This window comes from Columba livia, chromosome 7, assembly GCF_036013475.1.
Source record: "Columba livia isolate bColLiv1 breed racing homer chromosome 7, bColLiv1.pat.W.v2, whole genome shotgun sequence".
Lineage (NCBI taxonomy): Eukaryota > Metazoa > Chordata > Aves > Columbiformes > Columbidae > Columba > Columba livia.
In genome coordinates, this window is record NC_088608.1 from 38,150,653 (window position 1) to 38,632,404 (window position 481,752).

A 481,752-nucleotide genomic window follows, 5' to 3' on the forward strand; every position below is an offset into this window, starting at 1 on the left:
GGGTCCCAGCCCTTTTTCCTTTGTTCAGTCAGCGCGGGTACCTCTGGGCTTTGAACTCAACCGAGCAATGTTTTGAGTGCAATTTCTTCAGAGGCATTTGAGCTTTGTTCTCGTTTTCCTGTGCCCATTTACCCAGTATCTCTCCCTAGACAATGGTTCTGTGCTTACATACTGCAGGCTGCTGCACAGCTTGCAGGGAGACAGAAATTCAGCTCTTGAGTTTGCAGCAAAAAGAATGCGCGTCAGCACAGGTGGCACCCTGTATTCCTCCTTGTTAAAACTTAATTGCTAAACCAGTAGTGATACAGAAATACAGTGAGTGACTGCAGCTTGCTCTCAGCTGAGCGCTGGAATCTGGCTACAGTGTGGTTCGGACAACCTGGTTGCCTTTTCAGCTTGTTAACTTGATTTTTCAAGTGTATTTACTGTTTTAGTGACAGTAAATGTTTATGCCTTATTTGCAAGTAAGTTATTTTTCCCTGTGTGCACTGGTCTCATAATTGCTCCATAGTATTTATTTAAATCAGAAAACAAAGGGGACGGATCTCAGACACACAGCAAGAAGTTTCCTGCTACAAACATGGGCGTTAATCCTTTTGGCACCATTAAAATTGAGCACGTGAGAGCTGAACTTTCATACTCAGGACACAAAGATCGCAGATGCTTTGATCCTAAAACACAAAGAGAGTACAGCTGTGCTTGTGTTCCATAGTAAGTGTACGGCCTGTGACACTTAAGGTGGGTGTCGGGAAAGCGCTGCCGCTGCAGGGGCAGCAGAGCAGACAGCTGCCTTGGGTAATCTATTCCACAGTTGCAACAGGGAATCAGAGTACCTGGATCACTTTGGTTTCAGGTCTGATGAGAGAGGGAGCAGGTTTTTTCAACAAGTGCATTTTAAGATCAACTGTTCTGGACTTTCACATTTAAAGGTTTCCTAATTACTTCTTTCTGTGCCCTTAGCCAACCAGATAACACAAATGAGCTCAGAGATTAAGTGTGGCCAGTTTTCCCAAGTAAAAATTATTTTTTTCCACAGTTAAAGGAACCAAAAGTGCCGTTTCAACAGCAGGAGGGCAAAAGAGCAATTTGCTGCTTATTACAGAACACTAAATTGTTGTACTTCAGAGGTACCTTTGCAGGTAAATTTTTCTTATTAACAATAAGAGTTTAAGTGGGTCTTACTATGAGTATTACTTCAAATACAGTCATGTTAAAACCAGTTGCACTCCAGGAGAGCGCTATGAATTCCTGACAGAAGGTAGTGAGGATGCAGCAAGAACGTGCGAGTTTGGGTTTTTTCTTCTTTTTTTTTTCCTCCTGTTGTCAAAGTGCAGATTCCATAGTTGTTCTGACAGTGCTTCTCATTGGAGCTGAGGGGAGTCTCACTTCTCAGGGCAGGGGTAGATGTTTTTCCCATTCGTGGCCCCTGCTGTTTAGCTTTGTATCCCCTTGCAGTCAGGGCATACTCCAAACCAGAGAGGATTTAACACTACAGGAAATAGTTCTCTTAGATTATTTTATATTGTGGTGGTGGGTTTTAAGCTTTTATTTTGGAATTATGTTTGTCTAAAGTTGAGTAATTTTCCTTTCTGAATCTCCTTCAATAAGCCCATGAAGACTGGCACCACCAGGGTTGTGTTGCAGGGGTCAGAACTCACTGCTACGGTGATCCAACGAGTCACAGGCTTTGTCTAGTTTTGAAAAGTTGAAGACACTAAACTGCAAGTGAGGTGATAACATGCTTATCTCTCATAATATCCAAGTAATTGCCACTGACATAGGAAAAATAGCAATTTGGGTTGATAGCTATTTGGTGCTCTCAGGCACTCAGCGGGTAAGGATTCGGCGCTCTCTTCATCAGAAGTGCGTGTCTTTGGTGAGGAGAGCTAGAGAAGCTGGAAAAGCAGGAAGGAGAGGAACAAGTGCTACTTGCACAGTCCCCCATGCAGGGATTTAGTGAGGGAAAGGAGGGAGAAGGATATTGAGTAAGAGATTTTTGGATGGACACACACAACCCCTTATTTAGTGCTTAAAGGCAACTTGTCTTTTAGGAGACTTAGGAATTAAACTAACTGTGGAAAACAGTTTCCTCCCACCTTTCCCAAGATGCCAAAGATACATTCAGAGCTTAATTCCAGGTACACAGATGTGCCTGCACCAGCCGCTCCTGAGGCTCAGTTGCCAGAGCTGAAGTGCTGCCCATCTGCAGATGTTGTGCATCTCTTGCCTTTAACCACCACTTGGTGACTGGGTACGGAGCTGCCAGGGGTGGGGGCAAAAGACAGTTTAGCCCAAGGCCCCCTGCTGCTGATTCGGTGCAGCACTATAAAGCTTGTACTTCTAAAAGGAAAACTAAATACTTTGTCACAAGTTGTAATTGCAAGTCTTAGGTCTCCTTCTAGTGGACTGCAGTGGACCAGAAATTAACCGGAGCAGCCGTTTGTTTTATGGCTTACACTAACTGTTAGCAGCCACTGGTGATATTCTGTATAATACTGGGGATGCAAATGTAAGAAAAAAAGTGTCATTGCAATGATGATTTGTCTGTGCAGCAAACTTGTGCTGAGTGCTGTAAATACATTCATGTTTACTGCTTTAAAAAGAAAATTGCACATTTTATCTTTCAATGGGATTGCCTCCCCTCTTCTTCCCTTTCCAAAAAGAAAATCAAAGCTCTTTTAGACTGATAACTTCAGGTTGGGGGGAGCTTTGCCATATTATAAATATATATAAATATATGTATAAATATACTTTTTTAAGCATGGGAGAGAACAAAAGAAATACTACATTATAGAGTACCCAATATAGATCATTATACAATGGAATATGCACAATTCAATAAAGATGTAGTTAAATTTAATAACCTGTTTTAATCCTCTGTCTTGCCATTTCCCTTCTTCATGAGTTCAGAACCCACATTCTGTTCTGAGGGAAGCAGTGGTTCCTGATGGCCTACAGGTTATCATATATATGCTCACTCTCAATCAAACTGCTTTTTATTGTTCCTTTGCACAGTTCTTTCCAGCGGGTCAGAGCTCGCTGTGCCAGTTAACACGGTGCACAGCAGTTACGGGTGTGAAGGCTCACCTTTCCATCATCTGCCTCCTCCTGCAGGCACACAGGGCTCTGCTCACGCAACAACAGCTGATGGCTGGTAAGTGTTCTGCAACACCTCTGGGCTCCACTGTAGGGAATCCAGCTCTGTTCACCCCCTGCTGGAGTATGCTCGCAGGCCAGCCCTACATCACTCACCAGCTTGTACAGCAGTGCCTGCAGCTGCTACAGTCATGGCGATTACAGCAAGGGCGTAGTGGCGCACAAGCGGTCAGAGGCGCTGCTGAAGGCAGCAGGCTGGATGACAAAGACCGCAGCTTTGCTGTGTGACGCGCTGCGCTCAGAGCTCCTGCCACAGCTGACCATCGCGAGCGACTGTCCCTGTCCTCGCCGTCTGGAAAAGCCTGTAGCCAAAGACAAGGAACATGACGCAGCAGTGGCGCGCTCACAGAACACATGGTGTGTGCTTTGTTCTTTTTATTTAGGGCTTGTAACAAGAGGGTTTAGTACACAGCAACAGTTAATTCCAAGTACAATTAAAAAAATTTAAAAATTGGGTTTTGCACTCACTGGAAGGTGGTTCAAATGGCACACACAATAAAACGTTACTGGCGGCATACAGCTCCCCAGAGTCCTGCAAGCTTGGTCATTTACAGTGGGCTCTGCACTCATCCACTGCAGCAGCAGTGCCAATAGCAAAAGCACAGAGTGCTTCTCCACTGACTGCAAACCAAAGTGGGGGTATCTGCTTTCAGAAAGAAGTGCATGGACAAAATCCATGTTAGACACTGACATCTCCAGCAAATTCATAGAAACTACTTGTCCATGCAAGTTGCAGAAGACACTTTTTCAAATGTGAAAAGAAGCACTTGGTCTTTACAAAAAAAAAATATCTCGGACATGTCAGCACTTAGCAAGGTGCTGTAATGGAAATGAATTTGTACACAGCTCTTCCTCATTAGTCAATAGTGGTAGGATTCTTAGGAGGTGTTAAGAGAAACAGGAACAAATGTACTGCAGACGTTTCAGCAGAGTCACCACGCTGATGTTCAGCAGGATGCTGGATGTAGGCTTACCTCTGCACAACAGGCTGCTGCTGACTGTACTGGTTTGTAATACAGCTTGTAAAGGTGCTAATAAAATAATTAGTATGTTTAGAGTACCAAAGAAAAACACTTCCTGCATGGGCAGGAGATTGCACAAAACACAGGGGTGGGTTTTGTTTGAATGAAAGCAGCAGAAACACCATGGTCTGTGAAGTATTCTTTGTAACAGCAGCTGGCAAACCTTGGCCACATCAAGCTTTCAGTAACCATCCCATGGACATGAGCTGGGAGGCCCACTGTTCTTGCAGCTTCAAAATCAAAAGTACAGCAATGGGACTGTTATTACACACTGGCTGCAGCTACTGGGAGGAGGAGAAAAAAACAAAACACACAGCAAGAAACAACCATCACAAACTGTTCCCTTCTTGCACTATTCTGGCCTCTGTGTAAATACCATTTTATCCACAAAATGTGGCAGTGCGTAATACTGAGATTCCTGAAGGTGATGCCCCATAAGCTGTAGTCCATCATCTAACTGCTAGGGCTCAATTTATGCCACCGTCTTCTCTAGAGAGGAGAGTTGTAAATACTTGCCTTAGTGAATGCAAAAGCTCTGTACATTTCTCACTGCTACTGTTGTCAACAGAGGAGCAGGAGTCTTGGTGCAGGTTTGTAATGCTTCCTGATAGGCTGCAGTGCTCAGCCAGTGACTCCATGCTCAATGCAAGTAGGAGCCACAGTGCCATGGTCTTTCCAACAGAATTCTCTAGCAGCTTCCAGCAAGTTGTCCTGCAGAGAATACAGACACCACCTGTTGCACAAGATGTCCCATCCCACCACTGGGAGGAGAAGCCCTCTGAATGGTCTCCAGTTTACCAATCCATGTAAAGTCCCTACCTTTCCAGAAAGGAAAAGATGATGCAAGTTTTGCTTTTGATTTATCCCTGAAGCCCAGACACATAACTAATCAAAAGAGAGCTCACTTCTAGCAGAGGCACATCTGCAGCACTTGCTTGAAGGCAGGAGAAGTTGCTGAGAAGAGCACAGCATTAAATCACCATCAGGCACAGGTGGGAGACACCACAGAAGCACAACGGGTTGCATCACTGCACAACCATCTTCCACGTGCAGTCAACTATGTGCACATACACACCAAGCCAGCAGCCTACCTTCTGCCAAAAAAGGAGTTCATGACCATCTGAAATGGCCCAGATAAAAGTGCCACTTTTCAGAAGCTGCATCATGGCCAATGTCAACTTTGCCTGTTACCAAGAACTCTCATCAGCAAAGAACATGCCCAAGAGCTGTGAAAGGAGAACAAACTGCTCTAGCAAGAAGTAGCTGGGTCTAAGCCTGTCTGGTAAGCCACAGAGCACTGGGACTGGGAAGCTGTGGTTCAAATGAACTGCACTCTCCAGCCCGTCAGGAAACAACTAACCACAGGGGCAAGCTGAGTCCCAGGAACACAGTCAGCATCCTCAGAACACACAGCAAGTTCTGCCATCTAGCCCTGGAGCCATGCTGACCTCTTGTCCTTGCGAGAGCAGAATTTGCAGCTTGCCTCTCCTGCCCCTCTCAACCCTCTGCTGCAAAAGCCAGTGAGAGAAACAAAGCAGCTGAAGGCATGGTAGAAGAAGAAAAGAAAAAAAAAAAAGAAGGGGTTGGAAGGAAAACAAGAACGATGCAACTGCAGCCATCCCTGTCAAGCTGGAATGAAGGCACCAAAATAACCTGCTCTGTACCTATAATAGATGGGGACAGAGTCAGCCAGCCCTCCTTTCATGCAGGCACATAGCAGAGACGCAGCTGTAGTTAACAGCTTTGTCCCTCGTGCCAAGAGCAAGGAAAAGTTTCTGCTACAGCAAACCAAAGCAAAGAACAGTGTTAGAGGATGCTCACCGCTTTCTGTGCACAATGAAAACAGCTGGCTGGGCTAAGGCAGCTCTCACAAAGTGAGAAACTTACTCGTTTTGGCCATACAGCACTCTTTGGCCTGTTCTGGAGTGTTTCCTTCCCCTATCTCTCACGCATCCACACCGCTGATTCGACAGCCTGTGATGCTGAACACCTTCAGCTGTAGCAGCAGAACTCAGTGATGTTGTGCGCCTATTAGAAATACTGAGGTGTTGCTTCCCAACTCTCCTTCTCCGCCCCCTTTTAAAGTAAACATGTAAATTAAAAAGAGAAGAGGAGAAGGTGGTTTTGGAGAGAACAAGGGACAAAACTGGAAACACAACCCTCACTAGCATGCAATCTATGTAACATTAATATACAGTGCCTGTTTACCTTGGCCTGGTCTATGACCATTACATCACATCATCCCCAAACAAGCCACAGAATTTAAATCTGTACAAAATAAAAAATATGCATAAAGCTCAACAAATTACTTTACATTAGTAGTACATAATAAAGCATAAAACCAGCAGAAGGTGACCCAGAAATTCCATCCTCAGCATCTCTTGCAGGATAAACAATTCCACATGCTATCAGCAGGAACCAAACTAACCCCATCAGACCAACACCAGTTCTTTAAGGAGCTTCACACATGCCACTTTCAAGGTTTTGCAGGAAGAAAACAGCGTCTTGGCTACACGGCTGTGAACCAAGCGGGGAGAAATGAACCTCTATCTTTGCACCAGTTGTACCTCCTGTAGGCTTCAACCAAACTCATTCTCTCTGCACCGTCACAGGAGTCAGCGCACTCTTCCACAAGCTCACAGCAGGAGATCATGTTCATCCACATCTCACAAACACACCTCACCTGTTTGTTTCCTTGTTCTTCCCCCTCGGGCAGCTACGGTCCCTTCCTGCCCAGATGTGCACCCAACTCACACCTCCATCCTGATACGGCACTAATTATCAAGCAAGGGGATTGGCGCCAATTACCTGTATCATTGCCAATACCATCGCAGACCCAGCTCCAGTAGCGGTCTCTTGTGCACTGCTCTGTTTTACGCACAGGCCAGAGCAGACAGCTGCAGCGTTCTCTCACCTTTGACAAGCTACTGTTGGTACAGGCTGGAACTTGGCCAGGAGACACTCCAGAGCTGTCCCAGAAGGTGCCCTGGCCCAGGAGGCGCTCACACCACACAGGTCAGCTCCATTTGTGGGCTAACAGGGCCGCAACAGGAAATTTAATCAGTTCACTCTGTTAATGCATCACATTTACCCAAATATAAGGTTTAGTCCTTACTAGGGGCAGACTAGAACAGCCATCACCAAGCAGCATTTTTAACTGAGTCTAGATTATTAATAAAAAGCAAATTATCAACACAAGGAGCTACAGAGCCTTCTTCACTTGGTATTACTCCACCCCAGATCCACCGGTACAGCTCAAAATATCTATTTCTTTATAATAATCAATGGAGAGGGCTGGGAGAAGAGCTAGGACAACTACTACTAGTTACTGCTTGGATTTCCATGGGAAACCAGTACACACAACAGCCCTTTTTACTTCCACTGAAGAGATTTTGGCATCAGACATGAAGACGACAATTGCCGTTTGTCCTGCCTCTGCACAGGGCTCTCACAGTACATATGCAAATCTAGTCATCAAGTACAAAATAGCCAATTTACAATACCTGATTGGATTTTTTTAAGATTATATTGTGCATAAGACTAAAGTTGGGGGTAAGTTCCTCTAGTGCAAGCAGGTGTGAATAGATTTGAACCTTAGATCACAGCCCCTAGAGTTTATGCTCAGACCCCAGGAGGACCTGTAAACTTTGTTTCGCGTTCACTGTCAACGGCATCTGTGAGTTCTGTTTAAACCAGCAGCACCCATGGCCAGTAGCTCACTGTGGAGAAGAGCACATTTACATCAGTGCAGAACACAAAACAAATCAGTGGCATCAACAGATGAGGAAACGGGGCTGGGGGTCCCCTGGGCTGCAGCCATCTCTATTGTCTAAACCGAAACGTGAGTGAATGAAAGCCAGCTCTGTGTGCCCGTGTCAGCCTACATATGCTGAGCAGCTGCAGAAGTGTTTATGCTAAAGATGTATCCAGCTCTCTGGAAGTCAGTTACAGGAACGGCTCTGTGTAGCAATCCCAGCATTTGCTAGCACACGACTGTTCTTCCAGCTGCACAGGAGCGTAGTGTAGAAACAGGAGGGATGTGCACTGGCCAGTAACCCTTCACCGCAAGCATCCAGGACATCCCAAGCACCAGGCACTGCTGCCAAGGGTGGTACCAGGATGGCACAGAGGATTCCTGAGACAGATCTCAAAGCCTGTCAGAAGAAGTCAGAATTTGAGTGAAGTATCAGCTACTCAATGAGTTTGTTACATCTGAATGGGTCAGCTTAATTCAACATCAGATGGCTCAGGATAGCCTCTGCTGGCAGCTGGAAGAGCCGCTTGTTCAAACAACTCAAATCACTATTGTTCTATAATGAGGAAAAAAAAAAAAAAAAAAGAGTGGTTGTTACAATTATCCTTCATTCAGTTATACTGGATGGGGCCCCAGAGGCTGGTGGAGATCTGGGAAGCCCTGACAGTTCCTGCAGCAGGAGATGTGGTGTTCTGTCCTCTGGTCTTCACTCCGAGTAATGCATGATCGACTCCACATAGTTCCCTGGGAAGAGCCCTGTCACTCCATTCATGACACCCTCATACCAGCCGTCATCGTTTTTCTTGATGACATAAATGATGGCACCTTCTTGAAACGAGAGCTCGTCTTCTTTGTCCTTTGTGTAGTCATAGATCGCCACCACTAGGAAAGAACAGAGCGTGACTGTTAGGAGAGGCACAGGGAGGAGGAGGAAAATCAGCCTGGTACAAAGTTGTGGACATTGGAGGCAGTCAGAGAACTTGCTGCCTCATCTGTACATGAGCAGAACGACCTGCTGAGAGGGGCAGCTTCCTCCCTTTTACAAGAGCTTGTGCCTTGAAGCACATGCACCAGGACTACTTTAACCCTTTTATAAATTGTATTATTTCCAGACCCACCAGAGGAAAAGTTTAATATTCCACACTTTTGGTGTGGAATGATAGAAGGAGGTGGATGTAAATCTCCATTTTAATGAACAATCAGACCTAGTCCAAGATTCATATATTAAATATATGTGCAAAACTAGATCTCTGCACAACTAACAGCAGGAAAACACAGAAGAGGGAGAGTAATAAGAGCTCTCTTCAGATCACAGTGAGAATGAGCCAAGGTGGATGTCTCAGACTTCTGTCAACCTTGGCTACCTCCACACTTCAATCTGCAAAATGCATATGTGCACTTCCAGAAGTCAGTCCCAGGTTATACAGTGCCAAGGTGGGTAAATCCCAGTTAGGAGCCTGGAAGGAGTAAGGTGGTTCTCTGAAACAACATGTATGCCGACTGTATCAGGGCATTTTTCTAACAGCTGTGGAATATTTTACTGAAGGCACAAAAGCTCTTAGGAAAGTCAAAGAAGTTGGACAAAGCACTGGCAAATATTAAAAGAGTATTGTCCTCAAGTGGCAGAAAATAGACATCAACTTGATATGTTTTTCCATTCTCAGTCCTATCATTATGTGTTCCATAGAGAAAATAAGCTATGCCAGACTCTGAGTACCTTAACAAATACACCAGTCACCGCTTTGAGCACTTGGCAATGAAACAGGCAGTGCTGCCATTGAAACAAAATGAATGTTGGACAGGGATCCTAAAATCTTGTACTGTGGATAGAAGGGAAGATACTCTAAGCCAAAGCAAGGAGAAAAAAATGAACAGGATGTGTTCATGAGCAGTGTCCAAGCATCCTATTAAACTCGTCATTCATTTCAAAAGAAAAGAGGTCATTTCCTTTTGAAGGAGCAAAAGAATCAATACAAATATTTACTAAGGAAACCAGAATCCTGAGGAGATTATAAAGTTAAATATATAAATCAGTCCTGGTGGAGAATCAGAATATGTACAGAGATTTTTTTTTTTAAATTAATAAATCTACCAAACAGGAGATTTCTATAATTTGACCAGAGCATATTTAAAAAACACATGTTGCTGGTTCTACACTTATGCCAGCACAGCTGTTGAATAAGGAAACAAAACACAAATGGAGAAATTAGTAAATTTTTAGCTTAAAAAACAGAAGTTACTATATGAACACTTCATACTTTCTATTGAAGTCCTTCAAAATTCCTTTTTCACTGCCTTCTATTCCTGCTTATTTTAAAACATTTCTTTCTAGGGACACTGCACTGTTATTCTTCATTCTCCTAATAATTATAAACATCCAATTCCTTTCTTTCTCATTTTTGAGTATACTCTAGTCCTTTCTTACACTGAATGGATTCAGTATTTCATGTTCACAAGTAGGCAACTCTTCCCTAAGTTTGTGATGAAAGTTCCCTTCTTGTTAAGCCTCTTCGAAAATTACCTGAAGCCTAGTTTTGTCTTTACATCACCATTGCTTCCTCTTGCACGTTACTTTTGTACTAGCAACGTTCTTCTCTCTAAAAGACTGTTGAGTCCTTCTGTCTGTAGCCCCACCAGTTCAAGCTGTGAGCTTGTCACAAACCATGAGCCCAGGCCAGTATTGCAAAAATGCTCCAGATGGGCCAGGAAGCAGCAAGACTGACTCAGGAGGTGGCATCCTGCCCACTGAGACTCAGCCAGGACCTCTTTTGCTTTCTATCTGAACACGTTTCAATAGAGATATGAAAAACAGAATTACTCATTTAGGTTGATATTCTTCCAATCAGTGATCTTTGGTTTTTCAACAGTTACACAGAGTTTGGCTGAACTTTGGTGCATCAAGCTGAGCACAAAAGTAGGCCAGACTTGATTATCCAACTGAAATCTGATAGCTGTGAGCACACACTTTCTCTATGTGGTTTGAGGGCAATTTTTCCCCCTGGACACCCATTTCTCTTCATCTGATTTGTGAACTGGGACAATTTCTTGCCTTATTGTGCCACACACCCAGACACACAGCTCAATGGAAAACTCCAGTGTGCTTTCCTGGACATGGCTGGCTGGCTGGTGGATCACAGCCATGTGGCAGCATCCTCAGGTTCAACATCCCGGTAACTGTATCCTACCTAAGAGTTTCTCCATCTGCTCAAAATGGAGCTGCTATTCGCTTCCTTCCTCAGCTGTAGGTTAGAGCAGGTCTTGGTGTTACATGTACCTCCCAAACCGCATGACCCTTCACAGAGCAGGATCATTCTGAATCCCAGCTCAATATACAGCAACCCCCTGTATTTGACACCTCCTTGGTGCCCCAGCTTCTACATTACTTTTGCAAAGGTTATCTAAACTAATCCTATTAAAAACGCTTTCATATGAACTTAAATAAGTGAACAGTCATACCAAAAGAACAAGCACAACTCCTAGGAACTGCTGCTCTACTTATTGGGGGTAATGGTGTCTGAACAGCCATTTCCTTCCATCAGGTTTGTCTGCTTTGAATCACGTGGCATAGAATCCTGTTTATAGGAACTTAAGGAGTTGCCACAGGAATCGTTATTGTGCAGTGGATAAAGCATTATTAGTGCACAGCAGGATAAATGTACGCATTCTTTGAGTATGACAGTTGTCTTGTAGCATGGGACTTTTCATTAACTTTTCATTGATACAAAACTTCTCTCCCAACTCCAGCAAAGCAGTCAAATCTCAACACATGGGCTCAATATAAGTAGAGCTCTTCATACAACTACAACTGAATCCACGCCTGTGTCAATATCCCATTTTTTCTGCCATCCTAAAACTACTGTTTAACAGTTCCTCATACACTGTAAGCACTTTAATTTATTACTTTAATGAGTGTTTTTAAGAACAGACCAACCTTTAGATGTTTTAGTCATCTAGTTTTCAAAATACCATCTCTACTAACTCTAAACCTACCCTTTTCTAAGTAGGTCCTTGGTGCCCAAGGAGGGTCCTCCTCAGCGTATGGATCACTGTACTCCACCACAGCTGCCTCCTCCTCCTCGTAATCCTCGGGAGGTGGGGGTGGAGGTGGAGATTCATCAAACACCGTCTCATCCACAGGCGGTGGGGGCGGAGGAGTATCTGAAACTGAAAATCAGCAACAGTATGACCACGAAAATGTCTCTAGAACCACAGTAACAGGTTGAAGTAATAATCTATATCCCAATTAATTGCACTGGGACTAATAGAACTTAAAGAAATACACTAGAGACAATAAAATTCTGAGAAGGAAGAATCGGCTTTCTCCAATAACATTATTCCCTTTTCCCCTCTCTTCACAATTTCAGACAAACTTTCAGAGGCAGCAGAGAAGGCAGAATTCTGGCCATATACAGACAAATCTTTCATCCACTCAAAACAAAAGCCACATCCAGTAACAAATCATAGCACAAGGAAGCAGCAAACTTACTGTTTTCTTGAACTCTGGCCACAAATCCCATTAGTGGTAACTGTGGAGTTACCTGTAGGATGGAGGGGGGAGGAGGAGCAAGGGAGGCTGCCGTAGAAATTAAAAAGAGAGAGGCATTCTGTTAGAAACACAACAAAGCAGCAAACAGGAAAGCAGACATCGTCACCACTCAGACAGGGCAGCAGGCTGCCAGGAAGCTGAGAGAAAAACGCCGACATTCAAAGAAAAATGGCTCAGGTGGTTTAAGCATATTTGAATCCTTACTTCAAGGAGATTTCTCTATTTTTAAAATTTCCAGCCCAGCTCTTTTTCATAAGATTAAGAATCTATGCTGAAGTACTTTTCTGATCTATGAGATTCCCTTAAGCTGAAGTTCGCATCATATGAACCGACCTCGCAAATACATCAAGAGGATTCTCCCCCTATAATCCTCCACCTCTCAGATCAAATTTATATTTATAGAGGTGACTTCAGTAACAGCATCCACAAATCCTTAGGAATGAAAATGTACATAACCAGTTTTCTCCAAAACATAGGCAAAAAAAACCCCATCAAATGAGGCGGTTATTTTAGGTGAAACAGAAACAGACACCTTTGAGAACTGGGTGCATGTGGAAGACACAGGACTTTGGAGCTTATTGGTAGAACAAAGCGCACTGTGGTGCTGCAGAACAACAGGGCTTGTTCCAGATGTGCTGCCACATCTCCTTCCCACCTGATTTCACAGACTGCTACACTGAACTATGAACAGCCCTTTTACTGGTACCACAACAACCGTCTTCATACAATACATATGAATTCAAATTTTAAAAATACACTATCAGCCAGTTGCAAATATTATAACACTGAACTGTGGTTTAAGCCAGGAATAAAAGTTTCAGTTATCTAGTTAAGTTAAAAAATGTAGTTAACTAGTTTTCTCTAGTTTTAGTATTACTTTGCAAGAGTGATGCAATAGCATTCTTTAAGCAAGTTGCAAGATTATTTTTCAGAAAGCACACCTCACGAAAAGCACAACTAAATAATCTTCTTGTTAGTAGTGGCACACAGAACATTTAGTCATGTCCAAAAGAATGAGGGAAAAAGGTCTATACTTCATGTGCCAGTACATTTATTTAGCTTGCAGAACAGAACTAAATTAACTTCAGACTAATTCCAGAGCCAGTAAGAAAGCTGCCAGGTATGATGTAGTATTTTTCTGACTTGATTCACATCATCATAGCAAATGAGAAGAACTCCAGGGTATTTAAAATTCATGTCTCAAAATTTGTTCTGTTTGCTTATTTCAGTAACGATTATCTGATGTGGTTTGAATGTCTTCTGTCAATCACATTCACATTCCTTTCACAACCACACACCCCAAACACAAAAAACACAACAGAGTAACCATCCTTTCTGTTGTAGAAATATCCTTGTACCTACATATAAAGCAAGCTCCTTTATCTCACCATTTCATTTATATTTCTTGAGAAAAACTGAAACACATCTCTAATTACAGCTTCTTTGACTTGAATAATGTGATCTCTAAGAGTATTTAGTTACTCCTCCAAGTGTAACCACAGTAGCTGGAAAAAGATTTGGTTTTGCATTTTTTCAGAGCAGGGTAAGGGAACTTGAATGCGAAGTCTTACTGAAATGCAGTAATCTTCATGAGTTCAGCATTCTTGTGCAACTATGAAGTCACTGCCTTTTTAATTATGTATGCTATAGAAGTGTTCAGTTTCAAATGTTTCCTCTATTCAACATCATATGGATTCATACAATTCCATATGAGACCAGCTTCAGTTTCCTAGGTCCCTTCAGTGCCCTTTGTTCATGTGTTACGTATACTTCCTTGAAAGAAATAATGAGGCTTTCCATGTAGAAAAATAAACTTAAATACTGGTATCTAAGGCTGCAAAGTCAGAACACTTGTTAGGTGGCATGGCTGACAAGAGTTGCTTTGGGACAGACACATGCTGAGATCATTTAGGGTTTGCATTTCTTAATATTTTCTTTTCAGTCATTAAAAATGTCTCACCATGAAGTGGAGAAATTATGTTATTTTAGAAGTGGCTTTCAAAAGAACAGGACAAGGCAAGTCTTTCATTTTCCTGTGGACTGAATAAACAAAAAACACGATGCCAACATACTAAAAAATGGAAGCGGAAAAAACAGTAGCACTGTTTTATTGCCAAACAGCCTGCAAAGAAGAACAAGCCATAGCTGGCACGCTCCTCTGCTGTTGTACGGTCTCTTTTGCACCTCTTGCATTTGTGTTCTCTCCCTCTCTTCAGGAATGCTGAGAAGCAATTGTGGCCCCTGTCCTGACCCCACTAACCCTGACACAACAGCCCCTCTGTTCTGAGGGTTTTCATCTATTATGCATTATGCTTGAGAATCCTCTTCTTTCAAGGTATGGGCCAAGAGAACTCCAGTATATCTGTAAAGCTAAGAAATTCTGTATTCTGCAGGTATATTAAAAAAGTCTCTTACTACAACTGCTTATTTATGCTGTATCAAGTATGCCAGTATAATTGAAGTATTGTGATTTACAGCTCAAGTGACTAATCACCATAATCACTATCTTCTTTTTGGCTACACAGACTGAATTGTGGTTATGTAACATTTAAAGTCTATTTGGCCTCTTCTGTGATTACCTATTAACGATGCAATGGCAGCTTGGAGCGAATTATCCCTTTGCTAAAGCAGAAATGCACAGCAGTTGTCAGAAACTCCCTGGATATCCTGAAAATCCTCGTTAAGGCACAGGTAATCCTGAAAGGTTTCTTTTATTACTACTACCCTTTCCTGCTGGTCTATTCCTCTTCAGTCTTCAATATACATATCATGTGTTTAACAAATACCACATATTTCAGGCAACTAGGATGCAATTTACTCCTATAGCCCCCTCTGCCCCCTGTCCCCAGCAGCACCATCCGTTTCCTTCTCAAGTTAAACACACAGATCTCTGCAGGGTAACTCGCAAGCAGTAATATTTGAACCTGATCAAATCCCTTCAATGCAGATGGCAGCATGTGACCTCATTGCAACTTTAGTGCTCAACTAAAAAAGGAAAATAAAACACACCAAAAACCACCACCACACCAATAACGAAACACAAATGCACTGTAGTGCTTGCAAGCTGACATGCAATCTTGCCAGTAATAGGGCATTTCCTTGACAGGGAACCTTCAGTATGTCCCCTGTATCTTTCTGTAGCTTTGTCTAAAAAGAAAGCCTCCCCTACTCTGGTATCAAAACCTTCATGTCACATCAGAAGCACAGGGAAAAGGACTCCCTCGATAAAAAGCTACTGCGTTCTGCCTGACATGAGACGCGCCACTCCTTGTTAGCATCTCATCCTACTGCACATGGTGCAGTAAAGGACTAAGGCTTGTCTAATAGGGACCGTGAGGTCAAAAGTAACTTAGATGGCAACAAAGCCAATACTGTTTTAAGCTTGGCATGGGCACCAGCAGTATACTGGAAGTTGCCTGAGACTAACTGCAAGATCTGGAATGGGGACATTTCAGAGATCTGAAGGACACCCCATTCAGCACTGCGTTGAATTGAGAAGAGCAGAGAAACTTTCTTACCTGGGTTCTGGTTATAAAACGGCCCTCCGTTCATCTGGTTCTGAAGGCTTGTCTGTGATGTGATCGAAGGAGGACGCCGATATGGCAAAGATCCCCCTATTGTTGGGGGGGTGTGTCGAGACGCAGGCCTGTTCATGCTGTAGAACTGAACTGGGTGACCTAGGTTAGAAAGAGAATTGTTTTAGCAAAGGGAAGAGTGATGCCTGCCTTTTTTATATCTGCATTTAAGATTCAAAGGCTGTGAAAGGATTTTGGTTTGGTTTTTAAGACAGTCTGCATCCTAGGAACAGTCAGCCCATTCAGCTGCCAGACTGGCAGGATTCTGGGTGTCCCAACAGCAACACAAACACAGCTCTCCCAACTGCCTCTACTCAACACTGCTCACAAAAGCCAGTAGGAAATACAAAAGTGTCTAAGCTACAAAGCTTTACAATAAAAGAAAGTAATTCCCAGTTATCCATTTTATAATGTATTATAATAACTTCTTGCAAATTTAGTTATTTATAAAACTGAAAAAAATAACACTTCATGGTCCAGCAATTCAGCGACATAGACGTAGAAACTAACTACATGCCCTTTCCACAATTCAAAGTTATTGCCTTATACAACTGCAAACCACAATACTAACTTAGTGCTGCTCAGGAAATATGCAGAGAATCATCTGGGGAGAAGAGAATGTTAGAAACTGCTTGAAGGATGCGATAAATGAAATCGTACTCCAAGACCCTTTTTCAGGAAGCTGCCAATTGAAACAACTCCTTAAAACTCGTTCTCCATTTTAATCACTTCCTGTATCACAGTAATTGACACTGAATCCAAGCAAGACCATTAAGTTATCTTCTGTGTTCACATAAAGTTTTCTGGCCTATATTCTGTATATAAGTCGACAGTAAACTGGATTTGTTATACCCATACGGGTTACTACCCTCCCTAACTATTCCTACTCCATCATTTGCACTAGAAGTAAATTTGAGCTTTGAAGAAAAGAAGGGAAGAAGGGAAGGGCACTGTGGTTGAGGAGACATGCACGCAGGGAAGTAAACAGTGAAAGAGAACAAATGAATGTGCAATTGTTTAAAAATCTGCATTGTTCTCCACTATGTTTTGACTGCTTTGCAAAGCTTCACACTAGGTCAGTAAATAAAATTCAAGCTGCTTGCTGTGTTACATGCTTCTAAAAGCAAATGCATGAACTAGAGATTCACATTCGTCCTGCTTCGTACAGATACGTACGTCTCAAAAAATGCACTTTTACAGATGAGGAAGAAGAACAGTTAAGAAGCAATCCACCCTGTATTCTACATTTTCCCTGATGCATCTTTCCAATGTGTCTATCTCCCTATTACTTCAAGCAGTGGTAGAAATTAGTGGTTATCGGAGAGAAGGAAGGAGAGAACTCAGATAAGAGATCCTTAAAGACCAAAAACTACAACCTCAGAAACTATCCAGTCTCTTCAAATGTTTTATTTCAGAGAAGGCATGCTAGCAACCTCACTAATAGCACAGGGAAACAAAAGATGTTAAAAATATTAAGTGACTCAAAATTTCTCTTATGGAATTGTGAATACAAATTATAGCCATTAAAATACTAATCTCTTCTTGATTTCAACTTGGCAAAAATAAAGAAGCAATATGGCTTAAGAACTGGAGTACTGACATCGCATTAAAAATTGAAAACTGATTGAGGCCCCATATAGCACAGCTCATCTTCTAAACAGGAAAGTAGTTTGGACATCAGGATCCTCTTCTAATACCAACATTCATCACAGTTGAAGCTTCTAATCATAGTCATGGATTCTAGTGTAAGTATTTTCTAACTTTATACAAACCGCAGCACCTTAAACTAAACACGATTTCGAGAATGCTTCTGGCACGCAATGGAATTTTTACTGAAACACCAACACAAATAAACACGTTAACCAATCCACACCATTGTGATTGGCCTCCACTATAATTAAAAGTAACGAGATGTAGGTAAGTGTGTATGAATGTGGCTGTCTACAGATCTTTACAATGCAGGTGCAACTCCTCAGCAAAAGCTGACACAGTGTCAGGGTTAATAAGCACTACATGCTGCAACTTCAGCATATGGCAAAAGGAAAAATGTAGGATGATTCTATAAGCATTAAAAAAAGCGAGTTGCAATATACACCATAAGTACCACCTAATAATACAAAACGCTTTAGTACTATTCCACATAATAAAAACTTGTATTTTACCTGACACTGAACACACTAAAATCGCCCCTTTTATCAGTTCATTGAAAGGAGAATTGTCATTTGAAGGCACTGGGTGAGACAAGTCACATAGATTATACTTTGCTGGATGCACTTTTTTTTACTCCGTTACTGAAAGGGAATAATCAGACTCAGAACTATCAGTGCTGGTTCCCCACAAACATAATTATTCTAGGAGATCTCAGTATCCAAATCACAATAAAATGATAATATAATAAATAATTATATCAACGTAAAAAAATATCAAATTAGAAAATTAAATTATTGCTGTTTGCGAAAGTAGCACACCTTGAATTGTCTACTATAACCATGACCATATAGTTGGGCATTACCAGGTATTTCCTAGGTATATTTAAAATAAAGAAGCCCACTGCTCCTGACGTGCCTGTGCAAAGCCTTGGATGGTGACTGCATCTGGGCTCACCTGCCCAGCAGCTGCAGCAGACACTCACCTGCTGAGGGTGTGGAGGAAGCGGCGGGGGGAGTTGGAGAGGTGAAGCCATCAGCAAGGGGCTGCGCTCCCGCAGCAGCAGCCGCAGCGTCTGGGGCAGCGCAGGAAGGGGCAGGAGCAGGAGGAGCGGGGGCAGGAGCAGAGGTAGCAGGAAGGGGAGAAGTGCCAGCCGAGCCAGCTGGGGCTACGTGAAGAGAGGAGGAAGAGGTGGAGTTAATAAGGAGATCTGTTAGCGAGGATCAGAGACAGCCTTTGAGTATTCAGTGTTAGCTATTTATTAGATGCATAGTTTTTGAGAATGCACGAGGAAATGAGAGAAAAATTGAGCTGTTAAAGAAAGACGCATTCCTACGTAGACAGTAAATTAGGGTAAGCAAATCCATTTCTTCTTTCAAGGTCTGAAGGGAACAATCCAGAATTTTTCACTGAAATCCATTACTTGTCTTTAGCTTTTGTACAAATCAGAAAATATACACAAAAGCCAAAAAAATTCCAGTTCTTTGGTTCAGAAACATCATGTATTCCAGATTGCATTGCAAGCCAGCTATATGCTCTTCTTCACTGAAAGGGCTGAGCAAAGGAAAAAGGAGTACTAATATCCCTTCTTAGCTCTGGCAAGACTGGGGCAATTACATCCAACAAGTGTCTTTTTGTGACAAATCAGGTTACGTTTGCATTAATGTACTAAAGATTTACTCTGTGCCTGCCTCTCATTTCATCTCATTTTCTAAAAGCATGCTTCTACATATCTGCATGAACAGCCCATGAAAAAAAAAATGTATTTGCTTAAAAGGATAAGGGGGAAGCTTCCCCAGCCCACTGAAAAAGGTGGCGTGTCCTGCCTAGTCACATGCAGCCAGCCAGGCAAAACATTCTGACAAACAAATTCTATAAAAGAAGCATTAGAGCACATCAGACACTCCCCGAAAAGATACTACTTGATTCAAACTCATACTATCAATAGCAAGCAATTTTCGAGGCTTGCATGTTTCTGGATAACGAACTTTGAGACTTCTCTTGGGGTTTCTTCAGCACGGTGTTTAGGAGACTTGCAAACGCTTAAGGTTAACGCTGAGTCAGAAAGAGGAACAGCAAGTTTGCATTTACCTGGATAGACACTGGGAGGAGATGGTGTGGGAACAGCAATAGGAACACCCACACTTCCACTGCCACTGTTCTCTCGACTGCTGCTTCGACTGCTCGGGTGGCTCCCTCCGCTACTGCCACTGCTGCTGCAAGGAACCACAACAACCCGGCCATGAACACGCTGCTGGGCATGCTGAAACCTACGATCCCTCACACAGCATTTTACTAATTCAGAAAAGTCACAGGGAACAAGAGAAAAGAAACAAGGATGGTGCGAACCTATATAAAGCTTAGTTTTACTAAGACCCTTCACTTTGTCTACAACAAAACAGGTTTTTCAGTTAGTCTTAGTGAACTTGACCAAAAATGAACCATTACTGGAACCTTGTTCCAAAGCATGTCACTCCAATACTGTTAACCCCCTGCTGAGCAAATACTGACCTTTCTCCTATAACTTATAAAATGCATAGACTGTTTAGACTCTGATTTATATGCTTTCACATGAGACTACTGAAATCTAGAAAGTGTAAGACAGTAAAGTCAGATTTTCTTCTATTTTAAATCCATCTGTTTTAGCCTTCCCCAAGTACTTATGATGTCTAAAAAGTAAAGATTTCAGGGGAAGTATTGAAACCTGTCACATCACAAAATTCCTTTTATCCTAGAAAAAAGGCAAGCCTTTTGCAGAACCTTTGGTAATACACTTCAGCTGTACTGTTTGAAGTACCAGTATCCTCAAAATACTATGCTTTTTCAGCTACTCAATCTATAAACATCAAAGGCTGTTCAAACAAAAATGCAAAATATAAGCATACTATGTAGTCCTTCAACATCTAGGAGTCAAGTTGTGTACAAAGTCTTTTCCCAGTTTTCTAAGCATTTCATAAAATAATATCACAATCTACCTACTTGAAAGATGTCGTAATTGTAGTAATTCATTAAGCACCATAACCAAGTGATGGCACCGAAATTAAGATGACTAGAGGATTAAGTGCAGAATCTTAACATGATTCACTATTCGGGTTTGATTTGAGTTCATTCTCATGATGCCAAGTGATGTTCTCAGTCCATATAATGAATTAGCAAGCTTCACTGAGAGGTGCAGGTGCATTTGATATTTCTCATAGCATTATTTGTCCATATGCCCATCCAATACTAACCCCACTTTGTAGAGGACTACACTGAATACCTGTATGTGCGATTCCTCTGGTTCACAGAAGCGGTTCTAACAGGGCTCTGCTGAGACGGAGCCATATTGCGCGTTGGACTAGGCACGTAGTCGTTGGGGACCACCGGAGGACGTACCGGCTCCAACGTACGGTAGGGAGAGTGACGCCTACACGAGGACAAGAACATTTCAGAAGCAAATCAAGGTAATACCACATCTTCCTAAGGTCAAAGTCAAGTTCACAGACTTAATAGGAAAGTCCTTTTATCACACACAGCACAAATAATGAACAGTGCCACATACTAATTTTCCAGTTGTTTAGCACCACCTGTCAAAGCCACACAGTTAATGAGTTTTTACTCTAAAGCATGTCGTTGTAAGTGTTCTGCAATGACAGAAAGGTTCCTGTTGGGAAAGGCTGAGGATGTCCACTGACTTCCAGCAAAAACGTGCTAACTGATATATTAAAGACACGACCAGTATGAGAGGATGTGGATATAACAGTGCCTGACCTTTGCAAATGGTTAAAACAAAAAAAAACAACACCAAAAAACTCCACACTGCAGAAAAATAAAATCTTCCCTTTTTCCCCTTCTGTTCCCCAGCGCTGTTTACACGTTCAGTAACTGCACGTACCCAATGGTTCCTTTTCCTGACATGGGTGGACTTGGTGGCTTCTGGGTGGGTGGTGTTGTACGAGGCAGCCCACCCATCTTCATATTCTGTGTGCTGACCTGCAGGACAGAACGGGGAGAAGAACAGCCTTTGCTCAGCCCAGCTGCTCGGGACAGATGCTGAGGTGCCTTCAGCAATTCACTCTTAAGGAGGGGAAGTTTTCAACAAACAAAAGAATTGAGAGGCCATGCATTTTATAGGCAATTTCCACTCTGCTAGAAGTCAAGAGTTGCGCTCAAAGGACTCTTTATTACACAGGGGTTTTTAAAAATTGTATAAACAAAAAGTGAATTTGCCTTTCGGCTTTCACATAAAGATGAATCACTGACAATACAGACACCATGTCTAACTTGGTTAAACCTCCCAGTCATCTCTGGAGATAAAGGCAGTTATTTCAGATTGCACTACAGTGCTAAATTTGCAAAACTATTTTTGAACACTTCAAAAATACTAAGGTTTATCTAATAGGCCACAATTTAATATAATTCATATAAAAAATGGAGAAGTCAAAGTAATCTTTAAATATGATCAGTTAATGTTTTAATGTTTTCACAGTATGATAATATTTATTGTAAATATTATTTATGTATATTTAAATATAGTGAGAAAGCTACATGGAGAAAAATACAAATATGTACTTTTCCCCCCACCAAATCTGTAGCAATTTAATCTCTAGGAACTGATGAAGAAATGAAATGAAATTTAGCAGTGATGTAATGTAATTGCGGTTGTCCCCTCCTCCTCTTTCAGGTTAAAATATTAACAAGGTAACTGTAATATAATTTAACTTCTTTTAAAAAAGTCATCTGCATTCCTGACTGATCAGTCTAGGAATCATAAGCACTTGTTACCAATGTCGGCACTTTGCTTATCTGTACGGTCAGCCAAGCATAACTCTCTCCATGCAGTCACTTTACAGGAACCGTGACACCGTCTTCTGACAGGTCTCTGTTAAACAGCTTTGATTTATGAATGCTCAGACTGCTGCTGAGACACACAGATATCCAACAACCCTCCATAAGTGTGCTTCTGTCCCCTTTTCTGTTCCCGTCATCCTCTGTTTCAGCGTTTCTGTAAGTCTTGCCTACTTTACCCACCTCTCATGTAAAGAAGGCACACTGATCAAGGCAGTGAGAGTATTTGCAAACATAATTAAAGGCAAATTACTCTTTTAAAAGTTGACTATACGACTCACTTAAAAGCCTGGCAATGTTTAGATTTGTGAATTGAAAAACATAGAGAACAGCATAGAGAGTAATATATTCAGTATTCTAATCCACCGAAACTTGCTTCCCCGGCTCTAAATAATCCCAGTGCTATGACATTTTCGATCTGCTGGGAGGAAAAGAAAACCAAGTGTTGGAAGGGGTATTTTGTCAAATTCAAAACCAGATGTTTGGATTTAGGGATTTAGTTGTTCAAGAGTACCTTGTAAGGTCTATTTAAAACAGTATTATTTTGCACAGCATTACAAAGTCCTTTAAGCCAACTCTAAGCAACAAGAAATCTAAAGTTAATTCAAGTGAGGGACGAGGTAAGCACTGAACTACAACTACTTGAAGGGAAGAGGGAAAGTGTAAAATGAAGTATATTTTATTCTATACACGGAACGTTAAGAAATAGCACAAAATCTGATTTTTTTTTAAAGTTGCAGCACCCCTTCTATTTCCTCTTTCATTAAAGACGTGTTTCACTCACCAACCTACTTGACTTGTCTAAAAAACCACAAACAAAACCCACCACCTTACTTAAACACTTGCTGCAGTGACACTTGCTATATTTCAAACAGCCCATTAAGCCCAGTAGGGCAGAGGTCTGGGTGTCTTTAGATGAGCAAACTCACATCAACCTGTGCACCCCTGAACAGCCCATTTAGACGTTTTAACTGACTACATTATTGTTTCTTACCAGATGATGTAATCACTTCACAGTTAACATAAATTCCATCTATTTAACCATGAAAAAGCTTATGTTTCGTATACACTGCGAATAAACACACCCTTGACTTCGGATGGGAAGAAAGCTTTACAAGATGTGTCTGAAATAAAACTGATCCTTTCTTAGCCAACAAAACTTCTGTCACAAAGAAGCCATTCTTAAAAAAGCCTAAACTGAAAGATGGGGAAATGCACTGACAGTAAGCTGAGGTTCAGGCTCTTTGAAATGACTTTTCAACATTGAAAATGAAATATTGAAAGAGCAAGTAATAAAGTCTACAGGGCTGTCTTCAAATCTGACAGGATTGATGGTTTAAGATTAGCTACTCTAAGTGAAAAAAGGCGATCTGAGTAACTTCCCCTTGGACTTACGGCCAAATAATCACAGAACAGAAATGAAGAATATAAAATTATTCCAATAGTTCCCATCAAAATGGACAGATCTGTGGAAATAATACCATGAAAGACACTAAAAAAGGTTACAGACTGCATTCATGGAAATAAAAATAAATAATGTGAAACTAGACAAGTTGCAACTTCGGTTGAGACGCAAACATCGTAACATTTCCAACTGTCCCCTTCTATGACGACTTCCACCAGGAGGAGAGGGGAAAAGGAAAAAAAAGTAGAAAAAAAGGAAAGCCATTTATATCTCCCCTTGCAAAACTTTATTGCCTTTTCCATTTTGCACGTATGGTTGTAAAGATAGTTTCCATGCACAAATCCAAATCCTCATCCACACACACATCCCTCGTACAAACACCTACAATCCAAAGCAACCACTAGAACTCAAGGTCACATCTGCATTTGTTGTCAAGTTTCAAAAATCCATTTTCTGGAGTAAGTCAGAATTTGCCAGAAGTTGAACTGTTTAGATGACGTTTCCCCTATCTCCACACAGCTGGAACTATCCAGATGCAACTGGTTTTAATTAGAGGGTGAAAGCAGAGCAAGGCATCTGGCTGCTGGTTTGACTGCAGGACCCCACAAGCTGGGCCTGGTTTGCAGTTCCGAGTTTGAAAATGCTTTTAGGAAAACAGAGCCTGCAACCAGAAACACAAAGGAGTATCTCTGCCTTCGCTCACAACTGCCAAAACAGCTAACCAAAAGAAAAAAAAATAAGAGGGGCAGTAATGATTTGGGCACAAAGATCAAAACAACCTCCAACAGCTGCCTGTTCTGAGAGCAAGAAGCCAACCCTGTGAAGAGCCAAGTCGTGCACAGGCTCGATGCAGAATGCATGCAGGGATTTTTCCAATTCTTTTATTTGCCTCTTCCCACGGAAGCAAAATAGCACAAAATATCACCAACTGAAATTACATGGTGGAACACCAAATAATTCTAGGGAGATCTCGGATTTTTTTTTTTTTCCTTTTACTGGATGCCTTGCAGAAGCTTTTCATATGTGAATTAGCAAGCACCTGCACTACAGAAGTAAACATCTTCTACCGAAGCTACAACTTGGTCAGCACTGGAGCTGGAATTTGAAGTTTTGCTGAGAGAAACTACATAAACAAAATAAGCAGATTGAGCTTTTTTAGCACTCCACCACATAAGCAATTTGTAGTGAAATAAACTGGTTGAAACTGAGAAATCCTGCAGTTCACTCAATTCAATCCTTGGGAATGTTTTCATGAGCAAAATAATTCTCTGGATGACAAGTGCAGAAATACACAGTTGGTCAGATAAAGGAGCTGATCATCAGATGTGCAAACACTATTTGCACCAATGCACTGTGTATTTTTGCAGCTGTAAGACACTGTCCTGGTTTTGTTAAAAAACAAGTTTCTCTGTTAGTGGATTTGCCTGTCAGCTAAAGCTTCATATCAGCTGCATTTTCCTGGAGAACCAGATACATGTTTTGGTAAACACAGCAATGGAATGTGAAGTTATTGATAAGCATGGATGGACAGCTCGTGAGAGGGACAACGAGAAACAGGTGACCAAAAACTGACCAACTGTGTATAACATCCCATTCATGTGACACTTCATATAAAAGTGGGAGATCACGAGGATCTCGTCCCTTTTCCTTATGGCCGACATTAGGAGAGGACCTTGCTAGTCGTCCCTGCGAACTGAGGCCTAGTGACAGACTGAGTCCAGCTCCGGTTGGCTGCAGAGTCCAGTCCAGGACTTCGGGTGCCGGCTCTGCAGTTGCTGGGACTTTCAAGATTGGTTTTGTACATTTTGTATTATTTTCTCTATTCTAATTAGTAGCATTAGTAAAACACTTTTAATTTTTCCAACTCTATTCTCTCTGTCCTTCTGTCCCTCCCAATCACCTGTCCTGAGTGGGAAGTGGGGAGAGGGAGGGGTAAAAGGGGGAAGCAGTTGGGGAAAGGAGGTTAACAATACATCTGCCAGGGTTTTATTGTGTCCCCGCAATCTAAACCCTCAACAGACACCCACCTGCAACAAAGACTTCAATCCACATTTTTACTCTTCTGAAGAACATCTCATTGTCAGTTCAATTACCAAAAGAAAAATGGGATTTTTTTTCCCCTATAATTCTGAATCCCAGATGTTCCACACAATCACAGCTCAGGAGGAACTACTTTCTAAAGCCAAAGTTGGACTCAGCCCAGAAATTTTTATGTGGTGCTTTATAGTCAAACTGGATTTTCTAGAACTTTCAGGATGTCAAAAGAATCCTATTTTGCCAAAACTCTAATAAGAAAAAAACATGGCCCATCAGTGACTGCAACAAAGAAAACTGAGTTTGCAAGTTATGCTTTTAAGATCATTAATAAAACCATCATCCAACATGAACGGATGCCCAGAATAAGGTATATGTGTGTGCAGACAGCGTCAGGAAGGAGAAATATTTTGCAATTCTCAAATAAAAAGCATTTAAACACTATGTGACTTGAAATACTGTACATCACACAGTCATATAAAAATAAATTTCAAATGACGTGAGAAATCTCTCGCTTATGAAACATTTTCTATTGTGATCAGATGTGCTACATACACTTAAATACCTTAATGAACGTATCACCCGGCCAATGTCATAGGGACATCATTGGGACATCTAAAGTAGTACCTGGGTTTACAGGCAATCTTTTCAGGAATGAGCACGACTTTCTGTAGGATTTCTCCAGCCATCGAAAATATTTAGTCATTAAAAATATTTCACATCAACTTGGAACTTCATTTAATTAATATACCCATATTACATATTAGTATTCTATGTTCTAAGATACAGTTCCCTCTTTAAAACTGTGGCAGCTGCTACTAAAAAACTTTTGTAGCCTCTTTCCCCAAGCCAGTTGCACTTCAGGAGGATGATGATCTCACAATACTCAACAAAGGCTATAACTAATGTGCTATGAACTCCAACATACTATCATATAACTTCACTTAACTGCTTGTCTAATTTATTTTATGATTTATCTTGCTCCTTCTGCAGCCACTAAGGCTACTAACATTTAAACCTCTTCAAAATCCCTGAGAATTTGACCTGCTTCAGTCTGAGTTCTTTGATGCACTATTTATTTAATATTTGACTAAATAAACCACTTAGCTTGTTGTTTAAAGGTTAATATTTTACACAACTATCAAATTTGTGACAATTTCCATAGGAGTGCCTCTCAGTATTTAAATAGCACTAGCAGTTTCTGAAAAAAATCAAGGATACTGCAACTTTAAAAAATAACATACAGATTTGAATTTGTTACACACCTTTGGAGCCCATTATCTGAGCAATCTCACACTGAAACGTTCATCTCAATTAAATAATAACTTATACCGCATATAGGATAAAAAGACTATTACACAGGGGGAGGCTCATTCAGCCACTAGCTATTCACTGTATCTTTTTGTCTACACAAGGTTAGCACAACATTTTTCCCTTGTAAATGATCTGGTAGATGTGCTGAAGGCAGTCGATATTTTGCCACAGAACTTTTAAAATGAGCTGTTTCAGCTTTGTTACATAAATACATCAATTCATATCACAAAATGTTTCTCTGCAATGAAATCATTCAACGGAAGGTCTGATACACAGGAGGGAGAACAGACGTTTTGTTAAACAATCAGTAACATTCTTACTCATCATCTCCCCGTGTGTAATAGTCTCAGAAGAATAAGAATGGAAATCCAGCCCTGGGGTTTCTTACCTTAAATCTAAGCAACCACTTAATGCATAAATGGAGCAAATAAAAGAGGTAAGGAAAAAAAGCATTGAAAGGTTAGTTGGAACTTCAGGATATGAAGAGAAAGGAAAAAGAAAGAAAAAAGTTAAGCTTTCAGCATTAACAAAATAATGTATCAGTAGATCATAGAAAGAGTGATTAAGGCAGAATGTGTCATGAACAAAAGATTTTCAAGCTGAAATTTTCAACATACATTGATCATTAAGCCTTTACATTAACACCTTTAAATTAATGCTTGTATAGTGTTTACTCAAGTTCTTAGAGTGCTAACAAAAAATCAGCTTCTTTTAGAATGAAACATGAGATGTAGCTGGATTAACTTCAGAGATTAGTTTATTTGAGCTGTCAAAGAGTAGCCTTATCAATACCCTGAGTTCATTAAAACTGCTACACGCATTAGCGCATTTACAACTAGCTGAAACAGAAGCCTCTAGAATATTAAGCTAATACAAGTTCTTTCCTAGACAGTGCTGTTAGTTAACTCTTACCCTGATGCCATGAGATCTCTCTTGAACAAAGATCAAGAGCAAATCATGACGTCGTGGAAGAAGTAGAGCACTCTATATGGATACGGCACCACACATCAGTATTTTCTAAACTACGTCTTAAGACATTAACCAACAGTGAAATCTTATTTTAAAACCTTTTTGACATTAAGTCCTACTTCTTATTGGCACAATACCACATACTTTCTTTCCTCCTAATATTTTTTTTCAAAAATACTAGTCCTTCCCATTTGAATAGTTTCATCTGTTTTCAGTTCAGCTAATCTAAATGTGTCATCACATTTCTTACACCTTTTGTAACACCGAACATTAAATATGCAGAACCTCAACTGTGTGACTCCAGAGTGACTACTCTGTTTCATCCATTTAAATCAAAAATAGACCCAAAAGTATTAAAAAAGAAACATATCCTGATTTACTAGAAAATCACCTATCTTTGAGTTTAAAGTTCCACAGAGCTATTAACCAAAATGGTCTCTGCTTCACACAGCAACGCTGGGAAACCAGGTTCCCCTGTACTGGCCAAAGTGGACAGGGTTTTTGTCATCTTCTTGACTAAAGAACTCTTGGGAGGGATGAACAGATCTGAAGACTTGGTAACTCAGGAAACATTTGAAAAGCTTTTGCGGCATTGTAGCTTCAGGGAAGGAAGATGAGGAGGCACTGCTGGAGTGACAGAGTGGCACTTAAATTCTCACCTATTAAGAAACCGTATTGTAGAGCACCTTTTCCTTAAGATGGTATCACACTTCTGAATGGAACAAACAGGTGCTCAGGTGCCTAAACTACTTCTCTCAACATAGCATTCTGGATTTCTTGGCCAAGGACACTGCGTTTTTCTCCTGTAACATTCTCTGATCGGTTTGCCATCTCCCAGGGGTTACACTGAATGCTCACTGCATACTGCATTAACTCTTTGATTGCCTTGACAATGCATAACTCTGGGTTCAAGTACTAGAGGAGAAGCCCCATAGCAGAAAAAGTAGGAGGACAAAGAATGCAAACTCAGGCACCCTGATGATATCTGGAACTTTAATGCTATTTGAAGGGAAAAGTGCCACAGGTCAAGCAATAAAGAGCTATAAATAGGGAAATTTAAAGCTCCTATGCCTTTTCTTTTTTTCTTTGCTCTCCAGCAGGAGATCTAGTAAACTAATCTGTAGTTACTCAAACAGAACAGGTTCATAAGGACAACTGGTCACTTTCTCATCAGCAAGAATGGTTCATTCTTCTGTGCTGAACACAGGATTAACCTCATTGGAACTGATCTATGGATCTTAGTGTTAAGGATAGTATGATTTCAAGTTCTCTGCTTACTGTTTCACAAGTACACAATACTTATTCATATTCTAGATAAATTGAGTACATTGTAAATATCATTTGTAACATGTTTCAAGCATATCACAAGCATAACAAATGGATGTAAATACGCATTTGAGTCATCATCCATTTTATGAACTATGTTCTTTCAGAAGAACGTAATTCATTGCATCACAGTGAGTATGATTCTGCTACATTGAGGTAAGTGGGACATCAATTTTAATGGTTTAGAGCCAGTACTAAATAAGGTTGTGCTACAGAGCAATTACAAATGATTCTTTAATGAGTTCTAAAATAATCTTATTAAAACAAAAGTGATCATTAAAATATTAGCAACAGTAATCCTACAGGTTAATATGCTCCATCCATATCCAGAAGGAGTTCTGCTGACCTGCATAAATTCAAAATTTATAACAATTGGCAGTAGACTGGTACTAATTTACTGGTCAAATCTATAGCTATTAACGCTGAGTCTTTTTTGCTTGGTTTAGTTTTCCAAATTAAGCTTAAAGAGTCACTTGTCTTTTTAAAATGTGTTTAGGGTTACAAACTGAAACTGACTCTTTTGGTAAGAAATGCAGAAAAACCACTTTCCATTAACAAACAGGATGTTGAGAAAGCCTTGAATAAAATTGCTTGGAAAAGATATTTAAATAGGACTGTTCAGAATTTGAATTTTAAGAATTTGGTTAAACAACCTATTGCCATTTTAACAACATCGATAACCTAATCCAGTTAGATGTCAAGCAAAAGAAATTCTGGTGTACTTTGACTGGAAGAAGCATCTTACCTTACTGCTACTTAACAAGTTCACAGATTTGTTAGTTTGTCATGTAAAAATGACACCACTTTGTGCTATTTACCTTTCTTCTCCTGGAACTTTAACACTGTCAGTGTTCTCATTCCCGTATTTGTTTTCCTGGCAGCACAAGTTAACAATGAGCTCAGACCTGCTGAGACTGTGTTTACATTCAGGACATGCTTTTAAAAAACGCCTAACTAATCTCACACATGACATTACTGCTGTCGTGCACACTGATCTAACACTTGCTTAAAACGGCCACCAGTTGTGTCTCAGTCTGATCTTTGCCCTGAAATTCCTCGTTTTTTCCTAGTCTGAAAGGGATAACCAGCTGGCTTCGAACCTGGCAGCAATATTCCCATTCTGAAACTCCATATGGCGCAGAAGTTGTAGAGAGCTCACTTTAACACAGCACATCACAGGATACGGGTACAACTGACTGACAGAAAGAAGAAAAGGGAGCAGGTAATACTCCTTTATGCAAACCCTTTATTCGGTTGAGCTTCAAAGTAAACCAGCAGCAATTACAGCTGGGTCATACTTTGTGGTGCTAATTCAGGCAGAAAAGTGATGGTCACTGGCCTTTCAGCCCCCAGGTATATCCCTGGCCACTGAGTCAAATAACAATTGCAGCATCACACAAGCAGACATTCAGAAGCATTTTAAAAGGCGAGACCCACAGTCCCGAATATCCTCAGAAATAAGATTCATTGGGTTTGCAAGGTTTAGAAACACCAGGATAAGGAAACAGAAATGGGCAAGGACTCCTCTTATGTTTATAGACACACTGGCCAGGTAAGGAGAAACTGGTATAGTACCATGAAAAGCAGCAGGTTATTTTGAAAATACACAAAGACAATGTATTTGCAGTTTGGCTGTTTTAACAATATCACCTACCTTCACTCCATGTCCAATATCATCTAGAATTGTATAATCAATAGGTTTCCTGATGTAGCGAACTGGTCGCTCCAAGTTAGCTGGTGCAATGATTTTGTGAGTTCTTGAGGTGTTTTTGTTTGTAGTCAAGATACCAATTTCTCTTCTAGCAACTTTCTCTTTGTGAATGTCCACCGTCTACAAAAGACGCAGTGTATTTACTAACAGCGGTATGCATTTGAATACAGAGTCAGTATAAAAAAAATTGTATCAGTTCCAATGTTTCAAAGATCTCTGTGTACTCTGCTAAACATATCACTACATATATTTGATTACACCATCTTTGTTCAATTTACTGTTGAACTTGGCACCTCTAAACCCACACTAATAGCTACGGGTTCTTCAGGTTTTCTGCTATTCTCATTCTTTACAGTTCAGCAAAATTCCTTCTCCTTTGCATTCTTACTAGTTCCCATTAATTTACTGACACTGTTTTATAATATTCCTTCAGTTATCCCTTTCAATTTTACAGTTGCTCTCTAAGCTTGTCTTTGAAGTATTCTCCAACTACATGAAGTGGTAAGGATACCTTCCCAAACCTTAACTTTTATGGCCTGAAAACTGAACAATTAACAGATTTTCTTAAACTGTAAACTGGTTTGCTGAACTAGGACTTATATGATAGAATAAAATTTCACTCGGACAAACCAACAAGGTGTTTCAGTCATTACAAATCACTCATCGCAAGTAATCATTACATTTTAGAAGGTGCTCAGTCCTACTTTATCCACAGTGAAGCCAACGGTTAAACCCAGAGCCTCTACTTTGAATGTCTAAGGCCGACACTGAAAATTCCTCCCTCCACATATTACAAGTATCACAGGAGAACCTCCAGTGTAAGACAAAGCCCTGCTGAAAACTCATTGCCTAAAACCACATACTTGAATCTTATTTGGTAACAAGACTAGAAAAAAAGCTACCAAAAAGTCTACTTCCCCCTTCCAGGGGGAAAAAAAATACATATATATATATATATATATATATATATATCTAATCATAGTGCATGGAGTTTCTTGCATCATTTGAAACAAAAATAATTCCTTGCTCACAGAGCAGTTTTCCTTATAGGAAATTTGCCACAGTGAACAAAGCTTTTAGATGTAAGCTGAAAAAAAAAAGTAAGAAAACAGTCAGAATCACCACCATTAGTATTTCTAAACATCCATAGGATTTCTTGTTAGCACTTCAGTGATTATGAATGGTACCAGAAACACTTTTCACAGTTAGAAGACAGGCTCTATGGCAAATAAGGAATAGGTACAAATGAGAACTCATTTTCATAACACACTTTTTAAAATTGTAGTTTTCTTTGGGTAGGGAATGGGGCAGTGGGGTTGGTTACACTGTTAATTCTTTGTTTATGCTACCGATACCAAAACAGGCAAAACAGACTCTGTATTATCTTGTGCAACCGTCATCATCTTTAAAACAAAAACAAAACAAAAAACTAAAAAAACCCCAAACAAACAAAAACCAACCAACCAAACAACAAAAATCCCTACTTCTAAGAAGTCATTCCTTCACATTCTTTCCAGAGAAGAATTTACAGAAATACCAGGGCCATTATATGGAAGATCAAATTACTATCTATAAAGATTACCTAGTATTTCTCAGCAACATATTTTCAAGATCTTGCAACTTTGCTGAAATTAAGCACTTAATACGGCTTTGTTGTGTACATTTCTGCCACCTCTAGTACCACCTGCCTAGAACTGTAAGGTTTCTACCAAAGCTGCACAACTATTTCTCAAAACAAAGCGACAGAAAAATAGATTAGTCAAGGTCAAAATATGTTGGCAACCCCCACTTTGGAAAGCTTCAGTTTCCTGAGCAATTATTTGAAATTTAATAGGAGTAGTTAAACTATCTAGGACACATCTGCCATCACCCTCACAAAAACCCACTTGGATTTGCTCAATATATAAACTCTACAGAAATTTGTAGTTCATACAAGCTTAACAGATTTTCATTTCTACGACTATTTAACAACGAAATGACTTTCCAACCAAATTTGCTGAAGTCCTTCCTGAAGCTCCCTGTGATGACCAGGTCTATATACTATGCCCCAATGCAACAGTGCAGATCAGATCTTCACGGCTCTTACAATAGTATTGATTGTACAAATATCATTGCAAACAGAGCACACGAACACGTTCCAGGCTAGAGAACCAAAAGTGTACCATTCTGCATCAGGGTCATGATCAGTATTTTATCTTCCATCACAGGTTTCTATCCCTTCTCTGTGTCAGACCTTTGCTTTTGCAGCATACTGGAAAAAGCAGCTTTGGAACAAGCAGCAGTCATATCAAAGAGATCGTCTACAGAATCCTCACCTCGTGAGGAGGAGTTAGAAAGCACATACTTTCTTGATAAGCTAACAGCATGCGATTGCGACAGCTTGGAGAACAGCCTCATGTTTAATAGGACTGCAGCATTATCTCAGACTTAATCCGTGATCTAGACAAGTCATTAGAGACCTGCAGAAATATTAAACTGTTCTTTGCATGCTCTTTGTCTCACAGACCTCTGATACCATTTCCTAGAATGTGAAACAAAGCTCAGCTGCCCCAGAAGCTGCTCCTCCAAACTCTATGCTACACTGTACGATGTCTCACAGGTACTGAATCACAGAATCACAGAATGTCAGGGATTGGAAGGGACCTCAAAAGCTCATCCAGTGCAATCTCCCCGCTGGAGCAGGAACACCCAGATGAGGTTACACACGAAGGCATCCAGGCGGGTTTTGAATGTTTGCAGAGAAGGAGACTCCACAACCTCCCTGGGCAGCCTGGGCCAGTGTTCTCTCAGCCTTACCGAGAAGAAGTTTCTTCTCAAATTTAAGTGGAACCTCTTGTGTTCCAGTTTGCACCCATTACCCCTTGTCCTGTCACTGGTTGTCACTGAGAAGAGCCTGGCTCCATCCTCCTGACACTCACCCTTTATATATCTGTAAACATTAATGAGGTCACCCCCCAGTCTCCTCTTGTCCAGCTCCAGAGCCCCAGCTCCCTCAGCCTTTCCTCACACGGGAGATGCTCCACTCCCTTCAGCATCTTTGTTGCCCTGCGCTGGACTCTCTCCAGCAGTTCCCTGTCCTGCTGGAACTGAGGGGCCACAACTGGACACAATATGCCAGGTGTGGTCTCACCAGGGCAGAGCAGTGCCTAATTTTAACCCCCAAATTAGAAGGAAAGTAATGAGTGCAATGTTGGGAAGATGATTTCTTCTCTCTGCATTTCAAGTGCTTGACCTCTGCAAATTTAAATATGTTATTTTAGTATTTACTTATGCAATTATTAATATCCATAAATTCTATGTGAGAACAGATATTTAATGTGCATGTGACTGTAGTGACAGTATCTTGGCACTGTGGATATTTGTTTCCATGAATGAAAAGCATGGTTTTTTAATTATTCATAGGAGTTGTGAGTCCAACCAGTTTCCTTAAGTATTATGGTGATCAGTGAGGCTCAACTACATGAACAAACAATGAAATGCATAAAAACTTACTAAAACCTAAGTTCATCTAATGGGAATTCTCTTGCATAATGATTCATGTATGAAAGTGGCACCTAATTCTGGTACGTACTCCTAAAATAGTATCGAAAAGCATTTCGCTTTTTCAAAAATTTCATTTTCTTGCTTAGTAGACTACTGGAGTCATTAGATCTTAAGACACCTCATTATATCTTAAGACACCTATAAAGCAGCAAAAAGGAACATTTGAGGTATTTGACTAATTAAGGAAGGAACAAAGATTAACATGCTATTAAAGAAAATGAAAACTTCCTCAAGACACAGGTAATTACTGCAGATGGGATACACTGTGCCCATCTTTAACTTAAACCACTCTTTTCTAACAAGGACTTTCAGACTCCTGACAACATTATTACGCACTTTTTTTTCACCCCATAGCTCCATGAACTTTGGCAAAAGCTTTTAAATAACAGTTTGTTAGAGGTCAGGCTCATTACTATCATCTTTTCAAACATTTTCCAAGACATCTACAATAAAGCAAGGGCTAACTTAAGGCGGGGGGGGAAGTATAAACAGCTGCATTTTTGCCTTTTCTTTTTCTATTAGGAATTTTCTGGCCATTTGGAAACATCAAGTTTCCATACTGAATTCAATAAAAACAGCCTCCAGATGTGTAAAGATTAAAATAGAAAAACCATTAAATAATTTCTGGGATTCCAAAGGTAACACTATTTACCACTTAAAAGTCACTGAACTCAGAGTTTTGAGAAATAGCCTCTTCTACCTGCAACTGAAATTTCTTGAAGTATTAAGTTAACACTTGTTAAGTTAGCACTTGAAGTATTAAGTTAGTTTGAACGTCTAAACTGTAACGACATTTCAGAAATAAAAGTCTCCAGCAGCTTTGATTTCTTCCTCGTCTCAAAACATTCTAATTTAAAGTTATCAGTCTGTTATTGTCAGTCTGTTTGTGTGGATTTCTACAATTCAGTTTTAAAAAAAACATTATTAAAACCTGAAAATCTGCCAGATTGATTTAAAGAATTTGGACGTTAACCACATTTTGCAGTGCTTGCTAACCTGTAAAATTAACACCATCTTTTTAACAAGTATAAATATTTATACAGATGAACTGTATTTAGGATTTAAATTGTCTGCCAAATATGAAACCCTGTATAACATGTAGTTCTGGACAAGGTTCAAGAAGGCAAATAAGAATGGATTCATCAGCTTTTAGAACAAATCAAAGTAATTCCAAATTTAATAACTTGCATAAAAATAGTTTCAATAGTAATGATTTCCTTATTGAGGATCTATATATAATCTGAGAAACCACAAATGATTATCAGCTTCCTTGTCAGCTCTTTGATTAAGTTGGCATTTAGAAGGAAACATAGAAAGTCATATAAGTTGGCATTCTATCAATGAACTGAGAACTAGAATGTTTAATCTTCTAATCATGTCTCTTCTAGTCTGAGCCACACTTGAACAAAACAAGCACTTTTGAAAAAAAATTTCTTACTAAGAGCCAAATGATTTTGCTCCCTTCTTTGGAGAATATGTGGAATTCCAAATCAGAATTAAAAGCAGGATTACACACCCAGGTATCATAATTTGCATTAGTGTTTCCTAACATAAATATCAACAGCTACCGACCAAAGCATCAATACAGTGAGCAGATTGTAATTACCGCCTGTTATCTGTTCTACATTACTGACACCATTTCAGTTCAGACTGACTGAAAGGAGAGTTTGGCAATGAGGTGTTATACTATGAGGCATTTTAAGTGGTACTAGAAACAGTCCACTAAACTTTATGGCCAATGTAAAAAAGACTGAAACATACAAAAAAAAGACCAAGGATGTCTTCTCATGTTAGGCTTGTAACAGAATCAGAATCAAATTTCCTGAAAACGCATTATTTATTACACAGAAAATGTGACAAAAGAAATTTATTTTTTAGAGAAAAATAACTACCAAAATCAAGACAAATGAAACAGCTACAACACTGGTATTGTAGGATGAAGCCATTTCTGAATATATTGAATTCAACTTAATAAAGTTCCTTAGATCAACATACTCCGTGTACATAAAAGCCAAAATTCAAACACAGCCTTCTCCTCTGATACAGTTTCTTCCCTGAAGATTTGGAAGGGATCCTACAAAAAATCCCAACCACGAAGGAGAAAAACAACAACAAAAAAACCCTCAATTTTCAATTTTACAGCAATATTAAAAGAAAAACCCCACAACTTTTTCTTGGTTGGTCAAGGGCAGCCTATGAATTTTGGTAGATACATCTTCATTAGGTATTGGGCACTGGTGATTGAGTGTTCTATTTTAACTAACTAGCCATTTTGTATAAACACCAAAGACACTAACCTAGCACCTCAGCTTCTCAGAAGCAAAATACTTAAAATGCTATGGCTCTTTCCCCAAAAGTTCCTTTACAGAAACTGTGTGACAAAATTAACTTTCCACACCTATGAAATGTAAACTTCAGTAAACCCTGAATATTTTTTATTCATATGCTATCTTTTGTGTCAGGCTTTTAAATAACTGAAATAGTTGTCAGCTGGCACTAGCCTGTCTAGAAGCACATGAATACACACACAAGGGCACACACACGCCCATATACACACACACAGCACATACACATGCACACACAGAGTAATTTGTGACGTTTTCTGGGAAAAAAAATGAATTTACTTTTCCATAGGGTATCAAGAAGCATATAATGGAAGAAATCAAACTTTTCAGTTTATTTTTGAGGATGCAGTTGCATGAGCTAACTGAGGCAACCTAACAGCATACTGCTAGCAAAAGGGAAGTCGTCCCCAGCCCTTCCTTGTCACCTGCTCTGGAATTCATCTGACCCCTCCATGAACCAATTCTGGTCACTAAACTGGCACAAAATCATTCACTTATTTTGCTGGTTCAGGCCTCTACTAGTTTAGCAATCCTTTCAGCACCAGCAAGTTAAAATATCAGCTCAATCTGCTTATTTCCTACCTTATATGGCTCCTACTTCCAAATGTCTTTCTAAACACCACAGTATTATTTATTTTAATTCATGATGTTACCTCATGGAGATTAAGAAACTCTAGCAGCCAAAATGCACTGGTCAAATAAGACACAAAATGCTCAGTAGGGATGCCAAAAAACTCTCCAGTAACAAAAAACAAAACAAAAAACCAGCACCAAACAGAAAGCACGACCTCATTGTTCTCAATTTCACTTTTAATCCATCATTAGCATGTAAGCCTCCAATAAATCTCTCATCTATCCTCAGCCCACTCTGGCAGTCAAAATTCTCCCATCAGTGGGTTCCTGACAACAGTAGCTTAGTTTACTGCTGCCCAGAAAAACTGCAAACAACAGCAGGTGTTCTGTAGTCATACACAAACTTGAATCATTAATTTTGCCTTCTGTTCATGTCATTGCAAACTACTTTTTATTAAGAAAACCCAGGAGCAAACTATTCCTGTCATCTATGCTTTTGTCATCAGGTACCAGTATTACAGTGACAGGACAAGTAAAAATATGACAACTATTGTTTTCTGCCATCCATTTGATACTTCTTTCTTTTAATTTTAAGCACCTGTAGCAGATACATACCAAGTACAGCAAGTCACCTAATGGGAGCTAGAAAGCTTAGTATGTCCCTTAACATAATATTCTGATTTTTCCATTAGCAATTTTTCTGTGCTTTTCATTTATGCAGAATGGACCCCTCTCCAAACAACGAACTGGCCAAGAATACATTTAATCTCTTATCCTGTGCAAAACGTTCACACTAACACACATACACAGTCACATAATGAGACCAATTCTCAGAATTAGTATGAGAAGAAATGTATCCTTCTGTTTTAAATGTGACTATTATTCACAAAATGTTCAGGTGAGAGTTTTACTTGCTGTGTACATTCAAGAACAAAGAGAAAAAAAAATAAAATCAGGAAAAAAGTCTCACTTGTGAAATATGGTTGATTGAAGATTCCATGCGTCGAAGCTGGGATGCCTGGATATCCAGCATCTGGAGAACATTGTTGGCCAAAGTGTTGATCAGATAGGCTACGCTTGCTAACGACTGCGTTGTGTAGGCTTTGGTTTCTTCCAGGGCTCGCTGCTTATCTGCTGACTAAAAGCAGAAATAAATGTTAGAATGTTCCTCCTTTCTGTTCATTCCCCAAAAGATACTAACTCTGTATTTTAAGAGTTTCTACTTTTCTAAAGGAATTAAGCTACCACACAACATGTTCATCTTTTCTGGAAATACTTACTATGAAGTGCAACTTTTTATATTGTATTTTAGCACTAAACTTGAGATACTTACTGTTTAGGTCTTCTAAACTTTGTACTTCAATTTGATCTCATAACAGCCTGCAAGGATCTGCTAAATACCAGATTCCTCATGTCTCCCAGTTTTTTAGACCTCATTATTGCCACAAATGGTCATTCACAGTGAATGAACTACAATTACTCCCTTAAAATGGCAGCTGATTTAAAATGTGAGAGGAATAATTTTTTAAAAGTCCATATTTTTAAAACGTTTTGTGCTTTTTCACATTGTCAGTATTTTACTCTATGAAGAATTAGTACGATCCATTTTTGTAGTAGTAGAGCACCTAAAATATTTAGGCTATCAAGCCATAATATATCCATTAGAAGTTTAAAAAACACATAACATTACAAACAACATTAAAAATAATAAGCTGTGATTCTAGTTGACAGGATCTCATGTTTCTTCTTTAATAATATTCAACACCACTAAGATACAATTCAGTACAAAGAATACAGATTAAAACACTTGTAAAACATACAACTAAGATGCTAAGAAATTTGCCAGTTTCCAAGGCTTTGGAATACACTGAATTTTACTTTTAGGTGATCATTCGCCACCTCACAGGTTGAGGGTCGTGTTTCTAAAGCAACAGTTGACAAACGTTCTCTACTCTCATGTGCTATTACAATACTACAGTTCATAACGTTATTTCATGTATATATTATTCACAAAACAGGCAGCTTAAGGACTCCCAAATGAAGGAATACAGAGCTCTTTGCCTCCGCTCTCACACTGCTGGCTTCTAAATGCACTACTTCTTTCCCTCTTCCTACTCATAACCTCAGCTCAGTCTGCAAATATCACTGCAGCAGGCATACATACCACAGGACACTTCCACAGCTATTCAAACCATTTCTGAATGGCAATAACAAAAATGACCAGAAGCTTGTCTGTTTTGCTCTGCAGCTGCTGACAAAGTCTATTTATAGGAGCAGAAACTGCTGATTTACATGAGCACACTGTACATCCAGAATAGCTGAGTAGAAGCCAGCAAACACAATTTTTGTCATTAACAGCCAAAGTGAGAACAAAAGGAAAACAATCTATCATTTTAGAAATTATAAGCCTCTGCTATGGTTTTACTGCTTAAAGAAGCACAAATATGAGTAAGTGTTCAGAGTTAGTCTTTAAACTGATGTAGCCTAACAGCTAAATTCAAGTCACCCCCATTCACACCAGTTCAAACCAACAGGAACTGGTTTCTCAATGTTCAAACACGTTAAACTCATATAACAATCCTATAAATAAATTTGAAACTCTCATTAGCAAAAAATCACTTTTGATTGAGAGGTCGAGTTTGTGTATCTAGATGACAACCCGAACAACTATGATTTGCTCTGTGTCCCTTTATACAGAGCCCCAAATTCTCTGAAGCAAACTCCACTCATACTTGGCACAGCAAAATTACTTTGAACTTTCTCCCTGTATACTAAGAGTTGCAGAACATGTTCAATTTTCAAATTAAAATGACTATTTGAATCTACTGTTGTCAAGCCACTTGGCAACAACAACAACAAAAATTAATGACAGCATTTTAGAACAATTGAGTTTACCCTAAAAATTTTCAAGAGATGAAAACTTGGGTCTCACAGAGCAACTAGGAAAAACAGTCTAGAATAGTTATAGCGATTCTAAAGTTCCCCTGTGGAGATATAATAATAAACGTTAAAATTTAACTTGAAATGGGCTTGGCACGAAATGTAACTTTTCACTATGGAAAGCAGATTTCCCAAGATATTATCTTATCATGTGGTCCTACGTAATAAGTTCCCCATGCACACTCCTGATAGACATCAAATGATACTGCTTACAACTGCTGCCATGCTCAAACCTAGCAACGGATTTAGACAACTAAATGGTACACTGATAACGATGTAACTATGGAACTGAAGGGATTTCTGCAAATAAGATCATGATTTCAAGTTATAAGTAAACCAAATTCAGACATAAACCTCATCAGACTAAGATGTGATACTCTGATCTTTAGAACACCGAAATATTGGCCAATATGCTTCATATCTGACCGTAAGGCAGGCAAAAAGTTATTTCAATATCCACGCCTATCAAAATTCTCAAGTGAAAGATAAAAATACTAATATGGCCCTAATCAAACTGAGAGTACAGTAGGTTCAGTTACAGATGGAATACTGTTTCTATGGAGAATACTGAAAACAAGAGAAACGTGTTCTGCTATGTTCATTCTCAAAAAAGAACAACTTGCTAACATGAATACCCAGGGATATTAATTGGATCCCTAGAAGCCCTTCAGTTCTCAGAAACGTTACAGTCAGCATGATCAAGAACTGGTAGCAAGTGTGTTTTCAGTGCAATGACCTCAATTAAATGGCATGAAACAGACCATTGAATATCTCTTAGTTTTAAAGTTTTGAAATATCTAGCACCCACATACATAAAATTCTGCATGCCTATGAAAAAAATGGGCAGCATAATATCTACACACACACCACTCGCAGGGAAGCAATGCTTCCACCTGTTAGATCAGCTTTATCTGTACTTTTCTAAAAATTAGATTTAAGACATCAAAGCCACTGTTTGACAAATAAGTCTTTTACAACACTGCCAACATCGGCAGCCTCTCATTCCTCATCCTAACACATCCACTCAGTTGTGACAGTACTGGATTTTCAGGGCCACATGGTGGACTGAGTACCTAATCTAGTTTACAAAAAACCTAAGAAACAAATGGTCATGTTAAACTTCAGCCAATTCCACTATCTTCCCTGCCATGCAAACTTGCAAACACCTGCACTAGCAAAACAAAGTAGATGGCACAAAAGAAGAGCAGATCATGCTTGCTGAATTATGGTAGGAGCAACTAATCACATTATGGAGATTCAGGTTCCAGTTTCAGCAGCAGTACCTGCAGGAGCAGAGGTCCCCGAACTGATCACTCCCTTTGCTGTAGTGAACTAGACCAGGAGGCAAGTCCCAGATGAAAATGATCTATTCCATAAACCAAATTATGAGTTTTCCCTCATCCAAACCACCGTATGGCCACTAAAACACAGGGAAGCACACTATCAAGAATAAGGAGGGAAGAACTATAAGAGTTGTTCTGTTCGCTAAAGAAAAGGAACAAGTAGTGGAAAGTAGACATCACTGCAGTTCTGTCAGCCTCCCCCTACCTACAACTTCTTTATCTTTTACAACACCTCTGCACAGTGTCTCATGTATTTCCCTCAATTTTTTCCTCTAACTTTGTTAAGACTGCTGTTGCATCTCCACCTCTTAAACTTCCAGCTTCAACTTTTCAAACAATATTAAGAAGATACTTGAGCATCACAGCTGGATCATCTTCACAGCCTTAAAAAGATAAAATGTTTGGACCATTGATGTCTTCTGTGCCCACGTTATCCAATTTCCATGCAGCAGCTTAGCATCTATTCTGTTTATCATTTTTCTCCACACAATGTACACATCGGGTGGTCCACGCTGAGTCACAAAGCAGCATCTTTTCTCCTGCTCTCAGCAGCGGGTGAGAGCACCATTTTAACTCACAGCAGAGAGTTCATCTGATGCTCCTGCCAGGCACATATGAGGCGAGGATGGTGTTGGCTGCTCCTCTGCTGCAGCGGGAAATGGTCCCCACGCTCCCAGACATGGCAGCAGCCACTGCTCTGCCCGGCTCCCCCCGGAGAACATTTGCTATTTGCAGGAAGCACCCACTACTGAAACAGTTGGTTTGCCTCCTCCAGGAAACAAAACGAAGCTATAGACTAGATAGAAATACTGCACAGGGAGGATCCAGTCTGAGAGCTAGTCATACTACACAGACTAGTGACTGGTATATACAAAACTGGGCTTTCAGATATAAGGAGAAGATCAAACTCATTCAAGTCAGCTACTAATGCACAGACTTCAAGTTCAGTCAGAAAAGGCATGTATTGGACACACGGTGCACTAGTGTGCGCTTGCTATCAGACACCGCAGAAATATTAAGTTTCCACCTTCCCATGACAAAAAAGCCTTACATAGATCAGGAGTGATGATACACATGTTCACCTGAAAATATTTCTCATTTTTATATTAGATTCACAGAATCACAGAATGTCAGGGATTGGAAGGGACCTCAAAAGCTCATCCAGTGCAATCCCCCTGCCGGAGCAGGAACACCCAGATGAGGTTACACAGGAAGGTGTCCAGGTGGGTTTTGAATGTCTCCAGAGTAGGAGACTCCACAACCCCCCTGGGCAGCCTGGTCCAGTGTTCTCTCAGCCTTACCGAGAAGTTTCTTAAATTTAAGCAGAACCTTTTGTGTTCCAGTTTGAATCCATTACCCCTTGTCCTATCATTGGTTGTCACTGAGAAGAGCCTGGCTCCATCCTCCTGACTCTCACCCTTTATATATCTGTAATCATTAATGAGGTCACCCCTCAGTCCCCTCCAGGCTAAAGAGCCCCAGCTCCCTCAGCCTTTCCTCACACGGGAGATGCTCCACTCCCTTCAGCATCTTGGTGGCTGCGCTGGACTCTCTCCAGCAGTTCCCTGTCCTGCTGGAACTGAGGGGCCACAACTGGACACAATATGCCAGGTGCAGTCTCACCAGGGCAGAGTAGAGGGGCAGGAGAACCTATCACTGTTTGGACTGGTGTCTTGTAAAACCAGCCGTTATCAAAGAACCCAAAGCCCTGCCTGTAGCACCAGTCTTGTAGCCAATTGTTTACAGACTGAATTTTTCTATTCCCTCCTATATTATCACCCAAAACTGGAAGGAGGGAAGAGAATATCACTTGAGCCCCAGACTCTTTTACCATCCATCCCAAGGCCTTGAAATCTTTTTTCATTCCTGTCAGACTGCGGGATGCAGCTTCCTCCCCATCTGTCTGGAAGATCAGCAGCGGGTAGTAGTCTGTTGGTTGCACCAGGCTGGGGAGTGTCCTGGTGATGTCCCTGATCCGGGCTCCAGGTAGACTGCACGCTTCTCTACGATGAGGGTCAACCCTGCAGATTGGGCCCTCCGTCCCTCTCAGAAGGGAACTGCCTACTGCTATTACTCTTCTTTCTTTTTTATTTGAGGCAGTCTTGATGCATGGGGTCAACTGCCTCTTTCCATGTGACCTCGTAGGTGGGCCTTGCACCACATTCTCACCTACCTCCTCTTCAAGATCCAAGATTGTATAACCCAAATTGCTAGCATTAGAAATGATGTGGAGTTCAAGCTGCACTAAGTGCAAACATGACCACTTTTCATGCCAGGATGCAGAGCCCACCATCATTTTTTCTATCCACTCTGACAGTTTCATTTACATAGCACAATTACATTACGAGATTTGAGTAAGAAATGGTTTGGACTGCTGACTATATTAGATATCCCTCTACTTTAGGAATTAAACCTCTCAATGTTTTTTCTCCTGCCTAGGAAAATACAAACTTTTTAATTGATACAAGCCATAGAAAAAGAAATTTCAAAGAAGAAAAAAATATATTGAATTGAAAGCGTGGGGCAGATGAGAGAATAAAATATGCAGAAAGGTATGGAAAATTTCATAATAATTTGGCTATATGAATTATAAAAGGAAATATTATGTGCATATGGAGCACAAACAACAGGGCTAGAAAGGAACTGAAGATTTAATGTATTTTCCTGCTCTCAGGTGTCTTTCCTGCTCTAGTTCTATAAAAAAAAAAAGTAATTAAAAAAAATATTTAACCATCAGTCATCATCAACTTAGAAGTTCAAAGTCTTCAGCTGAGCTAACAAAATTTATACAAGAATTTCTACTAAATGAGCCACAATGTCTGGACCTGGGTGGGGAAAAGAGAGCTTTTAATTTCTGAGACTACTATCCCTCACAACCAACCTACACCTAAAAACCCCTTAGAAAAAAAAAATAAGTGTTCTGAATGGAAAAAATCTCAATTCATATGCAAATCAACTCTTCAGTGTACAATGTGTTTATGTCGTAATATTTAGGTGTCAAAGTGGAAACTACGGTTAAAAAGTCTGACATCAGACTAACTACATGGAAAGGTGTGTGCAGAATCTAACAGTCACTTTCCCAGCATATACATATCTTGCTATTGTTCAAAACAGTGCTGTTTAGAGTGAAGCAAAACTAATATTTAATATAAGTGACAAAAAAGTAACAGTGAAATTTTAATAATGAAACAGATTAGCTTCATTTAATCACCATAACAGGGTTTTTTTTGATTACTGGTAATACAAACTCAAGCAGGCAAGCAAAACCCCTCAGGTTTCTGTTAAGGTTGCATCAGCGTCAAGAAGCCTCAATAACAAAATCTGCATGTCACAAAGTTCAACAAGCTTGTGCTATTCAGTACCAAATGTGCACAACTGCAATACTGACAAAGCACACTTCAGGTTTCCTGTGAAAAATAGAAGATTATGCTTTTATATCACCCTTTCCGTTTTTTTTTGTTGCTGAATTCCTTGAAGTTACTGAAAGCCTCATACATAATTAAATATTTTACACACATTTATTCAGCTGCACAGATGGTATTTGCTTAGCCCACCCAAGTGCTTTCTGAGGTCCTTTCGTAAGCCAGAAATAATGACTGCGAAGAAAACTGAGCATCATTATCCAATAATTTTGCCAAAATCATGCCAAAAAGTTACATAACTGCGAGTGAAAACTACAATAGCTTTCTGTTTTAACTAACTACCTCATTAAATACTTACTTGCTAAAGAACATCCCTTACTCCTCCTTCAGTACCAGAACCACTCATCTTCAGCATGCAATACATGTACCATACAACTCGTTAGGTAGCTGGTCTATAAATGCATTAGATGCATTAGATGCATTAGATGCATTAGATCTCTCGCACCTCCCAAAAAAACCAAATGCCATAGAATTACCAGAAAACTGCAAAGTTTCCCCTTTGGATGTGCAGAAGGATGAATGTATTCTATTAGAACATTGAGTGCAAGGACAACTCCAGTCTACCTGTTCTTTAGTAGAGCCAGAGCTGCAAAGTACTTGGAGTTCAGGGTAGATCTTTTTGTTCTCTGTCAACTGTAATACTATAGTCTCTAAACTATTCATCTCTACATGTAAACATTTTTTTCTAAACAAGTGTTTATTTGCATAATTATTGCTGTTATCATTATTTTAGGAAGTGGGAGGACTAGCCTGACCACCCCATGTGTAAATACACTCACTCAGGTGTAAATACATTTATTTTAACATTAAGGAGATCTGGTAGTCATCTTGGCCATTTGCATGTACTCTACACCACAAACATTATGAATTAATCAAATCTTAAGAAACATAAGCAAACAACATTTCAGACACAAATGGGAAACACTTATTTGGACATACCCTCCCACAAACCCACTGATAAGATCTCTGACAACTTTCTGTTACTCTGTATTCAAAAGAATACACAAGTAGCAAAGATACACTGAGACCACACAATGGGGAAAGCAACAAGATTAATGCAATTTGGTAATTGGCCATACAACTTAATAGAAATGGTAGCAGTAGACTTCTGAGAAAGAATATTTTTACTTCACAATAGTTTTAACACAACCTTATCTGCACAGCTAACTATAATTAGAATAACCTGCTTGACAATTCTTTGTCCCATCTGTGAAGAATGGAGCATGTTAAGCCTCCTAGCGACATGACTCCTTTTTTATTAGTGAGCTACTCTCAGAAGCAACAATACACAATGCAGTAATCAGCACTGCGAGGAAACCTGAGTTGTGGGTGGACTGTGTAGGCACAGACAGAGGTTACGGTCAGGCACCTAAATCATCCCACCTTATAAACATCTGTCAAACTGAAAAGTACATTTCTTCACAATTGCATCTAAAGTCTCTACTCAACACCTAAATGAAAGCATTGAACTCGCTGTTCACTAAAGTGCTTTTAAAATTTAAACACCTTTAAATGTTAAATTGCTGAAGCAAACTCTTCTGAATACATCTCAGAAGAAATGAGATTAGGACTACCCTCACAGTGCTGTGAATTCTGTAGTCAAACACATCACCTTTTGAGCTGAGATACACAGTAAGCTAAGCACAGCAATCCACAAAGGTGTATACAGAACTTTGATGTTTAGGTCAAATATAATAATTACAGAATATATCAGTTATAGAATGAAGAATGCATCAAAACTATCATTAGATTTTACACTTTGAACAACATTCAAAGAGCAAACAATAAATGCAATATTTAAAATAGGAAAGCCATTTCCAAATGAAAGGTTAGTTGTATTAATCATACCCCAATGACATAAATATAAATAAGCTTCTTTCCATTTTTATAATTAAATTATGATAATTTAGCTTAATTTATCTGCATACTAATAACAAACATACTAGTTGAGGAATGTGCTCTTGTTATTCATACTTTTGTAAAGTCTGACATCAGGCTGGTTTTCAGATTACTAAAAAACTGTAATGATGTGCTAAATGTCACTACAATTTCTTGATCGTAAGTGTGACTTGCTGTTTTTTAAGCCATCTGAAATTTGGTATCAATAATCCACTGCGGTCACCATCAGCTCATTCACATTAAATTGAAGTCTTTTGCTTTGGTTGCAGTTGATTCATTTGCTACTTTTATTTTTGTGCTGAGCCTCAAAATGTAGGTTTGATTAACAGCTAGTAAAGCTATCATTCAAAGAAAAATATAAAAAGCCTAACCTCCTAAATGGAAAAGCAACTTTGTAAAATACATACTGCATTCAAGGCTGCCAGTGAGGACAAAACTAACTCACTGGTTTGAAATTGATGACAAGAATATCAGCCTACCGCACCCAAAAGAAAAAGGTAACAATGATAGCTGTGGACAAGCACAGCTTCCCTGACATCTAATCACTTGTGCCACTGTTTTCATGCTGCCAGCATCACTGCATCATCTGCTTCCCTTAACCATCACCAGGACCATACATAGTATTTATTTCCATATATTCACAAGCACAGATGACCAGTTTTCAAATGCAGATGTCCTGCTCTCACCAAAACTGTCAAGTCCCTCTTATTTGAAAGCAGAGCCAAAGTCCTGTTTATGCAAAAAAACTCACCACCATAAACAGGGCATGCTGCATTTATATAAACCTACCAGAAAAGGTTATAATAAGGTTTGTTTAACACATAAATTATATAGTCTAAAATGACAGATCATGAGAAACCTAACAACATGATAGTATCCAAATGTGTTTGCATCTGAAATGTAGTTAACATGTAGTTATATTAATAGCTATTCATCACTGCTTTACAGCATCAGATGTAGCTCTTGTGCAAGAATCAAGCCACAGAGACAGAAACCTATTCCCCATGTGCATTTAAGACTACTCATTGCGTTAATCAATGCAGGCTTCACCCTACTGTTATCGCTTTCCTACAATAACACAGCTCAGAGAAGTGGATCATTTTCTAGTTCACACAACAACATAGTTATTATCAGAGTGCCAAATACAAGGACAATATTGGCTTTAATACCAGTACAAAATCGACACATTCATGGCCATAAGAGACTATGCCAATACAAATGTGCTGAATGAAGAACATTAGAAATATCAGCAAAGATCCACAGGCTTAACTCGAGCATCTCATGTAGCTGTTGTTCTACAATTCTTCATTCACTAAGGGCACTTTAGTGTGTGGAGCTTTCACTGAGTGTACAAGTAAAAATCATCGATGTATTCAATTAAACTCAAGTTTTATTTTACAGCTACTTGAAAAAAGAAGTCATTGCAAAATTTGCAAAAGTTACTTTTTGGATGCAAAGTGGCCTTCAGAATGTAGAAAAACTGCAATCATAGAGGAATTATATTCTGCTGTACAAAAAAATGTTATTCGCACCAATTGTTTTCTCTTTAGCAATATCAGATGAACAGATTTTATCTTTCTTTCAAGAAATCTGACAAGATCTGCTGTTCCTAAGACAGGATGGCTACTTCAGCTCTCAAAACATGATCCAGTCACAGGGGTTTATATAACATCCAAGTTATTTCCCAACTTTGCCAGTTTCTTCATTCTACCACAAATTATCAATTCAATTCATTACACAGCAATGGCTGAGGCCAACTAACAGCTTTAATTCAGAATCACAGGCAGTTATCTGTGGCAGTAGAAGCAGGCTCTGCTTCCAACTGTCCACTGCCAGCCACTACAATCCCAGAGCAAGAACACCTAAGTAGGACATGCAGCCATGTCATCCACCATCACAGTTTATAGCCTAATGTAATTAACCAATTGGCAGGACAGCTTGTAATTACCAGAGTGCAACTGCAGCATATAGGGGGAAGATACACACCCTATTCGGCCAATAACTCCCAAAAGAGAGGGAGGCAAACGTGGAGTGACACCTGCAGTGACCACAACTACACAGGGTGCCATTGCACCAGGCACTGCACAAAGCAGGAAGGTACCCAAGAACACAACCTGTCTGACCACAACAAATACAGTCCTGTTATCCTCAGAACTCTTCCCACGTTCACAAGTCAGCTAACACAAGTCTTTTAATTGCCATTCACAGCCCCTACTTCCTCACATGAGCACACAACAAAATTTTATCATTCTAAAGGTTACTGTATTTTAAATCAGCTACCTTTGATTACTATGGGAAAAAAAAAAAAGCAGCTTTAAGAGAAATAAAGTGGCACAGCTGCCAGGTAGCAGGGGTATGACATTTCAAAGGTAGCAGATAGAAGAGAGGGCTTAAACTAACAGGGGGCAGGAATCTGCATAATCATTCTTCCCTTTCTATGAAATAACCACACTCAGATTACACAAATCCCTTCACAGTGATCAGTTAACTCTAAGTTTGAATTTATTCTTACTTGGCACTTTAAGCTGCTGCCAATTCAGACATACTTAAAGGAACAAACTGTCTTCAGATACATGCCCACAATCTGCCAGAACAACAAAAAAATCTTTTATTCTGTATCAAAAAGTAGAGATCAAATTAAAAGACCTGCACACAGAGTCACTACATACAGCACTCCTCTAGGAGGCAACAGAACCATTGGCAGCATACTAGAACTCCAAAACCTAGAGATTTACGCTCAAATTAGCAGAGCCTGGGAGAGCTGCAGTGCCAGTTCAACAGCCTTAAAGCAGAGGACAAAAAAAAAAAATAAATTCAGAAGAGGCTTCCCTGCCTTTCTCCATTAAAGGTTCCCTAAACTCTCCTGTTGTGTTTTGTTTTTTGGTTTTGGGTTTTTTTTCTGCTTTTAAACAAACAAACAGGACAGCCTTTCTTGCCTACTGTAGAGCCATCTAAAGGCCAAAGTCTCCAGCTCCTCCAATGCTACATCATCACACATGCAGAAGTCCTATCACCCAGAATGCATATTTGCACCCCATTACATCACCAGACACAAATACACTCTTGTCAGACTCTGAAAAATCACAACAGGCCTTTTTCCTTGCCCGAATTTGAAGGGTTTGCTGGAAAGAGAGCAGGAGCAAGGAGATGTTCTTGCTGTCCATGCTCAGCTGCCAAAAGCTGGCTCTGTTGTACCATGCATCTGCTGAAAGCAATGGGAACACTCAACAATTCCCAGCCATAACTGATTCAAACATAAAGTCTAACTAAACAAACTAACATGATCAATAAAAAGAAGTGGATGAAAGTCAGTAAAAGTTCACGCTCAAAACTGCTAGGCAAAAGCAGCATCTTATTCAACAGATTTGTTCCCTATGTGTCCTGAGAGCTCTATCTCCTCACTTTTCTGGCACAGAATTTCCTTATAACCTTTTGCTCCTATTACCATAGCAGTGGACAAAACACAATATTGGCAGAGTGAGAATGGGATTCAGAGACTGTCAGCCAAACTCTAGATCTCTGTTCTGCACTCCCTAACTAGATTTATAAACTAGTATATATTTTTATAAATATAAAAGTCATGTCCTCAAAAGAGCAGACCCAGCCTAATTCCCATGGGTAGACTGCTAGAAATAAGAGTTTTTCAGAAGTTTAGCAATTTTGTTTATGTTTGTAATGGAGTTGCCAACACATAAAAAAATAACAGAAGGTTGCAGGAGGCTTTTCATTTTAACTAGACTAAAACTTTGCTATGCTGCTACAATTTTAGAATCTCGCAAAATAAGTAGGAAAAAAAACTTTTCTGCAGGCACTGTAATTAGTAGTTATTCTCTTTTTCCTAGTTTAACCAGCAGTTTTGATCCATTTACTTCAAAATTAGAAGTGAACCTCCAGTGAATTGCTATGTGGCTCAAGAACAGCAAGCAAAGTTGCTATATTCAAGCTGCAGCATGTAACTTAACATCACAGCATCAAGTTTTCTGTAATTATTGCCAGTGAGATCTGTATTTTACACACACATTTTCCTAAGCATGACCTACTTTCACACTAATTGCAGTGCTTCTTGCCCAGAAAGAGACTGTTTTATGCCAGTGGTAACTCCATTTTTTAAAGCAATATAAGGACATTTTACATGCATAAAAGGATGTGCATTTAATCTCCCATATTAACTACACTGCAAGCGCAATGCAATCATCTCCACACAATTTAAATCCTATTTCTTTCTGTGAATTAGCCAATTACTTATTTTAAGAATTAAAAATTATCACATTGAGATATAAGAAACAATATACTCGATAAACAAATCCAACTCAGGCAAAGTTTTTCTCCACATACAATAATTCTTACATTCCCCAGACTGGAAAACACTATGATTGTATCGTAGGTCACAGAGCCATTTCAGAATTCCCCTCAAGCAATCCAGAAAGTTTTCCATCTACTAAAGAACACCCAGAACTTGAAACACATAACCTACAAGCACTAAGGGTCTTCTTGCTTAGCTACAAAAGACCATGGTTTGGAATATCAAGTCAGGATGAGCCTGCAGAGACTATACTTTTCTGAAAATTCCTTCAGATCAAGGATTTCATACAGTGCATGTTTAAGACTGCTGTCTTAAAGCAAAGCATTGACATTACCTGACAGCCAAAATAATGGAAATGGACACCTCGGCAGAAGTTCTATGAAGTCTACATGGTTGTTTCTACTTATTCACCTAAAGAAAATAAATTATGTACCAAATACCTTCTTTGAATCAAGAGCATATAAGGTTAATAAACTTAAATGAACATGACTAATGCCATGAGAATGACAGCAATACCATACAAGAGTTTCTATCTCTAAAAAGTTTAAGTTCCATTGAAATGTCAGTTGAAGACAGCACTTAGCTGTAACTTGTGTGAACACCAAACAAAATTACGTGCTAAGGCTCTCTGAAAAAGATGATTTCAGCAATATACCAGTGTCATGGCTTAACCTGAGCCAGCAACTAAGACCACGCAGCCACTCACTCACACCCCAGCCCCCACCCAAGTGGGATGGGGGAGAGAATCAGAAAGGGAAAAAAACCTTGTGGGTTGAAATAAGAATAGTTTAATAGGACAGCAAAGGAAGATACAACAATAATAAGGATAATTATAACAATAATAATAATAATAATAATCTAACATTCAGAACAAGACATGCACAAGGCAACTGCTCACCATTCATGACATTGACAGCCCATTCATTCCCGAGCAGCCGTATTTGCCCCCCCAGCCAGCTCCAGTTTATATACTGAGCAGGACGTCATATGGCAAGGAATAACCCTTTGGCCAGCCTGGGTGAGCTGTCCTGGCTGCATCCCCTCCCAACTTATTGTGCATCTAGCAAGTCCTTGATGACCCAGGAACAACCAAAACATCAGTGTATTATGAACATTCTTCTCATCTGAAATCCAAAACACAGAGTTAATTTCCTTTCTAGTAGCTATCTCAGCTGAAACCAGGACACCCAGTCACCATCCTGAAGCAAATCTCTGCAGGATCTTGCGGAGGCAGTAGCACACGACATAGTTCTACCCACATTGCTTGCAAAGAATCAGATAAGCCAGTCATTTGGGATCCAACACACAATAGAGCTCTGTAACTTGACAGCAATTAGAAAAGATAAGCAGCACATACAATGGCACAAGAAGTTCTACCAAGCCTGTCCCAAAAAAGTTGGTTATCACAAAAGTTGAAAGGGTGTTTCAGAAAAGGAAAGATGAATTGGACAAGGCCTCTGAAAGTAGTACAGACCATCCACAACGCCCAAAAATTAACAGCTGCCCATCTTTGATTTGTTCAGATATTGATTTCTGCACATCCTGGTGCTGTTCTGCCCAAGACCTGTATAAATATCCCTTAGTCACTCCTGTATCAACCAGGACACTTTTTTTTTTTTAAAGCTGTGGAACACCACTTTTTTTTTTTTTCTCTAATCAATATTTATAGAGCAGAAAGAATCCATATTTGACAGACAAGACACCATCTGTCACAGACATGTTGGCAAAGGCTAAAAATGTACTGCTATTTTTCCCCAACAATAGCCACATCCAGAATAGCCCAATAAAACTTAAACTCTAGAACTTCCATGAAGTAAATCAATCCATTGTTATCCTCACATAACAAAATTCCTACTAAGGCACTTTCAGATACAACAGTCATAAAAGTCTATTTTTACACACAATTTTCAAAGAAAAGTCATATACAGATGATGGTGGTCTCAAATAGAGAAAACAATCTAAATTAGGTCATAAATATTTCAGTAAAAGAGTAACTTTAATCCCACAGTTGAGAATTATTATGCTGTTCCCCATATAGGCCAAATTTTGTGATATCTGACTACAGCAGCAATACAAGATCATTTTACGCACTCTGGTAACTCTCACAATGGCAAGAGCACTCAGCCATAAAATGCATCACCAAGGATGCAAATATTACATGCAGTTTTGAAGCCAGCCTACTCAAACTGCATCAACTGTATTGTATGTAATGTAGTGGCTACTCACCTCATTACGCTTAGATGGCATAACAATGTTAGACCGAAGTTACATACATGAAAGATTATAGGGTAAAAATAGAACATGACACTGCAAACTTGTGAAAGAACACAAGATTCCTCTCACAGCAGTTTTGTGCACTACAGGATATGAAGAATCCCCACCTTTGTGTTTACATTCACCTTAATTATGATGCAGAATGAGAGTTTCAGACTTCACTTATTCATCCAATTTCAACAATATGCTTGTTCCGACAATTCTGAGCTCTTTGATGTCACAAGAATAGAAACATTAGAGAGATGTAACAATGAAATAAGAACACTTCAAAGGCGGTATGCCATTTCTATGTCACAGAAGGTTCTCTTACCTCACATTCTTTTTTTTTATGCAAGTTCATTTGTTTTCAAGTTAACCTAACAGATTGTTACAACTGTATATTAAGTTCTACTACCATCAAAAAAGGGCTTTTCTCTATACATTCATGAATAAAAGTGTTACAAGAATGACCTTTCATTTGACAAGAAATGCTTAAATAATATCACCTCTCTACCTATCTAGCTATGGCAATAAATAGAACTATCCCAGAAAGAAAAAGAACTTCACAACAAGAATGACAGAGGCTTTAAGACAGAGGGGCACAGAGAGACTCAAAGAAAGAAGGAATTTTCAAGCTGCTATTGAGGCAAGCAATTCTCTCCTTCATTTTGCAGATTTCCCGCCAACTGCATAATCTCTAATCCTCCACCTTCTTAGACACAGGCAATTGACTTTTTTGTAATACTCACCATCTTCCAGTCATCTGACTCAACAGCTTGCCTCTAAAACAGAGGAAATACCATCCTCCTTCCCCCCTGCATTCAGCAGAAGAAACATATGCGACCAATTCTTGAAGGGCTACATTCAAACACAGCCTTAAGTGCGTAAGAAATCCAGACCAAAATATCCTTGAGAAAAGGCTCCTTGCGCTCTGTTTGTAAACAAAAGCAGTACTTACCCCAATATGTGAAGTATGAGAGCTAGAGATGAAAAGCATCACATAAGAGCTGTGTTACTTCAAACCAAAACAATGAGGTAGAAGAAGCTGACTGCTCAAGTTGGGATTTGGGTTGTGCAGAGGCATGTAATGAAAAGAACGGCATCTATTTGTTTAGGGAAAAAAAGGCAGTTTGACCAACTAACACAATACACACAATATGAAAAAAAAAATAAATAATCCTCACATGTCAGTTTCCACAGCTTAAGACCTCCATCTCCAATAGAACCTAATCAACAAATACCACTTTCAGGATTTTGGCCTTTCAGAGATGCCCTGGGAGTTTCATTAAATAAAGTATTTATCATGGAGTAATGCCAAGAGCCTTGAGAAAAAGGTCAGATCAGTTCAAAAAATACCATAGGCAGACTATCATTTCTCTCCCTCAAAAAAAAAAAAAGGGCATTTTTGGTCCACTTTATCAGAAGGGGAATTGAAGTCACACCCATAAAGTAACTCTACAGTAGATGCCCAAACCCAACCTTCAGATCTAAAATTGGTGCTTTATCTCCAGAACACCTTTCATCCTCAAATGATAAAACACATCACACTGCTTATGAAAAAAGACAGGTCCACAGAAACTCCCACTGTCACCAGTATCATTATGCAGCCTCAAGGGTGGCACAGAAAATGCAAGAAAATGCTGCTCGGTTTGGGGGGCTTTTTGTATAACTCATTTAGAGCTAAAAAGAAATAATTTGCTTAAATATGTTTTAATGTTTAAGACGTCACATAGAAAATCTGGTTGAGGTTATACACAGAATATTAAAAAGTTGAGCATGGTGCTTATAAAAGAAGGTCAAATTAGTAAAATATAATACTTCGAACCTTCAGCGGGTGCAAAGAAATCTCTTTTTTCTCTGGATCCTTAACACAAGATACAACTTTAAAAAAAGGTAAGTAAATTTCATGGAAAGTGAAATACAAGGAAAATATTAAGCTTTGTTCATTATAAGAAAATATGCAAAGGCAAAATCTCCTTCTCTTTACAGTGCCTTTAAGCACAGCCTTTCCAGAGGACAAGTTGATTACCTGCACCATATTCCCCATTTGTTCACTTCAGGAAAAATTTCATTTTTTGTATATGTAGAAATGGCTAAATAATTTATACCTCAGCATTAATTATCTATCTGTTGATCAAGTGAGACAATTCATAAGAGCCTGTCTTGCATAATACATACAATTTCTAAACTTTACTTAAGTGAAGGATCTTAATGTTTACAACAGGCTCATTACAGTGAAAATTTTTGTTTTCAAGGATCTCTGCATTTGGTATAAATTATTATTGACTTATGTATACAACTGAGAAAACAAATATTAGACTTTTATCCCTTCCTCTTGCTCCAGTCATCAAAACTGCATTCAGCCTACTGTATTTGTGTTATATATCAAATTATTGACTAAAATAAAAGTAAATACTATGCATGTATTTTAAAATTCTAAAACCTAAGTTTTAAGCAGATCACAAAATGGTAACAATTTACAATAGTTCTATTAATTCATCCCATCAAGTAGTTCTAGACATGTCCTCAATGTGGAGACAGTTTAAATTAACTGTTATTGCCACCAGACAGCTGTAACAGAGATTCAGAGTCTACAGGTAACTTATTACCTTCTATTATCCAAACAGACTGATTTATACAGATGTACATATAGTCAGAAAGAATGTCTTCTTTATTTTAGCAAAGGACTGCTCTAATGACAGCGCATTGAGAACTTGACAAAAAAGGCTGCAAAAACAACACCCTCACTATTTTAGGCTGACTACAGACTACTCTTGCATTCAGTTTGCTCCTCAGAGCCTCTGCATTCTCAGTCATTCTGCCCCTCCCAGAGTCACTCCACAATCATCGTTTCCTTAAGGACATGAAGTCAAACAGGCCTAAACCTTTGAAGATCATTTCTGAGATCATCAACAGCTAGATAAAGTGAGAAAACTGAGAAATATATCAGAAAACACTGCACACTGATTCATCATGGCTTTTGTTTTTACTATTTGTCCTTTTAGATATATTTATGAACAGTTAAAATTACTATAAATTTTCCATAATTGCTTGGTATCTGTAGTATTCTATTATATAAATTGGTTTTTTCTCCTTTTAGTTAAATACTTTGTGTCGCCCCTATACACACTCTCCAGACAGGTAAATGTACATAAACGGATTCAAGATAGCTGTTTAATTTGGGACATTCAACGTATTTACATTCCCCACAAGCTGCAGCAGACCTGTGTTTTTCAATGTCCTGGTTTTGGCTGGGATAGAGTTAATTTCCTTTCTAGTAGCGCTGTGTTGGATTTCGTGGGAATGAGTGAGCGGCTGCATGGTCCTGGATGCCGGCTTGGGTTAAACCATTACATTTACCCAATTAAAAAAGTAGGCAGACAAGAAACTTTTGCACTGTGCAGCAAACATTCTGTCTCACTTATAAAGCTATAGATGAGTGCCACTTCTCACACCAACTTACAAACCTAGTTAAAAAATTACAGTGAATTACAAGTTTAAATAGCAGTTTGCAAATTGAAAAAATTAAAATTGTTTTGATAACGATGGCATGCAGGTTGAAATAAGCACGTTCAAACAGGCAGCCCAGGCTTCACTACAATCTAGTTAATAATATCAGCTGAAATAGCAATTTAATAGCCATGATCTGATCTTCTAAGAGTAGTTTTAAAAATTGATACGATCTATAGTATAAAACAACTTTGACAAAACAGCAGCCTGCTCAAAATAGACAAAAGACCCCAAAGTTATTCCCAGGAATTTTGACAGAGTTCATGCATATTAAAGCAGTAAATTCACAACAAAGTTACAAAATACTCTAAGAAAAACATGGACATATACCTAGGAAAAAAAACAGTAAACGTACGAGTTCGGCACAAAACTAACCTGGGTTATGTGTGTAACCAACACATACAGGCTACCAAAACCCCAAAACAAATAATAATTGTTCCTCACCCTGCAATTCACCCAGCATAAAAAAAGTCACTACAGTAACACTAAGCCAATAATAATAAAACAAGCACATACATTTCAAACTGAAAGATCATTAAGAATAGCTATTACAATGACACCTACTGGGAAATAAACTACAGAAAAAGGGAACAGCATATAGAGAGTCTGTAGTTCAGAGCATATCATTATAAATTTGACAGAGCAACTTTGTTCGCTGCACCTGGGAACCAGAAAATCAAGATTTCTCACTGAAATAGGCACAACTCATTTGCAAGAACATGTTAGTTCATTCACTTCAAGGAAAAATTGACAACCTAACCTGTGAGAACCCTGAAAAGAGGAAATGCACCTAAATTCAGTGTGCTATGATTATATGCTTCATCTACCAACACGCAGCTTTGCTTCATGAAGATGAGCAGCCCAATGACGGAAGTTCCAGGTAGGGGAATCTAACAAAATTTACAGAGTTTAGATTACTAAGCAAGAGGTTAATTGCAGGTGCACAATTAAGTGTGAAAACATAGCATTTGAAAACAAAATCCAAGAAAAATGGGCTAGCAGACTCTAGACATAGCCTATACTGAAAATCTGCTACACAACATGGTATTTAAATCAATGCTTTCTTCAATCAAATATTCTGCTGAACGTAACAGAGTAAGATTTCACTTGCTCCAAGCACTGCCTGGAGAAGCTTGATCTCAGATGGTGCACCACGGTGGTGCACCGCTTCCTGCCTTAAAACTCACAGCACTCAGCCACAAAGATTAATGACTGCACACACAATGAGAACAAGAGCGACAGACAATACATTTTAGAGAACTTATTAACTGTAGGATGCAGAAGCTTGCTACCCTGAATTACAATTCTTGATCAATATTATTCAATAACCACAATCTGAAAATAAACCATAGAAGGGAACAACTAGAATGCTGCTAACACTCAGGGTTACAACGTTTATTTTGTATTTGAAACATGCATATTTACAAATTTTCTTTTCACACCTACACATATAATACTACCACCAGTAACTCCCATTACCACTAATAAAACGGCTCATGGTATTTCCACATCCACTCGATAGAGAATCAATCCTTCTCTTCCTGAACTCCAGGTTGAACTTTTGACACTATTAAATGCATTAAATTAGTTTCCTGGCAAAATGCAGCACGGCTAACGCAAAGAAAAAGTAGACTGCTTGAGTGATAAATACTTCAGCAACTTTGCCAGCTATATTGACTCACTTAAAAAGAAACAGACAAGATGGTTATGAATCTAGATTATCACTGGTTTACTAGTTTCCTAGTATTTTTAAAGATTTTTAACTTGTCAGCATCTTCCTGACGTTCTGGACTAATATTCACTGGAGCTAATCAATACCCACTTTCATGCCTGCAGAACAAGTGTTCCATCAATACTAAGCTTAATCACCTCTTCACCAAAGCTGGATTATAACAGCAGCCAGTTTAAGGAACAGAAATGTTGAAAACAGCTTTCCTCGGATACTCACATTTTTGATGGTTAAATAAACATTACAGACCTAACTCAGTTGCCTTTGTTAAGGTGATACACATCTCATCTTCAGTAAGAGGATAGAGATCTTTCCTGAACTTGTTTATAAACCATAATACCTGCATTTCCTTATACACTTACACAAGTTGTATACTGGTACCAGTCATTACAAGCAGCTCCACGGAAATTTCACATTACATTACTAAAGCTGTAACCACTAAGCTAGTATTTGCAAAGGACCACCACTGTTGTAATTTAAAATAAGTATGCTAACAGATGCTTTATTCTCTTGTTCAGCCCACTGGAAGATGCTTCCAAGTCTACAGGTTTTACTTGGATGGTCTAAGTAAAATTATCAGATATGTAGAAAACAACAATGAAACTCATCGATCTATGCACTGCAGTAAGGTTACTGAGAAACAAGTAGGTTTTACCGCTATGTCTATTTAAATAAAGCTATCTGCAGGAGTTGAAAGCAGGTACTTCTAATAACCAGAAGGATGGCATATTAAGTACAGGAATAAAAATCCCCTTTCCATCCTCCACAAACACCAGAAGGCTGTTTCTGTACATAAAATGCAACACAGTCATGGCTGTTTCTGTATATAAAACACAATACAGTCATGGCACTCTGAAGACTGAAGGGAGGAAAATCAGAAGCTCACTTTTCAGTCTCTAGAGCTGACAATCATAATAATCTTGAAAAACTAAGAAATACAGAAGCTTTTTAGAAGAATCTGGACAACACAGCACACACAAAGCCTGCGCTCCTGCAAGCTGAGCAGAGCACAGAGGCTTTGCTTTTCACTCAGTTCTGCATGCTCATTTTGGTGGTGGGACGTGCCCCCAACCCAAATCTGTTCCGGACAGATACTACTGCCTGAAATGCCTCCATCTGGTAACTTTTTCCGACTCTTTCAACAAAAAGTTAACAGAGACAAGCATTCAGTTACTCTAGAAACCTCCATGCACTGCACAAAATGAAAAGCTTATGTTTTAAAAGAGCGATGATCACGAGAAACAGAAGATTGTTCCAGAATCGACGTACATTACAAGATAAAAGACACTGGACAGGCCAAGATGGTATTGGAATTTATGCTAATATACCAGTAACAAGATGTGAAAATGGTGCAATTGCTTGGTTTTGTTACTTACACCATCATAACTAGATATTTTCTTTAGGATACTCCTGAACAAAAATAATGCAGGAATACTAAAATTTTACTAACATGGCACACTATCCAGCATAACTATTTTCTGCTTTTTATGAAAGACTCAGATAAATCAATGTAGACTGAAAATAATATATTATAATATCAAGTACATTAGATAATCAAATTTTATATAATTATTACAAAGTTTAGATGGAGACTGAACTTGGTAATAGAGGGCACATCACTAGTACATAAAGCATTGGACAGCAGAAAATTTAACCTGTGAATGACACTGCATCAGATACCACAAAAACATCCACCTGAATAAAAATGCATATCTACCCCTTCTCTTTAAGAAATATGACATAGAAATAATTGTATGATTTCTCCAAGTTATTAGAAGAATAAGACCTTTTTAGCAAGAAAAGTTAATTGATTTCAGCAGTAATACAAACAGATTAAAGTGAGCAATTGAGGCATTTGTGCTTAAAACTGGATTATTATTATTATTAAACTAGAATCATAATCACAAAAAACAAATCATTTTCCACAAAATTTTAAGCTGATGTCCTCTGCTATAATACTGTATCACAGGCTCAAGGGAAGGGTGACAATTTATGTAACACTCCCTGTTGCTAAAGTAATTGAGCTCACCAAGTATCAACCATAATTTGGATAAACAACTGCCAAAACTTTTAAAAATGGCTTTTTCATTTCATAAGGAGAAGTAAAATGAGTTGCAATCACCACAACCCTCCTACTATGAACTAGCAATTTCCCCATGTCAGAGATTACATGTTAAATTATTTTGAAGCTGCTATGATGTTGCTAATGGGGAGAAAGAGAAAAAACACATTAGCACCAACTTCAAATTCTCTGTTAAACTGACGTGTGCCTCCACTTACTTTTGCAACAATTTTTGTACTTGACAATAAAAGCTCAACACACCAACCAGCACGTAAAGGGAGCAGCTTGTCTACCGACAAATACAGGCCAGCATAATGCTTTTGATGTCCCCATGACCGCACTGCCTATTGCCCTGCAGGTCAAGTTCAGATCTCAGTCACATTCTGAGCCTCCTCTAGGAGATCTCAGGGAGATTCACAACAAAACTTTCTGTCAGCCTCCTCTAGGAGATCTCAGGAATATCTGCGACAAAACCTTCTGTCAACAACGAAACACTCAAGGATTACAGTAGAATTAGTCTATCTTCACTATATGACTTTCCGGATGATTACTCTTCCACACACTTGGGAGCAATCACAAGCCCATCTTTGCCACAAAATACAAGGCTACAGTTTTTTAATATAATTTGGACTTAATTGGACGTAACAACTTTTGAATAATAATTATAATTAGAAGCAAAATCACTAATATCCAACTAACCAATAGTTACATCCATTTACCTATTCCCACTCTTGCAGAGAAGAAAAAAAAAATCATGTTTGCAAACAGAACGTGTGCAGGAGTTTATGTAGCTCTCGCACCATGAAGGCAGGTGGGTTTGCTGACAGATTTGTTACTAGGACAATCGCATCACTAAATCCAGAATCCCCTCACACTGGACCTCTTCTCAACAACAATCCTACTCCGTGGTCTCTCAGCCAACTCCAAAGGCCGGAGCCTGTCGCCTGGCTGATGAGCTCCATTCCCCACTTGTTTAAAATTTAAGCATATTCATGCTGTGACCCATACTGCACCTCGCAGCCAACACTCTCAACACAATTTCATTCTTTCCTTCTCACCTCCCCCTTAAAGCTCTCTCTTGTCACGATGCTTGGATAAATTGCCAGCAGTCGGTCTATTGCTGTGTGGTGGCCAGAATCCATCAGGCTGACCAGAGTGCCTCATTCTTTTCCTTCCCTCACCATCTGTCTGTATCCATCTCCTATTATTTCAGACTGTCCGTAAGGACTGTATGCAGTCTGGGGCAATAACCATCTTTTTTCATTCCCTATTTGTACAGAACAGCATGGGGTCCTCCTTTGTAGTTTTTATCAAAACAATAAAAGTGGAGCTGCTCAATACAGATTTTATGAAGTTTGGTTTATACTAAGAAGACAAAAAAGGTCAGAGAAAGAACAAAAAAAGCAAACTACATCTACTTCTTTCTGTTCTAGCCTTACAAGACTCCTCTCCCCTGTTCCAGAAAAATCAGTTTCCCAGTTTTCAAGAAAGCAAAAATTTAAATACATAGAATCATAGCATCATTTTGGTTGGAAGAGACTCTCAAGATCATAGAGTCCAACCAGTAACCTAACACTGGCACTAAACCACGTCCCTAAAAACCTCACCTATGTATCTTTTAAACCCCTCCAGGGACAGTGACTCCCCCACTTCCCTGGGCTGCCTGTTCCAATGTCCAACAACCTTTTCTGGTAAGAAATTTTTCCTAATATCCAATTTAAACCTCTCCTGGCACAATCTGAGTTCATTTCCTCTCATCCTGTTGCGTGTTACTTGGAAGAAGAGACCAACCCCCCCCCCGCCTCGCTACAACCTACTTCCAGGTAGCTGTAGAGAGCAAGAAGGTCTCCCTTCAGCCTCCTGTTCTGCATGTCAACTTACGGCTGTAAGAAAATATTTCAATATATTTCTCTTAAAGAACACAGGTCACATTAATTCTACATAGGAAAAGTTATTACATAATAAAATACATCTATATGATTTCACTGTAATTGACGTATTTTGTAAATGACCCAAAATATGCAGAGTCTTCTCTCTAAACGACAGTTGGCCATCCAACAATTCAATAAGAATAGTCAGAGATTTTTTACAGGGACATTTTATGTATTCTCTGTCGCTGGTTAAGTATTCTCTCCCGTTTTCACTATCAGAATGATCTCGCCACAGATCTCATCCCTGTTTGTCCTCTGGAAACACACAAGCGCTCTCCACTTCAGTGACTGAAAGCAAAAATAAAACTGGGACCCTTTGTATTTCTCTCAATATTGACACCACAAACCCACGTCCCCCTGCTTTCTTGCCTACGCCCTCAGACCATTCTTAGGAACGACCCACAACTAATGTGGTTTGGGGTTTTTTTCATTTTTTTTTTGGATTTTTTTTGAGGGAAACTCTTTCATTTGGCCCTACAATCACTACCAAGGTGAACTGACTATATTTTGCTTTTCTTCTTAGTAAATAAAGAAAGGAAAAACACCACAGTCCTAACACCAACCTGGCTTCAGAAGGGTCATGGCAAAAATCACACGCTGTGGTAGCAACTTGTGCTTGATCTCTTTCTCCCTTATTCTGTATCATCTCTACATCGTGCTCTCATCCTGCACCTACCACTCAGGAACTGACCATCCTACTGAATACTGCAGACCTGCTGGGAAAGGGAAATATAAGCCAACAGGCATATCGCAATTAAAACATAGGTGATTGTGCTCTAAATTAACAAGCACAAATACCACATTTACAGAAGCCAGATTCCTCCTCAGTTTTTCACATCATCTCAGTGCTGTCAGCAAAAGGAGAGTGGAAGGTGGGAAGGGAACAAAAAGGAGCGACAGAGCCGCAATCCACAATAAATATTCAACGCGCTCACAAAGTATAATTTAATTTAGAAATCAATCAAATATTTAAATGCCTCGTCACGCCGGGGTAGTTCATTCTGGAAGTTGAACCACCTTTCCTCCTCGCCGGGCTGCAGCAGCCGCTGCCACCCGTCTCCCACCGCCAAGGGGACGGGGGCGGCAGGACGCGCTCCCCTCACCTGCCCGCAAATGGCGAGGGAGGGAGGGAGGGAGGACGCGACCCTGGCCCGCCGGGGCTGCCCCGCGCCCGTCCCCCGCCGCCGCCTCAGGACGCGGGGACCGCGACCGTGAGGGGAGGACGGCGACCGTTAGGTGGGGACGGCGACCGTGAGGTGAAGACGGCGACCGTTATTCAGCGCGCGGCCCGCCCCGCCCGCCGCACCTGGATGTAGTTGGTCTCGCAGTACTCGGCCACCCGCTCGAGGTTCGTGTAGCTGTCGAACAGGGCCCGGCGCCCCCCCGGGATCTCCTCCTCCAGCAGCATCTGCAGCTCCGCCATCTTCACATCCTCTCACTCCGTCCGTCTGTCTGTCTGTCCGTCCGGGCTCCTCACACCCAGGGGGTTCGGTCCGCAACCCACCCGCCCCCCCCGCCCAGCCCCAGGGCGCTTCCCGCCGCACGGGCCGGGCCTCGCGCCGCGGGCAGGCAGCGCGCGGGACCCCCACCGCGGCGGGGGCGGGGCGAGCCGCGCCGCGCCTCCTGCGCATGCGCACCCCCCCGCGTCCCACCTCTCTGCCCCCCGCGCGCCCACTTCCGGCCCGGCGATATCCGGGCGGAGCGGGAGCGTCGCGTAGGAAAGGCGGCTGAAGCGAGCGGTTCCTGCGTTGTTTTGGGGTTTTCGCGTCCGCGTTAAATACGCCAAATATTGTATTTTCATTTTAGAAAGTCTCGGCGCCTTTTTTTTTTTTTTTTTTGGTCATTTTGCGTTAATTTACTCAATGGCAGCTTGCTAGCGGCACTCGTTGAGAGCGCGGGTCTAAGGCCGCCTCGCTGGCCGCTTTGTCCTTGAAGACAATGGGCTGGGGTCAGACCCCCGGGCTCCCAGTGGAGCGGCTGCTCTGCTCCTCTGACCAGCAGAGGAGGGAGAAAATGTTTCTGTTGTGCAGGTTCTGTCTGAGAAGCTGTTGTACAGGGGTGCGAAGAAGGGTAAATTCTCCGCTGCTTTTCAACTTTCACAGAGAAAAGTGTGTAATTGAGAGTCACAGTATCACAGTATGTTTGGGATTGGAAAGGACCTCAAAAGATCATCTAGTCCAACCCCCTGCTGGTGCAGGAACACCCAGATGAGGTTACACAGGAAGGTGTCCAGGCGGGTTGGAATGTCTGCACAGAAGGAGACTCCACAACCCCCCTGGGCAGCCTGGGCCAGGCTCTGCCACCCTCACCAGGAACAAGTTTCTTCTCAAATTTAAGTGGAACCTCTTGTGTTCCAGCTTGATCGCATTACCTCTTGTCCTATCATGGTTTGCTACCAAGAAGAGCCTGGCTCCATCCTCATGGCACTCACACTTTATGTATTCATAAACATTAATAAGGTCACCCCTCAGTCTCCTCTTGTCCAGCTCCAGAGCCCCAGCTCCCTCAGCCTTTCCTCACACGGGAGATGCTCCACTCCCTTCAGCATCTTGGTGGCTGCGCTGGACTCTCTCCAGCAGTTCCCTGTCCTGCTGGAACTGAGGGGCCACAACTGGACACAATATTTCAGATGTGGTCTCCCCAGGGCAGAGTAGAGGGGCAGGAGAACCTCTCTGACCTACTGACCACCCCCTTCTAACCCACCCCAGGTACCATTGGCCTTCCTGGCTACAAGGGCCCAGTGCTGGCTCATGGTCATCCTGCTGTCCACCAGGACCCCCAGAGTCAGCAGAAACAGAGGCAGGACAGCACTGAAGCCATGAGTCTGGAGGTCTGCTGGTGCGCTCCTGGCTTTAATACTGACTTTCTTATGTCCTGGGCACATCACTCAGCATCTCTACAACTGTGATGAAAGTGCCTGCCCTTAGAGAAACATAGAAGGCTTTTCCACTGAGTTCCTTCACCTGAACCTGAAAGTAGCCCTTTGTTCTACCATAAAAAAATCAGTCTTCTCAGCAGAAGTGTCCCAGGTTTCTCCAGGGGAGCTCATTTGTCTCTTTGAAATGAATTGCAGCTGTGATTACTCACCTCATGTTCCCGTGAGGCTCCACAGAGCTCCTGCTGCCTCTGCAGTGCAGCCCTGGGTTATCTGACATCCCTTATGGGCTCTGATATGACAGCCTGGTATTTTCCCAGCCTTCATGTTACGGACTCTTTTGTGGTAGTTGCCAGCTCAGGTAGATCCAGTTCTGCAGTCCTTGTACACCAACCCATAGGAACATTTGTTGTCATGCCTGGAAAGCTGTTGCAAAGGCATCCAGCTGGATACGCCTGGCCTCCAGGTGACTTCTAGAATTACAGATTGCAAACACCTGGTGGGGTCACACAACAAACATGTTGTCTTTGGGCCAGTCCTTTTAAGTTTCTTCCCTTAAAAGAAAAATGAGAGAGAAATCCCTGCCCTGAGGGATGTCTGCCTGGAGACATTTCCTCTTCGCTTGCTTAGCTCTCCCACGTGAAGAATGAGTCACGCAGTGTTCATTATACTGCTTTAAAAACCCTCATGTGCAAAGCATTTTCATCGCATTTTTAAATGTGGGTTAAAATTCACAACTTCAGCTACTCGATGGTGTGCTTAATTTTTGTACAGGCAATTGAAGTGCCAAGGGTAATTCATATTTTACGACTGCAGTAGTCTTAATCTCACAAAAAGGTTAAAGAATCACAAAACACCCTGCTGGAGACACCCCACCACAATGTGTGTGGGAAAAGGTGGGTGACAGCACCTGGACCGTGTGTCACCCAGTGTGGTGCCAGCTGCCCTAAAATGACAAGGATTCCAGAAATGAGTGTCGTGCAGCCTTGCTCTTGGTGCCTTCTACCCCCAAAGTTTGTAAACCACGAGCTATACTTCCAAAAATTTTGCTGTTGTTAGTAAACCCTGGTTGTCAGCCCCCCTGCTGATTGTTAATGTGCCTTTTGAGAGCGCTGATCTGAGCCTTTGCCACAAGGGCTCCGTGAAGAAAAGCCAACCAAACCAGCTCACAAAGGGGTGCTGTACAGTGTGGAGCTCCAAGCCTGCCCCGCACCTCCAAGAATCAGCCGTGGCCAGGTCCCTGTCTCACCCTGGGGCCTGCAGCTGGCAAATAACAGCTTCGCACTTCGGTGATGTGCCCCCTGCACCCTCCTCCGCAGCTGGACTCCGCTCATGTCGCACGTGCTGCTGCTGCAGCTCCAGGGGTTGGTCATGCCTGCGCTCCCAGGACTCTTGGCATTCATGCCAGGCTGAGGCTTTCCTTCTCTCTTCATTCATCTGCTTCTCAGGTGCAAAGTCAAGCTGTCATTTGGCAGCTCCCCAGTAAACCTGCACCATCTTTCTCTTGGCAAAAGGAGAAAGCTGTCAAGATGTAAAGAGGAAGGTTCTCCAAAGATGCTGGTGGGAGTTTCAACTTGGATTAGCAGCACCAGACTGTAGAGAGGGGGAACTGTTAACTGCGTCATCTTCTCTCTGTGCTTTTGGGTGCCATCGGGGCCTGATTTCAGTGGGAACGTGCAAGAGCTCGTCTGCTCTCCAATCCACGCTCAGCATCACCAGCCTCTGGACAGGGAGCTCCTGCCTGTGCATCCAGCACCTCCTGACCTCTCGGTGGCCCACCCGGAGGCTTTTAGGGCATAAGAAGAAGCACTATCTGAAATAAGTGCACACAGCTGTTCACCAGAGTAGCTGAACTAACCTGTCTGCGTTATTAGGTGCTTGTTATCACAGCATGTTTGCATTTTAATAGGGTACTCTTTTGTGGATTTAAATTTAAATATGAAGAGCCCTCCTGTCAGAATAATAGCCATCCTATAATCCTCTGTACACATACCAAAAATAATTAGAAATATTGTTTAAATTAGACCAACTGAATCCAACTACCACTTCCCTAAATTTACATAAATGACTTCCCATCTGTCAAGTGATGTTTTAAACTAATTTTAAGCTTTTATACTCCCTCAGCCCTAATTACAGTATTACATGCTGCAAATTTTCCAATTTTTTTTCTTAATCCTTTTGTGCAAGATTTTTCCCTTAGATCAATATCTTCAAGACTGGGAAGCAAATATACTTTTGACCTAAATATGCTGTTCAAACAGTCATCAGAAAATAGCAAGGCAAGCACCTAGCTGGAGACCCCACAATGGACATTAGATCCAAAAGCACAGGGAGGCGGCTGTTCTTCCAAGTTCTCTTACATGCATTCGGTTTGTACCTCTGCCAGTCACCCAAGGGAGTCACAACAACCCACACAGACAAGCATATCCTTTGGTCATTGCAGCTGGGCACTCTCTGTGAGTGTCCCACATAACACAGGTTGAATTACTCATTCTTAATTAGACAAAAGTAATAATGGGCTAGCTCAAAGGTCACCTATTTTTGGGATCACAGTAAGAAATCACAATCAAAAGCCTCTTGAATTTTCTTTGCTATATGGAAAACTGAACAGCACAATGACCACATTGGGGTGTGTGAGTAAACATCCAGTTTAGACAGAGGACCAGGTCAGATCTCTGACAGATCCTGCTGCAGGTTTTCAGTTCACTTATGTAAATAACTCTGCTCTAGTTTTTTGAGGTTCTCATTTCTGAGCATTTTTGCCTTAATCTTTTTTTTTTTCACATTTTGTAAACAGTAGAAACAAAAGCTGAAAATCTTTGTGCTTGCTTCATCACATGGAGCTGAGCAGATTTGCAGCTGGATGAAGGACAAAGGGACTCCGACACCAAACATGTGTACTCATCATGTACATAGGCCCATGCCCTTTAGCCAGCAGGTAACATTTACTGGAGAGGTGGGGGGAAATGAGGGATTGAAGAAAATAGTCTGTAACTGAAGTACCTCCACTCCTTCAACAAAGACATAGTCATGCCATCCTGCTCGCTTCACAGTGTCTGGTGTGCCTCTGGCTGGGTGACGGGTCTTTGCCAGTCTCATCATCCAAAGCACCTGCAGCCAACAGCAGTTGATTTAACTCCCACCGCTCCTGCGGAATGCCAGGGGTGGCCTCCTGGCACAGAACACAGCTCATACACACCCAGTGCTGCAACAAATGGTGTCGGGATCTTGAGGCATCTTAAACACTCAACCTCTTAAACACTCAACCTCCAGTCCTCGCTGTAGAACAGAATGAAAAACCCACACACCCTCCAGCTGCACATTCTCCTCCTGCTTCCTTGGGCATTCAGCAATTTGCTGGGCAATCAAGATTGTAATCACAGATAACATCTCTGCTTAGGATAGACTGCAGCTGGGTAAAGCCTGGCTGAACAAAGGGTAGGACAAGTGACCCGTGGGGTAGTTTACATCTCATGAAAGTTTTTGCCCTAACATTGCTGTTTCAGAACCATCTCAGAGGCAGTGCCTGACTGACATCTCACAACACCTCCAGAGAGGAACAAGACATGTTGCAGAGATTCAGACTGTCTGTTCTAGGACATCTCATTCGAAATATCAAGCTTTTCTTCTAGGAATCCAAGTTTTCTCTTGAACTTTATTTCAACAGAGCACCGTGTGAGAAGAACAGAGTCACACAAAAGGAGAAACTCTGCAAGGGAGAAGAGGTCAAGCTAAACAGGAAGAATAATGATCTCTTTCTAACATTTCAGACTTTAAAAGAAAACAGGCAACAAATGGTCTCAAAGAAAAGCCAGCACAAAGCATACTTGCTCATCAGTTTCCGTCCATGGGTTCAAAGGACAAAGCACTTGAGGGGAAAGGGGGAGGAAAGAAACACTCTAATTTATTTTTCTTTCCTGCCAGTATTCCTTCTCAAAGATGCCAACCCAGACCAACTGCCAGGCCTTCCCCACCCTGTCCTGACCCTTGTGGCATCCTCCGGGTAAGGTCTGATACGGCTGCTGAGGAGACAGATCCTGAAGTGGAGTCAGTGTTCCATTACAGCATGTCCCTTCTCAGCTATTGATTCCGGCTCATTACACACCGGAACACGTTGCTGCCATCCAGCGGGACCTGGACAGGATGGAGAGTTGGGTGGGGAATAACCTGATGAAATTTAACAAGGGAAAGTGTAGAGTCCTGCATCTGGGCAGGAACAAACCCAGGTTCCAGTATAGGTTGGGAAATTACATATTAGAGAGCAGTGTAGGGGAAAGGGACCATGAGCCAGCACTGTGCCCTTGTGGCCAGGAAGGCCAATGACATCCTGGGGTGTATTACAAAGGGGGTGTTTAGTAGATCGAGAGAGGTCCTCCTTCCCCTCTACTCCTCCCTGGTGAGACCCCATCTGAAATACTGTGTCCAGTTCTGGGCCCCTCAGTTCCAGAAGGACAGGGAACTGCTGGAGAGAGTCCAGCACAGGGCAACAAAGATGATTAAGGGAGTGGAGCATCTCCCTTATGAAGAAAGGCTGAGGGAGCTGGGGCTCTGGAGCTGGAGAAGAGGAGACTGAGGGGTGACCTCATTAATGTTTATAAATATATAAAGGGTGAGTGCCATGAGGATGGAGCCAGGCTCTTCTTGGTGGCAAACAATGATAGGACAAGGGGTAATGGGATCAAGCTGGAACACAAGAGGTTCCACTTAAATTTGAGAAAAAACTTCTTTTCAGTGAGGGTGACAGAACACTGGACCAGGCTGCCCAGTGCGTTGTGGAGTCTCCTACTCTGGAGACATTCAAAACCCACCTGGACACCTTCCTGTGTAACCTCATCTGGGTGTTCCTGCTCCAGCAGGGAGATTAGATTGGATGAACTTTCGAGGTCCCTTCCAATCCCAAACATACTGTGATACCTGTGCTTTTTTCATATTTGCAAGTTTCCTCTGCAGCTACAACAGTTAGAATGATTCTCTGAGGTCTTTGTTTCTTCTGTATGTAAATAAAGTTCAGATTTTTAGGTACTCGCGTAACTCCAGGAACCTGCCCCCTGGAGCTTTTTTAATCCTGTCCTGTTTGTAATCATACTTGTACCACACAAACCACTTCAAAAAGTTTGCATATTCTTAGGAGCCACCAAACAAATGTGTGTTGTTCCTGGAATTAGCGTAACTCCCTTGCATGACATCTGTGAAGTCATCTTTCCTCCTTCCATCACGCATCCGGTCAAGTAATCCCCTTTCATGAGGCTACGAAGGCTGTTCCTCTTTGCACAGCTTTTGTTCACTATCGCAGTTTGCATCTCTCTCCTTCTAACTGCTCTGTCCCCCCACTTGGCTAACACATGGGAGCATTTCAGCCCTTTCTCTCCCCCACAGCTATTTTTGACAGTATGGTACCAGCACAAATCTCAACGATGCAGTACTGCCCAACAGGAGATGGAGGCTGATGGTCACATCAGTCACAGCAGCTTGACCTACCTCAGCCTGAGTCTGGTTTGACTGAACATTTATGTGCAGCCAGGCCTCCTGCACTGTCTCCTCTGAGATGGAGCTGAAAGGTCTCATTTATTTCAAAGGCAAAGACATCTCTGAACCATATGAGTGAGCTTTTAGTGGGAAAGAGAGCTACCCATCCTGCTACAAACCAAAGTCACAACCTCTACACCCTGGAATACAAGACAGGACCTAAAAGACCAACTACCATGTCAGCAAACAAGGTTTGATCCGTCTCATACAGGCATCAGGATTTATTTTTCCATCTTTGTCTCGTTAGGACTGGGCTTTTGAGGGAACATGACAGAGCGAGCTGTTCACACCCTTGAATTCAAATGGGGCAGGATATTTAACCTACAAGGTGTTTCAAAAAGATGGAACCAATTTGAAATCACTGTATCGCTGCAACCACGAACTGCCTGTGAGCAAGGGAACATAGAGCATTTCTAAAAAGATTACTAAAACTTGATAACTCATTAAACCATTTGTAATTTTTTGTGTAATTGTAATATGTTGCCATCATGAAATATACTGCTTTGAAATTGTGTTGATATTTGAAGTTGTGTCGATATTTGAAATTGGGTCCATCTTTGAAATTGGGTCCATCTTTGAAACTGGCTCCATTTTTTTGAAACACCCTGTATTTTGCAGATGCCAACCCGAACTAACAAGCTTCTGGTGGGTTGGGGCTCAGCTGGGTGTACAGCAGCTTGTGACACAGGTTTCAAAAGCCCCTGTCAGACTTTTGCTTCCCCAGCTGGGGAATGGGATTGCTGTGGGAGACAACGGTGCAAGACATTGGTCACCCTTCACTGAATGGGGGCTGAGGTTGAGCCATTACCGATAGATTAATAAAACGGAGCTCTGCTGTTCAAAGTAATCATACAAGTCTGTGCAGATCTCTGGCCTCACATAGCGATTTATTTGACTCAAACACCAAGGCAATTCATCCTCTCTGAAGAGCCTCATTCCCTGCTCTGTGTGCTCACTACCCATGGAGCCCAGCTACGCATTAGTTCCCTTCCTTCCCTCTCTGTGCTTCTCTGCAGCATGTATCCGCTAAATATAACCTGACAGCTTACTTTCTCAGGTCCACAGCCTCAACACCCATGCATTTCTTCTCTGTGCCGAAGCTCTCTTTTACAAGTCAAGCTGTAGTCTCCCTTCCAGCTCATCTTGCATGAGGGATAAGCACATCCTTGTGTCTTCTCCTTTCTCACATCCATCACTGTTGCTGGAAGGGGCTCGCACAGCCAAAATCTAGCTGCCTCAGAGCCAGGCAACCAAGAGTTAACTGTTGTGGTTGTTTTGCAAACGCCAGCTAGCCCTCAGCTCTCATCAGCTTGTCAGCTTCCACTACTTCCAGTTTTGGCTTAATTCTAAGTCTCTTTGAAGCCATCATACATGTATGATTTCATTGCACAAGGAAGTTCTCACATCCAAATTGTATCTTACTGCTCCTCAATATCTTTTGGCATTACCAACTTCAAAAAGTGCCGTATGTGCACTCACTGAAATGTCATTGAAATCCGCCTTCTAATTGTACTGCCTGACCTATTGCACACTAAATCTCAAGGGCCGATTATTTATTCCAGAAAAATCTGGTCCTTGTCAGTATATGGGACACTTCCAACCCAAGGGCTCATTTAGCCACTTGCTAGCTGTACTCCTTGATTCAGGAATCCAGAGTTCACTGGGCTACAAAGCGTTGTTTAAGTATATACATCACTAGGATAAAGAGATTATTTCAGGGCACAGACTGGCTATCATCTCTAATATGTAGGAAGAGGAGCAAATATATACAGATGGTGTGCTTTTGTTCTTCTACCGCCGATCTGATTTTCCAAGCTGTTTTTATACAAATGAAAAAGGAGAATGGATAAATCCTTATTTAAAAAAATGGCTGGGAGCTCAGCAAATACAGCAGCTCTAAGGATAAAATATCCGCAGTAGCCTTCCCCCTCCCCTGCCTCCTCAGGAACCTGCAGTATTTCTCCCAGCTTTCCATTAACTACTTTTATTATCTGAACGTCTGCCCACATGAGTAATTGAGTGAGTCACATCAGCAAAAGACTTGGTGGAGTTTTATGAGGAAGCGGCACTGTAAAATTTTTTTAAATCACAGTTTAATTGACAGAATGAGGATTTTTTCGCTGTGGTGACAATTCAAAGACCAGTGCTGCAGTAGTGGGAGAAAGAACCACAGAGGTGATAAGGATTTCCAGTTCTTGAGGGTAACTGAGAAAATGTGATTGCTCAGCTCAGTTTACCACACTGGAACAGTAAGGCTACAAAATATATAAAGGCTAATGCAGGATGTATGTTGGCAGTATTTTTACCTTTACTGTGTAAAAGTTGCCATCAAGCTTTCTCAGGCACAAAAGAGGTTCACTACGAACTACGGTGTATATATAGCAACAAGCCCTAGCTAGTTATCACTGCTGGGATATGAAACTGGAGGCCTGATCCGGCAAACCCTCTACATCAATTTCTAGCTCTTTGCATTATGGCAACACTAGACTTAGAAAGATATCTAGGCATTTAAATAGTCAAGTAGGTGCCTAATGCAATATTCAAATTCCAAACACCCAAACAGCTTCAAAAATTTGGTTTCTAATGACCGAAAGCCACAATCAAGATTTATGTGCAACTATGCTAGGCCAATCTATGAAAGTCAGTGGTATTCAAAGCAATCACACAGCATAAATAATAGTCAGAGTCATACAAAGGTTTGCAGTCCCAGGCCCACGCCTGAGGTTAATTTAGAGCAGTATGTTAGCAAGCAATCAATTTGCTCCTTCTTTTTACAAGAACAATACCATCAAATCAAGGCGCAGGCTCCAGCAAGTTTAATACACGTTCTGCATAGTGGAAGGACTAAGTGCTTCACACACCCTCTGTTCCTGACTATCTTGCTCGCCAGCGAATGTGGGGCGGCTGCAACCATTCCTCCAGTTGTTTCTCCATCATATGTGATGGTGTATTCTTGCAGGCATGCTTGTCAAGTCCCATTAACTCACACAGCTCACTCTCTTCTCCCAAGGCACCTTTCCCCCATTCAGACTCCTGGAATAGCTTGCAAAAGCAGGACAGCCAGCTCAGAGACAGGGCATGCTCAGAAACTAATCTGCCACACAGTGGGCAACCTCCTTTCTCCCCACAGTGGACAGTGGCAGGTGGTTGCCAAGCTGCCAGAAGCTTTTTGGCCAGGAAACTATTTGTGGAAGCTTAGAGCTGTGTGAGAATGCTCATACATGTTGCAGCAAGGCAGCAGTTCTTCACTCCCCTGCACAGCAGCACTCCAGTTACTGCTAACACCCATGGTGCCCCGAATCCCATCCTTGTACCAGGCTGACTCACAAGAACCTGAGGACGCAGCAGGAATCAGCTTGTGACATACTGGATACTGAAGGCTGCTGAGCAGGGGTTGAAGTTGCTGCACTTCTGTTATTTAGGTGTTGTGGAGTTCCTGCATCTCCAGCTGTAAGGCAAATGCATGGAGTTACAGCATCAGCACGCAGCACAATATCATCAATAACTCACAGCTAACAAGTCCTGCATGAGTAAGTCCGTTGCTTTTCAGTCCAAGAAACTACAAAGCCGGAGTACGCATTTTCATGTTAGTGCTGACATCAGGGCATGAGTATTATTCCCAGAATTAAAAATAAAATATCCAACAACAGTGAATTCCAATGGAGGATCCAACAGTGCCAGGAAAAGTGCAGTTTTTTTCCATGCTGCCAGTAGGCTTTATCAATGAAGATGCAGGGAAGTTGCCAAGGGTAATGAAGTCACCTTAGCTAGAACTGAGCTTTGCTTATTCTGTTTCAGTGTCTCGACCAATTTAAAACAATGCTACCAAGTGCCAGTTTCCACACTCTGACAATATGAACTTTGCTTTTTTAGACACCCTTATTTGATTACCTTCCCTCACCCCAAAAGATAAATTGCCAAATATGACTTAATGTTTTTCTCTTACTGTTCCAGTAGATTTTTGTTTCTTTCCTGGATTCACAGCCTAGGGAGATGTGGTCAGGGCAAGAGCCTTAATGGGTGAATAGCACATGGTTTAGTGCCAGGGTTAGGTTAATGGTTGGACTCAATGATCTTGAGGGTCTTTTCCAACCAAAATGATTCTATGATTCTATATATAACTATTAATTCCCTTCCAGCCTCCCATCCCCAATGCTTCTGAACACAAAGTACTTGTAGGGATCATTTAGCGTATCGCTGAAACACAGCCCATAAGCCAGCAGGTACACAGCACTGCTGGAGCATCTCCATCCATCAGATAAATTAAAGGACTCAATCCAACTGATGGCTGGGGCCAGCAAGCTCTCTTTTAGAGAGGACACCCAGGGCCTTCAGCTGTAAAGCTCTGAAGGGGAAGATGATCACTTCACCCTTGCTGCAGTGTCTGAGTCATTACTGAGCTGGAAGCGACTGTTAAAAAAAAAACAACAAAACCTTTTTTGGTGAGACTAGAAAGTTGGCAGCCAAGCAGGCACAGCACTGGATGTCTCAGTGCCAGGCTGGTGACAGAGCTGACCTGCCTGGGTGCCAGCAGGGATGGGGAGCGGAGCAGAGCAGAGTGTGCCAGCGCCCGGGAGCTGCTCAGCACTGCAGAGGCTGGAGCAGAGCAGCTTCAGAGAGGTTCAGAGGTGGCCCCAGCACTGACAGCCCCTATAAAGAGCAAACATTTCCTGCCTAATAGTATCCCTGGAGCATCACTTCACCACCTGCAGTAATGCTTCACTGTCGTTGAGGTATCTGAGACACTCGCCAGGGACGTATTTTACCTGGTTCCTCTGCCCTTGCAGTTCTGCGTCCTCTCCCCTTTGGCCAAGGGAAAAGGCCTTAGCTACCTTACCACCACTACTATCACTTATCTGTATGTCAATTATAATTAAGATTTTGGTCCAAGTTACATTGGTTTTAATCTGGAATCCTGCAAGATTTGTCCTTGTGACTTCTTACTGGCCTGGTATTGATCCATTTAAACTATTTTTCCCATTAGAGAGATAATCAAGTGCTTGTGCCAGAGATGTTGGTGCAGATACAGAACTATGATTGATGCTTTTTGCCTCCTGGAAGGAAGGCTTTTCTTTACAGGGGCACGAACACCAGAGCAGTTGCACGTACTTCATTTATCTTGGACACAGGCTCCTCTGTAAAAGAAATAAGAATGACCTGAAAAGTAGGGGAAAAATTCTTTCCACTCCAGCCCTCTCTCAAATCTTTTTGTGGAAAACACAACTGTGTTTTGAATGCTAAAATTCACACAGATTTAAAAATACTTATCTTCAAGGAATGTTGCCATGGAAACCCCTATCTTCTCTCCTTCCCCACCCTCCATATGTGAGGAACATTTTCTTCATCTTTTTTTTTTTCCCTGCATGTGGTAGTTCCTCTTCCCCGTCTGCTACCGCCAAAAACCTGGCACTGAATCCTAAGAGATGTCAAACACGCCTTTTGTTTAGTTGAAAAGTAATTGCTAAAAACCAGTCCTGAGCTCAACTAGAGAGGGATGCCAAGATGGGTATATACTCTCAGGCTCCAGAGAAAGATGCCTGGAATATTTTCCAGCGATTCCTGCTTCGGACAGGTGGAAAGAAGCAGCAAGAGTCGCCACAGTGATGACAACAGTTCCGCTTCTTGGTGGCGTAACTCACAAGTGATGAAGATTTTCCTTCTCATTAGAAGCCTTTTTCCTCCCTACCTGTCGCTTTTGATAAAAAGGGCAGGGAAATGGGTGAAGTCCCATATGCTCAAAGAGCTTTCCTGAAGGTACTGCTCCACCCCATCATTTTGCCCCACAGTTACAAGAGGATCTGAGCACAAAAAGGAAGCCAATAAACTGTAGACATCACTCTGCTGATCAGGATATAACTACATCCAAGGGCCAGCGTCAAGGTGCCCCTTCTGTAGCATTAGCAGAAACCTTGGGAAGGTCATATATGGCCCTGCTGAGGGGTGAGACTCCACAGGTATCTCCTGCTGTCAATGAGAAATGTGCACACCATATGGAGACAGAGTGAGAAGGCAATGCTACTTACCTGTGAGCTGAGCAGTACCAAAATGTTCAGAAGCTACGCAGGTGAGACAGATACGGTTTTCCCAGTTGGATTGCCAGCAGCCCCATAGAACTGTACAGCTAATGGGGAGCTGGCACGAGAGCTGCCCAAGGTATTTTAAATCAGCGAGCGTCCACTCTGCTCAACAACCAACATTTGCGTTTGCAGCAAGTAGGACAGAACTTGCCAAGATCATCCTTTCCATTTAATGATGGAAAATAAAACCTATAGCCCTCAACTCTTGTGCTGCATGCCACAGCCATTACCAGCAAGTCCTTGAACTGCTGGGAATAGAAGGATATTACTAATTTGCAATAAAGGCCCTATGTGCAGCTGAGGTTAATTAAAATCTAGAGGCAACACCATTCACAGATATTTTGGAGGTAGTGGGGGGTTGGCTCAATAAGCTGTCTGCTGTGCTCAAAGTTTTGTTAACAACTGTCTCACTAGTTGCGACCAGTTCAAGAGGCAAAAGCAAAAGGCTTTGTCAGCCAGAAACAGCCGTGACAATCAATTAGCGATGGCCTGACCACTGCCAGCACCTGTGCTGGCTGCCTGCTCTGAGAGCAGCAGGTTGCATAGGCACAGAAATAGATTTAGCCTCTCATATTCCAGGAGTTTATAGCCCACTGTAGAAGCTTGTCCTACAGTAAGAGTCCAAGAAATGAAACGACTGCTTTTCTGTGTGCTTTTCAAAACCTTCTTGTGGAATTTGTGAAGCAGCCTTCTGGTGTAGCACAGGAATACGAAGCACAAAAGCAATAATGCCCTATAATACAGAAGCAACCTCCTCCTCTTGGCTTTGTTTCTAGACTAAGGTATTTGTCTCCACAGGTTGCAATGCTTGTCTGCACCCCCATGTTACAGGCAGAAGGGATATTTGGGCTTTAGCTGTGTCCTCAGTGCCTGGGGCTGAGCAGCAGCACTGACAAAACTGTTCTCTATTGAGAATTGAGATTTCAAACCCCAACCCCTGTCAGTGCAGCTGATTTGGCCCAAGGGCTCAGAAGTTTCTTCTTGTGAGAAGGGGAAAGGGAAAATAGCCAAACGTAAGTGGGGAGTGGGGCATGCTCTGCCAACGCAAGCCTGCCTTAGGAAGTCAGGCCAAACAAGAACCAGCTGACAGTGAGGGGAGAAACGGGACAAAGCTGGTATTTCAAGCTTCCAATTCAAATAGATGAAAACTTCACCAGAAAGCTCTGACCCATGAATATTCCCATACAAAATGGGGGTTTGGTGCACAAGAAAAGGATCCACAGCTGGGCTGGTGAGTGCTGCACTGAATCTTGCTGGTTAGGCTGCGTGAAATGTCCGATACACATCGAGTGCGGAATGGAAAATTACAGACTTCAGCAAACAATGTGGCTGTGACCTCAGTGTCACTCCAAGCAGCACATAACAAATGCTTGAGAGCACCTTGCCCCCCTCCTTCCCCTCCATGCTCAACACATTTCCTTAACTGATGAGTCAGGGTGTTTTCTTGACAGCAGTTTTGAGCAAACACAAAGTAATTGTTGACTTTCTCCAGCACTTTGGGCCACATTCTGTTTTCTGTAACTGGGGAAGTGCTGTTGTGAGGCAGTTGGCCTGTACAGCTCCAGCAAGGCAGAGAAAAGCTGTAACAGAAGTTTGGACAATGACACCTGGGAAGATTTTCTGGTGTCTGAAAGCTTCGCTCCTACATGGCTACTAGAAAGCAGATCTTCACCACTCAGTTATATGACAGTGAGCTATTCTTCGTCCAGTTCCTAGCATGGATAGTGATATCCTACCATTTTTCCCCAGGAAGGCAATAACTTAGCCTCCATTTTGCCTCCTCTGCACACCAGGGATCTTTAAACTAAAATCCTTTACCACACTGCTTTGTTCAGTTTGAGGAAACGTCTACAACCTTCAAGAAAAACAAGCCTTTTTGCATAAGCAGTGAAGCAAAGCCTAACATGAATTGCCATCTGGGGACACGACTAACCTTCAGTTAAATGGAGGTGAGATTAGCAAGAGCTTTCTTGCAGTTCATTATAAAAATCAATGCAAGAGAGGCAGCAAGCTGAACTGCACAACCCTCCTTTTTCTGCCCAGCAGACAAGAAACAGTAGAACAGCATTTCTGTCTCACCTCTTCCCCAACACAAACTGCACTGGGGGATGATCTGGATCTCTACAGCTCCACCAAAAGCAGAGCTGACACATTAAACCCAAGAGCAGAATTTTCGTTGTCTCCTGCCCACAGAGGCAGGCATCCGTTGTTAACTCCATAGGAGCTGACAGGACTGCGTTCAGGCTGGAACTCGGCAGCAATACAAGAGCCAAAACATTTCTATGAGAGCAGCAGATTTTCTGACCTGGAAGGTGCCAACGAAAGGAATGATGACTCTAGAAATGGGATTTGCAGCTACCAGGTAAGTGTCCCCTATGTGAAGTGTTCCCTGTATGCAGAGGCAATCAAAACTAGCCCTGTTGGGAGGGCTCGCAAGCCCTTCAGTGGGGCTCTGAGAAATCTTTCAGGAGCTGGCCTATGATGGCCAAAAGAGAAAGAAAGAAGCAGGTGAAAAGCATGTGAACATGTGGCATGCAATGCTGCTTTGGCTGGCACCCATTTTGGAGAAGGAAAAGGACTCTTCGAAAGGCTTTTAAGTTCTTAAGTACAACATTAATCCCTATAAAATCAGCACTCTCTTTCCAGTATTTGAATGACCAGTCTCAGGCTGCCCCAGTGCTGAATGAATCACATCTGTCCATTGCTGATGCTGATTAGATTAGACACTGCCCTCAGAACTGCCAGCATAGAGTATCCCCTTCTCAGGGCTTTGTTCTGTGGTTTTATTTCATTTCATTACATTATTCCTGATGCTTCTGTTTTCTCAGGGGCCACATCAATGTTATTGCTCTTGGTTTACTAGCATTTCTCAGTCATCCTCCTCTTGCAACCCCACAGCATGGCAAGATTACACAGCAAGAGAACCAGTGCTGTAATTCCCACCCCACTTTTATTTCTCTCTTTCTTTCACACACACTCACACATACTTCACACCAGATATATCTGCTCTTCTTGACAGTTATAGCTACAGCTGAAGGGAAGGAAAGACACTTTGAATAAAAATACCTATATATAAAGGCTTTGTCCTTGAGTCTCCAAGGTCTTATCTAGCTAGGATCCATGAAGAGGTATTCCACTGGATAAGAGAGGTGCTTTGATCCAGCTCTGGCTGCTGTTGGAAAGGGGTTGGATTAACCAGAGCTCTGGTCTTTGACTAGCTGGCACCCAACCGTTCATACATACATCACTGAAAGGTTTTTTGCTTCCTTTGCAATTCTTTGGTTAGAGGTCCAAAAGCCAATGTAAAAAAGGCATACAGATTAAATCTACTTTAATACGACTACTGGTTGAGTTAGAAAAAGTACCCAAGAGAGGTATGTGGTTAAGAACGTGGAAGGTAACAAAATCGAGATGTAAAATTCCTTGGCTGAGTCAGTGTGGCACCAGTATGGTTCCCCCTAAGACTCTTGCTCAGAACTTCACTGCTGGCACATTCAGCGCCTTGTTTTGCTTGCTCTTAGCTTCTCTTAGATACCGTTATCCAGGCTTCCTCCTTTGGTGAGGTTACCAGCTCGTATTTGGTCTCCATGACTTGTCCTTTCACTGGGTGGAGATATAGTTTCCTTACCAGGACGCTCAGCAGAATTGTAGCCACCATATAGGCAAACCTGAGGGAAGAGATAGGAGAAAAGAATAAAACCTTGCTGTGATGTAAATCTGCCAAAGGAAGACTGCCAGCTTGGACAGATTGTCCCAACAGTAACAGGAAAGGGCTGAAACCACCTTCTCTTCTGTCTGCCACAGAGACACACAAAGACCTTCCCTACGCTCACCTCAACTCTGGGCACTCCTGGCTCCCCGAAAAACCCAACAGGGAGAGGTTTTTCATGGCAGATTCCTCGTTGAATCTCTCTGGGTCAAACCTGTGAAAGACAAAATACACCGAGCCTTTCTGTGTGAGCACAGGATCCTTTCCCCAGACACATGTGTTCACACACACGAGTAAGAAGCTGGCAACAAAATACAGAATTTCACTAATTCGCTGTCTATAAATCATGCTGAGTAATTCCACACAGATACGTGATGGCAGTTGTGCATCCACTCCATCTATGTTCCCAAGTGGTCAGCTGTGTCTAGGCTTGGTCAAAATGCTGATAAATCAAGTTAGTGTGACACAGGGCTGGAACTAATGTGCATTACCTCTCAGCAGTGGGTATTTAGCTTGAGTACACAGCTGAGCTGATGCTGCTACCTGCCCCCTGTTCCTCTCCAGGGCACACACCATCTGTTGTGTCTCCCCCTCTCTCTTCCCCCGTGCCCCTTCCTCTCTCACATCCAAAGATATTTCCCTTTTCTCCTCGCACCTCACCCTTTTCTTCAAGCAGCTGGTGTGTGTATGTGAGGGGGAGGGAAGCTGGTGACTCATTTGAGTGAGAAAAGTGGTTTCCAGCATTAGGATGGTGGAGGCTGTGAGAAAACTATTATCCAGGACTGGCATGAGTTAAAACAAGATTCCCATAATCAACTAGCCACAGGGACACTAATAAAATACCATCCCATTTAAGTATAAAAAAATAAACAGGAAATTTGATGGATGGAAGGCAGTTCTCTTTCACTTGCTGCTAAATATTTCTGCTTATACTTCAAAACTTTGGCTCCCTGCCTAAACATGCAAGCTCTGCTTCTACCAAGGTGAAAAAGCATGTGGGTGCTGACCCTCAGTAAAAGCAGCATCAAACTCGCATTCCTCCTGAAGCGGCAAATTACAGATGTTGGAATAGGAAAGAAAATGCAGCTGCGCAGCAAAAAAATAGGGAGGGAAAACAGCTGCACACAGTGTTTTTGTACAGTGTGCAGGTGAAAGGATCACAAAGAGCTGATCCTCTATCTCCATCACCAAAATACATATCCACCTTGGGCTAATTCTCAACCTCCCTCCCCTTGGAATAAAGACAATGTGTTCACAGCAGTCCTCCCTGTTCCTCCCACGAGGCCTCAGCAAACCCTTCCCAAACAGTGTGTGTCCTCCCCTGGTTGGCAATCCCTGCCAAGATGCTCGTAGATCAGTGCATCAATGCCTGACACTTCTGTAAGAGCTACACCTGCGAAAGAGGGCAAATGCTGTTCTAAAGGCACTGGTCTTTCTCCTAAATCTCAGCTGCTTGTTCTGTCTGTCTAGAATAACTGACCCAGATTTTTTCCCAGCCCAAGTGAAGTAAGTCAGATACATGTTAATATTTGCCACCTGGAGGCCACAGGAAGCTACAGCAATTTTTTTTTCTTTATCCTCTGAAACACTGGCTTGGATCCAGTTTTGTTTTCACAGATAGAAGTAATGATGTATTAATTTCCTTCCCCCTGAGAAAAACCAAAACTTCAGACTGACACTTCCTCCTTTGCATCATTGTTTCATGATGACAAGCAGTGATTCCAAAGCCATTCAAATCACTGTTTCTCTCTCACAGAAAACCTTAAAAAGAATTTACCATCATTTGCCAGGGAAGCCCTGTGTGTGCACAATAAAAATTACTATTAAGCTCTAACACATATGCACAGACTGGAGCAGGGGAGGATCATGACTTGATTTGCCCCAAAATCCCACCCATGGAGACAAACAACCCAAGACCTTTATAAAATGCCTGTCTTATAGACTCCCTTTCATCTCCAAAATCTGCTTAAAGCAGGCCCTGCAGCCAAACAGGCTGTGCTGTATGTAAGATCTAAAGAATATTAATTTAAAAAAGGAAAGGAATTAATTGCAATAAAAGTCTTGATTCTACATACTTGTATGGTGATGGCCATGACGAACTATCCTGCAGCATCACACCAAGAGCATAAAGCACAAGTGTCTGCAAAGAAAATTAGGAGATATATGTCAGAGCAGAAAGAAATACACAATTAAAGACATCTCTGGACAGCCGTGCTGGATGATGATTATTCTGTAGACTACTCATCTTTATTAGGTGGATTAAAAAGATAATATGCTATATTAATCTACAGATTTCCATAATCCATGCCCAGATGTTATGATTTTAACTTCTAAGGCCAACACCACAACTGCTGGTGGTTAGAGAGGGCCTGATCCTGCTCCTTTCCTCTTGCTGGCATACATGTATGGACTATTTGTTCTCTGCAATGGAAGGTACCATTCTGGGAAATGTGTGTGATACGATCAGGCCTGAAATCATGCTCTGTTATGCACAACTGAACCCGTAAGCCCCTTCAAAAGACGATTCACCCCTGGTGGACCCAGAACTGGAAGCAAATCTGCTCAGGAAGAGACCATGAATTCCCAGAGCCTCTGCCACAGAGGAACTACAGGGCAAACTTCGAGCTAAGCTGTACTTTGAGATGCCAGAGCAGCTGCTCGGGTTCAACAGTGTCAGAAGAAATGGTCTTCCTGTCTCACCACCCTGCAGGAAGAAGAGGAAACGGCAAATACCCCTCCAGGAAAGGAACGTGCTCTGGTGCTCCCAGTACTGCCCTACCTCTTTGGGGATGGTATGTTGGTCGACTCTTCCCTCCAGCTCCTGCAGCTGTGCAGCAATGGGAGTGAGCTTCGCCGTTCGCACTGTCTCACACAGGACTTGCCGACAGTACCTGCAACGGTAAGACTTGGTCAATTTAACCCTCCCAGAGAGAAGTTTGTCCATGTCCTTGTGGTGGCACCTGCTGCATTGGGGCCACAGTCTGCTCCTGGAGCTCTCTCAAGCCACACCGAGGCACTTCATTGCCTTTTTTCTGGCAAAGAATCCCAGCATCTTCGCAAGAAGCACTGAATCTCATTATCAGCTTTTAAGGAAGGTTACTGAAATCTCTCTTCACCACACTTTTTTCTGATTTTAAACCAAACTGATTCTGCTTAAAAGCGTAAACACACTAGTCCTTATCCTGAACCTCTCACCCATACAAGAAGGGGCAAGAAACCCACACACTCAATACTCCCTTACTGAAACTCTGACATTAGTCCAAATACAAAACGTACCCAGTTGCACCAACAGATGCATGAAAAATAAAGGCACATTGTTGACCAGTCATCATCCTAGTTCTGCAGCCCTTTCGAAAGAAGATTACTCCATGCTTTCTCTCTAGATATGTCTAAAATGAATCCAACCATTAAAATGACTGATAACTTTCGTAAAACCAGGAGAGAAACCAAACAAAACAATAAGCAAAAAGATTTTGGCCTGGCAGCCCGGGCACTGATTCTGTGCTCTGCCAATGAACCTAAAGGGTTTCTTATAGACACCCTGAAGACAGCAGCTTGGTCCCCGTGTCTGGAGCCCTACGGCAGATTCTGTCTGTGCTGCAAGTCATCCTGTGGTTTGATCACTTCCAGAAAAAAGAACAGAGCAGCTCTGGGACGCCTTATCCTGTCCCAGTGTAGGCTGGGCATCAGGCCCAGTAAATGAAGCCCCTGTCCCCACACAACCTTCCTCCGCAGTTCCTTCCATAGGACCCACCTGAGCTGCTCGATTTTCTCATGTGTAATTGGTCCCTTCCCCAGAACGCTGTCCATCTCCTTGTAGAGATTCTGCTGAACATCTTCGGAGGTTGTCAGGAAATAGACTGCCCAGGTACACACTGGGGAAGAAATCAATATAAGACTGGACCCAGAAAATTCAATCCTTTACAAACTGAATTCAGTTTTCTTACTTCTTGTATTTGCAACTTTACTTTTTGGCACAGAAGAGGATGACCCTCTGGTCACAGCAGGCTGGGGAAGGGACCACACAGCCCAGCAAACCCTGGGGAGCCAGGGTTTTAGGCCAGCCACGCAAATGAAAGGCTGGTTTGTCCAAAGCATCAGAAAATTCCCTTATTTAGGGGGCTTCCCCAGCACATCTCAGGTGGGTACTCCAGACAGCCAGCGTCTGGGGCTCCTGACTGGGAGCAAGAAGAGCAGCAGAGCTCCCTGCAGCAGGCTGGCCAGCACTTGTCTCCCTCACATCTACAGCTATTTTGTGAGGTATTCAAGAGATATTTTCAATAGCAGAGTGAAACAGAAACCTTGCATAAGAAACAACTGTGTAGGATGCAGTTTTCCTAAAGCTACAAGTAAATGTTCCTACCACTCCAACCTGTCTATTCATTAGAACTATCTGGAATCCCTGAGGAGTCGAGCCCCTTAAAATTGGAGAAGATATTCTCTGGGAGGAGCATTATCATATTTGCCCAATTTACTTTCCACATTCTTTAACACCCAGCTGCACCTAGGAGGTTTTCTTTGGAGTTCCAGCCCATTGGCTGAGATACAGGGCCTGATAACCATCCCCCATCATAGAAGATTTTACACAGCTCCAGCTTATTTATATCCATTTTTTTTCCCCATAATCTTTGCACAAATCACAAAGTAGCTTATTTGAAAGCCTTCCATACATGGAGCACACCTGTCCTCCAGAAATTCAAAGCAGCCAGTCAAATTCCAGCACTCTGCTCTAATTTTCTTCCCACGTGCCAGAGCCTATTTTACAACACGATCTTTGTAGCTGCCATCTTTTGGTGCTTTTTCATGAAATTTAGCATCACTTGGCTGAGTTGAGAGTGCAAGCGAAAAACAATGGGAAGAAAATCTAAGGTTCACCAAAAGACTGGGAAGGTTGTCAAACACAGCTGAGTTTCAAATCACTAGCTGTGAGGCTGTGTCAAGAGTCCGCTGTAAAATTAGCGTGTCCTACACATCTGTAGCTCAGGAGAAACAGAATGATGACTATAATTTTTTGTTAGCCTAGAATAAGCCTGATGTCATCACACAGAGCTTCAGACAGCTGAATCTGAGGATGGAAAGTTACTTACAATCTGTACTTACAGTTAGCAGTGATTATGCATCCTGCCAAGGAGAAAATCATGGTATCTTCCAGAATCTAGGAAATAAAATCTACTTCAGAGAATGAAGCTCATGAGACTGTAAAGATAAAAAAGAAGTGGCACATTCTCCATTCAAGCGCATGAAATCCCTTTAGTGCAGAGAGCAGGAAATTCATCTAGAAGACACGGAGTGAACTCTCCACAGACCTTGCACTGGGATGGCACGAGCCATGCCTAATGCTAACATACTTCTGGCTTATAAAAATAGCAATGAAGCGGTGGCAAGGAAGCTACCAAAGCCTAATGCAATTAAACATTGTGGGGACGGAAAAAGAACAAGAAACTCTGCTTTAGTAAGGAATCTGATCTAAGATGCAAAAGCTTAAATTAATCAAAGGCTACAATATAATGAGCAAGTCCATTAGTGTGTAATGACTTAGCTGCACAGACCTGCTGGTCACTCAGGCTCCCCTGCAGCAAGGTGTCTATAAAGACGTGTCTGTTGAATGATCTCCCTCGGCGCTCCTTTGTAACTTTCCTTAAGGTGGATTCCATCTCCATCAGAGCTTTGGAAGCACAAAAACATGTTTATTTTAAAACCTGGTCATTCTGAGTGCTGCAGAGAAGCAAATCCATCTCCCCAAGCAGATTTTCAGACCAGCTGTCCCTGCTGGGCTCACTTACAGAAGCAGCCTCTGTTACATGTTGCTGTCAATTTGGAAGGCAATCTCTCCAATTTAGTTGAAAAGGTAGGAACGAAGCAAGACAGGTTGCCTATAAAAAGCCAACCTTACAGGTATAACTGAGACATGTACTCAATTATCTGAAATCAGCAACACCTAAACACCAACCTGCACTACCTGGAGTTTGTGAAATTGTGTCCTAATGCATCATACTGCTACAACTCAGCAAGAGGCCTGAACAAGTGCCCATGAGAAAAGCCCATTTTAATGGGACAGTAGTTGTCCTCAGGTCCTGAAACTCAAAGAACTAACAACAAAAAGATGGAAACACTGTGTTTGGAGGACTAACAAGCAAATCCTTAGTTCTGAATACAAACTGCTTTTAACATCTTCTCAATCAATACTGAAAGGCTTTAACTATCAGTGACAAAAAAGACAGGACAACTGAGAAATAAAGTAACTTACTGTGAAATATATGAGAAATAAAAGCACTGCCATAACAGGCTTGAAAATCAGTATCAATCAGAGTGGAAGGAAGACTCCGATTTTGGGAGGTACCTACCATCTTCGTAAAGCTTCTTCCTGGTCATGTTTTTGTCAAGAGACCCATCCAAGAAACCTTTCCCAATCTCTGACCAGATCTGAAAGGACAGAGAGAAGAGCATCATCACTCACCGCAAGCTGAGACCCTTCTATTCTTCCCCTATTCAGTAATACGAAAACACCAAATCAAATGAAGACTTCCCGTGAATACAAGACTGGTCTCCTCTCTAGGACAGCCTGTCCCATTCCAGATATTATGATAGCTGAAACTGAGTTGAAATGAAACAACTGTAATTACAACTGTAGGAAAAAAAGCATGGGAATCTTTAATGGGAGATTAACTATTTCTTTCCTACCCTATCACCAGCAGATTTAACATCCCCAGATGAGGACACAGCTTGGGACCTTCTCTGATTTTCCTGTCTCCACAATGTCCCAGAGCCTTCAGAAGATCTTTGAAAAGCAGAAGTGCCATTAGCATTCCCAGTAGAGTTTAACTCACTTATGTACCAAACACCTTTCAATTGCCATTGGATCTGGGCTCCTGATCCCCATAGATCCTCTAGAAATGTCTTAGACTAATGACAGCAGGATAAGCAGTAGGATCTTTCTGACAGTTTCAGCTTGGGATAACTGAGGCAGAGCCCTCAGGCTCTTAATGTTAACTTAATGTTCAAGTCTCAGCAGTAGCTTGTACTAAACTGTACACAGACACAAGCTGTGCGCTGCTGGCGTGGAAAAAGATAATAGGAGATTTCCTGGCTCTTTGTGACACTTACTGCATCGTGGTGCCTGCGGAATCGGATAACTTCCCGGTCATCTTCAAAGCTGCTGCCCATAGCTGTCTGCGTGACAGACTTCATGGCAAAGCCCAGCATGTGCTGGCAGAGGGGCACGTGTTGCGCCTCAGGCAGAGACAGCCATTTGGCTAGCAACTCTTCTGACAGCTGGAGAGGGAAGGAACCATTAGTTGGCAGTAATATCAGTAGCCTATTTACCAAACATACCCTGGAGACATTCCCACCCAGTTCCTAGGGCAGACCACATTTTCATGGCTATGACATGAAGCTACACTCTTTCCAGGGTTTCCTTCCATTAACTTACAAACAGTAACATTTTAGCCTCAAATCTTGTGCCCCTTCCCAAGCTTTCCCCCCAACAAGGTAGCCCTGTCCTCCTCTCCTGCTCCCTCTATCACAACAGAAGCCTTACAACCTTTAATGCTAGTAGCTCCAGACTGAGAAAACAGATCAAATTCTGGCTGCTGGACTGAGTCAACAGAACAGTTCTTCAACTGCTTGTGATCCCAAGAGCTGGTTCCTTGCTCCCCCGTCCTGTCCTGGGAAATAAATCTAGAATCCAGATGCTCCAGTATGTTTAACTGCATCTGGTACCTTGGCATAAAAAGCCATCAAGCTGAGCCTTCCCCCTAACCCACTGGAGCTAAGAGAAACCAAATATTCACACCGTGCTTGAATGGGCAAAGACTGTTTGCTGTCTCAGATGCTTATAGTTCCAGCACTAATTTGAACACAGCTCCTTTATCCTAGTGATCATTCTCACTAAACGTTCCCCTGTGAGCCACACAGGGCTTCTCTGCTGTACAAAGGGAGTTACGCACTTTCTGGATGAGAGCAAAGTTACTTTGCAAGGCCTTGTTGACGCCATTTTCATACAGCTTTCTCCTCATGTGGCTCTCTCCTGTATCCGCATTCAGGCTGGACTGGTACCTCAAGAGGGACTTCAGCATTGTCTCAAAAGGATCCGCTGAAAGCAAAAAAGGAAACACCATTCAAAAGTCAGTCACACCACACAGAGATGATGAAAACAGCAACCTCTTTAATCAGGCACTGTTACTTGTGCACCTCTTTGGGCTGTCCATCTTCTCTTGCTCAGTGGGCTGGGACCTCATAAGGTCTCTTCTCGGGCAGAGCACCATCCTGTGATCAGCAACCCCTGCAGAGGGGGCCTGTTGGCTCTGCCAAGGAACTCTTTAGCAGTAACACCTCAGAAGCTTGTTTCCAGCTTTCCAGTTCCCAGCTGGTGGTGTCACTGATGTGGTGACACCAGTGAGCATGGTGTGCTCCTCTCCCTCCTCCTCCAGCCTGACCTGCAGCCCCTCTAGCACATTCCCTCTTGACACCTGGTGCGCTCTCCTGCCCTGACCATGGCTGTGTGCTCAACACAGATCAGCTCCCATCAGAGACTGGGCCAAAGGTTGCTCTGTGTGCTCCTCACCTTGCTTCACGGCCCAGCAAACCTCAGCTGATACCCTACTGCTCCTGCATGATTTCTCTCGCATTTACCGAGTTCCCTGCTGATGAGCTCTTCCCAAACTAACACCCACCTTTCTCAGTTGAGGGCTGCCTCCAGCAGAGCTCAGACAGAAAACAGTGCCCCACGAAGCTACAGAATACTTTGTACTTCTAATTGCCTTACTTCCCATCTTCCTTCTGCACAGACGCTTGTAATGGTGTAGAAACTAGACAAAAACACACATCCTCCATCTTTCATATCCACAGCTCACTTCAGTTAGATTTTTAACTCTGAATTTCACCACCAGGGGCCTTTACTTAATAAGTTTGCTAAGGTACATTAGATGTCAAGGCAAAACTATGCAATAAAGAATGGCATATACTTTTCCCTTTCTGTAAACTTTTCTGTGGGTCTTGCAAAACTGGCAGAATCTTTAAGGAACTACTTAGAAGCAGCAATCAGGGGGTTTTCAAGAGGGATATTTTATGAGAGTTTGTTATTTCTCCCAGATGGAAAATGAAACCTCTGAGGCATCAGAAAACATCAAGGCTGAGCTAGACACATATGACTTTACCAATTGTGGCTGTATTTAGGATTCTCAGCAGAGATCATGGCTTCATTGAGACAAACATACGAGACAATTCCCACCTGCAGAGGTCTTACTACCTAATGACACAGAGGTAGCTAATGAGGCCATGAATACGGTAAACTTTCCTAAATACTTTTCTCTCATATCATTTCCCTTCCAATGTTTTTAAGCTCTGCATCTCACCCTCTTTCCCACTTTGAATGACAAGGAGTATGTGTGTGTGTCTTTCGGCAGAGCAGATGGTACCGGTGGCTCTCCACGTGGAGCAGGCTGTTATGTGACTCTAGCTGCTGCTGCCAATTCCTCCTCCGAGCTACTTTGCCACGGATGGGCTGCTGCTATTCGTGCCACAATCGCCCGCTAACTGGTCCTGGCAGAGCGAGGTACAGTGCTGGGGTAGCCAGAAAGACACATGGTTGGTGGTGAAGCCCACACGGCAAATCTGGCAAGCAGATGCATTTGGAGAGGCCAGAGGATGCCTAGCATCACCACCTGCAGAAACTGCAAAATTCTCCTGGTGCAGATGAAAGAAAACTGCTGGATCAAGCATGGGCTGTTTTTGTCTCCCCTGTCTCTGGTGCAAAACGGCAGTGCTGTGCCACTGACCCACCCCGTGCTGTGCGCTCAGGACTGCAGAGCCCAGGCTGCCCTTTGCTGAGGGCTGGCCCTGCCTCGCAGCATTTGGGAAATGGCTGTTTCTCCACAGGGACTCCACAAGGCACAAACGGTCTCTCAGAGATGGAGCTCTGTCCTGCATCAGCTTTCATGGACTTCTTCCTTTGCCCTTGTCTTGAAAACATCTTAAGGCTACATTTTCAGTCCTCTTAGTGAAGCATATAAAAATTTTAAATGTTCCTTCCACTTACACGGAAATCTCCCTCATTCCATGAGCCTCAGAGTGTTGTCCTGGACATCATTATAAGTGAATGTGGGGAAAAGATCTAACTCTAGAGAGTCGAAACAAATGCCAAGCAGAACTGAGTATCACAAATGGAAAGGACATCTGAACCTGCAGAGAACAAACGCACACAGAACAGCAATAAAGCGGTCCTTAAAGCGGTCCTGCTCAAACAGGCCAGGACCCATAGCTCCACCTCCAGCACTCGATGTGCATCACGTTCATTGTCCCAACCCAAAAGGTGACATCAGCTCATGGGAGTTTTCCAAGTGGGTCTCTGAACACACTGGTCCTGGCAATCCTGAGCTAGTCCACCCTTTTTACATGCACACCCTTTGCAGTCCTGCTTCCCCAGAACATCTCACAGGAACTGCCTGTCCCAGCAGCAAAGTTTTACTTCCTTTGAATTCTCCTTGCAAACTGATCTCAACAAAGCTCTAAGAGGCCACGAAAATGTACCAACTTCAAACACTGCCTTAAACATAAGGAAAAATAGTCTCCTGGCACTAGGAACCTATTAATATCTGTGAATGCAATTAGTCCAACTTCAAGGCTAGCAGCCTGCCTTTGCACTTTCTTTATTCAAAATCATGCTGAGTGCAGGGGCCAGAGCCACACACAGGATTCCAGGTCTGGCTCATGTTTCATCATCCTTTCTTCTCTCTACAGAAAATACATGCACTCTTTTCTTTTTTTCCGTGGCCATGTCATCCTGCAGGCTGTTAATCCAGCTCTTGTTCCTCCCCTTCCTGTTGCTGCTGCCTCAGCCCCAGGGGTACGCGTCTCCTTGCTCTGACACTCTGCTTCCCTGCGCTGGCAAGGGGTCCCAGTGTGATGCCATCAGGACAGGCTGCCAACCTAACTGGGAGTATTTAACCTCCCCAACCCAGCGTTTCACTTTCTCAACACAATCCAGCCTTGCTCTCACTTTCACTTTTCATATCCCTTTGCCTCCACCTTCAGTGAAAATCCAAGCCGTGTCCAAGCAAATTCTGAACTGAAATTCTGACAGAAACACAGTTCTATCATTTCCTTGTCTAGAAGTCCAATTATCAAAGGAGTACAGCATGCATTTCCTATTTATCCCCATCCTTAACAAACCTGTTTAGCCCTTGGGCATAACAGGATGCCAGGCTAGTCTGTAGCTGCCTGGGTGACTTCATTACCTGTATTTTAAGTCCAGGTACTGTATTTGTTTTTTTTTCCAGTATTTGGGTACTCCAAAATTCAGTACATTTCTGAGAACTTCCCTGCTCAAGTGCCTGTCACCATTTCTCTGAGTGTGGAGAAAGTGACTGTCTGCTCAATTTCCCAAAGACACACAAGTGCATTCAGCTCCTTCAGAATGGGTTTCCACCTTCTGGAGTGTCATTGCTATCTACTGTGTCTTGCTGATCTTTGCTAACTCCCACACCTTCCCCAGACTGTCACCGGGTTTTTTTGAGTCCATCATGCAATTGCACAAAAAGCTTACCCGTCACAACCCCAGCACAAAGCGATGCTGAGATATGTGCCTGTGCCTATAGACAGCTTACAGTGTCAGGTCAGAGCTGTGCAACCAGTACCTTATTCAACCTTATAGGATGAAAACTGGAAAAACAAGAGGTTAAAGCTAAACGTCAACTGAGTTAACTTATTGTCTGGCATCACCTTAGGAAGAAAAGCACCCACCTAAGAGGCTTACACCATAAATTCAAATACCCTCCCAGGACTAAGATGGTGAACTCAGCTACCAGCACCACTGATCACTTCCAAGTCTGGAAGATCATTTGAAGCTTTCAGCACAAAGTTCTACACACCAAAGAAAAACAGAAGTTAAAGCACTTCAAACACTACTTTAAAAACCTCTACGCGAGCTATCACAATCTAGCACAGCTGTTTTCAGACTTAATTTATCAAAGTTCCTTCTCTTATATTGTATTTCCAGCTGGTTTTAAAATGTTTGCCAAATGGCTCCAGGATCTTCACCTTGCAGTTTCAAGTTACTAATGAGCATTACGTTTTCCATCAACATTTGCTTGTAGGGAGATGGTAAAAGACACAAGCATGCTAATTTCTTGATGGCCATTGGACAGCAGCAACTCTTGGTCACTGATGCTCAATTCCAATAAGAAGGACCAAAGACATACCTGACCCACCATGACAGCTACAAACTAAGTCTCATTTTCTTTCTACTTAGAATGAAGCCCCAGCTTCCTTTGACATAGGATGCCAAGCAAGGCCAGAAGGAACAAATGGACTCAAAGACAAAGCAAAGGACACTTACACAACCGGTTGGGGTTGATATGTTGTTTCAGGAGATCAATGGAGCCAAGGCTGACAACAAGACGCCTTCCAAACCAGAAAGAGACCAGTGGGCCATATTTTTCATGAAGGTTCACCAGGAACTCATGCAAACTGCTGCTGGCAATGATGTCTGGCAAGTTGCCATCCCTGAGGAACACAAAGAGAGTGTCTGGTCATGAGCAGCATCCTCTGCCAATGCTGAACTTCATCGATACAAAGACAGAAAGCACTTACTTTTCATCAGTTGGAGCCAGCCCAGGGATACCTGATGCTTGCCTAGATGCCTAGAGAGTAAAAGGAAATGGATCAGCCTCCTTGAATTTAAGATTTTAAGATTAAGCTCTCCAGCAGGAGGGCTGGATTTTCCACATCAATACTGCTGCATAACTTACAAACATTAAACAAAAGCTGGATAAGCCACATCTTCAGGCCTCAAACCTACTAAGGCTTCTGAAGCAAATCAATTGTGTGTGCCTGGTCTCACTGGCTAAACCATGATTATAGACCTAGTTGAAAGATTCCTGCGTAAAAATTTTAACGTTCAGGTTTATGATGTAGATTTAACACCTGAATTTTGCCCTGGACAGCAGCATACGTGCAAAACTCCACGGTGTGCAGACAACGCCTTTGTAAGCGGGATTCAGCGGGGCACGTAGAACACGCGCTGTGCCGCAGCCTGCGGCCGGGAACGCCCTGCGCAACAAGCGCTCCCGGGGGCGCCGGCCACGTCCCGCCGGCCCCGGGGCAGCGAGCCCGGCACCGCCCGAGCGCCGGGGCCGCACGGGGCGACTCAGCCCCACGGCCGCTCGCTCCCTGCGCTCCGGGCCGGGCCGTGCGCCCCCTTCCCCCGCCGCCGGCAGCATTACCGGGTAGAGGTAGAGCACGGCGCCCACCAGGATGAGCAGGAAAGTGACGGCGAAGATGGCGAAGTCCAGCATGGCCGGGCCGGTGGGAGCGGCGGCGGCGGCTCGGCCCCACCCCGGCGGGGCAGGAAGGGGCGGGCCGGGCCGGCATGGGGGGCCCGCGGCGCCTGCTGCTGGTGTCCAACTCCACCCTGCACGGAGGGGGCTACCTGGGACACTGCCAGCAGCACATCAAGAGCTTCCTGGGCGAGTAAGCGCTGCGGAGGGGCTGCGGGACCCTGCCCGGGCCCTCCCCCGCCGCGCTAAGCGCTCTCTCCCCTCTCTTCTCCCAGGAAGGTGAAGCGGGTGCTGTTCGTTCCCTACGCCCTGCACGACCGAGATGCCTACGCCCGGACCGCCAGGGAGAAGTTTGAAAGCCTGGGTAAGGCTGGAGCGCCCCGGCGCAGCGTCCCGCGGGCAGCTGACGCGGAAACGGCGCCTTTGCCGAGGGAGCGGCCGTGTCGGGCTCCGGCCGTGCCCGGGACCGGCCTCGCCAGCCGCTCCTGTAAGAGGAGCCGAGGTGGTGAGCGCCCCTGGGCATCAACGCTGCCACAGTCCGTTTTCCTGGGGTCCGAACGGGGGTGATGCTGCAGAGAGGGGAAGAGGGGTTTGGCCGGCTCTGCTGTAACTGGAGGGACTGCAGCACGGAGCTGTTTGCTGCCTTGTGCCTAGAAGTCCATGCCTTAGAGGCCTCCGGAAGAAATCTTGTTGCAAACACTTTGTAACTACTTCAGGGAGGAAGTTTTGGTTCTTGAATACTAAGTGGCATCTTTTTATCCTACTTAATCACATAAGGGAATGTTTCTTCCCATGCATCTTAAACCTCTGCTCAAGCTGTGCAGCTACTGGGGTTAAGTGAAGACTATAATGCATTTCAACCAGCCAGATATTTTCATGATGAACAGCACCTGAGCTTTGCTTCGAGCAAAGATCTTTTCAGAGCAGCCTGGAGCAACACCTCTGTCTAATATCTATCACCTTTCAGGATAACTTTGGACCTGTTACTGTAGTAATAAGCAGTACTCACTTCCTTGGGCAGCACACCTTGCTCCTTATCTTGCAGAGGTTGCTGCTATCAGATGTCCCATGTTCTTCTGGCTCTCCCGGTACTTCCTGCACTTAGTGAACCCCAGCAAGGCAAATCTGTCAAAGCCAGACATTTTAACTGTTACCAAAAAACAAATTACAAAGATCAGATGTTTGTAGTAATGCTAGACCAATGACAGCACATCACAGACTCAGAATCAAGCTGAACACTGACAGCTTTTTCCTTCTCATTTTCTAGTGAGCCGGTAATGCTCAGGGGGACTTTGTGCCTCAGGTGGCACCTGCTGAGTGAAGTGCTCTGCTCTTAGACACTGAGCATGTGTATCCATAAAGCAAAGGTTTGCTTCGTAAGCCCTGCACTAACATAGGACATATACAGTTTTGTGGTGTAGAGTTCTCCAAAGTTTCCCTGGTTGTCTGGTGAGACGTTTGTCTTGAGTGGGGTGTGGGGAGAAGGCAGAAGGGGTCTGAACATACCACATTCTTCTTCCAAACTGGAGTGGCAAAAGTGAATACTTTTTCGTTTAAGGTTATGGGCTGGACAGCATTCATGAATCCTGTGATCCAGTGGAAGCTGTAAGAAAATCTGAAGCAATATTTATTGGTAAGTTTTACTTTTTGCTCCCTGATGAGGGTTTATAAAGGGCACTGGATTAGTCCTGCTCAGAGCTGGCACTGTAGAGACAACAATGAAAAAGCTGGGCCTAGTGATTACTAGAAACTACAGAAAACAGTGCTTTAATTGGGAACAGTAAGACCCTGAATTTAGTGGTGAGGAGGGAAGCAGGAGAAATTTATCAATGGAACTTCATCTCCAGTAAGTTTCAAGTTATTAATTTGAACAGTACTTCAGGGTTTAAAACATGATCATAGCAGCTGTATGCACCTTATGAAGTCTGGAAGATGCAGGGCCACTGTGCTTAAACTGAGCAGAGTCCTAATGCCACGCTCCTCGTATTAGAACATTATCTGCTGCCAAACAGCCAGCGTTGGTGTTACAAGGACAACTCAGGGCATGAGCCCATGGCCTGCTCAGTGACCATTTGTCTGAAGCCTCTGGTTTTAGTGCTGCTCAAATCAGGATAATAGCCTGAACAGAGCATAGAAATCACTGGGTCTGCCTAGTTTGTAAAGGCTTCAATTGAAACTGTTGGTGAAAGCATGTTAAATAAGCTGGACTCTCTTTCTGCAGGAGGTGGGAACACATTCCGTCTCCTGAAAGCTCTCTATGACAACAGCCTGATACAGGAGATCAGGAAAAGAGTTCTTGAGGTAAAAACTACAGGGTTTGAGCCAAGTCTGAAAGGCAGGATCTCATGTACAAGCTCTTGTTCAGACAAATCCGAGTTGATTCCACATATTTATTTTTAATATACTTCAAATATTGAGCCATCTCATGCAGCCTGACGAACTGAAATCTGTGGCCAAATAAGACTGTCATTAATCCTTAAAGCCTGAAAAGAAGGTCAGCAATCTGTCTGTCTAGAGCAGTTTCCCACATGTGGAACTGTAAAACCTTAGGATCAACAATGCTGCACAGCACCTTAGAAGGAAGCCCATCAACTTTAAATACTAACGAGGGATTTAATCTATGTCCAGAAACTCTGGTTTTCAGCTTGAGAATTATCCACTTTGTATCTTGTTAATAGATACAGATGTGTTCAAGTTGCGGGTTGTCTGCTAATAAACCAGCAATAAAGCTGGATCCATACCTGCCTTCTAGACAACACCCTGTTGATGTTGCAAGTGGTGTAATTACCTTGAGTACCTCTTTGACCTGGAATTGAGAGGTACGAGTGCCATTGAGCCCTTCTGGTCAGCAGCCCCGTTCTGGCTGGTGAATCTCATAAGGCACAGCAAAAAGATGCCGTCCATGGAGGAGAACAGAAGCAAGGTGTTCCTCTAGCACTGTGGAACAGCAAATGACTTCAGGCAGATTGATGCAAGTGCAGTATCTGAAAAGGCCAGCTGCCAAGAAGAAAGGGTAGCCAGGCTGTCTTAATATACAGAAGCTCAGTGCCTGTTGTGGGCAGAAAAACCATAAAATGTTGGGCCCCCAGTGAAATCTAGATAGATATTTGGTTATATTCACACCAGTTCTCTCCAGGTAGCTTATTCTTACAAATTGTTTAACATTATCCATATGATTGTATGTTTGTGTGGAATCCTTCCAGGTACAGCATAGTACATACTACTATGCACATAGTGCTACGGACATAATAGTAATACCTAAAGCGGTCATAGTACTGGTAAGTTGATGCTGTGGCAACATCGTACTCAGCTTCAGGTGGCCCAGTCTCCTCAGAAGGTAGTTAAAAGCTAGTTGAGACATTTCCTCTAACTGCAATGTAGACAAGTTTCTCCTCTCTTAATAGCAAAGTCTAATATATGCACTGACTACCTTAAGTTCTCTCTTGTGATGGGGTCACAGAGCTGCAAGTGCAGGACATTCAACAGCTAATTCTCCAGCAATCATGACATATACAAACTATTGCACACCTCAAAAATCTGAATTCTTGTTTGTCTGCTTTTCACTTATGAAGTCAGCAGTGAAGTGAGCTAGAAGTACTGAATCTGATCTGATCGCTGAGTCTCTGAGATTGATGGATGCTATAAAACACAATTCCTAGTTGCGACACTGCATACTAATCATTGCTTTTGTCTTCCAGGATGGGATTCCTTACGTGGGATCCAGTGCAGGAACCAACGTTGCTACGATCAGCATCAATACTACCAATGACATGCCAATTGTTTATCCACCTTCCCTGCAGGCCCTAGGCCTAGTGCCTTTTAATATTAACCCCCACTACCTGGACCCAGATGTGAAGAGCACTCACATGGGTGTAAGTAAATCATGCCAGAGCTAATGCAGTAGCCAGGGTGCAGCGGTGTAACAACAGTCCAAATTTGTGAGGCCTTACAAAGTTATATAACTCTAACAGCTGCTCTCTAGAGCAGCTGGAAATGTGAGTGGGGCAATGCCAGTGAGGCAGTAACATTTTACTCCTTCCTAAAGCTTTCCTGTGAGTGGGAGGAAGAGTTGGCAACAGTATTAGTGAGGTGGAACAAAGTGTTTCTCACCGATACTTTTCAATGTCTGGAATACTGTTGCTTCATACCTGCTGTGAAATTTGGGGCAGGGCAGGGAGAGAGAAATTTGAAATGTTACGGTGCAACACATAGTGTTTCTGGAAAGTTCTGCCATAGTCTGTTTTACCTGCTGCTTCAGAAGACATAACTTAAACATACATTAAGGGGCTTAAATATCTGAAGGACCCATCAGAATAGGGAGATCTTGAGATTGCATGCAAACCTGTTGTGTGAGAAAATACCCAGGCACCAGTGTCCCTGCAGAGAGCACCCCCTGTCATGTCCATCACTGAGTACGCAGGTGTACTGGTGTGGCTGAAAGAAAAACACTTTAACCATCAAGTACAAAGACTGACATCTCCACTCTATGGAGGAGCAGATTATTGAGGAGCCTGCCAGGAGCTAATTCCTCAGGGAACAGTTTCTATGGTGTGTCTTTTAACAGGCCAAATGCTTATAATCAAATTTCTTCGTGGGTAGAGGAAGTATTAAGAATTAGGGGACACTAAAGAGATGGAGGATCACGGTGTGCTTCTAGAATTTAGATTAAGTTATAGGTACTCATTTAATTATCTTAGCTTGTCACTAGATAAGCAGGCAGTCTTTTCCCTATAAAAAGCTTTTGCTGTTTCTCCCAGAGGAGGCTAGAACCCCTATGCTGTACCAAGTCCCTGCTGTGTTCCTGTGTTTCCTTACCAACAAATCCTTCTGGTTTGATTTAACTACTGTTGCTCAGTTCAGCAGCAAACCCTCAGAAAACATGGCAGAGCTGTTCACAGCAGGAAATTCTTCAGTGCATTACCTACTTGAGGACAAAACAAGCAGATATGTAATCAGTGGAAATCCATGGGTCACTACCCTCTTTCACGAAGGTGGCATCATAGGCGTTTGCTTCTACCACTGTCCTCAGTGCTCTTGTTCTGAGAGTGATCATGAAGAGATAGCATTAAAAAAATAGAGCTAGATGAACTGAGTGGAAGTAAAATTTAAGGCTTTTCAGGCTAGGGATTGTGTTAGTTCTGTTTCATCAATCTACAGTAATTGCTGCTAGTGAAGAAGGGTAAAATATGTATCTATTAAAGTAAATCCTGCCACTACCTTCAATACATTAGTCTAATGAAAGCATTCTGCTTGAGGGGAAGTGCCTGATTTGTTTAACGTTATGAAATTGCTTCGTGTCATGCTACTTGGATAGCTCCAAGTCCTACCTTACTGCCTGGGCAGCTAATCTACACTCATTGCAGGAGACAAGAGAGGAAAGAATTCGCCAGTATCATGAAGAACCAAACACCCCTCCAGTTCTGGTGAGTAGTAGTTCCCAGTCAGGAAGTTCATAGCTGGAGCACAGTAAATATTTTAAATGCATTCTTGCCAGCTTGCAGTGGAGATTTCCCTGCCTGCCAAGCCTTACAGAACTGGGGCATGGAAAGCTAAGAGCTTCAACCTTGGGTTTTGCTTACTTGCAGAAGATGTGTTAGAACAAATGAAATGCATTCTGCTGATTAAATGTGTGGAGTCCTGTTGCCAAACACATTTTAGGCAGCTCTGATCCTTCCAGTCACTGGCCAGTCATATGGTTTATGTTGGGGGTGATGTGCATACAGATTGTAAGATACCTCCCCTGAATCTTTTTGCAGATATTCTTAACTTTACATGATGTTTTATTCTCTGTAGGTTCTGAATTTGCTCATTCAGTAGTAATTACAGTACATCTGTCTGGGGAAGTGGGGCCTCTGGGTTTCCTGTCCCTGTGCTTCAGCTTGGAGTATAAAGTTTGGGCTCTAACAAACCCAGCTGGCTGGTGCTTGGCCCAAAGTGCATCTAAGAATGGTGGCAGCACAAGTTCAGGGTGTTTCAAAAAGATGGACCCAATCTGAAATCACAACACAAGGTGTTTTGGGGTCTGTCTTTCTGAAACACCCTGTAACTGGTGTAAAAAAAAAAAAAAAATAATAACTGTCCCATCCCAACAGATGGGATGAGGGGTGAGTTAACTCTAGACGCGACACGCGCCCTGACTCAAGAGATGAGAACAGGTGTGAGTTAACTCTGGGTTAATTCTGCACAGTTATGTGAAGTGAATGACAGACAATCACCTCCGGGGTCCAATTCAATTGTGAGTTTTAGTAAAAGTTCTTGTTGGAATATTGGTTACAGTGAATGGTGACTTGGCAAAAGTATAACAGAACTTATCAACACATTAACAGCGAAAATCCTACTGCAAGCGATATGTTGGCAACCATCAGTAGCTATAATATGAAATTTAACCAAAAATCAACAGCAGAGCTTGAAGATGGTGTTATCCTTATATGTTCAAAAGGGAAAGGGAGAAAGTACTGAAGTAGAGACAAAGAAATGGGGGTATAGAAAAAAGGAGAGAAGGAAAGAGCAGAGAGAAAGGAAGAAAGAAAAGAGTGAGTGATCCAGTCTCTTACGGCCCCACAGTGTGGATGACAGGACTTGTACGATGATGTGTAGCCTTGGTGTTCCATGGCGAGGATGCTGGGGTCAGGAGCGCAGCGTCCTCCGACGTCTGGTTCAGAGTGAGGGTCCTCAGCGTGCTGGTATTGGTGAGGCCAAGCTGGTATTCCCTTCGCTGAGACTGGTAGACTGGTATTCCCTTGGCAACGCTGAGCTGGTATTCCCCAAACCGTGCTGGTTTAGGTGAGCTTTTTATAGCTCCCAGAGTAAAGTCTGGGATGGGGGAAACTGGTGATTGTGAAAGAGAGCCATGTTAAAGGGTCTCAACTTTTCCCTTTTGTTTGCCAAGCTGGACATATCAGGAGATGGGGCTATGTGCCCTCCAGCACATCCTCCATCTCTGGTCGGTCAACCGGCCTGATCTGTGGTTCCTTAGCTCGTCATTGATGTGTAGATCACAGTTCCCCCTGCTCTGAATGTGTCTTCTGGCTGAACTAGTTTTGTCACAATGTTTTCAGCCATGATCCTTATCAATGCTCAACAACTGGAAAAACACATTTTCTTTTTCTTCTTAATGGTTTGTCCTTCTTTAAAAGGGAAAAATGAGCAAGAAAAGCAGCTTCTAAAACAAGATAACTTACCTAAATTTGTCTTGGCAACTTTGTTAGAAATAAATGACAAAGTCTTGTTGGTAGTCACGGCGAGCTGCACTAAGACTGCTTGTGACAAGCATTCTAGCCTTTCAAATAGCTTGAAAATAATATTAAATGTTTACACCTACATTAGGGCTTGCGGGAAGGTGCGATGCTGCTAGTGGAAGGAGACAAAGCCACCTTGCAAGGAGTGACAGGAGCACGTCTGTTTTTGAGGTAAATGCTTCATTAGAATTGAAATGGATATATCCTCCTTCAGATAGATAGGAAGAGAGACTTCTGTTAGACTCCTTGTCCACGCTACCTGTTCCTCACATCAGAAATTAATACCTTGTTTCCCTTTCCCATTCTCTTTTTGAAGGCCAGAGGAATGCCAGCTTGGCCCTAATGTGTTCAACTCTAGAACACGGGAACTCATGTCTTTAGTCATATGAAGGTTTACCAAGAAATCTAATATGTCTTCCCCATGACGCAGGCAAGGAAGAGAGTCAAAACTCTGCTTGTTATGAATAAGGATGCTTTGTTCTATCCCTTGTAACAGATGGAAGCACAGTTGTCCTAGCTCCTGTTAAAGCTCACAACATGTTTTGTCTCGTTTACAGGGGTAAGAAACCAACTGAACATGAGCCTGGAACAGATTTCAGTTTCCTCCTGATTGACAGTAATCTCCAGAATCTGTAGCCTTGCATATTCTGCAGTAAAAGTCACTTTATGGGAATGCAATGAGGAGGAAGCAGAGAGATGCTTCTAGTTCCAGGGTGGGTGGAGAACCTTATCTTTATAAATAAAGATAAATATGCATTAGTGGGCTCTTCTCCCCAACCTCACTCATGCCTTGGACACCTCTACCAGCAAAAAGTCAAATTTTATTGCAATACTTGAGTAATCATAGCTATTCTTAGTCTGAAAGTGTCTGTACATCCATGTATCCACTTCGATTACTTCCCCACCAGAAGAAAGTTATTTCAACACAGCCAAGACTGGATAGCAAGTCAGCTCTTCCTGCTGCCCAGCTTTACCTGCCAAATGAAATAATTGTTCCTTTAGTGTACTCCACACCCTTAGTTTAATTTTTGCGCTGTTAATAAAGGGAGAAGTTATGCATTCAATTATTTTTATTTGCTTCAGACTCATGTTAAATATATACAATACTAATTATGTACAAAAGTGTGCATGTTAAAAATTGTCAGGTTACAAACTTGCAAATCCTAGAAAAGTGCAAAATTTTGAAACATCTTCCACCATGCTGTACAGAAAGAAAAATCCATTGTTAGCCAATATACACACTCTTAAAACATACTGATCGAAACAAAATAAGACATATAGTATACTCTTAAAGCACCCAGAAGGGAAAAAGATATTGCACAGAAGACTGTCAGCAAGTTCATTACAGTGCCTGAAGGCTCATTTTGAAAGTAGATATTTACAACACTCCCCACTACCTAACATTTAACTCTTAAAAAAGGCATTTTTTGGCATTTAAAAACCCATTTATAATTGCACAATCTGTAAGAATTATCAGAATATATGGTTAACCGCTGCTGTAAGGCCTTTGTTTCCACTCTCTCATTAGCTTTAGTAAAAATCCATCAAGCAAACTGAGCAGCATCACGGCTTCCACCAAAACACTGACTGAAGGGAGGCAAATCTTAATGAGCAGCGTTTCTCTTAGATTAAGCTGCTTCTGTGAAGAGTTGAATCGGAACACGTATCGCAAGTTTTCCTTGATGATTTTTTTCCCCTCGTGGCTTTCTTCAAGCAATAGCTCACAGCTACATATGACTAAAGCAGCACTGTCAGGTGCAACACTAAGTTTATTTTTTAAAGTTACTACTTCAAGGCAAAAAATATGGCTCGCCCAAGAGGAAAATACTGACTGAGACAGGAAGCTAAATAAACAAGTGGCCTGTAAATTCAGTTAGGTCTCTGATATATATGGCTGGATGTTTTATATTTCAATCTCAAAACACCTTAGCAGCTTTAAACCATAATCTTTACTGACAATCATGCTTCTGGGACAGAAGACATGTTTTAAAACTGTGTCTGTGCTGAGTATAATCACAGACCTAAGCTCTTGCCAAACTTCCCAGTCCAGCAGAAAATAAAAAGAATACACAACTGGAGGAGCGCTCTCCTGAAGAAAAGCAGTGCAACACCTATTTTATATGTGCTATTTGGGTAAATGGTAACTAAAAGAAACACACACCAGTTTTCTTCCACAGATGCACAGTGAAAAGGTGAATTAAAACCAAAGGGTACCTTTGAATTAACGCTACAAGCGGTTCCTCACATCTGGGGTGTTCAAGCCTGCCGTAAGATGAATGGCACTCGGCTCAGGCTCTGCACAACATGCTGTGCTGCCTTCGGAGGTGTTTCTGCATTCAGGCACCTGATGGCTATTTTAAACCGTAGCTTTTCAGAAAACCCTTGCTTCCTATGACAGTATGCGCTAACAATGGCAATCAGTAATAATAAGGAGAATTTGGCTCCTTGGGATGCAAGGAAAGACATCTTCCCAAAGCTTCAGTTGAGTCTAACGTCGGTCTACAGTGAACCCAGATGCATATGACTGCGCAAAAACTATTTCCGCCAAAGGAGACCGCTAACAAGTGTCTTTACAGCTGGAACTGACACAGTCTTCTAAACCAAAAAGCATGAAAAGCTCATTCTAGAAAGCATTGAAGCACATGCTTGAATTTCCACCCAATTAAATATAACCCTATGTTGTGCTTTCATCTAACAGTATTTAATATATCAGGCCTTAGGTTCACATTAGGATATGCACTCATATGTTGTTTTTTAAAATAGATTCCTTGACAGGAAATAAAGTATTCACAGCACGTAGCCTCAGCATCTAAGCTAGCTATCAAGGTGCCGCTAGTGGTGGAACAGAGGAGTCCCTTCAGGTGACAACACAGAGCATGTGTCTACACAGACTCAATGCAGGAGCAGAAGGGCTGACATCTCCTCTACTGCCCTCCCCTGCTCTAAAGCTCCCTACCATACCATAATTCCTATAGAGATACACATTTTCAACTAAATACAGATACACAGTAAAAGCTCGGTGAAGCATCTGGCTGCTGTGCGTGTATTTTGTAATGATTTTGTTAACTGAGATTGGGAAAGACAGAGGAAACAGGGAGGAGGGAGCCATGGTCTAGGGAAGTGAGCCTTACAGCTCCCATTAATTAGGGCATGACTTAAAAGACCTACCTAATTATTGTGCATTACAAATAAATTCATAATTCCTGCAGACTACCTTAAAGCAGACTGATGTAGGACTGTTATCAGTTCCATATAGAATTTTTACAGTGCAGAAACTCAGTTCTTTGCACCTAAAGGACATAGAAATACAACTTTAAAGAGGATCCTTATGAAGCAGACAATTGACTAGACTATTTAAAGCCTGTAAAGACTTTGATAAACCTCTTTTGTGATAACATTAATGATCTAAGGTATAACAGCAGGAAAAATGTTTCTTTATATCAATGTTGCAGATTAGCAAAGCAACTGTAATGTGTGTTAGTGCCTTTTCTTCTTTTCTTTTTAAAACAAAACAGGCTTCCTAAAACCTGATTTCCACAATGTGTATTAACCATGAAGAGATGTGCAGTTAAAGACTGGGAATATTATTTTTTTGTTGGTGTTGGTAAAGTACACGGATAATAGAAAAGCTGGTTTTTAGATATCCTATTAGTGAGTATTAGATAACAATTGATATAGAATAATTCGCTTAAGTCAGATGCTAACTTGAACAGCAAATATTCTGCTTTCTGAATGCTTGTATAGTAGAAAAACTGCACAGACTAGATAAGATTCTTCACTACAGATGAAAAGACAACTAAAATACCACCAAGAATTACAAGTGAATTGATAAAGAGAAATTTAACAAACATTTTACTTGAAATAAAGGAGAGATGTCTTCTAAATATCATCCTTTGGTATGCAAGTTCAGAACTGTGCTAGGGAGAAGTGACTCAATGCTGCAAGCTACTTGTTCTCATCTATATGCAGCTATGAAAAGAGTCAGTTTGCAGTTTCTTTTAGATATCCATATTTACACTCCTACTTGCTCAGCTTTGAATGTAAGCATATCTTAAGCTTTTATAAATATCATTAGGGTTGATCCAAAAAGTAAAAGAAAGAAGATACCACCAAGAAGATCTTGACAAGTGTAGTGTTAGGAAACAACTGTCGCTTCAGACTATTTTATTCTGAATTCCTAATCAGAATGCTCTCATCTCACAGCTTTAATTTTTACACTTAAATAAATCTTGTTTCAAAAGCAAAGGAAAATCTTATTTCACCAATCCTACGTGAAGAACAAAATGTGATCCTAAGCTTTACTGACTTGAGGAAATCAAAGAATTATGAAAGTCAGTTCACTAATTCACAGTGCACTGCATAACAGACTGCAATTCAACCAATGTGAACAGCTGATCAGAAAAATCACTTTCTACTTTTAAAAAGACTTACACAAATACGTTAAAACCGAAAGCAACAACACACCAGCTCATGCTCACATTTACCACCTATATCTTTCAATTAGAGCTGGGTTTAGATAAAAGCAAAGTGCAGACCTTCAAACCTACAGGGGTCTTTCCAGAGAGGCTCTGGCAAGAGCTGGTGTGCACCTCCCATCCTCGAGGACCAGATCACAGATCAAAAGGTGATGGCTGTTGCTGTTGTGCGTAGAGCACGAGGCAGCTCCGAGCTCACCCGTCCCCGATTTGTTCTGCTGCTTCGTGCAGAGCACAAACCAGGCTCAAGTCTGAGCCTGAGAACTCTCCACATTCAAACCCATCCCAGATATTTGTGAAGACCACCTAATGCTTGTGATGCACTGAAATGATGGTATTCAAATGTCAAAGCTCTTCACCATTAACTCTTTCATCCCCAATTATTGCAACTACATGATCTTTTACTTAAACTGACAGAGTGTATTCAGTATTCTTTAATATTAAACTACTAACAACATTAATTCAACTGTTGTATAAACATACCTAAACCACTGTAGGATGTTTTCAAACCCTCTCTGTGCAAGTCACAAACAAACCCAGATGCTCTCACCAAACCTGTCTCCTCAGTTTTTCCACTTGATTCTACCAGCCTGAAACATCACTATTTCTTGCCCCCTTCCCCTGCAAGTAAACACTTAAACTCATCTACGCGTTTAAACAGAACATATATGCATTCTTCTAAAAACCACCAACTCAATGCCCCAAATGAGTTGTTTTCAGCTTCCCATAATACATGAAAATCTCAGAGCTGAACTGAAATTCTTCTCAACTGCTCCCGAAAGAGCTTCCCTGAAATTCTTTCTTCATTAAATCAAATTGGACAGACATACGTCACATTCTCATATACACACTTAATACTTCCATAGTATCCTTAGTATTCTTACTGGATAGGTAATTGATTAAAAATAGTATTTTTCACTTCTCTATAGCTTATTTGAAAATAGGGGATGTAGGTTTTTTTTACGTACATCGAGCCTCAAAATAACCACACCACTCTATTTCTTGAAACTTAATGCTCTCTTGTCAAGTGACTCAGGGAAATAATTCTTATTTTCTCCTAACTTTCCAGACAATCCAGTCTCTCACAGTGATTAATCAGAATATTGCAACTATGCATAGACCCCACTTGCTCACTAGTCTGATTTATTATCTCATTTAGAAAAGTTAAGAAGCAGCAACGCAGCACAGTAATCAGTCATTAAGAGGGATTTCTTTTTTCCAGTAAAGAAATTCAGGAGAAGAAAACAGTTTGAATGAGACTAACAGAACTTGTGAAGGTTTTCCTTTTGCTGGGTAAGGAGGTATTACTATTTCTACAAAGTTAATAAATATTGTGCTAGAAGTTAATGAAATGAGATTATACCCTATGGAGTTCCTCAGGTAGTTCAACAGCTCCCCAGACACAGGGAGTATCTGGTAACATTTATAGGAGATACAACACACATTCATTTCCATAAATAAATAAAAATGACAAGAAAAGTGATGGTAGGGGGAAGAAAGCAATAGCCAAAAGGGAACATACTAGCCAACAATCACTTATAGTTTTGTCTTATATCTATATGTCCCTTACCCCACGATATTTTCTCCTTTTAATAGACATACATACATGTATATACATATATACACACAAACATACACACATCTATACACACGCACACATACTTTCGTATGCCGATCCAAAAATTCCTATTTTTCCCTCAGTACTAGGGTTTTCTAACAGTATGGGGTTTATCATTGTAATCAACACTAAAAATGTCAGAATGACAAGGAAATACACACACTTCTATCACGATGTATCGCTAAACCAAAAAACCCACCAGTAATGGCTTCTCCAAAATACAGCATAAAATCCATAGCTATTTTGTTGGATATAGTGCACATAAAGATCTAATATTTTCTTTTCCCAGGTCTTAAACACATCTTGAAAATGGATACGTTATCTGTTGCCCTGCTTTGTTTTACAGAAAAAAAAAATATGGCTAACAACTAGTTTGCTGAACATCAGGCCAAGAAACAAAAAGGTGCCATTTAACTAAATTGTGCTGCAATGTTGTCAAAATGATTTTGCAGTGGAAATTCATCTTTTGTTGGTACAAGTTGCCTTACTAATGAAGCAGATTGATCTTTGACCAATATAGATACTGATTCTTTCTCTGCATTTTTTCCAAGATATTAAATATATTACGGTATTTCTTGGTGTATTTCTTAGTCTACTTAACAACATAAATAATTTTCAGCAGCAAGTATTTCCTACCTCCTTTAGCTCCTTCACCACCTTCAACTCCTTTGAAGTTATTCATGTCTGTGCTTTAACCAATTTCTGATAATCAAGTAGTGCAACACAGGTGTTCCTTGCAGAACAGCCTAAGACTGGAGCTACAAAAAAGATAGCAATAGCCATTTACAGGAACAAATTGCAATAAATTGTTCATTGGGCTAAAAACATATTGAAAAGGCTGTAACTGTCACCTATCTCAATTCTGAATCTGACCACTGCAACTGCCAGAATTTTAATTTACTGCTGGGGAATTACAATGCTGCCAAAGCAAAGCCAAATACCCTCTTTGTGATCAAGGAACATGTGGCCCTATGAAGCTTTACATCAAATGCTACTTATCATCTTAAATTCAATTAGCAAGCTTGGGTTTGGAGGTTTGGGTGTCTTTGTTTTTGTTTTATTTTCTTCCATTTTTTTTTCTGAAACACAGTTATAGCAGCTATTTAGAGAGGGATTGTGCTGTGAGCAAGTCAACACCATTAAGGAAAAATATGCAAGCAAGCTAACTTGCATGAGTACAAATGCTTATTACTGTACCTCTACCATTGGTTCATCTTCAACAGATTTAAGAATCAAGCCCCTGAAAGTTGAGATACACATTTAAAGTGACCAAAAGATTAGACATGTTTCTGGAATCCACAAGAGAAGGTAGCAGCAATCACTTGGAATCTTGAGTGTTATATTCAGTCTCTCCTGATGAAATCTGGCTGAGCCGTTTGCTTGATCCCCACAGCTTTCGGGAAAGCTGACCTGAGCGCATCTGTTTAAAAGTAATTCAGAGAAACAAAAGGAGGGGGAAGGGATAAGGTGGATAAATTAAAAAGGAATTCAGACACTGATTCTGGTGAAATGCAGACACTACAATGTACTGCATGAACAAAATTAGACCAACAAAAATTATTTGAAAACAAACCAAAAGTTACACTTAGGGATGATTCTTGGGACTGACAAAAAACAACAGACAAAACACCGATCAAAGTCTTCTCTGATTTTGAACGGTTAAAGGGTTATTACCAAGTAATGCAGACTTATTACTTATCCTACTTCAAATGGCTTAGAAACAGTGTTTCGACTGCTATTTTGATAGGAAGGAAAAGAGGTGAATGTGAAGCAAAAAAGAACCAAAGGAGAAGAAAGGACATTTTATTTTAGAGATTTCAAACAGAAATTGCTAGAAGTGAAAAGGAAAAGATAAGCAAAATGCAAGGCAGTGACAGCAGAATGAAGGAAAGAGAGAAAGGTTATCTCCTGGTGTCAGATTTATACAGTCTTCCAAAGATCCTGGGTGAAGCGCCCAGAGTAAAATTTGAACCAGAAGTAATTCATATTGAGTAAGTATACAGAAGTATAGACAGATAACAAGCAACCAGAGGCCACGTTAAATCCAGCATCTGGTAGGTTTGCAATCTGACAACAATTTGTAAGAAACTGGTTTAATTTCTTTCTTAAATATAAGGCTTAAGATTGGCCAGTAGCGATTAGCCTGGCAGCTAATTAGGTTGTGAAATCCCTCACAGTTCAACAAACAAGGTGCGTGTCTGAAGAGCACAGCTTTGAGAACAGCTCCCAGCACTCGGAACCACAAGTTAAGCTTGCTCAAGAATGGTGTCATTGCAGCAGCAGCCTGCTAGAAAAGGCACAGGGATCGGCACGGACGGGCGAGCATCCCCCAGACTGCTGCAGCATCCCAAACAGCCAAGTCATTGTTAAAAATACAATAACATTTGTTATACTTCACTTAGTACTGGATACTGTCAATGCAGAAACACTAAAGGCCAATCTTAATACCAAGCAGCATTTCACTGTATGCACAATAAAGTTGGTCTCTCCCTTTATCCCAAGGATCAGTATCACCACTAAAAGCCAGAACTACAACACTGTCTTCCATATAAGGATAAAATTCTGGTAATTAATATATTCCTTCCAAACTACAAATAATTCAAAGAAATACCCCACATACATATGCTTTTCAAATATACTGATTGATGGCATTATAGAAAACTAGAAAATCTGGGACATAATGTTGTTCCTTAAAAAAAAAAAAAAAATCTATTCACATAGAAATTAAGCTTAAAGATCATCTGAATTATCAACAGATTATCCTGAAAAAAAAATTCATATAAGGAATCCAGTCTTTGGAACAACACTTTCTCCATAGTTAGAAAAATAGATGTGATTAACAGCTGAAAGAAAAAAAGCCTTCAGTCTAATGATATACATACATTTCAGCCTACAAAAGATCTTTGCTAAGGAACAGGATGCTGAGAAATGACAGTGACATTAAAACTGTCATTACAAACGTATGTTTAACCCCATCAGAAGCACCTCTCTGTCAATTGTGCAGTAGGACAAAGTCCAGCTGCAGGTCAGTGGGAACCTCCCTCCCCATCCGCTGCAAACAAAGTCAGGCTAACATTGTGGGAAGTCTGGTTCAAATATTAAACCATATATCTCCTAGCTAAAACACTTTAAACTACCAGCAAACAAGTCGCTCTGTTTTCACAATTAAAATATAAAATTAAATTAAGACACTTTTCTGGCATTTACTAAAGGTCATGCAAAAGTGGTAATCACATGTTCAAATAAATACACTGCAGCACAATGGAGATCGGGTTATAAAGAGAAGCAGGTTTAAACTAACCCAAGTACCCTGAAAATCATGACAAGACGTACTTAAAGCAAAATCGTTCTGCACAAGCAAAATTGGGCACAGCTATTTGACAGATGGATGCTCTGTATTTGATATTGCATACGCAGTACCAACAAGTTTATATTCACCATATGGAGCACAGAGCATATTGGAAACCTACACAAGTGATTCTTTGTGCACTGTAATTAGAGACTCTGAACAGAAAGCAGTAATATTTTTTTCCCCAGTGTCAATCAATGCGTATCAAAAGATCTGACAGAAAGCATGAGAAATAAAGTAGCTTGCTCTCTTTCGCTTCCAATTTTCTTCTGGAAAATTATTTCATCAAGAAGTGGCTGACAACACTATCACGTTCAGAAAAAGTTAGCTACTATGACTTTGCTTATTCAGATGCGAGTGATAAAGTTTGCAAGTTAGTCCAGCTGAGCTTCCCATCTGTGATCCCTATAAACCTTTGATTCTTAATGAGAAATTTCAGTAGAGCAGTCTCAAAAGTTATTTTTTTCCCACTGAAAACTGAAACTTGCTCTTAAATTTACCCTGCCATAGAGGAGACCTCTTGCTCAACTGGAAAGCAGATATAAGTGAGCTTCCCACTGTTCGGTAGAAAAAGTTCTTGATGGTGGGTTTTACCTCTGCGGGTTTGCCAACACCGACGATAATCAACTTGCCGTCCTCCAAGCCAACAAGGATGTGGCTGTACTCTTTGGTGACAGAAATGCAGTGAATTGGCAGTCGCATGGCTAAGGGGGAGATGCTCAGGCTCAGGCTGCAATGATCAAAAACCACACAGACAAAGCTCATCACGTATTTGTTTGCACACATGGCAAAGAATCACACTGCAGTTGAAATTGCTGTCTGTGGGATGCACTATAAAACACAGATTCTCGATATCCAGTTCGCTATTTCAATTATTGCTATGGAACGACCTAGTCATACTCCAGAATGGAGTTCAAATAACAAGAACAGGCATAGACGTGTCAGTAAATTAAGTCATTTTCACTGAAGAACAGTAACATTACCCCCACAACTGCCTAAACGACAAAGATCCCTCCCATTCTGAGGAGCAATGGAGCTCTACAGAGTGCAGCAGTAAGGAGAGTTGGAAACTCAGTGCAGAACTACATGAGACGTGATCCTGCAATTGCTGAGCTCCCAGTGACTAATCAGACATGGGGACAATCACAGCTCGCAGATGTCAGACACAGCTCTTCCCAAATTCTGTCAGTTCTAGGTGCATAATTGGGACAAATGCCTGGTATAACCTCCCATTTTTCTTTACTCCTTATCTTAGTTCCCCCATAGAAGAGTTCTTTCAGGAATACAGAAAAAAAGCAACGGTTACCACCTACAGCACCAAGGAAAGCCCACATTACACAGCCATTTCTCCATAAATCTTTATATTTGCATCTCGATAATAAACTGCTGATGGTGGTACACTACCTGTAGAGATCCCGTATGGAAAGAAATCCCTGTAAGCTGCCCATCACTATGTACTCGCCAGTCACACACATATCTGACACTTCCTCCTTCAGAGTCTCAGAACCCAAATATTTTCCATTGACAGAATAGAGATGTAATGCATTCTTATCCTGAAAAGATCAAAAAGGATCTAGTCAGTTCTCTGTGACATTTAAGATTGTATTATTTGTGTCTTTAGCTCACTAACAGGAGCTAACTTGGGTAATAACCCACAGATAATACTGATGACAACAGTTTCCTTGTCAAATGATACCGGACTACCGAGCCTATATGCAATGTGTATGTACACCAGGTTCTGTATGGAAATTTTTGAAGTTATTTCTCATCACCTGTTGATGTAACATGGTAACGTCTTACCTATCCATCTAATCAATTCTAAATTTTCTGAAAACATTCACGGATTTAATGGACATGTCCCTATTTTATAAGGGTTTTTATTAAGGAAGAAGAAAGGAAAAGAGCACTCTTATTGTCAGTCCCACTGCCACCCTCCCTCCCCCAACCCAAACTGAAAAGCAGGAGGAAATAGGTATATTTCCACAGAGCTAGATCTAGAAGTATTTTCTGGACAAGGCAATGAATTACTGATGGATTAAAGACATAGCTAACGTGACCATCTGAAGTTCTTGCAGCCTGACAATACCTTGGTCTCTTCTGTCCCCATCTTCCCATAGCAGCTAGCATGCCTACATCCAATAAACTTGTCTTCAAGAAATTTTCCATGTTCATAGAAATCATAACACCTCTACCCTTATTAAAGCAACTACGCAGCTACTCAATGGACAGAATAAGCTACACTGTGAACCTTAGAGCTCTGCCTCTAAAACTAAAAAACCTCAGTGTCGTCACTGGGCATCTTACACCCCGAACTTACTGCTCCCTTTGCAAACTTCAGTTTCTGTGCACAGTGGAACTTGTTTCCCCTAGTTTTCAACTTCAAAGCAGCTCTTCCACGAAGATTCATTAGGACATGCTTGGGCATCTTCCTTGCAGGTATTGGGAGATTTTAATTAAACTTACAGGTGCACAGTGTGTCTGTGACTTAACCTTTAATCCGATTTCACTCACACAGACTAGCAAAATAAAAAAAATATGGAAAAAGACACAGGATGCTCAAAAAGTCTTACTTTAGAAAAGAAGGATAAAGTTAACAATATTTATGACTAATGTCTTCAGAGAAAGAGAGAGAGGTATTCCATGAACCTAAGTACCTTAAGAGTAGTCTTTCCTTCTATGCTGGTGTGGACTACTATGTGGCCTTCCCAGGACACAGCCAGATTGGGAACAGTCAGCAGGAGAGAACTCTCACAAGGTGGTCGCAAAGTCCTCACGTACTGACCTTTCCGAATAGTGTGGACAATAACAGTTCCATCCTGCAGTCAAATTTAGGTAAGTTGTTACTCAGCAGGTAAGTGACCGCAACACACAGAAAGAATATTTAAATAGAGAGGGAATATTATGAAAGCACTTAAATCCTTAACTGGAGATCGAGATTCCTGAGCATTAGGAACACTACACAAAGAAACCTTCCCCTCAAGGCAACGTACTACAGGCACATGAAAAAACAAATGCGAATAGGGCAATAGGGGAAGGATAGGCAGCAAATCAGCCATTTCATAGGTCACATATATGAGTAAGAATTAAGTACAGGATAGAGTCAGAGTTCAGCAGCCCGTCAGAGTTATACAGTAAGGTAGAATCCCAGAATCACAGAATGTCAGGGATCAGAAGGGACCTCAAAAGATCATCTAGTTGAATCCCCCCGCTGGAGCAGAAACACTTACGTGAGGTTACACAGGAAGGTGTCCAGGCAGGTTTGAATGTCTGCAGAGAAGGAGACTCCACAACTGCCCTAGGAAGCCTGTTGCAGGCTCTGTCACCCTCACTGAGAAGAAGTTTCTTCTCAAATGTAAGTGGAAACTCTTGTGTTCCAGTTTACCCATTAACCCTTGTCCTACCATTTGTTGTCACCGAGAAGAGCCTGGCTCCATCCTCCTGACACTCACCCTTTAGATATTTATAAACATTAAAGAGATCACCCCTTAGTCTCCTCTTGTCCAGCTCCAGAGCCCCAGCTCCCTCAGCCTTTCCTCACACGGGAGATGCTCCACTCCCTTCAGCATCTTTGTTGCCCTGCGCTGGACTCTCTCCAGCAGTTCCCTGTCCTGCTGGAACTGAGGGGCCACAACTGGACACAATATTCCAGGTGTGGTCTCCCCAGGGCAGAGCAGAGGGGCAGGAGAACCTCTCTGACCTACTGACCACCCCCTTCTAACCCACCCCAGGTACCATTGGCCTTCCTGGCCACAAGGGCCCAGTGCTGGCTCATGCTCATCCTGCTGTCCCCAGGACCCCCAGGTCCCTTTCCCCTACACTGCTCTCTGATAGGTCATTCCCCAACTTATACTGGAACCTGGAGTTGTTCCTGCCCAGATGACAGACTCTACACTTGCCCTTGTTATATTTCATTAAATTTTTCCCTGCCCAACTCTCCAGCCTGTCCAGGTCTTGCTGGAACACAAATAAGCTGCACAGAACCTTCAAGGTTAAGGAAGCAGGCATGAAACTATCACAGAATTGTTCCTATGAGAAGCTTAAGATCTCCAAATAAGTCCACACTCATTAAAGCTCATCTGTGCAGAATAACACAACATGGTAGCTGAGGCCCATGCTGTGCAGAGCAGTTTGAGACAGCCCAGTTTAAGCAGGCAGCAAGGGAGAGGATGCATAGCATCTTGACGTACAAGGCTGAAGAAAACATCATGAAACAGTCACATTTTTATATTATTCTTCATCAACTTCAAACATGCTGTATGGTTTGAGTAGAGAAAAGGCAAAGAAGGGAAAAGTATGACAATGCTTACCCTAGATCCTGACACTGCCATATCCAGCTCAGTGCTGATGCCAACACTCGAAACTTCATCAGTATGCCCGTAAAGGATCTGTAACGGCTTAGGTGCTAGACCTACAGGCACTCCTCCCTGAGAGTAACAAAAAGTGCAATGACACATTCTCTTGCAGCTGAAGGACAAACAAAAAATAAATTTCTGGTATCTTCACTATCAGTTGTGGGAGATGTATATTTGACACAGACCAAAAGCAAAGGCATAACTCATCTGTTCCAATTCCAATTTTTTGCCTTTTATGTCAGCAGTGCTATTTACTGACATCACAAGAATGAACGCAGGACATGTGAAAGACAGAGTTTTTTAGTTGCCTTGTTTATATCCCTTCAGATGTCCAGGTTACACCACAGTTAGCAATCCTAATAGGAGTTAGGATCCACTCATCTACCCACTTTTTCTTCATCTGTGTATCTGGGCTTGTTCAGTTCTTACAGTGTACGTTGCAATTAAGCACTATGTTCACAGCCCTGCTTAAAGAAGCTGAAAGTTATTTTCCTTAAAATTACAGCAACTCTGTTCGATCTTCTAAGAAAGAGCTAATATTCTTTCTCAGTGACTACCAGTAGTACAATATACAAAGGAAATATTGTAATAATGTTCACTAAAAACAGTAATTTTCCCACATGACTGCAGGGTGTAAAAAATCATTTAGTACTTTTGTTCCAGTGAGTATCAGCATATACAGACATCCTCAGACCAGTCCTATGGCAAGACCTGTGCTTAGTGAGAGGGTATTAGTAAATAGTTCCAAGAGGACTCTTTATTGTCACTTTTGTGATAGAAATTCGACAGCCAACCAAGGCCGGGGAGCCTGAAGAATGCAGGAATGCAGAACAAGTGTCAAAATACAGAGCTGGGAAAAAATGCAGAGCAGACAAGTAGAATGGACGTGACAGTATGCAGTCATTGCTGCCACTTTGTAAAGACCAAGGTAAAATTCTCACAAGAAGAATTTACAATACATACAAGATATTTAGATATCCATTAAATAATAATAAAAAAATACATGAGAAGTCTTAAGAAAAAGCAATTCTAAACAAATATCATCTCCAAAGGATGACTTATTTAACTCACACTAATAAGATAAACTAAAAAATGCTCAACATTTATCCTCACTTGAGACAAAAAAATACTGTTGTGAGCACTAAGATCTCATCTTTTTGACCAAACACTGTTGGTACAAAGTCCTTCTTGAAAGAATTCTATATGTTCCAACCACAGACAGCTTCCACAAAAAACCATGCAGTTACGCGCCACTGTACTGGTTTAATGCGCTGACGTTAGTTCAATTATAACAAGGTGATCTGACAAAATGTACTGTCCATAATATGACAGCTCCCCCTGCAGTTAATCCTACTCATGTTGCCTGTAATGCAGCAATCAGAAATGAACATTTAAATGCATAACAATGGAAACGGCCTCACGTTTTGTGTGTGAGTACACACATGCATCACACAACCACTTTCATTGTGTGAAAGCACAAGACCAATATTAAAGAATTCTGAAATGCCCGTGTAAATCCAGGTCACAGACTAGTGTTGTCTTTGCTAACTCCTAGTATAGCCATCAGTACTTCCTACAGAGGAAACAAAATGCTAAAATGCAAGTAGTACACTGAACAGCAGCCTAGAAATGTAAAAATCCCCAACTATAAACACTGTTCTAACAAATTTAGGTAGTCCCAAGTACTGCCTCTTTTTTGGTTCTTCTATCTGTACAATGGGGAATAATATTTGCCTATCCTGAAAATAACCTATGACATCTTTAAGAGTGCCTCTGAAATACTGTACTGCAGCTGTAAAGTAACTAATGCATATAGTGAATATTTCAAATACAGAAGACAATGGGAGTAGTAAAATTAGTAAGCTAATCAATTTTAGTGGACTGTCTTCCCTGCCCACCTGAAAGGAAATCAATAAACAATCACAGCAAGACAGAGGAACACAAAAAAGCATTCAGAAACTGCTTCTCAGAGTATGCCTAAATAACCTACCTGATGAACTATTTGCCATATCATGCAGGTAGTGTCTCTGGAGCCTGAAATTAAATGAATTCCACAGTAGTCTATTGCCAAGCAGGTCACAATATCTAGATAAAGGAAAGAAAACATGAAGTTATCATCACATAAATATTTAAGACTAATTTCCCACAGAGTGCCAATGTGCGTGTAATACATTAACAACGTATCCTGACTTGCAGTCAGTTCACTGTGATAAGGGTTGATGAGACTATAAAACAATGAAGTCTTGTACAGGTGTACCAACCTGATTTAACCACCTTTGCTACCTAAAACCAGCAGTCAAGCCTTCTTTTGAAACGACATTAAACCATCACTCCAGTGACTAAAAAGTCACGCTGAAGTATTTATGTATAATAATGGTTCAAATATTCTTACATTCTTATGCTTCCATTCCTTTATAACGGCTGGGCTTGTCCGCTAGAGTGCACTAGCTACAATTATTTCCAAAAAGACCAAACGCCAAGGCACAATAAGTAAAACCTTTCATTTCACGATATAAACAATTACTAACCCATGTGCCTGATGTGCTGTCCAACCAGCTTGCCTTTCGTAAGAGATGTCACTCTGATGCTGTTGTCCCAGTGTCCTCCACTGAAGAGCAGCTTTGCATCATGGGACACTGCAAACAACTTGGAGGTGATCTCCAGCCCCGGTGCAAAGGGACCACTCACACTGCGTTGGGTTCTGCAGGCAAATGATGAGCAGTTAGAGGGTCGCTTTAGTTCAGACCAATGTATTTTGCAGTTCCTATATCCTTAAAAATTAATAAGAAATTCCATCTATAGAGGAGGCTATATCTGAAAAAATAATAGGTGAAATTCTGGCACCTGATATCCAGGGCAATACTCTCACTACCAGCAGCAAGTGGAAGCAAGATTTCACCTTAGATCTTTTCAGTCTTTCATGCAATTTGATTCTGTATGAATAACTCATGTCCCTACTAAGTATTGTTACAATAAAGAAAAAAATATTCTAAAAACCAAAGAAGCAAACCCACCACATATACCTGCACTACAGTGTAAAGAAGTATGAAGACTGACCATCTCAGATTCAAAGATGAGTATTTATTTTTAAAAGTTAGAAGTACATCTAAGAATGAAGAACCTTGAAGTACTACTTAAATAACTCTTTACTAGAACAGTATTACAGATTAGAGGTAATATTCTTGAACATCAGAAGATGCATTCTTATGTGAAAACTCAGCCAATGAAAACAGTATAACCCACTGACTGCTGAACAATTACTGTGTTTTATTAGTGTAGATGCATTCATCTGCACCTCGCCTCATCACATGCTTACTTGGGATTTGTCACTGTGGTATCTCTGATGAATGTAAAATAGTTGGAGATATTTTTATCATAAGGCAGCCAACCATGAATTCCAATAACACAGTTCAGACTTGCTGTTACCTAAAAAAGTTTGAAAGGAAAATCTGTGAAACCCAGAGGTATATTTTCTGCTTGCCTTTGATGGCAATGGAGTTTGCATAAAATCCAGCACGGCCTTCTACACTTCCATCTACAAATCAAAAAAAAAGTCCAGCTGAGGTGAGTTAATGTACATGTGGTACATATTACCAAATTAGAATAGTGTGTGTTCTAGATACATCAGAGAAGTTGAAAGCAGGGAGAGGGAACATGTAGCAAGGAGGTAAAATACAAAACACCCAGTCAGCTGCTGCTTCTCTTATTTGAAATAGCAGTCATTAAACGTTAACATATTAACACAGGAAGATGATTTTTAAAAAAATTGTACTACAGTTCTATTTCTGAGAAATAAGAAAGGAATGTAAATAGTCAAGGATATTTTCATTAGATATTTAGAAAAAATAAAATGAGAATTTTAGACGTGTCCAAATTCTAAATTATATATGCACATACCACACTAAGCCAGGATAGTACATTTGACCTACAAAGTAGGAATATTGGAAAATAATATTCTTTCCTGCAAAACCAAGGTATTATTGCACAGGGCCCGTATGCAGACCATACATACAGATGTAAATACAAAACCACTCTCCTCTTTTCATCATTTGGCCATCTGCCATAGTGTAAGCACAAAAGTTAATTTCAGCAACAGTGCCAGCCTTTGAAGTATGTATATGTGGCATACAGTATAGTTTAATATATGGGTCGGAAAGTAATGATAAACATAATGGTGCCATGAAAAACTGTCATTTTCAAGCTGGGCTGCACTGCATTAGGAAGTTGATTGCTATTATGGAAGTGGATTGAGTGGGCAACTTACACCACACCTCACGACAACTGACACTCATGTCTCATCAGTTCTTAAATGCCATTCAACAAATCAGCCTGGTTTCTCTACAGAAGACAAACATTTAACTTATAGCTGACATTCACTATGGGTTAAAGGAACACATTTGAATAGGAACAGTTAAGAAGTGTTTCTCTACAAGTTGTATGAAACATACACACCTATTTGACTGTCTGCAGTCTAAGAATAGTATTGACACATGCAACTCACCAAGATCTCTGGGCTTCCCTGAGAAATAAAGGAACGTGCCTGATTCCTGGGGACGACAGCTTTGATGATGGGCACACCATCACTGATTCCCTAAGAGAAAGGACACAGTTTTGGTTTGATTATATGTAAGAGCTAAAGGACAAATCTGGTACCTGTGGAGAGTAAAACCCAAAGGCTCTGGAGTAACGTCAGACATGTAGAGTCCTCTAAGGCACTGGAACACACATATCCAGTTCATGCAGGGATGCTTTGTTGCAGACACCAGAAATGAAACCCTGGCTCTGTCCTAAATCAGGGAGTTTAGCTCCCAAGTTCAGTGAGTCCTCAGGTGCCACCAGTGATGTTCTTAGTTTTCTTAGCATCTTAAGACTCAAAAAACACCCACACAAGCAGCCAGAAGATACAAATTTAGGGGATTCAACCTCTATGAAACTAATTAAGAAGACAGAGCTCATTTTAGACACATTTGCATTTTAAAAACGTTTTCTTTAAATAGGAAGCATGTTTATTTTCATCTAGGTTGTGACCTTTTGTTTCAAGTACGTCAGAAATTTCAGATCAGATTTTACAAAATTTCAAGTAACATCTACCTCGATGAAGAATGACTTCAGTTCAGTGAGGTGCTGAAAGAGATTCAGAGTGGAGGTGTCACTTTTAGTCAGTCTTTGCACTACCTCTTCTGCTGACAGCCTCTGTGGATGGGGCTCCTAGGAGAAATATTTGAAGGATTATCAGGTTACACAAATTTATCCATTTGTTCAAGTCACATGATACTCAGAAACTTATTGATAATCAATGGGAAAATAGACTCTTGAGCACCTAATTTCCCTTGGTAAAGTATATTAATTTCTTTTGAAAACGGTATGTTAAATTTCCATCAGTGTGACCTTTAGCAGTGGTAATGTAGCAAAGACTTAAAATTCCTAAAATTACACACTATTCTCTTAGAAACCACCATCTTTTCATTCTTTTTCCAAAGTCCTTTGTTACTCAGTTGGATTTAAGCACAAAGGTCTCATTGAGAGGGAACAAAGAGCATTACCTTTAACAGCTGACATGGAGTTTGCCCAAAATTGTTTATCATCCCTTCTAAAGCTTTCCTTTCTTTCTCATCTGTTAAAGCATCCAAATCCACAGCACCTAGATCACAACCAGAACGATGAAGGGTAGAAAAATGGAAAAAGAACATGATCCAGACAACTTATTGTGAACCGATAATGGTCAACAAATGTTGTGAAACTTAATTTAATTGCAGTGTTATCACATTTTACTCCAGAAAAGCCTCCAAACAATGCCTTCACATTAAAGATAATCTGAAAACTCCACTCAGTAAGTGGAATTTTAAGTGTATCTGTAAGTGCAAGAATTGCAGGCTTTTTTCTTATCAAACAAATTTAATATACATCATGCATGCAACACATTGCATATAAAAGCCACTCAAAATTCAGTTTTGGAATTAACAGTCTATCATTTATCTTCAATATTTGTTGTTTTTAACCAACTTGCCTTGTCTCCTAAACTACAAGAAACCTCTTCCCATAAATGCTTTTAAGCAAGCAAATGAGAAACTAACAAAACCCCCCAAGAACTTTAAGAAACAAAATACAAGTGACAGGAACAGCCGCCCTTTAAAAAAACCACCTTTATTAAAATTTCGGGTTTGCAATTTCTGAATCAAGTATTCTGGTTGTTTGATGATAAACTGCAAGTTATGCTTCATCTATTATTCTGTTGCCTTACCATATGCTACTACCTGGCATGCTCACAAATCAAGTGTTTTCTGTCTAATACTGAAAACCCCCAAGTCTGATGGCAATGACAAGAGAGCATACTGCTTTGTACCTTCATAAGTACAATAATAGAACACATTGAGTGCCTCCACTGCAGCTGGTCCCCTCTGCTTGTAGCCAAAAATCAGATCTATCCATTCATGAAGATGAGCGGAAACATACTCAGATTCCTAGAACAGAAAAATACTCTTGTAAGAGTAAGTACTGCTGCTTTCTTATTTATTATTTTCTGTGAAAGAGATTTAATTCCAAAAGAGATTTAATTCCAAAACTAGGTATACACCAATGTACAGGGCAGAAGTATAAGAATATCCATGTGCGTTAAGGGTAGTAACCGCCAGTAAGAGGGAATATTAATCCAGCACAGCAGCACATCTAGACTATTGAAATGCAAATATGCAATGGAAGGTAAGCTGCTAGCTCTCTAGAACCATAAAGCATAATCTTTAAAAAGCAAGGGAAGCCTTATCACCTAAACCCACCTAATTCTGCATTCTGTGTCTTAGGGCAGCAAACTCCCCCATGATTCGTATCTTCAAGCTCTTCCCTTTTTTTTTTTTTGAGCATTTTATGGACATACACAGCGCTTTCAACTGAAAGTTCTAATGGTACTTGTAATGTCAAACACAACCACCACTCTAGCTCAAATGTAGCCTCAGTAGTTCACACTTAAGCCACAGTGACGATGTGTAGGTGTACCTGCTTTACCATTATTTCACACATATAAACCCCAGCTTACCAGAGCCTTCCTGTGTTTATAAATGAAGTCTTCTGGGGAGTGGGCCCATTTGGGGAGAACAACATCATTTACCACCTCTTTGGATATTTGAAGCTGACCTAAGTTAAAACCTAGTGAAGAATTGAGAGAATTTTAAGAGTTACTACAAAATATTTCAAATATCTTGATACCTCAATAAAGATTGAAAAGCATTACTATCTCAATACAAGGGAAGGATATTGAAAAATTCTTCATGTATATTTCCAGTAATGCTTCCACCAAGGGCAAGTTCTGCCTGAATGTTTAAAAAGTTAAATAATACAGGATAACAAGTGTCCGAAGCACCTAAATTATTCCAAAGCTGAAGTCCCGACCTTTAAAGTAGCATTAATCATTTACATACCTACCGGTAAACAGGTCTGCATTTGCTTTCTTTTAGGAGGACTAAGAGTCCAAAGCATTTCAATGAGGTTATTCATAAGACCGAAGTTACTTTCAGGTTTAAATGGTTGTAGTATCAAGGCTTCAAGAAGTCTTAAATCCCACCAGGTTTCACTAGAACAACTCTAAAGACTTAAATCACTTTTGAAAGTGTGACCTGGATGTTTCCAATTTTTATAACTTAGAACTCTTGTAGATTGTAGCTAGCAGAATAAATTAGCAGCATCACACATACAAATCCATTTCTATATTGTGTAATAGGTAGAAAACCCATTCACTATGCAATAAGTGTGAATTAAAAACTAGCTAGGAGTCTCACATCAGAATGCAGGATGCTGTCTTTGCAATCAGCATTATGAGTCATTTTTTTTTCCTTGTTATGGGCACTGAAACCTTACAAGGCTCTAAAATCAGGTGATTTAACATTACATTGGAAGGTAACTGTAGCAAGAAGAAAATACGTTGGTTGCCTAGAGCAAATAAAAGATCTCACATGTTTGAAGATGTCCAAACTCTATCATCCAATGAACCCAGTAAAAAGAATACTAATCAGCCTATATTAACTTTTGCTAATTATTTAATCAGTATTAACTGCTGTAATTTTTTTCTTTTTCAAACATCCAAATGATCATCTCTGGTATTTTACATTAGGCAAACAACACTATTTTTAGCCATCCTTAAGTCCCTGAATTTATCAACAACATTGAGGCTGTTGCTTAACACAACTGATGTCTTCATTAAACAATCTGAAGCCAGCATGATGATTAAAGTAATTTCTACAAGCACACTATAAAGTTTACATAGGAAGTGTTCCACAGCATTCACAAATGGTTGTAGCAATTCTTCTGTGAAGAACACTAGAACAGTTTTCTATGAGAATATTTGGCATAGTCAGTTTACCATTTTGATTCTCCAGGAACTCTGGGAAGTAGAAGAACTCTGGGATAAGTTCCTTGACATCATTGGGGTTGTCCATGAGCGCCTGCCATGTAGCAGGAATAGAGTGGAACTGCCTGTCAGCACAGTCAAACCTGCACATCAGAAATCCCATGTTAGACTCAGTTAATTCCCTCAGTAAACTGGTAATGAAGAAAAATGAGGGTGCTGCTCATTTGCTCACAGTATACCTGCCACTTTGAAGCTGGATATGAAGTGTTGTGAAAGGTTCTACTCGAATGAGGTAATGCATGACACCAGCAGCATTTGAGTAGTGTGTCCCATAGTGAAATTTGTCAATCATCCCCAGGGGATCCTCAAAATTCTCATATCTAAAACAAAACAAAGATTTATAAATACAACTGAGCACTACAGTTGATTGACATGCAGATTATACTTATTGGAGGCAAGGATTCAAAAGAAATTATCACAGCATTCTATAAGAGAAAAATACATTGTGTTTTGTTAAACATGAGGACTTCAATTCTGACTTTGAAAGTCCCTAAGAAAAAGACTTATGAAAGACAGAAATGTACACCAGATGAAGCCTTTGCATACCTGTTCTTATACTCTTCCCTAGGCATTTGCTATCAGCTGTCAGAAACTGGATAAAGGGTAAGACAGGACTGACTTAGTATGACTTAATACAACAGACAACCCCCCCTACATCACTAAGCTGTACAGATATTATTGAAGGGACTTGTCACAGTTTCTTGCAAGATTTAAGAAAAAAAAAAAAAAAAAAGGTAAAAAGATTGTGTGTGTGACTGTGTCAAGATGCAGAAAAGAGATTTAATTGACACTTTTCTACAGGCAACCTCACTGTACAGTGCCCCGCCACCATCTGGCTGATATATGGCTCAGTGGCACAAGGCTGGTAAGAGAAATTGGTTCTCCAGCAGTACGACTAACTACAATTTCAATACTATCAAGGGCAGAGCCTAATCATTCAAAGAAAATTCTCCATGTTTCAAGTTTTCTGAAGAAAGCTGGTTTTGGAAGCTGTCTGACGGGTGCAATGTGGTATGACGGACGGCACACTCACTCCCCACACTAGCAAAAAAAGAAGGATTGCGACACAGATGTGTGGGTGTAAGTAAGTACTTGTCATTCCCACCTATGGAGGAGTTGCTGGAAGTCACTGAGTTATATTTTATTTCAAAGATAATAATCTATACTTGAAAAAAAGAGCAGGAAGCACAGACTCTGGTTCAATGTTACCTCTCAGCACAGGCAGCTCAACTCACAGTATGATTTTGCATTCCTTATCTTGAAGCAGACATGGGACATAGTATTCTCTCTGCAAGCGGCTGGGTCTTTAAGTGTTTCTCCAGCCTTTTAGTGTTTTTATCTCCACATCTCAGAAACAATTGAAAATTTGTCCTTTCAGTGCCGTCTAAGCTAACTAATCTGAATACAGTAGGAACAACAAATCATAACCTTTGCAAACGCACCTGAGATGTTATAAAACTAGTTTTTAAAACTTTCACTGTCACAACTTTATTTTTGAAATGTGTTATTAGCCTGAAGGCTCAGAAAAGATAGAGAAATAGACCAGAGTGTTCTGGTACATACTTCTCTTTCACAGCCTTGGCATTCTTTTCATTTACTACCCCTATGGGTTTGGACAGATCTCTAAAGACTGCAGGATTGTTCAGGTCCAGTTCTTCTGAAGTATAATCTCGTAAAATCCAAGGGAACTATAAAAGAGTCAAAGATAAAATTGAGATTAAAAATCCATCTTTCAAAATAGAAAAAATACATCTGTCAAAAAAACCAAAGAATTATTGTTTTTTAATTACCACAGGATATTGAGCAAGGTCATTGTAAGTTCGTCCTGCCATTGTGTTCAGCTGAATAAGGTAGTCAAAGTTGGATATTTCTCTATTCACCCATTTCTGAAAAACAGAAAAAGATACAATGGAAGTCACTACATGAAAGATACCACTATTGCAAATTACATGTTGTGGCAGTGTTTATCTGCCAGACAACAGCATTGGCAAGTGAAAGACACACAACTGCAAGAATGGTATGAAGAGATGGAAATTAAAAACACATCTACTACATTTAAAAATGTATCCATATTTAGGGTAATACAGACACTTTGACATTTTCCTTTTACACCAATGTTACTAATTCCCTTAAGATCGTATTTCCTGCTTAATCTTCATGAGTTTCATTGAAAGCCCCATCATGAAAAGGTAGCAGGGAAAATTATTCATGCATATAGTGAAAAAAGTTCCAAAATGAGTACTCAGTATCATGGACTGAAAATAGAAGCAGGTCTGCTACATGTTTTCTACTCTTGTTGAAACCCTTGTCACAATCTCATCAACAAGAGGCCGCTCCATCCGTTTACCTCACCGACTGTACACAACGAAACACGGTGATTCTAAGAATATGCATGTGAAAGTTCAGGGGCCAGACTGAAGGTACAGAAATTAGCAGTTGCCATCTAAACACTGGGGAAAAAAAGCCAAATCCGTAGTCCAGAATGTTCCAGGACTCCTTCAGGAAGCAGAGGAATGCTTTAGACCCTTTGTGCTGAAGTCTCATACCTGCATCAAACCTGAAGCTTTAAAAAGTTCCTGCGGAGATCTTGTCCCAGAAATATTTGGAGAACGCAGTGACAATATTCGACTATATACTTTGTTTCGTACCTGTTAGAAAGCAGCATGAATAAAACAATTATTCTAGAGACTGAAGCTGACAAGTAAACAACTTCTCTGCTGCTTAAAACGTGAAATAAATGGAATACAATTATGCTTTAAACACTCCTATATCTTGCTGCATAAAACATTTGGACATAGATGGACATGACATCCTTCAATTATAGGATACAAAGGCAACAAATAACATGAAGCAGATTTTTTTACTTTTGTGTAGATGCTACACAGAAAAATCACTTTTGCCACAGAAGTCTTCTAGGAAATACTGCTGCTGTTCAAATAAAATTATACCAATGTTTTTCCTACAAAATTATTGCAAAGGTTTATTTGCTAAAAACGAACAAACAAAACCCACAAACCCAACTCTCCACAACATTTTATAGGAGCTATTCATAGACCGACTGTGGCAGAATGCAAGCCCCCTCTCTCCCCCTCCCTCCTTTGATATGGAAGGAGTAGACATATCTCCCTTTCTCTCTGCTGCTTGAGGCCAACAGCTTCTTTTGTTTGACCCCAGAGCCCACTGGCCAATGTCATTAAGAGAAGGGAGCGCCGAGGCACCAGGGAGCCGCTGGGCACCCGCAGCCAGTGTGGGGGATGTTTGGAAGCTTCAGGGACACCCACAGCCAGGGTGGGGGTGCAGAGAAGCTTCTGGAATGCCCACAGTCAAATCTGATCAGTCTGTAAAAAACAGATTCTCGTCGAGGCTCCGCCCCTTGCGCGCGACCTCTTGGAGTTAAGAGCTGAACCACTGCCACCAGGAGCCACTGCCACTGCCTACCTCCTTATTGAAGTTGAGGAAATAGTTGGTTTGGTCGGTCAGGAAGATCTCCAAAGCTGACCTCCTCAGGTTGTACCGACGCAAATGGATCTCTCGAATTTGAGAAAGGTGCCATTTGAAATCAAAACCTACTCCTAGGAAGACAATTTTGATTGTTGACTGGGCTTATATCAAAAACCTTTCATTTAGACATAATGCAGTATCATTTCCAATAACCCCGGAGTTATTCCTAGAAAAGGTCAATTTTATGTGCGGCTTGATTAACCGTCTTACTAGGAAAATGTAACTTCAGCTATTGTTCTACTGAAAGAAAGAGGCAGCAGGGAATATCTGATGGAGTGTATAATTGTTTTTGCTTTCTGATCAAAGTCACTTTATAAATGTATTCTGTTGATAAAAAATATGCACCAACCCCCTTCAGTCTCTTAAACAGGCTTGAATAGAGGCTTTTATGTTTAGAATTCCCAAAAGGTCAACTACTTGACATACTGGTTTTGAAAATTTTACCAGTATTTGTCAAACATTTCAGTTCACTGTTTTCATACTCAACTATGTATATTCTATTAAAGTTCACTGAATTAGTGTACGTGATTGATGTTCACATACTACTGCCTTTTAATCATCACTTACTACAACTTTTTGATCAATGTAAAAGTGAAACATTTGTCAGGGAGAACATGGAGGTGCCATTTAAGCAAAAATTTAGAGGTAATGACATTTTGTAGTCAAACTTAATTTTTTTTAATAGGTTAATTTTTTAAAGAAATATTCAGAATGGTGAATCCATTTAGCAGCTCAGCAAGTACAACTCCAGATTCTTGATTCTGAAGGGATCAGCCAGCTACTGATCACCAAGTACAATATTAATTTCAAGTACCGATGCACAACTTGTCTCTTCACAATTAGTTTGACACTCAGTCTCAAAAAAAATCCAACTCAGCCTACTGAAAACAGAATGCTGAACTGCACTGAACAGAAAGAGACACTGATCACACTCACCTTCCTCTTTTTCAATGCTGCTGTCAAAGAAATAGATGTGCTGGGTAGTGATCTCCAGCCTGCCAGGTATCACATCAATTACTGTAACGAGTTCACAGTCTTCAGACAATATCAACTTTTCTTTCTGACTTTGCTCATCCTTCTCATCCCTATAAAAATACCACTAAGTGTTAGGAAGATTACACAGTTGCCTGGGTACTTGGTAAGAGTACAGTTCAGAAAATAATTACATTTGAATGGCATTAAAATTTCATAGCAGCACTCTTCAGGCTTGATATTTCAGTCTCGGGCACAATGGACTTGACCTCCCCTGAAGTACAAAAACATGAGGCTGCATTTCCCTTTCTTATTTAATTGCTGGGTGCTTAAATTATCTGGCCCAGAGCAGAGCTAAGTCCTGGTTCATGTGACTAAAGTTACCTTCACAAGTATCTGAAGTAATGATTACCTAGGAGTCTGCAGACGTGACACACCACAAACAAGCGTTTAATTACCTTTATGGTACAAGAAAATACATGAGCATCACTCAAAGAAGCGCCACTTCTCTGCTGGACTTCAACAGCACAGACACACATAGATGCATGCACATCACATCCTCAGTCCTATTCTGCTGTACTTACAAATTGGAACTGGCTGCAGTGTCTTCTTCTGGTAGTTCAAGAATATCATCTTCCAAGTCACTCACTTTCACCTGCTTCACCACCTCCAGCAGCAGAGAGTCACTAGAAGGCTGTGTCTGGTGCACACCTGTCAGAAACAGATATTGCAGCTCACAAAATGTTTGCTACAACACTTTGGGAAAGCTGAACTCCTGAGTGTATCTTCTGCTGTCAAATCACAGTATCACAGAATGTTAGGGATCAGAAAGGACCTGGAAAGCTCATCCAGTGCAATCCCTCCGCCAGAGCAGGAACACCCAGATGAGGTTACACAGGAAGGTGTCCAGGCGGGTTGGAATGTCTGCACAGAAGGAGACTCCACAACCTCCCTGGGCAGCCTGGGCCAGGCTCTGCCACCCTCACTGAGAAGAAGTTTCTTCTCAAATTTAAGTGGAACCTCTTGTGTTCCAGTTTGAACCCATTACTCCTTGTCCTACTGTTGGCTGTCACCAAGAAGAGTCTGTCTCCATTCTCATGACACTCACCCTTTAGATATCTGTAAACATTAATGAGGTCACCCCCCAGTCTCCTCTTGTCCAGCTCCAGAGCCCCAGCTCCCTCAGCCTTTCCTCACACGGGAGATGCTCCACTCCCTTCAGCATCTTTGTAGCCCTGCGCTGGACTCTCTCCAGCAGTTCCCTGTCCTTCCGGAACTGAGGGGCCAGAACTGGACACAATATTCCAGGTGTGGTCTCACCAGGGCAGAGCAGAGGGGCAGGAGAACCTCTCTGACCTACTGACCACCCCCTTCTAACCCACCCCAGGTACCATTGGCCTTCCTGGTCATCCTGCTGTCCCCAGGACCCCCAGGTCCCTTTCCCCTACGCTGCTCTCTAATAGGTCATTCCCCAAGTTATATTGGAACCTGGGGATGTTCCTACCCAGATGTTGGTTTTAACTGAGTAAAAAATAACCAGACTTCTTAGATACTTTGGGAGAAGCAGAACACTAAAGAAACTCCCTGAACTACATGATACACATGTCAAATCGTAACAGTACAGCAGGAAGACACAAACACATTAGAAAACTGAATTTTGATGTGGACATTTCCAACAAAATATTTTGCAGTGTTCTGTCAAACATGGTTAAAGTGTGCAGATTTCATGGAAATACATTGCATTTATTTTTTGCTTACTTGGGTTTAAAAGAGTTATTTTTTTGGTTCGAGTCTTGACATCCAACACACCTAACTTAAATAACAGTTTGCACCCCTAACTCTGCTGTTTGGCATATTTCTGAAAAAAAGTGCTTCATATCTACACATTTTAATTATAAGCTCTAAATGGTTGTAAAGAAATAGTGCCTGCATACTCTGATCTCATGGCATCCTTTTCTTGAAAAAAACTTACGCAAGAAAGCTGTGTGACTGTTTATTTTTAACCAAAGGCTTTCTTTAACTTTTTGGCACAAAAACCTCACATTTGAATAAACAAGGGGAAATTAATTCTACTCAGTAGGAAGATGGTGTTTCAGGTGAAAGTACCACTCTTATGTCATATATTTTACTATAGAGGAAATAAATACAAAGAGTATTTAAATACAATTCTTAAATACAAAGAGTAAAGTGTGTATCTTTCTTCAATAAAGACTGAAGAATCCCAAGTGAAATAGCAAATACAATCCAACTTTACCTAAATTATCTCTCAGGTCACTAGCATCCTGATGAGAGTTGAAGTTGTAATTCTGCACCAGTTTTAGTCTCATACGTGAAAAATTTTCCACATTTGAAAGTTTCCAGTGAATAGGACGCTGTTCCCTTGGAAAACAAGAATATCCATAAAAACAGTTAAAAGAAGGTAAAGACTTTTGTAATTAATTCACATAGGAGTACATATTTAGAAGAATACTGGTCATCCACTTGTACACTGTAAAACAGAAATGCAATAAACTGCATTTTAATTTTATATTTCATCTTGCAGTTCTGATCAACCTAAAGTACTTTGCAAACAGTATTTATTTTCTATTATTATCATTTTAAACTGAAACCAACTTAACACATAAAAACTCAAGGTCTTTATTAACAAGTCTGTTCTCACTTTTCCAACAGAACCATCAATCTGTAGGATGTCTCAAAAAGTTTTTGCAATCACTTCACTGATAACTAATTTTTTTGGTCACTTGGCAAGAGTACCCAGAAAACTACCTCAGCACTATGCTTCAAACTTTGCATATTGGTAACTAAATGCAGGACACGTTATAAAAGACGCACTGAATGTTAACTTTACATCTCAAGAATTGTTATCGGAGTCAATCTGCCAAGGTTCACATGAAACAGTTAAGTTAGTCATGTGAGCAAACTCCTTTTACATATCATATACAGTTTGATTTAAGAACTTCTTACATCTCAGCCCAAGGGCCACGTTCAGAGAGGAGGTAGAGCTGGGCTGCTCTCCACTGTCTCAGAGTAGCTGTGTGTTGACCATGAAGTTGCTTTAACATACTGTTGTAGCGCAGATTTTCCTGTCGAGCTTTTCTGCTGAATGGTTCCACAAAATGCTCCTGAAAGACCATTAAAAACAGATCTAGCACTGAAATAACACTGACCTTTGAAAACACAGTTTTGTGGCTTGCAAGAATTCTCACAAATTAAGAAGGAACAACAAAGCCTAAGCGGTAAAAATTTCTGAAAATTTAAGGTAATGCTTACAAGGAAAAATTTAAGAAGCTTAGTGCTGGAAGAAATGGCACCAAACTACTTTGACTTTAAAATGTGAAGAAAGTATCATGAATTCTGAATCCATATGAAAAGAATTCTTCGTCATCAGAAAAGTGGTCAGCATGGTAATCCTATTGTAATAGGTAGGATTTTTCTTTAAACTCCTGTTCTAGAGTGTGACTCATATTCTATCCTTCCTTTAGCTACTTGAATAAAAGAGGACTTACTATAAGGATCCTTATTAAGTAGACAAAGAGAAAACAAGAGAAATGTAACTTAGCTATATTTGCTGTAATTACTGGTTAATTCTACTGCTTAAACTGAGTCAGTTGAGAAACAGTTTTTCCAAAAGTTTAATGTTAAATAAGAGCTGTTCATTATTTTCAGCACTTTCATTGTATTGAAATAGGGTAAACAACAACTACCACCAAAAACAACAAACAAACAAACATGAAACAAAACGAAACCAAACCAAACAAAAAACCCACACAAAACAAAACATAAACACACACCACACACGCTGACTCATCTCATAATGGATAAGAGATTTTAATAATTCAAACCAAAGTAAAAGAACATGCAGCTTATATATGAGCATAATTCCAGGTTGCTGCACTATGAGAAAGGCCTCATGTTCTTAAATAATTCTGCTTACAGATAAGACTCTTAAATAGAAAGAACATAATTAAAAAGCATATCCTACAAGTGTATCAAGTCACATTGCCCATAAAATCTTAAAATAATCAACCTGCCTGCAATCACTTGAATTGAAGCATCCTGGAATTCAGTTTCTCCATCTTTTAGAAGGCAACTCCCAAGATAATTCTAAGAGAAACTTGCACTCCCTCAAAACCTTACCTGAAATTTAAGCTTACTTTCTCCTCTCTCCCGGTCTCGCTTGTGCATGTTCACCATAAATGCTTCATAACAATCCCTCCAATAAAGTGTCATCTGCTCGTGATCATGTCTGAATGAATTCTCTTCATATTGCTTCATATTTGGAATAATCTGGTTCCAGCAAAACAAAAAGCACAATGTGATTTCTGAACGAGTTTCTCTGCTTTCATGGCTAAAAAGAGAGGGAAAATGATGGAAAATAATCTACTACTTACATATTTGCCAATATACACTTGCCACTCAGCAGAGCTGCAGTATTCTTGAAAATCCTCAAAGAAAGATGGGCTGCCATTGGTAGGAGGCAATGAAGGGAGATGCAGGTTCATGAAAAGAAGTTCATAAATCTTGGATACCAATGTCCGAACAAGGGGAATCAAAAATGAGTAAGTTTCTGTCTTCTTTTCAATTGATCTACTCAAGATGCCTTCCAGCTTCCCCAGGATGTAGCACGCTTCGGGCTGGCTCTCAACTACTTTGGTCTGAAGAAGTGTGTTTAGTTTGGCTGCTGCCATAGCACAGACCTACACAGAAAAACAACAAAAAATGAATGCAACACTCAAAATAGTGATTTCGAGCACAGGAATGTGTACATATTCTGGCTGCATCCTGGGAAGCCTAAGGCACACATCCATCAAATATGGACACTGACCACTTATCCATCCTGTAATAGACCGAACCTGAGTACACTGCAACCACAAACAGCTGCATTAAGACAATCCCAAACATAAACTAGCAGGCCTGGCTTTTCTGAAGGGCTCATTCCAGGCACAGCCCTGCTAACTTTGCTCCAAATGTTGATTTGGCAGAACAGTCCAGGTTCACGTGCACTTAAAATACATAAACCCCAAACTACAAATAGATGTATTTTATGGTAGAAACAAAAAGTCACAATCAGAATCACTATCTTACTGCCACTAGTAGTGTCTACATAGTCCCAGCTACCAACAGCTTGGCCTCTACCTCGTTCTCATGCTCGGAAGGTGCACATTGGCACGACTGCGGGGTAAATTTGCAAATGGTAAGAATTAAGGCAAACATCTTCCCTGTACAAGGAGGAAGGACTGCCATCAGACTCACTAGATGCCAGCTAAAGCCTTCTTATATAAGCTGCACTTTCCTGAAAAGCCAGATACATATTTTGGTAGACATAGCAACGGTATGCAAGGTCACTGATAAGGATGGATGCACATCTCACGAGAGGGGCAAGGAGAAATAGGTGACCAAAAATGGACCAACTGAGTATAACATCCATTCACATGATACTTCATATAAAAGTGGGAGATCACAAGGATCTTGTCCCTTTTCCTTATGGCCGACATTAGGAGAGGACCTTGTGAGTCATTCCTGCGAACTGAGGCCAGTGACAGACTGAATCCAGCTCCGGTTGGCTGCAGAGTCCAGTCCAGGACTTCGGGTGCCAGCCCCACATCTGCCAGAGCACTTTCTGGGACTTTCAAGATTGGTCTTCTATATTTTGTATTATTTTCTCTATTTTATCAGTAGCATTGGTAAGACATTTTATTTTTTCCAACTCTCTTCTCTCTGTCCTTCTTTCCCTCCCAATCGCCTGTCCCGAGTGGGAAGGGAGGAGAGGGAGGAGCTGAAGGTGGAAGTTGTGGGGGAGAGGAGGTTAACAATACATCTGCCACAGTTTTATTGTCACCCCACAATCAAAACCTCGACACTCATAAACCACAACAGTTACAACAAACATTTGCCACCCACCTGTAAGTTATCTTGTGCAATGAATCCAAGGAGCAACCGGACTTGTACCTGTGAAAGCCTGTTTGCCTCTGGGCCAGCAGAGTACCAGACGGACAGGCTGTCCATGAGAGTCACTAGTTCTTCCAAGAGCTATTGTAAAAACAGACTGGCGTGAAATAAAATTCACAACAGCTACTCCAGCTGGAAACACAATAATTTCAACTAGCTGAAGAAGAGGCTGTGTTCACAGTTCTAATTTAACCAAATCCAGAAAATTATCCCAGAACACCGCACTGCAAAACAATTCCTGACTACAAAAAAATATCTCTAGCCCCATACGGTAAACTTAAGTGTCTCCCCTGAATAAAGCCAAAACCAACATATGGTATATATGCATATGTTTTTTCCTATAATTGATGTCCAGTAAATGTCATTTCCTTAGGAAAGCTAAAGACTCCACAAGTAGGATTACTACAACTGAAAAGACACTATTACTAAATAGCACAGATCTCACACCAACTTGCAATTTCTGCGTTTAGTATATGTAGGACTTTATTCTTTTGCTTTGTATTTTAAATTATTTGACTGTAATGCCAGTAATTTACCAGCAATAGCAATGTACAGAGTGCCTTGAGAAGGAAAACAAGGCTTCTTTCATGAATATCTGATTTAGTGAAACACCTGAAACTGTGTAACAAGCTATAAATGTCTTTAAAAAATATAGGAGGCAATCGTTTCTGTCAGTATTTCTACACCAGGGTAGGTATTTGCAGGTAAATGGCACATTTCACTATCCAGATGTATTTGCTTAAAACCACTATACCTTCATACATTCCCTAATAAATTACTGAAATGTAAAAGAATTCTTCTGTTAAGCCCCAGAATCACAGGAATGCTTCTGTGGCAGACTGAAGGTTGCCCTGCTTAGAACATTACAGTGTATTAAATTCTCCCCAGGCACAGGGGAAGATAATTTATGAAAATAGTGTAATTTTCAATTCAGACTTGGCAATAAGCACAGCTCTCATTACTCCAAAGTTCAGATCTCGTTTCTCATTAGATTTCACAAAGCCAGATCACAACAGAAGGCAAAGCTTTTACCAAGAAGAGACTTTTTAAAACCAAATGATTAAAAGCTTTGAGATCAAGCTATGTTTACTTATAAGCAGGCATTTTAGAGAACAGTTTAGGAATTACTGTGCTGATAACTCTTAATATCACACTTATTTTTTTTTTTTCCAAAAAGAGTAGCCTTAAAAAACCTGATTTTTTCAGGATTTCTCATGAAATAATGGTGGCTCCATATAATGCCTCTCCCCTTTAGCCTTGAAAAATGGAAAAGCAATGACAACTCAGCAAAGGAAACAAGACTACTGCCAGAAACAACACAAATGTTGAGGCAAATGATGGGGATCTAAAAGGCAGGAGAAAGAGCCAGATGGCAGAAAGCTTCTTTACGTTACCTATTGTGTTGACTAGTAATTTTCTTCCACAGATCTCACGTTTCTGACTCTGATATAGAAAATTGAGCTATTTGCATATATATGCACAAACTTATGCTGAACTTCCAATAGGGGTCAAAGCCCAGAAGTGACATTTCTCAGCTTGCAACTGAGAGCAGAGTTTTGGCTGTTTTTTTTATTCAGGACACACACAATGCATCATACCTGCTGCTAAATGGTGCAAAATCTGCTTAGGCTACAACTGACACTGTTTCATTAGCTCCTAAATTTTCTAAATACCTCTCCAGTCTGAAAATACTTGGATTTTCAATAAAGAGTGCCACTTATAGGCCTATTTAATTTGCAAAATTAACTATATTCCCTGTAGTAAGTATTCACTCTTTTTAACTCCTTAAGGGGCAATCTAACTCATTCCACTGCAGACACTCACTGTAGTATCTACCATTTAAAAACAAGCCTAGAAGGAACAGCAGTATCCAAGCTGACAACTTTTTCAGTATTATTTCAGCCCATATACAGTACCTCCATTATGCAGTTACTGTACCTTTTCTGTCCATAAATTTGAATTAACTAGTCCTTCTGCCTGCAGGAAATCTTGTACAATTAGCAAGAGCATGAAGGCATTTTCAGCATGTGCAGGGAGAGCTTTTGAATCTCTGTTGTCAGTGACTGACCATTCTAACATCTTCTCCAGTAAGCTGCATGGAAAACAAAATCCCAAAGTAATTATTATATGTTCTAAGTGTAAGTGGCCTAAAAAAATCCAGTTAAGTATTTAATTGAGCATCTTAGTCTGCAGTGACATAACTGTCATCTTCTCGATAAGTCAACAAGGTAAAAGAGATTTCGAAAAGCTCACGAAACCAGCAATACATTTTCAAAACCTTATCACCATGTGACACTACTAAATAGGTAGCAGAATATACTTCTGACAGTATGTGAAGAAAAGTACAGCTTGTTGTGAAACACCCGCCCCTTCCCTGCTTCACTAAAGCCCCTTTCCCTGTTTTCCCTCAAAAGAGACGAAACAATCCATTCTTGAACTGGACACTCACTTGAGTTTTATTTCATCAGAAGGTCGCAGCAACTCATTAGACATCCCCAGTTTGGTCAGTGCAGAAAACACCTGCCCTCTCTCAATCCAAGCAGCAGCATCAGATTTTTCAATGCCTTTCCACATTATACACAGTAGGATGTCTGTAAGTAACTGTATGAGTTCAGTATCACCCCCCTACAAAAGAACAGAAATATTTACAGCCTTTCTAGTCTAGACAACCTCCAAAACCTTTCTCCTTCATCACAGTCTACGTTTGCATGCTTCGGTGTTTTTGAAAACTCTGCAGTCTAAAGTACAATGGCCACATATATGCAAATGCAAAGATAAGAGACCATGGCTTGCTTGTATGTTGTAATACATACTGACTTGATTCCTACATAATTATTTCAACCTGACCTTTAGTCTGCTCTATGCCTCCTCTGGAAGATAAAGGATGTTGAAATATAGGAGAAGGGGGGAGTTTGTAGTTTTCTTTGTTTTAACATCAAAGCTATTCCAACCAGAGAACCATAAAAAGGAGATATGTTACAAAAGGAAGTACCTCTATAAAATAGCTATATTGTTTGCTCTTCTGTTGGAAGATAGGAGGGGAAAAAAACCCTACAATAATTATGTATTAGGAAGATTATGAAAAAAATAAACAGCAATTGCAGACATTTGGAAAAATTAACCACACAGAGTGCATTACTTACTCCTTGGTTTTCAAATAAAGAAAGATCGGCGGCAAAGCCCACATCATTTGAAAGAGCCATCTCTTTGTCGGGCTGCCCAGAGAACGACTTTGTGTTCTCTATGGGTGAGGGTGTGCTGGGCTGGCTGTCTGTCAGCCGATTTGCAACGTCCGCCAGTTCGTAAGAGTCAACACTGGAGAGATCTAAGCTCAAATGTGAAGGATTGTTGTGCCACAATTCCTCCCGCTCCTCCAGCCTAAAAGACATCTCTGCTGTGGACGCGTCTTCCAGTGGCATGACAGAGAAATGAGCAGGGACATCCAGGGATTTGGTGTCTTCTAAACTCCACTGATCAAACAGACCATTAACACATGCAAAGCTGCCAGTTTTGTCTCCCTCTGTCTTATCAGGTTGATGTTTCTGAAGCTCTTCAGCAGGAAGCTTTTTTTCCTCTTCCCTTGAGGAATCAGCCCTGGTCTCTTTCAAGCCAATCTGGACAACTGAGTTTTCTTTCAGGAACAGTCGAATCAAAGTGTCCTGCCAGCCCAGCTGCTGAGAAATCTGCTGTGCTGCATCCAACTGGGAATGCAAAAGGTGCAAGACCTGAGGACAGCAGAAGACATCCCATGATTATACATTAATTTTGGTGTGTAACTGCACTCATTCTAGCTTTGCAATTAGTCATTTTACAATCTACAACTTTTTGCCTTTTTTAAGGCTCTTGTAAAAGAGCCACAATCCGTTAATAATAAGCAAACAAGCCATAAAATAATTTTTCTCATTAGAAATTTCGAAAAAAGATATTAAGAATACAAAACTTTGATCATGGTCTTACGCATCCTTTGAGAAAACTCAGTATCTCAAGGAGTCTACAATCTCTAACTTGTAGAAAATGCAGCTATTTGAGAACCATGACAGAGGCTTTGCTGTGTGTTTTGGTTCTTAAAAGGACTTGGATACAGAAAATTCAACATTAAGTGACAGATGGGCTTCATTTTTAAGGTAAATCATTGCTAAAGAAAGCAGTAGCAACAAATAAAGCCTCAAATAATTAAGATATCGGAAAGGGTGAGTGTCAGGAGGATGGAGCCAGGCTCTTCTCGGTGACAACCAACGACAGGACAAGGGGCAATGGGTTCAAACTAGAACACAAAAGGTTCCACTTGAATTTGAGAAGAAACTTCTTCTCAGTAAGGGTAAGAGAACACTTGACCAGGCTGCCCAGGGAGGTTGTGGAGTCTCCTTCTCTGCAGACATTCCAACCCGCCTGGACACCTTCCTGTGTAACCTCATCTGGGTGTTCCTGCTCCATGGGGGGATTGCACTGGATGAGCTTTCCAGGTCCCTTCCAATCCCTAATATTCTGTGATTCTGTACAGCTTACGGGCTTAAAGGACAGTATTCCTGTTTAAAGCAGACTACTAACCTTTCTGCAGATGACCACTCTCATGTTTATATCTGATCTATGAGCCAGATGTACTACAGCTAGGAGATCTTTATAATTCACAGCAGGATCTGTAGGGCAGAAAGAAAAAACAACACAAATTATATCATGCAAGAGAATGTGACAGCTAAATATTACAAATTGCCTTGGAGGTCACTGCTACATTCAGGGGTAGTAGAGGGAACAAACTTCAGGGAACTAACACAATATTAGCTGAGACTAATGGGAACCTTGAATAGAAAAGCTCTGTAAAGTAACAGCTCTGGTTTTCCTTGAAAACAAAACATAACACAAACAAACAAAATCAATAAGTTTGCATCTGAGCAGCAGGAGTTTATTAATGGTAGACACAACACTTGCCAATTACCTGCATACAGAACTTGGTTAAGAAGGTTTTTGATAAGAGAAACAGTAAGTGCAGATTCATTCAGAAGGAGCCCCAGTCCAGAGTACCCCACCTCCCTGAGTCTCATTCTGTGCTTACTACGTTCATAAACCTTAGTGCATTTCAGCATCTCTTCCACAATCTGCAAGAAAAAGCACACACAAATGCAAAATAAACACAAGGGAGCATCCAGACCTCTTCAACTTCATATGTATGATATAACATGCTGGTCCACTGTTTTTAAGTTTACTTTGTAAGCTAACTCAAGCAACATGGACTGTTTTTTTAAAGGTATCAATACTTTAAGAGAACACTAATTCCATTGCGACTATGGCAGTAAACAATAACAGAATAGCTAAGAAAACAGAAAAGAAAAAAATAAAACTTGGAGGATGAGTATCTTTGCAATTGCATGCACGTCTGCAGTGTCAGACTACAGACAAAACCACAAATTTATGTTCAATTGATCGATTTAAGAACATATAATTCAATTCATTACCTTGAAAACAAGTTCTCTAAGTCTGTCAGAGTATCTTTGGTGCAATAACAGAGCGTAGAGAATATCAGCATTCCCTGGTTCAAAGAGCAGTAAAAAAAGCTGGTCTGGGGCTGGGCTGGAATGAAGTAGGCTGAAGAGAACATCCAGAATTCCATAGAGCTATAAAATTAAGACAACTAAATTAATCCACAGCTCATTCAGACTGCATACTCCATTTGGGGGACGTTTTATTGGCTTCGATACTTTGTAACAAGCCAAAGGCAAAATTGACATTTTGTCTACTCAATATTACTGCATTTAAAATTACATTTTTTTGATACCTTTTTTTCCCTCTATATAGGACACCTTATCAAACTGTAATTAGAGTTCAAGTTCAGTTGGCATTTACAAAATAGAAACGACATCATTACAACGTCTGATGAGTTGAAGTCCAGTTAATTTGGCTTTGTAAATTAAGAGAATTTTTCTAATGGCAGTGTTACATATCATGTCCTTTCTGCCCCCTTCAGGGAAAAAAAATAACCTGTAAAGTATGGCCATCTGCAGAGCACCGTCAGTTTTTGAGTGTGTTCCTATAACCTGCCTCAGCATCAAATAACACTTTGCTTGTGTTAATAACACTTTCCCCCCCCCTCTTTTAAGCACACTAGACACAAGATTTCTAAACACCAAATAACAAAATCAAAATGCGTAAAGTTTAAACAACTAATTTAGACCATATTGGATACCTGCTCCTCTTCAGTGGTGGCAGCTATGTATCCTACGATGCTCTGTATTTCTTCATGTGTTCCACCTTTGCTCAGGAAATACCTGATCAGTCCATAGAGGGATGTCCGTATTGTTCTCAGGTCGTCAGGAGCCAAATCACTGTCTTTACAGCCACTGCTACACATGACAGACATGAAAAGCAAAGGAAGTTCTTCATGCCTCATTAACAGTAATTTCGTTGTGCTAGTTTTGTAATTTTGTAATTTCTCACCTACCTATATATCATGGCACAGGTCACCAATTTTTACTGAAGTAAGGCAACCAAATAGTAATAAGAAATAGTAGATCAGTCTATAAGGCCCAGAAATGTAGACTTGGACTGATCTGGATACAGGTCAGGATTTCAGGTCCCTCCCACCCCAACCCTCTAAAGCAAAGAGCAAGGTCTCTAGCCAATCTTCCTCAATGACATAACCACATTCATGCAGATAAAGACCAAAATCACCAAGACTGAAAGCTAAAATTTTCAATTCCTAAAAAAGTCCTACTTCAAATTCTACAAGGCTATAAAAAAACCAAAATAGCTTAAAATGATAAATACCCTCTCTTTTAATAATTATAATGATCTATGACTTAATTTGCATTGTTGATAAAATTACAAGATTGAATCACAGAATCAACTGGGTTCGAAAAGACCTCAGAGATCATCAAGTCCAACCCTTGGTCCAACTCCAGTCCATTGACTAGATCATGGCACTAAGTGCCATGTCCAATCTCAGTTTAAAAACCTCCAGGGACAGTGAGTCCAGCACCTCCCTGTGCAGCCATTCCAATGCCTGACCACTCTCTCTGTAAAGAATTTCTTTCTAACATCCAGCCTAAATTTCCCCTGGCAGAGTTTAAGCCCATGCCCCCTTGTCCTATTGCTAACTGCCTGGGAGAAGAGACCAATCCCCACCTGGCTATAACTTCCCTTCAGGTAGTTATAGAGAGTGATGAGCTCACCTCTAAGCCTCCTCTTCTCCACACTAAACAAGCCCAGCTCCCTCAGCCTCTCCCCATAGGTCTTGTGTTCAAGTCCCTTCACCAGTCGTGTTGCTCTTCTCTGGACCCGCTCCAGCACTTCAATGTCTTTCCTGAACTGAGGGGCCCAGAACTGAACACAATACTCCAGGTGTGGCCTCCCCAATGCAGAGTACAGGGGAAGGATCACTGCCCTTGTCCTGCTGACCACGCTATTTTTGATACAGGACAGGACACCATTGGCCTTCTTGGCCACCTGGGCACACTGTTGGCTCATGTTGAGCTTCCTGTCCATTAGTCCCCACAGGTCCCTTTCTGCCTGACTGCTCTCCAGCCACTCTGCGCCCAGCCTGGAGCGCTGCAGGGGGTTGTTGTGACCAAAGTGCCGCACCCGGCACTTGGCCTTATTGAACTTCATCCCATTGGAATCAGCCCATTTTTCCAGTCTATCCAGATCCCTCTGCAGAGCCCTCCTGCCTTCCAGCAGGTCGACACTCCCTCCCAACTTGGTGTCATCACCAAACTTGCTGATGACTTGTTATATTTGTTGAAGGACTTGTTAACAACCTTTCCAAGTGTTTTTAGTGTCATTGACCTAAATTTTATATAAGCCTATCATAAAAATTAAAGTAATGGAAAAGTAAGAAATTAAATGGAAAAATTTAAAAAAACCCCTGAATTTTGAAAGTTAAATCAACTATCAAAAGCCAACCTGCAGTTTTATTTATTAATTTGCTCTCTAGGATGCTGGGGAAAAACAAACAAAAACAAAACCCAAAACAACCCCCCTTCCCCCCCCCAACCAACCAACAAAACCCAAACCAAACAAAAATACCCCCCAAACAAACAAACAACAGCCACATAAAATAATATAAAATAAGGAGGAGTTAAGAAGAGGTGAAACTCATACCCATAATAAATCCTGAGTGTGTCTAGAAGAAACTGCACACCATATTTCTTCCTGAAGACTCTTCTACTGTCTTTGATAATGGTAGAAAGATACTGTATATGCCCTACAATATAAAGTTTTCTATTAGAACCCAGATAAAGGTTTATGTGACATGAAGGGTACTGTGTCTCTGCACAGTTGCCCAAGTTGCAGAGCTCACCAATTCTGAAGGGGAAGTCCCCGCTGTTCCAGATACTGAAGTCAAAAAGCAAGTGTTGATACATCTGCTGCAAAAGCTGCGTGTTCTTTTCTACTGAAACTTGTTCTATCAGCAGCTGCACAGCCATCAGTACATTCACATCCATTAAGTTGCTTGGCACCTTTCAAAATAACAGCAGCCGTTAGCATTCAAAATATTCAATCTCCTAACAAACTTCATTTTTTTTCAAGCCAAATTTTGGAATTCTTTGTCTTCTACAGCAATGTCTTCTTCCATTAAAGCATTACAATAAACACAAACCCAGTGTAGTTTGAAGAATCATACAGAGTATCTATAACAAAAAAAGCAGAACATGAAAAAAAAAGACAAAACACCAGCTTCTCATGTCTCTCTGTTTTCAGAAAGATGAGAAAGAAAAGTATGTACTAAGGGGACCTTTGAAGACCCTCGCATCCTGGCCAAACTAAGAACTTTTCAAAGAAATCAGGACCTCATCCGTAACTTCCATTTCTAAAGGATGTTTCTCAAACATGGCTTCACCAAGGGGAAGTCGTGCTTGACCACCCTCATTGACTTTTATGAGGACATAACAAGATGGATGGATGATGGCAGAGCGGTGGACGTGATCTACCTTGACTTGAGTAAGGCATTTGACACAGTCTCCACAGCATCCTCACAGCTAAACTGAGGGAGTGCGGTCTGGATGACCGGGTAGTGAGGTGGACTGTGAACTGGCTGAAGGGAAGAAGCCAGAGAGTCGTGGTCAATGGGGCAGAGTCCAGTTGAGGCCTGTATCTAGTGCAGTGCCTCAGGGGTCAGTACTGGGGCCTGGATTATTCAATATATTCATCAATGACTTGGACGAGGGAATAGAGTGACTGTCAGCAAGTTTGCTGATGACACCAAGCTGGGAGCAGTGGCTGACACGCCAGAGGCTGTGCTGCCATCCAGAGACCTGGACAGGTTGGAGAATTGGGCAGGGAAAAATTTAATGAACTATAACAAGGGAAAGTGCAGAGTCTGTCATCTGGGCAGGAACAACCCCAGGTTCCAGTATAATCCTGGTGGTGGACAGCAGGATGACCATGAGCCCTTGACTGGGCCCTTGTGGCCAGGAAGGCCAATGGTACCTGGGGTGGATCACAAGGGGGGTGGTCAGGAGGTCAGAGAGGTTTTCCTGCCCCTCTAATCTGCCCTGGTGAGAACTCATCTGGAATATCGTGTCCAATTCTGGGCCCTTCAGTTCCAGAAGGACAGGGAACTGCTGGAGAGAGTCCAGCACAGCACAACAAAGATGCTGAAGGGAGTGGAGCATCTCACATGTGAGGAAAGGCTGAGGGAGCTGGGGCTCTTGAGCCTGGACAAGAGGAGACCAAGGGGTGACCTTATTAATGTTTACAAATATATAAAGGGTGAGTGTCAGGAGGATGGAGCCAGGCTCTTCTCGGTGACAACCAATAGTAGGACAAGGGGTAATGGGTTCAAACTGGAACACAGGAGGTTCCACTTAAATTTGAGAAGAAACTTCTTCTCAGTGAGGGTAACAGAACACTGGACCAGGCTGCCCAGTGCGTTGTGGAGTCTCCTACTCTGGAGACATTCAAAACCCACCTGGACACCTTCCTGTGTAACCTCATCTGGGTGTTCCTGCTCCAGCAGGGAGATTAGATTGGATGAACTTTCGAGGTCCCTTCCAATCCCTAACATTCTATGATTCTGTGATTCAAACGTGCTCACCTTCTGTAACAAGGCTCCTAGGGTGGCAACTCCATGGGAGTGGATGAGATTTTCTTGATTGACATGGTGTCTCTGAATAAAGTGTTTTATCATCAAGATGAAAGTTGCAACAACGTTCTCCTCCAGGCGAGCTTCTGCAAAACAGAACAGTAGCCAAAGCCTCATGGTTTATTGTTGGACCACTGCATAAAAGTAGAGGGGAAGAAGTAAAATCAAGAGTTTGTATTCCTCACTATTTCCTGAACGTTTCAACTCTTTTTCTGTTCATTCCCTAGCTGTAGGTTGTATTTACATTTATCCACTGCAGAGTCACAGACATTCCATGCCACTCCAGAATAAAGTGACCCCAGTCCTGACTTTAGTTGCTTTATCCATCTGGCCATAGGTTACAGACAAACTTCTCTTTCAGTTACAACATTTTACGTATGCTGCAGTTATTCTCTCTCTGGAGTTGCAAAGTGACACTTTCTAGCCATGAGACAGACAAAAAGATTTTATTTACTTCATCATCTAATATTTGAAACAAAAAATGTGTGTTTTCCTTGCAAGGTCTGATTTCCCAGTGGTTTCTGTTGAGATGAAAGTTCATTCTTAATATTAGGACAGCTTTAAATAATCTATTCTTAAAGCTTCCTTTTCATTTTCTAAAAAATTTAATACTAAAATCTGACAGCGTGTGGAAGAGGTAGGTGTCTGAGCGTTTTCTTAAGAAAATAAAAGTTTGGCTAATGGCTAAACAGTACTGTGCTGATGCTGCTAAGTCTTTGTGTGGCTTTTGGACCCAGTGCTCGAGTTGTAGGAAAGCTCTTATTATTGATATTAGTAGGCTTTGCATCAAATATAATTTCTCAAAATAACCAGAACAAACTTTTCAGAACAGCAATTTTAAACCCGCATACTTTTACACTAATGTAATAGTAAACTATGAAAAGGAAAAATATGCTATTAAACATAACTGTATTTGAAATATGCTAGTAGTTAATTTTACCTAGTGCTGAACTCCTAGTACTCAGCATCCATGTCAGATACCCAGGAACAAAAAGAGCCTTTCAGCTTTGCATACTAAAAAAGCCAGCACATAATCGAACAGCTTTCTGTCATTCACAGAAAGACTCTTTACATCAATCTTAAAAATTCTTTCAGTTCAGCTGTACTTGCCCACCTGACGCCTTTGTGGATGGCATCACCACCCAGTCTCCCTCTACAGGAGTAAGGAGTTCCGGAGGGAGAGTTTCCCCTTCAGACTTCTCAGGTATCGGCCCACCAAGAAAACTGATCTGCTCCAGCAGTGGAAACAGCACGTTTATGCCACCAATACAGTTGATCATATCCTAAATCAAGAGAAAAAGGAGGGAAAACATCAGCATAAACGAAATCCCCAAAACTATGTAAAAGAAATTTCCTCCAAATAAAAGGAATATCAGGGTTTTCTCCTCAAGAGGGTGCTAAACCCCACCACGTTTGCTAATGAATGATTCTCCTAAAACCTGTATTCACAACATAGAGCTAGAGATACAAGCACTCCGCACCCACCCCTCTTCCCACTACTGAGCGAAGAGAACAAACTTCAGCCTTTTCAAACTCTTTGTATCATGGCAAAATCAACTAGCAAGAGTCTGAATTTTCTTAACATTAATCTCCATAAATCAGCATATGCACAGTGTAGATCCAACAATATTTCCTCAGTAATTAGTTTGCTAGTAGATTATTTATTTGTACATACATTTTTCCTTAAAGAAAAAAGAAAGTGGTATTCTAGTGACAAGTTTTCTACGCTCAGACTTTGGATTTTATTTTTTCTTAAAGCTAAGAGCCCTTAATTGAAGATTCTGCCTATAAAACAGAATTGGATGTATTCTACCTAAATTTAAAATAAATAAATCCTTATTTGTGTCACTGTTTCTGGATCAAACTCTGATGCTGCACATAACTTGATTTCCTCATGCACAGAGCAAGCCTGACTGATTTTTACATTAATATGTGCTCATGATCAGGGAAACAAATAAGCAGACAGGTACATGGTGGTATTTATTAAGCTGGAGTGCGTTTCATGGTTTCCTCCTCTTCTCCATGAACTAGCAAGTAGAGGCTATTTGCTATTTTACACAGAAGACATCCAATGGACATATAACACTGTCAGTGGCATGAGACTATGAAATTAACTGCTTTATCAGAAGGACATAAGGACCTTATGTGTTGGTTAAGAAAACAAAAATCAAGATATAGGACAGTTTTGCTATAACAGAATGTTTGAGCAAGAGACTACAAGCAGGTTTAGCCAGAAAATGTTAATTCTTAAGCTCCAATACTAAAATAACAGTATTGCTGTGATTACAATTGCTAGCGAAAGTTAAACAAAGATTATTTGCATAGCTTGTAAGAATCAGATATCCTAATGTATCCAATAATAAGGAAAAAGTATTGGTCAATTAGTGTACAGCAGAGACAGAATAAGGTCCAACACTTCAGTGAATATTTGTTGTTTTCTCTGAAATGAGGCTTTTGGACTGTGCCAACCCAAAACCAAAAGTAAATAAGATAACTAATTAACTTCTCTCTTTAAAAAATGCTAGATTCTTGTACTATTTCAACTCCAGACCTTGTCATCTGTAATTCAATAATATTTTTTATATGTCTAACATAACAGAAGTCCCAAGTGTTAACTTAACCCCACTAATCTTAATCTAATTCAGAGTTTAAGACTGTAAGAAAACCATGATAGAATTCCCTAGAGATGATGAAATGCTTTCAATATGCAACATGCATTGAATAGATTATGAAGAATAGTCAGCTACCAATATAACTTAATGTATTACCTGTGACATTAAGCGCAGTAGGACTTGTAAGTTCTCAATAAAGTGTAATACTACTCCAGCTACAGGATTAACCCATTCATGCCCATTACAAAAAACATGCTGTGTCTGCTAAATGTCATTTGCAGTATGATAATAACTTCCAGCATTCCAAAAGTTAGCTGAACATATACAACTTCCACTGCCATATTTACACCAGGTTCTGCTTCTTCAGTATGCATTTACCTTGATGTCCCAGTTTACTACTTTGTTTCCAGTTAGTCTTCCATGTAAAAGATTTGCAGACAGGTCAAGACAAATTTGGTTTCTGCAGGCCTGTTAAACAAATGAAGAGGCTGAAACATCGTATATGTTATCTTAGATTTGACATTCACAATTGTACAAGACAATTCTGTTCTTTCGCCAAACAAGAGAAAAATCTTATCTCTGCAAAAGACTACAGTTTAAGAAAGCTCTTATTGCTCTTTATCTTCCCAAAATAACCACAGTGTAAAGATGGTATGCTCACCTGTTCTACGAAACAGCAACAGCAAAAAAAAAGAAAGAGACCATCTAGAACATATTCTGAGATTACTGCACGCTGTGAAATCACAGAGAAGCTATATATTATTTCATACCTTTGGTGTATAATGAAGAAGCACCTTACTGGGGAGATCTGCTACTTCAGCCTCTTGAGACTTCCACGGAGTTAAACAGTTTGGACCTATTAAAATATAAATATATATATACACATCTAAAATTATACATCAATTATATCTTTATAACATATATATTTAAGAATACACTGGATATCAATGCAGTTCATTAATTCACAGATTTTATACTACTATGCTTCGTTGCAACACATAGGATATTCTAAACCATACCTAAACTATACAAAGGGTTTTGCTTTTTTTACATTCAAACAGACCTAATATTTCTCTCTTTACAAATATCTACCTCGTATTTGTCACCAATCTCTGTCATCAAGCCCAAATGTTCAGAAAATTAGTAACCTTCAAGAGAGCTTTTGTTTAGTAATGCAAACTATTTCCTTTAAATGATGGAAGTGTTTTCATGCTAATCTCTAACAACCTCAAGTCATTATGAAATTTAATACCTTAACACCTTGAACTATAAAACAGAGCTTATCAGAATGTTTCTTAAAAATAACCCCTTAATTATCAATTAATTCTTATGGAAAAATCCCCAAACGTACGTCACCTGTAAGTAGCCTATCAAAACAAGGGCAATACTTTAAAGAGTCTCAATGGTAAACTCAAGTGTGGGCAAACAGTAGCAAAAATTAAGAACTTAAAAATGAAAATACTACCTCACATTTACATTTTTGCAGGTCTGTGCATATGACAGATAGATGAGCTTATTGCAAACATAACACTTTAAATAAAAGTAATAAAATATTTATCATTCCATTTTAAGCTTATTTGTTATCAGGTGCTCTCACTCAGGCCAGCTCTGAAATTCTTCTGGATTGTAACTTCTTTATGTGTCTACGTAGAGCTAAGCTCCACGGGGTCTTCTCCATAACTCATCCCTTTTATTCCACAAAAACCAGTACAATCACCACTTACCTGCTAAATACAATGCTTTCACCTGAGGAGGCTGCAGTGCTTCATGAAAGATGATCACTGACCCAAGGTGGCCCTCCAAAGATGTTGGACATCCCCATTCACTGTCCTGAGTCCCTGCTGAGATCATCTTGGTGATGAGCTCTGGTTTTCCAAGCATCCCGCCCCAACTCCCGGCAGAGAGGATGCCCCCGAGCGACGTCCGATGGGGCAGCACAGGGGAGGAAAAAGGTGGATCTGGTATCTGAGATGGAGGAGGAGTAGTTGTTCTTTGGCCAGCAGAACCAATGCAGCAAGACGTGAAAGACTGGAAAGTCACACATGGAAGAAAGAAAACAAAACACATACTGTAAATCTAACCTCTTTTTTCTTTCTGCCACAGTCGACAAAGTAAATCTAACTAAACAAACCTTACCTGCCATGGTTTTAGCTACCTTGGTGTTTACAGTGCTTATTCTAAAGATGGGCCAAAATCCAGAGTTTTATCTTGCAATGGAAATTACATTTACACTCATTTTTTAAGTGTTATACTGATTTTACTACGATTATGTCCGATTTAAGTGTTTGGTCAACATATTTAACAAATACCAAATTGGGACTTAAAGACAGAGAATATTCAGTGTTGTAGCCCAGGTTAAATGGTATTTGTTCCACAAAAAAAGAATGGACAATGCTTATAAAGAAAACTAAACTTGACATATACTTTGCTTTTTTTTCTTTTTTTAGGCTAAATGAGGACACATTCAGATGGTTAGATTAACTGTGTGTAAACTGCTTATCCAGCTAACAAAGCAGGCATGAGATTAGGCTACTAAGGGAACATACAGAAAATACAAGTAAAAAAATATTACGGTTGAAAACAAGAGGGAATATTCCTCATTAAGTACCGCCACATCAATCCTGAGGGCAGATGTGTGGTTTGTTATGATTACCCATCATAAATTATGTCAGTATTCTCAGGTAACTATGTTGGGGAAAACCCCACAATCTAATCATGGTAATCTGTTATTTCGTTTTTAAACTGAGATGACTAAACAAGCAATAATGAATGGTTATATTCCAAACTGATACCCTGGACACTGTCCAAAGTTGAACAGTAGTTTATTAGCAGTAGGCTAAGCTATCTTAAGCTCTTACACAATTTCCAAAATGAAAAAAGCCAACTATGTTCTCAGTGTTCCATGAGAGCGCGTCGGGACAGGGTATGACTCAGAAGCTGAACTTACTTCATTCATGGCAGGGAATCGAAGTGGGGCAGAGACCTTCTGCTGCCCGTTGACGTAGATGTACACGAGGCTCTGACCAAAGGGCCTCTTGCCAGGCATGTGAACAATAGTTACGTTGTGCTGGTTAAACAACATAAAGTAAGGAGGTCATTATTAAAAACCAGTGAAATGACTGTATGGTACTATTCAGCTTCAGCTCTACTAATCTGGTGAGGAAATCACTTAAGAGAATAAATCCAAAACAACAACAAGATAAGACCACCTGTCGGCTGCTTCCATTTTAAAGTAGTTTACATGCAAACAGGTTTTTGAAGGGAGAGAGATACAGCTCTGTCACATTAGTGCTTAAGTATGGGAATAGAAAAAGGCAAGGAAGAAACAAAGTAGCAAATTTTATCAAATTACATAGCACCACAGCCACCTATGCTTGTTATAATTTAATATAAAAGAATTCTGCATGTTAAAAAGATCTCTAAGCACAATGCTGTAACCAGCTTATCAATAACAAATACCTAATAACATAGCCATAACTTAGCTCAATCAATCACTAAACTACATGGAAATTGCTTGCATTATTAGATATTAGGTCTGTTCTTATGCAATGAATTATTTAAATACAATAAAATAGACCATTTGTAAAACAACCAAAAAAAAGGACTTTGACTTCTGAGCTATCAGCACTATCCTGAACAAAGAGTTTTTCAGTATCAAATCTTACCCAGAGAGAGTCAAGAAAACAATGGTCAGGCAGCATCACTGTTGCATATTCCCTCTTCGTGCAAACTGCAACCACCAGTACCCCAGAGCACGTAATAAATGCTTCAAACCCCATGCCACTTCCTGTGAAAAAGCTAAAGAAAAAGACAACAAAACACACAATCAAGTACTTACTTCATAAAAACTATTGGAAATCACCTAACAGCACATTCAGTAAGGAGTGAACCAACTTAAGTCGGTGTCACTGGTCCAATATATACTATTTGACTGGCTCCTACTATTATTCCAGAATAAACAAGATGAAGAAGTGCCTCATAGAAGGGACCCCAAGGCACAGGACATGCAGGCTAAAAGGTGATCCATAAAGCTCGCAGAGCAGCTTGTAGCATCCATCTTTTACTTGACAACATAACCTTTGTCCCAACAAATAATGCTTCAGTTTGACCCACGCAGCTCAAGCTGGTTCTGCTGCAAAGTCCTGCCTGCTGCAGACTCTGGAAGCTACAATATTGTAATAAACAGACTGGCCTGCAAACTCTGCTGTTTTCTATCAGTGAAATTGTGTCTGACAGCCCCTGGTAGAGCCGCCAATATCGAGAAACCTTCCAATTTTTAAGCACTTGAGTACGAAAAACTATATATAAATTTTGAACAGCTATCAAAACCTGCTACACACCCTTAGGCACCAGTATTCAAAGTGGGTGCTTTAACTACTCCACTATCAAATATCTGCATCTATCAATAAAAAACACACATACACACACAGAGCACGTGAATATTACAGGCAACCTCAACAGATATAAGCTATCTTACAGTTAAACACTGTAAAACATACCAGCTAGATCAAATTTTAATTATTTAGATTTAGTTCTGTGTTTAGCATTTCAAGCTGAAACTGGAATATTTCAACATTTCCTTTTAAAATTATTATTCATTTCAATGCACTACTGTTTTAGATTCCCAAAACTAGAATGATGTCTTCAAAACTGTACATAAAATGGCAGAAAAGCAGTCAGCTATTGGTATAACAGCATCGCATGGAAATCCAATCACAGCTTTTTTACTTTGCAGGGCAATTCCACTGCAATTTTCTAGAACTACCGTCTACTTCGGAACTGCAGTGGGCCTCTGCTACCCAAACACACAGGGCAGCCATGCAAATCCAAGGGGTCTCCACCTGCCTCTGTGGTTACTGATAAGCAGAAGTAACACTCTAAGACACATGGGGTTTGAAAATACTAATTCTGTTACGACTAGAATCGCATTCTTCAACATTCCCCTTGAAACTGCCGTGCAGTAAAATGGACTGAAGGGAGCAAAAGACTCTTCAGCTGGTATTCTCCCCTTCTGCATTTTGTTTGCTGCTGAAGGCTAGTACCTAGAAAGATAAATTATACTGAGAACCATCTGTGTCAATGACTGCTACTTAAGCAAATGAGGGTGTCCTTTTATTGCACTCTAATATAGGAAACATACTTCATTACCTTTACAGGACACAGTGGGAAGGCTGCTCTCTTTTGGAGTGTGGGTTTTTTAGCTTTTTCTTTTTTTTCGTTGAGCTAGGAACCTTAATATAATTTGGAGTTGAAACCATAGACAAAGAAACATTACAAACTGAGAAACTACAAGTTTGTTTCTGTAACGCAGCCTTGCTCTGGTGACAGATGACACTGCTCCTTTTCACAAACTAAGCGCTACATATCGCATTCTATGAAGATAAACAGGAGTACCACATGTCATAGGGAACCATATGCCACAGGGAAGAGCTGACCCAGATTTGTGCTGTTCAAGCAGTTATAGTAACTATACCTATAGAGTTGCTTCCTCTTGCCACTTTTGCTGGTCATGCTGGGGTCCACCCGGTCCTGGTCAAGGCAGAGCCAAGCGTTGAAAGAAAACGCAGAGCCTGGCCACTTATGAATTGATGGAACAGCAATTCCGGCCATGCTGTGGTTCAGGTTGAAATACTGCAAGGCACTGGCCATGCCCTGCTTCCGCGCCATCGCCAGAATGGCTCGCATGGTTGGAACAACATAAGGGTGAGCCTGTTTCGGTTCCTCAGTCCTCAGGAGCCGTACAAGTTGAAGCAGTTCTTCTGAGCCCATTGACTGGCTCCCCAAAGAGCCCAGAAGGGCAATCAAGTTCTCTGCACACGTACAATGGAGCGCTGAGTGGCAATTTAGCGTCTCAATGATCCGGATGACCATGTTCGCATTGACACACGTGGCGCGACTCTGTCTGTTAATACAGCAGATTAGCCTCAACCAATTTGAGATGAAAATCTGCAGGTCGTGTGATTCTAGTTCTGGAAGCCACTGGATAAGCAGCAATAAGGGCTGGACGTTACTAATGCCAAGCATCCCAACAGCCATGTGGTCACCTTCAACAGCCTGAAAACCAGCAGAGAACTCAGACATGAAATACAATAAAATAGAGCCAGAGGACGAAAGCTTGAAAAGATGTAAGCATTTTAGCATTCAAAGCAAGCACATCTCACCATATTCATGAGTTCTTCCAGCAATTCTCGTGAGGGCTGACCCAGCGATTTTAGTACCTCATATATGTGTGCATAACCAATCCTCTCCTTGAAGACCTCCTGAGGATAAAAATCCCAGTCTCACTAACAAATAAAACGGACACAAATTGCTCATCTACTGCAGCAGGTTCTAATTTAGTACAATACTAGATACAAAATAATTAGAATGCAAGAAAGACGTTTACAGGCTAGCAGTCTCTTTTTGATAATGTCCACTTCATGATGGCCAGCATGCTGCAGATGAGAAGGATCTCACTGCAGCATGCAGATAAACAAATAAAAGATCAAAGTTATATTTTAATAGTTACCTATAATATAATTCCTTTGGTATAAGCAAAATGTTAATTCTATCACAAAATACTAACAGCTTTATTATTCTAATGAAAAATATAATGCAAACTACACCATTTAATGATTACATTGAGAATTAGAAGTATTCAGACATTAATTTTTGAGTGAAAGATTTTCCTAGACCAGCTTGATTAAAAACTACCCATTCTAAACACTTCAAAAATTAGAAAGTGTTTTAAGGAAGTTTTCCTAAAAACTAATTCTACCCCACAGGTTCTTGGGGCAAGTAACCATGTAATTCCTTTACACAGGTTCTAACTGCCATTAACGCTCTGACCTTCTAGTTCTGATAGAAAGATGGGTCAGTGTCCAGCCTTTGGACACATATAAAGTGATAAGGGATGTTAATCAGCTATTCCAATCTGGCAGGAACGTATGACCATAATCTGCACACCTTCATTAGCAAGGTTCATCAAGATATGGTGATAAAAACACTAACTGGGAACAAGATCAAGAAGCCTCCTGCAAGCAGACCTCTCATAGATACTGTTACCTTAGCAGCTGGAGACTTGTGCATGACTGCAGTGAGGGCTTGAATGGTTGACACTGCCAAGCGGTCTAGGTGACCCTGAAACACCTGAAAGCAGCAGGTACAGAAGTTATATACAAATGCACCAAGACAATTCAGCTCCAAAATCTATACGGTGCCCTCCTGCCAGGAGGGAAACCAAGAGCTCGCTCACATGCTTCCAAAATCATCTTCCCAGCAGTCAAGATTTCATAAGCCCAAAGTCTACACAGAAGTACATAACAATAGACAACTAGGCACACAGTTCGAGAGAAGAGAAGAGAAGCATTTACAACACACATCACTCTTCAAATATTCTTACGGACAAACAAGTTTTCCTCATGCGGCTAATGGACAACCTCAAGAGGGAGGGAGGAAAACAAACTAGGAAACCCCTTGCAGTATGTGTGTGTGTGTGCTGCTGGACAACCAGGCACCGCCAGCTGAAATAAAGTGTCTTCTTTTCCTTCCGAGTCCCTACACACCAGTGCAACACACACACACAAATTAGAAGAGAGAAGTCACACCAGCACAGTAAGGGGGCTGCCTCACCCCTGCCCTCATCGCATTGACCACGATCTCTTTTTCCAATTTAACTTATCTTTTGAGGCTTTTTTCTATCATTCTTGTTCGTATTGATATTTTCATGGTGGTTTTAAGGACAAAAATGTCAGAGCACTGTTTCACATCCATCAGTAAACCTAATTAGCAAAACTGTGCAAACAAAATCTGTTTCATCATCTCTGAAATATATGCGTATCAGACATATTTTGAAAACGAAGTATCAAGAATTGAAGACTGTGTTAGATGTGAAGAAACATTTACATGTGGTTAGAGTGTCACCCTGCGTTTCTAAAAAAGCCAAAGCTATTAGTTAGAATCACAATTTGTAGATTACTATACCTTGTATTTAGCATTTATCTACATTTTAATTAGAACAAATCATTCTACTATAAAATTAATAAAACAACAATTTGCACTTGAAACTTTCCACAATATTTGGGCAAAATTAAAGCAACAGGCTATTCCTACCTCCCTGATTCAGCCTGTCCATTGTTCTGTGAACATCTGTTCTTGATGACAAGCAAAGAATCAGGACATCAAATACAACCATTGAGATTCACAAACAAGGCCCCAGAATCCAAACCACCACAGTGCTGAGACAAAGAAGCAAAAAAAGAGGAAAGGGAGGGGGAAAAAAATCACCACCAGGTTGATAGAATTCATTTGGATTCCATTTATGTACTTCACCTTTTCCTTAATAAAAGCATAACTGAGGCTCAAGCTATTGCAAATATCTGCAATTTGAAGCAGATGAACAAAACTGAGGTTGATTTCAATCTGTTATTCAGAAGAATTATTTTCTAGAGACAGGAAATACTGATGCATGCAGCAACACAAGTTCATCTTGCTGCAGAAGGCTTAAAGAAGATGGTTAAGGTGAAGCACAAGAATCAGTTCTCCTGTGATTGTGTCTTGAGTTCAACTGGAGCAAAAGACAGGTTAGGTAGGTACCTGGTCCTCATTCATTTCTGTCAGTAATTTGTTGGCAAGGTCTTTCTCACTCTTGTCTGCCACTTTATTGTTAGCATTTAAAAACAGCTGTTAGAGACAAAAATAATGGATATAATTGCATTAAACAGTTACCCACAGCCAAACCTGGGGAGGCTGCCTTGGACTTGTATTTCACATACACACCGAAAAGAAGAATTCTCACACCAGCGAGATACAATCCTCCATTAATCTGTATTTTTGCTAAATAGTTAAAAGAAAGGAACAATACTTCTTTTTCCTCATACATTTTGTTCCATTATATGCTAGATAGACTCTCTGACGAGGAACAACCTGAGAAATCAACTTCCATAAATCACAAGAAACAGATGAACAACACTCAAGATACTACTTGGTCTTACATAGGTGTGAAAGCACATAGTTAGAAACACAAATCATTTTGAAAGGTATTTCACGGTCAAGGGCACCTAATATGGCAGAATAACAATAACATGCCTCAGAGGATTATAACATTAACAATCAGAAATAAGAACAAAGGGAAGCAAACACAGACAAGTGAAAAAAAAATTCACATGGGTTACTCCAATTCTGATAACACATGTAAAATGGATGCATAAACTTGTATTACAATGCCCAGATGGTTTTAATTCTTCTATTTTAAAGCTGTTCAGAAAAGAATATTTTTTTTAACCAGGCATATTGCTAGAGGTCATTGTGCTTTGATCAAAGTTTGACCTTTAAGAGAGTTTAGGAGATGAGAAAAGATTCAGGCCCAACAAAGCAGCTTATTAAGTGACCCTCAGTATATGATAAGCACCCCCTGGCACCTCCAAAGTACCGTCCCTCTTTTGGATGTTGCAGGAAAAAGCAACGTTCAGATCATCAAAACTTAACCGAGCAGTTTCAAAAGGCTGTTGTGCAGATCTCTAACCCTAGAGCATAATTAAGGGAATACAGTTTGCTCATAAGCCTTAAAAACAGCAAATATGAAAGAAAAAAAAAAACGCAAATAACTAGGAAGTATGACTACAAGTATGGACCCCAAATACCCCAAGTTCTCTGGGATTTCTATAGCAGATATAGTGGTATGGATTTTCATCACCCCCTCCTTTCCATGGAAGTTTCTTGCACTTCACATTTGCTGCAGATCCATCAGCTTCCTGAGTTCCAGATCCACACCTGGACTCTTCTTGCTGACTGTGGAGCTGCAGAACTGCACTTTACACTGCTTGCTGGTGAATCCAGTAGCAAAAGTTTCACAGGTAAAGAAAAAGATCTAGAAAAAGGGTCTCTACCCCCAGCTAATAAGGAGAAATCCTAATTCCACAGCTAAATTCATCTTCCCTACTTGGCTTTAAAAAAGAATGCAGATACAATATATTGGAAAAGACACACGACTTCCCAGCCTTCACCTTCTCCACACTTCTCATCTTTGGGGATATTTTGACTGTAAAAGGTTAAAAAAACCCACTATGTAGCAAACTGGCAGCACTGATGTCCAATCACAGTAATATGTGAAACTATCACCGGAAAAACCCTTAGAAGAGTGTACATAGGCAGAATAAAAATAAAAGGAGCAAGCTGCAAAAATAGCGTAGCTGTTCCTGCTTTAAGTTTCACAACTTGTTCATATGAGAGCAGGAACACAGAGTCTCCCTAAATAGGTAAACATCGCACTGCTTGATAATTTAGGAAGAAACTAAAAAATAAATTTCTTACGGAGTACAAGGTCAGTACAAAAATAGGCACAGACTTCTAAACAGAGGAGAATGGAAAGGTCAAGCAATGTATTTTCACAAGAAGATTAAAAACCACATACAGTATTCAAAACACTTCAAGTCAGTTGGCATTCTGCCACTGATTATAACTACAGCTAAGACATAATCCAAGCACATTTATTTCTAATATATCACTGCACTATGTTCTAATCCAAAATCTAAATGGATTTGAATCAAATTGCATACTGTAGCTACCATTACATTATCTAGCATTAGAAGAGCTCAAAAGAGCTATGTGACCAACATATCACAAAAAGAGAAATAAAATATTCCACAGAGTTACATCACAGTTACGTCCTTTTGCACAGGGAAAAATGAAATCTATGAAGCAATTAGTGGAAGACACTATAGCTTGCATATTATAATATGACCATCTGGGACTGAGATGAAAACACAACATCTATGTAAACACTAATCCTACGGAGAAGAACAATTGAAGAACATTTGTAACAGCTTGAGCTCGTGTTTTATGTCAGCTACACAAGACCCAAATATTTTGAAACAGTTAAAGGCACACCAGCAAGGTCTTTTTTTAAAATAGAACAATATCCCTCTGAAATTAGAATTCACACCTCCATCTGGCAGCACCTGGGACTCCCCAGCAATCCAGTGACAGAACATTAAAACCAAAAACAAACAAACAAAACCACACACACAAAATAACCCTCATAACAACTACAATAAGGACAAAAAGATTTTAAAGTCACTTGGGTCTTTCAGAACTTTCATGGCATTAGTGGTGCTAATTGATCCCAAGTTTTACTTCTAGTATGTAGACACTATAAAATTGCATCTAATTCAGACAGAAGACATAAAAGTAATGAATATATCTGCAATACTACAGGACAGATTTTGTTAAAAATTTGCTGATAAGGGAAAATTTACCTTGCAGTTCTGCAACAGTCGAATGAGATGCTCAAAGCAGTTACTGTTAAGGAAAATCGCCTGCAGAACAGGCCTATCTGTGCAGTCTAACATGGCTGTGATGGTATCTACAAAATTAAAACAGAACTGGCATCAAAGACAAAACACTTCCCAAATCCACCAAGCATTTTTTCTGCACGTTACATAATAAATATGAAGAAAAAAAGATGTATAATGAACTGTGCTGTGAACTCTTTGATAAAGAATGATGTGCATTTTAAGCACAGAGTGCTAGGCCTAAAGCTAAATGTTTTGATGCTGTAAAAATTATCACGTTACCTACTATACCTAGAGAAAAATTCAGCTGCCAAATATCTTGGATTGCTTTGGGGCTCTGTTTAGAGTTACTGCCATTTGTGAGTACATAAGCAGCAGGCCTTTTATTTAAAACACAAATGCTCGCTTTCTCATCAAGCCATTACTGTGCATTCTACAGCTGCCTTATATTGTAAGCATTCTTCATTGCCTTGGTACTATTCCTCAGTTTTCTTGGAAGTTTGTGAAAAGAAATACCTTTATTTATATTACCCATTGTGAACAAAGTGGAAAAAATCCAAATCCCAAATCCTTACCCAATGACTTAAACCCAAGTGTTTCAGACCATCACCTTTGGCCAATGTCTACAATAATGCCATTTAAAGGCAAACAATCACAAAACAGCCACCACATGGGCCTTTCAGTACAGACCCATCTTATTCTACCATTACTAAGGTGCTGATCAGTATTAGCAATTGCCTGGCAAAAGTTGTTGTTTTTTTGGGTTGTTTTGCTTTTTTTTTTAAATGGAGATGGGCAGTCTGTGAACCTTGATGCCCTGGTTAAATGGTAGCAATTCAATATGGCTTCTTGTGTTGTTTTTTGTAGTGAATGATTAAATAAGAATACATCTGAAGTAATGTCAACGACGACATATGCAAAATATTTCAATTGCTTCTCCAAGTCAATGTTTTTAGTGGAACATTCAGTCATACTACTATCACGGTTCAATCATTGCTTGCTTCAGAGTTATCAAGAGATATTTAAAGGAACTGCACAATTGAGTACTTACTCAGCATTTGGATCTGCAGTGCTATGAACCTGCTTTCCCACTGCCTGCATCGCCTGGAATTAGGTAAAGCTGAATGGTCTGAATTAAGCAACTTGAAATAGTTCTCCAATATTGTGCTTGTCTCCACTTGCCGCTGGTCAGAACTGCTGGTCAGGAGGATATGGACAACTTCTGTGAGGCACTTTAGAGTCAGCTCTGCCTTCCTGCTCACCTCCTCGGGGCTCCTGTCATCCCAGTTGTCACAGTCGGCCAGAACACGCATCAATACCTCCATGGTGGCAGGAGATACTGCTTGAAGAGCGTTCCTCTGAAACCCACAGGTAAAAACAATAAAGGAAGAAATACAATCAAACCAGCAGTTTCAATCTGAGTTATCCAAATCATGGAACATCTGGGATATTGTATCCAGTTGTGGCCCCTCAGTTCCAGCAGGACAGGGAACTGCTGGAGAGAGTCCAGCGCAGCCACCAAGATGCTGAAGGGAGTGGAGCATCTCCCGTGTGAGGAAAGGCTGAGGGAGCTGGGGCTCTGGAGCTGGACAAGAGGAGACTGAGGGGGGACTCATTCATGGGGATCAATATGGAAAGGGGGAGTGTCAGGAGGATGGAGCCAGGCTCTTCTTGATGACAAACAGTGACAGGACAAGGGGCAATGGGTGCAAACTGGAACACAAGAGATTCCACTTAAATTTAAGAAGAAACTACTTCTCAGTGAGGGTGGCAGAGCCTGGCCCAGGCTGCCCAGGGAGGTTGTGGAGTCTCCTTCTGTGCAGACATTCCAACCCGCCTGGACACCTTCCTGTGTAACCTCATCTGGGTGTTCCTGCTCCATGGGGGGATTGCACTGGATGAGCTTTCCAGGTCCCTTCCAACCCCTGACACTCTGTGAACATGCATTATGTCTCTTAATGCCCTGTAATTGTTAACTAAATAGGAAACATTCTACTTGGATTATATTGATGGCTACAGATGAAATGCACCCTATCTTGTTCACTTAACTATGCTTCCTTTTCCAATGAGAATGCTTATAGGGAAAAGGGAGTACAATTTAAATGCATGTTATAAAATTCTAATAAGGTAGCCTTGATAAACTGCTAATTCCAGGTAAATCTTCACTTGAATTTTCATTTTACATCAAGAGATTCATAATACTTCAAAATTTTTGCAAAGAAAATAATAATTGGTAAACATTTCTCTGTGTCCCGAGTGCATTTCCCTCACTTCTCTTCCTGGCCTGCACAGGGTCAGGGCCAACTCAAATCTGGGGCAGAAGCCCAGGCTCACAGAAGCCTTTAAGAAGCCTCAGCGGTGACTCCCGGCCTTCTCTAGGGAGCTGGATTCAAACTGCGGCGCTCAGCCTGCCCGCGCTACACTGCAGCCAGAGAAACATGCTCTTTTCTTCCCTTTTTTCCAAAGATTTTCAACAGCTTCCAAGCTCTAAAGGCCCTGTGGCTCTTTCTGAAACAGCTTACTTCCAGCATGTACTGATTCAAGATGTGCACCTTTGCAGGTGGAAACTCCTAATCTAGTTACCCACGTTTTTCTTCATGATATGAAAATATTACAGTAAGTTCATATGAACGTGTAGTTACTGTAGACAGCAAATGGCTACGGTTATTTGAAAGCAGGACCTAGCTTTTAGCATTTAGATACTACTGCACAGAATGTCCCCAAACTTCGTAAGACAAACAATTCATAGTCAGTAATAAATTCTTCTCATTTATGGGTAATAGGGTATTTATAAGCCTTAAACAATGAACAGGCATCTGGAGGCTCCAGCAGCTGAAAAGATTTCAGAACATCCTTACCTGACCACCAGCCACAATAGCTCCAAAGAGATGTAGCAGACAACATTTTAGGCTTTCCTTGAGATGTTCACTTTCTTGAAAGCATTCTGATTGGAGTAAACAAAAAAGAGAAGTATTCCTTACTTTGGTCATGTAAATTATACAAAGCTTTTCCTCTCAATAAAACCCCAACAACAACAAAAACCCAAAACAAAACACCAACAAATTAAACTATTAAAAAAGCTCCTCTACTCCCTGTTCTCATGCAAATTTTAAAAAAAACCCAAACAACTATATAATCTCCACTTCCTTTTACATAAGTCAGACACAAACACATTCATTCCAGCATTATCAAAGTCACACGACAAGTCCACATTTACCAGGAGATCACAGGGCCAGACATTCAGCATGGATAAAACTTTTCATGCAGGCTGACAGAACTATAGACATACGACTGTCGATCTGATCCATAATGTCAAATCAGCCCGTTTTGTCCATACTAATGAGAAACAGAAGGCCATGCTAACACGTAAGCAGTCAGCACGCATGGCAAAAGTCAGAATGATTTTGGCACAGAAAGTCTGACACCATTTGCACAGTCCCTGAGCTCACTGCCTTTAAGTCACACTTCCCCGCAACCTGTGCAGGTCTGGAACATTTCCAGCAATGGTCTCTTTAAAGATAATTATCCTGCACGTCTTCTCCTGCCATATCTGATATAAATTAGTTATAAACAGCCTCAGGAACTCTTCTTAGCAATAGATATAACCTGGATACTGTTGCTATAGCGGTAACACTAGACTCAAAGTAGCTGCAACAAACTACAAAGGATTATTTTATTTGGAATTAACAATTGTAAAACTTTCAATAACTTTGAGACAGAACTGATAATGTAAAAAACTGAGATTTTAAAAACAACAATAGATACTGAAAATGCCAGAAATCTAGATTAATTAAAATAATAATATAACCTTTAACACCATTACCAATTTTTGCCGAGTAGGACTTCTGACTATATACTGAATGTATAAGCCTGTTTTTAAAGAAAATTGCACAGCTATTTTTTAAATTTAGTCCTCAAAGGAAACAAAGCTTAGATGATTACACTGTTAGTCTGCTAGTCCCCCCACTCCCTGTCTTAGAGTCTCTAAATCTTTTGGGGAACCTCAGACAAATTCAAAAGAGCAGTTTGTAGCAGACTGTGAAATCATTAGGCTGGGTAGACCAAAAGAGCCTCAAATTAGTGCTGCTATGGCAGAAGGTCTAAAGCACATGCTCAGCAATTTCTTGTTGTGTCTTTCCTGCCAGCTGGCCACCCCGCAGATGAGTATCTGCCAGCTAATTAGTACATTTGCAGCTCAGTCACAGTATAATATTTAAGGTATTTCGGAGGAACCAGAGTGCAATGCAGTGAATGGGAAGAAGAGGACCTGCAGATGCCATTCCTCAGTAGCAGCTTTTAGAGTGAGTTTCCAGCGCTGTGGCACAAAGATAGTGGCGTTTTCCTGGCATCAGCTCTTTGGTCTTTTTGGCAACTACCCTGTTTTACACTCATAGAGAGGGAAGGTCAAAGAACAGGAGGAGTATGTGACTCAAACCAAATTCATAAATAGTACCACTCCAGGAAAAGAACCTTCCTTTTTTCTTTTCAATTAAAGCTGAGTTACTGGATAGCTTCTAAAAGGGCTGATTTCACTCATATCCCCACCTCCACAGCATATTCCCACTGCTTCAATTCTGTCGGCACTAGCACTTCAGTGTGCTAAACTGGTAAACTAGCTGGACTTCCCATCTTCCTAAGATTTAAGTACACAGCATACCCACATACATCCTCCTCTTCCACACAGCCAATCTGCAGTGTCAAGAACACAGGAATTCCAAAGTAGCCATCACGATATTTAATGACTTAACCAGAGACAACACAGCAGTTTCCCAAATTGCAGTCCAAGGAGCACCGTGTAGTGGGATGGCACAGTTTCCTTCTTTCTAGCTTTTAAACTATCTTAAGAGACAAAAAAATAAGCAAACACTTCCCTAAGATTATTTTTCCATGCGAGTTATCATTACAGTTGCTACAGGGATCTTATGTGCAATCACTGTATGTACCCTAATAAATGGGAAAGTTGGCAATTCACAGAGCCAACCCCATTAAACCCTGTTACATACCAAAAGAGTCTGAAAAAGCAAGGCTTTCAAAGATGAGTAGGAATGGCACAATGGTGATGGCCAGAGCAAAACACAAGCAAATTAAGCAATCCACTTCACTGAGCCTCAGAAAGTAAGTAAGGGGCTTTTACAGGTATCAGGCATTCTTAACGGAGAGGAACGCAGAACCACTAATTTCACTCCTTCAAAGATGGCTATTGTTAAACATGCTGTTGATGATACTTACGGTAAAAGAAAGGGACAAACTCAACAGTGAGGGAAGCTGGTTTATACTTCTGTCTGCTCTTTTCAACTGTACCAAGGAAGCGTCTGCAAATACATTAAAAAATACACCAGAGAAATTAGATACGATACCTCTGCTTATTACACTTAAGACTTCATAATAGAAAACACTGCCAAAAATCAGGAGATACCTTTTGCCTACAGGATCAAAAAAATAGTAAAGTAGTATTTCATCCTGAAAAAATGAATCACAGATAATCCCATATTTACTGTTCTGCTCCTAGAAACACCTTAACTATTTACAATACAGTATAGTTGGGGAAAAAAAAAAAGCAGCAATCTGTTACATAGCCCTTGCTTATTGTAACTAAGTCACTAGCAAGACTGCCAGATTTCTTAACCATGCAATATGAAATGGGCACAAAACACTATTATGGGGTAATTAGGGGGTGGGAGGGAACCATCCAATTAAAGGGATATCTTTCTACTGATATAATTACAAACATCTTTTCAAAGATGCAACATATCCAAACTGTTATCTTCAATAACTTATTTTGCCCTAATTCAACCAAGTCTGCCTACCCTATTCCTTTTGGCTTCGTTTTTCCACTAGTTTAGAAAAATGGGCCAGTTTTTGAAAGGGGAAAGCAAGGGAAGGTCAGTTAAACCAAACACCTCTTAGTGTATCCTCAAATTTAATTTTGTTCTAACTTTTAGACCGCCAGTAAATACATTATAATTTTAAAAAGGTATTTAAACCATAATCAGTTTCAGAAAGCATAACACTTTTCTGTGGTGTGGTTATATTGATTCACTGCTAAATTCTACACCTTTATTTGTTGTAAATTCACTGATTTTGAGCACTTATACTCTGCCTAGTACACGACGAGATAGGCTGGCCTTACCTACACTAAATCTGAAGACAGCTTGGCAATACGCTGGCAAGCCATATGTGACAACTGGCATCAATTCATGCTCCTAGAAAAGGGGAATTCTCACATTGCACAAAAATACCAGAAGTTGTGAGCCTTACATGCTCCTTAAAACTTTGTGTGCAATGGGTGAGGCTGTTACTGAGAATACCACCTTTTGTTTCCGTAATAGCCTCACGAAACCCGCAGTCCACGCAGAATTCTGGCATACTGCAGGTTTCGAGCGACAAAGCAAGCCCTGCAGCCAAGGAACACAGCTCACACGATCCCCACTCTTGCACAGAGTCGTACAAGTGACTTGCTGCACAAATCCAAGCCACAGAGCTAGCACAATGCTGTGCTACCTCTGCAGAATGGATGTGTGAGAACGGACCTGAGGTTTTACAAGCCCAGCTAACATGAGATGTGATCTCTCTATGCCTTTAGTTATTTGCTTGTACAGGTCCAACATTTGATGCATGTCAAAACGGTCCTGATGGAAATAAAACTGAGGACCTGAAGGCAATGCAGCAAGGAGCAAGCAACAACTTCAGCCCTTGTACACACAGCAGAAAAACATGTTAACGATATAAGGCTGTGTACATTTAACATTACTGTAATTAATTTGGGGCTAATAAGGGAGAACTGTACATGAAAAAGATCTCACAGAAATACACAGGAGGTCTCTGAAGAGCCAGATGAAGTGAATCACTGGCAGTTTCAAAGAACAGGGCATATGCCTAGAATGACAGTAACTAAACATCTTGGAAAGCCCATTTCCTGGTTCTCTACACTTCCCAACCTTCAAAAAACCATACGACTCCCCTTTCCACTAAATGGAACAGATATTAGTACTCTGACAGCTTTGGTGGCAAAGAAGTGCAGTTTCAAGCACACCTGCTTCATTGTGTTAATTTTGATAGGAAAAACTATTTCCTTAATGCTATTCTAAAGAGCGCACCTTTGGGAAAAGAAAACCTAGAACACAGTAGCAAGTGCTCAAGGCTGTCAATTCTATCAGTTGTAAAAAGCAACAGCAGAAAAATACACACATAACTACTTTTTATTTTAGTTTGACATCAGGCAGCAGTAGTTCTGTCAGAAACTTGACATATTATTTATCTAAGGTTACCATAAACCGCAGTATTTATAATGCTGTCCTAGTCCACACATACCCTGCAATTCGCTGCCTCCAGTTTCGATATGGATCGTAGAGACTTTCACAAAAAGCCAATGCATGTCTCACAAATTCTTCTATAGGAGTCTGATCTGCCACTTCTTTTTCTTTTGTTTTGCTTTTTAACTGAGGAAAAAAAGCAAGCTGTGGTGAGAAGACTTGTAGAAGTTGAAGATTAACCGTGATCTCCTCCAGAACGGTTCTGAGCTCACAAGATTAAATTGTTGCCCACATAACAGTATTATTGAAATAAATGGATCACATAAGCCGGAAGCATCAGAAGGCAAAAAATAACAGATGAGAATTGTTAAACACATACCTGTTGAATGTATAACGTAGTCATGGTGATAACATGGTTAACGTATGAACACATCCCGATCTCCTCCACATTAGCCAAATTTCTATGAAGACAACATCAAAACCACAGAAATGTACACAGTGTACAATTTGAGGCTAGTTCAAACAATGTTTGCTTTAGTGTTCTGTCCATAATCATACAAAAGTATATCAGCATTTCCCTCCAAAAGACTGCATGTATTCAAATGGTTATTTCTGTCACAGTAACAAGAGTTCACAAGTTTTCTTCTAACAGGAAGGAAAAGAAAGGCCTGAGTCACTCTGCTGTAGGCCAGTTCTAGCTGGAATGTGGGGTTTCAGAGGTTAAGTAGATTCCCAGGACACTCTAAATAGAAAGCTCAGAAATGGCATCTGAAAACAAAGACAATAACTTCCACTTCTCCCACATTACTAATGCATACACTTTCTAAAGCTTTTGCAAACATATTACCTAGAAGCAGTTATTCACTCTGAATTATTCCAAGGAAAACAAACATCTCATAAATTATTTTAGAACCTAAATAAATCAATAGCAACAAAAAAATAGCATGTGCATATTATTTCTCAGTCTTGAAGACAAGTCACAAAGATCAGATAATGAAGTGATGATGTAAGGAGAACTTTTCAGCACATTACTGTCATCTACTCAGCTTACATTTAATATTCCAGGATACTTCAACACTGTCCTGCAGCCCTTTGTATTGTGACAAAGGACTCAAAAAAAGTTGCTTCAAATAATCCTCAGAAAAGGAGACTCCCTGTTACATTTTATTCCCTTCCTCTCTCAGTGCAGTTTACAATAGAAGACTGAAGAAATAGTGAGGAATAGATCCCTAAGAACAGTTTATTCACCTGTTTCAACAGAATTTAAAAAGAAGTCATAAGTTTCAGAAAGAAGCCAGTTGCACTAATAGTGTAACAAGTCAGTTTCCTAAACTGTTTATGGAATTATAAGCATGTTAAGAATGTGAAACTGTTCTTCCTGTACAATTCTCTCTCAGTTTATTTCACAGCCAACACTTGTTAGAGTGTGTGTTTTCTTTTCAAGTATTTTTTATATCAGGTACACCATACCTTATGTAGATACAAGGAATTTAATGTCTAATCCCCTTCTATTCCATTTCTCATGGCAAACGTTATTGCTAAGATGACTGCATTGCTCTCCTCTCTCTCTTTTATTCCCTCTGCCTTTATTTTGAAGATTGTGAGAAGCGGCATTTCTCTGTTTCTGCTGGAAAGTGCCAAATCACATTGCTTATGTCATTTGAATCTATATCTATAGGCTTCATCACGATTCCTTAAACAAAACAATAGCCTTGCCGAGGTAACAATCAGAACAAATACCTGCAAAGGATGATAAAGAATTTCACAAGTAAAAGCGACAGAGCCTGCTGCTGCTCTTCTAGTCCATCTGACATTTTCTGGACACACTGCAGCAGCTGGAGCCTGACGACCTGAAGAATGTTATCGGGAAGCAGTGATATTCCTGGAGGAATGTCATCCACTCTAAAGAGAAAAGCCACACACAAACCTGTTAATCATGTAAATGACATGTTATCCATCAATTCCACTGTGTTCCTGTAGTGTTCCAATAAACCTTCATACGAAAGGTTACTGAACTGATGGCTCACAAACACTTTCTAATGAACCCCAAGGAAATGCCTGGTGGCAATATGCCAGCTTGAGCTTCTTTTTCCCCAGCAACAAACTGCATTGAAAAAAAAAGTGTTAAAAATTCATTAAGTGGATTCCTAAATGCTCCTCCATGCAACGATCTGCCTTAACTGCCACAGAGAAATCGCACGATCTTCAGCAGGTAAATGGGCAGACTGGGAAATCCCTAAATAAGGAATGCGATGGCCACAATGGAATGGAACTTGAAAACTAAACGCAAGGGGAACATTTTCAACTCGCCACTGAAGATTAAAAGTGCCCAAAGAAATGTGATGCCAATTATTAAATAGTTATTGAAGCCCAGTTGGTGTCATTCACAGTGCACCTCATGTCTTTCTTACATCAATTACAAAAAGCCTTACAAAAAAAACTAAATGTAAAAAGAGAACTGTTCACAATAAGATTAAAACAAAGGAAGCCTTGAAAAATCAGTGTTGAATGTGCAGGAGAGAAAGGTCTTAAAAATCCTTCTGACTCTTGGTACACTGATTTCCAGGAACAGCCATATAGAAACCCATTTCAGCAACAGTATAGAAATATATAGCCATGTTAGAACATTCTCTGGGATGAAGACTGTTGATCCACTGCTGCACGCAGTAAAGAGGGTTTGCCTTTGGCATCAGCTGTTTACCCTGACACATCCTCTATGAACTCTACACAGGGGCGGGGAAAAAAAAAAGCATGGAGAAATGCAATGATGGGCACTAAACACTGGGATATAGATTATTTGAGGGAAATTGGGAGCAATAGGTTGTTTAGCTGCTAAAGTTGAAAAGGAAGCCTACATAAAAGGGAAAAGCTAAGATCCAATTTAGCAACTAGACAGGTATAAGTGATAGCAAGCTCCCACATCCTAGAAAACAAGTGTTACCTACACGGATACAGAGGGCCCGATACTGTTCATTCCCTTCCCTCTTCTCAGAGTTATACAATTTGCTTTTCAGATCCTAGGATTCAGAATCTCAAGGGATACAGAAAGTTTTAACACAAACTTTATAGGGGCCTAGGCCCTAAGTTAATAGAGACACTTTGCCACAAAACTGAGAACAACTGCTCTTTCCCAACACAACTGCCAAGAAAGAAATTGTAATTTCTGTGATAGCAGCTTCACCCCTCAAGACACCAGCAGATCTGTACCCTCTGGGACTGCAAGCACGGCTCCTCATAATCCGATCATTCCCCATCTCTGTATTAGGAAGATCCTCATTTTTGACAGCTGAAATCATATAACCAAAAGTAATTTCCCTAAAATGGCCAACAAGTCTTTTTCAGTAAGATCATAAAATGCTTCACAAGAGAGCAAACAGCATACCCTTCATGCCTCACAGCCCAAAGAATGTTTGCTCTGCAGTAGCTGCCTGTCTGTGCTATTGCACAACCCACGAGGATGCACGGCCCTATGCGAGACTGGCACGAGAAATACCAAGTGCGATTACTCACACTGAATATACTATACACTATAGAAATAAATATAAATATTTAGAAGTAATCAAACTTATTTTCACCTTGGGGCAAATTACTATTATATCACCACAAAAATCTAGAAGTTAAATTTGTAGATGTTTCCCAACAAGACTAGCTATGTAAACTAAGTATTCCAAAAAGAATTAAAAAAAAAAAATAATCTCAAAATTCATACCTTAACTGACATTCTTATTTGACGGCTGGGACCTTACAATAAAAATGTGAAAGGGGCCTTGACACATTTGGGTTCTTTTTATTTACAATTTCCGTGCATTACATTAGCAGGGTTATGCAGCAATACAAACCGCTATCTCAGGCATCTGAAAGGAAGTTAAATTCACCTCTAAACTGTATTCACCTGTTACAGCCCACATGCAGCAACTTTCAACGTCTCCTCTGCCAGCAGCAAACACTTTGGAACAAAGTGCTGTGGAAAACAAAGCTTTACTTTTCATCAACCACGAAACCATGCAATCAGCATTCCTATCCGGATTCCTGCATCATTTTTATGTGGGTTTGAAGTCAATGAATTAATAAAGTACTGTTCCTATGGTACTTGAATGGGTTCCCTTTAAGCTCCTTTGCTCAATCAAGATCATGGAAACCAAAAGCAGAAAAAGAGCACAGCAACACTCTGGAGGCCTTTTGGTTTCTAAAAGTATCAAACCAAATGACAATTCCTCTCCTTCAATGAGGGGAAAAAAACTCCCACCAGCTGGTAAAGGTTTTATCCTTTTCATCGTAAACAGATATGAGATGACTAAATGTTTTTAGGGAAAGGACAGGTGCACTCATCTTTTGTGCTCAATTCTCAAAGCCATCAGCATAACTGTTTTCACCTTTTCAGTAAAATCCCCTCACCTTTTCAGTAAAATTGTTGAAAACACCATTAGTGAACCATTTCACTGAAAAATACATGGTAGACGCACAAAGGTGGCGGTAGAACTGAAGCTGTATAAGCCTATAAGCTGCGTAACTGTATCAGCTCTACTTATATAGTCAAATCATACCACTCTATATGCTCATCCTCTATATTTACAGATTTCCTAATGCTGCATTAGGTAGTGACTTTCAGATTTCCAAAGCAGACTTCAGGAAATTATATATTTTGATTTATAGACAAAATACTCTTATCAGTCAAATCAGCAAGTGACAGTACCAGTTAAGAGTCCTTTCAGAAAAAGAAACAAAAAACCCCAACATACTAAGAGTTTCACTACATGCTAAAAAAAGCCATTGAGTCCACAGGGTCCTGTGGCCCCAAAAGAAGTCACTGAAAATCAGTATTTGGTGGTTCCGCACTGACCTACTTCTTTTATGCAGCCTCAGTAATACCAGTTCCACAATATAAACTGACAAATTGACAAATCAATTGATAATTGCAATATAAATTAACAAATCCTGGAAAGATGCCACTTTTCACATGCCTGATTATCTCAAAAATGCAAATAAGGGCAGAAACTGCAATTCCTTGTTAATTCTAATATCTGCTCTCAGTGTCACTTTTAATCCAGCCATCAAAGCACAGGAATGATTTGCCTTCATCCCTACGCTGTTTTGATACGTTTTCTCTACATCTGTTACGCGAATGAGTCTAAATCCACATGTGCCTATTCTTCCAGACTAAATCACTAATCCTGTCATTAACCTCAGAAAAAGACACTATTTTAATGCTCACAAAGCTATCATTTAGCACAATGAAGATGCTGCTGTTGTTCTGCACAACTAAGCTTCATGTTTGTTTTTTAACTTTTATTATCTTTGTTGCCGCTAAAAAACCCCACATAAACAAACAAACTAAAAAACAGTTAAAACCCCCAAAGTACCATGATATTCTTCTCTTCAACTGTTCAGATTTCAATATTAAATAGTATGTTAAAGATAAAAAGTTTATCCTTTGACACAGGTTTCCTTAACTAAACACAGAAAGATGCATTTCGGACACTGCAAAGGAAACAGATCTTCTGAATGAGCACAGAATTAATTTGAAGGTCTTGCTTATTGATAATAGGACTATATATTTCGCATTCATACAGGCATGAGGAAAATTTTAATACAAAGAGCTGAGAAGCCCAGTTTTTACCCACTGAGATCCAGTTGCAGCATTCTTCGTTTCCTTCTAACAGTGGAGGCTATCGCTTACGCTTCAAACAAGATCTGGCCCAAGCCCATTATAGAATTTCCATTGATTTCATCAGGGCTTGGATCACAGCCATCATGCAGGGAGAGTCACTCTTTGTGTTCAAATACCAGTAGCAATAGCAACTCTAATACTGACACCAGTTCTTATGATTTCCAAATCCTACATTTGTTTTTTCTTAAAACCCTTAGTTCAGGCAAACATCTCAAAAGCAAGAGAAAACATCCAGTGTCTAAGTTTCTACTCCTTAGAGCACAGCAGACAAATTCAAGACGCTAAATATGGAACTCTGAAATTAGACTTCAATGCCAACTCATGATTGTGTCCAGCAACACAGGTGAAGTCAGCAACACTCTTGCCCTGAACTGAAGTCTTTGTGGATGTAAACAAAGAAATCACTTGAAAGTCTATCATTTGTACATATTTTAAGTTTTAAAAGGTTTTCAGCTAAGATATCCAAATCTTTCATGAAGCATTTTATCTCATCTCTAATCTTAAATCAACTCCTGAAATAAAATTACAAAACTCTTTACCCGTACCTTACTTCTGCCGATGCAGATACCAAGCACTAATACTATGTCGTATGCAACATTCAATGAATACTTATCCAAAAAAATGCGTAAGGAATAACGATTATATTTCTACAAGCCAGAACAAGTGAATATGCATGCCATCTCCTGATACAACACAAATACCAGTATTTGCCTAGTTTCATCATTCGCAGCCCAACTTGACCTTCAAAAGAACGGGAGCACCACTCAACTAAGTCTTTCTTGCGTTTCAAGGCAGTATTGTTGTTGAAGAAAACCGGGCTCTCAGCCAGGTCTGTTTCAGTTATCAAAGAAAGATGAAAAGGTCTGTAAACGTACATACCTAGTCGGCAGCTTCTCAAAGTCCACATCCAGAAACTGTTCATAGCTAGAAACAAAACTGTCCAACCAGAGCTTCAGGTAATCTGGATCTTTCTGTAAAAACAAAGAGGAGAACATCAGGCAATATTGCACTCAAGGTTATCCGTCCACAACTAGCTTGGATGGAAAGCTTTTCTTCAATGCATTTCAACTGGGAGAAAGGAGAGAATACACAGATTTTTTAGGACTAAAGTAAAACAAACAAAAACCCCCAAACAAACAAACAAAAAACCTGACAAAACCACCTAATAGAAGTATGCCACCTTTCCAGAAACAAACAAAAATGAAGACTTTTGTCTTAGAAGGACACCATTCCAGGAAAAAAAGCAACCCAATATTTAATAGTTTTGCTACAAATTAAGACATATAAGTTATTTCAAAGATGCTGGAAACAGAAGTTAAAAACAGCTTTCAAACTTCGAATCTGGCCCAGGTTTTCCTTTTATGTTATTAGCAGCGATCAGCTCAGGCCCCATGTACCAGTCATCTGTTGAAAGATGTGAGAAATCTAAATTTTACAAAGCAGTTTTAAGAAAGGAAACTTATACTGGTGTTACCCACAGCAAACCACACAAAAATGTTCATTAATAAAACATGGCTAAACACATACCTTTCTGAAGAGCAGCCTCTGTGTTTCAAAGGCATCTTATATTTTCCCAAACCAGAAGAATCATGACAGTTTAGGAGAAAAACTGTCTTTTTACATTGATTTAAAATTTGAATTTCATGATAAAAACAGACAGTAGTAATGAGCATCAGCTGCTTCCTTACACACCACATACACTGCAGTTATCCTACCCAGCACCTTCTTCATCTTGAACTGAACTTTTTTTTTTATATCAAGTGCTGCCATATAATCTGAGATTTAAAGTCAGTGGATTTTAGAATTTACTTCTGTTGAGTTCTCTTCCCACCACCTTTTCAACTCTCCTCTGTTTCCTCATGACAGAAATGGTAAACCAAATTAACAGCAGAATAAAAATTGACCTAATTTAAACATGAATACATTTGTACTCTCCAGTGTCAGATCAACTTTCCAAGCCAGTACTTGTTGCAATCTGACAAATATGTACGTTACCAGGCGGCAGAAGATTGTAGCCGGTGGGTATGGTAATATTTCAGATGTGTGTCGCTACTGAGAGCAACAAATCACTTAACTGCAACCCCTGCTCCAACTGATTCACTCGAAGTTGTTAGCTACACAGTTATATCTGCAGTCTCTGAAGGAAGATGTGTAACTCAGCCAGACCATAATAAAGCACCTGAAATACTCAGAAGCCTTATTACCAGTAAAAGCAGTGAAGCCTGTAGAATATATTACCTTATTCCCCACTTGGATAATTACCCTGTTGTCATTCTGCAGACAGGTAGCTGGAGGCTGTATGGCAAACAGCAGCTCAGCTCCAAATTGTTTCCCGTGTACGCCACGCTTTGAAAACACCACTTACAGAGTGATATATGTTTTGGTAATACACCACAAGGACAAACCGTGATAAAGCAATTTTCGATTGGTGTTCTTTCCCAGCCCCACCACACACGCTCTGCAAAAACGCCTTTTGAGATCAGCAAGAAATGCAGAAGCAAATTTCTGATTTGTACACAGCAGTAAAAGCAGAAAGCAGCTGTACGTGGTAATAAAACACCTTGCACTAGTTAAAACTTTTAATCACTAAAAGAGAAAATGTTGATTTTGGAAAACTTACAGCTTTCTAAGTCAAAAGCCTAAGAATTTCATTGATTTACCTGAAGCCTGCCTAACTTTTGAGCACAACAATTTTCTGTATCTTATTTGAATAATAATTCATATATATAAACTGCATGCCTTAAAACTTCTGGAAGATAATTTCTCCACAGCTTGAAACACCCAGAAGCTAAAAATTTAACTTAAGTTAGCTATTTCTCTTCATAGTGACAAACTGAAACAGCCACCAGAGGTTTCACAAGACTATCTTAAGGGTGCTATTGTAAGGATATGTGTGAATCTTAAAGAAAAGAAAGTAAAAAGCCATTTAGTTAATAATTATGCACAAGCCACAAATCTGCAGAGCCTAAGCTTAGGCATCTGAGCTCAACATATTGTAACGAAAGCCTGTGAAACTGCTATAGCAACACTCATTCACCTGCACTAAGGAAAAAAAAAATGTATTTTAAGCCTATTACATCAAATGTAGCTTATACCACCTGGAAGTGAAAATACTTCCTTGTTCCTTCCCTCCCTTAAATACTTTTGGTAATTAACCAAACCAAAACAAACAAAACACCTGCAAAACAACACAACACCCTTTGGGCCTCCATTTGCATAAGATCCTTTTGGTACAATAATAGTTGAATAGTTGTCATAGCTCTTTGCACTTTAAAAAGAAAGACTGCCAGGCCTGAGCAGTATAGTGTTTCTAACAGGTACCTAAAAAACCAAACAAAACACCAAACACAGCACCACACCAAACCCCCCCCCCCCCCCCCCCAAAAGACTCAGAAAGAGGTGCGCATTTCTGTTGGGGTTTGTGGTTGTGTCTTTGTTTGGTTTTCTTTACCAACACAGCACAACGCCAGAAAGAAAAGAATGTTGCAAAATGAAACCAGCTGGTTTTCACACTCACATACCAATATTGTGGCCAAACACCGTCAAGCAATTAGCAAGTATCCCAAGTGTCTAATATTTTAACAGTTGCGATATATGTACATACAAACTCTAGTGGCTGTCCTTAGACTTGGCGTATCTGGGAAACAAGCTCTCAATGCCAACACCAACTTTAGCGTTCAACACCACTGAAACTAGAACAACCACTGAGAGGAGGAGCAGCCTGATGCCCTTCTGAACAATACGGCATTCTCTAAGGCAAATCAGTAACAAGAAAATATAACTAAAATCTACGCTAACTTGGGACAGGCTCTCTCGTCTCTGATATACTAAATTACCTAGAAATTACAACAGCTCTAGTCTTTATGAAGACTGATTAAATGAATGACAAAGAAATGTTCTATTCCAGTCTTTTTTTTTCAGTAAATAGTTTGCCTATGCAAGAGGGTCAACAAGAAAAATCATTTTTTGCACCAGTAATAACATCTTAAAAATGGATAACAAGCCAGTTAGTATTAGACTCTTACAGTTTGCTTTAACTTGAATGAAAACATTTTACACAAGTCTGGCATTGAAGTCCTCACACTGCAAGTCTTTAGACCTGAGCTTGTGGACTGCGGGTATGTTTACCCAGGGTTTCAAATCCACACTATTTATGTTTTTATATACATTTTGCTTTTAGATTTAACAGTAACTTCAATTTCTACTGTGGCTCCAAGCAAGCAGACACAACCAGAAGGGCGAAGCTCAGTACAATTTTTACAGCTGTGTTCAGGAAGCGTGAGTTGCTAAAAACAAAAGCCGGCTCTGCCTGAGGCTGTTTGCAGTGTCACATTCCATGGGCTAAAGGCAAAAATCCCTGCAGGGCAGCCCAGAGTCCGGCTGTCAGACAAGTCTGACTTGTCTGACGGGACAGTTGTTTGAAGTCGTTAAATTTAACATGCAGTTATAAAATAGCCGGCCAGTCCGGCCACTGCCCGCAGCAGCCCGTCAATCTTCAAAGGGAATTGCAGCTTCCAAGCGCTGCCACAAAATCTCACTGGCACTGGTATTACAGCAACTAATCCCCCGCCCCCAAGCATTGTATCCAAAATATGAACAATCCCTTGGTGTTAAGGCTGAATTAGACCTACAAAAAATTAATGTTAGGAAATTGAACACAAAATGCTGCCTTTAGATCACTGGCGAGTTTAATAGTCTTAAAACTAATTGAAGTAGTCTGCATAATGCAGAATTGTAGAACGTTCCTCACCACTGTATGAAATAAACTATTCATCATGGGATTAGAAGGTTTGTTTTAAGGGAGCTTTTTCCTCTTCGTGTTTCCAGAAATGAATTAAAGGCAACATTTCTGCACACGATCTGCTAGCAGCCTCTATTCTGAAACATGTCAAAGAGCTTATGCTTTTTGTGAACCTTTCAAATATGTAAAATACCGGAATAAAACCTGAAAAGCTTCATTATGGCAGCAAAACTATAGTAAGAATTAATAAAAGACTTCCTGATAGGCCATTCTAAACTGGCTAAATTGTCTTGACAAATTCAATCAACCATTTCTAATTATCAGGGCAACCACCTTGGGCACAACTTTTCATTTTAATTACAACACTCATTTTTGAATCAGCTGTTGATCCAAAAGAAGAAACACTCCTGGCATGCAATTATAAACCTCCTCTTTGAAAATTCACACAAGCATTCTGTTCCATTTCTGGAATTAAGAGAAAAGGGGGGAGGGGAGCATTTTGTTTTATAAATGGGAGTTGTAGTGAATAGTGATAGGAGCAACTATTCGGGGACAAGTTAAAAACTTCCCCTTGGCATAGAGATTTATACCAAAATAAACCTATAGCTGTCAATTATGATAAAATTTAGCTCACAAACATTAGAAGTCAAATTATATTCCTTCTCTTTTCAAAACAAGAATAATAATTATAATCTTCCACTAGTGCCTTACATTAAAGACAGTTATCCGAGAGCTATCATTTGATTTCCCTTCTACTTCAGTCCCCAACAAAACCGGAGAAACAAAATGATAGAATTTGCTTACGAAATGGAAGTAAAGCCTCTATTTTTCTTTCTCTTGCTCTTTTTGTTGTTGTTTTAAAATGACAAATACAATTACAGCCTTGTAGCTTTGGAACTGGCATGTGACTGATACCAGTCCTGGGACAAATCTAGTTAACTTGAGCTTAGATTTTAATATCTTCTCATTAAAGTCCCACCAGGCAAGTTCCACATACAAGCTGCCATACAGTATTTCAGCCTTTAGAGCCCACTGCACTTACCAAGAGTTTACCATAAGACGACACAGCATATTCTATTAACATTCACTTTTCCCATCAAAGTTGACATAATGAACCAACAGCAGCATAAGCTGAAAGCTGTATTTTAAGCCTAAGGGAACACGAAGCATCCTAAATAACTGAAAGGGAGTCTACAGCGTCAAGATAAGCCTAATTTAATGAAAATTCAAACCACAGCTTCAGAAAGCTTTGGAGTTTAATGCTTGACTGCTTTGAAACTCGAAGTTACGCTATCGTTTTAAATGAGAAAAGGGCTGAGTTTTAGCAACCACACGCATAAAGCCAGTTTTTCCACATCAAGTTTCTAACTTTCAGTGTGATGCAAGAGACAAAAGTTTAACACAGACAGACTGAAAGGAAGCAGGATGGTAAAACATCAGCCTGTGACTTCACCATATCAACAATCAAATATCATCAAGTCTTTCAGCAGATAGAGAAAGGCTGAGAAGTTGTGTACAGCTTTTCAAAACAAGTATATACGTTTCAAAGTGTCATCTGATTACTTTATAGAAAACTTAAATAAAGAAAAAATTTATTTCAACTATAGATTTAACTGCCTTCTCAATCACACCAGGCCTTAGGTTAACATTGTGCTGCAGCTCAACTATACGCTTTTCAAAAGCACCCTTAAAAAAATATATCCAAGGCTCAAAAACTAGGATACAGCAGAATTTGGGTTACTTGTGCAACTGCTGTTTGGCATCCACCACACTTTTGCTGGTACAGTTCAGTGATTAGCACAGGCAAATAACGAGGTCAGACTTCTGTAAGTAACACTCTTGTTCTCTATACCGTGCTTTATTCTCAAGAGTTTTGCCCATTCAGTACAGTGAATGATGCAGTATCCTGTGGAGAAAAAAATACACCTGAGTCACTGTACTTGTGGCCATTTTTGAGACCTGGGTTATTATACACAACAAATATTAAAGGACCATCCTTCTCATCATCATATTTTCTTTCCCAAATTCCAAGTTTGTCCTTAAAGCATGTGAACACCACAGTTCTAACCAAAAATGTTACAAAACAAACAAACAAAACAAACCAGGAACTTCAAATAAAACATTTTCCTTCCTTGCTTCTCAGAACATTCTAAACCATTTAACCTTTAGTTCCCTTGAATCTTCAGTCATTTATAATGAAAAGTGTTGATTCCAGCTAGTCCTAAATTCAGCAAAAGCAGCAGTAAATAAATACCAAGTTTTCTCGAATTGAATGCATTAGCCAGGCAGCTATTGACAGAGTTGCTAAGGTGACTTACAAGCAGCCTGCACATACCACAACGGCTTGCTACAAAACTCACGAGGATTACGCCATTGGAAACTCTGGGCCGATGCCTCACGTTTGTCGGTCAACATTTCCAATCGCTCTTCCACAGAAGAGCAATTCTTATAAATTCTTCTTTCCAATACAAGTGCTACCTTTTCAACCTCTGCCTTCACTTCCTTATGAGTTATTAAATGTCTTATGGGATTTTCCTGCAGGTTCTTATGCAGATTCTGGTGACCGATAATTGACAATAAAAAGAGTACCAATTCTCCCTACATTCATAAATAAAAGTAAACTCATTTGCTGCTTTCATTCAGATTTCAGGAATATGTCCTCAAAGATTTGTCTCAATCTCCTCCCAACTTCAGTCTAAAAGCCAGAATTACTAGGAGGGTATTTTCCATGGTAAATTGCTATCTATTAGGTAATTGAAGGTTTAGCATTGCTCTCTTGCTGCTATATAACAGTAGTATTTAATTGTTAATTTATTTTGAGGCTTTGTTTCTGCCTCCTTCAAATGTCCTTTACATAAAGCATTCAAAAGCCTTTAAACCCTTTGTAATTTAACCTCCTAAACATCCTCATTGTTTTAAAATACGCTCTGCTTTTAGATACTAGTACAGTTAAACTTAATTCCTAATTAACAGCCATAGTTAGCAGTGTTACTTAGTGGTCAAACAATTATTTAATGCCACTTACTCCTACTCCTTACTATAGGTACATGCAATCCTCAATCATAAATCAAACATCATAAATGCTTTAAATATCAGAGGAATCATCAGCAGACATACTTTATCAGCGTGGAAATCTAACAGCTAATGTTTAGAGTTGCAGATGCACAGAGGAGCCTTAGTGAGATGTCAAACTTCAAACAGTGTTTATGGTTAGAATAATCTAGTTCTAATTTGTTGGTGTTTCCTGTTTACCTTCCATCCTCCCCTACTAAAGTTCCCATTTACTACAAGATAAATTGGAAAAGTTAACTGAACAAAATGACGTTTTTAAAAAAACAAGATGCTTATCTGCACTGCTGAGATGTGTGCATGTTTTGGTGGGTGTTTTCTTTCTTACATATACCTCTTTCATCAAGAAAAGCTCAGTAATTAAAGAAGCTCTTCTCTTTTCTATGGCAGCTGTTTAACCTTTCTGAAGCCTGTAAATATTTTAACAGTATCTATTGACAACGTTTGGATTCAGGCATTAAGCTACAATGCTGTTCAATGGGCAGCTGGCAAGCCTTTCTCTCATTTCCGTATTACAGCACAAACATATTGCATATTTGAGCTGATTCTGCAATATTATTTTATCAGGACACATGCTATCCCCGGATATGAACCAGATGACCAAGTTAGAAGTGCCATAATTCAGAAACCACACAACAGCCCAGTGTTTGTTAAATTCGCTCTTACATTAGTATGCCAACACACAGAACCAAAAGTCCATGTTTCTAGCTTTGTGATAAATCATTCCATTTAAGAGGCACTCGATTCTTTCATTTCCATAAAAGCTTGATCTGAAATAAATTTGTTGGTGTGTTCAGAACTGGACATTTCTCATTTGTTCTGTAAAGCACTAATCCACAAATGTGTGGACGTGTAGAAATTTCAGCCTCATGCTGGACACCAGTAAAACTCTAAACTGTACAGCAAAAGCATGGACAACCTCAGAGCAGCTACATATATGTATTGCCAAATACATTACAGAATGATAGGAAGTAATTTCCCTATAGCAAGCAAAATGTGATGGTTTTCTTCCATCTCTCTGTTCAGGTCTACGTGCTGTCTCATTTGAACCTGAAGTCTGCATGCTCTGTGTCAGTCCCTGTTCTGTGTCTGAGCAACTGTCAGCACAAGGTTGCCCTGCTTTATAATTAAGGAAGGTAATGGCTGCTACAAGTTAAGAGACCATCGTCTTGCATATACATGTCAGTTATTTATATGAAAAGTTCTATATTTATAAATACCAGAATTATGTTAGTTGTTAGACTATGAGACATCTCTTTAAATAGCAGACAGTGAATTCAGAACTGAAAACCAACAGCTCTTGTTTATCTATATCTATTCTTAGTTCAGCATCTCACAAAGACAGAACAAAGATATTTCCACCAACACATGGCCACAAGTGACATGCTATGTTACAAGTTATACTCTCTCAGAATACAGAGATTTAAGACTATCTGCAGAAAAGATTTTACACAGCAATTGTTTGATGAATTTTCACTCGCTAGTTTTAGCAGAGGCAAGAATTTACACAACAGTGACTTATGAAAAACTGCTTTTACTGAACGCTTGGTTTACTCAAGCATTCATCTAGCTGCAAGCTGAATACTTCTTTATCTAATATGACAAAGGCAATATATAGTGACGTGATATGAATCACTGGCCAATCGGCAATGGTACAAGAAGGAAGATGCACACCAAATCAGGATGAGATCATATTTGGGGTGCAAAGGTCAGTGTTTCACACAGGGTTCACAGTTTAACAAGGACAATATTCTTGTTGAAATATATACATCTCACCACAGCTAAGCGTAATTTTGGTTGAAATCACGTTTATTTGAGAAACACAACTACAACATCACTTAAGTGAACAAAGCCAGTTCAATCATCCTGTTTTAAGCAGACCTACAATAGTCATGTCTAAAAGCTGATCTCGTCACAAACGTTTTGAGTTTATTTACAAATACTGTCTGATTAAAAACACCTTACAAGCAAAAACTCAGATTAATTAACATACACTGATGAACTATCCCTTGCAACTTCATAACACTCTTCGGGAAGGTACACATTTGCCGTCACTTGCTGAGCATCCTATTAAATGCCCCAATCTTTTGATGCAGGTGACTGAGGGATTCAATTGAGCTATAAAATACTGTCTGCGAGGCCGTACTTTGTAATACAGTAATGAAGGGACGCTAACGTTCCAGCAAGATTCCTTTTGTCACTGACAGTTAGTAGGTCAGCTTAGCAAGACCGTAACATTATACACTGAGAGAACTGGCACGTTCTTGCTCCAAGCCAACTCTTTTGACTATCAAGTTGGCCCTCTTTTTTGTTAGCTTCGGACCAGCATAAGGTGGTTGATGCTAACAGAATTCCCCACAAGGAGCACATCCTTGAAAGGATCACAGAAATTTATTCTCATGATTCAAGGTCAAATTTATCTGAATTCTACATAGCATGTTAGAATTAAGATACAGGAACGAGGAATTAATGGAAATCATTCTCTTTCACAGACTCTTCTCACAGCACAGAGTACAAATTAATTCAAATTACCTGTTTAGTCTTCATAATATAAACGTAAGTTTAACTCAACCCAATTATGTTTATATGTTAAAAGTTCAACTTCTAAGTATTCATATTGCAATAGCCTTCTGATCATGGACACAGCCACGTAATTACAGACAGGCTGGCACTACCAGCACACCACAGTAGAACTTCATTCATCACAGTGGGCAGCTCTTGACTAACAAAGAAATCATGATATCTCCCAAGACCACTTATTTTCTCATTGAAATCTTCTTCTGATTTCTGTAAGGCAGGCTAAAGACCCCACATGAGGACAAAAATAACTCAAAGTAACAGGGCTGTAACCACTATAGGACAATACATACAGTCACATGTAATGGGTTTTTTCTGTCCAGTTTTTGATCTAGTACTAGAAAATGCTCTTCAATTAAAAAAAAAAAGTAACACATCTCTTTCTATGCTACAGCATTAAAAAATAAGGTTTTAAAATATATAGAAATCCTTAACTACGCCAGAGAAAAAACTACAATATATTTATCTCAATACAACCAATTTTGTCAAAACAAAAAAGAAATACAATACAAGAAATGCATTTAAGATGACAGCTTATACACAAGTCTGCTGCTCTTAACACAGCAAGGGATGCGATTGTCTCAGCTATCTCCGGTAGTTAAACCAGAGCCTTATGATGAGCTTTACAGCTGCTAACACAGAGTCCCTACTGTATTAATGACACTAAGTTTGAATGTCCCCTCTTTGAAATGTGAAGTGCAGGCTAGAAACCGGCTGAAAGACGGACTCACAGCTTTCCCTTCAAACTATTATATCACCTATAAAATAGGGCAGTGTTTAAATGAAATCAGGGTTTTACCGAAGATGAGAGTTAAGAAAAAGCTCAGAAGCACTGCAATACAATGAAAACTGAAGGTTTCCTGAGGTGCACATGGCAGCTAAGTGTCAGCATTTACACCTTTGAAACACCTCCTGAAGACAATTGGGATTTTCTTTTTAATTTAAATAGAGAAGAAAAATAATCTCTTTCCATATAAAAGGATACCTGATCACAGAACCATAAATCACGTGTAGCTACTACTTTCACTGGGCATCTTAAACAGCAGACCGTGATCTGCAGCTTTGGAGCTCTTGCCCTACAGGATAGCTTTTAGGGGAACAGAAGCAGAAAAAAAGAAATCCAACCTTAGATTAGAAACTGCCAGATGAAAAGTAACTGTAAAAATGAACTTTTGCAGCCACTGAAACATAATCTTAAAAGAAAGAAACAAAGAAAAATAAATCAGCTCATACGTGGTATCAAAGACTGCTTCTGCAGAGATGCTAGTGACATGCTGCTGTCTGACCAAACCTCCAACTGCTAAACTTCAAAAGAGGCAACGAAAATAAAGAAATGCCTTCCTAATATTACTTTGCACAAAAGTTATTGTAGCAACTGGCACACTGCCAGAGATGTCAAGTGATCACAAGAGTCGTGACCCAGGACAGATAGTAAGATGGTAACAGAGCATTATCCATCACCTCAAAAGTTCTGGACAGCATTGCTGCTGTAGCACAGGGTGCTATATTTAACTTACTATCGCAAAAGACCTGATTATCTAAAAAAGGCAAGACAAAAAAGACTACTTAATAGCAATAATCTGAAGCATTGCACAACAAAAGGAGCATGGATTTCACTGTAGCTAGCAAGGCTGCAAAAGCTAAAGCCACACATTTAGGATTTGTGGCACAACAACTTCCCAGCTTACTCAAGTGTGGCTCTCCAGCAGGTTTTGTAGTTTGGAAAAATTGCCTGGCTTCCCTTCCCAGGATGGCACAACAAGGTCACGACAGCGCAACATACAGGATTTGCTACTATACTTTGCTGGGCAGTGCCAGGTCGAAAGAGACTTCTCTGTGTCCTGTCACTATTGATTATTTATTGCTACACCTTCCCATTGAGCTAGATGCTCGAAGGAGAACAACGTACAGCACACAGATGTTTTCAATACATGACAGAACACTCTAATTTACATTAAGGTTTCACAACATTTTACATCCTAAGACCTAACTTCTTCAGTTGCTCTTAACTTCAACAAACTTAATCCGAGATGAAATACTGTTATACTGGATGCCTGCCTCAAGCAGAACAAGGTATTGTTTTAACCTGAACCAGTTGAGAGACAGAGGGAAAAAAGAGTTTTGCCTCTAGTACTTTTTCAAAAGGTGAAGACTCCTTTTTTGGAGTTACTCTTCAAATTCAGAAGACAAGTTTTTTAATGTAAAAAACAAAACAATTTTCCTACTTAATAACAAATCCTTATCAAGATACGAATCTACCTAACCATGCCCTTAATATATGGATCTGGAAGAAAAAGGCCAAAAATGTCACTGAAAGCTCATGGAGGCTGAGTATACATTTCTTTTTTTAATGGTCCATCCTCCACCACCTGAGAGCTGACTAGACCACATACACATCATTCCCATAAAGAAACTGAACATTCTCCAAGTGATGTAAGCACACATTTTAACTAGAACTCTTTTATTTATGCAAACTTCCTGCTATCATGCAGCCAAAACAGAGATGGAAAGCATACAATCAGAATGAAAGGCTCAAGCAAAAGGAGAGAAGGTATAAGACAGACAAAAGAATTCTACAAATAACTAAGGAGGAAAGAGACAAAGACTGGCTGGGCACAGGAATTCAGAGCTGGGCTCATCGCTGCAGCCCTGCGTCTCCCAAAGCTGAGGAAAGCTTGGATTCTTGGAGTCTGTTCCAAGCGTCTTTGTTCTTCTCACATCGATGAACTCACTGGCAAAACATCCATCTCCTCCAGCGCTAGTCCATTTCCTACTGCCATTGGCATTACTACATTAGTTTAAAAGGCAAAGGTCCATGCAAATATGCTTCAACCCAACCGATCTCCCACACGGGTAGCAGAAGTCATACCATGCTGTTATGTTTGCACTAGTTTTATTTTTAACTACGTACAAAGCATTAGGGTTACAAACTCACGCACACACAAACAAGAAAAAAAATAGGAAAAGCTACAGTTAAGACTACTTTGTGCAACCTTCACCCACTGCTTTGTGCACTTGAGTTGTTGAGATGGTCTGTACTTAAAACTATGCTCTCAAGATGGGCCTTCTCTAGAAATGAACGAGTAAGAAGAATAAGAGAATGTTTGTTTCACCCTTTATGTTTGAAGAGCAAAATAAACTGTGATACATACAAACCATGAGACTGCAAAGAGAAAAGCCAAAGAAAACCAGAGAATAAGGCCACGAAAAGCTGTCCTTGCCACTGAGTTCCTACACGGCAGTAGGCCAGTCCTTTCCCTTGCCTTTACAGTTATTTTTCCTACATTCCTTATTCTACAGATATCTATTTAGATAATCTGCAGTACAATTTGTGTACATACTCAGCGTGCCCAGCAACAATTAGGACCTGTGCTTTAAATACATGAATTGTTCTACACTGCAAAATGCCAGTGAAGACAAGATGGTATTTTAATAACATTCCTACCAGGTGAAGTAAATTAATTATTATTAACGGAGTATTTAGATGTTATAGGGATAACCAGCAAAGGAAGACTCGGGAGTAACTTAAATCCTCTCTTTGAGAAGGCTTTTGCTAATCTAGTTTAAATGAAACTGGAGCTGCACAGAAAACAGTAAGTATAAAGCTAAATACTACACAGCTGTGAATTAAGTGAATACAATATATCTTAATGCCATGGCCCTACAAAAGAAAGAATTACGTGAGCATATGCATTCACATAGTTAAAAGATACAGCTACAATAACTGCTTGAGCTGAGCCATGAACACCGTGCAATTCACATCTCGCACACAAAAAAGCCCAACCTGAACAGCAAATCAAGAGATGGGGTTGTAAATAGTCTAAGAAGTGCAGTTATACCCTTAAAGAAACCAGACAGGCCTATGCAACTTTTAAGGAAAAAAAAAAAAAAAGTGTTAAAAGATGTTAAAGACACATTTTAAACACCTGACTTCCAAAGAAAACAGGAAAACGACAAACAACCCCCCCCAATATTTACCTTACTGCAGTAAAGCATCCAAAGCTCATACAGCCTCTCTCGGGATGCCATTCCTTCCCTTCCTGTTTTTGGTCAATAGCAGCTACTTTTCTTCAAGATCCTACCATGCTCAGTTCCCAGGTGCAATTTCCACAGTTTCTGCTTTATTATTACGGTTATATCATAACCCGAGAAGAAGTCAAGGATCCAAATAACACAGTCTCAGTCTCTCCTTTTCGGGTAAATAACGTAGCGCAACACAAGCGACTGTAGACAAGTGCCAAGCATGTCCGTTCTTTGCCAGCGCTCCTTCGGTTTTAATCTCTAAAAGTGAAAACACACCCCTCAGGCTTTTGGTGGAGGAAGGAAAAAACAAATCCGTACTTAAAACCCACAGACGACTTGGGGAATTAAGCGGCGGCAGGTCGCGCTGCTTTCGTCTCTGACAGTGTTACCCCTAAGGCGGAGAAGTCTGTTTTCTCCATTTTGTGGCCCTTTTTCGCAGGGAGTCAGCGGGGGGAAGCAGCCGGGCTGCTGAGGGGACGCGTCGCTGGGGACGCGGCGCAACCCGCACGCGGGGACCCCGGCCCGGCACTGACAACCGCCCTGTCCTCCCACTCCCGGGGTCCGCAGCCGGCACCGGAGCCCGGCGGGCCCAGGCAGCGGCGTTTACCGCAGATTAGCAGCTGCCCAGGCAGAGACGCCGGCCGCGGCCTCTCCCGTTCCCCCGCGCTGCCCCGCCGCCCGCTCCCAGGCCACAACAGCCGCCCCGCGCCGACACCGACCGAGCCCTCGGCCTTCCCCAGCTCCCCCCACGCCACCGCGGCCTCTCCCCGCAGCCTACCCGGCCCACGGCGGGTGGCGGCCGGGCAGCGCCGCGCGGCAGCCGGGCGGCGGAGGGGGCTGGGCCTCACCACACCGCCCGCCCCGCCCGCATTCCGGCACACGCCCCGGGCCGCCGCCGATAGGCAGGGGAGACGCCGCGGGCGCCATCTTGGCTGCGGGCAGGGGTAGCACCTCCCTCGTAGGCGGAGCGCTCGGGGCCCGCCCGGCGGCTGTGTAGGGGCGTCCCGTTCCCCACCACTTGCCGGAGCGGGGGCAGGCGTGTCGGGGCCGCTGCGGAGAGCCCCACGGCGCCTCACCTGAGGGGCAGCCGGGCCCGTGAGGCGTTCCCACGATTCCCGCGGGAAAGCCCCGCGCCGCTTTACCAGCGATAAAGGACATCGAGCACATACGTGTGCTTCACGTATGCGCCACAGAGTTTAGGAGCCTGGATACATAAATACATAACATCTGCTACCACTTTAAGACAGCCCATACCCCGTTTGCAGAGCTTGTTGTCAAGCGTTGTAATAAATATATACTTTTTTTCTGTCAATATAAGCCGTGTATGGCCAACTGGACCTGCAGAAGGACGCTCCCGGTCCAGCCCCGGCGCTAAATAAGAAATGCTACTTCTAAAACCCTAAAACGTGGTTTTAAGAACTTATTAATTTGCCGATTTTACGGTATCACGGGCTTCCCTGATGTGAGAAACCAGGATAAATTCTTACATGAGCTTGAGACACTGACGCACTCCAGGAGCGTTTTAGCTCGGCGTGCCCGGGTCAAGCTGGCGGCAGCAGCGCCGCGACCCCGGGGAGCCGCCTCCCGAGCACGGCCTGAGCGAGGCACGTCCAGCCGGGGGGACAGCGGGGCCGCAGCGGCCGAGCAGGCGGCGTTTCAGGGTGTCCTGTGCCCGGGAGGACGGGCAGCTCCCCCCGGGCGGCAGCGCGGCCCAAGATGGCGCCGCAAAATGGCCGCACGGCCCGCCGCGGCGGCGCGGGTGCCGCGGTACCGCCACACACGCAGCCCCGAGCGACGGGGGAAGTAGTGTTCCCGCTTCACTGAGCCATAACGGGAACGAAACATCCGCGCACTCCCAGTGCTCTCGCTGCTTGCCCGGCGGACAGTTAAAACCCGCCACTCCCCGCGGGGCGGAGCGAGGGGCAGGCTGCCTGACTTCCCGCTTGTATTCAAAAGTCTCCCGGCGGGCAAGGCTTCTTTTGCCCGGTCTCTTTTTCCTCTGGCCGTGGCGGGGCACAGCCGCCCACCGTCCCGCGGGGCTCGCCGCGCCGGAGGGTGCCGAGGCTGCCGCCCCACTCGCAGGCGAGGCGAGGGGCGCTCCCGCGAGGCGGAGGGGCCGTTGGTGGGGGAGCTGTAACGGCCCGGGCGCGGAGCCGGGTGTGTGCTGCCGCGCTCCTCCCTGACAGGCCTCGAGGAGACGGTAAGGTCTCGGCCGGTGAGTACTTTCTGAGGGAAAAAGGTGGGTGCTACCGCTGCTCCGCGTTTCTCTCTCCAGCGATGGCATCTCGGGAGGCTTTGGAAACGTCCTTCTTCAGCCTGAGCGGTGTGAGAGAGCGGATGCGGGAGAAGAAACATGGAGCCTTGAAGACGGCGAAGCTGAACGCCTCACTTGCATCAAAAATCAAAACGAGGATCATTAGTGAGTGTATTTTACCTTTTAGTGTGTACAGAGGCTGGCAGCTGTGGCAACTTGTAACCGTTAATAGTAGCTTTTCTGCTTCTGGGTTTCTAGTGAATTCAGTACCCTGAAAGTAGCAATCCAAAGCGCAGTCTGAAAAACAAATGCAAACTGTCTACAACTACCTGAAAGGTTGTAGCATGGAGGGTGTTGGTCTCTTCTCCCAAGTAGCAAGTGACAGGACAAGAGGAACGGCCTCGAGTTGTGCCAAGGGAGGTTTAGATCAGATATCATGAAAAATTTCTTCACTGAAAGGGTTGTTGGGCATTGGAACAGGGCAGTGGTGGAGTCACCATCCCTGGAGGGGTTTAAAAGCATTTAGACAAGGTTCTTAGGGACATATTTTAGTGACAGTGTTAGGTTATGGTTGGGCTCAATGATCTTGAGGGTCTCTTCCAACTGAGATTATTCTGTTATTTTATTAAATGAGTGTCAAGTGCCACTTGAGGTGCCCAAAGGTGTCTGTGACCAGTAGGTTTAATGCAGAATATTTGGAGCAGCAGGTGGGGCCATCACAGGCTGCTGGGGAGAATCTCAGATGGCATTAGACAGCTGTGTCTGGGTAAGGGAACTAAGCCCTCAGGGTCCAAACAGCAGAAGTAAGAGGTGTTAGAAGTTTAGTGTCGATGCAATCCTGTGCGGAAGCTAGCCCAACTGTGATTTGTTTTTATAGGGAAAATAACGCAACAATAGTACAGGAGATAATTTGGACTACCTTGAAAAAGTTAAATATTTCTGTTACTTTTATTTGTGTGTTTTGAAATTGGGAAACATGGATCTAAAGCTGCTTAAGGGCTACTATGGAGGAAAGTAGGTTTTCCTTCCTCCTTTGGATGGAGATGAGGACTCAGAGCTGTAAGTGACTTGTTCAAGTTCAGCAGCATATCTTTCTAAACTTGGCACCTGACCACACCATGTTTTATTAAGAACTGAAGCAGCAGCTTGCTGATTGAGCATGAGGCTGGAGATGGTGTCTGTCTAAAGCGTTGCAGGTTATTATGGAAAGTTTTTCCTGCTTTTCTCTGGAGACTTCAATTGCTGGAAGGAATTAAACTGCTGACTTTGTGTCAGGGCTTTTGAGTTGTAGAGAACTGAGCCTGAGGAATGCTATTCTGGGAAGAGGAAGCAGTGTGATGAGAAATAGATGAGAAATTGGATGCTGATTCTGTATGATATTTCTCTATCTCTTACAGACAACTCCTCCACTATTAAAATCTCCCTAAAACACAACAATAAGGCCCTTGCCCTGGCCCTCAATGCGGAGAAAGCCAATGCAAAGCGGCTCACCCAGGAGAAGACCATCTTGCAGAAGGAGGTGGAGCAGTGTCACTTCCAGAATGCTGTGCTGCGGCACAGGCTCTGCTGTCTGGTACGGCACTAACGGTGTGGCTGGCATGGGGAGGGGTGGTGAGCAAGATATGCAACGCTAGCATTTCAGCCTGGGGAGAAGGGAGCTGGCACTGATTACCCATACTCTTTGCACATGAAAAATATCACCTTTTAATTGCTTACTCTTTCTACCTAGTTGTGTTCTCCCCAGAACATGCCTTGCTCTGGCTATCAGCATCCTGTTGGAATAGGTATTTTGATTTAATATCTTTGTTGTGTCTTTTTTTATTACCTCAACACAGAACAACACCCTGAAAGAAATTGAAAACCTTATGGCTGCAGTTAAGATGGACCGGCTGTCTGAGGTAAACCATGGGAAATGTGAGCACACTGCTCTGGGAAGGCAGGTTGTGTTTGGCTCTGTCTTTTGTTTTGTCTAGCCTGCTCACTTCAACTGTTTTTCTTTGCTTGCTTGAATTGTGCTGGCTGCATCTTCATTTTTAGCTCGGTGTTAATCATTTCCAGGGTAACATCTTCTGTAGGAAAGGCTACAGTTTTAAACTGCCTTCCTCTGGGTCACTGGCTGCATTGGCCAGTAGGCTCTTCTGCTATGACAAGTTGTGACTTTTTTCCCATTTATTTCTTTAAAGTGTTGCCATGGCAACTTGGGATAGGGAATAGGACATTCTTCCATATATCCTGTCTCATGGGTGGGTGGGAAAATATTCCTGCTTCCTACTCTCAGAGTATCTGGACTAGTTTAACGTCATCCTTAAACCTGTGGAGACAGAATCTGACTCCGCTGCAATTTGTTCCGTAATTTGTGCAATTTTCAATGGGAGAGGGTCACCAGCGGTATTTGGCATACTTGCCAGGATGAAACTGAGCTTCTGCTATTTCTGTGCAGGGCGTCGCACAGGGCATTGCAAGAGCTTTAAACCACCCTTCCGTTTCTCTGCTTTCCAGTTCAACACAAGTTCTATATTCTTGCCCAATGGCCGGAAGAGCAGCATGACTGAAGAAAGCTGGGCTGATGATATTGCAAATGGTCAGCTTCTGAGGTGGGCCTTAAAATGTCAGATATTACCAAGCTTGTCCTGAATATCTATATACTGAACTTTCCCTTGTGTTTTACATGTGTGCTCAGTTGTCTGTTTTACATGAGATGTCTTCTCTAAACCACCACTGCCTGATATCTTCCTTTACTCTGTGTCTTTCTGCTGCCACTCCTTGTTTTGTTTGCCCTAATGCCAAGTCTATGCATAAACTGGTCCTTCTCTGTTGTTTGAAAGTGCATTGCTTTTAGGCAGTTTTTCCTTTGTAGCTGGTAAGCACTGCAAGATTTTCTCAAGAGAGTGAGTGCCATAAGCGGCTGCTTTGTTTGTTAGGTATAAATGCTTAATAGCCATCTGCTTGTATGATGTAAATTTGTGTTTTGGAAAGAAGGTCAGAACAGAATCTCTTAAAGTATATTTGAAGTTCTGTTTCTCATCTATCAAGTCTCCCCTTTGAACACAGGGAAGCCGTTGGAGCTGCTCACACACATACCTCCAAGCAGCCACATTGGTGTTCCACAGTGAGGCCAACCTGTAGTCAAAACGTATGCACTGGAAGGCATTCCTTCCTTGTTCCCCAGTGTACTTTTCTCCTGTGTCTGTGTCTGCAGCAGTTTGCTTTCCTTATGAGTTGTGCTTGCACAAAACTGGGAAATCTGTCCTGGCTGGGCAGGGTGTGTTCTTCAGCACTTGAAGCCTTCAGAAATGTATTTCAGCAGCTCTTGACAGAGGTGAAAACTGTAGCTATTCTGCTGGATTCTGGGGCCTGTCTCAGGTAATGAACGTGCTCCAGTACCGTTATTCCTTCCCACCAGGGCTGCAAGGATGCCAATGAGGGTGCCCGTTTCCAAGCTCTGTGATGCAGGACAGCAAGGTGGCAGCTCCACAGCTGTACAGACACCCTCGCTACATCTTCAGAGACCTGCTACTAACGAGCCCCTGGAAACTGTGCCTGTTGCCTCCAAAGACACTTTGCCACTACAGCCTGCTGAGAAGCCTCAGTCCCACCAGGAGCAGAATGGGAAGAGGCAAACTGAAGCAATGGAAGCACAAGAGGCTTTTCTTGACTCTTGCATCTTTGGAGGTAAATGTGCATCTTCTGCTGTTCTTCTGGTATGACTTCATGTGTTTCTCGTCAGAAATGAATGAGAGCAATGCTGTAGCTCCAGTTAGCTCCTAACCATCGCTGCAGCAGCTCCTAATTACTGTTAAGAGCTGCATGCTTCCGTGATGCTGATATAACTAGAATTACCTATACTCCAAAATGGGATGTCTTGGTGGGGATATTTGGCATGCTTGCAATAGCTCAAGATAGTTCATTAGGCTTTCAGAGCAACAGGCACTGAGCTTAGATAAGATTTTCAGAAATGTCTGAAGGTGCAGAACCTGACTAGATATGCATCTTCCATTCCTTGTAGGTTTGCCATCTAAATAATGACTCTCATATAGATCATGAGCACTCCTAAATATTAAGGCTGGTGAAGGGATCTTGCTTTGGGCTGCCTTCCTGTTCTGAGAGGAGCCAGCTGAGCAATTCTGTTACACAGTATGTTTGGGGAGTCCCTGTAGAGACAAAATCATGCTTTTTCTATGCTCTGGATTCATGGCAGTGTGTGGGGCATGGCTTTTAGTGGTATGGGGAAACCTGGCATTTGCTTGCTGCATTTCTTAGTCTTAGGAATGAATTTTATCTTTCCAACAGAGGCCTTGTGTACCACGCAAGAAAACTTCAAAAATCTGCCAGCGCTTGCCTGGGAAAGTCATGCTCTTTCATATGAGGGTGATGAGATGGGAAAATGTTTCTTGGATCGTCCCTCACAAGTGCACATTACTCAGAGGAGGAAGCGTTCCACCCTGACTGCAACAAGCACTCCATCTTCTGGTGTGCATATCTCCCCACTTGTCAGTTCCACTCAGGCAGCTCGGTGGAGTATCACAAAGGACGGCGGCAGCTCCAGCACGAGCAGCACACAGCCACAGCTGACATTTCAAAGCTGCCTGGTTTCGCCTATTGAAACCACTGTAATTCCTGATAGAAAATCTTTGGGTAAAGAGGTTTTCTGTGATCAGCCACAGGCTAAAGAAATTGGGTGTGCTGTTGAAACGGACCCCAGCTATAGCCAAGGCCCGGAGTTTGTTCCTGTAAAGGTTAAAAGCAAACGTAATTGTAAAACTGGTGAGAAAGCAACTGTTAAAAAAGCAAGCACAGGAAAGAAGAAAACAAATGCAATTAAAAACAATGCAGAAAGTTGTCCTGATCTACCTCAAGGTGAAGAGAGTGCTCAAAACGCAAAGGAGCTTCTTCAGCCAGAAGGTGAAACATGTTCTAGCGAATCTGGAGCTTCTGAGATGAGGCAGAAGGCTTGTGAGGGGGCTTTCGACAGGAAGAACAGGGACTGTGGTGCAAAGGAGCATTCTCGCTCTCCTGATAAAGTCCGAGATCTCAGAAGAACGTATGTGGTGCATCCAGAACAACTGCATAGTCTTGGAAGTGGTGACTCACTGCAGCAGGAGGAGATCCAAAGTGTAGAGAGCTTGTCAAAAAGCCCAGTTTGTACCTTCTCAAGTCATGAAGTTCCATCAGATGCTTCCAGTCTACAAAATTCAGTTTTCTTGAGGAAAGAGACCTCAAGTACCCATGCTTCGCAAGAGAACTCAAGTGTGAGTGCAAAGAGCATCAGACAGAAAATCAACAGAAAAACCAGAGTAATTAGGCAAAGAGATGACTGTGATGAGAATCTGCCAACCAGTGTGAAAATCCCAGAGGCCAAAGCTGAAGAACAGCCTAAAAGAAGCCAGACAAGGAGGAAAACAGCTATCAGGAAAAGAAGTTGTGGTGATCAGAGAAATAAAGTTGATGGTTTTGGGCCACATGTAGATGTTCAAGAAGTAGCTAAGCAGAGCACAAAGGATTCACCAGCTAATCTTAAATGTAGCAGGAAAACTTACATTGTCCATCCTTTGAATCTTGCAGAAAACTTGGGCCGTGCCCAGACATATTTCAAAGGGGATGAAATTGTACCTACCGTGTTGATTCCTGAGAGCAAAGCTAGCAAAATCCCCAGAGTACAGAGGATGGTAGCTGCTCAGAGCAATAAAAAACAGACAGAGGACCTTCAAGAAAAGGAGCAAGCTAAAGTTCACAACATGAAGGCTTTGAAAAAAGAGGCTTATGCCAAACTAAAGCCTCAGAGGAAGAGGAAAATCTCTAGTCCTCCAGAGACTGATTCCCTGGCCAAGCCAAGTGCCCTGACAGGGAAGTTTTCCAGCATTACGGATCTGCTGTCTGGGCCAGATGCCTTCCTGGAGGAGCAGATAGCTGAGATATCGCTTGCAAAAAATCTTCTGGATGTTTCATGCAGTTTTGAATCCTCCTTTGTGACCTGTTCTCCAGCTTCACCTGTCAGCTCCAGGCTTACAGATGTTTCCAAGAGCTTAAGTACTGAGGGCAACAGAATGCCAGAGAGATCCTCTGTTCAGTCAGAAAGCCCCCTGATAATTAAAGAAATTACTTCAGATGAAATACCTGGGGAAAGAAAGCAGGTTGAGTCAAATTCTCAGAGCACACCTTCACGGGAACCTGGTAAGTCATAGGGCTGGGGAGGGCACCTGTATTTGGAGATGAATGCAAAAAATCCATGCAGCAAGTGCTTATGTTTTCCTTCCCCTCCTCTGTTTTTTCAGAGTTAAAGATCAGTGTCCAGTACACCATTTATGCTCCCACTTGTGCTGGCCAGTCATGTCTGTGGCTGCATTTGCTTCTAGTTTATCAGCATTCTTATCAGAATTTCTGGTCACTTGTTCATGTGTGGATATTGGGAAAAGACTAGGAGTATGTGCTTTGAGTCCTGTTTTACCACTCCTGTTATCTACAGGGCATGCCTGTCAATTTAGATAATCAATTACTCCAGCAGTTGAAAAGTATGATTTGTTGCTGACCCTGCCTATTAGAACCAGCATTAATTGTGGCACAGAATATGATGAAGATGGCGGGTTTTTGTTCCTGTAAAGGTTAAAAGCAAACGTGATTGTAAAACTGGTGAGAAAGCAACTGTTAAAAAAGCAAGCACAGGAAAGAAGAAAACAAATGCAATTAAAAACAATGCAGAAAGTTGTCCTGATCTACCTCAAGGTGAAGAGAGTGCTCAAAACGCGGTTAGCACTGCAGACGGGTTAGCACTGCAAGGATTCAGAGTTTATACCTCTAGGTGGTGTCCTTAGTGGAAATTCATCAGGAAATTCATCAGGAGCTACCTGAATTTTCTTGGTTGTGTTTCGTTGGTTTGTTTTTTAAAAGGATTTGGAGGGTGTATCCCTTGGCTGGTAATACAGCAGTTAAGCTGAGCCTTTTTGGGAACTTACCGTTATTGGATACTCTGTAGAGTTGTTCTGTGGGGTGTTTTCTTCCTGTAGCTGTTGACAAACAGGGCTGTTGCAGCTAGAGTGCGCTACAGTTGTAGAGAGGGAGGGAGTTTATTCTCTTGTCTTCCCTGTCTTGGCCAGCTTCACTCTGACAGCTGCAGTGAACCCTGGCAGGATCCTGTGTCTTGCTGGAAGTCTCGTAGTTTTTGTTGGGTGCCATAAACTTGCTTTCCCTTCCAGGCTGTAAGGTCCTGGGCATTAGAACTATCAACTATCACTGTTGTATAATTTTTCTACTACATCAGGGTCCAATGATGCTAGCAGTATTAGTGACCTGTATTTTTTTCAGTGAGGAATGTAATTTGGTTCATGAGCTGACTTTTGAGGAGCAGGTCTTGGATTTTTAGACAGAAATGATCTCCTGACTTTAGAGGTTTGGATTCAGGACTGTGCAGTATTCAGAGAAACCTGGTAATGTAGCCCTTCTCTATTTGGCAGCTGTATTTCTTAGGGTATCTGGAAATAATTCGGAAACACATTGATCAACTCATGTGTGAATGTCTCCCTTTGCAGAGATCAGGCCGCTACAGGACTTGACCAATGCCAAGACTCCATCCATCTCAGAAGTGTCAAGGCGCCCATCCAGGCGGAGGCAGGACCCAGGCTGCTATACAGAGCCTAAACTCAACAGGTTGGACTTTAAACTCTTCCTTCCCGTGACTGTCCCCACGTTGCAACCCCTGATTTGCTGTCATGTGCCCACTCTCCAGGGCTGGACACTCTGTTGCTCTGTTTGTCTTTAAGTTCCTCTTACCCTTTGTGTTTCTCTGACTCTCCTCTTCTACTACAGTGTGGTTAAGCCAAAATTCTGCATTAGCACAGATGCACGTGCAGGCTTCTGTTAACAAGCTACCAACAATGTTATTTCCCTCACTGAATCAAGTACATCTCTTAGCAGACTGCACCTGTTATACTCCAGTGCTAATGAAAGATTAGCATGAGGATAAAATACAGGCTAAAAGGACACCTACGTGGAAGTCCTAATTTTACTTGCTGCCATTCTGTGATACCTAAAATTTTATAAAACAACTGAGTAATACTTCCATTTTAATCAGATTTCAGTGAAGGAAATTCTAGGTTTTAAGGAAGGTTCTCCCCTGTGAGCAGGCTGTATTTATATTTGCTTTTTCTGGCAGATACGAGTACCTAAATAAGTAGCTGTATCTTTTCCCTAAGAAACTGTAGATTCAGTACATTCGATGGCTACTGTACAGAATCATTTAACTCCTAAAATGATGACTTTGTTGTTATGCTACTGGGTAATACTGTGTTTTCCCTGAAAAGTGTCACAGTTTGAATTTTCAGTGAGGAGTTGGTTATACTGGGTCAGAAGGTATTCTGTACTGGTACTGTTGTTCCTGCACTGGACGAGAAACAAACTGTACCACTCAGTCATCTTATAGAGCAAGCATTTCAGTAAAATCATATAAGTATTCAAGAAATACCTTGATGGTTCACTCTAACCCTTTTGGTTCTGCAGTAAACTGAGGCGGGGTGACCCATTTACAAACATGGAGTTCTTCCACTCCGCTCTCTACAAAAACAAAAAGAAGAAAACTGCCAAAGCCAAGGAAAGGACCAAGAAGATCAAAGAGGAAAAAGAATGGCTTCTTAAAGGATGTCCCAGCGCCAAGGCAGGCAACCTAGTAACACCTTCCACGGACATGATGCCAGAAGTAAACTAGTGATTGAACAGGCAGCCCCCAAGCTCCTAGGGGCTTGTGCATGTTTGCTAGAATAATTCCAATGTTTTGTATAGCTTATTCTTTATTTTGATTTTAAAGTATGAATAAAGTCTACATGGTCAGTATAAAAGCTTTGTGACATTTATTCCCTGCCCTCCCCTGCTCCACGTTTAAATGCTGGTGTGCTTGTCTGCAAAGTCTTGGTGTGCAGATACTTGTGGCACCCCAGACAGGTAGCTGGCTCTGCCAGTTCCCTCCTGGCCCCACACGAGGTTGGGGACACTACGCCTTAAAGGACTGATCCTCTGGCACTGCAGATACCCACCAGAGCTGCTGAAATGGTATAAAATGTTGCAGCAGCCCAGGCTCTGACAGCCAGCAGAAGAGGCGTATGGACATACTGCCCAGTGTTGTCTCCTGTATGAGGTGGCTGTTGTACAGGTAGAACAGCCCCCTGGGAAGTCACATTTCAGGTGGACTGAAGCCTTGGGCAGCCCCAGAAGTCAGCTGTGTCACAAAACTGATACACCCCTTCTCACTGTATTTGCTGTCAGTGAGGATTTGCAGAACTCTGGAGTTGAAAACCAAGACTTCCACCAGACCTGGGACACATGGACACATCTAACTATATCAGTGTCTGCACTAAAGGTAAGCTAGGCTATACATTGATCAAAATCAACTTTTGCTGGGCTCTGCTGATGGGACTGTTGGTGCAAATGGCTATCACTGGTGGTGGGAATTACAGTGGACCTGCTCAAGAACTCTGTGGAGCAGCTGGTAGACTGCAAAGCAGATAATCATTTCGGTAAATCCTGTGCTCTTTTTCCATTGTGGACTGAGTACCTACTGGCCTCCAGCACTTGATTTTTTATGGTCTACTGGTATCTAACTTTGAAGGCCATTGATACTAAATGTTTGAAGGAGTGGTGGGGACAATAAGTGATCATAGTAGTGGTGAATGGGAATGGAATATGCCTCCTTAGAAGCATGAAAAATGTTTCCTCTTTCTCCACGGCAGAGCAGGGAGAGGGGTGCTCTGTTCTTATGATTAATTACACTTACTGCTTCTTCTCCCAACACTGAGAACTGAGACAAGTGTTCCTGTTTCTCCTTAGCACTGCAGCAACATTCATCAGATCATGAGGACAGAATGGGTCTTGCTGTACTCTGTGGAGTCCTCCAGAAGATGGAAACTTTGTTAGTACAGAGGAAAAAATAGTGTAATCTGCATTCAGGTAAATGCTACTACACTACCTACACTTAGGCTATAATTCTAAGTCATTAAAACAAACAAAAATTGTAAGATTTTTAAGAAACCCTTTATTTATTCATTTTTCTAAAATGTACTAAGGTTTCTCTGCTAATCTGTAATGCCAGAAGCCAGGTAGGAGCTAGTAAATAAAAGGGAGTTTGTTAGAGATGCTGTTTTAGTATGACCTGACTGCAGAGTAACTTGAACTGCTGGTGTCAGAAGCCAGGCAGGAACATTGAACTCCAGATGTTTGTGATTGTTTCCATTGCTTCTGTGGGCCAGCAATGGGACTTCTATCAGCTGCACTTCTTCCATGCTTGAGCTAATAACAGAACAGCAGACTGTGTTCAATCATGTTGAACACACGGTGACAGCTGCTAGCAGTTGTAGAGCTGTGTTTCAAACATATGCTCATCTCAAAACTAGCATCATCTTTTAAACATTTAAAAACATTGCATTTCTATCCTAACCAACACTTGCAGTTAGTCGGCCGCAGGGTGAGTGTTGGTCTGGCATAATCAGTTTCTGATCTTTGAGTGGTGATACATCAGTTTGAGTTTAGTCCCAACTCAAAATTTCCTTTTTAGTGGTACCTTTAAGTTTAGATCTTATGCATTACCTGATGCTTACCACCACACTACAGATCACATCTTGCTAAGAGCCAGAACAAATAAAAAAATCTGCTCTAAGGGAGAGATTATTTTGTGTTTCTACAACATTCCAACAGTCTGTCCCAGCTTGTACTGGACTGTGCTAAAAGGTACTGGAGTCTGAGACAGAATTTCCCCGTATCTGCTATTCACACAAAAGAAGGAGGGACACAAATAATGTTAGTTGGCTTTTATTTTAGTCTGAACTAAAATATGCTTTAAAAACCCCAAACACAAAACCATGGATGGAATAATCTCAGTCATAATTTCACAGACATAACTTGACTTGCTTTATCACAACAGGAAAGGTAAGTAAGAACCTAGCAACTGGAGGAAAATTTTGCACTTTTATGAATTGTGGGAATAGGTAACACTTCCTATGCTTCACATCCAGTCAGAAGGAGTATAACTAAATGCAGTGCCTGTAACTAGGCACTGCATCATGGCTTTATTAGGCTCTTAGGGCTTGTTTCCAGCATTTACTAAGTGCTTCTTCTCAAGTGCTACAGTCCTGACTGTAGTAATGGGACCAAATCCCTTAGTATCAAGACACAATGCTTTGGGTCCCTCACTAAAGACAGACGTTGAGGTACTAGAGAGAGTTCAGAGAAGGGCAATGGAGCTGGTGAGGGCTCTAGAGAACAAGTCTTACAAGGAGTGGTTGAGAGAACTGGGGTTGTTCACTCTGGAGAACAGGAGGCTGAGGGGAGACTTTATCACTCTCTACAACTACCTGAAAGGAAACTGTAGCATGGAGGTTGTTGGTCTCTTCTCCCAAGTAGCAAGTGATAGGACAAGAGGAAATGGCCTCAAGTTGCACCAGGGAGGTTTAGATTGGATATTAGGAAAAATTTCTTCACGGGAAGGTTGTCAGGTATTGGAACAAGCTGCTCAGGGAAGTGATGGGGTCACCATCCCTGGAGGTGCTTAAAAGATGTGTAGATGAGGTTCTCAGGGACACAGTTTAGTGCCTGTGTCACGTTAACAGTTGGACTTTATCTTGAGGGTTTCCATGAACCAAAATGATTCTATGGTTCTGTGCTCTAGATGGCACTAAAAGATGAAGTAAGAGATGGGCTGTAGTAGAGCTGGGACAGCCCTATGAGCTCACATTCAGTGGGTAGTACAGGAGATAAGGACGGTTCTGATTTCTAAAGGTCTGTTGAGACAGTAAGTCACCACTGGTTTGACCAGGGCTGTGACACAGATGGGCTTTCAGTCTGACAGGAAGAGGGAAAAGAAACACAGATCACAGAGTCATAGAGAGAAATCTCAGGTCTGCTGTGAATTATGTTAGGAATCCAGACCCACATTTAGCTTGAATACTATCACATTCAGCTGCTTAGCAAAAATAAGGCCTAGCTCAGCAGCTCAAGGGGTTTAAGAAAACATGGTCTTTTAAACATTTTAAAAAAGTGTACACGTTCATTTTTTTTGTCTAGTATTTGAAATGTTACACAGAGTGTGATACAGTGCCACTTACACTCTGGTGTAAGTGGGAGACACTTTCTTAGTGGAACTTGAGTAGAACCCAGGCCTTAAAGTTTGGGCAGAGAAGCCAGCTTCCCCTTCAGGTTTTCAGCAAGCTTGTCCATGAACTCAAAAGTGTTCAGGTAGTCAGAGCGTGTGACACTGAGGGGGGAAACAAAACAAGACAGACATTAGTTGTAAAGCCACTCAAATGCTCAAAGCAGGTGAAGACTGTTCAAAGAACTCTAAGTCTGGCCTCTAAAACCAAGAGAGTTCTCTCCTAGTCTTCAAGCTGATGATTTTTTGCCAAAAGGCTCCAGAGAAGAGCTAGCCAGGTGGTAGTTTGTAGTGAAGTATGTCTCCATTCTAATAAATAGACAGGGCAGGACCTGGCCACTGTAGCAAGCCTATCATAAGAGACATTTTTGCAGTTCCTTTATTTTTCCCCATGCATTTGGTACCATAGAAGGAACAGAGCAACCTACACCAAGCTACTTGGGGCAGGGAGTCTCTGTACAGCACTGGGTACAGATAAGCCTTGTTCTGCGACCAGACTCCAGCAATTCTTCACCATACTAAAGTAACTTTCCAGCAAATGCCATTCAGAAACAGCTGATACTCCATACACTTACTTAGGTAGACCTTTGATACAGGCAGCAAGGTCCTTTGTCATGAAGCCAGATTCGATGGTCTCAATGCAGACTTCTTCCAAGGCAGCTGCAAAGTTCTTAAGGCTAGTGTTGTTGTCCAGCTTAGCTCTGTGGGCTAGTCCTCTTGTCCACGCAAAGATGGAAGCTGAGAGAAAACACAAGATTACTCCTTCTAGAACTCCCTAGACATTGTTCTAAACTGTCATGTGGAACATGTTTTTAAATATTAATATTAAACATTAATAAAACAGAAAACAGAAAAAATACGGTATGGGAAAGAACACTTGTATTCATCTAGGCATTCTTTGCATTTTGCACAGCTCTAAAGAAAAGCAAACGCTAGAAACTACTCACTGCCTCTAGTAATCTCTATGTGTGTGCCATTTTATCTTATTTTGTTCGTGCCCAAGTCAGAAACAATGACTGGTGGTAGGACCTTGTTACACAGAAAGTTGTTCTTATCATAAAAGGGTGCAGTCTTCTTCCTGTATTACACAGGACACTCTAGTCCCTATGCAGTTGTAGAGGATTATTTCCCTCACATCCCATTGTAGGTGTACTTATACTTTAAGTACGTGCATTGTTTGGAGAGTGGCTGGGTCTTGAAGCATCAGGAAGATGAGTAAAATAAATAACCAACCTAAACCTTGAGGCCACTGTGGCTATAAGCTATTGTTTGCTGAAGAATGAGAGCATGTCTCAAAAGGCTAGCTTAGGTCTAGCTCACACTCCATTCCAGCCTGTTTTTGCCCCAGGCTGCAGCTGTCTCCATGGAAGAAAAACGCATTATGAACTACCAGTTTCACCACTCAGTGGTGCAATTCTCTGCAGAAAGGATGCAGATGTTCTTACTCCAATCCTGTTCTTTCATGTGTAGAGATCACTCAAGGGCAGTGAAAAGCAGCTCACCAATGGGGTTAGTGGAAGTTTCTTGGCCCTTCTGGTGCATGCGGTAGTGACGAGTTACTGTGCCGTGAGCCGCTTCTGCTTCAACAGTCTTGCCATCAGGGCAGATCAGCACGCTGGTCATCATCCCCAGAGAGCCATAACCTACAGAATATGCAGTATAACAAGTTCAGTGTCTCCTTCAGACAGCTCCCTTAAATTCCTCTTAATCCCCCCCCCATGCTACAATCCCCCTACATCCTCCCAGCCTTGATGCAAGTGTTCCTGAAGAGCAGCGCTGCTGCTGCAATTAACTGCCTAGTCCTCACACATCAAAATAACAGCTTGTCTGAACAGAAAGTGCTGCTGAACCATGAAATATAGATGGTGCAGACATTCTGCACCATTTCAAGAAAATTAGTATTCTCACCTAACTTGCTGGACAGATTTTTACTGCAAAGGTGCAGTATGAGAACAAAGAATCCTAAATAGGAAGAGTTGGATTGACAATCACTGTTTTCCCCACAGGGTGAAAAGAAATAAACCTACTTCATATCAAATGCTCCGGTAAAAGGAACCATGAGCTGGCAAAACTGGACATTCACATCACTTCTAACCCTGGAGGTTTTGGAGATCTGTGTCTTTGAAAGCTTATTTATTCAGTGCTCCAACACACAATGCTGGTCCTGTGGGAGGCAGTTTACTGGCATGACTTTAGAAAGAGCATATTACATAAAGCCACTGTGGGTTTCTGCATCTGTATTTGTTTTGGCACGAGGCAGCCCAGTTATATAGGATTTTGATCAAGCACGGCAAGTCTGTAAAGTCAAATATATCAATCTCTCTCTTTACACCTGACAGGTAGCTTTAGTTCCTGAAGGTTTTCTTATCTGTGTAGAGCACCTGCCAGTATGCTCAGCACCAGTCAAGCTTAACTGAAGCTGTCAGTGACAGAATTCTAGCTGTCTGGATATCTTACATTAGAGTGGAAAACCTATCAGTTGCTGTATTGGTAGGAACTGCCATCTGATAAAGAATTGCAACTACACAGTCTGTATTCAATGGGTTTTCTTGTAAAAATGAAATTAGAAATTCTTTGCCTGCCTGATATCTCCATGACTAGCCACAGGTTTGAAATGTGTAGTAAGTTCTGAGACCCAAGGTCACCTCTTTGGCAATTACAGAAGATATGACACAAGATCACAAGAGACTGCTGAGCCTGCTCCAGTGTAGCACAGGGAACATCTCATACCTTGCGCAACAGAGTCAGACTGCACATCTCCATCATAGTTCTTGCAGGCCCAGACAAAGCCTCCTTCAGATTTCAAGGCCTGAGCAACCATGTCATCAATGAGCCTGTGCTCATACCAGATCTTTTTGGCTTCAAACTGGGATTTGTATTCTCTGGAAGAAAACAAACAAATGAACAATAACAGCTTGACATATAGATAAATACATTGATTGCATAATTTATGTAAGTAATTGAGTAATTGTGCACAGTGAGGTGCATAGACATATTAGTAAAAAAAACAACCAAAAACCCCCCCAAAATAAACAAGCTTTAAATAATTTTGCAAGTCTTTTACTCTTTTTTTTTGCCTCATTTGCTTTGCTAGGCTATTGCAAGTCTGCTTCAGAATCACAGAGGAACCCATAGAGAATGTGTGACTCTGTTAGGAGAGATGAGAACCAGAGCCACATTTAGAGCTTTAAGCATGGAGTCCTGCAGGACAAAGGAAACTGCAATGGGGAAGGAGCACAGCCCCCACAAAGTACCGCTGAGTGTCTGAAAATGCTGAAAGAACTGTAGGAGCTCACAAGGCTGGAGAGGGAGTTCCTGCTGCAGACTTACGCACTGTGGTAGGAAGTACACAACTATTCTAATTACCTGTCATAGATGTCTTGGAAGATGTCTTTAAAGCGGCCATCGTATCTCTTCAGGATGGTGTTCTTGGTGCTCATGTAGAGGGGCCAGCCTTTAGACAGTGCCATTTGGAAGGAACTATGGGCAAAATCCTTGATAGACTGGTCAAGGTTGTACATTCCCATGGCTACACCACCACAGTCTGTTAGCGGAGGAAGAACAGGTAGGAATCAACTAGATTTAGTTTTGCTTAAGGATTTGCCAGTCTCCCCATAGCATATGCTGGCAGGCACCCTGGTGTTATGCCCAGGTGTCTTGACATAGTTGTCACTTTAAGGCTGGTTCTTGCAGAAGATTCACTCTGCACTACCAGCTCAAAGCTCCAACAGTCCTGTGGCACACGGGTAGGAAGGTGGGTTTGTTTTACAGCTAGGTACATCTTAATAGCGTGATCTAATACTCCTAAGAAGTTTCTTTCTAATCCAGCCTAAGCAGCAAAACTGTGACAGGAATGAGTGTGCCTGGACTCCTGCTACCCAGATAAATACTACAAAGTATTTATTAACAAAGCAGCAGGCAGCAGTCTGGAGCAAGAGTCTTGGTCAAAGCTAGAAAGTGGCTTGCTCCCATCTTAAGTGCCTTGTACCTTCAGGCTTCGGCTGCATCGCAGAACCAGCTCCAGCAGTCAGAGGCTGCTTTGCCTAGCTCAGGTAAACAAGTCCCCACATGCATTCCTGCATCTCTTCAGTACGTGTGTTTGGCCTCCCTGCAGCTTTGTTCTACCTGCTCAGGCTCACTTCCAGCAAGCTGTGGGAAGAACATGCCAGGCATCTGGGTGAAAGGGAAAGTCCTCAGACAGCTCTGTCACCGTTCACATGACTTAGACTGTGTAATCCAGGTGTGTTAGCAGCCTGAATGGAAGTGCCTTGAACCTACAGCCCAGCTCACCTGGGGGAGAGCAGCATTCAGACCACGGGAGAGGGTGAAAGTAGGGTCTAGGGCTTCGTGAAAAAGCCTAATCATCTTCAGAGCACAGGTCTTTGTGTTTCTAGTGAAAAGTAGATACCATGTACTTAACTTTAAGCACCTCACTACCACCACCTCTCAAGTTTGTTGTACAGTGCATTTATTAGGGATCTTTGTTCTGGAAACAACTCAGATTATTTTAATTTTATACTTTTGAAAATATCCTTTGCTTATATCCATTTGCCTCTAACTCCAGATGGTTGTTACTATATGGACACACATGCAGAATGAAGACAAGAGGCCAGAGGTGGTTTATCTGCTTGCGAAAACAACAAGGTCATTTAAAGTTGATACTGGCAGGGAATGAAATTCCTGCTGTTACCAGCAAAAATACACATTGTCCTCCTGCCTCCCTTAGTGAGTCAAGGACAGAACAGAGTCTGATCAGCTACAAAGACTGTGTGTGCCCTTTGGAGCCATGGTGACAGCTATGAAGTTTCATTCAAATACTTACTTGCATATAAATAAAAAAAACCAAAACAACCCAAAACATTGTTGCAGTCATAAAATCCTGCTGCCTATTGACATATCTTGATTCAGTGTCCAGGCTGACCATATTAGTATAGCAATAGGACAAGTTTCCCTTCTGCAGCAAGGAGATATGCTGGCACAACAGTTATCTTGCGGAGGAGAGTTACAGCAGTATTACAGCAGCAATTTGCCATCCTCACACTTCCTCGCTCTCTGCTCGCAGACACAATGCAGAGCAGTGAATCAGACTGGCAGCTGGAACCGCCACATGTCTCTAGCACAGGCTCACCAGTCGCCTATCAAATCAAAACAGATTAGGACTGGTAGTGAAGCAGGTGAACTCCAGATGAAAGAGTGTGCAATAAGAGGCAGAGATTTAGGTTCCTGTGAGCAAGAATGCCAGAGAAACCAAGCATTACAGAAGAGGGTCATGTGGCAGACTTGGTACCTGCTTGCCAAGCTGACTGCGTACAAACCAGGATTCTGTGGTTTACGTGGATCTATTAGGTCTTTGTAGCTAGAATCAAAACATTGCACTCACACAGGTCACCAGAAGGCTTCAAATCCTGAGCCCTTTGATCACTGATAGGCAAGAGAGATGATTTGTGTGATTTTTCCTGAATCCTGCCCCTAGAGAAACACCCTGGGTTCCAGCAACAGGTGTGTAATTGTTTTCATGCAACACAGCTCAGCAATGTCAGGACTCCTCCTGAGCCAAGCAATGTCTACAACCAGCACAGCAATATTGCTAGAAGGGATGCCAATGCCTTTGGGACTGCATCTGTTAACACATTTAGAGCCTACACAGTTAGGAGCATCCTTGTCAAATCTCCTTTCCACCTTGCAGAGTAAGTATTAGTTCTCATTTCTATCGAAATAAAGGCTGCCTAATAAAGATTAGTACAAACTGCAAAGGTACGTAGAGCCCAATAAGAAAAACTAAAAGTAGAAATAATTATACCCAAACTGCCCTCAAATATATCCTCCCTTAGGTGAAGCCCTGTTTAGACAGCAAGCTTCCCTCTGATCAGAGTGTAAAACATACGTATCGTCATACACAGAGCATGACAGGTGACCAGCCTAGTATGACTGTGTTTGATATGTCTCTTCCATCCCAGGAAGATTTTAAGTAACTTTCCGTACTTCCAGATTAATGAAGAAGGCCCAGACCTTCTCCACCTCAAAGTCATATTTTACCATCAAACAGATCTGACTCCATCAAACAGATACAATTTCAAGGTTGAATTAAACCAAAAATGTCAGTTTTAATCACAATTAAGAGATAATACCTACTTTCAAAGTTATGGACCAGATATGTGACTGGTTTGCCTCCATCTTCTGGAGTGTACGTCATCTCCACTTTTCCAGGCCCAGGTACCACAAAATCAGTTGCTCTATACTGTTAAAAAAAAATGCCATGATGATTTTATCTATCAGGAGGACAGAACCATAAAAGACAACCTGCACTTGAGAGGACAAGGTACAGAAAAGCACAAACAGTTGTACCAAAAAAACCACACTGAACAAGCTCTGTTCACTCAGCCATGAGGTAACTGAATTATTTTACTACAGATTAGAAAAACAAGTAGTCAAGAGTCCGCCTTTTTCAGAAGAGATCTTCCTCTTTAAGGGAAAAAGCTTACAGGTTCTTGGGCCCCACCAATTGGCAGAGTACGTATCTTTGCAGATGCACTGAAGTTTTAAAGTGCAAGGTATCCAGAGGATTGTGTGGTCAAAAAAAGCCATTCATGTGACAACTACTGATCTCATAAATAAGGGAGAATCATACAGCACCTTAACAGAAGCCATTATTTCCAACTATCATATGACATTTGAAAGACAGTTCTGTAGCAAGAATTCAGTAAATGGGTACACATTTTGCTCCTCTGAGTTACACAGACTCAAAAGAGCCAAGATGTACTTCAGGTTTTTAAATAGTGTCTCATCTTCCCAACTGTCCTGAACAGTACTATTTAAGATTACACTTCCTTGAAATTCATCGTCCTTTTTCATGTAGTTTCCTTTCTATTGAGCAAATTGGTTCCCTGAGCTGTTCTGAAGTTACACAAGTATCTTGCTCATGTGTCCTTTATATGTTCTTGTGTTATTCCTCTCATTTTAATCTCATACTTTGGCAGGCTTTCAATCCTCTCCTTTAATCCATTGTTTCCCATTATTATTTTGACCTTCTCAATTATTCAGTACTGTTAAGGATGTTGAACCCCATTCTTCCCTAGTGTCAGGGCTCTGAAATTATTTTCCTCTTGGAAATTTATTATTTTCCATTCACACCCCAGCTAATCTTCTGACTTGCCCTCAGTTTGTGAGTTTACCCATCTATTCAAGCACTTGGCTCTTCTAGAAGACTTTTTGTCATGTTTGGCTGCTTTACTGCTATGTAGGGAGTTCTGCAGATGTAAAGAAAAATAACTTAGGAGTTATACCCTTTAAGTATAGCCCTGTTTCATCCAAGCATAGACCCCTGAATGCTGTTTATACAGCTACACTGTCTAAGGAAGAGGCATGAACCAGCCTCTCCCACACTCACCAGGTGCTGTACAAACAAAGCTCTAGCAAGTACCCACTCCCAGGTTGGGGCAAGGGATAAGGCAGCAGCACAGGCATGTCTAAGTCCCTGCAGCTCTATATCAGTCAGGACTAAACCCGTTCAGATAAAAGAGGGGTAAGCACTGAAGTGACTCACTTGATCCCCATAAGCGTGACGGCCAATGACAATGGGTTTCACCCATCCAGACACCAGCCGGGGAATGTTCTTGCAGATAATAGCTTCCCTGAAGACAGTGCCACCAAGGATGTTTCGAATTGTCCCATTGGGAGACTTCCACATCTGCTTCAGCTTGAACTCCTCCACTCTCTTCTCATCAGGAGTTATGGTTGCACACTTTATGCCAACGTTGTATTTCTTTATGGCTTCAGCAGCTTCCACAGTTACTTTATCATTTGTAGCATCACGATGCTCAATGCCCAGGTCATAGCTGTAACAAACACAAAGATGGTCAGAATTGCCCAGGACTTTTGTTCATGTCCACCAGGAAAGAAACCAGATCCCATATGGACCTGTGAGTGTAGTTCTAGCATTCTGTCATAACTGAAGTCATCTTTCCTCCAGTGCAAATGCTGCTGGAATGGAAGAAAACATAAGCTCTTATACTGGTACTTCTGCTGCTGGTAGGAGGTTGGAGAAAGGACAGTTTCAGTTTATGGCTGAGGCTTTCTGCCAGCATGGGACATAGCCAGTATCTCCTCTGCCTTCCCTTCTGAGCTTCCTGGCAGTGGAAGCTTTCAGTCTGGGATTCTAATGGTATAGACCAGCACAATCCCCTGAAGAGTACAGGCCTTTATTTCAAACCTCTTGTGCTGAGGGTTCTGGCTTCCTTCATATACTGAGCATACACTAGGCTTCAAATAAAAACTGCTTTGACAATGGACCCACAATCCTGCTCTGGCAGCAAAACTGCCAATATTCTTCCCCTCAAACAGTCAGAGGAAGCACATTCCCCACACTCTGTTTTAACAGCTTTTGGAGAACAACGGGTGCCCCACAGGGGACAGCCCTGAAGCACAGCCAGCTGGACATGAATCTGGCCATTGTGCTGCCCCAGCCAGGGGTCTGCTTTCCCTCCTCCCATCCCTCTTTGAAAAGGGGTGTTTTCTCCAGACTGTGGAGATGTATTATGCTGCTGGGTTCCTGTTTGCTTCATTCTCAACACCAGCAAGCAGAAAGCCTGATGTAGGTGGCATACAAATGTCAGGGGAAGAGGTCAGACTGTGGGTTTAATAATGGCAGATACCACTGAAGGCCTCTGTCCACACAGCTAGGACCAATGCAGCTGGATGCTTCTCTAATAATTCTAGCTTAATGGCTAGAAAAGGAAAAGGTTATTTGTTCTGCTTGACCAGATGCTGTAGATAGCATGTCCCTTTTGCCATACCAGCTGCTAGTATTTGTTTTTTTTCCAGAATGGCATGTAGAAGCACAGCTTAGGCTTGGGGAATAATTGCAACAGTTAGCTCACACTGCCAGCAGAGTTTAGGTTTAGACATCAGGACAGAGTCTGTGCCCTACAACCACCCTTTTGCCCTCTGGGCAGACCTTCAAACACAGATGGCAAGAAGCCATAAACCTGCTCAGAGTCCACAGATGCTAGGGTTCAAGTCGGGGAGTGGCTGAAACACCCCCGTTTCTAATTGTTTAGGCTACAGAAAGCCAGGCTTTCCAAGTGCTGGAAAGCCAAGGTGTTGGAGACAAAAACGCTGACCATGTCTGTGAGAGGCCTTCTTAGAGGCACAGTACAGAAAAAAGCTAGCTTGCTATTAAGCATTCACTGCTTACTGCTGTGAGGAACCCCAAAGGGGATGCCAACAGATTTTGACAAAATACCATGAGTTTATGCTTTCCAGAGTGCTTAGTGAGGTTGGCCCTTAGGTGAGTTAAGCAGGGAAATCTGCTGGCAACTTTACCAGCCTAAAAAGGGCTAGTTAGCCTCCCTGCACTAGTGCAGGAAGAGCTATAAGGCTCTCAGTGCTTAAGCAAAACGTGTTCAATGCCTAATGACACATTCAAATTGCAGTACAAAGTGGCTGTGTGTCATAAAAAGCCATTACCTGTGCAAATCCAGATCTACATAAGGAAAAATCAGCTTTTCTTTAATTAGTTCCCAAATGACCCGAGTCATTTCATCTCCTTGCATCTCCACAACGGAGCCTCCATGGATTTTTTTAGACATCTTGAGCTGCAAAAGACCAAAAAAACCAATCTGAGTTAAAAACTGCCAACACACATCACCAATATATGTAGCCTGCATTTTTACAACAGAACTAGGAAAGAAGTACTAATGTAGCATACAGGATCTCTCCCAAAATCTTGAAAATAACCACATTTATCCCTAGTTTCATGCTAACCGGTATTTTTCTTAAAGCCCCAGGTCCTAGGGAGATCTATCAGAGAATAAAAGTAAAGGTTAACATCTGAGATGTAAGGGCATGTGTTCTAAGGGCAAGAGCTTTAATTATGGTTGTACAAAGGAATTTAAAAACGACCACACTCTTCCCCCAGACTCCACAAAAATGGATGAGCGCTGTTTATTTTTTAATGCATTTCATGAGTTCTAGTGCAGTTGCCTGCTTCTCCTCCTCCTGAAAAAATGGGGGTTAATGGACATTACTTTAATGACAGCTCATATTGCTGGCACTATTAAAATTAATACATTGTCAGCTTCTTTATTACCTTCCTTCCCCAGGAAGGAAGGAAACAGGTATGGAAATCCAATGGCCACATCAAGCGTACTTTCTCCTGGCAAGCTTTATTTCTGCTGCTAAAACCAATACTGGACAGATTTGTGTTCTGTACAGAACAGAGGATCCCCAAGACGTTTGTTCACAAAGCCTCAAAAAAATAAACCTGAACTCTGCCCTTCTATTCGCACTTTGTTCCTCTGCAAAAAACAACCCCACAAGCTACTGAACTGCTCTGACACATACCCTGCTTTCTAACAGCCACAGCTCGGATTATGCAAGAGCTATGAGTTGGCAAGTCCTTCCTCCCAAGACAGCCCCGTTCTTGTTCGTAGCTGTTAGGATACTACAGTGAGATACCAAGCCCTCGTGCCTGAGGTTGCAGTCTCACAGACACCAAGATCTATGAATGGCTTTATCCAGAATGAGGGGTCCTGCTATACACAGCATCTGTTCATCCAGGTGAAGTTACCCAGAGGTGTGAGGTTTGCCATGCAGGGGCTCCACATTACAAGCACATGTAGAGACTGCTCCCTGGATCAATTTTTTAAATTATTATTTTAAAATTAAACTAACTTGTGCTGTATTTCTAAAATGCAATCCATTACACATTTTTAGCCTGGGAAGAGAATAAACTTTCTAAGATATGTTCTAGCTACTGCATTAAGCTTTTCCAAACTTTTTAGAGAGCAAAAATTTACAAAAACAAGCAGTAAAATGAGGTTGTGAGTTACCGAGACTCTATTTACTATGAGCACATACACTTGAAAAATTAACTAGTCTGAGGCACTCCTATCCCAATGAAAGACAGTATCTCGGCATGTATTAGGACTCTCTAGCTCTCATGGGAATCTTTAACTTCACATAACAACACTCTCTCTGAACTCAGTTTATTTATGCAAGTGTTTTCGGCACAATTTTCCATTGTGGCTATCTAAATAATGACTATACCACACTCCCACGGCCTGGGCACGGGATTACTACTCCGTTTTGCTTTTGACACTTACACAGTCTGATTCATTTAAGCCAAAACGTGCACAGACACCCACCTACCACCACTTCTTTTGTGGCTTGGTCCCTACTTAAATAAGACAAATCAGATTATGTTTTGCAAAGCTGGCTTCAGACCTCTATGGTGCTGCTGTCACAATGGGAACACAAAGGTATGTGAGACGCATCTCCAGTGATACATCTCCACCAACATGTGGAAACAGCATCTTCTTAAACAACTCCGACAGCATCCTACGTGTTTAGCTGATCATGGCCTCCAGACTTCTCTCCTCAAAACCGATGTCCCCAGTTCCTCTATGAACAAGGGCAATCCATCTTCTGCACAACACAGCCAAGATGACAAGAAGCTCCTCTACAGATCACACATTCCCTGGGAGTTCAGCTCTTTCTGGCTTTTCTTTTTTAAACACTCCAGAACTATCAAAAGTCAGCAAGGCCTTTCTCCTACAGCAATCCTTCTTTAAATGCACTCAATCCAGGCACTCAGCCAAGGCAGCTTAAAAGAAACTTTGTGAATTTCCAAATACTCCTTGGTCCTCGGGAAGCACTCGGGGCCTACAGGCAATAATTAACTATTGCAACAGCTCCGTAATTCCAATTTATGGAAGATCTGTTCCCAGGGAAAGCGGCGCAGATGGCTGTCGCCAACCGAGATCCTGCCGCCGCACCCGCCTGAGGTGACACCACCGACTGGGACCTGTGCTAAGAGGGGACAAAACCCGGGCCCGGGAAGCCGAACCCGGGGTGCTCGCACCCCCTCAGCACCCGGGGCGTCTGCAGCGGTACCTGCGGCGGGAGGGGGTGCCGGGCGGGCAGGCTGCACCCCGAACCGCCACAAAAAACGCCCTTGGAACGCAAACTCGCCCTTTCAGGGCCCCTCTGCAAGGCGGTGAACGCCGCGCCCAGGAGGGGAAGGACAAAGGGCGCGCGTCCTCGCACCGCAGCACGGTGCACGGCGGTACACTGCGGGCCCATCCCGCCCCACCCGCGGGTCCACGGCGCCGTTACCTGCGGTCAGTGCCGGTCCCACTCTCACGGCGATGCGGATCCGACCGTGCGCGGGGCCTTTTATGGGGCCGCGCCCCCGCCGCTGCGGCGCCCCCTGTCGGCCCCGCCCGGCCCCTCCTCCCGGTGGCGGGGCGGGGTCGGGCCGGTCCCCGGAGCGGCTGGTCGGCCCTGACCCGCGGCTTTCCGACCGGCCCCCGGAGCGGCCGGCCCGTGGCTCGGGTTTTGCGCGCTGATGCCTCCTTGTGAGGAAGCCGCGGCAGCACGTAACGCACCGCGGCCGTTCCGCCGGGCCGGGGCGTTTCCGCGCTCTCCCAGCACAGCCGCAGTAAGTGGCCTGCGTCGCCACAGGGCAGCCGATGGCGCTGGCGGGCACGAAGGCCTGGGCGTCGAGGGGCTGGAGCGCGGGCGGCCATCCTGCCCTCAGCGCTGTGCGGGCCTGACCCCGCGGGGTTCGGCGGGACCGCCACGCAGCGCAGCCCAGGGGACACGCGAACACACGGGTGGGCACGGACACGCACACGTTCGCTGGCGCGGGAGCAGCCATATCGGCACGACAGGCCCGCCGAGCAGCGGGGCTGCCCGCCCTGAGGGGGAGGAGAACGCGGCCCCGTGGGAGCCGGGGCGGGGAAACCGGGGAGGAACCCCGCGGGGGCACGCCCGCCTCCCGGGCTGCCTCCGCTGCCAGGCAGGCGGCGGCTCCCGCTGTGGCGGCCTGGAACTGCCCCGCTCGGGCGGCGCCCCTCGCAGCGCGAAGCCGGAGCAGCGCCGCGGGGGAGGCGGAGCGCGGTGACGGGGCTGCGGGGCCGGCGGAGCGCAGGGCCCCGCCCCGACGGCCGCTGCCGGCGGGTGGGTTGGCGCGGAGCCTCGATTGGCGATGCCTCGGTGAGAAGCACCGCCATCGGCGGGCGATTGGGCAGGGCTGGCGGCGGGTTGCTAGGGCCGGGCCGGGGGTGTGAAAGAGGCGGCGCGGAGCCGGGTCTGTGGTTCGGTACCGCGGGGAGCAGGTGAGGACAGCACGGCCGGGACCGGGCGGTCCTGCGTGGGCGCGCAGCGGTGGCTCCCCGGGTGTGTGAGCTCTCGCTGTGGGGCCAGGCCTATGGCGGCGCTGCGTGGCCGCTGCTCCGTCCCTCCCCATCCCGCTCAGGTGATCTCGGGCGCGCGGCTGAGGCGGGCGGGTGTCCCCTCGCTGAGGGGAGCGCGCTGGGGTTGTAGTGAAGCGCGTGAGTCACGCAGTCGTTTCAGTCACAGCTGTTCGGGTTTTCCACCCGGGGTGCGCCTGGAGGTGACACTCGAGTGGCGTGGGGTGCTTGGGCCCTTCTGGCGCTGCGCGGCTCTGGGGGTCCAGGAGCCGTTCTGGATGTAAATGCTGAACGTGCGTGGAGGTTCCACCCGTGCTCGCGCTCCGTGTTTTGTGGGCGGTGAGTTGGTGACTGCTGAAGGTGTTGCAGCCCGAAGTGGCTGTGAATAGATCCCCTGAGGCTGTTTGCTATGCATCCTGAGGAAGATGCAGTCTGTTTTGTGCCTGTTGACTGATACTTGTGCTTTGCTGTCTGATTTCCCACAACATACAGATAAGTGACTGTTCCCCTGTTTGTTGAGGGTGGGGAGGGAGTGTTTTGCTTTTAGTGGGAGAACTAGAAAGGGTGATACCCTCTGTGGCTAATGTATTGTGCAGCACAGAAAATCCAGGTGCTTCTGGAGCTAATGCCAAGTACAGTGCTCTTCTTTTCCATCTGTTTTAATGAGACTCGTACTGCTGCCATGGAAGTAATTACTGTGTGGTGGTTTTTTGTTTTGTTTTTTTTTTTTGTTTTTTCCTTTAAGCTAAAGTTTATTTTTCCATAGTTGCTTATGTGATGTATGCAAGTTCAGAGACTTCCCTGTTTTGTTGTCTTGCCAGGCTGTAGCCACTTGCTGAGAGACGAACATAGTTTCTTATAAAACTTCTGGTTGACTTCATAACAGCGTTTTTAATGGGGCGCATTCAGCATTTCTTCATAACAGCATTTTAAATGGGGTGCATTCAGCATTTAAAAAGCAAGTTATCAGTTGCCTTAAGTTGAAGAAACAATTCAAAATTTACCTGAAGACATGCTCTTGAAGGCATTTGCCATGAGCTCTGGTGTTTAAGCATGTTCAAATAATCTGTTGTTTGAATAATATTGCTGAAATGCACAGCAGCAAAATGTGCCACCACTTATAGGAGAAAGGGATGCAGAAGCATTCCAGACTAAGACCCAACCTTACGTAAAGAACCTGACCAAAGTTTTTCTCGAAACTTTCTGAATGGTGTCTCTCTGTTTTCTTTCTTAAGGATATGTGAATATCAGGAGAAACTCTGAGCTAAAGGTGCTTAATATACAGAGCAAGAAGCTGAAGTCACCTGAGAAGTCATCTGATTGACTTGCAGATACCATCTTTCATGCGTTTGATGTAGAAGTGGTCAAACCTTGTCACATGAGCACCGTGCAGTTTGCTGGCATGTGGATTTTCTCTGCACTGCATAAGTTTTTAGTGTGGCTTCTTAGAACTTGGAAGAAAATGTTCTAGTCAGCAAAATATGCCTGTAGATTGTAGGAAGCAGTTGTGGAAACTGGTATTTCATGAAGGAGCATGTATGAGCTGCTGAGCAGGAAGTAGACTCGTGTAAGGTTTTATCCTTGACATGTCAAGCATATGTCAAGGTCAGCTGTCACTCATAGATTCCTTCAGCTCCCAGTGTTCCTGCTCTGCCAAATGTTTCACTAAGTCTTGCTTAAACAAAGATGAAGGTAGTAAGCACCTTAGCCTCGCAGGCTAGGAGTGCAGGCTTAGTGGGGTGGAGTGGAAGAAATCAGGTGTGTATTGACATTAAAGAATATGGGCCATGAGAAAGTATGATTCTTGGTTGTATGAAGGCTTTGGTACACAGCAAGTAGGCTTAACAAGTATGGCTTCCCCTAGTAGAGACTGTGGTGTGGTTTTTGTTTGTGTTGGAGTCTTTTGTTTGTGTGTGTTGGTTGGTGGGTTGTGGGTTTTTGGTTTTTGTTTGTTTGGGGGTTTTCATTTGTGTGGTTTTGTTTTGTTCCTTAATGTAATCACTCTCAAAAATGAGGAGGTTTGGAGGTGTTAGATATGACAACAAATAAGCCACAGCTTGGGTTGCTTGCCTGGTAACTTGCACAAGGTCCCGTATTGTAGTGTGGAGGGGAAGGAAGCAGTGTGCCACCAAACTTAATCTTTCAGTCTTGCTTTTGTTTGCAGTTGGTTCTGTTTCTTGTTCTGAAGTTAACCTGGCCAAACAACAAGTATGTCTTGTGCTTCCTCAGGTGTTTCTGTCTTCAGTTTTCTTGTTAATGAGGGCTGCAGAAGTCGCAGCATTGACAACTCTTCTCTTGAGCTGAAGTTAAAACTTCTTTGTGGTGCACATGCAGGGTCCCCATTTGAAAACTTCAAGTTCCCATAAAACAGCAACCAGAGTGTGTTGTTGGACGGTGTAGTTGCTGTTTGCCTGCTTTCATTGCTCGGGATGTTTAATTTGGGGCTCTGAATTGCTCTCTGCAGAGATGCTGGTCTCTTGCTGGTGACTAGGCAGGGTACGTGGGCTCCGAACTCTGGCACTGTTGACCTGTGCTAATTGCAGATGTCTGCGGTAGGTGGGATGAATGCCCATCTGATGAGACACCTTCTCTTCAGTTGACTGAAGATGTTCTTTTTTACCTCCCTGTGTGTAATGCACATTGTCGAACTCTTTCCAGGGCACCTGAAATGGCCGCAGATGACAAACGGTCTCCAACGCTGGACTCTGCCAGTGATCTACCTCGTTCTCCTAGTAGTCCATCTCATCTCACCCACTTCAAACCTCTTACTCCTGACCAAGATGAGCCTCCTTTTAAATCAGCCTACAGCTCTTTTGTAAATCTCTTCCGTTTCAGCAAAGGTAAGTTCTTGGGGGACCATGTGTGTGGATGGTGCGTGCTGTCTGTTTTATTGATGCCCTCTGCTGCCACATGAACTTGTAGAAACACCTCTGGATATAAGAGCATAATGTCAAGTGGCTGGTCAAATGGATGGTGAGTCAGTTCTTTTGTGGGAGGTACTGCGTCTTGCTTTTGGGTGACATAGTAGAGCTTTGCTGGGGGAGAAGATAGCCATCATCTTGCAGCTGGAAATCTGTGGCTGTCTGTGAAGGTCAGAGACAAGCCAGTTAGCAGATAGTATTGTATAGCTTCTTAGCTGGGCATCTGGATTTCTGTTTGTATGAAGTTTTGGGGGTTAAAAGCAGGAGTAACCCAGCTTATATGAGCAAAATGTGTGCCTGTCCTTCCAGTGCAAGTTCTTACTCTGGACTTCCTCCACTCCTCACCTTCCTGTGCCTCTTGTACCTTCATCTGGGTGGCAGCTGAGCTGCAATAAAGCTGTGTTTACAGAAAATCTGCCTTTAATTTGCATGGCTTAGGTGTTGCCCATCAAGAGATCTGAAATGTCATACAAGTTTTGTGTATTAAAAACTACTACTTGATTTTGGCCTTTGTGCCATGTGTATCATGAAACACATTCTCAGTAGGCAGGCTCTTAAATAACTATATGAGTTTTTCTTTTTTGTTTCAAAGAAATATACTGCGAAGAATGGTGAATGAATGCACCTTGATTTTGTACAAAACTTTTTGCTGGAGATGGCAAATTGGTCAGCTGCTTTTGTTTAGTCTTTTCGTTATCCAGCTCTGCTAAGCAATGTTTGGGCTAGGGAAAAAGGATCTAGATAGCTTTTTGCACAAGTAAACAGATCTGTTCAGACTCTCATGCGGAATTAAAAATAATTACTTGGTATGACTGCGATTAGTTTGCATAGTAGAATATTGCTTGTCATTCATTTATTGAAAGTAATGTAAAATGTGGTCAATATTGGCTTCACTTGTTTGTCTCTGACAAATGTAGCTGGAGTCAGCAAAGTATTGTGTTGAAAGAATGGGAAAACAACCTTGAAACAGCACATGAAATGGACACGTTCCTGGAATCAGTGAGAACCTGTCTGTACTTGATCCTCTGATGGAAAAGAGTGGTTTATTAAAGGCTGTAGTAGCTTTAATGTGGCCTCAGCACTAGCTTCTAACATAACAGAAAAACTCTTTTCAGGGCAGAAGCTGATAATGTAGCAAGATTAATTCACGCTTGCCAGTTTGTTTTTTTTTAGACACTTTTCACAATAGGGATATTTCTGAAAAAGCCTGAGCCTTGACAGACAAATTCTACATGTTTCCTTATTTTGCGTGGTATTTTTCAGACTAAAAGTTATTGTATTTTGTTATGTATAATCATGACCCAAATGCTCTATTTATGAGAGTTTCTTACTGTTAGTTTTGCATGCACTACTGGTTTTCTTTATCATGTCTGAACAGTTGGCTTCTTGCTTTTTGTCAACTCCAGATGACGGCAGGCTTTCATCCCCGGCAGAGCGAGCAGAGGCAGGACAGAATGATCCGCAAGTGTTGAGTGGTGGCTGGTCCAGTCCTCAGCATCCGACCAGGGCTCAGTCTCTGAGGTCACCAATTCCTTACAAAAAACAACTGACTGGCGAGCTACAAAGAAGATCTTCTGCAACCTTGGGTAATTTCAGCTCTTTGCGCTACAGGGGGTTGTTGTACTAGCCAGTCTGGGAGGCTTCAGAGTGAGGCAGAAAGAGGTGAACAAAGGTCTGTTGACTGCCCAGCTTGATAGCAGAATTTGGTACCAAGCTCCACTGCTTCTGTTAGTGAGGTTGCACTTTAACCTCAGAAACATGTTTTCTCCACCCTTCCTAGTGTTCCAGCAAGACACAGTTGTTGGGGCTCTGTTCTTTCGATTGCAAAACAGTCTGGAGCAAAAGAGGCTGCCAAAACAGATCCAATGTCTTAAAGTCATTTGAACCTTGATCCTGAAAATTTTTGCTTTGTCTTGAGAGACTTCAGTTTCTTAACGGCCATGTGCAAACTATAACTTTAGAGCTCAGTCTGAATGGGGTTGATGTTTTTGTCTTCAAGGGAGTTATAAATGCAGGTTTTTGTTTGTACATGTTTTGAGAAGCATTTAACAGGAACTTGTGTCTAAACCTTTTTTTTTATTCTTAACCTTGGAAATATTGCCAGATTCAATACTGAATCTCTTTAGCTGGAATGGGAATTGAATGTGATTTCAAAGGTGCAACTGTGTAATGGCTTTATGAAGATCTGGAAGAACTAGTAAGTAGATTGCAGGGGTCACTCTTGATCTGCCTGGTTACTGTTGGCTGTCTGTGACCGCCTTAAGCAAAATGCTAAGTTGGGTGAAAATCCTGTGCAAGATGGTATTTGCAAGAGTATGGTACCTAGTGCAAACAGATTGGATCTTAAATGTTGTTAATGTGTATGGCATTTTTAGAAAGATGTCTAGTCTTGGTAACTACGCAAAAGCCCAGGACAGATAACTAGTATTTTCATTTTTGTCGTTTGCATTCTGTCATAGCTGAACACATTCACCATCTTCCTCCTTGCCCTCTAGTACGGTTTGTGCTATTCAGTTGTACCTGTCACAACAAACCAATTAAAGTGTGGGTTTTTTGTTTTGCTTTTGTATTTTTTTTTTCTTTAAGGCTTTCTCTCAAATGCCCCAAGTACAGCAGTGTGCTCTTGCCTGATTTGCCAGTTTATTTTACTTCATCCTTAGTTACCTCTTTTAAATCACGTGGAAGTTATCTGGGGATTACACATTAGAAACCTTTAGGTGAGGTGGGTTGTTTGATATTCAGAAGGCAGAAATAATCCTGCTCTTTGACTTCACTGGGAATAGGCAGCCAGGGAAATGAGACTTAATCTACAGTGTGGGGGAGGAACTGTTGCTGTGTTATTCAAGCTCCTTTTCAGGACTTCCATTCATGTTCCTGGGTTTGGATGAAAGTACGCTTAGGAAAATGTGAGGGTGAATCAGCCTGGAAAGAAGTTAGACCACGCAGGAGTTGCTGCTGGTTTTTGGAAGAAATTTCAGTGTACTGGATTGGTGGGGAGGTTTCATGGGAGATTTTCAAGTCATCTCACTGTATTTAAAGAGGGGAAAAGTACTTGCATCTTCCCTCTCCAAAAAACAGGCATTGTTTTTGTTCAAGCAAACTTTAGAAGGCATGAAAATTAATTTTCTATTGTCTTAAAAGTTGCTGAATAATCAGGTCTTTGAGGATTTCTGAACATTGAGCAGAGGAGAATTTTACTTCTGCCATTGCAGCTGATTCTTGGCTGCACAAATAATCTTAGAAATTATTCTCATATCTAAAGAATGAAAAGGATGAAAATAAGTGATGTGATTTACATAAACACGTGGATTGGTAGGTCAGTTCACCTACTCAGTTCAGTGATATGTCTAATACAGTTGGGTCTTCTTGCAGCCTTGGATCTGCAGGACTGTAAATGTCTCTAGGCTTGGCCATTATTCTCAGATACTTCATAACATTGATAAATGTAGGCAGGAAAATGCTTTAAGTCCTTCACAAAAGGTCTCCGTAGCCTGCTTGAGTTTAAATAACATGCCAAGCTTAAGCAAACTGAAAGGAATAAATAAATAAAAGGCTGCAGTGCTTCTAAATAATGATGGAATGAAATTGTTCCTGAAAATGCTGACTCCCATAGCTTGTCCGTCCATTAGCTTGCACTGTCTGCAGGGCAGATCTTCTCACTGCTCAGGGGCCTCGCTGGTTGACCACTGCAAGTGCAGGACAACATGGAGGGATGGTGGCTTTTGTAGGAAAGTCTCTACCATCAAAGTATGTAGGATTTCAGTTGTGCGCATCCCTTCAGGACTGCTTACGTGAAAAATGTTATAGTAGCACCTTGCTGGCTTTGTGAAAACAGAAGGTGCTGGATGCCTGGCTGAGATCAAAGATGCCAGCTGTATGGGACTGCATGTGCTGTACTGAACCAAAATAATCTTGTACTGAGATAGTGTCACAGCTGGCAAATCCAGTTCAAGGAGAACTAGAAATGCTGGCCAATTGAAGAGGGAGCATTGGGAGTAAAAGCACTTCTAGCTTATTACCCTGTCATGCAGGATAATGCTGTTAATGCGAGACAATTGCAGCAGGCTGGCAGTAATAGGGAACGGCAAAGGAGCTTAGGAGAAGGAAGGAAAGGCCAATGATCATATGAGGGGGGAAAAAGGCCTGAGGAAAGTATGTGGTGATTACTGGGAATCATAAGGGACACATCTTATTACCGGGGAGCATCTTTTCTATTGAAAAAGGTTTTGGAAAATGAAAATGCATGTTGTAAAATGAAGTTAAGGAGAGCTTTCATACTTCTCATGTCAGTACTTTGTGTAGCAGTGACTTGAGGAAGATGCAATGTTTGAACTGTGATAGTGAACTTCAATTTGAAATGAAATGCTTTGGCAGCGAACACCTAGAAAGCAATTGATGTTGATTCGTATAAGCAAAACTCTGGTATCGCTGGTGGGGGTATCTGTTTATTGTTGAAACTCTGTTGTACCTCTTTTGTAAGTTTATGGTCAACTCTCTTCCTGTAAACTGAAACTAGTAGTAACGTTGCAAAAAAGTAGTTATTGTTGTGTTTTTGACTTGTTGTTCACTGTAAAATCTATGCTAAAATACATAGGGTCATGAAAGGAACCCTAGAAAAATATATTTCAATAATTCAGTAACTCAGTAACTGAGGATGCAGATGAATTGCATGACTTACTGAGCAAATCTTTCTGTGACCTGAACTCAGAAGAGTGTACTGAGTAGGTAATTGTAGCTGGAATGGTAATGCAGGTTCTTTCCCAGTGATCACAGTTCAAATGGGGAGAGCAGGAAAAAGAGGAAAAAAACATACATTAATAGTATTGCAGAGGATGTATGGGTTTTGCCAAGCATCAGCAGCCGTGAGTATATATATATAGGAAGAAGGAGGGTTGATGTGTTACACTGGAGGGCTGAGATATGCAGCTGGCTTTTGTTTGTTAAATGCAACATGGTATCAAGTGAAAAATGACTGTCTTGTGTGAGCATTTGGCTAGGGATGAAGATGAAATGGATGAAGATATTGTAGAGCTGTGAACTGAGAAAGTTGAAGGACTGTTTATCAAAACCATGAGGAAGCTTGTCCAGGGTGTTGGTGGATGCCCCATCTCTGGAGACATCCCAGGCCAGGCTGGACGGGGCTCTGAGCAACCTGAGCTGGTGAAGATGTCCCTGCTCATGGCAGGGGGGGCACTGGGGGAGCTGGGAAGGTCCTTCCCACCTGAACTAGTCTGTGATTCTATGTTTCCTATGGTTGCTTTTGCGCTGGCTGGACAATGACAAGCAAAAGTTTGTGGAGCTGATCTGGTTTTCATAACATTAAATAACACTTAAATCAAGTTTAATTGTATTTTTAAAACCTAATTTCTTATGTGTAATTTTAATTATGGCTGGTGGGGTGCGTGAGGTTTTGTGTGTGTGTGTGTGGTTTTTTCTTTTGTCTTGTTTTTCCTCCAGTAGCATATACTGAATTTGCTGCTTCAGAAGCACTAACAAAGGTTACCACTGCTTAGATGTGTGTGTGTCGTCAACCCTCTTGGGATCAGATCAAAAGCAAAAATAAATCTCTTCAGAAGGGCAGCTGATGGCAGTTCGGATGATGATGTCAGCAAAGCAAGAAAAGTACTTTGAGAGTTTCCGTGTTTGTGGAAGGGAACATGAATTTTGTAGATTTAGTGGTGAAATAAGGAAATACAGTGCTGGAAAACATATACATTTGTTAATTGTGCATGCATTACCTGAGAAAATGGCTATGGCATTTATAGTGTTGGAATGTGGATCAGGAGTAAGAGTTAACCTAAGATTGCTACATGGGAATTGTTTTATAAAGACAGTGTGTTAGACACAGTGTGTCGTGGACTGCAGGAATAACTTCTTGCATTCTTGCTATACGGTGTGTTTCCCCCCAGAAAGGGAGAAACCACATGATTGAGAAGAAAAAGAGCCAACTGAATTTTAATCTGAGAATCAGTCAGCTGCTTTAATATAAACAGGCAAGCGCTGTGCTCCAGCTGCTGATGGTGTGCTTTTTCTAATGGAGGTGACAGCCTTCTGACATTGTTTTATGTAACACAGAAAAGGGCATTTAACTAACAAGAGAACCAGTGTGTAGTTACTGGGGTGTTTCCTTAGTGCTGTGTCTGTTCATATTTTTGGAATCACTTGCCTGATGAGATTTATAGCTAATTAGGAATGAAAGGGCTATAGTAATTTTCTGAATTGGAAGCAACATTCCTGGAAAGAAGATACTCTTGCATTAAAAAGTTACAGCAGGGAAGTCCAGGAAGTAAATGCAGCGTAGATCTTGTGACAGAGTGAGGAGGAGCCAAAGGCTTCTATGGTATTATCAATGTTTTCTCGAAATATTAAAGTTCCTTTAATCACCCTAAATACTCAATTTGTTGTTGTCCAAAAGTATATTTATTTGATTTTTTCTTTTTTTAAACCAAATTCCAAGTGGCTAGCCACAGAACTGGGTTTAAGCACCCTAGAATCTCTTCATAATCATCTCTTGTTGTGGATTCTTTGCTGTACATGGGTCATTAAGCAGCTATACATGGGCTGATTAACTAAAAATATCCATTAAGAACATGAAGAGGAGGCACGGAATCCCCCAGTTTTAATCACATATACTGTAAGGGCTTTGATCCGCACACAAAGGAGCGGCCTCGTCGTTACTGCACGGAAACAGTTAACAGGGTTGTGCTGGTGCTGCCGGTCCCGCTGACATCAGTGGGAGCTGAAGCAGTAAACAGAACAGCCATGACTGTTCGTCCTGTGCTGGGGGATCGCAATAAAATGCTGGTCAGATGGAGAGCAGCGAAGCTGGTAAGGAACTTTAAACTGTAGAAAAGTGACTCTGAAGATGTTTAAATGTTCAGGTAGATACAGTGCTGCGTTTGCAGATTCGTCTGGAGAGGAGGATCCTGTTTATACCTTGTACAGCAATGCTTCAAAGTAATTAGTATTTTATAGGAATGATATTAGCTGCAGTATCTTTTTATTCAGGAGTCTCTTTGCTATAGTTGATCAAGAATGACTGTACATGCTCTTAACAACTTGACTTTTTTCTTAGAAAATAACAAAACAAAAAACCTCAAAAACATGAACTGCTGGATGCATTTTATTCTGAGTTACTGTTTTTAATAGAAACTGAGCAATTGAGATTTGCTGTAGTCATTTATAAATAATTTCAGGTTAAGGTATTGACATATTCCAATACTAGGGTGAGTGTGAATATTTTTGCAATTATTTTCAAGTATTAATATCCTAGAGGGCATTCTGAAATGAGACTTCAGAGCTTTCTAGAAGGCTAATACAAGGTTCAGATAATAGGTTGAAAATCGCTTCTTTAAAAGATGTTTTCATTCTCAGAGAACTTTAATCGGTTCTTGCAGACACAGAGGATGGTATTTAAAATGTCAGTCAGAGCAAGTGATCTGGCATCAGAAACTCCTGCTGGGGGAGGAGAGTGCAAGGGCAAGAAATTATACACACTGTAACTTCTTGAAGTGCAAACATATTTGAACATTGCTCCCTCTGATGGGGTTTTGTGATGTGATGTGAATGTTGATGTATCGTGGAAGAAATGAATATTACTCTCCCTTCCCTTCCAGACAATCGAAGAAAAGTAGAACCACCTCTTGGAGGTCATGATCCTCGAACAGCAGTTCAGTTGAGAAGCCTCAGCACCGTTTTAAAGCGCCTCAAAGAAATCATGGAGGGGAAGAGTCAGGTACTACTTCTGAGGGATTTGTGGGCTAAACTATCTAAAACCCGAACTGTTACTAGTTTTCTCGGAGCTTCATTTTTACATGCATCATGGGGATATTTTCAGATGCTTGAAGGATGAGTGAATAAACTCAAAACTCACTGTGTGAATGCAGGGGAAGCAATTCAAGTGGATGCTGACTTTTGACTTGTCAAACATCTGTCATATTGTGGGAGTGAAACATTGCAGTTGTTTAGCATCTTGACCTTGAACCAGATGCTGTCATTGTAGACTCCTTCCTACTTCTGTATTACCTGATTTTTATTGTTTTTTTCCCCTTCAAGGCTAAGCATGAGTAGGTGAAACACATTGGCTGTCACAAATAGTAGTGAGAATTCTGAAGATGAATTAAATTTGCTACTTAGTGTGGTAATGATCAGTCAGCAATATTTGTTTGAAAGGCTTGTCCTATTAATCAGTTTTAATTTGTCTGGATAAGGGTTTGGTGGTTGCTACTGACTTGCTGATTTCAGCTCCCTCTGCTGTGTTGGACCATGCCTTTAAGGGCGGGAGCTAGCTGAGAAAAGCCACAACTATTTATAAGTGACGCTATAAATAGCTGTGTCTGGGAGCAAGACACGGACAAGCAAAAATGTGTTTAATTAAACTCAGTGAAGAGGAAAAAGGCTTTTGGCTTGGTAGCTTTTACAAGTAGACTTTGAATAAACTCAGCTTTCAGTGCTATTCTGCTTGTAAGAGTAACTTTGGTAGAAAGGGTGATATTTTTGAGGGTAAACCAAAAGCCTTTCATTTCAGTAAGCAGGGAATTGAGTGTGGCCCCTAATAATATTTCAGTTTGTGGCAGCTTCTGAAGGCCCTGGAGATTTTCAGCAGTCTTCTGAGGCAGTTGGAGAAGTGCTCACACACACAGAATGCAGCAGTAAATGAACGTGTCTAGATCTTTCTCTGAAAGCGGTGTGTTAATAGTCAGCATGCTGACTTGAGGAACAGCCACTCTCTTGGTGGCAGAACCAGAGGCTTGGCTTGTCCTGCAGAGCCACAGCAAGAGCTGTAAATCGTCATCCCCTGCAGCTTTGCAGCAGTTCCTTGGCAAAGCTCCTCACTGCATCTTTCCAAGCTTAGCGTTCATTTAAAAATTTCTGGGCTCTCTTGAACACTAGACTGCCTCAAGCAGTCTTTGACCTCTTTATGAGTTTTCTTACAGGAGGACAGCATGAGATTGCTGTCTTTTTGATCATAGCTGTTTTGGTGTGAAAATTGGGCTAGCAGCTATGTCAAACTTCACTTTGTAGACATCCAAAAATAAACTCCAATTCAAGGTATGCCTTTTTGGTTATGTGAAAAGCAAAGTATGGTTCACCTTTCTTCTCCGTGGTTACTTTCTTCTCAGGTTGTTTTGAGAAAATTCTTGCAGCGCTTTCTTTTCCTAAGAAAAATGCAGAGTATTCAGTCCCTCTGAAAAGGCGTAATGAACACTGCACACTGGCAAAGAGTGTTTCATGGTCAGAGCTGTCTTGTGACCATTAGCAGTTGTCTCCATCTGTGGTAATTGTAGCTGGTGTGCTCAGAATCATAATTGAGAGATTTGTCTTGCTCTGTTCATAGCTGCAACACCAAAAGGAACTTTTAACTACTTGTTTTCAAGTCTTAAAAACAGACAAAAATTCCTGTGGCTGCATCCATGCTGTAAACCAGTAAATGTCATTATCTGCTGAATGTATATTCCACAGTTGTCTTCACATAGCAGTTAACCTAGAGTTTTGAAACATCATTAATCTGGGACAGACTCTTACAACTGCTTCCTGAGGTTTTGAAGAATTTGATCATATAACAAAACTTTTTACATGTACCTATAATCCTTTCAAAGTCCATCCCAGTGTTAACTGTTGAAATGATCTTCCTGCACTGATAAATCCTGATAACTTGATTTACCCCTGGATAACAGCTTCAACTAATGTGTGGTGTGTGTTTTTAAAAAACTGTGCTAGTTGAGGGCCTGTCATTTGCTCAGGGCAAGTGAGAGGGAAGAGCGAACAGTACTTCATATGTTTGTTTCTTCTTGGCCTTTATCTACAGCTCATGGTAGTTTTATCTGCTTTGCTTCCATCTTGTATGCAGAATTCAAAGGCTTACTAGATTTATTCTCACAGCTAAAAACTCACTCAGCCTTCTGGCTCCTTATAAAACCATATGAAAAATCCTTTCTGTGCATGCGTGTGCTTATACACAAGAGTGCGCGCGCATACACGCACACCTATATGTGCACAATCTACAAAGCAATCATGAGTCTAAACGTGCTTTTTCATTTACAAAATAAAGGTGGTTTTTCTCTGCTGCCTTCCCTTTTAGGACAGTGACTTGAAGCAGTACTGGATGCCTGACAGCCAATGCAAAGAGTGCTACGACTGCAGTGAGAAATTCACCACTTTCCGACGGAGGCACCACTGTCGACTTTGTGGGCAGATCTTCTGTAGTCGATGCTGCAATCAGGAAATCCCTGGAAAATTCATGGGCTACACAGGTAGGGTTTATCTGTTGAGATGCAGAACATTCTCTGTATGCTCAGCTGTGTTTGCACTACTGCATTTTAGATTCTGGCATCTGCTAGAGAATGCTGATCAGGTCTCTAGTGGGCTTAGAAATAAGCAAAAAAGAATCACAGGACTTAATTCTGTCAATTTCTTTGTGCACAATGATAGATTATGCCATGCCGCTTATTTTCACCAACACTATGTCCCTGATGACAAAACAAATATGGCCACTACTTAACAAGGATGTTCACTGCTAAGTGTGTGCTCAAGTGAAAGCTGCTCTTAGTAATGGTAGTTTTAAAATTTAATGAGCTGGATGTTCTAATTGAGGGTGAGGGAAGTTCTTTCAAATACCAGTTACCAAACTCTAGACATCTCCTGATGGAGGTGATCATTTCCAGACATCAGCTGGTACGTCATACCTGACTGGCTACTGTTGTACCATGATTTCAGCGTGCACATGTACTCTATCTCTCTCCCCGCCCTCACAACCTGACTCTCTTTCTGATCATGTATTATGCATCATTAGACTTGGAGAAATCCCCAGAGTGTGTAATTATCTGGGGTTTTGCTCTTTAAGGGAATATGAGAACTAAACATGTAAAGAGGTTTTGAAACAGGAAATCCTCCTTTTCCCACTGCGACACACCTCTGATCCTGCAGGAACAGAGCGCTGTTTGTTCCTGTTCACTTACACTTTCTGGTTCCCCTTTCCATAGGGGATCTCCGAGCCTGCACTTACTGCCGGAAAATAGCCTTAAGCTACGCGCACTCCACAGACAGTAACTCCATTGGAGAAGACTTAAATGCTCTGTCGGATTCTGCATGTTCTGTGTCAGTGCTGGACCCTGGGGAGCCACGCACACCGGTTGGGAGCCGGAAAGCCAGCCGCAACATCTTTCTGGAGGAGGATCTAACCTGGCAAAGGTAAACTGAATGGCTTCATGCTGAGCTCTGGGATCTTAACTGTGTTTTCAAGCTGGTGCTTTCCATCTAGGAAACTTAGAAGTGTCTCCTGTAAAAAGAATCTAGTCCTGTGCTTGCTTATAAAGTTCTTCAAGTTGAAATGTGGAAACTGTTCTAGTGGAGTTTTGTATTATTTGCAGTTTTTCCTTCAACCTGTTGAATCAGTGATTCTATACCAGTGACAGAGCAGGGTTTTAGCTTCAAAGTTTAAAAAGACAGAACCAAAAGACGTTCCTTCTAACCACCAGTGTGTTGAGACAAGTCAATGTAACACTGATGCTTTACCTGTCAGGTTTTGGATTGGGCAAGAGAATATAAGAGGTGCTGTTTATGTAAATAAGAGAGAAATGGTGGAAGTAACCACCTGTTTCAGTTGAAATGGGATTGAAGGGAGAGCTGTAAAGGTTCTCTGATCTCTTGTCAAAGTATATTTCTTTTTCTTACTCTCAAATGAAGGGATCTTTATGTTTGGAAGATGAATAAAACAACACTGTACTACTTCTCAAGTGGTATGCAAGTTAATTTCTGAGGACCTCAATTTAATTTAAGGTAGGGGGAGGAAGAAATAATCAGATATGTGTGTGTGTTTGTGCTCATTTCCCTAAAACAGAAGAACAGGCAGGTGTGAAACTGCTGAGGAGGTCTTGAGTCGGAGCCTGTCTTTAACGAGGGGTGGTATTAGTTGTGTGTCTCTCCAGCAGATCTCTTCTAGTGCTTCTGACAGGATCAAAAGAAAAAACTCAAAACCGTCTGTCTTCAGAAAATGCCCTGATTCTTGCTTTGCACGTTGCCTTTCAGAGCATGGTACTCCTATGTGGAAGCAATTAAATAATCAGCTTTAGGCCTAAATAAATGAAAGTACTTCTGGTTTAACGTCATGGTCAGCTAAAGCAGTAATGTTGCAACGCTTGGGATAAATATTACAAAATTTTGAACTAGGGAATAAGTATGTGTGCTCGGAATGCTTCTCTTCAGGCCTGTGAAATAATAGAAGGTATCATTAGTTCTGTCTTCTAATGTGTTATTAGTATCTTTATTATGGAAAGTCAACAGCTTGGAGACATAACATGTGAAGAAAGGATTTGTATCTTTATTTTGGGCAGCTTGTAGCACTCGAGAAAAGTCCTGCCCATTCTTGGAAGTCTGATAACTCTGTCTATACTGGAACTCTTACGTCTTGTTGGGAGTCACTGAGTAAACATGGGTTGCTTTTGTTTGTGGGAGGGAGAAAGACTGAGATTAGGTAGTTTATGGTTGCTTTAGGAGAATTAATATTTTCTTCAGTAGTTGTTGCTCTTAAAATGTAAAACTTTGCAGTGGGCTACAGTGCGCTTTTTTTTTTTTAACACTTGGATTGCAAAGATGATGCATTGGGGAGATGGGGACCATGCCTCTGCCTCCAAAGCATGGAATAACAGCCTGGAAAGGAGAATGTGTAAGAAAGGGATAAAGGGAGGATAGGAAGGCAGGAGAAGTGGCAAGAGGCTGTATTGTCTAGCACTTTGGTCTGAAGCGAGAAGGCTTGAGCACTGTCCTCCAGATATCATTGGCCTATAGGTGGGGAAAGATTTCCCTGTTTCATCATTGATTCAACAATCGTGGGTGTGATGAGATGTAACATTATAATTAACTGTATTTTAATTCTAGCTGTTCTGACGCTGCTGCATGCGGCAAACCTCTCAAACATCTGTAACATGCTACTTTTCCTTGCAGTTTGATTCACCCAGACTCTTCAACTACCACGTTGTCTGCACGCCTTGGGTCTGTCCAGGAAGATGCAGGGAAGTCACCAGCTAGGAACAGGTAAACTGATTATATCTAAGTATTTTCTTTTCTGGATGTACTCCTAGCACATTCTTCACTGTAAAGCCTGTATTTTGGTGTTTATTTTTACTGAACATGCTGTTTCATGTCTAAAATGGAACACCCCATTACCCATATGTAATGGTAAGGAGAGACCATCCACGTACATATTCTTATTAATAAATGTACTGCTTTTGAGGAACCTGCTGAGTCAGTCAAACAGAGGTGATGGTAAAGAGGACAGAAAGGGAAAGAAGTGGCTAAGAAAGGTAGAGTTCTGAGGAAGGTGAAGAAAAGGGAGTAACAGAGCCATGGTAATGAGAGTCAAAGACTGAGGTCATTGAGGAGCAGGGGTGTAGTTTTTGCTTCTTTTGTGGAGTCTTTCCCACCTCCCCCCTCTATCTGTTCCCTCTGCTCTTCCATTAAGTATAATCTTGTTTAAGTTACCAGGCTTCCTTAGGCTAAAATCCCATCACAGGTCTTTATGCAAGAGTGTTAAAATGAACTTGGAAATGTTCCTGAGAGCTTTAGTATAAAATGTGAATGCTTGAGCTTAATCCCACTCAGTAGGCTGGTATTAGAAGAACAAGTAATTTCTACTTCACAGTGTTCCTGCTACAGTTGTGGTTACAAATCTGCAGTTAAATTGGGGAAATAAAGGTGAGGCAAGGATCTGAGGAACACAGCAAAGATAATCCAAATTTCAGTGTTGGAGTCAGGAGATACTCAGAAAATTCTTTGCGTTGGTGTTACAGGAATGCAGAATGTTTAGCAGTTTGGAGGCATTTGGCAGGACTAGGGGAGATGGGGGAACTCAGCTGAGAAGGATGCTGGGTGTGGCGTTCAGGAAACAGACTCACCTGTGTGGTGGGGTGTTTAGGAGGAGATGCACACGGACTGTACAGCTGAGAACCAAACATCTCGCCTAGGGGGATTAAAATACTGGAGAATAAACTAGTACCAAGAATCAATTCTGGGCAAATGTGGCAAGGAGTCCAGTTAAAAGTTCAATGCTAAATAACTGCAATGACGTCAAGAAATGTCTGAAACCTTGAGGATGCTCTTTTGCTTCCTGTTTGACTTGATATTGTCTATTTTAAAAGGCCTTTGCTGTTTGCTCACACGTGCAATAGTCGGAGGGTTCTAAGCTGGACCTGGCAGGCTCAAGCTGCTCATTCAGGTTAAAATTTAACTCTCTGGCTATTCCTGGCCTAATCATCATACTTACCTGTCTAGACTCACGTTCGAGAAGTAAGGATACGATATAACCTATCTGTGTCAAAATTCTGAACCTGCGGAAACCAAGCTATTGGCTTTGGGCTAAGCAATGCTGGTGTTTAGGTCTTCTCAAAGCAGATGGAGCTTTGAAACAAGCTTGACCATGCCTCTTTCTAAATGAGATGAAGCAAAAAAGGTACAGGTTGAGTGCATTTTGGTGTAGGTAGCAGAAGTTACTTAGTATTATTTGTTTTCCCTGTAGGTGAGGCATACATGTTGTTTTTTCCTCAGACTGGTTATTTATGGGGGAAAAAAATGGCACAACAGTCCAATATTGCAAGCAGAGGGATTTGAACTTCTCCATTGCAGGTCCCCCTAAAGGACAGGGATTTTCATTGCAAAATCTCCCCGTCTGGTTTTAGAAAAGATAAATGAAGTCCCAGGTGTAACTGGTGCTGATAAAGACACAGATATGAAATCTGACTGTTCTAACTCTTACTTACTGCCCTTTTACGCAAATTAAAACCACCTACTGCTTACAGATAGGTGGCTCAGTTAAAGTAGCTGTTGTGCAACAACTGGGAGGAGTGTTTAATGACGGGCTTGCATGTCAGCCTTATCTTCCATATGAGAATGATTTCTGTTAAGCTGCGTAACTCTGCTTATTCTAACTTTGTTTAACTTGAGAACATCTGAACAGTGGAAGACTGGCAAAGCTTTAGCTTGCATTGAGTGCCTGACTATGGCAGAAAGTTTTTGCTTATCGCCCCTAGATGTATGTGGATGTAGTGCCAGTGTAGTTTCCTTTGTTTCTGCATAAATGACTAAAAAGGACCTAACTAAAACCCTTTACCAGCCCATTCTTCCCCCTGAAGATACAGAGGAGGAATCAGCATTGATTTTTGAGACTGTCGTATCTTCAGTGCCCACTTCCTTGCAGTACAAAAGCTGAAATAGAGTCACGTTGCTATTTCATGTCTGGGCTCTGCCACATCATCCACTGAGAATTCTTGGGAACAATTAGTGTCTGTTAGCCAGTTAGCAAGCTCTGTGATGTTATCTGAGTTTCCTTCCAAAGACTAGAGGCTGGCAACAGTTTCCATTGCTGAGACTGCTGCAAGCCTCTTGAGTCAGTTCAGCATTGGCATTTTGAGCTTCCCTGTTGCTGTGTGCAGAAGCATTTTCCATCCTCATTCCTTGGAGCACTGTTAACACAAATAGCTTACACTATGTGCTTTTTGCTGCTGAAGTGAGAAGTTGCACTCTGGTTATTCAGAGGCTTTGTCTAGTTGTGGGATATTGGAGCAGAGGGTATCTGGAAACTTGTGTTTGCATTTGTCGCTTTGCAATGATTATTGCAAAACGGTGTGTTTGTGCTGCAGTACATAACCAGGATTTCCTAACAGCTGGGCTGAGATCAGGCGGATGCTCCATGTCTCAGTACAAGATTATCAGCTGGAGTGACCCCCAGCTTCAGCAGACAGTGTAGCCACCCTTGGGAACAGGTGCTCAAAATTCCGGACTCTGCAGGCGGTCAGCTGTGTATTGCAGAGACCTGAGGAGAGGGAATTTTAAATGGTTCAAGGAGACGGGGAAATGTCAGTGTCCTGTTACAGGGATCCTGCTGCTGGCCGCCCTTGCTGTCATCTGTTTTACCTCAAAACTATGGGAGCTTCTAATTACCCAGCATCCAATCCCTTCCCCACTCTATACAAATGCAGACATATTTATTTCTGTGCCTAAACTTAGTTCTAACTGCTTCCTACAAAGAGTTTCACAAAAGTCTGTGTTTAAATTAAATGTTCCAAAGCAATACATTTGCTTCCTAGGGATCCTTTCTTCTGCTTTGACAGGGGAGGAAGCGTTAAGTCTGTATTGAAGAGAATGGACAACGTCACAGGTTTAAGTTCATTTTTAGCATGCTACAAGGTCGATGCCTACTCTGGGGAGGTGTTCATATGATCATATGTTTATATGATGAACGCTTATACTTCAATTCTTCTCTCTTCTACTACAGGTCAGCCAGCATCACTAACCTGTCACTGGACCGCTCAGGTTCACCAATGGTCCCTGCCTATGAGACGTCCGTCAGCCCCCAGGCCAGTCGCACACATATGAAGGCAGAGACCAATGAGGATGAGCGCAAAATCCTTCTGGTACCTTTCAGACTTGTGTTTGTCCTGTTGTGTGAAGGCAATGAAGTTTACCTTTCTTGAGTCATGCAGCAGGAGCCTTTGGATATTAGGGAAAAATTCTTCACAGAAAGGGTTGCCAGGCATTGGAACAGGCTGCTGAGGGAAGTGGTGGAGTCACCATCCCTGGAGGGGTTTAAAAGGTGTTTAGACAAGGTTCTTAGAGACATGGTTTAGTGCTAGAGTTAGGTCAGGTTATAGTTGGACTCGATGACCCTGCGGGTCTCTTCCAACTGAAATTATTCTGTGATTTAAAAGCTCTTGTCTGAGCACTTGTACCTGGACCCCTCCTCCTGATGTTGTAGGGATGGAGTATATTGATACTGCTTTGGACAATTCCGTCTTCCTGAAGCAAATCGTAGTTTCATGTGGTGTTCCCATAAAGGTGTTTGCAGTTTCATTCTTGGGAAGTGTGTTATGCATGGTGGAGTTGGTGCATGTGGCTTCTTGTGGGTTAAACCCTGCAATGGTTGCAGCTATAATGCAATGCCCTGATTCTGTATTTCTCCGAGTTCAGATTTTCCCTTTCATAGGCTGCGTAATCGGAAACTTTAAATGGCTGCCTCAAGGTGGTTGCACTATGATGAATGAATTTAAGCTGTTACAGCTTATCGGCCCCTCTCCTTGTTTGCAGAACAAATATAACATTTTGTAGAAGGTTGTAGTGACGTACTTGTTCGAAGAAAAGCCAATGTGCCACAGTGTTCTGTGTAATCCTATTATCCCCTCCTGACAGCAGTGTTGTAGGTGGCAGTTACTGGACAATGTTCAGCAGAAAACAGTGTTTTTTTTCTTTGAGGGTGAGGAAGTGTTTCCAACAATTGAGGCAAAGAAGATGCAGAGAAAGGAGGACAGTGTTTTATCACAAATTAAAAGGTTCAAGATTGCCAATTTAGAATCAGGAAGACTAATTTCTGTGTTGTCAGGTATTTTCCTGCTATCAGCAAAGCACATACAAATATTCCTGAGGGTGCAGAAACACTCTAGTTCCTGCTCAGTTGCCCAACTCCTTCCAGCGTGCTCTGTAAATGGATAACCACGTGAAGGAGAAACATTCTTAAGGCACATCTTTACACCGCCTTGACCAGCGTGTGTATGTTACTGCAGGAAAAATGAAATTTTAAATGCCATGAACACAACTTGGACCAAGATGATCAAGTCCCAGTGCACTTCAGCTTCACATGGTTTAATTTCTCTGTCTGTTTCCTTCCCTGGGGAAAAAAGAGGGTCTGTAGTATTGCTTCTGTTCAGCTAAGAACAGAAGACGTGTTGTCAGTTAATGAAGGACTTTTTTTGTGAATTCCCGCTGTTGGTTTAATGCACTTTGCATGTGGACCTGACTCTATATCAGGAGTTAAAGTTTAATGTGTTCCATTCAGAAGATTAATGAACTTTGCTCATGAAATAAAAGGTAGGGGAGGATGTATGTACAGTGAAGTAAGCACACACTTCTGTGAACTAGAGGTCAAAATCCTGTAGTTGAAATGATTTGCTGTTTTCTGCCGGTTTGTCCAGTTTACTGAATTCGCCATGTGAATTAAGGGTAAGCTACAAGGCAGTTGAACTGTGGAATCACCAGTAGGAGCGAATCTTATGATGCTGTGACATATTCTGTTGCTGATCCATTTGACTCTATACCTGGTATGGAAGGGGAGCTGCTGACATTGGTTTTCGGATTATACCCAGGACAGCCGGTGCTGGAAATAAAAGCAGAAAGCCAGTCCAGTTGCAGAAGTGGAGCAAAACTCTTGGATCTCAGGGCACCTTTGGGAAGTGCAGTAATGTGGGTCTGGCAATTAACTGGAAGGCTGAAGCCAGTTAAAATTTAAATAAAGCACCTTTTTTTTGTGTTTCTCCTCTCCTTATTTGTCGTCTTCAACAAAAATCGAATGAGTGAGGCATTCGAGACAGTGAGCTGCAGTGCCTCTTCTTCACCCCTTGGGGTGCTCTGTTCTCTCTCAAAATAATCCCAGACCTGAGGATACCCACATTTTCTTCTTCCTTATTCTCAACTCTGTATGAAAGGAAGGATATAAAGAAGCTGATCTTGTGTCTGCTGTTTCCGTTTACATCTTCGCGTAGGTTGTGCAGAATGGCTTAGATTTTATGCCTGTTTGTGGAGGGCTCTTGATCTAGAAGCTGATCTGAGGGCACAGGCTGATGCCCTTAAAAACAGTGCTAAGGTCAGACTACTCATAACTTGCACACCTCCTTGTCCAGGATTCGGTCCAGCTGAAAGATCTGTGGAAGAAAATCTGCCACCACAACAGTGGGATGGAGTTTCAAGACCATCGCTACTGGCTGCGGACACATCCCAACTGCATTGTTGGAAAAGAGCTGGTCAACTGGCTCATCAGAAATGGGCACATAACCACAAGGTAACCCTGAGGCTTTAGGACAGCAGGAGTCGTCTTTCTCTGTGACAGGAGGTTGTGAATTTTAGCTGATATAGGATGTCTTAGATGGCAGAGATAGACCCCTTTGCAGGGAGATGACAAAGGAGGAAAATTCAGATCTCTACTGGCAGGGTTTTGACTCCGTGTGGCCCAAAACAACAGGGGACAGGAGGTGTCTGCTTTGGGAAGCAGCTTTTGGGACAAGTATCGCTCAAAACAGCTGGAGAATAGTGAGTGTATTACGAAGACTGTCCAGAAATGTTCACTGGTGCTCTGATGTGCAAGTCTGCCCCTGTAATCAGATATCACTAATAGTGTTTGTTAGCTAAATTTTGGATGGGCTGGCAGGCTATTAACCTTGTGAGTATAAAGGATCTGGTGTATTTAACTATGCGAGAGGAGGATAAAATTGATATGGTTCTTTAGTGCAGAGCAACAGTCCTCGCTCAGCAGAGGGGCTCACTATGTATAACTCGAGCTAACAATATTGGAGGAGCACATACAATATTTCTCCGTTGCCTGCTGGACACCTCAGGTGAGTGTTCAGAGTCCTGGCAGTCTCTGTCTCTTTGTCTAGCTCCATGCTTGATCCAGTACAGTCTGCTGCCTCTCCACAATATTTTAAATAGTGTCTGGTTAAACATGGCAATGGGATATTGTTGAGTCAAATAGTGTGTAGCAAGCGACTCTTTGTAGCATGTTTGTTCCATAAACCATATGTGTTTAGAACTAGACTTAGAAAACATCTCTTTTCTTTTACCTCCAGGGTCCAAGCTATTGCAATAGGACAAGCGCTGGTTGATGGACGCTGGCTAGAATGTGTCAGTCATCATGATCAGCTCTTCAGAGATGAGTATGCTCTCTACAGACCATTACAGGTAAAAGGACTAGGAAAGCTATGGTACTTGCTGAGTTTGGCTGCTCGCTAGAATCTTTTCTAATCCTGTTCTCAGCAGCCATTGTATGTTTTCTAAATAATATTTTTTGTACAGAGAATTGGAGTCTTTAGTGGTTTAAAGCCTGAGGAAGCTGCATTTGCCCAGAAAGCTTTGGGGTGTCCTCTGTGGAGGCTGGGCTGTTGCATGTAGTGCTGCCTAAAGTGGAGGAAAGGGCCTCTTATCTAGGCTGGTACCTCTTGTGGACACCTTCCACAGAGGCCCTGGCGAGGCACAGTCTGTGCTTGTGGTAGCTGTGGTATCATGTGCAGAATCTGAGACACAGCGGTGGTATTCTACTTCTATTTCAAAACTCCTTATTTAAAAACTTCCAAAGAATGGATATTTTAGATATACAGTATGGGATCTTCTCATTTATTGTATTGGTAACCACCTTCTGATCTCCAGTGATGGCAGTAAGAAAGAATTCAGTACCTTAGCCACATGATGTGAGATTGGGAGGGGTTCTTTGTCGTGCCTCCGAAACAGGGCTGGCTAGCTGAGTGGGAGGCAGGGAGCCAGTGACCAGAGGTGCTACCCTACTGCATTCCATTGCAATTAAACTTGCTGAGGGTTAAGAGCAGTCGCTGGCCTGAATGACTGGTTTGTTTTTTTTAACTTGAAGAAGGTATCTCTGTGGCCTCTCCCACCTGAAAGCATTCAGTTGAGAGTCTTCCATGTTCTGCAGCTCAGCTCAGCTGTCCCGTGGACCTCAGTCAGAAAGCTTGTAGCTGTTAGCATCTTGTCTTCCTCATGCATTTCATCTCTTGGCCACAGTCACATGGTTTTCCATTGAGATTGCTCTGGGCTTCATCTGGCATCTCAGCTAGTTAACTGTTTGCTAGTAAAAGCTTGCCCTTAACTAGCAAGAGCTTGTGGATCCCTGTTCGTAACTATTTATAAGGGGCTTATGTTATGCAAGGTTTAAAGCCAATTTTTGTTCTCATAAGCTGAAAGCACTGTCTGATGTCACTGCTCCTGAACAAGAGTCAGGAGAAACAGTGTTGTTGACTCAGTTGCTTGCTGTACTCACTGTAGCCAAAGGAATGATAGTGAGAACTTCCTCTTGAGGAGACTGGAGGCATTGGGATGGCTGATGGAAATTGTTTAGATGCTCTCCAGGTTCTCTGGCACTCTAGCCAGGCTTTGTTTTGACACAGTAGCCCCAGCTGGAGTCTGACTTGTGAGTGAAACTCTTGGAGCTGCTTTGGTCAGTCACAGAATTGTTCCAGTAACTTAGAATTAGCCTCCACCAAAAGCTGCATGTATATGCTGGTTTCTGGGCAAAGGATACGGTCATCATCCCCCTCAGCTGGGAATAGGAAGCATTCAAAACTGTTTAGCTGGATGTGGTGACAGAAAATGTGCAGTAGAATAAACTTGGCCTTTCATGCCACTCAGTCACAACTTGTGTGGAGGTGGGGAGGACGCAGAGACTAAGCACATGGGAAGTATAAAGAAATACTTGTTTCCTGTCCCAGTTCCTGTTTTGTGCTGAGAAGGGTGGCTCTGTGACTAACCTGGCTCAGCCCACTGAGAATATCCCCTAGTTTTTAAAATGTCTCATCTACATTTGTAGCAGGCTGCTTTCTAAGGCTGCTTAGTATTTCAGCAGAGCTGCATTTCAACACCTTTTTTGTTTCTTAGAGCACGGAGTTCTCAGAAACCCCATCTCCAGACAGCGACTCCGTGAACTCTGTAGAGGGGCACTCTGAGCCATCCTGGTTCAAAGACATCAAGTTTGATGACAGTGACACAGAGCAGATTGCCGATGAAGGAGAAGATAACTTGGCCAGTGAGTTTCACCTGAGTCTTGTTCTCACTCTGCCTTCTCCCCTGCTGTCCCTAGTCCTTCGGGACACAGTACTTTAACCATGTCTTGCTTTATGTGTGTGTGTTTGTGTGCGCGCATGGGGCTGTAAGGATCTAAGCAAACTATAAGCTAGCTAGTCGATGGATACAGTATTTTACTATTTAGTGGAACTGATAAAGCTTCATACTTCTAATGGAGGAGAAGCATGTAAATTGCTGCCGTCTGTTTCTCAGGCAGACTTCTGCTTGATTTGGACCCTACAGTAATGCACTAAAGAATGCCCAATATGTCAGCATGCACACATGAAGATAAGATTGGAACTATGAAAATACTGTGTTCCTGTAGTATTGCACACTGGTCTTTATGTATTAAAGACAATTTTTCTCCTCTCCGGTACCCTCATGATACCCATTTGAACCCTTCTCCTCCCCGTATCTTCCCCCTTACCCAACATTAAAAGACTCTGCCAGCCCTAGCAAGCGCACTTCAGTCAGCAGCTTCCAGTCCACAATGGACAGTGATTCAGCCGCCTCCATCAGCCTGAACGTGGAGCTGGACAACGTGAACTTCCATATCAAGAAGCACTCCAAGTACCCACATGTGCCCCCTCACCCTGCCGACCAAAAAGGTACGAGGTAGTCACCAGCTGGAGTTGCACATGATGGAGAGAGCTGGGCCCTAATAATACTGACGTGTTTGGACACTACTTTTGTAGCTGTCTTACAGAGGGGAAAATATGATATTTAGCTGGCACTCACTTGCAGTTTTGATGTGCTCACCTCTGAGGAGGCTCAGTAGACCTGTCAAAACACCTTCTCTGCAGAGTGTGTAACTTCCCCTGTGACTTTCTCTTTGCAGTTGAAGCAAAGTGTCTGGCCCATACATAATAAATAGGGCAGATCCACAGATACAGTTTCTGGCTAACTGGGGTGGAAAAATAGTCTGTGCATAAACCAGTTTGATATGTGTCTCTACAGTCTGAGATTAAACTGGAAAAGCAAGCAAGAAAGAAAAACCCAAACAACAAGTGAACAAAATTAACTTGGAAGAGCTCTGTGCTGACTTCTAATTGTACCTTAATAAGCTTACATTTGACAGAAGAATCTTACTGATGTGCAATAAAGCCTAACTTAGTCCATACATGTACCATTTGTTCAAAAGCAAACATCCACTTAAGCAAAGTAGGAAGAAATAAAATGCTCAGTGTTGAAGACTTCTTTTGGAAGTTTTTTCTTCTCCTAAATAAATATTAAATTGGAATACTCTAACTATAAGCACAATTCTTATAGGAAAAATAATGTGCCTGCCTGTTGACAGTTGCATTTTCTAAACTGGTCAAGGGCTGACTGAAACCAGGGCTTGCCACTGGCTTGGGTCTAGTATATTCTAGTTGCTTTACATGCTGGGTAGCAATTGATGCCTTTGCTCTGCTTCCTTACCTAAGGTTACATCAGCTTTGTAGACTTCTATCTTTGCTGCTTCTGAGGAGTTTCTTATTCTTAAATATTTTCACCCCACCCCTTTGGTATATCCAATCTTAAAAGATGTTCCATTGTTAAATAATGTAGACTTTTTCTAATGATTTCATTATTCTCTAAAGTCTAATGGATCTCTTCTGTTGTTGTGGATCAGAACGCAAGATTTTTTGTGCTTGCTTACAGATTGAATTTTCTGAAATGGTCATTGAAGAGAGTAGGGCAGGAGAACTGGTCACAGCTGACTTTTGATATTAGAAATGGGAGCGAGAGTGAGGCAAATTAGAGCGGGTATATATATCAGTGCCTATTGTAGTCACCTTTTATTTGCTAAAAATTTGTCTAGAAGAAGAAAGTCAAACTGCTTATTTTTTTTTTCCCCAAAGAGAGGAGCAGAGCAGGTTTGAAATTTGAGTTGATGTCAAATGACTCAACAGTATGAACAGGTTGTCAGCACTACTGCTGGATTAAATGAGCTTGAAACAGGCCCAGGTGTGCTGTATTATCATATGAATTTACAGCTGTAGCAGGTTTATGTTTATCAATGTGTGTTAAAGGACTTGTAGAGTGATAGTCCTGGTTTCAAACATATCTTAGTCTTTATCTCCTTATACAAAACGCGGTACATGATGAAGGGGGAACGTAAGAGAGTCTGCCTCTCTCGGAAACTTTTGGCCAAATCAAGGCTTTTTATAGCCAGAACTGAAGTTCTTATGAGAAAGATTTTGGTGACAGAGAGCTCGAAGAAGATCAGCGGAAAAGGCAAGTGGTGAGGGGACTGAAAGGAGACAGGCTTTTGCCTTTGAATTATTTATGTTGGCGGCACTCTGCTACCTTTGATGAATCTCTGCTGACTGATTTTTGTTATCTGTTCCTGAAATGCGTGGATTCTTAACCAGGTTATTCTGTAGGAGTGTAATTCATAGTAGAAAACTGGGAACAATTCCTTTTAAGAGAATGGATTTCCCTTGAGGGGGAAGTATCAGTAATATGCCCAAATCTGGGATAGACTGGAGGTGTGAGTCACTAAAATGCACTGTGGAGTGGTAGGGATTATCCTACAGTTTAAAAAAAATAAATCTGTATCCTCTGCAAATAAAGGGGTCTTACTGTACATATCTTTTTTTTTTTTTTTTTAATTTTTGGCATGAGAATTTCTAGAGGAAAGACATAACTAGGGAGCAACAAGTTAAAATTAATGACAACATCTTGGATAGCCAGAAACACTTCTTGGCAATAGGGAGACCGAAATTTTGTAGATGTATGTTATTAAAGGCCTTCAAAAATTAGGACAAAACCCTATGGTGATACTGCAGTGCCTAGAGCAGTGAAATGGTGACTTTAAAAACTTTGTTCTAGAAATATTAAAGTCAGAGTGTAAAGACCTTGTGTTCCTGATTTATTCTGGCTATGTTAAACAAAAGATGTCATCCAGGAGGTTATGGAGTATCACAACGATTAGACAGTCAAGACTAGATCAGCTTCGGTGTAAAAATGGGACATGGTTATTTTAAGAGCAGAGCACTGTAGTCAATCAGCAACATGAGGTGTTTGCTGCTGTCAGGGGTCAGTGACTTCCATATGACCGTGATAGGCACATGTATTTGGCTTGATTTCTTTGGAATTGTCTTTTGTCCTTAGACTGGATGACAGTGACTTATTTTTCTGTGAAATAATGAAGTAAAACTGAAGATCACACCCACCTTTTGAGGCTAGAAACTCTATTTCCTCACAACTGAGTAAATTATAGTCATTGGGGGAGGGACTGACAGGACAAAACATCAGTGCTAGAAGTGCAGGTCAACTTGAGTCCAAGTGGTTAGTGGGTTTCTTGAAATGATTAAGAGAGATTCAATTTCCACCAGTCACAGAGGTCAGCTGCTTTGAGGCAATGGCCTCCGAGGTACCAGCTGTGTTTTAGAGCAGAGTGGTTTGTATATAGTCTGAGTCTAACAGCAAGATTTCTTGCAGTGTTACAGGCTGACTAATGCCTGCTGTGTTGCCATGAAATTCTGGTGACTTCCAGTTAGCTGGCTTGTAATATCTCACAAGTGAGAACAGTGATTCATTTGTAGTATTGTTTGCCTAAAGACAGTGGTATAGTGTGTATCAGAATGGGAAACAAAATAAGATTTCTTTCTGCATTTAGATGGGAGGATGAGATTAAATGACTTATTTTAAATGTGGGCTCTAGTTACTATTTTTAAAGAGATACTGTTGTCAATCTGGGAAAATTTATTTTCTAAATGCCCTTGCAGCCCAGTATCCTTGATCCTGGCAGCAGGTATTTTGGGTAGTTTTTGGTGCCTGTGTCTAGTTAGGAGGGGGAAAGAGAAGAGAATCTGAGTAACCACGACACAGTTCCTTATCACCAGTGCTTGCCAAGGCTTAGCATGCTGCTGCCAGGGGCCCTTTTGATGCACCTTCTTTTGCAAAGGTGCTCTTCAGTTTTCAGTGTGTATCTGTGGATGCATGCATCCTCTTTTGTGTATCTAGGGGAAAAGCTGTGGTTGCTGGCCAGTCTATTTTGGTGTTTAATCAGGGCAATCTGTAAGCCGTATAAAATCCATACCTGCTGGTTTCTGTTGGAGACCTGCAAATTTATTTGGGCATTTTCATATTTGCTTCCAATAATGCCCTTGAATATCCAACCTAGGAATTTGTATGTTCTGGGGTGGGTTTTTTTGGTTCTTTCTGTTGTTGTTTTGTTTTAGTGAAGCTGTTCAGGGACCTTGTAAGATAGTCCCTTGATACTTAACTGCTTGCAGACAAGGCTACAAAATATGCTACAGGAACCTCCTCTCTCCCCACTTCTGTGGAGTGTGATGCATAGAGGGAAGATGTGAGGTAAGAGATATGTGTTTTAGCCGCTCTCACCATCTCAGACTCACACCTCTGAGTGTGCTATCTGTCCAGTTGAGGTTTTTTACCTTGTCAGGAACTTCCTCTGGGGCACAACTGGAAACAAAGTTATAGGAGGTCAAGCTGTATTGGAGAGAAGCGTTCCTAATTTGGAGGTGTAACCTGCGTCTTTGTCCAGAGCCTAACTAAGGTTAGGTTTCAGCTGGAATTAACTCCTGCCCTGGCTGTGCCAGGCAGGGGTATGAGTGTGTTTGCAGTAAGAGCTGGTGCTCTGAGCCGTCACAAAGTGGAGAGGGATGGAGGTGCCAGTAGACGTGCTCATGTGTAGGTACAGCATGACAGAACTTTCTCTACGTAGTCTGTGGGTGAGTGAATGCTGAGGGTGAGCCAGCATTTGTCAGGCAGTAGGTTGCTTGTAATGCTAAACTCTTCATCTAAGCAAGAGATTAAAGGAATCTGAAAATAACCATCAAGCTGCAGGGATGTTTGCAACCCCTCTTTGGTATATCAGTCATCTTTTGAGTATGTGTTTGCGAACTCGGCATCTGCAGACAAGCTCAGACTTTTAAACTGGTGGCATGTAAGGTGTCTCTTGAGTGCTGCTGTTCAGACTTGTGATTGCTTGTGTCCTGTCAACATTCCGTTGCTTTCTGTTGATGTCTGAAGCTGCCTGGCTTTGCGTTCCCTTTGTGGCGGTAGGTCTGGACCATTCTCAGGGAAGGTGATGAAGGCTTGGCTTTGGACTTCAGATAATCACGCTGTATAAACAATTGGGCTAATGCTCTTGTCTTCCCACTCTACAATCACTTTTTGTAGAAGCAAGGAACCAACTGAAGGCACAACAAGCTAATAGTCTCAGGAGAAAAGAAGCTTTTTGTAGGTAGGCAGCCAGCCTGCATTGAAGATCAAGCTCTGGCAAGCTGAACAAGTGTAGTTGATGGAGCTGCATCCTGTTTCTGACATGTAAAGTGAAATACAGCTCTTGCTTTCCTTTGTTGCTGGGAGTCTGCCTCTGTCTCCATGGATTCCTTATAACACTTCAGGCTGGCTGAGACTTTAGACTTCCAGCTCTTGAAAGGCAGGCTGTCCTCTGTTCCTTCACTGTGTAAAATAAATCTTATGGATGGTCTCCCTTGATCTGAGATATTTTGTTGGAGTGTGAGAGCAAAATGGCTTCTGAAGCTGCATTTTCAGAGCAAAGTGAGGAGGCTGTTCCCTGTCTGGATGTTCTCATGGTGTTCACTCACAGCTTAACACATTTGAATTCAGACTTAGGAAAGTGCAGTGTGGTTCAATTGGAAGAGCACACTCTTAATTCCTGGTTCATTCTTTGCTCGTGTCTAGTTGTTGCTCGTGTCTAGTTTGTTTTGTTTCTTCGCAGTAGTAGGCACTATTTTCTTGCAGTCTTAGAAGTTTTTGATAGAACAAGAATGAGAGGATATTCTTGTCTTGACCACTCACCAAGCTGTTGCTAAATTGGTGACTGAACACTGAGATGAGTAATGCTGCTGCTTCTGGTGTGGGCGTGCACATTGTAATTATACAGGCGCACCAGTGTAACCTGTCATTGCTTTGTCTCCGCCTATCTCCCTCTTCTCTCTTCTTTCAGAGTACTTGAATCCTGAAAACGGAGGGCAGCAGATGTTCTCCATAAGTGATGCCTTTATTAAAGGTAAGGAGAAACTTCAGATGTTGCTGTTGTGGGGTTTTAGTATAATGGTGAAAACTCAATACTCCTTTAGCAGGGCATTGACCCTTTAGAAATATTTACTTGACAGTAAATCTGAACTTATTTAGTGGCAAAACTTATATATAGACTATACTGTAATTTTTTTTTGAATGAACTTTGAAGCTTTAGTTTGTTTGAATTCTCAAATTGCTTCTTTCAAAAGTACTCAAGTTTTTACTTTTTTTTTTTTAATAAGTGTAAGTGGCAAGTCTGTTCAAAACTTCCCTACCTACAAACGTATGTAACAGACACCAATTTTAACTTTCTGTGCAAGCAAATCAACATGTGATGTGATTAATTGCACTGCTTCCACAGAGCAGTTTAAAGCTTCATCTCTTAAATCTTTCTGGGTTTCCTGCCACCACCACCACCCCTACCGCTACTGCTTCTGAAATGAAAGGCAATTAGATGCAGTTGTGAGTTTTAAAACCCATGTGCCTTCCAGTATCATGGGCAGGTGTCCTTTGGGGCTTGCTTTTTTTTAAATTTTCCTAGTTAATGATGTTGATTTTGGTGATCTCATAAGAAGATGAAATAAGGGGGAAACCCCAATGTCTATGCAGCCAGAAAAATAGCGTCTTTGCTTAGTTTTTAACTGAGCTTTTGCAGGAGAAAGGAAAGGGGGAAAACCGATGTAACTTCTGCTAATCTTCTACACAGCTAATTTTGGATAGGGAGAGTCTAGAGGAGTGTAATTGTTGTTTTCAAAGAGTTTTTTTCAGTAGTCCTGCTCAGATTACTATTGTATAAGGATTTTGCAGTTGTGTCAGGCACTCTGAGGAGTTTGAAGCTTACATACTTGCTGATGAAAAGGTATATGCTACTAGCATAAATTACTTATAATATAGTCAGCCATTATTTAGAATGGGGAAGTTTATAACTTCCCTCTATAATATCATAATACCTGTGTGGGAAATAACCTAATAACTCTTTCAAAGCACAGAAACTGTGCCAAAATAACCTCTCCTCTTGGCGCTGGAAAACACAGAACAGTTCTAAGGGGTTACTGGACAATACAGTGATTGAAAGTGGTGGGCCCCCTCCCAGTGAGGACTGTTTTACACTGTTGAAACATGCTTTGTGCTTCCAAAACCAGAAATGGGTATAGTTCATATACCTGTGTATATGATGGTTCGGTGGATGAAGGTGAGAAGATATGCTGAGATATTTTGTAAAGTTTGTGCCACTTTCTTGACAGAAGTTCCTTGAGAATTCTGTAGTATTAAATACTGAGACATAGGTGAGATGAACCAGCCTTCTGGCAGCAAAGAGGGGCCGTGTGTGGGATCAGGGCTGCAGGTCACATAAAGGTTCAGAAATCTGACATATGAATTGGTAGCATAGCATTTCTTTAACAAGGCCTTTACCAAGATATTTTTGATACTTGTGCTGCAGCTTGAATGAAACAACTTGATTTTTTAAATGGCACTTATACACAGATGTCTTCAAATCAGCATCTTCTTGTGGATCACATTAGTGCCTTTGACCAGTGTCCTAAGTCTAAAAGCCATTATGATTGTGTATTATGAATATACATTATATTTGGAATCTGCTGCCTATTTACAGGCAAAACTGAGGTTTAAGATTTTTTCCTTGTCTTAATGAACTTGGTAACAATTCAAGAAGAGAACCCTTTGCTCTGTACTGGTGGTACAAGAATTTTAATAGCTCACTTTTCGTTTTCCTTTGTACACTCATTACTGTTACACTCAATAGCGTTTGCTGCATCATGTTAGCATGACGTCTAGCACAAACTCATTTCAAGAAGCTTAGACTTACGTATTAGTATATTATTTCCTTTTCAAAGTAGCCTTTCAGAAAGGCACAGATGTTCAACTGTGACCTTATACTAACAAGGTTTGTTCATCTCTTGCAGAGTCATTATTCAACAGGAGGGTGGAGGAGAAGTCCAAAGAACTCTTTTTCACGCCTCTAGGCTGGCACCACAGCAATCTGGAGCTGCTGAGAGAAGAGAATGGGGAGAAGCAAGCCATGGAAAGGCTGCTGTAAGCAACATGTAGAAAAAGGGATTTTCAAATCCCGAGTAACATTTCCTGAGGCCCCAATATTCCACCAGCTTTCAGTGGCACTTGTTTTAGTGTCTGCTTCCTCAATTTGCATTAAGAAAGCAGCATTTTGACAGTATATTTTGATTGGGTTTTTTTGCTGTGATTTTTTTCTATACTGAAGTACAGGACCAGAGTTTACTGTAGAAGGTTCTAGGCAGCTGTTCTTTCAGAGGAATTCTGTGGTATAGATGTTAAAAAAATTACTTCTGAAATATGACATCAAATTGCTGCTCTGTATTCTTCTCATAACGAATCTCTTTGTTTCTCCTCTTACAGATCTGCTAATCACAACCACATGATGGCACTGCTTCAGCAACTTCTATACAACGAGTCCCTGTCACTGTCCTGGAGGGACATTATTGTGCCTGTGGTGTGCCAGGTAGTTCAAACTGTACGGCCTGATGTCAAGAACAGAGATGATGACATGGATATCCGCCAGTTTGTCCACATCAAAAAAGTAAGTTCCAAACAGTGCATGTAGGGAAACAAAAGGGTGCAGCTGCTGGCAGCACCCCTTCTTCAAAGAAAAGAGCCCCTTCCCACTGCCCCCGGCATGTCCAGTGGTGTAATTGGCCAACATGGCCTTTGGTTAAGATGGGGTTCTAGAAAACGTTACACAGAAGGGACGTTGCATGCTGTGAAAGGTGCTTTAATGCCCTGGAGGTGACCTCTTCTTCCAGGCTGTAGGCTGCAGAAGGTAACGAAGAGCAACACCTCTTCTGTAATGACTTGCTTCCTTTTTTGGTTTCTGCTTGGACTGGAAATGTGCTGAATACTGGATAAGTAGCTTGCAGGACTCTGTAGCAATCTATTGCCCTGTAACTATCCATTGTGGAGGACTGAGCTCCTCCTACGCCAAGTACAACAACTTTCTTCAAGAGGAAAACTTAATTGTTATGGGATGGTGCATCCGGTTCTGCTGGATGCCCCAGTGTTGACATTGTTGAACTGTAAACCTGGAGTTGTGGCATACAGAGTTTCTTCTGGGAGGCCGATGTGACAAGAACATCCAAGGAGCTGCTGTGACTGAGGATCAAAGGCTTGGTCTTATTTCTCTTTGGCAAAATTTACCTTGGGAGGCCGCTTTTGTTTGGAAAACATGTAAAATATGAGAGCCTTATGATGCCGGTGGCATCTCTTCAGACAGCATCAGTTGTGGCTGTGTCTCCTGAAACTCCAGTTCAAAGAACAGATGTTCAGGACTGAAAGCTCTTGTGAAGCTTTGGTGAAAGCTGTTGTTTTCACATATTGATAACAGAAACGTCCTCTGAAAAACAACTTATTCTGAGACCTCTTTCATGATGTTTATCACTCTTGTGATTGGTTGTGACTGTAGGCACACCAGTCAAGTATTTGTGTTCAAATAGTAAGCAGAGGTTTACTTGGTTTTCTTTTTTCTTTTTTTTTTTTTTTTTCTTTCTGTACAATTCGTGTGTTGTTAGTGGAATTAGCATGTGAAAAAGTATATGCTTTCCACGGCCTATAGAAGTTGGGTTCCCTTATTATATTCCAAAGTGTTCCCAGTTTAACAAATATGCATCTGTTGGGAGGGACATAGAGATCCAGGAACTTAGTACTTGTTTTCATGTTGTCCTTAGTTCACCAGACTTTAAAGAGTTGTATCCAGCATGACTGTATCTGATCTTTCATCTGATAGTTGAGGATGTAGCTGAAACTCACACATCAGCTACAATAGGTATTCTATGTATTATTGTGACTGCATTAGAAGGTATGGGACTGCATGACAGTTCTAAAAATGTTATTTGCATTATCAGATCCCTGGTGGAAAGAAATTTGACTCCATGGTGGTGAATGGATTTGTTTGCACTAAGAATGTTGCGCACAAAAAGGTAATGCAGGCTTGATTAATCAACTGCTGGTTGTAATGCATTCTGAGGAAACAAGTGTGCTGTGACTTGCTTTTTGGGGTTTGAAGTTTGTCTCACTACTGAGGAGGTTTCACAGCTTTATCTAGTTTGAGACCCTAAACAAGAATGACTTTTAAAGCATTTTTTTTTTTCCAAGCTGTTTTCTTTTAGCCCGGAGATTCTGGGTGGGAAGCTTTCCTCATACATGCATAAAAAAACATCCACTGACCCTGGAAGGCATCTAGTAGTTGCCTCAAGTTTTAACCCAAAATAGGCATTTGTAGTTCTGCCTTATGACAATATAGTAAAGCATGACTTTAAATAAGGCAGGAGGTCAAGGCAGAAGTGACCTGGGTGGAGGCTCTGAGGTGTATCAAGACTTCAGGTTTTTTGGGGGTCACTGTAGAAACCTCTAGTGTTGCACGTACTGGACAGTAGCTGTAAAATTCCAACAACTGGGTGTAACTTTTTTGTAAGGAGGAAGAACGTGTGGATGTGTCTGCGGGGGCGACAATGGAGACTTTTTTTGGGGAGGAAAAAATCAATCATGAGAAGTCTGTCTTTTTTTCCTTGTCTACTTTTTCCCGTGCAGGTGTTTGTATTTTCGCTTTAACTATTTTGTGTCTTTCTTAGATGAACTCCTGCTTAAAAAATCCCAAAATTCTTTTGCTGAAGTGCTCAATTGAGTACCTCTATAGAGAAGAAACAAAGTTTACCTGCATAGACCCTATAGTACTTCAGGTGAGAACATGCCTTTGTTCTTGGTTAAAATTGCCTGAGGTCTCGTGATTCAAACAAAATGATGATCTGGGCACATCTGGTTTTGGTGTTGTTTTGTTTTTTATTGTGTGAGCTGGAGTTGAGTGAGTGGGATTGCATAGGAAAGAGAAAAATTTCCTCTTCTAGCAGCTAGCTAAAAAACTTCTGAGGGGTTTTGTTATGTGTATTGAGAGTGATCTTCTGATCCTCACAATTAAATGCAACGTTTTAGGAAACGCTTTTTGTTTTTAATGATACATTGTATAAGGAACATAGAGTTCAGAAGGTCAGTGCTAGATATGGTTTAGGTGCATGAAGAAACATTAGAAAAGTTGGTGTAGGTAAGGATTAGGTTGCACCCATTTCTTGTCAGGCTTGAAAAAAAAGGAACAACCACCAACCTAATGAAGTGACAAACTACCAAATGTCACTTGGGAACATGTGCCCTGCCCTGTAAGCAGGGAGGTGCCTAAAGTATGAAAACACTGGAATGGATAGGACTTTTCTTTGACACTGTGTTCTTGTCTGAGAGTCAGTCTTTAGGTGTTTGCCAGGACACTTGTAACAAGGTGCCCTACTGAGCTTGGCCCATAACGTTTGTTTCTGTATTTGACTCTTTCCTTAGCAAGTATTTGAGAATGCTTCTGTTTGATTAATAGACAGGATTACAGGTATGAAAGCTTTAGCAATAAAACTTCTCTGCCTAGTGAGTTGGTTTTCTAGTAGAAGCTTAAACTGGGACCTGTCCTTCATCTGATTGAGGTAGATGTATCTGCTGTGCTTTCTAAATATTGATCTCTGTGATTATTTCAGTGTGTTCTTCAGCACATGATCATAAATATTTGTGTATCTGCATTAAAGTCCTATAGGACCTTCTAGCAAAAGCTTTGTTTTTGCGACACTGACATGAATGTTTAGGATGCTCTACTTCTAGCACTTTTCAAACATATAGGAAAGGTTTTATAGGAAAGGTCAGCATAGAAATGAAAGAAAAAAAAAAAAGGTAAGCATTAAGTGTTTTTTTTCAGATGGGTTTGCAGCAGTTAACTGCCATACTTTTTTCCTGTCTACAGGAAAGGGAGTTCCTGAAGAATTACGTACAGCGGATAGTTGATGTCAGGCCTAATTTGGTCCTTGTTGAGAAGACTGTCTCCCGAATTGCCCAGGACATGCTCTTGGAACATGGTATCACTCTGGTCATCAATGTCAAACCGGTGAGTGCTTCCTGTCGGAGTCAGACTGGGTCTTGTCATGGATCTCTGTAATTTCTCCTTGTAGCAAATCCCCAGAAAAAGCAAAAAGTTTTCTGTTTTTTCTCCTCTAACCAAATTCTTGTACGTATTATGGATGTGTGTTTGTGTGACTGGGTATAACCCAGAGTTTACGTCTCAGCGAGAGGTTTCCTGGCTTTTTTCCTCTTTGCACTTCACATTCTTACTGTTCTTTCCATATTTATAGCAAGTGTTAGACCGTGTGAGTCGGATGACCCAGGGAGACTTAGTGATGTCTATGGATCAACTGTTGACCAAGCCACGTTTGGGAACATGTCATAAATTTTATATGCAAGTTTTTCAGCTGCCCAATGGTGAGTAAAGCTTGATGCGTCTGAGCTTGTGTGTGAAAGGATAAATGCTTTGCTCTTCTCAACTAGACCTGAACTTTTGGGTACCTTATGTGATCAATTATTATCCTTCCTACTCATCTTTCTTCTGTTACATCTTAGCACTACAGTGAACTGGCTGTGGACAAAAACACGTGATCTTACTAAGATAAGACACACTAAATTTTAATTAGGCTGGCTTCTTCCTTCCTAACTGTTTTTTCTCTTCCCACCACTCTGGAGTTTGTCAGGTCCAACTTCCTGTTCAAAGCAAAAAAGACTAATATCAGTGCAGGATCAGATTTCTCAGGGCGTTGTCAGCCAACTCTTGAAAATATTGCAGAACAGAGATTTCATAGCCTGTCTGGGCACCTGTTCCATTGCTTAGCTGTCCTTCTCATTAAGAATTTTTCCATGTGGGTACAGAGAATCGTAGAACAGCAGAGACTGGAAGTGACCTCAGAAGAGCATGTGGTCCAACCTTAACATATCCAGTCAAAATTTGCCTTGTTGCAAGTTGTGCATGCTGCCCCTTGTCAGTCATTGTGCACCTTTGAGAAATCGGGTTCCTTTTCCCCTGTAACCCCTTTAGGCAGTAGAAGTCTGTGAAGGAAGAAGTGCTGCTTGGCAGGTTGCCAATGGTGCCGGCACACATAAATGCTGTTGATGCAAATCTCTGTGGAAATGCAATCTTTACATCTCTTCCACTTCACTGTGCCCCTTTCCAGCCTTTAAATTTCACTCAAAATCTTGTAGGCTTTTGACTTGTAAGAGTGAGCAAATGTGCCTGGGAAGACAGTGGTTCTTTGGCTTCACTGCTGCAGAGTCCACAGTGATCTTAGAATATGCTGTTTAGACCAATGTGTTTTGTGTGGCCTTCATTTGGACTTTATGATGCCTTTTTTTTACAAAACTGGAAAGTTTTTATAGAAAACGCTTGTTTTACTTGCAAAAATAAGTTATTTCTGTACAGCAATGTGAATTTCTGCACCTGAATTGTGCTACCAATGTTACTTGCTCTTAGTCTCTTCAGCATGAGATATGCAGGAGCAGGTTAACTATAATTGTCATTCTGACTTCTGTGTTTGGGGTTTTTTTTTTGTCTTCTAGATCAGACAAAAACCCTGATGTTTTTTGAAGGGTGTCCCCAGCACCTGGGTTGCACGATCAAGTTGTGTGGTGCTGCAGAGTACGAGCTGGCTCGTGTGAAGGAGATCCTGATCTTCATGGTTTGTGTGGCTTATCATTCCCAGCTGGAAATCTCTTTCCTTATGGATGAGTTTGCCATGCCTCCAACTCTGACCAAAAATGCCTCCTTTCACTCCCTGATTGAGGAGCCAGGAGATGAAAATGAAGAACAGAACCTCTTCAATGGTGAGGATTTCAGCACAGCAGTCAGAGACATTGAACTGTCCTCTGAAAAGCTGCCTGTGATCTGTGAGTCAGTGCCCTCTGACGAGGTCAGCTTGCTGGAACAAGGAGGTTTGTTTGAGAGAGGCGACCAAGAAAACAGTCAGCTGGAAATGGCGTCCTCAAAACAGCAGGAGCACCACAAAGCAGAGTCACCATTTCCAGTGTTCAACTCTGTACCTGCTGCCATACCTGAAACATCCCTGCTGCCTCTCCATGGCATGGACCAGCACTTGGGCACTCTGGATAGCCAGCCACTGGAGCCTCTTCAGCAGGCAGATGATCTGCAGGAGCCCAAGAGCCAGATGAGAGTCTTCAGAGACCCTCTCCAGGATGATACTGGTTTATATGTTACAGAAGAGGTGGCTTCTTCTGAAGATCGTCTCAAGACTTACTCTGCAGCATTTAAGCAGGAGCTGAAAGATGTCATTCTCTGTATTTCTCCTGTAATGACGTTCCGCGAACCGTTTCTTTTGACTGAAAAAGGCATGAGGTGCCCTGCCCGGGAATACTTCCCCGAGCAAGTTTATTGGTCTCCTCTCCTCAATAAGGAATACAAGGAGCTGGAGAGCAGAAGGAAGAGACAATTATTGCGGGATCTCTCTGGACTACAAGGGATGAATGGGAGTATCCAAGCCAAGGCTATCCAAATCTTACCTTCTCACGAGTTGGTTAACACTAGAATAGCAGAACATGTAGGTGATAGCCAGAGCTTGGCCAGAATGCTGGCTGACTATCGGGCCAGGGGAGGGCGGATACTGCAGAAAATCACAGATCCCTTTGCCCAAAGTAAGGATGTGTCTGGTGTCCCTACTGGAAAAACTGGGTGCAGAGCTGAAGAGGATGAGAAGGGACTGGCTCAGAGTGAATCCTCGTGGTCTCATAAGGTAAGGTTCAAAGCTATGCTGCTGGAAACCAAGGTTACATCAGTTTCTCCTGGTAATAGAGAAGGTGTGTCTTGTATTAAATGTCAAACCAGAGTTGTTTGTTGTTGTTTCTTTACTGGTTCAAAACTGTGGTTTAGATTGCAGTGCTCTTGGCACTTAAGACAATATAACCAGGGACTGTGTGGATATGAGAGAGTAGAACAAGAGAGTGACTGCAAAATTTCCCTGAGAAGGGGTTTTGAGACTCCACTTTCTGAGAAATGCACAAAGTCAGCTCAGAATCAGCATGTACATGGCTGATTTCTGAAAGTGAGTACATCAAGGGGGAGCAAACTTAAGTTTTTGAAGCTGCGCTTTCTTGATGCTTCTAATGGTAACTTCTAAAAGTGTAACATTTTCATCTTCGGAGGGCTTAGTGTCATGGAAACATCATTAGACTGTAATTACATTAAAGTGTGTGTTTGCAAGAGTTTGGGTGATCTGAAGAAATGTGAGAATCTCATAATGGAGGGGTAGAATCATCTTTGAAATTTCAAAGCAAGGCAGTATGTGCTTGTAATCAAAATATTTAAAGTTTTGGGAAACTGCCATGAAGGCAACAAACTTGTATCTGAGGAAAAGGATCTTGGGATTTTCTTGAGCTGGAAGCTGTTCTGGAAAGAATTTATGAACAAGAGCAGCAGAACTCATCTCTTGAAATAGTCAGACGTTTTTAGTCCCTGAGCCAATCAGCCTCCAAGTTCATGAGAAGTCGCTTTTTAATTGTTGCTTAAATGTAAATCTGTATAGCTTCATGGGCCATAATCTTACAAACAGTAAGACTAGCCCTTGCTCTGGATCAGATTGATTGATGCTGCTTTAAATTTGTTCAGTGATCGAAAAAAATTGTTTGGTAACCTCATAGTTCTGTAGGGTGTGGAAGGGGAAGTGACTCCATTCCAGCAGCACTGTGGAAAATCTCTTCACAGAGGAAAGAAAGTTGGAATGACCAATTGAGGTATCATATATTGGTGGAGTTTTAACTCTATGGTGTCCTAAACTTTTGGAGATTCTGGGTATTTGTCTTGGGGCTTTTGTTGTTTTCTGTTCCTCTTAGCTTGCTTTCCGCAGAAATACGTGTGAGTGCATTGGTTTCATTATGCATATTAGTTATGCTGTTCTAAAAATGACAGCAATTATACATGGCGCATGTCTGCCTGAAGCTCAGAGATAATACAAGCTTAATGTGTACAAAAGGAGCAAGCAGAGATTTCTCTTTAAATACAACTACTAGAATAGAGTTTTGTCATCAGGAGGTGTCTGTAACCAGTAAATGGGTTGTTTTCTCTCTGCCAGGTGGATTGCCTGAGTCCAGTAAACCATCAGAGGCTCTGTGTTCTCTTCAGTAGCTCTTCTGCTCAGTCCAGCAATGCTCCAAGTGCCTGTGTTAGCCCCTGGTATGAAAACTGCTCCTTTCTAGCTTGTGTCGTTGCTGTGCTTTTTCCTAAGTCAAGATCAGCGCTCACCTTATAGTGCTATTGTATTTCTTTGAGGACTCCTGGGTAGGTTGTACCCATCCTGTCACAGGAACTGTTGCCAGAAGAATTTTGGCTTGCCTGGTCAGGCAGATCCAGAGCAGGATCCCACAGCTGGGGTCATCCCCAAGCATGAATGAGAAAGCCCAGCCTAAAAGTGAATGCTTGAGCTTATCCTTTCACTGCAGAGTAATGTATGTGTGGGGAGGGCACTGCATGCAGTCTTGTGGGGAAGAGTTGGTGATAGAAACACAGAAGGATGTCCAAGCACAAAAATAAGCCTTGAGAGAGTCTCAGAATACTTCTAGATTGTATTATCTGTGAGTGGCATTTGACTATATTGTTACCTTTCTTATATTATAGTCAGGGGCATTAAGAGCTTTAACTGTATGTCCAGCTTAGGGGGCTTTAATGTATTAATTGTGTGCAACATTACATGCTTTTAGCTCTGCTAAACAGGAGAGGTCTTGGTGTTTCGTCAGCTAGCTCAGGAGAAAATATAGAGATGGCTCTCTTGCAGTGAAAGCTCTGAAGTTCCTGTAAAAGCTTAGGAATGAACCAAAGAAAGTGGTAATAAGCTCACTAAACAGCAACAATAAGAGGATGTAAACTATTGATATTAGAGATGCCTGAATTGTGGTGCTTAAACTGATACTTCCATATTTTAAGTGGCTTGGTCATATCAGGTTCTGAGAAAAGTTACTATTAAATCTTGTAGAAGAATAAGGTTTTTCTAAGGCTTTTTTCATCTTCTATATGTACCCTTTTTGTAACTGTTCATATGTTTGAGGCTTCAAGCTGTCTAGATTTTTGTGCCTAGATATTCTTGAGCATGATCTTCAGAAGTGCAGTTGAATTGTACGTGACTTTTAAATGTCAAGTCTAAAGATCTTCTAGTAAGACTCTGATCCCATTATTAGGTAACTTGACAGGAGGGATCTAGGAAAGGTCGTCAAGGGGTAAAAAAAGCCTTTGAAGGTACCCAGGGCTGAAAACACGCCAGCAGTGAGTGCAGATCTGTGCATTAAAGGCCAGTGCTGCAAGTGGCAGCATCCACCTTCTAAAGCTTTTATTTGTCTGCTTTAGGATTGTGACCATGGAGTTCTATGGGAAAAATGACCTGACCCTAGGGATTTTTCTGGAGCGGTACTGTTTCAGGTGAGGAAGAACTTATTAGAAATCTCATTCTAAACAAAACAAAAGCTTTCAATAGCTCTGTGAAGTTGACTTGCTGCTGTCTTCATAGACTCGACTTCTGTGCAATTAGATGAATAGCATGCGGAGCTGGTTGTATCCTAGTAAAGCTTACCACTTACATCTTTTGCTCCTTTCACTTTATTATCATGCTGTAGTGAAACAGGACCTGGATTTAAGAATCCACTTACCCATTCTCACTTCTGACAAGCAAACGCATCCCCTGCTTTCCCACTTTGGCCTTGTCCCTCTTAATGTCCCTCTTAATGAGGAAGTGGAAGAGATTACAAAACAAGCCATATGTTCATAAAGGCAAATATATTCATTTAGAACTTTCTCATAGCAATTAGGGCTCTAAGGGCCTAGGTAAGAGTCTGAGCATGTATTCCGAATTGCTGGTTTTTTCCAGATGAGCAACTGCACTCATCTAATGTTCTGAAGTTCCTATTTGAACTTTCATACAATTTCTGGAAAAAATACCTATTCCTTTAGTGTTATCTGAAGGTCTCAGAGTAACACTTTGTCATATCTACAAGGTGGCTAATTTTAATGGTCCAGAACACTTTTAGCCCTGACAAAGTACTGTGTCATTTATTTAATCTGAGAAAGGTTCAAGGTGTTACATTTCAGTGATAACCAGCACTGCCAGAACCCCATACAGATTCTTAGCAGGCTGTGAAGCTGGACAGGCAGCCTGTGTCTCCTCAAAGGACAAGATTGCTCTGTTCTCTCCATTGGCTACTTGCAGTAACAAAATGCTCTTTACGTTCAACCTTTTCTGGAAGAACAAGTATTTCTGCTTGTGCTGATCAACGAGGAGGAGCTTAACTGTCCACTTTTCTTGTTTCTCTCTGCTGACTAGGTAGTGTGTGCTACAGTGAATGCTTCTCAATCTCTATGGTTTCAGTAGGGTGTTGTTTTTTTTTCATTAAGTAAGTAGGGTCTGGGCTTTTTTAGGCCCTTTCAATTTGTGAAGAATTCCCTATTTCACTTTGATACCAAAACGATTCAGCTTTTATTTTTTTACTGTCAGTCTCTGACTTAAACCCATCCAAAGAAAGGTCATGTTTTTTTCTGTTTAAAGGTGTTATATGGCACCATTTTGCTCACCTCTTCCTTCAGGAGCTGAAATGTTACCATTTTGAAGGCTCTTTGGCACATCTTTGTGCTCAGTAGCCTTTGCTCTGGTACACTGGCAAAGTGGTCTTCTAATTTGATGCCAGGGGCTTTCAGATGCCTGATCCATATTTTGTGGACTGTATGGAATATGTTGGTAGAAAGTGATTCATTGTAAAAAGATTATGAAAGCAACCAGTATCCCATCGCTGCTTTTGGGACTTATACAGCCATTGCTGGCAAGGGAACTTCCCTACACGCTGCTTCTAAATGAGTATAATACAGTTCGCTCACTAGAAACAGCCTTCGCTAAAGGCTTAGGAAACTTGTACAGTAAAGATAAATAGTACCGTGATATGTTGAGTTGGTTCTTCAGCAGTGCTTAGCACATGATCACTCACATGTGTTATTGTTTCTCTCTGTAAGGCCCTCCTACCAATGCCCCAGCATGTTCTGTGAAACACCGATGGTGCACCACATCCGCCGCTTTGTTCATGGGCAAGGCTGCGTGCAGATTGTGTTAAAGGAGCTGGACTCCCCAGTCCCTGGGTACCAGCACACCATTCTCACTTACTCCTGGTGTAGACTGTGCAAACAGGTAAGGATATGGACTTATGAATCATTGTTGTTCCCCTTTAGTATTCCCACTGTGACTGGCCTTGTATGGAAAGGCAGTTTTTTTGAGAAAGTGTTTATCTTTGGAGCTGTGGCTAAACTAGCACAAAACCTGTAACTGATACAGATGTTCTCACTTACCTACAAATTCCTCTTGTAAAATTGGGGCTGTTGAAGGTGAAACTTCTTGGGTTAAGTCGTACTGTTGGGAAGTGTCCAACCTTGCTCTGAGAGGGTAGGTTTAAGTGGAGCTGAAATATTGCTGGAAACTGCTTTCTGACCAACGGGAAGAATGGAGTTGCCCTCTTAAAGGTGAAGAGTGTGGTCCCTGCCCTGCAGTGAATCAGTACGAGCATCAAAAGAATGTGTGTATGGGGAAGGGCAGACACTGAGACCTACTGGCTTAGTAACTGGCTAAAGCCACCTGGTGTTCTTTGATCTGCTGTGGACTGGACGGTCTGCATTGCGTCAGCATGATGTCTAGACTTCCCGTAGTATTCATTAGAAAGTAGGTAAAATCAGTCATTAGAGGAATGATAAATTGCTTTGAAAAACACGAGATAGTAACACTGTATATTATCTGGAACTTGTTCTATAATTTAGCTAAGAAAACATTACTAACTGGATACTCATCTCGAGCTAAACATTGTAAAATTTAAGAGCCTTTAAAGAGACAAGAACAACACTTAATTAAAAGAGATTCATACAGTGCCTGACATGCAAAACATCTCAATTACCCATGTGGATGACTCATTTCACCTACGTATGCTGCCTTAAACATGGGTGTTGGATGTAAAGATACCTGGAGAAAATTAATGTAATTGCTGAAGGCAAGCCCCAAGCTGCTGTGTATACACCTGTTCTATAACCTTTTATTTCCATGTGCTCCTGTAAACACTAATGTCTTTGTGGCTATTATGTATGTATGAAGCAGTGGCTACTCTAAGCTTGTAAGCGCTGCTGAAGTTGAAATATACTGTAGAGCAATACCAAGGTATTTGTAGCTGAAGAATCGCCAGGGAAAGAGTATATGATGAAACCACTGCTGCTCAGTGGGTTGCTTGGAAATCATCTTTATGCAGAGAAATGGCATCCCAGATACATCAAGGTTATGTTTGTACCTCCCCAGTTTATCACTTGTCATCATCAATTAGCAGTTATTTATCCAATTTATTGTAACTATGTGTTGGCCTTAGCTGTGCAGAAATGCTGTGTTTATTGTTGAGTGTGTTTCAGGGTCATGGGCTCTTCTGGTACTAGAAATACTAGATTGCTGTCTAGGTTAGCCTAACCTTAATCTTGGTTGAAGGATGAAATTAAGACACTTGGTTTTCCATTTTTTCAGGTGACACCAGTTGTTCCTCTTTCCAATGATTCTTGGTCTATGTCTTTTGCAAAGTACCTTGAGCTGAGATTCTATGGGCACCAGTACACTCGAAGGGCCAATGCGGAGCCTTGTGGTCACTCCATTCACCATGACTATCACCAGTATTTCTCCTATAACCAGATGGTGGCATCTTTCAGGTGAGGTCCACTGCTGAAAACTTCCTTCTCTCTCTAGTACTGTGTGAAGCATAGAGCTCCAGTAAGGATTCATCAGGCCTGTCCTTCACTTCGAGTATAGCATGGGGTAGCATATCTGCATGAAAACCGCAAGTGCAGGGTTGCGTACTGGCTTACGGGGCGCATTGTGGGTGCTGTCACTGTCCTGGATGGGGCGGGCAGTGTTCCCAAGAATGGGTGGTTCCAGTTCGTGATACAGAAGGAGAACACTTTTCCCTGTCTAATCTCAAACTTCCATAATTTTATTTTTGCAATGTCATCTGTGGTTTTCCTCTTTGCCTTGGAGATAAATGTGTTATTGCTAGTAAAGGGTGTTATTGCTAGGAGATAAATGTGTTATTGCTAGTAAGGGTGTTATTGCTAGTAAAATAACTAAAGCCCTGGACACATTGACAGTGCCCCTTTTCATATAAGGGGCACAAACCGCAATATGGTGTAGAACTAGTACTGTGGGGGTGAGTTTTGTTAATAACTGTTGTATTGCCTTCTCAGCTACTCTCCAATCCGGCTGCTTGAAGTGTGTGTCCCACTCCCCAAGATCTACATTAAACGGCAGGCTCCATCAAAGGTTACTATTTTGCAGGATCTCAAGGATTTCTCTCAAAAGTAAGCTTTGTTTTTAATGCCTTCCTCAGCTTATTTGCAGTGTGGACTTGTACTAGCAGAACACAAAACTGGTTTTGGTAGTATAGATAAGACTTGCTAAATATTCATTTCTAATACAAAAGTAATGGTTTTAAACTCATTTATATGTGCATATGCTTCTAAGGGAGGGTGATACAGGAATCTTCTTTATTACCTTTGCCGCCTCTGTCTATACTAATGACTCACCTTCTCATCTGGTAATAATTCAGCTTAAACACAGCCAGTAGAAACTAAGATTCTTTTCTTTTCCATCTCTGAACGTTGCACTGATAGTTGAGTGATGTGGCATGTTTCTGAATTATGTTGCCAATAGCCACTGAAAGGTTGACTGTCAGCTGGTGTCTGAAGTGTCACCTTTTCTTACTAAATGCCTTCTCAAGCACAACTGAAGTATTCCTAATTCCTCCTGCTAATATTAAAAGTGGAACAGGGAAGGTGGTCCTAGAAGGCTTAATCTGAAAGCTGCAGCTAACACTATGTACCCTTACCCTAACATTCCTTTTTGAAAGATCTGATCAAGTTTAAATCCTGTCTTCAGCCCAGAAAAAGTGCAAAAGCATTGCTCAAATGTATTTTCTGAATGTTTTCATTATATTGGTCATGTGGCAACTAAACTCTGTAGTGTGTTGGAGACATTGCCTTTGTTAACTGTTGAATATGGCAGCAGCAGTCAGTCCAGTGTCGTCTTGTAGTCTTCTTGTATTCAGTGGGACAACCTATGTTAGAAGACTGTCATGTGTCATCTTTTATATTCTTAAATGCTAACCTTAACACATTCAGACTTTTATTAAAGAATGTTGAAGGTGTTCCAAGTAGTCACAGCTTAACTCTTTGCACCCCTATCGATAGGGTGTCACAAGTGTATCTTGCTGTTGATGATCGCCTTGCTTCTCTGAAAACGGATACTTTCAGCAAAACAAGAGAAGAGAAGATGGAAGACCTGTTTGCCCAAAAGGAGGTAATGGACTGTTTCTGCATCAGCAGGCTGTAGGCTGCAAAGTGTGTGGAGAAGCCACTTGGATCTGGTGTCACCTCTGGTCACAGAACACTGACAGTTTTTCTTTTGGCAGATGGAAGAGGGAGAGTTTCTAAACTGGACTGAGAAAATCCAAGCGAGGCTGCTTTCATCATCGTTAGACACTCCTCAACAGCTGCAATCTGTTTTTGAGTCTCTGATAGCTAAAAAACAAGGACTTTGTGAGATGCTACAAGCATGGAATAATAGGTAAGAGGACACATGTTGGGATCATGAGCAACACTGATATTGTGTTGATTACAGAAGGGAAGAAGTTCTTCTGTACTTCCTGTAGTGCAGTTGCTATATATAGTGTTTTATGATGACTTGTCCTCTACTGGTTAAGACCACAGAGCTGGTTGATTGAAGCAGAAAATAATTTTGAGGCCAGATAATAAAAGTATTATGTTGCAGAGGACAACTTACATCTGAGAGAAGAAAGTGTTATTTGAATAAAGGCGGAAGAAAGGGGAAGAGGGAAGGATGGGAACACAATTAATAGGGTAAAATTATCTCTGAGGTAAAGAAAATGTTCTGCTTTTGGCCATTTGAAAAATAGCTTTGACACATACTAGCAATCATCTGTCAAGACTTGTGAAGGCATGCTTGGCTCTCTTCTAGTATGGAGAAACTTCATAACTTGTGCCTTTCACAGCTAATAGCTGTAACATATTTTGATTCATTTTTCTCTTTTTGTATGTGTTTTTTTTTTCTTTTTTAAGATTACAGGATCTCTTCCAACAAGAGAAAGGGAGAAAAAGACCATCAGTACCACCTAGCCCTGGGAGACTGAGGCAAGGTGAAGAAAGCAAGGTATGAGTAGCAGGCTAGAAGCTACTTGAACTTTTTTTCTGGGGCAACACAGTAGTCTTAAGACTAGCTTCAATTTTACTGCATCATGTAGTTTTCAGCTGTAAAAGCTGGAATTGTGTGTTAGTATGTGTATCTTTTTTGTGTATCTTTTCCTAAAGATGTGAACCAAGAGCAGAAGAAAACAAAGCATGAATAGGCTTTGATTGTTGTCTGTGGCGTTGATGTAGTGTTAATCTGAATATCACCAGCAGAGTGCTGTGCTCATTGTCAGGTGTATGCCTAGATAGGAAGGAGGTCACCTTGTTAGGCCTCAGGCTGTTGCCCATCAGGTTTATCCCTTGTGAAAAAGAAAAGGCAAAAAGTATCAGGAGGTGCAGAGCAAACAACACAGGAAGGACTAATAGCGAATCTGCAGGTTCATCTCTGTTCTGTGATGTATCCTGTGGGATTTGTCTTTGGAGATGTATAAATAATTATTGAACTGCTGGATTTGCTCTACTGCGTACGTATGTGTCCTTTCCACTTAACACACATTTGTCATGTGCTAGAACGCACTTAACCTTGATCTAGCAACAAGTAGGTTTATATAGAGGAAGGGTGTACTCTTCAAAGCAGCATACAGAGATGATAGCAGTCATACGCATCTTGTGAAGTTGAATGGCTCTTGCCTTGTCTTTTCCCTGTGGTGACAGATGCAGTGACAGTGCAGGGGGTGGGAGTGCTCTCTTGCGGTACATCTGCTTTTGCAAGTGTTCCACAGAGGAAGGCGTACAGCCAGAAAGAGCTTGACATCAACATTGGTATTTTGTTTTTCTGCCTAGATCAGCAACATGGATGCTTCCCCACGCACTGCGTCTCCAGCACTGCAAAATGGAGAGAAAGGTCTGTTTGTGTGTTTATTTATTTATCTGGTTATTTTCCTTAGGCTGCCAAAAGAAGATTGTTGTAACCCTTTACCTGACATAACACGAGAGCGTTTGTCAAATTTGACAATTTTGAGAAAGAGTGAACCCTGCTTACCATTACAAAAAGCCAAGTCTGCCTCTAATATGAAGCTGAATTACTAATGATACTACACTGGCCAGCAAGGGTTTTCCTTTGAACTTGAGTTTAAAAATTTTCAGAGGCTTTCTAAATAACTGAATAAATATATGGAATTTAGGAAATGACCCTCGTCTCTTCTGTGAAGTGGTTATGGGTGCTGAGAGGCATATCAGCAGTTTGTGGGAACCGAAGGTAGTGGATATAAATGTATGCATCTTCTGGAGCTTCTGTGTGCTACAGCGACCAGCCCACCCATTCCTTTGCTCTGGGTGGCCTTACCTGCTTTTGAAGTAAAAACTTCTTGAAAGTAGATGCTGGTGACAGCTTAGCCTGCGAGCAAGCGGTACTGCTTCTGCCAGCCATGTAAAATTCTTTCTTCTGTCCTTGTACTCTCAGAGGATCGTTTCCTGACTGCTTTATCAAGTCAGAGCTCCACAGGCTCCACCCATCTTCAGCTGCCCACCCCTCCAGAGGTGCTATCGGAGCATATGACTGGTGCCAACACTCTGTCTGAACAGGATACAACAAGCAGCTCAGAAGGTATTGTGGTCTTGTATTCTTGCTTCTCTGTGTCAAGTGTTTGAGATCCGTTTAGGAAATGGCAAATCTGGTAACTGTGGTCTGCAGCCTGCCTTCTGAATTTACAATTTGAAGTTTGGTATTGTGATGCAGACTTAACGTACCTCTGTTCCAGATGTGTTTGATGGACACTCACTGGGATCTACAGACAGCCAAGTGAAGGAGAAGTCTACTATGAAAGCTATTTTGGCTAACTTTTTACCTGGAAACAACTATAACCCCATTCCATTTCCCTTGTAAGTACAGCATAGTATATATGATGTGCAAAACTAGCAGCCTGATTAAATTGCAAACAGAACCCTGCATGCTTACTCTGCTCAGTATGTAATTAAAGTCATCACTTGGGTTTGCCTCTGAGTAAGCTATAGAACTTTCTCAAGGCAAGGTTTTCTGTGTCCTTTCTAAGTGTTTGTGGGTTACCTGCTTGTCTTATTAATGCACCCTTGTGCATATACGTTATCAGTTTCTCCTCCTCAGAACTCCTGTCGGAGGAAAAGGGGTGGTGGGGAGGGGGAAAACAGTGCCTTCTAACTTCATTGCTGCAGGGAGGGAGCAGAAATATCCTTCTGTAGCAAAGACTCACTAAAGCTACATGCTTGCCTCTTGTTTTTGCTTCCAGACCTCTCCCAAGGGTTGGACTCAAATTGGCATTGTTTGGGTGTAGGTCAGGTTCAATGGCTACTGCATGTGCCCTCAAGCCCCCCTCTCATGTGAAAATGGGCAGACTGGAAAGTCATTCAGCTACTTGGTCTGCGTGCTTTGTAGTGTTTCTTGTTTGACATGAGCCTAACGTTTGGCAGCCTGACTTTAGCTTCTTAATCCTACCCCTGGGGCAGTAGTGGAGGCCATGGGCGAATGAGGTGAAATTAAATAACTGGACCCTCCAGAGAGTAAAACAAAATCAATCTTAGAGAAACCCAGGAGGCTTTTGGGAATTTTCTGTGCTAAACTGCCTGTTCAGAAAAGAATCCAGGTTTGTCCCCAAACTTCACTCTGCAGGCTATGCTGCAGGACAGTCAAAATAACCTCAGGCAGGTTTTGGTGCCATTAGAAACAGCGGCTGCTAAACAGAAATACATTCTAACTTGGAGCTGGTCTTCTGTTATAAGGAGCTTGCTTGAAGTGCTAATTGTGCTAACGTGTTGCCATTTAGATTTAACCACATAGCTATGAATGTGTTTGTTGGGAGAAGCTGATCTGGGGAGCTTTGGTTCCATGCTGAGACTTACAGCTTGTGGCTGGGAGTGCAGTGATGAGATCTGGGTTTTGACGAACACTTAACCTTAACTTTCCACAAACTTTTACGATCTACTAACAGTCTCCTTTGTGTTGTTTTCATTTAGCGAGCCAGATAAGCACTACCTAATGTATGAGCATGAACGTGTGCCTATTGCAGTCTGTGAGAAAGAACCAAGCTCCATCATAGCTTTTGCTCTCAGGTACTGGTGTGATTTTGCTGTTCATCTGACACATTTTTTACTTTTGCAGCTTTTCCGTGCAAGGAATATATAAATCCTAGTGGTAGGGAGCAAGCATGACAGAATTTCTTCACTTAGCTATGTTGAGAGTTTCTGCCAGAGCTCTAGTTCTCTTCTTTTACTACTGAGATATGGAATGTAGATTTTTCCTACTTGCAACTGGATTTTGGGCTTTTCTTGCTGAACTGTAGCACACAAAAATTGTGTAGTGTTCCCTGTAATGTGATATTAGAGAAAGAACTGCAACAGAACTTTGCTCAGCTTTCCAGCCTGGAGGAAGTTCAGCTGAGCTGGGTAACAACAGTTAACTATTCATACTGCAGTCTGTACCTTGCCTGCCTTCAGATGGGGCAGCTCTTGAGACAACTCAGCTCACCAAACCAACTGGTGCAGTAAATTTTGGGGTTTGTGTCTCACGAAACAGCAGACTGTTAAAAAAGTAGGAGAGAGAGAAACAAGGAGGAATTCTTCCTGCAGTGGGATCTAGAGCAGCTTCTGTTCTAAGGGAGCCAAATTCCAATTGTAAGAATAAATGAAGGGGAGGGGTTTTTTCCTACTGTGGGCTTTTGTTTCTGGTGGTTGTCTCTGAACTGAATCTTTGGGTAGTTTTAGAGAGTCTCCCAGACAACAGCTGACTCTTTTTTTTTAAATTTATTTTTTTAATTTTCTTTTCCCCTTCAGTTGCAAGGAGTACAGAAATGCCCTGGATGAGTTGTCCAAAGCATCTCTGAAGAACAGTTCTGAAGAAGGACTACAGCCAAACAGGTTACATGCAGGAGCTACAGTACATAAAATGTGGTGAATAAGCCAAAACTAGGATGGGGAAAGACCCTCAAAATGTGCCTCTGTTCAGATCTCTGCTTTCTGATGGAATCTAACACCTTCCATGTAACCAATAGATACTTGCAGTATCTAAGTTTCCATTTCATGCTGGGGACCGTGCTGGCTCCATCACCTGGTTCCTTGGCCGTGTGCGTGGCAGGGATTACTGGGCCTGCTGACGTGTCCTGTGGTGATGGATGGAACTGTTGCGATGGAGCCCTGAGAGGTTTTTCTCAGAGAGGTGGAGAAGCACAACTTTGCAGAGTCCCACACTTTGACAACTTTAAACTGTATCCTCTGCCCCTAGCAGTGCGTGGTGTTAGGCATGGAGGAGAAATAAATGGGCAGCAGTATAGCAATAGTGTCTTGGGTGGCAGTATTTGTTGGACTCATTACTTTTATTCTTTTCTTTCTCCTTTCAGCATGTCAGACAGCAAACCAAAGAGCAGTAGCCCTGTCCGCCTGCCTGAGGCTAACGTGGGTTCTTCAAATCGCGGTGCAGAACCAGAACAGCGTAAGACCGTTTTGTCAAAATCCTATCTATGGTACTAATCTCAGCTCAGACTTGAGTCCACTTAACCTGGTTTCTGGCTCTTGCGAAAGTTAATTTAGAACAAAGAAAATGCATTCCGAGTTAAAATTCTGACTAGTCTTAGAGTTGACTTGATGTAGAACATTGGAGGATGTGTGTGTGTTTTTTGAAGTCTGTGCCCGTGGTGGCTTTCTCTGATTCTTAGCAAATCAGGGAATGATAGCCTGATCTTATATGTTATGATGTAGTGAACCTTGGGTGGCTTTTTGGTCTAGCCTGTTCAGTGCAGTGATGCCCATGTATTCTGACCTTTTTTGGCACTGCCTTGTTTAAAAAATGGCAGTTAAAATCTTTTGAAATGGAGAAGTGAGCTTCTTACTGTGTTAAAGATGCTCACATTTGGTTTGTGTTTTCAAATAACATAGTGTTCCAGAATGCTACTCAGAACACTAAATCAGCTAAAATGATGGATCTTAGTTGCCTGAAGACTAACAAATGAGTTACAGTTGAATGGCATCACTCCTCCAGGTAGAACAATGAATGGAGAATACTCGTATGAGTCATGCTTTTATTAAACTGCCTGTGGAAATGCCAGGGCAAACTTCTTGATTCCTTTTCACTGTAGCAAAGAAACCATCTGGTGTTTTGTCTTTCTTCCGTGGCACGGGAGGGAAGAGCCCAGACCTGTCCTCCCAGAAGAAAGAGACCTTACGTGGTGCTGACAGCGCTTACTACCAGGTTGGGCAGATGGGCAAGGAGGGAGCAGAAAACCAAGGAGCAGAGTCTCAAGGTACAAGGCTCAGTCCATCTTCTGTCTTAGACTGTTACTTCTCACCAAATCCATATGTACTTGCAAGGCCCAGAATGCATTCCTGCTCAGACTTTCTCAACAGTCCAGGATTACTCAACATGCATTGAAAATGAATGATTTGGGCCTCAAATGTAGATTTCTCCTAAAGAGAAATCTTCTCATAGAGTAATGGGATCTTTCAAACCATGGTGACTGTAGGAGCATTGAGTGGTCTGGGCTTGAATGCCTTTGGACTGAGTTGACTCTAGTCAAGCAGCCCCGTCTTTTGTCTTTGCCTCATGTTTAACTTTCATTGCTTCGGCTCGTGGAAAATGAATGAATGGAAAACAAAGAAAGCTTGTACTTATGTGTCCCATGAATAGCAGGGCCCTTCTAGCATGCATATCTTATCATACAATATAGCTGTATCTCTAGTTCCCTTTGTATATTCTTGAAAAAAGTAAATATTTTTCTCGTAATGCGAGTTTACAAGTAGTATCTTACATGGCTTTCTCAGTAAAAATAAAGAACAACCCTGACTGAATGACTTCTGTGCCTTCAGATGATGTAGATGGAGGAGATGGACAAAAGAAACAGCTGGTGAATCCCCATGTGGAACTCCGTGAGTAACTGTAAATAATAACTTGAAGTCTTAGTTGACAAACTCCTTTCTGCATGCAAATGTAATGGAAACCTTCAACTTAATAATGATTTTTTCTTTGTATTGGGCAGGAATGAAAAACAAACCAAGAGTAGAGCAATGCAGTTTTTACTTATTATAATAAATCTCTCTGCAGAAATACCCCATAACACTTTCTTTAAATTTTGTCTGGACACTTTCCCATGGCATATACTACGAGCTAACCTAAAGGGAGTGGACTTTCCTGTATGTTTTCCATTTAAACCTATTGGTTTAAAGTTCCAAAGTACAGCAGGTGTGAGAGAGGGATGTTTAGCACAATAATATTCTTCTAGACATTAGTAAAATCTCTGAGTGTCAGCTCAGGTAGTCAGTGAGTATTAAATGCTGTTATTGAGGAAGAATTTTGTTTTTTCAGAGTTTTCAGACGCGAATGCCAAGTTCTACTGCCGGATTTATTACGCTGGGGAGTTTCACAAGATGCGTGAAGTGATACTGGGGAGCAGTGAAGAGGATTTCATCCGATCCCTCTCTCACTCCATGCCCTGGCAGGCACGAGGTGGCAAATCTGGGGCTGCGTTCTATGTGACTAAGGGTAAATGCAGCTTCTTCCTCCTTTGTAATTAAAGGATGATGTTTTAGGGGGGGTGCTGGTTAGTGTGTAGTTAAATCCCTGATCACCTCTAGTCAGTTAAGTGGATTGTCCTGGCGTCTTCAACAGCAGATTATTTGTCTTTTTGTATGTGCAGGAGAACAAAATGTACTTCTGTTTTTCAGTAGTAGTAGCTAGGGAGGCCAGTTGAGCAGAAGGGTTGTGTTCTCTCAGGCAGGCTTCAGAAGACAAAGCTTGAGTATAATTCAAGGAAATCTGGTTATTACAGGCACAGTGTTTCTTATAATCTCACATGCTGTAGTTGATTTTTAGGATTTTTTTTTAACTGTGGCTGATTCTAGGCCTCTGCTTAAAACAAGTGTTGAATGGAAGGGTCTGCATGTGGTTTCTGTTGTCTTTGTAGGAAGTCCATATAGCTGAGGAAAATGTAGCTTAGGCAGTTTCTTCTCCCGGATTTGCTCGATAGATTCATGAAATCCAGAAAGGCTGAAATTCAGAATACATGAAGTAAAAAAGTTTCTAGAAATGAGCTTCTGTAACTAAGCATTTAAGAAAATTGCAGTCCTTTAATTTTTCAAACCACTTGAGCTGTGTGACAGTCCTAAAGAACTTGCAAAGAATATATCGCTTACTGTATGTAACCCTGCTGCCTCTGTCTGGTGTTAAAACAGATGATAGATTCATCTTGAAGCAGATGCCTCGTCTGGAAGTCCAGTCGTTCCTTGACTTTGCTCCGCACTACTTCACTTACATCACTAATGCAGTTCAGCAGAAGGTATTTTTAAAAATTGCCTTTTATTTTAGGCAATGTCCTATATTTTAGACTAGAAACAGTTTCCATTAAGCCCTTTAAGTAAAAGAAAATGCCAGAGGGTATGAGTTGTACTAATAATTAATTTTTAAGATGAAAAGAGGGGATTTTGCTAGAGTTTTGAAGCTGTAAAACAGTCAGACAGAACAGTGGCACCTTTAGTGTTGGGTTGCTGATTGCCTGTACACAGAGATCTTACCCCATGTCGTCTTCTTCATCAGAAACCCACAGCACTGGCCAAAATCCTGGGGGTATATCGAATTGGATACAAGAACTCTCAAAACAACACTGAAAAGAAGCTGGATCTGCTTGTCATGGAAAACCTTTTCTATGGCAGGAAGATGGCTCAGGTGAGAAGCAAGCGTCTGTTCCTTTGCAGCGCAGTTCTGAACCAGAGCAAGCGCGGGGTTACCGGGAGCCGTCTGGGTAACTTCAAACTTTGCTTGTGCTGCTCAAAGGTGACAGTTCGTGCCTGTTTCCTTGTTCTGTGATCCTCCGTGCCTTCATGCCTACATTGGCTAGTGCAGGCTTCAGTTTCTAGAAGTCTTATTTGCCCCTGCATCTCCGGTGTCTGAGAGAGCATCGCCAACCTAATTAGGAAAATGTGAAACCTTTTTGCAGAGTTTTTAGAAGAGCTGAGATTGCAGGCTAATTTGTTTAGAAGGAAGATGGTGAGCTACTGCGTAGTGGGGGAGAAAATAAGAATGTTTTGAACCTGCTGTTTTCTTTCTGAACTGCTTCATGCGTGGGACAAGATATAGAGTTCAGTCTTGTTCTTAGTAAAGTGACCTTTATGAGGCAATAGAATGAAGATCTTAAAATGATTGGGGAAAATCATCTTCAAATACAGAGGTGATGCTGAAAAGGAAGCTCAAACAAATGTCACTTCTAAAACTAGATAGTATCAATTCTTTCCACCTTCCCTCTGAGTGCCTGGTCTCAAATGGGATGTTCGTGGGAGGAAGTCAACTGAGGGAATTTTAGACAGATGTAAAAGATGTTGTGGGTTTTCTTTTTGTTTGTCTGTTTTTTTAAATCATGAGAGTGGTCAGGAACTAGAACAGAGACCAAACAGCCTGTGGACTGTATCCCTCAAGTTGGTCGAATCTTGACTGGACAGGGCTTGAACAACCTTCTCTGTCAGAACTTGCTTCAAGCAGGACATAGGACTGGAGACCTCCAGAGGTCCTTCCCAGCCTAATGATGGTCTCTATCTTGCCTTGCTGACAGATGTTTAACAGTTTTTCATGCACCTCCCTCTGCAGTGGCTTTACTTTTGTCAGCATTTGAGTCTGTAGAAGCTGGCCAGAAAATTGAGTTTACCCATACAATATAAAAATAGGGACACCCTTTCTCCCTTAAATGAGGCTAAATATTAGTGAAATAAGTCGCCTAAAAATTGTGAATTGAGGTGGTAGAGCTTTCACGTGGGGTTTACATGCTACTCTCCACTCAGGAAACTTTTTAATTTTGTAGTACAAAAGTGTTATTTGTTAACTGTGCTCTTCCTGCAGAGGAGGAAAGAGTTGCCCTGCTGTGCTGCGTTCTCAAACACTGCAGTTAGGTGTGTTGAAGTCTTAAACCTCACAGAACAATGGGACAAAGTAGTGCTGTTCTTCATTTGCAGGTTTTTGACCTGAAGGGCTCCCTCCGGAACAGGAATGTTAAAACAGACACAGGCAAGGAAAGCTGTGATGTAGTCCTATTGGATGAGAACCTCCTGAAGATGGTCCGGGACAATCCTTTGTACATCCGTTCCCACTGCAAAGCTGTCCTGAGAGCTTCCATACACAGTGATTCACAGTTTCTCTCCAGCCACCTCATCATTGACTATTCCCTGCTGGTGGGTCGTGATGATACCAACAATGAGCTGGTTGTTGGGATCATTGGTAGGTCATCTTTTATATTTTACTACTTTTAGCTGGTGAAACTCCTTTCTGCTGGTTTAGATGTTTGTAATATCCTTAGATGCGTACCACCAGCACAGAGATGTGTGTCAGGAAAGCTTGTCTTCTCCATGGTGGAATCCCACCCTCGCCTGCCATAGGTATTCAAAGTGGAGGCAGGAAGTCTTCTCTCCGGCTATTGGATGGGCTTGTGTTAGTGTTTGCACTTCGAAGAATATATGCAGGAGGCATCACAGGTAGTGAAAAAGCTGTTAAGTTGGTGTTTAACCAACGCTTTGACTCCAGTTGAAGTAGGGGAGGTTATTTGTGTACTTTTATGTGTTTAAATTTAAGTTCAGTAATGTTTATGTAGCCATTGAAATTTCAATGAGTGTAGGGGATCCAGTATTGGTAGACGATAGCTAAACATCACAGGATCACTTGTGATCAAGTAGTCTGACCTATATATTGACGATGGTAACACAGTCGTTACGTTGCCACATCCTCTGACTTGTGGCTGTAAAGTAGAGCCTCATCTTCAGACTGACAAACCTGTATTGTGCAAAAGACTTGGAGATAAAGCCATTTTGCAGGATATGGAAGTGACTCTTGGAAATGAGATGCTTGGAAATCAGATGCTCCAGATGAGATCTCAAGCCAGGAGCTCTGGATTACTGTTTTTCTGATAAAGCTTGAAAGATATTCCAATAACACTTCCAGCTGAGAATTGAAGTCCCAGCTACAAAGAATTGCAAGTCGTTATTACTTGCTAACGTTGCATACTTCTGAATGTTTGGGTAAATGAGGCGAGACTCTGCTCCTTCTATATATGTGGCTTTTTGCTGTCCTATGCAAAGTCTTGTCTGATTGAAGAGTATATTTTACATGATGTTTAAATCTAACAGTTCCTTCAGTGTGGTGATAACAGCTGTTCATGATCCGAAGGGGCTTGATACACAAGTATCTTCAAGAAGAGAGAACGCACCTACTGTATCAGACTATTGCGATGTTCGCTAAATGAAACCCTGAGAACTTAGAAGGTAGTTAAGCTAAATTTGTGGTGGGGCCAGAACAAAAAAACATTAGCTTGGACTGAGTTTGAATCTGAGGTCAGAATCTCTACCTATTTTAGATCCTGATGTGATACAGGAAGGTTCGGTCTGTGAGGAGCTGTGGAGACTTATTTTATTTGTAGGCTCTGTTGTGTGGCACTCTGGGCCTTGGGGGCAAAGTAACGGTAGTTAACGCACAACCTGATATAGCAGATACGACACATTCATATGTTTATTTTTTTTTTTATTGCAACAGACTACATTCGCACTTTTACCTGGGACAAAAAACTTGAAATGGTGGTGAAGTCAACTGGCATCTTGGGAGGACAAGGTAAGTGCAGAATGAAAGCAAAACTACTGATTGTGTTTCCCTGTTATCTGGAAGGTTCTCATAACTGTGCTGCTAAAGCCACAACTTTCCCACTGTGCAGATTTGCCACACTAGAGTAAGTTGTCCAGAACAGGGGAAGGAGTAACAAGTTTCAGAAAAATTAATATATTGATCTGCCTCCATGAGTGGCCCTTTAAGTACTATCATTACTGGGAAATGAGTAAATGTCATTTACTTATCAGGCTGTTCTTTTCTGTTTCTTAGTTACTGACTACTTACATACTAACTTAGTCATGCATACAGAGATACTAGCAAAAGCCTTGCTGCCTGGTTTCAGAAGATGTTTTCTGAGTCCAGGAAACCAGGTACACTCTGAGTTAGTGTGGAGGAATCCTTATCAAATGATTGACTGCTGCCCGTATTTTGAGGAGCTGAGGAGCTCTCTTTGTGGAAGTGAGTAGAGGACCTTTTGTGCAGCATTGCCTGGTGTTGGCCACGTGTTAGTAGGAGGGCTGGAGCTAGAAGGGAAGGCGAACACATGATGTACCACTGCTTAGATGTCTGGAGAAGATGGAGCATGTCCGTAGAGTGACATTTTTCACAGGAGAAACTTTGATCTCTGCGGGAAAACATCAAAGACCTGTAAACAGAAGAACAGAAAAATAAACTGGTTAGGGCTGATGCAAAAAGCCTAGAGGGTCCTCCAGCTTCAAGTATCTCAGCTCAGGGGTCCAGACCTTGATCTGTCTTCTCTCCTAAATGCTTAAAATAAAAACTTTAAAACAAAACAAGGCAGCTGGTAATGCTTGTTGGTTCCAAGACCATTTCATGTATTGTATGCCTTCGTGATGATGCTGTCTGGTGTTGTAATCTCATGTGGTGTGTGTTTGTACTGCAGCATCCTCTTTAGTCCATTTCTAACTGCTCTTGACTCTTGTACATTAGGTAAGATGCCAACTGTGGTCTCTCCAGAACTGTACCGGACCAGGTTTTGTGAAGCTATGGACAAGTATTTCCTGATGGTGCCAGACCATTGGACAGGACTGGGCCTGAATTGCTAAGCTAAAGCCCATATTGGGAAAGCACAAAAGGACAATGACATTATAGGCCACTCTTTTCCTGTGGTCTGTCCAGCAGTAAGCAAGAGGATTGCAGTTCCATGTTTACACTGACCACGTGCATCATGTTGTGAAGTAGGAAATTTGCTTTTTGCACTTTAATCCTCTCCTGGAGGCTGATAAGCAAACCAGCCTAGCTAAGGATCTGAGCTGTAAGGTACCACTGGACAGCATTGATAAGAGACATTCCCTCCGTCAGTAGGGAAGGTGATGCTATCTCCATGTAAGAGCACTGAAACGGATACTTTCCAGTTCATGATGGTGTAGAAGAACCTGATCTCTCTAAGTCTTGCACTCCCTAAGCGGAGTTCAGTATGAGCAGCTCATGTTTCTGTAGTGGACGCGTGATACTGCAAATGTGAAATAAACCCCCCGATGGGTGGGTGAATGAGAGAAGAATGAAGTCAGTTCCTGAGTTCTGCTATTGTTGCGGTGGTCTGTAGTTGACCTGTTTAGGATCCATGAATAACTTGTCCTCCTTATGCTCTGTAGCTTTTTCCTGGGTTCTGTCAACAGTATTTTTGTTAAAGGCAGCTCCACAGCTGTAATGCTGTATCACTGTATCTTTTAAGTTATATTACTGCAGTACAACTGTGTTTATCTGTCATCATTTCATTTTAGCTGAATCCCACAAAAATGGGTTTTCAGTCATCACTGTACTGCGCAACCTGAAACATATTCCTTCAATCCTAAACAGTACTTTGATCTGAATGTTGCCTGAATCCCTAAAAATACCCCCGTTACCCTTTCCTTAGCAGAAGGCACTAAGTTGCTAGACAAAATGAAGCATTACTGCCTTAGAGTGACAACGTTCTCCTTAATGAAACCATCGTTCCTGGCAGATCACTCCGAATCCATTTCAGTTCCCCGGGACTGTCAAACAGCGCTTTTACCTCATGGTGAAACTTTGCCAGGACAATGTCTGTCTTGCATTCGTGACACGCTGATGAGAATGAGCATCCAGATCTCATCCCACTGTGCAGTCCTAATGGGAAAACTGTTTCTTCAGCAGTATTAGATTTTTCTTTTTGCACCACTGAGATGAATGTAGTCATTTTTTTTCTGAAAAAAAACCAAAACAAACCAATAAAGACCTGAACTAACAGGTATCTTGTATGATGGATAAGATGCGCAGAGATCTGTGAATCTCTGTTATGACAATAAGCACTTCTTTCCATTTTTATTAATTTTTACCTGTTTTTGTAGGTGAAGAGTTTACTTTTTAGCTCCACTATAATGTAGGCCAGTAAATAAGATGGTTTTTTATGACTTTAAGAGGGAAGAATGCTGTCTTTTGACTTCTAGTCTGTGATGGAAGGGCTTCAAACAAGCACGGAGTCTGGGACAGCGTAGCTCTTTATGACCACCTGCTCATTCTGACCAGTTGCCTGGTAATGCAATCTTCACTATACCTGTGGATTCAGCTGTGCGTTTCGTTCACTCCTGTGTTCAGTGTTTCCTTCAGCAGCAGACGGTGCTGGCTCTGTTCAGGACACAGGAGAACACCAGCAGGGAGAACTGAACTGCTGGCTCCTAAAACAGCCGGTGCAGCTCAGGTCTGAAGAGTCATTGGTGTTGGAAGTCGTCACGCTCCTCCATTGCAAAGCCCGGTTGGAAGATGAGCAGAGATGCTGACCTTGAAGCAATAGAAATGAAAGTATTCTCACTTCCTCTGTGCAGTGCAGTCGCTATTTCTGCGGGTGCGGTGTTGAAGGCTGCAGTGATGTGTGCTGTGGGAAGGCGACACAGTGCTCTTTGCTTCCTTTTGAATCCCTCGGTCCAACACAGTGCATCAGGTACAGCTGGCACTTCTGGGACACGTCTTGCCTCCTGTGTTGAAACGCACTCTCAGGATGGCTGGCTGTGTGTGGGACCTCCTGTAATGAGGAACCAACCAGTCCATCAGCTCAATACTGCTCTCATTTTCTGTGCTTCTACCTTCTGCCTTGGTCCATCAATGTGAAAGAGCATGCCATGCAGCCCGATTCTTTTCTAGTCTCAGTTTACATGTGTTGTTCTTTCCCTCCTAGAGTTTACAGGGGAAAAAACTTGACTTGCTTGACCAGCTAAGGTGACCCTACAGCAGCTGGTTATGTTATGTTATGTTATCTTCCATGTTTGTCAGTCTGTGGATTGGTTGATGGAACAGGATGCAGCTGACAGGCTGGTCCTGACCAAACTGGAGTGAAGAGCAAACTATTAATCATAAGTAACACAGTAGCTGCAATATCAACTGGAATTGGGACATTTTTTGGGTGCCATGTGACACAAACCTGTAAGCATTTCTAGTTCAAATCCCAGCAGCTGAACAGATCGCCTCAAACCATTCCCTTTTCAGAATAAGAGTCGTCCTGGCATTTCACTAGCTACGAAGCTGGCTGTCTCAAAAGGAGAGTGATACTTTGTGCAGAAGAGACCTTTGAGAGCTCCTTGTGGGGTGTTGTGTCCCTGCAGCATGCCTAAGGATGTCCTGGGGGAAGGCCCTAAGTATTACATAAGCCTTTTGATTAGATTTTTTTTAAAAAATTCCTTTATAGCACAGGTTTAGCATATACATGTGTAAACAAATCCCAGTTGCAAATGAAGACTGCATTTCTTCAGAGCTACACTGGCTCTTCTGTTGTTTTGATCTGATGCCTTGTGACAAATGTCTCAATCTTGTCACAGTCAGAAGCGGTGACTTGCTTTGAGTCGTCATGCGGACAGTAGAATGCCTTGTTGCAGCTTAGTGATGCGTTCTGTCCCCAAAAGCACACGAGGGACACTCACTGGGTAAGTAGCTCTGCTGGGCTCAGGGGAGTTACTTGTGGAGTGGACGCTCCTCTGTGAGAATGACCAAAACCAAACGAATCACTCACTAGCAGGTGGCCAGACTGATCGTTATTCAAAGCACTTAATGTACCATAATGTATGTATTTCTAATCTACCTTGGTTCAGCTGTATTTTATAAAACTGATGTACTAAACTGTTTGAGAATAACTGCCTTGACTACTCGGAGAATCAAAATGTAATGTATATAGATGCAAATAAAGTGACTAAAATGGACTTGAGTGTGTTCCCTGTGGTGGAGCAGTTGGCTCTCATAGCATCCCATGTGCTTGCTCTGCAGCGCTCGCTCTGTTGGGGTTGCCAGCTTTGTGTGCAGTGTCAGCATGTCTGCCGTGTCTCTGTGCCTTGCAGCTCGTCTCTTGGAAAGCAGCAGCACCTCTGGGCAGCTCTGCAGGTCAGCGGCAGGAGAACGTGCGCATAACCAACTGCTTTTCACCATGCGGTGCTGTGTGAGACAGGGAGGCAGGTTTGTCCAGCAGGTGATGGTGTTGCTGCGTGCCAGTTATTCCAGGAGGTGGAACACATTCCTCAGGAAAAATCTCCAGGTATTCCCATAGTCTTAAGTGGACTAGGTAAAGATCCAATGAGGTCTGAAAATTGTTGGCGTGTCTTGGTTGCTTCCTGTTAACTGGGTACATAGTAACCTTCTCTCTTAAAGCTAAAATTGATGTGTGATTTGTTCTGGGAATGGGACTTGGTCGTTATTAGAATATAAAGCTCAAAATCTAAACCATAAAGATTTTACCTGTGTTATGTGTCATCCCTGCTTTTGCCAGGTGAGTCTGAGTTCTTTAAGTATGAACTGCATCAGCAGCTGTCCCAGCATGGGCCGAGGGGGGGTGTTTCCCATTCCAGTTCAGTTGTATAGTAAGAAGTCACCACAATTAACTTGTTTTTACTGTGTATCATATTCTAAAAAGCCCCAACCCCTACTTAATTAAGCTCTTGAATGGTTTTTTAAATGCTGATATTTAAGTAAGGTACATGTTCTCTTACAAGATGTGTTGGCTTGTGAAGAATACACACCAGATGTTAACAGGCATGACTTTTGTAGTCCTAGTCAAGAAATAGTCTGCAAAATACATTGATCTTACGCATTGATTTAGGAAACATTCTTCTTTATACCCAACTAACTAATTAATTAATGTTGGCAGCTGGGAGCATATGGAGCACTCAATTAGAACTTAGAAAGTCAGTGGTACAAGGAGGTGTTTGTTTATTGTTGGGGGTTAATACCATGTCAATGATTGACCTTTAGCTGTTTATTATCTAAACTGTGGTGGTTTATGTATAGATGGAAAGAAGAAGAAACTGGTAATGAATATTAGCATAGAAAGAAGACCAAGGTTCAAAGTATTTGGACTTGTAACATGTTTTCAGATGTAAAGTTTCAGTAAATGAAGTAAGTTTGGTTTGTGCATTCGTGTTGCAAGATTTAAATATTAGAACATTATAAGTCTTTTTATAAACTGATAAAAATAGATGGAACTTCCACAACTACTTAAACCTGAAGCATGTGCACAAATGGAAAAAATCAAACTAGTCAAGTTGGACTGAAACATCATCTTTCCAACTGCAGATCCTATAAATCCAAGATACTGCTTGAAACTTTTGCGATATCTCAATTTTTGCGTTTTAGCAGCAGAAACTAAAAGGGCCAAATGTGTCTTGGGAACTTGGTTCTTTTAATCTGAGGCATGATAGCTCATCAGCTCAGTAACACTGAGCAGCCATCGGCCTTTTAATTAAAGCCAAGTAGGATGCCAGAGAGAAATTTTAAGGCCATTAGGCCACCATAAGTACTATGGCACCTATTCTGCAGCAGATGTGTATCTTGTGCTGTATTACGTGTTGCCCTTTCTTTGGGCACATGTAGTTTGTTGCTTCGATATTTGAATTTGAAGGTTTTTATTTTAAAATATTTGATACTTAAATTTCTTTTCAGTTACCAAAATACTACTCTTATTTGTTTAGAGCTATGTCTGACAGTGGGGTGGGGCGTATATTCCAAAATAGCTGTTGACCAATATGATTCTTCACTGCATTTTGAGAAGGGTTGAAAAGGGTTTGGGTTTTGTGGCTTGGTTGGTTTGTTTTAATTCTGAAGAATGAGGCAATGCTGACTTGTCTGTGATTCTACAGGAGAAAAGGGAGGGAGGGACTTGGCTACCTCAAGATGTTCCTATTTAAAAATAGGAACCCCCTCACTTCCCGCCACCACTTTTCCTTTACATCGGAAAGATGATAGGAAAGATAAGAGGAAAGGAAGAGAGACTTAGACTTCAAGTTGGAGAGTTTTATAGGGTTTTACTAATGCTACTAATAAATAGAGGATATATATATATGTGTGTGTACAAAATATAGGAAACCACTCCTGAGTGCTTGATGTGGAGTTGGTATCACTCCAGCAGCAGGAGCTGAGTGTGTCCTTAGAGGCTGGAAATACAACTATGCATTTCTTTGTATGGTTAGGAATGAAGGTAAGATTTTTCTTAATGCATTTCCCTTAAACTGCTTATTGAAAACTGTCAGAAAGGGCAGATAGGGGGAAAAACCCCAAAACAACCTTGGAAAAACTTCTTAGAAACCTACATCATCTACAGCTCACTCTCTACCTATACCCATCTGTTTGGTCTCCGCATCCAATTTTTTAATTTCTAAGCTAAAGAGAGTATCACCATAGAGAATTAAATCTTAAAAATGAATTTTATTGATACTTAAACTAAATCCTTTTCCCCACAGCCTAAATGAATTTCAAAACCAGACAAAATAAGTCAGTGGAGAAGGTATTTTGATGAGGACACAATACATTTTCTTCTTTCTCAGATTAATACACTCCAAAACTGCAAAGCAATAGGGGGAAGAAGCATTTGAATGTCTCAAAGTTACTTGAATCTCTTCCTTTTATTGCTGCCTTCTTTAGAAAATAAATTACTTGTAGATAACAAACTATTTACAAAGTTATACTACTAGTCATGCCAGATCTAAATACAGGGAGAGCAGGGAGAAAAGTCCATCTGACAAGTTCTCAGCAGCATTTTATTGAAAACATGAAACATGTCAATGTTGCACTTCTAAACGCAGTACACGTTCTGTTGTTTCCTGTAATTTTTCTTGGCTATTGAGAAGCTATGAAAAATATTACTCTAAAGAATAGGAATTTAGTAAGATGTAGGAGGAGACATTGTAATGTACAGTGTTCATTATTAAATTAAAAAAGGCACTTGCTATCCTGTTTGCCTTAAAGATTATATAAAAAACAAAACCCCCAAAACAGGTCTGCGGAGAAAGGAAAAGTGGTAATACCAAAAGAGGTTAAATATGTCCACAGAATACATTCATATTTAATAGACAATAATGAAGTTATGACCTACTCTTTTAAGCAGATGCTTCTATGGCATAACTTACATTTTGAAAGTCAACAAAATGCTGAGTTTGAAGTCCTTGATTCTTAAAAAAATAAAGTAGAAAAAAAGCACAAACCAACCAAAGAAGCTCTTCAAAGTTCTGTCCATCCTCTGGCTCTCACCAGTGCCATGATCCACTCCAGGGCAGAAGGGCTGTGATTCAAGATACCTGCTCCCAGTTCTGGATTGTATTTCCTAGCAATGGACTAGGCAATCATGTAACCCCAAAGCAGAATAATCACCAGGTGAACAGTTTGTCTTTCCACCGGACAATCCCTCGTGGTGTTTCTGCATTGCAGAGTGGTTTGAGTGCATATTCAGCCACGGGCTGAGTGCCACCTTCCAAATGTGTTTGAAAAGAGACAGAAAAATAGAAAGAACTAGGAAATGGGAAGGCAAAAGTGACACAGACCTCATTTCTGGTCAGCTCCACCGTTTGACTAGAAGAAGGTAGTTGCTGTATCAGAGGAGGGACGTGCAGAATCCGTTTGCAGAAACACTGAATGCCAAAACCAAAGTACTTTCATCTCCCCACAGTTTAAACAGAATTCGAACAGTCACGTATGCCCGTGAACAAAAACTCGTTTTCATCTCGTCCTGTCATGAATGTAATCAGCCTTTCATGTTCCTCACGGTGTCTTCTCTATTCACAGCTTCAAAATATTTTGAATTGTATTTACTTCCAGTACCACTTAGAGCTCATCCTGGTGACAACAAAGTAAACAATTGTGTTATTCTGTAAGTTTTGTTGGGTTTTTCTTCTTCTCTGTGATTTTACATTTATCTTCAGCATTAATATTTCAACTGGACAAATGTTTCTTAAATAGATTTCAGAGTATTTCTTAACAGCTCTATATCACTATCTTCTTTCTGAGTTAAAACATCTATTCCAATCTGGCACTCACTGGCCTCTCTAATTTGGGTCCTGCTTGCTAAGTCTGGTCTAAGGATTACACTGAAGGAGGTGGCGCATCTCACCCCCCCACCTTTAACACAGATACCTAGAGATTCTGTACGTCTTGCCATAACTGGTGTTGCAATGGCAGTTATCCTCTGTTACATCTGTGGACATGGAGAACTGGGCTTCAACAAATAATAGTAAACAAAACAAGTCTAGAAGTAAAATGTACCTGGTACTGTTTGAAGATTCGGGATTTAATATTTCACAACAAGAAAATAGTAACATCCTTTTTAAAAGCTATTCTTTACAATAACGAGTCTTCTGCAAAAGCCCCCCCGCTAAGTGTTCTTACCTTATTTCTAGATTTTTTTCTTTTTCCTTTATTTTGGATTGCTTCTAGTTTTTCATTCAGAAGGTCAGCAATACCTTTGGCATCTCTGCTGTCTATATATTCACCAAGAACATTTTTCTTAAAAAAAATAAATAAATAAATTAAAAATTTATATATTACCCATGTTCTACACTGAATGCAAGGAGGAAGAAAATAGCTCTGGTACATTGATTTCTAAGCCATACATATATTTTTGTCTCCATTTAAACAATACTAATTGTCTTTTTAGTAAGAACCCCTCTTAGCTGCTGGCTTTCAAAACTAAACAAATTTTGTTTTGCGCCTTAAAGAAGCCTGAAGTCGTTACAATGTTTTCATGTTTATTCAGCTGAATATTGAACCCAGTCAGCCACTGCAAAGTCTGCCCCTTCATCATGTGTGTTCACAAAATCTGCTGGTGGGGGTCACTGCTTTTGAGACCTGAAAACCCTCTTTACTACTACAAGTCCCATTGAATTCAATGGGATTGTGTGAGGAAGGATTTCTAGAACTTCCCATAAGAGAGTCAGTTAAAAAATGACCCTCTTATCCCTGAGATGCCTTGAGTGGCACCAAGGAGAAGTTGTTCCAGCAGTTTCCCAGGGATGGAGGTGAGGCTGACCGGTCTATAGTTACCCGGGTCCTCCTTCTTGCCCTTTTTGAAGACTGCAGTGACATTTGCTTTCCTCCAGTCCTCAGGCACCTCTCCCGTTCCCAAGACTTGGCAAAGATGATGGAGAGCGGTCCAGCAATGACCTCAGCCAGCTCCCTCAGCACCCGCAGGTGCATCCCATCCAGACCCATAGATTTATGGATGTCCAGATTGCCTAACTGCTCCCTAACCCAGTCCTCATCAACCCAGGCAAACTCCTCCATTGTCCTGCCTTCCTCTGGGGCCTCAGCAGTACGGGGCTCCTCAGGACAGCCTCCAGCAGAGCAGACAGAGACAAAGAAGCATTCAGTAACTCTGCCTTCTCTGTATCTTCTGCCACCAGGGCACCCACCTCATTCATCAGTGGGCCTACATTGCCTCTGGTGTTAGTTTGACCTGCCACGTATTGGAAAAAGCTCTTCCTATTGTCCTTGACATGTCATGTTTTACAAGAATAATGGCAATTTCGTAGAACTATTTGGATACTTCTCAACTTTTTAATTTATTATTAGTAATATGTTAGTAGGAAATGTTGATCTCAACAGAGTCACATTGATAATTGAAATGGTTTGGTAAGGTTTGGTTTTGAGACAGAACACAACTAAATATTTTTAAACTATTTTCTATCTTAAAAGATGTTATTTAGGTCAAAATTAAAATGAAATGCTGTGATTACACTGAAAGAATATTTCTCCTTAGCCAAAATGAAGCTGTCGATATTTCATTAGAGACTTTGCCTGATTTGAGTGGCTGGTGGTACAACTGCTAAAAGTTGAAAAACATTTTGTTACGTGAGATCCCTGCAAAATTAAACCTTGGTTCTGGCTGAGCCCACATTTTAGTTACTGTTCTATTGATTTACAGTTTATTTTTCAATAACATTATTACTGTACCATTGTGACAGTATTTTACATATTACTGACATTATTTATTGCATCTCCCGCCTGCACTTTGTTACAAAAATCATCTCTTAAATCTTACTATGAAATGAAATACATCTACTACCAGTCCCCACTCGCCAGCGTACACAAAGGAGACACTTTACCTTTGTTCCTTGGTAGGGGTAAAACTTGACAGTGGGGTAGGCTCTGATATCCGCGGTCTGACAGGTCTGAGCGTACATCTGACAGTCGACTTTTCCAGCTTTTACTTTGCCTTTAACCGTCTGAAAAGATAAGACTTTCAATGAGAAGGAACATCAGCTATTTTCACGTGATTGTTAAGAAATAAAATGATGACGAATTCTATTTAGACCATTACGAGTGTAACAAGCTGCTACTACAGTTCAAAACCTACCCTCGCAAGGATCTCAAATTCAGGAGCAAAATTTTGGCAAGGTCCGCACCAAGGAGCATAAAAATCAATGACCCAGTGATCTTTGCCATTCAGAACCTTTTCTGTGAAACTCTGAGGAGTCAGGTCTACAGACACTTGGGGTAAATACCTGTGGAAAGGAAGAAAAAGTCATAATCCACTCAAAACTTTAAGCACAAGAAGAATTTCTGAAATAAAGAATATTAGTGGTCTGGAAATCCTTTAAAAGCTCGAGTTAAAAGATGTAGCAAGTACACCTGTTTCTCATTCTTGATTTACATAGCATTTAGATATTAATTTCTCCTAGCAAGCAAACGATGGGTCTTTGGAACCAAGTCTAATGCAGAAACTCACCCCAGTGCCCAGCCTCTCAGCGAATAGGAATCTCTGTGCCATCCATTGTAGCTGCTGTAAAAAGAGGAAAAAGAAAATACACATTTAAGTTCATTATTTCATCATCTCCACTCTGGAGAGTGTTATTTTTTCAAATGTAATTCAAACTACCATAGAGCTGGATTTGTATGTTTTAGCATATATTTCTACCTTGCTTTCCAATCTGAATAAGTCTCATGAATACAATTCAAAGATAAAGGACTAAAGACTAGAAGATGAAGAGAAAAACGGGAAGAAAGTTCTGTGTCAAGACAGTAAGCAACTTGGTTTGGAGCACATAAGCTTTGATAGTAAACTACTTCGAGTGAAGGTAACAACTCCAGATAAAACTGCATCCTCTAAGAAACACAGGAATTAAACTGAAATATCTTAATATTATAATGAATTAACATCAATTAGAAAATATGAACCAACTATCAATTATATATACATTTCCTTGATCTGACAGTAGAAGAGCCAGGCAAACAGGTTACCTGGACAAGGATTTCTTACTTGGACTTTGAGGGCATTGCTTAGTTCTGAAATTCCAGTGACAGGTTAGAAAAGAGATTAACTCAAGATTCATATCCACTCATTTACAACTTTATAACTAAGTATTTTTCAATAGAGTTACCTGGTCAAAATCTGACTTGATACTTTTTGGTGATGTTTATTTTAAGAGACAAACTCCCATATTTTTACGGGAAATAGCTGGCTCATGATTAGGAATTTGGCATGTGTTATATTCAACAACTTAGTATTTTCAACAAGAAAAAAATGGCACTTTTTAAAAAGAAACTTTATCATCATGTTCCACATCACCTAACGTTTCCCAAACTGAATTCAATTACTTACTAATATTGATGAGCTGTGCTTGATCTTTGAGGAAAGAGTCTTATTTCGGGATATCCCCGAACACTTTCTTGGTGACAGAAAGAATAATATTTCTGACAATCCACACTGCCTACGCTGATTAACCCAGTCAACATCTGAAAAAAAGAAGAAAACCCACCATCAAATACGATATTCAGTACTGCTACAATTTCAGTAATATTTCAGAATTTAAGGATAAGCTTTAGTATAAGTTTCTAGTTCAAGGAGCTGTACCATCTCCATAATTCCACAGAACAGGACACAACAGCACACAAAACATTTGAATATCACTTACCCTGGCCATTTTTTTCCATTCTGGCATTAACGCCTGACAAGGTCCACACCACGGCGCGTAGAAGTCAACCATCCAGATTTCCTCTCGTTTCCTTCTCTGAACTAATTCAACAAAAGTCTCTGGTGTTAGGGAGACCACCGAGGGATTTCTGAGATCCTAAAGTAAAGACAGCTCATAGACATACACTCTGCAGTGAGTTATCCCGCACCTACAGTCTGCACCGAGTTCTGAGAATGCTAATTGACAACACTGGGAAGCTCCTCCTACGTCCAGATGTGTACATGGGGCATTTTCACCTTAATATTACAGCACTGCAGACTTTTAATTCCTTTCTCGTCTCTATGAAGTAGACATCCTTATTATTACTTTGCAGACTGGAAGGCCTCTTAAATTATTTGCTCATGATCTCAAAGAAATTGACAGTAGGGAAATGAATCCACTGAGTGTCAAGTCCCTCCTTGACAGTTGGTGGATCACTCTTCCTGCCCAAGGTTTTCTCACTCTTTATCTTACTAGTCTAATCAATTAAAAGCCAAAACCAAACCCCACCCAACTTAGAGTCTTCCACCTTGGACGGATGAGCTGCGTACAGAGTGCGACTGCAACAAGGATTCTAATGGACGTACCTCTATAAACTCCAAGATCTGCTCTGCGGAGTGATGTCCTTCATATTCATGAACATCAGACTGATTGAACACAACTGTGGTTGGATAAGCTCGAATGTTATGCTAGCAAAACAGACAATAAGAAATTGCAAGGAATTATTAGGCTTCCTGTAGTGTCTTTTTACTGCCCTTCTGCACAGCACAACTGCTCGGTCTCACGTGCAGATGGGAGTTTGAAACCATCACAAATCAGTACAGAGAAGACGCCAATTGTATTCAGAGACGGCATCATTTAATTTCTCAACTTAAAAACCAGGCAGTAGTTCTTTGGCCATGCTCTGCAAACACGGGAATTAATGCACTGGCCTTCCAAGCATTAACTTTAAAGCTATTCCCAGTGTTCAGGTGAAAATGCTTGTAGCGTATGAATAACTGTATTGTTCACTGTTGAATACAGATACTTCTGTGATTTGAATTCTTCGGTGTGTAAACACATCTACAGAAAACTTGCAAAAAATGTTCTTTGCTTATTGCTCTTGGGAACAATAAAACGTGCAGTTGCAGGAAAGCTGTCAGAATGTAGTATTTTCTGGAATTCAGGAAAAGTAATGTCAATAATTTCTACTATGATAAAGTCATTGAAACAAAAAAGTTCAGCAAATTTAAACATGGAAAACTGGGCAAGATTTTTTTAAAAAAATCTTTTTCATTCCACTACTATATCTTTAAATAAATGTAAACTGAAAAGTACTAAACTTTCTTCTACTTGGAAGTTGATCCTGCACTTCTTAAGCACTACAAAGCAAAAAGCAAAGTCAGGATAAATTGAACTAGAAGTGGTTTTGCAGACATCTTCAAAAAGTGGTGTATCAACATAAAACTTGTATATGTTTTACTGTTCTTATCCTCCTATGTGAAGACCAAAAAGAATGCATCTATGTATTTATATATACACTAGAAAATCATTTCTGGGTCTGCTTTAATTTTTTTCCTCTTATAAACGCCAGGAATTATTGAATTCTGACACTTCCAGAGTCTTCCAGTAAGACTATGAACTCAGAGCAAAATGTGACATGTTTTTTTGCATTGATATAGTAGTGGTTACATAGTTTGCTCCTTGAAAAATATGATGATTACAAGCATCCTGTTTGGTTCACTACCCTTTAAGAAAGCAATAGTAAAGAACAAGCATTGTCTGCCCCCATCCCCAACTAGAAGAACATAGTATTATTTGAAAGGATTATATTTTTATATCTATATATATGGTTATTGTTTAGTTCCTGCAGCTTACCACGTTGCAAAGCCCTTCGTGGACAGTACAGTCTAGTGTTCCAAATTTCAGCTGCCCATAGAGATGTTTCGATGCTTTTCTCAGCTCTGGTAACAAGGCTCGACAAGGAGGACACCACTAGAACACAAGACACAAGTCAGCGCGACTGCTTTCTCCACATGACACCAAAGGGCACTTTCAGGATACTGCCAGTAGGTGGTTTCATAACAGAATTTAGAAGAAGGCAAATATAGATATTAAATATTTACCGGTGCAAAGAAATCCACAAGCCACGGTTCCTTCTCTTTGTCAGGAAAATTCTGAGGTCCCAGTGTGATAACGTGAGAGTTGACACTTTCTTTGGCAAATGCAACAATGTCATATAAGATCTTCTTTCCTTCAGAGAACAATGCAGAGAGGAAACTTTATTTTTCCCTATGAGAAATCTGATTTTAAAACTCACTGACATTAACAGGAGTCCTTCAGTTCCCCCGACGGAGCTTTAAACATGGCCCTGCTTAAATAAATTCGCTTTTACTCAGGAAGACGATGTTAAACTGTCCAAACATAGGTAGGTACGACACACTCTATATCATAGCTGACACTAAACTGGATATTTACCTGGTATTAGCCAAATAAATATTTTATCCAAGACAAAACATGTTTTTGTCAGACAAAATGATTTTTTTTTGTGCCTAGACTACCAGCTATTTTACCATCTTACTAGTGGTTGTTGGAATTAAAAAATTACTCTTTTAGATACACTTGCCTTGGCAACAGTATTGACACAGTAAAGACTTCAAGAAAAATAACCGATATTGATGAATCCCAGCTTTTTAGGTGTAACTCAGGTTCTTTCTGACACACAGAATCCCAGAATGTCAGGGGTTGGAAGGGACCTGGAAAGCTCATCCAGTGCAATCCCCCCATGGAGCAGGAACACCCAGATGAGGTTACACAGGAAGGTGTCCAGGCGGGTTGGAATGTCTGCACAGAAGGAGACTCCACAACCTCCCTGGGCAGCCTGGGCCAGGCTCTGGCACCCTCGCTGAGAAGAAGTCTCTTCTCATATTTAAGTGGAATCTCTTGTGTTCCGGTTTGCACCCATTACCCCTTGTCCTATCATTGGTTGTCACCGAGAAGAGCCTGGCTCCATCCTCCTGACACTCACCCTTTATATATCTGTAAACATTAATGAGGTCACCCCTCAGTCTCCTCTTGTCCAGCTCCAGAGCCCCAGCCCCCTCAGCCTTTCCTCACACGGGAGATGCTCCACTCCCTTCAGCATCTTGGTGGCTGCGCTGGACTCTCTCCAGCAGTTCCCTGTCCTGCTGGAACTGGACACAATATTCCAGGTGTGTTCTCACCAGGGCAGAGCAGAGGGGCAGGAGAACCTCTCTGACCTACTGACCACCCCCTTCTAACCCACCCCAGGTACCATTGGCCTTCCTGGCCACAAGGGCCCAGTGTTGGCTCATGGTCATCCTGCTGTCCCCAGGACCCCCAGGTCCCTTTCCCCTATGCTGCTCTCTAATAGGTCATTCCCCAACTTATACTGGAACCTGGGGTTGTTCCTGCCCAGATGACAGACTCTACACTTGCCATTGTTCTATTTCATTAAATGTTTCCCCGCCCAACTCTCCAGCCTGTCCAGGTCTCTGGATGGCAGCACAGCCTCTGGCGTGTCAGCCACTCCTCCCGGTTTGGTGTCATCAGCAAACTTGCTGACAGTCACTCTATTCCCTCGTCCAAATCATTGATGAATATATTGAATAATACAGGCCCCAGTACTGACCCCTGAGGCACTGCACTAGATACAGGCCTCAACTGGACTCTGCCCCATTGACCACGACTCTCTGGCTTCTTCCCTTCAGCCAGTTCACAGTCACCTCACTACCCGCTCATCCAGACCTCACTCCCTCAGTTTAGCTGTGAGGATGCTGTGGGAGACTGTGTCAAATACCTTACTGCTTTAGTGATGTAAACTTGCCACAGTTTCCCTTACCATGATGAATTTCATAATCTCCAGTTCCTTTTCCTTTGAAGACAGCTAAACAAGGCTGATAGACGTACAGTTTGTTGCAGATGGTTGGTGAGGAAAGGCAGTCAAACTTGCCAACCTGTTAAACAGACAGTGACATTTTAGTGAAGGCTTCCTAATTTATATAGATCAACATGCCCTGAAAGGCAGTAAGAGTCACTAAAAATGGTTAAAATACAGAAAAGTAGTAGCTTTTTTATAAACAGAGGCTTAAACCAATCTTGTAACTGTGGTATTTGAGGAAAACTACTAGCAAAGCTATATTAGGTTGTTAATTTTTAATTTAAAGACCAAAACGAGGAACAAAACCTTTTAAGAATCCTCATTTTTTCCACCCCTGCTCCGAATAAAACAGCAAGGAAGCAAACCTAAAATAAACGTGATGTTGAAATTATTCTAGTCAATGCAATAATTTTTTAAAAATACATACCTTATAAATAACGCAATCTGTATGTCTTTCGTACAAACTTTGGTTTCTTTTTATTAAGAAAATTCTCAATTATAGGGTTTTCCGAGTAATTAAAATAGTTTTACATACATCAATTTGAAGTGTTAACTTTTAATTGTTAACTGAATGGGATCTGCAGCAACATTTCCCATGAGAGAGCAGACTTACAAGATCATCTTTCCTAACTACTTTTAAATTATTGAAACTGTACGGGAAACTCCACTGATTGCTTTAAATTAAAAGCTTTACTATGGATCTACCATATGATAATCTATGTCTTTCAGTACCAGAGGCGGCAACTGGTAGTAACAGTTAATAACGAAAAAGATACTGACTTGTTGTCTGAATGTAAATGGTGTTTAACACGAGTGAGCCGTCTTACCTGAATATGTTCATCCTTAAGTAAAAATTTAAGTTTCTTAAATTCCTGTAGACCCGATTTATCACTCTCCCCAAACTGAAAGAACAGCAGCCAGCGGTGATGGGCCAGACGGTCCTTGAGGGCAAAAAACCAAACCAAAAACACAGAGAAAAAAGAGATTATCCCAAACTTACACCACTGTGTAAATTGCTTGTATGTATAGTAAAGGCAAATGCCCAGTTATCCATCTGTGTTCCCTGTTGTAGATCAAGCTGACGAGCACAATTACAAGCGTGAAAAGAGGGTTCCTCTTTTTTTCCTCATACGTAACCTACCACAGATTAACAAGGAGTATTTTCCTTCCTACATGACTGACAAAATACATATAAAATCCAATTGTCTGCGACGTAGCCGAGTTGCAACGGCAGCATTTGTCGTTTTGTATTTTGCTATTAAGTACACGCCACCCCCCTTTGTTGTTTTGCTAAACAACAAAAGTAAATGTAGACAAACAATGTTAAGTAATTTTGGCTACATGGAAAAAAAATAGTCGTTTTCAGTTAAATAAATACTAGCTATTTTTAATACTAGGTATTAATATTATGAACGATATTATTAATAATAATATTCATATTTAATACTAGGTATCAATGGGATTTGAAAAATGTTAAAAGTACCGATAAAAAATATAAAAATGCATTATTTGAAGAAATGGTAACACATTTCTAAATTACCTCTAATGCTGCTGCAGAGATCATTTCAAAGTCTGGCAGGTGCCGCATTACTTCCTGATATATTTCTCTGGCATCCAAGGAGTTAATAAACTAGGAAGAAAAATTAACTGTGTTTATTGTATAGAATTGCAAACATCGACCTGATTGTTGATGATTAGTGCTCAAAGTGTCAGGGAAATTATTCTGATTCATTCCTTTCCACCAACTGAAAAGTACAGTTAATAATACGTTATTTGATCGATTTCTTTTTCACATATCACTCTCAGAATACTGCTTGTTACCTTGTTTTCCCACAATATTGAAGTCGAGCTATCATATTTTGTGGGAACGGGTGCTAAAAGTCTAAAATTCAAATTTCAACCCAAATTTTTCAATCAAGTTTACAAGATTTCCAATCTAGTTTCACTCTGCTGATATTTAAGTTTCGGTGATTTGTTAGATTTAGCAATAATATGAATCAGTAACTCAGAGTTGGTAAATTACAAGGGTGAAAGCAGGTAGGTTGAAAAATTCATTTCCTCCTTTTAAAGATAACAACTCGTACCAAAACGCCTCCTTTCTCTTTGTTCTGGATGGTGGCTCCAGGTGGGAAATACGCTGTAGTGCTGGATGAGATATCTAAGTTATCACAGAGCTCACCCTGGGTGCCACAGTCCATCCAGCCCACATTAGCGAGACCTTCCTGGAATAAAAACAGACAAAAAACCCACAAACCAACAGAAACAAACACAAAACCAAAGAGCGGTTTTTACTTTCAGGTTCAGAAATGCTTTTGAAAATCCCAACACAAGCAATTATAGACAACATTGAGAAAATGGAAGGAGACCACATTGTGATTCATTAGTTAATATTCATTCATTTGGCTACTAAGCCAAAATATTTCACTGCTCTGAAAGTTAATGGGTGAAATCTTGGTTCCACTAAACTCAGCGGGAGTTTTGGCTGAACTTCATGCTTTCACGTGTGTTATTTTGCTTTGACGGTAAGAGGTGCACAGTGCTTACCAACATGCCGGCGAGCTTGAGGCGGGTTTGGTAACTCAGGCAATCTGCAAAATCAAAACGACTTATTTACAAACATCAAATTTCAAATGACTAATGCGCTAAACCGACTCTTGTTTAGAACGACCCCCTTCCTCCCTGCAGTGGCTTCAAAAGCCACGTTTCTGGCCAGTCCTCTGGTGTTCAGTGACTTGAGGCTGTACCATCTGGTTATCAGCACCTGACGGTTGTCTACTCTAAGTTAAAAATAACATGAATAACATTGTCTTGCTTCCATCAACACAGAATTAATAATTTATTTGCTATACTAAGGCTGACCTTTAAAATTTCTTTTTTTTTTTTTAAAGCGGTATCTACATACTGTCTTGGAATGAGATTTCAATGGAAAGATCGATTTTCTGTGATTCAAATGACTCAGTCTAATAAATACACCATATGCTCTAATGACCCATCCGGCCTTTGAACAGTTGATGCAGATCATTTTTCCGAAAATTTCACTGGACCAATGACTTAACAAAAGGCCTGGAACTGGAAATCAAGGCGTTCACCAATGTCAACCCAAGACTACAGCTCTGGTTATTCATTCACAGAGCAAAGGCCTCTTCGTAAGGCTGAGAAATCTTTATTTGTCCAAGGCGCAGCGCGTTTACTCGGCTCACCCAGCAAACCACGGCAACTTTCTCTGGACAATACCTTTCTGTTATTGTCCCTTTTGTCAAACTGCCTCTAAAACGGAGCTTCAATGACCAACAGTCCAAATACTGTGATCGCCTTTTACAACTTTTTATTAGAAGCGAAAGGGGTTATGCCACTGTCAGCAAAAGTGGGGTTTTTTCTGTTTGCCTTATTTGAAAAGTATTTAATGCACCTACCCCCACGCTCAGCACAGAACGTGATCAGCCAACCGACGCCAGAAGCAAATGAAGTTTCAATGGCATTAACGAAGTTTCCTAAGAGTGAAACAATTTGCATCAGTCTGTGACTAGTCAAACGTGACTATGAAGCAACAAGGTTTTATATTTATATTAGCGAATTACGGTGAACTATTTTTAATCTCAAAAAATAACACTCGGTTGACAGATTCAGTTGTATTCATAGTTCTTGCTGTCTTTTATGTTGTAAAAGCAATTTCAAGATCAACACCCCAAGCAAAATAAGTGAACATTACCTGCCCATAACTCGGTGACTGTGCTGGTAACATACTGCATGGCAAAGTTCTTCAAGCTCTCTTTTGACCTGTCTCCGTAATATTTCACTGGTTGCTATAGAAGACAAAGAATAAGGTTTATAACATTCAAAACAAGAAAACAACAACGCAAAACCTACTTTTTTTTTTAATAACAGTACTTATGCAACTGCAGGACCCCATCCCCAAAAATCGTAGCCCTATCTGTCCTCTCCCTCCCATACTGGAATGTTTGGAATTTAACTTTTACTGTGATTTCTTTCCAAGTCCAGCAACACAAGGATAATTTAGTCTTAAAAACACCAACTCCCAGTGATTACATTTCTATTTAAATACAAATTGCTTGCATCGGTCCATTTAGTGTACGCACAATCTCTGCATTCAACCTCTTAAGTCTTATCATTGTCAGAATGTACCCAGTATTCAAGCACAATTTGTACCCCAATTAATTTAACCAAGGTGAGAGAAGAGAAAAAGTAATTTATTACATTAAGGAATACACTGAAAGATCTTTATGCAAAGATCTATGATTGAACAAGTATTATATATTGTTCCAGAGCTCAACCTTTCTGAAAACACTTGCAGTTTTATCACTCACCATGCCAGTTTTGAAAACATACAGACTGGGATAACTGTTAATCCCTTTAATTCGACAGAGCATTCTATTATCTCCACAGTTGACAGCTCCAATGCGTATTACTCCATCCATCTCCTTAGCAAACTCTCTCCACTAGAAAAAAGGGGATAAAAAGGACATTTTCCTATTAAGATGTAATGAAAAAACAGCACATTTTATTACTGGTATTTTGAATTACTGTCTTTGGTTTCAGCTTCAGGGTCAAGTTCCACTTCGTTAAGTTTTCTACAGTTAAAAAGGATGAATTTTCAGAGTTCGTTTGCTCGCTGTACATACCGTAGGTGCTAAGTCATGGCAGTGGGAGCACCGAGGAGAATAAAAATTCACAAACCACAGTTCTCCCGAATTAACAGCAGCATCTAGATGGAGAAAAGAAAACCGTAAGTAACCAGTTCAAATCTATGACGTACATCTGGTTACCTCAAAAACAAAATACAAGTTCTAAAAGGTTTTAGCCACTAGAAGTTTCCATTTCCTTACATCACTTTATGTATTTTCTGGTTTCCCCCAGGCAATCCTTTTATGTAGAATCCCTGTCTAAGAGGTGAAAATGCAATTTAAAACTCTAAACGGTTTATTGATATTGATCTGTTTGCCGACTACCGTTTGCCAGGAAGTGTTAAGAGGGTTTTTTTGTTTGTTTTCTCATCTCAGGATGATTTTCTGAGAGTTTTTTGTATAGATATGTAGAGAAGTCTATAGACACACAGCTCAGAATGTGAAAACTGTTACTTTGGGTTGCCATGGTGTCAAAGCTATTTATTTAAAACTTACCAAATTCCCCTCTGTCCAATGTTATAATTTCAGGATCATCATCATAAATACCTATGAAGAAAAACAACCATCGCTTTTTATTTTTGCCATGTTTAAAATGAAGGAACAAACTATCAGCTTCATCACAAGACGAAAAACAGAAGACACCACACTTAGGTTGAAACAGTGAGCTGCCAAAGAGCTTTTACAACCAAGCTGTATTTGTTTCACCTCTGGTTATCTAAACTATTTAGATGACAAAGGTGTTTCAGCCACAAGCTTTTCCATGAGCAGAATGTGTGAACACAGAGGAACGAAGCGGACAGAATAAAGGTAAGAAGCTTTTCTAAAAGCTACCCAGCCCTACCTAGAGCCAGTCTGTGCTCCAAGGACACAGGAAAGGCAGAGACACCAAGACCACTATTAGACAGCATTAGGTAACGCTACTATGGCTACGGATCTTTTACAGTACCTAAGATGCTGAAATGCCATTTTACCTGAAGTATACAAAAATTAAATGCAAATAAATAACATGAGAATTAATTTCTACAGGTGACAAGGTACTTTTTAGATTACTATCCATCTATATGTAATGCAATATAATACATACATTCAGCCATACATACATAAAAGATATCTTGATTTTTATATATACATATAAAATATAAAATATAGACACTCTGCTCAATAGACATTCAAGGATGCTGTTTCCCAATCAAGCAGTGCAACTTCAGGCAAATAAAATTTGTTAAAACTGCTTATCTGAAGACATTTCAGGGTAATTTCTGTATTTTATTGTGATAGTAGCACCTCTGGTTTATTCAGTTTCCATGTGCAGAGACATTAATGTTTTAGAGACAGGGATATATTAAATCAAACCACACCAGAATTTGTTTTTCCAAGGTGGAAGGTTGTTTCAGCTCTTTGTTCACAGCAACCAAAGCATGTTCCTCAGGTCCCTATTTTAGTTGACTCCTGTTCCAGCAGCTCTGAGAACTGTTCATCCCAGTCTTTCCCTACAATTTGTTGAGGCACACCTTAAATCACTTGTCTCAATATCATTTTCTGTATGATTCTGTTATTATTTTGTTTTCTACTTCCTCTTTACTGATCTCTAACTGTATAACTGGACGTAAAACAGGCTCAACAGTGCAAAAGTCTCCTCTCAAAATCCACTTGAGAACACTTTATCTAAACAAAATTTGGTGTTCTTACATTAAAGAATACTGATGAAACGCTCATAGTGGAATTTAAGTGAAAAAAAGCTTTGCACTTAAAAAAATCAAGTCAGACAACCAATAAAAAAAGGTAAGCAGCAGGAACAAAAGACTAGGTAAATAGATTGTTACTTTTTTTGGAGGGGGTAGCCATGAATAGGGTAAATAAAAAGCCTGGGTCAACTGAGAGCAAATGACAGGTACAGCAAAACAGGCAGAGATCCAGAGCAGATCGAGCAGAAACGTGTAAAAAGATCTCATCTAGATCTGAATATCGCGTTTACTTGGCTGTTTCAACCCAATCACAAATGTACAGAATAACTCACCGAAATCATAGCGATAATAGTTCCAGCTTTCGTAACGCCCTCCTTGCTGCTGATCTTCAAGCCCTTTCTCTCCGTATTTATCGTACTTCTTCCGGAGATCTTCATCTTTAAGTACTTCGTAGGCTCTATTTATTTTCAAAAAATTTTCATGTGCATTTGGATCATTCTATTTAAGGAAAACCGTAATTAGTAAGCAATAAAGCATATTGTACATACAATGCTAAGAAAATAATCCTTGGAAATCTGACTATTTCAGGAAATCTGGAGGAGAAACTGATGACGTTTAAATTTAAAATCAATTTCTTTGTACTTGAGAAAATCTGGTAGCACAGTCTGAGCTGTTCCGAGTCCTCTCTCTAGTTATTCTCGTTCTCCTCCCTTGTTCTACCTTGGCAGTCCCACAATTTCTGCTTCAGTCTATTCAATATTTGGAGATTGATGTCTCAGCACAGCCTGATGTTGTTTGCTGTTTAGATGAGATTTTATGTTAGCGAAATAGTAAGTTCCCCTAAATTAAATGGAAAGAAACAAACTCATCAGTTTACCAACAATGTCATATGGCACAGACTTACATTTTCCTTTATTTACAAAAATAAAATCCAGAATTAAATGACCGTGACTCTTTTACTGCGGCAATCTAATATGGCCCAAATTGAACACAACCAGGTGCGACCAGTCTATATCATTTTGTAAATTCTCTCTGCAGAAAATCGGAGCCGAACCACATTATCAGGTGGTTACATTGCTTCACAAGAACAAAGAAACACTTTAGATAATTTAAACCCACTTTTTGTTAAAACATTAAGAGTCATTAATTCAACAACTTTGACCCGTTAAAGATGTGACGTACCTGATTTTTATCAGGGTGCAACTTCAATGCCAGTTTTTTGAAAGCTTGCCGTATTTCTCTACTGCTTGCTTCTTTGGACACTCCAAGTAAGCTATAGTAGTCCTGATCAGCGCACACAAGAACTAGGACACATACTAAAACTAGCAACAAGGATCTTTTGAAATATCTAATATAATCTCCTTTGCATACTGAGAACTCCATTATGAAGCTTTTGGAAAGTTTACGGGTTCTGATCCCAGCAAGGTTTGGAAAGAGCCTCCAGTAAATCCACCAGCATTCAGAGATCCAGCCAGATCTAGGACGGAGCTCTGTTTGTCCTACCGCATGTCGCAAGCCTTGCAAAAGTTACAACCTATAAGAAAAGGGAGAAAAAAGCAATTAAGTACATTTTGCTAATTATTCAGTAAATATACATTAGTAAAGAACCCCATCCCAGCTTGTGCAGACTGCACATGAACACCAGGTTTCTGGATGGCTTTCTGAAGGCCACACAAATGACAGACCATCTCTTGAGGATGTAGCTTGTGAACGAGGTCATCACGCAAAGCTTTCCAGAACGGCACTACGTACCAGCCACTTACATCCCATTAAAAAAGAGCGGGTTTAACGGGGTTTACTCATCTTCCACACTCACTTTTGGTGCTTCGGGGGGGGCATTTCTGCCGGGAGCAGCGGGTGGTTCTGCGCCAGCAGCCGCTGCGGGGCCGGGCGGCCCCCGGGGACCCGCCACGGGAGGGGGCCGGCGGACCGCGGAGCTGCCGCAGGAGGGCCCGGGGAGCCCGGAGGTCACAGCCCCGCGGGCCGGCGGGGGAAGGGGCTCGGGGCGGCGCGGCCCCGGGGAAGCGGCGCGGCGCTTACCGGGCAGCGGCGGCTCGGAGCCGGCGGAGGAGCGGGCCGGGCGCGGGGCAGCATGGGCCAGCGGGCCGGGCGGAAGGCAGCCCGGGCCGGGATCCGGCTTTGGGCCGGAGCGGGCGGGGCCGGGGTGACGTGGCCGCCGCGCCCGCCTGGGGCGGGGACTCGGTTCGGCTCCTCGCGGCCGCGCCCGCCTGCTGCACCCGCTCACTTCATGAGCACACACCGACCCCAGCTCAGCCATCTTAAAATGTGCCTCGTCGCTCAGTTCCCCTCCGTAATGCCCCGTAATGCGGCAGGAAGCAAGACGGGCTGAGAACTGGCTACAATGGCTGTTTTTACATTGAAGTTATCACAGCATCACACACACAGAATCACAGGATGTCAGCGGTTGGAAGGGACCTGGAAAGCTCATCCAGTGCAATCCCCCCATGGAGCAGGAACACCCAGATGAGGTTACATGAGTTACACATGCACAATAGGATTTTTAAATAAATCAAAAACATTGATCCAAACAAAATCGCATTCAACGTCTATTTTAAGTTTCTATGAAGTACAAATAAAGTCTTCAAAGCTTAAGTTCCTTGGATAAGACCAATTTTCATTTATTTAAATTTAAAGATAAGTTAGCTCCAAAAGCAGTATGAAATGTAAACATCAGATACCATGATAAAAATCTTAACAAATAACAATTTTGTCGTAAAGTGCTGGCATATGCTTTCGGCTTTATTTTCCATATGTTAAAAATACTAATGTACGAAGCTTCCCGGCTGTAATTTCAGTAACATTGTTGCAGAGTTTTAAAATTTAATAATTTTAGAAACATTCTTTTCTACCTTTTTCCATTAGAGCTTTTTGACATTTTCTTCATCCTACGTGAACTTTAACTTCTGAGTATCGACAAAATAGTTTGTGTTTTTAATTTGCCCAGTTCAAATTAGGCTCCATGCTGGTAGAGAAAAACAAGAGGTTAGAAAAGACTCCAAGTGGGAAAAGCCAATGACTTTGAAAAGTGAGAGTATAAGGTACCTGAACACAATGCAACTGCCTCCAAAGTCATTTTATCATTATATGCAATATCAGTATCACTGAAAAAAAGTTCCATGAAAATTAACACATAGAAGAGACTCAATGTGGTTCATTTATACCCAGGCATCTGAGCGTCATCCATGCTGAGTATATTCATTACTTCATTTCACATGAGAGCAAGTCTCGGAAAACTTTTACTTCTCTTGACAAACGTGAGCTGAAAGAGTCTTACAGACCTTACACCTCAGTCAACTGCTCGCTTCTCGACATGAGCGTCACCCAAAACAGAGACAAGAGTTCTGAATTCCCCCAGCATTCTGGTGATACCTTCTATTGAAATTTGTTTGTAAAAAAACTTGTGCCTTCCTTGCACGAAGAAAAATAAAATACAACCTTTTAGCACTCATTATGTTCACCTCTCAAGCACAGGTTGTTCCAAAACTTCAATCTGCAATTGCCAAGTCCACAGGCACACTCAAAAAATATTATTAGATTGTGATACTTTATTATACAAACCAAATCAAATCCAAATCAAAGACGATTAAGTCTTAAGGAGTGGAAAACCCCAAAAGTATTTTAAAGTGCCATTTACTTCCAAAACATTTATAAGAGTTTTAATACATTCCCTACACAAGACGACCTCCAGCCTCAGTGTTACAATGAGGACTTTACCTTGTCAGTACGAGTTTCAGGCTGTTAAGGCATGACTGGTAGTTGCTCCAAGTCAAAACTTGACATAGGCATTATTTCCTCAGAGCCTAGAAACAGGAAGTTCAAGGGATGTAACTTAAAAAAATAACAAGCCTACTAACCAAAAGAAATGTAAAGGCTTAAAATAATTATTAAGTAGCTTGTCTTTTGACACTGCGGTCCATTTCTCCAAGTGGGCAGGAAGCCAAGTCATTATCTATAGCAATAACTGACAGATGCACTGCACTGCTACATTGAGGGGCATAATGAAAAGCTTTTCATTGCAGCTGCACTGGCAAAAATGGCTAAAATTTTCAGTTTATTCAGTTATTACTTTCAAGAGACTTTATGGTTTGGGATTTTTTGTGTGGTGGTGGGTTTTGTTTTGTTTTTAATTATCATTTTTAAGATGAGGAATAGGTCACTACAGGTAGACAATATTATTTCAGAGGTTTGATGAAAGCAAACTAACGAGTGTATCAAATATTCACATCAGCGTGGGACCCTCATCCTCCTCAAATCTAACTTACTGGTAAGAAAGGACCACTAATGCAAGGACGTTTTCTATTGAAGCATTCCAGAGATCCAACACAGGAAAAACACACACACTATGCCTTATAAAGCCCAAGTGGACCAGATCCATAAGGCGCAAACACTTCCTCAGCTACCAGTGATCCTTGAGAGAAACCAGTCCTCCAAATGGCCCCAACAGATGTATCCTATTCCCAAACCACACCCACTTCAGCTTCCATTTAAAGCTATGAGAATGCTCACAAATAAGCCCAGTTTCCCTGCTTAGACCAATTTCTCATTAAGGCTAGTCATACAACTGTGCATGTATTCAACCACTGTTTGGCAAAGCTTGAGTTTAAACAAACTCATTTTCAGGATTTAATTTGTTCACTCTGACATCATTTTTGGACTAAAACTTGAAAAGTGCAAAAATATTTAATTATATCTTCTTAAAAAAAATAATTCATTTTATTGGTGCAACAACCCCGATTTCTCAGGAGTTAAATCCATTGCCAGCAATGGACAGACAAGGAAGCACCAGCATAAAAAGGTCAAAGTGCATTTCCCATATGCCAACGCTGCACGAATTGGCAAGCCATAACCTTACATTTGCCACTGGAACAGATTATGCTAAATTCTTTTGATAAAAGTCTGTATTACGTATTAACATATGAAGTCTGTCGTGAAGTCTTGGGGATACTGCAATGAATCATCGAAACGGAAACGTTTGGAGACTGTACTGCTGTCCTCTGGAATGTTTTCTTTGTCTTCCTTGTTGCTACAGGTACCATTACAACTGGATTTTACATTCCGCTCTTCTGAGAATTTCATTGCGTGTCCTGGCATCAGAGAAAAGCCACAAGTTCCCTCAGGGCTGGACAAGAGGATGAACTCCTCTTGCTGCAACCATGAATGAGAAAGACAGGCCTCTGCTGTGGGTCTTTCCCTTTGAAAGAGAAAACAGTGAAGTTGCTTCAGTTAACTTCAGAAATACTAAAAACATAATTACAATAGCTCTGACACACGCTAAGAAATCTTAAGCAGAACTGACACCAAAAAGTTAATATTGCTGTTTTCCCACCCCTACCACTGCTGCTAAAAAGCACATTAGACCCCCACCATAGTTAAGCATTGACAAAACGCATGTGAATTGCACATTAGACCCCCACCATAGTTAAGTATTGACAAAACGCATGTGAATTGCAGTGGACAGCTTCCCCTACCACTGGGTGTCAGGATTGGTAAGCGTTTCCTCACAACAAGGAACAGGCATTTCTCGGCCAGTATTCACAGTCCCTTGGAACATTTTCAACATGGTGCATGTGTATATTTATATACACGTGTGTATTTATATATATGTGTATATTTGTGTATATGTATATTCTTATACTTTTGAAGTCCTAATGTGTTACAGAGACCACTGTAAATATGTAGGTTAATGAATATTTAGTCATTCGGTTTTCAAGGAGGGCCAAATAACATGATGTCATCAACTCTATCAGATATTTTGTAGTCTGTTACTCTTGCAAGTCACCATAAACTGCCGTAAACCCTTGCAAAATGTATTTACTACCAAACAGACCACAGACATACAAAATCGCTCCTTTGGATAACTTAGAGAAGTGCTACTACAGTTCTCGCCATGTTAAATTCCAGAGAACTTGCAATAAATGCAACAGAGCGCCCTATTTGTCCTTAACTCTACCAGAACACATGAGTATTTTTTGGTCAGAGAACTCTGACCTTACAGACTTGACTACCTGAGGACAGATTTTTCCTCTGAAGATTCAAATAAGGTATAATCACCAAAAATTGGAATAGGAAAAGAAAAAAAAAGTTACTGAGGTTCTAATGAAGTCACTGAGATGCCCAGAAGCAAAAAATCAAGTAGAGTGGTAACTGTGACAGAATATCAAGCACCAACATTTATCAAAGCAGGCTATTCATGGTTACTTCCTGCATGATAGTGTGGGCTTTACGAGTTATTCCAGATGGTGACAAACCCTGTTCAGACATGAGTTTATACGGAGTCCTTATTTCATGAAAGTAGGCACTTCATGGACATCATGCCCCATCATCCCTCCCCTTTCTCAGCCAAACAGGGACACTCCTGCTTGCTGCAGGCTCTCCGAAGAAGACAGGGACTTCTGTGTCACCATAAATGACAATATTTGCTGGTAAAACAGTTAAAAAAATGCCCAGATTTAATGCTATACAGCAAGAGCAGACACAGTTAATGTCTGTAATTCTCCCACTCTCAAAGGCTATCTTCTCAAAGTTCAGCTACTTGGAGATGCCTTGATTAGAGCCTGAACTCTCAAAGAAAGCAGTTATGGAAATGTGCCTGACAAACAAAAAGGTTGTACTTTTGGTTGAGAACATTTTTTAAAAACGCTGAACACACGGCAAAATACTATATATTTCTGAAGAACATGTGCTAGTCACAAGATTGCCAAATTTTTATATAAAATGTATTCATATAGAATGACACATTAAAGGTAAGTCAAGAAACAAGAAAGCACTGCATCAAAAAGACTGCATTTTATCTCTCCAACTTGAGCAATAAAAGGTTGAATTATAGACAAGAATGTGACCTTTCTAGAATATATTTAATCAGATTTGTTCATAATCTATCCGCTGAATGAAAATATAAAGAAATAGAAAACTCCAAGCACAATACAACGATACCCAGACAGTGAACCAAAGCTCCTTTCCATACATTATGGAAAAGCAGAAATCTACAATTTGAAATATCCAGCTGATAATACCAGTGCATTGTGAAATATCTGACTGACCGTATCACTGGTTTTAAGCTCTCAAATTAACATGCACTTTTTCTAGGTGCTCCACAAATGTAAGAGATAAGACTGTTGCTTGTAGGAGTTTGTTACTTACTCTGGATTTTTGATGAGAAGTTTTTGAATGAAGTCTTTGGCAGGCAGTGAAACTGATGAAAATGTTTCTTCTGAATAATCCACGTTAACTTGAGATATATTAAGGTAAGTTTCTTGATTATCGGCTCCCACAAATGGAGATTCTTGTGTCAGCAGCATGTATGAAATAACGCCTATGTTCCTGAAATAAGAACACAATGTATGACCCTACTAGAATACCCCTCATATTTATCATGTTGCAGATCAAACTTCCTGACATATGCCACACTCAGAGAACTAGAAACATCATGGGAGAGCTCACTTTTATGTGCTTCAAGCATGCATACACATGTACACACAAGGAAATCCACGTATGTATCTCACTAAAGGAATTTTATGAAAATTGCTCACATATACAGAGTGTTTCAAAAAGATGGCCCCAACCGATCGCTAATACTGCTTTGAAACTGGGTCCATCTTTTTGAAACCCCCGTGTGTGGTTACATATAGATAAAACATATGCAGTAATCCCAGTAAGCGCCAGGTTATATCCTGAGCACTCCTTCCCCTCCCAACTCTCCTTTTAGTTGGTGAACAGAAGGGCATTCTTGGAAGCTGGATAAAACTGCATCAGAATCTGGATCTGGCCCCTAAGTTGATAAATGGTCACGCCTACCTCCATACATTAAATTAAAACACATGACCTACCACATATCTGTAGCTGTGGTAATAGGATCGTAGTTTAAGATTTCTGGAGCTAGAGAAAGAGACAGGGAGAAGAAAAACACTTATTGACCTTGAATCGTACACTACATTTCTGGTGTTTTTTTTCCCAACCATTATTATGAGACTAAACACACAGTTTTAATAATCGAGTTTATTATTTTCAAGCCCCAAAGGTGAAAAAAGTTGCTTCTGTTTGATTAGACACACCAACGCTCAACTGGTTTACACTAAAATGGCAGCATACATCCTAAAGTCTATTCTATCCAAGTCCCAAGATAGTTTCTGATCAGATGGATCACACAAAAGATTCTTCTAGAGGTTTTCAAGTACACAGCTTTTTAAGGGGAATGCATAAAGCAAAGCCAGATGACCAAGCCAATTTTCAGATGAGTGGCTGTTAACATATGCTAGACAGGGAGTTATGCACTACAGGCTGACGTGCTCTTCAAATGGAGTGTAGGCAGATCATTAGGGAAACCTGCCCCTCAGAGAGGGCCAAGTGTTAATGGCAAGCTTCCCCTTCCCAAGGAATATTTTAATCTCTTTAAATCATCATTCTAAACAGCATTCCCAATTCAAGGAGCATTTCTTTGTGCATGTTAATGCTATATTTCAGCTCTAATCAAAAGAATTTAAACAGCCAATTTGTGCCGATTTAACAGTCTGCATCACAACAAATACTATAGCATGAAATTAGAGGTGCACTTATCAATATAATTTGGGATTTTTTTGGGTGCATATATTTGGTGCCTTGTCCTGCTGTTCTTTCTCCAGTAATGACCGACCAGTTAATAAGCACATTTACATGAACTGTTCCTCTCTTCCCAAAACCACACATTAGAAATTGTGAAGCAACTCTTCCTTACCTAGATACTCTGTTGTTCCCATGATCTGCCGCAGTTCACTAGAACTCTCAAGCTTCCGAGACATACCAAAATCTACAATTTTTACATCACCAAGAGGATTGACACTGCTCAGCAAAATATTTTGAGGCTAGAATAGAAAAGATTTAATTCTCAATTAATCAAGTATAAGCTGAAAAAAACACAAATGTACAGAAAGACATTTCAGTTTCTATTATGTAATACCTATTGCTAATTTTTAAAAAAAATCATTTAATCTCTAACACACTCATTTTCCCCTCATCTTTGGTATGTATTTGACAAATTACTGTGATTAACATGATATTAAATTGAAGATAAAGTACTAAAATAAAAAGTGTGCTGCAGCCTCACCTTCAAATCAAGATGAACAATATTGTTTTCATGCAGGCAGCAAAGTCCTTCAAGTATTTGTCTTATAAGTCTTACAATATCCCTTTCACCAATTCTGTCATCCAGATCTGGGACACATAAGTCAAATATTTCTCCTCCAGCAGCACTGAAACACATTCAAGAACACTTACATAGTAAGTTTGAATTTTCAAGCTTAAGTGAGAAAAAAATTTATACATAGTACCTATTTATACAATATATATTCAATTATCATATTCATATTATCAGAGAGGCTGGGAATATTGTTATTTTTTTAAACACACATGCAAATACACAGCACATAAACACTTAGAAAAGGCAAAAGAAAATATGTTTTTTTGTTACACAATGTGGCTGTGGTGTAAATGTAAATCTAAGAACCACAATGCAATGAACAGCTGGAGGTACTGAAGAATATTTCTGGAGAGGGAGGAAACTGCCTACTCACCACCCAAGGTCCTGCCATTCTGATGGAAGACTGAAAATCTGATATTCCTATCAGAGGTACCAGGAAGAAAATCTAGCATGCTGCTGCTAATTAAATATCCAGTTGCCTAATCAGTTAGCGAGCAACGTCTGCCAGAGCTCTAGTACACACAGAACACTCAGAAATACAAGGACTCAGATCTGATGCTTTGAAATTTCCACACTAGCAGAGATGGACAAGCTTCATGTTTACACATAGCATCTCAAATATGTCTTCCTGTTTACTTACAGAAACCCCTACTATTAGTACAGCATAAAGGAAGCATGGAAATAACCGCGTTGTATGTGGTTTATTAGTTATACTTCTGCACTTTGCTGCAGTGTCAGCTGTTTCATGATGGGTTTGAAATCATTATTTAACCTGCTCTAAACTGCCTGAAGTTTCTCCCTCTATCCTTAAGAGCTCACTTAGAATTACAGATTAGCAAGCCTGAATTTCATCATTAGAAAAAGAGTCTATAGTTCAACAGCAACTGAGAAAGGGAGACAGAGACTTCCCAAATTAATTTCACAAACTGCAATTTTGTTCCTCACGTTCCAAACACACGTACAACAAATATGATAGACAATTCAAATTAGATTTCCAAATCAGACTTGTTTTCAGAGCTTATGAGAAGCCACAAGGGCCTCTAAAAAGACATGGGAATTTTGGAAGAAGTAACTCCAAAGCCAAACAGTTTTAAAACAATAAAACCAATAAATTTAGGACTTCAGAAGCCACAAATGAATTGTGAGTTTTCAGTCATCAAAAGTGTCCAGCTGTCCTGGTGTTGTTAAAAATAAGATCGGTTCTTTTTTAGTGATTTTTCTTTCAGCTCAGTTCTTCTAGGTGGCTGTACTTTTCTGAGTTTTAGCCTGCATATTTTTCCTAGGATGCTGTACGCGGTGCTGATAAGAGACCAACGGAATGCTGAAGAAGCTCGTGTTTACATTTATTACCAGTCTTTCTTGGCTACCATAGTAAGTTTTTCCACGTTCTGCTGTGAGAGGGGCGTGTTTGAGAAGGGGTGGATGCAACAGGTGACTAGAACTGACCAACGGAAGTATTCCATCCCATAATCGTCATACGCCCTATATAAGAGGGTGATCACGAGGGTCAAGCTCTCTTTGACCATGGCCGGCATCTGGAGAGGACCCTGTCTGTCTGTCTGTGATCCCCAGGCCTCAGGCCCTGCATCCTGCAGCCAGGTTCTGGTTTGCTGTGCAGTCCCGCCCATGACTTCGGGGGCCTGAGCTGCAGCTGCTGGAGCCGCCAGCTCCGCACACCCAGCGCTGCTGCGCAGTGACGCCAACTCCGCATCCAGCACTTGAGACTGGTTTTGTATATTTTGTATATATATTCTCTAGTTACTAGTAGCATTAGTAAAACCCCTTAAAACTCTCCAACTTGAAGTCTCTCTTCCTTTCCCCTTATCTTTCCTATCATCTTTCCGACCTAAAGGAAAGGGGTGGCGGGAAGGGAGGGGATAACAGGGAACGTCTGCAACGGTTTATTGCTGCCTTGCCTAAAACCGTGACACAAGCAGTGACTGAAGGTCATAGAACACGCACATGCTCAGTTTCTCTGAAATCTGTGTAATTGGCATCAGTGGATATTTTTTGTTGGTTATGATTTGAGATGCATCAAAGCACTACGCACTTTTTGGGAGATTCAAGGATATTCTCTCTGGTCAGCTTGCATGAAAGATTCTTTACATTAATTAAAAAAAAAAAATTACACTCTAGAGTTTGTATTCAGGTTTTCCTGTAGGTTAGGCTGACTTGAAAGCTGATCAGAGCTGTTTTACAAAAAATGCAACTAGCAGAAAAAAATCTGCTTAAATTAAGCAGGCAAATCTTATTCAAAATTACCCTCTTAAGATAGTATTTAAAGGCATAAAAATTATTTTAATTTGAAATTGAGTGAAATTTTCTATGAAACTGAGCTATGCAGGGAGAAAAAAAAATCTCTTTAAATTTTTTTATAGCTTTTTGTCAAAAAAATATTTCAGTCCATTGTTTTAAATTTTGAGCACAGAACTACTATAGGTTTTGGTGTATTTTGTTTGATGCGTCATTTCATATTGTTTGACATAACTTATTAGCTGTAGATGTAACAAAACGTGTACAAAAACAAAGATTCAAATGAACAGCAGTTGTTTCAACTCTTGCATTTACATGAAAATAAATCATACCCAAAAAAGTCCCTAAGAGCTTATAAAGTTTATAATAATACAATAGTAGAATAATGTAGGTAGCATACTGTTGTAAATCTTCTGGGTGTTCAAGCAACTCATGCAAACAAATCAGTATACTGACATTTGTAGCTACAAATGTAGAGCATCTGATGAAGGCATACTTACTATTCCAAGACTAAGATGATTTCATTTGCTGTTTCATAGACTTCATGGAGATTAACTATGCGAGGATTAGATTTCATTAATTCAAGCACGGCAATTTCATGAAGAATCTCTGCTTTGCAGTCTTGACCTCTTCTTCTTTTCTTTAAAAATTTAGCTGCAAATTCTTGGCCTGTGCATTTAGCTACACATTTTCTAACCACAGCACATCTTCCTCTGCAAAATAAAAGAGAAGACATTAAAGACCCAAAACATAAGAAGGATGTAAATTGACATTAGAAATAAAAAGGCATGACAAATAATTGGAAATGAAGAAAAAAATTATCAGGGGAAACCTACACTTGGCCTGTTCTTGCACTATTCCCTGAATGTTCACTTTCAGCCCATGTAGGAGAAATGATACTAAGCTAGATAAAGCTTTGAGGAGAAAATTTGAGAGTCAAAAATAATTCTGCTCCACAAATCATGTGCTACTGCTAAAAGAACAACAACAAAACCAAACCCAAACAAACCAAACAAAAAAACCCCAAACAACAACACCCCACACAACAGACACACAACCCCCCCACCCCCCCAAACCAAGCAGGTATCTGCAAAATGTTTAAAAACATCTCAACAAGAAAACACCACCTCCTCAGCATTCTCTTTCTCCATTGCAGTTCGACAAAGTGTGCTGCTTTATTTCCTAGCCAACTTTTTAGGTATGGAAACAAAAATGTATTTTGGCAAAGAAATGTTTTTCAAAGAAAACCACATATTCTAGTTAAATGACCGAGCTGACCTTTTAAAAAATTAGAGGAAAAAAAAAAAATCCTTTCTTTTAAGCCAAGTTATACACTCCAGAAAAGAACAAAGTTTTTGCATTCCCAGAAATGCCTAGGTGCATGCTTGCAAAGTGTTTTCAAATGATACAAGAAACTTTATTTCAAAAATCAAACCAAAAACTCGAAGAGCTAAAATAAATTGGATAAAGTTCTACAAGCAGTTATAAAACTGTGTACAAAGAACAAGAGCTACACTTATGTCTTCGAAAAAACACCTTTTTTGTTACCACAGCATACTAGGAACAAGCTGTTGAAGCTCAGTATGAGTTATCTGCCCTGCACTTTCTCTACTAAATTAGCTTCTTCACTAGAAAAGGTTATGTTGCCCTGCAGGCTTTGCCTTTTCTGTTGTGCAAAAATCCCATCTCTCTCTCTGAATAAAAAAAGGCACATCTGAGGCTTTTTTAAAAAATCTAGACTTAGCAACTCTTTGTAAGCCCAAAAAGTCTGAGTCCTTTCCCAGTTGTTAAATCAGCTTATTATTGCAGAGTATTTGAAGTCATTGAGCTGAATTTCATAATATACAAAAGTTTCAGATACTCCCCCACAGCTAATGTTCTCATTTTAACATCACATCTCCCTGTCAACCAAAAAAGTTTTCTAAAATTAAGAAAGAGGAACTGGTTGAGTTTCATGAGAACAGCAAGATCTTCCCCTGTAGTTTTTGCACATCTTCCTTCTAGTTGCTGTGAGTATAACAGCTTTGAAGGGTCAGCACTGTTTCCAGATTGATGATGTAAGAACTTCCGCTTGTTTATACTGTATTTGTAGTGTGCCAATTAAGACAAAATTATTAAGATTAAAAAAAAAATCCGTTTAGAGCAGTGGAATTTTCCCAGATCTGAAGTATTGCACGGAAGCAAGCAAAGTGGTTCCCAGGCCTTGCTGCCTGCAAAGCAACTGCTTAACCATCACACTTTACAGCCCAGTTTTATCAGATAAAAACCCATTTCAGGTTGTTTTCATATCCCACGTTATAAAGCACAGAAATTCAACTACCTCAAAAAAAGCCAAGCCATCCACACACTGGGGACAAAACTGCTTAACCCACTAAACAGAACCTGACTCCCTCCTGAGTCACTGTCTTAAATACCAAAGGACCTAAAAGATCAGGGTGTGTGAAGAACAAATGGGACTTGGGAAGCTTAAGCAGAGAAGAGCAACAGAACTATTTACTAAATAACATGAAGAAGAAAATCGCAAGTATATTAAAACTTTTAGAGAAACTACAAAGATAGGTATTTCAGTGTTGTAAACATTTTTGAAAAATATTTAAAAATGCATACACATACTGTGAGGCCAGGAAAAGTCAAAGTATGTTCAGAAAACATACTACTCTGCTTCTGCTTCTTTGCATTTTGGCACTTCTTTTGTTATGCCTGGTTTTGCATGTGCAGGAAGTATTAAAAACTGTTCTGGAATCCACATAAAATCTATAGTTTTGTTTGCTTTAGACATCATCTCACAAGTATGTATAATGTGAAAATCCAGTGTGTTAAAAATACTGGAGTTCTAGATGATGGTGTATATAAACTGCTTCTGTAGAGCCTAGAATTCAAAACTAGCCCTGACAGAGGGGTAAGAAAAGAGGAAAGTTATGAGCCTCAAGGTGCGCTTTGCTTTGGTAAAAGGGTACCAGATACAGCACATGCTAGGGAAAAACAACAAAAAGACAACCAGAGAACAGTGAAAGCTAAAGAGCTTACAAAATCATACGTAGAAGAGCATCTTTGCTGACAAAACAAGTTACAGGTGCACAGGATCGCTCTGTAGCACAGCAAGGCACAGCTGTGAGACATACACAATTATTTCAAAAAGCATTAACTCAGATGTCTGAAGCAGAATCGTAAATACCAAGGGGGTTTTTGTCTTTTATTTCCTATTTTACTGTTGCAAACACAAGTGAAGCAAGCTGCAAAACTACTCTGAAACAGCAGGTGGTTAGAAACTTACACTTGCTGCTTGAGGGTGTGAGGGGGAGAGAAAAAGCCTTTTGTTTCCTAGACTTCAAAAAAACCAACCAACCAACCAGCTCAAACCCCCCATTCATATTACCCTATGTCATCTCTTATTTAGTTTATGTACCTGTAACGTGATGTGTGACTAGGCATGGGAAACGGAAAAAAAGAACATAATCCCAGATCTACATGTCCATGAGAAACAGGTTAAATCTCTTCATTCCCAACCATAAATGTTTGTTGGAAAAGGTCTATGGCTGCACAATGAATTCTCTTGCAGCAGCAATTGCTCTTATTCAAATAAAATAAATAGGAATAATCTTACCTTCCTAGCTCTTTTGATTCAAGCACATAAAAATTGTGGAAATTGTCTGTCCTGATTTGTGTCTGCAGAGATGTAGCTAATAAGCCAGAAAGGCTTTTATTCTCCAACTTTCTCCTCGACATAGTCAGGTCTCTCTCTTCTACGAGTCACCTGTTAAAGCAAAATAATTAAGAGTATTGGAAATTCCACAATTGCAGTGCAGGAAAGTATACAAATATTAGAGTTCAGGTCTATCAGACTAGAAGAGCCTTGATGTTGTTTCAGTAGTGACCTGAAAACAACACATTTAATCACTGTAAAAATAAAATCTGAAAGGAAAAACTAATCAACGCTTCTTGTTTATTGTCTGCAACCCAGCAGGAATAGCCAAACGCAGGGGGAATAAAAAAGGTTGTTTCCAGTGGGATGTTTCACATTTCTAATTAAAGTCACTCATAGCTTCTCTAAGTTAAATGTTAATGCTAGATTGTCAGAAAGCAGCATGAATGGACAACATCCTCCTTCCAAGTTCAGATCACTCAGAACAAAATGACGTAGTAGTCCTGATTACATTACCTTAAACTAGTAGAACAGCACATTACAAAGATACACCCACTCACATTATTTCTACTACTGTTAAAAAAAAGAAAAGGCAGTAAAACTACTGGGTTTTGGCATTCACGTGTATAGGCCTGAAGCATCTCTTCAGGCGAAATGCAAAAGCAAAGCAGAAAAAAGTTACTGAAGGTTAACAGAAGTCTTAATTGACAGTTTATTCTAAGTGAAGAGGGAAAAACAAAATCACAAATCAAATTACAGTTCAGATACAGTCAACAAATTTACAGAAATACACTTTCGGTTTTCAAATGACAGAAATGTACTAAGAGAACCTTCTGGGAGGGCACTCAAACTAGTTACGATTCAAATATAATTCATCAAACATTGTTCAAATACCAGTTCTTGGAACGTGCATATTCATATTGGAACTATTTGGGATTTAGATAATGATTACATGCTTTAGCAGGTAAAAAAAAAAGTTACACAGTTTAAGAATATCTTCCAAGTAGCATTTGGTGAGCATGAAATAACTTCTTAAAAAATGATAAAGGTGTTACAATACAATCTAACATACAAGTCTCTAAATCACCTTGTTTGTAACATGTCTGCATTTCTTTTGCAGCTTGTCATTTAAGAGACTGATTGAAATGTCTGAAATTTTACATGACTCTCCTTAGAGCTGTACTCACTAAATAAGGTTTAACAGTTAACATTATCTTGTCACTGCACGACTTCAGCACCAGATGATTTATTGATATTAGACAACTGATTATGAGTTTACTTCTATCAAATTTATTAGGTCAGCTTTTATTTTATATCATTATTTTTTAAGATTAACTATCAAGAAGAACTTCTGTCATGCTGAATTAGCGTTGTTCCTCTAATAAGACACCACTCTCCTCTTTTTGGCTTGGTACCATCAATAATAAAGACATATATTCATAGCAGGCACAAACCCACAAACAGGCACATAATCTATTGAGGAGAATGAGTTCCAATTTCAAATCTAATTAGCCACAAAAAAGGGCAATTTTCATTCCAAAAAGAAAATGCTAATAAATTAATTATTTCCAAAATTAAGTGATCCTTGTGTCGTTACACATTACACCCTGAGTAACAGACATTAGAAGAAGGGATAGCACAGTAATTTGCAAACTTCCCAGCAAACTACCTTTAACTGGGCAAAAAGTCACTATTTTCACTATTTTCAAAAAAGTCAAGTTCATGCTAAGATGATCTGGGGATCACCCTCCATAAGTGCTCCAAAGACTGGATGCCCTTGTGTTGCATATATTCAAATAATTATTACATATGCATTGCAGTTTTTGAAAATTTTGACACACATCTGTACTAGAAGTTACAAAAGACATACCAATCATTAGCCAATTGACATGATCAATGCTTTCTGACCACCTGCAAAATGAGGGGATATTTTTCAAGCTTTAAATCCTTCTGCATGACAAGAGGGAGACAGAAATAAAACCTTGTTTAAAAGCAGAGTGCTTAGTTTATATTTAACTAATAATTAATAGATATAAGTAAGAAACTAAACAATTTTAACAACTGTAACAAATATATAACAATTATTTCTTAGTATAGGCGTATTGTAGGTCAAAATTTCCAAAAATTGTAATGTATACGTAATAATTATGTGAATAAAAGCAACAGAAGAGCATCCAGTCTTTGGAGCACTTGTGGAGGGTGATCCCCAGAGCTCCCCAGCGCTGATAAAATAAAGAATGCCGCTTAGACTCTGCTGTGAAGTTTATTTCTCCGTCTTCCCCCCATGACCGAGTGCCTGTCGGGACAGGGCTGAAAGCCACGAATCGCTCCCTCGGCCGCCACGCTCCCCTGCTCCCGGGGCTGCCGTACCGAGAGCCCGCGGTCCGCCTCAGCTCTCCTCACAGCCCCTCCCGCGCCTCGGGGACCGGCGAGCTCCGACACCGGGTGGCAGCAGGGCGCTCTCCACAGGCACCCCAGCGGATCCACCCGCCCTGTGCGGCGGCCGAGGCCGGGAGCCGCAGCCCGGGCACACTCACCCCTTCCCGCCGGACTCCCAGGAAGCCTCTCAGGGGGCCCAACGGTCGCCGCAAACGGCCGCCGCTCGCTCGCGCCCGCCAACCCCCACGCTCGCGCAGCCCGCGTTTGAAACGCGCAGCCCGCTGAGATGTGGCTCCCCCGGCAGAGCCCGCACGGCCCCGCCCACTTTGGCCGCGGGGAGCCAATCGCGCCCGACGAGGCGAGCCTTCTGCGCGCCGATTGGTGGCGCGCCCTCCCACCCGGGAGCCCCCCCGCCCGGCTGCCCTCGCCCCGGGAAGGGGACGGGGGTGGCGGAGGCGCTGCCGGGGCGGGAGCGGCAGGTGCCCCTTGGCCGGGCCGCCGCCTCGCCCGGCGCCTTCGTGCGAGCCGAAGAGGCGGGACGCGCTCCTGTGCTTCCCCTTCCCGCCGTGCTGGGAGCCGCCGCCTTGCCTGGCCCCGCTGAGGCGGACCAGCCGCCCCCCCCAGTTAAAAACAGCAGTTGGTGCATCAGTTCTCACACTTGCGTGAGAAGAACCTACTTTTCACTGCTTTTATACCAGCGCACATCTTGCACAGAGCCTGTCTGACAATATTTTTTAACGCCTGTAAGTGGCAACTGGGTCTTCAGAGCCTCTTGCTTCAAGGAGCCCGGAGGAAAAACAAAACCAAACAAAAAGTTAAAAGACTAACCTGTGGTTTCAAAGCCCCTTTTTGAGGATATAAAATAGCCCAAGGCATGCTTCAGAAATAAGTTGAAATTAGAAAGTGTTCTAAAATAGCTGCAATTTGTTTGTCAAATGGATTTCCTCTGTGAAGCAACCCAACCAGCTGCCCTGGAAATCTACAAACATCCATTTTATAATAGCTTTACCAGAAAGGCAGTAATAGTCACGTAGCGTAAGATCTTAGGAGTGGTAAATTGTATTTTGGCAGGGCAGCATTAGAGTTCCTGGGTTCATTTTGTTCATGCCGTGGCAGTGCCAGTGAAACGGGTCATTGCCACATGTGTGGTGAGTCACGCTGTCGCTGCAACGCTGACATAAGGTAGTTCAAGGAGTGTAAATGAAGATGAGATACGCAGTTTGAGAAAATGAAAAGCATTCTTGGAGACTTTGGAATATGTCCTACCATGAGCTGGGACAATAAGATACACCTGCTAAGAACTTGCTTTTCAAGCGCAACTCCTGCTCTCTTGACCTTCCATCTAGATTTTTAGCATTTTGAGCTGTGGATGGTTTTGACAAAGTCCAAAATCTTCACTCTCTTCCACCAAGTTCCGCCAGCTCAGCAGAGGTCCAGACCGTACCCATTCTTCATTATAACATGACTTCAAATAGATCTGCCAAATAAAAATACAACATGTAGAAAAGGTCGGGTTTGGTGAGAAGCGGGTCTTTGTGCAGGGTGAAAAACAAGCAGCATTCCGAACATACCGAATGATCCACAGGAGTCAAATTAAATGATGGCTGCAATTAAGATGTTTTAGGTTATTATAGCGCATGGTGCCAAAAAGTAAATGCCAGTGCTTATGTTTGTCTCCTTAGCTGCTCGGGTGCCTTTACAGATCCTTTTGGAGGCCAGGATTTGCTTTGCTCTAAGTTCTGAAAACCAAAAAAAATACTAAAAATGCTTCATGACACGTGTGTTATTGTAGTCTTGGTTATCTGTTTATATAATGCCATAAAAACATGTCTGGCACTTAGAGAAGGGTATAATTGGCTGCACTCCACCCTGAGGACTTTGGAATTTTACTCTGATCCACCAGAACAGAGAAGGACAAACAAAGGGTGGGGAGGGGGAAGGACAGACAGGAGGTCACAACAGTTTGGGATCGCAAACCGTGCTGCTTGCTAACGCATGCACCTCCTCATTCATTGCTGGTTTTTAACTATGCCAAAGGTGTTAGCTTCGTGATTCCCATTCTTAATAATTTATTCTCTTCCGTAATTATCTATCCATTACAAGGCTTTTTGCCCATGACGAAATCTCTGCAGCCATCTCCTCACCTCTGCACGTGGGAAAGCAGCAAGAAAAGGCAATTCTCAACGCAATGGGCAAAGTCCCTGTATCTCAACCAGCCACTGCTCACCAGAATTGCCTCTGTCACCTGGCACGAGCTTCATACAAACTCCAGCCCGAGGGATAAAGGAGCAATTGCTCGATACGTGGCACATCGGTTATCAGTGATCTGGATGCAAATGCCTTGTGAGTCTAAGACCGAGAACTATGACCGAGTCTGAAAGGGCTCAGGTCTCAAAGCCCCTTCTCTTCCCCTTCAGTGCTTCAGGTTGGTGTGCATCACATTTCTGGGAGCAGCAAGATACTGCAAAATTACTTTCTAGAAATAGCTTTAAAATATTAGAAAAAAAAATTCACTTCGTTATTAGATTCTAAAGCCAGTTTGTATAAAACAGAAGTGACAACTTGCCGTTCAACCATTCCAGAGCAAAAGTCTTGGATGGCATCTCTATTAGGAGAACCCTCACCTACGTGCTGAAAAAAGACCAGTATCTCTTCCTGGAATTAGTAAAACCTGTTACAAAAGGAGGAGGAAAACACTGGGGCACCAACTTTTACTAAAGGCATAAAAATCTATTTTAATGAAGATAACGGTGCTTTGCGTCACAGCCCCTGCCAGTTCTGATGCTCCATTCAAAGGCAGAAACCCCTTCACGACGCTTGGGCCTCTCCAATGTGTCGACTGCAGCATCTGGTGCTCTGTTTGCTTTATTTGTGATAATCTTTGTTTCATATATAGCTCTTGTTCAAATGATGTTGCACACGGCTGCAGAATCCCTAATTTCTCTGCTTCCAAAATTCCAATTTGTTAACGTGCCCAACTCCATAAGCCACCAGAAGGTTTTAAAATGCTGCGAAGGACATTAGATGATCTAGAGATTAAAAAAAACGATGTCACGATATATTCGGAGGCACAATAATAGAGTTGATTTCCAAAGCGGATTTTGTAAGAAGATTTATTTTAATTAAGTGATTTCATGATGAAACATGGCCTTAAACAAAATAGAGATCAGTATGAAAATAAAATTATACACAGAAAAATCTTTTCCCCAAACATTTTTGAATAACAGGAAATACAACACAACAGTCGTGTATTCAACTGGGTAAATAATGATGCAAATGTGTGAGCAGTCAAACATTATAGTCAGGCACAACAAAACACATTGTGTGTCCCTGTAACACACTCAACACATTTTGTATCTCTCTGCCTCAAAGAAATAAAGTGAAATGTAATGCAATATAAATAGAGACAAAGACGCAGACCATCTTAATGCCTGAAGCACATATTTCCCACTTAGTGTTTTGTGAAAGACATATACCAAATTCAGATGAAACTTAAATTGCCTGGTAGAAAGATAGAAAAACTTGGTATTGTATTCGATATACAGTCCTGTGAACACTCAACTGAAAAGCATGGAAAGGATTAAAAAATACACCACGTGTGTTCTACTTAAAGCTTCGAAATAAATACGCACTCTCTATTCTCAGTGCCTGAAATTCTTTAAAAACAAAGAACTTGGTATAAAATTATATCAAATAATTGTCATAAAATGAGGGAGATGCACCTCTACACCTGTTAGATTCTGGATGCCTGCATCCCCACTACAAAAACTTGTAAAACTATATGCGCTCTCAAACATGCTGAATAACCCAAAGAATATCAACTGACTTGGGGGTACCACTGTTCCACAACACATCCCTCAATAGCTGATACAAAAAGCAGCCTTGCTGCTCAGGATCCATGGATGCCCTCAAGGCCAAGTCATTCTAAGGAAAAAGAAAGAAAAAGCATCTTCCTAAGATGATTTATATTCTTATAGTATGATAACTCTTCTCCCGTAGAGAACCAGGTCCTGAGATCCACCCTCTTATAGAGTATTTTTGCTGATAATGCTGTTAGAGCGCGAGTGGCGTCAAGAGTCACTCCAGCTTGGCCAAAGCTAACTAGATCATTGAGAATATTTTTATTACCTTAAAGAAGCTTTAGAAATCTTGTATCAGTCTCAGAATGGCAAAACGCTCTTCATGGAAATCCATGGTTCTCATGCAAGCGTAACACAAACCCCAAGCATCTGATACAAACCTCTGTATTTTTACACATTGAAATCTTAGGGGTTTGGCCCGTCTCATTTAAAATGAACGTCACCTTTGGTGGTGGTGATTTAACCTTTTATCAGATACTGTCTCTCTTGCCAAATGCAGTAAGTAACAAGCAGAGTAATATTTGTGCAAACAATAAGAAGAAAGAGGACTTCCAGACACCACCCTTATTTTATTTAGAAACCTTCATTTTCCTGAGAGTAGTCAAAAATAAAACCCAACCCCAACCATCCCCCAAAACCACAAAAAAAAACCCAACAAAAAACCCAAACCAAATAAAACAAGAAAAAAACAGCAGAGAAGTTTTCTGATTGTGTACTTTAGGTAAAAGATGTCTTGCGGTGGCAGTAGCGCTAGTGTATCTCAGAATGAATAGGCGTTTTTCCTGGATACATTCTCATAGCCTAATTTTCAAGCAAAACGTATCCCCTTTTGTACAGCCAGTGGTCAGCACCGCTCCCCATCCAAAAAGTCCTTTTGCCGCCCCCCTTTCAGCCTTCTCTTTCGCACTATTCCACGGTTGCATTTTGTAGCCTGTATCTGCTGACTGGAACTGCCGTATCTTATCATTACAGCACCTACAATTACGGTCCTTTTCTAGCATTATTTATCAGGCTTTAGAGATTTGCTTATTCATACAGTAATCGATTTTAAAATTACTCAGCTCCAATGCGTGACTGCAGCCAGCATGGCAATCAAATATGATGTCTCAGAGGAATCTTTTATTGACCTGATTTTTACTGCTAGATGAGTATTTCTAACTATAAAAATGGTAATTCTCACTTAAAATGATGCCAAGTAGTCACTGGAGTATGTCAGGAGCTGCTTGTATCAGGGTCATTGAGTCCAACCATAACCTAACTCTAGCACTAATTCGTGTCCCTAAGAACCTTGGCTAAACGTCTTTTAAACCCTTCCAGGGATGGTGACTCCAGCACTGCCCTGGGCAGCCTGTTCCAATGCCCCACAGCCCTTTGGGGAAGAAATTGTTCCTAATATGCATTGCAAGAAAATCTCCTTGCCTCATTATTCATTTTGCAAAAACAAAACGAAAAGGACAATTTACTCTCGGATACCTAATCAACAGTTTTCCAAAAATCTTTCATGACTGTTTCCTCTTAGACCGCTCACAATCTGGATGTTGGAGTGACTGTGATCCTATCAATGCTCTCTCTCTGTTGCAAAGGAGACCAGTTTAATTCTTGATGAAAAAATAAACCTGCCCTGATGCTCCAGCTCCAGCCAGCACAGGTGGTCAGCAATAGTCTCCTGAGGGACTGTGGGATTATGTGCAATTAGAAGGGAGAGGATGGGCGGCCTTTGGATGGCAGCCCAGAATAAGGGAGACCAGAGTCCTGTGGACTTTTGTGGGTACATACATTTCAAAGCTGATTACACTGATGTCAGCACAAAACGAAGTGAAATTAGTGGAACGATACACGTCCTGAGCGCTTACCGAAGCCCTCCAAGCAGCCACGGTTGTTCTAGTAGGGTCAGAGTGAGAAGTTTCTGAAAGGTCTAAAAAAGAAACAACTGAAAACCAAAATACAATTTTCATTATTCCCAAGTGTTTCAAAGGGAGGAAGGACTGAAAGAAGCATAGCTCAGCTCCCTTTCGTGTTCACTGTAAGAGATCTGTCAGAATACATCTGGTTAAATTATTATTCTGCAATGGAATCTGACTGCATTTGGTACATAAAGGAAACAAGTTCACAATTTCTATTATTGATTTAGGAGGGGGCTAATCAATGAGTGTAGTAATTACTTCACATAGCCCCCAGGAGATATTTTAATTGCATTTTGAATACATACAGAGGTTACAATGGATTGTAACCATTCCAGAGGAGTCCTTGCCCATCATCCTTTCACCGAGAGTCAGGAAGAGCCTTTCCAGTGTCACTGATATTAAACAGAATTCTCAAGTTAATCACAAGTTTACCTTAAAATGCTCTGTGGCATAAGATGGCTCTGAGCAAAGCCCACAAAGTAGAGCCCTACATGAAGTTTCAACCAAACAATTCCTTTAATTTACAGTAAAATTATTTTAGAAAATACTAGAAACATTTGAATAACAAACTCTTCGTAATAATGAACATACTAAATAGTGGCAGCCTAGTGCTGAAACCAGTCATTCTGAACAGCAGCATTGTGAAGCTCATGGCCTATTTGAAAGAGATGCAAAACATAAACCAGCACACACTGTGAAAACTGCGTGTTCCTAGAATCACAGAATCATTTTGGTTGGAAAAGACCCTCAGTTCTGTTTTGTACCACATAACTGAGCCAAAACACAAACAGTTTCAGGAGCTAGGTTTGAGTAATTACCCTGAAATTTCGCTTGGAGTTCAATTTGCCTGCCCAGGGAAGAACGGATGAGAAGGGGAAACAGCAGCAGTGGTTGAGTATTACTGCTGTAAGGTTAACGTTAAAGCCAAGCCTGTAATCTCACAACCAGAGGCCAAACTTATTGCTCAACTCCCATTAGTGCTAACAGGAATAAATCACCCCTCCACATCAAAACAACAGCAAGAGAAACAGAACTACTAGTATAATTTAATACAAACGATTTTCATTTGCTGAAAATAATTAAGTTGCTTCAAGCTATGGGAAATGACCTTATAGAGGCTATTCAAACACAGCTGCCACATTCCCCATTGGGAACAGGAGTTTCCCTGTCCAGCGACGCTGTGCTTGGAAGTATCCGCGCAAACCTCTGCAGCCACCACTGCAGTAATTCAGCAAACATCTGCAATTAATGTAGCTCAGACGACATGTAGCAACCAGCTTATACCATTCTGAATGCTTCAGAAGGAAGCTTTTTTTTCTTTTTTTACTTTTAAAAGGATTAAAAATATATAAGAAACCACAAAGCTCTCTTCTTTCCTATAATTTGAAACGGAGCAAACTACCAGTCCAGTGCTCTGTTTAACTCATGCCAGAAACTCTGATGTCCTGCCAGCCTGCTGCTGCCTGGATTTGCAGTTTCCCCCAAAATTCCATATATATATATATATATATATTCACCGTACACCGTATGACCCAAGGTTAACCGCTTCCATGTGGAGCTCATGTGGTGCCTGTGTACACAGACGGATTTTACCTTGGATACCCTCTAAGCCACACAAACACCTTTTTGTGGTGGCTTCACTACAAGGCTAATGAAAGTTCTGTTTAAAACTCTTGGTCTTAATGCAATGGGGATTCTGGATTTATTTAACTGACAGCTGCCCCAACTGGTGACCCTGTCACATCTTTACAGAACACCGGATCATCGTGACTGATTTAAATATATTTCTATATGCATGAATACAGAAAAAAAAGGTGTGCAGTAGACATATTTAAATAAAAATTGACAAGATGCATTTATTGTTTTCGATTTGTACAAAAGCATAACTTAAAAGGCAGACTAGTATAAACTTACTTTGTGCCAAGTATTTAAACTTTTCATTCCAAAGAGTTTCTGGTTCAAAACTTGTAGATACAGTTTCCACCTGGGAAATCTCCTTTTTAGACTACAGATAACACAGTATTGTAAAATCAGAATTCTGCAGTCCTTCAGCTGATCAAAAGTTGCGTTCTGCTTCGAGTGCCAGAGTTTTAGCTACTCAGTGAATGGATCATAGGAAACATGAGCCATGCTGGAGTGGCCTGATGAAAAGTCAGTTTGCCTGCTGCTCATTTGTGTTCTGAAAAAAAGATGTGCATTAGGACCTGTGACATGCGATCTTAGCAAAGACTGATAAAGATATGCGTAAAAACAGGGCGACATGTTTAGGCTTTTCTTTGCCACTTCATACCGGCCAAAAGTAGCGTAAGAAAACCTATACTAAGTAAGCAAGTCCCAGATGTCACGCAGAAGTTCAGTTATTCCCAAAATAAAATAATGCTTTCACTCTGATTTTACAAGTGGGTTTTCCTTTGCACAGGTAACATTTTCTCAGTGAGCCTGAGGGGTTTTCTTGGTCTTTGCTGATGGCATCTCCATTGACGTTCACCTCTGTCGGAACAAAACTAAAATCCTACCAGACCAAGCAGGATACCTCCCTGAGATGGCCTTTCCAGAGTCTACAAAGCGAGGATGTGACTTGAAAAGCTACTTTTCCCACAGAACCGGGCTTGCTGTGCTTCAGGGTGACCGAGGGGGCTGCGCAAAGGCAGATTCGTGTTCTTTTCATCCGGTATCCGACTGCAGCTTCCTGGAATTTTAAAATGTGGCGGACGTGCTGTGGGACAGCAGCTGCGCGAGTGTTCCGCAAGACCATCTGGAGGAAAGCACTGAAAATAGATGCGAGGAAGCCTCGTGTATTTCAGCAAAATTAAGCATAAAGAAATTGGTGTCCATGCAGTGCTGGATGTGCCGTAAAAACTCTTTCGAGTAATATTTGCTAAGAAAACTCTCAGTGAAAATGCAAGCGTAGGTACTACGACCAGTTTCCATCTTGCAGGTGTTCCCTGACGTGGGACAGTGTCACTGTGACCAGTGACATAAAGTAGGTTACTCGTGGTCTCCAAATGAGCAAGTATTTTATGGTGCTGTACAAACAAAAAGGTGTGGGGAGTATATGAAATATCTGTATTAAACTCCACTGCATTAAGCTATCCAACGCATGAAAAATGACCCAGGTGCATTTAAAATAAATGCATATTACAATATCACATAGAGTATTATAAAATTATTACTTATGTGCACAGTCCTGATATCTATAGACGTGGCACCGTGAAGAAAGCCTGATTCCTAAGCATTTTTACAGGTACTCGATAGTGATGCAGTTGGCTATCGGTCAGATCATAATGTCCCTTCAACTTTGGTACATTCAGTGCAAAATATTTTGGGGAGTCTTTTACTCTTATAAAAATAAAAGGCATTTTTTTTCCCCTTGAGAGTGCTTAAAGAATAAACACTAGCAGAACGCCTGTTCAAGCATGGAAAGTGACAAAAAGAGAAACAGCATTTTAGTTTGCTTCTTTCCTGTTTACACTCTAAGAAACATAATATAATGAACCTATAAAAATAAACAGAAGTCACTGTGTTAGGGTTTTTTTTCCTGATATGCTGTGATAAATTGCTAGTTTCTTCTTAAAATAGTTTCCATGCAGTATAAAGCATAAAATCAGTCTTATTAAGTGATTAAGTTCATTAGAACAGCTCATGTTTTGTCAAACACACCCCTGGCAAGCCCATTTCCACAAACCTCAATGCCAGCCGGTGTTGCTACATCCTTTGGTGCTGAATTTCTGACTTTCTGACTTTCCTTCCAATTCACTTCTGCCCCAGGACCTTGAGCTCTGTGGTGCACACCATGCAGGCACTCGGCATCTTAGATAAAGCAAGTACTGGATATGCTAATTGTAACATAGGGCATAAAATAATGTACCTTCATTAATTAAAAAAAAATAAAAATCTATTGTAGGATTTTTTTATAATTTACTGGGTAGGTAAGGGGCTGAATGATTTGATGTTTTGACTTGAATTTTCAATTCAACAGCTTTGCTGAAATCCAGTTTTCGGGGACACGTCAGTTTTGCAGTAGCCAGGCTGATCACAGCGTGGGATCGCGTTTCTTGTTTGCTCAGAACATCACAAGTTTGGCCATCTTGAAAAACCACGGATTGCAAGACTTGGTTTGCCCTGCACATCAGGCACACTCTAGTTTCACTGCAGAGAATTTTCTGCCATGATCACAATGCACTTTAATTGCTTCACAAGATCTTTCACGGAACCTCATTATTTGAATTGCAGCGCGAAACAATTTTCCTCTAGGAAATCCAATACAAACGTTCATTCATTCCTTGAGAAGACAGACCCACAAAAGTCCAACGAGCTGGGCACTGTGGTTTGTGTATCACTCAAGTCCAAAAGTACTTGTCTCTTCAACTGCTGTCAACAGTTTTTCATATAGCATAGAGAATGATGGATAAGGGGGAAGGTCCAGACGATTGAAACAAGTGTGAGCCCTGAGGGAGAAACAAAGAAAAACAAAAGAAAGAAGAGAAGAAGTACATGATTCAAAAAGTTCAAAAGAGAACACACAGACTTGCATGTGCTTGTGTGGAGGCGGGCTGTTAGTAGTCTTTCAGAAGACTTTGTTCTGTCAAATGATGCTTTGCAATTGAACAGGTAGTGAGGTTTAATCTACTTGTTTCTAATTAAAATAAGCCAGTCAGAAGCATTTATGAAGGTCTTTAGAAGCACACTGACAACCCAAAAGGCATGGGGTAAAGAATGCTATAACATGGTACAATTCAGTCTGTTCTGAAATCTTGGCTTTAAATGTACCTTCTGAGTAGTAGTATTTTTTTCCGGCACAGATGATACTTAAATATTGTCTTTGTAATCATAAACGAAATATTTGAATACATTGAATACGCATAAGATACTAAATTTGATGATACTAAAAAATACTCTAGATATACAGGAAACAATCCCACAGTATTAAAGGACAGACAAATTAGATGCTCCTCCTTCTACGTTTCCTTGGCATATGGATCACGTTCTTGGGAAATTACTGTTTGTGCTGATTTACACTGTCCTCATCTCTGGCCCTGCAAGCCAACGACCTTTAGAACAATACTTGTTGTAATTACACAAAACTATGCACGTTCCTCTAGCATTCCACCCTGCTTTCTTAAGAGGCCAACCACAGGCCTTATTTCTCAGTTCCCAAAGTCCATCTACCTCAGTTTTGTTCTGACATGCTTGGAAGTGACTCTCAAAACCCCTTCCAGGGAATGAAAAGGGAGATGATAACGGCTTCTCCTTGTAGTAGAATAATGGATATCACTGCCTGACCTCAGGGCAGGCTAAGGATAACACTTCCTAAAACACTACAGTGGATGGGCCTTCTCCAGTGAAACAGAGAGCAGAACTACTAACGGGATGGCTTCTGGAGGAAGAAACCATGCGAGGAGAAGCCAATGGTGGCATCTTTGCCACTCTGAACCTTTGTACCAAAGCCTCATTTAGGCTGGTTTTGGAGGACTAAAACCTTTTTGTATTTTGGCAGGTCTCTGTTTACAAATACTTCATTGTTTTGCAATAAAACGCATCACGGTGTTATTTAAATACAATCCAGCTGAAAACCAAACTTTTCCTGCAGTGGCCTGCCCTTCATCACTATGATCCATATTAAGTGTAAATGGGTAACATAATGCCAATGGAAGGACTGAACAAGGTCGCTCTTTGCAGCAAATACAACTCCTCATTTAGCCAAACCAGTCCCAGAAAGGCAAGTGTCTACAACAGACCAGTACGGAGCTTTCTCTGAGCCAGAAAGCGCTGCCTTCCATGGGAACAAGCTCATTAATTACTGTTTTAAGTGGTTCTCGGCTCCCACTTAAGGGGATGAAGCGTGAAGTGGATTAATCTCATCTGTTACAAACAGAGAGAGTCCATTACAAGCCCTCATTGAAGGTGCAACACTCAAATACAGCCTTGTAGTGTCGTAAAAATGAGGCTGAAGAAATGTACACACTGTACAGAAGGCCACGCTATTATTATAAACACAGTCCGAACATCAAATGTGCAGTCACTTAAAAAAAGCATTGAATTTTGCACCCTCCCCAAATACAGGATACTCAGAAGTACAGGGCCAGTACAGACAGTACACAGCATATATAGAGATAGTATATATAGCTTATCTGTATGGCAGAGAGGGCATTTTCCGCACCCTGTGTTCCAGGAGCCCGGTAAAAATGTCTCCACCCAGGCAGGCATCCCTCTAAGCTTGCTTTGTACTCCTCATTTGCCTTTCCAAAAACCTTACAAAGTAACATCTGTGCTGGGGATTAAATTATTGCATTTCCTGCAGAATACTTAAAAAAAATAAAAAGGAAAAAAAATATTCCCTTCTGAAGAAAGAGACTGATTTAGACCCAGCAGCAACTGGAACTCAGTGATCCCTTGAGTTCAGTGCAGAGTGTGGAAGAATCTTAGGCAATTAACAGTCTAACCACAAGCTCCTGCTGCATGGGGCTGACAGCCGCTCATTAGAACCATGGATCACGCTGTGTGGGCTGTAAAACCACAAATTATAAAAGACACAGGATATAATTAGCAAGGGATTCATTCCAAGCTGGTTTAATAGTAAGCCGGCATGTTGTTTACATTTATTGAGAGAACTGAGCTTGATCTTAATTTTGAGGGCAGTTTCAAAAATGCAACCACCGATTTAGAAAACCAGTCATTAAAAAAAGACAAAAACTTAAGATCTTTGTCTTCTGAGGCAACACATGCTTTTCTCACCCTAGCAAAGAGCTTCCTAAGTCTTCGAGAAGAAAGGTTTTTTTACCTCTGGATGGCATCAGGGATGGCAACAGTTAAGCTAAACCTGTAATAATCAGTCTTTTCAGGGCCTTTTACATGTTAGTGCCTTACTAGTGTAAAAGCCAGTGATACAAGCCAGGCAACCTGATGTGCGCCTCCCACTAATCTCGCAATTTTGATTCAGCAGCACTGATTACACAGCAGCCAGAACAGCGGGAACTAGGTAAACATCTAGGGAATACTTTGTGTATTCACAGCTCCTTAGACCACAATCTCATACCTAAGTAACTACAATTCTTGCCTCCTGTGTCTCAAAGAGATGGAGATGTATATTCTTATGTGTTTTCAGCAGTGCTGTAGTTTTTTTAGAGGCAGAGGACAAAACATAAAGTCCACTGGCTTGTTGAGTCCGAGCTTTTGCCACCCTCACACCAAGTATTAGCGAATTTCACCAGCGCTCCCACTGAGATCAACAGGGTGATTTGCAAAGCATGACACTGCTACGAGGGAGTGACGGTGCCTTTGTACAAATGTTTTCCTTATCTGAGAATCAGAAAGAGTTGCCGAGTCCCAGGGCAGCGTTCTGGGCAGATCCAGCGGGTGTTTACCCAGGCAGGGCTTGTTTGGACACCCGTGGAAAGTTTGCGTCTCGGGGTGGTTGTAACCATGTCTTCCCTTTAAGCCAGCGCTACCTGCTGTTTACACAGCGAGTCTCTGAAGCTGGTGAGACACAGGCTGAAGATACACAAAACTACAGGCAGGAACTAGATACGTAAATGTGCAAATACTCCTTTCTGCTTAGGGCTTAGCCCATTTTAAGCATAAACCGTGGAAGATCATTTAATTTTTATGAGAGGTTCCATGTGTGAATGGCAGGAATTGCCAGCTCAGGACAGCTGTAGATATTTGCCATATGCAGCTGTTTATTTTAAGAAGTGTGGTGGTAGTTTATTTTAATTCTCACACTTGCATGCTAAAAACTATCCACAGAGACAAAAATCAAATGTTTCCTACCCAAGGGAATCATAAATGAACTTCAGGGGTATGATACATTCTCCTAAATGTGAAGAGCTGGCATTTCCCCTATATTTGCTGGATGGTAGCAGAGATTCTCGACATGTTTCTCCACATTGCTCTACAAGAAGCAGTTTTATTCTGCAGTTTATTACAACCAGGGCTCTATATAACCTATTCAGAGGAAATTCTGAGCATCCTGTTCAGGCATGTCCTGACCTTTTCCACACTGCAAGCCGTGCTTGTCAGCACCAGGAATTCCACTATTAGACAATATATGGAAAAACTCGCACAATCTCGTTTCTTACTTAAACTCGCAAAGAAATCTTACATTTTGAAGTCAGAAATTAGTTTTTAAAATCAAAGCTTTTTTATTTTTAAACAGAATCAAAGCTAGTCCATAGGTCAATCATAATCAAACTGTAACGCAGACTTGCGAGGCCACAAGGCATTACTAGGCCCCCAAAAGATACTCAAGAATTTGATTTGGAATAGCAATTTCCAGCATTTGCTTATCTTTAATCCTCAGTCGCCTGGCTCTCATTTGTACTGTAAACTGGCGAGATGGCTTTCTTAGAGGCCACCTGCTAAGACTATGGATTTTGGAGCTGCTTCTGCACCTCTGACTTTCTCAATGCGGTTCAAATGGCAGCATCCAGGCGGATCCCAACCCAAGAGACGAAAGCTAAAGGTTGTTGGTCAGAGGAGCTCTCTGTGTGTCTGACAGACGCTTTGTGTCTAAAAAGAGACTCTGAATGCAAGTTATTCCTGAGGAATCTTGTTTAAGATGAATGGGCAAGGATTAGGCTTGAATGTCCTCCAGGGATGAGCCCAGCCCAAAACTCCTAGGACAGACTAGAAGCAGCACACTAAAGCTGAGATTTGATTAAGTGGTGGTAGCTCACCCACACTTGTCACATTAATCTGTATTTCTAACCACTGTTAACCCACTCTAGAGGCCACAGAATTATAGAACTGGATGAAAGGAAATCTAGAAACGTATCGGCCTGATCACAATACAGAAAAGGCTGGAACCTGCCTTGTACAACTCAATTCCTGCTCTTCCTTTACCCTTTTCATGTATTTCAGTTGACCCTGCTTGTGCTCTTTGAAATCTTCACCTCCTTTTGTCCCTGTGCTGCCTCTTAAGTCAAATGGTCCTCTCCTCAAAACACACCCCTTCTGCAGTTCATAACTTGCATCTTCCATATTTGTTCACACTACTGACATCTGACGAAGCCTAAAAATTACATTACTAAATTATACTGTATGTGTCTAATCAAAAAAGTCTGATCCTAGCTCTCTGTCACAAGTGCTATTTAATTGGAATTCATATTAGTCTTTGCTCCCAAGTGATGAACTGCATGTTCACAGAGTAAATATTGCACATTTAACCAAAGTATAACGAAATCAAATTCAGAAGTAGTTATCATTCTACTATAATTTTCCATGAAAAAAGCATTACAGTATGGATGTCAGCCACACTGCCTTGCCCACCTCCCGAGAAAAAAAAAAAGGAATTCAAAGAAAAATGGATGCATCGCACACTGAAACAACAGTGAAGTAAATTTTCATGTAAGGCAGAGCGTATTTTCATATTCAGCTAAAACTTTTGTGCTTTTCAAACAACTTATCTATCATCCTGGTGACTGGTTATCTAAAGCGTCTCTAGCTTTAACACCTGCGCAGCTGTACCTGGGAAGAGCAGTGATCTTCCCCCACTTCTCCACGCAGAATCTCCTGGGGCCGTTGCTCCCGCGCAGAGAGGCGAATCCTTCGTATGGGATGCTGGATGTGCCTGTAACGAACTGCACACAAAGCATCATGAGATGGGATGCGCAGATGGTGTAAGACAGAAATGTGTCCAAATGCTTATGTAAAAGCATCTGAAATTTGTGAGGCACAAGTAAGAAATGCTACTTTAGATGGTGGAGAAGGGAAAATAGACCATTATTCCCTGACAGGGCTCCAGAAGAGACAACTTATCAGATTTCTTTCAAAAAGTAATTATTCTACATAAATATTGTAGAACAAATCACTACTAATAGGAAGTTACTTACCTAAGTGAGGTTTTCCCTACTGTTTTTATTCTGTATTAAGAGGAGCTAAGAGAAAAATAATAATGTGTGATAATGTCTTTGTGTCAAGGCTATTTGGCAATGTGGATTTCAATATCGAAGTGGTGGAGTCACCATCGCTGGAGGGGTTTAAAAGGTGTTTAGATAAGGTTCTTAGAGACATGGTTTAGTGCTAGAGTTGGTTAGGTTATGGTTGGACTCGATGATCCTGAGGGTCTCGTCCAACTGAAATGATTCTATGATTCTATCTTCATAAACAATTATTAAACACTGTAAGAAAAGGACTAAATTCTGAAGGTCAGGTAGAATGCTGTCTATCGAGCAGATTTAATTAGAACCTGTTCTGAACAGACAGATCAAACATGGATTTTGACAGATCAGAGGCTACTTAATTTTTAATGATCTGGATATGATAAAAACTTCCGACTAACAGATGTGATGGGAACATATAAGCAGATATCTCTGGCTCTCCAGAGCTTTTTTAAGTACTAGGTTGGCACAAAAGGAATTATGTTTTTTGCATTGTTGAAATTTGCTGTTTGATGTTGGATACATTCTTAAATAAATGTGCTTATGTTATACACGCTTTTCTCGCTTTATGTTTTTTTGCTACTGACTGATTACTTGCTGTTTATTTCAGTCACAATTAGTACAGTTAGTCTCTGCTTTTTGTCAGGTTATTCCCACTAGCTAGCATCACCATCCTTTTTGGATGTCGTAAACCTGGATGGGACTAGTTAAGCATGTAATTTTAATGATGCAGACTATTTTGACACAGATAGCCAATTTCTTACCTGTAAAAGTCTCAGTCGTTGTTCATTGTTGAATCTCTCCACAGCAGCCCAGAACCACCGAATTACAATGTGATTGTCATGATAACCTGTTAAAACAAGAAGAGTCTTTATACCTTCTGGTGCTACAAAAGTGGTTGAGAGAATAGTAAGTAAATGTTTCCTAATTTGGCCCTAGTGACAATAACGCCATGTTCCTTATCCAATTGCAGCAAAAGACAGGAGGTGAGAGAAGTCTCCTGAAATGTTTAAAAACCTTAAGGGCAGAGAATTAATTTACTATGACAAAAAGGAATGATACTCTTTTGTGAGCATTTCTTCCATTAGGAATGCCAATTCTTGAAATATTCCAATGCTGTACTTTTTATATATCTAAAGCTACAAATGATGCTACAACCACCTCTCTTTCAAAGTGGTTCCTAAATCTTCCATTGATCTCAAATTATCTCAACTGCTGGCCCGCAGTCATTGGGATTACCTCTAACTCCCTGTCGTCTTTGAGAGTGGAAAGGAGGTAGATCCTACTCAGAATTAAAACAGACAAATTACCTTCTCCTAATGCAAACTTAACCACAGAAATTCAGAAGATACCAAAGATGTATCTTATATGATGGTTCTTTAGTGTCTTAGAAACTGGTAATTCCAGGCCCGCCACCACTGCCAGGGAACAATTCAGAATTCAGGTCACCTCCTCTATACTCCGTGTTATTTCTCCAGTCGCTCAAGTCGATTTCTGCTGTTCCAGCTATGACCAGTTCCAGTTCTCTGGCGTCAAACACAGACACCAGCCTCGCATCAACCACCTGTGAAAGGAAATCAAATGCTTAGCAACAGTTCTTCCTTTAGTGATTTTTATCTCCCCATAGCTTGTCTGCTACTGAGATGTTTACCAGGTAACATTTCACCCATGAGTGGAAAGAATCTTACTTATTTTCTCTTTATAAAGGACTTCTTTTTCTTACGCTGCAGTTCCATTCAGTTTCATTCCAGGATCACAGTGGCAAATAATATCGAATTATTTCAGGACAAATTAAATTCAATACATTCAATTTAACTGTCCATGTTAAAACATGTAAGAGACAAATACCTTGAAATACACTCAATCTACCACGTTACATTGAGTATGACATGCACACAAAAACCCTCAAAGGCCCAACAAGAAACAAATGGTTCACTTTAACAACCATTCCTGCTAATCATACCAACAGTCATCAATTGTTTGTCCAGATGAAAGAAGAGATATAACCATAGTGTTTAATGCAATGACGAACGATGATTTTATTTCCACCCAACCTCCCAGATACCTGTAAGGGCACTTCTCACTACATATGTATCTGCTTTTTGGGATGGTATATGGGAAATGTATATCAGGAGAAAAATATTTTGGAAGGATAAAGGACGAAAGTACTTTTTTTTCTGGAGTTTTTTACCTCATAGAAACCACGAACTAGACTTTCTGTTTGTTGCACAACTCCTCTCTCAATTCTCCATTTCACCATTCTTTCTATATATTCTTTCTTGTTCTTTTCGGTGACAGGGATGTTGGCACCTCCTGGCTTTAATTCCCGTTCTGTGATCTTTGGAAAAAAAATGACCAAATGACAACATGGTATTATAAAGACAAAAGAAAGAATTATAGTAATATAAACGTTTAAGTTGAAGTAATTCCTCCAAAGCAGTAGCCAAGACTGACTTTAGTATGTGAAATAAGAGACCATAAAAGAAATATTTTTTTTGATAAAATAATATTTAAAATCCCATTTAGTCTGAAGAATTAAGCAGAGAAGAAGAAATAATCTATGCAGTAATTAAAGTAGTGAAGTAATTTAAATAATATCATAACAAAGGTGTCGTAATACTTTTGTATGTTGACACAATTAAATTCAGGTGAACTACCTCCAGCAGAGCAATCCAAAATTTGGATATTTCAGATAGTCTCCAGAAAATCTCCTTAACCAGAAATACATGTTTGACGAGTTACAAATAACAATTCCTCCTTAGATTTCAACATTGTTTTCATCAGCGAGAATTTTATAAAAACAAGGTCAAATCGGCACAGAATGACAATCATTCTTCTGTCCAAATACATGTTTATCTAGCGGCAGAATACCCAAAGGAAATTAAATTAAGAATCTTGCACACCTGCCCAAAAACTTCTTCATTTACAGTAAACGTGAGATCAAGGATATCATGGATATCATTGTCCTTCATCCACTGCAGGCTCTGGTGGAATTCCTCATCGAGATATTCCAGGTCACTCAGGTCACAGAGTCTGGCGGAAACAAGAAGAAAACACAGAAATTCAGATGACGGCAGCAGCGTGTGCTCAGTAACTACACTGAGATAGGACGGGCCTGAAAAACAGACTGAGAACAGGGGTTGAGAGAAAAGTCAATAGAATAAAGAAGACTCCACTTCATATCTCTGTTTATTACCCTAGTAATTGCAGTTACTGTGTAACACAAAATGGTTTTGCTAATATACAAAATTCCAGAATGTATTAATTTGAAGATACATTTCTTTCTAAGCTTATGGTCAGTCTGTCCCATGTTTCCAGAGAAGAATATTTTGGAATTACGAAAATACATAGCTTGAAGAGAAAAAAAATTCAAAGCATAAAAGAAATGGTAAGCTTTTATAACAAGCAGCTACTATTCTTTTTGCTTATGTGACTACACTGCCACCTCTCCCATCTCTTTATCATGCAAAGTCTCTTCAGATAGCCTGCTTACCACAGAAAGATCTTTTTACTTTCTGCCATATTTCCCCTCACCTGGTCCTTCTTTTACAAACCCAGCCTGTAAGCCAACTGCCCCTTGCTCTCTGCAACAGTTACTGCTCCAAGCTTTGAACATGTAGGCTGTTAATAATATTTAATAGCGTGGTGGCAATTTCTGTCATTCTGCCTAACTCCTGAAATCCTGTTCTGTGAAACAGGACACTGGGGCTATTAATTAAGGTGCTTTTCAGCTGCTTCTATTAGACTGTGTACAAAGGTGGCCACCCCTCAGTTTTAATTGTAGTGATAAGAGAACCGCCAAGTGAAACAATTAATTTAATTTAGCAGTCACACAATATTAGTATTAAGTCCTCATTCTTATTGAAATGACACTGTTAGCATTTAGGCACTTGTAAAATATATGTGCAATAGGAACAGATGCATTACTCCGCACTACTAGAATGTATGATGTCTTATACAAAAAAATATCCTTCCAGACTTCTCAAAAGCAGCTTTTAAAAGGATGCTAAAAAGCAAAGCACTTTAATTAAACTCCAGCCATGCTGAGCAAGTGCAGCTCCCATTGTTTCAGCCAGAACAGGAGCAGTAGTTCTGAAGACAGTCTGAAGTGTTAGCAAAGTAAAGCTCATCAGCATGGAGATGGCCAACAATCAGCCTACCTCTGAGAACGGGTCTGGCGGTCTAGGCTACAAAGTGATTCATATCCTATCCTCTGAGTCATTACAAGACAAATGAATAAGAACTCTATTAATAATCTGGAATAAACCCAGAGCATTTCACTGTATAACTTCAAATGGGAGATTTTGTAGAAGCAAGCTGATAACATGGGTAAAACAAAACATGAGGTTTTCATACCAACCAGAAACAACATTCTGAGTACTACATGGCTGGCTAAAAACCGTAAGTGGAAAGAAATGAACTTGTCAAAAAAGTCCTGGACTGAAATTAAATTATAAGTAATAGCCTGTCTTCTTTGACGATAAAACTTCATAGTTCATGCATACACAAAATGTCATGGTCCATTGGGAAGGAACCAAACAAAAAAGGAGACAGAACAGTTCTACTCACATTCGGAGGAGAGCTTTATAAAAGGGTCGTGTAAAAAAGGCATCCAGCAAATACTGATGTATCAGAGCAAGACCAAGAATTCGACCACTAAACCTGAACCTGGAAGAGAAGGAGTTACAATAGTTATACTGAAACTTAGTGGTTTGGACACTGCTCTGTCATCAAGACTTACATATATTTCCAAACAACGTTTTTAAATCAGATAGCTATGTCTGAATTGTGGTATTTTTTTTTTCTCGTGTTTCTTTTACATTCTCAGTAAGGCACAGAAAAAATGCGAGTCTGCGGGGTGTGGAAAATCCCTCAGATACCTAAGTCGCAACTTCTCAAAAATGGCAAATCCATATTAACCCCATCAACCCCTGCCAGACCAGCCTCTTTATAAAAGTCTATCTTCCAAAATAACAGCCGCTGTTTATTTTCTTTACACACACTTTGTCGGGTGTGCAAGGAGGGTTGAGAGGAGGGAGGGAGTCGGACAGATTTGAGATCAGATGGCAGCAACTTCAAAATAGTAGGACCTTTGCAAATATTCACAGCAGAATAAGAGAGGGGTCGTGCCTCTCGCACCCCCAAGGTCTCTGGTCCAGCACACCATGAGCCAGGGATGAATACAAAATGTTGGCAGAAGCCTCGCGATACATTAAGTTTTTATTTCCTTCCCTTTTTGCCAGACTGTTCTGCTTTTCCAGTGCAGCATATGCCATTTGTTGTTGCAGCACTGGAGTTCATCAGGTAGGTTGCTTCAACTAACTGAAGTGGACGCAGCCAACCATTGAGTTGTCTATTCATTTTTAAAACTAGTAATGAGATTCCTTTCTGATACACATTCCTCATAACTGGCTTGCAATAAATAAGGACTCTGTAAGTATCTGTCGCACGCAGATGAGCAGTTGTCATCCCACGGTCACTGTAATTTAACTCCCCACACAACAGAATCCTCTGTTAATATTCATGGCACAGCTTTACAGACTTGTAAAGCGATGGCTTAAATCAACTGCAGGTGGTTTAAACTGACTTATAAGTGTGAAAAAGAGATTATGTAAAAAATCCTTGATAACTATTTCAGAAGTATGTATGTACAGATGTTGCTTAAGAGCTATGTCACCAGGAGTCTTCCCTCTGCCCCAATTCAGGTAACTCCATAGACTTCCTTCCAATCGATATGTTGTTTTTTTTCCAGTGAGGAGACCTCTGTGCTCTTTAGTAAGGCTCAACCTACATACAGTAACACCTGTTTGAAATCTCCCATCATCTCCTTATAGAAAAAAAGGAAAGACTGGCTTGTTGTCATTTTTTTTTTAATTGCTTTTATGAAATGACTGCTAATGTACAAGAAACACAGAGCTGTGTTGTGAGACAATCCTGTGGTCCATGTTCCAAATCATAGTTTTGCTGAGCTTGTGAGAAATAACATCATTTAAAACCACAAGAGAAAACAAAACCAGGGAAGTCTAAAGAGATGCAATTATTTTGCTGCTGGTTAAAAAGATCAGATTCTGTGTTATATGTCTGAGCAGATATGAGCAATTTTCTACACGTGGGAACAGCAGAAAACATATCTGAAAAAAGAAATATAAAAATAATTCTTACCACTCATGGTGATTGTCTACAAATGCAGACATGGGACTTATTTGTACTGTATAGGTATCATTGGCTGAATATTCAAACAAACCATAATATGGATTGAAGAGCTCTCTGGACACCAGGAAAAAAAACTCTCTTGAAGGTCCACTGTAGTCCAACCTTTAAAGAGAAACCTGACATTACTATAAAGTGTTAATTTTGTGCAAAGAAAAGCTTTTTTGGAATCTACATTCCTTACGCTGTATTTTAATTGAAATTTCGCAAGATTTTAACCAGAACCCTTATCCTGCCGATTGCTTCATGCCAAGGTATGTGAAGTCCTCGCGGGGCTACTTAGAAATGGAATGGCTTGGAGGGCAGGAATCAAGTGCTCTGTGCGGGTTGTGCTCAGCAAACATTTTGGCTCCGGCTGTAACGGCCTCTTTGCCACAGGAATATCACCAAATAATTGGGGGTCAGCGAGGAAACATTAGACATATCTGCATCTGACAAATTAAGAATGAAAATGAACAATGGTCCTGTTTTGTCTTTGCAGATTTGCAACAACAGGATAATTTGAAGGATAATATTTCTGTTTTCCCTAGCAATATAATCTGAGAGTGCTTCAGTGATTTATCTTTCTTGGTCAAAATTTTCTTGTCTGTCTTCCAAACTTGAGTGCATTTAAATGCTTTTTGGAGAGTGCATTTCCTTTTTTTTTTTGTTTTGCTATTTCAAGATTCCTGGACTAATGAATAAGGAATTTAAATAACCCCCTTTTCCTGAATCATAAACAAACTCATTGCTGACAAAGCAGTAAGACTGAATTTTGACATTATGCTGCAGGTCACTAGTGAAATGAGTTCAGTATGAAGTCAATGCTCTGGTAGAGTTGGAAAACAGAAAACTGGGGATTTTCCATGGGGAAGAGAGATTGTTATAATTCTAACGAAGTAGATACAAAGATAGATCTTCTGTAGATTGAAGATTTCATAGCTGACTCTTAAGAAGGTGTTGCTTTAGTACTAAGTGCACAGACAGAAGTATCGTAGAGAAGCTCAGGACTTTTGCTACTCATGTTTTGGTTCATGACCTTGTACAGAAGATACAAGTTGGTTTTGAGGATGGAGTTGTCCGGAAAGTAAAGGCTAGGTAGCAATATCGAGTTGAGAAAACATTGAACATTTTCCCCTTGGTCATTTGGAAGGACTTAGCTGCTGTTAAGCTTTGGAAGTGAAATACTGTAACAGATCCTTACCCTGGCGAGAAAGGCATAATTCATCCTCAAAATGCAGAAAAAACCCTAAAATGGTTTGATATCCCAGACAACTGTTGGATCTTAATCTTGGCACAAATACCAGGACTAAGTAAAGTGTCATCTGGAAGACTCTTGCAAATTTCTGGGATAATCAGACTCATTAGAAGATAGAATAGAAACTGTGTGCTTTCCTACAGTTCATTTTCTATGCAGAGTTACTGTGAGTCATGTTAAATAAATCAATCATGAGAGCCCTGCACTGCCAGTCAGATTTATCCCACAATTAAAGGCTTGGCACAGGGGTGAGAAAACTTCATAGGAGAGGTATGTAACCACAGAGCAGCTGCAACTGTGGGGCATCTGGGTATTCGGGAGCAGAGCAATCTGTTGTTGGCAACACAACTCATGTCTCCTAGGAAGCACCATTAATACTTCAGGTTTACCACTCTGAAATGCAAAGCAGCTTCTACTAATAGTTAATTGAACTCAGGGAAAATAACTTTAAAGAACCATATTCTTTGTATCACATTTTTCTTCATTTATCACCACATGAAGTGTGAATGTATCGACATTGAACTAGCATCATGACCGTAGAAATGGAAGGTTCAAGGAAGATACAAACATCATGAGACTTATAAGAAAAATCATATGAACAGCAATAACTATGTCTGAGTTGCCCCCCTTATTAATTTATACAGTAAGAAATCAATAGTTACCAAAATGCTTTCATTTGTAAGGATTTCACTACCCATTACTTTAAGACCTACACCTCTTTACCGAGAGGAAAAGAAATGCAAGAGCAAACTCCCACTTAAAAACTTGGAAAAGGAGGAGCAAATAGGAAACAATTAACTTGGAGTATTCCTCCACCTCCTCATCCTCCTCTCCTCCACCCTGGCCTGTCTTTGTACACCCAGCCAAATGAGCAGTTTGATGTGATATATCCTTGCACCATCTCTGATGAAACAATACTGTTTGCACAAATCCTTTCTGCATTCAAAACACAGATTTGTAAATCGAGAATTGACGTCATTTTAATTTGACTTTGTTCTTAATTAACTCGTTCTTTTCCATTAAGAAGAGACTCTTGTGTAAAGCTGGATATAATGGGAACAGGACGTGTCAGCCCCATTTCCAGGTCACTCTTCACCTCGCTGTCCTGGGTGATGAAATGCAGAAGCCTGACAACTGATGAGACAGTCTATCTGGGTCGACCTCTGTCTCACGTATGATTCTAAATGTTTCCCTTTCATTTTCAAACGTGAGTGGAGGTTGTAGCTGTGAAAGGAAAGGCTGGTCGGGCTGTGGAAGACAAGCCTGGTTCCTGCATCCCCACCCTGCTCTGTCAATAAAGTGCAATCTCCTCCTGCACCAGCCCCGTCAGTCCAGTTCTGAGCTTCTCCTCACACAGCTCGGTGATATTATTTAGATGAACAAGTCCACACTTGGCTCTCAGCTTTCAGACTTCACTCGGTCCTTATTAACATTAAGCACTTCAGGGTGAACTTCAAACAAACAACAGGATTTAGGGGTTTTCAAGACATTAATTTTATCTAATCTTGTATGAGATGTTTCTATTACAACTGAGCTCTTTTAAAGACTCAGACAGCATGGCAATATCGCACACTGCAGCATTCCAAGAGCGGCGTGCTGCAGTTTCCTAAATATCAAGGAATAAAATCGTGAATGTATTCACAAATACATTCATGAAATGTAAATATAATATATATATATATATATATATATTTGAGCCTAATGCAGCGGGCTTTAAGATGTGACAAAGTGGGCACAAATCAAGAGTCTGAAGAGGCAGACAGTACATTGTTCTAGTTTCACTTACAAGAAAATCTAACCACATCTTGCTTTGCAATGCACATCTCGCAACCTGTATGAAACGTGTTAGACTTTCATCAGACGCAGACGGAGCATTTCCTGAAGTGACTTTGTAACATCAGGAGTATTTGTGTTTATTTGACCACTAGCGACTGCCTAGTTGCTTTTATTTGTGAGACAGGCCCTGGGCTGGAGCAGCAGCGAGCACCTCCCGCAGCACAGGAGATATAATGGCAGCACTGACAGAACAGAATTCTGACAACATGAGAAAGCAGTTTGTTTTTCCTTTGCTTTCCCAGCAACATTCCGGAACACACACCAACTATTGTGAAAACGCACATCGACACACGCATTACTTCTGCAAAGGCAGGATACATTACATTTCACAATGCCTATAATGTCATCTTGAACAGCTGTATGTTCTAGGCTTATGTATGGGGCATTTCCTGAGCACAAGCCTTCCTCTTTTCACTCCAGCCCACAAGGCTGGGTCAAACAGCAGCTGCGAGACACACTGAATCCTGAGATCACATTTACTTCCCTGTTCTACTCACCCTTCTTCACCAACAAACGTGACATAGAGTTTATTTCTCTGCAGATCTTTTCTTGAATAGCCCATGATCTGGTTAAAGGCATCTTCTAGCAAGTGGTCTCTCCTGATGATTAATCTGAAAGGCAAAATAATTTTGAAACAGCAACTCGTGAACATGAGGCACAGTTGGAAACATCTATTTACACTGCAAGGTAACAGGATGACTTCACTGAGATACAAGTTTCTGCCAGATAATTTGATCCAAATCAGGCAGGTTCTGTCTGTTCATCTACCTCCTTCGAAGATCTACTTTAGATTTCAATAAAATGCCTCTCATACAAAGAAGGGTAGTTTTATTTTTTCCGCCCTGGTTCTTCCCTTATTTGAAGGTTTCAATGGGAAGGGTCTAGATGTGAGCAATTTCATTAAGTTTTAAATCCTTCTGTAAGGCTGGGCCTCTAAATCAGTCTTACTTTAAGCAAGAATCTCACCTCTTAACAAGGAAAATGATAAAACCTGTGGGTAAAGGCACTGATGGTAACTCCAGAATCACACATGCCTACATTATCCCCAGTGTAAGTGTGATGGGACAAAATGGCAATTGTTTGCCCCAAACCAGGCTGAAGCATCGCATGTGAAAACATAACGGACCTTCTAAAAAAAGACTGTGAAAGTGAGGAAGTGTCACGAAGATCTAAAAATAACAGGTGAAAGAATCCTCCCTACTGAACCATTTTATATTCTGCCAAAAAAACTGTGTCTAATTAGTGTCCTGAAACTTAGCTTGCTGTATATTCAAAAACCCTACCTCCCTATTCTAAGAGAATAAATGATTTTAAAAGTTCTAATGCCTCATGGCTACTATGAGAGTATCAAACTATGAGAGTTTGATAGCTGGCAGAAGATATGGTAATTTAGAAAATTAGGAAAGCGTCTTATGATGATCCTTAACATAACAGTATGTAAACACATGATTACCAAATAAATTAAGGAGGGAAGACCTCACTCCAAGCACTCCAAGCGCTGAAGTAAAAATATAAACAGTTTTTTTATGGCAATCCTTAGAATTTAATAACATTTAATTTTATGAGTCCTCTTTACTAAAGAGGACTGATATATTGATAGAGGCAAAGATGTACAAAAGATAAGCACACCTAGTTTTTCCAATGGAAAAAGAGATAAGAAAATGTAACTGTTTATATCACAGTAATTGCTATGATGGAAGAATTCACATGCCTCCTGTTCTGTATGCCTCTTCCCAAAGTCTTTTTTTGTACTGTATTGGTAATATTATTCGTATGAAAATACAGTTGGGAGAAACACAGAAAAGAAGTGCTCAGAACTCGCTGTATCCCCTGCTATGAATCACATGCTGGCACTAAGTATTTTATGGCAGGCTGTATATTTCCTGAAGTACAAGGCTAACCCTAACATATGCATTCCTTCTAGTAGGAAGAAGGTTATAGACATGCAAGGCAGGGCAAGCTGCCTGAGAAACAGCTCCAGCTTCATGAGATTCTTCAACATACTTCAATTTCCCTGGGCCTTGTCCATATCCTTTAGTCTCCAACTTCCTGTAAAAGTTCCTCAGCTTGGCTTCAAAATCTCTTTTGTAAGGAGCTGGAGCTCGAGCATTGGCACGCTGGGTACCTGCGGGAAGCAACAAGCAAAGAATGAGCCGTGGTGACATGAACTGACTAATGTCCCATCCTCTATTGAGAAGACTCCTTAGCAGCAAAAGGCACAGTAAGTGTTCGGCTTAATCACCTTTATAAAGAGTAAAAGCTGCATATCTTCAAATGTGCTCTGCATCCAAGACGTTTTGATTGCTCATTTCCCATAGTATCATCTTTCTAAAGTAAGTCTTAAAAGAGCAAATCCAGGTCAATGCAAAAGATGGAATAAAAAACCCCAGCACAATCAACTGGAAAGACTTCTGTTTGTCAAGTACACTTTACATCTAACCTTTACAATAGCTCATGCAACAAATGTTCTGATCTGTTCTGGTTTTAGTATTAGCAGGAGAAACAAGAACTCAGAAATGAAGCATAAACAGCCTGTACTCCACTGTGTCCCTGTTGAACACAGCAAGACTTTTGGAAATCCCTTAGTAGAAGTTTTTCCTTGCTGAAGTACAAGCAAGAAAAATATTGGAAAAATGAAAAGTCTACCAAATCGAAGTTTGTGAAACTTTTCACGTGTGACTGCAGGAACATACATGCTGGTGATGGTCATCTTATTTTTGAAAAACTGTTTTTGAGGGTCAGTTTCTTAAAAGATCTGTATGCCAAAACAATGGCATACCCCCACATTCACATGTACAAGTCTAGTATATACAAATTATGTGTTGAGTCTGATCTATTCTGAATATTACAACTATTAGAACGTCCACCACCTCCCTAGATAAATTAATTCAATTGATTTGGTTGCAAGACAGTGTGCCAAAGAGGCAGTTAATGCTAGTCCTGTAACATTCGTCTCCTCTTCCCTAGTTTTCCCAATGTGAAATTCCTCCCATGCATGGCTGTGTAGACATCCCCCCAAAAACTCAGTGGACACGTACAATTTCTCAAGCCCTAAACCATACATAGGTTGACAACTACTTCTTTGCAACTGGTGGCCATCTAACCGGCCTGTGACGCACTGGAAATACAAATGAGTGCTTTAAAAGCACATACATACAGATTTCTGTCTTTTAAGAGACAACCAGTTCATTACATGAGTTTTCTTTTGGCTTCCTGTACACAACCAGGCCAATACAGAAATATTTATTGCTGCTATATGTGAAGGCATGGGAAGGTAGCATTTGAGGTTATGAAGGAAAGAGAACACGTATCTGTTCAGGCTGTGGGCAGCTTGCTTGGCCACAAAGCACACGGGGCTGGGGGAAAACACGATGAGCAACATCCTGCGGAAGTGGCTGCTGGAAGAAGCTGCAGTCGATCTCTCTGCACGATCAGAGAGAGAGAATGAGAGGTTTTCTAAAGACCTGTCTGACAAGAAAGGCACTTGCCGCTTGTTCTAGGCTTAGAGTGACGTGCGGGAGGAATAGAAAGGGTCAGGGAATCCACAGAGCTCCAATGGAAACATGCAGGACCCCTCTGGAAAAACAAATCATGGTCCCCGGTTACTGAACGGTGGGTATCCTCTTTTACTGAGAGCACCACGGGCTTCTCGGCTGAATTCTCTAGAAAACTGACAGGAACTTGAAACTGTAAACAGCCTTCTAATTATCGGCCTTTTCCCCTGCTTTGTTTATTTTGCTTTGGGTCAAAGTAGGTACAAAAATGTAGTCACCAAAAAAAACACAGCTAAAGCATACTTTAATCTTAACCCCCGAAGGAAGTTTTTGCTGAGAGATACCACAGAATATAAATCTGGTAACTCATGACTTCATGGTTCAGAAATCAGCAGTGCAGGATTCTGTCGGCACATGACAAGTCCTCATTGCAAATCAGATGCATGCACCAAGAAATTCCTGGGCAATTATAGTGATTACTTCCGCCTTGGGAACAAAAGATGTTAATGGAAGAGCTAAAAAACGCCAGTGATGTGATAATCATATTTGATTTTCAAAGAGGTTATATTCTAAAGCAGATATAAAGAGCAGCTTCATGACTATTCATCTGCCCAAAAGAGAAAGTACAACCGATTGTGACTGATGTGAACAAAGGATCCTTAACGCGCACCCTCGTGTACTGAAGCACAGCCAGTTTAGCTGACAAAAAACCACAGAGCCTCCACAGAAACCATGAGCTATTTGCAATTTCTCATCAAAAGAGTCATTTGTACACCAACACAAACATGCATACTTGCAGACTGACAGGGAGATTCAATGGTCTCTATATTTTCTATGAAACGGAATAGAGGGTACAATTTTAAGGAGAACAGGACTAAACCCATCCCTGTCCATCCTTTACTGTGTGCTACTTCTTTGAGGAACAGATGAGAATATCCCGTGTTAAAGACTGAATGCATTTTGAAACAACTTTGTTGGAGTGAAGCCCTGCCCAGCATGCTTTGGTGCATGCACTGGTAATAAAGAAATTATAACTCCGAAAGCCAAAACTGTGTTTACTCTTCAAAGACTGCCAGGTTTGCAGCTGGAAATAAGATGCATACATGCAGATTTCGTTCTTCCTTTCTTTTCAAAGGGAAACAATTATATCCGAAGCATACATGTATCAAAAATATCAATATATGTGAGTATTATATTTTGCTGCTTTGCAGAATGCCGTAAGATCAAGATCTTAATATAGTTTCTTTGAATACCTCCTACAGAAGTCCTACGTCCAGCAGCAGGAAAAGCTACCACTCAGGACATGTTTATGAATGGTTTTAATCTGGTTCCTTGAAAAGGCAAAGCTTTTAATGATTGTGGACTGGAAAATGCCCATAGTAATCACCGTACTTTTCCTGATAAAATTTTCTTATTGTCTGAAACTACCTAGAGTTGCTTACATCCCAAATATTCCCTATTTATCTACACTTTTGTTCTCAAATTTGTAGAAATTCCCTTGGGCTACTTCCAATTTACTGCAGTGATTTTATTTTATTTACCTATTACCGTCTTGAGACAACTAAGAATGGCAACATCTATAAACTTCAAATTGCTGTACTTACCCTTCAGAGGTCAAATGCAACTCGTCATATTGGAAATAGTTTAGTTCTGATCTGCAGCTTAGTTAATATGAGAAATTTCAATTCCATTCTGTTCTGATATGCGTATTTCCAGACAGCCACAAAATGCTATTTTTGGACTCACGTTAAAGGGGCAACAAGGTGGCTTTACATAAAACTGGGACTCGTTACCCCACAGCCCCATTAACAATGGCGTTTTAATGTACAGTTATTAGATCTCATATTTTTAATTCTCTAGGCAGCAGGATCTTGGCATGAACAGTCACTTAGTTGTTTCTCACCACTGAAAAACAAGTTTGCGTGTTTTACAAGTCAGAACAAAATCACAGCCTCTGAAGTTGTAATCCACCAATCTTCTCTTCCGGCAAAACTTCTCGTGAGCCCAAGGCAAAGGCTCAAGTTTGACAGTCAAATGCAATCACATTAGTTGACTTTGCTCAAAAATAGGACTAAATCTTTTGGTGGTGCTGGAGCAACAGAGCTTGCATCTTCAGGAAGGTGGAAAGTCATGACATGCAGCCTAACATAAAGTGAACTAGCTCTGCTGCAGTATCTTACAGATACCATTGTAATGAAAGTACTGCAGCAATAAGCTCACTGACCACTTGGAAGATGCTCCAGCTCATTAACTTTACCCATCTAACCTGGGAACCATAATGGAGAACAGGTTATAGCTTCCCAATAGCAGGCTCTTGGCTTTAATCTGCCATGAATTTCAATTTTGAAAGACAACAAAAAATCATAGTCAAAATGGTTTTTCTATTGTTTTTGTTCCCTGACTTTGGGGAAGGCAGAAGGAGCGAGCTATACTGAGTTTACTGATCTGGAACTGGTCCTTCCCCAGTAGAAGCAATGGTTTTGCTGTGCCCAAGCAACTTACCCGGGGAGTTCTGTGGCGAAGACACCGGCGAGCCCCTCGGCGACTGGCAATAACTAGGATGAAGTAAGGCATGTGGCGGCACGTATGACATGATCTCCTCCTCAAACAAGCTGGTTGAAAGGAGCAAATAACACATTTATTTGAATAAATGGCATTTCTCACTTTCTAGGAACAAATCTATAGTTTCTAGCCTGCTTTCTCTCCACTATGCACACTTAGAGTGCTACAAAATATTTTATTGCCATGCCCTCAACCAGACCTCGAAAGTTACTAGACAACCCCAGTTGTGTTCTCATTACAAAAGGGTCAACAACCTTAGTCACACTTTCCCGGAAAAAAAGATCCGCCATACTGCACAAAGACCAGGAACAAACATTCTAAGCCTCCGGGATTAAGAATCACATCAGAACTTGCTGGGCGCATTGAATAATAAGCTTGTGGGCATAAAAGTTATTTCCTCATTTTATCTTTACTACTAATACTGTTGCTGAAATGGGTATCACATCCCATCTGCTTAGGTTGGGTTGTTTCATGCCTCACCTATTACTGCTACACAACTTTTCAGAGAAAAACAATAAACATTTTGCAGCCTAATCACTGCATCTGTGTACATAGAGCCTGCATAGTATCTATGTCAGTCTTTTCCAAATATCAACAGAAGCAAATCCAAAAAGAGACAGAATATCTAATATCAGAATGTACCCAATATCAAATGGCAAATTTCAACAATGCAAAAACCGCAATTCCTTTTGCACCAATCTAACAGAAACTGAACATGATGAAAATCAAAAATCTAAGCCCTGAGTTGTAGCTGTCTCAGCTGCAAGTCCAAGGACTGAAGGGGAAATGATGCGGTCCCCAAATCAGCACAGTCCCCACCTAACAGCCCCGGCACGTTCCAGAGGTGCACGGGAAGCAGCTGTGCCCACCTGAGCAACATGACAAGGTCTGCATCGCTGGATAAACGCACCAACCCAGGTGTTCCCTCTGTCCGGATGAACTGGATCTTCTCCCTGGGGAAGCAAAAAAAGGCTTCCAACATATCTTTGGCAAATAAGGCACCGATACACACCACAGTAACAAGAAAAGTACAGGGTACATCATAAAAACCTCTGGGCATTACAGAAGCCATTTTTTTCCCTGCCGCACCATGTCCTTGTGAGCAGCAAAATATTATAACCAAAAACCTAATTTATTCTGAGGAACGATTCTCCTGTTGCCCTCATCTCTTCAATGTGCAGACTGCTGTACAGCAATCCAAATTTAATAACATCAGTCCTCCAAGTTCAGGCTCATTGAACTATGCAAAAACCTGTAGCCACTCCTTTCTTAAAATTTGGAGAAACACTAAAATTCTGATCGATACAAGATTACCTCCAAGGTCATTAGGTCAGGACACAGTAAGAAGACAAGGACAAAACCATCTGTGCCATAGTGCCTCAGTGTCCCAGCTGGGCATGCACTCATTTGCCGTGCCATCCAGCTGGCCTGGCGCATTTTGAAGACATCAGCAAATCTCTTATGCCACTTGTTCTAAACACTTTATTGTAGGTACCTTTATTTGGTAATAACGCATTACCTCTGTTCTTCTAAATCTTATTCACAGAGTAACACAAAGAACTACTTCCCACAGCATTATGAGCATGTTTGAATAGGCTACAAGGCTACAGTCTACTATGTTCCACTGCTGATATTAACGGAAGAAACAAATTCTAATTACCATTTTGTATAGAAATGGAATAGCAGACGTCACCAATTTTATTACCTGAGTGAATGATTCCTAGTAAGATCTGGTTGACGCTCTTGTAGAATTTCAAATATATTGGGCTGCCGCAAAAACGCAACTATCTTGTCATTGTAAGCTGAAAACATCAACAAAAGTATCATGCTGAAACAAGAAGACAGGACTGCATTCCTTCTGAGTTTCAAACAATAATGACAGCAGACTTCACCTTCACAGTTTTAAGTTTAGCAATATAATGTTAATAATTTTTCATGTAAGGCCACCAGTTCTACTATCATTCGGGGAACATGCTTCTTGATCACAAAGCAAATCTGACTGCGACACATTCTTCCCAGTTTTAGCAGTTCTAATGTTGTTAGATATTTCTATTATATTTTATCGCTCACACTGAGTTGAGGTAGAATATTCATTGCTAGACTAAAATTACAGAGACCTTGGTTTTCAGTGTACTGAAATCCATTCTCAATATTAAAGAGGCATCAGAAACACCCCTATCAAATCCTCACTGGTTGTTGAGCCTGGAGTGTGTCTATGGCATGGGGAAGGATTTAAATAGGCAGAGATTTTCAAGTAAACATGCCACAGTACAAAGAGCCACTCAATCAATTGGATGAATTTATCTTGATTTAGCACAACGTGACAGCTGTTGGATTCGATAAGCTAAATTATCTTCTTGGTGGCATGAAAGTCAGTAACTTTGTGTGTATGTAACTGAGAACAGGAGTTAAGCTAGTGACTAATTCCAAGCTGATTAACACTTTCTGGAACCTTGCCAAAACAGATGCTCAGAGATTGTACAAAAATCACTGGGAATAGAGTCCAGTTAGGACACAACTTGGCTTACTGGCTTCCACTCCCCCTCTCACCAGATAGAGTGAGCAAGGAAGGCAGAAGTTTTGCATTATTTGGTTCTGAACAGACATTTTTTAGTATTATTCCTGCAGGTTGTTACTGAACGATTGGGAAATGCTGATGAAGTAATCACAACAAACGCTAACTTCCACCCATCCCAAGCAAATGAAAATCTCAGCAGTGCGCATGGACACAACACCCTCAGTTGTGGAGAACTTCTCTGAGAAGACGCCACACGTGGACATACCCACTGGAACCACATCCTGGTACTGAGCTCTGCTGACTGTGTTAAACGTGCTGGATGGTCTTGGCAAAACTGGCGGTCCCGAATGGCGAGAGTCCTCCCCGACCTGAAAACGCGTGAGGAACCACAATGAGTGCCTCTATTCCAGCAGATGTACTTTGGGATAGAAAAATGAGAACTCACAGGGCCTAAAACGGGACGTCAACACTTCGCTTGATCCCCGTACCCAGTGACCACCACAGCAGGAACCAGCTCTGCTGTGTGACAGTAAACTGGACACCTTCCTGTGTAACCTCATCTGGGTGTTCCTGCTCCATGGGGGGATTGCACTGGATGAGCTTTTGAGGTCCCTTCCAATCCCTGACATTCTGGGATTCTGTGTGGCTGTTCATACAGAGAATCAAAACTGATTGAAAGTTGATTGCCGTTTCCAAGTAACAGTCCCATTCTGAAAAGGGACTAAAAAACCTCAAACTGGCATTCCTTCAGAGGGCCATTTGTACTTCACGGGCATCTTTACCCATATCAAAAGTTCTGAAAATCAAATTCTACTCCTCCATTAACACCTCTGTTACTTCTGTGCATGAATGGAGTTGCCCTAAATTTGAACTGGAAACAAGTTTGTGGCTGAAGCAGAAGGATAAAAGAAGTGAGTTCATATTCCAGCAAGGCAAATGAGTCCAAAACCGGTAAAAATACATTTCCTACAATCATCCAATAAAAATGTTCTGATTTTTTTTGTGTTCACCTTCCAGGATTAAAAAAAATGTTGCATGTGAACATTTTTAGGGTAGAACCACAATGTAAAATTGTTCCTGGTAGCATTTGTGATGTCAAGGCAACTTGTGCCGTGTTCTGTGAGCTAAGGCTGCAGTCACTTCTACAGTCTCGGTCTTTTGTATTTTATCTACGTAAAACATTTTGTTCATCCTCTCTTTCAATCCTGCTGGACCTTTATGTTTAGTTCTCCTTTCTTCTGCCTACATGTAACACTTAGCGTCTGAACTACACTTCAAAGCTCCAGAGATGTCTAAAACATCGAACTACAAAAGATCAAATCATTCTAAACGCTGTATTTAAATCCAGTCTCTGAAATCATGAGGCAGCAAAAGTCCTGAGGTATCTCTCCCAAGATCTTTGTGCTCTCTGATAATACTACATCAGAAAAATGAAAAATTATTTCCTGTAGGCGCTGTGCTGGCAAAGAAATGCCATTATTCATAATACATTATTATTACCAGCTCTGCTTCACACTGCAGTTCAGCTTTAACTAAAAAGGCATTCCTTATACTGGTTAATGTTTGCTTTAGAGCATCTCCCTGTAAAAAATGAGTCAGTGGCTTCAAAACATCCAAGTTTGTGGCAAAGAAAGTATTTGGAGAATTTTTTTCATTAAGTTTTCATCTTTTGTAATAATGTATAGTTCCTTGATGCAATGGTTTACAAACAGGAGAAATAGCTGCAAATATGCAATACTTAAGTCATAAGCACAGAAGAAACAGTGGTGTTCAGATTCATAAACATGCACACAAATTAACATCATTACATCATGAAGCCCACAATGGGAATACTGGATTGAATTGCTATGTTTGAGATTCCTATCTGGAATTATACTTCAAGTTACAACCCCAACAATATCAAGGAAATATTTCTAAAATTACATGTAGAAACATGGTTTGAGGAATTTCCTGTATCTAGATGGAGTGGAAAATTTTGTCAGGTAATCAGCACTGTGTATAATGAATATATGTGATGACTTCCTGCCAGATAAACTACCTTTTTCTTTTCCAGTATTGAGAGCTTCAGTAGCACAGTTGACACGAATCTCCCTGTTCTATATGCAGAGCTTCTGCATGCTGCTCAAAGAAGGATAAACAGCCCTTCTCTGAAAAGCCAACTTACAGCCAACAGCACGGAGGTTAAATACAGTACAACTGAGGCCAAAGTCATGGTACAGACACTTGCTCACAGGTAAAAAGAAGTTGCAACAACAGTATGGAGACCACTGGTGAAAATGTATTTCTCTTTAGAATGTAGAGATGCATTTATCAGGCTGATAAACCTTTTTGAGGTGAGGCTTTTTTATACTTATTTGGAAAGCTGCACATCTAGATGTATATAAACACATGTACTTTTTTTTCCCCTCTTATTTGCAGAGTTACGTCAACACACTTGGCAGACACCGTGCTAGACAACAGTACTTATTTTGACATGGAAAGACGGGGTACAGATACTGGTAATCTGTAACCAGATGCTCTCCTGTGGTTAAATGGGGTTACTGCATATTAAAATAACAGAAACTCATGTCTGATATTTGTCCTCTGAAATCATACATTTCAAAAGCAACGATGGCTAGAAAATAAAATAATAACTATTTGCAGATGAGTACTGTATGGTCACAGAAGAATCACGCTCCTCACAGCATGAAATTGTGAACAGAGTGATGGGAAAGAGGATGATCCTAAGAAGCCAGTGGGTCCCAAAGGAAGAGAAGGGGCAGCTCCCACTCACCTCCCCAGCGCTGTGGCTGCGCTGCCGGGTCAAGTGCTGCCGATGGACCAAGGCGCTCGTGGGCCTGCTGCTCTGCAACGGGAGCCGGGGGTCGATAAACGTGGTGGTGCGGGAGTTGTGATCAACAAAGAAAGCCTGGAGAAGGAGAAAGAATTTACAGCCAACGTTTTGGTTTGGCTTGTTTTGTTTTTTACTGCGTCCAAGGTTAACATCTGTCCAGGATCTAGCGTTCATTCGCTGATGGGAGGCTTTGGAAAAATCTTCCTCCCATTACTGTGGTTTGCATTTCCCTTCAGCAGAAGACACATAACATTTTTCCATCTCACTGGAGGGATGAATTCTTGAATGCCTTATGTCATTCATGTCTATAAAGCCCTTTGAAATTCTCATCTGACAAGCACCATTAGTAGGAAGCTTTACTATGACTGTAAAGAGACTATTTAAATAGTTAATAAAAGTAACCCTGCTGCATTCTCCCTTTTATTTCCTTATAAACATCTAAAAAGCTGATACTAAGTGGCAAAAACATTCCCTTTTGTGAACTATTTACCATATAATTATGATCACAATTGGCTGTATATATATATCAAGTGTACGATCACATCCTGTGATGAACTCTGATTACAAGCCAACAGGCATTTTTGCCATCCTCCTGATAGAAATATGCTAAGTTCACTAACCTCAAAAAAAAATAAAAACATTAAAAAAAGAGAAGTCAGACGGGGACACAAAGATGATGGCAAAAAACCCTCAAACATTTAAACAGGCAACTGGTGAGAAATAACACATGTTGGCTAGTCAGACATTTGCTGAAAGCAAGGTCACAGGAGCATGTATCCTGGAAAATGAAAAACCTCCTACAGTTCTGTCCAATTTGAACCAAAAAGGTTTCTAAGCCCTGAAATTTAAACTTTTTCCAGTGTTAGTGTTGCACTTGGAAACCAGCACTGTTCTATTTCAATGCTCTTTTTTTGTTGGTGGTGGTTTTTTTCAGTTACAGTGCTGGAAAAATGTGGAAGCGGCAAAAAAAAGATGCCTGTTTTGAGCAGGATTGTTATAAGAAAGTGACTTCTGGCTTGAGGAACCGAAGAATCTGGACTAGTAGAGAGGTGGCCGGGGGTTGCGAGACCCACTGCTGTGTCTGCACACCAGGGAGGTACTTGGACCACAATTTCGTAACCAATTCAGTCCTGCGGTGTCAGCAAAAGAAACGTTCTCATCTTCCCCCATCCCGAACCAGTTGTTGCATCCCTCGCCCACCCTTCCCGCCTCCTGCGGGCACAAGTGTTTGTGTGGCCACACACTGAACCCGGCTGGGCAGCTGGGCCAGGATAAAATTACTCTTTTTTTGTCCCTCTCCCTGCTGGTTCCTCTGCCCTCGGTCAGAGGAGAGCAAAACTGGCTCTTGTGGTGGCAACACCAGCTTATAGCATCCATGGAATCATGGTTTCTGACTGCTTGGTACGGCCAGACCAGAGAAAATGCAGTTCTGATGATTGCTATGAAGGTTCGTGGACAAACCACTGTGTCACGCTATAGAGCAACTAAATAACATTATGGACTGTGCTGGAACATATTCCATATGTTCATAGTTCATATTTCCACTTCCCAAGGAAGGAGAAGCATATGGAGGGACGCCAAAGTTGCAAAACCATCACTTGTACCTGTAACCTGTGCCTACGAGCAAGGAATCCCATTAAACAGTAAGAACTCTGTTTTGATCATCTGACATCCAGACAGACACGCAAGTGAAATCCACAGTCCAAAAACTACAAAGTCTGTCCAACAAACACAATTTTAATTGCAATATTGGGGGTGGAACCTCTGTGCAGGTACCTGCCACCAAACTCTTTGAAGTCGCACTTCTCTTTGAGAAATCTAAACATCGTTCTGCATGAGCAGAACCCTCAATTCCCCCCCGCGACAACATCCAAGATGAAGAGCTCAGAGCCACAGGTGCAGGAGTTACCTTGCCCTGATGGTCGTGTTTCATCTCCCAACCTCTTGGCAGCTCCAGCTGCTTGTTGGCGAACATGTTGAGGAAGGCGACCAAGTCCCGGTTGTGCTGGTAGCGCTCGAAATGGTGGGTGTCCCGCCGGACTTTGGTGATCATGTGCTTCAAACACGTGTTATTTGTAAACATGCGGTAGGCACTCTGAAGAAAAAAGAAGGCAAAAGGAATTACTTTTAAAAGGTAAAATTTTTTCTTACTAAGAAATAAATATCTTTATCTATATCTTTATCTATAAAATCTTAAAAGTTATCTCCAATTAAGCCACAACAATATGAAAAAAATGGTCCTTTTTCTGAGGTTTTGAGATAAGTGTTTGATGTTTCTTATTTTGCTTGAGATATACAAAATTTCATAATTGACTCACATCAGCAAAGGGTGAAATACGCTACAGGTACCATTTAAAACACTCGTTCCTAGAACTGCAAAGAATCCTCTAACACTGAAAACTGCTTTAAAAGTAGAGTTTTTATAGGTATTCCCTAATTTCTGGATTAATAGGTCAAATGTAGCCACAGAACGCAGTAATAAAGCTCAGACAGTTTCCTGCAGGACAGAGATACACACGTTTGCAGAACTTAGCACAAACCCACATAAATATTGTTTACACCTACTCATTTTTCCAAAATACCCTGTGACTGCATGTTCATGTGTAATTTATGTAATAAAATTAGAACTGAGAAACAGAGAAAACTCTAAATAAAAAGGGAAAATAAACAGTTAATGTCCTTCCCTGCAAAAAAACCCTGGTTTTTGGGATATTCAAGATAAAGCTGTGCAAGCAAAGCAGAATTATTCAGATACAGACATATATACATATATATCAAAAGCAAACGAATGCTGACCGGTAATTTAAAAAACATTGAATTATTAACAAGTTAGCTTGCAGACAACAAATTATTCATTCCATTACTTCTCTTTACACTATAAAACCTGTGACACAAAGGAAATGAAACATTGAAAAAAACTTATATGAGAAGCTGCACTGAATAACAGGTAAAACAGAAAATATACATTAAGATCTCTTTTTGATCAGTGTGACCTCTAATATATTTTCATACAAAATATCCCAGGGAAAACACATCATCCCATAAGCTGCAACGTGATCTTAAAAAATAAGCCTGATTTTAATTCTCAGAATTGTCTCATCCTCTGCTAAGCACAGCAAGAAAGCTATTGCTTCCATAGACAAATGAGTTTTGTATCATTAGAAAGATGAAGAACAGAGTGAAAAATAATGCCAACTAGCAAGGAATGATGATGGGTGTCTGAATTTATCCAGCTTCCCCATGTACTACTAATATCTTTGAATCACTGAGCAATATGTTTGTACACATGACAGATACATTTATTAGCGTGTATTTATGAAAGCTTCTTATTTGTAGACACTATACTTACAGGGTTAGAATGCAGCACTGTAAAGAACTCCGGGCTGATAAGGAATTTCACAGGGGGGGACTGGAGCAATAACGTCAGTCTGGATCTGGAGGTAGAGTGAGGCAGCACATTCTCTCTTCGAAAATCTAACAGCAAAGTGAGTGACAAAGACTTCCAGTAATAATCATTACCGAAACATCACTGCAAACAACTATATTGGTACTTGAATCACACAAGCAAGAAAAGCACTAGGTATACAATTATTTTAGATTTATTAAGTATTCTTCACATAAGTGTACCTGAATTTCTTCTAACATAGCACTGAAGCTCTTGAAAATATGATGATTTTACTTTAGTAATTTTACTTTAGTAACTTGTTGCTTTTTGTGAACAATCATTAAAAAATAAATCACATCCAATTATTTGAGTTACCAAACATGTGGCTAAGATGCAATAAGGTCCCTGTGGCAAGCCTATATTGCTGTACTGTAACTATATGCAAATAATGTGTTTTTAAAATGCTAACTAATGGATATAAAAGTCACTGTACACTTAAAAACGTTTAATTCCTCCTTAAAAAAAACAAAACCAAACCAATAAATCACTGCCATTAACATAGCCCTGATCCCAATACAGTATTTAAGCACTTTATGTAAGTAGGAAACAGGTTACCAAGGAACTACCTTTCAAGCTTCAACTTTCAGTAACCTTTTGGGTCTTCTCCTAGCAACCATAGAAGCTCACTGATTTTTCAACCATACCAAGAACTGAAAATACATTATGAGTGGTATTTGCTACGATGTTGAAACTCCTCCCCTCAGTTAACTTTGAAAATCTATTTGGATGCACCAAGTTGGGTGGGAGTGTTGATGGAGGCTCTACAAGGGGATCTGGATCAGCTGGATCAATGGGCTGAGCCCAATTGTCTGAGGTTCAACAAGGCCAACTGTTGTAGTGACACATCAGAAAAGTGCAAAGACCTGTGTGCAGAAAGGGTTATGGCACAAAGACCAGATGAAAAACAGACGTCTGTGCCAAAGATCTGCACACAAGGGTCTGGACCTGATTTTAGCAGCTCAAAGACATAGACACTGGTGGTTAGTGTCATACTATCACAAAAAAAAAAGAAAAAAAGAAAAGTAATAATTTTGCAGAAGCGTTGTATGTAAGACAAGCGATGTTTCTGCAATCTCTTCAGTACAGCAGAGTCATAGCTCTATTTAATTTTCTGAAATATTCCTCAGGAAATGCAGCCACCTGAAGACAGCCCTGAGAAGGCCAACAAAAAAAACTGGAGAATTAAAAACAGAAGCCATGAGGAAAAACTAGGAAGTCATGGAATTAAGAATACGTTGTAAGAGAAACAATATGAGTAGACTGTCTAAAAATGGTTAGAGAATGTCCATCAACTGGAGAACATGCTATAAAAACACATGGGATAGCATCTGCCAAGTATAGTTGTGGTACAACTCACCCCATCTATCTTCAGCACAGAGATGAAGCTGATGGCTGCCTAAAATCCTTTCTAGTCCTCTATTCTACCATTTCAAAATGCAGAAGATGATTCAAAATATTTGTAATGCAGACCGTGCAATTTTATACTTTTTCACTGCAAATGTCCTGCCTATATGTCTACCCAGTCGGGTACTGATAGAAAAATGCCCTGAATCTCACACTCATCTCTTCAGCATATTGAACAGGCTGAGCTGTAATGTTCAAAAATGAGACAGCAATGAAAACAAATGGTTTGATTTTGATCCAGACTTTCAGGGGCAGACGTTAGGTTCTGCCTTATGTCAATCTCATTAAATCACCTATGAGATGAGTGCTCCCTTCAGAAGTGGAAAATAAATACATATATATATTTTTTTGTAACCTGCATTAGAATGGTGGAAGTCAGTCTCCTCTCCAGCTCCATCCATGGCATTTGTGTGCTCTTCAGGCCTGTCGTTAGTCATTGTCCTCCGGATGCTCTGGTACCTACAGTTAGAAAACTGGACTTTATATATAGCACATGGGAACTATGATCCAATTCTGGCTCTGAGAGAGCATGCCCATTTCTTCTGCCATGTAGATTAATCTGCATTGACCTCTAATTTCTACATTAATAGCCTTTTGAACTTCTGAAAACCATTATCAGATTTTTTTTTAAATGAACAAAGTTGGAATAGAAAAGCCCTAGAAGCCCACATGCAAATTAAAAGGGACACCCAAATATGATAAAAATAAACACACATGGCCAGCTGCAGTAGCAACTGTGACCCCGTCTCCACAGTTGGTCTTACAATGAGGAATGCAGTTTTGAGGGCACATAATTCACAAAGAACAGGAGTAATTCTTACCGGCGATTCAGCTGTTCCATTTGCTGGATGGAATTTGACCTCTGGAGGATCTGTGGGGCCGGGGGAGCTGTGGGTCGCTGCCACGTTGTTGTCCTATTCACGTGGTCCACGTAAAAAATCCGGCCGTGGCTGTCGATTCGAGCCTCCCAGTCTAAGTAGCAAGAAAACACTGTGAACTACGGAGGGCTTGGGGTTCATTTATTTCTTTATTTTAGCTCTGTCACTTTTGTAGCTGAATCTATTGTTCCAACTTTCTCTTCTATATGATGACTTCAGCACAGAACTTTCTTACGGAACAGATACGAGATTCGGCTTTTCCCTATTTTATCCCCAAAATCACATTTCCCACTGTATCACAGAATCACAGAATCGACTGGGTTGGAAAAGACCTCAGAGATCATCCAGTCCAACCCTTGGTCCAACTCCAGTCCATTGACTAGATCAGGGCACTAAGTGCCATGTCCAATCTCAGTTTACAAACCTCCAGGGACGGTGAGTCCAGCACCTCCCTGGGCAGCCATTCCAATGCCTGACCACTCTCTCTGTAAAGAATTTCTTTCTAATATCCAGCCTAAATTTCCCCTGGCAGAGTTTAAGCCCATGCCCCCTTGTCCTATTGCTGACTGCCTGGGAGAAGAGACCAATCCCCACCTGGCTATAACTTCCCTTCAGGTAGTTCTAGAGAGTGATGAGCTCACCTCTAAGCCTCCTCTTCTCCAGACTAAACAAGCCCAGCTCCCTCAGTCTCTCCCCATAGGCCTTGTAGCTAAAGTTCTGTGGAATCCATATCTAATAATTTCTATTCCTTTTTCTATTTCCCACTAACCAGCAATTGTCCCAGGGGAAAAAAAAAAATCAGAATACTTAAGTCTAATTCTCTTGGACTGAAGTAATTCAAGATCCAATCTCTGAGGCTTATTCCAGTGCAAAAGGCCAATGGATAAGTACCAAAAGCCTTGCAAAGCTTGACACCCAACATTGTTTTTCCCCAGCTAATAGGATTAATAATAAAGTAGATGCCATTGCTCTTCCTGGGTTTACATGTTAAAGGTAAGCAGACCTGCCAGAAAAGATGGACAATTATAACAATCAAATGCCTTGGTATATGAAATGTATGTTCCAGAATTGCCAATTCTGCAAACATCACAGCAAATCTGTCAATTTAGGCTCAGCTAACTGTTGCTTAATATATAGGTTTCTTTTAATTCAACAAGCCTTCACACTGCCTCAAGAAATGCAAGGAAAACACAAACCAGGTATAATTATCATCACACATCCTGATAACTGGCAAACAGAGCACAATGCCTTTTGCAAAACAGCACTAGGCTTTCCGTTTTTCCCCTTGCTTTTAACTTCTCGGCTGTTCATTCTCAGCTCTCACGTTTAAGAAATGTAATGAGATCTCAGTAATGAGATCCTGGCAGCCCAGCCCCCCAGTTGAAGTATGGAGCAGCTCACTTGGTGGGAGAGCCTCGTCCACTCGCTGGTACCGGCTGACGTCCTGACGCACCGATGGCAGCGACCGCAGGGGCTGATGGCCATTGGCTTGAGAACCTGCAATAGAACACCCACAAATTATATTTTCAGTCAATGTGGGGAAGCCCTAGAGTTACCTCTAAAGTGAACAAGACACGCTAAAGCTTCCACAGGACTATGATATTTTAGGTTATATCTAATAGTCATCTATTTTCAGAGGCAAAGCAAGTTACGTCTACAGCTCTGGGTAAGTTATTCCTCTGGGATGTGCTGCAGTCCTGGTCTTGAAAATGTCACCTCTTGGGATGTGTCACACCCACATGTGACCACCAGAGTCCAGAGACAACAGTGTGTGCCAGAGCCATATCCCAGCAAGGGACAAGGACAATGCTCCACCCAGTCACCACAGAACCTGCTGCGAGAGCGGGAGGTGAAACTGCCCCTTGAGCTCCCCTGCAGCAGCCACACTGACTGAAACCTCACAAACAGTTCCAAATGTCTAGAAAATGATGTAAAATAACATACGGACGGTGTTTGAAATAAACACCAAAACTACACTTTGCAAATCAAAGGGTTGCTTATGAAGAGAAGAAATTAATAGATCCCAAAACCAATTGATTAGATCCACTTCAAATCCCGAAGAAACTGAACGGATAATCCATTGTGAAACGTGCTTGGAAACAATCTATCCCCATTTCTACTTCCAGTGATTTTAGTGAGACACAAAATTCTCAACCGTTACAATAATTTTACAATTGGTAAGAGTTTGAGTGTTAACCTGAGTAGCTTACTCCTCTCCTCCCTCGGTCCCGCTGTGTTAGGATGTGTCTGCACAGACAAGGGTCTGGCAAAGGGAACATAAACAGCCTGAAGTGGGACTAAAAAAATTATTCCTTTTTTTTGTTTCCTTCCTTCTGATCACCCATATGTTTTAATGCTAATATATGCATATATTTTCTTTCCCCATAAACATGCTGAAGAAAAGACCCAAATACAAATTTGAGTTTGCATTTCATAGTTTTGGGATTCTTTCCCCCTCCCCATTATCATTCTGATCAGCAAGCAGGGTAATATTGTGGAATTCTTTTCTCCTCTTCATCCTCCTCCTTATTACTTTCTCAGGAATTAAAATATATCCAGTTCAAAATGGATATTTAAGTTTTGATTTTTTGGTAAATCAAAAACCCCAAGAGTCTCTTGAAGCAGGGAATAAATCTCAAAGGAACAACAAAAAAATCTTGGAAGACAATGAAATTGTGAAATGAAGACCTTTACTTTTAGATGCTTATTTTTAAAATGATTTGTATTTGCTGCAGAAAGGTCACTTCAGAAAGTGCCTCCTGCGGTAATTACCTCCAGTAGCTCCTTCAAGCTGTGCCGTGGCCCCCTCGCAAGCCGCTTGGGCTCCTTCGGCTTCTTCATCCTGGGATTGGCTATCAGCAGCAGCCGCCCGCAGGCTTCTTCTTCTCTGCCAGATTTCTTCAGCTTCCTCCTGGTCCTGCAATTCACCTGCCTCAGCCTCCTGTGCCTCCTCCCGCGGGATCAGGACGGCAGGCAGGGAACCAGAAGCACTTGCAGCATCTTGGGTTTGAGCCCCTGGCTCAGCTCCAGCCCCGTCAGCGGCACAGGCTCCCTCTTCCTCCTCCTGAGAGGAAAAGGCTGGAGTCTCAGGAAACCTGGCGCTTTCAAAAGACGAACATCGCATTTCAACCGAGGGACGCCGCACGGTCGCGCTTTCGTTGCAGGAGCTGTCTGCCCCTTCCGCGTCGCTCTCTCCTTCCGGCCGGGTACTCGCCTCGCTGACGCTTTCTGTGCGAGCAGGATCGCTCTGCTCGGTTTCTGATGACATCTGGGAAGGTTCGGACCCTTGATCAATGGATTCTGTTTCGCTGACGCCCCGTCTGGTCCCAGCAGCAGCATCAGCAGCTCCCGTCTCGGCACTGCTGGGAGGCTGCTGCGCCTCCCGAGCGGCGCAGGGCTCGCTGCCCGCCTGCTCTGCCGGCGCTTCGCTTTGGGAACCTTGCAGGCTGTCATCTCCTGCTACCTGTGATGGTGGAGGCTCCAGGGGAGTCTCTTGCTGGTCATCACTTGATGGCAAAGGGGCTTCGGAGGCCGAAACGTTTTCATTCTCTGCAGGCCCTTGCATTACCCGATCTGACGGGTAACTTAAACCATTTCTTTCAACGTTTCTCGTAGCACCATTAAGCATTACTAAACCACCATCGTCTTCCAAGGAAGATGGAAAACCCAAGTCTTGGTGTAGCTCATGCTCCTCTTCATCTGAGTCGATGTGAAGCATAGCATTAAGTCTTGTGTCAGTAGGGAAGCTACTCCTCAGTTTTGGGGAGGCTCCACGTGGACGCTCCCCACAGGCAGACGTCCCGGGCCTGGGATGACTATTGTGTTCTATTGCATCCAGATAGTCATTTAGTGAGTCCTGGCGACCTCTGGAAGGTGATGATCTTGAAGCAACAGAGGTCAAATCATCCTGGTTCGTTTCCAGGGTTGTACTAGTCCTTAAAGAGTGTCTCAGGATTCCTTCTCCAGAAGATTCCTCAAGGACCGGACCATTGGAACACACTGTGGATGTATCGAGATGTCCTGCTGGCATGTCCTCATCATCCGAGGGGCTCCCCAAGTCACCATTTACAGAGTTCACCCCTAACAAAGTGCCAACTGTTTCTGGTGAAGCATCTGCAGAGACACAAAGACTGAATGTGAAACACAACGCAGCAACAGACAGTCATTCTGCTTTTTCTGCATCACCGAAGTGATATAAAACTACACATCTTTCAAGATGTTCGCTTATTTCAGTCAGACAACTAACGGAAGAAAACACAATTAAAACAAAAGAGGCATCCACAGCATTATAGCAGCCACTAGAGAATTTTCTTTGTGTAACTTTACACTATTTTCTAAGACATAAGAAGTTTAAGGGTTGTGAAGTGTGACTTCTAAGGACTCCCATTTGCTTTCAAAAGACAGAGCACTGCCCAGCATCTTGCCAAGTGTCAGTAAAACCAGCCTCAAAACCAAAGAACTAGTTTTCTACCAGTTCTCACCCAAAAGAAGGATTTACACAAAGCCAGTCACTGACACCAGCTGTCATTACACCCTTAGTAACACGCAAACCAGCAGCTGAGATCACACGATGAATCACAAAGTATGTACAGATATCAAACTCTATACGTAATATGTATTTTGAGTTAATTTATAGGACTTCCCGCTGCAAAGAATGTGAATCTACTTAAGCAAAGTTCCTGAGATGGTAATGCATAGAAAAGGACAAGGAAAATAAGCCACCTCATTTGAGAGAGGAGACAGTAACTGGAAAAATATTAATGAGATACAGGACTATGTAAGCACAAAGAAGGGAAGAAGGTTGCATCAAGTTAAAAGATAGGGCAATATCTCACTATCGAAGAGATTATGCCAAGTCTAATGAAGGAGAATCTAAGATCATAAACATGTAAATAAACACATATGAATGTGATGACCCAATATGTCCCAGAAAATGAGAATCATAAGCAGAATCGTTTAAAAATCTGTCTAATAAACCAGGAAAATAATATGACTAGTGTTGGTGTTCTGGAACTACCATCCCCCAAGCAGTACCTGATATATCTAAACTTTTAATCCCAATCGAAAAATCTGTAATAAAGGCATTGTAGAGAAATGAGAAAGTCCACTATCACAGAAAATCCTACACATAGAAACTCTCCCCATACAACTATGTGGAAATCCAGATCCTTGACAAATTCTCACCTTCATGAACAGAAGATGTGATTTCCACTTTGAATTGGAGATATCCACTTACATGATCAGCTGGGAGCCTTCTGCCAAGATTATAGCTGACAACCTGGTCTCTGCAAAAACAAACATACCATTTGGGTTGGTTTTTTTTACAATTTTAACTGGTTTTGGCTTTCTATTATTTTGAATCAGAGGCTTTTATGAGATAAGAGTCAGCATAAGGAAGGTAATTTCTACTAGAATCTTAAAATTAGCCACATACTCTGACTTGTATGGAAAAGCACAACCATGAACAATGGTGTAAAATACCTTTAGTTAACAAATAAAAGAGCCCAAACTATTTTTGACCATCTCCAAATACGGTTCATGCCCCAGCAATTCTTATACATGCCTAAATCTGTTCTTGAGTTGTAAAGAAATCAAACTGCAAAGGATCTGTTTCCCTTAACCTCCTCCTTCCCCTAATCCCAAATATGTTTTATAATTAACAAAAGCCTTCCTTTTTTTAAAACCTTCTGCCCCCTTGTGGTTTTTACTGTATACGAAATACCCAGGTAGTTTCTTCACATTTTGGTTCTCATTCAATAAAGCACTTCTGCATTTCTATTTAGAAAAGCTATTAAGGCTCTGATTTAACTTCAACTATGTTGTTAGAGGGTATTTAATGCAGTGGGACTCAGAGTTAAGTGCTTGTATCAGCTTGAGACCGATCCTAGGCTATCCATTCTTTTAGGCACAGCCAGAATTCGCTGCCCTCAGCATCAGAAATTATTGCTATTTATGTAAAGAAATTTATACTGGTATAAACACCTCTCCCTTACTGGGAGCAGTATGAGTGGCAGACTAAAACAAATGCAAGGTCATGACTGAAATAACCTGCAGCAGCTGGCATTCAAACATTAACTTCTTACATTAACTGTAATGGACAAATAAGTTACAGGTATAGAGGCAAAAATATGCACAAGACTGATTTAATGTCACTTCTAACAGCAGTATGGCAAAGCCAAACTGAATACTTACCTATATTCTTGCTACATGTTTATAATACAGCCCTTCCTTTCCTAAACGATTTGATATATCAAATATCCAGAACTGAAGGATGGAGAAGAAAACAGGAAATGTCTTCCAGAGTATTGGTTTGAAGAAACATAGGCAAGAATTGATGAACACAGCAAATGGGTCTTCAAACAGACTTCACAACACGAGGAATCCCAGAGAAGAAACACATTTTGGGGTTTGGCATGGAGATGAACACCCTCAACGAGGTTTTGAAACCAGCCTGTATCACAGTGCTATTCTGAGTGCCTAGCAGTGTGCAAATTTATTAGAAAAAGGTGCACGCATTAAGAAAGTATTAATTACCCGATGGCATGTCTCTCCAACAGCCTCTGAACTGGTATGGTTAACTTCCCAAGAAAGCGCTTGATGATCGGACGACTCTTGGCAAATTTGTCTTTAACCTCAATCTCCAGGACATCTGTTAGAAGTGCAACAAAAGAATATTTCTGGAAGGAAAGAACATATTTGACACCATATCAATACACCTTTAATCGGAATGTACGTACATAATTACTACTAGCATGCCATGTACACTGAAAGCAATGACAGCAGTTTCCACATGGCAAAATAATGCCAACGTCATTTATTAAGCACTGTATTTTTGTATATGTAACGAGCCTCTCAGGAAGCCCGGACCCTTTCAATGTTCCTTGGAAAGAACTGCTCAGAAAGGAACTGCACGTTCATAGTCTATGTCAGAAAGGAGAAAGCAATGCATCCTAGTGCTGGCTGCAATTCCAAAGCAAAAAGAGAAGGAATCCTTGCTGTGCTCTGCCAGGGTCTATAAGAGTAGCCAGGTCAGCACAGGAGGGAGGAACCACTCTTTGCATTCATTTTTTGCATGCATGACAGAAGTCAAAAGGGCAATGTGTTTACAGTATTTTCAGCAGCAGTGTAACTCAAGGAAGAGAATTTTGTATAGACTTCTGCCCCAAAGTTCACAAATCTCGGCAAGCTCCAACACAACCTTTCTCTGCGCTTGGGGCCTTTCAACAATATGGTGCTAATTTAGAAAAGATTTCTGGATGTCTTGTTTTATCACTCTTCCACCTTGCCCTACACGGGAACACTATCACCATTATTCTCTTCAGCCAAGCATCAATTTTCACGCAGTTGATGAACATGTCACCTTTGAGGTACGTGCTGCTCGGTCAAGTCTGCTTGAAGATGGCCAAGAGATTCGAAAGCAGTACAGGGCAAATATATGAACAGGCATTTTTGGAGACACACACACACTGTGATAACAAATTCTCTTAGGAAAGAAAGCTTAGGAATAACAGATTTTTATTTTTCCTCTGTATTTTAAGATATTTCAGATAAATAAACAAAAAAGCATGGGATAACCTACTCAGAAAAGCTGAGGTCATCTGGTTATACTTTTATTCTCTGCCATCTTTAAGACCTCCAAGTAAATCACAACCTGAGTAAAATGCCTAATACACATCTGTCTGGAGAGCTAAGATGTATTGAGCAAAGAAATACAGGAGGAACAACTCTGCCATCCAGCTGTGGCTGTCAGTTAGATATATTGAAAAACAGCAATTCAATTGGGTCAGGAATCAAAACTTTCTCATGCTGGGCAACTGTCAGAGCTGAGTTGCTGTGATAAACAGAACTTAAAAATTTGTTGTTCTCAGTTTGCTAGAAAATCGCAAATTATTTTGCAGAAAGGAGCAGAGACGTAAAAAATGATCAATTCCGCACGACTAGGACAGCATATGTAATGGGATCATTAGCTGTTGTCATCAGAGTGTTGCTACAGGGAAGATCCAGCCGCTAATGCAAGCTGATACAATGTGTGCACCAGTGAACAGTAACGCTTCCCTAATAAGCTTCAAAACCAAGGAGAACTGGAGGAGAAAAAAAAGAGGAAAAATAAAGAGTAGATTTTCTTTCCATCTACTGCACAGATGGATGGACAGACAGAAAGATGAAGAATTAATCCTCTGTAGCATCGTGGCATCCAAAAGTGTGCTGCCCGCTAGGCACAATGAGAGTATCAATTCCAAATGAACAGTTGTTGCCATCACTGGGCATAAACGCTCACTTATTGCACTTTAAAGAGCCTTCTCACAACATATAATCCATTTTAATTAATTTATTTTTGCGATTTCAAGAAATTTACAGAGTTCAACTCTTGCTAGCAGAGAAGAGAATGAAAACCTCACAGCAGTGCAGCTTAAATATGCAGATGATAGCTGTTTCTATCCAACAACGGGGTTCCTAAAATGACTACAATTTCTGTGTCAGTTTGAATGACTAGCTACAAAATAAGCTCACAGCTTTCAGGGAGTAAGGACTAATGCATAGAGAGGAAATACACTGCATCAGCTGGCAGGCAGCTCTCAAAGGGACACGTTACCTCTCTGTGCCAAACTGGATTAGTCGTGTTGCTGATGATAGTCGACCTTCTTTCCTGGCCGTGATGCGCAAATGTAGGAAATGTACTTTTCTTGCCTGGCTGAATGGACATCTTTAGGTAAGGATCAGGGTTGAAGAACATGCCTTTTTTAAGTCCAACTGCTCTAATATCTATAAAGCAAAACAAGGATGGAAAAAGGAATTGAGCAAATTTAAGCTAGTTCACAAAGTAGTGCATTCCTAAGTATTACCCAGAAAATCAATTCACAATAAACTACTAAACAAAGCAACTTAAAATTACTCACACATTAACTGGATCCAGTGTACAGAAAACAGATAAAGGAGTAGGTCAAGTGTTTTCCCCAGAGAATATAGGGAGGAAAGGTCTCGACATCCTCCTTTACATTTTAGCCTCCAGTCATTCGTAAAACAAAAAGCATGAACTTGTAACTCACCTACTAATGTTTTTCTCAGTACATAACGTGCTTCCACTCTTAAAAAGAAAAAAACGACAAAACACAGCGCTTACTCTGTTTGTGGGCAAGGGGAAGGGGCTAAGCTAACAACACTGTATGGGAGGTAATGTAGTGACCCCACACTTGCCCAGAGTTGAGACTTCGCTAAACATAATGTCAAACAGGTCACTCTGGACACTTTCTCCCAACTTGAATGAAAATAACCTATCTCCCATAAAAGGAGACAAAGTCTCTCGAAAAAGCTTATTTCTTCCTATGGAAACCTTGCAACTTGCAACGATAAATAATAATTTCCTCGGGTGCATGTTCTCATGCCTAAGGACTCCAATGACAGCACAAGTTTCAACAAGAAAGAGGATTTTTTTACATCATACTAGATTTTAAACATAACTAAAATATTTCTGTGTTTAGGTTTGCTGAAGCACAAGATTTTTGTGTCTTTCTCCATCAGGTACCCCAAAATGCGGCATGAAGTCCTCATGACTAATGCAACCAGCTCATACATACAACACGAGCGGTTTATACACGCAGGCAGAATTCACTGCACTCAAATGAAATATGGATCCAGTAAAAAACCCAAAAATCTACCCAACGTTCAAAATTAAGCCACACAGTGAAATACCATGAAATAAAGGGTAATTGCCTTTAAAAGCAACAAAAATATTCCAGGAAATAAGCTACACACCTATGAGTCAAGACATCTTTAAAATTAACTTAGGGGGTCCTCAGGCTGAGTCATAACCTTCTATTAAACAAAGCAGGTTTTTCAGAATACACAAACCCATTATTTTTTATAGTACTCTATGTGAGTCTATACAACCTATCAGCTGTATCCTAGATAACTGCATTTCAAAAAAGGTTTTTTTCTGCTCTACCCCTATACTTTCCAAATGTTTTCATTGTCAGCTCTTAAGATTCAAAAGCAATTTCTTGCTGCCTTTGCTCAAGCTGAATATGCTTTAGTCTCACACAAAACTTGCTGTGGAATGAGGTGCCAATCAAAACAAGTGAAGCTGGTAGACTGTACCGCTCCAGCTCTTTGGCTGTAGTGACAGCTTAGCTCTGTTACAAATGAAGATATTTTTTTGTTTCTAAACCACCATTTGCAGTCATTGCTTTTTTACTACTTCAAAGTGATGGAAACAGCTTGCACTTTATTTAGAAGCTAAGTTTTCCACTCTTCAATCTGAAAGGAACTCTCTCTTGTGCAAACCGGAAATTTCTCCAAATTCGTCACGCTGGGATCCATCAAATCCATTTCTCTCACTCCTGGAGATTCGCGATTCTGGCTTGTTCTCAACTACCAGGAGTTCTGAAGAAACGAGATCTTTCAAGCCACTAGAGTGTGCTCCTACAGAGGCTAATGAAGAGAAGTGTTCTATCTTTGACCTTATTTTAAACAGCACATTTTTTTAAACAGTAATTTTTCAAACAGAGTAGTGTGGTTTTTTACCTGATAGGGTAAAGCTGACCAACTTCCTAGAGTGCTGGGCTCCAGAAGCACCTTCATCTGTGCCTTCAACTCCCATCTGAAGAGGAGAAAAAACAACTAAATATACCACAGAAGTCTCTGTCTGCCTTGTATATGCTTGAGGATGATAACGCAACTGTCAGATATTATGGAGGAGAAGAACCTGACCAACTACCACATCTTACCATGGACAGGAAAAGCTACAGCATTTGTTTCTAGCAAATATCTGTTCTTTCTGCCCTGCAGTGCTAATACAGCAGCACTTGGAATCTTCCAAACATGTACAGGCTAAAGACATGTAGACACTATTAATCTGAGAAAAGGAGACTGTATTTTCTTACAGGTTTCCCTTTTGTAAAATGAAATCAACAGTGTGGATCAGTAATATATATCAACGCACTGAGCTGGCCAGGGACAGCACGTGCAACTTTTGTCACCTTCCACAAATAGATCATTCACTGTGCAACAAGAACACAGAGATCCAAGAGATATGGATAAAAGTTCTCAGTAGCCAGTGAATTATCAAACACTCCAAAAAATCAACAACTTCTGCAAAAGCCGATTTTTGACAAGTCTCATTTTTATACTAACAGTTGCTATTTCAGCAACAATTTCATTTTTAATGTTAACAAATAATAAAAAGAAATTGAGACTTTTAATAAGGATTCGGCTTGAGTTAGATAACCAGTGTGAAGAAATTTATACTATGGTGTTAAAACACAGCAAACTGTAAGCTACAAAATGAAAAGCAAGCAAAACAAAGTCCTTAGCATAAAAGATTCCAGCTAAGCTCAGTCATTTTAATGTCATTTTACCATGAAAAACACACAAAACCACAAAAACCGTTTTACAATTTTGACGGGTTTTTTTCAGGTGATATAATTTTCTGCAAAAACTGCAGTTAGTGGTTAAAGTAAGAGACATATCAATAGGTGTGTCTGACAGTTAATATTAAACAGGCTAAACTTACCATCACAGCAGGGTTTTTCACAGTGATGCATGGAGTCGTAGCTCGGAGGGCTCCACTAACCCCATGGTAGTATTTAAAACAGATCTTTATTTCAGCTGGAAAACAAAATAAAAATGGCATTAAACCCTTCACGACCGACTCAAAGGCAAAAGAGAGATAATGGAAGTCATGGTTCACTTCTGTTCCCAGAGCCCCAGTTTGGGCAGATATACCTTCATCGTAAAAACATGCAATAACTGTAACTGAAATATATTTTTCTCTCAACCTGCAGAAAATTGGGAATCTGACTCAAAGACAGTCTGAATAGCGTTTTTCACTAAAAAGCTGGTAAATGCTGCCCTTTTTAAAAAAATTGTTAATTTTAACTATATTTCCACCCAGTCAGTAAAGAACCAATGGCTCATTTTTTCCAGGGAGATGTCCATGGTCACTGTGGGGTAGGAATTATCCGAGCAGTCACGAGCCACAATTCACAAAGAGCCACTTGTGTGTATCTTGTATCGGTCCAGAGGGAAGGAAACGAGATCAGTATTCATCTCTGAAGGCAAGTTCATTTCAACATAATAGGATTAACATGAATTAGTATTTTTCAGCAGACTTGCAAGTTGCAAATAAAAATAATTACAAGTGTTTTATTCTTTAATTATTTAATCGTATGAAAATGGGACTTGTCTCCACCACGGAGAGGTGGTACTAAAGGTATTCTATCTTGGTAATCTATAAAATAGTTAAAGCAACTGCTTTTTTTGCATTTACCGCACACAAGAGAGTGTTATGTTCAGCCGAAGCCTGACCTCTGCTGTTGTTCTTTCAGCAGAACAGCTGGAATTACAGCTGCCCTTGATCCTGTGGGATCTTCCCTATCTGGAACAATCTCTCTGTTTTCCTTCTTCGTTGGGATAACTCTTCTGTGTGAGGTTGATGAGGATTTACTTCTAGGTGCAGCAATGGCCACAGGCAGGCAGGAATTACAGCAGCCAGGTCACACAAACCAGAGCAGGCGCATGAAAATTTTAGCAGTTCAGCTCCTCTGACTTGGTTTAACGAAATGTCAGTAGTTCTAAAATACAAACCTGCAATGTGTTGTGTAAGGCTTTGGGACATACAGCAGGATTCCTTGAGAGCTGTCCTATTTCATTACTGCGAGATAAAATACTCTCTTATCCCTGCTCAGAAGGATCAGAAATCCATCCTGCAAGCTGGCTCAGCCACCAAAGATCACTTATTTACTTTTAAATTTGCTGCAGTTACAGGTCAACATTTATTCTCTATTTACCAAATGCTTTACAGCAAAATCCAAAACACAAACAGGATTTCTTATCACCTGGAATGATGTATCAGACCTAAAAATTATGGTTCAGGACCAGTAGGTTCTCCCTAAAATGAGAAATTTTGTTGACCTACCAACAATACTTACATCCAAATGGACATGCAAGGATTTGTAGCTCACATAAAACTGGAGTTTCAGCACTTGCAAAAGCTGGCAGGATTTACACAAAGTACTGGACTCTCCATATTGTAAAACGCATGTCAAGTAACTAGGACTCAAGCCTTGAGCATCTCTTAATCACCCTGGGAATGCATTATGACTGCATGAGAGCACAGTAAGACTATGAACCATTTCACCAAGACTTCTACTTTGCAGCTACACTGCTCAGCTTTATTGCAACTCAAACTTCATTTTTCAGAGTTTCTGGAGGTGCAGTGAATTCAGTCTGTTGTCACCGAATGCCTTCACTCAGTTCATCACTTCTGAAAAGAACCCAGCAATAGAAAAGGTATCAGCTGCTGCTTCTGTCCACAGACAGTCAATAATGTGACGATGGAGAGGAGTTTGTTATATATTCTCACTACACTGACACACACACTCCCCAAAAAGCTGGGATGAAATGTACTCAGGACTATGCAATGCAGCTTCAGGACTAATTGCTAGAAATAATCACAGAATGTCAGGGGATTGGAAGGGACCAGGAAAGCTCATCCAGTGCAATCCCCCCATGGAGCAGGAACACCCAGATGAGGTTACACAGGAAGGTGTCCAGGCGGGTTGGAATGTCTGCAGAGAAGGAGACTCCACAACCTCCCTGGGCAGCCTGGGCCAGGCTCTGCCACCCTCACTGAGAAGTTTCTTCTCAAATTTAAGTGGAACCTCCTGTGTTCCAGTTTGTACCCATTACCCCTTGTCCTACCGTTGGTTGTCACCGAGAAGAGCCTGGCTCCATCCTCCTGACACTCACCCTTTATATATTTGTAAACATTAACGAGGTCACCCCTCAGTCTCCTCTTGTCCAGCTCCAGAGCCCCAGCTCCCTCAGCCTTTCCTCACACGGGAGATGCTCCACTCCCTTCAGCATCTTGGTGGCTGCGCTGGACTCTCTCCAGCAGTTCCCTGTCCTGCTGGAACTGAGGGGCCACAACTGGACACAATATTCCAGGTGTGGTCTCCCCAGGGCAGAGCAGAGAGGCAGGAGAACCTCTCTGACCTACTGACCACCCCCTTCTAATCCACCCCAGGTACCATTGGCATTCCTGGCCACAAGGGCCCAGTGCTGGCTCATGGTCATCCTGCTGTCCCCAGGACCCCCAGCTCCCTTTCCCCTACACTGCTCTCTAATAGGTCATTCCCCAACTTATACTGGAACCTGGGGTTGTTCCTGCCCAGATGACAGACTCTACGCTTTCCCTTGTTCTATTTCATTAAATTTTCCCCCACCCAACTCTCCAGCCTGTCCAGGTCTCTGGATGGCAGCACAGCCTCTGGCGTGTCAGCCACTGCTCCCAGCTTGGTGTCATCAGCAAACTTGCTGACAGTCACTCTATTCCCTCGTCCAAATCATTGATGAATATATTGAATAATTAGAAAATGCAGAACCCTTAAAACCCCAGCGTAGAGACCTTTTCTCCCAGTTCCCAGCAGAAGCAGCACTGCTTTGGTTTGGGTTTATACAGCACTATGCACAGGAAAAGCAGAGCTGATAGAAACGTGGCTGTGGGATTAACACAAGAGAAGCTGTGCTTGAAATATTTTCTGTAATATTTTCTGTGGCTAACAATACTGGAAATTGCAGTTAACACTTCAAAGAAATCTCAGCAGAACCCCATCCATTCAAACCAGTGGAGAATCTCACATTTTGACACTTCTTGTACCGTCACATCAGAAAAAATATTGATTAGAGTATTTTTTTCTTGATGACTGATGGATTCCTGAGCTCCAGATGTCTTGAAGACAGGTATCTGTGGCTGTTCCCGCTAGAATACATCTCAGCCTACCACCTAGAAATACGGCCCCATAAATACACAGACCTCTTCAGAAACGGTCAGTACAATCACCTGCAAACGGGACTTTAATATTTAGAGAGCTGAGTTCAATACTGTATTAATACACAGGTTTCCTCAGATGTGTTGCATACAACAATCTGCTCAACAGCATGTGTCACCTACACAGTTTCCCTAGAAAAATATTACATTTCAGAACAAAAAATAGGAGGGGGGAATGACTGTGCCTATCTCTGTGGTCTTGATACCACACATGCCCCATTATCACTGACATTCCTCCAGACATCATACAGACCGCAAGGAATTCCTTCTTCCCTTAAAAATAAGACAAAAATAGAATTGGGGTATCTATGATTCTCTAGAAGTTATCACACAGTCATACAGAAAGTGATATATATGTTAATTAATGTGAATACTCCGTAAAACCATAAGCCCCTTCTTTGGAAGGCAGTAGCTGTTATAGTTTTATAACCATAGTTTTATAGTTCAGATCTGTTACATAAAAATGTTGGAATTAACAAAGGCTTTTGGGAGTCAAACATTGACATTTGAATTTCAAAGGAACTCCTGCATGAAATTATAGTGTTGTACTTCCCCCTATGGACCGTACACTCCTGCCTCTTCAATAACGAGATCAGCTTATGCCGAATAACAGCTTGCTTTAAAACATCACCAATTCCCTCCAGTACCCCATTTTAACTACCTTTTTACCACCTTCAATACTTTAACTTTGTCCATCAAAATAATTGCTTCAGGACAGAAAGATACTCAGAATACATAAACACATGAACATAATTCTAGAAGAATGCATTCTTTCCAGGAGACTGATAATTCAGGAAAACAAATGTTTTTGCTGTAAGAACAGTTTGCTCCAGATATACTCAACATTGAACGAGGAGAAAGCTGACATCACACGAACTCTGAAAAATATGAGAACGTGTTCCACAAAACTTATTTGAGAAAACTTTGTCACTAGAACAAATTAAGTCACTCACGTCCAGGCTTGCAAAGCTATAAAGGGAGATGCAATCCAGGGAAAAGGCACTGGGTTAAACCAATTTTTTGACATTTAGCATTCTATCCTCTGCATCACTTTAACCATGTACCTTTTTGATTACTTCCCACTGGGAACTCACCATCTTCTTCAGCAAGGATATCACAGAGTTTATTTAATAGAATGATTAAAAAAACCCAACAACCTAGCAAGTGACTTCAGCAGACTTACAGAAAGCTTTTTAGATAAACTAGGATCAATGACAGAAAATGTTTATGTCTCAGTGCTCTCTTTTCATCTAAGCTGCTTCAAACGAAACTCCTTGGGCAAATGGTTGTTGAGATGCCAGAGCCCACATGTCCCTGCCGGCCCTGCTCACCTGCTGTCACTCCCATACACACTTATTTACAGTCACCAGCGTTGCCCATCATATCCCAGTTTGGCAAAGCATTTTACGGCAATCTAACCTTTAAAACAAAATACTGGGGGTATTATGTGCTTAAGGAAGTTAACAAGGCTTGCCGCAAACTACGAGAACTGACTGCATTGCAGTTATTTGTGGTACTCAAAAAATAGCTGTTAAGAGACAATAGGTATAAATAACAGAAGAATAATAGAGGTATTTGTAACTCAGTGAATGCGTTTATAAATAGGGCAGGGACAATAACCACGCCAGAGCACTGAAAGGGTGCTGGTTGTGGGGTTCTCCACAGACACATGCTGCAGGCTCGCAACAATTCCATGGGAGAAAACCTTCATAGAATTTAATTTAAATGGTCAACAAAATATGAAGACTTATTAATGATGTTGAACATTCATTAAGATCGACCACTTTGGTCAAAACCACTAAGAATACTAAACTGTGCTCATATCTCTAGTAACAACAACTCAGCTACAGCAGCCCTTAAAAGCTAAAAGCACATCAAGTTCAATTATTAAACTGACTTTTTTTCCTTCAATATGTATAAGGTTTTTTAACAAAAAAGCGAGCTGGGAGTCCGCTGTGCTCCCTACAAAATATGGCAGTTTCAGGCTCCATACACTGTTTTTGCAAAAGTCATAATTTCATGGAAATAGCAACTGAATACAGAGAATTCCACACGAAACCTCACTTGTAGCATAACCCCTGTGAAAAGCAGACACACATACTACCACATTTTCTGCATGTATCTCCTAGCCTACTCATGCCACAAACCTGCAATTTTAAGTACAAAGCAGACAGCATCTGCGCAGTCACTGCGTCTGGGTATCACCGTGTGGCACCACAAGGAATTTAACCACAAACAGCTCCACAGTGATCTGGAAAAGACTGATGTGACGAGACTGGCAGTCTCTGGATGACTCCCAACATCTGCCACTATGGATTACTGTGCAAGACACAAAGCCACAGCACCAGCAAAGAAATTATATGCAAATCAATGTATTTCTATTCCACTCACAGTAGTGACTGAGACATTGACTGTTATTTATAACAACAAAGGCTTTACGCTACAGGTAAAGTAGGTGAACGTGTTTATTGTGGATACTGTAATTAATACTCATAGGACCAAGACTATAACTAATAAATACCAGCCCAGGCCAGTCCCAAAGGAGGCTCTTGGCCTGTGCTTTACTGATCAGCCAGGCAGGACCAGGCAGGGACTCAAGTACGAGCACAGCACCATCCACAGTGCCGAACGGTGATGGTGCCTCCCTGCCACGGGAGGAAGGGCTGGCTTTTTCTATGACCAGCCTTTCCACGGATCATTTCACTCCACCCTTCTGCTAACTCTGCTCTCCGTAAGGAACACCATCATCTCTGTCCCACCACGATGCCCCAAGGGAAGCCCCTGCTGTCCTAAGCTCACACAGAAACTCTCCGTCATCTAATATCACTCCTAGGAGAACTGCAGCGCCTCCTGCACCACAGACTAACGGTCCTGATGTCCTTAAGGAACTAAACAGCCCAATGTCAACCAGATGGCCACACCAAACACAAAAGCATTAAGCTGTGTTGCATGTTCACATTATTGACACTTGTTCAGAATAATACTCCTTGAATTTGTTCTTTCCTTTTACAGTTGCAAACTGCAGAGCTGCAGCCACGTTCAGCAATCCTTCCATACCTCACACAGGCAGTCACCGAGTCACTGTTTTCCTTCCCACACATTTTAGCAAGCCTCAGAGCAAGACGTTTCAAAGCCACCTCTAGTACGTGAGTAAGGAAACGCCATCTCGGACACACTGATGCTCAAATTCACCTTCTTGAATCTCTAGAATGACAGAGGTCCCTTCCATGCTTACATGGCACTTCTGCTCTTTCCCCAGGGCACAGGGAGAGGAGCACCTGCCTCTGGAACGCTTGGCTCTGCAGTTCAGAGCCACTCACGTTGTCTCAAGGTGACAGCTTCAGGACAGCGCCTGTGTGTCAAGGGGAGCTGGACTTTGTCCCTTGCAAAGATTTGAAACTGAGAGTGGATAGTTATTAGTTCTATATTCCGTTTACTTGAAGATTCATTGTTGCTTTATTTTTTCAAATTGATATTTTTAATAGACATTATATGCATGGGCATACCTACATGTGCACAAATGCACATATATGTGCATATGTGTACACAGAAATACGAAACAAAGAGATGCTAATATTCTGTTAAGAATGGTGACTACTGTTGGAAGATACCTAATACAGGTTGGAGGATGGGGGTTATCAGTAGAAATATACAGTTATACAAAACAGAAGCAAATGGGAATCTCATAATCCAGAATACTTCCTTTTAATTTTAACTGACATAGTATTACTCTATTATTATCATGCAAGTTTAATATTTTGTGTCGTAAGTATTATGGAAATAAGTGGGTTTTTTCCTATGACAATGATTAAAAGCACAAACCTGTATAAACATGATATACATCATCTTTGGCCATTGCTATACATTATACAGAACTGGCATTTGTTCTAACCTAATGAAACTGCTATGAGGAGGATGAGTTCCAAAGGCACAGACTGAAGAAAATGTAAAGTATTTGAAAAATACTTGTAAGGACTTCAGCTGAGAAATACTGATGCAACTGCACAGGAGTCTGGCACTTCCTAGAGTCAGATCTAACCTGTGCTGCATAGTAACAAACATTAGGGAGCACTACTAGCTTATTACTTTCTCCTTTGGGTGCACTTACCATTAATGTTTGTCCAGCTGAAATTTTAAACTTCTTGGGAAGGGACCTTATTGCGCGAGGCAATTTCTTCCTCCCTTTAAACAAAGCACGCTGCTTAAGAACACAAATGTACATCTAAGCTCAGCTCCATTTTTTAGAATGGCCAGCAAGCAAACACACTGGAAAATGCTGCCCCTTAGGGCAATGCGATCAATTCCTTTGGTTTATCAGAGGCTTTGACAAAACAGATATCAAGTGCGGTGCTGCTGACTTGCCCTGACACAAAGGCATGTCCGCCTTACACCGGGTAAACAGGTACTTACACTCCATAAAATAGGGGCCAGGTTCAATTCGCCATACAATCTGTCCTTTTTGTGTGCCAGTCACTCCCCGATTCTTGGAATCCCAGAAATTGGCTGGTGAGTTCTCATCTGAAAGAGGAAAGGAAAAAAATTTAGTTAAGTAGTACTTATAACAGGTTTTGTCTTATTTTAAATTCCTGTTCAGTTCAAGAGGCTGAGAAACAACAACCATCTTTTGTTTAAAAAAATAAACTAACTAGCAAAAGATAAATGGCTTCTCTTTTATAGTTGATACTTAGATCAGCTTACGCAGAGCGAGCAGACGTACACACAGCCAAAGTAAATACATGGTTTCCTGGAAGAGGTGACCTGCCAAGGTAAAGAATTACATTCCCAAAGTTCCCTGACTCACTGGAGAGTCTGTTGGGAACATAGAGCTGACTGCAGCTTCAGCACAGGGTTATCACACCGCTCCGTGATGGGAAAATCTAGCATTCATTCCTTAGCTAGAAAGTATGGAATTGCAAATACAGGTATCAGGACCTACATCAGTTTTTCCTCTATTCCTACATTTTAGAAACTAGAGAGTATTTTTATGCATACACTGAAAAAATCTGACACCTGCAGTTTCCTGACACATAGGGCAGCACTGTCATTTAATAAGCCAGAGACACAAACGAGCAATTCAGCAAAATACATTCAAAAGAGGAGAACTGAGAGGCAAACGGCACCTACAGGTCAGCTGAGCAACAGCCGTGTTTAAACCTCAAGAACTATGCTTTTTGTCCTAACAGTGACCAAAAAAGTCTTAGGGTTTGGTTTTTATTTACCTGCTGCTTCTCAGGCACTCAAAACACTGAAGAGGGGGGAACAAAGAGGGGGGAGCAAAGAAGGGGGGAACTATTTGAAAGGGCACAAAGGTTAGTTACGATGAGCCAAAGGAAGCCAACATAAATCCAACTTAACTCCTCTGGTACATGAAGTTCTTTGGAAATACGCATCAAAACATCGTACAACTACATTCATAGGCAACTGGTTCTTAATTAGATAATTATAGCTGTGACCTCAAATATAACAACCTAATTCTTGCCAGTACTTCATAACGCTTAGTCTTAAATTAAAAAAAAAACACAACAGAATAAAATACAACTTCCATTTTATTACATATATTTGAGTGCATTCTGCAATCTTTAGTGCAGTCTGTACATTCCCAGCCCACCAAAAAAATGCTACCAGACACATGCTGGACTTGGGTGATTCCTCAAGCCAAGAGGTGGCCCAGACAAGGCACTGACATTTTTATGCCTTCAGGCATGGGAGACTTGGAAAATTGTTAGAAAGCTGTGGTCTGAACACCTCAACGAGTCCAAAATAGTCCCATCATTATAACAATGAGAAGGGACAGGAGGGTTCTCCTAACTAAGGCCTGTGATCCTCCAGCATTTAACACCCGCAAGCACAACTTTGTGTGTGTGGAATCAACAAGATGGGGCATAAACTGTGTACACCGTGAAGTCAGGCACACAGGCAGTAAAAACTTAAAATATACATACCTATTCTTCATTACAGCAAAAAACTTTCAGAGGAAACAAAGCTGTATCTCACCTGCGTATTTCTTTTTTTTTCAAAAAATGAAATATAAAGAGGGGCTCCCAAAGTACAGCCTGTAAATCATCCCATGGGCCTCGAAACAAATGAACGAGTAAAACAAAACCTACATCCAAATCTGTGTGTTGTTTACAACAACACTCTAACCGAAACAATGCACTTCTGGCTTATTTATTTCCTTTTTTTTTATTTTTAAATGTGCCTTCCTAACCCAAGGCCCCAGTTCTATCACTGACAGGCACAACTTTGGAAGACACGAGATAAAAGCTTAATATCCAGCAAAACTACACTGGTATCTGCTTTGGTTCACCATACAAACTTGGTTATCCAAACCACCGCTGCCAAAAGCAAGCAGATTACTTTAAAATTCCGTTAACTGAAATACAGAACGTTTTCAATTATTCAGTGTTCTCATTACACCTCAGTAAATAAAGATGTATATGTAATAAAAAACCCACCTCCCTTAACACGCTCTAGGTCTTCTGTAGTCAACTGGAGTCTGTTCATAATTCTAAGCAGAAGGACAGATATTTGGTATATTATAAGAATAAAAAAGTCACGTTTACGGTTCAACAAACCGAGAAACTCTGAAGCAATGAAATATGCCTTTAACAGGGAGATTCCCAACATTAAGGCACAAGGAATTGTTCTTTGTTGTTTAAAATCAGTAACGTAGCCAATGGTCATTTTTACAGGGTCCTACATACCGAATTTAAGCTTCTCAGCTGATGGTTACAAGAGAGCAGAACATTTTCTTACACGTTATTGAACAAAATGCAACATTTGGATTTTCAGCCCTTTCATGAAGAACAGTCTCCTCTGTACCAATGGGGACGAAATCAGGGCCACTCTGCCCACAGGCACGTTGCCACTGCAACAGAAGGCGCTGGAGACAGACGCACCAAAAATGTGACAGACCATCAGCCATCAACTCAAATTACAGAATATAGTTTGGATAGCTTTGATTTTCCTATGAAACAGCTGATTGGGTTCCTTTATTCTACTTTTCTTACGCTATTCACATAGGGGGAAAATAACATCACTAATGCATATGGAAATAGAACTTCAAACCTCAGTTTATGGATTTCAAAAACGAGAGACTGAACAGCAAAAAATAAATCAAAGCGCATGACAACACTGAAGTACACAATATTGCTGAAATTTGCTTATAAAAAACAGTTAAACAATTATAGTCTTAGAAATATTCAGCTATATTTAAAAAAAAAGTGTTTGAAAGCACAAAAAGCAGTGTCAGAATTACCACTACCTCATGTCTCCTTTTCCTCAAAACATATAGATGTATACACACACACATATATATACGGGCACACTACAATGATATAGAATTATTATATTTATCCATCGAAATATATAGCTAATTTTCCATAGGGAACTTCAACTTCAAGAAGTTCTAGTCCCCTTTTAGGCAGATAATTGTTGCTGTTTGTGAAACTGGCAGCTGTTCCAGAATCTGGGCCAAAACGTAGATATAAATATCCCTTCCCAGCACATAAAATATGCAACAAAATACTGTCTTACTGCATTGGTTTCTTGTTCAGTGAAGCTACAATCTGGAAGAAAGAAAACAATGCAAGATGCACAGTGTCTTTCTGTCTCCAGTAATCCTTAGACAGAAAGTATTACAGAAATTAACTCATTTTTCAAAGGTACAGCCCTTGCACAAACCAGCATACGTGAGATATTATGTTCTACCATGAAAAGCGGGTAGTAACATATCACTGTGTGGAACTTCACGCTGAGCAGTGCGCCTTGAAATCACTGCAAAGCAAATGTGTTCCAATAACGTTTTCTTTCTTTAACTACTAAGCAACTATCCAAACCTGATATTAAGAAGTGAACTCATTTCTTTCTACTTTCAGGCTTCACCATCATTACACCACCCTTAAATGTAAGTTAGATACCAAGACATGGGATAAATGGATGAACAGCGCATTGAAAGAAGAAGGGATCGTTTTTGCAGAATTAATTTTCACAATAAAATTATCTGCAAAGCGTCCCCAAGGGCTTGGCATTTCCCTCAGAATTTGGTGAGATTCCTCTTTGCCCATTTCTCCAGCCTGTCTGGATGGTCTGGTTTACCGACTCCTACTCCCTTTTATGCAGTATAGTTGCAGGAGACGGTGCTGAAAGCCCTGCTGAGCCAGTATCTGCCATTGGGAGCCTTCTGCGCAGCTCACGTTTTGTTCTTTGTGTCTCACTGCTTTCCCTATTTCTGTCTTGGGAAAAAAGGATAAACTACCTGATATCCATCACCCCACAGAGTCATCTTGCATATCTTAAATCAACAAATAAATAAGATACGGTCTTCTATAAGACAGTTAAAAACCAAGAACGGCTACCAATTAATATCCGAACGATGCCATACAGTCGCAGTGCACAGACTGGCCATATGCAAACAAGTGCTCATTTTCCAGTCCCAGCTTCTGTGGTCAGCAGTGTCAGGTTGTGTGATAAAAGGCTTGTCTGCAGCAATACGAAGGGTTTTTATTCTTTAAATCCAAAAACATTACAGAAGTCACAACCTCCTATTGTGGAAACACCACAGGTTGCTTATTGCATAGGAAAAAAGTTTAAAATTCCCTATAGCAATGTAAGAGCTTTAAACTTTTGCACCTTGATCTCTTTTCTATAGCACATTTATAAAGATGCTTATGTAGAGCTCAGTGAGAAGGTGATGCTTAACAGACTCCCAACGTCACTGAATGGTTTTAATTATACATAATTTTTATCTTTCACCACCATATATGTGTATTCTAATTCACAGCTCTTGAAAAATCCACGCAGCTTAGCTCAGAAAAGATCAATCGCATTGGTGACACCATTGTACTGCTGAATTATTCTGTTATCCTCATTTGGGATTTACATCCCAACCTCCGTTTTTCACCCCTTTCTTGGAAGATGTTTTATGCAAAATCTTTTGAAGTGCTTGTATTGTTTATTCTTCACTTAAAATTTTAAATTAAGCTCAGATTGTTAAAATGCTGACTTCCACCTTAGCGTGTTAGGTTAATGTTAATAAATTCTTGGGCACTGAAGATAACGTGAGGCATCCCATTATTAAGAGGGATAACCTCTGATCATTTCAATTCTAGAAATGCTAAAAAAAAAATTCCATGGCTAATCATTAAAGTAGCACAATACTTACTGAACTAATGAACTGAATAATTTTCTCCTTTATATCCAAGATACGCTTCAAAGCAATTGAAAACTGCATTAGGACACATTTAAAGGAGAAGACAAATTTTACCACCTGAGGCCTCACTCCTTTTCTGGAAAGCCAGTAAGTAAATTAATGATTTCGAGGCTGAGATTCCATGGCAAGTAATTATTATAATATATAATATTATGCCAACTCATTTAAAATACACTCTATATCACTTACTACTGTACAAACAAATATTAACCCACTATGTACAGCTTACCTTCTGCAATGGAAACATTGCTCACAAAAGACAGCACTAGTGTGCACAGCACATCGTTGAAATCAAACATCAACACCTTGTTGCACCTTCTAGCCTCACCTGGCCAATCCAAAGGATGGAGCCCAAACTGCATTCCTCCATCTGAGCCCAATTAACAAGCCGAAGAACAACAACAGCACGTATGTTTTGCAGGAACGGATCCTGAAAATAGCATCCCTGCTCCCAATCGCAAATGGTATTTTCTACAAAAGTTGCTTCCTGGCCGCAGCCTGTGCAGCTCCAGTTCAGAGGCTGTAGCTCCGTTGCGTAACCTCAGCTCTCCCTTCCTCTTGTCATCTGAAGGAAAGCGTTTGAGACAGATGTTCTCCAGCTCCCCGGCAGTTTCGAGCAGTTACGCACAATCCTCTGCCTCTTCTCCTTTAACCGAGGGTTTATCTAGGTTCAAACAGCCCGACTTAAAACATATAAAGCGTTACGTCCTTTGCGCTCGGCTATTTGCGGCCACTCCCCTCTGAAGGGTACAGGATGCGCAGCCCCGTCCTCCCTGCGCTTCCTTCCTCGCCTTGTCCCGGGGAGGATCCCGAGCCACCGAGGATCCTTAAACCCCAGAGATGACGGCAAGGCAGCCACAGCAACGAGCACAGCGGGATCCCACTGGAACTGCCGGGTTTTATTTACACAGAGAGGGAATAGCAGGAAGATGTGTCAGGGGAGGGTCAGTTGGACATGAGGAAAAGGTTCTTCCCCCAGAGGGTGCTGGACACTGGAACAGGCTCCCCAGGGAGGTGTCACAGCCCCAAGCTTGACAGTGTTCAAGAAGACACTGGACAACATCCTCAGACACACGGTGTGAACTGTGAGGTTGTCCTGTGCAGGGACAGCAGTTGGACTCAATGATCCTTGTGGGTCAACTCGGAACATTCTATCATTTTGCTCTCCTGCACAACTTCCCCACAAATCCAGGTGTTTTAGACAGGATGGGACTGCTCCATGACCTGTGGCCGGGATGGAGCTGCCTTGACCCCAGAAATGCACTGGGCACCCCTGAGCAGGAGATGAGGAGATGGCAGAGCTGCTCTTGCCCCCTCTCCTCTCGCAGGCTGCTCAATCCCACCTTGGCGCTGGGGCTCAGACGAGACTGTGTTTTGCCAGAAGCTGTGACTGCTTGCAAACCTTCCGGTGGTGACCTACAGCTCCTTCAGCTTACAGCAAGGACACAAACCTTGCCAAAGTGGCCCCAGAACCACAAGAAGAAAAAGGGTATTAAAGGGATCTTTGCAATCTGGTCCATGGTCTGCAGGTCATTCATACCTGGCTTGAAGGTTTTCCAAAAAATGCTTCCAGTCACAGAAATTAAGATGGACTCCCTGCTAACGAAGAACTGAAAGCTACTGCATTGATTTATGCTTGCATAAGCCACTCTAGGAATTGTATTTTCAAAGAACAGGAGAGGAAAGCACACCAGGACCAGACTACTGGAAGAGACTTTTCAAACACTGCTGTGTGCTAAAGGGCTGGGAACTGTTCTCCCTCGAATGCCAACACAGCAAACCCACAAAATGTTGAGATTAGAATTCTTGGACAGCCTTAAAAGCTGCCTAAGCAGCTATGAGATCCTACTACACGCTATCCCACATCTCTTTTCCTAACTCTTCGAAAAACCTGGACAGTAATGAAAATATAAGACACTAATCTTGAGCCGAGAAAAGCAGGGGCAGAGATGTAAGAGACTCCACTGGCATTCCCTTGGGCAGCCTCTGCAACACCAATACCACACAGATTATCTTGCTGACATTTATTGCACTCAATTAATTCACACAGCAAGAGCAATTATTAGTTTTTCTACCTGTGACTCCGAATGGCCAGGAATAAGCTGTATTTCTCAAACCTTTCACTCCCACTTCAGCTGCAGAAGCAGAGCAAAGCCACCCCACCCAGCCCATCCAAACACTACCTGCTCAAACCTTTTTGCTATTGAAGCTTCAATTCAAAGTGGCAAGATCCTCGCTCTCATCTTCACCCACAGCCTTTATTCTGACACCAGCCGTAAGACAGGCTTTCCTTCTTTTTCAAGGATTATATGTTACTAGTAATAATATTACCACATTTATTTTCCTGCTATATGCACACTAACACTTCAACGTGTGGATCAGAGCATCTCCATGTGCCCTCACACAATGTGATATTCTGAGGTGCAGCAGCAGCTCTAAGGATTAATTAACTAGAATGCTGGACAAAGATAATGAAAAAAAAGTACTTTTTTTCAGATACATGGCACAGTGCAATGGTAGGAATAAAGTGGAATTCCACTTCTGTGTGTTCTAAGCAAAGACAACACTTAAATTCAATGCATTCAAAGACAAAAATAAATCCTTTCACCCATCTCACTGGCAAAAATTCAAAAGCGTAACAATAGGAAGGAAATGACCTCAAGCTTAACCTCTTTCCTGAAAATCTTATTAATTCTCCTCCAGAAAATGATGTGCATTTCATTCCCACGTATACGTCAGGTTCCACACACAGACCAGGCTCACCTGGAAGCCAGACCCTGCTCCGCACATGGACACAATGCTTTGGGGTTTCTGCAATGTGCCACAAAATCTGGATGCTATGAGAAAGCCATCATGCTAGACAAAAAGTAAAAGTATTTTTATTTAAAAATATTGAACTAGAGAGTAACTCTGACAGATGGTACAGCACGCCCATAGCCATAAAGACCATTAAATACTTGATCATACTGCAATATATTGAGGAAAATGGGAGCCTCTATCTCCCCTGTGGCATCACTCTTGACACTTTCAGCAATCTATATATATATATATATATATATGTATATGTGTGTGTGTGTGTGTGTGTTTATGCACTTTGCTGTGTCTCATACCTTATTAAAACTCTGATCCAAACCCATCTTCACAGCCACAACTCCTCTCTGTGATATCCAGTTCCCAACCATAACCCCAAGCACATCCCAACACTCCCACACCCTTGTGGTCTAAACGTGATCATCTCCTGCTTTTAATGGCTGCAAGTCCAAGAAAAACCGAACAAAAACCCACCTCTGTGTCTACAAGTATCCTAAAGGCCTGTTATTCTGGGACAGGACTGTTTATTTAGCAAATCTAGAAACACAAACCATTTTTGCTAATTAACTGTAAAAGGTCATTTTGGAGATAAATACTGCCAGAGCTAAATGTAAAAAGAAAGAAAAAAGGAAGAAACGCTATCTAAGCTTTTCTGTGCCAGATCAAGTTTATTGTGGAATGTTTTTCCTCATTTTCCTTCGCAACCACAACCTTATATGGTGTCAGATAAGCACTCGTTTGCTCGAGCCGCGCGCAGAAGAGGATTTGCAGCTTCCGAAGAATAAAGGGCACGCACTTTTATCTGCGACCGTGTTCTCATCGCAAGTCTTTGCCAGAAAAACTGGAAAACACAACAAAGTATTCCTGCTGTGGAAGACATGATACCAGCAAAGCTGTGCTTTTGTCAACATAGCCTATCCTGCCCCGGGAGAAATTCTGTTGGTAAATAAACATTACCAACAAAAGCACAATTTTGCTCGTGCAGCTGCGCTTACAGAGCGGCTTTCTGTGCGCGGCTGCCTTTGGACAGATCGTGTGTCATCTCACCGCCAGCAGAAAAAGTGACGGCTCATTCATCCCATGGCCTTCATGCTGGTTTTATACGGACCCGCAGCATCTGGTCATGTGTAGAGATACCCAACACACAAAGCTACCAGAGACGCTGGCAGTTCTGCGTCATGGTTTTTGTTTCCTCTGCAATAAGATCATTATTATAATTCAGTTTGCTGCTGCTGCTCTCTGACAACGGTACCTGTTTTAATTTTCTACAAACTGGAATATTCAGGCTAGTTAAAGTTTGGACAGCACTGAGTCGCCTACAATATAAAGGAAACCAGACTGAATGATGTAACAATCTCTTCTGGGTTTAATTTTTGTAAAATTTATGCTCATTTGAGAAGCATTACTAGCTCATAAACTAACCTTAAGTACGCTTTATTCCACATGTCATTCTCCTGTAACTAACCCTTCAAAAAGTGTTTTATTCTTGTGGAATGGTCAGCAAACACAATTGTCATGACCAGAGGGCCTTCAAGTAGAGTCAAGATGACCACATGCTCTTTTACTTTTGTTTGTTTGCAAATCTAAAAATAAACCACCATTTTGAGTCATTATGGAACATACATCTGCCCTTTAAACACCACACACATCACTGGAACGCACATGTGTAAAAAGCACAAGTATCTAAGGCAAGAACCAAGCCTGTTACTACCTGTATAACAGACTCCAAAACCTCCTGCCCTAATTAACAGGACCCTAATTATCAGCAGCCATCCTAATTCCCATGCCCTATGGTATGCAAGTACTTTAAAAATCACATCAATTTTGCAAACACTTTTGACAAGTATCATGCTTATTTCCTTTTTGCATCCTCTGGTCCTAAAACTGGGTTTATGATATATTGTTAGAAACTATAATTTATTAGAAAGGTTTTCAGGTTAAGGTATTTATCAAGTTAAAAACCTCACCTGACAGATAGTCCTCAAAACTACTAGAAAGCAAGAAGTAATTATTGATCAGAGCAGCCCGCAATAATTTTAAAAGCCCCGTTCTAACTTCCTCAAGTGTTTCAATTTCTGCAGTTATCTTCTACAAAACCTGTCCCGAATTCCCTGGTGCATTATCCAATGATGAGTTTTTCCATTCATCTCCTAACAGACACATTACTGGCCGAAATATTTACATTGGAGCGAGTGTTGGAGAACATCCCTACAGCACAAAGGATGAGCTTGATCACTACAGATCGGGAACTGACACCTACTACTGTGTGCAACATCTTGGCAACAAGACCTTCCAGAGATACAAACACCAACCAAGTGTAAGCAGCTACACCTGAAAAACAACTTCTCCACCCTCACTATTCAAAATAAAGGAGCCCATCAGCACAAGGGCCGTGTCAATCAGCAAGAGCTTGCGCTGCTAATCCTCGATTCACGCCACAACTTCGCGTGAAAGAGCCACAGGCCCAAAGAGATTCATTAGGTATATAGAATAACTCTGAATAAATTACAGAAATATCTTTAATTGTATATATGCAAATTGCAAGCAGACAAAAAGGCTAAGTTCAATAAATACACCTATTTCCTAGAAATGAACAAATAACGCAACCCAGAAGAAAGTACAAGAGATAAAAGGTATGTATTTCTTCTTAAATCCTTGTAAGGGCTTAAAGCATCCTAATGAGCTGAAATCTCATTAGTGGGGAGCTCTCAGGCGTTAAGGGTCAGGAGGCCCTCCCTGGCCAGATGGCACTTTCTGCCCATGGCCACAGAGGAAAACAAGAGTATCTGCAAAAACACCATGAGAAGTGGTTCAACTGCTCACACGTTCATACCTTCCACCAGTTACATGTCGCTTTCTGCACAGGTAAAAGTTTCAACCAGAGTCACTGATTTTTATTTATAAAAAGATTGATTGATTTTTAAATGGTGTGTGAAAGTCTTCTTTATTGCTGGGGCTAAAGGGCTAAACCAAGAAACGCCAGCTGCAGTGTACCCACAGGAGAGAGGCAGTCCTTGGGAGGAGCAGGGGTTTTCCTACATACAGCAACTGCTATTTAGGGCTCCAGGAGGTTAGTTTGGATTTTGCCTTCTCAGCGGGTTGATGGTTCGAACCCTGCAACTATTGCAATGGTGTAAATACCTCTGGATTTCCCCCAATGTGTTATCTGTCCACAGCGGGTAAGAGAAGCGATTCCCCCCTGAAAGGAGAGGGCAGGCTGCCCGGATTCCTCAGCTTCGCTTTTCACTGCATTATTTCACACAGTTTCTGACACCGACTGATCAATATTCTTCTTAATCTGTCCCAGCCTTTGGATAGTCGCAGTATCAGCTGGCATTTCATTCCCAGGGTTCAAAGCCCGTTCCAATGTCTAATACAGAAACATTTCTAAAGGCCTTTGGTTTTTTATGATTTCTCACTGCCTTTTACAAACCTTTCTAGTTTCTGAAAGTTGTCAATAAAATATGTCTCTGCAGTGCACACCTCTTAAGGATCTTGTGGGATTTAATATTCCCTTAGCAGCTGTTATTTTTTAAGTTTATCTTCAATATTGTGATCTGTTTAAACAGGAATGCAAACTAGGCTATTGTTGTCATCTGACAGTAATAGGCTTCTTAGGGAATTTATTAGAAAGTCAGAGAGCTTGCTGGTTTGGAATAGAGAAACATATTTATATTTAAACAATAGGCTTTTGGCATACTCCAGCTTTTCAGGAATCTAAACCAAATGTAAAACCCACTGAGTCCCTTATTGGTAGATGACAACAGCCACCAGCACACAATATGGTAGAATATCTGCAAAAAGTAATACACAAAACAAATAAAAAATAAACCTATGGTTTTGACAGTGCATAAAAACGCTTTCTTACAGAAAAAAAAATCCTGTTCAGATTGGTTAAATTACACCTAACTATGCACAATTTCATACAGCGAGCTCTGATCCTGAAAACTTCGTCAATACCTTTTGTGAACCGAGTCCCCGGGGCATAATTTTCAGCTGAGCTGTGGTTGCTGCATTTCTGTATAATTTTAAAACATATATCATTGATTACTTGAAAACGCAGTGTGTCCCAGCACCAGCACACTGACACTGCAGAATTTAACTGCACAATTAAGGAATGACTATAGACTTGAGGTGACGGGGGTTTTGGGTGAGCACAGACTGAATTCTGACCCGGTTCACTTTTCAGCCTTTTTCAGTCATTTCCACCAAACAATTCAGTGTGATTACACATGGTACTAATTTTCAAGCAGACCCAGGATAACCCAGCGACAGTTCAGGAGCGCAGCGCATTCTAAATTTGCACACGGACTGTCAAAGATGCTATTTTTGCGAGGTAGACAAGCAGAGGAAATCTAACTTGGTCACACACTTAAGAATAACTAAGAAATAACCGGAATCCTGCTTCAGAAAATATTTCAGCTGCACTGAACACCACGACAAAGCCACTGCTAAAGCTGCAACTCCTAATACGTGCTGCTACTTTACTCCTAAAGGTCTTATTAAAAAGCTTATAAATCAAAGTGGCCAACACACACTCCAACGAGAGTAATGCAGCAAGTCAACTGCTCATAGCTGCAAGTCATGGACAAACACTGACAGAAACCAGAAAACCAGAGGCAGAGGAATTTTTGGAGAGAGGATCAGCTGGATTTTTATTTCATACCTGCGTTTATCCAGGTCTCACCGTTTTTAGACACTTTATGTACCAATAGGCTCAACTCCTATGCAGTTACTCTGCACTTTATTCTTTTTGTTGTGATATGAATGTATTCAAATTTTTCTGGAGTGCCTGAGAAGTCGACAGTGTGTCACCTGTTTGGAGATGGGATATTCATTGCTTGCATCAGGGACTTTCTGCGTAATACACCAAAGCAGGGCAAACTGGCTCCAAGTTCAAAGTTCAGATCTACATCCAGATGTCCAGCTTCTTAAAAATTCCAGAACATCTGGTTTTCCTTTTAGTTTGGCTCATCAGAGAGAAAACCCCAAACCATGACATTTGATGCTGGCTCGCTCACTTCAGTCCCTGACTTGCTGCATAATTCCTGGGAAGCAAAGAAAATCCCAAAGCCTTGCCTACCTGCTGTACAAGTCATATATGTTACTAAAATGGTGTCATCTTAGTTATTTTTAACCAAACCGTGTAGCTTTCCAGCCAGCTGCCGGTGCGGTGACTCAGCAAAGCCCCGTGCAGAGAAGCTCCTGAAATTCAGGATGTAGATTGTTTGTTCGTGACGGAATCAGGAGAGAAGGACATGGCCCCTGCAGCCTTCAGATTCCAGGATGCTGTTTTAAGAAAGCTCGGTATCCCGCAGCTCAGCAACTCCATATTACTCCTCTTAATTTACACTCACGTTCAGTGGCTTCCTTAACAGAGATTCTGTCTGTCTGTCCTCCCAATCCACGCCTCTCTTGTGCTGATACCTGAAAACATACCCTACTTTTCTAACAGCAAAGCTCGGGTGGCTCTTCTGCATTATTTCCTCCCAAAACCTTTTGAAACATGCAGTATATATAATAGATTTTCAAATAATATCTCTAAATTAGTATCCACATAGCTATCAATGGTGTCTATGATTCTGAACACGGTATCCTCTATTCGGTAAGCAATTTATTTCAGGAGGTTGACTCATTTCCTTAAAGCTCTTTCAGCTATCTGTTGTGACTGAAAAATATTCAGAAAATTTAGAAGTACTCAAGGAAATGAGCCAACACATCCTGGAAGAAATTCATCCAATCCACACACAATAAGATAAGTCAGTCTTAAGATTTCTACAGAAATGAGCAGGAGGAAGTTCTAAAAAAAACCCAAAATATTTTCTATGAAACACAAGGTTTGTTGCCCATCATCCTAACGCTCCTTCTGCCCACTTTAAAAGCAACGCACTCTGGCTAAGCAGGAAGGTGAATTATTTTGGGGTGTTTAGTTTGGTGGTGGTGGTGGTTTGTTTTGTTTTTATCCTGTAAAGACAAAAAACCTTCCTTGAAATAGTTTAGCGAAACTCCCCAATATTTACAATTAAAAAATTGCTGCTTTTATGCTTCCTGAGAACTTTATCTCAGATCCCTGGTCAAACTATAATACACATCTCAAGACAAAGAATTTCAGGGAGATGCATAATGCAACCACAGAACCACCTCAACATAGAATCATGGAATGGTTTGGGTTGGAAGGGACCATCAAAGCTCATCCCGTCCAACCCCTGCCATGAGCAGGGACATCTTCAACTAGACCACAGCATTGGGACGCTGGTAGAAGGACAAAGAAACACAAAGTCCCGAAGGCTTTCAAGGGTCTCCAGCAATGCAATCAAGTGCACCATCTTGGAAAAGTCTTTGAAAACTAAAAGCAAAGAACCAGAACTTTTTTGCAGCCTTTCCAAGAACCAGGTTTCATGGTTTTGAATATATAAAATCACGACAGGAACAAATGAAAATCCATTTTTCATGAAAAAGTAGTTATTACAAATTGCCTTTGCCCTTCTCTGCATTCTCACATACTTATGAAACATCAAGAGCGTGACAAGTATTTTGAGTACTCTCAGTCATTAAGCAAAATAAGACAGTTTTTCATCAAAACATTTTGCTGTCATTGCCTATTAGACATAAATTTAGCAGCGCGACAATGCTGAACAGACGCCTTTGGCTTGATGTTGACCGAGCGGGGACGCCTGCAGATGTGCAGGGCTGGCAAAGAACTCCAATTTGCTGTTGGTCTGCAGCTGGGATTGGCACTAGTCTGTGTCTGTCTAATGTTGGTATTTGTGATAAGTATGTGGAAAAAGCTGCCTGGCAATACCTCACTTGCTGCTGACTTAGCAATATTGAAGGAAAGACCACCCCTTGAGTGGGCTGATGAAAAAGCAAAGGCATTTCAGTCTCATTCTCTCCTTTCTTCCTAGATCCTGACATGCTAAGCTACTTTTTCCCCACCATGGTATTTGGTACTTTGTCCTCAGTTGTGAGCTAGTGAATTTTGCTCAAAAATCAGAGTACGGACAGCATAATAACCTTCTCTTTACTGCAAAAGCTAGACAACATTTGTAGAAGGCGCTTTCTTTATGTATTTTCATTGCATGCAGCAGATACCTTAAAAGATACACTCACTGCATTGAAATGATATTTTTTAAAGACATTTGCTGAGCTGTTTTCTATCATCAAATGGACACACCACCCAGTGTTTTCAAAATAATTTGGGAAAATCAAAATCACTGACAACTGGATTGAAAAAGCAGTTCCATTAATTCATCTATGGATTTGGTTCTTGTAAGTAATAGATTATGGATTAGTTTTGCATTACAAACAGTGTTAGAATCCCTCCTGTAAATTTTTTATGAAGTTCTTGGCTCCTTCATCTGCATGGATTTATTAATGACTACAAGAATCTGAATTAATAGAAAAGTGTCATAAGCTGAATGTTAAATATAGTATGTTAAGGATTTGACTGATGAAGTTAAAACTAGTAGCACTTAAAAATATGAGAAACATGCATATGAGGACACTGAAACTAACATTTTATTGGCGGGTATGTTTAATATAACCTTTTAATATATGCTGATATTGGACACGCAGGTTCTTATATTATAACTGGAGGAGGCTACTGAAGGTGTCAATTTTGTCAAGCCCATGGTTTGCAGGCATCAGCAGCAGCCAAAATGAGGAGTAACCACAAATTAATACTGTTATGCCTAATAAGACATAATAGACATTAACAGCACTGCTCGGATTTTAAAGTACAGCAAAGTACTCACATCACTAAAACAGAAAATCAAGTGAATCATCAGGCTTTGCTGGAAGATAATGAAGTTATTACTTTTTATGTTTGCTATAATGGAAGTCAGAGAAATCTTTTGGGTATGAAGTTTCTTAACATTTTATAGTCTGTCTAACATAAGCCACTATTTTAAGTGTATTAAAGGCAGTTTATGTGAAAGCTATTTTCTTTTTAATCTTGTCTGACCTGAAATGGAAAGGCTCCAAACTCCATTACCCCAGGAGACTTAGCGAAAACACAGATCCTATCTAAATTGCCCTATATAACTCTGCAACAGGCTTTTTTGCTTTGATTTTTGTTTTTGTAATGCTATTGTGGATCCACGCAGTAAGTGTAACAAAAAGCCAAACAGCCTGTGAAAAGCAACTAATGGAAATAATGACCTTTGATAGGCAGCATTATAAATGTGCTAAGGATCTCTAGAATAAGGGCATGCGTCTCATAATTAGGACTGCATAAATTAACACAAAATAGGCCAACCTGGGCAATTTGGCTATGGGAGTTCATCTATTTAAACCAAAAGTAGGGTTTGCTTCTCTCTCCTGACTTCTTTATTTTGTACTTTCTGCTTTCTTTAAAAATGAGACTCCATGGTAACCCATCAAACTCTTCAAGATTCAGTTTCCCTGAGCATCCCATGAGTGGTCGAGTGTCCACCTGTGAATCCTTGAACTGTTCACACTTCCCAAGGAAGCCTTGATGCCCTGTTGCTACAATAGTGGAAAGAAAACTAGGGGGTTGGGGGGAAAGGAACTAGAAATAAGTGCTACACAGTGGCAAGAAAACTGGGATGGTCTCGTATTCCCTTCAAACTGAATATTCATTATCTTCTTTGACTCCAACTGGGTCCAATACTTTGTGCAGCCTTTCTCAATGGAGAACTTCAGAGCCTGAGCACTCTTGCCATAGCAAGATTCAGATTCCTCTTAATTAGAAGAAAAAAAAAAGTCTTTAGAACTCCCACAGCTTAAATATGGCGTGGAACAAACATTTTGAAAACATGCACATACAGAGCAAAAGCTGGGGAAGTACAGGACAAGCAAACGTCATGAGGCTAATAGGATGCAAAGTGTGTTTGTTAAATTCCGTAGTCTTCTACCACTTCAAAGATGAAGAAGGTTTTCACTCTAAATCCTAGTTTAGCTCTCAAAAAAACCTGAGAGAATTGAGAATCTTGCCTCTGGAGCTAGAAAGCTGCTTCAACAAACCCTGATGGACAGGGCTGTTCAGGCTGCTGAAACCAGAGTTCAGACAGTACAAACCCAACAATAATCAGGAAAAAGGATGTTTGCCTTCCCAGAATACGCCATGTCCCTCACATGAGCTTTTGTCCTGGGAATCCTTAGGAATACGCTGGAAAAGAAAAAGACCCTCAACAAGAAAACAGATCACATTTGAACTGTACACGGCGGTGAAACGGAGGGAGATACGTGTAAAGTACCCAAGCCAGCAAACTCTCACAAGTATCTAAAAACATTTCTTAAAATACAAAACTCTAGAATGACTGAGCATGAATTTAGCTAAGTGGAGTTATGCAGATTTTTTGCACAGTGAGGTTTAACTTGTTGTATTTAAAAATGAAAGATCCAAAGTTACTGCAGAGGAGCATCCTGTGGCCGTTATACTGAATTAGCATCCAATAAAACATGCGGTCTTCTCTACAAAGTATTTGTCCATTTACGACTTCCTTCCCTTTTTTAACAAACAAGCAAAACCAACAGAAGTCTGGAAAAAATCCACACACACCTAAAATAAAAATCAGTCCTTCAGAATAAGATGATACTGTGTTTCTCAGCTTAGGCCTTTTTATTTTTAAAAAGGTAACATCTGTTTGTAAAACCACCTAGCAGGCCAAACATTCCACTGAACTGGTACTGCGCTTACAGAAACCTCCATCTACTTTCCTATGCAGTAAAACCACACTCATAAGCACAGAACTAACAGCTTCCTCATGATAGAAAACTAATGAGACAGCTAATTGAATCAACGAAAGAATGAAGAGGGAAGGCAGTTTCCCAGTGTGTCATTTTCAATTCCTCTTATAATGGATGTATTCTATGAAATTAATTGGAAGTGAACATTTACCTGGATTGCTTCAGACCTTTGCCAGATCTCTCTGTACTAGTGCCCGAGCACAGAATGATGTTCATTTTCAGAATTTCACCTTCTCTTAATTTACAGAATGAACAACCTTTTTTCTTCCCCCAAAACACACTGATCCAGCTTTCATCGCAGTTAATTGTACAACCAACAGAAGAAAAAAGCCACAGAACCGTGCTTTTGGTTCTGTAAATAAACAAGAGCAAAATATTTGCCTTTTTCTGTTCCTAGCTCCTTGAAAAACGCGGCTTTCCTAGAGACATGGGCAGACATGGGGGTACGTGTTGTCTCGCATTAGCAACCACACACAATCTTCGCTGCCTTCAGGAGCCAGTGCCACAGGAGAGGGATTTTCTAAGAGAAATAGTTTTGATTGTAAAGAAAGAACAGGATGCATAAACTCAAGTAACTACATTGAATATTAATAATAATAACAACAATGGAGTTTTTAGTTTTAAATATATTCACCCTTGAACATCTGGCTCCTGAGCAAATAAGGAGAGAATGTCCTCAGCTGCTAAAGGAGTAAGTAGGAATTGTGTGTACTTCACGTACGCAAATTCTCACTCCTTCAGAACTGCTACAATTCAATTCTACAAAATCAAAGAGTTATGCAAAATACATTTTCACAAATATTAAGATTTTACGTGTCCAGAAAACTGTATAAACATTGGCAAGTAAGCATGTCAAGTTACATGATGACTATGATACTCTGAATTTTCCAGCATGTAAGCCAGCCACCAAAGGTGAACACAGGAAACCGTATGCACAGTTGTTGTTTAAGAAGAATACATTTCATCTTCCAGCAGGTCATTGTGAAACCAGGTCTCCTTTAATTAGAATCATGTTTTTACATAGCTCACTACGCTCAGAAAATCAAAGAGAAATCCAAGGTAATTCTCTGCAGTCTTACCTCAACTCTAGATTAATCACATAGTGAGCCAGACTGCGTATCAGAAAAGATGAAGTGGCAAAAGAGCAAGAAACACACCAAAATATTACAATACAGCTCTGACTTACCTATGTGATAAAGTCCTATCCAGTCAGTCGGGTCTACTTCTTCCTTAATATCCCAGAAAATGATGAGGTTCTGCGATTGCCCCAAGGTGTATTCGTACATACTGGCTGTCAGGCTCGACCGGCTGTCCGAGGTCACCAAGTCGGTGTCGCTGTTGGCACGTTGCAGGTTCATGTTCTCGGCCATGGTGCCCTGAGATGCCAAACTCTGCAGGTTCTCCGGGCTCAGGGTGTAGCGGAGCTGCGGGTTGCGCCGGCGCACGAAAAGCAGGTGTTCGCGGGCTGAACTGGCCATCTCTTCACCGCCGCTCGCAGCTTACGTGAAGAAGTTGTTGTTCAGAGATCTATCATGAGGAAGACAAAAATAGTGTCACAGTGAGACAGCAGGTTACTCAGTCAAATATTAAATGGAGAGGCATTAGTGCAAAAATGTTCCTACAGAAGCCTAAAATGGACTGAGTAAATTATTTTACTTCATTGCTCTACTGCAGCCACCTTGCAACAAAATTCAGAGTTAACCACACACCGTGAAATAACATTTATAAGCCAGAAAGCAAAACATCCAAGAGCATCTATCAAGCAAGAACAGGCACAGTAACAAAGCTAATTGAAGTCTGGCAAGTAGCCTGAAGAGCGAAGAGATAATAAACTCCTCTTCCACAGAAATCACAGCAGTATACGACGTACTTTCACTTAGATGTGTTAGTTTCCAGCAATACTCTCTAAGCACTGGATGTTCAGAATCAGGGAAGTATTCGAAATATTAATAAGGTCGGACATTTTTCAGTAGCAACATGGTATCACAGATTTATGCTACTATAAAATCAGTTTGGAAGGATTTTATATTTTTAAGATACAAAGCATAGATTCTGAGATTCTCTGTACCATACAAAAACATGCCAGACTGTTGACTGAGGTACTTTAGACTACATATATATATATATATATATATATACACACACACACAATTAACCCATGTCGGCTTGTCTGTGCAGTCAGATTTTGTTATTTTGTTGGTGTTTTCCATCAGCAACCAGAGGTCTCATGTTATAAATTCCAGAGCTTTCCTCTAGCCCTGAGACAGCCTGGGCAGTCATTGCCGCCTTGGTCACGCTGGCCCCATCATACCAGAATTATCCACGGCTACTAAAAATACCGGCATTTGAAAACATGCCTCACGTCACTCACAATCCCAGATAAATGATCGGAAAGACAAGAACAGCAAAATATTAAGAGAGAACGGCTTATAGAAGGAATCGGCGATGGGGAACCTCCTGCCATAGGAGGAACATGGAATTTTCCTTATCTAAGCTCCATGACTTTGCCTGTTTCAAAAGCTGCACTTTATATCAACTCATTGGTTCTTTATTTGACAGAAGCAGTTCACATTTGGCAGAACCATGTGTTTTCAGAAGAAACTGAATTTTCTGTTAATGTGTTTTTCAGTCAAAACCGTGAAAATGATCTTCTGTACTCTATTTCCCTGGAACAGGTAGTAGCTATTTCCCCCAAAGCCAAACCAGTCCAGTGGTAACTCCAGAGCTCACCGGGCTGGTGAAATCCTGGGCTTCTTACATTCTTCGTACAATTTGAAAATATTATTTCAACATTTCTCACCAGACTGCAACTTCACCAGTGACCACGTCGGTTATTCCACTATAGCAATCTTCTGCGAGGGATGTACACAAGAAAGATTTATTGTCACACATCCACATAACCACTTATAAGAAAAACGTATGGGTGTAGACATATTAAAAAAGCCAATAAGAGGTACCTGTGTGTTATTCTTGAGCTTTCTTCTTGGTGCCACAGCCTTCAGCTATCGCATGTGATGCGTTTGTTCTCCTAAAATAAACCCAGGCATTGTCAGACAGTGCCAGGTGTCACCTGCTCTAATGTTCCCTGTTTCAAGCAAGGGAGCCTGTAATCCAGAATCAGGCAGAGCCCAAAAGAAGCGAGTGGATTGGGTGGCCACTTGCATAGGATTATAACTGTAATTAGACCTACAGTACCCTACCACTCATCAAACGCCTGACAACCGGGTCATTAAACAGAAACCTCTGCCTCTAGAGCACAAAAGACATTTAATTATTAAAAAGAATAAACAAGTAGAGCACTTGAAGATCATGAGACTGTGATTGAGAGCAATTTGTTTTAAAGAACAAACAAAAAAGGCATTTTCATATTTTGAGGGTTTTCTTTTCCTATTCATTCCTCTTTCCTGACACAATGAATCTTCAAAACCTGTCTCTTCACTTTTATTTCCTATCGCTCATCTTCAGTTTTCTTTTTAGTAACATTTCAGTGTATGCACTCTTCCAGTGTATTGCAAATTCTTCTGCTATTTTTCAACTTTTCTTGAATTGGAGATGTTTTGAAATAGTAAGAGGTAATAAAATTCAACTCATGCAATTGTACGCAATTCATCACACGCTGCACATGGTGCAGCATCAAATATTGCAGAACAGGAAAGAAACAGAACTTGAGTTCAATAATACATGTACATGTACAGACGTGACATGGAGATTACGATACTTCCTTCACAAAGTACGTAACACGGTCCTTCCCGGCATGAGCAATGATTGGGCTGTGTACACACAGCATTTTATTTTTGGGACTTACGAACTCCTCCTCTGTTGTGTTCCCGCACACTCCGCCTCCAACACCGGTGTCGGTGACAAAAAGGAAACTTTGGTAAAAAAGACTTTAAATGAGAGTCAGGAAGTCAGTGTATTGTTTCTCTCTGTGGAATATTATTCCCTGTATCTGAAAATCCTGGGTGACTTTGAGACCAGAGGGCAAATAAGAAATAGTCACCAACTTCCTCCCCTTGTTTTTTTGTCCTCTCTATTTTTTGCTTTGTGATCTGGGCAACAGCACCCGCTAATAGTTAAGTCCTAAGTGTCACAGTGAAAGATCTGCACCCCTAGGCAGGAAGAGCCCCAGTTTTTATGGCAGTAAAATCACTGCCAAAGAAGTGCCATGCAGGAGGATTACAAGTTAAAGACAAAGTTTTAATAGGAGGAATAACAATTTTCCTTCAGCTGCCAAGCTGTACAGTGCACCCAAGGCAGTACTGGCATTTGTTGGAACATATTGAAAACCAATTTGTGGCAGATGGGACAAACTCATCCATGTTTAAGGACACATGAGAACTAACTTGTACTGGTTGGGACTATCCCACAGCTTGAGAGATGAGAACAGCCTGAGAAAAACATTAACCCCTTTGCAACAGCCCATTTGCTTACGTTGTTCTCGCACTGGTGAATTACAGACATCTTAACAGTTACTGAAAGGAAAGTAAAACACAAATCTAAGTGCTGGGTAACTTTTCTGATTCTACTCATAAACCCAAGTGCCTTAAGGTTGAGGTTTAAACAACGAACCCAACAAATCATGTAACTTAAGGCAATTGAAATCAATTTGCAATGAACAAGTTAAACTTGCACATAAATGAGCTCCTATTATGGAAAAAATACCTCCAAAAATTCAGGGCTCATAAGCTTTTAGAATATTCTTCTAAATTCAGTGAAAAATGTTGTAAAGGGGCCTTAGTGTCAGATCATACTCTGCTATGTAGGATCTCACGGTAAGCAGGGATGTTAATTAAAGAGATTTGTAAAGGGAGAACTATGACATGCATATTGTAAAAGGGGAAAAAGGCAATTGCCATAAAACCCAGACCATCAGGAGAGATGGAAGGGGAAAAAGAGCCACTGCTTTAACTATTTGCAGTCTGAAAATTCAGTCCAAAAATAGGATGAAAAGCTTACATGGTGCTTTCCTGCCTGCAAAAGTAAGTAGCAAAGTAGTTCATCTAAAAAGTGAAACCTGTACTAAAGCTGCTTATCTGTATCACAGCATTTGCTTCAATACCTGACAAGAAGCTTAGAGAGAAATAGGACTGATTTCCTCTTAATCTTTAAATGGCACAAGTTCAGGTTTATTTCTACCTAAATATACTCCTCAATTACTAATCACAGAAGAAAAATAACTGGGAAAAAGTTCCACATAATATACAAAATACAGACAGGAAAAATCCCCTTGCCCAACCTTCTTCACTAAAGGAGACAGAAAGGAAACATGAAACCATTTCTGACACGCAGTCAAACATTCAATAGTTTTAAAAAATACATGAATGAAAGAACGGGAGTTCCAGCATTGGAATAACTAAAAACACCCCACCCTAGCATACAAAACAAACCAGATTTCACATGCTGCCCTGTTTACGTTACTCCCAACAATGATTCATTTCTTGTTTATGTAGTGATCTCCTACATGGCGTACGGGTCTCACTGACCGGCTGCTCCCACAGCATTTACTGCAAACCGAGGCTGCAGGGCAGGACCAGCTGCCCCTGGGCAACCTGAGGCCGTTTCCTCTGCTCCTGGCGCTTGTTCCTGGGGAGCAGAGCCCGACCCCCCTGGCTCCAAGCTCCTTTCAGGCAGTTCAGAGATCAGAAGGTCTCCCCTCAGCTCCTGTTCTCCAGCTGAACCCCCAGGTCCCTCAGCCGCTCCCATCACACTTGTGCTCCAGCCCCTCACCAGCCTCAAATGCCACTTCCATTCACATAATTATACAGGCAAAACAACTCAATATGAAGAACAGAAAACACGCTGTTTTCCCAGTTATACTGTGTGACACTGCTTTGCTCGGTACAAAGATTCATAAAATGCTACAATAAAGGGCTCAGACTGACCAGCTCTGAGCTCTATGGGGCTGAGAAAATGCTTCTTCAATAAACTCAGAATTTGAGGGTTTTCTCTGCACAGAACCCAAAACTAGCCTGTTTTCTGGGATAAGGTATCACTACAATCCATTTGCAGCTATCCATACTCTGGCTTCAAACTTGCTAAAAGCAGAGTGCTCAATATTCACTGTCAGCTGCAAACCCTGCCTAAGAAGCTAAGTGATGGTTCACCATATGATCAACTCGTGTTTAACCAGTCTGCACTTACCCTGCTCTCAGGACTAAAGGGTTTTCAAGCAAGATCATCAGTAACTGATTTTGCCCAAGACAAAGAGGTGAACTCGACAGCACCAGAATTTCCTTCTGGAAACTGTATTCAGATGTTTTAAGGTAAAGCTACAAATTTTTGTGCTGAAATTTTGCAGGGATGTTGCCATACGTGAGAGGGAGGAAGTGTGCGTGCTCCGCTCGCCTTTGGACTCAAACTTGGTGACTCAGCTCAGATGTTCAACATCAGCTCAGATTACAAATCCACCATGTAATTTAGACTGGCTGAAAGTCTTCCCTAAAGGAAAGAAGCATACAGTTCAGCATAAATATGTATTTAAAAAACAATACAAAACCAGTCTATGTGGTACATTATTTGGCCAGAGAATAACTCTGTTAATTCCGAGTGTAACAGAATACCTATTTTAGACCCTGTCAACTCATTTTTGTGCAGTTCAATTTTAAAGTCAGTCCTTACATATTTTTGTGGAAAACAAAAGCTGGAAACCAATGTCACTCATCATATTACCTTAGCTGCTTGAGTAAGGCTTACAACTCCCAGCCCACCAGCTGCGACTCCCTTATGTGAGGCAGAAGGTGCTGCTCAAGCCCGTTGTGAAGAGCAGCAGCCCAAAGGGTTGAGCAGCAGCCCAAAGGGTTCTGCAGCTTTTTCACAGGTCTGCTCACTCTGCTCCGTAGCCCATCAGGCACCATTCTGCTTCTGGTACAACTTATTGTATTAATTCTCGCACCAAAACTTCAGCATGGAGCTAGCTAGCACACAGAAGCTCTGGCAAAAGAGTAAAGAAACTGAGAAGATTACAGGGGTAATCTTTACACAATCCTTTCTGGCTGGCCTGCAGATGTAGAGTATTGCTCTGCGGATTACAAGAGGATAATTCATCCCCATCTTTCACTGGAAGCTGCAATACAAGAACTGGACATAAATGTAAGCGCAACATACCAGATACACTCTTATCCTCTATGCACATGAAGAAACAAAACTTGACTGGAAATTTTAGCACAATTTCATAGCCACAAGGCTATGCTCTGCGTGTATTATACAGCCCGTCAACCTCCTCCTGGAGTGGCAACTACTGGACCCAAGTTCATTTATTTCAGTAATCTGAGCGACAGCACCACCCCTCAGAGAGCTGAGTTCACAAATGAGGCAGAAGAGACTGCAGGTACAGACCCACTGTACCAGGAAACTATGGCCTCAGATAATTCACCATACAATATACTCGATTAAAAACTTTAAGATCAGAATCTCCGCTATCAGAGTTTTGATCTTCAGTGTTCGTGACACTAATATATCTGCTGCTGGCTGCTGTCGATTGGGTGTCCTGAAGAATTTAGCTTCAAGTACTGATGCAGTTGCTCTCAGTTTAGCCTTTTGATGTCAGGTCACACCATCCATCTAAAACAGAGACTCCTTCAAGTGTCTATACTAGAAAGATGGAATATAATCTCTGTGAGAAGCAACAGGATGGGAAAATGTGAATTTAATTATTCTGTGAATAAACTGTAATATATGCATATATGAAAGCCTGCAAGAATATATTAATGGCCAGAAAAATTAGTAGCCCATTGAAATCTCTTGAAACTCCCTCCTGTCTTTAGGATTTCCAGAACACCAGCAGCACCAGCCCAGAGTTCCCCAATTACTACGCCGTCTTCTTCACAAGAGACGGTAAAGACCTGAATACAGAACTTTTACAGAAAAGAACAATTTAGCTTTTGTCTGTCCAGGAAAGTAAAGAAATGCATAACCAGAAGATAGAATAGAATGCCAAAAAGCCTGACAAACAGCAAAGAAAACATGTGTTCCTTTGGAAAAAAAAAGAAAGGAAACATGCCAGGCCAAAAAAGCCACAATTCAAAAAGCCATTTACAAAATAGCACACTTGACAGAAGAAGGAGTACAATTATTTACTACTGACTATTAGAGTAGTTCTGCAGTTTGATTCCAAGTCCCTGCTATCCATACCAACGCAGATCCTGCTCAGTGAGCGTCGCATCCATAAACGACAGCTGCATTGTAGCAATTCCCATGTAAGTATTTATTTGGCAGTTATTAAAAGCTAGCACATATACTGTGCAATAAGGATTATATAATTTATTTTTATTCCATTTTAAGCTGGAAATCCATTCTATACTGATATAAATTCTTGGAATATACGAGTATGAATGAATGTTCACCGTCCCACCCATCCAGGTCCAAATCCATTACAATCATTCCCATTATCAAACCTGCCCAAGCTCCATTTTCCACCATGTAAAACTGATTTCACTCAGTGAAACGGTATCAAACCCCCACAGAACAGGTACATTTCTCATGCTGAGAGATTCCCACATTATCAGGAAACACAGGAATGTTCTCAATGCAGCACATCAATTCCTCATGTTATTTATTCATTTTTGTCACAAAGGGGGTATTATTAACTTGAAAAATGGCATTTCTTTGTATAAAACATATATTCGCCGACTTCAGATTCAAGAATCCTGTAAGTGAAACACGTTAGCAGACTAAATGTGAAATAAAGAGTGCCCAGCAGTCTGTAGATAAGTGATTTCCCCTGATTCTTGCCTGCTAAAACTGACTAGGAAGTGGGGTGGAAGACATTCAAAAAAGACTCACTTGTTCTCCTTAAAGAACGAAGTTAAATTAAAACCAAAACCAACCCAGAGCTTTGTGTACCTAAATTTTATAAATAGACTATAAATACCATCAGTAGATTGGGAAAACAGGAAACAATTCTTTTTAAAAACTGACAGATTTTGCTGGAGTGAATTTAACTGCCCATCAGTACACATTTGAATTTCCAACCTACAGTTCCCCGCCAAAAACTGCATTTCCCTAAAGATTTGAGGGGACTCTTTGGCAGAAATAAAACATCAGAACACTTCTGCTTGCCCACACTTTAACAGAGATTTTTGCTTCACCAATATCCTGAGCAATCAGCTATCAAAGGTATCCCTGAAACCAGCAGGACGGTGCAAGGTGTGTCCTCAAGGAGGAGGTGCCATTAGCTAAAACATTTCAATACTACGGTATTTTGTTACGAAGAAAAGCTGATTAAAGGAAATTCCTGGTGAATCTAGGAATCTGTTATTCCTAAACTCACCAGGAATTTCCTTTAATCAGCTTTTCTTCGTAACACTTCAAACCGCGTAAGAACCTGTAGCTAAAAGGTAAAAATGAAGCCCCACGCTCATACATATATTTTTTGAGCAGAACTTAGAGCATTATCACAGTAACTAACACACTGCCAAAAGGCAGTGCTCATTATGTTTAGTATATTAAGCTACAAATATTGCAGAGAATCAAATAACTCTGAACGTAATCTTTGCAGAAACTAGAGAGGTTTCCTTGTCCAGAAACCTCACCTGTTCTACCTCTTTTAAACTGTTTATTTGTAACCTGCAAAAAAGAGCCCAGAATAAAAGCCCCAGCTGTTTGCGTTCTGTTTGTACTCTTTGTATTATACACAGATGCTGATTTCCAGCTTCGATAAATCCAAGCAGAAGGTCAGGAGGGCTGTGTACTGCGGTGCTGATGATTCTGTGCTTACAGGACACATCACTTCTAATACTCACCACATATCGGTTCTAAACCAAACCGCATCTGTTGGTTGCCTTTTGCAAACTAGAAAGTAACAACACACAGACATTTCCAGGTCTAACAACTTGTTTTAAAGAAATGCAAATTGCAATTTTATATCTGTCTTCAGATTTTACCCAGAAACTTATTTTAGCGCCGAATTTCATCATTGAACACTATGACAGACTTCTTACACTGTACTGTTTTTTTGAGAACACTGTTTAAATAATTGTAACCAAACGGTTTAGCTGGATAATTCAAGAAGTAGCATACTTCATCATTTTAGTAAAAAGAAGTCAGATTTATATCTAGTTACAGCCAAAGCCGATACCCCTGGGGTAAATGGCACACACCAGCATCACCGGCAAGCGCACCCAGCACACAGATCTGTGTCTGCTCTCTGTTCTTTACATGAGAAAATTCTTTCAGCTGCAACACAGGCCAGTGGGGAGCTCGAGATGCCACAGCCATCGCTGCCCACGCTTCCCTGCCTTCTGAGTATGCATTGCAATTCATTATTTCGTTCGGTGATCACAAACGGTAATTCTTTTCCTTGCAGGTTTACTGCTGCATTTGCCGCTTTCCTCAGTTTGTGGATGAAATGAAGCAGAAATCCTTCAGAATCTAAACGAGCAATTAATGAAAAGACAACAATACAAAGCGGGCTATATAAAGATGAGGCCTACTATGGATTAACACTTTTGCTATTAAATATGCATGAGGTTTTAATAAGTATAGCTAAAAATAGAGCCGTGTCTCGCAGGATTTCACCAGGCTGTACGATTTCCGTTCATCTTCATCCTGCGAGAAACGGGCCAGTGCTAAAAGGACTCACTCGCTCTGCATTTTTACATTGTTGTCATTGGCCCAAATTCAGCGTTACACGCACAAAAAAAGCCTCTGGGATCCGGGCATAAAGGATTCTGAAGATCTGAAGAAGGTTTGAAGGAATCTGTGGCAAACTGTGGGTTTTCATGTTCTGCCCACCCATCTAACAGCAGGAACACGTCTCTCGCCCCCATCCCCAATTCATGCTTAGAAATAGTCCATTTGAAAAAATAACAAACAGCAGCAGATGTAACCACTAGACTTAAATAAAATTGAAATAACTATTTGAATCTTTAGTTTTTAATCTTAAATATTTCATTAAAAAAAAAAACCCTCATATTCTCCTCATTTCCTTCAAGTCTAAAATTAAGCAAACGCAACAAATCCAAATATTCTGTTTGGATTTTAACATTCATTTCTAACATCACATCACATGACGGATAGAAATGAACAAAAGATTTTAATAAAACTGCTAATTCTGGCTGCAAGCGATTGTGGAACGCAGCACAATCCCATATAAACCCAGCCCTGGGCGTAGGTGCTTCCAGGAAACGGAACAAGATTGAAATCAGTGTTTATAAATACAGCCAAAAAACCCCAGCACACATACCCCTAAATTATAGAAACAAACCTCACAACAATCTAAGGCCTACATTTCCTACACTTATATATGTTGAGGATTTTTTATTATTATTATTTTTAATATGTTTTTGTTTGTGTACTCACGCTTTTAAAATGGCCTCACTGTATTTAAATCAAAGCTGTTGCTAATGCTGTGTGGGAAAAGAAAACAAAACCAAAGAAATGATACAACCCTGCATTCTAGTATCTTCTTAAATTATTCTGAAATCTGTATTATAAAAGTAATTCTGCCTTGTTTTTGAATTTTCTCTATTTGTTTAATGTATAACAACAAAAAGTAACTTAATTCACGTCAGATATAATCCTAATTTAAACAAACACACACCACACCACCGCCATACAGCAGACCTAATGTTCAGCTTTTTATGGATAAATATGAAGTTTTAAATAACAGTTTATCAAACCAAAAATGTTTGTACCACCTATTACCATTTTCACCTTTTTTTTTTCCGGGGTTCAGTACAAAAGGTGTGATAACACGACAGCAATTTTCACTGCAATCTCCTTGGCTTAGTGTTTGTGAAGACAATTTAGAATTTGAGGTTTTCCTAGAGATACAACTACTACTTCAGAGTAAAACTCACATGATTTTCTGGAAGCTCAAAAATTATGGCCAAAGCGCATTTTTCTTCCTCGCTTAGAGTTCCGTCCTAGTAAAACCTCAAGATTTAGGTTTGTTTTTCCTATGACATGCTTTAGTCAGATCAGAAACACAGATTTTTTCAGACGTTTCAGAACAATCTATCTTTCACCACAGCTGTAAAAATACACAGAACCAGGAAAAAAAACCAATAAACCACACCACAACATTGATATCTTTCCTTATTTTGGTGCCTTTACTATTCACAGGTGCATTTTGGGCTTCAAACAACTCCTCTCTCCTGACCACCAGGTGTTTGGGACTGGGGCATGGTCGAGGGCTTTCTTTTTTGTGATGGGTTTTTTGGTTGGTTGGTTTTTGGTGGTGGTGGGTTTTTTAATTGCAAAGTTTGGGATTTTTCCTCTGGAACAATATTAGGCCTACCTGTTAGTCTCTTTTCTGTCCTCATCCAGAATAAGTTGTCTCTCAATATGTGATTTCTGTACAATGGCAAGACGAGATTCTTTCCTACCCCCCTACACCCTCAGGCCCTTCCGAGTACCTCGAAAGGACTCTGTGGCACCATGATCCACCAACTATCTCCTTCAACATAGTTCAGCCTTAAAAACCTAGTTTGTCCTAGAGCAGCCATCTCTCTGTGCACCCTCTGAATACCAAGCTTTAAAAATACAGTTTAAAAACGCAGTTACTAACCTTGCACCAAGCACCAGAATTCCTACAGCTGGATTACTTGTGAAAATCAGGGACTCAAACAGGAACATCGCCTTTGATTTTAACCGATAATTTGGGTAGTGACGATGATGGCTACAACACAGTGACAATGGGGGAAGAACCACCTCCTCTCTGGGTACCACTTTACACATCTCAGGCAGAATCTGGCCTGTAACAGTAACGTCAGATGCAGCTAAGAGGTTTCCATTATGCATTCATAAATTTTATGTATTCATTGATTTTAAAGCATGAATGGGAATCTGAAGAAAGAGCACCCTCTTCTCCTCAAGAGAGGGAGGAAGAGGAGGAAGAGGAGGAAGAGGAGGAAGAGGAGGAAGAGGAGGAAGAGGAGGAAGAGGAGGAAGAGGAGGAAGAGGAGGAAGAGGAGGAAGAGGAGGAAGAGGAGGAAGAGGAGGAAGAGGAGGAAGAGGAGGAAGAGGAGGAAGAGGAGGAAGAGGAGGAAGAGGAGGAAGAGGAGGAAGAGGAGGAAGAGGAGGAAGAGGAGGAAGAGGAGGAAGAGGAGGAAGAGGAGGAAGAGGAGGAAGAGGAGGAAGAGGAGGAAGAGGAGGAAGAGGAGGAAGAGGAGGAAGAGGAGGAAGAGGAGGAAGCCAGATGCCCAACTCGCACTGGGACTGAGGTTTTTTACTGCTAATGTTAATGTCCCTGCATTTTCCCACATTTCAAATTTAACTTCCCAGGGTGACCTTCCCAAAGAACTAAGATGCAGTGCAGCTTTCTGGTTCTGTCTCAGGCCTGCCCTTGTGCCAAACTGTCACAGCCAGCCTCTGCCGCAGGTTAGTACTGAGCAGAATTAAAGAGAAATTGCCAAAAACAAATACCTGCATCCTACCGACACTGCTGGTTAGCTGGCAGTTTTCTATGTAGTCTGAGGCTGCTTTGATTTATTTTTAATCATTTGTCTAATAAATGATGTGACCACACAGTTACATTCAAATTACCAATTATTACTCCTAAGTTGTTTTATCCCTAAGATGTCATTAGAGTAGCTCAATAATAAAAAAACCCATCAGGTTTAGGCAACTACCTTCCATCGGGTTGCAGAATAGCAAGTTTAAGCTGTGTTTCCTAACCAGTGTCAGCAGCATCAGGTGGAGGATGTTGTTGTACTTCACTGACAATCCTACCCCCCTCTGTAGTGTGTACACAAACCTCAGGTTCAAATACAACCAAATCCTACAGTTGCCAACATCAAAAACTCAGGAAGGATGCTAGAGCTGCAAAAGAATACCAGATATTAGATGAAGCAATGACAGAACAGAAAAACACTTTTAAAACTTGCTGACAGAACCCAGAAACTGGACATTTCAGAAAGTCGCGAACCCCATCAGAAGCAGAAATGAGCTATTCTGGCCATCACAACTGTGGCTGATGACAAGTCTGCTCCTGAAGTGCCACCGGCTTTACAGACACTGGGGAATCAGATCATTCACTCAAAAAGCTCCCTGGAAGCCTTTAGTAACACCCTCCAAGACTCCAGCACACACCAGTGATGGCAAGTGCAGCGGGGAAAGCTGGAAAACCACTCAAAACCACTCGGCAAGTCACCAGTACTAACCCAACGTTAACTGCATGAGGTCACTTCTAATTAATATCCCTCCTGGACACTGGGATCCAAGTGTCATAGCACTGAGTCACCATTTGTGATCAGAAGAAAAAATGCTCTGGAAATTAATCACAGAAACATCCAGGTTTCCACTAGTACCGACTGCAGGAAACAAAGCAGACTATTTTTAAAATCGTCAACACAAATATAATTACTTGAAATCCGTTTCTCCTTGGTCACAGAGGAACAGATATAACAGCGTTGCTGACCTCCCGTCAGATGCTGTATCTCATCTAGAACAAAAACAGAGCTTCCATTATAAAACATGCTATTCTCAAACACTTTTTTTTTTCTAATATTTCTTCTAATCACTAAAAAAATTTTAAAATTGCTTTACAGTCGCATCCAACCTAACACAGAGGTAAAAGTAGTTCCTGCTGCAGGTGACCAAACTCATGATCAGCTCTGAGCAGATATACACAACATACACTCACACCAACTACTTACCATGAAAATAACTTTCTGAAACCTATTGCTTTCCTTCCTGGCTTTTTCTAGAAAATTAGCACCAAAAGTGCTGTGTTGCCAAAACCAACCTGTAGTGCAGTGGACTGGCAGCGTAAATGTGGATCATCACCGTAACTGTGCTTCTTCCTTAATACCTTACTGCAGAACTATCGTTCTGAAGCAAATGGTAATAAAAGACCTAGCAAAGGTACAATTAGAATGCCAAGTGTTGAGATACGCAAACGAAAAACCCTAGGATGATATGCCAATCTTCAAAGCAAACTGCTAAATACTTATAAGAAATAAAAGTTTGGCAGAAGTAACAATGGGTGGTTTCAAAGCTGAAGTACTGCACGACCGCGAAAGATTTAAAATTTGCTTTCTTGGCTCTGAATTTCAGTGAGGTAACTAATAAGCTCTGAGCTCCATCCCGAGCCTGTGTGTGCCGATGAGCCGAGCTGGGTCTGGAATCGTCCTCGTTGCTCACCCAGCGCTGGACATCAGTGCAAGGGGCAGCTGGTGCTGCTGACCTGCAGATGCACAGGGAGCAGAGGCTACACAAAAGCAAACCGTGTTAATAGCACATTTAGCCACTGGACAGACCGCTTTGCAAAGGGAGAGGCACAGTAATTAAAAGATCAGAAAATACTGCCACAGATCTACCAGAGAACTTTCTAGCAGGTCAGAAAATTAATTATTCCCCATTCTATGTCATGTCACCGGCCTTTTGTAGCTAACCAGAATCTGCAATCCTTTCATTCCACTCTTCAAATACTCCCACTTGTTCTCTTGCGCGCACAGCGAATGCAGGGGCTATCCTGCGTAAAACCTATTTACCATCTGCACAATAGACAGCTGAAACTTTTCTGTGTTAAGACACAAATCTGCCTGCCCGTTGTAGTGTACTATCAGCAAGTTTGCTGATGACACTAAGCTGGGAGGGGTGGCTGACACGCCAGAAGGCTGTGCTGCCATCCAGAGACCTGGACAGGCTGGAGAGTTGGGTGGGGAATAACCTAATGAAATTTAACAAGGGCAAGTGTAGAGTCCTGCATCTGGGCAGGAACAACCCCAGGTTCCAGTATAGGTTGGGAAATTACATATTAGAGAGCAGTGTAGGGGAAAGGGACCTGGGGGTCCTGGTGGACAACAGGATGACCATGAGCCAGCACTGTGCCCTTGTGGTCAGGAAGGCCAATGGCATCCTGGGGTGTATTAGAAGGGGGGTGGCTAGTAGATCGAGAGAGGTCCTCCTTCCCCTCTACTCTGCCCTGGTGAGACCACATCTGGAATATTGTGTCCAGTTCTGGGCCCCTCAGTTCCAGAAGGACAGGGAACTGCTGGAGAGAGTCCAGCATAGGGCAACGAAGATGATCAAGGGAGTGGAGCATCTCCCTTATGAAGAAAGGCTGAGGGAGCTGGGGCTCTTTAGTATGGAGAAGAGGAGACTAAGGGGGGACCTCATTAATGTTTATAAATATATAAAGGGTGAGTGCCATGAGGATGGAGCCAGGCTCTTCTCGGTGACAAACAATGATAGGACAAGGGGTAATGGGATCAAGCTGGAACACAAGAGGTTTCACTTAAATTTGAGAAGAAACTTCTTCTCAGTAAGGGTGACAGAACACTGGCCCAGGCTGCCCAGGGAGGTTGTGGAGTCTCCTTCTCTGGAGACATTCAAAACCCGCCTGGACATGTTCCTGTGCGACCTCACCTGGGCGTTCCTGTTCCAGCAGGGGGATTGGACTAGACGATCTTTTGAGGTCCCTTCCAATCCCAAACATACTGTGATACTGTGATTTGGTGGGGCACGCAGTAAAATGCAGTTTAATGTTACCTAGTATCAGCGTGGACAGTGAAACATCATCCTCAGAAAAGCATTTAATATAGCAAATATTTTACTCAGTTTAAATTCCCAATTTGGAGATGTCATCTCCTATAAGCACCCCTAAGCCTGAACCCGTAAGAGGCATAAAAGTCACAGCTATGGCAGCCGTTTGTCCTTACCTAGAATTCACAACAATCCCATTGTGCATTCATAGTCACGGTTCAGATATGACTAACCTATTCTATTATTAACAGCTCCACAGTGCAATATTCAGCTTCACACAATCAACCACCTCGTGGGCATTAAACAGTTGTGCTTGGGGGGTGGTTGGTTTTTGTTTGTTTTTTTAATTGTTATCATTTCCAATTAGCCAACACAAGGGTGCAGACATCCTGCACTGCAGAACATTACATTATTTTTGTTCAAGGTGAAAACAGAAGTAGGTGAGATACTGGAAATACAAAATCTATTTTACCTGTCACAACAACTCCGCATAAGAATAACAGATATGTGCTTCTAAGAGAATTTAAATTCTTAGGAGGCAGGATTTAGGATCTATAGTAGGGAGCAGAAAGGGGAGGAAACAGAACGGTGATGAGGCAGGAACTGGTCAGAGACCATCTGAATGGGCAGAATGAAATTTCTTAAGTAATGAAAGTCCCAGGACTAAATCTCTGCTCTTAGTGTTATTCTGTTAAATAAATATTAAAACCACAGAAACTGTTACTTTCAGAGCCGATTTTTCATGACTTTTTGGGTTTGAGGTTCTTCCTCCTCCATTTGCTTCAAGATTCCTTATCAAAACACCTCAACATCATCTTAACCATCCCCGAAACACCATTCCAAGTATGACACGCTGGAAAAAAAGGGTTTAAATCCTCCCAACACATCCAACTGAGAATCACGATATAAAGCTCTCCTGACTGCACCACAGCATCCCTGACAGCTTCTCGATGGGTGTTAGTACTGCATTGCCATTAACTAGGTGAATATTTTAAGTTACTTTCAAAATATTTATGAAAAAAGACTGAAGAGAAGGTTCTTCACCCAGAGGGTGCTGGAGGTGTTTGTTAATCCATACAATTTGCATGTAGTCAACAAATTAAACTGATAAAACTACCTTGAAACACATAATTAGGTATTTAGAGAAGCAGAGTACTCATAATGATTTACTAAATACAATACATTTACAAAAGGAGGCTTTGAAATTAAGAATTAACAAGCTATTAATAGGATGAGACAGCTTGTGACTCACTGTCTAACAAAGGAAACATGCCAGGGAAAAAAAAAAAAAAAAATCAGCAGACTCCAAGTATGACATTTTAAAGCTATATGCACAAGCAATTTATTTTAGTTATTAAACACAACAGGGTAAAGCGTTCTCCAAGGGGACAGAACCAACTATGAGAAGTGAATATGTCAACAAGGATAACATGGTCAACATTTGGTCAAAAGCAGCCATGGCAGAAGATAAGTCATGTCCTAAAAACCAAAGGAAGGTTGGGAAGCTCTCTTGCACATGATAAAGAGATGTATTTTCCAAACCCTTTTCCTTAAGCTTTTTGTGTTTTCCTGAATTTTTCATCCTTTGAGGATTTCATTCGATCTAGTCCCACATCTGAAAACCAGAAAGAGTAACAGAAGAAAATGTCCATGCTTTGATTGTCAAGTTGTACTCAGAAAACAACCACAAGTCTCCCCGCCTGTCCTATTTTCACCACTCTCTTTTGCCTCATGGAAAAGTTTAATCTGTGCCTTGCAGGATGTAGAAGTACAATAGTTCAAAACTAGGCATATTTCCTTCTTTTTCCTAAAGATAAGAGTCTCAGCTCCTTTACTACACTTTTTAGGAACGGTATTTTTCCATGCTTCTCATTACCAAAAGTTACCGCGGTGCTCAAGTGCACGTTCCTCAAGTCTCTTGGTGCTCTGTAAAGGGAATGAGTAAGTTTGAGGCTTATCACACAACCCCCCCAGCGCTCAAAGATCTCATGTCTCAGTGAAATAAGTAAAAAGAAGATTAGTTCTATCATAGGTCAGTCTCTTAGATATATGATCTTTTCCCATACAATGTATGCTATCTTATTTCTCCCCAAGAATTCACTTTGATAGAATTATTTGTGATGTTTCTGATAGACCAGTTCAGTGCCAGCAAAGTTGGCCAAAAATAACGCAAAACTAGTCCAAATTGCCTAATTTGGACAGGATGCCAAACTCTCCACAGTAAGTGGTTGACATTCTCTATTTTCATCTCAAAATATTTATCATTTTTTCCCCAACAATAACGATCTTGATTATTTTAAAGCTATAGCGAATATTTGCAAAGCACTGTGTTGATTCATACACAACGCATCTTTCATTCTAAGCAATTAAACGTGCTGAGGGGCAGCTTAAAATAACATTTTGCTGCCAAGGTGAAAGCAAAACAACGAAACTGGTTTTTGTGAAGCTTCAACATCCTTATGCCGTAATTTTTTATACTTCTCTTTCTATTCCAGGCTGTCTCTTCCACCTTTGTCTAATAGTGTCACTGAGTTCCTGCAGCACACCTCTGTGGTTCTCCCAACACTTGCCCTTGTTGAGCTTCATCTCGCTGAAATACGGTACCTTGGAATATTACTAATGCATGGAGCTCCAAAATCCGAATCCTCCAAAAGCCAATTTACATTCTTTCAACATAATTAATATGAAGAAACAGAATCTCGAGCGGGAATTCTACCTACACATGATGCACTTCATCACATCTCATCATCACCACCACTGGGAAAATAAGAACTTTGCTGTTTTCCTCCGTGCTGACACTGCGATTGCAAAGCAAGATTGTGGTTAAATGTATACAGCCAGCTCCAATGACTTTTACTGCTGGTTTTAATTAGCGGTAAAACAATTTCCCAGCAATCTGCTTCCTCTCAGAATTAGAACCACGACACTTAGATGTGAGGTTTTTCTCTTCCCTTCCAAAATCTCCAGCGATAATTCAAACTTAGCGTTCCCTCAGTGACATGGGAAAGTGGTGACAGATATACCCACAAAGAGCGAGAGCTTCCAGTCTAAAGGAATATAAGGACATCTTCTCCTTTTAAAAGTATTTACCAAACTGGCAATTCCGAGTTAGCAATCCTGACCTTCACAAGGTTTCAGGATCATAAGACCATTATGTCAAGGCTACCTGCTCCAGGGAGAAGGAAAATCCATCCTGTGAAGTCACCACTACCTGCAAACTCAGCTTACTTTTGATTTTATAAGTCATGAATTGAAGGAAATAAATATGACAAAACCAGAATTATTCAGGAATTTAAAAGACAGCAAAATTAAGAGTAGTTCACTTAGGGGTTTGGGGTGGCTTGTTTTTCCTTTTTAAGCCCAAAATTTCAGAACATGGAAGAGTTACATGTAAGCATTCTTTAGGGGAAATGAATGATTTGGGATCTTTATTTTGGCATCCTACTGTTAGCCAAATACCACTTCGGAATCTAAGTGAAATGGACTCTAATTAAAGGACAAAACTGACAAGAGAGTACAACAGATCAAAGTACCACTCTATTTGTTAGCAGAAGCCTGAAGAATTCAGTCTCATGCTAAACATTACTTGATAAAAATAACTGGTTTAAAACAGGAAAACACCCCATGAACTGTAGCTGCTTTCATTGCGTAACTTACTGTACCTGTGAGATTATCCTTCAGAAACACTCTTAAATAATTTTTATTAGTGAAATTACTGTAATACTCTTTCCCCCCCTTTTTAAAAACCTAAAAATGATGCAGACACAGTCTTCTCAAGGAACAAGTGAATTGATTTTACCCCAGATAAACTACTTCTTCAAAAAGAAATATTTTTTCACCGAGATCTTTTCAATGTAGTTCAAATCCTGCTGCACTATAGCTGGGATTTAGGAGGACTCCTTTCTGATTTGGGTAAATGCATAAGTTAGTGAACTCCATCTCCCTAAGAGAAGAACTGCGCCTAATCAGCATGAATAAATCAACAATAATTTAATTTTATCCTGCATCAAGGCATCTATGGGCAGTAGGAGAGAGTAAAGCAGTTATTTGCCTCTTATTTCATGTCCTTTTTTTGTCTGAGTCCTTTCTCAGCAATAAATCTGATTTTATAGAAACATGAGTTTCCTTAAAGTATTCAGGGAAGGCAGGAGAAAGAGGAAGGCACGAAAACACTTATCAATGCATTAATTAATCACTAATTGGAATTGGAAATGGAAATCAGTATTTCCATCAAGTGTAGCAAGAGATTGGACCTTTTATTTTTATTTCGGTCACTTACAGCATCATCCATTATTGGCTTAGAAGGTACATCTATTGCTTTCAAACAGAACACAAACACAGGTATATCACATAAATGGCCATAATATACAATTACATAAACGTCAGAATAAAAGCAGTTCTGCTATTGTCTCCTCTGGACATTCAGAGTGTGTATCAGATTTTTTTCAAAAATCAAATACAGTCAGAGCACTTGTTCATAAAGATGTTTATTCTGCAGGAGTGTGAAAAACCACACGGAGCTTCTGGCAGCTGCAGATACTTTCCAGAGCCTCCCGCCAGCAGCCAAACTCACCAGAATTCTGTCGAAATCGTGCTGGTGCTACTGGAGGAAACCACCTGCCCCAGGAGGTGAAGGTCCTCACCCAGAAAATGGTGTAAAAACACAATACCAGAATCCTCCTTCTCTTCAGCAGCACTGAAGTATCGAAACTGCCAGTTAGTGATACCTGGGAATCACACAGGCGGTACAGGTCGTAAGACACATCAATAAATCTGGTCAATCACAACGTAACACCAGTGGGATTTCCACAGAACACTGGGCAGAATCCCACCAGGAACCTGTTTCCAGCACACGTGCCTGACGACTGTTAGTCACTTCATCCAAGGAAACTATTCCAGTACTACAGGGTTACTAAGGACTTCAGCAAGACATTAAAAAGCTTCGGCTTTTCGCTGTAATGTTGTTCCAAGATACTGCAGTAACGAATCTTTGTTCATTTCATATTGGGGCTAATTAGTATGGTAACACCTTCACCAGTTATTTTCTGCTAAACGTTTCAGAATGAGGATTACAGTACCTCACTTACAGTGTACCAGTACTGTATATACTACTGCAAAGGTCAGTTGCCTGAAAACCTGCCTTCAAAGAGCTAAACTCACCTACTATATATATATTTTTACATTGTTGTATAGTGAAGACCAAATGATTGCCTAGCCTGTGAAATATAGCCTAAAACACTATTTCTGCGGTTCAATAAATGCTGTTTATGCTCTCATTAGCCTGTCCAGCCACATTACATTGCGAAGGATGAATGCTACCTGTTATCCGTATTTTCACACAGGAATGTATCTTAGGTCGTACTAAGATACCGAGATACTAAGAGGTATACTATGAAATTTGTTTTCACAACCAGTTAGTAGAATACATCCTAAAATGAAGATAAACAATGCATTTTTGAAAAATTAATACAAACCTCCAGCACAAGGATATCAGTAAGTCACAAGCACAGTATCAAACCAACCTAAGAAGAAAAGATTGAAGCTGCTTTCACAAAGCTGCAGATTTTAAGAGGTTTCGGATAGGATGTGGCACGGATGGTAAAACCCATAAAAATTACATATCCCAATTTCCTTCCAAGAAGCTTCCCTCATATAATATGTTGCTAATTGATTTAGGGCCCACCCCCTCAGTGCATTAGCCCCCAGTTCTCCTCTCTGAACCGCACAGCATCGGGCACCTTCCCAAGGGAACACTCAACTCCGGCGTCCTCTACTCTCTCCTATTTATATTCATGCTCCTAAAAGGTATTTCCCAAGCACAGACAAAAAATCAGCGTGACCTGAAAGTTGTTTTATGCATGGGCATCTACCGCAGCCAGCAGAAAGCCATCCTTACTTAGCATTCTCTTAAATTATGCAGCTTTTGCTGCTGTGGAGAGCAAATCATTCATAAGTTTAGCGTCAGGAGATCGGAAATGAATTATTGGCTACAGTGTTCTCTGATACTCTGTAACAATGTGCGAGCAAAACCCTTGTGAAAGTATCCATACGTTTTTCTATTTAAGTACTAGACAGTGAGTGAAGAGTCCAGAAGAGATGTGGCTGCCCGGTAACCAAGGCAACGGGCCCTCCTCGCGGCTCCATTCTGCTCACTTCTGTGTTTGCAGTTTTTCTGGTGTAAAATGGAAAGGATACCTGTGTGGAGGCACATACCCACGCACTTACATATTACAGACAACTGTTAAAAATGTGTGCGCATACACATACATGTATTTATACAAACACATGTAAGCATACAAGTGGAAATTACCAGGGCTGAAGTTATATTTTTTCCTAAATCTCAAATTCAAAAGCTTAACTAAATAAAAAATTAAGATGTTTTGTATTTGCAAGTAGAGGCCCTTGCTCCAGTGAAGCTTATCTACCAAAAGATATGGATCTCTGTTTACTAATGTATTTATGATGTTAAATTATACAATCCTTATGCAGCACTTAGACAAAACTCAGGACGAGTATTCAAATTCAGTGAGGCATGGGTACAGGCTCCTACATACTTTATATAAATGAAACTCACTAGTGCATGGACAAAGGAAGGAGCTCCTAACAGCAATTTGTTAGAGCTGAGCCTCCAAAGCTATTTAGCAGTGTTTAGGAGAACTTCTCATATAACTTCGTCATCTCTCCTACACAAAGATTACCTTTTAGGTTCATAAATACATTTGTGGAGAACAAAGCGTTTGTTCCTTTTACAGAGAGACATGCCTTCACCCTAAATTACCCATACATTTATCAAATGGGATATATCATCTCTGTTTTTCCCAGGATTAAATGGAAAGCCATTTGCAGTAAGTGACTAACACATACTTTTGATAGTTGCTATTGCACTCTTGTAATGTTATTTTTTTTAGGAAGCTTTACTGGTGTAGTGGGAATTATGTTAAAACGCTATTACTCTTCATTTCTGTAGAACACGCACTTCAGCTTTACCACATGCTAATAATTATTTTGTGGAAGACCTTCACAAGGAGTTGTTGCAACATCTATCTGATCTGAGTTGTAAAAGACATGGGTCACCTTCCCTCCCTTCATGCAAGTATATTTTCTTCCACAAAAATTCAAAGCTAATCACAGTTTATCTTTACACTGATATTGAATATATTAATTAGTCTGGTATCTCCCAACACAGTAATTTCAAAAAGAAATGAAATTAAGTGTCAGTTCCTGCAGACTAACAAATTATCCAAAAAGCCTGTTAATCCTTAGACACTGGTCCTGAATTTCTCCACACAAGAAAAAAATCTGACAAACCAGAAGAGTGATGCCTGAAGAAAATAAAGGACACTCTGATGTGTTGATTTCATAGCTCATTAGACTAAATGCTATATGTATTTCACCTTTAAAACCGCTGAATTTTTAAGTCCAGTTAGATGTTTCTGAAGCTTAACCCCGAGTTAAGTCTCACATTCTTCTGCATTTCATTGTAATGCTTATATACAGTTTGATTCAAAATTCCTACAGACATCTGTATTCTTTATTGTGTTTATCCTATTTGCAATATATTTATGGTATTATCTTCAACCTGAAAGTCAATTCACATTTCACCGAAAACAAGACACAGATGTTACTCTCTCTGCATTAATTAGCTGGTACAGTACTTTGAAGGCCGTCCACTTTCCCTGCTGATGTCCAAACAGTACAAAATAGAAAGTTCACAAGACCATTCAAAACAAGATATCAAAATTCAAACTGCTGAGATCCAAGTCAAGCAGGTTCATCTAAACAGAGGAAACTTGGGCAGACTTTGTTGCCACTCGTTCTTTAGCTGCTCCTGGCTCGTTTCCAGACACCAGCAGCCAAGCTACATTTTTTTCAAATTAAAAAGAGTTACAGCAACAGGATCAGAGCTAATAATAACTGGCAGAAGCTAAAACACCACAAAAGGAAAGCTAGTATAAAGAATTACAAGGAAAACAGAGGAATGCAGTCAATATATTTTGAAACATGGGAAAAAGACAAGTGACACCGCTTGAAAGCTGTACACAGGCCATGCAAAGGTCCTGAGCCTGGGAGATGCAGCAATGGCCACAGAATTGGCTTCTATCTGTCTCATCTGCCTCCCTGCGTGGCACAGGTTGGAGAATTCACCCGTCAAATCCTGCAGCTCAGTTCCCCAGACGCTGTGCATTAACCAATCCAACAAGGCCAGGAAAAGTTATGACCTGTATTCAGCAGGAGAATATAGAATATCTAGTTTTCCTGGCCGGACAAGACACCTGAGATTCCTTCAGTGTCAATGGGAGAGCAAATCCTTCATCTCCTCTCTGTCCCTTGTGTGCACCAAAGTCTGGACACACACACATTCCGGGGTTACCCGCCCTCCTGCAACCCTTCTGAAAAGGGTATTTTGCCAGAGAGCACGTGCGCCTGCACAGCTCCCGATTCGTTCTGAAATCCAGCCAAGAAACAGAGAATAGGCCACAATCGTCCAAATTATTTCTGCCGCACATTTTCTGGCCCAGCTGCGGAGCACACAGAGTGGGCTGCAGGCTGGATGAATGGCTCTGGTAGGAGCAACCTTCAATGAGCACTTTCCTAGAGCTATTCTTAGCCCTCTGTTACCTTATAAATCCTTAAATTGAGAGGATTACAACATTGCAGCTCTTTCTGTGCAAGCTGACTCTGCACATCCATAATGAACGTAATGGAAATTTGTACAAACGTAAGTGGTCCCAAAATTAGAGCTTAAATCAACACTGGATACAGATGTAAATGGAAAGTCAACAATGCTGGAGGGGGAAAAAGTGTTTAAACGTTTTCATATACTGCATGTGGTATTTCTTCTGTTTTTCTTAATGAAACATGTGGATTAATATCTTAAACACTAATTCCGAGAAGTGTCTTTCCCAGTGTCCCAGCCAAGCTATGAGTTTGTGTTAACACCTCCCTGTTTCACTGCAATTGCTTTAAAGGCAGTCATTGAAAATTGCAACGCATTGCCTGGCCGAGATCCATCCTGGCACCGCTGGCCATGCCAGGCACCGTTTCACAGACCGTGAAGGACTTTGAGGACCTGGGAAAGGACCTAGGGGTCTACTCAAATTTTCTCAGACCAGTTTTCTATTCCTGAAGTGGGAAATGTTTGATAAACATCACCTTATTTGCTTTACCTTCTACGCTCTTGCCATCAGTCGCCATTCATTCTCCTCTACCATCTACTTTTCCATTTCTGAAGTCTCAGGGAGTCCTGTCTACGTCAGCTAAATGAAGAGAAGGCTGAGAGGTCGTTTGATTACCAGGCATAAGCATTTACTCACTGAGAAGGAGATGTGGTAGCAAGACCTTTTCAACCTTGCTGATGATAATGCAATAGGATCCAGCAGCTAACAATTAAAGACAGATCAATTCAACCTTGAAACAGCCTGCAATTTCCTAGCACTGACTGCAGCTGAACCTTGGAACAGTTTACTGGGAAAGACAGACGGCAAAAATACAAGGCAGAATCTTTGCCACAGGATGTGTTTGTAAAGTGAAGGCTTTAATTTACCTCTGGAAGAATTTGTATACAGGTTGTAAAAGGAACAGCATTTCTTTCTGGGGTCTGCATCACTCGATCTGCAAAGCAACCAGCTAAATACAGAAAAGGAGGGAACTGAACTATGGTAACAGCAGGATTATGTAAATCCTTCTTCCTTTAACAACAAATACAATTATAAACTCAGTCTGCAAACAAGGAAAAGAAACTACAGGTACCTTTTACACACCCTATCGTCTCCAAGAACATTCTCTCCCAGGTACCCATCAATTTACCAGCACTAAGTTTATCTTACTAGTTAGACTTAGAGGTGTTATTTTAAATGTGCATTTACTTTCAAAGATCGGTGCTGCTATGTGAAGTCTAAAAAAGGACCTGTATGTTCAAAAGCCTGTTTATTCCTTCCCCCCAGTCCTGCCAGTTCACTCAGTACAAGCTATATATTCCGCCTCCAATTCCCCTCAAATTCTGCCGCATTTGTGCAATGCTCTGAGCCATTTCTGAGTACTGCTGTCATGGAATGTATCTGGGTTTGGCTCCCACGATATTTTACAAGCATGAATTAATTATGCTTTCTTAAATCTTGCTCCATGATGGCTTTGCTAGATGCCTCCTAGATGTCACATTATCTGAAACGATAGGAAAAGAAGAAATTCTCTACTCCGCTTCTCTGTATTTTCCATGATTCTACAGGTATTTGTCATATCCTTCTTACTGGCCGCCTTCTACGGGATATAAAAAGCTGTATTCAACTTAGTTTCATTAACGCTTTTTCATACTTTTGATCATCTTTTGCTTTGGTCTTCTTGAGTCTTCTTCTGAAATTCCTATAGATTTAGACAGTACATAAAAACACACTAGAAAAAGCAGCTGAGCCTCTATTTTTCTGTCACTGATGTTCTTCAGCTGCTAAAAGAACAAAACTTAATACCCCTTCTGTTTGATGAATACAGGAAGAGCAGGGTAAGACATAGAAATTTAGAGTGCTGGTACTGTTCAGAGTTTCATCTTAATGTTATCTCAGAGGCTCTTTCTGAACCACAAAAGCTGACACACTCTCCATCCACTTACCAATATACAGTATTTTTTTAAAGTTAGCTTGCACTCCAGGACTTAAATGAAAACAAATGAAGATGTATGGATTCATTAAGGCTTGCAACAAACTTAGTTTTGCTTAAATTGCAACCCTTTTCGATAAGCCTTATGCTTGCACGTGCTATTCTTTAACGTTAATGATCCAATCCATTTCGTTGAACTGCATTTTCGAAATTCTTTTCCTCCCATTCATTTTGTTTATTTCTAGATTTTCCAAACCTATTGCGAACCCCCTCCCACCCCACGAGCCAGCTGTTCCACCACCAGGAACAGCAGCTGAAGTCACACCATGGGCTGCCTGTACCGCACAAGTTTCGCGTTAAGGTCCAAGGTACGTGGGCACCGATGATATTTCAGGCAATGGACAGACACTTCCAGTGCTGATCAGGGATTTCCCTAAAAATGCTCCTGACTGCCTGTACTTGTGTGAAGATATCTTAACCGTAAAGACAACTCAGAGTCATTTCTTCTGCACAGAAGCCAGAGAGTTGTGGTCAAGGGGGCAGGGTCCAGCTGGAGGCCTATCAAGTGTCGGTACTGGGTCCAGGGTCGGTACTGGGTCAAAGGTTGGTAGTGGGACCAGTACTATTCAATATATTCATCAATGACTTGGATGAGGGAATAGAGTGTCAGCAAGTTTGCTGATGACACCAAGCTGGGAGGAGTGGCTGACACGCCAGAGGCTGTGCTGCCATGCAGAGACCCGGACAGGCTGGAGAGTTCATCAGGGAAAAATTTAATGCAATATAACAAAGGAAAGTGTAGAGTATTGCATCTGGGCAGGAACAACCCCAGGTTCCAGTATAAGTTGGGGAATGACCTATTAGAGAGCAGTGTAGGGGAAAGGGACCTGGGGGTCCTGGGGACAGCAGGGTGACCATGAGCCAGCACTGGGCCCTTGTGGCCAGGAAGCCAATGGTACCTGGGGTGGGTTAGAAGGGGGTGGTCAGTAGGTCAGAGAGGTTCTCCTGCCCCTCTGCTCTGCCCTGGGGAGACCACATCTGGAATATTGTGTCCAGTTGTGGCCCCTCAGTTCCAGCAGGACAGGGAACTGCTGGAGAGAGTCCAGCGCAGGGCAACAAAGATGCTGAAGGGAGTGGAGCATCTCCCGTGTGAGGAAAGGCTGAGGGAGCTGGGGCTCTGGAGCTGGACAAGAGGAGACTGAGGGGTGACTCATTCATGGGGATCAATATGGAAAGGGGGAGTGTCAGGAGGATGGAGCCAGGCTCTTCTCGGTGACAACCAGTGACAGGACAAGCGGCAACAGGTTCAAACTGGAACACAGGAGGTTCCACTTAAATTTGAGAAGAAACTTGTTCCTGGTGAGGGTGGCAGAGCCTGGCCCAGGCTGCCCAGGGAGGTTGTGGAGTCTCCTTCTGTGCAGACATTCCAACCTGCCTGGACACCTTCCTGTGTAACCTCATCTGGGTGTTCCTGCTCCATGGGGGGATTGCACTGGATGAGCTTTCCAGGTCCTTTCCAACCCCTGACATTCTATGATTCTGTGAAAATAGTAACGGTAACCACATTGGAAACAGCAGTCAGCCAGGTTAAATAAAATGGTTAAGTTGATATTTCGCAGCTGCTTTGTGTACCCTGTCTTGCATACTGAAACGCTCTGCATTTACACAGGTGAACCTGCCTTCCACCATGGGACACTTCTCCAGTCACGCAATGCTGGTTTATACAACTAGAGACAGACACACATCCAACACAGAGCTTATGCAATTCCCTGAGGCTGCTCCATGCAAAATAATTATGGCTAAATATTTAATCGCATTTTGACATGTATATTTTTTCTCTTCTTCTCTCCCTAGAGAAGAGCTTTCTTCCAAACGTGTTAATAACAGCGAAAATAAGCTGTAAATTGGCAATTGAGTACAACTGCAGAGCAACACAGTGTTAAGTATCAAGCTATGCCAAATATTTACAAGGAAACTGTGACTTGTGCATTTGATTTTGCAAAAGTGGTTCATCTCCCATTAAAATGCTTGTTTGCCTCCATAGGTTTCCAAAAGAAAGGATATTCTAATTTTCCTAACTGATCTTTTTGTTATGAATTATATACCTGGTATGTTATTTTGCAGGGCAAAACATGGCTGCAGCTCAGCAGCCATAAGCCAACGCTAAATTCTCATCAAGTACAACAGATATTCAAGAGCATGGCCTACAATTTTGTGCCTCCAATGAGACAATCGCAGTCAAAGTACAATATATGGATTCAGGCAGCCTGAAAGAACAGAGGACTCTGATAGGAGTTAATGACTGGAAATCCTTACACAGCTGCTTTTTAAACACTTTGCTGTGAGCATTGAACTCCAACAAGACTGTTAAACAGGAACGCCAAAAGGATCCAAATTCAGAATTTTAGACACAAATACATTTCAGTAGGATCAGTTATGACAGTGAAGTTAACCTATTTAGAGGTTCTAAGTGTTGATTCTAATCTAATAAAGCAAACAAGAGTACAAAAGGTTATTGGACATCATAAGTTCCAGAGGAATTACTTTTTTCCAGTAATTCAAATAAATATAATTGTCTGTGTCAAGGAGTCCAAGAACAGATGCAATTAAAGCACCACTGTCCTATAAGAAACAGAAAAGGGTTTTCATTATTCAGGAATCTTAGAAGCACCACTAACATGCAGCAACTATTTCTGCAACACTTATATCTGCATAAGTACATATAAATCACGTACATTTACTTATTATTCACACTCCTGGCTTCTGATAAAATTACTTTTCCAAACCTAACAAAGCATCATGGATAACTTCTAGAATGATGGGTCAAAATTACTGTATGCAAAAAAAAAAAAAAAAGTAAAAACATTACAAATTTGTTCTCAGCTCAGAAATGGCTCTAACAATTTCATGATTTTGCTAAAAAAGTCCTAACCTAAAATTAGTATTCAGTGTGTGGGCATACCACTGTATTTTTAATTTTTTGAAGAGACTGAAAAAATCCTTTGTACTAACCTTAATCTTTTATGGCTAAGTTCTATGGAAAACACAAAACAAAACCCAACAAACAGTGAAGTTCAAGTCCAGCTGATAAAGAACCCGTATACACACCTGCAGCAAATGAGTTTGCAGACTGATCCAACCAGAAAAGGATCAGCAAGACCATCTGTATCAATGTGTATGTAGAGAACTGCAGAAATTCAAAATTACTGGAGGTCTGGGAGGGATAAGAATGATGAAAGAACTGCAGAGATGCCTGAAGATGGAACTAAAAGAGAGAGGGGGAAATCGGTGAAGGAAGGAAATCAGAAGAGAATGTGCTTTGGGGCATACAGGACGATAAGATAGGAGAAGTTCAAAGAAAAGAATCAAAAGACTAATTTAAAGATAATGGATACATGACATTTCAAAATACATATTCTTAAAGCTCAAATTGTTCTTGTTCTGTGGTTAAATTGATTAAAGCTCCGTGGTTTTGTAATTAAAAAGCCACATTAAAAACACACTAATGATAATTAGGGGGAAAAGAAACTCATGATCTGATATTACATAAAATCACTTGGACTCCTACAATAAGCAAGTTGAAACTAAAATAATTCCATAATGGTTGAACTTGGAGGGTAAGCCAGGCCTAACTCTTCACAGAATATTCTTTCTGTGATGGTGTGATACTTATGAAGCTTGATAGTGTTTTGGGGATGCACTCCTGCCCTGTCCTAAGTTCCAAGAGCACACAGGAGGCTGTACGCTCTAGTCAAGATCAATATTACAGTGGTTAAAAACCAAAAGCAATAGCGAGGTCCTTAAAAGATTTAATGGAAATTGTCACATTTAAGAAACAAAAGGGTAGCTCTTTTTATTACACGCTTTGTGCAAATGAGATCAGGGTGGCCAGAGGAAGCTTTTCACACTGAGACATCCATCGCCTGTCATGAAAGGGCTTTCTCAAAACCAGGAGTCTAGAAACCTTTGTAGGAGTTCAGATTTCACTGAATTTCTCTTCAAAGACTGTTCCATTGCTGAATCTTTACAACCAAGAGCATTTTACCACCAGTTAATGCTGAGATTTGCTAACTGCATCATGCAAGAAGGGCACACCTATACAGGAGAGTTCACAAGCTGACTCATTCTTTCCACCACAAATTTTTCCCTGCATGGTCTGAGAGGTGCAGTGCTACAAACACTTAGAATTCTGTATTTCTTGGGTCCTTTCCATGCATGAATAATGGATAAATACTTAAATCTACTCTATAATTCTGCCCACAAAAAAGCAGACAGTTTGCACTCTTACACATTCTTACACATTCAGTTCTTGCTAACTGTAAAACAGGTGATACTCTGTTCACTCCCATAATATTCTAGCCATGCTATTTAATACAAACTATAGCTAGGTAAAATATTACCTGAAGATGAAAACGTGCCTACAGCACCTACCTACAGCTTGGAATATTCATGCACTAGAGATCACGTATGGGCTATTTTTAATTCCAGGTAACTAACAACAAAACCTGAACTTTTTAAGAGAAGAGCTACAAAAATGCTAAGCATGATTACCTACATTTACATTTTAATGAGGTAGAATGTCTTCAAATGAGTTCAGTTAGACTGAACTATCTAAGATTCTACAAAGATGAGAGTATGTGTGGTAATACAGATACCCAGTGAGTAACTTGGAAAGTAGAACATTCATACAAGAAAACTTTTATTGAAGGTATCATGCAATAATTCTATTTTTCTGTAGTAAAATACATTTCACCAGGTTTTTTAACAAGTTTCATAGTAGGTTGCACAGATCCAAGGAAAACCTCATCAGATACACCAATCAAAGCAGAGTACGTTCTGTCAATCCACTTAACAGTTCAAACTGTACTTGGCCTGCTTTAGGAAGTGTAAATCACAGCAGCCCAATTCAGTGTCATACCCGTTTACATCAGCTGGAATCAGACATACAAGTGTTTCCTTTTCCAGTAAACCTCAGCGAATTTGAAAACATTCAAACAATAAGAATAGTATGACACACAACACCAGCTTCCCATATTGAAGTCATTAAGTACAGGACTCATTTGAGAAGACTCGTGTTTTCTCCACAGGATGCAAAACTTTGTCCTTCCTTAGGAGACACAATTTCTCGGCTTCAGCAATCCACACTGGACTTAGGTTGTCCGTGTGAAAGTACCAGATTACCTCTTGGGAAACTGGTGATGAAATGAACAAGGTTTACATTTAAAATGTATTTCGGGTAGGGGAGGAACAGAAGGATCTACAACAGCAAGAAGACACCGGCTCAGAATCTGTTGCGATACTGGATGGATCCTGATCGCCCCGGCCCCACTGCTGTCCAGATTTCACAGCCCATTCTGTACTAACAAGAAATGATCACAATATTGATTTTTAGTGGGGCTACTTACATGAATAAACATTAATCAATGTGCATTAGGGTACTAAGATCAAAATAATTTGACAAATAAGGCTTGCTCGCAGCTGACTTACAGCCTCCATCACAAGTGATGAAGCACATTCAGCAGAAAGCTACATCCTTTACTCTTTCAGTGCTGCTTTTTGTTTTCCAAAAGACAGATGATCAGCTAAGACACCAAGTCAACATGTTTTCCCTCTGGAAATGAAGTTTGGCTATATGACTTCTCTGAGGCTTTTGGAAAACTGAACTCCTCACCACCCACACTTAAAAAAGATTGTTTCTATTCTGTATAAAAACATTTCACCTGTGATTAATCCATGTATATTTTAGTTAACAAGGTCTTTGTTAAAATACAGATAGCCAACACTGTTTTATGCATTAATAAAACGATTTCATTTATTTAAAAATCAAATTAATCTGTCAGAAAAGTTTCCATGTATTAGAGTTTCTGAGTTTGTCAATGCTTATGTTTTGTTCCCCCACAGCAGTCTCCCATTTGTTTGGGTGGATTTCTATCAAAGCATTGGTAAGAAAAGCACCTACATGGTAACCATAAGAACACAGACCTTGGAAAGGAGGCATAGTGACATGCACAGACCTGAGGCTTACACAGTCCTTTTTGAATCTGTTAATGAAGGAAAATGTCACTTAAAAAAAAAAAAGCAGCATAGGAATGAGCAATTTACAGCAAGAAAAAAAAAGCTATGAGATGAAAACAAGTCTTTTTTCACGCCAGCACATGGTAGTTCTCCCATTTAAATGAAAAGAAAAATTAAATACATGCATTAGCCCTCTTTATATTGACTTTACTCGCTCCAGCCACTTATAATCAAGAAATGCAATAGAAATATGTTTATCTCCAGAAGAAACAGAACTTGTTAGGTTTCTTTCCCCCTCTTAACCAAGGGCTGTCTCCATACAGCTGCCAACTGATGAAGCTTATGCCAAGAGCTGCTGAACGTATTTCTTGTATCTATAGTACCTGGAACTCTTCACAAACTGAGAGAAGCATAAGCAAGCTTTAAAAGAGATGCAAACCTCCTGACTTCATGTTCTTAGAGCCTTGGCAGTTAATTGCTTCAGTTCATGATTTATCCTATCGTGGTTCAACGTAAGTCAAAAACAGACCTCTTTGTATGGTACCTAAGCCAAAGCCTTTCACCTATTAACTTACCTGACCTAGAAAACCAGCACTTAAGTTTATGCCTTTGCGCACAGTCAGTATCAACACCAGTATCAAGAGGAAATCAAACAATATAAAAGCAAACATTTCTTCCAAAGCAGTGAATAGTTTTTTTAAAAGACACTCTTTGGAAATTAGTATCTTCAAGACTACAAGGCAAAATAAACACAACACTCACCACAATAAACAAACAAAAACACCCACCCACATTCAATTAAGGAAAATAAGGGCAAAATTTCAAACCACTGATTAGTCCACCTCTTAGAATGTCATCACACACACCTACTCAAGTTAATAGAATGTGTTTAAAAACACTGAGCTCAGTCTAAGTTATATTTTGCTGGAAGTTATTTCATTCCATGAAGGACAAAACACATTTAGGAAATGAAACAGAGAAGTGGTGTCATATCTACACACTCAAGGATCACTAGGTGAACATTTGATACAAAAACATCACGTAAGACAACCATGAACTCTGACATTTATTCTACTTCTGGTAACTTCACTGCACATGCTTACAAGATCTAACAACTTTTGGGGAAGATCTGGACATCACTCAACACAGCAGAACGGAAAATGTAAGAAGTTAGTTGTTACACAGATAGTCAATGTTTTCATTTTTGGAAGGTGCTGCTGGTCGTTCCTGGAAGAAACAGAGTTCTACTGTTCATGCTTTAGGTTCATCTAATTCCAACACCAGCCTTCAGGGAATTTTTAAACTAATGCCATTGTATTTGTCAAGCACAGAAACTTTTAATCTGATTTTTCAAGTGGATCATAGCCAATGGATCCTGGCCACCATAGCACTTAACAAAACACAACTGACTCTCCTCCATGCAATATTTAGGTGGCGCTTATTACCAAAATGATAATTTTTGTTATCTAATGTGTCTCTCTGGTGGTCCAATAAAAGGCATATAGGCATATTGACCACGTTATTTAAGTTTTTATGACTAAAAGTCCCCCAAGTCAAACCATATGTGTGTAAATCCAGCTTCACAAATAAACAGAAGCACACATCTTAAGAAATCTGAGCCAACACAGTATCTGAACACCCCCCTGGTTTGTCTGCTGATCTCATGAGTTGTTGTACACCAGCATCAACACCACGAGTATAGTTTGGTATTTTTTTAATTTAAACACCATGTTCTTTATTTTCAAGATTCTTTTCATTTCTAACCCTACTATTAATTATGTCACAATGACTCCTTAACCTCCCCAAAATCAAGCAGCTGAGATGACCCATCAATCATCCACTTTTGGGTACTTCCTTCATCGTAAAGCACAAATAGTACACTATCTCAACAACTAAATTTGGCTTGACTGTACTAATGGGGTCTTTTGGACAAATAATGCTGGATTCACATCTCAATTTCAAATTCAATTATTAGTGCTTCTCCAGAACACACACAAGCTGCAATCATGCCACACAGAAAGGCTGACGACTACACTTCAAATAAAAGGTCCTCTTTCAAAATTTTCTTTTCATCTTTCAAAACTATCTTTCAGACGCAACTATTTTTTTTCCAAACCGCATACTTCAAGGCAAATTTACTAAACAAATCATGAAATACAACTATTATCATCCACTAAAGAACTATCAGCATACCAAGTCCTCCCCCATCACAAAGAAATACAGTTGTGACACAAAACTGTGTTAATGGAACAGAACACAAAATACTGGCACAATCAAGACAGTTGTCAGAAGTGTCTACATCCAAATCACATTTAGCCTCAGTCGCTCTTAATTTTCCCCCAGTACTAGAGGGTATCATGAGAAGAACGAATTTTCAATTTCAATGGAAATTACACGGAACTCAGATGCTAAACTCAAATATCAAAATAATTTGCAACAAGAGCAGTTAATCCCATTCTCATCTTGCAAAGGGCCTTGATATGATTAGATGAATGCCCCATATGCTGCCATTAGCTTCAAAGTGCCAAAACACAGGCCCACAGGGTTGCAAGAGTCCATCTCCTTCCCATTTAGGGTGGAGGACTTCTATAGAAAACGTTCGGTTCGGTTCCATCTGTCAGGCAATGAAATGAATAGTCTTCTGACTGGTAATTTCACTCCAGCCTCTCCCACTTTGGAGTTCAACCAAAAGATCACCAACAGATGATGCAAAGACAAAGGCTCTGACCATGCTGTGCCCGATGCCAGCGGGATCAAACAAAATCAGGCTCAGCCACTCAGAGCATCCCACACTATGAAAGGCGGCATTGCTGGATATGGTCTCACATAAGAGGTTTTGAACACGCCACCTAATTTTAGGCATATATTTACATCTCATTTTCAGTGATTAAGAAACATCGCCCAAATAGGTGTTGGGCACCATCTCCCTTTATCACATTAGCCAATGGAGTAAATTCAACAGCCTAAAAATCCATTTCTGTCCGAATAAAAGAGTTTTTGGAAAAACAGAATGCCAAGCTGGATTAAAAAAATAAAAAAAAAAAATGAAAAGGAATTACACTAAAGAAAGTAATCTGCTGATTGAGTCCCACACTGGTGCTTTAGTTACAGTTTAAAGAACGCTGGCACACAAAGAGGAAAAGAAAAACAAGTCAAGTTTTTTTCAGTTAGGCATTACTATTTAATCTTATAAAGGGCGCAACACAAAATTCATTCCATTTCTTCTCAGGAAACCTGACAAAACAGCATATTGTTTCTGGCTGGCAGCCACTGTACCATCATAGGGCTTCTTAAAGGCACAACACTGTGAATTCTACCAGGTTTGAGAAAGCTCAGGAAGTGTAAAACAAATAGAAATGCCCATGAGCTAAACTCACTTTAAAAATAAATAGCAAGATAGCAAGTAAGTCTTTAAGGAAGGGAGAGGGTCCTTGTGGAGACTGGCAAATGCTCCAAGCAAACCAGTGCCAACAAGGCAGAAAGATACACGAGTTTGCAGTGGCATCACAAGAAGGCGTAAAGACACACCAAGGAAAGGAAGGCTTTGCAACTACAGTCCTGCGAAGTTAAACTGCTACTAAGCATGACTTTAAAAATGGTCTCTAGTCAACCAGATGCAATCTCCATGCAATCTCAAGAGTCTGTTTTAGGGAAATATGCTTAAATTCCAGCATGAGATGTAAATAAGGAGAGAGAGCTATGCACACACGTGGACTAGTGTCTGACATGCACTGTGGTTATCTCCAGCTCACATGAAGCCATCCATGTGTTTCCAGCTTTAGAGCCTGATTGAAAGACGGCATTAGTTTTGTTCCTTTCATATGCTAATAATGACATCACACCTTATGGCCCTACACTGCAGCCACACTATCGTCTTATAAGGGAATAAGGGAAATTTTTCCAAAGGAATCTAAGAACTGGGCAAACTGCTCACCTGCGTATAGAAGGGTTTTTTTTAATCCATCCATGACACAGATTTCTTTCTGTTCCTTAGTGCTGTGAATAATTACTACTGAAATATTTATAGTGGATTGACTTTTTTAAAAAACAAACAAAAAATATAATTGTTGGGGGAAGAAGAAAAAAAATCTACAAATAAGTTTTTGAGCATACAGGAAGCAGCCCTGGACATTTGTGAAGTGAAGCAACGTGAGGTCTTTGCTGGGATTTTGGTACAGGAGGGGTTCAGGGCCGAATCTCTTACAAACATTCCAGTGCAATGTAGTGTAGTGCACAGACTCCCAGAAAATTTAAAAAGAAGTGATAAATACTCTCTCTATGCTCCTGACATACACCCAGCAAAAAAATAAGATCTATTAAATTATGTAACTATTACTGTCTACACACACCGCACTCCTCATATTTTGACATCATACAGCCCAAAAAAGAATTCATTTTTTTATTTTTTAAAAATACCCTCATGGTTTGTACTGACATGCACAGAAAAGGCTGAGAGAACAAGACGAGTGTACCAAGAAAAAAGAGACCTCCACATCAACAAATAATCCACAGAATGGTAACAAAATGAATATAAGCCTATTTTTTCCCCCACTGCCACTGTGCTGTATTTCGTCCGTACAAGAATAGAAACACCCATTAAACCTCACTGTTTGGAAAACAACATGCTTGAAATCTACAATGATCTTTCCCCCCCCGCAACGGACACTGCTATATGAAATCTGGAGCATAACCTTATACATAAATAAATAGACCTAGTAAGGGGGGGGTGGAGAGGGAGGGAGAGAGAGCGGAGGAAACGAACGCGGCGTTCAAGGTGCTGAACGCATTTACCACGCAAGAAACGAGTCCTAATCAAATGGCCCAAAAGCGATTAATGTCAAGCCCAAAGGAGCCGGACGGCCGCGGAGACCCGCCCGGCTCTCCCGCATGACGGGGCAGGCGAGGCGGGCGCTGGGGCGAGGAGCGGAGCCCGGGGCGAGGGAGCGGCCGCCCCGGCCCGCCCAGCACCGAGCCCTCCGGAGGGTACCGGCCCAAGGGCCCGCACCTGCCGCGCCCCTCCCGAGGGTACCAGCCCAGGGGCCCGCACGGCCCCGCAGCGCCAACTCACCTCTCCGAGGCGCGCACTGCGGCCCCGCGGCTCCCGCGCTGCGCTGCTGCGGAGTCACCCCGTCCTTGCGGCAGGCGCTCCCGCCGGTAGCGGCGGCCCCTCCGCGCCCACGGCGGGGGCAGCGCCTCCCCGCGCAGGGCCCCCAGCCCCCGCGCCGCCTCAACGGCGGGGCCGGGCCCCCCGCCCCTCCGCCGGTCTCCGCCTCCGCGCCGGCATCTTCCCCTCAGCCACCGCCAAGCACGGCAGAACGGGGGTGGGGGGCGGCCGGGCCGAGGCCGCAGCTCGGCGGCGCTGGGCGGCGCCGGGGGCGGGCAGCTCTCCGCGGGGAGCCGCTGACAAAGCCGCCCGCCCCCACGGCCGGGGCGAGGGGAGGGGGATTGCGGCTGATCCGCCCGGCGAGCCCCGGTACGCGCCCCCCGAACCGGTGAATCCGGGCAGGCTGCGGAGATGCCCCCCCGTGCGGAGCCGGGGGAACGTGGTGCTGCAGCTGCTACATTTTAACCGCTATTCGTGAGAAAGCACCATCGACATGGTGCTTCGCTAAGCCCATTTCCTTCCAATTCACACACAGCTATAAGCACCGGCAGTTATCAGTGTCACCAGCGGGAATGTGAGCCAGCCTTTATCATTTTCTCGGTGTCAGTTGTCCTCTATTTGAAAGCAGGTAGGTGCAATCAGCTCTACATTTCCTACTTTTTCAGCAATTTTACCCGTGCTTTCTCCACCACAATGAAGTCAGGAATGTTTTCATAGGTAAATGTGGTTACAAAAAACGTAAATGAAACGAAAACTTAAAATACACACGGTGATTATCAAAGGACTGGTGATGTGAAGCACTGCAGGATCACAGCCCAACAAAGACACCGTCATGCTAATGACAGTAAAAAAATGACACATTTGACTTATCTTACATGATCCAGGTCCTGGTTATTATTATGAGACAAGACCTCATGCCTTTGCCTTTTTTTTTTTTTTTCCTGAGTCACATTAAGGCAAAATCTTCCCACAATCAAAGAGCACATCAGCCTTACCTACTTTGTATTCTACATCTGCTTCCTAAATTACAAATATCTACCAATACATGGGCAACTAAATGAGTTTCTGCAGACACTTTCTTCGGAATAACCAGCTGGCAGCTACATTAAATTAATGTACCTCAAAATACAAAGTAAATTTTGTACAGCCTATAGCGAATTCTCAAAGCCCCATGCTTGAAATCCTTTCTGCGCTTTTATCTCGGGCTTCAACAGAAGAAGGAATTTGCTGTTCAGCCCTTCCGTACAACATGAGACAAACTGCTCCAGATAGGAGCTATGTGGCTGGATTCCAAAGTAGGTCAAGCTTTGAAAGTCATTAACACTCTTCCATCTACCTGAAGCTTTAAAACTTTCTTTTAGCTCTTTCCTGTGAGTTGCACGTGTACTGGCACTTATAATGTGGTTTAAACGTGCCAAGTGTCCAAATGATCAGGGTGCAACTCATCAGTCTCATACAAATTTTCCCTGATTCCTTATACTTTGATCATTCATTGCAATAAATCTGTTTGGATTTGCATTAAAGGCTCAGGTTTGGATGATCATATATAGGTTAGTGGTAATTTGGGCATTCTTAGATACATTCTCTTCAGCATTACCTTCACTTGGCATTGATAACGTAATGAAAAAAGAAAAAAGGATGTGTAATGCCAAGAGTTTCATAACATTTATAATTATTTGTGCTTTGTTGTTGGTTATCATGACATTTTTATGATGATAAGATGAGAAGCTGAGAAGATGAAAACTGTTAGCTAATGAATTATTCTCAGAGGATTTGCAAGCTGTAAAAGCCCTTTGATGGTGTGACACGAGTGCAGACTGTCTTTACGTTAAGACTTCTCATCTGTCAAATTAAAAAACTACATAAATCATACACTGGATTTTCATGTTGCTCTCCCTCAAAATGGGTTTTGAGTATGTTCTAGTGCCCATGTTAGAAAAATCCCATTACCACTGAGCAAAAATGTTAATTCATATGGATCTTTAAATCTCTTCGATGTGCGCCCAAACATAAATGGCAGCGATCACAACAATAGTAAAATATAAAGTATTTGTAGAAATTCAGCACTGCTGCTTTCCAATAATAACAAACCTGTTCATTTCTATGCTTATATTTCTCTATATTCACATTATATGTTATGCTACATGCATAGTTCTCCATTAACAGTTTCTGTGTCTTTGGTGTGATTCAGAGATTTTATTCTATTTTCCCCAGATGTAACTCTGGCTGTAACTGAATGGACATGGGTGCACATTAGAAAATAAACACATTTCATAGAGGAATTGCTGCTTCTGTCTCCAAGGGTGCTCACATACCTACGGACACTATGCTAATAAGGAAAAGGCTAACTAGCTATTATTGGGTTCAAGTTGGAAAAATCATATTACTCTCACCTGGAGGTTTAGGACCTAAAAATAGCTGAAGTAGTACTAGAATCCTAAAACTTCTAAAGAATGTTTGTGTTATGTTCTTGGAAAAGGTTTCGCTGAAGAGAAAACAATTCTCAGTCATGACCAGAAATAATTCAGTAAAAAAACCTGAAAAGTGCTATGAACTGTAAAAATCTTTTACCATCAAAATAAATTAGACATCTAAAATTTCTAATTAATGCTCTTGAAGTTCTGTATGTGATGAGAACCTATGACATACTGACATACAGATGCACCCTCTACAAAAGGGATTTTTGGCTGCTCTTTGACTTTGGTAACTTAACAAAAGCAGATATTTAATTAATATAATTCATTAGAGATCACCATTAAAAAGCAATATATATTTTGCCTGGCAGCATTACTTAATTCCCACACAAATACTCAAGAGATGAGTACAGAAAAAAGTGAAATATAACTTTTCAGCAAACGGTAAATAAAGAAAATAAAGCAATATTTCATTCCTTCCCATCCCTTTATTTTCCTTTGGGTTATCATTTAGACTAAACAAAGAAGGACTTGATGAATCATTACTGAAGGTCATAATCCATCACTGTGTGATCAGCAGTAGAGTATATGAACAACAATGCCCTTTGAGAGGACACCTTTCCTATATAACAGCTAGAAGCGCTAAAAGACAATAAATGCTGTTTATATTATATGAAGATGTCTCATTTTCTCAGCAATTGAGACAATGCAAGACAAGGGGCCAGGCTGAATACCCAAAATAAGAGTTTATTTGCCATGACGACTAAAAAGCCAAACTTAAAAAGGCTAAAATGGGAGAACACTCACGTGGAATAGAAAAGGAAATGTTTCAGAAGACTCCTGCACAGATTACTGTGCAGCAGGTGAAATTACTAATTGAAAGAATCACCCCAGGTGCCAAAACCTGCAGGACATACTCTGGCCTGACCTGCCTCTTTTGTGCAGCACAAAAGACTTAATGAGAGTGAAAATCATCTGCAGGTCCCCAGCCGGGGATTTTTGTGATAGAGAAGAGCCCCTGAGTGACTGTGGAGTTGTCCACCCCATGGGAGGCCATATGGCCCTGCAGTCTGAGCAGGGAGAGGGGAGGGCACAGCCAAAGAAAGCAAACCTGGGGTTTGCTGCTCCAGCTACCCGCAGCTGGTCCACAGGCCCTCAGAACTGTAGCGATCTGGTACTACCCGGTGCCAGGACGGGCATTAATCCAGCCAGAGAGCCAAGTGGCTCCCCAGCAGCTCTCTGCCCTTCTGGTGTACAGAGAACAGAGCCACTGCACAGGGCCAGCTGGGCTCATCTGGTCACAGCCCAAAACTGCAGACCCTCCTCTGGCAAAACTCCCACAGATATCGCAGAGCGCTTACCTGAGCTGGCCTTCTGCTCTTGGACCTAGAGAAACATTAACACATAAAGCAAACTCATGGCCAAGATTTGATTTAGAAACTTTTAAACCATTAATGGCAAGTATATTAATGGCAAATATTAAAGCAATCTCCTACCCATAACATTTTATTAAATTATGAAAATAGTTCTTGGGTACAGAAATGAAATCTGCTGCAGTTCCTAATGCTTCCAGATAGCTACTGAAATGTGCACAAAGATCACTGAGTTGGGGTTAAAGTTATGATGATAAAAGCGATTGTCAGTTTCTGTTGGAACTTGCAGAGATTTAATTTTAGAACTGCACCCCTAGGGAGATAATATAGGATGAGATCCATGCACACTGCATCTAAAGTCATACAGAAATGTCACTCATAAAACACACTTTCACGATCTTGCTGTCCGACTTACAAACATATTGATCAAACCCGCAGAGAAAGCCTGCGGTATATGTAGGCTCTATTGAGGTAGTATGTTACATTATCAATGGATCATGCCTTTGCAAAATCAGGAAGCTTCCATAACTCAAGCAAATGAGTGTATTGTTCTTTTGGAATATTCTTGCTGAAGCAAGTAAAACGACTCTGTGAGGAAACAGCCCAACATCATGCTGAGAAGACAAATGACACAAAGATTGTGAAGGCACCAATACATTAGTGAAGCTGAAAAGAGGATCACAAATTTGTATTAGAAGCCTGGAGAAGTTAAACATCTGTAGTGACAGTAGTGGAACAATTCCTGTTTTTCCCCAGTGAAGGGAGAGCAGAAAAGACTCAGGCAGGTGCGCAGAACTGCCACTTCACTAATATCACTAGGATTCAAATCCCAGAGTATTTATGCGGTGCCCCTCTTGGTGTTAGTTTACACCTCTCTAGACAATAACAATGATTATTTGAATTACACATCTGGTCAATAATTTGACTAAAATTCTCAAATGGTCTCTTTAGGAGTCTTACCACTTCCCGCAGCAGCATTTAGTAAACAAATAAAGCAGATATTAAGCAAGCGAGCTATACTAACAATGAATTTCCTTTAAATGATATGGAGAAAGCAGTAATTTCTTTGGCAACCAGGCAGCATGTTACCCTAGTGACATTCATTCCTTCTGCATCCTACATAGGACTGAGTGTGGCATTAGAAGAGCTAGAAAATGCCCCTGCAGCTGCGGCAGAAATAATATACTCACTATAAGTGGAAGCTTCTCTTCAGGAGACAATTGTGCTTCACTGCTCTTTATCAAACGGGTAATATGAATATACATTTCACTAATAGGCTTGATGAGCAATGGGAACTCCAACGTATCAGGAACTGAGAGAAAACTGTCAAACACTTGAGCCACATTTATCCTGCACAGAACAAATAAACATTAATGCTAGAAAAATAAAGCCACTCTGAAAGCCTAAAGAATCAACAAAGAAGATTTTTGCCTGTGCCTAATCCAGCTAAACCTTCTTAAAGTCCCATTCAAAATAGATACTTGACATGATTTCCATCCACAATGGCTTTCTTACCCACTATATCCTCTCCAATTTATGAAAGGACTATCCATTTATATTTAAGAATCCACAGAGTCATCTAAAGTACAGACACTGAGACTGTTGTTTTGGCTAAGAATTCAATTTGGAATGGTGACAATTACTGGGGCTTTACCTTCCACAACTCCTTTGCCTATGTCATAGAGATTCTCTTTCAGTGACTGCATCATATATAAATGATGGTGACCTTAAAGCCCTTGTTCAGTTAGTTTTCTGTGTAGAATTGTCACCATAACCATATCCAGTACCATTACAAAGATAAATGCAAAATCTTAACAGCCATGAATATAATCTCACTCCCTATTAAGGCTCAAAGCGAAAGGAAGAGCTTGTATTCTGATATTTTTACCTTGTTCTTACTGCAAGCTGTTACACAACAGTGTAACAATGTATAGCGGCAATTTTAACCTGGCATTTTTTCCTTGGAAAGACACATGGAAAGACAGCAGTGGCAAATCAAGAGTTTGTTAACAATGGCAACATGCATTCCACCAGAATATACATCTAACAATCTATTTTTTAATGTAGTGTAAACTATCTGACCACCCTGAAATGTTGCAGCCTTTCCATTCCTAATATACATCTATTACGCGGTAGCCCACAGGGCAGCTCTATTGTGTTCATAAATGAAACATTCATAAAACAACCACAGGAGTAGAAAAAGGCCTGTAGGTGTACCTTTCTCTCAGAAAGTTTACATAAAATGTAATATTAATAACTATTTTTAACATGTTCCTTGGCCTTATGATAGAAAGGTCTTACAAAACTCAGAATTCTTATTCAGATTTCCAGCATCTGTTGTACATATCACATAAAAAATAAACAAACAAAAGAAAGTAGATTTTCGAGGCTTATAGTTTCTGAACACCCAGACCTAGTGATGCGGTGGTGTGGCAACCAGTATGGCCAAGGAGGGGGACCTCAGTTGAGCAAAACATAAAGGCTCCAACCTATCTCCTCCAAGCTGGGAGGAGTGGCTGACACGCCAGAGGCTGTGCTGCCATCCAGAGACCTGGACAGGCTGGAGAGTTGGGCAGGGAAAAATTTAATGAAATATAACAAGGGCAAGTGTAGAGTCTGTCATCTGGGCAGGAACAACCCCAGGTTCCAGTATAAGTGGAAAGTATAAGAATGACCTATTAGAGAGCAGTGTAGGGGAAAGCGACCTGGGGGTCCTGGGGACAGCAGGATGACCATGAGCCAGCACTGGGCCCTTGTGGCCAGGAAGGCCAATGGTACCTGGGGTGGATTAGAATTGGGGTGGTCAGTAGGTTAAGAGAGGTTCTCCTTCCCCTCTACTCTGCCCTGGTGAGACCACATCTGGAATACTGTGTCCAGTTCTGGCCCCTCAGTTCCAGAAGGACAGGGAACTGCTGGAGAGAGTCCAGCACAGGGCTACAAAGATCATGGAGTGGAGCATCTCCCGTGTGAGGAAAGGCTGAGGGACCTGGGTCTCTTTAGCTTGGAGGAGACTGAGGGGTGACCTTATTCATGGTTATCAACATGGAAGGAGTGAGTGTCACAAGGATGGAGCCAGGCTCCTCTTGGTGACAACCAATGATAGGACAAGGGGTAATGGGTTCAAACTGGAACACAAAAGGTTCCACTTAAATTTGAGAAGCTTCTTCTCAGTAAGAGTGACAGAACACTGGCCCAGGCTGCCCAGGGGGGTTGTGGAGTCTCCTTCTGTGCAGACATTCCAACCCGCCTGGACACCTTCCTGTGTAACCTCATCTGGGTGTTCCTGCTCCATAGGGGGATTGCACTGGATGAGCTTTCCAGGTCCCTTCCAACCCCTGACATTCTGTGATTCTGTAAAGCCACAATGAGGCATATTAACACGCTGCAAAGTGCTTGTGCATTAAGCATGCACTTAAATTCAAACACAAAGCCAACTGCTTAACTGAAGAGGGACAAATTTAAACATGCACTTCAAGTTAAGCCAAACATCAACAGGCAAAACCATTGCATGTATCAGTGAAAAACAATCATTCAAAATCTTAAAACTGCTCAGAAGAGTGCGATGACACATCTAGAAGGAATGATAGTAGCAAAGAACATTAGGGGCATCAACAATCTTAGAAATCTTCATGCTGACAAAGATCAACAAATATTTGGCTTTACAGAGTAAATAAAAATACAGTACAGAGTGTGGGAAATAAGGCCCAAATAAGAACTGTGGAGTGATTAACAGCACTACTAAAAAAAGGAGTAAATGTTACTTAGTTTAGCCTTGATGGGTAATTCGTGGTACTTTAGTACACTATTATCAAAGGTGTCTGAATAACTTTCATAAATTGCTATAACATACTACTGCAGAAAACATCAGCTCCACATAATATTCCTATATATAATGAGTGATATTGAGGCATCGAGCTACCGCTTTCACATGAAGTTATAACATTTCCACCAAGGTAGCTACGACATTCTGAGAAAAACAAAATATTTCATGCAATGTAAGTATTTAAAAAACATTATGATTACAACTTGGGATATTTTGGAGAATACCGTTAGAGTATATTTGTTAAACCTTTGCCTCAAATTACACAGGATTTGGAGAAGCTTACTGAAGCTAGTATTTACTTCAGGTATTCCGTCTAGTTTTTTCTAAGAAGAGCAAAGTTGAACAGAAAGTGGCAGGAAAAGAAATATTGTTTCTCTCACAGCAAGCACACTAATGTAAAGCTTAAAAATAAAGCAGCAGCCGCAGCACATTTTTGCCTAGACCTTTTGAACTGCACCATATGGCTGACGCTCAATTAAGCAAAGATTTATCAGTCCCTGATTGGAACGTGTCCAGGACTCGCTATTTTCTCAAATCTTTTAACCAGACGACTAGAACTGAATATACAGTTTTCTGGATTCACATAAGATACCTTACACTTTTAAATTTTATCCAAGTGAGTATTAGAGAGGATATCAAGGTCTGGAACATAAAACGTTGTGACTGCGTAGGAAAAGATGTAACTTTTTCATTCAAGATTGTGTATTTCATTTATTCCATAATGAACCCAAAACTAGATACAATATCAGTCTGAAGTAGGTCATGAATTTTTCCCATCAGATTATTTGAGGCAATAGAAAAGTCATAGGAAAGTTGTTTACAGTGAAAATCCTAACCCAAAATTTGGCAATAATGAAGTCAGCCAAACATAAAGCTTTTATGTTAAATTGTAAAAGCTTGATTTTTAAATTCCATGTAAGACCCTATGGTTAAATTCTGCTTTTATAGACAGATGGTGGGGTTTTTTTTCTTTGTTTGTTTATTATAAATGTATTTGAGTGTATCTATTCAGCTCACTGGAAAAAAAAAATAATTTGCAATATTTTAATCCACACAGCTTAATTCCTTTGCAATCGCCATTTCAATGTAGCAACAGATTTCCCTGCCACTATTGCTACAAAGGGCTTAAAGTTTCCCCATTGGTTTTGTACACTGGGAAAAAATGTAATTGAAGGGTTCCATCATTTTTTTGGAGGTTTTTGTTTATTTGTTTTTCCTTTCCATAAGTGTTACCTAATCATTGCAATTCATATGTTCATAAATGTTGGAATTTAGCTTCTTCCACTATAATAAACCCATGAAATGGCTCTGTAGTCCTGTTTTTCCATGTCACCACTTTACTGAAACCTCATGGAATAGTAAATAACCTCTAATATAGCAAGTGAAGAATGCTACTTAAAACCAACTTCAACTGTAAATTTACTAGCAGCTCTATAAAAAAAGTATCTTTACAGTGTTTAGGTGTTCACATACTTTACAGAGCAACAGTGGTGCATTGCAAATGATGGCTATTCTACCTCAAGACCCTTCCCAATGTGCTCCATCAGAACTCTGCTCAGGGAAGATGCTATTTCTTGATCTGACAGATTAATGCAGACTTCATTACTTTAGCAGCAGGGCTCAGCAAAAACCTCACTGCTGCTCTGGCATTAAGTGTTTTTATCATTATTATTTTACACATACAGTATAGTTCAATAAAGAAGCTTCACTTTGGCAAAACAGCCCCTCAGCTAGAGCCCCAGAATTCTGATATCAGATTCTCAACCAGCATACATTAATATAAAATACCTGACACTACACGAGCACCCCGCCACCAAGTTCTGGTTTTCCATTCTGTGTATGTTCAGTGGTTTCCCAGTTTTTTTTCCAAATGGAAAAGATGGGAATGAATTACAGAGGTCATCTAGGACACTGATTCCAAACCTGCTGTAAAATCCAAGGGCCAGATAAAAAAAAAAACTATGGAAAATGTTGTATTGTTTTGTTGGTTAGAAGGCATATGAAAAATATTTAGCATTTAGGAAAAGTAAGTTCTACTAAATTAAAATATTACCGTATGTACCAGCTTAATTTAAAATATTCATTAGAAAAATTATAATAATAATTTGTGACTTTGCCACATAGCTGCTAACTCACACAAAAATGTATTCGTATGAGGTTTTACTTTGCTTTTTGCAAATGCAATTATTTGCACATGACAAAGCTATTATCTCTTGTTTAGGATACCACCAGGGGCTCCGGACCATAGGTTTACTCATATAGGTCTAGTCCATCCTTCTGTCCTAAGGTAGCATGAATTATGACTGAAGCATTTCTGAGATATTTTCCACAGGAAACCAGAGCAAATGATCACAACACTGTCTTTGGCCACAAATTCTATAAAGAGTAGTGATCACCTTGATAGAGAGATTACAGCATATTATACACTTTTGGTGTACACAGTTATGAATTCTGATTACAAAATATGCAGGACAAAAACTGTGCCCTAGTAAACTCAGCTAGTGAGTGTTACAGACATCAGAAAAAGCCAGCATTTAATTCTTTCTGTATTTTCTGTGATTCAGTAATTTTGACCATACAGGTAAGAACCTGCATCCTGCAGCCTATTAGTTACTGAAAGATATTCCAACTCTGGTCTGACACTGCCCTGTTGAATGCAATTGTGCATTCTTGCCATAATCACACAAATCTTTGTAAGTGGCAGGAAAAGTCACTTACAAAGTCTCCAGTGCTAAAGTAGTTATCTGTGTTTTTTAAAAAAATCGTGAGAAAAACGTCAAATTCCATATGGTGTGAGCAGACTGTCAAAGGTCAACGTTAGCAGAACAATTTCAATGTTCTCTTTAAATAAATAGCATTTATTCATCAATACTTTTTTGAGCAGGAACCAGGATGTTGTCTGCAGTTTGATGTAGAGAGTTAAGAACATAAAATCTGTCAGTCGGCATTTAAGGAAACAAGCTCTGAAGGGATAAATAGTCTTTTATAAAGTAGTATTTAGGGCAAATGCATTTTAATGTAATTAAATGCTGCACCATTGGAAGTACAGAAAACCCTGCATTGTTTGAAATGCAGTTAAGCCTTTTAAATCAGACCATCACCTTTTCAAAAGTACATCAACAAAAATGACAGCCAGTAGAGAAAAAGAAAATCGTTAATACTAGAATATTGCTGAGATCAATTCATTAACTTCAGGACGTTCAAAACAATGAGCAGAGTGATATAGTTTGCTGAATGTATTAAGTTTCAAATATAAATTAAACTCTGCTATTCAAGATAATTAAAAGTGTTAGCTGCAAAAAAAAAAAAAGGCTCCGTTTTCCCTGCTGCTGACAAATCCAGGCTCAAATCCCCCAGCCCTGTGGGTCAGGTCCCACAGAACCACCATCACTTTCATGCAGATAAATGACACTTGCCCTCCCTTCGATGAATGAAATCTATACGAAGTGCACACAAGAATCTGAAGTGAAAATGAAAGAAGGCAAGCCGTGTTCTCCCTTTGTGCACGCATCTGGTTTACTGCACGTGTCAGTCTGCAGCTCTGGGATTTGGGCCACGCTCACCAAAGCTGTGCAGCAGTCTCTGGTTATTCACACAAAAATAGGACAGCACTTCAAAGAGTGCACCATGCAGGTTTAGTGCGTAATGAAGGCAAAATCCCTCCCAAAAATATACGCTGATTTTTAATTATATTTGAAAAGAAAACATTCCTCGTAAGGACAGCATAAACAATTCCTGAACTCAAATACAAAATGTAAACTAAAATGAAATGTATCCTGCATGATGTTCTCCTGCTTTGCTGTTCGCTTGTTCTGAAGGAGAATCGTTCTTCCAGTAACAAATTGAAAGCACAATAGTCATTTACCTCTTTTATCATGTCAGTGTCTTTCTTACCCTTAGAGACTCCTGCACTTCAAAAATAGGCCAGTGGATACGTTAAGCTGATGTGTCACTGGCATTAAGGCAAGAGGCAAACCCTTGCTCAGAATTTAATTCTATTTTACAAAAAGCACTTAAATGGGATTTACAGCTTTCAAAATTTGAATTTAAAAATAGAAAAAAAGTTACTAAGAGCATTGCTATTGATTTAACAACTGAAACTTGTGATATTACATATTGGGACTGGAGATTTTCAGCCAGGTAGTCAGAACGTATAGAAAGTCATAATATGGAAAACAATAAAGGCTATTATAAATCTTTTTGCATTCATACAATATTTTTCTTACATTAAAAATCAACATTTCCACTGCCAGCTCCTAAAGCATGAGAAAAGAGAGAAATCTACAGAGAACAGAATTTTTCTTTCATTTTCACAAAAGTTATAAAATTGTTTCACACTTTGTTGAATTACACAGATGTAAATAAGGAATGTTACTGTTTGCAGGAGTACTACTGACAATCTGTTCGAAATGGATTCAAACATCTAGAAGAACTCACTGTACTCTGCTTACATGAAATATTGCTTCTCAGCAGGGGTGTGGGTCACTGTTCTATAATCTAAATGTACCAAATGTTCTGGTGTGATTTGATTTCAGTGAAAGAGGTGCAAAGAGTGACAACTGCAATAATGACAAACACTTCTGTCATTGCAGGACTATCATGTTTAACTGGTTGAGATGTCATTTAGACTTGGCATATATCTTCAAATCTGCTGAAATTTATGCGTTAACTTGTTGCGTACAATGTCACTTTGATTACTCTTAGTGCAGTGCCCGAAAAGGGGGTACTTGTCACTGAAAGGTAAAAAGGAAAGAACATCTAGTGCCACATCAGGTTTTTAATGCTAAACCCCTGGAGATGCGGAGCTGGTCTGATGAGTTGATACAAACCAGTTAAGACAGAAGCTGATTCTGCTCCCATATTTCAGAGTGAATCAGGAATGATATCAAAGTGTTGTCATTATTTCTTGTCCTAATTTCTTAGTACTGTACGCAGCAGTTAAAAATGATCAGTCATTGCACTTTGGCTAATAACTGTTTGCTGCAATAAACCTGGGAGCAGGAAAACGTTCTTTATTTAAAGCAATAAGGCTTTTACACGCTCCTAAAGGAGTGTGCCATCTCATATTTTGCAAACTTCTCAGAGAGGAGCTCGGCAGCAAACTGACACATTTTCCAGATATTGATTGTCCCTTGGTCTAGTGCTCTATAGCCCATTTCCTGATTTCTAAAAGTGAGAGTTCTGATTCAGAATCAATATACTGCTTAAACTGCCATCTTATCAGACCCTTCTTCAAGTGAATTAATAGAATACAGATAAAATGCCTATTCTTTTACAAGTGTTTCATGCTTTCATATATGCATTTATACACTAGAAATATTGTCTATTGGAATATTTGTTACAATGAAGTTTGAGAAGAACATCATTTATCCTGTCCACAAAGCTGCGCAGAAAAGACTGACAAGTAGTTTTGCATCCTCTGTTTTTTAGAGAATAAGAACCTTCATAGCCAGAACATTGTACATGATGTATGCAGCATGTTCATTTTTTAATTACTGAAATTGTAAAACATTGAAAGGAAAACCAAAGCAGGAGAAATAAGTCCTATTTTTGCAACATTTTAACTAGAGAGTTCTTATGTGCTTACAAAGTAAAAACAGAATACAGCTACAGAACCTGTGTTTATATTTCAAATGGTTTTGACAGTGTTCTGAACTACAGGTACCGGAGTCGACTGTAAAGATAAACTACATGTGAGAATCAATCAGAACTGTATTTATACACACCCAAACTTCAAGGTTTTATTTGTTTGTTTGTTTCAAGCTTTCAGTCTGGGCTCAAGAGAACACCAAAAAGATCAGTATTCTCAGAAAAAGCAACAGGATGGAAAAGCACTTAGTAACCCAGTATGTCCTATCAAAAAGTGGGAAGACTTAGCTAAATAACTTTGATACAAGTTTACTGCTATATTTTCTGTATATATGTATTTACACACACATATACAGACAGAATCATCTCCTTGCATATTTCTTATTAAATGTTAGTCCATCATCATAATCAGCCCTTCTAAAGGTGCTACTTGTATTACAGACTATCTCAGGTAGGAAAACAAACAGAAGAAATTTAAATTAGTCATACCTATCTGAATTATGTTTTCATAAAACTTATCTTAACCACAAGTAAATGATTCAGTGAAGAGGAATGAAACACTACTAATCACCTAACGTGTTTATTTTCCCCCCAATACATGCAAATTATCACTTGGACACCACAAATGGAATTTGGTTGCTTCCAGAGGGGCCATTTTAGACAACCTCAAGTATGTCAGCTGGCTTCCCTTGGCTTGGGGCCCCCTTACATTTTGCACGACTTGAGTTAGCCCTGTGAGATGATCTTCAGGGGCCTGCAATATCTAAACTGGCACTAGACTTCTGTGTCAAGGCACACGAAAGCCTGTGGAACTCCCTTTTGCTCCGCTCTACGCTGTATGAAATAAATCAGAGTATTAGCATTGTACATTAATTTTACACTGCGGTGAAAATGACAAGGTAAGTAGGAAACCAGAAAACAAAAGTGGTCTTCTGCTGATTAATATTTTAATACAATAGCATCTTCATGGAAACAATAATTTATGCTCATTGGTTTGCACAAACATCCTTATACCATACTGGTAAAAAAAGACGACTTTCTGTCAGCAGTACTGATTTAACACTCGAGTTGGATATCTAAGGATTCTGCTATTGTTTATGTTCACTGTTGACTATTATCCCTCTTTCCCTGAGACAAAGCTGTCGAACTGCACAAATATTGTGTTAGCTCACTACAAAAAAGAGGAGGAGTGGAAAAGGATGGCAGATCAGAGGCAGGTAAGCACAGAGAGATAAAAACAGAACATTGTTTATGTGGTATACAAAATACTTATCAATACTGACAGCACAAGGAAGAAAATATATGTATACTGCTATATTATTATGTAATATAGCTAATAATATACTTACTGTAAGAGTCTATAGCGGCTAACAACACTAAGCTGGGGATGATCTGTTCGTGCCACTCTACTCAAAAGCTGGTCTCCAGCTTTCCTAAAGATCAGGTTGCTACAGGGAGCAGATGGATGCAAACAGCACGAAGTACAGAGTTACAGCCAGTAAACCACCACAGTGGTTGAGTTAGACCGATAACCTGAATTCTCACCAAGTTTTGCAGATGTAACAGTGTAGGAGAGTTTTGAGGATGGATCAAAGAACAGTGCATTCAACATATTTCTGTTGATACCCTTCTAAATGTACAAATGGTGAGAATAAAAATTAATCAATTAATTAAACACATATGTGTTTTCATGAGAATGAAATTAAAGCATGTTGGAGCCTGGCAACATGTGTCAAGCAAAGTCAGGAGTTAGTATCTCATTAACAATAAAACATGCCAGACAGGATGAAGAAAAATCACAACAGGTTCTGAAGAGGAAACTTCAGCGAACAATTTCTACAACATGTATCTGATGAAACAAAAAAGGGCAATTTAGAAGAAGGGGAGAAACCAATTGAAGCAAGGCTGGAGAAAAGCAGACTTACAGCAGTGAGAATAGATTTGAGGCCCTTATTCCTACGAAGTACTTTCCTTTGCAGAATGCTGACCTGGATGGACAAACAGACCAAATTTAACAATTGGTTTACCCCACCTCTCAACTCAAACTTGCAAGCTCCATGTACTGCAGCAGCATTCTCTCAGGCCATCCAAGGAATCCAAAATAGAAATCTTTGTACTAGTGTTTGCTCTCTGATTTACCTTCATACCAAAGAGTTCTGCATAAGCAAGTAATTGAGTGAGATGAAAAGAATTCTAAAGACAAGTACTGCAGAAGTGCTGGCAGCTCAGATTCCACCTTGAACAAAGAGTTCAGTCCTACAGCAAAACAGTGGAAGGAATTCAAGAAAGATAACAAAACTATGAAGAAGGAAAGTAACTTACATATGCTGCCATAAAACTTCGCTAACTATGACAGTTGTAGCACATAGTTATCTACAAATACATGGCAAATCTAAATAGAAATGGAATTATCAGAAGAGTAAAAAAGCTGTAACTAACAGAAATACCATTACAGAAAATAAAAGCCTTACAGCATCATTAAGCAGTGAGCTCTATTGGAATATAGAAAAACTTCCCAGGGAAAGTCTCATTCCCTAAAAAATTTGAAATGAGACTGAAAAGCTGGTTGGAGACAATATATAAAAATAAACTAGAGCCATAAAACTGCTGAAATAATAAAAATGTTATATGAATTACCCAAATATTAATATATGTAATTCACATGAAAGTATTACTGAGATATGTGAGCTGCTGCACACATTACACAAAGCACAGGTGTTTTGATATGAAACAAAAGTACACCTGTGTTCTTAACCACAAACCAAAACATTCTTATATCACAGGTTATCTTGAAACTTCATGCACTAATGATGATTCCACCAGGCATATTTGTAGGTGGAAATGTACTGTGGAAATTATACTGATTTGAAGAAAAAGTAGGTGATCTGTCATAACACATTTGCCTGTCCCATCTCCTATTGCCATATAAACAATATTAAAAATAAAAGAAAATACCATTTTAAAGTTATTTTGTATGCTCCTGTGAAACTGTTGGGCAGAATATTTGGAGCAGAAAAGGACATCAAATTGTCTAACTGCAGCTTTCCACACTCAGTTCTTTGATCACAGTTGTCGTCTTAAAAGTTTCCCGTGAAAAACATGCCACAGACAGTTTGATGTATGCGTTTTACTCCTGCATTTTTTATATGAAGTTACTGTTATTGAAGTATACACCAACTTCTGAAAGTAAAATAAAGAATATGAATAAAAAGCTCCAATCAATGAGCTCTTTTAGTGCAAACTAAATGAAGAATAGCGTTTGATCTCTTGGTTTCAAAAACTCTACAGTGCCTTCAGAATTAACTATGTGTCAAATATTGTTACCTTACCTCAGCTCATGAAAGAATCTCTCAAATACAGTTTCCATTTGACCCACATATCAGTTGCTCTTTTATGTTCTCACTCCCTGTACTACTGCATAAACAAAGCATCCCTGCATTACTGCTGTATCAATACCCTCTGATTAAAGAACTGCCTAACACCGGTGACTACCAAGAAACTGTACAATAAAACCAATGTTACTTTTAATATTCAATGTTATTTATGCATCTCTTTGTTAGGTGAGAAGTTTAAGAGTTACTTAATTTATCATTTAAAATCTCCTTTTTCCTTACTGATCTTTATATTCTCTCACATCCCACATTTCTTCATAAACCTCCTGGCAACGTCCCCCCAGCAAAGGTTTCCTGGAGCAGATTCTCGAGTGGAACAATGACAGCTTTACAGCAGCTGAGCATCTTTTTATCACACACGCATTACTGATCGAATGCAGTGTTGGTCTGCCTGCAGCGTCACTCTCTTTGCTCAGAAAAGCTGCTACTCTTCCTCCAAAATAAAAGTCATGCCAAAAGATTCTTAAAGCAATTATATTAATCAACAGAATGCAAAATTTTCCGCATTAATGGGTAGCCACCAGCTGCAGTCGCACAAATTATAAAATGCGTAGCCACCATGTTTAGATGCTCCAATGAATACTGTTCCTCTTTGCTGCCATCTACAGACACATTTCAAATCTTTAAAAAAAACCCCTGCTTTTCACTTCCAGTTATAACAATAGGATATCAACATGTCCTACAAAACAGCTCATCCCAAAATTTTTACCTCAACATATTAGAAGCTTCAGGCAAAGCTGAGCCCAAGCGACAGGTCTTCAAAAGGTATTAGGATGTTGCTGCACTGCACGCTGAGTGATGTTCGATCCCAGGTGTTCCACAGGCTGCGCAAAGTCCTTGGCTGGGAATTAGGGGCTCACGTTCCCTGTTCAATGCATGGGAAGCGTTAGGTCATACACAGATGCCCCTCAGAGGTCCGATGAGCTGCCAAAAGTGAAAAGGAGATTGTAAATCTCTAGTATGGGTATCTTAAGTACCTGTGCTAGAGTCCTCAGAATACCTAATGCTTAATGGTTGCAGCATTGACGCCTGCTTCAGACACCGCATTTCCAGTTTTGCAACTGTATGTTCTAACAGGCAGGCTACAAAGTCAGTTTTCCTCTCTCTTTCAAAATGAAAGTCAGCAAGTGGTACGTTTTTAAAAGACTGACACCTCAGACGTGGAGACAGAATAACTCAGCAAGGTTGCTGATCGGTATTAAGTGACTTGCACACCCAGTTAAGTATAGAATCATAGACTGTCCTGAGTTAGAAGGCACCCACAAGGATCATCAAGTTCAACTCCTGTCCCTGCACAGGACAACCCCATAGTTCACACCGTGTGTCTGAGGATGTTGTCCAGTCTCTTCTTGAATACTGTGGCAGGTCAAATCTCATTTGAAAACAGGGCAAAGCAATCAGCGTTTACACACCTCGGCTAAGGGAAAAGTACTTATGAAAACACTGTATTTGTTGAGACAACGTATTCTACTTCTCTGGTCCAAGGGTTCATGTAACTGAACCAGCGACTCCCAATATAACGAAAGACCCATCTTTTGTTTTAAACTTGTAGCAGTTAGTTGTGACTTTTTTTTCTCCTTTGCAAAACTAAACACAGACAGAAAGCAAATAACCTTGTGTCAAATAGGCACCAGGACTACAGAAGCAGGTCCCTTAGTGAGCGTGCCTGCAGCTGGAAGTGAACATGTCATTTGATACGCAGTAAATTGATCACAAATAACAATCAGCCCACAGGTCAGTGTGCTCCTGCAGAGCGTCCTCCCCAGGAAACCTTGAGCCAAGATATCCCACAAGCTGGTTTTAAACAACTTTGAACCTTAAAACACTTTGGTGTTCTGTTGTAAAACACGCTTCACTGAAAGAGCTATTGTAGGAAACAATTATTTTGCAAATATAATAGGCCCAGCCAGGACCTCTCAGCAAAGCATGTTTTAATAACGATTTTGCAAGACCGGGTGTTCTGCATAGAGGAATGCACATCTAATAGGGCAAAAAGCCCCTGCTTATATGCCCCCAAAATCCCGGCCGCAATTTCCTTCCCCTGTTCCCTATTGTTTGGGTACTTCAGGGTTTATAGAATACCCCAATGCATACAATACCCTTCCCCTTATCAATATGCATTCCTGGTACTCTGGCTACACTTCCCCCTAAATTAACTTGTAAATACAGGTGTCAGTATATATTCTGGGAAGAGACTGTTTTACATTAAGAATTCATAGTCTGATGTCTCTCAGTCCTTCCCTCTAAATTAACTTGTAAATACAGGTATCAGTACGTATACAGGTGTCTATATATTCCGGGAAGAGGCTGTGTTTTACATTAAGCATTCATAGTCTCATGTCTCTCCGTCCTTCCCGCCTGCTGGGGTCAGGCGCCAGGTCCTCAGTTATGTGAAAACAACAGTTCTTTGTTAAACGTTTCTTACAGCTATCTAATCATGAGGCGTAACTCCGCAGCCTCCGCGGGCATCCCCACCGCGGGACGGGGGGAAGCGGGAGAGGAGAAGCGGAATCTCCTGTGTGAATCCCATGACCCCGCTTACCGGCGGCTCATGCGCCACCTCGACATCGGAGGGTGCGGCCGGACCCCCGGGGCGCCGCCGCCTCAGGTGCCGATACCTCAGGTACCGCCGCCTCAGGTACGTTCGGCGCCTTCCCGCCCAAAGCGGGACCACAGCTCCCGGCATGCCCCGCGCCAGCACGGCCGAGGCCGTTGGCGCGCATGCGGGGGCGGGTCACGTGACAGTCGGGCTCGATCCTGAGGGTCCCTGCCAACCGAAATAATTCTGTGGTAACACCCAAGTGACACAAAAGAGGCTGAAAGAAAGGCAAAAAGAAGCAGCTCGGAGACAGAGTACTGCTGTGGAGGTGACAACTGCATCCAAGGTACAAAACATGATGATATTATAGTTTTGAGTATTGACAGACTTGGTTTTAGGCGCCTTCGTCTCTGTCGTAGTTAAACAAAGCATACTCAGCTGGAAAAATGATTTAATGATAGATTGTTGTCAGTAAGACATTAATAATTCTTTTGATAATAAGAATCTGTTCTTTTGTCAACTAAAAAAAAAGTACATAGCAAATCAAGAATAAAAATGTTTGAGATTTGTAATTCTCTCATTTTCATGACTTTAGTTCACCCTAGCTTTAGTTCATAGAGTTCTCAATGTCTTCTCTGTCTTTCCAGGAACTTACATTTCTCTGGTATTCCAGTCTTACACTTCTGTTACTGTTTTCCCTGAAGAAAACATCAATGGAATATGTCGCTCAGTCTCATTAATTGTGGTAGAGAATGTGTTGCTGTGTAGTGCTTGCACTCCTACATTCAGTGCTTCAGAACAGAGGGCATCAGACTGGGGATAGAAATCAGGTTCTAGGGGGAAAAGAGCCCAAGGAATTGCTTTCATCGCTCCTCTTAATACTTAGTGTCAAAAGGATTGCCTCACAACCCAAATGCACTCACTGTTGGCAAATAACATATTTTTTTTCCCCAAAAAAAACCCTCAAACCTAAGCGTAAGTGCAGTTTTAATCTCCTCATTCTTTGTCTAAACAGGTTTAGGCATTTAATTTTCTGAAGGAGAGTAAGTTGTCTTAAAGTGTTTTTTTCCAAAAAACAGCATAGCTGTTTTGAAACTCCTTTATTTAAAGGGAATATGAAATATTAGAAAACACATTCCAATCTTTAAACCATAGTGGCACAGAGTATATCCAAGACAAAAGTATTTGTACTGTAATTGTCTTTTATAGTCTTTTTTTTAAAATCTTGTATATTAAATATGAACAACTGAATTTCTTTCTTTTTAAAGGGAACAGTTAATGGAAAAAGTAAACATTGGTGAGTCCTTCCATTATATTGCAATTTTTCATTTGTGCCACAAAAAAAAAAAATGTATAGAAATTCATGTTTACTTCTTTTTCTACCTAGAAGCTGGAAAAAAACAGTCAAACAGCTGAAGAAATATAAAGAGGAGACAAAAAAGAAACGGGAGGAAACCAGCATAGAATCAGAACAGGTGAGACCAGTTACATAATTAACTGCAAGTAACAAGATAGTATTTCAGCATAGGCACCAGGTAACTCTTTAATCTCAGATATAGGTCGCTGGTGAAGCATGAGGTACAACCTTGACCTTTTAAACTAAGCAGCATTTATCACGCTTAAAAAAACCCACAGTTTTTATCTTTTCTGTGAATCTCTTAAATTTAGTGGGGTTTGTAAGAAGATCTTTTGTTCCCCACAGCTGATTGTTTTTATCAGGTTGAGGATATCTGCATTCAACAACCAAACCAAAGTGTTGTGGCCAAGAAAATTGCTCCCCGAGCTGCTCTTATGTCACTGTACATGACATCATGCAAAACCACATTTCCCTCCCACCCCAAGAAGTCATTTGTCCTTGCATCACCTCATCCTTCCACTACTCCACCACAATACCTAAATTATCATAGCTTGCATGGATTACTGTAGTAGTTTGGGATGACAATCTCAGGGGTTTGGTTAATACCCTATAAAACATCAACAAAAAGCAGAATTAAAAATTAAAAGATGCCCTGGTCTGAGGTCTTACATGCTGCTTATCAGTCCAAGTACTGTTTTGTGACTACAAAGAGACCTTAATAGCAGTTCTAATTATGCTGTCTTGCCTACATCACTCCTAGTGTGGAAGCAGCTCAATGGAGCCCCAGGGGCCTAATGGATAAAACACTGGGTGTAAGGCAGGGGTTGTGGGTTCAAGTCCCCGCTGTGGTGACTTGGCCCCTCCCAGCAGGCATGAGGCCCTGCATGGGGAATGCAGCGACTTGAGGAAGAGGGGAGGAGGGCAGCACCTCAAATAGCAACAGCCGGACCAAACCCCAAAAGCCAATGCAACGCAAGCAAAACCATATCGCAACATTGGGAGGGGTGGTAAGAGGTGACAGGGTCACCCTCCACCAAAAACAGCTCCTGCAAAGCAGAGGAGACTAAAAAAAGTGAACAGAAGGCTCAAAATGCAAAGCAAAAGAAACTTAAAAAAAAGAGTGTTCCTTTTCTAAGGGTAGTAGAGAGCTCAAAAATGCTGACTTGCAGGGAACAAGGTTAACGGCGGAAAAACAAACAAACAACCTGCTTTAAAGCAGTTTTTAGTGCTAGAGTTAGGTTGTGGTTGGACTCTATGACCCTGAGGGTCTCTCCCAACCAAAATAATTCTATGTTCTTACTCTGGTTTTGACAGCCTGCAGCTAGAAGTTGTGCAAAACCACCAGCCAAAGAACCCCAAAGAGAACAGCTCCAAAAAGGAGCTCAGGAAAGCGAGCACATTCGTTTCAAACAGGGAAGCAAAGAAAAGAGGTGGGGGAAGTATTTGGTAGCTCATTATCAGTCAGGATTTTAGTTTCCTAAATTTTCTTTTGTAGTTCCTTCCACAGGGGTGGAAAACAGACCCCTTTTCTGGTTTTGTTTGTTTTCTCCTCTTTTGCCAAAGGACACATTTAAGCAGTAAAGAATATTATAGGCACAAGATAGCTTCAAAGGACCGCTTCTGTCCTGAGAAAAGTTCTACTGCAGATATTCATGTTTTGTTGATGTTCATTAACCAAATACTCATCTGAAAGCTAACAGCATATTTTCTTCTCTGCATTCACATCTGTTTCAGTGGTTCGCCTTCCTGTCCTTCATACATTTCCAGATACCCGTTCAGAAGCCGCGCTTACCTTGTGTGTGTCGATTCATCGGCCTTCTCCAGAGTTGATAGTTCTTGTACAGCTGTGTAATCAGCTTTTTAGAGTTGTATTAAACTGCTAAAATTTTAATCTTGTCTTTAGTAATGATGAAGATTCCCGAGATGGTCATCAGCTTCATAAAACACTCCATCTTTTCCCAGGAGAAAAGGCAAGATCATCTTCCCACTCGTGCCTCCCTGGAGAGCAGGACAAGGAGCCAGCACCTCCAGCTCAGCCCCAGGAATCCCACGTGAGCTGGGCAGGAAATGAGCTCATGTGCTGGGGTGAGTCCCAGCCCAGGAGAGCATCCCCTGCGAGGAATCCAGAACTCACCTCGAGCTGACGTGCTCGGGTAGGGCTGTGTCACTGAGAAAGCCTTGCAAAGAAAAGGTGCTCACAGGGCACCCTTATCTAGGGGACATAGGAATGCTTGTTTAAATCATAAACTCTGATTTGAATTAACTCATACCTTGGCTTTTTGACTCAGGTGCTTTCCATTGTGAGGCTGATATTGACAAAACTGCTATTTATAGCAAAACAATTCTTTCTTTATCATAACTGTAAACTATATGCTGTTGATATGCTACATCTTTGCTTTCATAACTTTTGCCAGCTTCAGACGAAGGCCTGGCCAGTGTTATCAAAACCCATCTCAGACTGGTTTGCAGAGGGTTTGCGTGAAGGCCGAGTCACATCTCTGTGGCTGGATGCTGACGTGACTAGGACGGGGAGGAACTGGCAGGACTGGCTACTTCTAATGGTAGATGATATCTGGGTCACGAGAGAACATATGCCTTGAACTCATTTTAGGAGTATATAAGGAATTCACCAGGTGTGTGCTGTTATACCACACATCGTCTTACCTTCAAAAGAATGACTGGAATTTGTTTAATCCGTCTGACCATGGACCAGCATGTTAGGCAAAGAGTAGTTGAAGCAGATGACTTACATCATAATGTGTTGAAGACTATTATAACATGGGCAGTTTTCATGCTTGTTCGACTGATACTATTGTGGGTGTCTATTACAGGCCACCAGATCAGGGTGAGGAAGTTGATGAGGCCTCTACAGACAGCTGAGAGCAGCCTCACAGTCACAGGCCCTGGTTGTGGTGGGGCATTTTAACTTCCCTGATGTTTGTTGGAAGGACTACTCGGCTGGCCAGCCACAGTCTAGGAGGTTCCTCCAGTGCCTTGACGATAACTTCCTGATCCAAAGCGTGGAGGAGCCAACTAGAAGAGGTGCACTGCTGGACCTCATCCTCACTAATAAGGAGGGTCTGGTTGAAGCGGTAAAGCTGCCTTGGTTGCAGCGACCATGAGATGGTGGAGTTCAGGATCTCCTGTGGCAGGAGCAGGATAGCAAGCAGAATTGCAACCCTGGATTTCAGCAGGGCAAACTTTGGCCTTTTCAGGCAATTGCTAGGGGAAATCCCATGAGCAAGGCTGCTTGAAGGTAAAGGGGCCCAAGATAGTTGGTTAGCATTCAGGGACTGCTTCTACCAAGCTCCAGATCAGAACATCCCACACGTAGGAAGTCAAGGAAGGGAGCCAGGAGACCTGCGTGGTTAAACAGGGAACTGCTGGGTAAGCTCGAGTGGAAGAGGAGAGTTTACAGATCGTGGAAGGAGGGGCTGTGATACCTTAAGCACCAAGAGTGGAGGCAACGGCACAGTTTGGGTTTGATTCAGCAAACTACCTTACTGAAAAATATTTTTTCAGCCTAATTTTGCTGCAGCGTATAACTTGCATCCATTTCTGTATATCCATATAACTATATAGTCTTTATTTATGATAAAGCATTGCATCCTGCTTTCCTGCTGGGTTGGAAGCAACATGCTTCCACCATCATCTGCTACTGCTCAACTGTCAGAAATAAGTAAAACCTCAGACCATTTGCAATATATGTTAAATAATAAGCTGTATGATATTATTATACTAATTTTTGCTATACGCAATTCAGTAGGACATAGGTTGCTGAGAATGAGTAAACATTATCATTAACATCAGAATTTTTATTAACAAGTTCAGAACAAAGGTCGCACTGATTTCAGTAAAACAGAAATCAATCTCCTTCAAATAGACCAACTGCTAGGAATATGAACTCTAGGGAATTCTGAATACAAAGATCTGGAAATACTGTTTTCTCCATCCTCTAGGGATTAGTATGAGCCCATTTCATCTATATTATAGTCATTTAATGCTACACATTAAAAGACCCTCATCACCAGTGAATATGTCTTCTTGAACAACCTCACTGGTAACTACTTGTAATACTGTACATTGCAGATTTTCCCTAAAAAATAAAGTAGAAAAGGTGTATAGAGCTCTATACAGCACAAGCCCCATCTCTACCACCTATAGAAAAGCTGTACATGAACCCGCTTTCCCCAGCATCGCATAACGCAAAGGTTAATACAAAGAGTCACAATTTCACCTGCCACAAAGCTCATCAAACAACTGCATAAGTATACAACATTTTCTGAGCCAGCCTCCTGTTTCCACTGCTCTGATAAATCAGGGACAAGTTAAAGGCAGCATCTCTTCTCAGGTCTGTCTGATCAGTTTCTATTCCCTGTAAAAAAATACTTTAAAAAGTTATCTTTATGAAAAAATAGTATAAAATTGAAACATGAGTAGGAATTGCAGCAAATCAAAACACATATCCATGGTTTATATTGGTTTTCAGTTGTATAGAAACAAAAGCAATATTCCTTGTGCCCTCTCTCTTTAATGAGTTCCCACTTGTTAATCACCACAGAATTATATAATTACATGCTCCAAACATTAGCTGTAAATTAGGTAGCCAACTCATGAAACAGGAAAGGACTATCTCAACTCCCGTTTGTGTGCCCAGTGGTTGTTTCTGTCATTAGAATGCGAGTGCAGCTTCAAACTCCCAGCGCTGACCAACACCCACATTTCTTACTTTACCAACCCTTCCCCTAAATATTCGAAATACACTTGTAATTTTCTACCTACTCGTGCCAGAGCTGGGCAAAAACTTTCAGACCAGATTGCAAACATATGACACGTCAATTAGCATGATCTAATCCCGATCAATTAGAGCAAACCCGTGGCTCAGATGCCCTTAGGCATTCTTAATCCTGGTTCATACTGCTCCAGCACGGGTGAGCACATAGGACCACCAGTTATCATCTACTGCATGTCACAGATATAAAGTTCAGGTAACTTGTTCAGGTAAAGTTGGCTTGCAACTCTTTTTGCTGCTACGTCAGCCTATTAGTAAAACTTTCCAAATTCATAAATCTTTGGAAATTAGCACATGCATAAATGCATTACCAGGTGCAATCAGATTTGGGCTTCCAACATCAGGGATTTAAATACAAATTAAAGACAACTGGACTACGCAGATTTTATGTACCTGTTTTAACCACGGCTGAGAAATTACGAGCATTGACATGACTTTGTACGTAAGTTGGAAAGATCCCGTACCTCTAGGGCGAGAGGAGGAAGTTCAAGTACTTTTTGGTAGTAGTGGATGGCCAGGTGCAGCAATCCCAGCTGGTGGAGCCCACGGCCAAGGTTGTAGAACGACTCCTGACAGGGCCCACGCAGGTCCAGGTACCGGTGCAGGAAGGAGAATCCCTGTACACACATTATGCACATACATGAACGTTCCCTTGAAGAAGATGGGAGTAAAGTATGTGGGAGAACAAGTGTTTAAATGTATATATTTGAACTTTCAGTTCACACTTCTCCACAAAACCAAGAAATGGCTTCGTTCTACAACTTGTCAGAATGCTACAAAATTCTGAATTCCGTGAAGTATATATCAGCGTTTTATTTGTGGAATGCAAGCATATTATTTTCACGGTCTTGTGCCCTGTATAAATATTTACTCCAATACCAGTTATCAGGGAAATGACCCATATATCATCTTATAAAGTGGCCAAAAATAAACTTCACTGAATAAGCACATGAAAAATTAATCTATCCTAAGCAATCGGCAGCACGAGTTCACGCCCCTTCTTGCAGCCAGCAGATGTTTTACTGCCAAGCTTCCAGTAGAACCAGAAAGGAAACTCATACCCAGCAATTCCAATGTTGTGCCTTAACAAATTTAAAATCAAAGCATTCTGTAAGTGCTATACCTTCTTATTTTGCTTGTAGATTCAAATTAAAATATATGCTGATATATTTAAAGGAGATGGCTAGCAGAATCCCAGGCATACATCATTTTGTTACCACTTTGAGTGTGATGACTCTGTTGTAAATAGACGACTTTCTTTCTAGGGACCATGTTGGTGATCAGGGAAGATAACAGCGCCCTCAACGTGAGTCATTAGTTCAGACACAAGCAGCTATTGATCATCATTTAGGTCACCAGTGTATGCCACCATGTTGAATTATCAATCAACTACAATAGGAGCAAGCGAGGATGTAAAAATACCAAGTATAGTAAGCAAGCAAGGAGAAAAGAGAAAGCAGGGAACCGTGTTAACATAAACAGGACACGGTTCAAATATGTTTAAAAAGGAGAACATAGCAGCTCATTGATTACATTCTGTTGATTACAGAAAGGAATGGATAAAAATAGTAAAATTAGGCCAAAGTTTACAAGTTCAAAATGTCTTAAGTTGGATACTGACATTATTGGTCTCGTTTAGACTAGCTGAGGACCTATAGCTTTTGTCAAAATCAGCGCAAGCTGCAGTTTTACATCAATTTCTGAAGTCAGGAGAGCTCAGGATCCTCACCATATTCTGCTGACTGAGCTTAGTGGCCCCAAGAATTAAAGGCATTTCAAGGTAATGAGAATACTTGGTGTAGAGGCAGTTACTTTCAAGACGCTGTTTGGGAATAATCAGCTTGCAGTTTGTAACAGGATCTGATAGATGAAAGAAAAATGTGAATAAAGCAGCTGAAAAATGGAGGGTAGTCTAAACTGGAGTTCTATACAAAGAGAGCTAGAAGAGGCATCTAAAAGGGGGAAGAGAAAAGAAAGATGGGTGGAGAAACCCCTGCTTTCCAAGTCAAAGTTTGCTTCAACAAGGCAGTTTATGAGACACATCCAAGAAGGGCACATGGCACAGATTCCACCCTACAGCATTTGTTCAGGACAAGAGGAAAAATCTGCAAGAAAATCCAGACTAGAGCCATCAAGACTGCAATCAGTGATGTCTTCACAAGCAGCTGGCAGCTGCTAACATCTGTGTGAGTCAGCATTGTACACAGACAGCAGAGTGAGCTACAAAAGGAGATTCAGGTGGGTCTAACTAGAACTCAAAAGAATATCCATCTGTGTTCATGTTATACCACTTCTCTCTTTTAAAATGCCATATTAATTACTAAAAGTTATTTAAACAGAGTACGTTATAGCAAGATACAAAGCCTGGAGACACTATAGGTAAGATAATCCCACTAACTCACCTGTACTACAAGAGCATGCCTTTTCAACAGGTATTTCTGAGAAGCCATGTGGATGAAAGTCAAGCCGATACACAGACTGTACAGAGGTTCATCTGGGTTTGCACGAAAGGCTTGCACATACTGTCCTAAAAGCAAATCACTGAATCAGGATGTTTATTGTGACAAGCGTTCCCTAAGAATTTAAGGGCAAAAAATCTTCAAATTAGAAGCGTGAACTAAGAAAAGAAACAGTTTAACATACCTACATCAAAATATATGGGAAAAACCTGACAGAAAAATTCCTGTTTTCAGCACCCACTGGATTCTGATGGAAAAATGCAAACGGTGTAAAATGTAAGCAGAAAACAATCAGGCAAACGGCAAACAAGGTCCTTGCTGGGATTTACATCTGGAGGCCACACATCTGAAGTGTGACATTTGGAGCGCCTGACTTAAAGCAGCAGGTTTGCTTCCAAGTCCCGCTTAAAATGTCCAACCTGCTTTATTTGCCGTTGAACTCAGTCTATTTCTGTCCTCCTTATTTTTTATTATCATTAGCATTTAATTATCTTTGCAAAGTGGTTTTACTTGCAGAATGTGCTAAACTGGAAACTCACCAGCTTAATTTTTATTAGAAAAACTCATAGCAATTCTTTTTGATTTGCACCAGACTAACACTGTGAAGCCACTTACAACTCTTCTGATGTATGAAAAATATTACTTGAATAAGTCTTTCTCTGCAAAAAACATTCACTTATTATATTTGTTAATATTAGAACATGAATGACGTTACCAAGAGCATGCTTGAAACTGCCAGACACAAACGCGTTATGCCCGTTCAGGACACACAGTGCGTGATTGTCGGGATTCTTCAGCATTAAGCGGAGACAAAAGCGATGGTGACGAACATCCTGAGACTGCATCGTCACTTGATTGAATATGTTCCATAGCTGAGGTTTGTTGACGTTTTCCATTACCATGATCCTAGGGAATGAAAAGTATACAAGAAATGAGTAAACACTGTAGTAAATACTGTATTTGCAATAGAACCTCAACAGTCTCCATCCCCCACCTGATGTAGTTGTACGCTTTTCTGAAGTTCTTGTCCAGGATTGCAGCCGAGAGCCCGAAGTATTCCAGCTCCTTGCGCTTCTGTCTGTCGTCATAAAACGAGTAATATTCCAATGAGGAATCCACTAGTAGCTCTGCCTCGTTGTACCGAGAGAGGTCGCATAAGGAATAAATAGCCTTCAGGAGGAGGTTCCACCAGTCGTCTTTTGTCAGAACACTCGTGAGAACTGCAAAGATTGCTAAAAATATTGAAGTCAGTAAGTTGAGAAGATTAAAACAACAGAGCTAAACCTTGAAAAAAGAAGGTGCATACAACAAACTGATCTTTTCAAAAATATCTCAGCATTAACAGGTAAAATAAAGATAAAATATTTGCTTTTTTCAGTTCAAGTGCAGTTTTAAAAATAGCAGCAAAAAAACAAGTCAAAACTTGGGAACAAATGGCAAGAAATACACACAGTTCAAGTTGTAAACATACTACATGAATGCATTGAAGCTACTTTTCCTAATCTACCAAAGAGTGCTTAAGAATGTGTAGTCTGGCTCAGTTAAAAAAATCACAGCACTTTTAAAACATGTTTTTCTAGGTTTGCATGTATTATATTTGCATGGGGGAGAATGTTGGACCATATGACCTCTAGAGGTCCTTCCCAATCTAAATTATTCTGTAATGTTACTATTTTTCTTTGAATGAGGTTTATTTAAAGTTATATTATCTTCATTTTTGCTGCCTTCTTTGTCCTAGAAATAAAGCAACGTTAACAAGAACTGCATGGATTTAGCATGCAAAATAGTCATGTTTAGTTCCTTTTTGGTTCCTTTTTCAGAACTACCGAGTTCATCTTGTTGCGCTTTTTTTAAATAACTGTTTACCTTTTGCATCGCAATTTGCTGTCTCTTGGTCGTCATTGTCAGAAATTTTATCCCTCGACACCTTAATGAGATAGAGGTGTCTCTCTCCAGATTTGGAACTAGATATCAAACACACCTGGGCTCTGCTCATCGCTACCTAGAAACAAATTGAAGGGCAGCATTTCAGGTTACATTTACACATCCTATGATAAAGGCAGCTTCATGGCCAATCCATCTTGCTGATGTTGTGTGCCAGAACAGTCTGCAAGTTCACAATGTCACGAGAGAGCGAGAAAACAAGAGAGAACATCCCCAAGAGGAGCATTATCTCTGCGTTATTTCAGGCTCCACTGCAAACTGGGCTTCGCAAAAGAAAAACACAAACTCTTTAAATGACTCAAAAGACTTTCTGTGGGATTGGAACATCCCTGTGTATATTGAAATCCAAAGTATTTGCACAGAGGCATAACAAGAACAATGCCTTTCTGTGTGACTTTCAGAAATATGTGGATAGTCAGCTATTCAGCCAGTGTAACACAACAGGAATGGCTCTGACCAGATGGATAAAATCAAGGTCTAAATATTCTTCTCCCTCACTCACTGTTTAAAAACAAACAAAAAACAACACAAACTCACCACCGCTGTATTTCTGGCTAAACAAATTCTTCTTTGGTCATCACATTAAAAAATTTTAAAAAAAGGAGGAGGAATTCAAAATAAAATTGTTGAAATAGAAGCCAGTATCAAAATTTCAAGAAAGCACTATGCTGGCTGCTAAAAAGTAAGAAGCAGCTTTAGTTTTCAGCATGTTGTATGCACACAGAGCTGAAGTCACTGTTTCACACACACTAGTGGTTCTCTGCTCTGAACACCAGCGCTACAGACTCCCTGCGAGATTATTATCTAACAACGTTCTGAAACCATTTGCACCAAAAACCACTAGCTTGCCTCCTGAATTTGTCACTTAACCCAACTCGCTGCCCAATTTCTTTTAATTTCTTCACAGCTGTAAAATTGGCTTACCTTCAACAGCATTGCCAGCATCGTCAGTAAAGTGTCTATGTAACCATACATTTTGCCTTGGGAATACAACAGTGTCGAACGATGGAGGAGCAGCTTTAATTCCTAGAGAATACTGAACATCGTTATCCAACCTCTTGCACAGAGTTTACAAGACAAACAGTTTTGACTCAATACAATACTAATAGGCTTGTAGAAGCTTCTAGGAAGCTGTAAGAATCTTAGCGGCAGAGGTGAGATCTCCCTAAGCTGCCCTGCAGTAGTTCCTGTTTCAAATTCTCATATTTCGGAGAAATTCAGCATAACTCTTAGCTATCGCAAGGGTGCTGCTGGAGAGGGAATATAGAACTTTTGCTACACCAGCAGCTGCAATTGACAGAAGCCAAACCATGTAGCTCATGTGTCGTAACTGCTGATCAGGGTGATGCAAAGTGATCAGTGTCCAGAAGTAATCAGGTGAGACCGGGAAAATACTGATAAAACAGTCAGGGCACAGGAGCCACAAGAAATCATGCCGGAGACTCTGTAGATGAGCAAGTCTCAACCCCTGGTTCTACAGAGCTGACAACTACCATCGTTCAGCAGAATAATATATCCCGAACTGGAAGCACAGAACACTTCACCCACCTGCTGGGCAGCGTTAGCGTCCTGAGCCAGCGTATCCGGATCATACATGGGTTCCAGAGCCTCCAGAGCTTTTTCGGGTCGGCCCAGCTGCTGCTGAAGTGTCGAAAGTGAGATTCTCGCATCCAGATGCAACGGAGCGAGATCGACGACTTTGGCATAGCTCTCTGCGGCACGCTCCATGTGTCCCAAGGCCTTCAAGCACTCTAAAAATATCACAGACAATGCACTTAAATGGCAGAAAAATATTTCAAAGCTCGCAAAATAGTAAATATACGTTTCAGATACTTTTTCAGTTAAGACCACCCAAAACTTGTATTGCTAAAGTGAAAGTATTCAGAACTAGATACTGATGCCTCCACAGTCTCATTTAAAGCATCATCAGTTGACGCAGGATGGAACGCAGAATAGACGCTGTTTCACTTAAATTAATGTAAAGTATTTTTAACTGAAGCAAATTTCAAGCTACAGGAAGAACAAGAAAATTCTCCACGACAGGGTTGTCACAATAAACTCCAATTACAGTTTTGCAAATACCAATTATGATTCAACAGGTGAATGTAAAATTCCATTGATCTTCGCTAAAGGTCCCTGGAAACGCTCGGCATTGTATTGTCACCTCTCAGTACCACATGTTCAGTGCTCCCGCTTCTCACCCGCGTGCCGAAGCCAGACCACAGCCAGGTTGTATCGCTCGGAACAGACCAGGGAACTCAGGAGAGGCAGCGCTGAGTTGTACTCTCCAACATCCAGAAATGCCTCTGCGACGTCCAAGTACAAATCACCCATTTCTTCTGGATTTTGTTCCACCAGGGTGGTCAAAAGCGGCTTTAAAAAAAGCACATATAACACTAAATAATCACGAACATTTCTCTAAGATACGGTGTTTGGGAGCTTATGTTTTGATGCCATGATTTCTACTCTCCTTCTGAGCTATACTTCCTTTATTTAGATGTTAGTTTAAAAGTGAAGAATAAATATCTGAATTTCAGAGTTCCTGAAAAAGCCATGTTTCTGTTTTTCAACATTTCACATCCAGTGGGTGCAAGCGCCCACCGGTGAGCTGTGCTCTTTACGAAAGAACAGTCTTCAGACTTGCAGGGCTTTAAAACAAAGCAAAGATGTGTTCCTTAGTGTGCAACAACTCTGCACTGTGGTCCTAGGCCTGTCACAGCACATTCACTGTGATTTCCTGTGCTTTACTAACACTTCCACTGGAGGCATAATTTATAAGAACAAAAATAGCATTTCTGCTATTCCAGGTTTGCTGGGTGTCTCTCCTGGAGTGGGAAGGAAGCAAAGAGAATCTCCGCAGCTCTCTCAATGACCTCAGCCATACAAAGACAGGAAAAACTACTTGTTTTGGCAATTTATTAGAATATCCCCCAACTTGTGAGTTGGTTTCTACTTACGCTGAGTGGCTCTAGGATGTTCAAGTGAACCAAACACACCATCAGCTTGACTGTGATGTCTATGGGAACACCCTCAGGTATGCAGCAGGTGACTTTCTCCACAGCTGTGAGAAGATGAAGAAGTTCTTTGTGAAGCCACAGGCTTGAACAAGCACTTCACAAGCTCCACATCCCTCCCAGGTCATGTTCAGCTCCAGTGAAGAAAATATATTCTGACCGACTCTAGCAAAAGGTGGTACGGGCCTCGCCCCTCCCCCTCTGCTGTATCTTTCCCGATAACTGGAACAACTGCTTCCTATTGGCTCTGATCCTCCTAATTTCATCTGGAGTATCCACTGCTGTCAGTGTGCATTGATTTCAATAGCAGGATCCCCTAGCATGTGCATAGAGCCTTTGCCCTCTTAAGATGTGCTTGTTTCATACAGCTTTCCTTTAGCAGTTTATGCACCTGTACCCTCTTCTCCTTGCTTTCTGAAGGAAAAACCCTGTATTAAGGTATTTATTCCTATTAAGCTAAGTCCTGTGTACCAGGGATCTGGCTGTATTTATCATTAAATACAGTTAACTACAGAACTTTACATAACACACCGCCAGAATGCAATCTGACGAGAATTCAAACATGAGACAAAGTAGTTACCCATAACAATGCCAGGAAATGAAATGTCACACAGTAAAACTCCATGATCATGTTTCTTTCACATGCAGTCATGACACCTCCTTAACTACTCTAAGTTTTCCTTCACCTTAATTCTTACAGCAGACATTCCAAGGGTGATTGCTATAACCTGAGAAAAATGTGATCTCCAACATAAGGCTTCACTATTACCTTCTACATCCACATCCAGTTACTGCAAATCACAACATGCAGATTAATTCATCGTTCTCTGAACATACTCAAAAATTTCCTTTTCCAAGAGGGGAAACCTTGCAAGAATGCTTTTGGCTTTGGTGGGTGGCTGGGTTAGAACTAAGTTTTGAGTAAAGACAACAGTACACAAGAAACCTGTTCTGGACAAAGCCTTATTTCTCTGCTCTTAGAAATCTTTCCCAATTTTTATATGATTGCAACCTGGTTCCCGAGCATATAATCCATTCATAGACTTGTACGAAATTAAGAAATTAAGTTACTTACCTGCAGCACTGGATTCAGCAACAGGATGACTTTGGTCATCAGTCGCTGCCTCTTGGCTTTCCTCAGTTTCTACCCCTGCCCCTGTATCTTTTAAAAAAGATTAACAGATTACCCTAGTGGCACCAGCTACACCAACAGTTACTTGTTTTTGAATCCAAAATTGATTGGTAGTTTACTTGGAAAAGGTTTCTCAAAGACAACCCACTTTATTCAATTACCAACCAATATTCCTAGATTTATATATACCAAAACATTTAAATGTTTTCTAATGGTTTACGAATAATATTAGTCTCAGGTCAAAGGTTAATATTCTTGACTATAGATGCCAATAAGCTTATGTAATTTTTCTTCAGAGGCTATTTAGCCAGCAGAAATAACTAGTCTGATGTGAACACTCAGAGGAATGTTCAGAACTTTAAAAGGCCTCCAGTTGCCTGGAGAGCAGTCCTTGTCCTTAATGAGTCAGCAGGGCTAATTGGACATCAGAAAAACTCCTTATAGAAAGCTGAGGTCATGCCATGTAACTCATTAAAAACATTGAAAAGTTTCAAAAGAGAAAAGCCTATCAACATGCATCAAAATATACCTATGAGTTGAAAAGGTAACAGAAAGAAAGATGCCATATTTGATTATCGGCAGGGTCATGCTAACCGCTTGTTAGCTACTTACCTTTTTTCTCCTCGGTTGGACTTTTCTCTGGTAGTTTCTTTTCAAGTACAATTCCGGCAAAATCTGTAATAACCTAAAACAGATGAGTAACTCGTGGCATTTTAAAGATGTAAAGGATATATGCAGTAACCAGCCCACAGGCAGTTATTTGAGACATCACAGAAGTTATCAGCTCCATTCACTTCACATGAGGTTATTGGACTAGCATCGACTTTGATCACCTTATGCCTTTGTCCAGTATTTTTGGACTACTTAGATGATCCAATCAGCATCTCTTCAGCAAGAAGATTGCAAAAGAAAGCAAAGCACCAGGTAAAGCAGCATGACCTCAATAAAACTAGCATAACTCAATAGAAAACTGATCAAAAAAACAGAAATCAAAGACAGACAGTTCAAGACATCCACTTGTCATGGGGAACAGTGAGGGGCAAATGCACAAGGGTGAAGGACCACTGCTCTAAGACACAATGCGGGTTAGTACTTTTGTTCATTAATTGAAAAATAAATATTTAAATCATTAAAACAAAGAATACATGGCCCTTAGAGGAACATAGCAGATGACTGTATTAATTAGTTTTGCAAGGCCCACTTTACCAGCTCACGCAGCTTCAGCGATCCAGGAACAAGAAATACCATCACAGGAATAGACTCAAGGAGAATCATTAAGAAGAAACAGGGGAACAGTTCTATGACAGACTACTGTATTAATAAATCTGACAGAAACATTATGTACATAGAATTGACTGTTCAATTTTTAAAATGGGAAGTACAGAGAAAGGTCAGAGGAATTGTTTGCAGGCTCATGATACTTTGCACTGACAGAGAGAGATGTAAATAAAATCTTAAGGAGAAAAAAAACAAAACAAGAGCTGATTTAGTATCAGCAAATAAGAAGAGGAGCAATTCTCAACTACTAGCGTCTCTTCAGTCTACCTTGGAAAGTAAAACAATGGCCAGATATTAAAGTCTCTCCCCTCAAAGCCAGATCAAATCAACTCAGAAACGTGTCTCAAAAGTGAGGGTTAAAAACTGCTAAAACAAATTGGGAATAGATAGGCCGTCTTCTCTAAATCCTGATGCCTTAGAGTCAAGATATATTGTCTTTCTGGAATTTATGCTTGATGCTTCGTGCATAAATTATGAGCCATAATACAAGTACACCAGATACAGCACAAGGGTTTGCATTTGAACATGAGACCACTCAGTGTCAGGCTTTTAACCTTCACCTTAGAGAATTCCCTTTGCTGGCAGTACTCACAAAACCAGCTCATAGGTCTTTTTTGGCTACTAAGGTCATGTCAACCGTAGAGAAGGAGAGGAAGTATGCCAAAATTTTAAACCTGGAACAGCATACAAGTCTATCTGTCGCAAATTTATTAAATCAAGCCATTAACTTCAATGTTAATTACTACAGAACTAACAGAAAGCTACCTGTATCTGATCAGCTGTATCACTACAGAAGCATGACCAGATTTAAGCACTACCAGAAAACAAACAGCCCACCCTGACCAGCAAAGAGGTGCTGAACACGATATAGAAATACATTTAATTCTCCATACCGCCAGTGCTTTGTCGTACTGTTTCGACGAAATATATAGTTCAGCTGCAATGTTAATGTCTTCCATGGACACAAGGCTCTGGTGTTTAGTAAAGGCCTCTTCTACTATGTCAATAGCAGAGGTCACATCATTGGCTTCATAATAACTCCTGTAAAACACAGATATCAGATACCAAGTATTTGAGATAACTGCCAATATGTACTTTGAACACTAGCAAAGGATTTTCATATTTCTTTCCTTTTTGCCCATCAGCAAATATATTCATTAGCAAGAGTAAGTCACAGAAGATGGTGAGAATGAGGGGTTTTTTTCTTTCCTTACAACTGCTGACCATATTTATGTATTTCAAATAATTACCATTATTTTTTACCCAATACATTAGGAGATTACTGGAGTTTTCATGACAATCTCCCCCCACATCAAGCCAGGTATCAATAGGCATAATTGCATTTTTTTGGTGCTTTTCACAACCACAAAGATGAGACTTGAAACTGTTTCAAAACAGGCCAATAACAGCTTTCTACAAGTTGTACATGAGAAAGTTGAGATATAAAGTAGTTAAAAAACTACAATAAGAGGGGAGGAAGCAGATTTCTACTTGCTCCAGAAAGTAATCACAAATGAACTATATTCTGTTGCAGACGGTTGGTACTTCAGATTGAATACTTTGTTTCATTCACATTTTCTGGCAGTAAGTTTCCCGGTGTCTAGTAATATTATATAGATTAAAAATATACTGCATTTGTATATAATTGCATATTATTCGCATTTTTCCAGTCACCAGTATTGGCATTTTATTCTCTTTCTCTAAGAAAATGCAACACTTCTAAGATGATGCACTGATCCCACATGGATAATTCCCACATGTCAGACTGCGGGAACATCCCAATATTTAGGGGGTGCGTGATTGTGTGGGGTTCACCCCAGCAAAAAAACACCTGCATTCCTTGAGTTCAGCTACATACCCAGCTTGAAAGAGCTGCAAACCTTATTAATGACCAGTTTTTGAGAAACTCTGGGAAAACAAACCACAGTACTTTTAAATCCACCGTACTTTGCCATGTCTCTAGCCAGCTGCATGAAGCGCTCTCCGTCAGAGGGCGACAGGAGATTCAAAATGCGCCTGTAGCCATCCATGGCCAGCTTATGTTCCCCCAGCTGCTCGTACAGGCTCGATCTCTCCCACAGGTAACGCACGTTGGTTGCGTCGTATTTCAGAGCTACCAAAAAAAGGAAAGAAAAGGCGTATTAGCAGTCTAGATTAGGAAAAAGTAACGATGGATTTCATCTATTCATTGCCCTGATTAGATAAATGTTAACGGACATGCACAAGCTTTTTTGTAAGAAAAGGATGTCCTATATTAAAGACTCATGAATCTTCTACCAAAGTCTGGACAAAGGTACTAGAATCACAGCAAACTAGAAAGCAGAAGAAAACAAAATTATTGCCATTAGCGCCTAACACTTATCCTAAAATATTTAAATGGTTGCTACGCTACCTTTTGTGTAGCAAAAAACGGCCTGTTTAATGTTGTCCTGTTCCAGTGACATTTCTGCGAGTCTAACCCATTCCTCGGTGTCGCTCGGATTTAAGTGAGCTGCAATCAGTTCAAACTGTAATGACTTCTCCATGTCACCCTGGTCTTCATAGATCATGGCAAGGGTGGAAAATGGCTCATGAGCAAGAGGAGCTGTGTAAAGCCAACAAGAACAATTAAGAACTCTTGGTTTAAAACCACCTTGAAAACAAATAGCTTGCCTTTCTGCAAACAGAAATAGAAGACTTATACAAAATATCAACATTGCTCGTTTAAATTTAGAAAAAACTTGCAGACAGGATTCCGATTCCTTTTTATAAATTATTAAGCAGCCTGATTGAATCTAACAACAGACAATCTAACAACACTCTAACACCATTATTCTACACTGGAAGTCATGCCGATGTTTACACCTTGGTTCTACAAAGACAATGAAAGCAAACTGTATAAAGCTAACAAAGACCAAGGCCTCTGCAGAATTAGGGTGCGAGGTGCTTTTAATAAGCAAAATAACGAAGGCTATACACTACATATTCTTAATTCCAGACCACTTATGCAGTGACATTCCTTGTCCTGAGTATTTTGACGCTCAGTGAAACCTCACTGAACCTTCCTGATGCACATGGCAGTTTCACCCCATCCTTAAAGCCGAATTTTTTTACCTTTCTGACATACCTTGTCGAATGATCTCCATGCACATTAGTATCGCCTCCTCACGTTCTCCTCGGGCAAACCTGATATTGGCTTCTCCCATCAGACCCCTCAAGGCACGAGGCAGTTTGCTGCGGGGTCTTTTCTCCTAAACGGAAGAGGGATGTTATTGCTACCAAAGAGTCAGTTGTGCTCAGATTCAGGAGGCATCAGTCACACTTGTGCTTAACACAGCCTAACAACAAGTTATTTAAGTACCTGTGATATTACAATGACTGACCAAAATATGTGATAATTTTTATAACTGACAGAGTAACTCTGATATCCAACACAAGCACAACCCAGGCACTGGAAAAGCTCAGTTCATTATTTTTGAAAGTTTTCCAAGAGTAGCCTACAGCAATTTTCTAAAAACCAAAGACAGGCAATGCCAACAGGAGCAGTATTATCCTACAGAGAATTATTTTCAAGCAAGCAGCTAAAACCACACAAACTGGCACTTATGCTTCAGGAGATACAGGGAAGTAACATCAAAGTGTAATACTTGCTTTCATCATTTTCTTGGTCTCTCGATTAAGTACCATCTCCAACACAAAAACATCTCCAGCTGTAGGTTGCTCAGTAGTTTCTTCTTCCTCTTCTTCTTCCTCCTCTTCATCCTCCTCCTCCTCTTCATTTTCCCCAAGCATGGACGCAAAGACCCGATGAACGGATTTACTGACGCCATCTGAAGTTTCTCCTTGTTGAGAAAGAAGCAAAAAAGGTTCATGATATAATCAAGAGTACACGCTGCTTATCAGGACAAGTGCAGAGAAAACAGAACCCTTCATAATTAGCAGCCCACTTGAAACAGCTATTCTGTAAGCATAAAGGCCTGCAGAAATGCAGAAAAACTATTAACAACCTCTTTGGTTTTAAAACTCTGCATTATTCATCGCCAAGCCTTAGTATACCCCAGCCTCTAACATTTTCTGGATATTTGAACTGAAAGCATGGAGGAACACACAGAACGAAGAAGCAGCTTATTCAACATTTTTCTCAATCCATGCAAGAGAAGCATATTAAGCAATTTTCAAGCACTGAACTGGCTGGCTGGAATAAAGCTTTCCACCTGAAGAGGCTAAATGAGCAGAAAATTATACTAAACAGTAATCCAGCAAACAATTTTTAGAACTAATTTAACAGAAGATCTTGTAACCGTTCTACCCATGGTAATAAGTACCTTTTAACATCTGTAAACGCAAAATCCAGATAATTCACATTTCTCCAGAAAAATAAAGAAATAAAATTATTTAAAATAAATAATAATATGATGCTACATATCCCCCAAAAATATGCTTAAAGCATGTAATTATAAACATTTTCAGATTTTTGAATTACGACTTGTCATTACTAAGTTAACCCAGGTTTAACTGCCAATGAGTCTAGATCTATGCAAAATATCAAAACACGTAGTGTTCAAAGGTTCCAGCTGGGGGCCTGGGCATCCAAAGATTTGATAAAATAATAACCACAGTATCAAGTTCGGACCAAAAAATAAATCTTCCATGTACTGCCTCTACATAAGAGGGAACTGGGGTACTACACCTGAGTTTATGATTATTTGGGGGGTTGTTTATTTGTTTGTTTGTTTCTTACATGGATATATTATTTTTATTTTGACGTAGATATTAAGCTTCTAAAAATCAAGACGTTTCTTCCCCATCTTAAAAAAACTCATTATTAATTTATTTTCCCTTTTATTTCAGCCTCCTCAGCTGCAGGAAGCATCTGAAGCTTGTGACAGGTTAGCTCTGAAGAGTCCTGTGTCAAAACTGATTTTAACATTGACCTTTGCCAACAGTTTTCTTCTGAATATCCGATGTCAGATTCTAATAACAGCTCTTTAAACAGTGATAAATATTATCAATGCTTCTTTGATTCTGAGCGCTCTCGAGGCTTCTGTGTTCCCTGCAGTCAGAGCAGAAGTAACACAGTCACACGAATCTATCGGGATGTTTTTTCTTAGATAAAGATGACATGCATGAAAAAACATGTAACGGACTGGACAGAACACAGAGCAGACTGAAAGTATTTCAGAACCATCAGCAAAAAGAAGAGGTCGATCAGGAACCACAGATACATGGCTCCAACCACATTTGCAGTGTTACTTTTCTGTCCTTTTAGGGTGAGGTATGGCCATACCTTCAAAAACTGAGGCACCACTCATGCATATGTTAGGCAGGAACCGCAGGGAAGTTAAGCTTATTTTGCTAGGGCAGAAATTGAGAGAAATAAACATAGGCACTCTAAACAGGCCAAAGGATAACTAAGCAGGAGATATTTTATTTCACTTTGGATGTCAATGGAAGGCGGCAACACTCACACAGTAGAATCAAATATTCTGAAACATTCAAGTCTCAGCAAAAGACTAGGAAAGAGATGAGCACAAAGAAAGCAAAACCAAAACAGACAGAAGACTCTTCCATGTAAGTTAAAAGCTTCAAATTATTTGTTACTTTTGAGAAAGTAAATAATTGAGACCATGTGGTGAAGAAGCCAGAAGGGGAGAAATGGAGGGTTTCCTAGAAAAAACACGCCTAACTGGCCAGACCCAGGCCCTTAAAAGCACTGAACAATGTTAAAACTCTGGCTATGACTCGAAACATCCAACAAAGATATACGTCCTAACAATGTGCTTCAATACCCACAGGTTCCAAAGAAGCAGCCAGTTATTTATAAAGTCAGCTACCGAAGAGCAAGTGTTTTCAACGGCCTTTTAACTACATTTTTACTGAAATTATGACATTAACACTTACCATCAGTTTCATCCTCCTGTTGGGATTTCCCAGATGCTTTTTTGGATGAAGATGGAGCCTCTACATCTTCAGTGTTTTCCTCAGCAGATGCATTGTCGCCATCCTATCACACCAACAGTATCAGTTGTCAGCTTTATAACATGACTCCTTCCTATTTCCCCCAATATTTATAATTAGTATTTTGGCCACGGGTTTCCAGTTTTCGTACTGCCAGAGAAACAGGTGGAATAAGCACCATATTTTTAAATGAAGAAACCCCAGCGTTACTTCCTTTCAAGACATTGATGCTCTTATCAGTGCAAGGTGACTCAGATGGTGACTGTTCACATTATTTTTGACCAAAGAGACTAGTCCAGTGCTTATTTGGCATTACAGTGCAATAAGATGACATGGTTGACTGTATTAAAATCATAAAAAAGTCAGAAATGTGTGACAAATCCTTTTAAGAAGCCTGCCTTTTATAAATACAAAAAGAAATCTCAAAATAGCACTTGTTAAAGCAGTAAGAATGTTGCCTTAGGGTATCACCTGTCCTTCCATGACAGCTGAGTTTGCTGAATTTGCTCTCTTGAAGACCAGGAAATGCAGAAATTCATTTTGACATAAAGATGGTAAAGCTCAAACCAACTACAACACTCCAATAACACATACAGAATTTCTCATAATAGCTCCCTCTGCGTACTTCTAAAAACTGGGTGTTCCTGCATTTATTGCTGCCCAGAGGCCGCAATCATTACCAAGAAGAGTCAAACTGGATCTCTCGGATCTCACACAGAAGATGGTGGGGGGGCAGTACCAGTACACACTGGACGACTTTATATGAAAACTCGGTTTTGCTCACTGCTCCAGTGAAGAGAAGCTGCTAAATTAATGTCTGCTGCGATGAAGTTACAAAAGACTTATCCATCATTAGCCAATTGACACGATCAATGCTTTCTGACCACCTGCAAAACCAGGGGATGTTTTTCAAGTTTTAGATCCTTCTGCATGACAAGAGGGAGACAGAAGATTAAGTGATACATTGTTTAGAAGCAGAGTGCTTCGTTTATATTTAACTAATAATTAATTGATGTATTGTAAGCAATAAACTAAACAATTATTACTAACATCATCAATTATTTCTCAGTATAGATGCACTGTATGTCAAAATGTCCAAAAATTGAAATGTATATGTAATAATTATGTGAATATAAGCAGTGCAAGAGCACCCAGTCTCTGGAGCACTTGTGGAGGGTGATCCCCAGAGCTCATTTCTGAAAGGGGGACCCTCCCCTGAACAACTTGCTCTACAAGTACCTAATGACCCTTACAAACTGAAGTTAGCTTCTTGGCATTTTTGCACAGATATTAAGAGACAGCAGCCAACAGCTGTAGCAGCGGCACTTAACGCAATCCCCCTCACACACACGAGCGCTTCCCGGTCCCTGAGGCGCTGCCATGGCGGGGGGAGCGGCCGGGCCCGTCAGGCGGAGCACACTCACCTTCTCCCGGCTCTTGCGCTCCTCCCGCCGCCGCTCGAACTCCTCGAAGGAGATCTTCCCCTCCAGATAATCGATCAGCTCCGGGCTGAAGCCCGACATCGCGCCGGCACCGCCCCGCCGCGGCGGAACCTTGTTCAGGGGAGGACGCGGGTCCCTCCCGTAATGGCGCCCGCCCGCCCCGCGGCCGCGCACACGAGTTCCCGCCCGGGCCGCCGCTGCTGCCGCCGCGGGGCGGGAAGCGTCTCCCCCCGGCAGTGGGCGGACAGGGCGCTGTTCGGGGCCGGAGGGGGCTGTTCGAGGCCGGGGGGGGAGTGTTCGGGGCCGGGGGCGCTGCGGGGAGCGGGGCGCTGCCGCAGAGGTACCGCCCCGTAAGGGCAGGAGCCGTGAGGGGAGCTCCTCTGGTACCCGCCTCACGCTGAAGGGGTCCGATAATCCTTTATTTCCTATCACCGGCCTCACTCTGAGGGGTTAATCCCCTTTTATTTCCTCAGAAATAGGTGTTATTTTTAAACAGAAAGGATTTCTTTAACTTCATGTACACTTATGGGCAGGGGCAGAAACGGAGGTGAGGGGCTGAGGTGAGGAACCACCAGCCATCCACTGGGTGGCTGTTTTCCCCTTCTGAGAAACCAGAAGACTTCTGATAAAATAACTGGGGAAAAAAAATAAAATCACTGTGAAACAATATATGAAGTCTAGCTCCAATAAACTGACAGGTAAAATTTATTTACCGTCTTGAACAAAGACACTTAGCAGTAGTTAGAAGCGCTCCATTGCACTCCTCATTTATTGGCATTTAAACGAACACAATTCTGAGCAAACAGCAGCAGGCAAACATCACATTATTTGTCAATAGACAGCGAGTGTGCTAATTACAGCAGAACATCAGATCCCATATGTAAAAACCTTGGTAGTGAGGAAAAGGCTAAATTGTTCGGTACCAGTTAAAAAGTCAAAGCAGTAATATTTTGCTATGAAGGTTACCGCTTCACGTGAAGTTCAAAAGTTAATGCCTGGAAAAGAGAAAAGAAAAAAGGGATGTGAGACAAATACAGAAATGTTTCTATGTTTTAGAAAACAGCTTAAACGCTGAAGAGAACGATCATGATCCTCCTGAATTCTGTAGGATGCACCATTTACTCAGCAGTGCTGTAACTCAGATGTGCTTAAGCAAGCAGAAGAGGCCACATATACACAAATACTAAGCTGAATACTGATTAGAAATAAATCTCTAAGGTACTGGCTAAATCACCAACATCCTTAGATTCAAATCTTACTGAGCTCTTCACCTGTTTGTAAAACTGGAGAAAGCAACTATTGACTTTCCTCAGAACTCCCAGTGTTCACTGACTCAAAAAATGAGGTATGAAAGGATTTATTTGTTACAGAGTATGGTTATGCATAGATAAAATAGCTCAGAAGTACCTGTTATAGATTGAGGATGGATTTATTAATAACGCAATCTTGACCCACTTTAATCTTATTTCATACTTATAGAGAGACGTGAATAAGTTTGCACTGATTTTATTCAACCTTCCATTTTAGTGGTTGACACAAGGAAAACAGCATGAACGGTCAAAGATGTAAAAGGTAATGTATGCGTTGTTAGTGCGGTATCTTAGTTTTACATCAACTTCCTTAATATACATATACTACATGAAACCATTGGTCTCAATATATAATTTTACTGATATCAATTATTTAAATAAAACCTGCATTCTCTTTTATCTGTACATTTCCAGAATCCTTCACATGAAAAAAAGGGAGAAAAATTAAAAAGCACCGTCTATATAGGTCTGCACAAGCACCACGTTATTTTACCAAAACAGTAAATACATTATAAATCTCTACTTCAACAATTTTAAAGCAACTTCAGGCAAGTGCTACGTTCTTAATTTCCTCTGAAAAAGAAGTTGGTTTTATACTTCAGGCATAAATGAGAATCACTTGAATCTAAATATTTCACTTGGTTACGTGCAACGTCCTCTTTTACCTGGGTCAGCAGCATCTTTCAGCCTTTGAAAGAATTTGGAAAAGAATTTCTCCTTTCTTCATAATCTGCAAATGCAGAAGCAATAGGATCTGAGTAGAACATGACAGGCCTTGGTCCTTCATTGTTCATAGTGAAAGTAGCTGGGAACTTTGTGAGATCAAGACCCCTGCCCGAAAAATAAGCCTGGAGCGTTCTGAAAAACTGAACATATTTCACATGTGAAAACAGAGCATGCCCGACAGAGATCACTTATTTCTACTGACACAAAGGAGATGTAACACTTGTTCCTCTGTGGGATGAAACCCTCTGTTTTTATCATTAACTGGTACAACAGAGGCAATATCATTCAGACATGTCTACTCCGTCCATGGCTTGTACACCTTACATGGTGCCCAAAGGCCGCTGGTTTAGTGACCAGCTGTGCTCCCCATGGCACCACAGAGGCTTCAAACTGCTTGGCTTACAAACCAGGCACAGGAAAACCCTTGCTGAGGGCAAGCAGTACAGTTCTGGTACACATTTCTCTAGAGAAATGTACTCCAAGAGTAAATAACAGGGGATAATTGATTTGAATGAGCCCCTTAGATTGCTTAAAAGTACAAATTAATGCTTCTTAAAACAGTGAGGAAAAACTGTGGGAAATTTATTCTATTTTTCCATCAGAAACTCCTCATAAGTTCTTGCAAATGTTCCCTTAGTGACATTTTCTTAGCTGTAATTAACTTTCAGATCTTCAGCCACTATTCCCGACAACTCATCAGCTGCAAACTTGTCCTTCCAGCAGATGAGACAAGATGGAATCCACAGAGTACACAAGTGACAGAAACATCATCATTCCTCTTCTCTTTCATTAGAAGAGCGCTTGTATAATCAAAGTACATTTGAACTCCTAACTAAAGCTGCTGGATGGAGATGTAAGGAGGTTTTATGCACTAGTGCACACCAAGAATGTCTCTCCAGTGAAGGAGCACATCTTGACTGAGGAATGCTCATCCAGTTGTGGTTATTGACTATTTGAAGTGCGCACTCGCCAACGCCGCATTTAATGGGCCCCTTTTACCTCTAAATTTAGAAGAGAAAAATTCTCATGATGGAAAACAAAAAGCATTCCTTACCAGCTCTCTGTTTCTCGGGTTATCCAGAGGTTTCCATTTTTCTTCTGGTTGGAACGGAGCGCCCTTTGCCAACCCTCTCACGGCCAATACTGTATATAGCCCCAGGAGCAGCACTTTCCACATGCTGGAGATGAACTCTATCTGTAACAAGGACAACGAACCACACTCCTTAAGTCCTCCAGAGCTGTCACTGATAACAAAAAAAGCATGAAAACCCAGCAGAGTGCTGAAAATCATTTATCCATGGCAAGGAAAATCTGCCTACATCCATGTGCTATCAATTCTTGATGTTTTTCTAGTACTAATGCTATTTCCAGACACTGAATTCTCTTTTTGAAAGGGACTAGTATGACATTTAGCACACAATATTTACATTTGTTACTAGGCATAGCCATTTGCATTGGCTGATGAGTTACAGCATCAGATCTTTGTGTGCTCCATGGAGAATGCAAAATATGGTCAAGATCCAGACAGCTCAATTTTTAAAACTACACAAAATGAAAGTGTAGCACATATATAAGTGCAATAATAATACAACCCGAGACACCCATTTCACAACTTGATTCTATGAAAAGAAAAAAAAATCAATCTCCTTTTCACGTTCTTTAAAATAAAGCTTACCAGTGAATTTGGCTCTGGCTTGTCCCGTCTTGGTTGGTCTCCTTGCAACCTGTGAACAAACTGATCTCTGCACTTATATTTCTAGTGGACTGTAGGTGGGTGTCAATGACGTCAGCAGGAGTTCAAAAATACAGTAATGATTCCATTTCCATCCATGACATAAAGACTCTTGAGAATTTCATCCTTAATACTCTTAAGACCTGTTGCTATCGAACGGCGCAGTGCGAATTCCTCCTCCCTAAGCCCTGTTGCAGAAGGTCCGTGGTGAGCACGTAAGAAGTGTAAAACAATTCCCAGCAGAGAAAGGACAGCTGTATCAAAACATTACTTTTAATTAAAAGTGATTAGCCATATCTCTAGAATGGTGACTAACATAATTACAGCCGGTTGAATAGTTTTCAAGCCAGATAGGGATCATTTTCTTGATGCTGGAGAGAGGAAAGTAAGGTCTGTTTCAATATCCAAAATCATAACATTTTAATGGAAGCGTTGCTTTCCTACCCTGATTTTATCAGCAGTCAATATCCTCCTGTCAGACTTAAGACAAGAGCTGCAGGAGGACTATGTTAATTTACCTTGCTCTTATTTCATAGCATTCTTCAGCTCAAGGCACCTCAAATATTTGCTGAGAATTTCATCACACTCTTGTCTCCACTATTTAGAAGATATTTAGTTAGTATCCTGTAAAATATATCTCTAAGTAGACATGCTAATACTAAAGATTTTGGGCCATTATCTCACTCCTGATTATAGATGTTTATTCCTCACCTGAAATTTTACATCTTTCCCCCCCCAATTCTTTTATCCACTTGACTTATTTAGAAAGAAAAAAAATGGGGGATACCCAATATATTCACCAGTAAAACACACCAAAGTCATCTGTAAATTTGAAAGAAGTTTTATTACAGTAGAAATTTAGGCAGATATGCAAGACATTCAATTAGCACGTATTTTCTCTGAGCTGTCTTTAAAAAAATCCCTACAAACTTGTATTGTTGCTTTCTGAGCTACAAGTGTTTGAGCTAAAAGTCTGTTTAAACTTAGTGCTCATTTTAACGTGTTTTTTGTGTGGGTGTGTGTTTGTTTAAAAAACAAATCAAAACCAAACAGATGGTTCCATTATAGCTCTTTCCTCCAGTGAAAGTCAAATATAAGGGGAAGACATTCATATTAAAAGACTATTAGTATAGTTACACTGGTTGAACAAAATTGCATCCACCTTTGAGACCAGTAGCTAGTTGAACAAACGCTTTCCAAGCCACACGCCTTTTAATGCGGCCAAATTTAAGCACTAGGTTTTCTTGACAAATTACACATACAGACACATGTTCAGTAAAGCAAGCCTTTTGAAAGTGGCTATACTAATTACAGTGGCACAGTGAGGAATATTCATGTACGTCTGAATTAAATTGCACCGAAGCTGAAAACGCTCTCAGCGCCGCCTGGTCGGTTTTCGGGCAGGTTAACTTCAAAAAGGTAAAAATCTTGCTCTAGAACAAAAGGCAAGTTTGAAACCAAGTGGTTTGGCTGAGACCAAGTTGTATACATATGATGCTCTATGTAAACTGTATTATTCACCAAACATTTTCCATGAGATTGCAAGGCAGGTGTAACAGGTTGTCCTGGTTTTGTTAAAAACAAGTTTCTCTGTTAGTGGATTTGCCTGTCAGCTAAAGCTTCATATCAGCTGCATTTTCCTGGAGAACCAGACACATGTTTTGGTAAACACAGCAATGGAATGTGAAGTTATTGATAAGCATGGATGGACAGCTCGTGAGAGGGGCAACGAGAAACAGGTGACCAAAAACTGACCAACTGTGTATAACATCCCATTCACATGATACTTCATATAAAAGTGGGAGATCACCAGGATCTCGTCCCTTTTCCTTATGGCCGACATTAGGAGAGGACCTTGTGAGTCGTCCCTGCGAACTGAGGCCTAGTGACAGACTGAATCCAGCTCCGGTTGGCTGCAGAGTCCAGTCCAGGACTTCGGGTGCCGGCTCTGCAGTTGCTGGGACTTTCAAGATTGGTTTTGTATAGTTTGTATTATTTTCTCTATTCTTATTAGTAGCATTAGTAAAACATCTTTAAATTTTTCCAACTCTCTTCTCTCTGTCCTTCTGTCCCTCCCGATCGTCTGCCCTTAGCGGGAAGGGGGGAGAGGGAGGGGCAAAAGGAGGAAGTGGGGGGGAGAGGAGGTTAACAATACATCTGCCAGGGTTTGATTGTCACCCCGCAATCTAAACCCTCGACACAGGTGCATGAGTTAAGATACTGAGACAAGGTGTGATCTTTCCTGTATTCTCCTTGAGGTGTCAAAAAAGGGTCTGTCAGTTAAAGTACCGCTCTAACCACAATCCTTTTTTTTCACTGATTTTATTTTCTGCTTCAATTCCCACATATCACAAGTTAGAAGGAGAAGCACCGAACTGCTCCACACGAGTACCTGAGCAAAGACCAAAGGCAAATGTTGATCACGACACTCACGAGCGTGTTTGTACAACAGCAGTACACGTAACGTTCACAACAATCTACCCACTATGACTGGTAAGCGGCACTTTTTGTGAATTACAACCATTTGTACTAACACAACCGTGCTACAACACCGTACAAAAATACACAGAGGTGCTTTTATTTAGCAGAGCATATGCTATACAGTGTACTCCTACGTCAACCACACTTCGGTAAAGACAAATAAAAACATGTGAAGCATACACTGCAGACAGGGAAACCATCAAATAAAATATGAACGTCCCAGACTAGCGTCCACTCAAGTTGCCCTCAGCTGCTGCAACAAGAGTACCAGTGTCTAAAGCATTTTTAAAGGATTCTGAGATTTCAGTTACCAGCAATTTCAACATTCGCTGAAGACAATACCCATTCTCCAAGGTTTTCTCCGTGTCTCACAACAGAAGGACTTTGCCAAAGCTTAGCACGCATTGCATGATCTGTATCTGAGAATTTAGTTATAAACATCCTAATATGCACAATAATTTATTCTAGCATGATTCAAGCATTTCTAGATAAGACCCTATCAACGTCTCTAAAAACCTGTAACTCTTTAGTTGCAGCTACATCATGAAATTACACCAGCTATGTAAGAACTCAAACCAGAGGAGGAGTTAAAAACATGAAAGACAGGTTGCCTGATAAGAGCTTTCCAAAAATTACATATGTGTTCTTCAAAGTTTTAAGTCCTCTTAACACCAACCAAACAACAGCGCCCTCCCTCTCCTCCAAGTACCCAAAACAGGTGTTTTGGCCAACGTTATTCTGTCTTTGTGCTTGGAAGAACAATTCAAAGGTAAGTAAAGAACCAAGTCACTAGGCCTAGGTTACACAATTTTTCTAGACTAATCATCATATACAAAGGTCTTCAAGTTCTGCCCTCTCCATGATTTTAATACTAGAATATATTCCTGTAGCTGGGAAACCAAGAATGGCCAGGATTACTGAAACCACATCATCACAAGAGAAAGAAGAGGAAATGAGGTGACCAGAATGAGAGCTTTAAAAGCCCTAAACGAACACACGGAAGGAAGGAGCAGGGAAGACACAAAAACTGTCTGTTACCTGTTGTGCCGCAGCAGCTGCAGCACTGCGGCAGCCACATACAAGTCAGTTCTCTAGAGAACGTTAATGGATTTGATCCTGACATGCAGCAATTTCATGTGTGTATTTAACTACTCACAGTCCAATTGTAAGTTTTGAGATGGCTTCTTTATTCAAGATCGAGTGTTACATAGAGCCCATGCTGGGGCGGGAAGGGGGAGGTCGGAATTTGGTGAATTTTGTTCAGAACATAAAAAGAATCTTATAGAGACACATAAGGAAAGCCAGTGGTGCCTTTTACTGAGCTCTTCATATTAAAAAATATACATAAGAAATCCTTCTGCTCTATCACAACATTTTAAGATCTTGACTATTTCTGGTTTTCTTTAATGAATTGAGAAGAACAGAATATAAAAACCTTCCCACTCTCTCACCCCCCAAAAAACCCCACATTTCAGGGTTTTATATATGAACACTTTTCCTAAAAAGTGAACTTAATTAGTCAAAACTCCTGGAGCTTTACAACAACCAACAACCCCACCCCAGCAACTTCTGGTGTTCTTCTCACACTGCCATAGATATTGATACTCAATGGCTCAAATACAATATTTTGCTTAAGCTACAATTAGAGGATTTTTTATTATGAAGAAACTAAAGAGCAATTTTAAAAAAAAGAATTTGATACAGAGACTATTGACACAGATAGCTAAGACTAGTTTTCCTTCCTTATCTTTATTTGTGTCACAATAGAAAGACTTCAGAAATTAAGGTCAGCTAAAGCTTTCTGACTTTGGTTGGTGTGATTCCAAACCACAAACATAATGTACTTGTAATACCTCTTCATTTCTGTAAGTATAGTAAAAGGGGGGTCAAAAGAATTGTTTACAAGTGTTTTCTCCAAGTTTCAATATGATTCACACCAATATTTTTGGTCAACTTCAAAAATCCAATATAAGGCTACAGGAGTCCGCAGGCTACAGTTAGAGTGTATTCATCTACTGCTTTAAGGCACAGCATTTTTTTTTCCCTAGAAAGCTACAAGTTTAAAGTCACAGTGAGGAATTTCACCTTTCAGTTTTGGCCTGGCACTCTCATTATATACGTCACATCTACTACTTGTAGACGCCTCTTAAGTATTTCAGTTGTGAGGTGCTGCGGTCTCAGATACTGTTCTCGTACTCAAGTGACACAAATGCTACAAGGCAATAAGCACGTATTTGAGGCAGTTACATGCTTAAATACCTGAAAAATTAAGGAGCTGGCCAGATGTGCTCAACAGCTATCGAGTCCTCCTTAAATGCTCAACATTTATTTTTAAGAGCAGTAATGTTTGTTAACGAGATGAAATCTATATATTTTACTTCAGCTTTAAGATAAATGAGCTGATTAAAAGCTCTGAAGACATTCTTCCATAAATAAGAATATACATCAGAAAATACAGGATTTGTAAAAGGTTTTCAAAGAAACTTTTTGACATGTTAAGGATTCTATGATGAATAACAGCTTAAAGTTCTGACTCTAAGAAAAAGGTAGAAAAACTATTTTACTTTAACATAAAAATGGATTTGTTTTCAAGTGTCCCTCACTGGCATACATTTCCAGAGGTACATGAGAGCAGCGTGTAGCTTTGGTGACAGAAGCACCTAAAGAAATAGTGAGGAAAGTTCTAGCTTTGTACCGTAAATGATTTTAAGTAATTAAAAAAGCTAGTTTGATTATCTCCTAGAAAAAGAAATGTAAAAAGTCAAAGCTGTAAATTAAGTAACATTCACCATGAAATGGAAAGGAAGCATTAAGAATTGAGTCTGGTTTACAGTTAACAGTTTTCTAGTAGCTTAGTGACTTAAAACAGCAGCACAACTATTGTACAGACACTATAACTGCTTCCAAAAGCATTTGCAATAACTCGCTCTATAAATGGCTGGGTTTTTTTCCTCAGTATAAATAAGACAAAAGTCTAAACACACTCATCACTTTACCAAAATAAACACGATCAAATGAAAGTTTCTCAAACGTTGACCTGTATTCACAAGCACATAATCCACTTAATTCTGTCCTGTCGGAGCTTAGAAGCAGATATATGAGATTTTAGAAAAACTTACAAGGCCATAACCTTGTTACTGGCAAACACATGGAAAATTAGACTTCATATCAAACACCAACCTATGCAGCAATGCTGTTTGGTTTTGGTTTCTTTTAAAGTATCAATACATTTTAGTTTGTCTTTTTAAACAGTGACTTTAAAGGTAGCCCAATTAGGTTATAGCTGAGATAGATAGATAGATAGATAGATAGACAGACAGACAGACATAGATAGATAGATAGATAACTCACACACAGAGGCCATTTCTATTTCTTCTGCAATATATTATTACTACGCTGTTTAGGGTTGTGTTATTTGTTTTAAAACATAGAGGATTAATATTGTGGAATGAATTGCTACAGGTATCAGTTCACCGAAAAACAAAATCAGAGCTGAACTCTAAACATTAGTAATAATATCAACTTAAATTCCAGTTAATGTAATTATTCTGAAATAAAACAAGCAATAAAAAAAACCCATTTAAAGCCCAAAAAACACCCCCCCCCCCTTTTTAAAAGGATGCTGAAACACAACATACCGCAACCATCTGTTAAATGAAAACTGAAAATACCACCTTCGGACAACATTTGTTCATTCAGTTTCAAGGCAATTCTAGTTTAGAGGTAACAGTTTTTCCTTACCAGACAAATACAGAATATAGACCATTTATGAACAGTTCGCTACAGATGTAGCTACAACAACTGCAGTGCGGTGAGACTGTGAGGAATACGTTTCATCACATCAACCAGCAAATTTAATAGACTTCAAGAGCAATTCAGGGGATGGAGATGTCAGTCAAAGCTTCTCACTAAACCAAGAAAGGATCAGCTCTACATATAAACCGTACCTAAAATTAGTGACATTTGGCACTCCAGGTTCTTACCCTGCTTGTTTGTTAATTCTGTGTCTGACAGCTTATAGAAATATTATAAAAGAGCCACACAAATAGTTCTTATTTTGAATGCATCTTGAGGTACAAGCCAAAAAATGATGGCTTAATCTCAACCTAAATGTTTGATTACACGGCATAATCTCCATCTAAACGTGGTAAACATCCACGTGGATGAAGAACAGTGCTGCTGCAAAATTAATACCTCAACTGAAAAAGAAGAGAACAACAGAATTTGAGTCTGCATGTTAATAGAAATCCTTCCTTATAGAGCGAGGCCTAATCCAGTACAAGTTAATTTGTGTCTATCTTCTCCCACACAGTCTAATCTAAAATTTAAAGAATAAACTGGAATTTTAATGTAGTTAAAGGTGTTAAGAAACACTGTATTTGCCAAAAGATGTTTCATAAATGCAGCCTACTCATAATAAAGGATATTTCAGTAATATTTACGCTTTCTCATACACTCAGAAGTCTTTATAGTGGGTTACCCTACATTTCTACCGAGATAATTGTGAACAGTGGCAGAACTAGAAATTTGCCTAACACAAGCCTCTCCTCCAAAAGTAACAACAAACAATCATTATCATTTTACCTGAAAAACCATTTTAGATTGTCATAAAATCTTATCCTTTTCAGAATGGCAAGTAGGATCATCCATCCTCTCTTAGAATGGGATGAATTGTCCCCTGAACTGGTTCTAATCCTGTCCCCAGATAACACAGCATGCATATAAACCCAAAGCAGCAGTCAGAATTCCCCTCCTTCCGTCAACGATGGTAAATCATCTACGAAAACAGGAGCAGAGAAGGAGATGTGATAAATTCTGTCATCTGGGACCTCATGACTCTGGATTGTATCTATTCTCAGCTCTGACTTCAAAACCAGGTAGGAATC

At 41.0% G+C, this 481,752-nt stretch overlaps 12 protein-coding genes and 1 long non-coding RNA gene across 54 annotated transcripts; 4 read left to right on the forward strand and 9 right to left on the reverse strand.

Annotated features, from left to right (window-relative positions):
- Positions 1–3,516: 3,516 nt before the first annotated feature.
- ABI2 (abl interactor 2) lies at positions 3,517–64,707 on the reverse strand. Of its 20 annotated transcripts, none has more exons than XM_065069946.1 (12): positions 64,446–64,705; positions 38,718–38,885; positions 31,230–31,406; positions 27,669–27,686; positions 21,575–21,672; positions 20,960–21,106; positions 19,792–19,913; positions 18,686–18,868; positions 15,997–16,155; positions 12,419–12,505; positions 11,923–12,096; positions 3,517–8,814 (listed from the first exon to the last, which is right to left on the reverse strand). In XM_065069946.1, the coding sequence occupies exons 1-12, from the start codon at positions 64,560–64,562 to the stop codon at positions 8,639–8,641; spliced, it is 1,626 nt and encodes a 541-aa protein (XP_064926018.1). In that variant the 5' UTR covers positions 64,563–64,705; the 3' UTR covers positions 3,517–8,638. The 20 variants fall into 20 exon arrangements, with proteins under 20 accessions (XP_064926018.1, XP_064926017.1, XP_064926022.1 ...); XM_065069945.1 differs by having other exon boundaries at positions 19,792–19,916; positions 64,446–64,703; XM_065069950.1 differs by lacking the exon at positions 12,419–12,505 and having other exon boundaries at positions 64,446–64,707.
- Positions 64,708–80,931: 16,224 nt separating this feature from the next.
- On the reverse strand, positions 80,932–94,659 carry LOC102094532 (cytochrome P450 20A1). Its single transcript, XM_065069967.1, has 13 exons — positions 94,547–94,659; positions 93,915–93,964; positions 93,661–93,827; positions 89,273–89,418; positions 88,431–88,598; positions 87,671–87,749; positions 86,876–86,991; positions 86,427–86,481; positions 85,081–85,201; positions 84,106–84,217; positions 83,402–83,466; positions 81,451–81,540; positions 80,932–81,285 (listed from the first exon to the last, which is right to left on the reverse strand). The coding sequence occupies exons 1-13, from the start codon at positions 94,616–94,618 to the stop codon at positions 81,135–81,137; spliced, it is 1,392 nt and encodes a 463-aa protein (XP_064926039.1). The 5' UTR covers positions 94,619–94,659; the 3' UTR covers positions 80,932–81,134.
- Position 94,660: 1 nt separating this feature from the next.
- On the forward strand, positions 94,661–102,902 carry LOC102088369 (alpha-aspartyl dipeptidase). Its single transcript, XM_065069972.1, has 8 exons — positions 94,661–94,793; positions 94,876–94,964; positions 96,159–96,233; positions 96,822–96,901; positions 98,299–98,472; positions 99,964–100,023; positions 101,927–102,009; positions 102,396–102,902. The coding sequence occupies exons 1-8, from the start codon at positions 94,693–94,695 to the stop codon at positions 102,472–102,474; spliced, it is 741 nt and encodes a 246-aa protein (XP_064926044.1). The 5' UTR covers positions 94,661–94,692; the 3' UTR covers positions 102,475–102,902.
- A 6,097-nt stretch (positions 102,903–108,999) lies between these two features.
- On the reverse strand, positions 109,000–186,657 carry NBEAL1 (neurobeachin like 1). Of its 6 annotated transcripts, none has more exons than XR_010473899.1 (56): positions 186,519–186,657; positions 185,696–185,998; positions 172,210–172,301; positions 167,403–167,564; positions 166,042–166,123; positions 165,721–165,848; positions 163,639–163,721; positions 161,268–161,353; positions 159,461–159,767; positions 158,374–158,480; positions 155,714–155,800; positions 154,184–154,267; positions 153,301–153,399; positions 152,613–153,193; positions 150,805–150,937; positions 150,087–150,206; positions 148,864–149,167; positions 147,910–147,995; positions 147,518–147,607; positions 145,642–145,810; positions 144,480–144,613; positions 142,743–142,902; positions 142,544–142,646; positions 140,631–140,787; positions 139,903–140,061; positions 139,386–139,545; positions 139,001–139,089; positions 137,596–138,177; positions 136,902–137,077; positions 136,391–136,544; positions 134,405–134,533; positions 132,895–133,200; positions 132,641–132,790; positions 131,468–131,625; positions 130,758–130,882; positions 129,088–129,214; positions 128,468–128,616; positions 127,469–127,602; positions 126,577–126,678; positions 125,821–125,916; positions 125,594–125,718; positions 124,210–124,350; positions 123,983–124,113; positions 122,663–122,772; positions 121,976–122,093; positions 121,176–121,273; positions 120,724–120,840; positions 120,134–120,223; positions 118,949–119,058; positions 118,161–118,333; positions 117,623–117,717; positions 115,588–115,744; positions 113,935–114,096; positions 112,685–112,833; positions 111,875–112,010; positions 109,000–109,351 (listed from the first exon to the last, which is right to left on the reverse strand). XR_010473899.1 is itself a non-coding variant. In XM_065069892.1 (56 exons), the coding sequence occupies exons 2-56, from the start codon at positions 185,744–185,746 to the stop codon at positions 109,250–109,252; spliced, it is 8,172 nt and encodes a 2,723-aa protein (XP_064925964.1). In that variant the 5' UTR covers positions 185,747–185,998; positions 186,519–186,657; the 3' UTR covers positions 109,000–109,249. The 6 variants fall into 6 exon arrangements, 5 of the variants coding, with proteins under 5 accessions (XP_064925964.1, XP_064925963.1, XP_064925965.1 ...); XM_065069892.1 differs by having other exon boundaries at positions 115,588–115,704; positions 140,631–140,784; XM_065069891.1 differs by having other exon boundaries at positions 115,588–115,704.
- A 1,048-nt stretch (positions 186,658–187,705) lies between these two features.
- LOC102088734 (shugoshin 2) lies at positions 187,706–196,819 on the forward strand. Its single transcript, XM_013367484.3, has 9 exons — positions 187,706–187,940; positions 188,016–188,159; positions 189,392–189,567; positions 189,830–189,892; positions 190,494–190,588; positions 191,398–191,666; positions 192,285–194,165; positions 195,518–195,635; positions 196,485–196,819. Exons 2-9 carry the CDS (start codon positions 188,018–188,020, stop codon positions 196,687–196,689), a joined length of 2,949 nt encoding a protein of 982 aa, XP_013222938.1. The 5' UTR covers positions 187,706–187,940; positions 188,016–188,017; the 3' UTR covers positions 196,690–196,819.
- A 1,947-nt stretch (positions 196,820–198,766) lies between these two features.
- On the reverse strand, positions 198,767–212,405 carry IDH1 (isocitrate dehydrogenase (NADP(+)) 1). The gene is made up of 9 exons (XM_065069969.1): positions 212,233–212,405; positions 209,584–209,711; positions 207,662–207,953; positions 206,251–206,356; positions 203,485–203,662; positions 202,849–203,000; positions 201,621–201,761; positions 200,694–200,856; positions 198,767–200,223 (listed from the first exon to the last, which is right to left on the reverse strand). The coding sequence occupies exons 2-9, from the start codon at positions 209,703–209,705 to the stop codon at positions 200,130–200,132; spliced, it is 1,248 nt and encodes a 415-aa protein (XP_064926041.1). The 5' UTR covers positions 209,706–209,711; positions 212,233–212,405; the 3' UTR covers positions 198,767–200,129.
- On the forward strand, positions 212,375–275,693 carry PIKFYVE (phosphoinositide kinase, FYVE-type zinc finger containing). 11 transcript variants are annotated; one of them, XM_065069895.1, is made up of 43 exons: positions 212,375–212,557; positions 215,970–216,151; positions 217,639–217,818; positions 223,849–223,967; positions 226,314–226,485; positions 227,215–227,422; positions 229,175–229,264; positions 232,500–232,638; positions 234,895–235,052; positions 235,837–235,948; positions 237,653–237,800; positions 238,279–238,446; positions 243,765–243,827; positions 245,761–245,890; positions 246,230–246,410; positions 247,729–247,803; positions 248,455–248,562; positions 249,654–249,794; positions 250,039–250,165; positions 251,291–252,477; positions 253,813–253,913; positions 255,078–255,149; positions 256,728–256,899; positions 258,262–258,440; positions 258,972–259,085; positions 259,974–260,082; positions 260,195–260,349; positions 260,862–260,952; positions 261,774–261,834; positions 262,393–262,536; positions 262,691–262,811; positions 263,195–263,323; positions 263,919–264,014; positions 264,735–264,818; positions 265,298–265,389; positions 266,033–266,197; positions 266,760–266,819; positions 267,256–267,432; positions 268,122–268,225; positions 268,483–268,611; positions 269,889–270,150; positions 271,456–271,530; positions 272,476–275,693. In XM_065069895.1, the coding sequence occupies exons 2-43, from the start codon at positions 215,980–215,982 to the stop codon at positions 272,589–272,591; spliced, it is 6,486 nt and encodes a 2,161-aa protein (XP_064925967.1). In that variant the 5' UTR covers positions 212,375–212,557; positions 215,970–215,979; the 3' UTR covers positions 272,592–275,693. The 11 variants fall into 11 exon arrangements, with proteins under 11 accessions (XP_064925967.1, XP_064925966.1, XP_064925972.1 ...); XM_065069894.1 differs by lacking the exon at positions 212,375–212,557 and adding an exon at positions 212,980–213,114; XM_065069900.1 differs by lacking the exon at positions 212,375–212,557 and adding an exon at positions 212,980–213,114 and having other exon boundaries at positions 263,195–263,239.
- Positions 275,694–278,164: 2,471 nt separating this feature from the next.
- DNAJC10 (DnaJ heat shock protein family (Hsp40) member C10) lies at positions 278,165–296,906 on the reverse strand. Of its 3 annotated transcripts, none has more exons than XM_005504023.3 (23): positions 296,779–296,906; positions 295,091–295,442; positions 294,241–294,406; positions 292,719–292,769; positions 292,221–292,303; positions 291,906–292,037; positions 291,290–291,383; positions 290,994–291,071; positions 290,125–290,168; positions 289,665–289,802; positions 289,121–289,210; positions 288,408–288,521; positions 287,542–287,656; positions 285,806–285,933; positions 285,558–285,674; positions 284,288–284,389; positions 283,662–283,817; positions 283,349–283,482; positions 282,476–282,529; positions 282,104–282,251; positions 281,853–281,972; positions 280,138–280,254; positions 278,165–279,588 (listed from the first exon to the last, which is right to left on the reverse strand). In XM_005504023.3, exons 2-23 carry the CDS (start codon positions 295,289–295,291, stop codon positions 279,577–279,579), a joined length of 2,394 nt encoding a protein of 797 aa, XP_005504080.1. In that variant the 5' UTR covers positions 295,292–295,442; positions 296,779–296,906; the 3' UTR covers positions 278,165–279,576. The 3 variants fall into 3 exon arrangements, with proteins under 3 accessions (XP_005504080.1, XP_064926015.1, XP_064926016.1); XM_065069943.1 differs by lacking the exon at positions 296,779–296,906 and adding an exon at positions 295,949–296,084; XM_065069944.1 differs by lacking the exon at positions 296,779–296,906 and adding an exon at positions 295,725–295,814.
- On the reverse strand, positions 296,523–311,672 carry STK17B (serine/threonine kinase 17b). Of its 2 annotated transcripts, XM_065069971.1 has the most exons (9): positions 311,535–311,672; positions 308,959–309,108; positions 305,855–306,067; positions 303,009–303,153; positions 302,640–302,766; positions 301,756–301,804; positions 301,070–301,249; positions 298,835–299,120; positions 297,594–297,729 (listed from the first exon to the last, which is right to left on the reverse strand). In XM_065069971.1, the coding sequence occupies exons 2-8, from the start codon at positions 309,078–309,080 to the stop codon at positions 298,838–298,840; spliced, it is 1,119 nt and encodes a 372-aa protein (XP_064926043.1). In that variant the 5' UTR covers positions 309,081–309,108; positions 311,535–311,672; the 3' UTR covers positions 297,594–297,729; positions 298,835–298,837. The 2 variants fall into 2 exon arrangements, with proteins under 2 accessions (XP_064926042.1, XP_064926043.1); XM_065069970.1 differs by having other exon boundaries at positions 296,523–299,120.
- Positions 311,673–318,970: 7,298 nt separating this feature from the next.
- On the reverse strand, positions 318,971–445,573 carry HECW2 (HECT, C2 and WW domain containing E3 ubiquitin protein ligase 2). Of its 4 annotated transcripts, none has more exons than XM_021289785.2 (29): positions 445,433–445,573; positions 391,182–391,522; positions 372,673–372,780; positions 364,945–365,039; positions 363,957–364,032; positions 362,029–362,198; positions 359,970–360,112; positions 358,620–358,720; positions 356,208–357,548; positions 354,837–354,932; positions 353,379–353,529; positions 352,913–353,016; positions 351,058–351,182; positions 349,618–349,803; positions 347,649–347,783; positions 345,141–345,243; positions 344,063–344,159; positions 343,227–343,310; positions 342,298–342,407; positions 338,306–338,426; positions 336,799–336,912; positions 333,181–333,333; positions 331,588–331,686; positions 329,922–330,051; positions 329,210–329,356; positions 328,468–328,582; positions 327,783–327,868; positions 326,606–326,718; positions 318,971–321,588 (listed from the first exon to the last, which is right to left on the reverse strand). In XM_021289785.2, exons 2-29 carry the CDS (start codon positions 391,471–391,473, stop codon positions 321,477–321,479), a joined length of 4,707 nt encoding a protein of 1,568 aa, XP_021145460.2. In that variant the 5' UTR covers positions 391,474–391,522; positions 445,433–445,573; the 3' UTR covers positions 318,971–321,476. The 4 variants fall into 4 exon arrangements, with proteins under 4 accessions (XP_021145460.2, XP_064925979.1, XP_021145462.2 ...); XM_065069907.1 differs by lacking the exon at positions 445,433–445,573 and adding an exon at positions 428,097–428,236; XM_021289787.2 differs by lacking the exons at positions 391,182–391,522; positions 445,433–445,573 and adding an exon at positions 377,802–378,233.
- A 1,859-nt stretch (positions 445,574–447,432) lies between these two features.
- Positions 447,433–450,886, forward strand: LOC110359863 (uncharacterized). Its single transcript, XR_002415332.2, has 3 exons — positions 447,433–447,608; positions 448,650–448,737; positions 450,582–450,886. It is a non-coding gene; the product is annotated as an uncharacterized LOC110359863 (long non-coding RNA).
- A 1,533-nt stretch (positions 450,887–452,419) lies between these two features.
- GTF3C3 (general transcription factor IIIC subunit 3) lies at positions 452,420–470,924 on the reverse strand. Its single transcript, XM_065069941.1, has 19 exons — positions 470,600–470,924; positions 469,119–469,221; positions 466,869–467,059; positions 466,345–466,468; positions 465,631–465,822; positions 465,186–465,351; positions 464,132–464,279; positions 462,573–462,645; positions 461,904–461,990; positions 460,772–460,875; positions 460,016–460,187; positions 459,363–459,565; positions 458,739–458,840; positions 457,737–457,872; positions 456,865–457,102; positions 456,586–456,776; positions 455,814–455,938; positions 453,876–454,028; positions 452,420–452,994 (listed from the first exon to the last, which is right to left on the reverse strand). Exons 1-19 carry the CDS (start codon positions 470,696–470,698, stop codon positions 452,872–452,874), a joined length of 2,730 nt encoding a protein of 909 aa, XP_064926013.1. The 5' UTR covers positions 470,699–470,924; the 3' UTR covers positions 452,420–452,871.
- A 429-nt stretch (positions 470,925–471,353) lies between these two features.
- C7H2orf66 (chromosome 7 C2orf66 homolog) lies at positions 471,354–474,537 on the reverse strand. Of its 2 annotated transcripts, XM_005504027.4 has the most exons (4): positions 474,329–474,537; positions 473,708–473,848; positions 472,593–472,793; positions 471,354–471,612 (listed from the first exon to the last, which is right to left on the reverse strand). In XM_005504027.4, the coding sequence occupies exons 2-3, from the start codon at positions 473,828–473,830 to the stop codon at positions 472,611–472,613; spliced, it is 306 nt and encodes a 101-aa protein (XP_005504084.1). In that variant the 5' UTR covers positions 473,831–473,848; positions 474,329–474,537; the 3' UTR covers positions 471,354–471,612; positions 472,593–472,610. The 2 variants fall into 2 exon arrangements, with proteins under 2 accessions (XP_005504084.1, XP_021145483.2); XM_021289808.2 differs by lacking the exon at positions 474,329–474,537 and having other exon boundaries at positions 473,708–474,120.
- Positions 474,538–481,752: the final 7,215 nt, after the last annotated feature.

Bases quoted from the DNA above. Each gene is read 5' to 3' on its own strand.
- ABI2 (XM_065069945.1), bottom strand. From the start codon at position 64,562: ATGGCGGAGCTGCAGATGCTGCTGGAGGAGGAGATCCCGGGGGGGCGC. The intron at 19,917-20,959 runs GTATTCAGTGTA...GGTTCCTTGCAG, and splicing joins CAGAGGAATCGCACATACAG to CAGCAGTGGCAGTAGCGGAG. The intron at 12,506-15,996 runs GTAAGAAAGTTT...TTTCTACGGCAG, and splicing joins GTTTTATAACCAGAACCCAG to CCTCCCTTGCTCCTCCTCCC.
- LOC102094532 (XM_065069967.1), bottom strand. From the start codon at position 94,618: ATGCTGGACTTCGCCATCTTCGCCGTCACTTTCCTGCTCATCCTGGTG. The intron at 86,482-86,875 runs GTCTGTGCAGCT...TTTATTTCCTAG, and splicing joins GGAGCCTGAGTGACCAGCAG to ATTCTGGAAGATACCATGAT. The intron at 81,286-81,450 runs GTGAGCGTAGGG...CTCTTCCCTCAG, and splicing joins CAGGAGTGCCCAGAGTTGAG to GTTTGCCTATATGGTGGCTA.
- LOC102088369 (XM_065069972.1), top strand. From the start codon at position 94,693: ATGGGGGGCCCGCGGCGCCTGCTGCTGGTGTCCAACTCCACCCTGCAC. The intron at 96,234-96,821 runs GTAAGTTTTACT...CTCTTTCTGCAG, and splicing joins ATCTGAAGCAATATTTATTG to GAGGTGGGAACACATTCCGT. The intron at 102,010-102,395 runs GTAAATGCTTCA...TCTCGTTTACAG, and splicing joins GGAGCACGTCTGTTTTTGAG to GGGTAAGAAACCAACTGAAC.
- NBEAL1 (XM_065069889.1), bottom strand. From the start codon at position 185,746: ATGGCATCCCGAGAGAGGCTGTATGAGCTTTGGATGCTTTACTGCAGT. The intron at 155,801-158,373 runs GTAAATTTTCCC...TGTCTCTAACAG, and splicing joins GACTGTTGCAGAACTGCAAG to CTGTTTTTAAATGCTAACAA. The intron at 120,224-120,723 runs GTAGATGTTACT...CCTTTCTCTTAG, and splicing joins TGAAGTCATTCTTCATCGAG to GGAATCAGTGATGGTGTGCC.
- LOC102088734 (XM_013367484.3), top strand. From the start codon at position 188,018: ATGGCATCTCGGGAGGCTTTGGAAACGTCCTTCTTCAGCCTGAGCGGT. The intron at 191,667-192,284 runs GTAAATGTGCAT...TCTTTCCAACAG, and splicing joins TGACTCTTGCATCTTTGGAG to AGGCCTTGTGTACCACGCAA. The intron at 195,636-196,484 runs GTTGGACTTTAA...TTGGTTCTGCAG, and splicing joins ACAGAGCCTAAACTCAACAG to TAAACTGAGGCGGGGTGACC.
- IDH1 (XM_065069969.1), bottom strand. From the start codon at position 209,705: ATGTCTAAAAAAATCCATGGAGGCTCCGTTGTGGAGATGCAAGGAGAT. The intron at 203,001-203,484 runs GTAATTAGAATA...GTTTTCTTCCAG, and splicing joins TTCCAAGACATCTATGACAG to AGAATACAAATCCCAGTTTG. The intron at 201,762-202,848 runs GTATGAGATGTT...CATATTCTGTAG, and splicing joins GTCTGACTCTGTTGCGCAAG to GTTATGGCTCTCTGGGGATG.
- PIKFYVE (XM_065069894.1), top strand. The intron at 235,053-235,836 runs GTAACCCTGAGG...TTTTACCTCCAG, and splicing joins AATGGGCACATAACCACAAG to GGTCCAAGCTATTGCAATAG. The intron at 259,086-259,973 runs GTAAGCTTTGTT...CCCTATCGATAG, and splicing joins CTCAAGGATTTCTCTCAAAA to GGTGTCACAAGTGTATCTTG.
- DNAJC10 (XM_005504023.3), bottom strand. From the start codon at position 295,291: ATGGAGTTCTCAGTATGCAAAGGAGATTATATTAGATATTTCAAAAGA. The intron at 294,407-295,090 runs GTACGTCACATC...TTCCTTAAATAG, and splicing joins TGCACCCTGATAAAAATCAG to AATGATCCAAATGCACATGA. The intron at 281,973-282,103 runs GTAGGTTTTGAA...TTATCTTTTCAG, and splicing joins AATTTGAGATCCTTGCGAGG to ACGGTTAAAGGCAAAGTAAA.
- STK17B (XM_065069970.1), bottom strand. From the start codon at position 309,080: ATGTCGAGGAGAAAGTTGGAGAATAAAAGCCTTTCTGGCTTATTAGCT. The intron at 306,068-308,958 runs GTAAGATTATTC...TTTATTTTGCAG, and splicing joins GAATCAAAAGAGCTAGGAAG to AGGAAGATGTGCTGTGGTTA. The intron at 301,250-301,755 runs GTAGGTCATGTG...TTCTTATTTCAG, and splicing joins ACCACAGCTACAGATATGTG to GAACATAGGCGTTATTTCAT.
- HECW2 (XM_021289785.2), bottom strand. From the start codon at position 391,473: ATGGCCAGTTCAGCCCGCGAACACCTGCTTTTCGTGCGCCGGCGCAAC. The intron at 372,781-391,181 runs GTAAGTCAGAGC...TTCCTCTTTCAG, and splicing joins GATAGGACTTTATCACATAG to ATGAGAACTCACCAGCCAAT. The intron at 326,719-327,782 runs GTAAGAAATTGG...CTTTGTGTGCAG, and splicing joins AACGACTGAGACTTTTACAG to TTCGTTACAGGCACATCCAG.
- GTF3C3 (XM_065069941.1), bottom strand. From the start codon at position 470,698: ATGTCGGGCTTCAGCCCGGAGCTGATCGATTATCTGGAGGGGAAGATC. The intron at 465,352-465,630 runs GTAGCGTAGCAA...TTTTTTTGGTAG, and splicing joins CGTTTTTTGCTACACAAAAG to CTCTGAAATACGACGCAACC. The intron at 457,103-457,736 runs GTAAACAGTTAT...CAATATTTTTAG, and splicing joins AGCAAATTGCGATGCAAAAG to CAATCTTTGCAGTTCTCACG.
- C7H2orf66 (XM_021289808.2), bottom strand. From the start codon at position 473,944: ATGATTTTCAGCACTCTGCTGGGTTTTCATGCTTTTTTTGTTATCAGT. The intron at 472,794-473,707 runs GTAAGGAATGCT...AAATATGTTCAG, and splicing joins ACCCGAGAAACAGAGAGCTG to TTTTTCAGAACGCTCCAGGC.